Source organism: Condylostylus longicornis, unplaced genomic scaffold (genome assembly GCF_029603195.1).
Source record: "Condylostylus longicornis isolate FDR11 unplaced genomic scaffold, ASM2960319v2 ptg000011l, whole genome shotgun sequence".
NCBI classification, from domain to species: domain Eukaryota; kingdom Metazoa; phylum Arthropoda; class Insecta; order Diptera; family Dolichopodidae; genus Condylostylus; species Condylostylus longicornis.
This window is the reverse complement of record NW_026577980.1, coordinates 1785854-2222475: the sequence shown is the minus strand read 5'-3', so window position 1 is coordinate 2222475 and position 436622 is coordinate 1785854. Positions and strand designations below refer to the sequence as shown.

At 26.7% G+C, this 436622-nt stretch overlaps 15 protein-coding genes across 32 annotated transcripts; 9 read left to right on the top strand and 6 right to left on the bottom strand.

The window, feature by feature from the left end:
- Positions 1 to 34863: 34863 nt before the first annotated feature.
- LOC129619230 (mitochondrial proton/calcium exchanger protein) lies at positions 34864 to 43714 on the bottom strand. Of its 2 annotated transcripts, none has more exons than XM_055534375.1 (7): positions 43376 to 43714; positions 37484 to 38566; positions 36722 to 37419; positions 36388 to 36660; positions 36221 to 36325; positions 35882 to 36142; positions 34864 to 35766 (listed from the first exon to the last, which is right to left on the bottom strand). In XM_055534375.1, exons 1-7 carry the CDS (start codon positions 43446 to 43448, stop codon positions 35755 to 35757), a joined length of 2505 nt encoding a protein of 834 aa, XP_055390350.1. In that variant the 5' UTR covers positions 43449 to 43714; the 3' UTR covers positions 34864 to 35754. The 2 variants fall into 2 exon arrangements, with proteins under 2 accessions (XP_055390350.1, XP_055390349.1); XM_055534374.1 differs by having other exon boundaries at positions 34866 to 35770; positions 43376 to 43712.
- Positions 43715 to 45052: 1338 nt separating this feature from the next.
- Positions 45053 to 45877, top strand: LOC129619231 (U6 snRNA-associated Sm-like protein LSm1). The gene is made up of 3 exons (XM_055534376.1): positions 45053 to 45203; positions 45313 to 45497; positions 45556 to 45877. Exons 1-3 carry the CDS (start codon positions 45149 to 45151, stop codon positions 45727 to 45729), a joined length of 414 nt encoding a protein of 137 aa, XP_055390351.1. The 5' UTR covers positions 45053 to 45148; the 3' UTR covers positions 45730 to 45877.
- A 547-nt stretch (positions 45878 to 46424) lies between these two features.
- Positions 46425 to 50559, bottom strand: LOC129619229 (uncharacterized). The gene is made up of 6 exons (XM_055534373.1): positions 49483 to 50559; positions 49274 to 49429; positions 49057 to 49217; positions 47601 to 48863; positions 46970 to 47382; positions 46425 to 46914 (listed from the first exon to the last, which is right to left on the bottom strand). The coding sequence occupies exons 1-6, from the start codon at positions 50441 to 50443 to the stop codon at positions 46452 to 46454; spliced, it is 3417 nt and encodes a 1138-aa protein (XP_055390348.1). The 5' UTR covers positions 50444 to 50559; the 3' UTR covers positions 46425 to 46451.
- Positions 50560 to 51067: 508 nt separating this feature from the next.
- Positions 51068 to 52869, top strand: LOC129619282 (uncharacterized). Its single transcript, XM_055534459.1, has 2 exons — positions 51068 to 51769; positions 51843 to 52869. The coding sequence occupies exons 1-2, from the start codon at positions 51208 to 51210 to the stop codon at positions 52538 to 52540; spliced, it is 1260 nt and encodes a 419-aa protein (XP_055390434.1). The 5' UTR covers positions 51068 to 51207; the 3' UTR covers positions 52541 to 52869.
- An 854-nt stretch (positions 52870 to 53723) lies between these two features.
- LOC129619253 (uncharacterized) lies at positions 53724 to 66411 on the bottom strand. 2 transcript variants are annotated; one of them, XM_055534410.1, is made up of 9 exons: positions 66207 to 66411; positions 65373 to 65897; positions 64245 to 64661; positions 63626 to 63784; positions 63366 to 63470; positions 60730 to 61030; positions 56253 to 57644; positions 56022 to 56198; positions 53724 to 55932 (listed from the first exon to the last, which is right to left on the bottom strand). In XM_055534410.1, the coding sequence occupies exons 1-9, from the start codon at positions 66234 to 66236 to the stop codon at positions 54731 to 54733; spliced, it is 4308 nt and encodes a 1435-aa protein (XP_055390385.1). In that variant the 5' UTR covers positions 66237 to 66411; the 3' UTR covers positions 53724 to 54730. The 2 variants fall into 2 exon arrangements, with proteins under 2 accessions (XP_055390385.1, XP_055390386.1); XM_055534411.1 differs by lacking the exon at positions 64245 to 64661.
- A 458-nt stretch (positions 66412 to 66869) lies between these two features.
- LOC129619195 (serine/arginine repetitive matrix protein 1) lies at positions 66870 to 71050 on the top strand. Of its 4 annotated transcripts, none has more exons than XM_055534318.1 (8): positions 66870 to 67058; positions 67861 to 68184; positions 68327 to 69108; positions 69170 to 69258; positions 69324 to 69543; positions 69606 to 69785; positions 69840 to 70241; positions 70344 to 71050. In XM_055534318.1, exons 2-8 carry the CDS (start codon positions 68094 to 68096, stop codon positions 70479 to 70481), a joined length of 1902 nt encoding a protein of 633 aa, XP_055390293.1. In that variant the 5' UTR covers positions 66870 to 67058; positions 67861 to 68093; the 3' UTR covers positions 70482 to 71050. The 4 variants fall into 4 exon arrangements, with proteins under 4 accessions (XP_055390293.1, XP_055390291.1, XP_055390292.1 ...); XM_055534316.1 differs by having other exon boundaries at positions 66870 to 67505; XM_055534317.1 differs by having other exon boundaries at positions 66871 to 67027.
- Positions 71051 to 73097: 2047 nt separating this feature from the next.
- On the top strand, positions 73098 to 75418 carry LOC129619239 (zinc finger protein 239-like). The gene is made up of 7 exons (XM_055534386.1): positions 73098 to 73866; positions 73918 to 74024; positions 74140 to 74193; positions 74318 to 74449; positions 74726 to 74896; positions 74953 to 75057; positions 75119 to 75418. Exons 1-7 carry the CDS (start codon positions 73127 to 73129, stop codon positions 75304 to 75306), a joined length of 1497 nt encoding a protein of 498 aa, XP_055390361.1. The 5' UTR covers positions 73098 to 73126; the 3' UTR covers positions 75307 to 75418.
- Positions 75419 to 75554: 136 nt separating this feature from the next.
- On the top strand, positions 75555 to 77861 carry LOC129619240 (nucleotide exchange factor SIL1). The gene is made up of 2 exons (XM_055534387.1): positions 75555 to 77407; positions 77491 to 77861. Exons 1-2 carry the CDS (start codon positions 76458 to 76460, stop codon positions 77576 to 77578), a joined length of 1038 nt encoding a protein of 345 aa, XP_055390362.1. The 5' UTR covers positions 75555 to 76457; the 3' UTR covers positions 77579 to 77861.
- Positions 77862 to 78023: 162 nt separating this feature from the next.
- LOC129619238 (uncharacterized) lies at positions 78024 to 92096 on the bottom strand. Its single transcript, XM_055534385.1, has 21 exons — positions 91960 to 92096; positions 91247 to 91348; positions 91002 to 91133; positions 90650 to 90931; positions 90416 to 90588; positions 90239 to 90357; positions 90014 to 90174; positions 89276 to 89950; positions 89058 to 89168; positions 88715 to 88983; positions 88535 to 88649; positions 81645 to 81746; positions 81450 to 81581; positions 81074 to 81355; positions 80825 to 80997; positions 80641 to 80759; positions 80394 to 80554; positions 79603 to 80274; positions 79425 to 79535; positions 78534 to 78802; positions 78024 to 78445 (listed from the first exon to the last, which is right to left on the bottom strand). Exons 1-21 carry the CDS (start codon positions 92030 to 92032, stop codon positions 78269 to 78271), a joined length of 4410 nt encoding a protein of 1469 aa, XP_055390360.1. The 5' UTR covers positions 92033 to 92096; the 3' UTR covers positions 78024 to 78268.
- Positions 92097 to 98800: 6704 nt separating this feature from the next.
- LOC129619276 (fas apoptotic inhibitory molecule 1) lies at positions 98801 to 115678 on the top strand. Of its 2 annotated transcripts, none has more exons than XM_055534448.1 (7): positions 98801 to 98841; positions 98934 to 99001; positions 113636 to 114083; positions 114634 to 114714; positions 114766 to 114907; positions 115021 to 115070; positions 115319 to 115678. In XM_055534448.1, exons 3-7 carry the CDS (start codon positions 113886 to 113888, stop codon positions 115472 to 115474), a joined length of 627 nt encoding a protein of 208 aa, XP_055390423.1. In that variant the 5' UTR covers positions 98801 to 98841; positions 98934 to 99001; positions 113636 to 113885; the 3' UTR covers positions 115475 to 115678. The 2 variants fall into 2 exon arrangements, with proteins under 2 accessions (XP_055390423.1, XP_055390424.1); XM_055534449.1 differs by having other exon boundaries at positions 98804 to 98841; positions 113673 to 114083.
- A 2021-nt stretch (positions 115679 to 117699) lies between these two features.
- Positions 117700 to 185293, top strand: LOC129619237 (neuroglobin-like). Of its 3 annotated transcripts, XM_055534382.1 has the most exons (5): positions 150393 to 150516; positions 150586 to 150842; positions 158095 to 158772; positions 176878 to 177106; positions 184846 to 185293. In XM_055534382.1, exons 3-5 carry the CDS (start codon positions 158573 to 158575, stop codon positions 185071 to 185073), a joined length of 657 nt encoding a protein of 218 aa, XP_055390357.1. In that variant the 5' UTR covers positions 150393 to 150516; positions 150586 to 150842; positions 158095 to 158572; the 3' UTR covers positions 185074 to 185293. The 3 variants fall into 3 exon arrangements, with proteins under 3 accessions (XP_055390359.1, XP_055390357.1, XP_055390358.1); XM_055534384.1 differs by lacking the exons at positions 150393 to 150516; positions 150586 to 150842 and adding an exon at positions 117700 to 118414; XM_055534383.1 differs by lacking the exon at positions 150393 to 150516 and having other exon boundaries at positions 150535 to 150842.
- A 3313-nt stretch (positions 185294 to 188606) lies between these two features.
- Positions 188607 to 396896, top strand: LOC129619200 (neuroglobin-like). 10 transcript variants are annotated; one of them, XM_055534325.1, is made up of 5 exons: positions 188607 to 190580; positions 288327 to 288532; positions 289464 to 290603; positions 356280 to 356511; positions 396079 to 396896. In XM_055534325.1, the coding sequence occupies exons 3-5, from the start codon at positions 290407 to 290409 to the stop codon at positions 396316 to 396318; spliced, it is 669 nt and encodes a 222-aa protein (XP_055390300.1). In that variant the 5' UTR covers positions 188607 to 190580; positions 288327 to 288532; positions 289464 to 290406; the 3' UTR covers positions 396319 to 396896. The 10 variants fall into 10 exon arrangements, with proteins under 10 accessions (XP_055390300.1, XP_055390305.1, XP_055390299.1 ...); XM_055534330.1 differs by lacking the exon at positions 188607 to 190580 and adding an exon at positions 193331 to 193958 and having other exon boundaries at positions 288327 to 288409; XM_055534324.1 differs by lacking the exon at positions 188607 to 190580 and adding an exon at positions 193331 to 193958.
- Positions 360776 to 364196, bottom strand: LOC129619199 (modular serine protease-like). Its single transcript, XM_055534323.1, has 4 exons — positions 363500 to 364196; positions 362528 to 362701; positions 361871 to 362455; positions 360776 to 361806 (listed from the first exon to the last, which is right to left on the bottom strand). The coding sequence occupies exons 1-4, from the start codon at positions 364027 to 364029 to the stop codon at positions 361299 to 361301; spliced, it is 1797 nt and encodes a 598-aa protein (XP_055390298.1). The 5' UTR covers positions 364030 to 364196; the 3' UTR covers positions 360776 to 361298.
- Positions 396897 to 408362: 11466 nt separating the features above from the next.
- LOC129619277 (condensin complex subunit 2) lies at positions 408363 to 411447 on the bottom strand. The gene is made up of 9 exons (XM_055534450.1): positions 411295 to 411447; positions 411013 to 411141; positions 410748 to 410952; positions 410360 to 410666; positions 410118 to 410303; positions 409921 to 410057; positions 409286 to 409854; positions 409076 to 409210; positions 408363 to 408958 (listed from the first exon to the last, which is right to left on the bottom strand). Exons 1-9 carry the CDS (start codon positions 411370 to 411372, stop codon positions 408617 to 408619), a joined length of 2088 nt encoding a protein of 695 aa, XP_055390425.1. The 5' UTR covers positions 411373 to 411447; the 3' UTR covers positions 408363 to 408616.
- A 1509-nt stretch (positions 411448 to 412956) lies between these two features.
- LOC129619294 (mitochondrial genome maintenance exonuclease 1-like) lies at positions 412957 to 414765 on the top strand. The gene is made up of 4 exons (XM_055534477.1): positions 412957 to 413563; positions 413640 to 413695; positions 413820 to 414033; positions 414130 to 414765. The coding sequence occupies exons 1-4, from the start codon at positions 413028 to 413030 to the stop codon at positions 414422 to 414424; spliced, it is 1101 nt and encodes a 366-aa protein (XP_055390452.1). The 5' UTR covers positions 412957 to 413027; the 3' UTR covers positions 414425 to 414765.
- Positions 414766 to 436622: the final 21857 nt, after the last annotated feature.

Here is a 436622-nt window from a genome sequence, read left to right as displayed (position 1 = left end):
ATTCGTTATACTGAAAAATTGAATTTAAAAACAGTTTTTCGTAAGATCGAGATTTAGAACATAGTTTTGAAGTAGAAATTTTCGAAATTTGTATTCATCAGATTTGAAAAACAAATTTAATTTTAATGGAACTAATTTTACAGAACAGAAATTTAGTAAATGAAAAAAAAACAAATAGGCCTCAAAAGTGGACTTAGTACAGTTAGAATCTAAGACTATTTATTATTACAATTTATTTATTATTACACACAACCTTTTATACAAAATAATTATTTCAATAACTCAAAGTAAAATTCAATAAAATTTTATATACATAAATCTGAAAGATTTTAAGGAGAGCAATATAAAGAAAATTATTTTATTGTTATACAAAATTATTTTACATCAATATTTTCTATTAAATTTTTATTTATTTCTAGTATACTTACATACATATATAAAATCCAATTCCAATTTAAAAATATTAGAACAATTATTGTGCATAACAACAAAAGTGTACCTTAATTGTCATGCTTGATTTTTTCTTAAAATTTACAAAAGTAACATTGAGCAGCAACTGCAGAAATTATTCTAAATATAAAATTTGTAAAATATTAAAGAGAATAAATTATTGTATGTGACAATTTTCAAATTTTCAAACATAGAAATTTTTCTTCCTTTTTGAAAGTATTTTTAAAATAAAATGAATTTATATAAAACTGAAATTATAATTGAATTTCATAGAAATCTGAATGTCCTTAAAATAAATATAAGAAATTAGATGAACAAAGAAAAATAATTGTCATTAGTATATCAGGGTCTCGAAATTAATTTTGATTAACATTTTATTACTAAGAATATTTTTTTTAGATACAATAAAGTTTTCTTTTAAATAAATTCACTCAGTTACGCTTTCTAACATAGTTTGATTATTTAAGAAAATTTCAATTGAAAGAAAAAAAATTTTTGTCAAAATTATTGAAATTTAATTAATCTTTTTCCAATTATTATTGAAAACAAAAAAGAAAACATTTTACTAAGATAACCTTAATTAAATTTTGGTACGTTAAAGACAATTAATTTGGGGAAAATAAAATTGAATTTGTTATTTAAAAAATATAAATTTTGTATAATAAATTTTGAAATGTTAAGTAGCAAAATTCTAAAACTAAAATTTATTTTGCTATTTGATTACATTTTCTGCTAGTGCACCAATTAACAAGCGGGCCTCACTTTACCAATCTACAACTAATTAAAGATAATTCATTCAAATACTCTCTGTATATAGAAGAGCTTACACTTCTTTCTTGGTTCAATATTGAATGAATAGTTGCAGCCAAGCAGCCAGCAAGCAGCCAAAAATATGTTGATATTGATATCTCTAATTTCCTTTTTATTCAGCTACGTTAATTGACTTCAATATAATTTAGACTAGTAAGGGAATCAAATAACGACTCATAGCATTCCTCTACATAGAACGACGCGTATTGACGTCATATCCAAACATTAACCGTTCCATATATGGACTATAATGAAATTACCCAACACAAAGAAGTTCTCATTTCTTCGATTTCAAAGTTTTTGCAGAAGAACAAGCATATATCCATATCAAATTCCTGTAATATAGACAAAACTAATATGTACTCCCAAATAATTCAAAACTCGATATTTTTCTCAGGCAAACAACATAAATTTTTTAAAAGTTACACATAATAGAAAAGTCTTCATTGAACATCTTATATCACCACAGATAATGAAAATTTTCTGAGTAAAAAAAATTATTTTAAACATAAAACTTTTGAAAATAAACAGATATGACAAGGATTATATTAATTAAGGAAAGTATACATATAATAATAGATGAGGATTTATAAGTTTCCCTTAATTGATTTCATTCAATATTATTCACACGCAAGTTTAAGGTTTAGAAGTGAGCAAATTGAACTGGACGTCTTTTTAAATTTATTATTGTGGTGAAAAATATATTGCAATCTTATAGCAGTAAAAGCTATATTGTCGCAGATATAGAATGAAAATATAACTTTGATATATTTGAAACACTTTGATACACTTTCATAATTATTCACTATTTTATTAGGTAAGGTTTTCAATGTTGCTTCGACTTTGTAATTGATCTGAATTGACGTGGCATGCAGTTTGCTCTACAAGCTGTTGAATAGCGGGAATAATGTGCAAAGCTACGCTGATGATTGAGTAGTTGGTGTGGCTTTTCATGACGCCGTCGTAGTTGACCGAACGCAAGAAGCCCTGAACATCTTCCGGCACTGGACACAAGCTGAGGGCCTTGGCGTTAACCGTGGCAAAACAGTTATTGTACCATTTACTAGACGACGGAAATTTAGTTAAGGTCTGGTGTTCTCGAAGAAACAATTATTGAACCCTTCAAGCAGGCCAAGTATCTGGGAATGATTCTGAATCAACGACAGAACTGGGGGCCACAACTTAGGAGAATCGTTGATTGAACTACTCGGGCTCTATGGACTGTACGAAAGGACATGGGGTGTAAGACCTAAAATGGTCCACTAAACTATGGATCTAAACAACCACTATTCGATCAACTGTGACATGCTCTTTTGCCATATGGTGGCCTAGTGCCACTCTCACACGACTGCATAACACAGTTCTGTAAGGACGTGTGTAGCGGATAGAGGATCTTTTGGGCACTCACCTTAAAAAGGAGGCTTTGAAAAGAGCACTGCAAATAAAGCAATGCAGGGATCCAAAGTCTAGTGACCTTAAACACCACCATAGTATTGTGATAGACCAACAACATTCAGGACATGGAGTTGCTCTTGGATTTTTTTCCGAAGGTGAAAAACATAGTGAGGAATTACGTTGTGGCCTGCCTACACTATCCATCAATATTTCAAGCTGAAACATATACTATTGATTTGTGTACTGTGTAGAGTATCAGAAGGACCCTCAGATTGCTGTAATTGCTTGATCTAATCAATCACTTTACTTACACTAAATGAGACTTACTAATTTAATTGAAATTGTGTTATGACTACAATTGAACATCTTCTTTCTTATTTTTTATTTTTTTTTTTAAATCAATTGAATAATTCAATTTTTTTCTTTCAATAAAAGATTTCAAAAACATTCTAGAGGACAAATACATATACACATATATAAATTGCAAGTCTATAAAGTGAAAACTACCACGAAATTTTCAAAAACATTATTAAACAATTTTAAAATTTTTATTATTAAATTCATTTGCTACACACAACCATGTTTGTGTGTATATTTATAAAAGAAATATGAGAATACTTAAATAAAATTTATTCTCATATACGTATCAATTGCATCTAGAGTCTATTATAATTTAAAAAATCTTAATTCACTTAACTGAATTTTGGTATACAAAATATATAGGAAAAATTTAAATAATAAAAAAATCTAAGAAGGGAATAAAATAGTTGCTTGAATCAACTCTAGGATATTTTATTCCTTATTCCTTAGGAAACTTATTTGTATACAATAAATTTTTATGTTCTTTCTCCCAAATTTAAGAATATAATCCCTATAATAGGTTCGTTTTTGATTGAATCACATTTAGCACTGCCAGTAATTGAAACTCGGCAGTAACAAGATGGAAACTGAAATTTGAAAACAACAATTAACATTGCTTATGTTAGAAACCGAGAGAATGTTTTAATATACGATACACGTTAAAAATTGCTCTGTGATTGTTCTTCACGAAAAACAATCAACAAAAAAACAAAAGAAAACACTTTAGAACCGTTAAATTGTAACATCGTTAACTTGTCATTTTATCTATTCTTATGCTATTTCTATACACACAAATGTATACGTATGCAACGTATTGTGCTCTACTATTATGTTTACGTCTGAAATTGTGTCGTATTTTATGCTCACTAAGTCTATAATGTTCATGATGAGAAAAACATTTATAGTGCAATGGACATTCTCAAGGATATTTTTACTTCTTTAAATTTAAACAATTTTTATACTTTCATAAATTTTTTTTTTGTTTTTTAAAAGCATTGTTGGCAAGGAGTCTTAATTTTTTAACCTCCATATACATAATATAACTATTTCTCTTTTACAAACGTAGTAACTATGCAGACTAACTAAGTTTAATTTAGTTTTTATTTTCCAAAAAGATACCGTATAAAACTATTGTATATTTATGTTTAAATGTATGAGTATGAAGGGGTTATATGTAATTACGTCTAATTTTTCTCAAATTATATAATAACGTAAATATTATATGCAATGTTTTCGAAAGCAAACGTACTTAATTTTATTAAGTTAATGTTGATTTTAAAAATATATAAAGAACAAATAAAATATTCTTCAATAGTCAAGAGAAGTGAACCTCGACAATGTATAGGATTTTTTTTGGTTCTCTCAATTTCAATAATAATTTAAAATATGTGTGTGTACTCGTATATATAGAAAGAGAAACTTTTATAATTATTTATTGTATGTGGTGAGTTTTCCATTAAAATATAAAAAGAGTTTTTCTATTAATTTTATTTTCCTCTTTTAAAATGTTTTGCTTTTAAAGAACAAAATTCAGCTAAAGAGAAAATAATTATTGCTAAACGCTAGTGTAAGTGTAAATTAATTTTTATATAGAGAAATTTTCTAGCACTATAATTGCTTATTACAACAAATCGTAAATTTTATAGAAAATTAAAAAAAGGAGAAAACAATACATAACGAAATTTTTGGAGAAATCAATATTTTCCCTTGTAACAAACGACATGAGCCAACACAGGGTGATTCGAATTTCGGAAGCAAAGAAAAAAATAAAATGAAAAACTATCTTGGTTCAAAGTTTTCGTTTTAATAAATTAAAGTTGTTAAAATGCTGTTAAAATATTAGAGATCAACCAAGTTCACAATTCACACATCACAACCTCCTTCCTAAAACAAAACAACAGCCGCAAAAAGAGAGAAATAGTTTGAAGGGGAAAGAATTTAAAATAAACTCTAAAAAACTTTCAATACGTTGGACAGTGTTAATTTGACTATATATTGAAAATCTTTACATTAATTTAAAATAAAATGAGAATCGCCCTAACACTGTTCCTCTCAGGGGCTCATATTTAAAACTGTATTAAGAATAAAAAAACATAATTAATATTTAATTTGCTGATTCTTGATAGTCTTGAAATTCAAGAACTTTCATTCTGTTCTTCTGCTCAAAATACATAATGTACTATACACAAATAGTTGCCTACATAGTTAATAATTACACACACTTCATTGTAATTTTAATGAATAAAAATTAGATCATACAAACAGAAAATCAATAAGAAAATTAATAAAATTATGTGTTTTTATATAAAAGATAAATTTATATTTATATATGCATGTGTATGCGTCACTATATCATTGTATATGAATATTAATTTTTTTTAAATTAAAATACAAGGATATTTTGAAAAGACAGTAAAACACATTTATAGCCACCCAATACTAAGCGAAACTAGAATAAAAAAAAAGAGAAAGACTGTTACCACCCCCATCATCATCAACTATTTGGATATCTGAATACCTCAAATCAAATCAAATTAAATCAATATATTTAGCCAACTCCGACAAGTTGTAAAGTGGTTCCGGATTAGATGCACGGCAAGTTAATAGGTATTGGAGCAGATATACATGCGAGATGAACAAAATCTAAGGCTAAAAGTAGAGGTTAGGTTAGGTTAAGTTGCACGGCCCCCGAAGGGTACACCTAGGCCACCAAGGCTTCCCTCTCTCACTCATTAGAACCAGCCCGAGTTACATTTGCTAGGCCAGCAAACAAAACCTCCGCCTCGAGTTCGCCAACGCCAAACACGAGCACAGCAGGTGGGTCACCGTTTCCTCCTCCTCCTCGTCACAGCAGCTCCTACAGAGATCGTTCGCGGGCGGTCCATCCCCCTCGCATGATCGCCAATCAGACAGTGTCCCACCAACACACACCATTGCCATCCTCTGAACACTGCTGATTAATCTCAGGTTTAAAGAAGTGCCGGCCACCACACCAGAACTCCGTACATCAGGACCGGTCTTACCACCGCGGTGTACAACCAATAAACCATGCTTGGTTTCAGGCCCCACCTCTTCCCGATGATCCTCTTGCACGAGTAAAGCGCAATAGTTGCTTCCTTTACTCTCTCCATGATGTTAAGTCTCCAGTTCAGCTTTGAATCCAGAACCAGCCCCAATAATCTAGCCTCCCTGCTGAAGAATAGGCCGATTCCGCCAAGTTTCGCAGGAGTTACGCCGGGAATCTTATATCTCCTACTGAAAATGACTAGCTCCGTCTTTTAAGGGTTAATAAATAGCCCACAGTCGGTCGCCCAGTTCGAAACTAGGCTAAAAGCAATCTGTATCAGCACATTTAGTGCGTGAACGTGCTTCCCAGATACGGCCACAGCCACGTTATCTGCGTAGGCGACCACCTTATAGCCCTACCCCTCCAGGAGTACCAGTAACCGATTGATTACCAGGTTCCGGAGAAGAGCAGAAAGCACACCCCCCTGCGGGGTGCCCCTTCCAACCTGTCAGGGCCCTTCTTAGTCTGGATGCCTCCACAACTCCGCCAATCCTTCCGCAAAACCCCCTCCAGAAGGATCGCTGCACCCTCCTCAGCTGACGATTGTATTTTCTGAGATCATCTTTGTATGCGTTCCAACCAGATGCCTTGCTGAACTTTGCTCTGTTGAATTGACTTTTTTCCGAAGAGCATTCAACTCATCGGACCACCATTGCGGCTTGCTTTTGCCTCTTAACCGAGTTAGTGGACACGCCACCCTAGAGGCTCCGGTAAGCGTGCAGACCATACTATCCAGGCCCCCACTCGTACCACTACCCAAGAGATCGCTTAGCGGATCTCTAAACTTTTACCAAACAGTCCTCTTGCGGTTTCTGAAGATCAAGGGAGCATTTCGGTTGGTTACCAACTCGAATTCTATATAACGGTGGTCAGAAAAGGAATGATCTTCTGACACTTTTCAATTCCTGACCAGAGCAGCAAGAATATTTGAGGCAAGAGTTATATCTATAACCTCTTGCCGATTTTTAGTAATAAAAGTGTGTTCTGAGCCTCTATTACATAATGTGAGGTTTGTCTTTCATTATGGGAATTGGCATCGCTCCCAATAATAAGGCCGGTTCGGAGAGACTGAGCCTTCTCCACCATGTCTTTCAACTTCTCGGGCGGTAGCTCCCCTTGGAAGTCGAAGGGCAGGTATACTGATGCCCACCAAGAGATACTGCCACCAGCTTCAAGACTGACTGCAGTCAGGTCTTCATTGCTGTAAAGAGGTAATAGAAAAGCATTTAAGTTAAAGTTTAAGTTTTAATAAGTATGAACGATCTTACCTTCGAACTGCCGTCGCTATAAAACAGCTTGTATTCTATCGTCCTCAGCGCAAGATCTTTCCCCCTGCTATCCAGGGCTCCTGGACCAAGGCTATATCTTCTCCACCCCTTTGTAAGTGGAGAAAGAGCGCAGCCGAAGCTGCTTTAGAATGGTAGAGATTGATCTGAATTGCACGAAGTATTACTGCTTTCGTTAACCTCCATCAGCGTCTTATCTGCTTCCTCGTCCAGATTCAAGTCCAACAAAGCCCCCTCCAGATCAAGATGCATTACTCTACTCCAGACTGCCTACATACAAAAAGAATTCTACAGCTTTCAATCTACTCTTCAGAGTAACTGAAGCAACTGCAACTACTTGAATTAGGAATACGATATTTAACTAATATAGTATTGAAACTTTCAATAATTATAGTATTAAAAAGAATACCTAGTGTTTACTGTTCATATTACACCACTAATGGTATTCTTTAAAATTTTCATAATATATAGACTAAATTTACGTTCAATCAATAATTATACGAATAAAACGAATGAAAAAAAAATGGAAATTTTTATAATAGAGGGTGCTGCACACATAATAAATTTAACCAATTAACCAAACAACTTATTCACACGTTTAACACTTAATGTGTTCTATGTTTTATGTAAATATGTACATAAAATATACATAAATATGTCTTAAGATTTTTACATGTATAGTTTATAACCTTTGTATATTATGTAAAAATATAAAATAAACTAATATTAATGGGTTATTATGAATTTAGTATTATGGCACGTATAAAATATCACAATGATTTAATATTGAGTTTTTTTTAATAATTATTGTGTGATAACTTATATTACAAAGATTTTATTATATACGTAAGATTAGAGATTATTATCTTTATCGTAAATTGTATGCCACATAAGAACATCTATTGAAAATTAAAAGAGGTTTATGTTTCTAATATTGTATGCAGAATAAGAACATAAAACTACTTAGCAAGTTATTACAAAAGCGTTTACATTGTAGTTGTAGTAAAAAATTTATGAAGTGCGTAACTAGAGAATATAAAAGATATAATTTTGTTTTTATTCTATTATTATTTCAGTTTGAAATAATGAATATCTTCGAAGAGAAAGCGTAACTGTGTAATTCCTCCACATAAATTTATCCCGGTCCCTAGGAGATAATAATCCCGGTTTAGCTAAACGTTTGCTGTACAATTTCAAAATAGATAAAATAGATTGTCAAAAGCTTCCTCGATGTCTAAACGTTAATACAAATTTCTTCTACAACCTAACTTATATGTTATATAGGGCGTTACATGGCGCTCTCTGTCGATTTTATAGCCTAATACGTGTCCTGGTTACGGCTTTCCTACCAGCTCAGTTATCTGAATGTGGTTGTCAGTTACTTACTAGCTCCATCCTCTCCAGAAAGACGTAAAAAATGAGGTTTCCTAAGATTTTAACATCAGCTCTACAAAACATTCCAACCACTCTTCAGACTTCAAGAATACGCCCGTCTAAATCTTAATATTTTCAGAAGGAATTTCATGACTTAATCCGACCCCTACTTCAAGAATGGTGAGAATGACCCATCAACTCTCGACGGGTTTCGAAACGTATACCAAGCACCCATCTTTTACTTTAGTCGAATAATATGAGCACCGCTATCCTCCATGCCTTACTACATTGTGTTTTATTATGTGACATCCTGAGAACCACATCGAAAATACCGCCAGGAAAATAAGTTTTGAATTTAAATAATAATGAATTTAAATAGAATTTTAATAGCAAAGTTATTTAAAACATTCGTGATTATAAACTGAAAACGAAGCATTCAAAATCCTCATCCATCATTCCAAAGATTTGTTCTTCTTTCGTTTATACCACCTTCTTCTTATTTTCCACCTAAGTCTCTTCTTTAACATTTTAAAAACACAATAAAGTCAATGGAATCATTACTCATTCTTAACAATAGTCATGTATTTAGGTATATGTATGTAAGTTGTTTTAAAGAAATAATTACATAGGTCAAATACTCATTATTTTATTAGAATGTCTCTACATTTATTACTGCGTTGCATATGGAAAACAAAAGAAGAAAATCCCAAGAAAACTTTTATTTGCCTATATAGAAAAGGAGTCATACTGCTTTCCAAGAATGTTTGTTTATAAACCTTATAAGTATATTTATGTAGCTTTTATACACATGCATAAATATACTTAGTATACATGACATAAATTTATTTATAATCCTTGATCATTCATTCATCATTCTTCATCTTATTATAATCAAAAAGTCAACATTATTAATGAATTCTTTTAATTAGGAGAAAAAAATTTTTGTATTTTTGTTTTTCTTATTTTTAAGCAATAATTTTGGGAATTCTATATAATTCAAGTCAAAATATACAAAGCCTACAAGTACAAGTGTGTAATAATAATTGCATCCTTATTATTTTTCAAATTTTGTTTATATAACGGAAGCACTTTTAAATTTAAATCAAAACTTCACAATTATAAATTAAGTAGCAAAATCTTACCAGGAGGTTTGTAAATGTTTTATGGAAATCATGTCCGTAGCATCTACAAAGCTTCTCCATCTAACTATATTGTGTGCCAGAAACTTTATTTCGAGTCTTGTTATACAATTCACTTCGACTACCTTCTTAACTGATGTGCGCCACGTTTGCCCGCTTTTCACTTACTTTTAAGAATTCTATTATAAGGATTTTCTTTGAATGTTATTCTCCAGCCTTCTGGTAGAATGATCCATTTATTTGTATTTTCCTTTTTTTATTTGGATTTCTATGGGTTCCAGAGGCTTTAACTTCCGGAGCTCTCAAGTTAAATTATCCTTGTCCAAGTTCCATTATTCTTGGTCAGAATATTTTGCATATAAATCTCAGACATTTGTTTGTAAGGACTTGAAATTTTTTATACAGTTTTTCTTTATTAGCCGGGTGTCACTGCCATATAGCAGCGTTTTTACGATTAAGTGTTGAATTTTCTTATTCTTGCGCCTCTAGCCAAGTGTTTTGTTTACAAACCGGTCAGACTCCACCAAATGCTATTCTAACGAGTTTTGTACGGTTATCCATGTTTTTATAATACCTCCATCCATAGTAATTACATATACTACTAAGGTAGAAAAATTTAGTAACATCTTCTATTTCTGTGTTTGTTTATATTTAGTCAAGAATTATTTCGGGCGTTAATTATCACATTTTTTATTTTAACTTCAAGGCATTTTGCACCATGTCGAGTAGTTTGTCTAGCATATCTTTGCATGTGTTGGCAAGTTGAACTATATCATCTGTATATTCACGCTCCTTCAATTCTGGCTGTAATTGTTGCTCCTCTTATAGTGTCCCCTAAAACAACGATGAATATGACTGGAGATAGAAGATACCCTTGCTTGACTCCAGCCTCCAATTTTAGTGAGTTCCTTAACTGGCCTTGATGAAACACCCATAGCTAAGTATATTCCTATAGTGACTTAATTATGTTGATCATTTTGTTTAGAATACTTCCCTATTGATCTTATCGAAGGCCTTTCGACATCCACGAAAGTGATAGACAGTGATGAATTTCTTTCGACTGACTGTTCTGTGATTATTCGAAGTGTATTAGACACTTCCCCTCCTGAATGCCACAAGTTCCTTTCTTTAGGGCCTGCTTCTATTTTACTCTCAATTCTATGTTCGTCTAAAGGTAATCATAGTGTGCGTATAAAAGTTTTCCAAATTTTCCTATAATAAATAAAAAACCCTTAAAGAATATACCAAATTTATAAATTTAACATTCATACTCACATTTAAACAAATTTTTTACCTACATAATTTTAATTTTCTTTTTTAATTTTTACTCTCCATATCCCGTTTTTTTGTTTCTTTTAATTTTCTTTTTCTAATTTTATTTATCCTATAGTATTAATTTTTTTCTTTTATAAAGTTTATGTGTACAGTATTTTGGCATAGATAAAAGTGCAAAGGCAAAAAGAAAAAAATTAAAAGTATTTTGTTTGTATAAAAACCTAGGAAAAAATCATCGTGTCAGGCTATTTTGTTTTTGTTTCAAAATTAACTTCAGTTAAGAAAGGTATAGAGAACAAACGATAAAACCGGAACAATAAAGCCACAGTATGAAAATTTCTTTTATAATCGGGTCTTCTTTTTGCTACATTTTTTGGTAGTATTTTTTTACCTCTTTAAATTCTTTTTGAACTTTATTCTTGATTCTTCTCATTTTTTAATAAATATGTAACATGAATTAGTTATAAATAAATATAAAGAAACAAAGGGCAGGGCTCAGAAGATTTTTGAGAAATATTTATCTTTTCTCTTTCAGTGTGCGCTCTCGGGCTTCAATTGTTCAAAAAATGTCTGAGAATGTATTTTATTTTTGATGATTAAAGCTTTTATTTATTACGGGTGATAAGCAATAAGTTTTGTAGTATAAAGGTCATTATAAAACGCGAGCGAAACTAAGTAGATGGTTATTGGATTGATTCTTATTCAAAATGACACGCGCAAATTAAGCTCAAAACGCACATAAGAGTGACGGGGTATTAAAAATATATCTATACCAGAAAATATATGTACCAGAAACACAAACCTGTTACACAGTTATTCAATATTCAACAAGTAAACAGCTTCCCTCGTCTTCTGATATTTAATAAATGATGGTAATCAGGAGCCGCCATATACTCACAATTTGTGTCACTTATATTTGCTATTCCGGCACTTTGTATATACATACACCAATTTTATTTTATCTCTCAAAAGCTAGAGGGGAGTCTCGTATTTTATTCTGTCTAATTTTCTAGGAATATATTAAAAATGAAAAAATTATAAAATAGGAGGTAAAAAAAAAAAACAATTGTACCAAATAATAAAATAAAAATAAAATTGTGTTATAAATCTGAGGTGATGAATTATTATTATAATACATACATATATACCGTATGAAGCACACATATACGAATACAATAATCACATATACATGTATGATTATACCGTTTGTATGGAATGTTTTGTTCACTTTTGTCTCTTTAACATGCCTCTATTGTTTTGCTCTTTTATTTTTATATATCATTTGTGATCAAATAAACAATAAGTAAAACCAAGACAATAAAAGGATATATAGGAAGGATCAGAATTAAATGTACGTCTATTCCAAGTCTTTAAAAGATAAAAAAAAAATTAACATTTATACACTTTTCATTTTTATGTAAGTCCCTATGTTTTACCTATGTTTTGAATTATTAAATATAGAAGGGAATAAAAGAAGAATATATAGGGAATATAAATAATGTGTAGAAGCAAAATCCAATAATACATACATATGTAATAAAAGGATGTAAAATTATATTTAATAGATATACAAAGAAACGAATTTTCATTCAATTTTATTTATATATACACGTTCCCGTAGAAGACCTTACCACTCTTGAGATCCTCCTGTACTACAAGTATATACACGAGTTTAATGTATACACAAACATAATTCTCTTGTTTCGCCTTTTTTTCTATTTTCCCTCTAGATTTAATTAAGATTGCACGATTTTTATCATATTATCTTTTGTTATGTGTACGAATGTATGTTACAATATATAAACGATGGAAATATTACAAGCAAGAAGGTAAAATATAACAATAAAAAAAAATATATTTTATAAACATAAATTGAATTAAAACATAAATATTTGTAAACAATTTATTATATTAGGGTATACGTTAGTATGTATACATATATGTAAAAGCAATACATATATAAGCAAGAGGACATTTTTATCTATAACAAATAACAAATCATTATTTTTTTAAAGCAATTCTATTAATGTAATATAGTATACAAATACAAATATAATTATATTAAACGGGCGATAGCAACCTATACGTTTCCAAGGGCCGTTGTTTATCGGTTTTACAATTATTACCGATCTCACTGCAGACAATTAGGGAGGTCATTTGGTGGAAATTCAATTCTTCATGGCATGGACGCATAAATAAACTATTTTTAAAAAAATGTCGGTTTGTCGACCTGTCTGCTTGTTTGTGTAGAACAGTATAACAAGTTCGACTAAACCAATTTTCACAAAAATTTATATCTGAATTTACTTTAAGGAAGCAACGATTTGATCAACGTTTGGAATAAGTCAGGTGTTAGTTCTCAAGATCTGAACCTTTACTTCTAGCCGAATTAACATTTTTCTTTTGTAATTTTAAAGAAAATATTCAATAGAATAACTTGAAATCTAATATACTTATAAGCTTAGTCTGACAGTATGAGAACTAACTGACAAACTCTTCAGAGAATTCGGATGGCGCAAAACTGAACTCGCTAGCGTTCTTAAATTTTACAAGAAGTATTTAATCTACATCACTGAAATATTCGAATAATCTGGCCATAATCCTTTTAAGGTTGTACATGGCTGATGTTGAAATAAATATATAACTGTTTGTATAACACAAAACATAAGTATAACAGTTAAAAAGAGTTTTCTTAAAGAAATTTTATACATTCATACTCGTATCGTATACATTATACCTTTTTTTCTCTCCTTTTTTTTCAAATATTTTAGTAAAATTAGAAGAAAAGACAAAGTTTTTATACTTGTTGTCAGTTTCATCTTTTCGGTTTCCACTTAATTTTAATAGTATTATTAAGATTAAAGTTTTTCTTATCTCTACCCTTACATTTCTTATTCTCTTTATATATGTACTGTATGTATATACACATTTCGTGCGTAAAAAAATAAAGTTAACTAGATTTTGTTATACAAAAATTATAAGCACACATACAAATACATAAATATATGGGAGTATAACCGCACGAAACTATAAAGTGGAGTTATTAAAAAGTTTGTATTAAAAAAAAAAATTATTATTTCTTTACCTACATATTTAATTGGAAACTAAAACATACTGAATTTCGACTATAGAACAGATAAGTTTTTAAGATCAGTTTGAATACATCGACATTAATAAATAAATTTGTAAATTAATTAATTAAATACATACATATATTTGTACTGTTCTCACATTAATTTTAATAATAATAATTGATTATTTTATTAATTGACTTAATTCTAAAAATTAATTTTGACAACTTGTTACATTTATAATTTCTATTTTTATAACAGTTTTATTGTATTAATCGAATCAAAGAGTTAATTTTATTGGAAATTATTAAGAATATTTTTAATTTTATCAATATTTTATTTATTTCATCCGTAGATTTGTTACAAATTCCACCGAATTATAGGACCACAACATACAGTTTTTCATTAGAGGAAATATTTTGAGTTTACAGAAATAAAAGGGTCCGCATTATTTCAATAATTATATTAAAAGTAATTACGTTCTTTTTATACGTTTTGGAAAAAACACACTCCTATAACATCGGCTCAAACTAGCTCCGGCAATTAAGGAAACAAAACGGAAACTCCTAAGAGAATTTACGAAAATCAAAACAAAGTATGTATTATAAATTTTTTTTAATGTATTTAACACTAGCAATAAGCACCCAGTTATGTGGTGTCCAAAAGCGAACTTTCATAAGTCTACAGTATTACCTCATTTTCTCTCCGCTTTCTATTATTTATCTGCCTTTCAGCAATATTTAAAAAAAAAAATGAGTTTTTTCCACAGCTTTTTCTCAACGAAAAATTTTACTTTAAAATTTACATTATTCCAACAACATTTCAAGATTAATTTTCCCAATTTCACCATAGCACAATTTTATTATTAGCGTACACTAATAGTATTCCACTTAAATTTCTTTACCTGTTTATACACTTATATACGAACATTTAGATAATGCAACATTTAATGTCATATTGTTAAAATATTGTTACTATTTTAAAATTTGCATACTATGGCTTATTGCCTTTATAATACAAAATGAAAATCATTCACACATTTTTAAATACCTACTCCAATTTTTTAGCATTTCATGCCGAAGAATGAAATTAACTGTAACATTATATTGATTTTTTTTCTCTCATATTTTTCGATTTTCATAAGTACACAATTAAATGCAATGCATTCGTATAATATGCTCCCAGAACCATATGCTCTTAACAATTTTTAATACATACACATACATAATTAATCTATATTGTAAACATATTTACATAGCATAATTTTTATCCATGAACATGAATTATATCATATGTCATTATACAGGGTGTTCGGTCTGTATAATTCCATGATACCATTGATAGTACTCTCTAAGCAGAATAATTAAAAGTATTAGGTGGTATTATAATGAAGAATAACTGAAAATTATATCAGCTTTTTTTTTCCGTAAAAAATTATAATGGGTTAGTATCTAAGATGTAATTATGAGGCAAGTAGCTGTTAAAACAAAAGCTGTGGGAAATTTTTCTTTGAAATGTTGATTTTGAAATTAAATATTCCGTAAAATTAAAGTCTTTTAAAATCGATGATACGGAAATTTCACTTAGGAGCATTAAAATAGGGTCATAAAACTGATTCAATAACTGGCCTAATTTCCAAACTATAAGGAAAATTGTAAACATTAGACGCTTTTGAGAAATAAATCAACTCTAAAACCCTATAACCCGTGAATGATGGCTGAAGAATGAAAATCATTCTATCGGCCCACATCAAAAGTATAATCGAGTTGCGGACACCTTGTATATATATATATATGTATAATATATCTATTTACATGCATAAATGAATAATATCACTTGAATTTCAATTAAAGTTAGATTAATCTTACTTTTGAGTATATTACGAACCGTTTTTTTTTTTTTGATTATTATATTTTGAAATATTCAATGAACTTAAGAAAAAAAAAATGAAATATGAATTTAATTAAAATAGAAAATTGCATTTTAAACTTTTGTAATAAATTTTATTTTTAATTAAATGCAAAAGTTTTAAACTACATACATATGCACTAGCATTCTAATAAGAGAAAATAACATGAAATACAATATAGGCGCTTAAAAAATGTTGAAAGTTCATAAAATTCTTTATTATTAAAAAAATTCTTTTCAAGAGATTAGAATTCAAAAAAGATTTTTTATTATTATTTTTATTATAGGTGTAAAATATAACAGATGTAAAAGTTAATTATGACGTAAAAAAAATTAAGAACAAATAAAATTTATAACAATGTTAAGTTGGCAAAGAAGCCGGTAATCAAATGTAGTATTGTACAGTTGAAGTATTAAAAAAAAAGGGAAAGGAAATTTAACTTCAATATGAAGCAAGTTTTTAATGAAGTTCACAAAAGAAGTCTATAGTACCATCCACAGAGCATTATCTATAGATATGCCATTATAGAATAGACAGTAGGTTAGATTAGGTTAGGTTGTCGTGGCTGTCCGAAGGGTACACATAGGCCAACTAGGACCGTTATGGTACGCCTCCCGCTCCTCATCTGAACCAGCCCGAACCCTTTAAAAATTGGTTCAAATTCCTAACGCTTCCAGACCACAGCACTGATATCCTCCCTTCTGAGAGAGATCAGATCCCTTGTGCGACGTAAATTCAGCTTTGGCCACAAATTCCTTGTCGCGTTACACGTTGCTCCATTAGCCCATCTAAGGTCTGTGCGCTCCACTGTCGCGTTGCACAGCAGCAGCCCTAGGGTTCTTAGAGGCATGCCCAAGTTCTCCTTTTCAGGTTAAATCTCCAGAGTTCCATGCCTCACAAGCTCGTCCGCCTTGCAGTTACCCGGAACCCCACTGTGTCCAGGGACCCAGTTTTTGCGTTTTTCCAGGGACCCAGATTGCGAACTGCCCCGCCATCTCGTTGAGAGACGACCTGCAGTCCCGGATCGTTCTAGACGTGGAGACCTCAAAGCCCAGTGCCCTTATTGCGACCTGGCTGTCAGTGAAAATACTGACGCCACCAGCAGATATGACATTTCAACCAAGCCAGCGCAGAGCCTCCCCAATCGCGGCCACCTCGGCCTGAAATACACTACAGTGATCCGGCAGACGGAAGGAGAGCTTAACATCTAATTGCTCAGAATAAACTCCCCCACCCACCCTGTATGTAAAAAGGGACTGATCCGTCGTCAGTAACTCCCTCGTTCAGCCAGGCTCCCCTAAGCGGAATCGAGGTCCCAAAGTTAGCACCGGGGGTACATAATCAATTGCTCCCACAGCATGTCCACAATTCACGAGAACGGAAGCATGCCCCCTAGGGGCACAAGACCACTGAGATGCGCCCCGTAAGCGCACCGCAGATCCCGCAGCCATCTGCCAACCCAGCACATCTAATGGCGGCAGATGGAAGAGGATCTCGAGAGCCTGAGTAGAGGTGGAGCGTAATACCCCACCAATACACACCATCGCCATTCTTTGAATCTTGCTGGCTGCTGAGCGCTTATTGACGTACATCAGGATCGGCCTCACCATTGCGGTGTATAGCCAATAAACCATGCTTTTTTTTAGGCCCCACCTCTTCCCGATGACCTTCTTACATGAGTAAAGCGCAATAGTTGCCTTCCTTACTCTTTCCATAACGTTGGACCTCCAGTTCAACTTTGAATCAGGAATTAGAGCCAGGAACCTAGCCTCCCTGCTAAAAGATAAGCGGATTCCGTTAAGTGTCGGCGGAGTTATTGTTGGTATCTTATATCTCCTACTGAAAATAACCAGTTCCGTCTTTTGTGGGTTGACAGTCAACCCACAGCCAATAGCCCAGATTATTGTTCATCTATATTATTTCTTTGTGGTGAGAGTAAAAAAGAACGCCTACAAATTTTACATAATAGAGCAATGCGCATTATTTTAAGAAGAGAGAGAAGAACAAGTATTCAAAGTATGCTAAATGAAATCAAGTGGATGTCAGTTCGTCAGCGTCTAAGCTTCAATGTATTAGTGTTTGTGTTTAAGATGAAATATAATTTATTGCCGCAGTATTTATGTCATTGCCTTAGTATTATGTTTTTGTATCGACAAGCTACAATTTGAGATCAGCGAATATGTTTAAATTATCATTGTTTAAAGGGACTGCAAATGTCCTTTGGTTTATTTTATTATACATTGGAGTCATTGAATTCCCCAAATTCAAATTTTGTTAAAATTCAACATTTATAAAAATTCATAATTGATTTTTGAAATAGTATTTATACTAATAAAATTAATAAAAAAAAAACAGAAATTTTAAATATTCCGTCTTGGACAATAAATATTTTAGCTATAGCTACATAATAATATAAAATTGAAATTCTAACAAAAATATTTAAAATTTTAGTTTAGAATGTATGTACATACATATGTAAATATTACAGCAGGTATATACAATAATATATTACCGGATATAATTTTCCAACAAAAATATTTTCCTCTATATATATGTACAAATTTATATATCCGATTGCTTACGAGATATATGTATGTATATGTACGTCTTTATAAAAGAATTTAATAAGATTGAAATGCAGCAAAAATTGCAATCGAATATTTTATTCTGCTTCTATATTGTTATACATATATGTATACGTATGAATATTAAAGCATATGCATGTAAATTATACAATATTTATGTGTGTATGTATAATTTTATAAGATAAATAAATTATTTACTTCCAATTCTATATGCATATTTGTGCACATATACCGTATAATATTTACGTATTTAGTGTGAATGAAAATTGTTTTTTAAATTTTTTAATGCATTTTTTCTTTAAAACACTTGGATGTTTATTTATACATAAACATATAGATTTAATTACTAAAACATAACGCATATGGAAGTATGTGGATTTTATTACACCTCTTCTATACCTGCTCTTACCTTAATTTATAATTGAATTGAAAGTAAATTCTTGTTAAACTTGTTAACCTACTTAAAAATTATTTATTTCAAATAAAATTGTTGAATCTTAAATAAGAAAATATTTAAAAAAAAATATATGTATGTACATATAGCTAAATAAATAAAAAAAAAACACCAGATGTCAAAATGGAACATATGTATATGTATGTGTGCGTATGTATGTAATTTTTGTACACACTTTTTACTTCGCAATTTTCATATATAAATTTAAATACACACCTATATATATTTATTTATACATGTTTATTTTAGATGTACACGTATGTATTTCAAAATCTCAGACATCTTTTAAATTATCCTTGCATAAAATATGTAAAAGAATTCTAAGTATTCCTTTTATTGTGTAGTATGAAGGCACCATACGAGTATTAATAAAAATAAAGATAAACATATATATACACCCATAGATACATTAAAACACATTTTATGTACTTTTCTTTTGAAATTTTGTTAAATTCTTCAAGGATTTCATTTCAGAAACGGAATAAAATTTAAAAGAAATTAAATATGGAATAAAATATATCATATATACATATAAGTATGTATGAATATATATATACATATAATATGAAATTGAATTAGATATGCAGTTATGTATGTATATATAGATGAAAATTGCATATGTATAACAATAACTAAATATCTGCATACATATAGTAATATATTAAATTCTTCTCTCATATATGCGTACTTTATTATTTGAGAAAGAAATTTTAACAATGATTAAAGAGTTATTTAAAACATAAAAATTACAATTAAGAGACAAACGCGAATTGTGTATATGTTCAAATTGTTAATTTTGAGCACATGTCTAAAACACATCGGCCATTCAATCGATTGATCCACAATTAATCTCAGGGTGTTTAAGTGGTCTATGCATCCTCTTTGTTTCCTGAACCCAGCTTGCTCTTTCCGAATAGTTTCTTCAATTTTCGTTTCAATTCTGGACAGAATTATAAATTCCAGCACTTTATTGACTGTATTCAGGACAGTCAATAAGGACAGCTCTCCCTGGGAGCAGGAACTGGGGTCCCCTCGCTCTTCTTCAAGATTTTGATAATTATCCCTTGCTTCAAGGGTTCCGGGATTCTTTCACTCTCCCACATATTTTGCAGTATGGGCTGAAGAATCCTGGCAATACTACTTATATCGACTGGTAGTAATTCTGCGGGGATACCATCGAAGCCTTCTGCTTTGTTGTTCTTGAGCTTCTTTAATGCGTCCTTGATTCCTTGCTGCGTGGGAGAGCCTGTGTTTCTTTGAGGATGCTGACTCTGCGGGAGAATTTTTGTCCATGTTTCATAAGAAATCCAGATCTTTTTTTCTGGTTCCATGATTCCTAGCACTTCTTCACTTATTTCCCTTATACATCATTGTATATTCTCTGGGTTTCTGTTCCCCTCTAAGTCTTGGATCTTCGATACAAATTCCTGCTTTGTATCCTCCAATCGTAGTTCCGTAATGCGCAATTTTCGTCTTCTTGAGGCAGCTGCATATCTTAGAGCACTAGGTCTTAATCTTAGAATAAGTGATCACTATTTATATCTGCTCCTCTCCGTGTTCGTACATCTAATAGAGATTATCTCCGTTTTGTACTGATACATATGTGATCAATTTGGTTTTTAGTGCGACGCCTGGTGACTCCCAAGTATACTTATGGATGTTCTTATAGGGAAGAGAGTTCCGCCTATAGCCAAGTTGAATTTTGTACACAAGTCCAAAAGACGCTCACCATTATTGTTTCTCAAACCTGTGCCGTGTGGGTCTATTATTTTGTACGGATCGACCTCACTTCTGGAGCCAAGTTTTACATTAAGGTCCCCCATCAGTATAAAAATATCTGTTTTCGGGATGTCATTCACAGTTGTCGTAAGCTGGGCGTAGAATTCATCTTTTAATTCTTCGTCTGTTGTTTCTGTAGGGGCATAACATTGGATAACTGTTAATTTTCTAATTTTGGCGTAGAATCTAGCCGAAAGTATTCTATCTGAGACTGATTTTCAGGTCATCAGGCTACTTGACATGCTTTGGTTTATTATAATACTCACACCATTACTTCGCCACTGTCGTTACAGAAGTATATGAACTTATTACCTTCTGCAGTTGTTATTTCGCCAATACTGGGCCATCTTGTTTCCCATACTCCCAGAACTTTAATCCCATATCGCTTCATCTTCCTCACGCCTTGAGCCTGGTTCTTACAAAATTGGAACATAAAATGAATATTTAAAATTTAAATGAAACTTATTATAAAATCATTTTAGATTTCAACAACATTACAAAATTTTTAAATTTTTTCACCTTTATAACATTATTATTGAATTTATATTTAAATTATTATAATTTTTTTAACTTTTATTTTTTAAGAAATTTTCTAAAGTACATATATACATATAATAGTAAAATAAAAAACTTTAAAAAATTTTTCCAAAAATATTCTAAACTATTTAACATGAATTAGAAACTAAATTAACAAACAAACACACAAAAGATATGTAAAGTATAAGGAAAAAAATTCTGTTTTTATATGAAAAATTTTTGGGATTATGCCATATTTTCTTAAAAAAATTGTTTTCCCCCTTTAAATGTTTGAATATACCGAAAAAAAAAAACACAAATATTTACGAACTTACACATATATGTTTGTATATATGTATGTATTTAATATTTAACAAAAGAATAGTAGATTTTAAGGAGGTGATATAGTAATATGTTGAAAATTAGTTTCTATACAATAAAGTCCATTTGTTATACCAGCGGTATACATAAGTATAACAATTTCACGCAAGCAAAAAAAAAAAACTAAACCTGGCAAAATATTCTAAGTTTTTATACTTTAAGAGAACGAAAAAATTATTCTGATTTTATGCCAGAAAAACTATGAAACCTTTAAAAATATCACCAAAATATCATAATACAGAAACCTTTATAATAAACTAAGAAAAATATTAAAGTACATTTTAAATTATAAAGTTGGTAGAAAATAAATTTTTTTAAATTATTGCATATTATTACTTTAAAAACATTAAACGTTCGTATAAAGTTTAAACACATAAATTTAGATATTAAACTAAAATTTTTTAAAAGTTTGTAATTATTTAACATTAACACCATGTTTGCATTGTAGTTATAAAAGATCTGAGTGTTCATATAATTATGAAATCTATTTATTTGGGTATACTACCATATACCTTTAAAACTTACGAGTATGACATACATTCTTTGTTACAAGTGTTCGAAATTATAATTCATACATATATGTACATACTGTTTACCTACATAAATGCCTTAATAATTTTTCACCAATATTTAAAATAAAAACTTCAAATTTGATTAGAGCATTGTAAATAAAATTTTGACACTTTGTTAATTGAATGTTATACAATTTTTATATACAACTAATTGTTATACATATTACAAATACAATATGATTGCTCACACGATTCCAGAGAAGTAAGCAGAGTACTAGTACTGATTGCTTATATGTACAATACAATAGAAGTACAGGGAGGTACCCAATCGAGGAAATACTAATTATGAAGAAAAAGCTGTTGATCATGCAAACATGTCGCAGGCAAATGTTTTTTGCAGCTTTATTTGACTAATATAACTAAATAAATTAACTTTAAATATTTCAGGTGATTGGTCTTCATTAATATGGCATGACTGAAAGAGCTATTGCTAATAAATTAGGCATAAGCAAAACTTGTGTCCATCTTACAATAAAGTGATATACTGAAATTAGTAGCTTAATTCATAAAAATCGTCCCGGCCACAATAAGAAAGTAACAGGAAATGTAAATAGAGTGTTACAACGTCTCGTATTTGGACAGCTCTTGATCGGAATTCAAGAAGCTTTATGGTAACAGAAGGTTAAAAATACGAGTACCATTATTTCACCAGGCTATGTGGGACTATAATTATGTAGCATAAGCTTAAAAAGAAGAACACTAGTAAAAAAAATATGTACGAGTTTATAATTTGACTATACCTGTGTCATGGATTATTGCTTTAATTGGCACTTTAATGACTCCTAAACACACAAGGATGTGTCCTGAAGAGCTTTTAATCTCAAATTTATTAATTTTTAATATACAGATGTATGCTAAAGGCAGATCTATGTAAACCAATTATAAATATAACAATAAGTATTTTTTTAACAAATTGCCTCTAATTATAAGTACCTACTTCTTTGATCCTTTTTTTATAATTTCACACAAATAAATAATATGAAAACGTTTAATATTAAATTAGAAATTAAATCGAAAGATAATTTTTTGAAATATTCATAGAAATGTAAATTTTTATTTGTCTTGATTTTCATTATAAGTCTCAAAAATTGGATTAGTACGTACTTAACAAAAGAATATTTTGCTTTACATACAACATTCTCATACAAAATCTATGTTAATTATTCATGCGTGTATGTCTTCATACATAATTTTTACATAATATTTTGAATATAACAATGTTGTCAATCTTCTTTTTTTATTATTATGTCAGATTACAAATTAACAATTTTTTTTTTCATTTAATATGCGATTTAGATCAAAAGAAATCCATTTTTGTTCCTTTTGTCGAATATAAAAGGATTTTAACTTGTTTGTTACAGTAATAGACTTAAGAATTATTTAAATCTTTTCATAAAAGTGTATATACACAAACAATATATGTATGAACTGTATATAACAGAGTATGCGAAATTCGATTGTACTTCCGCAAAATATAATTGTAGACTAAGTTCATTTCTTAGTCTTTCAATTATAAAAAAATTGTTTCTTACAGTTATTTTTCAAAAGATTTTAGCTCATTTAATTCTTAAATTCAAGAACAAGCTATTTCTGAAAATTTGTACCAATACTTTTCGTCATTTTATCAAAATGAGTGTAATAAGCAGCAGCTTTTAACTACTATCCATCAATAATGTTATATGCTTCTAAAGTATATGCAATATCATTCTATGAGTAAATAACAGTTAAAAGAGGGAACAAGAAAAACAAAATGTCCTATATACGATTCTATCTGTTTCATTCTATCGCTTTAATACGGTATTGCGACTGCCGTTGAATATCAGACACCTTGTATGCCGAATTCAATAGTCTCATCATCTGTGTACACACACATTGTAGACACACTTTGGTTTTTAACTTTCGGCATTTGTCAGTGATCCTTTATAATTTGTCCGATTTACTATATTAACTTAATTTCTTTATAATTTCTCCAGTATAACACTGATTATGGGCCTAATTTAATCATAGTAGATTCTTATAATTCGCAACTAAAAAATTTAAATTTCTCTTGTAAGAAAATTACAGCATTCCTGTACAGAATTATTTCCCCTGATTTAAAAAGAGATTTATAAATTCTAAAAGGCATTATCCAATTATAGGGAGGAAGGACTGTAATATACTTAACATTAATTTCATTTTAATATACGAATACTATTCATAGGAAACTTAATGTTAATTTCATAACAACTTTCAAATTTGTTTCGCTGCAAATATTTTTATAAAATATACATAAATTTTGAATAGAATTACACGCATGATGAATTTCATTTAATATATGAAAGTGAATTTATGTGTCATAATTGTAAAATCACTTATACTATTATTAAATCTTGAAGATCAATGTGTAACACACTCATTATAAATTATTTCTCATTTCTCAGGTTTATAGGAAATATTACAGTAATACATATGTATGAATTTTAATTCATGTTACATAACTTATTTATATTGATGTTTGTGTTCATATTTGGCCATTATAATTACTGATTAAATACTTCTTATTTCACAAAATATAATTATGAATGAAAAATTTTAAATTAAAATTCAAAAACACTAATTTTACATTGGATTTATCTTTATATTTGTAATTATTTATTAGAAAATTATTGTTTTTAACAATATATAGCTTTAACAATAAATAATATTCATATTATGCATTTTGGAAATATATTAATTCCTCTATAAATTAATAAAATTATATATATTTGAGAAAATATTTCATTCTATAATAAACAAATCCACAATCTACAAAATTATTTAACAAATTCTATCACAATACTAATGAATAACTAAGTGAAGTTGAAATAATTATTAAAAACTTTAAATTCTAAGCTTCATATACACACATACACATGTATATTATATACATAATATAATGTTAATATAATTACTATTGTCCAATGTATTAATTAAGATAACAAAATTTCATTTTCATTTAAAAATTTTTTATTTAATTATAAACTTAACGCTTATTAGCGACATGTTCTCAAAATTGAAAAAAAAAAACAGAAATATTCAACATCTTTATTTATCATAGTTATCATATCATCTACGTCAATCATTGTTATTATTTTCAAAATGATTAAACACAAAAAAATATTAAGTTATGAATTTAATATCAAGTTTATAACAACCTAAATATTTATTATTTTTTGTTGAATAACAAATTTTGTTAAAAATTTTATTGACACTGTCAAATTAATGAAATTGTCATTTTCAGAACAGTTCAAAATGAAAGAAATGACTGAAACTCCATGACAAAATACTATAATTATGGGAAAACTCGCCATGACAAAACGACAAAATCAGTTTGTAGCAAAGAAAAATGAAACGTAAGAAGAAGATCGAAAAAGAAACCAAAGTGGAAACACAGGAAATCTAGTTATTCCTAAAATTTATCAAGCTATATTTATTTTTTTTTTTTTAATTATTTTACTGTCCAAAGACCATATATTCATTGAAATTCATTTTTATTCTGTAAATTATATAAATTGTAAGTGACACATATTGTATGCTTTAAACACACGTATTTAATTTAAGACCTTACAAAACAAATACAACCATTCGCAAATATCGCAAATAAATTAGCGTTAATAAATTTTCTGAAACATTTTAATATTTAATCAAATGTCCGAAAAGATACATAACGTAATGTGTGTATATGTATGTACTTGTTAAAATGATTTTTTTTTTTTATTATTCCAATAAAGTTTCGAATTTAAACCGCTATTTACAGTATAAAGAAGATCTTAATCGAATTCACTAAGTTTTATTAAGAAATTTTAGTCATTAAATTTAATATAAAAAAAAAAATTATATTAATTTGTATTAAGAAAATTTAAAAATCTAAATAATTTTTATAAATTTAACAGTGTTGATAAAGGTATTTAAAAATGATATATAAATAAACAATAGAGAAAGTAGGGTTAGTAAATAAGCTGAGTAACATTTTTGCAGGGAATCGGATTTTTTGCACTATACGCTTTATTAATATGTTAAATTTCTTTCACAAAATCATTATGTTTCCGAAACTTTTTTGTTTTACGGTATTAAAATTGCAAAATATCGAATTTATAAAGCCACATTTAAGAAACAAAATTATTAAGAACGTTTACCTTATAATTTCTTCATTTTTTAACCCCTTCGATATATACATATAGATTTTCATGTGATATTATAAATAATTCACTTATTTATTTATATACGCCGAGTGTTATTCAATAAAATGTTAACTATTAATATTATTTTCAACAAATTGAAATAGCTGGGAAAAAAAAAAATTAATTAAATTATAAAGAGTCATTCTTAATGTACTAATTCTGGAAAATTCATGAAAAATGTAAAATTTTCTGAAAGCCTTTACTGTTTCCATTGTTTGCTCAATTTTTTTTTCTGCGCTGATGGTGTTTACTATTTCTATCGTCCATTCACCATAAAAATTTGAAAAATATTTCTTTTTAATCTTTGAATTGCAATTATGAAAGAAAATTTTACATTTTAAAATTAAATCTCATTTAATATTATTGAAATTTAATAAGTTCGACTCCTTCTGTATTGATAACCGTAAAATCGGTTCTAAAATTCTTAATTGCTTTAATACAAATCACATAATACATGGCTACTTTAATAATTTTCACAAAATAAATTTAAATCCTTAAATATAGGCAAATATTAAATATACGCTGCTGCCTACAGCCTCCATTTTAAATCAAGAATTTTTAAATCAACAATTACATTGCCCATTATTTTATTATTTCTACAACAATTTGAAATCATTTTAAAATAACTAACATTTTTATTAAAAAGAAAATAAAATTTAATAAAAACAAAATCAATTATTCTGCGAAATTATGCGAAAAATTTTATTTGCTACATTCTTAAGCAAAAAAAAAAAATTTCTATCTTTTTATTAAAAATTTTTTCAATTATATCCTTAAAAGTAAATAATATTAATAAAATGAGAAAAAGATAAGTAAGAGTGCAAAATAATGTTCTATACACACATACATACATATATAGCCGAAAGATTAAAAAATAAATAAAATATTACAGAATAACGCAAACACACCTACACCTACATATTATTTGAATTTTATTTCAAAATAACGCTTTCATACTTATGATAATAATTAAAAATCATTGTGAAATTAGCTTTGTTTCTTTAATTTTATTACAACTTTTCTAAGAACACTTAATTATAAACGTCTTGAATTATTTTTTTATATATGTCATATGTATGTATAAGCATTATTAAAGCGGCACGAAGATTATTGAATAAACTTAAGATTAAGATTAAAAAACAATCAAATGTTTAATTGTACTTGCGTTTACAATGGAATACAAGAGTGCAATAAGATTTTAAAATATTTAATAATAATAAAAATTTCTTATCCAATATTATCCATTTTTCCTTCTTTGTCAGAATTGTTTCGCTTTTGGAATATCACCATTAGGCGTGTGGTCGATTGTCACCGGCGTGACATAGGATGTGCAAATAGTACTTTTTTTTGAGAGGAATTGACAGTTTGATTTGTTTTACTCTAATGCTCTCTTTCCCATATACTCGTTTCCATATACTTACTCACTTAACTCGTTTTTGTTTTCTTTATTTTTGTTAAATATTAAATTGTTATTTTCATTTCTATTGATTATTTTTGATAATTTAAATTTTAATTTTTTCTTTTCAAATGTTCTATTAGCTTTAATCCATTGTTATATATAAAATTAAAAGCTATACAGCCTGATCGTGTATCTCACTTTGTTACTTTTTATTCACTTTCAAATCAGAATTTTCCATTTTTCTAATGAGTATTTAATTTTTCCCATTAGATTATACTCATTTCAATTCGTTTTTGGGATTTTTTCTCAAATTATCAATTGAACGTCAAGATGAATAAATTTTCTATATTATGTTTTAGATACAAAACGAGATACGCAATACCGAATAATATTGTTCTCACTCGAAAATTGCATTATACAAATTATATCATAGTTACTCATTTTCTTTCCGACTTGCCGAATAAAATAGCGATATATAGACGATTAGACCCTTAATTGTCCGATTTATATTGCCATTTTTATAATGCCATACCAATTTATGGCATTATTTATTTTGATTTTTCTATTTCATTCTTATGGTTGTGAGTTATTTGCAAACAACCGCGTACATACATTCATACATACATACATGACGATAATAACAATAAAATAATACTCATTTTTTCATTTTTATTCTATCAAAATCAGAATAGGAGAAAAAAAAAATTACGAAATAATAAAATAATTTAAAAAACAGAAGAAAAAAAAAATCTGATAAAAGTTAAAAAAGTAATTTCCGTTTTACACCTTGAAAATTGAATAAAATGAATGAAGTGATTTTACACTGAACATAATTTTTCCATCAGGTAAAATTTTTCTATTTTATTTTCCTTGCTATTTTATATCTATACACATATATATACTTACAAATAGGCGCATTCTTTAATAAAAAAAAAATTTATTATTGCTTCGTGACATTATGCTAACAATGTCAAGTAATATAAATTTAATTTTATTGTATAATATTAAATATAACAATTGTATTTAACTTGAATAAAAGAGAGTCACCCTATATATACTCACAAATTTAGAAAACAAATCTAAAATCGATGTAAAGATAATTTTCTCCACCTTAGATCAGAACCAATCTAAGTCCAGTTTTCTTTAAAACTGGTTCTTGTTATACTTGCTAGATTTTAGTATTATTTTTGTTAATGATTCGAAAAGATGAGTTCAAGTAAAAATAACAAAATTCAAAGCTCTGCTACGTTTTTATTTTCTATATTGAAAAATGTAACGCTGGCAAAACTGTGATACCACGTAAATGCAAATATTTCCAAAAGTACTTTACCAATTTTCTGTTTAGGAAATGTCAAACAATCCATCTTTTAAATTTATGAAAATATGAAAATTATTTAAAGAATATGTAATTATTTATTAGTTTTTACTGTTTCGTATAAGATTCAATTTCTAACCATAAAGAATGAATTTTAGAAATTCATAAAATTTTAATAACTACATTTTACTTAACCTCAAAATTATAAGAGAAATAAATTTCAACAAAAGAAAAAAATCGCTCTCCTGAAAATATTTTAAAATGCGACTTAGGATATGAATACATATAGATTTAATACGATATGTTATTCATGTATTTATGTATGTACAGTAAATATAACAATTTCATTCACATTATGTACATGTTTGCAAATGTTTTTATCTAATTTGTAATTGTTAGCTTCCTCCTTTTGTTAATAAACTGCTAAATATTTTTTATATACAGATTTATGTTTTTAACCTGTTGATATTTTATTGAATACCATACATTCTTCAATGTTAATTACCTACATAATTACATACATAAATAAAATATAATTTTGTAATCATATATTTTAGGAAATTAAGGTAAAATTTTTCATATTATTTCAAATTTCTTTTAAGTTTTTCACATTATTTCCCATTAATTTTCACTAATCGTGCAAATTTTTGTATTTTTTGGACCGATTTTACTTACTTAAAAATTTATTCCTTCTGTTAGCCAAACCGATTATCCAAACTTGTACCATCATTTTATACACCAAATCCCATATTTTAGATACCATTTGGATTCATTTTGTATACTTTTGGAATATTTCAGTTCAGCCTTATTCGAAATCTAAAAAAATGTTCATTCAATAAGATTTTTCAAAATTCTAATAAAATTCGAACACAACTAATTGAAAAATAGAACTTTGTAATCAAAATTTTGAAAGAGTCTAAGACAAAACAAAGATATAGCGACCACAAAATGATTGATTTTAACTAGCACCAAATATCTAGATGTTTTTGATTTTCTGATTTAATCAGATTTTTTAACCTCAAAAACCATATTTCCGAAATTTGGCATTCAATTATAACTACATACATTACATATTTACAACTAGAAATTTTATTACACTTAAATTTAATACATGAGTCACAGTCTAAAATATTATTATTATAAATAAATTTTCACATTAGACATAACCATATAATAAGCAGACATTAAAAAACACATACAAAATCATATTTTTCTTTGTATAATTTTTTTAAAAACTATTCATGAAAACCAACCTAACCGCCAACTAGTTGCTTCTGGATAATTATATTTTAATTTTGGTAAATGATTCCATCTCTTATTCAAATAATCTTCTCGTTTTCCATTACGTAAAATATTGATTTCATCTATTGGAACATTTTTCATTGGCAATCTATGGCCCATATTCGTAAAAGCCTTTGTTTCAGTCAATGATAAATGATAAAATGCAAACTCATTTGGAATTTTTCGAATAAATGGACCTTTTGAAATATAATTTAATGGATTAATCCATTGCATATCTAATTTACCATTTTTTAATTTTAATAAATTATTATTTTTATATTTTGATGTTTTTGATAAATTGCATTTTGTTGATGTATCTTTTAAGAAATATGAAGAATTACTCAAAATGTTTGTTTTAATATTTTCAAATTTTAAATTAGAAATGTTAGATTCATTGAATTTTTTATTTTTCTTTTCAAAATTTAATTTGTTAAGAGTTCCTCTTCTTGATTTAATTGGAATTTGCGATTTTTCTTCCAAATTACAAATTTGTAATTGTTTTAAATTTGAATTCGAATTTTTGTTCCATGAGTTTTTCGCAACATTTTCTTTGAAATCATTATGATTATTACAATTTCCTAGTTTCAGGTTCTTTACTTTTTCACGTTTTTGCTTCCTATTGTTACATTTTGAATATAGACTGCTTTCATTCGAATTATTATCAGTGAATTTCAATTGTTCGTTTTCATTATTTCCAATTCCTTTCATAAATTTGGCCTTATTTTTAGAATTTACTATAATTTTATTTTTATTTGTACAAAAATTTTGTGATACATTCTTGGAATTTTGTTTATCCATAATTAAAATTACAAATTCATTTTAAATTTATTCCATATTCTGCATTTACATACCAGTATAAGGGAGTTAAGGCTAAAAATTTTCAAGTAACTGTGGTAATTTTGTTTTCAAAAATAATTTTCTGTTTAATTTATTCAAAATGATTTTTTTTTAAATTTCGAACAATAAAATTCCATGCCTTCTGTTGTAAATTATTTACTTATGATTATGAAACACGCGCAAATTTACTTAAAAAGCAAAAAATAAGTGCATACGTCATTTTGGTATTTAAAAGAAAGGTGAACCTATTATTATTCCTATAATAGGTACTGAACCATAGACTACTGTATATTATAATAGATATAGAAATGATATCGCGAAGGCGAAAGGAAATAAAATGCAATGCGGAAAAAAAATTAAATATTGCATTGCATTAAAAATTCAATGTTAACAAGGACTATTCGCAAATAGTGCTTTTTTAAGATCCAAGCTAAAACGATTTTCAAAATTTAGTAGTGATATTAGAAAATTATTGAATATTAAGTGTGTTGTAAAATATTTACTTCACGAGTAATAAAATAATAATTTTTTGGCTCTAATTGTCGATTCAAAAATTTGCTCCTTTATCTTTGAATCTAAATACAAATATGTATAATTTTCAGAATCTATTTTAAATTTTCACCAATACGGTCGCTATAGACGTGTCGTTATATCAGATTTTTTTTTCTAAGAAAATGTATGTGGGCCAACCAAATGTTGGAAGTTTGGTCGTTTTATTAGGTTCGTCGTTGTAAGCGACGTTGTTATAAGTGAATTCCACTGTAAGTTATGTGATTAGGTACTTAAATATAAGACTTTCTAAATATTATTAATATCAACATTAAAAAACTTAAGGGTCCCAAGCAAAAAAAAATATGTAAGTGGCAATTAAAATAAGAGATCAATTGAATTTCAATTTATATTACGAATTTTTAACTACAAATATTATTATATTTATGAAAATATCCTGAAATTGCTAATATCAACGATATTTTTTTTAATTATGTAAATTTTATTATGTTTTTAATCTGTATAAGAGCATAATATGCAATTGTTAAAAACTCAAACTGAAAAACTATTATTGTTTGTCAAACTTTCAAACTATCAATGAGAAAAAAAAATAGAATTCTAAAGTTTCCAATTACTAAACATTTTATTTTTTTTTAAATTAACCTTGATTTTTAAATAAAACTACTTTTAAATACAAATTCTATATCCCTACGTCATAACACAACTTTAACTTATAAGGAAAAAACTCAAAATTTTTTAAGTGAAGTGTGAAGCATTTTATTAAAATAGGGTATAGGTTGGTATAAGCTCTTCTTTTTTTATGCCATCTTTAACACAAAAATAAAATTTACATCAGTTTTTACTCCTCGTTATTTAAAATTTAAAAAATTAATCTTCATTAATTAAGCCTCATATAAAATATTTCAGTAAATAACTTGATGAGCCTTGTTCGGATAATGTTATCACTAAAGAACAATGAAATTTATAATAAAAATCAGTTGCATGAATCATTTTGTTCCATACATTCTTTTTTAAGATTGTCATCTATGATTTAGTTATTCATTTCTCAGAATATGTTCCAATAGATTCTGTTACTAATCCGACACAAATCAATAATAAGAATCCAAGATCAATCAATAAGATATTTGTATTATAATAATACTTGTATACCCTTAAAAATAGATGTAATCGCCGCCACTGAATTATTTATTACGATTAAAATTCAAAGCTTTTATTATATTGTTAGTACAAAAGCAATTAATATTGGAAAATTGCCACAAATTTTTGCTTTATTTTGATTTTTTTTTTACCTACATATACATATAAAAATAAATAAATTGGTAAATAATGAAAACCCTTTATATAAATTTGCAAATGAAAATTATTTTTAGTCAATTGCACATTCACATACCTATACAACATTTATCGCGGCACACAAGTTCTTATAATACCTAAACGACATTTTATAAGAAAATTTTAATAATTATTATAAAATATGATTATAAACATAATGTACATCGTGTATAACAAAGTAATTATTGTCCCAGTATACTAGTTCAATTATTAAAATTAGTAGAAAAAATTTTTTTTACCAAAGTTTTTAAACTCAATTATCGTGATTTGCATAATTTTTGATATAGAGCATATAAACATTCATGTAATAATAAATACATATAAGCGTTTTTTTTTCTGTGTGTATTGATAAAATACTTATCAACATTAAAATTATCTAATCTAAATTAATGTATTTTCTACTTTAAAGTGATGAAGTAGAAAAAATAAACACATGTTAGTACACTATTGAGTTTTTTACACTAAAAGTTTAAGGTACATATTATTAAATTATTATTAAATAATTGAAATTGGGTACAATGTTATTATTTATTTTCAAAATTCCCATTAAAATTAGATTAATAACATAATTTAAAAAAAAAAAAATGGAATGAAGCACCAAATACAAAACACAATTAATAAATTTAACCCATTTTTATTTAGGTATTTAAAAAATGTAATTCTATTTTTATTTTTTATTTTTTTTATTGCATTAATAAGACGAATTAATAAGACGAGTGTTTTGTTTTATAAAAAACGCAATGAAATATTTGAAGATTTTATTCCTAACAGCAATAGTATTAGCTTTTACATTAGTAACAGCTGGTAAGTAAACTATGCATTTTATATTGGTTATGTTTTAAAAGTAATTTGAAAATAATTTTTATTAAAATTAAATATTCTAATTAAATAAAAATTTCCCATTCTTCTTTTCTTTTAAAGCTAAACCATTTAAATGTGATTTTATGGGAATAGTACCAGATCCTGATGATGGAAAAAGTTATCATATATGTATAATTGATAAAAAGACTGGCGAATTGATAGACATTCGAATGAAATGTCCGAATAATTTGAATTTTTCCGAAGAATGGTTAGAATGTACACATGAGTCATCATAGTAATAAAATTTAATTTTTGAAAATTATATAAATTAAATAATTTTAAGTTTTAATATAATTGAAAAAAAAAAATCTTTACAAAAATAAAAATTTCTTTATTTTGATATTTTTTAATTAAAAGAAAGAATTTAAAAGGACATATTCTCAAGATCATCTTTGAAGTAACTTAGAAATTAACAAGATTTTTAAAAAGAAATTTTAATCTTTAGCATCGTTCTACATCGATTTTATATAACCCTTTCTTGTTTAAGATCTGAAAACTATTTTTTTTTTTTTTTGAAAATGTTTATAAATTAAAAAATGGCATTAAATATTTAATAATCAATTTTGTTTTTTTAATAAAATACATAATTTTTTTTTTTTTAGTTGTGTGACAAAATATTTTTGTAAATATTATTATAGTATTCATAAATTCACAATTTCATATTTAAATAGTTACACTCGTTTAATTCGGAACATTAAGTACTATCATATTTTTTTTTTAAATTTTGTGTTACAATACGAGTTTTAAGAATGTATAAGGTTTCATTCAACAATGTTCTATTTAAAATATTTATATTTAACAAAAATAATAAAAGAAAATTAAATTTTTTAATTAAACAAATGAAATCGGAAAAGAATTTTTTTTTTTTTTCACCACATTTCACAAAAATAAAAACAAACAAATTATCTAAATATTTAAATAGAGCTTCGGAATAGATTTTTCTTAAAATCAATTAACAATTTTAGTTTTTCTTAAAGAAATTTTAAAACTGTTGTGTATTCTTTTAAAATTCCTATTTCAATAAAACAATAAAAAACATATATAAACGGAAACTGCACATTTTGAAATTATCGATATCATAAAATATAAGACTCCACTAGTTAAGCTTTTTTATACTAGAAATTAAAAATAAGAAAACAAAAACTATCTCATTTTTTTTATTTTTCTTAAAAAAAAATTATTCTAAATTTCTTTTATTTTTAAATAAATTCATGTTAATTATATTTATAAACATTACAATCTTGTATTTGTTTTGTTTTTTATTATTATTATTTATTATAAACATAAATAAGTAGTTTTAATATACTTAGTACAGTTCTTTGAACCAAAAATAAAAACATAACTAATTTAGAAATTAATTACGCAAATGTTTGTTTTCTTATAAATTATCACCATTCTTTTCATTTACTATAGTCTAAATTTCAATTTAATTAGTACTTTGTAATTTATTTCTTATTAACTTTGGTACTATTTTCGTATCAAAGTGTTTTATCTTTTGTATTTCCTGTCGTTTTTGATGGTGGTATTGCTGGAGGTATAAAAATGTTATCATTTTCTTTTTGTTTTTCATTAGTAGCCTCTGATAATATATTTGATTTCAACGATGGTTCTACCTTAAAATAAAAATGTTTTATCACAAAAAATAATCTCAAATTTAAAATATATATATAATATTTATAACTAAACATCCTTAAAATTGTAAACTTCTTATTATTTGCAAATACCTTTTTAGATTTTTCTGTTATGTCTGTAGCTTTGTCAACCAAATTTGGTGCTGTATCTTTCAATTCCTCAGAGTTTGTTTGATTATTTTTTAAAACTTCTTTTGCCGCCTTAACTGCTTCTTTTTCAGCTTTCTCTTTCGCTAAAGCTTTTTCTATTTTATCTTCAGCTTCTAAACATTCCTCTTTTTCTATTAATTGAATTAATTCTTCAATTTGTTTTTCATTCAATTTTACGTTATCTGTGCCAATCGCTTCAATAATCTAACAAAAAAAAATTTAGAAATTATTAAAATTTCTGGATTTGTTTTTTGTTTTTTTTTTTTTTTTAAATTATTTTACCTTCATAACATCGTTCACTTTCATTTGACCGTCCTGATCGAGATCGATTTTTGACAAAACATTTTCAATTGCTTTTAGTCTACTTTCATCTTCCACTTTTTGTAACTAAAAATTATATAAAATTTTTAAAGTAATTTTTTTTAATTCACACACATTTTAGTCCTTACGCCCTTTATAGCCTCAACAAGTTCCGTAATTTTGACTAAATCTTCTTCTTTCTTCTTTTCGACCTTAACCTCAGGTTGATCAATAGACTCGACTAGTTTTTGTTCAGGTTCTGAAGTAATTTTGGTTTCGGACACTTCTTTTTCCACGGTTTTCTCTAGATCATGAAGAACTTTATCTAGTCGGCTAACCATACTATTAACTTTATTATAAAGTAATTTTGCTGCCTTGCTTTCTTTAACTTCTTCAACTTTCTTATCCATAACTTGAGACATCTGAAATGTGTGTAAAGGCAAAATAAAAACTAAACTGTTCCTATTTAAAAAAAACACATACCTTTTTTAATTCTTCTACGTCTTCCTTGTAATCTTCAATTTCTTCCTTTAGTTCTTTAATAACTTCTTTTTCTTTTAACATTTGTTTTTTATCTTTCGATACTTTTGCTAAAGCTTCGTCTAAAAGCTGTACATCCTTAGATGATATAGTTCCATCTTCTTCTTCTTTTTTTGTTTGTGCTAATGGAATCTGTGCTTGAGCCGATTCTAAAACTTGTGGAATAACTTCATCGACTATGGCTTTATCGACTAGCGTTGGTGCTGTATCAATTAAAATTTCACCCTTTTCTATTTCTGCCATAATTTTTTCTTGTGCTTCAACCTTTTTCTTTTGTTTTTCTTCTTGCCTTTCTTCTTCTTTTTCTTCCTTGATCTTACGGACCTCCTCTCTTATTATTTCTATCTTAGTCTTATTATCAACCTTACCTTCTAGTTCGCCAATCGCTGCTTTAGTTTGAGCAGCCAGAGTATCAGGTAACGAACGAATTGTGTCCTTAATTTTATCTGTCGTTGGCGTATCCTCTGATATCATTAACGCGCGTGATAACAGCAAAATCGAAGGAGGAACTTTTTCGTTTAAACTCAATTCAATCCATTCTTGTAACTGACTACGCAATGATTGCTCAGATAAACCATATGCACGCATTCCGCGATTCTTATTAGCTAATTGAAGTTCATATAAATTAAGAGCGTCAACACCTAAAAAATTTAAAAAAAAAAATGTTAGTAAAAATTTTAATTTTTTTCTATCATAATGAATTACCTTCTTTAGCAATGATTTTATCATCGGCTGCTAAATTCCGCATCTTCATACGTAATTGAAAACGTAATAAATTTGTTGTACCAATTGTATTTACACCTAAAACCCTACAAAGCGCAATTAACTGTTCCCTCGATAAAGCATCTAGTGTCAGCTCGTCTTCAAAGCGTTTCGAAAATTTTATGATTTCTTCATTACTAACATATTCATTTGGATCCTTAATTTTTCGAAAGAAAACTGAAAATTGTTTTGCATCTTCACTTTTATGATCCTTACTTTCAACAGCCATTTCATCAAGAGTTTTTTGTAAAAATCTGGCAACCTCTAATTTGACTGCCAAACTTTGTTTTAATTTTTCCTCACGGTCTTTAGTTGTTTGAAATGTTGATGGTAACATTCCAGGGAAAAATTTAATAAACACTGGTAATAATAACTCCATAAATGGTATAATAATAAATACCGAAAATGGAACTAAACGGAATAAATCTGATGTTGTTCGTATCAAAAGACGATTTTCACGACGTGTTAAAGTATTTCCCTGAAGTACACTCCATAATAATTTCCGACAAACATTTATATCAATAAACAGTAAACGGAAACCATGATAATAATGCACCAATTCCTCCCAAATTTTTTGTTTTAATGACTTTTTAACAATAGCTACCTTTTTTGTATCATTATTAGCAAGAGCAGCAGTTGCAGTCAAATTTTTTATTGGATCAACAGACAGAGGGGCTGTTGATGGTATTTCTGATGATGTAATTGGTGCACCATCTTTTTTCGAACCTTCTTCCTTCTGTTTATTTTGTATTGCTTGTATTGTTGCTTCAACTTTAGATGATGGATGCTCAAAAAGCCTTGTGCTTAAATGTAAATTACGTTTTTGAAATGAAAATGCATCATGATTAGGTGATCGATGTGTTGGACGCACATTAATATAATTATAATTGAGCAAATTTATTGCTGAAGCTACATGTTGTGGTTTTAAAATTAAATGATTTATTGAATATTGCTGCTGTTGTACTGATGTTATTAATTCATCTGCGCGATATAATTTTTGATGTTTGTGATGAGATATTTGCGCGTCTAAAAGAAAAAGAAAAAATTTTTATTACAAAATTACATTGTTAGCACATTTTTAATTTTATATATATGCATATATATATTTAAATCTGTAAATACATATATACATATAAAATTTTTGCAATTAACATTCAAGTTATAACAAAAGTTTATGCAAATATTTTATTTTTACTGAAAAAATTAGCAACATTATTTCACTTTTTTTGTTTACCTTAACCTTGAAAACAAAAACTCCTAATCAAATAAATAAATAATTAAACTTTTACAACCAGCTATCAAAATAATACCTACATAAAATAAAAGGTTTAGAATTAAAATTCGATAAGATTACAATCTAAATTGAAGAACTAAAATTGAACAAAGAATGGCCTAACTAATAATATTCACACTGGTATTATGCATAAATTAAATAATTTGATAATAAAATAAGGTATGACATAGTACGGTAAATTTTCAGAAAATTGTATGAGCTATTATTCGCGTGACAGGAAATTGTATGAGCTCTTACTCGCGTGGTAGAAAATTGTATGAACTCTTACTCGCGTGGTAGAAAGTTGTATGAACTCTTACTTGCGTGACAGAAAATTGTATGATCTCTTACTCGCATAGAAAGTAATTGTAAGAACCCCCAGATTTATAAATTAAAATTTATTGACCCACAAATATTTTTATTATTAAAATTTTCATTAAATAACAAATATTTTTTTATATTAATATCAAAGTTTAATAAAAATAACCATATATTTTTCTTGTTTTATTTTCTATTTACTGACCTATACCCATAAATACTTTAATATATATATTATTTATTATGAGACATTTTGGCGTTGAAACAAATCAAGCGATCTAAAATAAAACTTTTGGTTTTAAGTAAAATTATTAAATAAGCTCATAATACTTATAAACCTATATAATGTTCCTATAGATATAGAAGAATTTATAAATGTTTGACAAAAAAAAAATAGGACAAAGCTTTATTTTTATTTATTTTTGATCACAATGAGAGTAAAATAGAATTTCTTTAATTTATGAATTCAATATTATTTGATAATATGCCGATAATTTGAATATTTTTAATTCTGTAATCATAGAACTTGATTTCTATATTGTTTTATTCTATATTCTCGAAAGTTAAGACTCTAGCAAATAATTTCCAATTGTTTTATAACGAAAGTATTTTAAAACATAATGTTGGATCAAACCAATAGTTTCTAAATAAGCAATTTTGCAATTTAATAATGGTCTACTACATTTTTCAATTTCTTTTACTCATATTCCAAAATATATCAATTTATTGCATACATTTAGGATGAAGCAAAAAACAACACAAATTGAAAAAACATAATAGCAGAGTATAACGGTTAAGATCATTATAGTTGCTGATGACATGGCATTTACCGTTACCTTTTTGTTTGTATAGCAATTTCGAAAAATTTACTGTTTTGCGAGTTTTGGAAGGCGAAGGAGGAACAAAATGTTCATCCAAAGGAATATATTATTTCTTAGTGTCTGAAAGCTGTTAAAATTTCAGACTTCTACACTTTGCCGAAAAAAAACCATAATCACAAATTCAACAAAAAAACGTGTTTTAGGTTAGATAACGGTTAATTTTAACGGCCATCTTGTCATTTCAATATTCAACATGTTATGCCGCAGTAAAATAAACATTTTGCTATGAAGGCAGTAAAAAGCAGAAAGCTCAGTTCGTGCATTTTAAAAGATATTTGCAGTTTCGTTACAGTAAGCAGTCAAAAAATGACATATTTAAGACTTTGAGGAGCGAAAACTTTTTTGAGAAACAAAAGAAATAAGTTTGTATTAAAAATCCATTTTTGCTTAAAATTTCAGCTTTGTATCTCAAAAGTTCTAAAACTTTTTTAAACGGGCACACGGGCGGGTGGACAGAACAATATCTGAAATAATTGCTTCCCCACCAAATGAACTTGAATCATTTTATTCATTAAAATAAACAAATTTCAGAGCAATTTCAAAGGACATTATAGTCTCTAGCTAGAGTGTATATATGTAAATATGTAGCTCATAGTCTGCAAAATTAAATTGTTTTCTATTTAAAAATGTAAGTACTAAATGAACATAAGCATAGGCACACAAAACACTAAATTTATTTTTAGACTAAAACTATTTAATTTGGAAAATAAAAAGTGAAAAGAAAATGAAAATGAAATTAAACATATTTTTTTCTCTATTTGTAAAAATTCTAATATATTCTATTTACATAATACACCGGTTTATTACGGGCCTACGAAAAATGAAATTTGCGCTCATTTTCTCTTTAAAATACAAAATTAAAAAATCAAAATAAGTATGCATTAAGTAAGAAAAGAACAAAATAAAAAAGGAGAAAATTTCAAGGACAAGGTTAAGATGTGATATATATTCGTGTACGTATGTATATAAGTACACATATAATTTGCACAAGGTGTTTGTTTTGATTTTCACTCTCTTTCGAAAAAAGAAATTTAGAATTTCGCACATACATTGACGCATAAGAATTATTTTTAGTTCTAACAATTTTGATTGTCTCATTGTATTATTTTTATAAGATTTTAAAAGACATGACTAAAGTCTTTGTCAGAAAAACCTAATATCTAATACATGAATCCTAAAGAAACAAGTAAGTTTTAATGAGATGTTTGAACAATTTTAGTGAGATACAATAATTTTCCATTTCTGATCAAGAAAACTGAATTTTAGTAATACGATCTCATGATCTGCATCTGCATTAATAATGAAATTAAACAAACTTTTACTCATTTAATTTTACATAACCAATTCAAATGTTCAAGAAATAGTTTGTAAAAAACTTTTAAATCACTTTTCTGAAATATTTTCTAAATGTACTCGTAGTTTAAGAACATTTTAATTTACGAGAACGAATACAGTCGAAAAAGCGTATACACCCTATCGGGTAGATTTATTTGTATATACATAAAAGCGACACGCGTATGGGGTGTGTGGGCTGCGGTGTGCGGCGTGTGGTGTGCGGTGTGCGTCGTACGGCTTGCCGACACTTTTTCCTATTTGATTAGAAAAATTAAATTCGAAGCGAAAAATGCAATAAAGGAATTTTACTTATATGCGTGTTACAAATAAACGTCTTCGACTGTATATGAGCCGGTAACTGTTAATATTTCTTTATGTCAATATTTTGTCACAAATTTTCTAACAATTTTTTATTGTTGTTATTATAATCAACGAAAAACATCCTGTAAAAATTAAAAATAAGATTAAAAATTAAACTTATAAACAAACACTGATAAAGATTTTTTTTTTTTTAGTATATTTACTTAACCAGTTGAATATATAAGAATTTATATGTACATTATATACATAATATATACATATATAACTATGTACCTATAAATGCATGCATACATACATAGATATTTTAAGTAGATACTGTGTAATTCCAAACATTACCTGTACAATTTATTTATACGTGTATGTACATAATAATTATACATACTTATTGATTAAAGCTTTTTGTTTTTAATGTAGAAAAACAATAAAAAAATTTTTACGAATTTCAATTTTCTTTTTTAAAAAATTTCGTATTTTAATATTTATTTTAAATTTTAATATTAATGCCACGCATTGAGCTTGTGCTCCTTGTTATAAGTTTGTATAGGCATGAATGTGTTATAATTAGATTGTTCCCACATAAAAAAAAAAAAATTTATTATGGAAGAAAATAAACAAAGAAATTATTAAGAGAACTTAAAGATTATTAAACAAAAATATGTAATTAAATGGGATTATCCATGAATTGCTGATAACACATGTTCAATTAAAAGTTGTAATAAAAATTGACATATGTATATAAATATACGTAGATTAAGTATTACATAATTTTGGAAAAAATTTTCAGACAAAATTTCTTTAATATTGATTACCTACTTATATTTATGTTCTCTGTGCATATAGTCATCATTTATCAGACATTAAGGTGCCCTACATATATGACTATATGGTTGAATATTAATGAACATGTGTGTATTATAAATAAACTTTCAAAATAAGGTTTCTGGACGAATACCTATACACAGAAGATAATATTACTATTGCATTGATAACATTGCTATACACAGAAGATAACATAACATTGAATTTAAGAAATAAAAAATTCCAAAATGTTGAATTATTCCAAAAGTCCCAATTATTCTTATTAGAATAAACAATAAAGTATGTTGGTATTTAATATGTACAGGTAATTTGTTGTACTTACTCACATAATGTGCCTACAAAATTAAGTAAACATAGATATCTAGCTACCTACCGATCCACCTACACCTACCAAATTCTATTAAGAATCATTAACTAAAATTCAAAATCTAATTATTTTCCCTACAAAATAAAACGAAATCAAAACATTTTCTTTTTTAAAAATGCGGTCATATAAAAAACAGCTGATTCGTAGACTATTTCATACAAAAGGTTAAAATTAAACAAGAAAAAAAAAATGAAATGAAAATAAAATTAAAAAAAAAAATAGAAGCTTTTCGAGTTCAATAACGATTATTGCGACCAAAAATTTTCCCTTTTTATTTTCTTAATTTTATTCCAATAAGTTCAAATTTTCAAAATCAAATATCGAAAGCAAAATTTACTAAATTTAAACAGAATGGGGACAAAATTAATAATATAAATAATTAGATATGAAAACTATTTTCAAAAATTAAAAAATTATTGTATTTTTTTAACAAAAAAGAAAACCATTTGTTCAGCACACTTTTATTGTATAACAAAGTTTTAAATAAATTAATGACAAACAAGAAAATTAGAAAAACTTACAATTTTTAGAGCTTCCAAAACAATCATATTTCGATTGGAAAATTTTTGGATTCTTTCGAATTAAATTATTCATTTTGATTTTAGTCTTCTTTATTTTTAATTTAATTTAAAATTTATTTGAAACCAAAATATAATTTCGATTTTTTTTTTTTCGTAACTTCTTTTGTCTAAAAAATTTCTTTTTTAAATTTTGGAATACAAGAACAAAAATTTTCTTTGTTTTAATTAGTTATTTTGGAAAAACAAAAATAAAAAAAAAAATTTATAAAATTTAGAATTAACTTATGAAAACAATTCGATTTTAAATTCAAAATTAACTTAATATTTATATTTTTTTTAAGCACACATTTTTCTGAAGCAAAAAAAAAATAGTCTTTATAGTACGTAAACTGACGTAATACCTATAAATTCTATGAACCGATGATGATTTATTTTTTTTTTCTCTTACTTTTGACAAAATATTTTTGTTAGATTGTCAATGTCAAATTTACAAAAAAAAAAAAAAAAAACAATTTTTTTTTGACAAACACGAATTTTTAAAAGCAACTCACATGTTTGTCATATATACAACATAAGAAAAGGAGCCCAAGATATTCAAATTGTAGAACATTCACTGCATTAATGTTGCAGATTTTAATATTTGCGTTCCATTTACATTTATATGAGCTTATAGGCGCAGTTTGTAAGTGAAACAATTTTTTTATGTTGTACATTTAAATGGTAATATGAACGAAACATAACCTTTATTTTTTTGAAATATCATCAACTTTTTTTTTGTCATCTTCATTAACTTGTTCAAGTGTCAATTTAATAAAAATAAAACGTTTCATGTATTATAGTTAAATGGCAAAATAACTCTGAAAATAAGCAATCCATCTGTTGTAAAATAAAAATACTATTTTGGCCTAGCGAAAAAAAATTACAGAACTGCATAGATCATCTATGATTTGCGCTCAATTTTGGCTATTAATAAATTGTTTAAGTGTATTAATAGAACTCAAACAATATGATAACACATAGAACGTAAAATAGAATTCAAAGTTCCATCGTATTTATTTAATTTCCATGTAATCATTTTTAATTTGATTTAAGTACGATAAAGCAATAAGTTCAAGTTCTTGAGCGATATTTGATTTTGTTTGATTTGCTTTAAATTGACATTAACAGACTGGTCATGTATCTGGGTTTTTTTATTCACTTTCAAATCAGAATTTCTCGTTTTTCTAATGAGTATTTCATTTTTCCAATTAGATTATACTTCTTGTTTCAAAAACAACGTGACTTTCTCACTTTCAAAAAGTGAATAAATTTTGTACAGATTTTAAAAAAAAAACGAGATATGCAATATTGAATAATTTTTCTCACTCGAAAATTACATTATACAAATATATGATAGTTACTCAATTTCTTCTTACTTGTCGAGTAAAATAGCGAGATAGACAATCATGCCCTAAATTTACATACGTAATTATTTGACTATGATAATTTAGTAACGTCATTTTTAACAAACAGTGATTCCGAAAAATTAAAATTAGCGATATCAAAATATGTCGAAATAAGAATTAAAAGAATTTATACAACACCTATATATACAAGGTGAATGAATCTTGTGTAAACCATTGATGCAAAAGTCATCGTGTGAACACAAGTAATAAAACAAACAAAAACACTACCGAATTGTTTTTTTTTTTTTGGCATTTATTTACATAAAATTTAATTTAAAAAATTTGTTTTGATTGAGTTGTGAATTTGTTGAATTTTGCTAAAACTAAAATGGATGATTTAAATCCTTTAGCTGGAACAGCCAATTTATTAGAAGAAGTAGATAGTAAGTATAAAGAAAAATTTTTATTATTTTTATATCTAATCAAATGAATTGGGCATCATTTAAAAATTTCATATCTGCTATAAACACAAAAAAAAAATTTATATTTCAGAAAAATTAATGGTTCTTTTGCGAGATGGGCGAACACTTATTGGATATTTAAGATCTGTTGATCAATTTGCCAACTTAGTTCTACATAGAACTATTGAAAGAATACATGTTGGTGACGAATATGGTGATATTCCAAGAGGTGTTTTTATAATACGAGGGGAAAACGTTGTTTTATTAGGAGAGATAGTAAATATTTATTAACATTACATATTTATAAGTATTTTTTTTTAAAATTAAATTACAGGATAAAGAAAAAGAAACAAAACTACCTTTAAAACAAACTTCGGTTGAAAGTATATTAGATGCTCAACGTCGTGAACAAGAACAAAGACAAGAAAAACATCGATTAATAGCAAAAGCACTCAAGGAGCGTGGATTAGCTGTTAATTCAGATATCATTAATGAAGATTGTTTTTAAAGATGTAAAAGAAAACATTTTTTTTTTATTTTAATTATATATAATATGTATAGTTAATTATATTTCATATTAATTATAATAGGATTTTCAAAAAATTTATAAAACTACATTCGAGATAGAAATAAAAAAATTAATAAAAATTAATAAGAGCTAAAAAAATATTTAATGTAATAAAGAAAAATTAATTTCAGAATTTCAAATAATTAAAAATTTCGTATTATTAAATTATTCAAAACAAGATTTTGGAGCCAATTATATAAATTTTGTAAAAAATTATTAATTTTCGTTTTTTATTCTAATGCAAATTCCAAAAAAAAACATTTATTTCCTTGTAAAATATAGAAAATATTATTTTACAAGAATTATCCATTTGTATTTTTTGGCATCTAAAGTTTTGATTTTGTCCCTTACAAAATTTTTGGTTCAACCAAATAGTTTTTGTATAACTATAAATTATATTTTTGTTAAAAATGTTGGTAGTCTTATATGCCATAAGAATTTGTATATAAATATGTATACATTGCTGGTCTAAAACTAAAAACTTACTCAAAACTGTAATGCTAATGTCCTGAATTGCAACTATATATATGTATTATCTTAATAAATTAAAATGTTGAGGAAAAACCAACTGATAGTTTTTTTGTATAATTATTTCCACACAATTTTGTATCTTTAAAAAAATTAAAAAAAAAAATAAAAAATACTCTATCTATTCATAAAAATTAAAGAGAAGTTTCATTCGGATTCTCTTCAATTATTAATAATTTTCTTGTATTATATATATCTTCTGGATATACTGATATATCGTCGTTACTACTATTTATTAAATTATTGCAATTTCTTTTTCTTTGTTGACTTTTTAAAAAAATTTCTTTTGCAAGCTGTGTACTATAACTGTTGTCAGATTCATTTTTATCATTACTTTGTTTATTATTATCACAGTTGGAAATGTTTATTCCTAACTCTTGGTAATCAATTCTTTCACGGCTTTCATTATATTCACAGGTGTTAAAACTATTTTGATTGACCGGTTTATTTCCATCTAAACAGAATAATAAGCTGGAGCTCATTTGGGATTCACTTAGATCTTGGATATCTGGTGTTGATCCAAAATCATCAGGTTGACTCGAAAACGATGCATCAACAGGGCTTGCAGTTAATACACTTCGACTTAATAAATATTCCCTAAAATAAATTATTAGTATTAAACAATTTTTAGTTATATTTAAATAGATTATACCTGAAAGTGCTTGATAAGGTAGCATTTGTATTTAAATTATTTAATTTTAAATTTTGTTTTTGTAGCTCATCTATATCTCTAATATTTGCAGCATCAGCAATAGATTTTGGTTCCATTTCAGTACAACCCATAAAGTAGCTATTTTCACCCAATACATGTATTTGAGAAAAAATTTGTTGAGGTACGGTGATTGTTTGTGGTGCGACAATGTTTTTTATTTTATGTATTTTTGGTGTTGTATCATTGTTTGAAGATTCACATTCATTCAAATAAGCTGAATTCGATTCAGGATCTCTATGCTCGTTAAAATTAGATATATCACTTTTTAATACATTTTGAATATCATGCGACACTGAGCCAACAGTTGCCATTAACATTACTGGTTTGCGAGATCTTGGAGTCATTATTGATTCCTAAAATAATATTAGAATTCTTACTAAATTAAATTATACGAATCAGTAACTTTTTTGAGTTTCGAGATGAGAAATTTTTATAATTTTAAGAAACGTTTTCAGAAAAAGAAATGAAGTGTTAATGTGTCGTTTTAGAGAAATAGATTTTGTTAAAATTTATTAAAAAACACACTATGTATACTTTGTACATTTTTATACTTGTTCCTTCTAAGAATTACCTGCATAGCTTTGGGCATTCGCTGTGTGGATTTTGTTATGGGTGACATCGAACGTCTTCTAAAAAACTGCGACGGGGTACTTGTTATTAAGTCAATGTTTCTATACAAATTTAAGTTTGGATAACTTCCAACAACATTTTCACTTGTAATGCTTAATACAGAACGATCCTCATGAATAAACACATCACCTGTTTCAAATTCATTTACATCCTTTTCATCGTGTTCAGTACTGAAACAATGTTTATATTTATGAACATCTTCAACACTATTTACTTCTTCTGCCTTAGTAGAATGCTCAGGTCCTGGATCAATTTCACTTTCAGATTGTATAGTTGACAAACAATCTTTGTAAGAATCTACAGATTCTTCATTTAATTCATTTTTATTTAAGCTTTTATTAAAACAACCTGTTTTATTTAAAATAAATTTTTTAGTAACTTTTAATTTTTCAGAACGTGTTGCAATATTCGATGACGACGATAAATTTCCAATTAGAGAACCCAAACTTACAGCTCTTATTAAACTATTTTTTATAGTTTTTGGAATACAATCAATAAATTTTCCATCATTTTCATTTCCTTGGTCCGTATTCAAATTAACATACGAAAAATCGCTTGCATCTTTTTCGAATTCGTCTTTCGGAATTAAATTGAATAAATTAGGCTCTGATTTGAATTTAGATTTCAAACTGCTATTAAAATTTTTCAAATTTCTGAGTTTGCCCCGATTTTTTACTGGAGTTAAAAATTTGTCCAAATCATAATCAGTTAAGTCCGTCCTTTCATCAAAATTATAATCGGTTTCCTCATTGAAATTTTTCTTACTTAACCACTGAACCGTGTTTTCACTCGCTAACAAATCATTACTTACGTTTTTGTTAACCTGCTTTGATGTACCCGTTACATCATTTTCTATTGCTGCATCTTTTTCAGTGCACTCATTTAAAGAAAATCGACATACAGAAGACGATGATGGCTTATTTTCAGAATTGTTTATATCTAAGGAATTCGTTGATGCTGAGCTTAATGTTGATGTTAAAGAGAGAATTGAGGAAGCTGATACGGACTTTTGCAAAGGATGACGTAGTTGCGTGGCTGAAACCTTGTTCTTCGAAATGCTTTTGATTGAAGGTGACTCGATTGAATAATTGTTAACAGTATCTAAGTGCTGCGGTTGTCTTGAGATTTGAAAATTTGAGTGTGATAAAATTGGATTTGGAAATAATATACGAGTTCTCGGTGTTTTAACAGCACCATTCGGTGTCTAAAATTTTTTGTTTGAAAAGAGGATAATGATGTTAGAAAAATGAGTAACATGCAATATTCGCATACAATTTAAACATGCGAAAAAATTAAAGAAATTTAGTGTATTAGTAAATAATATGTATATCTATATATAGTTTTTTTATAATATAAGATAGATACGATTTTCCGATTTTTTGGCGATTCATACTCACAGAGGAATTATTAGTTGAAGAATTCAAACGTTTTGGGGTCCGCGAAATTAATCCCTTGTGAAATATGTGTTTTTTAATTGCCTCACCGAAAGATTTACCACCACTTCTCTGAATTTCATTATTTTTTATTCTGTTAACCATTAACATCTGTAGTGGGGTTCCTAGGGGTACAGTAAAATACATATTAAAAAATAATAAAAAGTTGAGTAAATTGTACCTTGCCCATTCTCTTTATTAAACTGTTTTATAAGTTTCCTTTTCTTCGATGATTCTGGCAAACTTTGAATATGGGCATAAAGTTGAGCAAGCGCTGTGTCTGTTGGATTTGAATTGTGTTCAGCTGCTGTTTTCTCACGATCAACAAATGTATACACTATTATGATAAATTTTCAAAAAAAAAGTCAAATATCAGTATTGTAACGGTACCTGTATTTACTGTGGATATATCAGAAATTGATTCATCAAGTATATGCTCGGGAGACATAGTTTTCTTCCTTTTCATTTCATGGAAATAAGCACGTATATCCGTTGCGAGTTTTGAAGGAATATCAAATATAACTTTACCCTTATGTATCATGTAACTTACAACGCTAGACATTCTTTGGGAAACGTAATGTAGAGCTTCAGGAGGAAGATTTCGAGGACACATTAAATGTGGTGAAAATAATAACGCCAATGTATCTGGCGACATTTTATTATATTGTTCATATTTCGAAGTCTCATACAGCATACTTATGATATCTTCCAATAAAATTCTATTTTCATTTGGTAGTAGAAGAACTAAGAGTTGCATCGAGTTCAAAAAATGATTTACTTTATTGAGTTTCTCTCCCTTTTCTTTTCCCTCCACACCATTACACAAATCAGCAATTTGACAATGTGCAGGATAGTGAGCATCTGTTAACAAAGGCTCATGCAAATCAGCTAAAAATCCTTTATAAACTGTAGCGCAGTCATGTACACTAAAGTTTTCATCGAGATTAAAATCTTTATGCTGATTCATTAGATTTCGTAGTTCATTTTGTCTTGAAACAGCACCAGTTCTTCTAAATATACCTTCTTGTTTTAAGTTAACTTCTTTCAATAAGAATGCTCGCAATTGTTTTAGTTGATTAATTAAACCGAATGTTAGCTGTATAGACCCACCTTCAAGAGGGCTTCCAGCACCATTTTTGGAAGAAGTGCAACTTTTTATTTTTTTTGCCAATCTATTCCACTTTCTCAGTTTACCTTTTTCATAATATATTATTTCATGACATGGTAGATCGAATTCATCTGTATTTAGGTCCAATTCAAATGATAAGTGCATACGAACCAATTGTTTATACTGTTCATAATTTTCAATTCTTAATTTTTCTGTTACATCCTTATCACTTAGACAATCCATATTGAATTTTTAATAATCACAAAATTTGAAATCTTTAATTCGACTCATAATCGATTTGATTGCTTAATTGCTTTGTTAATTTATTTTAAATTAATATTTCTACGAAACATAAACGACTTTTTTTTTGTAATTAGGCGCCGTCAATTAAAATTTAAATTTGACAGTAGAATTGAGTACTGCCAGTTCTATATTTTTTTATCAAAATTATTTCAGTGATTGTAATGTGACATAAAACAAAATCATTTACAGTCAGATGCAAACTAAAATTGTATCAAAAATTTTAATACCTGTATAAGAAATGTTGAGGATGATATGAGATAAAGTAAAATTTTGGCTTCAGGTTCAGTTATTAAATCCTAATTTAAAATACCAATTACAAATTTTCTTGGATTTATGAAAAAAATTTTTTTATTAAATTGTGTTTTCTTTCATTTTTCAAAATGCACGCTTTATGAAATATAAATACCATTAATTTAAAAATTTATCAACTTGGTAGACATATTGTTATTAGTCATAGGTAATATTATTTGTTATCAGTACAAACGGAGCTTAACGTCAAAATGTATTAGACTTGAGATATTTAAAAATGACAATCAGACGTTAACCTTTTTTGGCTGTATAAACGCAGCTATACAATATACAAATTTCCGTCAATTTCTGTTGATTTTTATCTTTAAATTAAAATAGCTTATTTGTAGTAAATTTATCAATTAAATTTTTATTTTCATATTCAATTCCCCTTAATCGAAATCCAGAGTGGTACTATGTTAAGAGGTTTTGTAAAGCAAAACACTCGACAACCTATACAAAATTCTTGTAATGGCGAAATGAACTATGATAATTTTGATAGTGATATGGATTTGGAGGCTGAATATTTTGAGGAAAGTGACGATTATACAAATGAAGATGAATTTAATGTAAGGAAAGATAAGAGTTTTGTTACAGAAGAAGAAAGGGAAAAGAAAAATGAAAGGAAAAAAAATAGAAGAATATGGGAGAATATTGAATGTACGAAAAGATTATTAGAATTATACAAAAAATTTAATCCTAAAGTCGGTAGGTGCGGTCAATTTACAAAAAAACACCAAATGTACAAATACATGGCAAAAAAAATTAATGAAGAATTCGGGTTGAAATACACGGGGGATCAAGTAGCTAGCAGGGTAAGAAAATTTGTCTCAAGAAAGGATGACCCATCAAAATTGAATGACTTCGACAACAGATCTAGAAATTCGAAATTTAACACTAACTCTGAAATCGATATTTCTAATTACAACTTGGAAAGCATGTTTGATAGTGAAGACGATGAAAAATGTTCTGAAGCAGGTAACAAAATTTTTCAAATAATGAAAGAATCTATACAAATAATGAAAGAATTAAAAAAAAAATTTTTTTTTAGACAATGAGAGAAATGAACAGGAAGGTAGCTCCTCAAAAGCAGAGTTCACAAATCAACAATCAAAAAAATTAATAAAATTGTATAATATGTTCGTACCAAATGTAGGATGCAATGGTCAATTTAGAACTAAAAAGGAAATGTTTAAAGCCATTAGTGAAGAAATGCAACATGAATTTAACGTAAAATATACTCCGCTACAAGTCGAATCGAGATACAGAAATATACGACGAAAGGCAAGAAATATAATATCTCGTGCGAATCAATTAAATTCTATAGAACAAAAAATTAATAAAAATCGATTAGAGTACATAGACACAAGTAGTGCAAAACTAACACATGACTCAGATCTAGAAAATGATAGTCGAGATGGATTTATGTTAAAAAACGAATTCGTTGATGAAGATGATGACTACTCATCGTTTCATCAGAAACCTGTTAAAGTAGAGACACAAATTTTAGAAGACGATGAAGAAAGTAGCTCCTGCAAAACAGAAATTGACAAAGATGATGTTGAACTGAACAAAATAGAAAATCTCGCTCACAAAATTTTTAAATTTTGTGATAAAGATTTAATGAAAGAATATTTGAAATTTAAAGAAAAGAAAATGAAAATAGAGGAAATCAGACATAATGAAATTATGGAACAATTACGAAAAATGAATCAAACTTTATTGGAAATTCAACAACAGAATTATTAAAAGAACGATTTATCTTTTATGTAAATAAAGGAAAAAATAAAATAATTGCTCAATTAATGACTACAGATTAATAGTTTTTCTAAGCGTCTCAATGTTACTTGGATTTCCAAAAAGAAAAATAAATCTTACATATTCTATAGAGACCGATATTCTAGGAACCTGTGTACATTTACATGTATACATATTGTATACAGTTTATGAGCCATTTCATTGCGACAACAATTGAACATGAAAAATCAATTTTTAATCAAATAAAAATATTTGATAAATATGTTTAAAGCTTACTTTCAATAATTTTTTATATTTATAATAATCTATTTTAAATTAAATTTAAGGTCAATAATTATATAATTTTTAAAAAGAACATAATTATGCTTTTACTGAAAGTGAAGCTTTACAGTTTACATGTTGCTAGGTATAAAAACAATTAATTTCATGTACTCACTTTATCCATTTTTTGAATCTTTTCACCTACTCTTAACATATTATTGTCTTATTTCTTCCATTGTCTTATTTCGTTTTTACAACCTTTTCCATATAATTGACATATTCTATACATCCTTAGTAAAAGAAGCAGTAGCTCAAAAATCGTAGCATGAGTAAAACTCTATAGCATTTTTAAAATATTGTAAGTTTGAAAAAATTACATTGACAAACGCAAGATCTATAGTGATGCAAAATTAAAAATATTATTACATTACAGTAAATATATATACTCAAAATTTTCTGTAAAGTATTCGTTTTCTTTTCCATTATTATTGTAACTAAGTTAAATTTAACTTAAAAAGCAATTTTCTTATAGCGTTGTAGAGGGAGAACTGTCCACTGACTGTAACTCCCAATTCTATTTAAACTTTTAGCACCCTACATATGTATCCTTGGGTCTTCTTCTGTTTAGACAGCAAGGGATTTCGTTAATTTGTACCCCACGCATTTCACCATTTTGATGATTTTTTATTCTGTTGATATGTTTGTTGTTGGATTTCCTGATTTCCTCATCCACTGTAATATAATATTAGAGCTTCAAAAATCAATTTAATATTCATTACGAATATTAGAATTAAGAATTAAACGAATTAAATGGTCTGGATCATTTCCTTTGTTCTAGTATATTAAATTGCGTTAATTTCACACAGGATTCCCTTAATTTTCTGAGATCTAAAATGAAAACTAAAAAATAATATTGATAGTTTTAACAGAATTTTTATTGCTTTTTTAAACAAAAAGAAAAAAAAAATAATTACTTAAATAAAAATATACTGTAAAATCTATCTTTTACACCATTTTTCCAATATTTTCTTTTTTTTTTATTCTTAACTTTTTTATGAAAATCTGTATTAATTATTTCTAAAGTCTACTTTACAGGATTACGTCCATTAAATAGTGTTCCTCTTTTTTGTTTTTTTTTAAGGTTTTTAGCTTTGTTAAATTATATTCTATACATATGTATACATGTGTGCACACATATATATATACATATTGTATATTGAAAATTTTAATTTATCTACTTCTATTTAATTTCATTTGTTTTTTTTAAAGTAAATAAAATTTTTTGTTGTCGCGAATATGAAATTTTATTTTTGTTCTATGTTTTTATATACAATTTTTGTAGTGTTATTACAATTAAGAAAAAATAAACATACTTTTAGCATATTAACTTAAAAAAAGAAATTTTTTTTTTGTTTTTTAAATATTCTTATGATATGAGTTTATATTTTCTTTTTAATTTTTTTTTTTTTTTGTATTAAAATTACATTTACATAAGAAAAATAAATGTTATAACTTATAAATACAGCAATATGATGATTTTTGGTAATCATTATGTACATATGTACATATTGTGTATGTCATGATTGTTTAATAAATAACATTTAATTTTCAACATGCAATTTTTCATTAAAATTCAGTGGATCAATATAAATTTTTAATAAATTTTTTCTTCAAAATTCTGAATTATTAATATACAATTAACCCTTTTAAATTTAATAAGGATTCTTTTTCTTTTTATTAAACATATTATATAAGTAAGTTTAAAAATGATTTTGCCATTAAAAATAATAAAATAAAAAAAAAAAACAATAAATTACATAATAGGTGAAGAAATTTATTTTTTTAAATTTCTTTTTCAAAAGAGTAAAATTTTTTTTTTTTTTATAATATTTAACACTTAATAGAATGTTTGTTTAGTTTTTAAGAATTTTCTTCATTATTTTCTACTGGTGCTTCTCCTGTTGATTCAATATTTTCATTTTTTTCCTGACTTTGTTGTTCTTCATCTATTCCTTTTACATTATCATGTGATGGCTGCTCTTCTTTTTCTATATATTGATTTTGTGATTCATCATCGTTATATTGATTTTGTACTGGACATTGTTCAGAATGAGTACCATTATTTTCTGATATTTGATTTTCATTATAAATGCTACGATGGTCATTATTATCATATTGACTATTATCACCAACATTATCATTATCATTATTATTACTATTATCGTTATTATTTTTATTATAATTATCATTATTGTTATTGTTGTTATAATTATTATTACTGTTATCATAATTATCAATATTATTATTGTTATTATTTCTATTTTCTGTACAATTATTTGCTCCTCCGTCAAGCGGTTCATCATATAATGGTGTATTATCAAATATTTCATTACTATTATTGTTATCAATTTTTGTAGCAGCATTACCGGACTGTTGATTGAATGAAGACTTTCTTAGTCTTGTAGCTGGTGTAGCAAATTCATTATCCTTTTCATCATCTTTGTCATTTGTAATGTCTTCTTCTCCTGGGGGTCTTAGATTATCATTATCATTCATAATAGATTTTCTTTGATTTTCATCGAAATCTTGTAATTCATTATCCCAATCTTCTTCAGTGTCTTGAAGGGTTTTATCCACTTTTTCATTTGGATTATTTTCCATATTTTCATTATCTTTATTTCCACTATTCCTGCGACTGTTAAAATTACTGTCACTTCGATCATTATCGGAGCTTCTGTCACGGTTTCTTTGATCTCGAGAATTACGAGAACTACGAGTGTCACCACCCCCACGACGATCTCGGTTATCCCAGTCACGTTCTCTATCACGATCTCGATTACGATCACGATCGCGATCACGATCTCTTTCTCGATCGCGATCTCTATCTCTATCACGGTCTCTGTCATTTCTTCTTTCAAATAAGCGACTGCCAACATCCCTATTACGGCTACCATTATTACCATTATCTTCTTCTCGCCAATTTCCTCTTTGTTGACCAAAACCGCCACCTCTATGAGGACCGTCAAAACCGCCACCTCGGCGATTGCCTCTATTGTTAACGCCACGATTACCACCACGCTCTTCGCGTTCAAATGTTCGTTCTATATAATTTGAAAATAGTCCTGAAAATTGAAAAATTAAAAAAAAAAACATTAGTGTCCCTTCTAAAAACATCTTTTTGTCTTTTAACGAATATAAAAAAAAAGTTTACCATCTTGAGCTGGCGGAGCTTGTCCTCTTGAATTATGTCGTTGATTAAACATATTTCCTAATCTTTGTTGACCAAATTGCGGTCCGCCTCTCATTTGCATGGCACCTCTTCCACCAAATCTATTTGCAGGCATGTTATTATTAGGGAAGAAACCAACATCATTCCTACGATCAAAATCTACAAAAAAAAGTGTGTTTGAAACAAGATTTCTAAGTTAACGTTTTATAATACCATTGCCACTACGCCGATCAAAGAAAGGATTTTGTTGCTTTTTATCAAGATTATCAGGTTGAAAACCTTCTCCAAATGGCACTCCATTTTCTGACCATTCTGAAGCAGAACCCTGATCCCCACGACCTCTACGGCTTTCAATACGACCCCCATTATTACCGCCGCGTTCCCAACGAGAGCGTTCACCACGAATTCCACCAGTATATTCGTTCCTTCTTTTATCAAAAATATTTTCCATATGTCTCCTCTCAAATTCTTCATCATTGCGGTTTTCTTCAAGACTAACTTCATCAGGATCTTCCCCTGGTGGAGCAGTTGGTAAATCAGATAGATCTGAAAATAATGGCGGGGGCTTATTAAAGTCAGGCATAGGATTCGTTGTTTCATTTGACTTTGTAACACTGCTAGGAGTGTTGTTAGGGAGATCATCTTCCATTTCAATGTCCATCTGATCATCGGCAGGCGTAGTTTGTTCATTAGTTTGAATTGTTTGTGATTGTTGCTGTTGTTGTGATTGCAACGGAGGCTGCTGTGTTGTTGCAGGTGGTGGTTGTTCTATCTGCTGCGGAAATTGTGGGGGTAATCCTAACATATGCATATTGCCTAAAAAGCCAGGTGGCGGAGCTTGTAACGGATTACCAGCGCTTGTTTTATCTAATGCTGGAGGAAGAGTTCCAAAACCTGGTGGAGGTAGCATAGCACCTGGTAACATCAATGGCGGCATACCAGGCATCATATTTGGTGGCATACCAGGAGGTATTCCAGGCATCGGAACACCCATAGGACCAATTAATCTTGGAGGTGGCCCCATTTGGAAAGGTGGTACCATTGGTACAGCAGGTGGAGGGGGTAATAATGGTGGGGGACCACCTTGTAATAATGTGGGTGGAGGCTGAGAAGTATCAATTTTTGGTAGACTATCCGCCACTCCGGTAAAAATTGCAGTGTTATTTGGCACTGCAACTGCAGCTAATACTTTGTCTTTATTATTTTTCGCTTGATTAATTTTATCTTTCATCCAACCTGGCATTGTATCTTCATCAAACATTCCACCTTCTTCTAGGGCATCTAAATCAGTATCTTTTCCTAATTTATTCCATGGTATAAAAGTAACACCCAAATCTAAATCCCAGTAATCTTTCCATTCTTTACTTTTGACACCTTTACCAGCAGCCCATGATATTGTAATAACACGACCTTGAAGTTTGTGATTTTTGAGATTGGTCATTGCTTTATGAGCATCTTGACGTCGATTCATTACAATAAATGCACATCCACGTGGATAAATCATATCAATACTAACTATGTCACCAAATTTACCAAAAGTATCAGATAATTCTTCTTGGTGTACAAGTTTAGATAAATGTCCGACCCAAAGAGTTGTTGTACAAACTGAAAGACAAAAAAAAAAATTGATATAAAATAATAGTTTTAAAAAAATTAAATAAAATTGTCTTGACAATTTAAAAAATTTGCGTTATTGCTTAAAATTTATCATACACCAGACAAAGATGACAATAATTTCAATTAATCTTATTTTTATCCCATAATATTCACCTCAACGTTGTAAACAGAAACCAAAGCAAATCAATTCATGTCGTTTTTGTTAAACTACAATTATAATCTTTATGAATTGAAATCTGGTTTAGACTTATTTAGTTTAATAAATCTAGTTTGAACTTTCTAGTTCACATTTTTGTTAAGATATTTACTTTGATTTTTTTCTATAATAAATATGTTGAAATATATGGGATAGAAATGATGATATTAATTGAAATTCTAAATTTTTGTATAAATACATTAATATATTTATTATTGAAATTCTCAAGTTGTATTTAGATTTGGGAAACATGGAACTTGACTTTTAATTTTAAACATAAATTATAATATACGATAACTATTTCTTTAACTTTTTCTTTATAGAAAACTGTACAAACACATCCGAATGATGGTTTATATTATAATTACTTTAACAGCAATAATTCTTTAAATTAAAAAATTTAAAAAGTTAACAAATTAACAAATGCTAACACAGATTGTTAAAAACTTCAAGAAATTATTTGGAACGCACAGACTACCATTTTAAAAGAAAAACTATTTAAATACAGATGCGGCAGAACTACATTAATTTGAAACTTAAAACTTCATAACTTGAAATTTAGGTACATAATTAATTTTAATTTAATTTTTTTTTTAATTTAAATAGAATGTGTAGAAATATTCTTATATACTTATAAATTAAAGATAAACTTATATCTTTAATTTTCCATTTGATTATTATTTTCCTATATTTTTTGCCCCCCCCATACTTTTCCATTTAAAATTATTCAATATAATAGGTGAATTACTTTATTTAGTATATTTAACATTTAAGTTATTATTTTGAAAGAAAAAACAAAATATTAATTATTTTTTACACTGCAACGAAAATTGATTGATTATGGATTCGAACTTAAGCATTTTTTTATAATATTCACAAGCGTACCTAGCCGTCATATTTTAATTCTTGCAAAAAGCAGTTTCGTCCAAATTTTTAATGTATTTTAAAAAAGCATTTCAATATTCAAAACAAAATTACTACTCAATTCAATTATATGTGCAATTTGATTCCGAAATTTTACTATACTTTAAAAAATCATGTTAAATTTTTATTGGAAATGGTTAAATTAATTTAAAGAAAGTGAAATTTTAATTATACTACCGTCTAAATATATTATAAAATTTTTAATTATTAAAATTATTTGAAATTACTATTAACTTATTTGAAGTTACTCTTAATTAACTAGTTTCATAATTTCATTAAATTAAAAAAATTTAAAAATTAAAAGATAGCAATTTAATTTTATTATTGAAATTTTTTCTTAAAAAATTTAAAATAAATCACTCAAAGTATTGGATATCTTTTTCTCAAATTTATATTTTTATTTTCCTAACATAATTTTAATTTCAATTTCTTATTTTAAAAAATAATTATAATATTACTATTTAATTTATCTCATATAGAAATTCTAATCGATTCTAGAAATTCTGATTGAATTTTACGTAAAAATAAGAGAGAAAAAAATTATTCATAATTTCAAATATATTCTGAAATAAATATTAATTCACAATATTGAATATAAAAATAAAAAATTAAATATTATAAAATTCTTTTAGCCCAAAATCATTTACAAATTCGTTATAGCTTTTTTCGTATTAGTTTGTTTGTGCGTTAAACAAAATTAAAATTTGACTAGACTATTTAAAATATATATTATTTATTCGTACAAAATCCCTTAATTTTTGTATATTTTCGTTTAATTAATTAATTAAAAAATATTGAGAATGATGAAGATGAAATTTTATATTCACTACACATTTAACGATTTATTCGCTCGATATTTTTACTATCAAAGTACTACTACGTTTTCAACAGAAAAAATGAATCTAAAAAAAAAAAAAAAAAACAAAAACAAATTAATGAATAAAGTCAAGTTCCACTCCAAATTATCGGCCGGGGTTTTCTTGTTTTCCTCATAAATAATTTTTGCAATCAATATAACCAAAAAATTCATCAAGTATATAGAATAGATATCGTATAATTTGATTTTCTCTTCTAAAATAAAAATTTTATTTTTTAAATTAAAAGAGAATTTTGGCTATTAATGATTACAAAATTAAATCAAAAAATATTAATTTTTTAATAAAAGAATACGAAATTCAAAAAACAAAAAATCGTATTCTTTAGAAAAAAATTTAACACTTTTTTTCATTTCTTTATCTTCAGAGGGTCCAAGTGAAAGAATTTCTAATAAGCTTTGTCATAAACTGAAACGGTAAAATCATTAAAAAATTATAATGAAAAATATAAAATTATTTTCAAAATTTGTATTTTTTAACTTTGCTTAAAAGTTTAAACAAAATTTTTAAAATTGAATCTTTTAAGAGAATTTCAATTGATCTAGAAATTTTTAATGTCACCAAAGACAAAACATCAATTTTAGAAGAGAAATTTTATTAAATGCAAAAATTACAATAAATTCGCATTTAAAATTTAATTTGAAGATTTTGAAAATAATTTTATTTGTGATAATTTATAAATTTCGTACTTAAACTAAATTGTATATGTGTATAAATAGAGCAATGGATATTCAAATAGAAATTATTTATGATTTATTATTTCTATTTTTTCAGTTTTAATGAAAAACCGTGGACTCCGAAATTGCTATAATAAGATATTAATGCTTCACAATTTAGCTTATGTTACAACTCATAAGGTAAATTGCATACTCATAACATATTACAAACAAATTTTGAAGTTACAGGTCACGATTAAAAAATTATGCTCCTTATCATATACATATTATCAATTTAATTTATATACGAGTTTATAAACTTAGATGTATAATAAAATCAAAAATAAAAATCACATGAAAGAAAAATAAAAAAAAATCATTAGTAAATTTTTGATTAATAAAGAAATTTGCAAAACAATTACCACTTAAATGTTCAGTTTTCGGTTCTGGTATTCCTTTTTTGCGTCTTTCACGTTCATATTCTCTGTCGCGTTCTTTATCTTTTGTTGATACACGATCACGTGACGAACGACGTCTTGATGATTTCGGTGATATACTTCTTGAATGACTGTGAGGTGACCTTGATCTTGACGATCTACGACCACTACGACCACTTGTTAAACGACCTCTTGAACGACTACGGCTTCGACTTCTTCGACGTTTATAACGATCATGATCAGTTGGAGTTGGACTTCTTGAATCCCCGGCATCCAAATTGATTACCTAGATAGTTTAGGTTGTTTTGAAAATATTGTTGGTTTTTGATATTCATTGTTTTTGTTTTTTTTTTTTTTTTTGTAATATTAATTTGAAATAAAAAGAAAAAAACAAAAATTAAAAAAAAAAAAATGAAGACTTTATATACTTTGTAGCTTTTGTTTAAACGTTGGCAGTACTTTAACGTAGAATTAAAATTTTTTGAAAAAATTTTCATCAACATCATTTGTTCATATCAAAAAAAAAATTTATTTTGCACAATTAAAATAATCAATGCTTTGTACCTTCATCATTCTAATTTTCTAATTGATACTTTTACGAATTTAATTTTTATTTTACTTTTAAGGGATTTTGTTCGATAAATTATTTAAGAAAAAAAAAAAATTCAGTTTTACATAGTGTTAAACAGAAAAAATGAAAATTAAACTTACCAGCCTGCCGTCATTTGATTTACAAATGATTTTGCGGATCGGAATTTAATTAGTGGATTACAAATGTTTTTTGTAATTACTATTGATATCTTACCTTTAAATTCCGATTGTTGGACGATTATTAATTTTATTTTAGAATTTTTAAATATAATATTTAAAAATAAAAGCAAATAAAATTTGAAATTCAAAAAAATAAAATATATACTAGGTAGTCAAAATCGTAATTTTTTTAAGTAATATAATTTATAACCCCAAATACTCCCAAATAAAATATTTCTGTTTCTCCAATAATTTTAAATCCACACCAATAATAATCTTCTTTTAATCCTACAGTTTTAAACTCATTAAATTTAAATTTTGTCGAAATTTTATTTGAACTATATTTGAACATTAAATAAATAAATTTGATATTTTCATTCATAAATTTATTTTTCATTTTAAATTTTGAAATCACACTACAAAAATAATTGTTTAAATAAAATTTATTCATTTAACGAATGCTATTATTTTAAATTAAAACTTTTAACTGCTAGCCCCCATTATATTTAAAACTCAATTAATTTTATTATGCACTTTAAAAATATTTAAAATATTTGATATTTAATAAGAATTCTTATAAAATATGTAAATTTTGTGTTCAACTTAAAATGACTACTATTTCCATTAGTTTAGAATCTTTAGATTAGAACTCTAATTAAAATTATTTAAACTGTTTTTGGATTTAGAGAAGGTTTTATCAGATTTGAATGTTCCGAGCGGACAATTCGTTTTTTTCCAAACCCAAAGAAAAAAACAAATTTAAGGCGATAATTTCTAAAAATTATGATTTCATAAAAAAAATGCATCCTCTTTCTAAACAAATAATGTAATAAAAGGTTTTCGTAATGAAAATATCGATTAATTTGGCAATGGCTATAGTCATTGTTAACCATAAATACCAGGGTAACGTTCTTAAATAAAAAGTGTAAAATATTCGTGTTTTATGTAATTATTTTCAAATTATCAAGATACATTTATGAACATTGATAGTGCTTTGTATTATTTAATAATATGAAACAATATCAATGCTTATGTTTTTTCAACACTCACGTAAGCTTAAAAATGCTAGAGCTACAATTTGGTTATTAAAATGTCATAAAATATTGGACAAATCATTTATCAATAAAACCGAGAAATCAAATTATTTTTCAAATTTATTATTTTATTAAGTTATCTCTTTCGAACTGAAGGAAATTTTTCTTGTGCCTTAACATAATCACTTATTATTTCACAGCGGTAAAGAAAAATTTTCTCTCTTCGAAGTAAGATCAAATGAGATTGAACAATTTGAGAATATATGGAGAATGAAAAGTTAATAGAAATTTCATCTTTAACCGAAATTTATATTGCACAGCGTCCCAAAAACTCCCATATCAAATATATTTTTTCATTAAATTTAATTTGAAATTTTAAACTTTGCAATTAATTATATTTTTGTTAATTTCAAATGTAATTTTCTTATTCAAATCAATACTTTGAATTTTGAAAAACTAACAAAACTAGCATAAATAATAAAATTCAAAGTCAAGTCAATTTATTGCTAAATAAAAATTTAAAAATGTTACATCTTTTAAAAAATTCCTTTAAATAATTTTGTTTTTACATGTTTGTGTTTTTCAAATAGTAATAGAAAAACTTTTAAATTTTTTTTATAATTAAACAAATTACGATAATTGTAGAAATTTGAAAAATTTTATTGTCTACAAATGGTAAAAAAAAACATTTTTAAATTTTAATTTATTTTTCGATATTTTTAAGCGTTAAAGAATTCCCAAAACTATTTAAACAAGAAACTATCTGTGTATGTATTTTATTCAATACACGGCATGAAAAAATATTCAAAAATATACAAAAAGAAAAAAAAAATGTACCTCAATTTTATTAGTTGCAGTTTCGGTACCCAAAAACTTAACTTCATCATCATTATGATCTGTTGCATTTGATCCACTTAATCCTATCAAAGTTGAAGATTGAGCCTATTTGAATATGAAAAAAAAAAAAAATAATAATATAAGAAGCTAATAAAATCATTTTTAAATTTGTTCGAATTATTGTCTACAATACGAGTAATGTATATTTGCAGAATTTATGTTAAACTAATTCAAAATAAAATAAAAGTTTTTTAATTTACCTTTAAAACATTTTGTAAATGTTTTTCAAAAGCTTCTTCTTGTAATCTCATCTCGTTTAATTTATTTTGTTGTTCTTCTTGTTGTTTTTTAAATTGTTGTAATGTTTGAAGTTGCCGAAGCACATTGGGATCTTTCAATAATTGCGATAAATTATTGCTCTAACCGCATAAAAATTGATTGATAAAAAAAAAATTAAAAAATAATTTAAAATTAATAAATTAAAGCCAAATTAACATTATAGATTCGGTAAAATAGAGAAATGTGTTGAGGAAATCTCATTTATCTGTTTCATTTTTCTATTTTATTTTAGTGTCCTCAAGATTAACGTGAAAATGTAAAATTGAGACTTAAAAGGTAAATTAGTTTTAGTTATTGGATAGTTTCTTCAAAATTAAAAAATATATTCGGAAAATATTCAAAATTATCAAAAAATTACTTAAAAAAGTTGAATAAAGCATAAAAATAGTCCAATATCGTTAGATTTTTTGAATACAAAAGAACTAGTATAATTTCAACACATTTCTCATGGAATAATTAAGAAAAAAAAAATAAAGTCAACAAAAAAAAATTAAAAAAAGTTTTTTTTTAAATACAAAGACTTTAACAAAATCAAATTACATCTAAAACGTTTGGCAAATAATGTCCACGTTTTTTTATGTCGTCTTCGACTTCACCATAACCATATTCAACCACTTTTTTGGTTAATTTACTTTGTGAATTCTCTGACTGATTATTAATGATTGCAGAATTAATAGCAGCAGCATAGCTATTGTTTAGATTATAATCAACACCCCCAATCCCATTATCATAACCAAAACTATCAGTGAAATTACCATCTATATTTTTATTTAATATTTTTTCGTTATTATTTTTAGTTGCACTTGAATTCAAAGTAAATCCAGAACTACTTTCGTTTTTTATATTAGTATTAGTTGTGGTACATTGTTTATGCTTTAAAATTTGTTTGTTATGTTCCAGTTGTCTTAATGCAGATTGATCGAAAATTTTTGTATTAGTTGTTGGATGTAGTCCAATCTGAACAGAAAAAGTTAAAGAAAAAAAAATGTTTTGGTTTTGTTTTTTTGGCTTAGAATTCATGAGAAATATAAAAAAAATTCTAACCATGTGCTGAATCTAACAATTTAAAAAAAATTCGTTTACTAATGGGTCCTTTTTAATAATAAAAATAAAACAAATAGGTACAATTTCGTTTTTCTTCAAGTGCTAATATTTTAAATTTTCTGAATACTGCAATGAATTTCTAATCGAATGAAGTCAGCACTATTAAAACAATAAATTGAAAATGTTATATCTAACATTTAAATTTCGTGATTATTTTTCTAAGCAAATAATTATTAAGCATTTATACAAGTAAAATTTAAGTGCAGGAATGAATAAAATAAAAGAAAATATAAAGCATAACACTGAAGATCTAGCTTTTAATTTCTAGTTTATAACCTACATAAAAATATTTTAATGCCTTTACAAATTTAAAGAATTTTACATGAGAATGAATTATTAGTTTAGTATAGGCACCTAATCGGTATTTAATGATTCCGGTTCTTTTTCTTATTGATTTATAAAATACACATCCAATAATTTTTTTCTACTATCCAAAACTTATAAACTAAATTTATTTTTAAACTAACTTTAATAATAGTTAAGTGTTAAAAAATATTATACCTATCTTAAACACCATAACAAAAAAAAAACAGTTCAATTCATAAAATTTAATAACATACTAACATTTAACTCAGGAATTCCATGACTCTCATCTTGTGTATTTAAAATTGGTGTGCTAGTTTCTTGTATGGATGTATTCAAACCATTTGTTCCACTTATATCCTGGCCACTGGTATTTTGCTGAATTTGATGGTATATAGGATGATTTGGATCAGCTAAATCAAATAATGGTTGTATTACTTCTGGAGCAAAAACGTTATTTTTCTGCCATAAATTTAAAACGCGTATTATTTTACTCTTGTCCTCTGGAGCACATCGAAATAAATTTGCAAAAGTTTGTTTGACATTTCGTGCAAATCTAGGTGCAAAGACATCTTTTTCTGGTCCGTATTGGTGCCGTGATTGGCGAACTATAGAATCGATCACATATAAACCAGGTATTTTATATTCTGGCTTACACTTTAATATGAATTTTTCTACACTTTGAACGACATGCTTATAAAACTTAATTGCCTTCATAGCTCCACGAGTAATCGCTGCCATTTTTGCCTTTGATATTGGTGGACTGGCACTATATAGGCCAGTAAGCTAAAATTGTAAAAGTAAAACCAAAAAAAAGATAAAGAAAATAATGTAATTAGTTTTTTTTCTTAATTCGTTCGAAATGCATATTTTTAAACAAAATACAAGCGCTAACGCCCTTATAATTTTTCTGTGCACCAAAGTATTAGTTCCTTAAATATTTTCACTTTTAATAACATTTTTCAGCCAATAATCACTATTTTTTTTATTTATATAATAGTTTGAAAAATATTGCTTATTTTTTTTCTAATTATTCATTGATTCATTTTAAAGGAAGTTGCATTTCACTTACACCAAAAAATCTTATTTTCTTACCTCATTATTAAAAGCCACTACGTTTTCCATTTTATAACATAATATTCACTAATTAAATATTACTTAAATCTTAATATTTTTCTCTAAAATATTACGAATTTTTATAGAATTTAAAGAATAGTCAATTTTGCGAAGAGGATTAAACATCTACTTATCGATAAATTTTAAGGAAAATGGCGACGGTTACATACATCCACTATTACCAACACCATTTCATGTTGTTTTACGATGCTAAATGACATTTTGGTGTCATGAATAAAAGTTTATTGGGTTAGAATTTTTTATTATGTACATACATATATTGAAATAAAAAGTCATGTAGCAGTGTTCAAATTCGAACAATAAAATCATCGTGAAAATCGACTGCCTATAATTTAATAGTCGTCAGGAAGATTGGAAGCAAATTGTCTTTGCACGACAATCATGACAATCAGGATACAATTCTTTAAATTTAATGTAAATTCAGCGTATTAAATGCATTATGAAAGTTGTAGAGTTGTGTATAAACCAAACCAATCCTTGAATCTTTAAAATACGATCATACTTTAGTATTGCAAAATGGTTCGAGAATCGAATTTATTTGAATTGTGAAATTGAATAATTATACGTGTAAGTTTTTTGGGTACTGTACTGAATATGTCAAATCTCAAATCTTGAAGGTATTTAACAATTTATATATGTACTTTAATAGTGAAAAATAAAATGGCGTTAAGATTTTGGGAAGTGTTCGCTTAGGCAAATAAGCAATATTGGATAAAATTAAGAAACAAAATTACAAAACATTACAAAATTTCCATATAATCGAGAACTTTTGATTTAAAGTACGTATCTCGTAGTTCGTGAAAAACTTCGGTAAAATATAGTGTGGATTAATAAAAATTGATTAATTATTAATTATTACATATATATATATGTATAGATATGTATGTATAAAGAAAATAGAAGTGCAAACTGTGAAAAAAAGTGAAAGATCGGTCTAGGAAAACTTTCTAATTTTATAAAAAAAATATTTGGAAAAAATAGACAAATTTTATACTTTATGAAATTCGGGTCTAATATAGAGAAATCGAAAATTGTATTTTTTATATTTCGGTCGCAATTCTGGTGCATAAATACACGGTCAACTCAGCATTGAACATTTTATTAAATTTCTCGCGTTCAGTGGTGCTAATTTTTCGATATAAAATTATAGCGAATACGCGTTCTTATTTATGTAAATAAAAATACATACTGGGTTTATGAATTTTATTTGTAAATTCCAATTAAAGTTTTTTAGCATATTTTATATATGTATATAAGGTGTAGTTATCATAATTTAACCTGTTATGTTATTTCAAATTTTCAAATTGTACTTGTAATTAAAAATATATTATGTATTTTATATGAAAATTTTTTATAGTACTACAACAATTTCAATTGTGCTATTCATTCAAAATTATCGCGTTCACTATTTTTTACAAAATAATTTTTTTTTTATATTTTCCCTTTTTGTTCTTTGTTCCACATATTCCGATATGGACAAGTGTATAGTCCACTTTGTTTTATTTTGATGTGATTCCAAATATTAATCTATTCCAAAAAAAAAAAAAAAATATTGTTTATTTTTTCTTTAATTTAAAATTATTTAAAATGTATTTCCATAATCCAATTGCAGCATTTCATATAATTGATTGTTTTCATCTTAATTTGTATTGGCGTCGCAACAAACGACGTCGAACTATTCGTGGGATTTTAATTTTTAGAGATTTCATTACTTATTCGATTCGGTAAAAAATATTACATGGGATTTGTCCGAAACTTAATTATATCCTAAGAGAAAAATTTATTGAAGGAACCTTAATTTTACTGAAAATTGAAAAGCAGATTATATAATAATAAAAGAAAATAATGTCTATGTCTCGTAGGCGTGACATTAGCCCTCAACCGCGTCCTGGTAAACTTCGGATGGATAGACAGCCTGTTGTTACAAGAATTACAGGTATCCTAAATCGTATCTTGTATTTTATTTATAACTAATAAAATATAAAAACCGGTACAGAAACCAATAAAAAAAAACAATTTTGTTGCAAAACTTAATTTACGTAAACCTACCCAAAATTTGTATGTTTCTTTTTTATTAGATCCAAGTTTGCCTGCTGGAAAACGTAAAGAAATCGACAACGTAATGAAAAAAGCCCGATCAGGTGGTCCAACCAATGAATATTGGGACAAAAAATTATTGGAAGTCGAAGAAAAAGATCCAAATCGCTGGCGTCATACAGGTTATAAAAAAATGTATATCGAAGGTGAAAGTAGTTCGGATAGCGAGCGCGAAGGAAACTTTCGTTATAATCGCGGCAATGGCAATAATACTGGTAATAATGCGTTTCGTAGTGGTAACGGGGGCGGTGTTGGTGTTCCATCCGCTGTAAGACGAACTGTATCGCGTAGTAGAAGCCGAAGCAGGAGTAGAAGTCGGAGTCGGTCGCGTATGCGTAAAACACCACCATCACCATCACCTATATCAATGCGTAGAAGATCACCGCCAGATCATATTCGGCGAATGTCACCTATTCCGCAGGACACGCGTCGTCCCCGATCTCCCATAGAAAGATCACCGGTACGAAGAGCACCAAGATCTCCGGATTATGGGCCTCCGAGGGGAGTCGCGCGTGTTCCTCCAAGGCCCAGGTCACCACCAGAACCGTTAATGGCAAACAATTCCGGTAATATGCGTCGAAACATATCGCCAAGATCACCAATGGATACAAGACGTCGGTCTCCATCTTCTCCACCCGGTGGAGTAAGACGCCGGTCACCTATAAGTGGTCCAAGTGGCGTACCACCTACAAGTAAACGTATACCAGGAGGACAGATTTTACCTAGATCTAAAAGACCACCATCGCCACCACCCAAAGGAAGAGTATGTTTCATTCATAAAAAAAAGAAGAAATTTTAAACTAATAGAAAATTTTTTCATTTAGACTTGTCGATCACGTTCGAACAGTTCTGTAAGTAGCTGTTCAGATGATTCATGCTCTGTTTGTTCTTTGAAACATCATCCCCGTTCTCGGTAAGAAATTATTGTATTAGTGTTTTTAATTGTATTTTATAATTTTTATATTAAATTTAACTTAGTTCGCCTTCAATACCGTCGCGTTCAAGACCAGGACCACGTTCTCCGCCGCCTAAAGCAATTAGTGCAAATCATCATAGTCGCGCCGGACCGTCTAATGCTCGAATCGCTCACGGTATCCCTAACAGCAAGCGACCACCATCCAATTTGGGGCCATCGTCGTCGCGCATGCGTCCTGTTTCTCCACCAGTTCGTCCTGAAAAATATCGGGCGGAAACAAAGGTAGGCCTTCAAAAAAATATCAAGCATTCAAATTACTATTAACATACTTATTTGAACAATAGGTTGTACGTGCAAGTCGCGAAACAAGTCGCGAAATGGTTATAGAGCGTCCGCACACCGAATTAAAAACGAGAGGAAATCGGCATTCCCCTATTCCAGTTGATCCCCGTTTAAAACATAGACCACCTGAGCCCGCAAGCCCGGCTCCAGCACCAAAAAAGAAGAAAGATAAAACAGAAAAAGTGAGTTTTATTTAAAATAATAAAATTGGGTACTTATCGCTCTCTGAATTTTAGCTTCGTACAAGGATTAAAATTGAAGGTGAAAAACGTAGCAAAAAACATCATAGTTCATCTGATTCAGACGATTCGGAGTCTGATAGCGAAAGTTCATTACCTACTTTTACAGCAACTACACGTTTAACATTATCAGAACGCTTCGGAAAAATGGCACAATGGAGTATGGATAGAAGTAATATGGAAAATATGAGAATAACAAAAGATTCAGCGGGCGGAGCTTTAAAAGTTATGATTGAAGAAGGTTTTGAATCACCACGTCGTTTTTCTCCAGCTCCTGTTGGCCATTTTCCTGAAGAACTTGCTACTACCGCTCCGTCTGGAATGTTATCGTGGGATGATGTTAGAGTTCGTTTTGAATATTATAAAAGTCGAGGTTACTTGCGTGATCTAGATTTAAAAGTAAGTAAAAAATATAAAAGTATTTAAAAAATATAAAAGTATGTGGTAGAATGTTATTTACACTTTATTCAATTTTACAATACACACTTTATTAAATTTTAGGATTATATTAAATGGGAGGAATGGTGGTACAGATATCAAGAGTGGTTGAAACAAGAACGTTACTACGAATTCTGGGAAAGACAGCAAATGCATAGACGAAGACGAAAAAAAATTCCTATTACACAAAGATTAAATTGAATCTGACAGTAATATATACTTAACAGGATCAAATAGTCAGTTTAAATTAACTTTGAGACAGAATCAAATTATAATCAGTGTAGTTTTTTTTTTCATTTTGATTTTAATTTGCTTTTTTAGTGCTTCTTTTTGAGATTTTTAAGATATAATTCTTAACAAATATATTAAAAATATATCCATACATATTTTAAATCATTGATTATTAAAACAAAATGCATATTCTAGTTTATTTCAAAGAATACATTGCGTAGTAAGACAAAAAATAAATGGTTAAAACTTATAACAAAATTTTGAATATAGTTATAATAAATATATTAATTATATAAATTTACAATTTAATTTAAAATTTGAACAAACGGTTAAGTGCAACAATGTAGAAGCATAGCTATTAATATACCTACAATAATTGTAAATGTTTTTTTTAGAAAAACAGGTTTACCACGGTGGAAATGTAAAGAGTGGCGACAAATTTCTAATACATAATAACATATTGACTGATTGCATAGCACGGTATGACAAGAACATAATATGCTTAAATTTTTTTTGGAAATAAAATTATGAATTTGAAACGATATTGTCTTTTAAAAACTTCATGTAATTTGGACAAAAAATTAAAAATGAACTTGAACTCACCCCAATAAACTAATTTAATATGCTAACTTTTTATAATCACTGCGTTTTGGCACTAAATTTCGTCGTTTTTTTATAGAACTACTTGGCAGTTGAGCTCAAGCAAAGATGTTAAATTTTTTCTAATGAATTTATCTACAATTGCTTCATTAAGATATATCCCTACTATAAAAAAAAGCTTTCCGAGACAAAGCGATAATAATACAATTTTGAAAGAATTGGTTGAATATGAATATTTTAAATTAGAATGCTATATAAATAAAAAAGAAAAAGCAGTTTTAACAAATATATATGTATATGTATATTATTTTCGACGTCTTCCACCTATCAAAGTATAATTGAAATTCGCTTTAGTTGTGCAACTGTGATTTATCCTCATATGATAATTTATGTCGGCATAAGTTCTAAAACATTCGTCGTCACACATATCGCACCGTAATTTTTCATTGTCGCATGACACCTTTCATGCGTTTTTAAATTTTTTTTTCGTTGCTAAAAAATTATAAGTTATTTAAAGTTAAAGTTTTATTAAAAATTATAAACTTAAAAACGTACTAAAATCAGATCTACAAATTTGACATACGAATTGTCTTTCTGTTATATTCTCTGCATTAGAAATTTTTTTAGAATCAAAAATCTCACGAAATAGCAAATTATTTCTAATTTTTTTCACAAACAAAAAATTAATTCTAACAAATAATTTTTATGTCAGTTATATTAAACCATTTCATTTTAGAAGGATTAGCTTTCTTGTGAAAATTCTTTTTTCAAGTCCAGAACGTGTTCGCAAACGAACTCTACAAAGTTTATAAAAATAATCTTTTAATACAGTATAGGTTCTTTCATGTTGTTTTAAAGAGTTTTTGTCTACGCAATTAATGAAAATGTTCAACTTTAGAAATTTAAAAACCTTAACATAAAAACTTATTGAAATAAGCCAAACAAGTCTCTTAAATGTATTGGTTTTTTCTACTATTTTCCGTTTCGATGCTTTAAGAAGCCTAAAATTACTTATTCTACTTTAATAATTTTTGTTATATAGCTTTCTGTGGACATTTAAAGCACCATTTCTTCAAAATCTTCCACCGCATACATCACACTGAGATGGCCTTTTATCTAATTTTTTATATTTTAGGTCTAGAATATGCGGTTTAGATTCAAAAATCTATCGAAAATTTCACATTATTTTATCGCCGGGCTTTTGGCCCTTTCATTGTAAATTATAAAAAACTTTAGTAATAAAAAATACGTATTAGTAAAACTTGTAACTTACTAACCAGTACGTACTTTTCATGTATTTGCATTTATAAATAAATTTTCTCAAGAAATGTTGTGATTGGACCTTTCTTTATTATGAAGCCACATGTTGAATTGTAAAGATTTATTTGTAGACAAAGTAATTTCACATCCTTTACATTTAAATATAGACTATAACTAAAAATGTACTTTTATATGCTTTCTTAGTGATTTTTAGATCATACATATAAAAGCTACTTGCGTTGAATCTTAACAAGAATTTTCTAATCAAATCGATAGGATAAAAAAATCGAGGCTACTTTTGGAACATCTTTATCAAAAAATAATTGGTAAATAAGGTAAAAAAACAAACCCTTATAAATCATTAAACCATGGATAGTTAAGTGGTTAGTGGAATGGTAGAGAAATCATTAATCAAATCTAAAAAGTTTATTTAGTCAAAATAATTAAAGAAAAATTTTTGGTGACAGCATTCACATCAGAGACACTGCAAATGTCAGAATTAACATTAATCCTTTTAGGTTTTGTTTGATATTATAAAAATTTTACAAAAAATTGTGGTTTTTGATTGCCGGAAAAATATAACGACATTTAATTCTAGTAATATAAAATCTTTTAACAAAGTTGAATGTGTAAACACCACTTTACACAAAACAAAATCTACTAAAATTTTTCGATAGTTTTTGTATAAAATATCGACATACATAAATGCATATAGGTATAGTAAATAAGTCAAAAAAGATTTGGAAATTGATGAAATGACTAAACTTTCTTTAAAAAAGATTCATAATATAAAAACTTATGCTAGGGAAAATGTAAAATCCTCATATAATGCTGTGCCAAGCCAAGGTGAAGTGTTTATAGTTCAAAATTCTTCCAAAGGGCTATGCTGGATTAGTTGCAAAGTATGTAAAAAAAAGTTTGAGCGTCTTGAAAAATTTCTAAGTCATTTTATCAAAACGCATTTAAAAGACCAAACTGACCAAATTAGTGGAGCGTGCCCCCAAAATTCTAATGAAAAAACAAATACAATTGACGGTGAGAATAACAATAATGAAGAATTAATTAGTTTTGAAAAAAATATTGAAAATATTCAGAATAAACTTGTAAATGAAAATGTAGAGGCTTTTGAAAATATTGACGGTGATGTTGAAAATACACAAGCTGAAAGTAGTGAATTGAATATTGGTGATGAATTGAATATTAATCATAAATTGGATAGTGATCATAAATTGGATATTAATCTTCCACTTGGAGATGATTCAGAATTTCTTGAAAATAATGAATTAGAGTCCAATATTAAAAAAAAATCAAATAATGAAAAACAATTGTGTCCCCAATGTGGCAAAATTTATTTAACGACAAGCTCATTAAATTATCATATTAAAACTCATTTTGAACCATCGTCTACGAGGTCATTTAAATGTGAAGAGTGTGGAACAAATTTGACTTCAAAAACAGGTTTACAAATTCATATGCGAATTCACAGTGGAGAAAAGTTGTTAAATTAATTAAGTATGTAATGAGAGTAATTTTTGTTTTTTTTTAGACCTGAAAAATGTAGTTTATGTCCCAAAGCTTATCGTACACGAACTGCGCTTAAAGTTCACTTTACGACTCATACAGGGCAGTTGAGATTTCCTTGTTCATTTTGTGGTAATCACAATTAGCATATATTTCAGTGTTATCATTTTGCTTTTATAGAACATTACATACATATACATATATGTATGTGCCTGTATAACACGTGCTAAACCCTTTTATATTGCAGAGAAAAGGTTCCGTATTAAAGCTCAATTGCAAATACATGAGAGGGTTCATACTGGTAAGTAAAACGATATACATACATAAGACTCCATGCTCATTCAATTACGTTTAATCGTCCAACTTTTTCTCAAGTAGTTCTTCTAGTTTCAATCTAAAGTAGATTTTTTTTTATACTTATATAGATGACAAACCAGTTCAGTGTGATGTATGCGGTGCTAGATTTCGTTGCACTAGTGCTATGAATGTTCATAGAAGACAGCATCAAACCCACGCAGAAAAAAAATTCCAATGCAAATTGTGTTCAGTTTATATAAGTAAGTAGATACACTTCAGCCAAACAAATACTTCTTACATTTAGTGAATCGAACTAAAAAATAGGTTTTGCATTAATATTACATAAATTTGAATAAGGATAAAATTTTGCATGAATGAAGAAATGTATGGTATGGTATTCAATGGTATGAGACCGATGAGGTACAAAATCATACATTGTATGCTTTTTGCATTTTCGTGTATGTATGTATGTAGCTCCAAAATATAATTCACATGCATTTGAATACATAAAATTTGTTGTTTTTTTTTAAATTTAGGTAAAAACTTAAGGGAGTACCATAGAAAAACTCATGAGAAAACAAAAAACTACTCTTGTTTAAAATGTTCGGAATGTTTCCGAACGCAATCTTCATTAAGATGCCATTTGTTTAGAGAGCATAGGTGTGCACCAATTGTTAAAAAAACCTATCTAAATCTAGAAAAAAAAGGTTCAACGTCGATATAAAAATTGTTAACATTAATCAAACTGATCTTATTATTACAGGCTTATATAAGTTAGGTGAGATTTTCCGTGAGGTTTCTGATATAAAGGAAATCGTTGAGGCAAAAAATAAAACATTCAAATGTGGAATTTGCTCATCTGGTCACAGTATGTTTTTAAATTTGAAAATTTGATCACAAATTTAATTTTAGCGATTTTAAAATTTTAGCAACGGAAAAAAGTTTGAAAATGCACGAAAGAGTACATGCTGAAACAAAAGATTACAAGTGTGATGTATGTGGCAGCGAATGTTTTCGAACTTATGGTGACTTACATTATCATATGAGGAGAAAACATGCTTGCACGCCAAAAGCCAATTCCAATTATACATTAATAGGTGGAAGACGCCGAAAATGAAAATATGTATATCGATGCAAATTGTGACTTATGTTTGGTTCTTGACTTGGTTTTTGTGAACGTCTCTTTATTTGAATCAAATTTTTTTTTATATTTTTAAAAAAATGTCAAACGAAGGAAAAAAAAAAGGAAAATTTTTCAATTTTATTCATAAAAACCAATGAACTATCAAGATAAAAACTAGTTCAACTTGAAAATGTTCCGTTTAAAAGCGACAAAACCCTTATGCGCCCCAAAAATTTCTTTTTTTATCTTCAAAAAGTGTAAACTTTAGGCGGATTTCCACTCAATGTCCGGACGTCCGGACAAAATTTTCAACCAATCAGAAACCTTCATTTTACTAACACATAGGTAATACTAAAATAACTTGACAGTTCGTTCATCCAATTTTTTGAGTTAAAAAATATTTAACTTCTGGCTGAAGGCTGAAGCAAAAACACACACTCAATAGCAAACGTCAGTCCATCAGAAATGTCAGTTCTTCGGGAGTAGTGGAAATCAACCTTTTTATGTTCATGATATTTGCATTTGCATCTTAACAGTGTAAAAATATTATTGTCCGGACGTCTGGACATTGAGTGGAAATCCGCCTTTTATATAAAAAATATACATGCATATATATACATGTGTGTATGCAAAATGTTCTTGAGTAATGTAATTTTCGAGTGAGATTTCGAGTGATATTTCGTATCGTGCCTCCCTGTTTTTTAAAATGTATACAATACTATTCACTTTGTTTTTGAAGGTGCAATGCTCAGCTGATGATTTCAGAAAAAAAAATCCAATTGAAAAACAGCAATTTATTAGAAAAATTTTCCATTAGAAAAACGGAGAATTCTGATTCGAAAGTGAATAAAAAGTGACAGACAAAAGTGAGATTCATACACAATTAAACTGTTAATATTTTCTACTCAAGATGTCGCTAATTATTCATATTTCTTTCATTCTGCCAACTTTACGAAATAAAATGTTCTTGAAATTTCTAGATATTTCAGAGTAAAAAAAAAGGTAAACAAACTTAATAAAACGAAAATAGGTTATGGTTGACTGCTAGTATTTTGTTATATTCGATTCTGGCAACATACATTGTATGTCTCTTGTTTAAGAATAAATAATACATTTTCAAATATCTGAGAATTAAATATTTTAAAATGAAAAACGAAAACAGTAATAGTGATTTACAACATCCACGGATTGATTCATTGCAAGCTCTGTTAAGGTTTGCTATCCAACAGACCAAATCTGAAGATGCACCACATGAATCTGTATATGAACAAATGGATCCAGAGAGAAGAAAATTTTTGGAAAATGCTTTAAAAAGTTGGACTGTTGATATTATGGAAGAATTAGAAAAGGCTGTAAAAATTCTTGAATCAGCAGAATCTAGTGTTGATGAGAAATTACAATCACTTGAAATGATTGAAGAATTAGCTGGTGACATAGATTTAGCTAACAATTTCTTGAAAATTGGTGGAGCCAATATTATTATTTTATGCTTAAACTCCGAAGATTCTCGAATAAAAACTTCGGCTATTGAATTGGTTGGTGAAATAAGTCAAAACAATCCATTTGCACAATCGCACTTTACAGAAATAGATATGATCCCTCGCTTGATAAAATTTTTGAATGATAGTGATAATAATGTTATTAAAAGTACTTTACATGCGATATCATGTTTAGTGAGGAGGTATGAACCAGCTCTTGCTATTTATGTAGAAAAAGATGGTTTAGAAATGATTTTAGATTGCATAAAACGAAAAATTTCGGAAGAAAAAATATTGACAAAAGCTGCGTTTTTAGTTGATGCTTTGTCGATTGAATTTCCAGAAGTTCGAGAACAATTTTTAAAATTGGGAGCTATTGAAATCTTATTTTATATTTTAAAGGAATCATTAAAATGTTATGATGGAAATTATAGCGCAAAAGTAGAACACATTTTATCAGCATTAAAAACTCTATCAGAATCTAGTAAAGCAAAAGAAAGATTGAAAGTCATCGAAAATGTTCAAAGTACTTTAAATCAAATTTTAGATTTATGTCATTCAAAGGATGAATGTGAAGAAATTATTAGTCATTCAAAATATATCCTTAATATTTTTAAGTAAGTAAATTTTTTTGAAACAAGAATATTCCAAAAAAAAAAAAAAAATACAGGTTTATAAATCAGATTTATTTTCTTTTTAGCAACGACGTAGGTAACGTGTCACAAACAACAGGTCCACCAAGTTACCAAGTTTCTATATGGCAAGACAGAACAAAGCCAACACAGTGAATTAAAATCAAAATTATTAAACAGTAGCTAATATTTCCGAAAACTGCAAAAAAATTTATGTTCCAATTTTTCAATAAAAAAACAAAATTTTTTTCTATTAAAATTTTCAATTAAAATTTAAAAATTGCAATCATTTAGATTAAAAAAAGGTATATTCATATATATGCATGAATGTATGTTCATATGCATGTATATATGTGCGTATAATGTAGTGATTATAGCTTAATTTATTAATCTTTCAATAAATACTAATAAATATAAGTTTTGTATAAGTTACTATGTATGAATTGTGTTTCATTATTGTTCAGGCAATACACTTTACAGCATTCTAATTTGAATTTAAATAAGTGTAACTGGTAGATACTCCACGAAGGCAATAAATTGCCGACTGTATTATGGATTTATAAAAGTATATAAAGAATAGGTAAAAAAAGATATGGTTAGGTACATTAATTTAAAATTTTTACTAACTTTATTATTTCATTCATTTTTTTAGTTGAATATAAAAAAAAAATAAGGTAAGGTGTTGTCGGTAAAGCTCCAAATTAAATGAGCATAAATTACATGGTACCATAATCTTAAATTCTATATTGTCGTGTAATATACATTGTATGTATATATTTTGTAAAATGTATGTATATTTCTAAATTTGAATACTAGAAAAAAATTTTATTCATTTTTAAATAAAAATTATTGACTTAAAAAATATGCAAACAAAACTATAAAAGTGGAAGACAAAGCATTAATATATATAGTTACTGCTGAATTGCCCGAACATTTTTCAACATCCTTAAACAATTTTTTATAGTTTTCTACCGTACGTGCTTGATTTGGTGAATCCGGATGAGTTAAACCAATTGTAGAATCCTAAAATGAAATAAAAAACCAAAATTATATTCATATATGAATACATTGCAATATATATATGTTGTTGCATGTTTGTATATTTATGTACCTTGAACAAAATATTCCTTTGTCCTTCATAAATATTGTATATTTTAAAACTGGGATTATTCTTTCTAATAAAGTAATGTTCTAACGCTTGAAGTACATGTACAACTGATGAAGTTTTAGGTGATTTTCTGTACATTACGATTTCACCATCAACAATTGTTGTTAAAGCACAATCTAAATCAATATCAAATCCATTTTCTTTACTTAAACTATTGTTTCTACATAAAGCTTTAAATCGATTTGCATCTATTTCAACTTCTTCTGCATGCACTGGATAGTATATTTGTAAATAAAAAATTAATACTTGATAATATAATGTAGGTATAGCAATAATATATGTACATATTTTATGAAGCATATTTAAATATTTTAATGTACATACATTAATACATATGTTAGTAAAATAAAATATATACTGTGAGCGTCAAATTTCAATAAAATATATACTAAAATTGAGCCCCTTTACTTTTGCAAAGCTGAAATTTTAATATAAAAATTTCCAACAAAAGCAAAATATCGTTCAAAATTTTATGCATATTAATTTGAACATTTAAAATTACATACATAATATTTAACTAAAAGATGTTGGATTTTCGACAAAAATCCTTTTTTCAGATTTTATGAGAGTTTGCAACCTCTCGGCTGCAAATTATGTTGGCTAGCTTTTGCCAGGCACAGTGTAATTGATGTAGTTACTTAAATTTTTAAGATACAAATGAAAATGTTAACTGGATATTTTCAAAAGCAACACTGTTTTTGATATGCAATGGTACATGAAGGCAAATTTAGACCCTCACAGTCTGTATACACATAATGTACATGTATGCACATTTTTAAGTATATATTATGATTGTGTATTTAGAGGAAAATATGTGTGCACCAATTTTTTTACCTTTAAGGGATTGCAATTCCAAAACTGCAAAATCTCCTACCTCATTTAGGCATTTTAAAGCTCCCCGATTACCGAAATAACGATTGCTACCATTTGCAGCACAACTTGATACTAAAATTTTTAATATTTTCTTTTAAAAATTTTTGTTTAAAAATATGTCTAAAAGGGACAAAATTACTTGTTGCAGTTTTCCAAGATGGTTCCAATGAAGTCTCATTACCACTTTCATTAGTATTTATTGAAACACCGAGACCATTGTTTCCTTCATTACCAGAATTGCCACCTTTAAAGCACAAACTACACAAAGTTGTTAATGATTCATCATTTGTTTTAACATATTTCCAATCTTGAGCGCCTGGCAAACATGATTCTCCAAAATGATCTTTCAACATTTTTCCATAATTACAATTATTTTTATCGAAAATTTTTTTATCTTTTAATTCGTTAATTAATGAGACTGCCGTACTTGAACCATATTCAGGAAGACAAACTTTTTTTGATTTTAAATCCGCAAAATTTTTGATATCGCCGTTCTCCTTAATAACAATAACAATGGATGAAAATTGATCATTTTCAGTATCAAAAAATAATGCCGCAGTAAGGTTATAATTTGAACGAGCTAACCACCCATAATTTGAATCGATTCCCATAAAATCAGTATCGTTACGACTTATATCTTCTAAGCATTGTACAGGTCCATTAACTGGCGATCTACATTTGATTTGTGGATATATTCCAGTACTAATACCACCAGCTCTTGCTATGAGACATTTTCTGTATTCAACATCTGATACTGTACACCAAGAAATATGCATATTGCAAAATGTGTCATCAATTGGAACTGGTCGATCTATTACAGTGAATATATGATAGACATTAATGTTTATTATGTACATAGTGTTTTAGTTTATTGATATGTTAATGAGAATAATAATTTGATGCAAAACTTAATAAAATAATAAAACACACATGGTATTATATAGTCCTTAGGACTTTGAATTTTAGTCCAGTCAGTTTTTACGAATTCTTCAACTTTCAAAACTTTTCTTAAGGCTGATTCCCAACTTATCCCTTCTAATCCTTTTTGCATCCATTGGGCTAATTTTTTCTGGATATCCCAATCAATATCACTATAGTTGAAAATATATATATATAGTGATTTAAATAGATAACAAGCAATTATTAAAAGCAAAGGTTGTTGATAAAAAAAACTTACGATCTCGCAATAACAGCTTTCCATGGTTGACGTAACCAAGTGCAGGGATGTCCGCTTTGTGTAATAAGAGCTGTGTTTCCATCAGCGCATAAATAACGGTAATCATCAGGATTGACATCCTAGAAACAGTTACTTTTCATTAAAAAGAAACAATAAAAATATAACAATTGTAATTATTATTTACTGCTGTAGTATTAAAAAATAGTTGTGCTTCTTGTAAGGATACGTAGGCAACGTCACCAGCATCTTTTAAACATTTTAGTGCATTTTGATGATTCTGATCCAGTTCAGGTTTATCACTATATTTGCATTCCTTTTTATTTGGGCATAATTTACATAGGGATGGATATTGTTTCTCTTAAAAATTTTGAAAGTTATAAAACATAACATTTATACTTAAAATTAATATTTTTTTTTTTAATTTTTAACTTACTTAGTTCTTTATCCTCATTTTGATCATATGACCAAATACCAGGACGACATGAGTCACCGAAAAATTGACTTAATGCTGCTACTTCTAATTCAGATGGTGATTTATTTTTTTCACATTTTGGTGTAACAACTGAACGTTCGAAATGTTTGAAAAAACGTTCAGACCACTTTTCGTTTGGATTATAATCAAAACCTGGATGACAATATTTTTTACCTTTTAATCCATCTAAACCATTCTGATGAGTTTGTCGTACAATCACAACTGATTCAAAATCAGAAACCGCTATAATGAATTTTTAAAAAATAATTAATTTGTGTTGTCTTTTATTAGAAAGTTTTTTAAACAAAGTATTTGTAAGTATGTACGAGTATATTACCGTTACGACGTTCCTTATGTGCAAATGATTGTACCACAGATAATTCTGGCATCTCTAATACAGCTAATTGTAAAATACTTTCAGCGGAAAACATTCCGAAATCGGCTGTTTTATTTTGAATTCTTCGTGCACCTTGCATTATATATTTAATATTAATTTTATTTACATGTTATGTAATTGTCAAAAATTTCTTACATTCAATACTATCCTGGACCCATACGCAATTGACTTTACTATCACCACGTGACATTTGGGTGCATATTTCTTTGCTTCCATCTCCTGAACAAACTTTGTATACTGAAATCAAGTTGAGAATAATAATTATGTTTGAATTTTCAATATGTATGTTATGTAGAATTGAAGTTATAATTAAAAATAACGTTGCTAACGCAAAAAGTTGAAATCGGAAGTCTATTTAATATAAAAATGTACCGGTCAAGATTTCATAATAATTATAATAAATTTGAAAATAAAAAAACAATTAATTTATATAAAAATAATTACGTCAACTTATTAATTTTATTTTTCGAATGGCCGATAAGATAAAATAAATAAATAAATTTCGACCATTATGATATTAACTAGAGGAACCTATTTTGATGAGTAACATTTTCTTAAACATTCTTTAACAGTTTGCTAGTAAGTTTCGTTAAAGCGAACAGAACTCAAATTTTAAATTTCAGAAAATTATTAGATAATTACAGAAATACTGTCAAAAATATAAAACTAACAGCGTAAATGAAAGTTTGGTTTTTCCCGAATATCTCCGAAACATTTGTTAATTAAATTGTTTTAACAACAAGAGATTAAATATGAAATTTTATAAAAATCTACCTTCTTGTATATAAGCAAAGTGATCCCAGTTGTTCAAGAAACCTGATTTCTCCGAAAAGTTTGTTATTTCTTTACATTGTCAGACGCAACTTACATATTTACAATTTTTTAAGACAATCTGTTGATTTTTTGACTAAAAAATGTTCCTTATAATTAAGATCAATAAAATTGTTTTCAGCTTACTTTCAACACAAAAAAAATGTATTGATTAGTGTAAGAGACAGATTTGTTACTAATTATGATTTCTATATTGAAATGAAATACGATTTCCTAGAAGTATGCAACAAGTATACTATATTCGATACTTATTCTAAGTATCGAATCAATAAGTGATATTCGATATTTTAGAATAAACTCCAATATATTTATTTCGAAGGGATATTTTTTCCCCCAAAACTTGGGCAATTTGAAATTTTTTTGTAATTAAGTCATCATTTAAACCTATATATTATATAATCTTAATATTATTCTCATATTTTATATTTATACATACATATATACATATACATATGCATATATTTGTATAATTTGCGTTAAGTTTTTTTAATATTTAGTCGATATAACATGTATGTTTGTAATTTGAAATTTGAATTGATTAAGTTATTGAAAAAATTTATTATTATCTTGTGCTATAGTTATTATCTGATATGATAAGTCAATAAAATTTTTTGAAAATATATTGTTGACTGTACAAATTAATGTATAATAATATTTTTTATATATGTACATACATACATATGTATATAAACATATTAGGTGAGATATAATATTGTAGGACATTAAAATACCCTTCCTTACGTATAAAGATAATGTATGTGTACTTGCTTAATTGAAAAATAAACTAAGTCTATGCCTTAAATAAATTGATAAAAATAAATTTTTTTAATTTATAGGATCGGTCAAAGTAGGTATGTTCTTAAAACTTTCAAATATTTGAATAAAATTCAATTGGGAAGTTTAAAAATTTTATAATATTACAATACAGGTTTGAAACTTTTGAAATTAATTTAATTAATTGAAAATATTTTTTATAATTAAACCTGGAAAAATAAAATTGGCTTGTAGGCTTATGCTTTAAAATGTATTAATTAAAATTATGTACAAATCTAATTTCGAATTTTCTTTGGAAAAATTTAATAAAATGTAAATTACCTTTGGGGCTTAGACAGATATGAAATTTTTAATTTTACAATTTACAGCTTCTTGATTGTAGAATCGTTGAGCGAACATCTAAAGTACTTTAACTCAATTCAAATCGATTGTGTTAACTAAAAATTACAATTAATTTGTAAAAAATTACAAACTGTTTGATTGTTTAATTGCATGCGATCTTACAGTTGCATGTGAGCGCGTTTGAATATAAAACCTATGAAATAAGCAATCAAACAGTTGTAAAACTAAAAATTGCATATCTGTCTGTATCCTTATATAATTGTAATTTGTATAAATAAACACTAACCTTCATCATATGCATCATTTATATTACATAAATATAAAAGAACAAAAACTATTGAGAAAATTTTTAATTCCATTTTTTACTAAAATTTAATTTTTTAATTTTTACACATAAAAATTAATTTAAAAGAAAATTAAATAAATTAACACGCCCGTGGACGCACTTAAACTGAACCCTTAATTCTTATAAAATATAAAGTTCAATTTCAATTGCTGATTTAAAAATAAAAAAAAAATTTTTTATCTAATCTTTTATCATATCTTACATACTCAGTGTTGCGATATTGAAAGATTTTTCTATATTATGAGAATTTGAACGAAAAATTTAATAAGAGAAAAGGGAATTCAATAAAAATATGTGAGAATTTTCATAAATCACACAATACTACTTTCATCTCGTTCATGCCTATACTGGTCATAGATATCAAATGTTTAGAATCAAAAAAAAATACAAAACAAAATTATATGCGAGGGCTCCTCAAAACTATCTGTTATATTAATTACTAATTGTATACTTATTGCTTTTATGAAAGCATATTGAATAAGCGTACAGAAACTATATCATTAAAATTTCAATAACTATAGTGGTATAGAGAATTCAGGAGCATTTGCAAGAAATCTGTAATTTGTACAACTATATACTAATTTGACTATAATTCGTGAACATTCTCCTGCTATTCAAACATTTTTCTCTTATAAAAAAAAAACAATCTTAATACTTTATAGTAACACAAATGCCTAGTCGGGCGAATTTTTAAATTTCTAAACAGGTCTATTGTAAGACACAGCCGATTCCTGTTGCATATTTTCCTAATAACGTATATTTTTTCAATGCTATGCACAAACATCATTATGGCATACTATAATAATTTACTGTTATGGTAGTAAGTTTTGTTTTTGATGTTTCATGAATACGGGAATATTTATGAGAATTTTTAATGTGTTTTGTGAGAAATTCTAATAGATTAAACATTTCGTATATACTTTGTTGGAATTTGACAAATCTAAATATAGCAACACTTCTTGTATCTACACTCACATGCTATACGTACTCTAAATAAAATTTATTTGTATATACCTTACTACATAAATATATTAAAATTTTCTCAAATTTGCAAGAAAAATCAAAAATCGAAATTATTAATCTCAGAAAATTATGAATGTATGTATAATATTTGTATATTATATGTGTGTATATATAATTTTTTATGTTATATCGGATTATTTAGATTTTAAATGGTAAAAAGAGTGAAATTAAATTACTAAATATTGTATGTTTACATTGTGTGCTCATATCAATATTTCAATAATAGTAATAATATAAGTGACATCACTGTTTTCTAAAATAGATATCGTTTGTTAAAATTCTATTGAATTTGAAAAGGTATGGCTTGTATGCGATTAAAATGAATCATAATTCATTTTTACATTTATACACATTTACTCAACTCTAATAAGTTAATAATTAAAAATTTTCAGTAATTAAATTTTACATTGATAAATATTAATACGAGTATTGTAAAGGGTGTTCTACAAGTTTATATTTAGGATTATATGATTCTCCCATATATTATGCTCCATTATTATAAAAGAAAAATATTTTTAAGGAATATCCGAATGCAAATAGATTCCTAATAGGAGGTGACTACAATGCCATACATAAGGGTTGGAATTCTAGAATGACCTAAACTAGAGGTAGATAAATAGTGAAAGCTTTTTAGGATTTTGGATTTGTTATACTATCATTCTACTGCTAATACGATTTATTGGTCTTCAGATGCTAACAAAAGAATTTTATCGAATTTTTTGAATTTGGAAGATAATTTTGAATAGCCTTTAAATTATCTTAGTTTAAATTAGGTAAAGTCACCTTTACCTTTACCTTTAAATTAGGTAAAGTCACATAGGCCAAAATATCTGTTACCAATGATATCAAAATTGGAAGACCGGACATTCTTAATATTTCACACTTTGTGATATAGGCGGCACCTTAATGTGTCATATTTTTTTTTTTCAAATACTACTAAACACATACAAATATGTATATAGAAATTTATACTATTATATTAAATATATTTATCATAAAATTTGATTTGCTTTTGATTATTTACTTAAGCCACATACACATACATATGTACATACATAATCACACATCCGTATACATATATGAGAAATAGTGAATGAAGTGTCCAACTGATAACTGAATTTGTCATAAATTCATTACTGTTACGTAATATTTTATTTGTTTTTTTGTTTTTTGCAATGATTAAGTAGTTAGAAAAATAAATGAATCTTTTTTTTCAAAATTTTAAGGAAGAAATGAATGAAAAAAAAAATATTGATAAACTACGAGGTTTTTTATAATTAGAATGAGAAGTAAGATACGAAAAGCTTCAATTGTATAAGAAGAATATCTAACCCGTCCCGGTGAAGACACTAAGAATGTTCATAAGGCATGCATTTTGAAGTACGAAAACATTTTAATATATATATGTATATATATATTTGGATTTTTTATCTGCTATCTGCTTATTGTTGTTTGATTAAATTCGTATTTTCGTTTTAATACAATATGAATTCAATTCAAATATACATGCCCCGTGAGGTAGGCAAATTTTTCAAATTTCTCAATTTCCATGTTATTTCGATTCTTTTTTATAATTCTTCTAAAATGCTACCAAACATAAGACTATACAGCTAAAATAATTATTAATAATATTAACTATTGACAATTGTTACAAATTTATTATTAATTTTTTGATTATTAAATTTGTGTTCCGAATTTGGCCCAATAGAATTTATTCCATACAATTTTTTAATTGTGATTTGCAGAACTCAATATTAAATGATTAATTATGCCGAATCAAATGTGAACAGCCGAAACCCTTTTTTTCCCACCACAAATGGTATCTCATACTTTATGGGAATAAAAGTATATTTCTATTAATTAATGTGTTGGTGATATATAAATGTATGTACATGAGTAAATTAATGTCTATAAGGTTGTAATTATGCATACAACATAATATTTTCATAATCAAAATAAATTCTTTTTGAAATTTCCGTAAAAAAAAATCTTTTCTTTTTTGTTCAGGGCTTGACAGAAAATTTTTCTCATTTGTCATCAATATTACAATTATTTGACATAATTGGCTTCAAAATCAAAAGTTAATAAAATTTTTGTATTTAAAAAGGCATGTTTATATTTCTCATTGCAATTCCAATTTAAATTCTGAATTGTTATTTAAAATTCTTAAAAAAAAATGTAAAAACGAAAAAAAAAAATTTCATTTGAAGGAAATAATTGTTATAGCGTGACTGTTGTTCGTTGTTCAATTTATACAGTCAATTATACATTGATTTAATAAAAGTATCTATGTATATATGTTTACATTTTAAAACCATAATGACGTATTGTGCGTTAGGATCAAGTGCCATTATACACGTGAATATAAAACTTATTATACGATATATACATATATACGATTTACATACACAATATAGCGGCGTCAATATTGTAGGCCTCTTCATAACGGTATTGTTATATAAATTGAAAATTGCGCTATATTTCCGTCTATAAACTAATGTTGCTAACCTTGCTTGTTAGCATTAGTAAATTGTCGCAATATTGCGAAATTAATATTTTGATTTTATAAAATTATGTTTCTATTGTTTTCAGAATATTGAACTTCCCAGTTATGGTTTTGCAACATTACGTTTCTGAATATGTCTTGCATTTTAAATTTTAGTTGACATATATTTTTACAATTCAATAATTTTTCATATAGATTATTAAATTATCAAAAAATTAGATTATTAAATTTTGTTAAATGGCAAATTTGTAAAAAATTCATTTATATAAAACTAAAAATATTGTTAAGGCTAACATGTACCTACCTATATTAAAAATATTTTATTAGTAGAAATCTCTAATTTTGATTTATAGCTTTACAGTTCATTACGCTAGATTGTGGAACATTTTGTTAAATATTTCAAATTGATTTTGCTAAAATTTGAATAAAGGTCTTGCTCTTCCTATTCTTAAATCTTAGTTTGCGAATTATTATAAAATTTTGAATTTGTGCATACAAGTTCCTGTCATTTATCTTATGTGTTATATGATTTATTTATGCACATTAAGTAAAAAGTAAGGAAGTATGTATGCAAGTAATAATATTTATTCTAGAGATCTCATGTAAAATGTGAATTTAAAGTATTTTGAAACATTTTACATAATTATGTATTATTTTTTAGAATATTTTTTTAAATATAATAATAAAAATTAAAGTAAAATATACAAATTATAAAACATATTGTTGTTAATTTATGTACTCGTAAATAATAAATAATTATAAAATAAAAAATTAATTCATTCTAGAATCTAGATTAATAGTTTAACAATTATTATTAAATTTAAATGAGCTAATGACCGTGTAATTATTGCATGATTTAATAATTTTATTAAAATTCATTTACATATTTATACAGACTGCTTATAAAATATCAAAAATCATTTTCAAAACATTTAATATTGTCGTTTTAATAAAATTTAAAAAAACATTCATTAAATAATAATAAACATTACAATTAAAATGAAATTTATGTAATTAACTTTGAAATTAAAAATTTATTATTTATATTATAGTTTGATAAGAAGTTGAAATAATTCTTTGACGTAAATTGTACAAAGGGAGTAGAATGAACGTAGGAAAACTATTATGTAAAATTCAAACTTAGATATTTTATATACCGAATAGTGATAATTGAAATTAAGGATTTTTCATTATTATAGTTACCTCTCATATCTGGATTACCGGCACATTTTTCAATATCCCTAAATAATTTTTTATAATTTTCCACCATACGTCCTTGATTTAATGAATCCGGATGTGTTAAACCAATTGTAGAATCCTAATAAAATGTGTTTAATTTTAATTTCATGACAAAAAATAAAAAAAAGTTTTTTTTTAACGTACCTTAAACAATAAATTTCTTTCACTTTTATAAATGTTATAAATTTTAAAACTTGGATCATTTTTTCTAATAAAATAATGTTCTAATGCTTGAAGTACATGTACAACTGATGAAATTTTTGTTGATTTTCTATACATTACAATTTCACCATCAACAACTCTTGTTAAAGCACAATTTAAATCAACGTCAAAACCGGGTTCTATAGCTAAACTATTATTTTTACATAAAATTCTAAATTCATGTTCATCAATTTCGACTTCTTCAGCATGTACTAAAATAAAAAAAAATACGATGTTATCCATGAAAACAATGAGTGCAACCATATTTATTTAGAATAATTTTTACCTTTAAGTGATTGTAATTCTAATACGGCTACATCTCCAAGTTCACGTAAACATTTTAAACCACCACGATTACCAAAATATCTATTTCCAATATCAGCTTCACAATTTGTAACTGTAATCAATATAAAAATAAAAATGATTTCAATAATAATTAATTTCAAAATAAAATTTTTCTTTTACTCTATAAAATTCAAAATTTTAATATATGTATGTATGTACATTTAGCTTTTTTCCATGCTGGTTCAAAAGATGTTCTAGTACCAATATTACTTGTTTGTGTATTAATTGAAACAGCTAAATCACCACCTCCATAACCTTTATCACCACTTTGATGACAAAGTTTACATAATGATGTAAATGATGTATTTTGCGTTTCGATATATTTCCAATTTTGAGCACCTGGTAGACAAGAATCACCAAAGAAATTTTTCAACATAAAACCATAATTACAAGCTTCTTTATCAAAAATTTTCATATCTTTTAATTCATTTATTAATGCAACACCTGTACTAGAACCATACTCGGGAAGACAAATTTTTTTACCACGTAAATCTTCAAAACTTTTGATATTAGATTTTTCTTTAATAACAACAACAATTGTCGAGAATTGATCGACTTCAGTATCAAAGAATAAAACTGATGTTAAATTAAATCTAGAACGTGCTAACCATCCGTAATTTGAATCAATTCCCATAAAATCAGCATTATTCCGACTAATATCTTCTAAACATTGAATTGGTGTATGAACCGGTGTACGACATTTTATTTGTGGATAAATTCCAGTACTAATTCCTCCAGCACGTGAAATAATACATTTTTCTTGTTCAATAAGAGATGTTGTACACCAAGAAATAACAATATTACAGAATGTTTCTTCTGTTGGTACAGGACGGTCTACAAAAAAAAGAGAATTTCTGTAATATTTTTACCTTAAATTTTAACTTTATTAATGCTTACAGGATTCAATATAATGTTTGGGACTTTGAATATTAAAATTGGTCACTGGAACAAATTTTTCAATTTTTAACACTTTTCTTAGATCAGATTCCCAACTAACACCATCCAATCCTTTTTGTATCCATTGACTTAATTTTTTGTAAATTTCTGCATCAATTTCACTACACAAATTTTAAAATCAAATTTAAAAAATATTTTAATAACAAAGAATTTTCATTAATTTACGATCTAGCTATAATAGATTTCCACGGCTGACGTAACCATGTACAAGGATATGCATTTTTAATTGCTGATACTGTATTGCCATCTACACATAAATATTGGAATTCATCGATATTTTTGTCCTAACAAAATTCAATAATTAATTGTACAACTCTCAAATTAAACTAATAATAAAATCACCTTAGTTGAATTAAAAAAAATTTGAGCAGCTTCTAAAGATACATAAGCAATATCACCACCATCTTTTAAACATTTCAATGCATATTCGTGATTTTTTTCAAATTCTAGCTCATCTGCATAGCGGCAATCTTTTTTATTAGGACAAAGTTCACATAAAGAAGAATATTTGTTTTCTACAAAAAAAAGTTTCATTTAAGTTTTGATGCGCCCCGTGTAAAAATATGAAAAACTTACTAAGTTCTTTATCTTGATTTTCATCATGAGACCAAATGCCGGGACGACATGTATTACCAAAAAATTCACTTAGAGCAGCTATTTCTAATTCAATTGCAGATATATCTTTTTTACATTTTGGTATAACAACAGTACGTTCAAATTGTTTTAGGAAACGTTCAGACCATTTTTCATTTGGATTATAATTAAAACCTGGATGACAATATTTTTTTCCTTTTAATCCACTGAAACCGTCTTTATGATTTTTCCGAACAATAACAACAGATTCAAAATCTGAAAATTCTGCAAAAAACAAAAATAAAATAAAATTAAAAAATGAAATTTTTATTTAAATATAAAATACAAAATTTACCACTTTGTCTTTCCTTATGTGCAAAGGGTTGTACTATTGATAATTCTGGCCAATTTAATACAGCTAATTGTAAAATACTTTCAGCTGAGAACATACCAAAATCTGCTGTTTTATTTCGAATTCTTTGAGCACCTTATTGCATAAAATATAATGTTAAATATTATTTTCATAATTATTTTTGAAATTTATTTTAAAATTTTAATATAATTTTAAAATTTGATAATTGAATCAGTATTTATTCTTACATTCTATACTATCTTGGACCCATATACAATTGACTTCAGAATTACCCCGGGACATTTGTGTGCATATTTCTTTGGTTCCATCACCCGAACAAACTTTATAAACTATGTCAAAAAAAATATTTTGTTAATAATATGACAATTTTAAAGAATTTTAAATTTATAATAATGAAAGTTTTAGAAAAGCTTCATGAAGTGCACTATTTAATTATGAATTTTTAGAAAATGTTAAGTAAATGCCATCATGGAACAAACATAAAGTTACTTCTATTAGAAATTGTTTGTTTAATTAGAATTGAAAAACCACAACTTATCATAAAACTTAAAAAATAATTGAAATTAATCTTAAATTCGAGTTTATTTCCAATTCATTCAAATTTTATATATATATATCTCCCCGAAAATAGTCATGTTAGCCGCCTTTTATTACACAAAATCACAGTGTTTTAATTTTTAAAATAATTTTTAGATATTATGTACATATACAGTTGTTATCAAAAAGCCAATAATTGAAGTTTCTATTTATATACAAAGACAACATAGTTATGTATGGTTAGAAATTAAAAAAATTAGATTAAAAATTATATGTTTACATAGTTTTTAAGTTCACAACATAAAATGTAAAGTATGTATTTATGAGATTGCACATAATTTCAATTATTTCGCCTATTTTAATGTGGTGCACACATTCTGTTTGTATAACTTTAATGACTAACCATCAATTGCTATTGTAATTTGATTTAATAATGTTATTTGAAAAATTAACATGAAATATTTTTTAAAATTCATTTTTATTATTTTGAAATTTTAATTTTGGGGCAAAATATAAATTAATACGCCCGGTACGACTACAATATTTCAACTAAAATTACAATAATCGATAACGGTATTGAGAATTGCAATGGATTTTATTATTATTATCTAAAAGATAAATTGTCTTATCTTATCAAGTTAAAACAGAAAAAAAACATAAAAGAGAATAGAGTGAAAGTATTAATGAAATAAAACAGTGGGGTTAAAACCTGGAGCAAAAGCTATTAGAAGATAATTGAATTCTCTTACTTTCTTAATTATAAAGTGATAATTAAGAGAGGAAGATTATTTGAATGATAAGAAATTTAACATTTACTATTTGGAAAAAAATTTGGATTTTATCGGGTTTATTTCTGTATTTTGAAATGATTTATAAAAAAATGATTTATAAAAAAACCCATTTTATTAATTAGTTAAATAATCCATATTATGTTAGTCGCATCACTTAAAAATCTTACAATTTTCTGAATAAAATCAATACCGAAATTCGAAATTTTATACAGAAAAGCAAAATTCTTTCCAATAATATCGCATCACACCAAGTAATGCGACTAACAAAATATGAGTATTTACTTCAATTATAATGGGCAATAATATAAATCTTACATAATCGCTTTAATATAAATTATAACCAAATATTATCTATAATTTAGTTAATTTAAAAAAATTCAAAAACTTATACATAATTTAAATTCAAAAACTTATACATATTTATAAATTAATTACTATACAAATAATTATAATTTTAATTTCATTATTAATAAAATTTTTTAGAAAGTTCAAATATATTTTACACGCCAAAATATATGCAATTTCATATATACCTTTCATTACATACACATTTCTTATATTCTTAAAATTATTACGTATAATATTCGGCCAATAAATATTTGTCCTTTTTTTGTAAAAAAAAAAAATTTTATATAAAATATTTTTTAATAATTCTAAAGAAATCAATAATACCTAGTCTAGGTTTATGTGACATAATTTAAAAAAAAAATGGGGGGAAAAATAAAAAACACGGAATAATGACATTTACCTTGAATTTAAAATAACATAAAAGAAAATTTGATAACAATAGGGCATCGAAATGACACAAATGTGACTATGTATGTATAAATATTTAAATAAAAAAAAAAATAATATTCGCTTATACACATGCAAATGCATACATATACACATACATGCATAGTTTTTAAAGGAAATGAAGAAAATTTACAAATAAATTTTTACAAAGTGACCAATTTTTCATGTTTTTTAATATTAAATGACAATGAAAAATGTTAAAACTATCCTTGTATCTTTAAATTTCTGTATTTTATGTTTATATATAATTTGAATTACTTATATATTTAAGGATTGAAATTACATTATTTACTATTACAATTATTTATCTGCTCTTATTTACAAATTTAAAATATTTGATTTTTTTTTAGCATTTTAATTAAATTACTAATTAATTAATTTTTAATTAAAATGATTATTAGTACATACATATGTAAAAAATCATATTACAATTAAAAATCATATTTATGACTTGTAATATAAAGTGGGTAATTGCCTTCTTCTGGGGCTGGGTATTAGCCGTACGTTTTCCTCCTACAAGTTAAGGAAAAAAAAATCGCCATTCTCCCATACCTTATAAACTGAAAGCATTATATACAAAGTGCATATTTAAAAATACCATTGCGTAAAGTTTAAGTTTTTCATTATCCTAAAATATTTTTAACATTATCTATGATTTGTTTTATTAATTTTATATTTATGAAAGTAGTTCTTTTTGTATACAATTTAAAATTATTAATTTCATTATAATAAGTAATACAAGTGGGTTAAATGGTTAGGTTAACATACTTGACAATTTTATTGATTTATTTACAGATTTATGAATTACTACTGATTATTTATTGTGTTATACTCAACCTTTTAATACCAGTTATTATTTTTATATATCAGTTTTGTCCTATGTGATCAAATTTTTTAAATAATTATATTCAACTTAGAATTTGTTTTGACACAACAGTATAAATTTTTAATAAATATAGAAGCGTTTTTTAACACTAGATCTAATATTTAAAGTGTACCTACATTGAAAAATAAAGCTTAAAACTGAATGAACTTTTAAGTTACTGAGATTTATTTAATAAAATTCTGTACTTAAAATATTTATTGATCTGTTATAGGGAAGGTGAAGTCTGCAACCTAATTTCAAAATAAGAGCCCTATATGTTTTAATATCTAATTCTTTTCTTTATACTCTTTCATACATCCTAAACGTTAAATAAAATTAATTATAGAATATTTTTTCAAAATATTAAGGGTCAAAAAAATGTAGTTTAATACTTATTTTAATTTATGTTCGAATGTGTTTATTATTAATGTTATACGGGTACTTTGTTTGTTTTGTTTTTTTTTCTATTTCTTTTTTATAACATGAACTAAGACCTTCCATCATAATAACAACAGAGTAAAGAAAATTTACATGAAATTATAATTGAAATATAGTTCAAATTTAACTAAAGGAAAAATATAGGTAAGTATAGAATTTTTTTTTTGTATATATTCCATCAATCAATTAAATAGAAAGTCGATGGCGACTAACAATTTAACAAATGTACAAATTATAATATAAATTAATGAATAAATATGCATACATAAATATATAGAAATGAATGTATGAATGTGTGTAAATAAAATTTTTTCTTCCTGATATTATCCTTTATTTTTTATTTATTATAATTTTCTTTTATTACACAGTAATATCCGGTTTAATGTGAAATATGCGTTCTCTGAATTTTTATGGCGTTAAACGAAATTACATAAGCTGTTAAGAGATTCAAAAGAAATTGAATGGAAAATAACCGATAGATAGACCGAGAAGTAGATAAAATATACCTATATTTTTTCTCAGTAATATAATTTAATATTTTTTCTAATTTGTCGTTCTTAAAATCCAGTTTGTAGACATTTATTGCTTGATTTTCTTAGAATAAACCATAAACCCAAGCAATTTTATAAGTACATACATAAATCAATTTTTTTTAAATTTGGTCAGAAATCTGAATATGAACCTTAACCAAAATTTCAAGCTTTGCTTATTCAGCATGACATTTCATGAAAACAATAAATTCGGTTCTCGCTATTTGCTGGAGCTCAAATTGAAACAAAACTTGTATCTTTTCACTGATCTCAACGAATCAATGACCTACCACTTTCTATGCGAATTCAAACTACCAAGTGTGCTACAGTGGTGTGACGGTAGAAATTGTCGAAGATTTGTTGTACTCTATGTGGCTTAAGTTTTTTTTGATGTCTTATTTAAAATTCCCGAGCTTCGTTTTAACCAATTGCTACTGTATTACAAAAGCCGCATACATATCTATACATTTATGGTAATATCTGTGTTAATTTTATAAAATATTTATAAGGACTAAAGTTATAAATGAAAACAAAAAAAAAAAAACGTTTTGGATATTTATATACAAACATTTATATATAAAATGTATAACACATACATATGAATACAACAACAATCCATAATAATTTAGTATATTATACTTAGTATTAGTTCTTTTTATTAACAAGGTAATTCAATTCAGTCTGGTATGGTAAGCCATAGTGGCTAAAAGTGTTATAAGATTTTGGTTAGAAAATTTTGAAGAATAAAATTATTATAAAATATGAAAATTATAGTGAAATTTTATTTATTATTATAATTTTTTTCTTTTTTTTGTAGTCAGACTAAAATTAAGCACGATGTAGTCGTAAAAAAAAAAAACTTATTTAAAAATTCTGTTTAAACAGGTATTAAATTTAAATTTTATATTATTTTAAATATTAGAGTGTAAAATGTTTAATAAATTTTATTAGTGAATTAATTTTAACTAAAATAATTTATATGTAGGTGTAAATATAAAAAATTTTTATTAAGAAAACTTTTTTTAAATTATTTTACATATTTGAAAATAATAGTATTTTGTAAAGAATAAACGTTACATTTAATAGAAATTTTAATAAGTTAACAGTCAATACTTTTATTTCAAAATAATTTAAAATTTAAATCATGATTAAAATTAGATTAAAAATTATATGTTTACATAGTTTTTAAGTTCACAACATAAAATGTAAAGTATGTATTTATGAGATTGCACATAATTTCAATTATTTCGCCTATTTTAATGTGGTGCACACATTCTGTTTGTATAACTTTAATGACTAACCATCAATTGCTATTGTAATTTGATTTAATAATGTTATTTGAAAAATTAACATGAAATATTTTTTAAAATTCATTTTTATTATTTTGAAATTTTAATTTTGGGGCAAAATATAAATTAATACGCCCGGTACGACTACAATATTTCAACTAAAATTACAATAATCGATAACGGTATTGAGAATTGCAATGGATTTTATTATTATTATCTAAAAGATAAATTGTCTTATCTTATCAAGTTAAAACAGAAAAAAAACATAAAAGAGAATAGAGTGAAAGTATTAATGAAATAAAACAGTGGGGTTAAAACCTGGAGCAAAAGCTATTAGAAGATAATTGAATTCTCTTACTTTCTTAATTATAAAGTGATAATTAAGAGAGGAAGATTATTTGAATGATAAGAAATTTAACATTTACTATTTGGAAAAAAATTTGGATTTTATCGGGTTTATTTCTGTATTTTGAAATGATTTATAAAAAAATGATTTATAAAAAAACCCATTTTATTAATTAGTTAAATAATCCATATTATGTTAGTCGCATCACTTAAAAATCTTACAATTTTCTGAATAAAATCAATACCGAAATTCGAAATTTTATACAGAAAAGCAAAATTCTTTCCAATAATATCGCATCACACCAAGTAATGCGACTAACAAAATATGAGTATTTACTTCAATTATAATGGGCAATAATATAAATCTTACATAATCGCTTTAATATAAATTATAACCAAATATTATCTATAATTTAGTTAATTTAAAAAAATTCAAAAACTTATACATAATTTAAATTCAAAAACTTATACATATTTATAAATTAATTACTATACAAATAATTATAATTTTAATTTCATTATTAATAAAATTTTTTAGAAAGTTCAAATATATTTTACACGCCAAAATATATGCAATTTCATATATACCTTTCATTACATACACATTTCTTATATTCTTAAAATTATTACGTATAATATTCGGCCAATAAATATTTGTCCTTTTTTTGTAAAAAAAAAAAATTTTATATAAAATATTTTTTAATAATTCTAAAGAAATCAATAATACCTAGTCTAGGTTTATGTGACATAATTTAAAAAAAAAATGGGGGGAAAAATAAAAAACACGGAATAATGACATTTACCTTGAATTTAAAATAACATAAAAGAAAATTTGATAACAATAGGGCATCGAAATGACACAAATGTGACTATGTATGTATAAATATTTAAATAAAAAAAAAAATAATATTCGCTTATACACATGCAAATGCATACATATACACATACATGCATAGTTTTTAAAGGAAATGAAGAAAATTTACAAATAAATTTTTACAAAGTGACCAATTTTTCATGTTTTTTAATATTAAATGACAATGAAAAATGTTAAAACTATCCTTGTATCTTTAAATTTCTGTATTTTATGTTTATATATAATTTGAATTACTTATATATTTAAGGATTGAAATTACATTATTTACTATTACAATTATTTATCTGCTCTTATTTACAAATTTAAAATATTTGATTTTTTTTTAGCATTTTAATTAAATTACTAATTAATTAATTTTTAATTAAAATGATTATTAGTACATACATATGTAAAAAATCATATTACAATTAAAAATCATATTTATGACTTGTAATATAAAGTGGGTAATTGCCTTCTTCTGGGGCTGGGTATTAGCCGTACGTTTTCCTCCTACAAGTTAAGGAAAAAAAAATCGCCATTCTCCCATACCTTATAAACTGAAAGCATTATATACAAAGTGCATATTTAAAAATACCATTGCGTAAAGTTTAAGTTTTTCATTATCCTAAAATATTTTTAACATTATCTATGATTTGTTTTATTAATTTTATATTTATGAAAGTAGTTCTTTTTGTATACAATTTAAAATTATTAATTTCATTATAATAAGTAATACAAGTGGGTTAAATGGTTAGGTTAACATACTTGACAATTTTATTGATTTATTTACAGATTTATGAATTACTACTGATTATTTATTGTGTTATACTCAACCTTTTAATACCAGTTATTATTTTTATATATCAGTTTTGTCCTATGTGATCAAATTTTTTAAATAATTATATTCAACTTAGAATTTGTTTTGACACAACAGTATAAATTTTTAATAAATATAGAAGCGTTTTTTAACACTAGATCTAATATTTAAAGTGTACCTACATTGAAAAATAAAGCTTAAAACTGAATGAACTTTTAAGTTACTGAGATTTATTTAATAAAATTCTGTACTTAAAATATTTATTGATCTGTTATAGGGAAGGTGAAGTCTGCAACCTAATTTCAAAATAAGAGCCCTATATGTTTTAATATCTAATTCTTTAGATTTTATAAATATCCAAAACGTTTTTTAAAAAAAAAACGTTTTGGATATTTATATACAAACATTTATATATAAAATGTATAACACATACATATGAATACAACAACAATCCATAATAATTTAGTATATTATACTTAGTATTAGTTCTTTTTATTAACAAGGTAATTCAATTCAGTCTGGTATGGTAAGCCATAGTGGCTAAAAGTGTTATAAGATTTTGGTTAGAAAATTTTGAAGAATAAAATTATTATAAAATATGAAAATTATAGTGAAATTTTATTTATTATTATAATTTTTTTCTTTTTTTTGTAGTCAGACTAAAATTAAGCACGATGTAGTCGTAAAAAAAAAAAACTTATTTAAAAATTCTGTTTAAACAGGTATTAAATTTAAATTTTATATTATTTTAAATATTAGAGTGTAAAATGTTTAATAAATTTTATTAGTGAATTAATTTTAACTAAAATAATTTATATGTAGGTGTAAATATAAAAAATTTTTATTAAGAAAACTTTTTTTAAATTATTTTACATATTTGAAAATAATAGTATTTTGTAAAGAATAAACGTTACATTTAATAGAAATTTTAATAAGTTAACAGTCAATACTTTTATTTCAAAATAATTTAAAATTTAAATCATGGCGTAGCGTAAATTATTCGAATATGAATAACGTGAAGACTAAAAGGAAAATTAAGTGATATTTCAAATTTCTATTGAATATTCTGGAAATATTTTAGTAGCTTTTTCTTTAATTGGGAATGAGAATGCATACTGATCCGCATTTCATTAAAACAATTAATTCGTCTAAAGTTTACTACATTTTTTTAATAAAAAAATAAGAAAAATACAAACAGTAAATGCTACATTGAATTGGATTAATTTAAATATTTGATTTTTTCTTATCCTATTCCTAAAAATTTACAATACCTCAAATGAAAATTCATAGCCCTTAAGTATACATAGAAACATGAAATTACAACTCTTCTATTTTACTATTGTTCTTATCTGAAATTATGATTTCGTTGAATTTTTATAATCGATTCTACTCAGTGGGATAATTAATCATTTGCTGTCTTCAACTAACTATTTCTGATAATATTTAATTCTGTCAACTGTTTTTTTTTCATAACTACTTTTATAACTACTGTGGTGGATGATTTCATAAAACAGTTTACAAAAAACAAAATCGATCTATGATTACACAGCGTATATACGCTATAAAAAATTTAAAAACAAAACGTTGTTCTTTTTATTTTAATTTAAATTACCAACAATAAAATGTGATTTTTTAAAAAGAACAAACATTTTGTTATGTATTACCAATTTTTTTTTTTGTGAAAATAGGTTACGTTATTAAGGACTACAAAAGGACAAAATGAAAAAATTATACTTCCAACATTTTAAAATTTTCTTGACTTATTCAATGATACACCTATATGATGAATATTACGTTGAATTTCCTGTTGTTTTCTTCTTTCTATATTCATTTATATATATGAACTAATATTTAAATCACGAGGTCCTTTAAATTTTCTACTGCTGTTTCCGCTAGTTGCTGGCTCATTATCCAGCTTTATCTATTCTGAAAATTGTGATAACTGTATCTATAATTTGATACTGCATCTTCTTTTACTTAATCTAAATTGCATGTTTGCAGTATTTTTAGATATCCGTAATCTAGTTCTAATATTAAGTTGTCAATGTGATGATAACGATGATGGCGGTAAGTAAATTGTTAAAATGCAATTGAATTTTTATACTAATATATATGCAAGGAAATTATATATTCACTTTATCAAATCAAATTTTCTTTCGTTAAGAAGTTCTTCTGTTGATAATTAGTATCGTTCTTTTGGTTGTAATTATAATTCACACAAAACCGATTATTTTTGTTTTGGTCCTTTGTGTAAACCTAAAAATAAATAATAAATATAAATATTTAGTTTAAAATTAATATTTTCTTAATCACAACGCAAATTTGTTAATTAAATTAAAAATTTTACAAATACTTATAATTGGAAAATCAAATTCTAAATATACTTGTGAACGAAATTATTCTTGGTATACGTAACAAAAAAAACCAAAATTATCCTTTTTCCTTATTATGTTTTAAGGTTTTTATTTTCTGTTTTTTTTTTTTTTAATATAAATGTATTATGGTAATAAGCATATTATTATAGCTTGTTATTTAGTTAATATTGCAATTTATTTCAAAGTTTTTTTTAACTAAAACTTATTATTTTTGAATTGAAGAAGGAAATTATAAGAAAAAAAAACTTATGAAAAACTTAAAAAACTCTATAAAATTAAATTGGTTTCTTAAAGTTAAATTACCGAAAAGGATATACAAATAAAAACGAAAACTTTAAATATTTTACTTAATAAAATTTATTTTCTTTAATATTGTTTGCAACTAATTTGTACACAAAAAGGATTTTGGAAAGGATAAATGAGAAGTAAAACTAAAATTTGGGAGGTAAAAATATTAAGCCAAATAAGGATTTTTTTTTATTAAAGAGAAAGCCGATTGTTGGTTGCACTAACATTTTTATACCCTTAAGGATATTATAATATTTTGGCTTGAATAAAGGCAGAAAAACCAAAATATATTTTTGTGTTATTGTTATTTTTGTTATTCGTATTTTTTTCTACAAGGTAGCTACAATTTTATTGTTCTCATGCCAAATTTAATTTGGTGAAAATATTTTACACTTGAAATCTATCTATAAATTAATATTATTACGAAATTATGCAATAGCAAAAAAAAAAATTGTATATATTATAGGAAAATATGATAAAGAAAAAAATTTGTGTATTCAGTAAATTAAAGGATATAGGAAAATACGAGTATGTATAAGGAAAATATTATGAATTTTTATAATAGTAAAGTTTAGATTTATTGATAGTAGAATGGAAAAATTTTCTAAGGTCGAATAAAATGTTACTCATAATTCTATATTAAATTAAAAAAAAAACAATTTATATGCTATATATATTTATTTGTTATTTAAGAAAAAGAGTGGTGCGGTGAAAGCAAAAAATCATTTTGTATTTAAATTGTGATTTTGATTGAAAATATTTTTGAAATTAGTTTTTTTTTGCCGAAATATTTGATTTTGCTTAAATTTTTTCCTATGTAATAAAATATATATATACATATGTATGCGTTTCAATAAATTTTTTATTTCATGGTAAATATTTAATAAAATATATTTAATATTTACCAAATATTGGAAATTAATAATTGATAATAGAAAATAATGAGATATATAATAAATAAATAAGTAATTTTTACTCTCTGAAAAAGGGTTATGAAAAATCGGAACATTATATAATGAATAAAAATCATATATCGCTTTATATTTAAAGCCTAATCGTATATTTTTCGCTTAATCGTAAATAAATCGCTTTTTCACCGCAATTTTTATTTACTTTCAATTCAGGATTCTCCTTTTTTATAAAGCATATTTAATTTTTTCCAATAAGATTACGCAATTAAATTTTTAAATTTTGGCTCAAATTATCGACTGAATCTATCAACTTCAAAAATAAAGTGAATAAATAATGATTAAGAGCCTAATCGTGTATCTATCTGCGAGATGTCCAATACGAGAAAATTCTTCTAACTCGAAAATTGCATTCAACAACATATAAGATTGCCATTCAATTTCTTCTCACTTGGCGAGTAAAATAACAGGCCCTTAAATTATTTTATACAAAACAAGAGCACTGTTCCCTTCGTAAATCTGGAGACATTGTAATCGATGTCGAATCATAAATTCAAGTGGCAGCACACATGCGAGTTTTCATTGTTTCGAACGTATATCACAGAGTTGATACGATCAGCCTATTCTCATTTTTATTTTGATTTTCTTTCTGTAAATTAAAAACAAAATAAAATTTTGATTGTATTATGCACGAATTAAAAATATATTTATGTACAAACAACTACAATTACTTTTACTTGCAATTTAAAATTTTGATCAGTCTGTTCGTGCTAACAAATTTTAACAAATCGAACAAAAATTTTCTTATATTTTAATTTTAAAAATTTTTTTTCAAGCAAATGTGTTTAAATTGAAAATTTTTATTTTGAGTATAATGAACTTTATTTGCAATTTTTAACAAATTTTGTTTTTTTTTTTTTAGTTTTAATTTCCCTAATATGAATTTGACTTTTTATGTTACACGCAATGTGTGAAAACACTGTACAAATAATAGAGAAAGAAATAAGCCATTAAATATTAAAAAAATAAAAATAATAATAAAAACATAAAAAACACTTTGAACAGTGTTGAAAATTCATGAAAGAATATCGAATTTTAATAGAATATTATTGATATGCCGATAATAAAGAAACGTGATTCATTAGAAATAGAAAAGAACAGAAAAAAAATAGAGAAAAATTAACAACAAAAATATCTAAATTGAGTTTAACCATGACATCTGTTGGTGGTATTTGTTTTTTGGAGAACTTTTAAAATTTTGTATAGTAAAAATTGTAACTATTATGTGTATAAATGTACATACATACGAGTATGTATATCCAACTCTTCCATGTACCTACACTTATACAGTTAATACAGTTATACAGTTAATAAAAATATTTTGTTTTTATATTAAAAATTTAAAGCACGAAATAAAAATTACCACAAAAACAAAAAATACATAAAATATAAATTTTAAGAAATTGGTTATTGAAGAAAAGTGAAAGAAATATTCAAGTTGTTTACAAATTATTTAATTTATTTATGAAAGTTATATAATTATTAGATTTTTATATTAAATTATAAAATAAAAAACATAAAATTTATTATAGTAAGTTGAATTGTAAGTATTATATTGCTAAAAACAGAAATGTTACTTGAATGTCATTGAAATTGTTAAAAATAAAATTATTATAATTTTTATTTTTAGCAAATTATGGCATTCATTTATAAATAAAACAACTTAATTTATCATTTCAGTTTAAATTAGAAATCACACTTACATATGTTGTTATAGATCAGTAATAATAAGACAAAATTGCCTAAAGTTTTGAGATAATCAATTTAAAAAATTTAAAGTCAAATTTAATTTACTGCTAGATTTGATTGACAAACGGTTCAGAAACAAGAACAATTTGTCAGTCAAAAAACTCGTTTTTGTCTGTTTTTGAACGTTTAAAATCGGATTTTGTTAAATTTTTTTTAAATACAACTTGAATTTGATATTTATTTTAACCATTTTAGAATTGTCCGAATTGAACGAAATTTTCCTGAAACATAGATTTAAATACGGAGAATCCAATAGATTTTATGTTAGGTTGACTAGGACAATATTAACTTAATATACACAATTGAGCATATTAATATAAATGTAAAATATGAATTTGGAAAAATTTTTGTTTAGAGTAACAAGTGCCGGTATTAATACTATGGCAATAAATTGAGCCGGTATAATAATAGAATAAATATAAAATATAGGTATACTAAAATATAAATTTAATTTTCTTAAAATAGAAAATTCATAAATAAATTGATCATGACCTGAATTTAATGTTAATTTTCTTCTGTCATATTATGTATTTATATACATGAGGTGTGCTTAATATAACGCGGAGAACATATCAAACTAAAATCGGGTTGAAAAAAATTAACATGTTAAGTAAAGAACTGGCGGGAATAAAAGGACAAATAATATACATGATTTTAACGAAGCACAAAATTGGTTCAATAAAAAGAAAGCAGGGTGTTACTTTATATTTAATAATTTTATAAGTACAAGACTATAAAATTCAATTACATAATGTATTTAATAACATATAACAAACTAAAACTATAAATAAATCCACAATAATTACAGGAGCAACGACAATTTCATTCCAGTATTTACTTAAAATATTATAAAAAAAAATCTCATGCTACAGATTCGTTCACATTAATTTCAATTTAATTACCCTTATTATCATAATAATCTTAATCTCTGTATTTTTACTTGTTCTAATATAAATATATTTTATAATTCTCTTACATTTATTAAATAAAACAAAGTACGACTGAAAAAAAAAAATTTAATATTATTTAGGAAAGCACAGAAAATTTTTAACTGGTTAGTTACATAGTTTGAAATTTGAGGTGCTTAATCATGAATAATTTTCGAAAAATCAAAAACAACATCAACTTGTTAAATTGTACTTGAGTGCGTGACATTGAATAAATTGCAAAATTTCTTGGATTCTTAATCTCAGACGGAGAGATACTGTGGTATACATATGTAAACAATAACTTTTTTTTTCTTTTACTGTAAATTTCAATTTTTCACACTATTTTATTTATTTGTAAAGTAAACGTCATAAATAGATCAGTGGGTTTTTAACTTTATTTTTGTTTGATTTACTTCTCTTATATTTTTCTAACATCTAAATTCCTTTTGTATTTAACACTTAATTCAACCTTAAAATACCATTTATTTATATGCGGGTAAGGCAATATAATCTAAAAGAAAGCTTGACATGGTCAGTATATAACCGGACAAATTGTGAATCAATTGAGTAATATTTATATATTCTACACTAAAAATACTGATAAGCAGTTTTAGAAATTGATAAAAATTTGTAAAAGAAATATTTTTGGAAAGTTATTAAATTTAACGCAAATAATGCAAATCATTCTACATATCAAATATTGTTCCATATATAATGCAAACCCAGTTTCTGACAAAGATTCAGTTATATAAAAATATAATTTATCTGGAAAATTTGCCAGCTTCTTCTACTGGCTATGATATATTCATTAATTGGGCTAGTAGACTGAATGTTCCGCAATAGTTAAATGACTCATCTGATCCATAAAAAAAATACTCGAATATAAATAGCCGTGAACAACTCCTTTAGCTGAGAAACTGAGAAGCACAAGTAAAGTAAAAACATATTTCTTGCAGTTCTCCAATATGAAGATAAATGTTATTGTTTTAAAATTTCGACATGTGAAATTTGATGCAGTAATGATACCTCTCTTATTATATCAAAAATGGTATTGAAATTTTTACGAGCCGTAAATTGAAATTTCATCATATTATTTCCATGTATTATGCGCTCTGGGAATAGAAAAGTGTTCCCCAAGCGGTGCTACTTAATTCGAAATTTCGTAATATTAAAAAATTTCTTAAAAATAAACGCTTGCCTTACATAAAACTCATTGGAATTATAATATTTTAGCGAATTATAATATTTTAAACCGGAAAAGATCCTAACAATTACAATAATGAGCTCGTATCAATATAATATTATGCTGCTACCTTTTTTTTTTTCAAAATTATTACAAATTTATTCTAAAAGATTTGTGAAAGTGTCTATTAAATTAAATATGTATGGTCATATTTCATACATGTAGGTACTTTTTCAATTTAAAATGAAAGTCTTTGGTTAAAAAATAAAAAAGAAATGAAATTTTATGATGAATCTACTAATTAAATTATTTCAATACTCAACATTACAAAGTTCAATAAAAAATAAAAATAGAAATAAAGGTTTGCTTTTTTTGCATATTATAGACGATTAAGTCAATTTGTATTCTTCACAAATTTATAGTAATTGTATGTGCCTGAAAAAGAAATAATAGCAAACAGTATAGGTAACCGTACCCACACGCAGTTATTAGACACGGATTTTAATACATATATATATACATATACATATTAATAAGTACTTCTTTGGATATTATTATATGCTTTATACTCTATTAATGCTAGGATTTCAGATTGAATTGAATTGAATCGATTTCTTATGCCTATATATTCAGACACAATTATATAATTAAAGCTTAAAATTGGTTCTAATTATATATAAAGAAGATATTGTGAATTCAGTCATGATGTTCATTTTCAAATCGTTCGACTTTTGAATAATTGTTGGGTACTTTTAGAAGTCGTGTAAAAAAATGCAAGTATAAATCAATAAAATATTGCATATATATTCTATGAACACAATGGTTTTCCATTTCTTTATGATCATTGTTCTTGAAAAATTAACAAAAATTCGAATGAACTATGAGTAGATCCGAAAAAACATTTATTTTGTAACTATTACTTATATTTGTTTCAAATTTTTTCTTGGAATAAAGAAGATACTAGTTATGATTCAATTATTACAAGATAAAATAATCAAATACTAGAGGTTCTACAAAATTGATGCACAATTTCTTGAGTTGGAAAAAAGGTAGAATTAAATTATTTTCTTCTCTTTTATTCTTTTTCTTTTCAGTCTAGGTCTGGCTAATTTCTTATATAGCTTGCTTTAAACATATATCTACTTATACGTTAATATATTTTTTTAATTTGATTAATTGTCTTCTATATCACGATTTCGTGGTCTAGGAAAAAAAATCAGGGGAGAACAAGTTTTATGCTTTCCGTACAAATCTATTAAAAATTTAATTAATTAATTTGTATTGGGCTAATAGAAGTTTTGTCGAGTTTGGTATACCTCAAACGTCTCATTCTCTTTTGCATTTATGCATCCACATTATTTATCATGGTATTATTAGTCTACTGTACAACACTCCTCCATAATACCCATCATTTATCAATGCTTTGCAAAACTTCATCAGTGCTCCGACTGCGTTTTTTCGTTAGTTCTCTACATGATCCACAAAAAGGGATTTGAACATATATTTTGTATGTATAATTTGTTTCTGTATTTCTCGATATCCACACACAACTTCATAGCGGAAATTTCCATCCAATCCGTTGTACTTATAAAATTCGCACCGTACCACATATTAGAAGATACTGAATGTGAACTGTTATCTCAGCCTTGCTGCCCAATATAATTATGGTCTCCTTTCTTTTATATTCTCTTCTATGGGCGATCAGCACATCAATGTCAAATAGAAATATGTATATGGAAAATGATAAGAAATTGTTGACAATATCAAAAATTTATGCTTTCGTTAGACAACCTTTTTCTGTGCAGAACTCCCCAACTGGTATCTAAAATATTTAGAAAAAAGGAAAGTAAATTCATTGTAGTACAATTGTTTATCCACCAATGTTTAAAACATATATTAAAACAAAATGCAACTACGACTATCTATCTAAAAATAAATTCATATACTCAACACCAAAATCACTCGCGTGCCTTCTTTATGAAGAAGTAATGGAATATGATTGTTATTTCAGAATTTTGAATAAAAAATTAATCTTGTTAAGTTTGTATTATTAAGTCTGTATTAAAATAAAATTCCACCGATTGTGTATCGCATGTGAAATTAAAATCTTTAGATTAAGATACTTCAACTACCTTTATTATGAATAGAATTAATATTTTGAATTAAAATTTTCAGAATTTAGAATTTATATGAATTTATATTAGACATTGACTCAGAATTCAATCCGAATTAAATAATAATATTTACTTTTTAATTGAGTTTCTTACGTATAATCTTATATTATGGTAACGTTCAGCCTTGTAACCCATTTTTAAACGACGGTTTTGGATTATTTTTTATTTTACAATCTCTGCCTTTTTTCAATTGTTCAAAAAATAAATGTTTGTAAGAACATTTGCATATATGTACTTGAACTTGATTATATAAATATATCTATTTATTTACAATGCTAAATAACATAAAGGTATTTTTGCCCTTTATAACTTAAACATTTTATATTGAATGTATTGAAAATGTTGCAGTCTAAAATTTTGAAATTTTAAAAGAAAAAATGTGTGTAAAGAGAGAGAGCATTTTATATACTGGTTTTTCATAATCATTTTCATCTCCATAATTATACTCTGTTGGGTACTTTCATAGGTATCAATACACAGGGTGTTTCGCATAAGCTTAAAAATTTCCAGGCATACAAATAAATCATTTCATTAATAATAACTTCAAGAATAGTTCGAAATAGATTAATCACTGCATGCACTTCCTTTACAAATAATCGAAAGATTTTGTATTCAAAAATTTTCACTTTTTCACCAGATTTCCCTAAAAAAAATAATAATAGAGCTCGGATTAAATTTGTTTTGAGAATAAAAATAAAAAATATTTACCTGGAATTTTTCCCGATACCCAGATTTTTGCTGTGATTAATTACTGCAGAATTATTTGTAATATTTAGCAAAACAACCTGTATATTTACTTTTAATATGTAAAGCCTATTCATAATGTTTGCTTTCTGTTCTGACCACCTAAAAATAAAAAGAAATAAAATCATAAAGAATCTTTTATATCTGATTATCTACCATTATTCTTGGTATGCTTGGTACACGACTTATGTAAGTGTATTTGTATATTTGTAAGTACATGTAAAATGGAATGGTTATAGACTAAACTGGATTTTTTAACTTTTTTTCTATATTTTTCTTTTTTACATTGTTATTACATTTTTATACCTTTACTTTATTTTTAACTTCATTTTTTACAATGCAGATTCTTTAATAGTTTTGGAATCTTTATAACAAATATATAAAGAAAATTGAAAAAAAAAAAAAGAAAAATAACGATGGTATATAAAGAGCGATTGCCGATAACGGGTCAATGGCATTGTTATTATTGCTGCTACTCTCTTGCGTATAAATGCGCTTTTTCTTTCAATTTAACACAGTTCACTTTTTAACTTTCTATCGTTCGAACAATTTCTTTTTATATATTCTCTGGTCGGAATATTAAAAAAAATAAATCAATTTTATTTTTTATTTCTTTGTTTTTGTAAATTTTTGAATTTTTAAAAAGAAATACGGTGCTATAAACGCGGTCCTAAAAAAAAAATGAAATATTTTATAATATTTTTTATAATTGGATTAATTTCAATTGGAAATTGTAATGTAATTAAAAGAGAAGAACCACCAGCAGCACCACTATTATCCGATGAATTGGATAGTACAAATATAAAGGATAATGTTATAATACCAGAGGATATTATTAAAGCAATCTTTGATGAGACTACTGTTCTAAAAGCAGAATCAGAATCCAGTACATCATTACCAATTCAAAATTTAAAATCACAAAATTTGAAAAATTCCGATAGAGATGAAGTGTTACTTGAAGCTCAACCAAAAAGTAATGATGCAGAATTACCAATTGAATCAGAATTAAAAAAAAAAGATGATGATTCTGAATTATTAACTGAAAATAAAATAAAAAATGATGAGAAGGAATTAGTGATTGAAACTAAAGGAAAAAGTGAAAATATAGAATCATCAGTTGAAAATAATGAAGAAAATAATGATGATTTAAGATTAATAACAACTGAACAAAGCGAAAATACTGATGGTTTAAGACAAAATGCTGGAAGTTCAACACAACGTCCAGGTATCATACAACAATTTGTACAAAATAATCCAATATCAAGTTTTATACAAAATATTCGACCAAGACCAACATCACAACCAGGTGCTGCTGGTGGTAGTGGTACTGCAAGCGATACAGTACAAGGTAGTACAACACCACCAAATATTTTCCAACAGGGTTTACAAACAATTCAACATAATATACAAAATTTACAACAAAATTTACAACAACAAGTTCAAGGATTATCACAAAATATTCAAGGATTTATAAATCCCAATGCAGTACAATCAACTAATACAACATCAAGACCACCATTTAATATATTTAATAATTTATTCCCACAACCGAATGCAACTAATCAACAGCAAACTGGTGGACCAATACAAAATATATTAGGTGGATTATTTGGTGGAGGACAAGCTGCCAATAATAATAATAATCGTGATTCTCCATCAACAACACTATCACCAGGATCAGGTGAATTAACAACATTAAGTACAACAAATATTGCATCTTCAGTAATAGATGAAGTAAATGATCGCCCAGATTCAAGTGAAAATGAACATGATATTTATGTTGGAGATGATGAAAGCGCTTCCCCAACTTATTAAGAATCAATAAATAATAAAGAATTTAGTTTTTAAGTGAATTAAATATTAAAAAAAGAGAAAGAGAGAAAAAGAAAAGAAAAATGAGAATAACAAATTTTATTGTTGCAAAAATAAAAGAAAAAAAAATCTTAAATTTTTTTGTCTTTTTGTTTTTTTTTCAGTTCAGCTTTAAACAGTGTTTTAGAATTTATTTTTAAATGGAAAATTTTATTGTTGTTGCGATTACAAAGCTTGTAATGTTGAATCCTGACTATGCTAATTTTAAATTGCATTCACACTTTTTGCTAAATTTAAAAGTGTTTTGGAAATTTATGAATATCAAAAAAGAATATTACAGTTCTTAATTCAAATTATACATTCGAGCCGTTTCCACTCGAAAAGCAATTATTTATTGCTCAAATATAATTTTTTTCTGCGAAACCTTTTTATTTATTTCTCGTTCCATAGCAAAACCGTATTAAAAGTTAAGTTAATCGAAAGGAAAAGCATAATAGATAAAGCAAATTAAGAAAGGCTATTGATTTTTTTTCACTTTAAATATTTCACTTAGGCTCTTATTTCAGAACTAAAGTAAATTTTTCAAAATGAAAGGCTTAAAAGATTAGTATTTGTTTAAGATGATCAGTATGACATTGATTTGCCAGAATCTTTTCAAAGGATTGAGTAGGAGTTACCTGTTTTATTTAACTATGAACTTGTTCACTTGTAATACCGCTCTGCAAGCATTAAAAATATATTATTCACGTCTTTCTATTCTCAAAAGGGGGTTATAATTGGGCAAACCATCAAATAGGCGGATAGATATAATATATGATTGGAACTGTTTAGAAAGTGATGTTAAGCGTGAAATGGAGTATCTTGCGGAGTCAGCAATTAGATATACTAAATATCAAGCTTTTGACGACACAGGCACTTCATCTTACAATTTCCATGTCTTAGTATAAAACTTTAAAATGATAAAGAACATTTCACATTGGTTTTCATTTTTATAGTAACAGCGATGCTTGTTAGATATTGAAAATGTTATTGCTACCCAATTTAGTGAATTTTAACTCTCTTTACCAATTATACTCTGAATATGTTATGAATTTTTTGCTTTATATCTTCAAAAATAAAGAATGCATTTAAAATGTAAGAAAATCCATAAAAGCGTATATTCCTCGAGCATATGGATCGACTTTAAGGTGTAGTATTGAGAAAGTTGATAATTCAAAAGCCATTAAAATGCATTTTACAAATTTTATTAGCATATATAAATTTTTATTGATAAAACGTACATCCCATAAGCCAAGATAATAATTATGTAGGATTTTCGATAATAAAATCAGAATGAGAACAAAAATTATGATGAAGAATAAATTGCTGTGGTCCAAGATATTTTAAATCCCTTTTTGTTTTTTTCATTTTTGACTTTTTTGCAAGTAGGTTAACCAAAACTGGAATGAAAGTCCAGTTTTGGTTTATTTCGGGGTTTAATTTGTTGTTTCGTTTTTGTAGACCACAATAAGATAAAGTTGAAATTTCTTATATGATAATTGAAATAGTGTGTAACGAAAAAAAAAACATTATTTGCAGTGATTTTTTTTATGTGCATAATAAAATTTATCAGAAATTATTATGCAGAATTTCTTTTAGAATTTGAGAATAAAAAAATGTTAATAAATTTGATTGCATTTTAACTTTTATTAAAATTAAATAACGGGACATAAACTTGTATGACATTTGTCAATATATACAAATTTAGTTGGTATTTTGAAAATTACAATGTCAATTAAAATTACAATTTACATTTGTTGCAATTTAAGATTAAAAATTGAGCTTCAAGTGAGCAGATTTGAGAAATACCTCAAGTTCAATAAACTTTTTTGCTTAATCAAATTATTTAAGTCAATAAAATTTTTAAGTAAAGCCTATATTAATTAAGTTTTATTGATCTTAAAAGCGTTGTTGACATTAAAAATTCATTTTTAAAATTGTAAAAAATTTGTAATAAAATAAAAATAAAAAAAATTTATTATGTGCATTTTTATTTAGCAACTGAAATACCAAATTAATTTTTATTAAAAAAAATCAACTTATACTGTTACTCAATCTAGATTTCAATTTGCTAATTATCGAATTATAATTTTAATTTTAATGAAACTCTAATTAAAACACAATGAAATGTCAATTTTCTTACTTGTTTATTGTTGAAAAATTAAAAAACCTTTTAAAATTATTTTATAATATCAGCAAAAATGAGGACAAATTGGAAATCTTTACCATAATATTCAAAATTTAATATACATAATGTGATTAAGAATTAGACTGGGAAAATAATCTGTTGGGAAAAATACGAATCAGAATATTGGCTTGCTTTGTTAAAATATTTTATACGAATATCAAAGCTGATCATAACTGTGCGATTATATTTTGGTCAAACTGATGTAAACTAATAAATTGGGTGCGCGAATAGAATTCAGCATCTACAATCCACTTCCGAATAATAAGAAATCTACAATTTACTGCCGTAAATTTCTATGTACAAAATTTGAGAATGACAAAGTGAGCTTTAAAACTGAAAACAATTCAACAATTTTTTACGAATTTCTAATTGACCTAAAAATATAACGTAATATTGTCATAAACGTATTTCACGAAAAAAAAAACCGTTACCCATCCTAATACACCTATTTGTAGTTAAATTGCTTCTTACACTAAGCACTTTTTAATAACAATGCAAATAAATATTAAAGTCATTTTAGAACATTAAAAAATTATAAGGTACACTATTCAATATTTTCTTATTGGGACCCAATATATTGTCCATTTCCAATATTTTACTTAATAAAATCTTATTGATTTTATAATTATTGTAAAATAAAAAATTTCAACTATAAAAATTTTAATATAAATGTATATGAACTTTTGGATTGATATCAAGGGCATTTGAAAATACTGTTATTAAATTATTACATTTAGTAAATATGTAGATACACATGTGTGTAGTATACATAAGGTGTGAACAATGTAGCTGGTTCATTAATAATTAACATATGAATATACTACGTTTAACTAAAAATAATTTCTTATAATAAAAATATAAAAAAAAATCAATAAATTTTATTTTTCTTTTCTTAAATAAATTTTAGTTACAATACGCAAATAAAAAATTTCTAATCTATTTAGTATATCAAATGGATTATGAGACATTTAAACAGAATGTAAACTATATAACGCATCCGCAACATCAAATCCAATTTAAGGAATTGAAAAAAAAGAAAAAAAGAACGGAAGAACAACAATTTTATTCAAATTAAATTATGAATTCTTATTAATTAAAAATATTATGTAAACTGTTGAAATGAGAAAAAAAAAGTCTTTTATGTTTAATTACAAATTATGTCATATTTGTCACCGCTACTTAAATTAGAAAATATGCCAACACATTTGGAGGGGGCTGATGATGATGAATGTAAACGGTATGAAAAACGTTGTGTTGTTGCCGAATGGAGAGTACCAATTCATGGCAAATTATTTCGTATAGAATTTGAACATGGAACTACAACTGGTAAACGTGTTATATGGGTAAATGGATCGGTAAGTATTTATGTAATTATATTACGTAATATTAAGAGCGAAAATTGAGCTGAGATTGTGACAAAGCAATACTGAAGAAATCTGAAAATTTTTTTTTCAAATTGTTTAATTAAAAATTACTAATATTTCCGTGAGCAGCGGCTGCATTTTTCGTTGTTTTCTTTATATTTCTGATGTTTCATTTCAAAGAAACCGGAGCCCAAAGACTGCCTTCTAATTATTTAAAAATTTAAGTAACCCATTAATGATGTACGTGGCTTGGAAATAATATATGAGTTATTTTGAAATTGCTGATAAATACAATTGTAATGTTCTTTGTTACTGAACTTTTGGTGAACAATTCATTTCAAATTTTGGATCTGTTAATATTTTTATACGATTTAACAGCACTAAAAACTAACAGCAGATTATCCGGCATTGCCATATTCGGGAACGATACAAAACATGGACCATGCGAAACGTTCGAAAACCAGCTCCAGTCATCTACAAAATTTTAATATAAAATTATTACATTTAAACAAAATTTATATTTTTATTTATATTTTTAAAGGAAATTTTAAGACGTGATTGGATGTTTAAATTGGTGGGTGAAGATGTATTTTCTATAGAAGATACTCGTTGCATACTTAGAGTAAGTGTCAATTAATTGTAATTGAACAAAATTTCACAATTCATTTTTAAGGTTGATCCAGCTGCAAATTTTCGATATTCATATTATTTATTTGTTGATGGTAAACCATATGAGCAATTTACTGAAAAACAAGCAAAAGCACTTAAAACTTGGGTAACAACTGTTAAGAATAATGAATATCGTATTGTTCTAGGTAAGTGTAGGTAATAAAAATTAAAAACATTATTGAATCCAATAATTTTTATAATTGCTTATTTTTCTTTAAATGGAATCCGTTTTTATTATGTCAACTTTATGCGAAGTTAGAAAAGGATTCACTAAACATTTTTCTAAATGGACAACTTAGAGATGAAATGGTAAGGGAAATTTCTGTTCTAAATTTTATTATTAAAAGTGCATCATTAAGTGATGATGGCATTTTTATCTTAAAATATTTTACATTATTGCAATATATTAATACAGTGATTTTGTGTCTATAACAATGCTTTTAAAATTTTTACGAGCTATCATTTAACTCCCAATATTTTATACACTACACAATTTTTTAATATTTTTCTTATATCATTCTTTTTGTATTAAAAATATTTCAATTTAAATTTGAAAGGCTGAATTTGTTGATGGGGGTACAGACACAACATTTGAACAGGATGATAATAAATTTATATTAATGGCAAGAGCAAGTGGTAACAAACGTGATGGCCTAATTCATAGTTTAATGGTTAATGACATTTTGGTATCTGAATCAACAGTTACAGATTAAATAACTTAATAAAAAACAAAACTCATTCCTTGTACTTTAAAAATATTCTACATAGCAACATAGCAGCAAGTAATTTATTTAACCGTTTACAATATAAGTGTGTTTTGAATAAAAAAAAATTATTAATTACAATTATTGATGTTATATGTGAAACCAAGTAAAATTAAAAAAAAAAAAAGAAAATTATAAAAAAAAATAGATGTTAGATGTTTTAAAAAAAAAAACTATTTAAATGTTTTAAAACTAAATTTATGTATGTGAAATGTTTATTAATGAATAGATGTTATAAAAGTATTATTGTTAACCAATATTCATAAAAAATGTAAGAATACAAAGGATTTTCACGAGTAACGTAACGAATATACATGTGTTTTCTTTAATGTACATCAACAAGTTCGTGAATTATACAAATAAAAAGATTTTTTTAAGATAGACTTGGAAATTTGTGGACCATATGGAAAAATCTACTGTGTAGACCCACCCTACTTTGATCTAATAAATTAAATCTTTGATAATTTTTTCACACCCCAGCAATTCATATGGTAAAGTGATTTCTCTTTAAGGTAGGAATTCGTTGTTTTGATTTCACTTCGTCGAAATTTATTTATTTTCAAGGCTCGTCTCATTATCTGTTATGCAATCGAATCTTTCCAAAAATTTTCTAAATTTATTTTTAAAAAATGGTTGAAGTAATTTTTGTATATACCTAAAATCAAGAAAATTTTTAATATTTTATTATTAAGTAACTTTAATTTAATATTTTACTCAATATGGCTATACTCAATATGTTTTGGTAATTCCAATAACTTAACTATGGGCAACTATAAGCAACGTACTGAGTTCGTTAATATGTGAAAAACCCTTAAATATTTGTAGTAAAAAAAAAATTCCATGCCTTTTTAATATACCCTGCATACCCAATATCCAAAAATTCTGTATAAAAAAGTTGGAAATTCCAAAGAAATTAATTTAACAAGTCAACTGATTACCTTAAACATACTTATACTACTTATTCCTACTATAGGGATGGTTCAAACTCTCTACAATATATTTTGTGTCATTATAAACATTCTAATCCAAACATTCATACACACTAAAAGAATTGACGTGACAGTTTCATTCATAATCTAAAATTTTAATGTCAATAGAAAAAAAAATTAAAATAAGATTTTCCATTTTTTCATTCACTTTTAAGAGTAACACTTTTTTTTTGAATTAAAATTTCTTAAACTTTCTTTTTAAATTTGGAGAATATGTAAATCGGAATTACAATTCTTTTAAAAAGGCACCCATATTTGTATTTACATATGTATGATTTTTCTCTTAATTATTACAATAAAAATTAGCAACAAAACCAAAGTTAAGAGAAAATTGGTTTTTTATAATTTTAAAACAGACAAACTTTTGAAATATTGTTGGTAGTGTTTTATACACGTCAGGAAATTTATTTGTATAACTGTTACCTTAAAACCATATTTCTTACACTTGTTAACATTTTATTTGATATTATCAAACTTATATACACATACAAACACATACACAGTACAAAAAAATTAAAAAAAAAAACAAAATTGGCCTACTTAATTTTTGTTTTCTTCCAAAAAAAAAAAAAGTTTCATTGATAATTCTTTACTAGTAAAAATTTTTTTCCCGGATTTTTCTGAATCAGCTTTCAATTGTGTATAGTCTATAAAATAGAAAGCTAAAAATATTTAAAATGCGCAAGTCAAAATTTAAATTTGCTTTTAGGTTTATTTTTTATTTTCTCTTGGTATTCAGAATTCTGTATTCTACTACAAGTTGAAAATATCCTTTAACAGGTTGAATTTATTTGTTATTGCCATAGAATAGGAGGAACCAGAAAAGATGGTAAAATGAAAAACAAGTTTAAAGCTTTCTAAATTATTTTTGAAAAGTTTCCCGAGCTTGTTTAAAATTTAAAAAAAACACTTTATAACTTTTAAAAGCTCAAAAAAACTAAAATTTATCGTTTATTTTTAATTAAAGTTGAAAATATGATAAAAATTGAGCAAAAAAAATTAAGTAGGAATTATGTAGGAAATAATAGGAATTAAGTAGGAAATCCATAGGAATTTATAGAAATTCGATAGGAAATAGAAAATTAAAAAACAAAAAATTTTTATGTATAAAAAGATTTTAAGAAGTATAAAGGACAATCAATGGATCTTTAATAGTTCAGTTTAATTTTAGACGATATCCCGGTGTGGTCCTTCGACAAAGGACAAGAATATTTTTTATTTATTCTTAGATTTTTTTATTTTCTTTAGTGATATTTGAAATAAAATATATATATATATACATATATACATATATATGCTTATACATATACGTATAAAAATTTCAGCATTACAGTTTTCTTGAATGGAACTCAAACTTGTATCTCGGTCGTGTATAGGTTTTAAATTTAAATATTTTTGTGTTTATTTGTCTGATTAAAGCGATTTGGAACTGAGTGCTTTATAAATTTTCTAATGAAGGAATGAATAAAGATATGAAGTTTTCGAATATTTGCTGATTATTAGAAATTAAAATAATTAATTTAATAAGAATATTTTTTTAATTTTCAAAAAAAAAATTAGAGTGTTCAAAATGTGTGAATAAATGTTTAAAGAATTCAAAAATATAAAGAATACAGAAACGAATATTTAAATCAAAAATTAAAAAATAATTCAAAAACATTTTTCTACTACACAATATGAAATCAAAGTGGAAATTAAATTAATTCAAAATTTCATTAACTTTTCAAGATTTTAATCACATAATATTAAATTCTATTGCGTATTCATTAAAAGGATTATTTTTTACGAATTTCGGTTAAACAAGGATAGTTAATTGCTCAAACATGTTACAAAAAAAAAAAATTACTAAAGGAGTTTTTATATTTTGTAATGCCTGGGGAGTGTGAATAATTTTTAGCAGGTAAGCTTTAATATGATAATTAGATTTTGTCGTAATTGTTTGTTTACAAAGAAGTTGCCAAACCAATTGATTAATTAAATACACTCTTTTAGTAATTTAAAATTGTTTTCAATATAAGAAAAAGATGTTATTGTTTTTTTGTTAATAATTATTTCCAGATGAATTGATAAGTCTAGACAAAATTTTCTAAGAAATAATGAATATTTTTCTTTTTTTTTTGAAATGACATGAAGCCAAAATTATGCAAATATTTTGAAAATAAAGAGAGAAATTCGTTTGTTAAGGGGGAAAATCTAATTGACTGAAAAAAATTACTTCTTAAAACATTAGATATGTAAGATCTGTGTATAAAAATTTAAAAAAGCAAACAAATCAGGCTTTAAAATTAAATTATTAAGCCACATAAATAAATTTAAAATTCTTTCTAAAGTTAATGATCAGGTTTAATATTATAAGAAATTACGAAAACAATATATTTATCTATTTCACTATGTCCAAAGAGAAACTATGTTGTCCTCATAAAACGATTCAAATTTCATATTAATATTTCAAAAATCACAATCGAACTTAAAATTCGATCACTATTGAAATTGAACTCTTACAATGCGCTAAATTTTTACAACTAGTATGTTACAAGTTACTTTTCCTGGTATTTGCGAAATGTAGTTCAACCTTTGAGATCAACATAGTCAAAGTACCAAACCTTTGGTTTCAAAGTTCGTGCATATGCAATATTAATTAATTTATTACTAAATCATAGATCAAAATTCCATTTTAGCTGTGAATAATTTCTTTTTTTCGAGCCAATTGTAGTTTGACCGTTTTTTAATATCTCTTATATATATTAATTGAAAACACCTTTTTTATACCCGTATTTTGTATTGTTTGAGGCATGTTAATAGTTTCTTTGGTAATTGTGACCCATATTTGAATTCCATAATTTGTATGAAAATAAAATTGAGAATAAAACAACAATTTTGATTATTTAAAATTAAATTGTTGCCCCTAAAAATAAACTAATCATAATTAAACAATGGTATTCTTATGAACGTGAAACTTATAGATTTTTTGAAAAATCAATCCTAAAATGTGCCAGATGGTTAATTTTAAGAAATTAATTTCTTATTTAAATTTTTTTTAATGCACATAAATAATCAGAATTAAAATATTTAATTCTCACCTGTGCCAATTATAATGTCAATTTTTAAATGATTTATCGTATACATATAAATAAATTTAAGGAAGAAAACAATTTGAAATTCTCTAGACAGCTAAATTAGAATTTTTTTAATATAACATAAAGACACCAAATTAATGAGTTGTATAACAAAAAAAAAAAAAGATTAAAAATCTTACTTTGAATAATGTGAAGTTTATTGCGATTGTCTAAATTGACAGTAATGTAACCTTACGGAAAGAGTAATGGTATTGTTGAACAAAACTTTTCTCCAGTTTTAATGAAGTGTAAAAATATGTGAAACGATTTTGCAATAACTGCAAGAAAAATTCAAAATTAATTGGTTTGTATGAGTGTAATATTTATTACATTGTTAGACATTTAAAAAATTAACTGTAATATATAATGATTGAAATAAAAAAAAAAGAAAATGCCCTATTAAAAAATCTGATTGTCACTATTTTATCACATTGAATATTTAATTAAATTTCAATTTTATTACATTTTGAAGCTACTTTAAGTATATTCTTTAATATGATTAAAAACATTTTTAACTTAAATTGAAAGAATTTTAAATGAGAAAGAATATTTCTAACGTCACCCAACAATATGTTGGAGGAAAAATACACTGCAAATGAAATGCGAATGGTATAGCATACAATTATGTTTGAAGTATTTCGGTATTATTTGATAGAATTTTGTTGCGTATTTTAAAAATGCATTAATTTGTATAATATACAACAATATATTAAACCATATTAAACCAATCAAATTATCATTCTCAATGTTTACTTTAAAAAAAATTGCATACATTTAGGAGCAGCAAATTTTTTATTTCAATTGAAACTTACATTCTATAATCAAACAAGTTTGTGCATGTAGAATGTTTGTTTAATAACGATTTTACATTTAAAATTTATAACTTTGTAACATGATTTTGTTCTGAAATAATTTCAAATGACATTTTTTGTAATATAAAAAATAATGTTCTATTAAATTTACGAAAAAATTTTCAATTACTTCCTAAAAATTCTGTTGTGTGTTTGTTTATTTAATACACAAAGGCAATCCAATCACTATTAACAGCTTGTTTACTTAAAAAGGACCATTATGTTTTATTATTTTTTTTTAATCATATTAGAAATTCTACTGCTGAACATACAATTTCGTTAATGTAAAAAATGTTTTTTTAAATTGTTTATGAGAGTTTTTATTTTGTGAACTGGATAAAGCAAAATAAAATCAGGAAAGCAGAAAATTTTAAAACAATTTAAAATTTTAGAACAAAAACTTTTTATCCTTATACATAAAATAAATGAGAGTAATATTTTTTTCGTAAAGGAGTGGTAACAGAAAAACAAATTAATAATTAAATTTTTGAAATATTCACCATAGTTTTTAATTAAGAAAAATTTATATTTTAATTTTTGTTCACCATTTGGTGTAATTGAGATATGAAACATGAATGTTTTTAAGATAAAATGTAATAAACTACTGTTTTAGATCAGAAATATTCAAAGAAATTTCTATATTAGATCAAGAATATTTTAGTAACATTTTGAAAAATTTTCAGGGGAGTGTTAAATTACTTTTCAAAAAAGTATTTTTTTGTTTTTTTAATTTGCCTCACTTACGGTGTTAAGATTAGGTAAAATGTAATTTGTGAAAACTCTTCAATTCTTTAGTTCCTCCTTAATTCCACCTTATACTTGAAAATTGATTCCTAAAATTAGATTTTTGTAAGAAAATGATATCCCAAAGGAATGTGGTATTAAAAATATGTGAAATATGTACTCACCAATTTCAAAAAGCAGCAAAAATCTGACAGGACCCATGTTTTCACATTAGGAGCAAAAATAATAATAAAATCTAAAAAGGAAAAAAAAAACAAGTCGTTTACTTAAAGTTAGACTAAGAATATTTTTGATCTAAGGGAACAAAATATTTTTTAAATTTAAAATTAATTTTTAAAATATTGAAGAGAAAATTTTAAAAATTTTATAAAATAGTACAAATCGTTTTCAATCATCAATGTCTTAAAACTCTAGCTGAAATTTGATACCGAATTTAAAATTTGTTTAATATTTAAGCTTTAAAATTCTAATATGCCTAAAGATCTTTATTCTAAGTATACCTATAGGGAATATTACCTACATATTACGTACAATTTTATAAAATAAGCAAATGTACAGAAAATTTAATAATGCTTTTACATTTTCTCAATGTTTGTATAACATTCAATTTGAGACAAAATAAATAGATTAATGTTGTATATAATTTGTATAACATATATGTTGTGAAGGTATAATGTTATGTATACATACCAGAGAGTAATGTTATGTATCTTACGAAAGTAAATGAATGATATTGTGTTTAGTGTAAGTATGTGTATAAATGAACATGAAATCAATGGAGTGTTAAATTTGATTTTAAGCCATCGTGACAATTACAAATTTTTCTGATTATTTTTAGAATAGCAAATTATTTAAAAATTACATTTTTTTCAATGTATTTACTTGCATATACATACACACATACTATATAGAGGTGTACATTATGTATTAGATAATTCCGGAGAAATAGAAGTTTTGCAAATTCATTTCGAAATTCATGAAAAAATTGAAATTATGTATTAGAAAAATTTATTAATAGAAATTTGAACAGTTGTACGTATGTTTGTGTATTTGGTTATGTAACACTACTTTAGAGAAAAACTCAAAATTAAATATTTTGTTACCGTGCAAGCGATTGACAATATTTGTGTACTGAAGTATCTATAGTCTAAACTGTACGACACAGTAAAATTAGTGCTATCGTAGCAATTCCCACTACATCAAGTACTTCACTGTTCGTGTTTGTTAAATAAAAATTCAATGTTTTCTATATACGAATCTTTAGCCTTAAGATTCAGATTTTTTTGTGGTTGAATACGCATACCATTTTTATTCCCTAGAATCTCTGATTTCAGTATGAGCTCTTTGGGACATTCATTGATTTCAGTTAAGCAACACGTTTTTCTTTAAATTTCAAAATAACAAATTCAACAATTTTGTTTCCTATAGTATGAAGAAATAACAGTTTTTGTTGAAGAACTTCATGTCCACATAATGTTTATCTTAATTTTCAATTTAGAATACTTTTACTATTAATGTATTTGAACACGAGACAACTGTAAATTGTTTCGTAACACAACAACTCTTTATTTACAAAACAAACTCGCCATTCATAATTGAAATGTACATACACACAAAACACATACATATGTACATCCAAAAAATGTTACAAGTGAAAATATTCGTGTTTTTATTTTTTTGTGGAAAATATTTTTTATTTATTTTAATATTTTGTTTTTTTATTACAACGTAAACAAAAAAAATTTGTCTGCTACGATTATTCTAGTCCTAGTGTATTTTATTTATATAGGGAATATTTGTGTATGCGTTCTCCTATTAAGGACACCTTAATGCTAAAATGTTACTATTATTTTAAGAAACTCAACCAAAATAAAATATTGTCATTGTTGACATGGCGGAATGAAACAAAGGGAGAGAAAGGAGTCATTTATAATTTTTTTAGAAAGCTTGTTTGATGTTTTTTAGGATTTAAGGATGTTTGAGAGCATTCCGAATTGAAAAGCCAAATGTTTATTTGCAAAAAAGAAAAAGAAGTAAACTTAAATTCACAATTTTACTGGTTCCTGTATTTTTAGTATGTACAAACATTAAGTAAACAAGTTCCGTTTCACATTAATTCGACCATACGAAAATTTCTTTCTTAGAAAAACTGTTCTATTTTCCATCTTTAAATAAATACGAACTGTTACAAAAGTTATAGTACACAGCAAATTTATATCGAAAATTTTGGTCTCACGATGTAACGATTTGGTTGGCTTTGAAGATTATAATACGAATTCGCTTGAAATGTTGCGTAGAATTGAATTGATACAATCAGTTCTTCTCTTTGGTTTCATTGGGTTTTTTCTAGATTTTTTAATTTTAAACTTGCAATCTATCGGAATATTGCAAAGCCCTGATAACTCTATTTTCGCTCAATTTTATTTCATAATTGGAAGTAATTGCAGACTAGTTTAATAGAATTTTTGTTGTATAACAATTCGCTGATACGGCTTGAAAACTCTCTCTTCCTACAAGTATAAGAACTCAACACTTTCTGTTTTACGAACAAATGTTTATGAACAAATGGAAAAGCAACAACAGGTTGTACATAGCAACAACATGTTTGGTTACTATTCATATATTGTTGTTACCTTAAATTTCAGCAAAATTCGATATATCAACTTTCATTTTTACACCATTTCAATAAAATTTGATTGATCTATGAAGTCTTTTGTCAGATGCCATGTAACTCTTGTAAAGTTTTCTTACAGATATCACAGAGTTGACCAATCGACTATGTAGTATCTCGTATAATATGGGATGTATTCCTCTTTCTTTGCAATTTTTTCCTTTGTAATCATAAAAGTTCCAACTTATTTATATTGAGGTGTAAACACCTTTAATTTCTCTATTAAAACTTTCATTTTTATCCTTTTTTCCGTAAAAAATATTTAAAAAATCAATATTAAGTAATAAAAATGTTTATCTTGCAAAAAACAAACAAAACAAACAAATATAATAGGTTAAGCATTGAAGTTTATGTCCATTTATATTTTCTTCTCTAGTTTCATTTTCTTATACATAAAATGTAAAATTATGAACTCAAAATTTTTTCAACATAACTATAAATACAACGCTATTAAAATATTTTATTTTTGAAGCATGCACTTCAGAAGGTGTCTATGGTATAAGATAAGAAGCTACGTGCTATCGTCGCATACATAAGTTGTTTTTTTTTCGAACTTTGCTTATAATTTTCATTGAGGAGTTAAAAAGGATAAATAAAATGAAATTAATTGAGATTTTTGAGTCCGTTTTTCTTCTTTGTTATATGATTTAGTTCAAGTAAATGAACTACGTGAACTTTAACCAAAGAAGTTTATTTCAAAAATAAAAAACAGTAAGTTGTTCTTCTTTAGATGGTGAAAGAAAACACAGGTATCTACACTAAATTTAATAAAATTTATTAAATGTGGCTATAGGGACAAATTTCTATTTGAATTTTCAGGGTCATTGAACGAATATTTTAAATATAAAATTAAAATTCTTTAAATGTTTAGTTCTCCTTAAATTTTGTTATTTTTGTTAATTAATTATATACTTTCTTTGTATGTTTTATTTATAAACGTGTTCAACTTAATACACTGGAACAAAAAAATGGGTTAAAAATTGCTAGAATAAAAGAAGTAATTTACGGAGCAAAGTATAAGAATGAGTAAATTGTAATTGATTTTATAGGATTTAGTTGATAAGAAGATAAATGATTCCGTTTTGCTAGCAACTAGTGATTTCTCATAATTATTTCTTGGTTAAAGAATGAAATTAATTTTGCGGAGGAAAATATTCTCTTTCATTGAGTAATATAATCGTTTTTGAATGAATACTTCCATCCGGCATTTTTATTAAGTCAACAAAAGGTAATAAATATCCCTGTACAACTCACTGAGTCGTAAGAACGCATTTTTTCTTTGAGTCACATTTCTCTCTGCATGTATTTGCAACCAAGTCACATGCATTTGAGTCACATGCATTTGCAACCAAGACAAAATATTCGAGGAAACAATGCTTAGTCATGTTATCAAACATTTCTAGTCATGTTATCAAACAAACAGTGTCTCGAAGAAATGCTAACTGCATATGTACTGAGATTTCATCTGCTTAGTGCAAACAGATTTCACGGCTTTCGATTACAAAGTTTTGATCGTACCACTAGTCTGTATGCCGTCCCAAAACAAATTTTCTACTTTTTTCTGCTTTGTGATATTCAATGTCATTTCTTCCTCATTCCTTTAATTTGATAAAACAATTTTTAGAAAGATATTTAAATTTACTTCATAATTGTAACAATTTTATGTAAAAATTTTTTAAAGTGAACTTATATAAAATGCTAAATTTACTAGAATTCTATAAATTCTTTACATTTCTTTGAAACAATTTCAAGAGTTAGAGTTTAGTGGCTATTTAAGTTTATATGAAGCTTGTTTATAGAAATTTGTATGCATTATCGAAATTGTAAATATATATATATGTACATATTAAATTATAATGGCAATTGAAAAATGTTTCTTTTAAGAAAAAACTTTTGACAACTTTTACCATTTTTCATCGCGGTGGTAGAATTTTCAAGGAGTTGTCTTGCCATTTGCTATTATGTGGTTATCTTTATTTGCTATTATCGTTTATTCTTTATTAAGCATTCATATTTATTTTGAAAAAAGAAAAATAAAACAATTTAATCAGTATAGTCCAAAATGAACATGTTTTAGTAGTTTACTATACAAGTGCAGTGTCGCCTTCTTAGAAAAATAATTTATTAAAAAAAATTTGTTGAAGTTTTCCTACTTTTTTTTTTTTGATTTCTTGAACTAAAGCAAAAATTTTTAGTTAGAACTGGGAGCTTTTAAATATTATTCTCATCCACTTTTATCTCCATTTAGTTTAATTCATTATTTAAATTTATAAAATAATAAAAAAATCTATAACTTCCAATTTTCATTCACTTTTTTTCTAGCAAGCAAATTGTCTTGTAAATATAATTAGAAACTATAAAAGATTATGCCGATTCGAGGATTTTATGAAATTAAGATGAAAACTCAACGGGATTACAAAAAAAAAATTATAGTTACCAAAAAAAAAAACAGATAAGAACGCCCTTAATAATATTGGTGGAAAAGACATTAAGGAAATTTAAACTTCAATGCAAGTATAGAAAAGAAAAAATTTTGCAAAATACTTTTGGATTACCCTAGAATATTGCAATACTCTAAAATTTTTTGATAGACAAAAGTATTTTTCTAAGAAATATTCAAAGAGAAAATTTATTCTTGTAAAAAATTAACTTTTAACTTTTTTATTAACTTTTTTTTTTTTGAAAAGTTAAAAACTTTAACTGAACTTTTTTATTCTGTTATTCTTAATCATAGAATTAAATTTAAAAAGTATAAAAAAGAGAGAAAGAGTGAAACGAAAAAAAAAAATATTTTTGTTTTTTGTTGTTTAAATTAGTTCAAGAATTTTGTTTTGTTTAACTCCTTTTTGATAACCTTTAAATTTAAAAAACCAGAGAAAGCTATTAGAAGGACATTATAGATAGTAACATGAACTAAAGTAATTCAAAGGACTACTTATGAGTTTCTGTTCTTATTTTTCTTATGAAAAAACTTTTTAAAATTTCTTTTTATTGACGTTTTTCCGGTTTTCGTGATCATTTTATATTTTAGAAATGTCATTTTTCTTTTATTATTTATTTTTCAGATACTATTTTCTTTGAAAGTAAAATTGAGTGAATATAAGAAACCCCCCCAACACCTTTTTTTTCAAAGAAGCATCTATTTTGTGTTACTCGTAAATTTGTAAAATTTCGCTTAAAACCATGAAATGATATCAAAGTAATTGTGTTCAATAGGATTCCAATATTGTTCAATTTTTGCTAAATAAAAATTTACTAGGGTTCCGTGTATTTGCAAAACTTTTCAAATCAAATGCAAACAATTGTGATTAAATAATTTTTTGAATACTTACGTTTAATACGAGTTGTTCCCACTTCAAAGGAGTAAAACTGTAAAAGCTGACATATGAATTGGATGTTTTTTAAGCTTGCCCAACTACTTTTGTTCATACTCTCCAAGTAATTTAAATTTATTTCCCATTTCAATAATATTAACAGTAATAATATTTACGTTAACGGTAGTAGATTCTTCGTCATATAGATGTTTGGTCAATAACTTTTGCCTGTTACAGTCACTGGAATCACTGGAGATCCAAAAGTCCAAAAGTTTCAATTATATTGCATCTTTAAATTTGAAATATAAGCATATCAAAGCCTTCTATCGGAATAAATTTACATAAACAGTGCGCTCAACTGCTCTTCTAACTAATTAGTTAAAAACTCTCATTATCTGATGTAATTTAATGTGGATCCAATTTAATTATTTAATTTTGCGTTCCAAAACCTAAAAGTAAAACAAATTTTTAAATTTTGGTTTTTTTTTTGTGTTTTTTGTTTTTTGTGTGAAAAATATTTTATTGTGTTATTGAATTTTTTATTTTAATTTTATTTCTTCAATTACCATTCATGTACATATACAGTTCTCCCCGGTTAATTGAACCGAGAAAAGTTGCACACTTTTTGTATCAATTAAGCGGGTAAATCAATTAAAAAAATCCCGTTTAATTGAACAATTGGTGCAATAAAACGAATTTTTTTAACTGAATCGTTTACGCATGAAAACGAATACTCGCTATTGAAGATCAGGCGCAAAAACGAATTTGATCCTGCTACTGCATAAAATTAATAAAAACAATAGGAAGCATATCCTATTACATATACTTATCAAAATATCCTAGGTAAAAAGCTATATTTAAAATAGGGGATACACTAATGAAATACTAAAACTCAAATTTTTTTTTATTTCAAAATTTAAAAACTTAAATTTTTCATCATTTTAAATCCATCTAAGTAATGTAACTGTGAATTCAAATTCAAAATATGTAAACCATAATATTTTTATATCACATAACATAACAAAAATTAAAAATAAATATTTCATATCAAAAATAAAAACAAATTATTCCATATGTTAATTTTATAATTTTTCAATAAATTTAAAAACTTAAATGTTTCTTTACTTCAAAATTTTAAAACTTAAATTTTTCTTTATTTTAAATCCATCTAAGTAATGTAACTATGAATTCAAATTCAAAATATTTAAATCATAATATTTTTATATCACATAACATAACAAAAATTCAGGTCAATAAACAGGGGGATTTTTCACAGTTTTTATAAGGTAATACCAAAAAAAGAGATTCATTTAAGCGAGTTGTTCAATTAAACGGGACTCAATTAAACGATGTTATTCATGTATATTTTAATAGGGATTTAAAGTTGCCTTAGTTTTTCGTTCAATAAAAGGGGAAAATCAATTAAGCGTGGTGCATTTAACCGGGGAGAACTGTATTTGATTTTGTAAGAGACTGAGAAACAACAAAATGTAAGTGAGTAAGAATTCAATCTGTATTCTTTTTAAAATTATACAAAATAAACTTTCAAACGTTGTGAGAATCATTATGAATGTTAGCTAGGCTTGCCTATAAAACAGTACACACATTCATATAATATGGTATACAAAATGAGTTGTTTTAAGACAAAAATTTATTGAAAAGAATAAAGAAAAAATAGAGAAAAAAGTATTAGAATTTCTTTTTAAAGAAAATTTGGTGGTATTACATGGTATAAATTTAAAACAAATACTTAATTTTAATAGAATTAGAGTACAGTTCTCCCCGGTTAAATGCACCACGCTTAATTGATTTTCCCCTTTTATTGAACGAAAAACTAAGGCAACTTTAAATCCCTATTAAAATATACATGAATAACATCGTTTAATTGAGTCCCGTTTAATTGAACAACTCGCTTAAATGAATCTCTTTTTTTGGTATTACCTTATAAAAACTGTGAAAAATTCCCCTGTTTATTGACCTGTTTATTCTATTTGTTGTTGTTAAACTAGCAATAGTAAATTTATTGAAAAATTAGATATAACGTATGAAATATTTTGTTTTCTTTGTAATATGAAATATTTATTTTTAATTTTTGTTATGTTATGTGATATAAAAATATTATGGTTTACATATTTTGAATTTGAATTCACAGTTACATTACTTAGATGGATTTAAAATGATGAAAAATTTAAGTTTTAAAATTTTGAAATAAAGAAAAATTTAAGTTTTTAAATTTTGAAATAAAAAAAAATTTGAGTTTTAGTATTTCATTAGTGTATCCCCTATTTTAAATATAGCTTTTTACCTAGGATATTTTGATAAGTATATGTAATAGGATATGCTTCCTATTGTTTTTATTAATTTTATGCAGTAGCAGGATCAAATTCGTTTTTGCGCCTGATCTTCAATAGCGAGTATTCGTTTTCATGCGTAAACGATTCAGTTAAAAAAATTCGTTTTATTGCACCAATTGTTCAATTAAACGGGATTTTTTTAATTGATTTACCCGCTTAATTGATACAAAAAGTGTGCAACTTTTCTCGGTTCAATTAACCGGGGAGAACTGTATATGTATATTTGTGTATATGTATATGTGAGTAAATGAACAAAAATGTTGTCGAAATGAAAATATATAAAATAATTTTGCAAATATTTTTGAAAAAGCAAAGTTTAAAACGAATAAAAATAATTTTAAGCTTATTAAAGTCGTTTAATAAATAATTTATATTTCATGGAAAATAAAAATTAAATGATTTTGTAACTTGAATATACTTTTAGATTTTATAAAAAATTTCGTATAACATTGAAAAGTTTGTAAATTCGACAGTTGTTATTCTTAAATACTTTTCTACATACTTTTCTACTCCTTTTAAGGGCCTGTACTGTACTCCTTTAAGATTTCAACCACAATCCTTTAAATGAAGGAAGGTAGAACTTGAAAATAATAGTTGCGCATTTATTCCGATAGATATCTTTAACATTTTCATAATTAATATAAAAGATTGAATTATTTTAATTCAATTTATCACTTATTTAATCTAAAAGACCAATCACTTTACAAGTTACCTAGCATTAATCAACGGTAACACCGAAATTTAAAAATATTAATAATCGACCTAATTAGGAGTGTTATATCAACAATGTAAATATTGTCAGTTTTCAAATTATATAATATTTTCTTAAATAGTATTCTCTCCAAAAAGATTTTCTACTTTCCCACTTTAAAGGAAAAATACAACGCATGTATAAGTAATTACGTTTTGATTTGGTGCTCTTTCGGCAACTCTTTTGCTTCCTAAGTGGATCTCTGTTAGCTCTCTCTTTTAAATATGAACTCTTACCACTGAATCCTAAATCGTCTTATCAGCAATGTGAGCGGAAGCAATATTTTTTTAAGACTTAATTCCAATATTATAAATAGAAAATTCTACAAAAAAAAAAAACATATTATTAGTTAATATTAAATTCTATTTGATTAACATTCAGCTGCCAATATTTTTCTATATATCGATAAATCTATTTAACAAGCTTTACTAATTTTTGTTATAAGTAATAGCAATAAATTATTATCAAAGCTATCACCCTAATAATGCATAAAATAACAACATATTTAAGTTTTTTTTAATAATTTTTAATAAAATTTCATAATAATTTTTACGATACAATCATGTTTATATAATATAAAACAGAATTACATTACATCACAAACCACTGACCAACCACCAGATGGTATTAAATTGTTAATTATAAAGCATTGACCAAATTAGAGAGTTATGGTTTAATATCGGGAGAAAAAAAAACTTCAAAGTGCCATAAGAAATATTAATTTTTCATATTTTTTTTGCCTACATGATATTTAAAATAAAATCTATGTATTTCGGAAAATTTGAATAAATTTAATATAAATATAGCACAAGATTTTTCTTGATTCTGGTTTGCAGTACAACAAAATAATTGTATTATATTGAAAATTTTGCTTCCATTATGTATACCAGACACGTCCGAACAATACAAATTATAGTAAAAATTAATAACACAAAATATTATAACGAAACAATTAAATGTCATCACTATTGTTCATTTTTGAGAGGTCTTAAAACAAATTCTTTTTGAGAGGGGACTAAAAGTAGGCATTTTACAAAAGTATATTTGTACAAGAAATAAAATATTAAACCGTTATATGTGTCTGTATACCTACTTATACGATGTTTCCTACTCAAATAATTGAAATCATGTAGGCTAATATACACATGTACATATTCACAATTCACAAACATGAAAAAGTGCGTGTAAAAAGTAGTAAAAAAAAAAAGTAGCATCAAAATGATAATAAATTTTTTGACATATAAGCGATTTCTATCAAATTACGGAAGAAAATAGTAAAGAGAACAAAAGAAAAACAAAGCCTGTGCTTTTCTTGCCTTTTTTTCAACAATATCATTTATAACAAACGAAGTATTGTAATCATATAAAGTTTACTTCCGGGTAGTGAATTATAGTAAAAAATTATTGAATATTATTGAATAAGGCGGACCATTACAGCTTTCGATAAAATTTTTTTGATCTGGAACAATTTTTATTTGAAAATTTAAAGAAGACTCAATTTTGTTTGTTTAAATGATTTAAATGAAACAGTTCCAAAAAGAGCCCAACTTTTCGATGGACTAATCAGTTGATTTTTATCACTTTGGAATGCGGTCGGACACATCCTGTTACATTCCTATGTAATTTAGGAAAAAATTTGTTTCTATGTTTTCTGCGTAAGTAGAAATTTAAGTCACTTCAAGAACCATTAAAAAATTATGTCAGGTATATAAGATTTTTAAGAGAGACCTTAAATATAATGTTACACTTGCTCTCTTTTACAAATTGATGAAAATATAGTGTACATATTATAATGTTCTTCAGCAATTCGGCTTCTTCAGTTAACTGAAATCAAGACGTTATTGAAGGAAGAATGTTTTTATAATACTGACTATTCTTATATTTTATGGATATAACAAAAAAAAATTATTTCGAATCTAAAGTGTTAACAGCAATCTTTAATAAAGAAATCGGCAACTCTGAAATTCAGTACAGAAATTAAAGAATACCGAATCTCAAAATCATATTATTTTTTTCTCTCTATAAAAAGTTTTCCGTATTTTTTTTTTTGGTTTTTGTTATATAGTTTTGATTACACTCTTTTATTTTTCATCTGCTTAGTCCTTACTTAGTAGAAATTCTTTATTTTTTGAGAGATTTTATTATTCAACCGTTTATTAGGAATAAGGGCCTTTTTCTATAGAAAAATATATGAAAATGTGAAAAGAATTTTTAAGGTTCATAATTTGATGAGGGCGTCATGAAAATATTTTTATATACTCAAATAACAAAATAAAGAAAATTCCTTTTATAAAAATAAAATATTCAAAGGAAGTTTTCTTCTATATTGTACCAAAAATATTTGGAATCATGTGGTTTTGCATAAGAATCACAATAGATTTTCATTTACATACACAACATAAGTTCACATTAAAGTTGCTAAATCATTGAAATCGTAAATAAAAATGTGGAGAAGAAGCTCTCTTTTCCTGCAGTTTTTAATTATGTGTACAGAGGCAAATATATTTCAGGGGTGTACTTTTATAGTTTAAATTTACCACTCTCATACATGTTAAACTGATTCTGTTTCCGGTTTTTTTTGAATTCTTGAATGATGATATGCATTTTAATTATAGTAGGTTTTAATTAAATATTTTTATATTTGAAATTTATAAGCAATCTTTATACCTATATAATATTTAAGTAGATCAGTACACCCCGTGATATAAATATGATTAATATTGTACAATGTATTTCTTAACACTCAATAAAACTGAAAATTTCGTTAGGTATTATATGCATATACATATGTATATAACACTTAAACAATATGCGAACCAATTAAATATATTTACACATTTTTTTCTTTAACACAAAGAGAATAATATTTCGTTTAACAAAAATAATTTAACCCTCAGGAAAACAGAATATTTAATTTGAATTATATTTAAAAAGAAAATTATTAATATAATTAACTTATAATTTAGATTATTTGTTTTCCACCACGCCCCCATTCAAAGTGCTTATAAGTACGTAATAAATTTAATTTAACTGAGGCTACTCATTTTGTTTTGGTATTTCTTTCCCCCCCCCCCCTTTCTTTTTCTAAATTAGTTAGAGAAATTTTTATTGTTTTTATAATGTTATTGAAATGTATGTGCGTGTGTATGCAGGCATAATATATATTGTAATAAATATAATATTTTTCAATTTTAGTTTAGAAAAACGTTTTACGTTAACAACAATAAGAAAATGAGAAGAAAACAAAAGAAAACCTAAATGAGGCAAATATATTAATTAAACAATAGGCAACAACAACGGTATAAATGTGGAAGTAAGACAATAAAATATAAATGAATTACATGATCGATAGAATTTTTGAGACAATGCGGGGCAAATAATAGAAATTGAGTTACGTAAGAGAGTGAGAGAAAAAGGAAGAGAGAAAGTAATAATATAATTAATCAATTTTGATGTATTATGTATTTAGTTGCTGGTTTTTTGTTTTAATTAACAAAAATGAGTAGAATCTAAGCACACTCTGTTCTGTTCTATGTCGTCCCGAAAAACCTGGTGCAATGTATTTAAAATACCAAATTTGTGAACTTTAGTCGCAATATAAATTTTTCTTAGTTTGAGAATTCGATTAACGAAGTTACAAACATTTGAACAAAAAATTGGTTTTAACTATAAATTGGTTGTGAGCTTTGCTACATTCAAAAAATTTTGTAAATTACCGGAACTTTAGCAACAAGCTGATACTGATATTGGGGTAATTTTGAGGTGAATAAATATGTGATGGTTTGCAATTAGAGTAGTTGATGATTTTCTGTTACTGATCTACTATATAATAAACCGTTAGCAATGAGAACATCCCGAACAATTTGTCTAAAAGGTTGTAATAGATATCTGTTACAGTGTGCAGGTGTAAGGCTAATAACGCATTTTTGGTTTATCATTTTTTCGTAGACACAAATTCTTGGACTTGAGGAAGAGTTAAGCTTTTCACAACTAAGGACTCAAGTTAACCAATTTTCCATCTTCCTCATATATTATGCTCCAATAACATAATAATGAAAATGTTATTGTAGTCTTTATCAAATTAATTATTTATATTACGTCTTTATTATATAAATAATTATTTGAAATTAAAGATAGAAAAAATATATAATTTAAGATTCTATTTTATTTCTTTAATATTTTTCTTTAACGAAATTTTAGTGGCAAACCAAGAAGAAAATGAGTTTATCATTTTCTTTTTCTTGTTTAAAACTCATAGGGTTATGGGAAAAAATCACTGATATGAAAAATAAATTTTATATAATTTATTACTTTCATTTAATTCTCAATCTATAAAAATGTTTAGAGATTTTTTTCCCAATTATTTGCCTCATAGGGTAAAAATATTTATTTATATTATGGAATGAATGATTTTAATAAATGAACTTTGAATTCTTATTTGCTATGGGACAAAAGAATATTTGCGGTCAAAAACAAATTAATTATTTATAAATATAAAAAATATAAAATGGTATTAAAAATACAACAACACACATGTATATATGTTTGTTACGCTGTACGTGTACTGTGCTCCTTTATAGCTAATAATATGATTTCATATAGAGAGAATCAAATTTGTTGAAATGAGTGATTTCTCATTTTAAAAAAAACGAAATGAGAAGAAATGAAAATTTTTCCCTAAGGGAAATTTTCTTTAAAACGAAAACTTTTATTTTTGTTTTAAAAGTAATTTTTTTTTTTGCTTTTGTTTTATTGTTCATTTAGAAAAATGTTTTGGCTATATTTGTTAAAAGTAACTTGTTTAATGTTTAGAAACTTTAATTTTTGTTTTTCTTTAATTCATTTTACAAAAAAGATAATATTAAATTTCAATTAAGAAAAGTTGAAAATCAAAATAATTTGATGTTATTTTAATAGAAAAATTGAATTGGATTCGAAGAAGAATTTGTTAAATTTTGTCAAGTTTTAAAAATCTTGTTATATAATCTAATTTTAATCCAAGAGCCTTAATAAAAGAACTGAGTTTTTTTTTTCAATTTTACATTTTAATTCCCGAGAAATGTCAAAATGTTACATATGTACTGTCAATTATTTCGGTCAATAATTGTCAAATTATTAAAAGTTTCTTTATTAATATTAAAAATTATAATTTTTATAAACTTTCACGTGCAATTTCTCTTAAAAATATTTAACTTATTTTATTACTTTATAAAATTAGAAAAGAAAAAAATTTCTGAAATTAATAAAGTTGTTGATTGTCAGAGTTTTTAAGAGTTAATAAATGTCAAAGCACTTAATAAGATTTTATGAAATAAAAACAAAAATCAAATTATTTTCTTTCTCTCTCCTTTTTTTCTTTCGTATTTTCATATTTTTACAATTCATTAATTTTCTTTTATATATAGGATAAAAATGTTTAGGACCAATAAATAACAACCTCAGGCAAACATTTAATTAACAATAAACGCAAAGTGGATTCCAATGAAATTTGGTTTTCTTTTTTTTTTTTGTTTTGTTTTTATAAATAAAGTTAAGGAAATCGAGAATTAAATATTCTCTTCAGTTTCTTTATTAATTAAATCAGGTATATTTAATCATCGGGAAATAATAAAGAAATATAATTAGTTTATAAAATTGTGGGGTAATATAAGGTGTCTTATTAAAAAAAATTTCATGTTTTTTTTTCGATATTCTAATTAACATTTTGTTTCGAAAGTTTTTGTAAATCTTAAAATCATTGTGAACTTGTAATGGAAAATGTGAAACAAAGTAAAAATTTTGGTATATAAGAATGAGAATTTCATTTTGTGTTTTCATATTATGTATGTAGATGTCGCTACTTACATCAGATTAAATGAGTTTCAAATAAAAATTGTAACTACATATTCAATTCCAGAGTTTGCAATTCTGCTTCTTTATGTGCGTTGTAAAAATCCGTGATGTGTGCAAGATGGTTATCATTATAGTAATGTGATTATCAATTTGTAATATTCCCCTCTATTATGAACATCGGTATCGGCCGATATATTATCGGCAGTTCTCATCGGTTTTGGGTTTCTTCTGTATTATGAACCGATACCGATAAAAATATTTCAACCGATTAAAAGAAGCTTTTTCATACAAATTTTTGTTTTTGTAAATTGGAGAAAATGTTTTTTTTTCTAATGACATTTGTTTTCTTTCAAAAGTTATTTTCAAAAAATTTTTAAAACTATTTTGAATTTGGTTTTGATGTGCTAAAAAGTTGTAGTAAGAAAATTATTTTCTGTTAAATTTGTAAAATAAAAGTATACATATATCGGGAAAATGTCACGTGCATTATATTTTGAAAGTGAAGAAACGCAAGCTATTCAAAGACGACATATAAGAGATTCAACTAATCCATTGGATTTAGACAACAAAATGTATGTTTATGTACCTATTTTATTTTATTATTTATATAATATGTACACATTTTTTAGGTTTATCCAGAATTTCAGATTATCATTCCTTGCCAGGTTTAAGTCCTCTTCCATTTTTTCTACTAACCGCGCAATTTGTTTTTTGTTGCTTACGATTTTACTCCTAAATAAAATATATGAATAACATTTTGAAAGAAAATAATTTAGAAAAAATGCTTACATTTTAAAAAAGCAATTAATTACACCAGTTTCCTTGATAAAATGAAGATTTTACAAAAAAAAAATCTGTCGTCTAAAAATTTGTACCCGCTTTTAAATCGGTGAAAACCCGACAATTTATCGTTTTCATAATACCAGCTAATACGTTTCCTATACAGGGAAAAAAAGCTTTCCCGACTCCGATAAAATTTACCGATAAACAATGTTGGTAATACAAACACAAAATTTTGCCGATAAATTATCGTTTATCGGCCGATACCGATATACATAATAGAGGGGATTATTTTTGATGGAAAACTTAAAAGAAGTGTTAGAAAGAATAAGAACTACATATATAAACATACATATATGTTTGTTATAGCCTAAATATAAGATTTTGAATGACTGTTGTTAATTGTATAGTTTATGATTTATGAAATAATTGAAGAATGAAAAGCTTAATCAGATTAAGTTTATCATTATTATTTAGTTATTTGAAATTGACAGACATTAATAAAAAAGTTTACTTTATCGCAAATGATTTTTGGATATTTTTGAATTTTATTCTATAATTATTGCATAATTTCTGGCGATATTAATTTTATTATCTTATTTAAAATTTTTTTTTGTATATGCATGTAATTTGAGTTGTATTTTTAATTAGATTTAGTAAAATTTTTATATTTAACAAATTATTTGCAAGGCTAATGAAATCAAATTTAAGATTAGTCACGTAAACTGAGAAGATAAAATTATTTTGTAATGATTTTATTACTGCAATAACTTGTCAAAAATAAAAATATTTTTTGATTATTAAATATTGATGAGATTTGAAATTGTAATTAGATAAATTAATTACATTTTGTAACTAGTTTTTGACGTCTTTTTATTAACTTGTAGAAAACCTAGACAGATTTAAGATAAATACGTTAAGATTTTAAGATTTAATTGACGTTATTAAAAAAAGAATTGATAATATTAATTGATGTTATTAAATTTTAAAGTTGAATGATCATGGACTAATGAACATTCAACTTTAATTTTATTGTTAATGTTCATTAGTCAAATTTTATTATAAGTTATTTTTGAGAATATGACAGACGTCATTCTAACTATTACATTTAGTATATTTTTGTAATTTCTAATTTCTTTTTTCTTTTAGTCTTTCATTTTTAATAATTTACATTTTTAAGAAAGGCGCCTGAAAAACGAAAGCAATAATTATTCAAATATCCTTTTTCATTTGCTAAATTAATTCTATTAATAAAATATAAGATAATTCTGGTGCAAGAAACTCTTGTAGTATGACTTAGCAAATAGTTTTACATAGCATGAAGAAAATAAATCTGTTTTGAAATTGCATAAATATCGCAGTCGAAAAAAAGCACGAAAAATAAAATTTCTAAAATATTAAATTAGAAATGGATAAATTGTTTCAGAAAAATGTACAGGTTGTTTCAATATTAAATTTTTCACATTTCCAATTGAACTTACAGTGCAAATACAATCAACTCCCAGGCTCATTACATCGGCTTTTTTTTGTGCGCCGATCTTTATGATAACTTAATCTAAACTGAATCTCAAAACAATTTTTTATTTAGTTGGTTTAACTTTATATACATAATAGGAGTTTATACATTAAGTAAGTAAATTATGTATATTAAGTATTTTTCTGTATAAATAACTAGCACTTGAATTATAAATCCTGTGCATGACAATGTACGTGACGAAAATTCAGTAAACGAAAAAAAACGAAATCTGGATATCATGGATTGTCATTAAAAATTGGCGAACAAGGAAATCTAGCCTTACAATTCTCTTTAAATATACTTCCATTCTGTTATTAATTAGTTCAAATTTGAATTATATTTGTGTACCAATCAATTGCTTGATTATCTTTAAAATTCTCTTTTCTTAAAGTAATTGATATTTTGTTACGTTTCTGTAATTTTGTCAATCATATTTTTAAAAAATTAAATTCAGAAAATTATAACAGGTTTTGTGTACTCATTTGTGTAAATAAGTTTCTTTTTCACATCACATTTTTTTAACAAACATTCAATAAAATATTTTCAAAATGAATTTAATAATTGAATACCCTGTACATATTTTCTGATTTTAATAAATTCTATTAAATTTTCTATGCATTTTATAAGACTAACACGTCTTATTCACATAAATAAGTGAAATTATGTAACAGAAGTTTTTGTATTACTCAACACATACACACATGTACATAAATACAGTATTTTATTATCCTTTTCTGTTTGCTTATTATTACAAATCGCATTTCCTTTATCAAATGTAAACAAAGAGAGTTTTACATACGAAATTTGTAAGTCAAATCAATCTTTTATGGCGAACGCATATGCACATATAAATTTTGTTTACAAAGACTTAAGAATTTTATAATCAGTTTATTTTTTTATTTTTGTTTTTCTTTTTATAATAGGGATATATTGTGTTAGGCATTATCCTTTGAACCAAATTATAAACTTTATGTACTTTTTACTTAAATTGAATTTGATGTCCGCCTTTATTTTCTTTTTTTTTTTTTTGTTAAATTGAAAAGGATAAAAATGTTTAGATGTTAATTTTTGCCGTTTTTATTCCTTCATTGTTTTAAATGAATTGGAATTTTTATATTCAAAAAAATATATTTTACATATAGCGATATGCAAAATAGGATATTGTGAAAACTTTAGCTGATCTTAGTCTATAAGTATGGTATAATTTTATTCTAGAAAAATTTTACTTCCAATTACCATACCCTATTCTTTAATCAATGTAAAAATCAACGAACAAAGATATTCAATCTAAAAAGCCTCGGTATTGATTACAGCATCAAATTTATTTTTCTACACGTGTCAGTGAAGTATTTTAGGTTTAAATCTGATTTTAAATTCATTTAACTCCAAATGTCGAGATTTTAATATTCCAGCAATTTTGAGTAAATTTTTTTTAAAAAATACGTTTTCAAAGATTTCTTTTACTGATTTCAAAATTGATTCGCAATAATTTCAGTATATAACTGCCAATTTCCTAAACAAATGTGTTGTTCTTTTGTTATTTTAATGAACTGCAAGCTGTTTAGTTCTATGTAGGGTGTTAATTGAGGCAGATGTAATATTCGAAGACTAATATTTTTTCTATGTATTTGTTGTTTGTTCAATTTCAATTTAAAATTTAACACAATCTAAAAGAAAATAATAATGTTAAGAAAATTTGTTATAAAATATGCATAATTTTATTTTAATATCATGGAAATACAAAAGATGTGATGAAATGATAACTTATAATTGTTATGTGGCGGCTCAGAGTTTAAAAATAAAAATTTGCATTTTATTTTAAATTTAAAAAATTTTTTAATTTGAAATTCAAAATTCTAATAATAATTAAAATTTTGTTTTGTTCTTTTTATTCGATTAATTTGATTAGATATACAGAATGTAACAATTTTACTAAGCATGTTATTGTAATTTAAAATTTCAAAAATAAAATTTAAATTGAAAATTTTCTTTTAAATACAAATTGGAGAATTTTTCTTTTAAAGATTTAATTTAGAAAAATAATTCAAAGTAAATGTACATATGTATTTAGTATTTTAGTTATATGTATTTAATTTTAAAAAGAATACGTACTTTAGATTGAAATTCTATAAACAAATAAATAGTTGTTCATTCGAGTTGCTATGGGGTCGAATCTATTTCAGGAATTTCTAAGTTATTACAAAATTGGTAAAAACAAATTGTTGTTTGATTTTCTTGTTAAAAATTTCAGTAAATATGAGAAATTCTCAAAATTCTTAACATTTATAAAAATTTGAGCATGTAAGAGTATTTAATTCTGAATTCTTGAATTTCAAGTCACATAGAAAGAATTCTTCTAATATGATTAATAATGAAGGCCAATCAGTCCGATATCTCGAAGAACAAATTAATGAGGCTTATTCAATCTGCAGCCCTTTTTAAATTGGCAAGATTCTTAACATGTTGTCATTTAAGGTTTCAATATTAAATTTTTTCGAGTTTCTATAATTAACTTTTATTTTTGTCTTGCAATTTACTTTCAATGATATGGTTTTTTTTAGAATCTTCATCTGGGGAAATCATTTTGGAAAAAAGAAATGGGCTAATAACTTTTTAAATTTTTTAATTTCTCAATTATAGTTTTGCTATTAAGGACATTTTTTTAATATTATTCATTATAAATACAAAATTAAATAAACTGATGAAAGTTTTTCAACTTGATTTAAAAAAATAATATAAAAATATTATAAATTATACATGTGTTTAGGTGTACAGATATGCTATTCATAATAATATGGTAAGGTGAAGAAAATTATAAGAATTCGATTTCCTAGGAAATTGAAATTTCAATGCGAGTATTCAAATTAAAATGAAAAACAAAAGAATTGTGTAATTTTATCTTGTATGTGATATCCTTGAAAAAAAAAATACATATTCTTTTTTATTTAAAAAAAATTTACACAAATTAAAATAAATAATAAAAAGATTTTAATTAAAATTTAAATTAAAATATAATGAACGCATATACACCTAAGAAATTTGAAAAGAATATTTTGTACGATTGTAATTTTAATGAGTTTGTAATAAATAATATGCGTTCCTGTATAGCTTGATTCAAATTTCTTTTTTTAATTTATTACGTTGATTAAAATTTAACACAGGTTTTGTAAAATCAAAGTTGGTATATTCAATAGCAGATTTGATGTTAAGTTGAATGTACTCTCTACAGATCAGTAAGTATAACAAATCTTGTTGGTACTAAAATTTTTGCTCCTAAAATATTATTCCAATAAAATTATTTTACTAAAAAAGTAGAGGCAGAGGAACTTATCACCAATATTTAAAAAAAAAACCTTGTCCAAATCAAATTTAAATTATTTTAGGACATCTGCCAATCATATACTTTTATTGTACATGTTTAGTTTGATGCCGTGACATGTGTGGATGATATAGAAATACAAATTTTAATTACAGATGATTGTTTAAAATAGAAAATGTGCAATTATAAAGTGGTTTTGAAGGTTAAATGAAAGTTATTTTTGCCTTTGATAAATCCTTAACCTAGAAAACCAATATTTATTTAGTTAATACTGACTTGAATAAAATTAATTTAAATATGAATATTTTCGAAATCGTCAACAAAAGAAATTTCGTCGATGTTGCAACAGAAAAATCGTTAATTTAAATTATGAGACATACACAGTATCTAATTTTTGTTGAAAAAACAACATCGCCAATTCATTCGAGAATTTGAAATGGCTTTCATGAATTTCGATGACAATTCTAGTAAAACATTTAAACCTTCTATAATAAAATTATTTGAACTTAAGTCTTTTTCTTGTTTTTCTCAAAGAGGAATAATCTAAACCTAAAATGGAAATTGAAATTATCATTCTAAAACTATTTTGTGACAATAAATCCAATATTCAAAAAGGACATTTTTGCAAATAGGTTAAATATAAGACTTAATTTTAATTGTAGAAATGATTTTACTTTAACCTTTTGTTTAAAAAAAAATAAGAAGCTTATCGTATAAAACAATTGTTGCATATTGTAAGAAATTACAAAAACAATTCCGCCTAAATCCACAAAATTTTGGTTTTTTTGCTATTTGCTCTCTATTCAGTAAAGATGAGCTAGAGATTACATGTAGTTTTAACAAGTATTTTGTGTAACAATATAACAAGTATGAAAAGGATCTTTTTAATAATAGCATACAAAACAAAATATAATAGGCATGTGAAAATATGTATGTCCCACATAAGTAAGATTGAGTATAATTTTACACTATTTCCCATATAGGTATTAAAAATTATATTGACTTTATTTTATGTTTCCCATATAAGTGAAAAAGCCAAATACAACTGATACTGTTGAAAAAAAAAGAGGAATAAAATAGCCAATAGCATGAAATTATTTTTCTACTACTTACTGTGTAAACATATGTTCAACTAGCCGGAAACTATTTATGGATCATTGTTTTGAAATGAAAATTTTCATTGAAAAGGATTACATTACTTTTTTTAGGTTTTTTTATACACAACAAAAAAAATGTCCTTGAAAATTAAATAACATTCTTAACATTCGTACGTATGTATATAGATAACTTGGAAATGGTAAAAGAAAAATATACAAAGGATACAAGATGAAGAAGATTTGAGTGAATTATAGTGTGTACAAATGTGTGTTCTAAATAGGTGTATGATTTTTGAAAAAGGAAAAATTTTCTTTTCTAAAATATTTTCGAAATTTCATTTTTAAAGCGTATATTCCTTTTCTGCATAATTTTCTTCAAAACAAACCCAAAACTTAATGGTAAAATTTAAAAGTACTCACGGATTTTTGGGAAAAATTCCATTTTGAAGGAATACTAAAGTTTTAAATTTCCTAAATTAATTATGATATTAAAATTATACAAAGACGTGATTAAACTAATAAAGAAATTTTGAAAACCAGAAATTTCTTGAAATACTTCTCTACGTGTAAAAGAAGAATGTTTTGATTTGAAAGATTTTTCATCTCGGAATTAAGATGAAGCAAGATCCCATTAAAGCGATTTGTAGGCAAATTATGATTCGGAACAATAAAAGTCTAAACATAATTTATAAATAAGTGTTAGAAACTACGTCATATCACAATATTATAGGTACTACATATTATTACATTACTTACGTGATTAATTAATTTGTTAAAGGTGAAAATATTATTCCAACAAAACTTTTTCCCAATAAAGTTTGACTTGCACATAAAGAGTGATGGAACACTTTCGTGTTTTTTCCTCCCTGAATGGCTTCTGCTTCAAACCCAATAAGTTTCAATTCAACAATTTCCAAAAATTGTTGCGAGTCTAACGGCTTTTTTCTGAAGAAATGTCAGCAGTTCCACATATATGTATACATGTTTACAAAAATATTAAGCTCATCTTTCTGGCATCTTTTTACTCTTAAAATTTCTGAAATTTAGTTCATGCTATGAAAATACGCCTCTCCATAATTCTCAAGTGTATGTTTAGTTGGTGTCATTACTGCTGGTTCACCTACTATTAAACTGCAACACCACTATGTTCCGCTATTTACATAAGACGGTGTGTTGTGACTATTATTTGTACAAATTTTATGTAGTAGAAAAATTCTTGATGAATATTTAGATCTGAGTTATTTTTTCTAAAATTTTCCTTTTTTCAAAGAAGGAAGGTCATCTAATATACTTATGTATATTTCCGTACCTATTTAAAATTCAACAAAAAGAAAACATTATTATAATTTTCTTTGTCTATTATTGAAAAGAATTTTCAAATTTAAATTTTTTTTTTTTTGATTTTACCTATTGAATAAAAAATTATTTTCAAGTAGCTTTAATAATTATATTGTACAGCAATTAATATTACTTTTTTTCTGCTTAAGGCTCCAAATTTCTATTAGCTTTACAAACAGGAAAACATGATTTTTTAAAAATTTAAAGCTAAAATATTTGTTAAACCTTGAAATATTAACTGAAATTGTGTATTTTTTGAATAAAAATTTAGTATTTTTTTATATGAGACCTTTTTCGTTTTACCTCCTGCGCTTTTTTAATAAAGCTTTATAGTTTTTTCTCTAGATCTAACAAAAATTTTTGAAACTGTAAATTATTATGACGCACCACGAATAATTGCTAAATCACTACGTAATAATGATAAAAACAGAACCAAAGCGGTGAACGGCAACGCTGGACGATTTCGGTTGTTAACGCAGAACATCGGAAAGCAAAAATCAACTGTACATCAGTATTGAAATGCTTTTACCTTTCAGCAAGTTTTGTGAAGAAAATTTATTCGATTCTTTGTCATGCAATATTTTATTGCAAAGCGTACACAGTATGATATAGATTTCTTCTTTTTCGGCACATTTTGTATTACAGTAAGAAGAAAGTTTTATAGCAATTTTATAACAACTTAAAAATTTTGTTTATGTTGAAAAAGTCATTCTAAAATTTTATTAGTTGTTGTTGTCTTCTTCTTTTCATAATATTTGTTCGGCAGTGAATCTCCAATTGTCAAATAAAAACACCTACTTACACTATAAACAATAAAATAAGGTTTTTTCTTTCATTCTCTTTCCTTTGTTATTATTTGGCTATTTTTGCACGAAATTTTAAAACGCCTAAGGATAAACTTTGATGTTTCTTTAATAACATTTTGTTATGTGAACCTGTTTTTTTTATGATTTATTTCCTCTTCATTTATATTTTTAATCTTAAACTACATATACGTAAGAAAAAATAATATTTAATTCCGTTTTTTTACGTCTTTATAAATCTAAATCGATATTTTAAAATTTAAAGATTTACTTTTAAAATTGAAATGAAATTAGACGGTACACAAAAATATTTGAATGATTGTGAATCGTTTTGAATCGTTTTGAATAGCTGTCAGCAGTACAAAACGCTGTTAAGAATTTTATTCTTAAATTAAGCTAGATTTTTGTCAAAAAATTAAGTTGTGTTTTCAAATTATAACATGTAAAACGTTGTAGAAGAAATTTTTTGAATGTAGTTTCCTCCAAACGCTTAAACTGTAAGTAAGCTTAATGAAAATTAATTATTGAAAAATTATAACCATGTAAAAATGATAGCCGTCAAACGAACCATTCAAAATTAGCAGAAAGTGAATATTTTCACTGTTAATATTTCTTTTTAAATATTAACATGATTAAACGAAAATGTAAACTGAATGAGAAATAAAAATTGGATTGCATAAAAAAATAAAAAATATTTTATGGTTACTTAATCTTGAAAATGCCGGCAGAAAATTCAATTATTGATTGATTTAAAATTTACAAATTTATTTTATTTCCATTTTATGGAATATGAGATTTAAAATAAAATATTTTTTGCCATTAACATTTATTCTCTCTTACTTTGATGGATTTGTAGTTTGTTTAATGTATGTTTTACGTGTGTTTAACGGCCATTGAATAACTTAACAACGTCATGATATATTAGAACATTTGCGTACGATTTATGTGTTTAAACTACTCACGAGTATATACGCGTAGTTTGAAAAACATAGTCTTAACTTTTTTTCGTGAATGGAACACGGAATGTCAAAAATGTTAGCATATCTAAGCTAATACAGTTCTTTAACATTTTTTTGAACGCATTACGCACCGATATCAAAAATGTTATTACTTATGTATTAACTATTATATTATAACACCTTTTTTTGTATATTATTGAATAAACTGTTATAATTCAGCAAGAAAAGTTGTAATGCGGGTTGAAATTTGTAGGTGTAACAGATGTTGGAGTATAAATTTTTCTTTATTGTTATATGAAAGTATGGCGCCTTTTTCCTTAAAATTTCATATTCTTTTAGTAATAAGGCTTACGACCTTTTTATTTTTTTCTCCGTAGATTTTAAAGAAAAAGTGTTTTTATTAAAAAAGTTTAATTGGTAGGGGAATAATAAATTATGTTGTTGCTTTAATTGATGACGTGAAAATTTTTCATTTTTTGTTAAAATTTATAATTTTTTAAAGAATTTTTTCATTAGAGTTTTTATTATTTTTTTTTGCATCAAATGCAGAATTTAAAATATTTAACAGTTGCCAAATGGTTGTCATCGAACAAAACATAATATGTAACCTTCTTTATTTAGATGCCAGTTACACATTAGACTAAATTTACGATTTAATCTACGACATTATTATTTTCCGCCATATTATTTTTAAAAATCTGACAGAAAATCTGATGACATGTTTCCATTTTTCTCATCAGATTTTATTTGATGTCAGACTTCGATTGCACATCAGATTTTCAACAGATTCAAGTTTAATCATAGATTAAATCTGATGGGTAACAGGCACTTAAAACTATATTCAGTAATTCTACATTTTCAGTTTAACAGAAAAAGAGCGATTTTCGAGCGAAATATGAGAATTCGTATAGGCTAAACATATTTAAATGGGATAGCGAAATCATCGCCACGAATTTAACTACCGCGGTAAAATAGCCTAAATTTATGTTTATCGCGAACGGTTTCTTTTGACATTTTTTTTTCAATACTGCACAGTTGATTTTGAAGTTTCGCTATTGTTCTGGGTTAACAATGGGAATTGTTGGACGTTACTATTCACCGCTTTGATTCTGCTTTTATAAATTATATTGCGATGTGATTGTTAAATAATAAATCAAAATTAATAGTTTTGTTTCGAATAAATTTGAGTTTAAAAACTGTCGAAACTTTTTACTTTTTTTTTTAAGTTTTTCAAAACTAATCAAAATACCCTACAAAATATTTTCACCTTAATTATGAAAGAATTAATAAAAATTATAATGACTTCGCTTAGTCAGCGAATATTACTGCATTTAATTTATTATTTATTATACGCCCTAAAATGCCCATATTGACTTATATAATATACTTATAAATTATTTAGATTGAGTTTCAGATATTCATATAATGCAATATTTGCGCTTATATGACATTATGCAGGGTGGTACTTACTAAAATGAATCGTTAAATGCATTATAAACAATTTATTTATCTATAGTCACTGATTTCATTTCTTTCAATATCTATGGCCATGTAAATATTAAAGTCAAATATTTTTTTTACATGGGGAAACCATATTGTCATTATTATTATAGCACATATACGAATATTATCATTAAATGCCTTTAATAAAAAAAATTCACCACCATATATGGTTGATAACTATATTAAATCGAATTGGTGAGAAAATACTAATTGAATATTAATTTTTGAATAGAAAATATAAGTTTGAATAAAGTTGGGTTAAACCAATGTAAAGAAGCTGTTTTCCTTTGAACTAGTGAAAATACTGCTTTTAATAGTCTTAACATTCAACTATGCTAAAAGAGGGCAGTTGGTAAATTTTGAAAATTTTGAAAAATGTTTGTGGTTTCGTTAAAATACACATTCAGAGTAATTATGGTATTTTTGGAACTTTGAGGGGCATAACTTTTAGAAGAGGGAATGTACATAGGTAAACATTTTTTTCTACAGAAATAAGTTGTTACTAAACATCTATTTGTGTATGAAAGAAAGTCTTCTTATTTCAAAGGGTATAGAAGTTTTGTAGACATACACAGGGACAGAGGAACTAACGGACAGGATAAAACTAATAAACACTTATTTTCCAATTTCGTTTCTGAAAAGTGTTAAAAAGAAAAACAAGAATTACGAGAACAAAAAATATAATTAATTAATTTATATTCAAAATGCGAAACTTTCAATTTTCAAATAAATTTGTTTAAAAGAGAACAGAAAAACCATTGACAGTGTATGAATTATAAAAATAAAACAATAAGAATGTGAGATTTAAAAACAAATCATGGTGAACTGCATACGTTTTGTTGTCTAAAGTTTATGTAGATATTATTATTTAGTGTTGCCGTATTGAAAATGTATATATTATTAATTTGAAAGAATATGAAAGGAAGTGGTTCTTAATTTAAATTGGGTATTTGTTGGAAATACAAGTTTGAAAAAATGAGATGGATAATTAGATTATGTGAAATTGTCTACCATTATTTAAATTTAAAAATTAGCTAAGATTAAAAATTTTAGTGAGTACCTTAAGGTTCAAAATTTGCTAACATATTTGTCAATAACGTAATATTCTAAATGTGAAAAAAAGATAGTAAAATACTATTTGTTTTGAATTGAATGATTTTAAAAAAGGGATGTAGGTACATGTGAATGTACTCAATTATTGCTAATAATATATGTATGTACATAACTGTTACAAAATATAAGCTATTCAAATCGAAATACGATATTAAATTCCATTTGATTCGTGTTTGTGATCTATAATTCCACAAATCAATAAAAAAAAGGAAAAATAAAAGAATAATAAAGAAGAATAAGATAATGAATGAATGACTTTTTATAATATGTGAGCATTTGTATACAATGATCTCTTCTTTACGCTTCATCTTTATACGTGGTGAATATAAAAATTAATCAACAATAATATTTTCAATGAGACCAACATTAGCTTACATTTTCTTAAGTTTTGTCTGTCTGTATTTTTATTTACTTATTTAACTGTATCATATTTAATGTGAAAAATTAGTGAAATTTGTAAAAATTATAAGATTATTCCGTAAAAAAGTTTTCAAGAAATTATATCGTATTTTCATTAAACTCGAAAGCAGCTGATTTTAAATTTTGAAAGCTGTCATCTGACATAGTTTTTAGTGAACAATTTGCAACAAAAAATGAAAAATGTTGAAAATTATATTGATCAATATTGCCCAAAATATAATTGTACTTTTCATAATTAACAATTTTCTAAATCTTACATATTTATTTTGAAATTTTACTAAAAATATAAAATTAAAATAAAAGAATTTTGTTTACAAACTTTTCAATGCTGAAGCAAAATCTATATAATATACTTTTCACATGTATACATAATATGCATGCATGTTCATATATTATTAAAGAGAGAACTATAATTTCTTATGTATGTCTTCGGTTTCTATATATTCTCATTGAAATTATCGTTATCGATAGCGATCATTATTTCTAAATAAAACGGAGCATTATTTTTGAATGAAAATTAATAAATAAATAAACAAATTATAATTTAACCAAATAAACAAAATTTTCTTCAACTCAATTAATATATTATAATATGTATATATATTTATGAATAAAGTAATTTCGCAGTAGACTGTGTTGTGTTCCGAAGAGATTATTTACTTTCCTGCTATGACGTTTGCAATGTTTTAAAATAGAAGTGACCTTGAACGAAAAAGCGTTCGATTTCGATTGAAGGTGATTTAATTTGAAATCATCTTTGAAGTTTTATTTGTAGCATAACGTAATGTGTGGTTTAAGAAATTTTATTAGAATTTTCCAAAAAATTGCGGTAGGATACGTAGGTACGCATATACGCATAAGCAAAGCTAATTGAACACAACGTGATTAATGTGATATGTATTGTCTAAAATTTGTTATATTTTATTATTTGGGTGTAAAATATTTCGATTTTCAAAAATATTAAATTAATTTCAAAAAAGAAAATTGTTTTGTTAAATTTTAAATTCGCGTTTTATATGTGTGAACTAACAATAAGCAGATCAATTTCACATTAGAAAAAGACAAGAAAAAAAAACTGAAAAAAAAATGTACTTGATAGTTGTCAAAATCAAAAATACTGATACGTTGCGTAGAACGCAATACGGGTATGAAAACATTTTAACACAAGCACTATGTGTTACGCTTCCATTTTGGTTGAGCCTTAAAATACTATTCATCATAACTGTAAATTGTACAGCAAAATTATAAAATTTTCAAATTGCTCGTTTAAAATATTGTGAAATTTTTATCGGATATTATAAAACTTTAAAAATTCATTATAAACAATTTAAACGTTGCTGGCCTTCTTTTCATTTACGATATTCTTAATTAAATTTGAATTACTTGTCTAGATTAAGTGCAAAGTTGAACTCCAATTAAAGTTAAAAGACAATTAAAGATTGAATTTTGTTTTTCATTGTTTGCTTTTTAAAGAAATTCGTTTTCCATTCAGTTTTAAAGTCTGCGTGTTCGGTTCGAGAGGTTGGTTTTTATTTTTAGTAAATTTGTTGCTTTTGTGTTGTATTATTAAATTTTTTTATTCATTTTTAGTTAAATGCTTTGGAATATAAGGTTCGGAAAATTATGAAATTATTTGGTGACTAAATTACTTATTTGAAAATGAACACTAAAGAATATTTCGCTTAATATTTTCGGCTAGAAAAGTTTAATGGTACCAAAGAAAACTTTGTGTAAAAAAGTCTGTCTCAATAGTTACATTGGATTATTAAAACGACAAGAAAAGGTTAAAGAATTTCGTGTTAAACCAGCGTCAATTTGAATTATGCAGTGTACCTTTTACATTACAGGTAATTTATAATAAGTATTTGCAAATGTATATTTAACATTAAAATTGATTTACAGTTTGCAAAGTTAAAACTCCGTTTTTTAAGTTAAAAGTGGAAAGTGGCTTTATCTAAGTAAATGAGATTTTGTCCTCAAGAATGAGAAATTCTCAAAGCATTTGTGCCGGTAGAATTTACCCAAGTGTAGCTAAGTACGTTGGTATTTACGCAATCTTTATCTAAGTTGTGTAGATATTCCCCTTGAAAGTGTCTGTTAAAGAAACAGGTAATCAATACGTTATTAATATTTTTCGGAAGAAATTCCTTGATTAATATAAGAAGAAGAAACTTTGTTCGAATAGATAATACAAACAATTTAACTAAACAAAGACTACATACTTATATAAAAAAAGTCCACATTAAAGGCTTTTAATGCTTAATTTTAAAATTTTATTTACAAATTATTAATGCATGTATGTAGATAAAACTGTACGTAGATTCTTTACTTTAAATATGTAGTAGATAAAGCTGTTATTGTATTTATTGTAGATTCATTCAAATTTATCTTGTTTCACACGGTAATTCTGTCTAGTAAGTATTATTTCATGAACTTTTTTTTAAATAATATGATCAAATTATAGACCAAAGTTTAAAATGTCTCCGAGGATAATCTTATTAAGCATATAATAAATGATTGAAATGTTAAAAATTTAAGAATATTAATGACTTAAAAGTCATTTTTTTTCTTTTTATAATAAACAATGAAAATAAAAATAATTCGCGAACAAAGGAAGAATAAATAAATATTTGAAATATTTTCCCTTTCCTAGAATTCCTGCTTTTTATTATAACTTTCTTTTTATATTAAATTTTTAAAGGAATTACAATCAGTAATATAAAGAAGCATTTATAGTACTCATACTTATGCATGTAAAAATTTCAAAATGTTTTCATACATATTTATTTTTTTCTAACTCATGCAAGTACAATAAATCTTATTTTCTCAACGTCATTTAAACTACGTCAGTTTCACAAAAGACTTGAATATTATATTACACAAAATACTTTGTAAATAATAATATAGAAATCATCATATTGATGATATCATGTAGTAAAAATTCTTAAATTAAATCGCATAGTTTTTTCCTTTTTTTTAATCAATTTAAAAATGGAGAGAATAAAAGATAAATATAATAAGGAGTAGAAAAATATCCTTTTTATATCATATTGTACGTATATAGAAGTGTATTATAGAAGCGAAGTTTGTGATGATCTGTGCGTATCTAACTATGCTTATATTCTCAAATTTATTATTTTTCGAAGAAATTCTTTTTGATTTCCGTTTCAGCGTATATTCAGTAATCGGAACTTTCAATTAATTTTCAGTACGCCCAGTCATTTTCATCAATTTTTCCGCTAAATTATTTTTCCATTAATTCTGATCTCATTTTCTTGTAGACTATGTATATAAGATAAACGAAAGAATAGAAAAATTGCTTAAATATTTTTCATATTTAAAGTATTGTTTTAAATTTAGGACGCATAGGATGTTTTAGTAATCTCAGTACCTACCAAAAAATTTACGTATTTTAAATAAATTTAAGTTTTTGCTTGAATTTTTTACTTCTGGCTTTTTGGCCTGATTATTTAAGTTTTATTTAGTAACCTTTTAAATTTTGTCTAATCTGCTCTTAAACCCTTTAAATCTCTTCTTATATGCTTCTTCTGTGCTTTATTTGAAATCATTTGTATAAATGAACTGTTTAGTTGGTTTGAGATCGCTATCGTTTAATCCGCCGTTTTTCGGGACTTTGTTATAGGATTCTTCTTTCTCTTGATGAAAACAATTTTCTGTTTTAAAGGTATCCAAGTTAAATTTCTGTGAGAATTGATTTTAATATTTAACATTACTCAAGAAATAATCCTGAATTTCAATTGAAACTTTCGTAGTATTTTCACTTTTTACTCGTTTTTATCTCTAGCAAATCGCCATACACCTTTTTTTACAGATCTGGATTTACGTGTGCTTGCATTACTCCGGTTTTCTTTCTTTCTTGCATCATTTACTTTAATTCATATGTTTGGTTGCAGTGTCTCTTTCTCTTTATTTATAGCAGATTTCTTTTTCATGAATTCAAACTGCTCATGCACAAGTTTCTAGTTGCTCATAATGCATATTATGTATATAATAAAAGCTATTATGATTTTTTTTGTCTAAAACAATTCAATAATTAATTTAATCAATAAACTTTTATAATTTTAGAAATTTAGTTCAGTGGCGAAACAATGGCGCCTGTCTGCGAGCAGGCGATATATGTGTTTGTTTTTTCATAATTTTAATTGTTCAGTGCGTTATTTATGCTCTGAAAAAATTAATGTTCACTTATGCGATAATTTTCGTAGCCACGCATTCGTCACGCATTTGTCGTTGTGGTATTCAATTTAAAAGAAGGCTCAAAATCATCATTGAAAGGGTCCAATAAAAAAAAAAATCCAAGAACTTTGAAATTAACATTTTTTGCTTCTTAAAACTTATTGTAACACCACTGAATTTGAATATTCCACTTAAAGGAGCATAAAAGGACCACATTAATTAACTGATAAAATTAAAAAGGAAATAGCTATAAAAGAAAACTAAAACTGTTATAATCAATAATTTTATTTTTCCTTAAGTATATCCTTTTCTTATTTATTTTCTTATTTTCTTTTCTTAGCACAGAAAATTTCAGAATTATTGATAAGTTTTTTTCAATTTTATACTTACAATCGTTTATCTTATTAAAGATCTTTTTTTGTATGTAGTAAAACTATTTCGGTAAAATAGTTTAATTGGTTTGTCATAGAATTTCATTGTATATAGAGAGATTTTTTAATATTTCTTATTTCTTTCAAATTTAAAAAGGAAAATTTTCCAAAGAATTTGGACTAAGATGAAAAACAATTTCAGAATTTCCAATTTCTTTTGTAAGGATCAGGATTTCGATTGAATAGTACATAATATTTTTTTTACATAATTTAGGGAAATTTTATGAAAATCATATCCAATGGCAAGATTTCATTTTAGAAAACGAATGACAAATTTAAAAAATAACAAAATTTGGAGAAATAAAATTTTGTTCTTTGAAATTTGATTTATTGTTTATGTATGTAAATATGTATGTATGAATGTTTTTGGCATTAATGAAGAATTTTTTTTTTGACAAAATAAATTTAAATTTTATTCCATAACCTCTGCTAGATTAGTAGAATTACATGGGTTACGAATTTTAATATTTATGTGTGTCTCAATCAAGGACATGCCGTTTTTGTGCATTATTAAATTTGAAATTCCAAAAAAAAGAACAAATTATAGAAGATTTGTGATTTATGCTTTTCTTTTTTTTTTTCAAAAATTTATTATGAAAATAATTTATTTCTCTCTTTTTAGTCTTTAGGCTGATTCATTTATTTTTTATAGAGCAATACAAAGAACAAATTTTTTTGGATCAAATTTTCATTTTGGATCGAATGGATAAAATAGATTAAATAAATTAAGATTTGTGATTTTTTAAAATCTAGTTGCATTGAAAGGTCAATTTGTTGATTCTGCAAATAAAGATTATGATCAAATCAAACAAAAATTTTCAGAGGAAACATTGAAGAATGAATAGATTAAATGAAACAATTTTTTAATTTGTTTTTGACTGAGACAATTTCGATGGAAGAATCCATAGAATACCAAATTTGGAACGATAGGTTATTTACAAATATTAGAAAATCAAATATAAATAAGTTAAACAGCTAATATAAGATGAAGTCTAAATATGATGGGAATAAGACGGAAGTACTTTTAGCTACATCTGACAATACATTTGATAGTGTAAGATGATGCGTTAAGGCTGGGGTCTATTTTTAACAGGAGTCAGAATTTTCATATTGACTTCACAACCTTTTAATGTTGTTGGGAATTTTACAACAAATTTTGCGTTTTGTATGTCAAGTCATTAACTCCTATTGAGATTTTTAAATTTTTAAAAAGATTACTAAAATTTTTGAAAATTAGGGTAAAATCATAAGCGTTAAAATGTTTTGTTTAAAATTTATAATAAACCATTTTTGAATAACGAATGAAATTTAATCGAAAATTTTTGGTTTTAGTATCATAATTTATCCTTGAGATTCAAATAAAAAAGTAGATAGATAAGAGAAGTAAGCAATTTAATGTGAAATTAAGCAAAAATTTGAGGATCCAAAAAAAGTTTATGTACAATGTTTAATTGTACGTTTATATAACAAAACTAGAGTCAAAGTAATTAAGTATTTGTCAAAAAGGCACATTTCACTTAAATGTTTTTTTAAGAGTTTAAGACTGTAGGGTACTTGTAAGAATTTGAGATTGTAGGTATTTGTAAAATTGTTAAATTCTATTAAATACGTAAAATAAATTTTCATAGGCGGAATATTGTTCACAAGTTTTATTTCTCACTAGAAACTTTAGTTCTTGTTCAATTTCGTCAAATTTCTTATTCAATTTTATTAACTTTGAAATAAGCATGTGGAAGGACAGATAAGAAAACTGAAATTATTTTATTTTTTTTCGAATTCTCAAAAATGTTCTTAAAAATTATTTAGTATTTTTCCTCAATAATTTAGAACTGAAAGGAAATTAAATATTGTCAATATCAAATTGTACAAAGAAACAAAAACAAAAAAAAAAACTCAAAAAAGGATAATCTTTTTTCTTCTAGGTCTTCTTAAATATTTAAATGGACGCAATGAATAAAAATCTTGATTTTTACGGTAGAGAGTAAGATTCCGCAAAAATAAAAATAAAACAAAAAAATTTTCAACGCAAAAATTATTTTCGGAAGGAAAATTATCTTTTCTTCTGAGTCGATTTTTAACATTATCAAGACCCATAATGCTCATTTTGGTTTACGGAAAACTGAAATTATTTTATTGAAATTTAAGATTGTAAACGGCTTGATTTAAAAAAAATTGTACAATTAAAAAACAGTCAATATCTGGATGTAAATATTTGTATTCCTTTTAAAGAAATGACAAATTGGACGTCCAGCTACTAAGATCAACTTCTGCTCTAGTTCCGACAAAAAGTGAAGCCAGATTGAGTGTAATACTGCACAGGAATAAAAGCTGCTAACCTGCAAATTTTTGTATTTATTTGCCATTTTGTAGTAATTTTGACATTTTATGTCAAATAATTAATGAAGATAGTACTTTCTGAATCCAAGTGAACGCATCGAAAATAAATTAAATGAAACTGGATGTAATACAACCAAATAGAACACGAAGACCCTCTTTTTTAAATTAAACTATTTGAGATCAACTTTGAGCAAAATTAATCTTTCAAATTTACATATTGATTTCAATAATATTTATTGGAATGCACTAAATCAAAAAGCTTTAATTAATAATTCAAATGATAGAAAAATAATTTATTGCGGTAGGCATTTAAAATATTTTTTATATACATACATACATACATACATACATTCATAAAAAATAATTCGAAAATGTAATGTGGAATTCATAATTTTCAGATCACGTTTGTTGAAATGCGTCATCAGAATTTTTTTATAAATTTTTATTGTATCATTTCGTTTTTTTTTTTTTGGATACTCTTAATTATTATTAAATATTTATTCGGGAAATTATGGAAATGTTTTAAAATCATCGTTTTTCAATTTAAAATGAAAAAAAAAGATTCCCATTACTTTTTTATTACTTTTTGTTTTTTTCTTATTTCATTGAGTTATTTTATGCCTATTTTATTTCAATCTTAATTTTTTTTTGGCGAATTACATTAGGTATACACAAAGTATATGACGATACATGCTGTACCGATACAATATACCCTATTCATATAATTTTAAGTATCCTAGTTTTCATTAATGTAGAAAAAACTGCTGTCAAACTACGGCAGAGTGAGCAAAATGACATTATTGAAAGCAGATGATTAAATTTATTTTTAACTGCACAAATGACAACATTATACGATATAACGTTGATATTGCTGAATATAAAAGTTACTGTCTCAAACACATACTTTTGTAATAAGTGAGTTACCGAAAATTATATATTGTACTTACAGAAATACCGAATTTATGTTTTAGTGGAGACAGGCTATGTATATGTAATATAGAATCTACCATTATAGTACTGTAGATAACGTAATTACAAATTCCATTTTGGTGGTTTCCGCGTATTGCTGGAATAATTTTTATTTTATTTTTAGAAATATTTTTGTAAATTCCGATTAAGATTTATTTTTGTATAAAAAATCAACAAAAATCAAGAGAAAAAAATAATCAAAAAATTTTATTTTGTATTCGATATTTATTGTTTATATTTTTATTGTGTATAAAATCAAAAATTTGAGTAGCAAAAAAAAATTGAAAATTTAAATTAAAAAAATGCTTTTTTGGAGAAAAGAGAATTTTAATTAAAGAAAAACAAAAGAATAAAAATTACCCTGATTATTAAAATTGGCTTTCAGTTTCAAACGAAAATTAAACGCTTATACAACATTGTTCTATTAAAATAATTTCTTTGGTCGGCGGTCTCTTTTTTAATACGCTTATAATTGTGTATATAATTTCGTATTATTTTAATTATATAAGAAATTCAAAATTGTTATTTCGAAAACTTGGTTTAGAATTAAATTAATTAATTTTATTGAAATTATAATGATTATTCGAGATGAAAATTTCTAAATAACATATCATGTAACAGGCGACGGTAAGTCTGTTCTCTAATTTTTTAATCAAGCACTGTAAGATTAGTTAATTTTTTGAGAATTATTGCATAAAATCGATTAAAGGACGCCATCTATGAATTTCAATGAAAGTTTTCATTAATCGATTTTGTACCTTTTTTAACATTGTGCCATATGATAGTTATTTTTAAAACAGTTCAACAGTTACAATATGATAAAATCTTAAAGACATACAGTAGCTTAGCTACCCATCACTATTGAATATTAATCGTGTCGTAAAAGTGACATTATTGAATAATGTGGTTGCTATTATATTATTGAAATTTGAAGAATTTTATAATTTTTCTAAAGTCTAGGATTTTGGATTGTCTGTGCCCAAAGTCAGCGAAACTTACAATAAATTTGTCTATAACTTTTTCAATGTTTTATTTTAAGTAAAGAGAATAAAGTATTTTGTTGTATAATTATTATAGAATTGAATTTTCCTGAAATAAAAAATTTATTTTTTAAATATAATTTTTATATTTAATTAATTGATTAAAATTTTGATTTTCATTTCAGATTTTAATTATGTGTTATTACCAAAAATTTGACAAATAAATCGGAATTGAAGTTGGAGTTATTTTTTTTTTAGTTTTGGTTAAAATATAAAATTGTATATACAAGCTTCTAAATTCAAAATATTGTTTCTAAGATTTATATTGCTAAGATTTAATTTTCAAAATTTATTAAAGTTTTACAATATTTGTTTTAAAAATACACACATAATATACCTATAGTGCTACCATTTTTTAAAAATAAATTTAAAAAAGAATAAAATTATAAATTACAGAATAAAATATTAAATAAATGTCCTCAAAAATAGAAAATTAAAAATAGAAATAGAAAAAAAAATTGAATATTTTAAATATATTTCTGTGTGTGTGTGTAGATGTGTTTCTCATTTTTGGAATATATATTAAAATATTAATAAATACCATAATTAATTTCATAATTTAAAAAAAAAAAAATTGAAAAATTGAAGAGAAAAATATTTAAAATGGGTTGCGAATTAAGTAAAATCGGTTCAAATAATAAAGATGATAAAAATATAGAAGATGAAAAATTAAGTGAACCACCGGCACCAGCAGCACCTGATCCTCGTCTACCATTAACAGCAAAACAAAAATATAATTTATTAGCATCATGGCGTGGTATTAGTAGAGCAACACAATTAACTGGTATCAATATGTTTGTAAAGTGAGTATATTTCTTATTTTTGCTTTAAAAATTTTTATTTGAAATACATACATATATTTATTTAACTTCAATTTAATATTCTATATATGAAAAATACTTGGAATAAATTTATGTTATCGAATTATGGTATTACTTGATTTTAGTACATTTTGATAATAAATATTTGAAATATTTTTACTGATATTGTAATGTAAGGAAACTGTTTATTTTTAGCGAGAAATCATCTGGCGGTCTTGGTCAATTTTTGGTTTAACAAATTTTTATGAGATATTAAATATGTATATTAATTGGAATTGGGAAAACATTTTAAATTGTTCACTGAAAGTGAATTTTTGTCCAGCTGTTTTTATATTTTTGACCCTCTTTAAGAAAGCAATTTGCCAAATTTTATTGAAATTAGATGTACTCATTCTGTCTTGTAATAGAAGAAAAATATAGACTTTTATGAGAAATCAGAGGTTGGAGACTGGAATTTCTGGATTGAAATGCGTGTACACTGCAGCTGTAGTAAAGTTTGCCTTTACATTTTGGACTACATATGTATATCTATAAAAATAATTATAAACATTATTTTGAAAAATATACAAGGCAATTAGATATGTTCACATCATTATTTTGTGCGTATACGGACGTGTTTTGCAAAGTACATATTTGCTTTTTTAAAATAAATATCAGAAAAAAGACGAACGGATTCGAAATGTACACAGGATTCAAGGCAATTGAAAATCTAAAATTGTCCAAGAAGTTGTAAGAAGTAAAAGCTGATAAAAAATAATATTAATGTTTTTTTTTTTTTTATTATTGACTTTATCGTGTAGGAATTGTTTTGAAAGTTAAAACAAAAAATTTATTATTTTCATGTTATCATAAAATAAAAGAATTCTATGTGTAATATAAGTAATGTCTAAGACTCTTAATATAAGTAATGTCTAAGGTACTTAATATTTGAACGTAGGTTTTTAGTAAAAATAATATTTATCAATCGCAAAATTGAATATCAAAAAAGAAAAATGTTCTTTAAATATTAAATTTAATCGTTAAATATGGGATAAATAAAATCAGATATCACAATAATCATAAAAAATATAAGATTTCAAAAATGAAAAATTAAAAGTCATTGTGTATAAAGTAATTCGTGTAGTATTGTAATTAGGTTTTACAAATTTCCGAATTTTTAACATTCTTACACTTTTATTAAGAATTTAATTTATTACTTGACCATATCTTACACGATTTTAATTAAATATAACAGAAGTTATAGACTTAGATTGCCTCAATAATTTTATAAAATTTTTATTAAAATTCATTCAGTAAAAATAAGAATTGCCAACGGCTACATTTAATATCGTATCAAAAATAAATAATAATAATGGCTAAGAAATTATACAACAATTTTTTTTAAAGCTAGGAATATAACCCAAAAATAAACTGTTCATTTAAGGAGCTAAAATCGATAAGAAAAAAAAATAGAATAGAAGTTATTACGAAAAGGATTTAAAAAGGATATCTTATACAAAATTATAATGTAACAGTTTTATTTTCAATGAAATTATTGCATTAACAATAGCTGGGAGTGTTAAATGTAGGTTATACTTTTAACTTAATTTTACGGGATGAAAACCTTTTTTTTTTTTACAAATTCTATTAATTTTTGCTGATTCATTTTTGGTTTATTTTTCATGGTTAACTGTACAATAAAGGGTATAGGATTTTATGTTTTTGGGTGTTTATATTTTGTTAGAAACACGAAAGCGGAAACCACAACAAAAGATAAAAAGAAAGAAACAAAACGCATAAAGGGTAATTTTTTTGGTGTTATTTGCCATTGCTATTAAATGAACTTTCATTTATTGTTTTTCTTTTCTTGTTTTTTACTCAAATCGCTTTAATTTTAAAGCTACAACTCTTTTGTTTTGCAAAAAAAAAATATTCCTTTTTGAAAAATTTTTCTATGGTTCTCTGGTAACCATGCTAGAATTTATATTAGGTTTCATTCTTCAATATTATGGATATTGTTTCGAAGTAAAGAAAAAAGGACATTTTTCCTTATTTAGAAGAAAATGTATAAGATTTGAAATTAGAATGGACAAATACAAAAATAATGATATGAAAAGGAAAAAATAAGAAAAATATAAAATATCCTTTTTAGATAATCTGTTTGTGTCTCTTATTTTTGTTTTTGTTTTCCGTTTTTTTTTTTCTTTTATTTGAACAGAAAAGGAAAGAGACAAAACGTTTTTTTTTGTGAGGAAAATCCAAGGAAATTCAATTTTATATTAAATAAATCAAAAAATACACAATAAACGTTAAAATAATACGAATTGAATGTGCATGTGTTTAATATAGATATTGTTATACGCACCAATATACTTGTATACTGATAATGTAGAGTAAAAAACCTTGAACTTTATAGCTTTAATATAAGGGACACCATCACGATTGTGGTACAAACATTTATTGTGCTAAAATTTTAAATGGAATGAATTTTTTTTTTTTTTTTAAATAAATTCATATACACATATATAATGTAAATATTGTATAGAAATATTACATACTATATAAATGTCTAACTTAAGATAACAGCAGACATATTTTCAAAATTGTGCCAGTGGTCTTAACGTATCAAATTATAAAATTTTTATTCTTCTCGGACTATACATTAAGAACCAGAATTATACACAATTGTATAATCGTGGAGTAAATGTAAGATGGGAAGGTCATCATAAAATAGAGGGGAGAGGGGACGGGAAGCAGCACATTTGTGAAATGGCCATAGGCAAGTCCGCTACACTTTACACTTAGAAGATGTGATAAGGAAAAGTCAGTGAATTCATATGTCATACAATAAAATTAATTAATTAGAAAATACATTAGAAATCTTGTGAAAGGTCACATTTTTTGCTTTTATTATTTCTTATGAAATATTAATATATTTTTGGCCGACAATTGTACAGTCGCTATATACAAAATATTTGCATAAATTGTTAACATTAGTGTAATTTATATCGGTACTTACTTTTGTTTATATAGGTATACATATACGATATTCCAAATAAAAATGAAAAATTATGGTATTTATTCATAAAAATTGAATATAAAAATTAATCACTATACAGATACAGTATGTATTACATACTTATAAACATTTACAAACTAACAAACTATAACAGTATTTTAAGTATAACAATATTATAACTGTACTCTTATGTGTTTTCTCAATTATTTATTATGACCATTTTTTTTATTATAATAGTGTTGTCTATCACTGTGTTATGTAATATTGTGCACGGGTTTATGTTTCAGTATTTTAAAAAATGAGTTTTTGTTAAAGAATTCCATGTTATACACACGTTTATATATTTATGTACGCAAAGCAATAACGGTATATGCAATGTTATAAATCTTTACGTGTTACCATTTAAGATCACGATTTAAAAATTTTGGAAAATTGAAGGAAATTATGTCTAATACTAAAAGAAATAGAATATCTGAATCTAAAATGAAATTTTATTAGAATGTAATCGCAACCTTAATCTTATTAAATCGTTATTATAGAGAAATAAAAGATCAAATCTTTGTACAATAGAAACAAGAAAAGGGAAGGTTTTTTTTTTCGAAATTTTTTTTATTGGTAGGATTTTTTATTGCTTTGATTTTTTAGGTTACAGTTTAGTTTTGAAAAAAATGGTGTTGAAGAGTTTCTATTAATATAGAACGAGGTAGTGTTAATAAAAGAAAGAGAGAAAGAGAGGCTTAAACAATGATTTACGTAATCCTTAAATTTTTGCGAAATTTTGGCTCTTAAAAAAGCTTTAAACTTTTAAATATTAAGTTGTGAGTAAGTTTATTTAGTTTGCATTTTCGGAGATCATAGACAATTGTGATTGAATTCAAATATTTAAGCCAAATCAATTATGTAGAGAAAATAAGTAAACCGAAAAGGTGTAAAATTAATTGTAAATTTCTGAAGCAGTTTAGAAATTCTTTAGTATTTAACCCAAATATTTTCTTTATTTAAAATAACAATAAAATTTTTGTTTGGGATTATTTCTTTGGTTTTACATATTACGCCAGCGTTCTATTTTATGTTTGTATACGTTCTTTGGAATGTATATATATGGATGTTTTTAAGAAAGCTTACACTCGACCTTCAAAATAGATTCGATAAGATAAAAATAATCTTAACCGCTGAACAAAAACTTGCGATAAAACAATTACGAAGTTACCCTATTAGTCCCTTGACCTTGAATGGAAGATTTATTTTAAAAATTAATTTGATAACGATGTTCAAGTGTTAATGTATTATGATTTCCTAAATGTAATAATTTTGTATTATGATAAAAACCGAATATTTACTACACTCCAACCGTTTTATGCAGGAAATACAAATGCGATAGTGATATAAGCTTTATTTACCATATATAATTTTAACGATTATGTGTTAATCAGGTTAGCATTAAAAGCACAAGTACAAATTAACTGTAATATTTTTTTCCATGCACCTTTTCCTTACCTCATTTATAAATTTTAATGAATAGAAAAATATTCTTCCTAGAAATCTCCTTTTTTTTATGAAGAGTCTCGTAGCAACGAATTAAATTTCATATTATACATACACGTTAGCATTATCTCGAGTATTAAAAATTTGAATTCATTTTACCGACGTAAAAGTTTTCACAGGTTTTCAAGAGAATGAAAAAAAGTAATGTTTTGCATAATAGATTTGTTACTTTGTACTTTGTAATTTTTATGAAGTATGGAAGAAGAATCAAGGGTAGGTACTTGAATTCTTTAAACAAAAAATTATTAACAATTTAAATTGTTGTTTATTTCCACTCGTTTTTGTTCTTTAATAGTTCAATTATTAGAAGAATTTTTATTCAAATGTGACCTCTCAGAGATGAATGACAATTTTTAATAGCTTTTTGCAAGTTGTTTCTGAAAATTCGGGAAAAAAACTTTTTATTTTGTCAAAAGTTGTAATAAATATGATTTGTAATACTTTTATTGTGCTTATTATTCGATATAATTGTAAAGTCTTTATTGGTTGATTGAACTAATGAAAATGTTTATGTAAAGCAATAAATTGATGCGTTCAGCTCGTTTAATTTGCTTGTTAGACATGTGTTAAATCAAAGGTGGGTCATGGAAGTCACCACTTCCATTCAATTTTTTTTTTCTTCAAATCCCAACAATTAAAAACAGAACCTATACTTGAAGCCGCAGGCATAAGCTAGTGGTATAGTCTACTAGCATTTTATTCATGTGGAGAAAATAAAAATTATTTTCAATAATTATTGATTTTTAGAAAATTTAGGGAAAGATTTTAAATTTAAAGGGAAATTGTTTGTTAAAGAGAGGAAGGCTTTTGCGAAATGGAAAGAAAAAAATTTTTTTTTTTGCTTCATTTAGAAAAACTCAAACGCAGCCTATATCAAAAACTTTTTATAGAACTTTTATTCTTTCAATAGTTGAGATTTTCTTTTCTATATTAAAAATGTGTGAAAATCTTGAATGTGTGTAAATTATATAAATATGTACATAACGTACACATCGTGTGTTGAGAAATAAAATAAAGTTGTGTTATGACCTTGTAGCGATTTTTTCATAAAATATTCATATGATGCTGAGTTTTTTGTATTAAACAACAAAAAAAAAAACAGAAAATTTATGAGCATTTTAGTTCCTCATGCTCATTTTGGTTCCTAATATTCGGAAAAAGCAGAACATTTTCATTTTTCTTCACTTATCCAATTTCTTTTTCTTCTTTTTTTTCACATAATGGGAGTTTTACATTTTTATTTGTTATATGGGAAAATTTTACCCCAGATGTAGAATTGGAAAACTTTTCATATTTTTGTTTTATTGTTTATTATACATATAATATGTGTGGCTATTTACGAGCGTTTATGAAATGAGCAAAAAAGTTATGATTCAGAAGACAGAAATATTGACGACTATTTAATATTGAACATTATAATAACTTAGGATTTTGATTACAAGACGAAGAGTTTTAGTAAATTAACAATGAGCTACTTCAAGAGGAGAGGAGGGGAGAGGGACAAAGTTTTTAAGTACAGTTAGACTAAAGTTGCTCTTATTCTGAAAACTTTGTAATTTTTTTTTACCGAAATTTTATTATAATTAAATATACTTTTTTTACCGTAAATATTATCTAAATATTACTTTTAGAAATTTTAATTAATTTCTACTGAAAATTTCAGTATGAAGTATTAATTTTTATGCAAATGAAACTTTATATATTTGATAATTGAGGACGCTATACAAATGATTTCAATAAAGCGTTAAATACTTAGGAATTTGAAGGGTTAAGAAACTGCTAAATTTTTGGTTAGAATGCCTTCATTGTAAAAACTGATCAGTTTCTTTCCTTTACGAGGTTCATCACATTACTCCTTATTGACTGCTCTGTGTAAAGCTTGTGCTTAGCTTTGAGAATGATATCAGTGCTTGTCTGAGAATAATATTTTTGGAGTTATTTCGAAAAAACTTTTATGGAAATTCTAAACTTATTTGACGTTAAACTAAAAAAGGCAAAATGAATCCAAGTGAATTTTTCGATCATTAAAGATGATTCCCTATTTTCTGAACGGCTTCTTTATACCTATATTCTGTTGGTAAAATGTTGAGAAATGTTAAAAAAAGATTAAAATAGATGAAATAAAAATATTTTAACGATTTCGTTTCGATTTTGTGAGTCAGTAGGGTAATTTACGTTCAGGTGGATGATAAGAATGTATGAGAGATTTTTTTGAAGTTGATATTTTGAGAGTTGTGTTTAGAAATATTGCAGGGTTTTTCACCATGAGGCATCATGGTTTCGTGTAAGGCTAATCTGAAAGAATATACATTAATTCTGCAAGAATTTTTGAATCACGGGTAATATTAAATTTCGATATTTCAGGCTGAAATATATGCCATAGAGTTGTGTGCTCTGGAATGTATCAGAAGGAACATTAGAAGGAGCAGGATATTTATTATGTAGGACAGTAGGGCTGTTCTTGGGGCCCTCTTGTCTGTTGTAGTGGAATCCAGGCTGCTGAAAGAATGCATTGACACCCTTGGCGTTCTGGCTAGGCACAACAAATTAACCTTGATGTGGAAGCCGGGACACTACGGGCTGGGCGGGAACGAGATAGCTGACGGTCTTACCAGGGAGGGAGCGGCGGCTCCCTTCATTGGGCCGAAGCCATGCTTTGGGGCGCCCAAGACAACGGTCTTGCGTGCCCTCAGTGAATGGGAGGAGCGGGTCAGTTGAACACTGGGATAGCTGCCTTTGCCTGCTGCACTCTAGAAAATTTGTGCCCCCCTGGGACTGGGGGGACAGGGTCTCTGACCATGCTCAGTCGTCCAAATTTGAGGATATTAGTGGGGGTTCTCACTGGACACTGCCTCTCGAGGGTCCACCTGAAAAGGATGGGCAGAGTGGCGGACGAGGTCTGCCGTTTATGCCTGGAGGAGAACGAAACCATGGAGCACTTACTATGTGAGTGCGGGGGGGGGGGGGTTGGTGACCCCGGGGAGTATCTCACAGCTTGATGTGTCAGCCATACTGCGGTTTGTCAGGGACCTAGGTATAGAGCTAATGTAAGGGCGATGGGAATCAGAAAAGATCCTATGGGTCGACATGAGGGTGCTTAAGGGCCTTGGTCCCCGTGGAGAAAAAAAAAATCAAATTTCATATAACTCCTACTAATTATTTGAAAAAATGTTTGGGAAAACTTTAAATAGCCTTGTGTTTTGTTTAAACAACAAAAATAATTTTACAGAAGTTTTTTTTTTGTATTTTAATTTTACTTCCGCTCAAAAATAATAATAAGATTTTCATACACATGTTCTAAAAATAATAAAATTGAGTTTCTCACTTAAGTATTAGTCACCACCGTACACACACTAATATGTGTATGTATAAATATATATGTGTGTATAAGCGTGTAGAAATAGCGATAGTGGTCTCTATTCAATAAACTCCGGAACGAAAATTCTTTTATTCATTTCATAATGTTGTAGTTTTTTTTACATCCAAGGATATTATATAATGTGCTTTTACTTACTTATTGAATTAGAGGAATAACAATAAAAATAAAACAAAAATCAAATAAGAATAAATAGAAAAATTAAAGGATGAAAAAGGACAACAAAAATAAGAATGGGAAAACAATATTATAATGATTTCATTAAGCCGATTGTTTGTGGGAAAGTGAAAATATTTTTTCTGGCATTTTTTTTATATTATTACAAAAGTAGTTTTGTTTTACTTTAAAGGATAACTTTAATTAATTTTATCATTAATATAGGAGGAAAAAAATATTAAAGTTCGTAACATAATATTTTTAATGTAATTCCTCATTCTTTGAAGCTCTTGTTAGATTTGAACTAATTCCTTATTTTTGCGCTATAAAATAAGACAGAACTTACAGAAAAGCTGGTACCTGCGAGCCCCATCAGTTTGTAGATTTATGGCATAAAAAGTGTGCACTTGCGAAAAGTTTTATCTAAGTTAAAAAGGAAATCTGACTCATAAATCGAATCCCACTGTTACGTCAATGACAAATACGAATTTAAGAACTCGCATACTTCTCTTTTGTTTGTTCATAATCCTCTTCAAAATGATGTGATGATATCATGAAAAATGTTTTAGACTTATTCGTACTAAATTTTATTTTTAAATTCCATTTTATAAAAAAAACGAAAATTATTTTTATGTCCCGTTATTACATATAGTTTCTCATAAGCTCTGAAAACAACTTAGATTTTCTTTTAGTCCTTTTATTACCAGTCTGGGCATTTTGTTATTTTATAATAATTACAATATTATTATTTGTTAATATATACATATATATATAATTCTTCGGCGTTGTATTCTAATAAAAAAAAATATGTTGAGAGTTTCTGGATGACTAATCAAATGTTGGCCATTTATTTCTTATAAAAATTGAAGAAATTTTTATCTCTACAGAAGAAAAATATTTTTTTAGCATAGTTTTATATAAAAGTTTAGTAAAGTATGTTAATATGGAACAATTGTTAATATAGAAAGCGATTTATTTTATCTACAACAAAAAGGTATATTTAGGCGAATTTATGTATATTTTAGGATTTTATCGAGCAAGGGGCGTGGGGGGGGGGGGGGGGGTGGATGGCCATTGGGCATTATTATTAAATTTTACTTGGTTAAAATACCCGCTGACATCAACTTGTTTTTTTCGTTCCACCATTATATGCCGCCATTCGCCATTTGATTTCTACATAAAAATTCACGAAAAAAGCTCTTTTAAACGAATTCTTAAATGAAATGATCTACAAATCAAATATTTGGAATATTATGCAAGAATTGTAGTAGTTAACCTATACCCAATCAATCTTATGAATTTCCATTGAATAATTTTTTCAGTTGTATTTTTTTTTCTCTCAACATGTTTTAGAACAAAGTGGAAAATCAGAAAACTTTAATATAAAATAGTTTTTATTCGTTTACTGGCTGCGTTAAATTTTTAAATTTCAATTAAATACTCCATGTACTTTAACATTAATTTAACTTTAAGTAGGTTATACCATCTCATTATATTTTTTCTTTTTAAAGGTCTTTTTTTTTAGCCGATTTAATTGGCTTAAAGCACACTAATTAATCCTATTATTGTTTAAACATTGACTGTCGCTCTGAGCACATTATTTACTTAATTCACCATTATCAACTTAATTCCCGTATTTTTTTTGCATAATTTTCTTTTGACAAAAGTTCTGATACATAAGGTAAATAGATAAGCGAATAATATTTTTCTGCCATCTTTGTATATGTTTGGTGTTATTTAAGAACGTATAATAAATTTTTCGCAAGTAAAAATTAATTATAAATTTTTTTTTGTTTGTTACGTATATAAAAATAATAAAAAAAATTTCTTAATTTAAAATAGAGATTGTTTTTGGTTTGTTTGTAAAATAAAAAAATATTCCGTAACATATACATAAAACGGAGAGAATGTGTGTTTGAGTGTTATTTTTGGATTTTAATTCTCGGGAGACGATATTTTTAATAAGGCTGTCAATGTATATAACTGTGTAGTAAGAAATTTGGGTATTTCTGTTAAAAAATTTTCGTTTTCTTTTATTTTGTTTTTTTTCAGATTTGTTTACAGGAATTTGAATCTGTTGATTTTTCTTCTTTTTTTTATATTCAAATTGTAATTTTCTAAGGTTCTCCTTCGTTCCTCCTACTTGAAATTGTATTGTGTGCAATTGAAATTTTACTCTTGAGTCTAATAAAAAATCCTCAAGGCTGTTTATTTAAATTATTGTCTTTTTTACCGTTGAAAATCTTTTTACTGTTTTCTATTAAAAAAAAAAATTCAATTATTTTGTCATTTTACTGCTGTATTGCGAATAATTTGAGGGGGGACGGAAGTTTACTGTCACTCAACTGATATATAACAAAATGAATATTTTTATAGTGTTGTTATGAAAATTAAGCATAATATTTTGTGTTGGATACTTGAAAAGAAACTTAAAGGTGAGAACTTGTTGTTGGAAGTTCTCAAATATATTCAAAAATATTTACAAAATTATATTTGAAGGTTATGTGTGCTTAAAACAAGGTTGAAAATTAAAAAAATAAGGAAATAGTGAAATTTTTATTTCTCAAAATATTTTCATAGAATTTATAACCATTTCTGTTTTTCTTTTGGCTAAGAAAGTAATACAGAATAGAAATTCAATGAAAAATTCAAATTTTTGCAATAAAAAACTTAAGCAAGAGCTACATTTAAAGAGCCAGAAAATAATTCATGAGTAATATACAGTGCTATCACTATAGTATATTAAACCGCAAATATAGAAAAATATCGAATAAAGAGGGATCCCTAGTTAGAATTTTTTCACGTTTTTTTGTTTTTGGAAGATTTCTTATATTATAGCTTTTGTATATTGCGAATAATTGTTATGGAATTTAGGATGTTTGTTATATGGAGATTCTACTCAACTTTCCTTGCTGATAGACGTTGTTCCCTTTGAATTTGAGCTTGTTGATTGTAGATAGCGGATTGGCGAGATGATGCACCGTGATTCAAGAGGTCTATTGTCCCAACTATTATCTTACATTATACATGACGACATTTTCGACCCGTTATTTACTAAATGATGGTGTGGCTTCTTATCTGGTAGCTGATCGACTCCTGTAATTTGTACTATCTTTTTGTCATCTAACTTTATGGGAAATTTTTTCTCAAAAATGTATTTTCTAATCATATAATCCCTCGGAAGGCACAACAGGGGAATCCTACTGTAGAGGGTGTCTCGATCCCCGTCTCCAGATCTTCCATCGAACCGTAGCATGGCTTCCCTTGTTCAATGATCAGATGAACAATGAATAAATGAAGAAGTGAGAAGTCGAGAATCTCCTCAAATACCACCGTTGTGTAAGTTGTCATGGCATTTGTAATGCACACGCACGCCAATCTCTATTTTAGCTTCTCCAAGTTCCTTTTTGTATTTTCGAGCGTGTTTCTTTTTCCCCACGCCACCGCTTCGTATGTTAGAAGCGACACCACCATCAAAGTTTGCATTCCCCTGATGATATAAGGGCTACATCCCCAAGACTTGTCCGCAGCTGTTCTGCATACTGTGTTGTCCCTGGTAGCCATTTTCATGACTACTTCCTCGTGTTTGTGTCACCGAAGTCTCTTGTCAAGTGTTAAACCCAAACATTCTTCTTCAGTTCAATGGTTTTTCCATGCAATGTTATAGCCACTCAAACGGCTATAGGGCTTTTCCCAGTATCGTCAAATGCATGCAACTGACGTTAGTCATGAATCCCAAGGCAACATGACGCTAGCGTCATAAATCCCAACATATGTTGCTAACGCAATTGATTGTCATTTTAGTTTTTTTTTCGCATGTTTTTAAAGGCTAATGCATAAGTGATTTGTTTGAAAATTGCTCAAATTACAGGTGATTGTCATTTGCTAAATCAAGCGATTGACGTGATTGACATGATCGTCAAATCTTTGACATACTGGGAAAGGGCCATAGTGAAGGTCACCACAATCCTTTCAGTCCGGTTCAATCTGAGTTCGCAGAGCACCATCTCTGCGTTATATTTGAGCTTAAAATATTACTCCTTGCCAGTTAACAGTCTTTGTAGCCATATTGTTGAAATGAACACCTAAAATACCTTTACTTTAATTTCACACTATTCTATTTATAATTCTTTACGTAATGACTGAAAATGTAAAGAAAACAAAGAGAATTTTTTTTTTTTTGAAAAAGATAGTAAATGAACAAGTCATGTTTATACGTATATGAGTTATATAAGCTTTCTATAAATACAACAGAGAACATAAATCATCACTATATAGCGGTGTCATGCTAAATTTTTATTGTAGGTGTTTTATATAAGTATCCTGTTTTTTAATTATTCTATGAAAATTCTAAAAATTATTTTATTTCCATTTCCATGTACGTACAAACATGAGTTCTTGTAACTATTGTAAGCATTTTTTTTTTGACATTTTGTTTACAAAAAGGATGTTATCATCTCATGCTCATCGACCTTTTTTTTTCTTTTTTTGTGTTTTGTTTCTTCATACGCAAATAATCATACATATAGGTTTAACTTTCAAAAGTTGATTAATTATACATGTATATAGAATGTGACAGATTTGCCATTATTCTCAATGGTACACCTATTTACACATAACCTTATTTTTGTTTCTGAAAGATTTTTTTATGTCAAATGAAATTTATTTTATGGAACACACGCACATGTACAAATTTGATATACAAAATGTATTATTTTTAATAGATATATTGTGATGAATATTGTCCTTTCTTTGCGATGAGTAAAAGTTATTTTTATTAAAAAGGAAATTGTTATTGATTCAAATTATTATTTCTCTTTCAATATTTTCATATTTTATATTTTGTTCACATAAAATATTTTGTGACAATAAAATTTAATAATTTAAAAGTTCATTATATGACTTTTTTCATTTAATTTTCTTATATTTTATCTTTTAAAAAATATAAAAATATTTCCCAACGGTAGATCGTGACGTTTGTTTATTTATTTTGAAAGTTATTTTCCGTTTCATTGGTCTTAAAGTAAAATCTAATAGTAATTCTCGGTAAATTTAAAATATTTTTACGAACTTCTCATTTAAGATACTTATCACGCTATCAAAAGAGAGAAAGAGCTACATTTATTTCAGTATAAACTGTCAAATTACTCTTTGTGACGTAATCGTATTTTGAGAGATAGTTTTGAGTAACCAAAAAATTTCACAAATAAGAGTAAACAAAAGAAATTATAAAAAAATTTTACTTCCAAATGAAATTTTAGAAAATACTGCAAGGCGTTGTAAAATTCGACATCAAAGAATAAACATTAGTGCTAAAGTGCTGCCAGTCAAATTATTTTCTTTTTTTGTCAAGCTTTATTTACTTACTTTGTCGCTAGGTTTACTCAAAAAGTTTAAATTTCTTAAAAACTGAATAATATTAATTTTTTTATTTCTTATATATTATTGCCTTAAATATTATTTTCAGCTTATATTAATTTTGAAGTGTTTCCGTATTATTTTAAAAATTCCATTTCAGTTCATTCACTTTTTGTTTTCCTTGGTAATATTCTTAGAAAATTGCAAGGTAATAAACCTATTAAAAATTTTTTTCTCTTATTTTTCTCGTGTGCTATACGTAATTAAACTAAGACAACTAGAATTTTTATTCATTTAAAATACTTATGTAATAAAATAATAATTGCATCCATAATATTTTCTAGAATTGTGTCATCATTGCATATTTCAGCACGAATAAATTTGTCGTAAACTTAACTGTAACTATATACATAGTTGTTTGTGCAATTCTATTGCTTTGTCTCATTAGAGCGTTTTTGATAAAACTTCAAATGTTTTTCAAGTTTTATTCTATTTGCCCATCTGTCTTTCTTGTACCAAAAAAAAATTAAAATTAATCTTATAAAATTTTTAGAATTTAAGGATGAAATATTTGAATTAAACGAATTTTAAAATTTTTTCAAAATTTTGTAGATTTAAATGTACAGTTAATCCTTTAGTTTCGAGTTACTCTTTTAAATTAAGCGTCACCCCGCATCTAATTATGTAAATTAATTATGATTTTTTTATACTGTACAGGCTTTATTTAATTTACTCCTTCAGTTTAAAGCCCATCTAACACGATTTTAGGAAATCTTCTTCTTTCAGATCCATTATTTCTACCAATTTTAATATTAAATGATTTTCCAATAACATTTACAGAAAACAACTGTGAAACAAATAAGATAATAATTGCCAATTGCATTCAATGAAAAGGTCGTTTTTTTTTGTTTTCACATTCTGACAAAGCGTAAGTATGTAAACAAGCATAAAAGTGCATCTATAATGGATTTTAAATATGATCATTTAAAATCGTTTAAGGAAGAAAAATATTTTTGAACAAGGACTTGTTGCTACGGTAAAAGTTGAGGTTTTTTCTTAATACTATGACACCATATGAATTAGTTTGTAATTTATGTTTTTAGCAGAACAGCAACTGGTCAAAAAGAAATATTTTTTCTTATGATAAATTGCTTTTTACTATCATGTATTTATTTTTTATCGGGAATTTCATTACTCGGAACTGGTAGTATGCATACATATTAGTGTAAAATTACATGCACTATATGCAGATACGTATGAACAAATTGAAGTGCGAGTGGTGCTCGCTAATTGTTCCTCCCAACCCAATGTAATATTCACCTAAGTAATCTGAGCTTGAATTGTTGAATAAATTATAAAAAAATCGAGAAAACTTAAATTTTTCTATACCCTAAACCTAAGTGAAGGACATATTAACTTTGAAGAAACGGCCTGTACAGTAAGAACGTGCAGATATATTAGAAATATGTTGGACATGTTCGTCAGTTCGTCCGTCCATTCACACGATAACTCAAAAATGAAAGAAAGAAAGCACCACCAAATTTTCATAAATTATTTCTTTTCTGTCAAAGACGGCTGCAATTTGTAATTGGATGAATTCGAACAACAGGGTTCGGGAAGCTGCTATACAACTGTAAAGAATAATTATAAATAAATGTTTTAATTGGAAATTTGGTAAGAATTGTTGTTACAAATATACACTCCTCAAAAACTTTGATCAGCTAGCTCCCCAGGTTTTGATTTTATAATCAGATTGTCAGGGTGTATATGGTGTAATTTAGTCGGCTAAGTTTGACTGATCTGTTCTTACTTATAAATTATATTCTAAGTGGTTATACGAAACACGTTATTTTATATTTGAATACTAGTTGAAATAAAATTTTAGTTAGAAAAGAAAAAAATTTTTAATGATTACTAAAACATTTGATTGGCATCATATAAAATAAATAGAATGAAGTATCGCTTTTATTTGTTTAGGACAACCCAAAAAGGATTATGAATACCTGTTCAGAGAGAGAGAGAAAAAAGATTTCTATCCCATTTTTCTTTATTTATTTTTTATTTTATTTTGTTTGTTTAATTTTTCTGAGATATATTTGAAACTCGTGGCACATTTTCTCAGTTAAAGAATTTTCGAAATGTTGTACAGCATAATTTTTTTTTAATTTTATTTGTTTGCTTAAGTGTGATGAATTAAAAAATTCGATTTGGGTTTTCAACATTTTGCTAGTTCAACAAATAAAGGGCAATTTTTGCATTTTACATTTCTAAATCTACTTTAAATTCAATTAAAATGAAAGCAACCTTTAAAACATTTTTGCATGTTTATATTTTAAGACTTGTTGTTTCAAATTTCATGTACAAATTAAAAATTTTCAAAATAAAGCAAATATTTTAGAAATTGTAGAAAATTTTGAGAATTTAAAGTTAAGTACATAACTTAAAGTAGTTCTTTTTATATTTATGCATGATCAATTCGATTCTGCAACTCGATCATTTTATACCGCAAAGCAACAACATGTGAGAACTTAACCTTATAAAAAGAACCTTCTTCCGAATGGGCTTTTTTATAACTAGATACGATGGCAGAAATGATACAGGAAGAGATTTATCAATTATTCAACAAAAATATTTTCAAAGTAATAAAGCCGTAAAAAAATTATTTGATCTCACTTTCTTTTAAATATACAAGGTTAAAGTAAAAGTGCACGCTTACAAACCATGACACTTTTTTTTCAAAGTTCATTTATTCCTTTTTGCTGTTTTTGCTTTATTTCCTTGAACTTATATAAATCAGATTTTTGTTGTAACGGAAACTGAATTCTAATAAGTGTAATGCAGATTCAATTAAAATGCAATATACATACAAACGTACGTACGTATAGATTTTATTAATGGCGTTCAATGATGAAATTGTCATATATTTTATTTGAAATATGCATGTTCCGTGTGTTTCCTGATTTATTCTCTTATTATATAAGGATTTAAATAATATATAAAATATTCTACAATATTTTATGCTTCAACAAATTTTTTTTTTCAACAAAATTTTGTCTTTATACGGGGATTAAGTTTAAAAAAATATACATATTTTTCGTCCTTGGAGCCCCATAGAAATTATTATAGCTATACATAGAAAACATTTTCATCATTGTAAAATAAAAGGGAATATGTTACCAGTTTTTTAAGGATATCTATTTATATTGTACTCGTATATATGAGTGGATTATTTTCGGATAAAACCAAAATTGTGTAGGTACTCGTATTCTAGTTTTTTGTTTTACACAAAAAGTCAACACTTTTTAATAAAACATTTTCGTCATATCCGGCAAAATTTACAGGTTTGTGTGGTATTGTAAATTTGTAATTCTGTTAACAGTACTGAAAAGAAGATGTGTACGATTGAGGTGGGGCCCCACACTATTCTTTAGTGGAATTAACTTTATATTTTTCGGTTTATTTAAGGTTATATGTCGATCCCCTATTTCATTGTGATATCATATTTGTCTTCCTTATATTTAAGTACTAGTTTATTTTTTTTTAATTGATTTCGTTGTTTCCGGGTCATCCAATTATTTTAACCAATCATATATTTCAATTTCATGTCCCATTCGTTTTCATTCTCTAGCATTATTCCCGTTATATTCTTTAGAATTGTGGTTTCTACTACCTGATTTAAAATATCCTGTTTCTCTTATATGTTGCTTTTGCAAAAAAGACATCCCATTTGTGTTTCCCGAATTTCTTCAATTACTTTTTTAATATTTGAATGCCTAAGTTATTACTATACTACATCTGGTTTGGCTATAGGTTATTTTTCAATCTGGTCTCATTTTTTTCTTTTTCGTAATCTACTTTCCTTTTTACTGCCGGATCTTACCACGATTTGATTCGGAAAAGGACAGAGAGCTGTGTCTTTAATTTTTCGCTCCTAAAAATCGTTTTCCATTATTGAAGTTCTTCAGCACGCGTATGCTATTCCTTCAGGTATCTTATATTGAACCGGCAAAGCTTGAAAAACTTTTCTATTCAATTTTTTTTTATATTTTGTAAAAGCAATCATGAAAAATATAAAAATTTCTTGGAAATCAAATCAAACATACATATGCTTTTTATTTTATCTTTTACTTTTAGTATAAATCCAAAAGTATTTTAAATTTTTTGAATGTCATAACCGAATTTAAAAATGACGATTTCTTTAACATGTTAGATTTACTCTTTTATACTTTAAGCCTAAGCTAATATAAAGGTGTTTTACTTTTGATTATTTGCGACTTTTATTAAAGAAAATACAAGCTTCTGAATGTGATTGCACTATCATTTTTGAAAGAACTTTTCAAATAGCAGAATTTTTTTTATTGCTACAAATATTTACTTCCCTGCACCTACAAGAAAGTATGGCACCGTTTTGTCAATGTAAAATATAAATCACCAACTTACTCACTTTGTTAGATATTTTAATTGTATGCGCGCCCCAATTGCAAGTGTTTAAATTTTGGGTTAACTTACTGGCAAAAAAAATAAAACTGCAACAAAAATTGTGTTTTAATTTTCCACACTTTATTCAACCCTGATCATTTAAAATTTTTACACAATTTAATTAAATTTTGTTATAAAAAAAAAATTAATAAATTTTTTGTATTTTCATTTTCAGATTATTCGAAGAGCATTCATATTTACTCGAAATATTTAAATTTAAAGAATTACGTACACGTGAAGAACAAGCTAGATCAGAAGAATTAGCAGAACATGCTAATAAAGTAATGTCTACATTAGATGAAGGTATTAGAGGATTGGATGATTTAGATACATTTTTTATTTATTTACATCAAATTGGTTCTTCTCATCGACGTATTCAAGGTTTCAAAAGTGAATATTTTTGGGTAAGTGTTAAATTTTTTTGCAAAATCTATAACATGATTAGAATATAAGAAATTTTTTGCTTTATTATTCTTTTTCTTTGTAAAAACATACAAAGAAAAATGAATACATCCAAGGTTATTTGTTTCTAAAAAATATAACCTTGTTCGAAACAAAAACCAATCAACCGCCAACTTCAAGGTCAATGTTAATAGAAAAGTATTTGTGTTCAGAAAAATTTTTGAGATACCATTATTATAAGAACCTTTTGGGTAATTTGTATCACTCATACCTCTGAGGTATACAAAGATGTTGGCAAAAGACTTGTGGCTTACTTGCATAAGATTTTCCTTCCAAAATATTTTTCATTTTATTTCTTAAATGCCTTAGTTATAAAGTTTAAGTCATCCATATTGCCATTATTGTTTTTTCTATTTGTTCCAGCTTACTTCCGACCTCCTCTATCACTTTACCTTTTGTAATATGTTTTCTAGGTCGTTATTTGTTTTCACCTTTTCCTGCATTCAAGATTTTTTGAAAGCTCGATCTGTAAAATGTGCATAGCCCATCCTTTAATTATTTTTGTCTCTTCAACGATTTCATATTTGAAGTGTTTCTCAGATGCTGCATTTTCTATATAAACCTGGTTTGTATTAGTTCTTGTTTTCTTTCCAAGTTAAGCCTTTTTTCATCTACCAAATATGCAGATGTTTTTAGTATTCAATAGAGCTTTTAGCAAATTTAAAATTTGTTTTTTACAAAAATGAAAGGGAAATGAACTTCATTTTTTTGTTATTCAATCCTGTTCCATATAAAGAAGTACATCACGTTAGAACAGTTCATTGCTACCATTTGGAAAATAAGAAAAAGAAAAAACAAAGCAATAATCCTTACACGTATTACACGTACCTCATAAAATATATTCTTAAGAGATCAGTGATTATTACTGTGACAGTAATAGATATGCGTGTTTATGTGTATTATGTGTGTGTTTATATAAAAATAAGCATGTGTGTTAGTCTGAGGAACACACATATACTTACATTTATGTTGCAAAAACATTTAATTTTTTCAAATTTTACATAATGATATGGTAATAAAAAATTACGCTGTCTTTTTCCTTATTTAAATTTTTCAAAGAAAAGAGAATCCTTAATGAGCGTTTTGGGGGAAGTTGAAAGAGAAAAGTAAGTGTTAAAAAATTATGTTTGTATATGTAGTAAAAATGTTTATATTTGAAGAATATAATATAGAATTTTGTGTTTTACATTCACTCCGCATTACATTTGAGGATTTGACACTTAAATTAAAGTAAATTTAAAATACAAAGACAAAAAAACACAACCAGATAAATTGTAGATATTGATTGCGAAGGAATATCGATTCTATATTTAAATTACAGAGAACAGTTTTAAGTATGAGTTTTTCAATTTTACATTAACATTTTAAATAATTTGCAAAAATTTGATAATAATGAAAATTGACAATGTAACAAAATTCCATCCGTTTCGAATCCGAATTCGAATTGCGTCGAGACCACGCCATAGGCCATCCAGGAATTTGGGACATTTCTAACGGTTTTGCAGATGGTGGTCTTTGCTTTGGAGTACAGAAAGCTCCAAAGGATTATTTAGGAGAAAACATTCATAGGAGATATGTGAATAAAACCATTCCCAGGTAGGCAAGTGTCGATTGGAGCGCTTAATTCCTACCGAATCCAATCGGAAAATGAGAAAGGCTTTCTGTCAACTATTAAGATGTGACATGAAGGCATGTGTAGCAATAAAGCAACCACAACAAAAATACCGAAATCGGGCGCCGGAATAAGGCCGGCAAAGCAGTTGGGAGGGTGGCAAGTTGGTGGTAGGCCTTCTCACTGGTCATTGTAGACTGGGTTATCACTTACACGAATTTGAAAAATTTGTGAACCGTTTATATAGATTTTTCCGTGATGAAAATGAGGTTACGTAATTGGAGAGATCGCTGTATATTATCAATGATTTTTGGTTGCTGTCGTAGAATGTACTGTGTTTTATTTATTCTTCTAACAAAGTTGTTCCAATAAATGTTAGAAGAAATTTATACATCAATCATATCAGCAGGTATGTTGTGTATGTGAACTGATCTATATAGTCATAGAAAATGAAATATCTACAATTTTTATACAAAAAAATCAGAGCAGATGATGTTCGTTAAAATATTTAAGATTCTTCAAACGTAATTTTTTATAAAGTTACTTTTTTAAATACTTTAATCTATAAATAGAATCATATAATATGTTCATGTGCTTATACATGCGAAATACTTAATTATATTAAATTTATATATGTATAAATGTATGTGTATGAGTGGTTGCTAAACAATGTACCTATTTTTTACATTTAGTACTACATAATGCGTAAAAAATTTTTAAAAAGAAAAAAAAATTTTGTTTTTTGTTGTGTTCATTAATAATGGAAAAATTTTGTGTAAAAACATTAAATGAAAACAAGTTGAAATTTTTATTACACAAAATATGAAATTAGAGGTACGGAAAAATAGAAATGGAAAGTTATAACGAAATACTCTTTCTAGTTTATGATGCTGAAGAGTGATATAAAAGAGTGCGGTTTCTAAAATCGAAGCGGACTTAACACCTAATTGACGTCTTATAGGAATTTCAATTAGCGAGTGGCATGATTTGAATTGAGAGAGATACACACAACAGATCAATGGATGGTTGGAACTAACATGTGCTGCTACAATTTATTAAAGTGTCATATACATTTGCGCACGTTCATATTTCACGCCATTATAATTTTAGAGCATAAAAATAAACTTAAATTTTTGAAAATTATTAACTTAGTTGGGCTGTTCGATTCGATTTTTGAAAGTGCCGATTTGAATGCAAAGAGTTTGATGTCATTATTATTGCGATCTGTTATACATATAAATATTAAAAATTAAAAAGAAGGTATCCTATGGCTGAGCAGACCAATAGTCTTTTCTTAAATTAAATTTCTATGATAATTTATGGCAACATATTATTTAAATTGTGTAGTCAAAAGAGGGCTGTTGATAACACAGCATTTAAAAAAAAATATTTTAATAAATTTTAAATTCATTTTTTTGGAAATTTAATGTTACGGAAAATTTCGCGAAAATTATTAGCAATAGAATTAATTATTAAGTTTTTTTTACTCAAACTATTCTTTTGTTAGAATTAATTGCTATATGTATATATTAAATTTTATATTAGTTAGCACGTTAATAGCTAAAATCTAAACTTGCTTTCAGTTAAAAAGTTTATTTTTAATGTAATTATAATGCAATTAATTAAATATAATGTCGCTTTTTAAATTATTTTTTGTTGTTTTTAAGAATTTCAGTATTAGGAAAAAATCTTTTTTCAAATAACAATGGGCCGATGTAGAGTTCTTTGGAATGAAAGCATAGGGAACCTTATTTCACATTTTTAATTGGTGAAAACTAGAGTACTCTTTTTGTGAATGTTCCAACATACTATCGACTATTAACAAAAGATTCGCTTGTGTTTTTCTTTTATATTCAATGATCACACATCCTTATATAACGGGAAATCATTTTCGTAAATTACAATATAGTAAAATATACAACAAACTAACTTACACGAACCAATCCTAAAGTTTAATAAATAATTTTTGTGGTTTTATAAAATATTATGTTGTTGAATACTATGTGTATTTTTTATGTGAACATTGTGGAAAGGGACATTATATTTAATTAAATTATAAATTGCTCTTCTCTTACGAGTATGTTAGACCATAAATGTGGTTAAGGAGGTCGTAATTTTTATTTTATTTTATTAAATTTTTGATATATTAAAGTAATTTTAGCAAAATTTTTTAATATTCGTTAATAATACAGGATTTGTCCACAAATATTTTAAAAATTAATAATTAAGGAACATATTTGTAATTAATTTTTTATGAATACCATGGTGTAGTGATTGCAGGACTAGCTTTTTAAGTGAAATGTTTCTGTCTCATTCAAAATATATTAAAAGAAATCGATGAAATTATTATAAAAAATATAACCAATATTGTATAGCTTAATAACCTAAAATAAATTCACAGTAAAAAAAAATTGGGGTTGTTCGAATTTGCAACGACATCTTTCAAAATAAGTCATCTCCTAGGATCCTAGGCCCACGCAAAAAATCTGCGGTTTCATTGGGGTGAAACCGTAGATCATTACTGCGAGCTTGCTGGTAGATTATCAATAGTCTTATAAAATTTTACTGTGCACTTTTTATAAAAATTTAAATTATTCTAAAGCTTCATAAATAAGATTGCACCAAACACTCACTGTTAAAATTACATTGAACCCAAATATTTTAGCTCCAATCTATTCTTCTTTCGTTATTCATTATTATTATTATAATATTTTGATTATATAAAATATCTTGTTAAATTTTATATGTGAATTTCTGTGTTTGTAATGTTTTCATATCATGAAAATCACAAAAATGCATACTTAGTGTATGAATGTGTTTTTTTTTTACAAAAAAATATCAAATTAAACACAATGAATATGTTTATGAACAGTGATGTACACATAGGGAGATTTTAGAACAATATTAGAGTAAGTAAAGCTCAGGGAAAGCAAAGAATTTTCGGATTTAAATAATGGCATATTAAGTGATGAAACTACTAGTAACGTATATTAATAATTTTAATAAATCTATGAAGGATTATTTAGAAAAAACAATATTATACCACTTGTTCTAAAGGAAGAGGTTAATCGTGAATGAACTTAATAAACAAACATAGATGTTAATGAAAACTTTAAATAAGGTCATAAAAAATTATTAACTGTCTACATTATTGAGAGAAACACAATTGACGAGTCAGCTACAGCACAATAATAATGCTGCTCAGATATCATTAATTATTGTTGCTATTCCCTCGCACTTGTTGATATGTTCTCAAAATAATTGCGTTGGCAACGTAATCTTTAATATTAATAATTTAAATTGTTTTTTTTTTTCATATTTAACAAAGACAATAATGAATAGTAAAAATAAGTTCCATCACTGTCATCTAATTTTATTTTAATTTGATGCACCCTTTTTAAACAAAATAAATATTCAGAATATATATACAAGAAATAAGGAACGAAAATATAAGAAGAATTAAAATAAACAATGATAAAAAAAAATACAATAAAACTGAAAAAAGTTATCGTTCTTACGTATAGTTTTATTGTAGCTGACATTGTCTGCTATACATAGTCTATGAAGTCATTCAATTATGATGATTATGTAAATTATGATTATAATATAATTTTTCTGAATTACTTTAATAACTGAATTAATATGAATACAGTTATATCCATTTCAGTCACACATATTTTATTTATGTTATGTTGCAAAAATTTAAGACGAAAGTAGAATTACGTACGCAACATAAGCGTTTAAAACAAAGCGTTTGATAGTTTGACGTCGAATTTTATTGCTAGTTTGAGAATAGGAAAAATACGACAGATTTCCTATATAAGGTACGTAATAATTTTTTCGATTTCCTGTTATAAAAGGATCTTTGTCGATTTCTGAAGAGTTCCGGCTGGTTTGAATGAGGGGCGGAAAAGGAGAGATCCGGCGATAGCACGAAGGGTCTGGATGTCCTATGTGTACCCTTCGGAGGCCGCGTTAACCTTACCTAATCTAATCTACGTAATAATTTTAGGTTAATTCAATAATAGCTACAATCAAAATATTTTAGATGAATAACCTGTGTGAAATATAAATAACCTATTCATCAATAAACGAAAGTTATAATTTATATTGGTCATGAATATGACAATGACATATAAACAGTCCTTTTTGATATTGCAAAAGAATCACTTTCCGACAAGGTTTTTATTTTATTTTTTCATTTTGCGTCGAAATTCTTTGAATTAAATTCTAACATATTTCTTTTATATTTTGTTTGCTTTCAACATTTTGTTTACCAGGCGGAATACAAATTGAGCATAATTTTGTAGAAAATTGTAGAAAAAAAATTGACAGGAGGAATGGAACCGGAAAAGGAAAAAAAAAAACATTTTTTTCTTTCACTTTACACTTTCCTCTTTATAAATTAGTTTACAAGATACCTATAAATGGAGCAGAAATATATCAATTGAGAAGATGAGAAATATATCAATTGAGGCGGGAGAATTTATCGCTATCTCAATTCAACGTCACAATATAAAATTCAATATTGATGCTGATAATGAAATTTATTTGAATTTTTAAATGTCAATTCGTAATGTCTGTTAGACAATTATAGTTACAAGACATATGTCTTGTAGCTATAGTTGTATATGAAGCTCGCCATACTTTGCTATGCTAGAGAAATTAACATATTAATTACAATAATATAAAAAGTAATTCAAATTGTTATTGATTATATAATAAATTATCTAAAAAAACATTAAATATTTTATTAATTCGTGGAATTGATTAATGTGATTCATAACGGTAAATAATTGTAACTTCATTTCCAAATTTCAGTGATTTTATGTAAAAATCTTTTATGCTTTGATTTTATAAGTATACATATATTATACTTTAATAAATTAGAATGAGAAATAATATAATAAATAAAGAAAGTTTACGAGCAATCTCGGTGGTAGGTCACTATAGTAGTAGTATATGATGATAACTAGTAACAGATGGTACGGAAATTCCGTATATAAATAGGCAAAAAGTTGTTGATTGTTTTCAATATTGAAAAATTTCCACGGTGATTTTTATGTCTTTTTATTGCTTTTCGACTATAGTAAATAATACACAGAGTATAAAATCATAAAATTTAATTTCAGAAAAAGTCATAAAAGAGGAAATGAAAAATATCGCTATAATTTTTTAATAATATACTATAAACAGAAAATTGTTTTCTAAGTCAAAGTAAAGCGAGTTTATTTTCAATATCTGTCAAATACAAGGAATTTAATTTTTTAAAATATATTTTAATAATACAATTAATTAATTAAGCTTAACATTTAGTTAATAAAATGTGTTTTGACATTAAAAATTATTTTTTTAAATTAAAAACTACACGATCATACTTTGTTTTTAATAAAATTCAGAAATATTTTTACGTAATTTCACTATGATTCGGTCAGGAGACCAGTCTACTATGTGTATACTATATATGCGCTCCATTTACGTGTTGAAACTACTCATGAGCTTATATGTGTAGTTTGTAAATGAAACGTAGCCTTTTTCGGTAAATGAGCTTAATTAAAACATAACCAAAATTTTTTTGCCATAACAATTTTTCAAATGTCAATTTACTATAGTAAAAAACATTTCAAGTATAATAACTAAATATGAAAATAATATCGAAAACACATGATCCATCTGTTGTAAATCAAAAATACTATTTCCATTTACCGGAAAAAAATAAAATAACTGCACAGATTATCTATGCATATGTTCAAGGTTTTTTAGTTGTGCTAAGTCTTGGCTAATCAACAGGTTATTTGAATAATATTTCTAGTTGACTATATGAATGCATTTAAATCTATGCTCACATGATGCAAAATTTATTTGACATATTTTGGTATATCTCTAAAAGAGTCTTAACGCTTTTGTATACTTGCGTTGACTTATTTGTGTAAATGATACTTCACTATGAACTTTCTTAAAAACCTTAATAAGTTTTAAATCTCATAAAATATTTAAAAATAATTCATTAAAAGTTTTAATACTTAATTTTATTTACTAAAAAATTATTTTTTTTTTTTTCAATTACAGAAAGTTGAAAAACCATTTTTATCAGCTGTTGAAAATACATTGGGTGATCGTTATACAGCAAATGTTGAAGGAATTTATAAAATTACAATTAAATTTATAATTGAAACATTAATAAATGGTTATGAAAATGCCAATAGTGCCAATTATAATACACAAAATACTGATATACCAGAAATTAAAACACAAACTAACGGTAATAACGATTCAGAATTAAGATCGCCAGATTAACAGCAACCATAATAAATATTATAAAAATATTTAAAAATTAAAAATGAAAAAAAAAAAAAGAATTTTAAAAAAATTTCCATCCATAATTGAAAAAGTTTAAATATAAAATATTTTACAAGAAAAATAGAAAGTATTATAAGCTGGTCAATTTAAATAAAAATACCATAATAAAAAAATTTAAATTATTATAAAATAAAAATAAGAATGCCAATTATAAGAACAGAGAGAAGGAGATAAAAAAATAATTAAAATTATTGATAAAAAGCCAAAATTTAAAATTTAAAAACAAAATATTTTACATAAAATATTTAAATAATCTAAAAAATATTTCATTAGATTATTAGTGATTATTATTATCCGGAAATAATTATGAAAATATAAAGTATATAGAATTTAAGTAAATAAAATTAGATTAAAAATTATTTAATATTAAATATTTTTTTATTTCTCCGATAATTATTATTGTAAATTTTAATATAATTTTACGATTTGTATATCTAGAAGAAATCATTTTGTTATATTTTATTGGAAAACGATGAGATCTTTCTTAAAAATTATGAAAATCAATTTAATTTACCTAAATTATTTTAGTGTGTGGTCTCATAAATTGCAAATATTCATTAAAAGTGGATAAATTTTCCTGTTTGTTTGTTCGCAATTCTATTTCGGAATATGAGACTCGATCATAAAACATGTGTTATCTACAATATGACAGTTTTAATTTACTATATTTATTATTTAAGAATATTATTTAAGTGATTATTTATTAAAATTCCTATTAATTAAATACAAAAAAAATTATTGATAAATGCGTTTTTTATTTTAAATACAAAAATATTTAAAATGATATTCCTTTCTTTGCAATAAATTCAAAAAATAAAAATTTTAATACTAAATTTATCGCTTTATAGAAAATATTAATGTTCAATTTTATTTTAATAATTTAATTTTTTAATTTTTCTAAATGTTAATATTTGCGTGTATGGAAAGTAAATATTTAAAAAAAAAGAAAAAAATTCTTTTAAAATAATGTTGTCATTATTTATTATTGATAGTTATATTTAATTTTTTATGTATAATTGTAATTAATATAATACGAGAAATAACATTGATGTTTAATAATTATTACAACAGCAAAGATTTAACAAAAAAAGTAAAAATTTTAATTAAAAAAAAAAATAAAATAAAAAAATTATTTGAATATATTTTCTAAATGTTTCTTATATATATGTGTATTTAAAATGAAATAATGTGGTAAATTCAATTGCTGTGTATATATGAGTAATTAATATATTTTTTGATAATTGTGTAATTATAATCACATGATAATTTATTTTGTATATAAAAAAAAATTTTAGTGAAATTTTAAAGGAAAAGAAAAAAGGAAAAATTATTTTTAATATTCGGGCATGAAATAAGAAAGCCTTTTATGGCCTACAACCAGTACAACAGTTATTAAAAGATAGCTGATGACGGTGTATATGATTTTTCTAAATGAAAGTGTAAATTCGTTGTTTATTTAATATAGTGAAACCTATAATTGGTGAATGAAATAGTGAATTTAATATGATTCTGCAATATCTTCACAATTTATATAAATTACAATTATGAGGGCAAATTGACTAAAAGGTAAGATACGGTTAAAATACGGATATCTATAATTATGATAAAATTAAAAATAATATTAAAATTAAATTAAAATTTCGTAAGATCGTGTAGAAGTTACTGTTTTAGTACAACGGTTAAGCTATTCGGTGTGCCGGCGTGTGTAACATAATATATCACGTTTCGGTAAAATATTATAGATAAATATCAGAGCAATATTTTGGAAATAACGAGAGACTAAAATTTCTGTAGGACATTTGTGTTTTATACTTACACAATGTAGATTCGGTTCTTTAAAAAATGAATTGCGCGGTATGTAGAAATACGGAACACCTTAAAGAATATAAGCGCGGTTTCGAGAACGCTCTGCAACGGAAAGAAAACGAAATAATGGGACTACTAAAAACTATTAAAAAAAATAAACAAAATATATTATTCCAAGAAAAATAGATGGAAAAAATTGTTACAATCGGCGAAGTGTTTAGGAAGGGGAGTCAAAATTGAATGTAATACTCAACAAGAACATAGAAAAATTAAATCATGCACTAGTGAATTCAATAAACAAAAGTGATGAAATGTGCTCAAAATTAAAAATTTTTACAAATAGTAACAATGTAGGTCAAACGTTCTCATTCGCTAATGTTTTAAAAACAAATAAGGATAAAAATCGAGCCGTACCAATAATTAAAAAAAAATTACCAATAATAGTGAAACCTAAGCAAAAACAAAAGAGTGGTAAAACAAAAAAGACTTAAACGCAAAGGTTGATCAAAAAATTTTAAAAAGTAATAATGTGAAAAGTAAATATAATGAAATGATAAAAATTGAAACAGGCTCTCAGGAAAGTCGCGAAAAAATCAAAACGGAATTGAAAAAAGAAAATGAAAGGTACTTATGAAAATAAGATAACTAAAAAAATAAAACCAAAAATTGAAATTGTGCACATGAATAATAAATTTAGTGAAGGTGAATTAATAGAAAAAAAAATAAAATGAAATGTTGGAGAAGAATGAAGAAGAAATAAAAATGATTTAATTTGCGTACGCTCAAGAAATTTAATAAGAAAATGCAAAGTGCAGTTAAAGAGGTCGATAAGGAGTCTTTTCTTAAAATATTGGGTATGGAAAAATTATGCATTGGTTGGGAAAGATGTAGGGTTTTTGATGCAATTAAAGGGCAAAGATGTTTTAAATGTAATGGTTTCAATCTTCAGTGTAATCAGTGCCAAAATGAAGAGACGTGTTTAAAATGTACAAAAAATCATAAAACAAATGAGTATAAAGAACAAGAAATTAAAGTATGTGCTAACTGCAAAATTCAAACGAAAGGTTTAAATTGTGTTTAAATATAAACCGTAATTCAGTAAAGAATGCGAAGCATGCAAGAAAAAACTAAGCGAGATAAAAATTAAAAGAAAAAAAATTGGGTATTTGCAATTACAGTTAAGTGAAGGTTATGCCTACTCATCGACGGATAACACAATCTGCAGTGTTAATTTAAAGTTTAGTTTTAGTAATAGTAAAACAAATAATTTAGAAATGATTCAAAATAATAATTATAACAGTAACAGTGCCAATAATTTGATTTTAGAAAATTGTAATACAGAAATATATAACGCAGAACACAATAAGAATATTAACAATAACAGTGAGAGCAGTATCAATATGAATAAAAAAAGTAATAAAAAACTGATTAACTGTAACGATTATAATAAATTAAAAAAGAACTTTAGTCGGAGCTTTAAAAACAATAATGTATATGAATATGGAAGAATAAATACAAACTTACTAAAATTTATTTCGAAATTTTGGCCAAAAAAAGTTCAAAAATTAAACTTGATAATAATAATAAGAAACATAGATTATAATACAATAATAGAAACATAGTAATTAAAAATTAAAAGAAAAAAAAAAGGCTAAGTAACTGCTCTAATTATATATTTTTTGCGGATACTAATATTAATATATTTGATAAGAGTAATACAGTAACTAAATACATAGATATGATTAAAACTTCAGGATATTATTTTTTGAACAAAACTATTAGTACAAGAACAACGGCACGATAAAGTACTTTGATAGATCATATCATTTCCAATATTAATAATAAATATAGTATTACTATTAAGATTGAAAATAATAGTTTATCAGATTTTCAGTTAGCGTTAACTTCGATTAAATTAGAAAATATAGAAAAAAAAACCCTTCCGAAATTCCGTTATTCAAAGAACAGATCACAACAAGATGTACTATGGTCCAAAATAATATTTATAATACAAATTTAGTAGACTTCGACACACTAAGTAATATAATTAAACACGTCAAGGATGTTTGTACTTACTCAACTACAATCAGAACCAGGAATAATGGATGGGTAACTCCTATTATAAACGAAGAATTAAAAGCCATAAAAAAAAATGGATGATAAGCATAAAAAAGACCCTCAAAACAATTAAAAAAAATGAGATTCAGAGAATTTAAAAATGATGTCACAAAATTAATAAAAGAAGCAAAAAAAACTATATCTCTAAAAATATTGAAAATGCTGGTAGTGATTCAAGAAAATTGTGAAAAAATTTAAATAGTACGAGTACAATCTGTAACACCAACACTGATAAAATCAAACATACCTTGAATGTTATTAATAAAAAAGGCGAAAAAACAAAAAATAAAATTGACACAGCGAATGTTTTGAATGAGTTTTTCAATGAAATAGGAGAATCAACAGTTAAAAATATTAAAAATAAAACTTTAAGTTACAATCAATATTCCCCGCAATACAATAATAAAACGTTATTTCTTAATACAGTTACGGAATATGAAATACAAAATATAATTTTAAATCTTAATAAAAATGCGACCTCAAGATTAGTTAAAATTACAGTTAAAGATTTACAAATTTTAATTGATATAATAAAACAGCCGTTGGCGAATATCATTAATAGTGCACTTACAAACGGAGTGTTCCCGGATTTATTGTCCCAATACATAAGGCAGGTTCGAAAACTGATTGTGGAAATTAATTATATAATAATTAATTTGAATAAATGATCTTAATAATAATTAAGATCATTTATTCTTTACTGATAGCAACTTGAATTTATTTGAAAATAATAACATATTAGTGAAATATAAAGATATGATAGCTACTGTAGAATATTACAGAGTAAACCAAATTGAGAGTTCAAGAGTAACATAACAAACAAAGAACTTAATTGATCATATAATTTGCAAATATTAATAATAATTTCAATATTAGTTTCAAAATAGAAGATAATAATTTATCAGATCATCAGTTAGCTATAGTTGCTATAAAAACTGAGATTCTAAAAAGTTGTCTATGAAAACGCGGTAATACATAGATCGGCTACGTCATATTAAAAAACAGACAATTGATGAAACAGCAGTAATGGAAATTAATGTTTCAATAAAAATTGTTCAAAAAGCAAAAGAAATGTATACAAAAACTATTCGTTTTTGAGCTAGAAATACCGATTAGATAACACTGCTCTTACTGTAAAAATTGAAATATAGAAAATCATTGTATGATGAGCATAAAAAAGAACCGAACAACTATGAAAAAAAATAAGATATGTTGAAGTTAAAAAGAAGATAGAAAAGTTAATAAAGGAAGCTCAAAATAAATATATAAAGTTACACCTGCTATATATTTTGCACATGCCGAAAAACAAGTTTATATCAAACTGTAAAATTTCTGCGGATAATACAAATTTGATTGCAAAAGCCAAATCATTAGCAGAATTAGAAGATATATTAAATAAAAATTTGAAAACCTTAATACTTAGCTACTGGCTGAATTACAACGAATTGTGTATCAATGCTAACAAAACTAATTATATAATATTCTAACTCATAAAAAGAGTTTAATGATATCAAAAAAAGGTAATTATTCAATTCATAATTTTAAGTACTTAGGAATGATAATTGACGAAAAAGATCTACCACATAAAAAAATTCTAAAAAGATCTGGCGGCATACCAAATAAGCTAAACTAAATTACAAAATGAAGCTAAATTTGTTTAGAATGGCTATATTCTACCAAAAACAGGTATAGCATACGTAACCTGGGGTCACTGCGCTAAATTTTATGTAAAACAAATAAATTCAATAATGAATAAAGCACTAAAAACACTTTTTAAAATTAGTCTTAGAACTAGTACTAAAGAATTATATCAGAACCGATAGTTTTAATATAAATCAGCTAATATATTTTGAAATATCTGAATACATATATAAATAATATTTTGAATAATAATTTTAAATAAAAATTAATTCTGACAAATAAAGAAAATATTCACAATTGTTATACTAGAAATAGGAAAAATCTTAGGTATACCTAGAGCTAGGACAACAAAAGAATAAAATCGTTTAAAATGTAAATGCTATAAAACTATTTCATAGTCTTTGTACAAGTATTGAAAATAGTGGAAAATTGGATATTTTTAGAAGTACACTTAAACAACTTGTGGAATTGATATTTAAATTTTATTTAAAAAAATGAAATAGAGTATTACTTTTAAATTATTTATAGTCTTAAAAAAATATTAAATGTTAATAATATTCCATTAATTTCTTATACATAATTTTATATTTTTGTAAAATTATCTGAAATTAATCAAATTTTTTTCGAAAAACATTGCTACGAGTATAAAAAATATAATTTTATATATAATGAAGCAAAAAAAGGTAGAATTGAATTTCATAATAAAATTGACTAGGTTTCACAATAATGATATAAGTATTATAGAGGAAAATAGTGGAATATGTCGTTTATGTTGTTCAAATACGTACATTATATTTTATAATTTCGATGAATAATGGTTTTGCAGTTCCGAAGGCTATAAGAGGATATAAACATATATATATTTAGAATCATATTTGCAGAAGCGCAACAAATATAAAAATTGCATTTGCCTCGAAATTGCATTTGGAATAAGATATCAAATAGAGTATGTATGTGCCAAATACTCACTTAAAAATTTTAAATAAATTTAGTAAAAAAAAATATGGTGGGTTACTTAGTTGACATAACAATACAGGAGGACTTGTATATAGCCTTAATTTTTAAGTTATTATAATAATGGATATTTTTATGGCATTTTTTTAAAAATCCTAATTTTTTTCAAAATATGTATATATAAATAAAATATGTACCAAAAGAATAACAATATATGTATACTTGAAAATTCAAATATCTAACTGTTTTCAATAAACGCATTTCAAAATCCTAGTCAAATTATAGTTTATAGCCAGGAAACGTATAATTAAGATTTTCAAAATTTTTCGCATAATGTAATGTGTTTTCTTACTAAGAATATCGAATATAATTCACATTTTGTAAAACAAATTCAATTTATAATAAGAAAATGTATTGTTATGAAATTTTCCTAATCTATACCATTCTTAAGAAGCTGAAATTGAAATGCTAACGTCATAATTAGTTCTAGCTATAATTATATTAATATAACAAATCTTTTGTTTCAATAGTTTATTATGTATTCAGTTCTTTCTAATAAATTAATGATTGAATTATTTAATAAAACATGGTTATTATAGTAGTAAAATTTATATAGGATCTTAACATTTTATAAACGATTAGGCAATAGTTTTAATTGTAGAGAATATAAAAGCCAAGATTTATTAACATTCTAATATAATGTATGAAAATTTTTTATTATCAACATTTTACTATTTTATTTAATCTTCTTAATTACAATAAAAACTTAACTTTAAATTATACTTCCGTCTCCATCAACATACACAATAATACTAAAAAAAATTTTATTAGTCATTTAAAGCGTATACACAAATAATATAAAAAAAAATTTGACTCAGAAAAGCCTATGAACTATAAAAAGAAAAAAAACCACAAAAAAACTCAAACTCAATAACGGCAAAAATTTCTTACTCAACGGTTATTTTTAAATATTCTCTCATTCCTATTGAGTTTTATATTTTATCTCAGTTAAATACTCAAAATATTTCCTAACTTCTTCCTACACATTCTAAAGTGTAAATTTCCTACTCTTGTATTAAAATATGTTTCTATACTTTTATAACGTTAGAAAAAATTTCTTATTAAAAATTGAAGCTTTATTTAAAACAAGTTTTATACCTGTTTTAAGAGAATCAAATTTATTATTTCTAAATTCTCTTTTATTAAATTTTATATATAATTTCGATTCCCCAATCTCCATTCTCTTTAGTTGGTTATTAAAGAGCGCATGTTAAAAATTTCTCCTCTCTAACAATTTTTTATTGTTTATGTTCTGCTTTTATTTTTATATGTTTTTTTGAAACTTGGCTGAATAATTAACAGGTTGTGTCTGCAAAACAAATAATATATTTTGTTAAACAACAAAGATAACATTAAAAATCACACAGGGCAAAGAAAAATTAATAACAAATTACAAATAAGAAAATAAAAAGCAAAAAAAATCAAGGAGCTCCTGAAAGGATAATAATAAATCTGCATATCTAGAGGTTCATACAAGGATTTCTTCTTGTATTTTTTGATTTTCACTTTTCTTTCCTGTTTTTTTTTCGTTTTTCTTTTAAATATTGAAATATTTTTTTTATGGCCAGCTGTTTTAGTATTATTTTGAGCTTTCGTTGTGCAATATCCTTGCTTTAAATGAATTTTTTCGTTCGCGGGTTTTATTTTTCTTTTCAATAAGAAGACCAAATCTATATATATACATATATATATATATATATATATATATATATAAAAAAAACAATAAACATGTATAATAAAAAGGATATTTGATTTATAATTAATTTATTTTTAATTTTGTTTTTCTGTTTCATTTTCGTATCCTAATTTTTAAAGAATTTTTTTTTCAAATATAAAAATAAATTTCATTAAATATAACAAAATAACTTAAAAAATTATGTACTAAAAATTATAATTATAATTAAATTGGGAATTATATGATAAATACATACAAAGAGCAGTTGTTTAAAATTATAACGGAGAATATAAAATGACTTTAAATTGGATTATTGAAGTGGAAATTTGAAAATCAAATATTACAAAAGGATACATACTTCATATACAATTTTAAAGGATATTTATATCGTTTTCGTACAAAAATTTTGTAATTGAAATGTAATTGCAAGGAAATCAATTTGATCCTAATGTTAAATTAAATTATTAAGAGGACAATTATATATTCCACCAATAAGAATTGTACAGGATTGCATATATAACAAATAGAATATTGTCATATACATAAAATACAACAAATAAAATAAAAGGTATATATACAGTGTGTCGAAACAATTTAATGTGTAAAATAAATAATACAAATTTTTTTTTTGTGTATCAAATATAATATAATGTTGTAATAATGAAATTAAACACAAAAAGGATATAAGGATAACGGGTTCTTTATTATTTGGGTAAAGAAAATTTTTTGTTTTTTGGTTCAGCCTCATGTTTTCTTTGTTTTTTTTGTACTTGTTTTGGTTGTTCTAAAATAATTAACATGAAAATGTAAAATTGTAAATTTATTATAAATGTTAAAATGTTAAAAAGGTATGAGAGAGCACAAAAAAAAATTATTTTTTGAATTCTAAATAAAACATAAAAACAATGTTAATAATTTCTTTTTTAATTTCGTTGTGAAATAACAAATATTTAAAAAATTTATAAGGTTAAAAAAAATATAGAAAACAGGATGCACACAATAGAATTAAATATTTTAAGAATAAAAAATAAAGTGGGGATAACCAAAAATTAAAAAGAAAAAATCGATTTATAAAAATAAAAAAAAACACAAAAAAAAAAAAACAACATAAGATCGCCGTACATCCGGGGAAACGTTTGTTTGTGTGTACGTTACAAACAATTTATTTTCAATTTTTTTATTTTTATTTTGTATATTTTTTATTCCTATACACTTTTGGAAAATATTTTTGTACGATGTACATATAATTTTAAATATATAACTGTTTGTTTTTTCGTAACAAAAACAATAAAAATAAAGTACAGAGCTTCTTAACAATTTTTCTAAATCGCAATTTTAAAATTTTTGAATAGTTCGGGTTTAACTGCAGAATTTTTAAATTTATAATTCTATTTTGTAATAAGAGATGTTAGGTTTAAGAATCGGTTTAGTGTTTTTGGATTAAAATTGACAAAAAAAATATTTTAAATTCAACATATATTTCAGAAATTTTTTGGCCGAATTATTTAGGGTATTTTAACACTATTTCGAAACAAATGAATTTATTTCCAATTCACTAAAGGTCAAAGACTTTTGAAGTGCTCGTTCGATCTTTTAATTTTCATATAAATTATAAATTTAAATAAATCATAAAAAATATCTAAAGAATTTCTAAAAAATTGTGTAAAACATGATTGAAGGAGTTACCCAAAAAGAAAACGTTGGTTTACAGACTTATTCTTAATGAATATTAAAATATAATATTCCATTAAAAATTTGACCCATTGATTTCCATTCTACATATTTGAGTATTATATATTTATTCATTTTGTTTTTTAAAAATTTCAATTCAGCTAAATTGTGAGTTTTTTTTATGAAAAGAGGTTGCACAGAATTGCAGGCTTATTAGGCATTGGAACGTTTTCGAAAAATAGAAGTGTGACTTAGCTTATTCATTTTATAACTCTAAATTTCTATCGACAAAAAGCCTTTCCATAGCGTTATATAATTAGATTTTTTACTTGCACCATCGAAATATTTTAATTGATAACTTTTACTAAATGTTGAGAAACAATGTTCAAATTATTTAAAAACTTATACTATGGGATTGGTTAGGTACTTTTACTATTTACTTTTACTGAATTTTTTAATATATAATTTATTTTTATTTACATACATTTATATATTTTACATTCGTCTGTGTATATATTGTATAATAACATAATTATAAAACCTTCTCATTTAAACATTGTATAGGGTGGAAAACATTCTACAGTTTAAAAGTTGAAAATACCTAAAGATACAAAGAAAATAAAAAAAAATAAAAAACGATAGAAAAAATCAAAAATATTTTTTTTCCGGTTTTTGTTTTGTTTATTCATTTCCTGTTTTTTATATTGTCCTTTTTCTTTCAATTTTCTATATACATATTAGTGTTTTATGTACTTATGTAACGTACGATTGAATAAGTCTTAGTTTTCTTATAATGTTTACAAAAAGGAAATCAATAGCAAATTATAATGAATTTATATGGTCTTAAAAAATAGTATTCACGAAAAATACTTTGCGTCGCCCTATCTCTTCTAGTTTAGCCAGAAAAGTGAAATTCCTATAGAGCAATTTTAAAATTTAAAAATGTATGAAAATCTATAAGTAAAACATTTCATGGTTACTTGTATAATAATTTAAATAAAATCGTAAAAAATTGCATAACCGCAGGCGTCTGGTTTTGAACCTAATATATTTTTCTGTAGAATAATTTTGATTTCAATTTTAGAATCGCTTTTATTTTTGTTTTCAATTAATTTTAAACACATTTGAACGTATTTAGAAGTTTTTAATGAAAATAAAGGTTAGTTATTCTTTAAAATCAGAAATAATATTAAGCAGAATAGGACACAAGAATACGTCATATTGTGATTCCCAGTCATATACAATGAACATAGTACACCTGAAATACAAGTGTGTATTATATACATAAAAATTAGATATATTCATTAGTAACTGGAATTTTCTATAAAATTTTGAATGTGTGTATACAAAATTATTGTTCAAGTAGCATGTTATAAACTTAATTTATTATTCTAGGGGAAGTGAGTTAAGAACTATGTATTTGGGCGAGATAATTAAGAAATTATTTTTTTTATTGAATTATCCATTCTATGGGCTGGCTGATATTATTCTAGTATTGATTTGTATCTGCAAGTAATCACACTTTATTGTGTCATCATAACAATATGGTTGAATTATAATCAAAGCAATAATTAGTGTTTGATGACTTTGTGCTCTAACATACACAGAGACATGCATAATATAAATGCAGGTGTAATAGATAAATATATTTCAATTTTGTTTCTGTGATTTTAAAAGAATTTTTAAAATTAAGAAAAAACAAATTTTAATTTTTACTCATTTCATTAAATTAAAATTTAAATTGAAAAAGTTCTACAATTAAAATTTTTTTTTTGTATAATTTAATTTTCTTTTATTTTTGTTCTTAAAATTTTGCCCATTTCTCATTTCGTAATCAAATTTTATTAGAAAAATAAATTTTTTTAAAAGATGTAGAAGAAAAATTATTGTGAAAAATTTAACAAACTTTGAAATAAATTTTTTTTTAAATATTAGGATAATGTTGTGGATTTTCTTTGAAAATTAAGTAGGTTGTACATTTTATAAAATTTTTTTTTCGGAATTGATTGAGATAATTTAAAATTGGATATAATTAATTTGGATTAAAGAGGAAGGTACGTAATTTATTAAAAAAAAAATTAATTCAAATTAAAAATTATTTCAATTTTGTTTTTGAATTATTTATTAAAATGTTGCTCTTATTTGTGATTATTTCAAGGATAGAAAAGGATATTAGAAAAATGATATTAAAATTTTGTTTATGCCTTATATTTTAATTACGTTAATTGACTTGCTAAAGGAAAAAGATGTAGAAAACAAATAATTAAGTTAATAATTTAATAATTTTACAAAAATTGTGAGGTTTTTCAAATATTTTTTGTTTGAAATTTTGACATGTGGTTATTTTACTTATAAATAGAGAGGGATTATATTTCTTGCATAGAAATTATAGATGGCACTGAAACAGGATTAAATCCTAAAGAATTCAAATTTTCAAATTTAAAAATTTTTCCTCTTCGAATTGGACTTCAACTAACTGAGACAATTAGTGAAATTAGTTTCGAAATATATAATATATCGTACGGTATCATGTTTTATATATGTACAATTTTTTAAATGAAAATGAATGCCCGACCACGAATCCATAATATATGAAATAGGTTTTGAAAATTAAAAAATTTAAAGAAGAACAGGAAGAAATTGCTTATTCACTTTTATTTTTCAATTGAAATGGAATTTTTAGTGTTCATTTGAATTTAGTTTTTAATTATAAATCATCATCTATATGGTCGATCATATATATGCCTTGTGTGGTACATTCGATCAACATTCAATTTAAGACAATTTTTTCGAACAAAATGTTACCAATCACGTGATAATTGTTGTCTTACGAAGTTTTAACGTATCGGTATAAGTAAGAGATTCCATGCCAAAACAATAATCTGCAGGGTGTCAATCGCATGATCCGGGCGGCTAAATGACAGACGAGATTTGTGCTTTTTACAAGAGTATTTCATATTTAATTTAAAGCACTCGGATTAAGAAACATACGACAGGGATATGTGTGGAAGTAGGTAGAGTTACATATATTATAACTCTGACATGTCAATTCCATTTCCATGACATATCAATTAATACATTCCATTAAAATTTACCTGATATGAAAATGTCACAAATATGTATATAACAATTAATGCGTAACTTTTAGGTTGTTTTTGCTTTTTTTTGTGTATTTTCCAAACAAAGAAAAACACTTTACTAAAAATAACAATTTTCCAAATTACATTATTATTGTTTCTTTTATTTTTTTAACTATATTGTACACACTTTCTTGTATACGTGTACGTGTGCCCTTTCTTGGAAAAATTTACTAAATGATTAAAGTTTGTATAAATAAAAAAATATTTACTTAAGAAACAAAGAAAGAATTGTTGTATAATAAGGCGTAGCACTCGTAACTCTTATATGTAAGGAAATATTACAAATGATATTATTCTATCATTGTATTAGTGTATGATATAAATGGTATGATTAAATGGTCAATGTTACAAACAATGTTATAAATATACTTATAAATATAAAGTTAATTTTTCTGTTGTAGACAATAATTAGGCCGAAACTTAAATATTTTTTATCTAATTAATATTTTTTAATTTCCACATATATGTGATGCGTCTTGTACATGTACGCTCCTTATTTGTGACGTAATTCTGCTTTGACGAGAGTTTACAACCACACGTTTGGCAATTTAAAAATAGGGGTTTTATTATATAGCTTTGTTAGAGATTTAAGTTGTGAACCTATTGATAATAAATAAATTCACTTACTATTCACTTATTACCATATAATTTGCATTAATTTAGGAGGAGTTTACTTATTATTTATTCTTTACACCCTTTAAAAGAGTTTTACTGAGTCGTAACTTAGAGGCGAGCAAGGGAATATGAAAATTCTTTTTGGGAGAGGAAATTTACTCACTAACATTTTGTTTCTTTACAAAATTTGAGGTTTCTCTCTTAACGATGATTTTTGTTCTTCTGAGGAAATTCCCGTAATACTTCTCAAATTCTTGTAATACTTCTCAAAGTTAAATTATGATATTTGATTTTGAAAACAATATTTTTATAGTACTTTCAATTTGATTATTCAATTATTTCTTATTATCTGAAATGTTGTCAATCTATTGTAAAATCGAAATTCCAGAAATTTTACCTTAATTACATTTCACAATTTTTAAACTAATTTTTGCACAAATTCATTTCAACTACACAAATACCTAGATTAAGCAAATAATCAACTGAAGTGTAAATTCTTATGCTAATGAAGTAATTTTGTTAAATTCTACATGATATTCAGTAGAATTCAATTTATTAAAAGTTAACAATATAATAAATTATTCGTCTGGAATACTGTTTTACATTACTGCATAAATTAATTTGTAATACAAAATTTTCTTGCAATATCCTTGCATTTTTAAATCCCATTTCAGTTTTTCATAGATTTTTCAATTTATTTTAGTCTTTGCTTTTTTTTCTTAGTTTCTTCGAAATGAAATCATCATTATCCATTCTACATTAAGTTGTCTATCCTTAATTCATATTACTGTTTAACTATAATATATAGTTTTAGGAATTTAATACCGAAATTTCATTAAGTTTTACAATTTCACCTGCTTTTTACATGCGTAATAAAGTAGAAATTCTTTAATTTTGTTTTTAATTGCATTCCAAAATAATTTTTCAATACTTACATTCAGTGAATTTCAAATGTATGTATGTATAGTTTTTTGAAAAGATTGTGGTACAATAATCATTGTTAGAAACTAATTTAAATCCGGCATAAAGCTCTGTGCATTAAAAGAAAAATTTTCTACTTGATGCAAAAATGGTCCTCACAAATGAAAAATTTTTAATAGCATTTAAAATTAAATTTCAAATTTTAAAATAATAATAATTTGTATTGAAGTACACAAATTGGAATTTTAGATTACGTAGCATTCAAACTTCATTCTAAATATCAAGTGAAATGATCATTTAATGAAAAGTAGTTGTTTAAATGAAATGTAGTTGGGTACTATAGACGCATATAAAGGTACAAAAATTACAAGTGGAGTTGTACTTTCAACATCTTAATTTTTAATTGGAATTTTTATTGGATATCAGATTGGAATATTTTCCATGCACCATGGCACATTTATCAATTTAGCAGTTTGATTGTGAAATTTCACATGAAAATTGCTAATAGTTTTTGAAATATATAATAGGAAGTTCGAAATTATGACGCACGATATCTTTATATTTACTTTAATATCAATATATCAAATAAATTTGATACAAATAAATAATAAATTTTAAGAGGAACTCCACTCTACTGTTAAAAATGCTTTGTTTTACTCCTCGTAAATGATAAATTACTTCCATATAGCGTAATTTATTATTTGATAATTTTGTCAGTAAATTTAAATAGGAATTTTTCTGTAAATTAAGATTCAAGGTTATTTTTCTTTTCTCGTGCACGGGTAAACAATTTTTTACATCAGATTTCTTCTTCCATTTTTCATTTAAAAAATCTTAATCATTGCTTTAAAAATGAGTTTCTCATTTTATTTCTTTTTCCTTTTTTTATTTTAAGTTTGTTTAATCTCTTCCTTTTACCTGATTTCTACCATCATTTAACTAATATGAAAAGTTTTCTAATACTTTCTAACCACTTTTATGATTTTTTAATTTAGGAATCAAATGAGGCTACATTTTATTTTGTGAATAATGAAAACCCGAAAACAAAACACAAGCAAAAAGCAAAGGACATCCTTTATCATTAAGAATAATGAATCCTTTTCTTCTTTTTGAATTATATATTACCGTTTTATTGTTGAGAAAACTGTCTTAAACGATTTCTTTGAAAAACAAAGAAAACAGACCAGATGGGAAAAAATTTCAGTCATTTACCTTCAATCTTACGCTTTGAAAAATTCGGTTTCTTTTTAGCACTTTTCCAAAAATTTTTTGAAAAAAAGTGCTTATTAGTTTTACTCTGTCCGTCCGTCTGTCCGCCCGTCCGTCCGTCCGTCTGTCCGTGTGTCTGTTTACAAAACTTCTACATTCTTAAAGATAGAAAGCTGAAATTTAATACGTGCATAGATCTTTACTAGAAACTTATTTTCGTAGAACAAAATTTTTACCTATCTCCCCCCCTCTAGAAGTTATACCCCCCCAAAGCCACAAAAATGGCCCATTTTAACTATTTGTTGCAATGAAACCATAAGCATTTTTGAAATTTTGCAAACGCAGAAAGGCAGCGGCTTACTTTCCCTAACGCGATATACTATAGTTAAACTTTAGAAAAACAAAATGGCCGTTCAAATTTACCGTTATCTAAAGTCCTTTTTTTTCCAAATTTTTGTTTTCGTTTTTCTCCTATACCCCAGCCTGCAGAAGCTTGAAATTTTAGGGGCTTTTAGACATTAACAAATAGTTCATTTCGTTAGAAGAAATTTTTTTTCCATCTCCACCCCCTCTCAAGTTATCGCCTCTTGAAATTCGTAAAATTTGAATTTTTGACACCTTATATTTCCGAAACCGCAAGCTTTTTCAAACGCAAAAAGCTAACGGTAAATTCCATGACATTAAAAAATATAATTATTTTTCTTAACTCACACAATTAACCCTTAAAATCGAGCATTATGTTAACCCCTCTTTATATTAATTTTTATCTATTTCAAAGACTGCATAAATCGTTCATCCTAAATATATGCAATCCTAGAAATAGTTTCGTTTATGAATGAAAATAATTTTAATAGTGTGGTAGATATACATAGATTGTTTTTAAAAGCAGTATTTTCACTTGTTGAAGGGAAAAGTGCTACAATACAAACCATTGGTTTGACCCAACTTTTTTTTAAAATTTGTCTTAAGGAAAATTTTTGCTTTTGATGATTTTTTTTTATTTTTACTTACCTGTAATTTTCATTCCTTGTTTTTGTTTTCTCTAAATTGAGACGCTTTTGTTATATTCCATGTCACACTAAATTAAAAATGAAAAAAATTTGGTTTGAAATAGACTAATCGTTGTGAAAGTGCAGATAAAATGAGTTGAATAATTGCAGATGTAGACAAAGTTTGCTATGTTTTTGGGAAATTTTATATTTCACATGATAATTTGGAGTGCAAAGTTTCTAAAATTTGTATCTCAAAATGTAGAATATTTCGATTAGAGTCCGAATCAAATTAATTTTAATTGTAAGCTCTTGTTCGAAAGACTAGAGTCTCTGGACTAAGTACTGGTGTCCCATAATATGTTAAGAGAATATATTAACAAATATTACATATTATGTGCTATTAGCGTATGTGGGAAGACTTGGAAATATACGTATTGGCAAAAAAACTGTGGCTAAACCATGATTTAAAGAAACGGCTGCAAACATCTCGAAGAGAATATAAGACCCGTTTGTGCCCTTGAAATTTACCTGAGAGCTGTTTAAAAGAAGTGGGTAAGTTAAGCAAATTAATGTCGGGTACATAACGACTGTTGTATCAGAATGACGTGATAGTAATAATTGAAGTGTCACGCTGTATGGGCTCATTAATAACACGAACCAACCAAATCTATTAACTAAATGAAATTGAAAGCAATGGGATTATTTCAAACATTTCATATTTTTGTAAATAAGTTGAAAATTTCGAATTCAAACATTTTTTTTAAGTTTTAAAATTTTTCATTCTTTGAGATTTTATTTTTGACTCTATATTGTAAAAAGTAAGTAATGTATATAAAAGTAAGAGATAATTGGTTTGAGGGAAGTGGGGAGTAGAAAAAATGAAAAGAGTTGTTAAAAGATTGTTATTTTTACTTGATGACAGTTACAAATAAAACACAGAGGAAGACAAAAAAATTACACAAGTTATCTGTATAGAAACAACATGTTAAAGTACGTAAATTAATATTAATTTTAAAGCAAAATGAGTTCTACTTCAAGGATTTTATTCCTGACTGTAAAGAATGAATGAAAAGAATAGAGAAAACTGTATGAGAACTTGTTATGGATAGGGGGGTGGAGGGATGAGGTAAGATTTTAAATTAAATAATATTTTATTTTACATTGGTTGGCATTTTTTTATTCAATTTTTTCACATTTTATTTTTATTGGAAACTATTAAAAAGCTTTCTGTTCTATTGTTTTTCTTTTCAAAATGAACTCTTTTTAATAATGGATAGCTATCATGTAAAATTATCTTATTTAACTTGTGATATTTTAAAAGCATTTTGCATTAATTTTTTTTTGTAAAATGTACGAGTATATTATGTATATAAAATGTTGTAGTCACTTTGAGTAAGTCTGCCATTTTAAACATTCATTAGAAAATGTGGTAGTATTTGAGTGGACTTTGATAAATTTTCACAATCATGTAACTTTACTTGAATTATGATTTTCTTAAATTTAAGCAAAAAAAGAGGTTTTTGTGCAAGTATTAAAATATTAATTTTTATTAACATTAATTTGTGATGTTAAACTGCTTTTAATGTTCATTCATAATTGAAATTAAATGAGAGGAGGGGGGCAGGGGGAAATTTGCGTATTTTTGAATCTTTAATGGATTTAACGAGTTATGTGAGTTTAATTTTAAGTGCTATCTTTGACAAAATTTATTTGTAAATTAATGTGGTCAAATAGAGGTTGATTTGAGATAAGGAATTCGAGATGGCCATGTGTTATGAATTCGATAAATTCTCAAAATAAAGCTGTCGACATTTTTGAAGTATTTTCAATGGGTGAAGTAACTAAAAATTTAGCGTACCATATGGTTGATTAAAGAAGTCCTCAAGATTTCCAACACATTTTCTTTGATGAAATGGTAAAAGTTAGTATATATTTGTATGCATGTAACTGTAAACTGAACTTAATAATTTTTAAGAATGGCTGATTTACACGTATCAATGTCAAATGTCATTCCCAGCTATTACACAATACAAAATATTCTTCTGATCCGTTATTACATAGAAAAGAAAAAAGCAAAAGTTGAAGGTAAAAAAGAGATAAGAGAATTAAAAAAAAATTCTATGTTTTTATGTTCTTTTCTTCTTTTCTAATTTTTCATTCCAAACAGGTATGGGATTATGTGTGTATGGGTGGTTGTGTGAAACAATCGATATTTCTTTTTCGTGTATATAAATCGTTGATATTTTGTCAATAATGCTAGTAGGTGTAATCAATTTTCCGCATATATTCAGTTAGTTAAGAAAATGAAAAATGAAATAAATTTAAGAGGGAGAAAAAAAAGAGAAAACTAACAGGAAAATAATGATAAACAACAATGAAAAAGGAAAAATTAAAATGGTATTTTGTATATACACGAATAATACAAACATTAACGTTAATACACATAAGAGCAATACACAAGGATAACACACAAGTTTGAATTCACTTTTATTGACGCATTACATAAGATGAGTTAATAAACAAATAAAAATTTTTTTATTAGATGGCGTTTTTCAAATATTTTTTATACTTTTTAAAACAAAAGTATAAAAAATATTTAAAAACAGCCCGAAAAAAATTAGAATTATAGCTATTGAAGGGATGTTGCATAGTTTTAGGATAAGAAATGTCGTTAGGATAAGAAGGTGCTTACTGAAGAAAAAATAAAAATAGATTTATGAGGCGGTGTTTGTTCGAATATTGCTACGAGTATACTTTTTAACAAAAGAGTTCGAAAAATAATTAAAACACAGCTATTAAAAATGTGTTGCATACTTTTAGGATGTGAAAAGTTATTTACCGTAAAAGTATTAACAGGAGAAAAGTGTAGACAGGAAAATGCCTTTCTATTAATATTAAAATACAAATAAATTTTCAATTTATTTTGAGTTTTTATCTTATGATTTTGGTTCCAGTTTATTTGATTTTCAAAAAATTCTTACTAAAAACAATAAAATTTCAAAACCATGATTATTTTTCCGTTTAATCTCACTCACATATATTCAAAAATTTATATTCATTATATGTTAAAAATTCGACCAAAGTTCAAAATTTTAGCAGTAGGGACGGGCTAATCGACATATTATATAGAATATAGAACCATCGCAATATTGTCAAAATATTTGTTTAAAATTTTTTTCCATAATATTAAAATCGTTTTTGATTACTCGTTTTTCGCACAGCTAGTATTAAGATGGAAATCTTTTAAGGATATTAAATTTTCATCATTTGTGTTTTCAAGATTTATTTTTTTTTTTTTTTTTCTTTCGGGTTATTTACAATTTTTTTTTTGTAATAAGAGAAGGAGTTAAAGAAAAAGGCAAAATTTTTATTCATATTTTTTTTATACGAAGAATAAAAAGTTATGAATACTTTTTATTGGCTATTGGTACTTCGGCCTGAACTCTAGATGAAGATTCTTAGAATATATTTTTTTTTTAAATAAAATGTACTTTTTTTAAACTTTTAATAATATTTGTGAATGAGAAAACTTATAAAAATATTACGGTCTGTAAAAATTTTGATTTTTTACCATCAAGTTCCTGTTTGACGGAATTTTATCGTTTTTTTTTCAGATGACAAACCACGAAACAAAATAGAACTAAATGTTTAAGGAAATTAAAGACGGCTTCTCACTCCTATGATTCCTATGTTTAATTACAATTCTTTATGAAATCTTAGCTTTATTCCCTGAAACTGTATAGTCCGAAATTAACTAGTAATTAACTAACCTGAAACTAATGGTTTATATTTTCCTGTCCCTAATTGGTTCTTTGGATTGGTTTTAATTGCTTTGTCCAGGGAGACTATTGTGTTATTGCTTCTATATTCATATATCTATATTCATATGATCTAATAATATGCAATATTCACAAGATATCATGAAATATTCATGTTTGCATCCTAAAAATATGCAATATTGAGCAACATTGAGCAATTTTAAGCCATATTTTGGCAAAACGTCAGTAAACCTTATTAGAAATCACGTATTTATAGCTTTAAAAGAAATTGTGCTACTTTGCAAACGAATAAATTGATCAGAATTTTATTAAAATCGCTTGAGGTTTACATTAGTGTACGAGTAGTTTGGTAACTTTTTATTAAAGAAGTTTTATTGAAATTTAAAAGATAAACGAGAATTTTTGTTCAAAAATCTATATCGAAGATATTTTAATAACCCCTTAAAAAAACAAGAAGGAAAGGAAGAAAAAAGTTTCTCTTTTAAAATTTTTTTTTTTTACTTTTTTAAGCAAATGACCTTTTATGTGTGTACCCGTTCCGATAAATTTAAAATAGCATTTAAAGTTTTTATTAAAAAAAAAAATCTTTTTTCGTATTTTTGGATTTTCAAATTTTTTTGTTATATTCTCTTCAATATTTGTTACATTCTATCCCTATTTTTTCATGCAAAAATATATTATAAATATTTCCATTAGTTGTATATAATTATGTACATATATTACATTGATGGTGAAGCGTAAACATATGATTAATATCAAATTCAAAATATTACGGGGAGCGTTTTGAAAATGAAGCCATTTATAATTAGAATAACGCTAAATAATGAATTTTCCATTCTTTCTTAATTAAATTACTTAAATTAGTTTACGACTTCAAATAAGTATTTTTAATAAAATTTGAGTTTTTACACGGAAGGTGATGCACTAATCATAAAATGACCCCGATAGTGTTAAGTGCTTAGCATGCTCGTGTTTGGCCAATTTATAAACTTTCTTAAATAGAGTCGTTCTAAGAAAACATTTAGCTTACCTTTTCACAACACAAAGAACTCCCTTCAAATTTAGTATTGGTGAGAAAATAACGCATTTTGAAAAATTTGCTACTTAGCATGTTTTTGCACTTCACCATCGACATACACAACCAAATACAGACATACATAATACATATATGTATATACTTATGAATGAATAAATATATTATAATATAATGTCGATTTGGGAAAATTAACACAACCACACCATAACCAACAAAATGTTCTAGTTGAGGTGAAAATGAGAAAAGAAAAGAAAAAAAAATTGAGAAATTTATAAAATAGAAGAAAAATTGTAATATTATCCTTTGAAAAAAAAATTGGTAATTTTGTGCGTGTTTTATTTTGAGTGTACCTAAAATACTGTTATAATAATAATATGCAATTATCTATGTATTTGTAAAAGTTTAACAGAAAAAAAAAAGAAATGTCTATTTTACACACACACATTAACAATAATTTCATAAAAAATATATTTTATGTTTTTTGTTCTTTTTTCCTTTTTATAACTTTATTCAGGATTTTCAATGTTTTTGAATTCCTTTTTCAAGGATATTCTTCGAAATAATAGCAAAAAAAAACTCAAGACTCATGGTTATTTGCTTCTCTTTTTTTTTTTACTATTTTTGTGCTGTTGAATTCTTAAATGATTATTCATATATACGAGTACGAGATACAGATACATATATACAGATACATATAAGATATAAAAGCCTATTTATGTGAGAGAAAAAATGTTATCAAGCGATAAGAATACGAAAACAAACTTTTTTAAACATTAAGGGAACATTTGAGATTTTTAACCCTTCTCTTATTGTTTACATAATAACTGTTGACAGTTTTTGCAACATTTTTTTAATATGTAAATGTGTATGTAAGTTTGATTTGTTGTAAATCGCTACTACTCGTTAATTATTTTTAAGAAATGAGATTTTTTTTTAAGGTAATGAACGCTATATAGAAAATTCAATTTTTGTTGTTTTGAGTAAACTATATATTTTAATAATAAATTCTATTATGAAAATAAAAGTAATGCAAAATGAGGGCCAACAATATAAATTTATCACCTTCTAAAAAAGAGTAAATTGATTAATTTGCTTTTTATAGAAAGAATTTTGAACAAGGCAAACTCCGTTGTCCGAAAAGAAATTTTTCTATATTGAAAAGGAGTAGCACCTTTATTCGTATGTCCGAGGATAATTGCCAATTCAAGTACAATTTAAAGACAAAATTACCCAAAGAAATCATGGGATAGTTTTCTCTATGATTGGAATGCGAGAGATGCGAGAGATCACATACTTAAATTAACATTGATTGTGGACTAATTGTACATATTTTACGATTCGGCCAATTCAAGCGCATGCTTCCTCTAGGGTCTTCGAAGTTATAGAATATAAAACATTAGTGAATTTTTGGTTTTGCGCCAGAAGACATAAAAAGGAGTACATAAAAAGGTACTTGTGTTCAACTTTATCTAAAAGAGTAAATTGAAGATGATTAGAGAGGAATTTACATCTGATTAGAAAAAATTACGCTATCATGAATTTGACAAAGTCTTATTTGTCATCATAACAATTTTCGGAATCGTAGGGGATAATGTTTGTATATTTACAAGTTTGCAAATCTTGTATACGTACATTATTATATTATAAAATTTTTCTTCTTATCAGACACGCACACTTTAACATAAGAAAAGAAAAAAAAAAATGAATAAATATAAAAGGATGTCTTTTTTTTGTTTTTTTTTCTTAAAATATTCAGGGTGATTCTAATACTCGTACCCCTGATATGTGAAAAATTCTACAAATAATTTCTATTTTCAATTTTTCATTTTCTTCTTTTTTTTGGCATGTATAGGCATATTGGTTTACATTCAACACATTGGCAGGTGATTTATGCTATACTACTTGCGTATATTACATAGAACAAACTCCACTTCTACTTACTCTATCGTGTACGTTTATCGTATATACGGTAAAGTACGAATTTAGAAATGAGTGTAATGTGTAAATAAAAAATAGTAATGAAAAGCCACTTGAAAATAATATTTATTTTTTCCGTTTTGTTCTTGGAAAGTTCTTGGCAATTGACTTAAATTCTTAGTACATATACATTTGATACACGCGTTTTACTCCTTTCTGATTTTTTTGTGATTTTTATATAGTAAGGATGAAGGAGTGAGAAGAATATCAGTAAGGGAAAAAGAGGAAGTTGAATTATTCCGTCCTAGTCGGAACTAGGATAGAAAAGGAAGACGACGAGAATAAACTTAATTAGGTTTTAAGGTTAATGTCTAATACAAAAAAAAGCAAGTAAAGGGGGAAAAAATATTCAAAAAGGACATATAAGAGGGATATTATTAATGATTTATTTTAGATATATATATATTTATTAATGTTATACAATAATATGTGGATGTGTTTGTGCTGTGCATTTAATTCGTTTTTTCTTTTGTTTTACATTTTCTCTTTAATATTCTCATGCAAAAATGAATTAGAAATGAGAAAAATCCAAAAAAAAATTCAAGTTGAAAATATTTGAAAAAAAAAAATTCAAACAAAAAATTTATTACGCTCTTCAATGTCGTGTGTGTGCGTGTGTATGCTCTTCTATGGTGTGCTTATAAATGCGAATTGATTGAAGACAATAGAATTGTAACATGTAGGAATGGTGGCAAAGGAAAACAAGTTTAAGCTTTAAGTGAAAATTAAATAAAGCAAAATTACAAAATAATTGAAGAAAGAGAAAAGAATATTAAGAAAGAGAAAAAAATTATTAATTCCATTTGAATAATTTAATTTTGCTTATTTTTCTATTTTCTGATTCTCTATTTAATAAACCGCATAATGTAGGTATATATATGTATATATATGTATGCAAAGTGAGCAAATAAGTGTATTTAGCAGAATTCAAGCGAGTATTGAAGCTAAACAAAATTTTACCAAACACACATTCATTTTTATGTACAATTTTAACTGTTAGATTAACAATTTGACGTTTTCTTCTTCTCTTTCTTTCTCTTTTTATTTCTTTCTTAATTATTGTTTTATCTCTCTTCAACCGTTATGTGATGAAAGTTGTAACAATAATAATTGTAACAATATTTTTCTAATTATTACAATACGAAATATACAAGGTAAAGGTATAATTATGAACAATTATTGTATAATTTGGTTTTTATGCCAATAAAATTTTTGCGTTTGCATTAATTAAGTATGTATGTATATATGTAAGATATTATATAATAAAAATGTAGAGACTTTTAAACCGATGGTTTTGCAAAATGGCACATTTCTCAGTATAAAATTCACTTTTGTTTCGTATAAAATTTAGTTTTTCAGTTCTGAACACTGTCAAAATTTTGCAGACGGACGAACATACAGAGAGAGGCAGATATTAAACTTGCTTGAATAAGCTTGTTTTGTGTAATTATTTTGATTAAAGCCTGAAATAGATGAAATTAATAATAAAAACGACAATTTAATTTGATTTTACTGTTACGAAAACTTTTGTATAATTTTTTTATTAATTTTATTGTGATATTTCGAATTATAATTGAATAATAGGCTTGAAATTTAATTTAAATAGTATTTAATTGTGTGTAATAGGGAAGAAATGTTGATGATTGCAATTGTATTGACGTGGAGCTTGTGTGATCCGATAGTGTACTCCAAGGTAGCTGATTTTTCAGAATTAATTACATTATATAATAAGTGACCATATTGCTCAAAAAATATGTCCGACAGTGCCAATCTGATTAAATCATTGAAAGCACATAAAATTCGTTTCCTATAGCGACTCATCATTAAATCCAACACTACTTCGTGGAACTTTTAAGGATTATTTCAAGAAATTTTATAATTTTTGTTGTTTACTCAGACTTATCCGTTATTAACATATTGCACTTTTTGCGGAAAACGTCTTATTAAATCATTAAACGATTAATTTCGGACAATTTTTTTTTTTTTTAAATTGGAACAAAACTAGATTCCTTTTTAAATTTTAAATTAAAGTTTTAAAAAAATAAGATCGGAGCAATTGATTAAATGTCAGAGAAAATTCTAAATCAATTTCAGATTTTTAATAAAAACTAAAAATTTTTTAAAATGACTAACCATTTTGGGAAAAAAATTGGGAGCTTCTAAAAAAAACATAATTTCACAACAATAAAAAATAATAAAGATTGTACTGCACAAATAAAAATTTTGAATTTGGCATCAAATTCAGACCGCAAGAACAAAATGATGTTGCGGTTTTCCCATTTGTATAACGGCAATTTTTACATACACACATAAGTACTTATAGGTTTTCATTTTACACGTTTCTATTGTTTTTTACGTGTTATATGTGAGGAAATTCTGAACTGAACTGACTGAAAACTTTCGGAAATTCCTATAAATTTTTTTTTTCTTTATATTTCAGAAAAATTAAACGTGGGGAAAACCGCAATTTTTAATATTTTTCCAAAGTTTACGAGGGCTGTCCCAGAATTAGTTAGCCTAACCAAGAAAACACAAAAATTTTGTCAAAATTTATTTTTATTTCTCAACATAGTCCCCTTTTAGGTCGATACACTTTTGCCAGCGGTGCTGATTTGCTTCGATACCATTTTTATAGTAAGAACTGGGAAACTCTGCAAAATAGCCAGACTCTACCTCTTCATTTGTAAAAAATCTTCTTCTACCAAGCCATTTTTCCAAGTTTGGAAATAGAAAGTAATCTGAGGGGGCTAAATCTAGTGAATAGGGTGCGTGAGGAAGCAGTTCAAACTTCAAATCATTAATTTTTGCCATAGCGATTGCAGATGTGTGAACTGGTGCATTGTCTTGATGAAACAACACTTTTTTTTTTGACAAATGTGGACGTTTTACTTTGATTTCTTCACTCAAACGCTGCAATAAGTTTGCATAATACTCGCCGTTGATTGTTTTTCCATTCTGAAGATAATCAATAAAAATTATCCCATGCGCATCCTAAAAATCTGACGCCATAACTTTTCCAGCCGATAAAGTTATTTTTGCCTTCTTCGGAGCCGGTTCTCCCTTACTGGTCCATTGTTTCGACTACTTTTTTGTTTCAGGAGTGTAATGATGAACCCATGTTCCACCCATTGTTATAAATCGACGCAAAAATTCGATCTTATTTTTAGTAAACATGGCCAAACAGATCATTGAAACATCCTCATGATGTTGTTTGTGGTCGATTGGGAGTAAACGCGGCACCCATCTCGCACAAAGCTTTTTCATGTCCAAATTTTCGGTCAATATTCGATGTACAGCACTTTTTGATAAGCCTACTATATCAGCTAACTCACGCACTTTCAATCGACGGTCGTCTAGTATAATTTTGTGGATTTTTTTAACCGTTTCTGGCGTGGTGACCTCATTTGGTCGACCAGTGCGATGTTCATCTTTATAGCTCATACGGCCACGTTTAAACTGCGCTACCCAATTTTTAATCATTGCATATGAGGGAGCAGACTCCCCTAGTGTAGAATCTAGTTCACTTTTGATACCGGCTGGACTAAGACCTTTCAAATAAAAATATTGAATGACATAACGATGACCATTTTTATCCATATTAAAAATTTACTGAAAAGCTTCACTATTGATAGTCGGTAATTTGAAAAGAAAAAAAAATAAAAGTGTGACAGTTAATCCTTAAAATGATTTCTGCCAGGGTTTTTTGCCATGGTTTTCTGCCAATCTTATTTTTTTTTCAAAATTTTTGTGTTTTCTTGGTTAGGCTACTTGATTCTGGGACAGCCCTCGTATTATAAATTTTCTAAAAATAATTTTTTTTTTAGTGCTTTGATGGTTTTTGTTGTTGTTTGTGGTAGCAACACTGTGAATACGCAGGTTATACAAAAAAAAGTTGAAATTTTTAAGTTTCTGAGGTTTTCTGAGGAAAAATTCCATTTGAAGCAATAAATGAATATCAACGGTATAAAATTACATTAAATTTATATTTTTCGAAAAAAGAATTTGGTATTTGGTATTTTTTGGTAAGTCTTTGAAAAAGTTTATCGAGCAACAATAATTTTAAACTGGAATGATTAAATTAGCTTGGATTATCTCAAACAAAATTTTTTTTTCCAATTGTTTGAAAAACATGAAGTTTGTGGTAAGAAAATCAAAAAATTTTATTCTTAAATTCCACAACCAATATATTGTTTAGCAACTTACATACTAAATTTTACATTATGCATAATAGAATTATGTGCGTACTTAATTATGAGATGCTAGTGCGTTATTTTTCGAAATTAGAGGGAGTGCTTTCCTACGCTTATACGTATGTTTGTGTCAATTCTCAATGTAAAAAATCGAGTTTTAATGAAATATAATGTTATTTTAATAATGAGTAAAGAGAATAATTCTAACTTTATATTTAAGCAGGGATTAACATTTTAAAGTGAAAACATAGAAAATTGAAAAATATAGAAGATTGCAATATTGAAAATGATAGAAAGTACATATAGCATAACCGTCATATGACTCTTCCTTTATTGGGAACTTACATGTCATACGAAACCGAACCGTACGAACATAATGGGTTTTATAGAGTGGTATAACATTAGGTCGAGTTGTGTCGATTTCCGCATCAGTTTGGAAACGTACTTCGTTATCAACAGTTGAGTCGGTGTCAGGTTTTCTAACGGAGAAATCTGGTTTTAAGCGATTAATTGAGACTTTTTCATTCCTAATTTTTCTGAAAATAACGAAATCTTTTTTGCACGCTCTAACAACCGGCAATATACCATTACACACTGGCTGTAGTTTAGCTCAAACTAAATCGTTTCGTATGAAAACATGAGAGCTGATTTCACAAGGATTTATGAATGAAAATACTTAGCATTTTTCTAAGATTCTATGTAATTTAAATTTTCAACAATACTAAACTTTGATTTATACGGTTATCACCTTAGAAACTGTTTTCTTAAAAACATGAATTTTTAAAAATATTTGAATTTTAAAATTTTTATATAAAATTTCTAAACCCCGCCAATTTTATTCCCAAAATACATTCATCATCTTTGTGTTATGAAGTCGTACAAGTTTGGGTAAGGACGTATGTAATCAGGAAAGGAAATTTCAATTATAAGTTGCTCTTATTAAAAAAAAATACTTGTAAAAATATCGCCTTTTTGTTCTTGTTTTAGATTTTATCCCTCATTCTCATACACCTCAAATGAAAATTATTTTTATGTAGTACACAACATCCTTGGTATTCTTTTGTTAATGAGTTCATTATTTCCAAAATGAAGGATCATAAAAAGTAACCAAAGGAAAGGAAAAAAAAATTGCTCATTTGCAAAAAAAAAATATTTTTTGTCTATGATTTTTTAAATTTCAAAACACATAAAACCAGAATGAAAAGCGTGATGATGACATTATTTAGGAGGAATAGCAAAAAATGTGAAAGCAACCAAGAAACTTCGAAATGATTGTTCTCCTGTATACATACCCGTTACTTTTTATTTATTCCGCGCGTTTTTGCCATTTCGCCATTAAAATTTTGAGTTTTTTTGTGGTTTTCTTACAATTTTATTTAATTAGAAAAGGATTTTATGCCTGGATGTCTTTTATGGTTTTATAATATTCCTTTTCCCATTTATTAGAACTTAGAGTTCTTTTTAAACAACGGACCTCTACTTGCCTATTTATTAACTTATCTAGACTTATCATCGTTTTTCATTTCTTCCTCTTTTTGATATTTTTAGAACGTTAAAAGAAAAATGGTCATTTACAGAGAAATCTTTTTTCTATATTCTTTGAATTAATAATCTTAAGGAAAAGAATTTAAAATGAGCATTTAAAAATTTATTATTTAGAAAAAATTGCATATATTTAGGGTATAATTAAAAAATCTTATCAGGAAAAGAAAACTAATATATAAAGTTAAGGTGCTGCTTTAAGTTTATGTGATTAGATTATAAAATTCCCAAGTAATATGTAGGTGTTCTTGCAGGTAGGACAACCTATAAAGGTTTTATGACCCCAATCTACTAGATTTTTGTTTTGTAATTTTAATATTAATGGGACCTTACCGATCAATCACAAACAAAAGAAAATTATTTTTAATATGTGATGTCTGAGTGCACGTTTAGGTCTGTATTTAGTCTATTTGTATATGTTTGTATGTTATCAAGAATTTTAATTTTTGTTTGACTTTTAATTTTTTAATTATTATTTCCTGTTCACTTTGTCTATTTTCCAACTTTTGTTTTAAAGCAAAAATATTGACAATTAGTTGCTCTTAATAAAATGAATTTTACCTTTTTAGTTTTGCTTTGTAGCCTTGGTAGAATGAATTATAGGTATAATGAATAATAGGTTCAATAATAATATGGTCATGTTCTTTGTCTTCTGTGCGATATATTTTATTGTAAAATTGTTGTTTCTGCCGGAATTGTTTATATTTTTTCATTTAAGACTATTACCAAGTGATTGAACGTCAGCTAAATTTCGCAATCGTGCTGACAAGTAACTGGTATACATGAGAACTTTGCTTTCGGAGTTCAAATAACTACTAAAAAATATTCCCATTATTGAACATGATGTAATTTCCTTAAATACCTTATAGCTTACTCTTAATATGTGCCTTATATAGAAGTATCAGTTAACTGGAATAAAGTAAAGATTACAAAGAATCTTATGAAAAAGGAACAGAAAGGAAACCCCTTTAAATAAAATTTTGTGTTTGGCATTTTAAAGAAATCCTGTCAATTTAAAAGATGAATTGCTCATGAAAATGATTGTCTATTCAAAGTGTAGGTCGAAACTGAAATAACAAATGAGTGATAGACAGAATCTGGCCAATATTCCCGGTATTTTTATAAAAGGATTTAAGAATTCTTCAATTTTCTTATTTTAAACAAAATCAATTTTAACATTTTATATACTAATTGGTTTGAGTGACTTTGAAAAATTTTAGTATAAATATCAAAAATAGCTTTATTAGGTTTTTTTTGGTGTAGGACGTAGGCATTTCATATGATTGCAAATTCTTCATCATTGCTAAGTAAAGATTCAAAAATATCTCAGAAAATATTTTTTACCCTTTATCAACATTACCTTTTTGAATTTGAGTTTTTCTAATAAATTTTTTTTTTGTTCAAAATGTAAAGAGACAATTGTGTATTTTAATTTATGAGTTGAGAGAGACCCAACTAAATTTTTTTTTTGGCAAAAAATGAGAATAAGAAATAAAATTCCCATTTTTGCTAATTCTCTGAAAAAAATGTTCATTTTTGCTTTTCTTATGATTGCCTAAAATCGAATGTTTTTTTAAGAAATCCCTCATGATCTTTACCTCACTCCCGAAGGGAATTTTAAAAGAAAAACCAGAAAAAAAATTTAATAAAAAACAATTATTTGTTTTTCGGAAATATTTCATACTTTGGTTTAGGGATGGAAAAGTAAACAAAATAAACCGAGAAGAAGTACAAAATTAAGAAAAAGAATCTTTTAAGGGAAAAAAATCAGGAGTAGTAGGATTTTTTATAATCGGGCATATTGCTTTTTTTTCTGTTTTTTTTTCTAAAAATCATGGATATGGTCGATATGGTTTCTTATATTTTCAGTTATAGGTGTTTAATTGACATGAACTTTAAGCTTAACAATTGGTTTAATGCGAACTCTTCCTTCTGTAAAGAGTTTAACGCTCGTAGGCCCTTCTCATACCGACTCATAGTATCTTTTGTGATTCTCTCGAAACCCTTCCTGAAGTATCTTAATTGTATCTTGCATACACATAATATGAGATCGATCAATTCGTTCTCTTCCAAGTTCCGTTTCTCTCAATTATTCAACTTGACAGTAGATTAGACAGAAAATTTGCGTTGTTGGTCGGGGAATTATTTAAAAGTTTAAATGGTTGGTTATTCAAGATTATTGTATCCTATTGTATTGAGTATTCAGGTTGTTTTCTTTAACGAGACCCTACTGTAAAAACACGGGACAATAAGTTGACTCAAAATTTTGCTTAAAAAGAATCCAACCAAAAAACAAAAAAAAGCATAAAAAAGGTAACAAAATAATTTTATTATTTAAAAAATACAAAATGGAAAAAAGATAATTTTTTTTCTTTTTATTAAAATAAAAATAAATCTAATAAGAAAAGTTTTTCAAAGAAAAAAGCAAACGGAAAGAAAATGGAAATTTTTATTCTTTCTCCAAAGCAATGGCAAGAATTTTTCTTTATATTTTTTTATTTTCGTTTTTCTCTGTACTACTAAGAATATTTGAAAGTTTTAATTTATAACAAAGTTTAAAAATTATTTGATATTTTTGTGTTTGATTTCTTGTTATGAAAAAAATCAAAAATTCAAAGGGAATAATTATTTTAAATTTAATTCATGTGAAAGATTAGATTACGGTTAATAAAGGTATATAAAAAAAATTATAGTTAAAGAGAAAAGATTTCTCAAAAAAGAAAGAAATAAAAGAGAGAAAAAATTTAAATTGAGTATAGATGACGCTGCAATTTTAATCAGTAATCAAGAAATTATTAATGAATTCTGTCTTCTTTTTCTCAAAGATATTGTACTTGGTTGTACTCTGTTTGGTGATATAATAAGTATTATTGCAGTATTACACTGTAAAATGTCTGTTGGTTTTATTTATGAATAATTAGATTGGAAAAGAGAAAACGAATAATTCGTATTATCCTAGATTTTATCAATTAAAATGAAATTTTATTTAAATCAAATTGAAAAAGGAGTCTATACTTGAGTAGAAACTACACAGAAAGTTAATAAATTCCTAAACGTGTCGAAATTTAACTGCTTGACAGATATAGTATCAAAAGATGGAGGTGCCACAAATTATCAAAAGCAAGAATGATCAAGAACAATAACAATGTTTGATCGCCTAAGGTTGGTTTGGGTGTCTATTGTATCAAGGCAGGTATCGGTTCGGTACTATAGTTAAAATTTAAGCTATGGAATCTCTGACACTACTTAAAGTTAAAGATGTATTCTCATATCCGTAGTGATACTTCTCATATAACCACCTATGTGAGTATTCACATAACAATATAACAAAAACACAAAAACTATACACAATTTTCTATATATAAATCATCCTTCAATTTGCGTAAAACAATTTTGCTGTGAAATTTCAACATCTACACTAAAATTAATAAATAATGTTATTTAAATATATATGTGCATATCTACAAGTATAAGTTAAAAAGGATTTACTGATTAAAATAAAAATATTTTAAGTCAATAATATTAAGAACGCCTACATTTATGCAATAATAATTTAAAAAAGGGATAACAACTCATATTAAAACTTTACTAATTTACTCATGAAAGTATTATTTATATATACACGAAGAATATGCATAAAATTTTGTGTATATTACGGTGTTGTTTTAAAGAAAAGAGAAAGTGTAAGAAAATAATAATATTGTCGTTTAGTATGTGAGCATTGTACAAGTAAATTTTAACGCTACATTTATTTTAACTAAGTGGATACCCGCGTTTTAGAGTTTAAGACCATATATGTAATTATATAAAATTAATTTTAAATAAAGATATTACTTTTCACTATTTTCACATTCACATTTTTCACTATTTCGTATGTGTGAAGAATAAAAGATTTTACTTTAGCCATTCAAAAAGCGTCAGCATAGAGAAATGATGTAGGGAATGTGTCCCAATCAGAAAAGTTTAAGAATTGGGCTTAGACCAACGATTTATCACTTTCAAGTCGGACCTGAAGAAATTATCGAAAATTATCCAAGTTGCACTAGTACAAAATGCTATAAACATAGATAAGAATACAAGGAGGAGAGGAGAAGTGCTTCGCGATAACTTACGTACAGGTAGACCAAGGTGGTATTTCCGAGAAGGTACTAAGTATTAACGACATTAGTTCTGCAGTCGGCACTTTGACGAGATATTGTATCTTAGGTAAGATGCTCAAGAGATTTTTTTGTTTTGAGACTTTCATAGGATGTCAGAGTAGTTGAGGACATGTGCCACATATCCTGCACATCTTTCTACCGAAAGGGAAAGAATTTCAGATTGGAAATTTCAATGAATTTTGGGAGAAATGCATCAGGAATCTACTAGGTTTTATGAAGAATGTCATATTCACGTGGTTTTAGGGGGTGTGATATGTTGTGAATTTCAAATGTATAAGTTTTAAAACAGCAATAAGAAGAAATTCTGATCCTTTATTCTATACTAAAACAGTTATTCCTATATTTTTGTACAAAGTAATTCCCGAATAGTAATAAATAGTAATAATAAAAAGTCTAATAATAAAAAGTCTTGAAAATTTTCAAAAAGTGGCACCATAAAGAAAATTCAAGGATAATTTTAGTTTTTATTATACTAAAATCGAAAATAAAGTTTTATGGAATTTTCATCATTTCGATTTTGCAAAGCCAATTTATTTTATATAAACTTTTGTGGTGAAATTTTTTTTTTATTATGAGTGTGCAAAAAAGCTTTAAAGTAGTGTATTGGTATTATAAAATGAAACATCAATACTCTCTGATATAACTTGACGAGTAACTTGTCGATTATTGAATGAAAAATCTACAAGAATAGAGTGAATTCCGGGAACTATAACATCGATAATTAAAGAAATCTAAAGCAATTCAGAAATATTTTGTTTTCGTTTACTTAGTAGTCTTAAATTTTATGCGGCAAATGAGGATCATTATGAGGGGACGAAAATTTATCACCATCTCAACGTCGTCTATTCTCATTTATGTGTTAATTAAGATAATTTCCACACAGTGTTTTGTTTTTCACTAACGAGCATCAAACACAATACCTCGCACAAAATTGAGCAAAATTGAGCAATATTGAGCTCATTCTGTAGGCTTTGTTATTTCATAATATTTCATATTCATTTGATTTATTTCAGTTACATGTTAAAGTAATGAAAAACCAATGTTTTAAAATTAGTTTGCATACTCAACACCATATCATCTTTTTCAAGGTTATCCAGGATTTCTTTATAATAAGTAATTGAGTATAGAAACAATGAAATCCATATATTTTCATTATTTTTCTTATATAATTGGTTTTAAGTTTCTCTAGTGCTTTGTTTTTCATGTTTTTCGTTTGTTTATAGTTTTAATATTCTTAAAGCGGCGAAAATGAATATCACCATTTGGGTATTAACTAATTAAAAGTGAATGCCTTTGAGAAATTTTTGGTAATTGGATTTTAGTTTTTTCAAGTTTTCTTTTCAAAGTATTATAAGAGTAGAATATTTCACAATAAGAAGATTGATTGTATATAGAGGTTTTACATTGGAATGGATGATTAAAACGAAAATACTGGCACGAATATAAAATTTATTGAGTAATAGGAATAAAAAGTGGTGAAATATTGAAGACCCTTCAGAATTTTGGAGAAATTTAAAAAGGCAAATAAAATTTTTTAGTTGCTTGTTCATGTTTTCTAATAATTTTGACCGCTAACATCAACATTAATAAAAACAGTTATCATCCATTAATATTAAGGGCAACAAAGTGGTATAAGAAAGTTATGGCACTTACTTATATTGTGAAGAGATTAAAGAGATTTGATTGTAAACTCTCTCTTTGAAAATGGTTTTCTCAATCACCAGAGAAAGAAAATTTGCGAAACAGTTCGATGTGTCCGTCGATTTTTGTAAAAATATTCGAAATTAACATATGGATAGATCCGAAAAGATTGTTACAGTTGTGCTGCTCATGCACAGGCGGAAGTCCAAAAAGTACGCTGGAAGTGTAATATTCCAGCATTTTCGTAGAAATATTTTAGGCCTTGCATTTCAAAGCAATTAATTAAAATCGTTGATTTACTTTGTCCTGTGTCTGTAATTCGTTTTTTACATTTTCGTTGCTTATTGCACCAAACTTGCTTCCATTTTGCTACCAGCAAAATCAGAAAAGCAATCCTGGTCTAACCGAAAACTGCCCCCACGGCCAATGTCTCCTGTAGAATGCCATCAGACAACCCACCCGATTTCCTAAGATTATATTTTGGCTTAATTTTTTTGCCGTTCCGCATGTAGACAGAACTTTTCACCTGCAGTAGGCGCACCCGTAGATAATGCCAAAATATATTAATTTTCACGGTGTTGATGGGAACGAGAATCCTGTTCTACAAACATAGAATTAGAAATAATTTTAATTTTAAATGTAAAAAAAATTAAAAAAAGCATTAAACTTATTCTTTTGAAAACTTCAATCGAATCTATTCTTCAAGGGCATTTAAAGGTTCAATTTACAATTAATAATAACTAAAATATCCTAAATTTCCATTTCAGGATTCTAAAGAATTTATAAAGAAAAAGATATTTAAAATCATTGGGATTTTCTTGGAAATTATCATAAGCTTCTTGATAAGAACATAAAAATTAATTTTGTTCAAAAAGGATAACGGAAATATTAATGTAAAAAATTTCATTGTTTTTGATCATTTCATTAGTATATATAAAACTTAAACAACACTTAAATATTTTGTGGGTTTGGTTGTAAAAGCAAAATTAGTATATAGTGAACAACAGTACAAAATGCTTTGATTTCAAACATAAAAATTTATTGGGTCTAATCTTGTTGATTCGGCATTGATTTGCAAATTAAATTTATTGTATGCCACCAGCTCAAGTGTAAACTCAAATTTTTGTTAAACTATTTTTGAAATTAACCAAAAAATATTAAAAGTTTCGGTTTGAATTTCCATTTTCCTTGCAATTTTTCGCTTAATTCCTATTTAATTTTTTTATCTCACAATAATGCGAAAAGAAATTTCAACTTAAATTCCCATTTAAATTCCCACGAAAAGGGAATCTTATGTTGTATTTAAAATAAATACGGGTGTGCACAAAAGGAAAATAGATAATTTCCAATTTTTTTTTTTATCTTCATTTTTTTTTTCTTATCATCAAAGTTTGTAATTCCAATCGCGAAGAATAAAAATTTGTCCAATAATTCCGTATTTATTGGTTTACGTGTATGGCGTTTTAAAAAATTTTTGTAGCATCGTAATTGGTTTTGTAATTCTTTAAAAGTGAATTGAAAAGATTTGCTTTGTTCTGAAGCAGGGATGATCAAGTAGTGATGGCACTTAGTGCTTTGTAAGACTTTATGATACGGGTAGAGACAGAAATCAAGAATCGAATTAATCTGATTGACATCTCGCGGAAAAAGATGACGTCATTTGCTTCACAGACAGAAAGAACACACCTACTATCTCCAGTACGTCCGTACAGAAAAAACACATTGATTTCTACAGTAGGTCAACCCCTTGTATAATATTACTCTTTTTAAACATGATGTAGTCATTTAAGGAATTCCAATAAAATTTCCATTAGTGTACCAATAATTTTTCCACCCAAAACTGCAGAATTTTAGAATTTCAGAACAATGGGGCTTGTTATAGGTTTAAGGTAAAAATAAAAAATTAAACAAAATCATATATGAAGCCCAATTCTCCTAGGGCGAAGTAAGAAAAAACAAAAATGCTTTTAATGCTTGAAATGCTTTTAGTTGGACACCAAGCCAACAAGCGCGGTCTTAAAGGAAAGACCTTTGAATAATAGATGGTCTTTTATTTTAATTGAAAAAATTTAGATGTATATTTGAGTACAAATAAAAAAGGACTATTTTAAATTAATACGCAATTTCCTGTAATCGTTTGCAACCCAATTATAAAAAAAAATTGAATGTGTGTTTTGTATAGGGAGGAGAAAAATTCGATTTACAAAAATTTCGCACATTAAATAGAATTTTACATTAGAGTTTTCATATTTAATTTTTAATAATTTTATAAAATTTAATATTAACGTACTACTCATCTTCTGTTCTCGTAATGTTCTTGTGAATATTTAATTTATTACATACACACACAAAATACATATATTTAATTTCCTTATAAATGGTAAAAGAGAAAAAAAATATTAAAGTCAAAAAAAAAAATTTCATTTTTATCACTAACTGTGATTCTGGGAGATTTTTTATATACATATATATATATGCGTAGAATAATTTTCCTTTTTATTATCATTTTCATATTAAATAAGTTAAACATGTGTTATTCATTTAAATTCAATTTTTATTAAGACAACAAGAAAGAAAAACTAAAAATAAAGAAAACAAAAAAAAAAACCATTTTAATATTTACTTGAATGTGCTTTGAATTTGTTTGAACAAATTAAGTGAATTTTATACACCCGCACGCATACAAACATAAACACACACGTAACAATCCAAACATATATAAATATTAATGTCCTTTTAAATATCCGATGTAGGCGTGAGTTTAAGTATTTGTTATTATTGAACCCAAAAAAAAAATTATATAAAACAAATAAAATAATAAGAAAAGCGAAAATAAAATATAGAAAACCCTGTAGTTTTCTATTGAAATTTGAAACTTAAGAAAAATCCTTTTTATTTCCCAAATCCCTTCCTTATTTCCTCCTTATTTAGAAAATATTATTATTTTTTATAAAAATATATAAACAACAATAGGTTTAATAAAAATTTCAACTTGAATGGTTTATTATTAAAAGGAATATTATTTAAGTTTGCGAAAGAAAGGGTTAAACAAAAATAAAAATCTTGTTTTATTGAGAAATGAGGGTTATTTTGTGAGTATCGAAAATTGATTGTATGCCATGATTTTATGAAAATAATTACAAGTTAATTTTTATGTGTGCTTTTAGTGGGAATATTTTAAGAAATCTGTAAAACAAAAATTAGAGGAAGGGGTTAAAAATTTTTATATTTTCTTTGACTGATAAATTTATTGTTCTTTTCCTCTTTTATTTTATATATGTACATAGATCTATAAATGGACCGTGTTTTACATTTATTTATTTTTTTGGCCTTTCCTTTTCATTTTATGATTTTGAAAAGATTTGCGAAATGAAGCAGGAAGATTTCATTTTAAGTAAGACATTTTGAAGAAAAAGAAAATAACATGAAGAAAGAATATTAAGTTTTATTTTTGGGAATATCCTTCAGGATATTTTTAGTTTAGTTTTATTTTTATACAATATATAAAACGGTTATGGTTGCGAATAAAACAAAAATCAGAAAGATAAGGATTTCAAAAAAAGGATTATTTTTAAACAAAAATTATAAAAATATGGTTCGATTATAAAAATACAATAGAATTGAAAAAAAATGCCATAGGTGTAAGTAAAATTATTTAAGGAAACATTTTTTATTTTTTGTATTTATTTTTGCTTTTTATTCAATATTTGTTTTATTTATTGTATTATGGGTTATAGCGGGTTATTTTGGTTATTTTTTCAAACGTATTCAATAAATGATTAACTTGTAAAAGAAATGGTGAATAAATATTGAATAATGTTGAACTAAAATTTGTTGGTTGAAAGGTTGATAATTGTTTGGATTTCAAATTAAGTGTATAGGTATTCTGGTACATGTCAAGAAAAAAAACTGTATGAAAATTGTAATTCAAATTCATTTATTAGAGTTCAAACTGATAAATTAGTATAATTAGATCGTATTTATGGTACAAGTAAGGTAATTGAAAACATATTGGAAGTCTTTGGAATTGGTACCAACGTTTTTTCATATGATGTGTGTATATGAAATTTTAAATAAAAATTCTTTGAAATTTTTATAATAAAGTAAATTAATAAAAAATAAACTCATAAAAAAGAGGAAAAATTATTGGTACATTAATGGAAATATTATTGGATGTATACGATATGTACAAGGTATACACTTTTTTTTTCGAAAAAAATGAAACAATAAAAATTATCCAAGAAAAATAGTTGGTACATCAATGCAAAACATTCTTTTTTATGCAAAACATTTACTGTTACCTAAATTTGACTGTTTGCAAAATAATATCATTGTCGGGTCTAATAGGTGTTACGATAGAAACCTAATCATACTTGATAAGTATTGAGTCACAGAACAAGCAATTCAATTGGTAACCGATTAAATACAGAAAATTTAAATTGGCATATCAAATTGATACATAAAATTTTGGTTGAAGATGAAATATATGAATAATTTAAATTGGCACAAAACTGTTCCCTTCATTCAAAAACATTATCATTTATGATTTTCATTATGAAAATATGTTTTATTTCCACCTACGCAAACGCATATTATATACAGTTTTTCGTTTTAAAAATTGATTTAATATTACCCAATATTAGCTTAAATATATTTAATGTTTGTTATTCTCATAAAATATTCTATTCTTATGCATATATATAATAACAGTATACAAATATGTATCAAGATATTTCAGAGTTCTATCAGAAGAAAAAGAATTTTTTTTTTCGAATATTTATTGATCACAAAATAAAATTCTCTATATATAAGTCATAAAATCAATTTAATTTCTTCTTTTCTTCCACACTATCCTCAGTTTATTTCATATATTTTTTTTATATTTAAGTATTTTGTGTATAATATAAAATTGCCTTCTTTCTCTGGAATGATTTCTAATAACAATAACAACAACGAATATCACTTTCTCTACCTGCCCCTATTGTTCTTTTACGCTTGATTGAACATGAATTTTTTATATAATATTTCCGAGAAATCATAAAGGATATATAGAATATAATGAAAGAAAATATATATAAGAACAACGGTGAAATCTGTGATATCAATAAAATGAAGAACACATAAGGCGATAATAAAAAGTGAAAGAAAGAATGAAAAAGACGAATAAGACAAGAAAAAAAATGACAACGCTAAAACCTTAAAAACCCATCAAAAAACATTTGATACAAACATTCTCCACATTGTTTGTTGCTCTGTTTTGTCTTTTTTATATCAATTTATTTATCTCTTTAAACTGGTCCATAATATTCTTTTGGTATTGAATTATCAAAAGCGTGTTCAATATTTCCTCGATTTAATATTCCAATATATTTTATATTATGAAGTTAATGGGTAAAAGGACACTTTTTTTTTCTTATAAAATATTTATGCCTTATATGAAAACAAACACTTATATAGGAATTTAAGAAGAAAAATAAGATAATCATTGTATAATAAGAATATTTGATGAGAAATCTATGGCTAAAATTTTGCTATGAAAAGCATATTACTTTAATGATTTTGCGTTGCGGTAACAATTATATAGAATTGGAATTTAACAAGATTCGCTGATTAAAATTTAAATAGGGTAATTATTCGTGTTTTGTGAAAGAAACCCGAAAATAATAATTATATTCCTTCGGGTCATGATTAGGAAAGCTATGAACTAATGACAATTTGTCCAAATTTTTTAAGGTCTTTTAAAATCTCTTAAGGTCTTTTAAAATCGCTATATCTTGAGACCTCTACGTCCAGAACGGTCCTAGATTGTAGATCGTCCCTTAACGAGATTGCGAGCAGTTCTAAAAAAAACACTACTACTAAATTTTGATTTAACTAAACACGAATTTAAACTAAGCTAGACTCCTAAGCTTGGTTTGGATCCTTAAACACAGCGGGGTTCTGGGGAATTATACAGTGGACGAGCTTGCGAGACATGGAACATCCTTGGGACTTGCCCTGATGGAGAGGAATCACAAATTGTTGTCGTGTAGCGTAGTAGTGGAGCGAGCCAACCTCAGATGGAAAAATGGAACAACATGCAGGGAAGTTATTAAGGGATCTGATACTTCTTCGGAAATGAAAATACAGCAACGTAATGGAGTCGGACACTGCCTAATTAGCGAATATGCCATGAGGATGGGTCGCTTTACAAACAATATCTATAGGAGCTGCTGTGACGAAGAAGAGGAGGACGTGCTCTGTTGATGACCGGCGCTAGCGAACTCCAGATGGAGATTTCTTGGGTCTTATAAAGCCTATATAAAATGTCGAAAACAGTTGGAATGAATATTATGAATAAGCACAAAGCACAGTGGGTATAAGTTGATACTGCCTTTAAACTATAGTCTAACACCTCTAAATTTCATATTTTGAAATACATTTAAATTCATTTGGAATTTAAAATTTTCCTTTACACTTTATAAGCTATTTTGAAATGAAAGAGACCATAAAAAATGAAATAAAAGAAAATAAAATAAAGATCCCAAAATAGTCGTAAAATATAAGAGCGAAGTGCGTTTTTTGTTATAATGAAAGAGAAAGAAAATCACATGCCATTCTAGTATTTCAACAATAACGGTATATAAAAACATTTTGTTAACAAATGTCATTCGGTTATAAAATGATGGTGATGTGAGATTTATTTGAAAAAGAAAAATTCGTTTCTAAAGCTGGTGTTAGACCACATAGTATCGATTATTAGTGTGTCTTACATTTCATATGCCGTAGGATTCTTGTTGTTTCTTTTTTATTGTAAATCAAACGATTTTTCATTTCACATCAGGATATTTTTGTTTTTTTCTTTTTTTTCCATTTTCATTCAATTTACATGAAATGGAAGGTAAACGTGCTTAAATATATATGTATTTTTTATACGCCTACAAATAAATATAAATAAATAAAATATATCCTATTTGTTTACAAGGTCTAGAAAATACATTTGCTTGTATCTGAATTTATTTTGAGTTTAAGATGTGAATTTTTGTCAAAATTAGGGAATGCTCATTGTTGTTCTTGTTTTTGTGGTATCGGAAGACAAATGGCTCCCATTCCTTCAAAAGCATATACATGTTGTAGTCCGCCTTCACAACATTTCTATCACCAAAACACATCCGAAAGAAATCCAAGCAGTCTTCTTCCAAATCTGATCCAGATTTACCAATACACATTTCCACATATAATGCAAGTTAAACAGCATTCAGAGATCCAACAGAATCTGAGAAAGTAGTTTCTCCGCAACATGTAAGACGGAATTCTTCATCTCTAGATGGAGTCGACAGTTGGATTTCCTTTTCTCTAAATTTAATTGCAATTAAGATGTTCTTTAGCCTCTCGCACAAAAGAAACAAATATTGACATGTATTCAAACAGAATGTTGTACCCGTGAATGTCAAATTATATAAAATTATATTTAAGATATTTATAGAAAATTTGAATTCTTAATTAGCAAAATATTAAATATAGATCGATTTTTACATGAAAGAATCAATAAAAGTGACCAAAGAAACAAATATTTTTAAATTAACCAAAACCTTCAGCCATTTAAAATTTATTTTCGTATCAACTTTTATTGAATAATCCGCCATTATAGGTTGATTTTAATCGCTTTAATAACTTAATTATAAACTCCGTCTATTGTATAAAATTATGACTAAAAAATATAAATTTAAAATAAAACAGCACATACTTACTATGATAACCTGTTAACATCACAAAAGCAACATTATAAAAATTCAATACGCCATTATTTAAAATATCTTATAGCACAATCGTTATATAAAAACGAGAGTGAGAATTTTTTTTAAGACTTTAGAGAGTTGCAATTAAAATTTATCACCATTTTAGTTATCGTTTCCATATTTATGTACATATGTATTTGTGTATAACTCGATATACCTGTAAAATTCTCATATAATTTTTATGTTATGCTTTTAATAAATTGTCTCAAAGCCATTAAACTGAAATGGAAAAAAACAAATTACATTAAAAGAGAACAATAAAAGTTACAACAAAAAAAAGGGGCATTTAACATAAATAAAATTATAAATTTTCATTTTAAATAAATTAAAGAAGGTTATTAAATTATTGAAAATGTCTTTGAGTAAATATATGTAAGTAAAGAGAAATTTTGTTGTGAAAATAAAAGAGAGGAGAAAAACAAATAATTTGAAATTTGTTTTAAAAAACGCCTACAAGTATGCATGATCTATGGGTGTGTTTTGGTTTTTCTCTTTTCTCCCCACTTTTTTCCCATTTTTTTTTTTTGTGAAATTGTTATAATCTGTTATATAAAACATTTTGTTGGTTATTTATTAATATAAAATAAACATTTTTAATATGTAAGTACCTTCACTCCTGCCCATCATATCTGGCTTTATGACTAGTTCTATTGTGATTTCTCAAATTATGAAATATTTCTAAATTTATAATTTTTTATTAGGAAAACTTGTTATATAATTGTATTGTTTGACAAAAATGCGATACAATGTTTTTCGGAAGTTAGGTAGGTGACGCAGTGAGATGTCTTTTCAGAAATTAGAAATAAGAAATAAGGCAACAACGCACTGTATATGAAAATGTATTATGTCCCTCTCTCAGAGTTTGAGGCGTAACAGTCATCTCTTAAGACCTGCCCCCTCGGTAATATTTGTCTGTAAAATTATCTTGAGATCTCTGATAAGTTCGAGCAACTAATAGAACTTGATAAACCGCAATTCCGTCTTCAAATACAAAAATTTTTTTAAAAAACTCCGTTAAATTTTTCACATTTCTTTCATATTACTTAATAAAATATTTTAATGTTAAATTAGCTGAAATTTAAATAAAAATAATAAAAGAAAGAAATAAAAAAGGTGGAATAATATAAAGTTCATATTACTTTAATAAACATTTTATTGTCCTTGCCCTTGAAACTTCGGAAAAGTTGAAAAAATTTATAAGATTTTTAAGGAATTTATTTTTTTCTTCTTTTGGCTTCAAATGTTATTGTGGTTGAAATTTCTGAATTAACTTTTTAAAATTATATTTTGTGAATTTCTATAATATTTTAATAGTAATTCCAGGAAAATTTTGAAGTATATATTGAACGCATACGAATGTGTGGTCGAAGGGTGGGGAATAATGAATTAAGTATGTATATGTTTTTGGTTAGTATTGAATTCTGGGTCGATTTAGTCATATTTGTCTGTCTCAGCGGTAACTAAACTATTGTCAAGTCTCCAAATTTTCAAAAATGATTTATTATAGTGAATGCTAGAATCCAATTTAATGACCGAAAAGAGAACATTTCAAAACAAGCAAGAGGCCCTATGAAACATTGTGGCAATTACTATACACTTCTTAAACTGATTCCCTCGTACAGATATCACAGAGTTGATAGTCGACATAGTCAATGTACCTTTATAATATATTTAATTTTAATTTCATTAGTTTTAATCTCATTAAATACTACTATTAATTTCTCATTTTTTTTTTTCATTTCAGGTAAGAATTTTTTAAATCTTGTGATTTCAATTATTAACTAAGTAAGTACAAATATTAAAAAATGTAATAGAAATCGTAAATACTTTTCCATTCTTGATTTAATCAGATTCTCTCCTATACAGATTTAGTAGAGAGATACCGGATTCAGACTATTATCCCCATTCTCTGCAACTCTTAGCCGCCCGCTTGCTATTTAGTGGCTTTTGACGCTAAGAACACTACATTGTCATGTTAATTAATGTATAAGTTCCTTGATGCCCAAATGCATTTGCCAAAATTTTTTCAAAGCAAAGGTTTTGAAAATTTCGATATCTTCTATGCTGCCTACATTTTTTTCGTACACACCTATTTTAACATTAATTTTTTAATTTTTAAACTGAAATTGCTTAGTAATATTTATTTTTTTACGACATTATAATAAATTTCCTCCAAATTAAAGAAATTTTTAATTTTCTTTTAATATCTTTATTGCACAGTGCGTACTTAAAAATCAATTTCCTTTTTTATGTACGCCTAGAAAATCTTATATAATAAAAAGGAAAATTTGAGTATATAAGTAATATTAATAGAAAAAAAAAATTATGCTTGTGTTACTTCAGGATTTCACCTAGAAAATGTAAATAGCAACCTCAAAATGCAATAAGCCGGTCAAAATTTGGTGTCAGTTTGACAATGTCACGAGTCTGCATTTCCATTTTTCATAAATGAAAGGCGACAATCGCCGAAATCGAAATTTTCTGCTTGGGATAGAGTAAGATTATCTTACTTTGCAAGTTTTTCTTCATTGCGGTTATATTAAAGCATTTTGCATTTTGTCAAATATCGCGAAAAATTTTAAGAAAAATTGCTTTTTATTGAAGGTGCGAGCAGCCTTTGAAAATTCATATGAAACATTTTCTAATTTTTTATTTTGGAATCGCACAAAAACTTCCACTCTGGAATAATTTGCTTAAATATTTTGTTTATTAAATAATTTCCTTTTATAATTTATTATGTTTATTATAGTAATTAACGATAATTTATGCCTAAAAGTATAAAAAAATTATGTTTTTTGTTTTACTTATTTTTACAAGGATTCTTTTATATATTTTTATTTCGCCGCATTTGGAATTGTTAATAGGTAAATACAGGTACATTTCATATAATTTATACTTGGAATACAATATGTTAATATTGAAGCAATTCTTTAAAGTCGTTTAAAAGTACTTGCTCAATAATTTACAGTTGCGGTTGAAGAATCAGACAAAAAATGGTAGAATTCGCATAAAACACAATGTTGTAAAAAGAACTATGAATTGTTTATTGACATTGGATGTTGTTTTGATTAGATTGTAGATGGCACACTGACAATCGGACCCAAAATAAAAATTTTATGGTTGAGATAAACAACAGATGCTTGCGACAAATTCATTCAACTTGTTGCAGCAATATATAATGTCTGTCGCAAGTTTCATTCGCGACTGCCTTCTGTTGAAACTAAAAATTTTCAAGATTCTCCGTCAAAATGGGCTTGACTGCGTCATGACCCTCGATTTATACACTCACTTTCGATTTAAACAAACAGTTTTCTTATCCCGAATACTCACCAGTTCATGAGGGTCTAGTACCAACAAAGTTAAATTTTAGTGCACATTTAACAAGACAAATTCCTTTTCAGCCCGCTTGACTCGATGCTCCTGGTCGCCATCTGTTTAGTTATAGGTATAACTAGCGATTATATGCAGCGCACATATAGTTCTGCCTTGAAGTTATTAATTAACATATCAAAGATTCTTGACATCAACAACCCCAGATCTGATGGAATTCTTTAATTTTCGGTCGTGTGACATTTAAGTGTAACATTTTAGTCTACAGTCTTCAATGTAATTATTAAGTAAAGTAAATGAACTTGTCAAATCTTTATACAAATATTTGTATGTATGTATATATGCCGTACGTAATTTGAATGCTAAATATTTAAAATTTTCATATTACACCCAAAATTTCTTTTTATAATGTGTAATTAGAGTCAAAATATTTTTGTTTTTTATTTGAATTAAAACCCTTTTCATATTACAGTTCTTTATGAAATTTACATATTTACCTAAAACAATAGCATACATAGGTAATGACACAGAAAGTGAAATATACATAGAGAAAGTTCAGTTATATTTTTAATAATTTTTATATTTACATAATTATAAGTTTATATTGTCAACATAAAATAAGAGATACTCAGTGTCTCTTATAAGGTAGACGCTTGTCAAGAGATCAAAAAAATATGTTATTAAGCATACGTTGGAAAGGGGAAAATTCGGAGAAATTAAATTAAACTTGTCTTTAGATCAATTAACTTAAACTAAATAATTTGTTTGAACTTTTACACATATTTGCACAAGAGATGGCTCGCCTAATTTTGATTACATGTCTTAGGATGATTTTCCGGGTACATTTTAGTTGTTATCGTGGATCTAAAAACAATTCTATGTCATGACCCGCAAGCTTGAGTAGTACAACGTAGTGACTCAGAAATTTTTTTATCTAAACCTCTCAAATATTTTCAGTCTTAACACACTGTACAAAAAATTAGTATAAATAAAAAGTAAATATACCTAATTTGTTGTATTGTGTGCTTTCTTGTTCAATCATTTGATTAAACAAATTTAGACGTTATTGTTTTGTTGATTTTTCCGCCATATTTTTGTTTACGTTAAACTAGAATAAAAAAAATAAGCTATTTTTCTTTTTTACCTTTGAAATACCTATGCCTTATATAACAAAGTTATCGATTATATAGAATTTTTTTAAGGCATGTGTGGAAAATAAACACATACGCACATATGTTATATACACACACACATTTTATACACGCAAGATTATATACTTTGAGTAAATAAATTTTCTTATTTTTCCAAATCAAGTCAGAAAAAAATAAAGAAGAAAAACACATGCAATTACAAAATTATTTGTCAAATAGAAATTAGTTTTCTTCAAGACTTTAATCAAAATGGTATAAGAGCAGAATTTGGATTGCAAGAAAAACGAGGCCTGTAATTAAACGTAAAAGATAAAAATTCCTACTTAAGATATTATTTTAACTTGAAGTGATTCAAATTCATGATTAAGCAATGAATTACATTTTACATGTTTTGTTTGAGTTGAATTGGAATCGTTGTCCTTTCGCACAGATTAGTTGATTCGGAGCTCCATGCACACCTTCAGTTCTAATCATAAAAAAATAAATGAAGTTTTTTTTTAAAGTTTTCAGATACAGAAATGATTGAACATCGAATTAATCGACAGATTGCAGTGTTAGCTCGGTAGTTGTGTAAATAACTTTATAGGCTTAGCGTTGACTGCCTATACGATTCATTATCGTCATTACGATTTGCAAGAGATTTCAGTTTTTATGAGCTGACTAAAACAATGGTTTTGGGTTCTTAAGCTTAAAAGGCTCAAATTTAATCAAAAATTTCTGTTATACTCTATTTTAACTACGATTTCTAGCAATGATTTCTTCCATTATTCTTGATAAACGATAAAATACAATACCAAACAGATTTTTCTTGTATTTGAATGCCAATTATTTAAAATCTCTGGTATGGATTCTATTGCATTAAAATATTGCATTAAAATATTAAAATTCATAGAATTTTTATTATCCTAATAAAATTTTTCAATATTCTTGTATTAAAATAATATCAAAAAAAGTATTTTCTAATGAAAAATGCAATAATCAAATACGTACATATTTAAAAGTACATTAAATCTCTATAAAAATTGCCATTGAGGAGAATTCATCGAAAACAAAAGATTTATGCATATACAGAAATTTTAATGAATGCTTATGCTACCAATATTTTAGATTTGTTAAGCTCCCCATTATACATACAAGCCACTTCACTTTAAAACTAACCGAATTTATTGATTTATGCAGAATTCATTTCTGATTTCAGAACTCTGGAAGCAGAACATATATTCGATTGCTATAGAAATGATAAAAAATAAGATAAATAAATCTTAAAGAAAATTCAAGTATAAAGGATCAACAATAATCCATAGTAAAACAAAAAAAACCCAAAATAATAATTGGGAAAAAAAATCAAAATGAAATTAATAAAAGAGCAAAAGAGAGTAATAATGAAAATCTATAATGTTATCGAAATATTTTGAGAAAAATTTTTTCTTCATTTTATGGTAGAATGAAAGTGAAATTCTTAACTGCTCTACTAAACCAAAAAAATATTGTTTTTTCTTTATTTATTTCCTATAAGTTTACTGATCCGGCCTTGAAAATATAAAAATGTCCTTTATTGTTTTAATTTTTTGTGCCTCAAGTGTTTTGTTTTGAGATTATGGTTGAAAATTTTTAACAAGAATTGGAGTTTATAAAGTTTTCTTTTCAAGACAAAAACAAAAAGCTCAATCATAAGACCCCACCAATTTACTTTCGAGTTTGAACAGTAAAATGAAAATATTTTCTTGGCATATTTTTGATATACTTAGATTGTCGGATATTTTTTCTATGTCTTAACAATATAGATTCGTTTCTATTGAGAGTTTCTTGGGAAGAATTGGAAAAAGGGATAATATTAACGGAATAACACCTGCTGTGTACTTTAAGTAATTTGTAAGAGATTTGTCATGTATTATTGTTTTAAAAAATATTGAATTCAGAGATAAATAGCCTAAGTACCCATTCTCCGGAACATAACCCATCCTCGTTTTATGCTTAACAACTTACAAAAAATTTTGAAAATTGATTACACCCAGATCCATGGTGCATATTTAATATTGTTTGAAAGTCAGCAATATTTATAATTATGTAGCTAACAAAAATATACCGTAGGCCAGTAAAGAAACTCCCAATGAGACGAACTCGATTTCTAACCACTTCCAAAAACACCAGGGTTGGCTTTCATAAGCGTGATTAAAGAAATACTTTTGTAGCTTATCAAACACATAAAAGGTTACTGACAAAGTTCTTGAAGGACGCACAGAGTCGGAGCGACGACCACTTGTAGAAAAAATCATGTCTACGAGATTATTTAGCTAGTTGCACATAATTGTATGAAAATAGTTAGTCATACACGGGGTGAAAATTAAGCCATAGAAGAATCTGGTTAATGGATATTATCACACCGTACAGCACCTCTATGCGCTCAATATTATGGCTTTCATTTCCGGCGTAACACTGAATTCATGTATTTTCCATTATACTATCTTCTTACCCTAATTACATTTTTTCCAAGTGCAACTTAGGATCAATAGAACGAAAGTTTATTACTCAAGTAGGGTGATTCTGAAGCAGATTTTGTAGAATACGAAAATGGAGTATATTATTCACAATAGGATACTGCCTTATATGCAAATGCGTACATAACGCCAACATAATCAAGTTTTACGAATAACTTAATTATTTGTTCTTAAAAAAACTCTTTAAACATCCATCATGCAGTTATTGAAGAAGAACCAAAAAACTTGGATTATAAATGGTGGACTGAGGTTTATTTAAAAACTTTTATATGTGGTAAAAGTTTTATTTTATACTCGAAATAAATATTTCTATTGAAAAATTCCTTGTCATTATCATCTAATTTATTGACACAGATTTTAGAGAATAGTTATACTTGAACGCATACTATCACAATATTACTAATGGAAAATTATATTCTATGTAGTTTCATTTACCATTATTTCTAGTCTTTGCCAGTTTTTTTTCTTTCACATAAATGTAAAAGCATTATTTGTACTTTTTTTTGTTGGATCCTCTGAAAGAATTTGCAAATTTGAATTATTTAAGTAAGGAAAAGTTTTAAAATTGTGTGGTTTAGATTATTCCTGCTATAATCTAATTAATGACATTTACTTCGAAAAATAACTGTATTTGATATTTAGAAAAACTTTTTTATTTTAATTTTAGAAAATTAGATACTTTTAGTTAGAAATAATATAGCAGAAAAAAAATAATAATGCTGCCACGACTATTACCACCACAAAACTACCAACAAAACAGCATCCGTAATCAAAGCAAATTTAAAGCCTAAATGGATATTAAGTGTTGGCGAAAAATAAAGGCAATTTTTTTATGGTTTTTTTGGATGGTTTTCTTTGTTTACTTTGTTTTGTCTCTCTCTCTCTTTTTCTTTGTCTGTAAATATTCGTGATGAATTACTTAAATACGTTTTTGTGCTTTGCGTTGGAGGAAAAAAGTAAAAAAAAAAATTTAGAGGTTCACAAACGAAAACAAAAAAAATAAAGGATAATAAAATTTTTAACAAAACTTTATTTTCATTAATCACGAAGAAGTAGATTAGCTTAAAATTATATGACTGAATCAAAGTAAACTTTCCATTTTATATTGCTCCTGCTTTTTCTTTTAGTTCTAAGAGAATTCATTAATATCTTTTGATGAGTTGGACGACGTCATATAAAGATGAAAGAAATGATGGTTTTAGTTAAGAACAAAATTAAAGCAAAAAAAAGTAGAATTTAAAATATCTTTATACACAAATATACATACTTACATATATAATGCGTTGATTGAATATATTTGCTGGGATATATCAAGCGTTCAAGTGGAATATTTATTGCAAATTTAGTTTGAACGACTTAGGCTTCCCAGAATCTCAGTCCACCAATTTTGATACTTAATAACAATAAAGAAATTTAGATGTGGGACCAAAAATAAAAGTTATTATTCATGTCACATTCATATCAGGCGTTAATTTAGTGTCCCATTAAGTGTGAATGAATATCTTTGATTATTTGCTCTCCGAGTTTTATATACTTTCATTTTTTTTTAAATGATATTACTATACATAGATGTGTGTTTATCTCAATGCAAAGTATTTGCAATTTAATATTAATTTAGTGTTGCCCAAAAATTTAAATGTAAGAGGAGCGGTGGAAATTTAAAGGTGTGCTCTGAAGTGTATCAAAAGGAAGCTCAGGAAGAACAGGACCTTCATTATGTCAGACAGTAGGTCCGTTTTTGGGATCCTTCTCCTCTGATGTAATAGGATCCAAACTGCTAAAAGAAACCCCCTGGCATTCTGGCACGATTCAACAAGGTGTCCTTGATTTGGCTGCCTGGACATTACTGCATAGATGGAAATAAGAAAGCTGACGGTGTCACTCAAGGGAGAACGTCAACTTCTTTTATTGGGCTGCAAAAAAGCTTTAGGACAACAAGATATTTTGGGAATTATTTGAAAAAAAAAATACAGAAAACTGTGAACGTGTTTTCTGATTGAAACACTTTAATAACTATAGGTTAAAGTTTATTACAATCTTGTGCGGTTTATTTAACATAGCATCTACAAAGCTGCCTAACCGAAGTATCATAATCTTTCATTTGTTTAATTGAATGTTATTATGCATGATAAAAACATGTTTTCAATTTATTTTTTTAATTTAAAAAAAATTTTACACAAATATTTTTATAACGTGAGTAAATTGAATTTATGTAAATGTTGGCGTCTGTACCGTCCGCCTAAATTTTTCTGTATTAATCTGTAATTTTTTTCTTTGCTGACCTTTTGTCAACACAAAAATTTTATAAACTTAAAAAAAAAAAATAAAAAAAAATCAATAATCGAAATAAAAGAATTCAATTATTCGAGAATCTAGAAAGGTTGACGAAGAATAAAAATTTATTTCCAAAAAAAAAAAAAGAGATAGAACTCATGGAAGAAAGAAAAGGGAGAGGGAAAAAAAATTAAAATTCATAGAAAAAGATCTAGGTTTCTCTGGAAAAGCTCATAATAATAATTTTTTTTCTCCATTTCTATTGTTGTTATTTTCCAATGACAACTACACTAAACAACTCACAATAAGTTTATTTTCTCTTATACTCGTACTATTGCCTTTCGTACGTTTTTTATTCAAAAATTTTCAAAATAAATGCAAATAAAAAGTAATAAAATTGTTTTAGAAATAAAAATATATCGTTTATACGTTATGTATGTATGCATGTTGTATACCTAATAATATACAATATTACGTAACATAGATAAATATTATAGAATTAATTTCAGAGAGTATCGTAGATTGTAGATTTGTAGATTTGTGTAACGGGGGCAGCAGTGCTCCACGATCACGTATGAGGATCTATTGTGCGCCTCCATCCGAGTGCGGGACATGCCTTACAACACACGCTCGAGACCTACCCTCCTGATGAACTCAAGCAACTTGTGAGGACCAGAAGACCGTAACTCCGCCACCATTAGAGCAAAGCCTCCCAGCATCACACTTCCCCGGGAGGTGCACCGAGGTCTCTCCATACTCCCCACAGAATCTGCAAATATCCTCATTTTCCAGGCCCAGCCGACTGAAGTGTCCCCTAAGCCTGCAGTGACCCGTCAAAATGTCGGTGAGAACTCTCACCTGGCTCTTGCCCATCCCTATAATTTTCTTAAATCGCTTCTAGTCATAATCTCCCAAGAGCTCCTTGGCGTTCCGCAGCCCCGAAAGACTTCTCCAGCGTTCCGACCGCCTTCTTTCTGATTTCTTCCTTAATTCCCAACGAATAATCTGGTCCGATTTCGCAGAAGGGCTCCGACCCAAGAAGAGGTGTGTTTGCCGCCTTCGTTGCAAGCGCATCAGCGGCCTCATTTCCTTCCATGCCCACATGGCCTGGCACCCAACACAGTGTGACCCGGTTGCATTTGCCTAACTCAGTGAGCTTCTCAAGAAAGCCACATACTGCCGCGGAGGATACTGAAAATTAGTTCGGCGCTCCGATCGCAGCCCGGCTATCCGATATAATCATTATTTCTTGTCCCCGATACCCCCTTTCCAGGCTGAACCGCACGCACATTTCGGCGTGCAACTCAGCCCGAAACACACTCGGAAAAGTTCCCATAGGTTCGGAGAATTTGGACTTGGCCCAAATACCCCCGCACCCGTTCCAATACTGGTCTTTGACCCATCTGCGTACCATCTAATAACGTGTGTTCCAACTGGGCGGCCCGAAAAGTCACGCTCCCACTTCCTTCTGTTACTCAGCAACGCGGCAAAATTTTTCTCAAAGCTGTACCTCCTTACCATGTCGTCCCGAGGCATCGATAGGAGCGGAACCTCCCCGATAAGACAACCCCGATCTCTCACACCGATTATTCCGGCTCCATTTCTCTCCAACCTGAAAGTGGCAGCCTTCGCTCAACATAAGGTGCATCATCTCCACAACAAGGTGCAAGGGGGTTAATCCCAAAATCACCTCCATTGTCGCCGTTTGACAAGTTCTCATAGCCCCTGTGATGCAGACGCATGCGAGTTTCTGCAATCGTTCCAGGTTCCTTCTAGCCGCACCAAGAGCCTTTCTTCTTGCCCATGCTACTGCTACATAAGTTAGGAGCGGCATGATTGTCATGGTATACATCCACCACATAACAGACAGGCAGCAGCCCCACGACCTGCCCGAGATGGCCCTGCAAACCATAAGTGCTCGGGTTGCCCGTGTACACACAGCTTTCTCGTGACTTCGCCAAAGAAGCTTGGAATCAAACACCACTCCTAAGTATTTGACCTCCCAATTTTCTCTCTACAGCCGCTCCGCACAAGTATATTGTGCGCAGATGCTCCATCTTCCTTCTCCTAGTGAAAGGCACCATGGCCGTCTTGTTAGGGTTAAGCCTGAGGCCCACAGTATCGTACCAGGCCAGCGCCAAGCGTAATCTCCTTTGGACTATATCACAAAGAGTTCCCTCAAACTTACCTTTAGCGATGATGCCTATATCATCGGCATAAGCCTGAACACCAATTCTCTGACGAAGCAGCTCATCAAGGAGTTCATCCACCACCAAACTCCATATTAGCGGGGACAGAACCCCACCCTGTGGGCATCCTCTGGTCACGCGCATTCTTAGGGTGCTCTACCCCACAGCAGTCTCTGCATCATCCACGTCCCTACGCCTCAGGGCGGCCTCAATCGCCTCATGAGAAGTGTTGTCGAAGGCCCCCTCGATATCCAGGAACGCGCCCCACCTCTCCCCGTTCTGTTGTACTTTCTAGGGTACTGGCAAGGCGAAACAGAGCGGTCTCTGTCGACCTCCCTACCCGATACGCATGCTGGCAATCGCTCAGACAACCCTAGCCAAAAGACAACCCTCGCCACCTGCCAGGCCTCCTTAAAGAAGCAGTCACTGGCACCCTGTCTCTCGCCAGGGCCCTATGCAGCCTCGCAGCCGCCGGCGTCTCCGCTATGCTCCCGCAGAATGATCTAAAGCTTGTGCGCTTAGCCCTGCGGATCTCCTTACTGTAGGCTGTCAAGTTCACCTTGTAAAACTCCCAAGTACCTTCTCGCTTAGCTTTATTGAAAAGCCTGCGAACCCCGACCTTCAGGTTTTCCAATCGCGGGGTCCACCAAGGTGCATCTCTGAAATCCAACGCCAGGGGATTCCTGGCCTCAGTTCTAACCGAGGCCCCCGACAGTTTTGCCAGTTTTGCCAGAGAGTATGGTAATAGAATAAGAAAAGATTTTTGGAGAAAAAACACGAAATGTCTACCATCTATTACAAAAAACAAAAAGTTGTTTTACTATCATCGTAGATATTTGGACTAGAAAATGGGCGAACATAACGTTTTATGGGAGTTTCTTAAAGAAAAATTGAAAATAGTTTTATACCGTTAAGCCTGTTAAAAAAGGATTCTTAAGACATAGTATTTGTTTTTATGCTCCGAAAAATGTCACTTTAAACAGTGAAAATTGTACTTGGAAGGAGGAAGCTTAATAAGAATCAGCCGGCAAAATAAACTGAGACAGCTTCCTTTCGGGTGGCTTCTTCCCTGGAAGGAAGACTAAAGCAAATTGTGGTGACTTTATTTACGTTCCTATTTTCTTTTATACCAAAGGGGTAAGTTTAAGGAGATTCTTATGGCATTGTCGAAATGTTCATAGGCTTGATATGACACTGTCGGTGTGCAAATCATTTCAACTTATGCGGCTCCTTTATAATCGTGCGAATGCACGTATATGCCTTGATTAAGGTGGCCTAACGTAATCCTAACGTATTTAATGGTAGTATAAAGGCGAACGATTGCCGGGATTCGAATTCATTTGCATTACTGGAACTATGAGAACGTGTTAAAATTCGGGATTGCATGGCATATTATGGGTAGACCCATTCGTTCTTCTGGTAGGGGTGGCAATGAAAACTGCTTCCCGTTTTCCGGTTGATAAAGAACGGATTTAAAATGATACGGGATACTCGCGTCTGTTAGACATAGTGGGGATAGAAGAATTTGGTGAAGCAAATTCTTGACTTTTTTAATGGTTCACACACCACCAAGACGAATTTTTTAAAAAATTTATTAACTTTCCTATTTAGTATATTCGTACTATCATTAAGATTTCATAATTTAATTGAAGACAAGAGTCACTTGTCAGTGAACAATATTAAAGTGAGCCCTATAGTTTTAATTAGTATTGAGTAAAAGTAAAAGAAAAACAAGATAAGTGAAAAACAAACTTAATTCTTTCCTCTTTTTTTCTTTTGCATATAAAAAAAACATAAGTTGTCACAAGATGTTTTAAAACTTAGATTTAAAAAAAAAGTAATAAAAAGTAATAAAAGATCCGAAAACGAAAAAAAAAAACTTGAAAATGGAACGTAAAAAATTTTAGCAGTAATTTTTCTTATGATATTTTTTAAAGGATATAAAAGTAAAGATTCTTGGAACAAATCCTCTTTACAATTTTAATTGAACAAGAACAAGCAAAAAACACGAAGAGAGAATGGAAATTTTTTTTTCAAAAAGACGGGGGTTCCAAGAACTTTTTACTTTTACTTCTGCATTTTTAAAAACACTTGTAAAATATTTATACGTTTATTTACATTTTTCGTCTTGTAAAATCTTCAGCCAATCCTATCTCACCTCTTCATAGTTAATAAACGCACTAAAGATAATTGGCAAATATTTGGTAGAAATAAAATTTTGTGGTAGGACTACAAAATATTTGTTTTAGGAAACGATGTCTCTGATCGAAAAAATTATTTAAAATAATTTTTCAGTTTATTTTTAATCGTTTAGAGAGAAATGTCGAAAAGTAGTTGAAATTATCCTTGGAAATATTTTAATTTTTATTTGTTAAAAAAATTTTAATTATATAATTTTTTTAAGAATTTAATTAACTCTTTTTGTAATTCTTATTGCTCAGTAACAATTGCTAAGTATTTTTATTAGAAAGAGAAAATTGGAGTGCTAAGAAATTTTTATTAGAAAATCTTTTACCTGTTTTTTGTCCAAAAAAGGAGAAAGAAAATTAGGTCAAAATTATTATTTTTAATCCCCTTATTTTCTTAAATTCTAAAAGGAGTTGCAAGATATTAAGGGGGTGCCGGATCACTAAAATGCTGCATATTTGTAGTGATGGGAAGAGGGCGAAGGCGTTGTTGATGAAGTGCTGATGACTGTTCTGCCTTTTGTAGAAAATGGCTAAGAGACTAGAAGTCACTACAAAGGATGCTTGTTGTGGAACATGTTCTTTGTGTCTGTTCTTCATCTTTGGAAGAGAATTTTTTTTATTATGGACTGGGGAAACCGCCGGAGGAGTTTTTGATGACGCTTTGAGATTCGTCTGGGAGATGGATTGGTTCCGGTAGATGGATATTAAGGTTTGTATTACAAAGGAGGTTGTCGAGTGTTAATTTAAGGGTAGTGAATAGGTCTTCTTGTTGTCCTAGTGCATGGATTTCATGTGAATAGCCGCGCAGGATCCTCTTCTCTTAATGCTAATACAACGACTACTACTTCCACTACTACAACCACTACTACTACTACTATTACAACTACTACTACTCGACTCTACTCGTACTACTACTACCACTGCTGTAGTTACTGCTACTACTATCATTATTACTACATTTACTACTACTACTACTACTACTACTTTCTTTTAAATTTCCCTTTCTTCAGAAAATGTTTGTAAATCATATGACTTTCTATTAATTTTGCGAAAGGAATGTGAATTTTATGAAAAACAAATTAATTAATTTTATTTTGCTATTTGTAGGAGTAATACAGCCACTTTTCATACCCGATTTTTGTAGAAAACGCCAAGAGTTTTAATCCTGCATTTAATTATAGCAAACTTTATTGTATAATTTTCGTAATTTTGAAATAATTTTTTTTTACAAAAACATTTTATTCATCTTATAAAGATTGCATTATTCTAAAATATTTATAAATTATGAAAATTATTCCAATTATTCCAAATCAAAAATTCTTTTATTATTATTCTTCATATTCAGTGTTGTTCAGTCTTCTTTTTTTTCCAAAAAAAAATTCAAGTTTTTCAACAATCCAATTTTTTTTTGTACTTAAAAGTCTTGCCGTTTCTTCTAGTATAATTTTTAATTTTTTAATGAAATTAAAAGGAATCGTAAAACGAAAAATAATAAGCATTTTTTTTGTATAATAAAAGTCAAAAGTTTACTTTTTTCCTTTTTAGTATTCATAATATAATAATGGTTTTTTTATATGTTGATTTTATTGATCATAATAATAATTATTTGATAATTTAACATTCATAAAAAACAAGTCAATATAACCTTCATTTAATATTGTAACCTAAATATTATTTTGAATAACCTGGTACGTGTATACCATCCAATAGGTTCTCAATTTTAATGCCTCGATTTTCAACTTTTCAAATTATACAATATAAAAATATTTTGTATAAAATGTTTTATTCATAATCGACATTTTTTATTTGAACATTAAAAAAAAAAAAAACAAATATTAAATTATCCTTTATTCTCCTTATTATTTCGCTTTCTTCAACATTTTTTCAAATACTTCAACATTTTTTCTAATTTAACATAGTAACTGATGGGGGCGTTATGATTTATAGAATTTGATTTAAGTAAAAAAAATTTAGAAAAAAAAATAGCTGTTAAGAATAAGAAATTGACCAGCATTTTAATTTAATTCCAATGTTTTTTTTTATTATTTATTGCATACTTTCAGGATATTACGAGATTTATGTCAAATTGACTTATTTGATAGTCTGAAAATATGACGTTGAATATGCCTGAAAATTTAATTTTCGAAATGATTTACAATATTTATCATTGCCGATATTGCAAAAGAATAGTAGAAATTCCCATAGCAGAGTTTTTAATTAATCCAAAATTAAATAGTTTCAATAAAAAACTTATGCAATTCAATAAACAGAAAGCATTTTGCCCTGACAGGTTAAAATGAAAATTTTTAATACCATAATAACATAAGCCATCCAATTTTAAATTTCATATTAAAATGAAATCAGGGCAAAGGATCACATTTTTTGAAATTCATTGGAAAATATTTCCAAAAAGAACTTTATATTAAAATTAATAATCTGTTATTTTCAATAATATTTGACAGTAAATTCGCAATATAACCTCAATTTAATTATTTCAATAACATAAATTTTATTTGTAACATAAAATTATATTGTATTTTTGAATTAAATTTTTTTTGAATTTCATAATATTAAACAAAATAAAAATATTTAATTCGAGGCTAGGCTGAACTAAATATTTAATTTTTATTTGACATGACGTTTGTTCTTTAAATCCGTGTTTCGCGTTTCCAACTATAAATAATTGGGAATTATAGAAGGGTTTTATGATTTTCGCGAATTATATTCTGTTTAATTTTTAATGTTCTTTTTTTTTTATTAAATTTTAGTTTTGTTTTTAATTTACTGTAATAGCTATAATATACAGTTGAATTATATAGATGAATTAAATGTAAACAAAATAATTTCATAACTAAAATTATTAATTGACATTGTTAAATTATTTGGGATTTGTTGAACATTATTTTTATATAATAATTTCATTTGTTATTGTCATTTTATATTTCAAATAATAATTGTCGTTTCATAATATAATTATGTAATTTTGTTAATACTATTAATCAAATATTAATTATTTGTAAAATACTAGAAATATGATAAAATAGATATAAGTATATCGTCGTATGTAGCCATGATAATAGTTGTTCATTTTTGTGAAATGAAACATGTGAAATGAAATGTGATGACAGCATATGATTTGTTTATGTCAATATTTTATAATAAATGTGATTTGTTTTTGTGATTGCTATTGAATTTATTTTAATGTCGTACATGTACTATTTGACAGAAAAATTTCAACACAAATCAGGAATTAAAAGAGATTTAATTATAATATTTCCGCTTTAGTCACACAATATGATTATAATTTCAAAATTAAACAAAATTTTCAATTTCTGTACTTAAATACATTTTACATACTTTTCAAGTTGTTAACAACTTTAATTATTAAATTTAAATTAAATAATTTTAAATTAAATTTAAATAAAATGTAGTATAAGTTTCTTAAAGAAATTAAAAAAAAAACAGTAGAATTTAAAATATATTATAAAAAAAACAAAAGTGGGATTCAGTTCAACAAATTTCAACAGTTTGTTTCATTTTAGACCTATTTTTAGCCGACGGCAGCGCGACTTGCACATTATATTTGACTTTTAAATTGTGTTGATTGTAGAAAATTACAAGAAATTTTTGAAGAAACCACACAATATTCTCCTTCGCTTTGTAATTGTTTACTAAAATTGTAGAGGGCACTTAAATGTTTGTTGAAAAAATATTTTCAATTTTCAATATTTTCTTTTACCAAGTTCAGAAGAATATTTCTTTGGATATGTCATACATATACATATATACATAAATATAAAATAGTTTTTAATCTCAACGAAACCCTTTCAAGCACCATTACCTTCAACATTATTACATAAATATATTCTGATCAATATTTATTTTACTATAAATATTGTTAAGTTTTTACCAGAAAATTTTGTGGAAAATTTGTTACCAGGTTACATAAAATTTTTGAAGAATTTACTTTATACATTTTAAGCTACTGTTATTTATTAAGCTACTACGTAGCTAAGCTAAAACACTGCAGCGACATAAACTAATGAATGATTACAAGCTCAACTCGTAGAGATTGGAATTCAGTAATGCAAGATTATGTGTCAGTGGCTGGATTAGCGGAAGAATAAAAAAAAGAGAAAGTCTTCTGGGTTGGAATTGATTCTCAGGTTGACCGCAGTTGTTACATTTTTTGCAAGAGTATACAACATGAAACTTTTTTACTACGTTAGGTGGCTTTACAGTAGTGGAATTTTTATTAACACCTTGGTAAATATGGGAATTTTCTTTTAGCAGTTCAATTAATATCCCGTACTAACCTGACGTGGGTTTTTCGTGGGTTTCTTTTAAGTCATTTAAGTTTCTGGATAATACCGCAACATCGTCAGCGTAAGCGCATATTTGTAACATTTTATTAAATATGATACCACCGCATCGGCATTCTTTACTCCTGACTTATATTCAAATGTTGATTTTTTCATTTGCTCTATTTTTGATCTGTTTATACTGTCGAACGCTTGTTTGAAATCTATGAACAGACAGTGTATATCAATTAAATATTCAAAAAATTTTCATTTGTTTTTCGTAGAACGATTCTTCCTGAACCCATATTGATAATTGCCTAGTATCTGTTCTGTATCTGACCATTGGTGCAGTGGTTATGGCACCGGTCCTTTAACCGAAGGGTCTCGGGTTCAAACCCCGGTCAGGTCACTATAAAAATTATATTCAATATTATTATAACTTAATATACAATACTAATAAAAAAAAATATTATACAAGTAATTTTCAAATATTCCTAATATTCGATATTAAAAAAAAAACTAAGAAAAATAAATAGTAAATATTAATAATCTCAAATAATTAATTTATAAATAAAAACTACGGCAGGCTAGTCACCTACCTAGTTAAACCCTATGACGCCATGAAACTAGTGCATGAGAAATCATGCACTAGCCCTATGCTCCTTCTAGGAGTGAACAAAGGAAAAAAAAAAAAATCCGTTCTGTAAACAAATTAATCTGTTTATGAAATAGATTTGTAAATACCTTATTTACCTGTGTTAAGTAGGGATATGCCACGATAGTTATAACAAGTTCTCTTTTGACGTCTTTGTTTTCTTTTTGTGTATTGGAACTATGAGGCTTATCAGACATTCCTCTGGGATACTTTCTTCTTGACATACATGCAGGACGCACTTTGGCGAGCATTTCTTCACCGAAATCGGTATATTTTAGAAGTTCTGCAGTTACTGAGTCTCGACCCCCAATGTTATTGTTTTTTAATTTATTTATGGCCATCGTTATTTCATTAGTTGTGGGCAGGTCCATTTTAATTTCTATAATATAGTATGTTTTATTTTGATTACGTATTTCATTGATATTATCATTTTTAAAACAACCGTTCTTTTTAAATTGCCTATTCCGTGTGACTATTTTGTTTCGTAAATTTTTGACATTTATTTTTAATACGAATTTTAGTAATTCGAAAGTTACAATATGATATTCATAATTTTCCGAATTACAGCCCTACGAACGAAATTTATGATAGGGTCACTTCTAAATGATTTTACTTCTTTTCGTTTCCATTTCACGTACATTTAATCTGTATTTTTCTTCACTACATTGGTTACTCTAAAATGTTAAAAAAAAAAAACAAAAATTCTCAATGTCCTTAATATTAATCTACCATTTTAAAAGTCACTTAAGATAATTGGAGAGAAAAGTTAGTTTTTATTTTTATTATTACTAGATTACATTTATTCTCATTTTATTCTCATTTTATATACCTTTTATTTAAATTGAGTTTTAAAAATTTTTTAACATTGTAATAATAAAAATTTTAAGTATGTACGGCATACTTTATAATGGCTCTTGTACAATATTTAAAAAGTTTTCATTTTTTTTTATAAAAGATACTTAAAAATTTATCAGAAAATACTTTGTATGAGTAGATATGAGTTTTATCGTAGGTATAATTTCCGGCTGTCGGTAAAATATTGAAAAATAAAAATAAAATTATAAATTTAAAATTTTGAATAAAGTTTATATGTCAAGGGTAAAATAAGGATTTTATTTAATTTTTAATGTGTGAGCGTGTTCAATAAAATAGTTTGTCCTTTTAATGGAATTTTTGCTTATGTAGCACTGCTTTTTAGCGTAGTTATTTGCACTATCAGTTATTATAAAATGAAAATATTAAATAAAGCTACTTCGGCACAAAATCGAGGTGAAAATTTTGAGTTTTCTATTAATAGGAATTTGATGTTGCTATTTGAGCGATTAACACCATTTAACATATTGAATAAATGGGTGTATTGAATATACCACTAGCATACATTTTCCATACAAGCTTGTCTAGAACTGATCAGCAAAATTAAGAATATTCAACTTCCGCATCACATTTTATATGCTTTTATTTTTGATTTATAGTCCTAATTTTTAAATAAGGAGCTTCCAATATTTTATTCAATCATTTATCTTATATAGAAAAAAATTCTAATTAGAAAATTTTTTTATTTTAAAAATGGCAAAAATACATTGAAAAGAACACGTTTTTCAAGTTAATCTGTGATATATATATATACAAAATACATTTTCATTGGAATTCATTTAATCATCGATTTTGGAAAAAAAAAAAACAAGAAAAAATTTAAGTCAATCAAAGAATAATTTAAAAATTCTTTCTCTTCTCAAAAAATTAATCTTCTAAAAAATTCTTATATAAAATGTAATTACATGGTGAATAATTTTAGTTTATTAACTTTAATACACTAATAAGAAATGGAATTTTTTTAATAAAAAGAGATAGATTGTCGTTTTAAAGCTTGCGAATTTTATGTCGCCTAAAAGAATTATCTGCCGCTTTAGCACATTTCAACAATATTTGAAAAAAGGTGCCTGTTAGTACCAGTCTGTCTGATCGTCTGTGTTTTTGTTTAAACCATCATTTTCTCTGAGCGTTTTAATTGAATATTAAATCTGGTAGGCTCACCAAGATCTAAAAGTGCCACATTTTACTAAATTTAAATCAAACAAATTTTTTCAAATTCCGCCAACGTCGAAAAATTACATTTTCTCTGTTCTATTACAATTGTTATATGATGGGCAAAAATTAAAATGAAAAAATATTTGCAGAAATTAACCATTAACCCGTTTTTTATCTCAAAACAAGCAAAATCCGAATTATCGGTTACTTATTTTTTTGAAACTGTAAGCTTTTGCAAATTTCAGTAAAAGTAAAAAATTTATGGTAAATTTTCTTGCCACTAAAACGTAGCTAAACTAGAGCTTTAATGCTGATTATTTATCTAAACTTACTTAATTAGGTGTCGAATTCAACTATTATATTTTTTTTTCATCCTGAAGGTATGCAATAATTTTTAATTGTATGGTATTATTTTGATGATATAAACATTGAGGTTTTGATCGCTTCTCTACTTTATTGCTAAGATCAAAGTGTTGTTGAAATATGAGCTGATGCAGTTTTTGAAGTAGCTGATTTGACCTGAACTCTTCTTGAGGGCAAATGTGCTACTTCATAAACCATTGGTTTAAATCCTAATTTATTTAATGTTGTGTTTTAAAATCGCTAATCATTATTCATCGCCATATGCTCTTACCGTTTCAAAATATTTTTCTGTCCATTTAATTTTCTTAAAAAGTAATTTGTTAAAAAAAAAAAGAAAATGAAAAGAGACAAAACCAAAAACTATAAAAATAACAACAAAACGACTTTTTCAAACGAGAAATAAACAATCGATTATTGTGTTGTACACATAATAATCTCAATATTGATCCTTGTTTTTGAATTCTATATTTATGTAGACTTTAAACAAAACAAGAAAAAAAGTCATTTAATACTTGTCGAAAGCGCTTCTCTTGAAGTTTTTTTTATTCTACCTACATTTGCCTGCCACTTTTCCTTTCCTATTCTTCTCCTTCATACTTTTTTTTTTGAATCAATTTCAAAAAACTGTCGTTTTTGTCTCGTATATAATAGTATATAGGAAAATTCAGATTTCATAAGCCGTCTTGGTAGTAGGTACATACAATAAAGCGGAATGACATGGAAAAAGTACATGACGTGAGAATTTTTGTTTTAGATCGCAAGAGGGCGGCGAGTGGCAAAATAAAATTTTTCACTGCATTCTATTGAAAAAGTGGCGGCTATATCATAGCAAATGAAAAGTAAAAAAGAAAAAATTTTTCGTAGGAAATGAATGAACGAAAAAATTTAATTTAAAAAAAAAATTTGAATTTATTCAATAATGTGATGGTATCAAGGATGGTATTTTGTTCCTCTTTTTTCAACCGTTATCCTCCACTCTTCTTTTTTTTATGGAAATTGAATTTAATATAATTAGGATAAATGTGGATGGTATCTTTATACCTTATAAGCGTGAAAAAAGTGAAGAGAATTGAATTACTTATTTGTTTTGGAGATAAATAATTAAGTTTCAGTTAGAATTAATGTATGTGTATGTATGTGTGTATAAAAGTGTATACTGATTGTATATAAAATATTTAAGCGCAATAATTTTAGAAGGTGGCAGCAAAAAAAAATACGTGTGTGTTTTTTCGAAATGAAAATTCTCCTCTATTTTTTAGAAAAATATTGGAATTTTTATGTAAAATAAGTGGAATTTAATTTCTAAAAAAGTCTAATGAAATCCTGGTTGAATGTTGAGAGAATGCTGATGAGATAGTGGTGAAATACTGGTGAAGCGCTGGTGAAATACTGTTGAAGTGTTGATGAAATACTGATAGAATATTGGTGAAATATCGGTGAAATGCTGGTAAAATACTGGTCGAATGCTGGCAAAATAGTATCGAAATGCTGATAAAGTACTGGTGAAATGCTGATAACATACTGATGAAATATTGGTGAAATGTTGGTGAAACAGTTGTGAAATTCTACTAGATTGGTGAAATGTAGATGAAATGCTGATAATATGCTGATGAAATATTGGTGAAATGCTGGTGAAACAGTGGGCAAATAACTGAGACTAATAAAATGAATTAATGAAAGTGAAATATCTACAATGAATTTGAAAAGCTTGCCAACTCCTTTTGCAATAATCCGAAAGTGTGATAAATTTTCTGACATTTTTATTTTATAATTTTAATAAATTTCTATCAAATATTTCTTTATAAAGTAAATTTCTTGACAAGTTCTGCTGCCTAAGAATTGAAAAGTTCCATGTCTCTGTTCTATATATTTGTTCATTACACGTCTTTCTTACAAGATGTGCTACACATTCAAAGTAAATTTTAAAAAAATTTCTCACATATCAAAATTTTCTTTTGAATTATAATCTTATTATTAAATTAGAACAAAATTTTTACTTAATTAACCCCTTTTTTATTAACACCATAATTCATTAAAGCACAATTTACAGAAATTGTTCTACAAGTATATTTACATATATATTATGTGTGTGTGGGGAATATGCGAAATAAATTTTAAATTTTAAATTTTTCCTTAATCTTTGTCATATTAAATTTTTTTTTTGTAAAATTTTACATAAATTTTAAATAATTTTTGTTTATAATGTTGTGGACTCAGGATTAAGATTTTTTTTTGTAAAGGCATACAAGAATTCTTTAATATTGAGTATATTTTACTTATATTTCGTGTTTTGTGACGAAAATTTTCCTACTTTATAAAACATTTTTTATTAATTTAGCTCTTATATTCAATGAAAATACAAAATTTAAGTATAAAATTTAAATCAATTACTCATGATCAGCCATTTAATGACGATCAGCCATTTACGTCCATTGTACATTGCACGTATTCTGCAAATTTCAAGGGATTAATCGCCTTTTTCTAGTATTCGTCTAGAAAATTTCATGGAATCATCGACGTCGCATATAATATTAACACAGAGAATCATTGATCACTACCCAAAAAGTTAAACATTTTGATCTTCAATCTGTTTTCCTCATAAAATTGCTATATTGTGGCCCAGCAAAAAATTATCAACAATAAATTCACAAAAATATCCCAAACAATAACCTCTCTATAGTAGAAATTGAATTTATAAGATTTAAATTTTATAAATATTCTAGACTGCCACCAAGTTCATGACAAAAATTTACAAAGAACTTATGAATTTAGATACAATTATTATGCAATTTTATATTCTTCTGAGTTCCAATGATAACATTTTATTTAAGTTTTATATACTTTAAATTTCATTTCCGTTCCTGATCTACGAGTATATATATATATATAGTTTAAGTACCGTTTCATGCAATTTTCTATTACATTTAACACATAAATGCAATTCAATTCTTATGGTAGAACAATTTGTTGTTCCATTTAAGATTCTATTATATTTCGTACATTTATATTGTATAACAAATATAAAAATATATAATATTGACTTGAATCTATCATATAAAGAGCATAAAAACTCTTAAGTATATTTGTATATTTGTATTTGAATACACATAAAATTATTATACACTATAACTAAGTACATTTAGATTATACAAGTATATTAATATATTATAGTATGACAGTAAACAATTTCCAGAATACTTTATCATTAATGTTATAATAAAATTTTCAAAAACTATTATATATATATAAGTGTTTATATATTGAGAGAGAGGAAGGAAAATTATTTGTTTGTAAGGATACAAATGAAACATTAATTATTGATATGTGCATGTACAAGAAGAAGAAGAGCAAAACTATTAAAGAAAATATAGGAAGCTTTCATATCCTTTCAAAGTTTTAAATTTTAGAAGATTGCTTGCATTTAGGTACATTTACAGTTATATAAGTGGATTGGTTATAGACGAGTAATACGAACGTTTCATATTTGTAGAAATTTTCACAAATATGAGGAAGAATAAATTTATAATCAATATTTTATAGTGAAAAATAAGTTCACATATATGAAATTAAATATTAAAATTTTAATAAAGAATTCAGAAAGGTATGCTTAAATTTTTCATTTCAAAAAATGCATACAATCTGAATTTATTCTCAAAAGATTTTAAAATATTTTTGAAATTCCATTTTAAAATTTTACACTTTCCTATTTTCTTTCTTATAATTTATTTAATAATTTTTTTTTTTTGAGGATTTTTAATTTATTTATTATATATGATGCCTTTCCAACTACCATACATGATAAATTCAATAAAAACTTTTACAGCATACCAATTAGCCTCAAAAATTCAAAATGTTGTGGAAAGGAAATCTTGATATCAAACAGTAAGGCTGCCATAAAAGGGTTGAATTAATTTTTAGTATCCGTCCGGGTCAGTGTGGGGCTGCCTTGAGAGGCTCAACGAATTGGCTAAATTTAAGCGGGTTACACTGTGCTGGGTGTCTGGACATGCGGGCGTGGAAGGAAATGAAGAGATCGACACGTTGGCGAGCAAGGTTTTGGAATGCACATTTTTTCTTGGTCAGGAGTCCTTCTGCAGAAACAGATCACATAGGGGTCTTTCTGGATAAAAAATTTTGATCATATCGGACAGTCAGGCTGCCATAAAAGTAAAGACGGTCAGGCTAAGTTCATTTAGAATTCACCTTAGCGAAAAAGGTGGCTAGGATACCTCTTCTTGGCTCCGAATCTTTCTGCGATAACGGGAAACGTACAGTTCTTGTGGAATAAAGTAAAGAAATGGATATCAGTTGGCGTTCGGAGCATTAAATGGATTTTCTGCGGCTTCACAGGTCAGAGAGCTTCTGTTAGACTATGTACAGGGGCGCTTTGTCGTCGATGAAATATCATCGAGTTGGGCAGGAAACAAGTGAGAATTTTCACTGGGGTCTTCATGGGACAAGGCTAAAATCGTGACCTTAGTAGGGTGAGCCTAGAAAGTTTGGACACCTGCAGATATTTTGGAAAGAGTGAAGAGACCTCCGCGCACATTCTGCGAGATTATGAAGCCTTAACCCGCAGGAGAAGAGAAATAGTGCGAAAGGACTTACTCACTTTGACGGAGCCTGGCCTGCCCAAATTTTTAAGTTACTTGAATTTATCGAGGGTGTGCTTCGAAAGAGGGTTATAGGGGCGTATTCTACACCTAGTGGTGGACAGAATAGATCCTTATATGCTAGTCGGCGTGCAGTGTATATTTTATTTGCACGCATTTCCAAGAGAGTTGTCAAAAATCTTAAAATATAAAATTTTAAAATTCATACTTAAATTTAAATTTTAGCGACACATAAGATATTTCATCTCATATTTCAAATTTATCTACTTTTATTGTTTAAAATCATTAGCGTAAGTGACCATCTTATATGTATATAATGACAATTAAATTCCACTAAAGTATTACAATCTTAATGCTTAAGATAATATGAAAATCAGCTTAAATTTATTTCCTCATACATTGTCATGCGTGCATATATAAAGAATCTTATATAATCTGTGCAATATTTTTATGAATTTATTAATTTCGACATATTATGTATTTTCAAGTAGACTGAATTTGAATGAGTTTTCACCTTGCATTATTGTGGTTTAAAAATAATTTACACTTTTAAATCCTTGTTTTCCATATTTTGAATTTTAAATTTGTGTTGCACCTTAACATTACAGAATGTAAACCACATACGTGTATGTATGTATGCATGCATATAAATTTACCTTAATATATGTTATGAATTTTGTATGCCTCATAAATTTATTACGCAATAATTTTGTGTAATAATTGTATATGTGGATGCGTTTATGTGTGCATGTAATCATTTTGCAAAAATTGAATTATTTTCATGAAAATTGCTTCTCCTAGCTTTTTTTTTAAAATGCACACAGAATTTATTTTTTATCTAAATGCGGTTTGAATTGTGTTTGGTTACATGTGCTATTAAAAATTTGTATAAAAGGTTGGATATTGTGGATTCCATATGCAAAATATGGCAAATGTGAGGAAATATGCTTAGTATACAATTAGAATATGAAAATATAGTTTTAAACGGATTTTAATTATAAAAGAATTTTAATTCTCATAAGAGTGAAAAATGCAAAACGGTGCATATTTAATCTTTTAAGAGTACAGTATACACAGACGGAATGCACAAATGGGGTGTACATAGATATATAAATGTAATTAGAATTTACATTTGTGCCTATGTGCTAAAATCAGAATAGAAAATATTATTGTTTTAATTACAAACCATCCTTGTGGCAAAAATTTAATAAAGAATTCCTTAAAAGTTTTCAATATCAAAGAGCCATGGAATTTAGAAATGGGAATTATATGTAATTAAACTATTGCGATACCCTCAGATGTCAATATTTTAACCCTCATCGAACCAGGCTGAAACAGTTTCGGAGAACCGTTCAGATATTTGCATTCAACCACTCCTTAGGCTAAGAAAAGTTCGGGTAAAGAAAATCTGTGCACTTCGTTCGTGACAGGACAACACAAGCGTATTTCGATATCAATTACATTGTGTTTTGTATGATGTCAAACATAATATATTGTTAATAAAAAGTCACTTGCAACTACTGTTATAACAATTAATTTTTTATTTAGAAATTTGTACATGTTTATATGTGCATGTTTTCAAATAACATATACATATGCGTCACAATTAGCATGCTCATCAATCTGCTTTATAAATCAACTGAACCGTGTAAGTACATTACAACATGATTACGACAATGTATATACTAGTTCAGTAAATTTCCGAAATGTTAGTTAAAAGCATGTTAAAAAAATTTTTTTTTGTTATTAGCTTTGATTGTTACAAAAATAATTGTATTTCCAAAACCGTTGGTTTTAATTGAAAAATGTTGGATTTTAGAGCTTGTCATTATTAGATGAGTTTAATTTCAATAAGTAGAGACTGCTTATAAAGTAGGTTAATTTAGATTAGGTAAGGTTGACTCGGCCTCCCGAAGAGTTTACCTAAGCCACTTATGTTTCTTGTAATAACTCCGAATCTATCCTTTTCTGTCCGCCATCTGAAGCATTTCGAACTTCTCAAAAACCGGCTAAGGTTCTTAACATTTACTTTCCATAAGTCAGCGTGTTGGAAAGAGTGAGGTTCAGATGTCTGCGCCTAGATTTCACCAGAGCCGGTCGTGAGCACAAGAGCTGGATTACCGTTTTCTTCTTCCTTTTTGTCACAGCAGCCTCTACAGAGATGTATGTTCGTCATCGGCCCATCCTCCCTGCATGTTCGTCAACTAAGGAATAACCTGTTTCAGCGACTACCACAGCAAATTTTGGACTTATTGAATGCTTTCTGAAATTTTGAACTTCATTTTAATTCTATAGTGCTATAATTTTAATTCTACACAATCAACTTTTATATTAATCTGAAATTAAAAAAGTTTTAATATAGTTTTTCTTACTAAGAAAAATTAATAATACCAAAAAATATATTTACCCACAGTTAATTTCGGTATCAACTTTATTTTTAAATTGCTAAAATTAATCTTAAGCGTAATTAGAGTAAAGTTAATTTATAAACACCAAATTGTTTTCTAAGTTTTGTTGCTGTTCAAATTTAATTGCAAAAAATTGTCGTTTCTTTCGAAGGTCATTTCCACTTTCATATATGCATTCATTATATACTTGTTGATGCCATATAATTATTGTGGAGGACATGACATGTTTTCATAATTACTAACACATATACATATATTATTTTCAACTTACACAAAAGTTACATACACAATGAACACACGCACCCTTCTCTGAATTTCACTTTATTACACACAATTGTATAAATTATGATATTTAATAATTGTTAACATTTTTATGATTCAGTGACCAGTTCTTTAGAAATTTTATTTTCAATGTCATCTTGTATTTATATATAAAAATATTGGATCACATTTATCTAGACTAGATATTAAAGCGAAAGCGTGTGCTTGGCTATAATGAAAATAAATCAGATCAAATAACACCTTATGTACATAATATAACATAATATTAAGGTTTGAGCTGCAGAGAATTTGATATATGCAGGCTTATGTGGAACCTACTCATATTTGGGAGGAAAAGAGGAGATGTTCTATAAAAAGAGCCAATACAAATTAGTAATAATTTTGGGAAAAGCAATTTTAACTTTTATAATTATATTTTTGAGGAAATTTCCTCAATATTTAAGAATAAATATTGACTCTCTAAAATGTCTAATTCTTTAAATATTTTTTTTGCATATTGTATGCAGGCAGGAATTAATGGAGGAAACAAGAGTCATAGTTTTACAGAATTATCTTAGAATAAAATTTCATTTAATACAAAAATTCTTAAGAGCTTTTCTCTAACTAAGTGTTATTTAGTTTTATGAGAGAAGGAAAATGAAAATGTCTAAGTATTATTAAGTTGGTTAGGTGAAAGATCTCACTGAAAGATGATTATAGTTACCACATAATAAGATTCCAAATTCCATTCTCCATTAGATTCCATAAATTCGTATTATAGTTATAAGGAACTTATCATAATGACTTTAAAATTTTACTCTATATAAAGAATATCGCTTCCTATTCCCACCAAAAACCAATTTAGTTCTAATTTATTAACTTAAACCCTTATTAGGATCACAATTTCGCTTCTTCCCAGTGCATACTCCAGTTTAAATTTATTTTATTTTCCAGTCTTATTATTCGTTTAAAATTGTCATATAGCGTTTCTTCTTAGGCAATTTAACCTCAAAAAAAAAAAGCAACTATAAACAACAATTATTGACTGACAATTTGACATTTTGATCTCAATAGCATTTTTTTTCTCTGTTATACAGAAGTACACACATAAACTTATAATATTCTCTTAAAATATGTCCCATGTAGTTGTAGTCATGTCATAAAGTAATTTATATTATACATTTTGTGAACGTCAAATAAAATACGTGTATACTAATAATTTTTTATTAAGATATAATGGTCTTTCTCGAAAACAACAAAAAGTTAACAAAATAAAATATAACAAAAAATATAAAAAACCATATTTAAAAAGCGTGGAAGTTCATAGCAATTTTAGATAATGGTAAAACTTTTCCAATATATTACAGCAGAAGATAATATAGGGGAAAAAATAAATTTGTTCAGATATCAGGGTATACTAAGTTCCACTACCCCCCTGCGAGTACATATATTTTTATGCTATTTAACATTTTTACTTTAATTTTTTTTTTCAACTTGCTCAAGACCCACCTAAACTTTGTAATTGTATATAGTATGTGTAAATTTGTGCACATGTTGTAAGGAAAAATGAATACATGTAACAAAAGGGGCGCTTTCCATTTTCTGTAATATGAAAAAAAAGTTGAATTCTTGAATGAAAAATTGAAAAAATTCTATATTTAAGGAACCCTACGAATTGTTAACGTAATTGTTTTTTTCATAATTATTTATGAAATTTAATACAAGAACCAATTATCCTTTAAAAATTGTTTTGGTATTTTTTAAAAATTAAAGCAATAAAATTTAACTTTTAATGGTGAAAAATATTGTTGAAAATGTGTAATAAGAGCATTGAATGAATGTGTAAATGTATATGTGTAAATTGAATGTAGTTAAATATGAAATATATTCAAGTTATTAAAATTAAATGTTGGATGACCATTGAGAACTTAAATTGATATTTTAATGGTCATATAATGATTAAAATTTTGAGTCTTTTGAGAAAAGCTCAAATAATTTTGAAATTAAATTTTTAAATTTATTTTTTCAACTTTGCTTTTCATTAAAAAATTTTGATGAAAAGGACATTTGGAACTAAAATTATGTATAACAGTTAATTTGCTTAATGATAGTCTTGACAGTTTCAATGACATTCTTTACTGGGTAACCACTTATATAAAGAATTATTTTATAATTAGTTTTTTTTTCCTTTCTCACAGAAGGAGCATAAGGCTAGTGCATGATATTATAGATGGTCATGCTCCAGTTTCATTGCATTGAAGACTTTTGACTAGGTAGGTTCTATAATCTTACGTTGGAATATTTTGTCCCAGCACTTTTGCAACGATAGCTGGAGAAAGTTTTGCCGCTCCCACAATATTTATGAATGGCCTGGCTTTCGACTCATATTTGAATTCTGGTGGTTGGCCTCAATAATTTTTATACCCAAAATAACGAAAAGGAATTAACATCCAAATCATTCTGGTCAATCAGTCTCTAGAACGACAAATGGTTTTGTTAAAAAAACCACTATCATATGAGTCGCAAGCGAGTAAATGTACGGAGACCATTTTCACGTATAACACTTTCAACATAGAGATATTGTGATATGCGCATATTCTTTGACGGGTTGTTTTATAATACTTTCACTGATACAATAGCGAGCCCCAGTAAGTCGACACCCAGACGATACGACTTCGTTCTTTTAATTCAAATACGAAATTAATACTTCGTCACTTAAATTAACAACTTATACCACCTGGTTTAAATATATACATTCGACTTTTCTATATATGTATAGCTTTCTCATTATCCTTCTTTCTCTACCGTATACACATACCATCGCACTTATCATACCCAAATACACAAAATAATTAATTTTATTTCTTAGCTCTTCATATTGTAATTGAAGAGAATGAAATTTATTTCTACGAATCATTATTTTTATTTACTAACTGTATTAAATATTTAATTATTGTTCATTAAATAACAGTAAAATTACTACATAATATTATATATACAATATTAAAAGGATATTCATTTTTAAATATTATACGCAAAGGATATAATTGTACTCTTAACTAAACACATAATAATAATAATGTAAGGTACTTCTAAAAAAGACTTGTATATATTAAAGAAATCCTTAAAAAAATTCAATTTAATTAAAAAAAAAAGAAGAGTAAAAGAATTATTGCTGGTCATTTACAAATAATAAATAAAAGAGAGAAAAAACTCATTTCATTGGGCTTTTCATTTCCAAAATAATGAAAATATCCTAGATAATGAAATTTATTTTTGCCTACAATATTATTATAAAAGTTCCCTTTTTTTTGTTTTATATACCTAAGGTCATATTTTGTTCATACATAAGGTATAATAAATTTCTTTTTAATTTGATAATATAGAGAAAATAAATATGAAAATTTATTGTAATCAGTTTTCTAGGCTAATTCTAAAAAAATTTACTCAGAAAATTGAAGAGAAAAAAATAATTAAAAAAAATAAGCAACAAGCATTTTCATTTTATTTTTAATCGAACAGAAATACCTGTTGTATTTTCATACGTCATACAAGCTTTATTACAACCAAAAGTTTGATTAAACAGAAGAAAATCAATTTTGATAAATTGCGTATATGTTACACAATATCGTAAGTTTGATATCGTTTTTGAATTAAAGGAAATTTTTGTTTTTTCATCTTGAAATTTTTCGGATTAAGTAGATTTAAGTAAGATTTAAGTATGACGTACAAGTTTCGAACATGTTTGATATTACTCATAAGGTAGCTGTTGTATTTAATTTTAATTTCTAAAATTGATTAAACTATTCTAATTTCGTTATAAAAAGACTGAACCGGTCTTTATATTACAATGGGAAGGTATTTGTGATCATGCAATAATTATTTTTAAGATTTCATCTAAAAATTGGTTTCATTTACAACATGTTGTAATAGAAAATAAGTCTATTGTATTATTCACTATTTTCTGGCCATATTTTATAATTTAGTATTTAATATCTAGCACTATAACAATCCAAATACTTCAAACAATTTGGCCCTCCTTTTCATAATTTACATTGAACATAATCTTGATTCACCAATTTGTGTTTATTTTTTGTTTTCGGTTTTTTAAAAGATATAATCTTAAGGTTTTCATTTACTTTGAATGCCGCCTTCTTTACATTGGAAATTCCTTTGAGAAACCTTTGATTTTATCTTTATTAACTACCTGTTACTAGAACACATTGTATATGTATTCTTCTTGGTATCTTAAGATTGACTTATTTAATTCCATTTTTATTCATCTTTCTTTGTGTATTGTACTTTTATCTCTTTCTTATCTGATTGTAAAAAAAAACTGAGCTTCGTAATTTGTAATTTTTTAAAATTTTTTAATTATATAATAAAAAAAAAATGTAATTTAATTCAATAAAAATAAAAAAAAAAATAACATAAAAAAAAGGAAAATAAATTTTCATTTAAAATTTTTTATTTGAAAATTGAGTGTGTGTGTTAGAAAAAGAAAGAGACATCAAGTAAATGTATAAAGAGAAAATAAATATTGAGTAAATTTAGTAAGGGAAATAATCTCTTTAAATCAATTAAATTACGATTTACGAGAAAGAATCAAATTTTGTTTCGCATTAAAATTATTTGTTATAAGAGAAGAGTGTAAGACTTTAATTAAATTTAGACTTTAAAGAAGTTTAATGAGTCCATTTTTAGAAAACTGGCTATTTTCGGGAATTGATTTGTGTTTAACCACATTTTTTCAACAAAAATTTTAAGCCGAAAGGATTTTGCGGGAACATTTAATTTATTTTTGATGTAATTGCATCTCAAATTGCTCTCGTTTTTAAAATGTCAAATTCATCTGCTTATTATCAAATGACAAAGGGCGACCTTCTTAAATGCAAGAATATAAACTTCTTTTGGAAAATAATTTTAATGCCCTAACCTCACAAAAAATAATTTATAAATTGCATATTGTCATTTTATGTCAACCTATATGACAAATGCTCGAATATTTTTTAATATGATCAGTTCGTATCTTTTATAAATGATGGAAAAAAATGTTGTCCTTTTAGTTTTAGTATTCTCAATAAATTTATTAAGTTGATATTTTTAATATTTGCTTATTGTATAACAATAAAATGAAAGAAAATAATGTCATTGTCATATTTTTTCGATTAATTTTTAGTACACATGTGTGCCCAAATTTTTGAAATTTTAGAATGAAATCTCGTATTTCAACTAACTATATTTTAAAAAATAATGATTTTAAGAAAAAAAAAAATTTAAGGATAACTAAAAATTTTAACAAGATTATAAAATTTTATTCCAAGTTTCAATCTCTGCTCCAAGTTATCTAGAAAAATGATTTCTTATATTTTATAATAAATGCTTAATAATACTTATTTTTCATTTATTAAAGGAGATCCTTTTTGCATGAATGATTTTAAAAAGGTTCACATTTCTTTTCATTGTTACTATTATGGTATACAAGATGACTTTTAAATATAATTTGATTTTTGTATTAATAGGGTTTAGTTTTTTTAAATTTTTATATAATATCCAAAAGAAATTGTAAGTATAGGTATATAAATCAAATTTAAATATCACTGACTATACCTACTGTCTTTTATTTAAGTTGGAAATAAATAATTTATTTCGAACTTAAATAAAAGTCAGGTTTCATGCATATGAAGCAACTTAAATTTCAGAATTGTGTTTTAAGATATTTGAGAATAGTTTATTCTATTTTTAGAATCTCATATGACTCTTATTCACGATCGTCAACAATATATGGGATTCTCTTACATTCCGTAAATTACTTGTGAAGTATTCAGTGTACTGCTTTCTGTCAGAAAAATCAATTCTTTTTAACCCTATTTCATAAAGTGTTCTTAAGTGCTATAAATTTCTGTTGATACAGTCAAAAGTCTTACTAACACAGTAGGTAGAAAACTAAAAAGTAGCAACTTTTTGGTACTTGTCAAGCTCTGTTTGTAACTCTGATATCACATCATATAAAGCTGCTTGAGTGCTTAACATGCTTTCAAAGCTATATTGTTTGCTATTTATTAACTTTCTTTTTTGGCAAGATAATCGATCAATTGTTGGTTTACATCTATGTTAATAAATTAGCTGAACATTATTGTAACCGAATTAGATCTATAGGTCTTTACCTGTACTTTCTAAGGATTTTGGACATCTAACCTTGATTTATAGAAGCATTAATTAAATTCTTAATAAACTACTATAGCCAGCTTTTGTTTAAATTTCTTCATTGCCACAGTGAAAATTTCGTCAACTCCTGTCGAAATTTTGTTCATAAATTTTATTTTTATAAGTATATAGGGTTGTTGCATTATAGTGGAGTTATGCTTCAACTTCAGGTAGATGACTTGTCTTTTTGAATTGTCTAAATAACTGTACACCAAGGAAATTCACTCGAATCGAAAAAATTATGACCGAACTTTATTAATTATTCACATCATTAACAAATAATAAATTCACTGGCGCCACAAATACATTTTTTTTGCAGTCAATAAAAATATTATTACACTTATACATTATTGTGAAATTTTAAAAATATCTCATAGTTAACCCTTCCAACTTACTATAATTAATCAATTTTCAATATTTTTTTATAATATTTTACCGTTATGCTTTTCTCTACATAAAGTTGTAATAAATATAAAAATAATTTTTTTTTTTTTACCAATAACCTCGTATTAACGCTATTAAAAGAATGTTAACACTCACAATTATTGATTTTTTGTTATTGTTATTAAAAAGTGATTCTTAAAAGTGATATATTTAAAAAGGCATTCACAGGTGTTTTGAACTAGCAAAAAAAAAGTTGTTAATAAATGTATTTTTAGTAATTTAACATTGATTATGTGTATTTAACTGTTAAATATTATGTAAAGTTGTTTTAATGACTTCTAAAATAAATTCCTGTGTAAAATCAAAATTATAAAAATATTTACACTTAAATATGAAAAGACACAGTTAAATAAGTGTAAAATAGGCCTTGAGAGTTGCAAAGTAAGACCAAAAATTATACGATTATGACGCTAACTTCATAACTCCTAATATTTTTTGACTTATATTCGGACTCCAACTGATATTCTGATTTAAATTTTAACTTCCACTCTGACTTTGGCTCTAATTCCTACTGTGAATCTCTGATTGTGATTCTATCTTAAACTCTAATTTAGCTCGGATGTCGATTCCGATTTCGATTCCAACTATAAGTCTGACCAATCCTCGAGTTCTGACTCTTGCTTCAATTCCGACTTCAATTTCAACTTTGACTCCCACGCCAATTTCGACTCTTAATTCAACTCCGACAGTAATTTAACTCCATTTTCGACTCTGACTCTGACAGTGACATTCTCTAACTGTGACTCTAAATTTTGATCCCGATCACGTTTTCATTTCCGACACAAGTTCCTATACTTTGATTACTTTGAGTCCAATTGTGTCTGTGATTCTGACTCAGAATACGATCAATTGACTTTGGCTCCGATTCCAACCCTAACGCCGGCTCTGCAATTTGTTTATGAATTACAATTCGACTCATGAATGTTTAAAATTACAAATGACATAAGTCGTGATGAGACTTTTGTGGCACGTTTTTTTAGCTTTTACAAATATAAGAGAACAAATTTTAGCTTTTCAATATAAGCTCCTCCTTAAATATAGCATATTTTATGAACAAAAATTAATATGTCAGATTTTATGATAAAAATTTTAAATAATTTAAAAAATTTTTTTTGAATTTAATAGCATTTTAATATCATTACATTGAATCAAAATTTATACACGTGTTTTTTTTTTTTTTTTGGTGGAAACTTATTCAATTTTGCATACATAATTGCCCTGAAACAATATGCTACATTAATTCTGGGCACGATTTAAAAACAAAAAAATATATGATGGATATTTGTCTCGTATATATGTGAAGCCTGTATATCGTATAATCGAATGAGTATTTTACACATATGTACATAGAGTCCTTATATATACCCGAATAGATTACATGGTTTCTGTGTTTTTTTTTCTATTTACCTTGAAATTATGTTAAATAAATTTTCTCAATGCTTGTTCTTTATATGTAGAACATTCCGTTAGATAGCAATTTAAAAAAAAAAATCTTTAAAACATTAAGCCTCTTCTTCCATTCTAAGGAATTTTATTTAGAATTATAAGACTTAAGATGCGTATATACATAACCTTTAATAAATATAGGAAAATGAATTCTTAATATTTATTATGAATATATAAAATTCCTTAATAAATCTTATATATGACCTCATATTATAAAATATCAATAGGAATAATAAAAATGTCAAAATGTAATTTTCCAAATTCTACATATAATGAGGTTATTCAATAGTTTTAGAAAGAAAAATTAGAATATTTGGGAATATTATAAGAAAATATTTAAGCTTTAAGAATGAAATATTTCAATAGACTTAAAATAATAGTAATATTTAGACCTTAAAATCAAGAAATTTCATGGATAACCAATGAGTTTCTCAACCAATGGAGGGGTGGAGAAGTATAATTGCAATTCTAAAGAAAAATTTCTTATAACCTCGTTGAAATGGACGTATTAGAGTGTATAAGACTCCGAAATTTGTCAAATCTAAGCGCTATGATAATTGAAACACCTTTTTCTATATTAAAAAATATTTTCACATAGAATTTTTGTGCTTTCTGGAAAGTTTTTCTGTACAGGGTAAGAGAAATTGATTTTTACATAAATTTGCCTTAATAATTCAATTTATTTTTTTTTGTTTTTGAAGATTAGGTATTTTTCCCATTTCTTTTATGTTTGATTTATGAATGTTTTGTGTAAATATATAATAATATTAAAGAGGCATTATCATAGTATTAACGTAAGAATAATACGAGCATTATACGAGTATATATATGTATAATTCGAAAATAAGAGTAAAAAAATTAAATTCTGTAATGTGGGTGGCATCAAATGCTAAAGGTATTTTGAATTTGAGTGCTTAGGTCTTTCTATTGCTAAAAATTATCACGATTTCGTTAAAGAATAATCGATATTATCCTTTGATATTTGTTTTGTGTAATTATTACTTCTAGTCTTATTATTTTTTTATAGTATTTGAGGCTTATAAAAGTCATCTTAATATCACTGACCTCGATTCATTCTAACTATTTTAGTTTAAAGCAAGAGTTCGAATTCAAATGATTTAACCGGGTTCTCCTAATGAACTTGTTTTGAATACTTTTGCGATTATTTCTTTTGACCTTATGGCTTAGCACCGAATATATGTCTATCTGTATGTATAACACATTGTGTGATTTTTTACAACATATGGCAATAAATTAATCAATTATGTAAATTTTTTTTTAATTTGTAAAATGTTATTTGTGCGACGTCGTATTTTTTTATTTATATACATATATTAAACATACATATTTATTTTCATAATAAATTGAAAATTTTAAAATTAATTTCCGCTAATTTTCGAAATAATTTATACATTTATGTGGTTATATTATATCAAAATTTATTTTCATTTACTGCTCGTAATTTAATGAAAATTTATTTCCTTTGAGGCAAAAATTTGGAATACTTAATACAACATGGAAAAGAGACACAGGAGAAAACGAGGCAAAAGCTATAAGAAAAAAATTAATAATTTCGCCTAAAAGTATGTGATATTTGTAGTGCTGGTTTATTATAGCGATTTATTTTAGTATTCTAGCGTTCCATGTAGATTGGCACCAAATTACCAGCATATTCAAATAGTTAGTTGCTCCCAGTAACTGAGTGGCTGATAAAACAATCGATTGTAGGTTTATAATCAACGGGGGATTGTTGTCTCAGATTCCACGGCAGCCGCGGTATTGCCGCTCTTACATTAGGCTAAATTGAAATTCTATGCTCCTAAGAGGCTGAGTTTATAATTGCAATATAATATACAATAGTGTAACAAAGTGGTGGTGAGTGAATAGATAGGTGGTGAATAAATAAGTAGTAGAATTTCGAACTGTACGAAATGAGAGAAGAATGTTTTTATAGAGAAACCTTAATCTCACAAAATGTATATTAATTGTAATTCCTGGAAAAACTAAGTATTTTTCTGCTCATTTCCCGTACACATTTAGAATTGAAAAAACGCAACTATGCAAATATAAGCAGTATAATAAAAATTTATTTTTAAAAATATTATTAATTTTGTGTAGTACAATCTAAAAGGAAATAAAATATTAAAATCTATTAATTAAAAACTTTAAAAAAATCATTGTTTTTTTTGTTTGATTTTTTAAAAACAAATAAAAAGTAAAGAGAAGTTTTTCACCCCAGGCTCAACCAAAAATCAATTTTTACTGTTTCATATTTATTTTTTTATGTGTTTTGCTATTGAAACACGCAATACTTCTAAAGATTTGTTAATCTTATGCGTTTATCATTTTGTTGCAAATTTAACTTTTACTATTTTTTCCAACCAAACAATATTATTTTCTAAATTTAACATTTAGCCTTTGCTTTCCCTCCCAAAATACTTTTGCAATCAGGATTTTTCAAAATGTTTTTATTTCCTGTCGTACTTTTTATTCTCACGAGCATTCTACATAACTGAACTCCCCTTGGTTTACTTTTCTTTTTATAAATTTTTTTTTGTACGTTATTTTATGGAAATCCACAAAATTTTAATTATGTCTACTTTTTCTTACCACAAAAACGTACTGTTTTTTTTCGTATATTTTAATGTCATTTTAATTGCTGTTGTTAGCATTCAAAGTTTCTCTTTTATTCTTTCTGGTTTTTGACATCAATCACTGGTTTGCATGTCTATTAATAATAAAAATAATAATAAAAAAAAGAAGAGAAGAAAAAAAAATGTAATAATACCTTAAACATTAAACAATAATAGACGCAACCATGTACGCAGATATTTAAAAGTATGTGTGCGCTGCGTGTGCAAACAAAAAAAAAATTCCCATAAACTCTCAATGCCCCGTAAGAATATTGCAATTTCTTTGATTAGAAATTTTGTGATATTAAAAATCGGAAATGATTTTGACAACAGAACTCAATTTTTAAAAAATATTAAGCCCGAAAAATTTGGTCAAACAATTGGTATATGAATCGAGATGCGGCACTGAAAAATTTAAAATTATGTTCAAATTCATAAAAATTATTGCAAAATACCGAGGTTTTTCTCAATAACTTCAATTTCACAGTATTTTGACACATGCTTCCCCGCCCAACATAACATAAATTGTCAATATTATATGACTTATTTGGAAAGTTAAAATAATAGTTGGGAACCTTCGCAGAACACCATGAATCTAACGGTCATGTCAATCACGCAAATCATTTTGATTTGCAAATGATAGTCTTATGCAAATAAAGCACCCGTCTCAGCTTATGTCTTATAATTTATTAATAAAAATCGCTTTCTTTTAACCGTTTTCATCTTTGTCATCAAAAAATGACAATCACTTACGTTAGGAACAAACACTGGAATTAGTGACCTTTGCAAATAATTGTGTGCAAATGACATTCTGGGAAAGTGGCTTATACTATATGATCACATTTTATGAACTTCATAGATCAAAACTTCTATGATATATTTCCGTTATATTCTGACTCTGTTTGTTGAGTATCTAAAAGAGATATGCTAAAAATATATTTGCAATATTTTATACATAGGCCACTATTTATTGTAGGGATCACAAATTACGTACAAATAAGAAATCACATACCAAAAAAAAATTTATATATGGTTGTAATTTTACTTTTTGTCTTGTCATTAATTTTGAATTGCCAGAAATTGTCATTGAAATTTTCGAAAGGATAAAAATATTTATTATGTTTAGTATATCTAGAACAAAAATGTAATAAATTGCGGCATAAAAAGTGGGATTTGGTTAATAAATTTTGTTTTGAATTATTGAATTTTATGAAAATTCCCCAATACCAGAAAAAATTATTTTGGAAAATTTAATTCCCTTAAATTAAATTTGAGTTTTAGGGCAACATGATTTTTTGCATAAATTTTATAATGCGCATTAATATTAAATATTTTAACGAGGAATATTTAAAATAAGGTAAAATAATAAAATTATTTTATTTTTAAAAGGGCCCCAAGGATATTGAAGAGTTAAATGGAGCATTGATTTTTCTATTCACTTTTTCTTGCTGTTTTAATTTAGCAACATTTAGGCATCAACAATATGCGTCTACAAATTAAAACAAAATAATTAACACAAAAAAAAAATATTGTGCGGCCATTGTTTATATTGGTTAAAAAATTATTTAAGATAGAAAAGTTTGCACAATTTGGTGCTCATTAATAAAATAAAGTTGGGTCAAACCAATGGTTTGTATTGTAGCACTTTTCCCTTCAACAAGTGAAAATTCTGCTTTTAAATACAGTCTATGTATACCTATCACACTATTAAAATTTATTTTCATTCATATATAAACTTATTCTAGGATTGCATATATTTAGGATGACGCATATATGCAGTCTTTGAAATAAAGCAAAAATTAATATAAAAAGGGGTTAACATAATGCTCGATTTTAAGGGTTAATTGTATGAGTTAAGAAAAATAATTATATTTTTTAATTTCATGGAATTTACCATTAGCTTTCTGCGTTTATAAAAATTTGAAAAAGCTTGCGGTTTCGGAAATATAAGGTGTCAAAAATTCAAATTTTACGAATTTCAAGAGGTGATAACTTGAGAGGGGGTGGAGATGGAAAAAAATTTTCTTCTAATGAAATGAACTCTTTGTTAATGTCTAAAAGCTCCTAAAATTTCAAAGTTCTACAGTATGGGGTCAAGAAGAAAAACGAAATCAAAAATTTGGAAAAAAGGACTTTAGATAACGGTAAATTTGAAAGGCCATTTTGTTTTTCTAAAGTTTAACTATAGTATACCGCGCTAGGGAAAGCAAGCCACTACCTTTCTGCGTTTGAAAAATTTCAAAAATGCTTATGGTTTCATTGCTACAAATAGTTTAAAAATGCCATTTTTAGGGTTTTGGGGGGGTATAACTTCTAGAGGGGGGGAGATAGGTAAAAATTTTGTTCTACGGAAATAAGTTTCAGCTTTCTATCTTCAAAGATGTAGAAGTTTTGTAAACAAACAAAGTGTCCACGGACGGACGGACGGTCGGACGGACGGACGGACAGAGTGAAACTAATAAGCACTTTTTTCAAAAAATTTTTTAGAAAAATGCTAAAAAAGAGAATCGATGCTTTTAGGATAATTATGGTATACGGTAAAGAATCAAAATTTACTATGTAAGCACATTTTAATAAGTGTGTATTTTATTTATAGTGTTAACGACTTTGTTAACTTTGTGATTTTAATTTGCCTGGGCTTCTAATGTCCCATTGAGTTTTGAATTGAAGTTTCTCGACGATATTGGTTCGTGTGACTTGTGGCAAATTAGTGGTCTTCGTAATAGGTTTGGTAGGCAGCTGTATCTTGTTCTTTGTTCTGATCCTGGTAATTTTGCTGTGTCTTCTTGTGATCAGTTTATTTGTCGTCCAGATGCACCTGTCTCTATTATGTTTTCTGTCGGGATGTTTGGTTCTGCTGCTGCGTTTGGGGTGGGGGGCAGAGCTTCAGCTTTAATTTTCGTAGGGCTGATTTTGGATTATTGAATGATTTGTTACGCTCGATTGAGTTTGAATCTATTTTCTGGGCAGGTGCGAGTGTTGATGATTGTCTGCGCAAGTTTTATTTGTGTGTCTTCGACTGTTTGTGTGTTTCTGTGCCAGTGGTGGGAGATAGGTTACGTGTGTCTTCTCCTTGGTATATCTCTGAGTTGCGGCGCCTTAGGAATGTTAGGAATTCTCCTTGGTGGGATTTTGTGGTTTTGAGGTCTTCGACGGCCTATGCCAAGTTTTGCTTGGTCTATAATGGCTTTAGGTCTCTTTGTAGTGATTTGTATGGGGCATATATTAATGATGTTCGGCGTAGTATGTTTGGCGATCCGCGAAAGTTTTTTGATTTTATTAATTCTAAGAATAGGTCTGGTGGTTATCCATCCTTGGTCGAATTTTCTGAGAGATTTTCTAGTGATCCCTGGTCATTTCAAATTTGTTTGCCCGCCACTTTTGAGAAAGGTTGGGTAGTGACTGGTCTCCTGGTCCTGATGGGATTCCAAGTGTGGTGTTGTGTAGATGCGCTGATAGCCTTGTTGGTCCTCTTACTTCTTTATTTAACCTATCGTTGGTGTCTTCTGTTTTTCCTTTGGCTTGGAAGGAGTCGTACGTTGCTCCGGTTCATAAGAGGGGCTTGCGTTCTTCGGTTATGAAATGTTATTTTGGTTGATTACTTCTTGTTTTTTTGTAGTCCTTTTACTCACTCAATACTGATTGTTACCAGTTCGGTAGGGTTTGTCTTGAATACTATTAATATTATGGAGGGGGGTGTTCAAGTCGATGTTATTTTTACGGATGTTCGTAAGGTCTTCAATACTATACCGCATCAGGTTATACTGAGAAAGTTGGCTGGCGTGGGTTTTTCTCTTCGTAGCTTGATGTGGGTCTACTCCTACTTGTGTTGAAGATTTTATCAGGTTTCTTTCCGTTCTGCTCTGTGTGATGTCTACTGTGCAGGGTCGGATGTTCTGCAGGCTTTACGTTCTGTTGTGGGTTCCGCGCATAATAGTTTTACAGATGACTCCAAGATTGTGAGGGCAGTTCGATCAGAGGTTGATTGTGTAGAGTTGCAGAGGGATTTTGAAAGTTTGTGGGACTGATGTCGGGTCAATGGCTTAAAACTTAGCATTAGTAAGTGTCGCGTCATGAGTTTTTCGCGGAGGAGCAAGTCTTCTGTTATGCGGCATGATTATTGCCTTAACGGATTGACATTTCTGAGGGTGAACCCTTTTTGTGATCTATAATAACCCCAGTTATGCTTGATCGCAGGCTGGATTTTGGTGCTCTTTTGAATATGATCCTTGATAGGGCTAATTCGAAACTGGATTTCGTAATAAAGTTGGCGAGAGAGTTTATTGATCCGTATGTTGCGAGGCATTTATATGTGTCCTTTGTTAGGCCAATTCTTGAGTATGCTTATCAGGTTTGGGCATGGATGTTTCTCGTATTGAAGAAGAAATTTTTGCGTATTGCTTTGAGGGGTTTGGGTTGGTCCGCAATTGCAATTAAATTGAACTGAAATTTAGTTAATTTGCTAGCGTTTTAAATAAAATTTTTTAAAATTTCAAGTGCATGTGTTCCAATTTGGGATATGATTTCAAAAGCGGTAAATGTACAAAAAAACACACTTAATTTATTATTTCATTTTTGTTCTTTATTTCAAAAAGAATAGTGAAAAGTATAGTTTTATATATTTTCATCAAAGAAAACGCAATGTACAAAGAAAAGAAAGCGAATTGGTCTTGATTCCATTGATGCAATCATTATTAACATTGGATACAGCAAAACAAAATTGGTAAAGAGAAAAGAGAAAATACAAACGAATATTCACTAAAAGGATAATGGTTATTCCATTCATCTGGTTATCTATTCATCATTTCTTATTTTTGATCTACATAGCTCTGAGCTGCTTCAATTTTATTTTCAACACTTGAGTTCAACAAATAAAATTGAATTTTTTTTTGTTTTGATTTAATAAAATTTTTTTAACAAGTTTTAATCTAAAAGATCATTTAACATTTTATTTATTTTATATTTTTTTTTCTTTGAAAACTATTTTATTTAATCCTTAAAGGATAATGATTTAAAAGTTGTTGATTTTATTTGAATACAACAAGCAAAAGGTTTATTTTTTCTATCTTCTTGTCAAAATAAAATTGCAATTATACATCGTTTCTTTTGTAAACAAAGAGAAGAAGAGTTGCATTGAATCAGGTGTCCTTGTTGATTGTATATACTTAAATGGCAAGGATTTTTTGCTTTTTGAATTTTGTGATTTCAAATTTGAGATTTTTTCAAGTTTTAGAAAACATTTTTGTTTGCGATGATTTTTGTTGGGCCTTAGCCTTTCTGTGGGTTGTCAAGTTGTCAAATGAAGGCGTGTAGGAAGGAACAAATGAGGCTCCGGCAGCACCAGTATTGGAATCGGGTTCGTTTCCCAGAAGAGGCAGTGGTTATTACTTGTACAAATTGTAACCACCTAGGGATGTTTTGGGTTGATTTTGCCAAGTTGAAAATAAGACGGCTCAGCATATCTCTGCTTGTATGAATCATTGGCGGTTGATTCAGTTAGAGGAGATATATGGTAGCGCCGTCGGACTTGACGGAGGTGGCACTTCTGTAAATATGTGAGGGTTTTATAAACGACGTAATTTCACATTTAGTCTTTTTGACTAATGGAACCTAGTGTAATAATTTCAAATTCGTTCATATTATAGTGTACAAAACAAAATTACTTTGAAATTTAATTTAATATTTTCTAAGAAAATTTCAATGAAAAGTTTTCAGATTCATTGATTTAATAAAATTGAGAATTAAATGGAAATCACAAAATAATTATTTTTCAACATTGATTTTTCAGAAATCTTGTTATACTCTAAATATAACTTGGCAGTGTGGTTATTGAAAGTTATAAAATAACCTTGATTCTAATTAATTATAATAAGTACATACATACATATATATAAAATTTATTTTATACATTTACATATTAATTAAAATAAAAAAAATTGTTAAAATTTTGGAATAATTTTTTAAGAGTAACAAAATATCTTGAGTACATTTTGAGATTTTTCTATAATCAATACCAATTTAAAGAGAAAAAAAATATACTCACGTCCCATATTGAATACGCATAATTTGTACAAGTATATGTTTGTGTGTTTACTCTATTGTTTTATGTCAAATTAACAAATAAAACTCAAGTCACGTTTTTAATAAAAATACATTCATTTTCCATCTTCCACATTTTTTCTCTCTCTAATATCCTTAATGTCAAGCCGAAAAATGTTATTTACAAAATATAATTTTGCATTAAATCAAATGGACATTTTGTCGTCATTTGTTTTATATTTTAAAGAATATGACGGAGATGGAGATTGTGTAGACTTAAAAAGACTTATGTTTTATGTGCAGTAATATTTTAATGTTTTGTATGAATGTATGTAAAATAAACATGGGATAATGTAAAAATTGGGAAATTTTAAATATAAATTTAAAATTTTTTTTTTTTGAATATCCTCCTCCCATTATCGTTCGTACTTCCTTAGGTGGTGTATCCGTCCATCCTATCATATTCGAATTTTCTTAAAAATTTCCTCTTGGTGTTCATGTTTGTAGTGTGCTTAATTTCATTGTGTCGTAAAATTTAAGTTTTCTTGTAAAAAATTTAAAAATGTTTATGTACATACATATTTATTTTTTATGGGTAATGTTTGACATTTAATGCTACGTAAACAAAATTTTTACTAAAATTATATTTTAGCAGATGGGTAGATTTTCTATATTTGGTTTTTTTCAAAATAATTGAATATTTTTCATTATTATTTCACTAAAATTATTGGAAACTGATGAAAATTCGATAAAAAATTTGACTAATTTGTTGCTATTTTTATATGGTACCTATAAAAACAATATTAATTTTGAAAATCAAGATAAAATTCAAGTAGAAATAATTTTTCTTAGAAAAATTTATGTAAGAATCAATATGTGAATGTATAGTACATTTAAATTTGAATAAAAGACTTGATATTTCAAAAAGTAATTCGAACACACTTTTGAAGGCAGTCAAATCTCTGCGCGTCCTCTACGAAATCGGCCATTTTGAGTTTAATATTTCTCCGTATTCAAATGAGTATGTTAAATTGTAAGTCCTCAGCAGTCGCAAAATATATTGTTCCATTAAATTTCTTATTAAGCGATGAAGTCTTCAATTAAATTGTATTTAATTATTAAATATTTTTTTTGAAAAACTAAAAATATTTCATAAATTTAATCAGCGTTAAGAATGTCAAAAATTTTTAACAAAAAGTTGCTATCAAATTTCTTTAACTGTCTGTCAAAATGCAAATGTTTTTTTTATAAATTTTTCAATTCAATAATATTGTAATTTTAGAATTCGTGTTATAAATTTAAATTTCTAGTTATTTACAATATTAGAAAACTGATCATAAATGAATTTTGTTTTTTTGCATATTCAGTATTTTAAATTCCTTAGGGCCTAGAGCATCATAAGCACTATTTTCATAATATCTAATGATGTATATAAGTACATTTATGAACATTAAAATATTTTTGTCTATCACATCAAATAAAATGTAAAATTAAAAATAGAAATGACTTTTTTCTCCTTACAACATTAAAGTGTCCGATTAAATGTCATTTTTATATATTTAAAAAAAAAATGACAACAAACAATTGAATAGAAAATCCATTTTCACCCTTAAGGAAATTACATACACATAAATTCAATATTTTAATGATATAAATTCAAAAGTCATTTTATTGGAAACATAGAAATGAATTCAAAATCCCTGAAGGGTGGGATAAGAAATACGAAAATAACGACAGTAATATTACAAATACTAAAACCATAGATATTGTAGAGATAAGTATACAGATAAGGGACGTATAGAGAATAAAATACATAAATCTAAAATTGAGGAAAAAAACCAGGTGAGTTCAATTGTCTGCCAAGTTGTAATAGAATGAAAATTTCTTAAGTATATAAATAAGACGATGAGATGGAAGAAGAAATACGCAAAATATTTAATTCAAATCGAGAATTCAATTTGAAAATTTGTAAAATGTTAAAAATAACAGTAAAAAGAAACTGTACATCTATATACCTGTATATGGATGAATGAATTCAAAAAGTCATATTGTTAAAATTTTGACATTTTTTCATAGAAAACATAATTTTGTAATAAGTCATCGGGATTTGAGTGCAAAATAAGGTTGTTTTCTTTCATTTTGTCAGGGCATATAAATTAAAATTTTAAAGTTAAAAATCTTATATAATTTTTTTTTGAAATAGACGCTTGCAATGTCTTATATAACGCTTTAAATATTCATTGTTTTTGTTTATTTTCAAAAAAAAAAAAACAGATTTAATGTAATGACATTTTCATTTCACCGTTACGTTTATAATATTTACACTTTAATAGAAGGTGATAGAAACTCTTATTGAAAGGCGATTTGTCACTGTATGAATGAGAATTATAGCTAGTAATTTCAGATTTAGCGCATCAAAGTAAAAACACTAAACTTGACATACTGTGAGTATTGCAAAATCGCGCAATGCGAATTGTGTTTAAATGTGACAGAGGGATGCACATTAGTACGATGACAGATAATTAAAAATGGATGATAGAAATTAATACCCCAAAGTTACTTTGAATTAACTATAAACTACTAATTTATTGTGAATTTTACAATGTTGTTAGTGTTAGATCATGTTTTTTATATAAATTTATTCTCACTTGCAATTTCCAATTTATTTTGCATGAGTTATTTTGAAAATGAATTAAAAAAAACGGAAAGGAAATATAGAAAAGCATATTTTCTTTCTTCTTCTCACTTATATCAATCGATTTACACTTTTACAACATTCTTAATAATAGAAAATGAGAAAAAAAAATTAAAAGAAGGAAGGAGAGAAAAAAAAAGGAAAACAGTGTATTTTTAGATTCGGAAATTTCAAATTTTTTTTTTATCTTTCTACATAGAAAATCACATTAAAATCTAACAAGTGACTTTATCACATAATTCTGCTGAATAACAGCCAGATTATAATGAGACCTACATCAAAATTTATTATTCAGGATATTTTTGATTTTTTCCTTTTTTTTTCTTTTGTCTTGTTTTGTTTGTCATAGAATGTACTTACATTTAATGTACATAATGTACATATGAATATTTGTGTAGTAAAGGAATGGGTGATTGGAAAATTTAAATTAGATAAAAATTCATTTGAGGTACAATTTTTGGTCTTTGTGTTTTTTTTAAATAAATTTTAACATTACCTCTACAATATGGTCAAAATTCTAAGAAGTTTTTGAGGGTAAAGAGAAATTTTTTAAATGTATTTCGATTTGAAAGTTAATTAATAAATATTGAATTCGCTCAATTGCACAAACCTTATAGGGTGCAGGAATTTCGTAAAATTCATACAATTCTTATATAAATTTATATATGTCAGATAGGTGGTTGTGAACCCCAATCAATAAATAACACCAACACATAATAACTGCGAACCCTAACTAATAATAATTTGTAGGGGATGCAATATTAATGTTTTTTTTTTAAATAATAATTTTTGTACTTGCATATAGAATAAATCTTGTATGTTACTTATTTAGAATCGTTTTGTGAATAACTGCATAGTCCTGTTAAATTCTAACACGAATCAGATATTAAAAATTACTAAATAAATTCTAATAACTGTTTATAATCGTTATTGCTACAATCATTCAAAAATTCAATAAATTTATACATTATTACCTATTAACTGTAAATATTCATTTAAAAATAAAAATTTAAGCGCCTAAATATATGCTCTTGTAAGAAAATAATATCAATGGTTCTTGTCTTTGCTACACCTCAGTATTTTCTCTCAATTTTAATTCTGAATTGATTTTAATATCGAAAATCATTGAAACATCGAATTATATGTTATGTAAGAACCCTGTACAATATACAATTATAGATAAAAAACATTATACATACTTATGTAAATCATTCAACCTACATACAGGTAGAATATACACTAATTTTATTCAATGAAATCAATCAATTATCCTTGATTCATAGAAGTGGAACAACAAAAGATGTCTGACGGGAAATATAAATTACGATAAAAAAAAATTAAAAAAAAAGAGAGAAAGAAAAAAAAAACAGCGATGAAATCATCAAAAATTTTTATCAGTACAACAAATCTCCCCTAGTTTTATGCAATTTAATGATTATTATTGTAAAATAAAATTTCGTTTATAGCATTGAGAAATCTCTTACGTCTTTTTATGTTTTTTTCAATATTATTAATTCATAAAATGTCGTTTCAATGATTATTTATTTTAGATAACGAAAAAAAAAACAAATTTTTTAAAAAAAAAATAAATTTAAATTTTTTTCTTCTATAAAAATATTTTCATTTTACTTATTTTTGTACTCAATTATAAAAAAAAATATCTGATGGGATCAGTACATAGACGACTGTAAGATGTATTGCGAAAGTGCCGCACAAGATTATGAAAATGTCTTTTAAACAAATCTTTCAAATTCTAAGCTCACTCTGTGACAAGTTCGTCAGTTACTTCCGATAGCAAACCGAATTCGAATATTAAAATTCTAAAAGTTCAGTTAGATATGTTAAAAATGGTCCCAAAAGTTCAGTGGTTTCTCGTACTCTTAAACGAAGCTTATAAGTATATAAAATTTAAAGTTAATCTGTTAAATACTTTCATATACGTTCCACTTCTTAAACATACCCCATTTCCCGATATATCCCACAAGTTATTCTAACCGTCTCATCCTCAAAGTAAGCTCAGGGATTTTACGCTTCCTTACCATGCACAAGTTTTTTCATCAAAAACTCGACATGAGAAATTTCCTGCCGTCACATAACCTGCTTTATTGTAAGTATGCAATGCGACTAATAAAAATAGAAAAAATCATATACGAATTGAATTTTTTTAAAACGTTCTGTTCTCTTAACACTTTCACAAAACTTCATTACAGAAATAAAATAATTACCGAATTCTAAGAACTAGACTACATAACTGTATTTTGATTTTATTAATATGAATTTTTCGAAAATCAAAAATTGTTTTTAGACATAACTACAAAACAAAATATTTCTACAATAAAGTAATAGTTAATTGAGGAATTCTGAATTTCTTTATGAAAATCTGAGCAATGGCGTGTCATAATTAACGACTGATTGATTGAAATTATGGCATTTAATTGGAAGAATGTTGTCCTTGACTTTTTCTTTGGATTTATTTAATGAAAACTCCATAACATTGATTGGTTGTTAACAGAATTGTGATTTAAACTATTCCTTTCATTTTAGTAATAATAAGTAACTTTTCCCCATACTATGTGTCATTGTTTGAAATAAATGTCAAATACTTCTTCATCAGCTTGTCTTTGAATTTTTCGAATGCTATTCTCGGTGGTTAGTTTTCAAATACAAATGCTTTCTTTTCAATTTTAGTAGCTGACCCTGCATTACATTGTAGTTTTTTTATTCTCTTGTCAGTCTCTTGTCAATTACAGATAGCGTTACAGTGTCATTCATGTTCCTTCGAAATTATGGGACATATATATATCAGATATTAGGGTATTTTTAAAAGAGCTGATATTGGAATGTTGATATACATACATACGTGCATATTTCGATAATTACACAATAAATTAGAAAGAGATAAATAGTTTTTTTGTGTTTTCTTTTATTATTCTTCAGGTTTTATTTGTAATTTATTGTGCTTTTACAATCATTTTAAAATTATTGTCATTATTTTAAAATGTCAAAATAAAAAAAATTTATGAAAATTTCACTTATAATTTATTTAAAACTTTTCATAAAAAATGTTTGCTCTTTCCATTTTATACCAGAAAAAAAACTATGCAATTATCATTTTTATTATCAATAAAAAAGTAAAAATACTATTTAATTTTCCAAGGAAAATAAACTGTTATTCTTAAAACAATCATGTCATAAATGAAAGAAAATTACAAGTTATAAATCATTTTAACTTCGAATAAATGAACAAGTGTGAACATGTGTACGTACAATATGGCAATAAATTAAAATGGAGAAATGGAGAAGAAAACACAAGTGAAATATTGATTTTATATTCCAGTATCGTCAAATAAATAATTAGAGTAAAACGATGAAAAACATTAATGAACAACCTGGGGAAACGGAAGGAAAGGAAAATGAGCAATTATTTTTTTTTCCTTCTTTTGTTCATTCTCGGTGGGATCATAGGACTTCAACAAATCCTCTGAATCGTACCCCGTTTTGGGCTAGGCATTTTATTTCTGACCAGCCAGCCATTTCCATTTGTTTCGGCCTCTTTAAGTATGCTTCGTCGTCAATAATTAAATGGTTATATTATAATTTTACTTTTAGATATTGACTAAACTGAAGTATTGAATTTGGTCCAAGGTTTTAATGTACATTTGGCGGTGTCACAATTATGAAACTAAACCAATAGAATGGAAGTTAAATCAGAGTATTAGCTTTAGAGTCACACAGCAGACGTATAGATTTTATCTTAGATAGCCCGCATCCTGAGGTTTCGAGCTGTGGAATGAACTTTTTGAATTGAAAAGCAGCTAGTTACGATCCAAACAAAGTAGTTTCAAATTAATTAATGATTTAATTTTTTACCAGCTCCTACCTTCCGATTTTAAAGTATGTGGAACACAATCTGGATTCATTTAATTTATACGATATGTCTTGAATACAATCCTGTAATCCTATATAACATTATAAGTAGATTTTCCATACCAAATAATGTTGCGAATATCGATAGAGAGCAAGTACGAAAAATGTGTTTTAAAATTTTCCGTTCGGTTGAATCGAAATTCTTCATAGGTGCTTTTGTCGAGTGCCGGTGGCAGTCTATAGGTTTCTTTCATATATTCTTCTAGGCATCATACCATTTGTCGATGTATAGTTCTCAAGGTTCGCGGTAGCTACAAAATTTTTCTTTTTGTTTTAAATTAAATTATGTCATCATTTTCGGGCAAATGTTTGCCCTGTTTTGTGTTTTTCAATCACACTAATTAGAAGTTGTGGGTAGGAATATTAATAACATGAAAATAGTTTTTTTATAACCACCGATTAATGCCGTTTGCCAAGAATTCAGAGTATGTCATGGAACATGTGTGAATAAAACTTAATTTGCTAATGTACGTGTCACCAAAAATCGGAAATGAATGAAAAAGAAAAAAATGTAAAAAATTTTTTATTTCCCTTATTTTTTTTTTAAATAAAAATATTTATACAAAAACAAATATTTTTTCTTTGGTCCTATTCGTTAAACATTTAATTTATAAGAACAAGGACTTCATTATAACACACAAAATCACTTTTTATATAAAATTCTAAAAGTATTTTTAAGGGCAAAAAAAAATTGGGGTCAAAAATTAATAAAAAATTTTTTTTTATTTTTTGTGACTATTTTTAAAGTGAACCCAAAAAAAACGAAAATAAAAATAGTAACAATGAACGGAAGTATGGAACCGTACAAATTTAAGAACGCCAATATTTAGAACTCACACATATTTATTCGAGATTGGAAACTTATGCGTGACAACAATTTAAAAATAATGTACAAATAATATGATGTTGATGAGAAGATGGGTAAGATGATGATGATGATTATAATGGTTATGATTAAGGGACGGACATTTATTTGTTCCCTGAAAATTTTTTGATATTTTTATGTGGTGTTTTCCCATATATTTGACACCACACATACTATAATAAATTAATTTTCCTATACGTATTTCAATATAAAATATTTTAGATTTTATGTGATTTAAGTGCGACTCTTTTCTACACTTCCTTCTTAAATAAAATAAAGTTTATATATGAATTAAGTTTTTTTTTCGTTGGGTTTCCAAAATCTATATTTTGAAAGGTCCTAAGCTATGTATATAGTAAACAGGGATCAAAATTTCAAAAAATGTACGAAGAAGAGATAGGATAATATTAAAAAAAGTCACATTTTCGAAGACAAGAAATAAATCAATTCATAAATAATAAATACCACAAATGAAAATTAGAAAAATATAATGAAAATATATTTTACATGAACGGAGAGAACGTGACCATACCATGATGGTATGTTTGTAGCCAAAAAAATTAATAAATTTCACAAAGTAATTTGGAATTTCAAATTTAAGATCATTAATTTTTTTGTCTACTTTAATAAAATTACTTTTTTAGATTTGAACACACATTCCTTTATATCCGGGGTTCCTCGAATAATATTCGAACAAAATAAAAGTGAATACACCTCGAATAATATTCGAACAATCAAAAGAGTACTATACATGCTCTTTATCGACCCAACTAGATGTAGACAACAGACAGAAGAAAGCAAGAATAGGGTTTGGAAGACTAACATCGATACGGTGAAGCAACCAGATATTCAGAGCGACTAAGCTTAAAGTATTCCAATGTTGTGTAAAATAAGTTCTATTGTACGGCAAAGAAACTTGGTCAACGTCAATATCTGTCAGCCGGAAGTTGCAAGTATTCATTAATAGATACCTCAGATAAATATAAGCAAATATGACAACTTGATAACAGGCCAGAAACCTATGGATAAACAAATAAGCAGAGGAGAATAGAGATGGATTGGACGCACTGCAAGAAAACTTACCAATAGCGTAGCTAAAATGAGCTTGGAATGGAACCCCCATGTTCTTTGTTACATAAAAACTTTTAAAGTATTCGCCAAAACCCAAAAAAATTTTTAAATTTTTAGTTGGAAATATTTTCAGAAGCTGGTCGAAAAATACCTATAAATTTTGTTTCGCGCTGTTTATGACTTCGCGTAACTTCATTCAATAAAAAGTTTTTAAATTTTTTTGATTATTCTAACTTTTTATTTTAGACTTTTTATAACTAAAGTTGTTATAAAAATTTCTTCTCAATTGAGAATTGAACTACATAAAAAAAATTTTATTACTGCTTATTGTGACTGTGTGCAAACCCGCCACAACAAAATGACGAATAGTTCAAAGTAGAAACTTTTTTAATACAAAATAATCAATTCCACCAAGTTACATGTGTGTGTACGTGTGTATCCTAACCAGAATAAGTTAGAATGAAAGTGATAACTAGAAAATATTATTTAAATTTTTCTGTATGTTCTGTGCACACCTATGCTCATTTTATGGAAAAAAAGTTAAAACTGAAAAATTTTATAAAAAATTAAGGTAAATAAGAAAAGTTTTAATAATGTTGCAAATTGTAAAATATTTTAACAAGTGTACATTATATGAGATGGCATTATAAGAGCAATTTAAAGTTTTCATTTTAAAAAAATAAAAAAAATTTTTATTTATAGAAAAAAATGAGAAAATATTTCTGATACTAGCTAGAGCTACATAGGAATTTTCCTCAATTCTATTCTTCCAACTTAACATTTTAATAAAAAAAAAAACGGAATTTTCACCTTGAGAGTAATTTGTTTATCTTTTTATTTTCAAAATAAATTTCTATAGAATTTCATTATTTTGCATATTTCAAATTCATACTTAAATGTAGCTAGGTAGTGAAAATGCATTTTAAAATGAAAATGAAAGAAAATTTTCAACAAAGTATGCATACATGCACTTTGTTTTTGTTCAAAATGAAAAATACATAGTTAGAATTTTATTTGCCTTAAAGTATGCAATATGGATTTGGTGAATGCATATTTTTATACAGTTACAGTAGAACACGGATATATGCACATTGTTTTCTTACGAAAAAAATTCGTTGTAATTAACGGAGCTTTTTCTTTACAAAAAGTTCGCATACATGCAATTAATGTGCACTTATCCTGAACACTTTTAAGGTTTTGATTCAAAACCCTCTATACAATACATATGAAAGCCAACTGACACATAATTTGATATTTAACAATTTGTCAGTTCACAATATGTCACTTTAACATAAAAATTTTTTATCTATCATAGCATAATGAGATTTTAATTTTGTTGTGTTTAAATTTACCCACCTATTTACCCCAAAAAGTTGGGATATAAGTGAGTTTCTTTGTAAGTGTGTTCCTTATGTAGACATCCGACTGTAGTTATTTTTGATTGAAAGTATAAGAACCAACTAGTATTCATTACTAATGATTTTTTAATGCTTCAGGATGAATTTTGTATAGCTAGATAACTGAAGTATATTTTGTTGCTGATTTTATTAAAAAAAATTATTTATTTTTCATATTGGTATTCTTAAAATAATTTTATATGTATTGTTAATTTTATTATTCATAATAAATTTAAAATGGCAGTAAAATTAACATAGTGTGCGTATTAATAGATTCTTTTTTTATTTGATCTCTTCTCTTGAAAATGGAATTTAAATATTTTTGCAAATTTTATTTTACTAAAAAATTTAATTCATATTTTATTGAAGTAGTTAACGGGTCAATTGGACAGTTTTGCATGTATTATAGAGAAGCTGAAAGTATTTGCAATTTCCTCATTTGCTAAAAAAAAGTTTATGTACAAATTTTAAATCTCAGTTACTTTCTCTAATGACTCTATTGCGAGTTCCTGTGCTTAAAAGTAGAAATAAAATTCAAATAACTACAGAACGATTTGTATGACCCCTGTCTTGGCCAGGGTACTAAAGAGAGAAGTAAATAGTCAATTATATTAGTTGCATAAAAGGATTTACTTGCTTTCATGAAGGCTACCTGGTTTTAAGAAAAAATTCAATACTAAAACAGCAATTGTCGATATGAAGTGTGATCTCCAATGTTAGAGAACAAAATCATTCGACACGTTTTATCGCAGTATCATAAACTTTGTAGATTTTAAGGGAACTGAGTGGGGAAAGAGGATCTACCCCGAGCCTCCGTAACCATTCTTGACTTATTGTAGCCTGCATATAGTATGCTACTTGAAACATTACAATAAGTTTTGGTGTAAAAGTTTTATCTTTCAATTGGTTTGAGTTCTATTTTAAAGGTCGACCACATTACGTTTAACTGGGTTATCTTAGCGATTTTAAACATTCTGCGTTTGTTCTACCGTAGAATAAGGTTTACCACAAAGTAGTTTTTTATTTTAGATAAATGTTGTCGGCAGCATTCTAGTAAAAATGTAAAATAAAGCCCTGGTATTACTTCATCGAACGAATTCCCTGCTAAAATATGGCTCTAGTGCATTCAAGTCTTAATTTTTTTGAAGAGTCACATCTTTTAAGGTTTACTGGTGATTATTTTGGTGTCGTTTTTTATTAAAACTCTTAAAATTTGAAGTTTCAAAAATTTAAACTGCTTAATATTTTGAAAGGTCACTGTTTACACTTTGAAATTTATCCTTGAATTTTGAAATAATTCTCAATAATTTCATTTATTTCCCAAAAACTTTCACTGTATACGTAATTGCAATTCTAACGGAATTTTATTGCAGAACTTCTAATCGAATTAACATAAATGCAAATTTTCTCTACTTCAAATTTACGAGTGTGTGAGTGTATGAACACATAATTTCCGGAAAAGAGTATTTTGAATATTTTGAATATTTTGTACATATTCAGAGAGCTGTAGTGAAAATGCATTTAATTATCGTTAAAAATTAAATAAAATCCTTATTATAACTCCAATTTTTTTGTTTTTTTGTATGATTAAAACACTCCACAACCTGGATGGAAAATAAATTCCACATACGAAGTACAGGTACTTGTGCTTGAATGAAAAAATTAAAAATTTATGAAAATTTTCAAAGTTGTGAAACCAGAAAGGATTAAATTAAATTATGTTTTCTGTGTTTTTGTTTTTAAAGTTTCCTTTCATCTATTTCAATAAATTTTATGTAGAATTTCTCATATGAATAATTAGGTGGATATAAAAGGATTTTTAACACAATATTTTCATAATTAAATGTCAATTTTTGGTGTATAAAAATGGTACTGGTTGCTATGGATGAATTTATAATTATGGAAATTAAAATAAAATTAAAGATTTTGGTCTTTGTATGTTAGGAATCAAGCCAATGAATTTAATTTTTAATAAATTCTCAGTGTGAAGAATTATACAAGTTACGCAGAGCTTGCCATATTAAATATTGTTTAGTTAATCAATTTCACTCAAAAATACTCAAATATTTACCGGCTTGAGTAGATTAATAATGATGTCTTGTCATAGCTTACAATTATTGTGAACAGACTGGCAGAAGCTGTGCTACATTATATAACGCAATCCACTTTGATATGAGATAAAACTTTAAGAAGTTGATCGAAGACAACTGAAATGAAAAAATGTCAAAAGAAGTCGAAACGTGGATTAAGTGCGAGTGTAATAAAACTGTACCTTCCAATTGGGAATAGTATTGGTTTTGAATTTGTGCACTGTATATACAATCAAGTAATAGTCGTAAATTATATAGTAGTTTTTTCGGATAGCCAGGCCGTAATTGAATTAGCTGTTTTGTTTTTCCAATTGGAAAAAGTCAGGGCTTATCCTATACCATAAAACCAAAGTCCTACGACTTACTAATAATACAATCAGAAACAGGTATTTTTTGACAAGGAGAATAAGTCGTACATTTGATGTATTAAATTACTATCTTGAAAGGTGCTTCCGAATTGGGAAGTCCGATTTGGAATGGAGCAGTTTAAGCTCTTTATTATGTTATTAGTTCATTTTGACTGAGAACGGGCGAATTTTTAATTTAATTATTATTAAGACTTAAAGTCAAACTTCCGAAAGCCCAAACCAATTAACTGAAAATTAAAAGCTGTTAGATTTGCTTTTATAGAACTTTAAAATGAAAATTTGTTTTCTGGAACATTAAGGGTCTAAAATTAAATAATTTGTTGTAAAATTTATAATAATATTAAGGCGTAGAAATTTTATGATTACTTACAAATTTATGGCCGAAAATAAATGAATTACAACCATATGGAAAAATTTTTTTCCTTAAATCAATTGAAATTTTGATATTTTTAGGAAAAAAGGATTAACAATTTCATTTATTTATTTTTATAGTTGATTTTTGAAAAAAAAAAGGATCTACGAAAACTATCAATTTTGAATTTAAAAAAATTTGAAAATGTTTTTTGATCTTTGTAAAATAATTTTTGTAAAATTTTATTTAAATTTTAATTTTTCGGTTATTTTGTTTTAAATTTTCTAAAACCTTTGGAGGAAACAGGAAAAAAAAATGTTTTTTGTAAAATTCCTGCTCATTTTTAGCATTTTTTCAAAACATTTTTGCAAAAAGTGCGTATTAGCTTGATTCTTTCCGACCGTCCTTCCGTGGATCCGTTTACAAAACTTCTACATCTTTTAAGACAGACAGCTGAAATTTTACTTATAAATAGATCTTTACTAGAAACTAATTTCCGATGAAGAAAATTTTTATCTATCCCACCCTCCCCCTTTTAAAAGTATATCTTATCAAAATCCTAAAAATGCTATTTTATAGTTGTTTACCGTAACGAAACCATAAACATTTTTTAAATTCTACAAAAACACAGAAGAGTAGTGGCTAGCTTTTTCCACTGCGGATAGTATAGTTGATCATAGAAAAGAAAAAATGGCCGTTAAAATTTACCGTTATTTTAAACCCGTTTTTCCCCAAATTTTTGTTATTGTTTTTTTTAAGACCTCGTGTTGTAGGAATCTGAAATGTTGGTAGTGTTTAGACACGAATAAATAGGTTATCTCGTTAGAAGAACTTTTTTTCTGCACTTCCATTTCCTTCCATTCAAGTTAACACCGGTCGAAATTGGTAAAATTTGCTTTTCCAAATTTCTAAATAAGCAAAAACTAACGGTAAATACCATACCATCAAAAATATAATTATTTTTAAAGCAACTAACTCTTGTATCCTAAATGTATGCAATAAATTCAAATTTTTGGCCGTATAAAAGTAGTGAAAATTGTAATAGATTGTTTTCAAGGGCAGTATTTTAAATTTTTCAAGGTAAAAGTGCTGCTCTACAAACCATTCATTTGGCCCAACTTTATTTCCTTTTCTTTATTTCAAAAGACTTTCTTCTCGAAATAATATCAATAAAATTTTCTTTTATGATTTTTATTTTATGTTTATTTATTTATTGTATTTATATTTTGTTTGTTTTTGTTTTTTTAAGGATAGTTTTCATTCTCTTTGTTATGTTAATATCGAAATTCTATTGATTTCAAATATTATTTTTGATTACAAAAGAAACAAATAAAAAATAATATAAAAAACATTTTTATTTTGAATGAAAGATAAGGGTAGAATTTGTATTATGAAAAGGTTTCATAAGGTTTCGTACGTATATTTCCATTTATTTTATTTAATCTGAAATCTATACTCAGATAAAAGTGTTCTCCATCAAGTATATGATTTGAAAAAAAAGGAAACCCATTTCAATTTTTTCAACTCTCTCTTGTATTCTAATTCGAAATATTATATAAAATGTACTTTGATGTTTTAAAAAGAGAAAAAACAAAAAGAAAATTATTAGAAATTAAGAGAAAACAATAAATTGAGATTCTATTTAAATGATGAGAGAAAATAAAATTTGTACCTTCATATAAGTCCATATACATAGTAGGTAAATATTTTTTTAGACTTATAGCATGTTGTTTATATTTCGATGTTAGCACTTGAACACTTTGGCTCTATATCTTATAATTTACTCATAAAACGGATTTAAAATACAGTCGAATACACATAAAAGCAACTATTTTAAAAGCAAAATTTACTGACAATAATTAAACCAAAGAGTCGAAGTGAAAGATTAAAAACCAATAACTTACAACTGAAAAGCCATGGCAAAAGAATTGCGATACCGAACAATCAAAGTCAAAAGTGTAGGAGTCGAAAAGTCAGTGTAAAAAATTCGTTCAACATTCGAGTCATAAATGAAAAGATTTATTACCAAGGAGTTGGGAGTTGAAGAGTTGATGTTGAAAAGACGAAGTCGAAGAGTGGGAGCCGAAGAATCCTTGCCGAAAAGTTGTAGTCAAGGAGTCTTTACAGAAAACTTGAATCAGTGAATCTAATCTGAAGAATCGGAATCAAAATTTTAAGGGTTCCTATAATTGCTATAGCTTTAATATCGCAATCTGAATTTTGAAATAAGTGTTCATTTAAAAAAAAAATTGTGGATAAAGGTTGATGTCGGGCTTTGGCTTGAGGTCAGCGACTTATTCGAGATTTACAAGTGAATCTACTAAATTTTCAGCAAGTGAATCTACTAAATTTTATAGAGCAAAAATGTCTTTCTCTTCCTCCTAAAAGAGCAATCAAATAATAAAATAATTAAAAATTTAAACTCCAATTATAAATTTCGTTTTTGTTTTGCAAAACAATTCTAATTTAAAATTTTTTTTTATATTTTCAGGCCTGGACTGGTATCTTCGTAAATAAATCAATTACGACCAACAAACGCAAGCTTTTATTTATACGGATGATATTAAAACTACAGTAATTTGAAGTCGGAGTTAAAATAACAAAAAGTTTACTAACCTACATACCATAAAATTATCAAAATTCCGATATAAAAAATAAAAACAATTTTTTTTTTTAACCGGAATTAAATCACAAATCGTTGGTTTCCACGTTTATTACAATATTAATTTAAAAATAATAAAAATTTTATTAAATTTTAATTTTTTACAAATTTTGTGTTTTTATTTTTTGCTCTCTTGCACAGTAAATATTATTTTGCTCTTCTATAATTATAATTTCAATTGTTTTGTGACTCTTTTCAGCCATCAAAATTGTAAAATAAAATATTCAAAAATCAAGTTTTGGAAAATTTTGAAGATCTTATTTGATTTATTGATTACATTAATTTATTATTCAATTATTATTATGGACTTGTGACAAGTAATGTCTTCATACTGGTTAAAATAACACAAAGTAAGGGCAAAAACGACGAGCTTAAACAAAGAGCGATTTTCGAAAGGATTATACTTACATCTGATTCCGAATAAAATTAATTCATCAAAAACTTCAAAGTCTGAATTAAGCTTTCCAAAACAATTTTTCTATTTTCTCTCGTTCTGGTTCACACGACATCAAAATCGAAGTAACTAGACGTATACAAACAATTTAAACTCTTATAATATTTCGACAAGTATTTTCGTCATAATTTTTATATTCCTCATAACCCGGAAATTGGCTCTATTATGACGAGTATACTCGTCTATGACCGTCTATGCTATATAGGTCAATAAAGCTGTATTATAAATATTATTGCATTAGTAAATCTAAATTTTTGTTCTTCAATCAAATTTAATTCATATGGTCTCCCTCTTTCTCTCTTTTCTTTTTTCTTTAATTTTTTCTTTTTTTTTCATTTCATTTTTTTTTTCTCTTTCTTATCAAATTTCAATTTGTATCGCAAATAATATTTTTTTTGATTGCATATCCTGTGGCGTTTTACAAAAATGTTATTTAATAATTTTTTTTCTTTCTTATTTCTCTTCTTATTTTCTTTGTATAAGAAAAAAAAAACTCATACATTTTATTTCAGATGATGTCAAAATTAAAAAATCCACACGTACAATACAAAACAAAGGCAGAATGTTGAGCATTTTATTATTTTTGTATTAAATAAAAATTGAATCTTGAAATAGAAAATAAAAAAAAAATAAAAAAAAATTTTGTAAAACTTTTTAAATTTTTTTAGAAAAAATGGTTGCTCGAAAATTTTGGAAAATCTTAAAATTTAATATTGAAACGAATGAAAACTTAAGATTATTAGAGTTTTTAGGGCGGTTATCAATTAAAAAAGTGAAAATATAACAAAAGTAATAAGTAAGAAATTTTTTGAAAAATTAAAATCAACAACAATTTTCAATCCAAAAAAAAAAATAAAAAAAAAAAATATTTTTTTTTTTCATTTCGTATTTTTGTTTCCGGTTTTTTTTTTCTTTCTCTTGTTAATTTTTAACAGAAAAAATCAATAAAAAAATTATAAAAAGGCCTAAAAAAGTTCAAAACAAAAATTTTATTTTAATTTTATATTAAATAAAGGAAAGCATAATAAAAAAACAATATTGTAGAAAAAAGTGAGAAAATTTAGAAAAAAAAAAATAAATTTTAAATTTTCACCTTTTTACACTGAAAACATTTAAAACTGTAAAAACAATAGAAAATTATTTATTTAAAATTTTTTTTTTGGGAGAAAAACTAAATATTTTATGAATTTTATTTTTCTTACAATACAAACAAAAGGGGCACACAAACCGCCAATAACCGAATAATAACGAACACCCCGAAAATAACCGAACACAATAATTTTACCACGATTCCACAAAAAAATTAAACTCTTAAATTTTTCTAATTTTTTTTTTTCGTTTGTGAATTATTTCAACTATTTTATTATCCCAACGATAATAAGGTACCAAAATAAGCATTAAATACAAAAAAAAATAATAAAACAAAAAAAAAAATAAAAAAAAAAATTAAAAAAAATGGGTTGCGAATTAAGTAAATTAGCTGGTAATCCAAAATCAGATGGTGGAAATGTATTGGGTCCAAGTGAACCACCGCCACCAGCAGCACCAGATCCTAGACTACCATTAACAGCTAGACAAAAATATACAATGATGGCATCATGGAAAGGTATAAGTCGTGCAACTCAAACAACTGGTGTTCATATGTTTATTGAGTAAGTAAATTTGAGTAATTTTATGTTTTTAGTTGATTCTCTTACTTCATTATATATATTATGCGACGTATTTCAAATTTTATAGAAATGAATTAACGGCTAAAACAAGATTTATGTTGTGAGCGAAAACTTGTTTCTTGGACCAGAGCTTTCCTGTGCATTCCTAAATTTGTACAACTGGAGTAATGATGCTCGGCGACCGCGCTTCAGGATCTATTGCCTCGTTCTCTGAATGTGAGACATGCCCTGCAACGCACGCTCGCGACTCAACCTCCTGATGAACTTGATCCAAAGAGCAGAGTATTCTCCTTCTACGAACAAGTGCATCACACTCTCTCATAAATTGTACTTAGATCTCCTCATCCTCCCCGCAAAACCCGCAAGCGTTTTTAACCTCAACGGACTGAATTGCTCCAAAGAATGCAGTGCCCCGACAAGACCCCTTTGATAATTTTCACCTGAATCTCTCTCGAACCTATAATCTTGTTAAATCTCTTTTGGAAGACTTTTCCAATGCTCCGATCACCTCCTTTGCCATTCCTTTATTAAATACCTAAGAACAGTAATGTGGTCGGATCCTGAAGAAATGTTTCGGGCAAAAGAGCCAAAGTTTCCTGTATATAACTTCGGCTTAAATTACGGAACATTAATGATATTTTGATAAAACGTATATTACAGGTATTCTTACAGATAACCTTATGTTTTTGGTCTCGTAATTAGCATAAAAAATTTAAAACACTTAAACAACAGGTATTTAATATTTCGTTTGCAGAGCATTTATTCCTATTTCCCTGAATCGTTCAATTTTAACACACTAACTGTTCCTCGTGTCCATTGACAATTTTTCCAGACCAAACTCAAAATATTTTATTGTATTCTCAAATAAGACTAAAAAAATCACATTTAAAATTATTTGATTTTTCATCATATATAAAAATTTTAGATTTCGGGAGCACTTCAACATAAAATGATTAACTTCTTACAATAATATTAAATAAAAAGTCCTTAAATACAGTTTCAAAACTCTTACGGTGTATATTTGTATGAAGGTATATGTAACTGTTATACTGTTATTTCCCATATAAAAAATTTAATATGTACATGTCGGCATCTAAACAAAATTATGTAGGAAGTCAATTGAATGAAATTTTTTTCTTTGTTACTAAAACTCACAAATTACATACTAACAAACATGAGAGGTATTTAAAATCATTAAATCCTATATACCTTATCTTGTATGCAAACAATGACGAGAATCCTTTCCATTTTTATGTGAAAATACGGTAATTTTAGAGAAAATGAAAAATGTTTAAATCGAAAGTAAAAAAAAAATATAGAAAAACTATAAAATTTTCTTTAGAAAGGATACAAGATTTTTTCCCCGTATATTCAAGTTGTACACAGGTATTTGTGATTTGTGTAAATGTGTATAAGGTTGAACATATTTCTGAAAAGCTTTATATTTCATTTAACTTGAAATACATTTTATGGGATGCAATAATTTCATTTTGAATTTCACTTTATTTTCATGATTTTTACCTTCTATTCTTGCATATCTTAATCTGTGTTCGAATGACTATTATGTGACATTAACGTTTATGTGTTTTCGGAGAGAAAAATGGACTTATATTCCTTTATTTTAAGCTAGTTACTTGAATTCTTTAGTAACATCAAACGAATAACATGCTTTTCTATAAATTTCTATTGAAATGTGAAGGAGAACAAGAAGCAAACAAAAATTTAAATACAAGATTATATTATGAACCTTAAAACAAAGATTTTGGGTTAAAAATTACTAAGCATATAAATAATGTTTAGTGCAAGATCTAGTAATGAAATGGAATAAAATATTTCAAAGGTTGGTTAAGACGCAATTGTTAAATGTATCACTTTCAATGTTACTTTCAGTACATTTCGCGACTCACCGTCACTTTTCGGGATTCATCGCTGTTAGGGACTCTAGTCTAGGAATAGTTGATTTTCCAAACTTTAATAATATGAGCTTTACCTTTGGTAGATCTATGATTTTATGCAGATTATTTGGCCAATGAAAGGCTGCTATATTCGGGACTCACCGCTGAATTTCCGAACTTTAATGATATGATATTTGTCCCTGGTAGATCTGGCTTTATGTATACTATTTGGCTGATACAAACGCTATATTTAAGAAATATATAACAGTTTTTACTTTCTTTTTTATTTGACTTCTTTAAACTATTACTGTCCTTTTCAATTGTTCTTAAGAGATTTTTTTTCCCCCTATAATATAATGAAAGGTCCGCGTAATCAAACCAAACCAAAAAATCATGCTTATTTCTTTACAATTCATTTGATTTGATTCGAACATTTCATTACCCCCGAACACACACCTACCTTCATCACATATAGAGAAAAATTCAATTTATATCACTTTTTTTTTGTATTGTGTTTTACGACCAGTAAAAATCTATTCAACATTCTTCAGCATGCCTGCCATCTGTATTAAAAATGTAACAACTTATCTTGAATAAATTTTCAAATTTTTTTTCTCATTTTATTGTTGTTATTCTTCTTAATTTTACTTTTTGTAAACATTTGTTCCATTCAAATACATTCATACACAGGTAATTACGTTATGCACAATAATAAGTAAAAAGTGACATATGTACACCCTATGTCGATAGAACATACACACACATAAATTATTGTTGAATATTTTACAGTTAAAGTAGGAAAAAAACGAGTATTTTTATTGGTTTTTGAAAACTAGAAAAATATTGACTTCTTCAGCTTGTGCTTCAACTTGTGGTAAAAAATATTTTCAATCTATAATAGATTTATATAATATTTATGTGTATATTACGTATATGTGTATGTATGTTTTTATTATACACTGACTTTTTATTAGGTTGTTAAAATTCAGCACAAGATGTAAGCAAGCAAGCAAGTATTCGAAGTAAATATTTATTTTTTTTTCTTGTTTTCTTTTCGATATTTTGCATGAGTATTACAAAAAAAATTTGATGTGGTCAGCACAAAATCGATTGCAGGTGGTTCGCAGTAAAAATCTATCAAAAATGTAAAATCGGTCCGTAGTAAAGATCCAATTCCAGAGACTTGATATATTAGAAAAGTTGATCCAACCGTGTGAACTGCATCCAACCCTAGATTCAAATATAAAGTTTGGTGAAAATCGATTGACCCGAAAGACAGGCCGACAGAAATTTTTCTGAAAATACTTTATTTACGTTCCACTGTAATGGAGAAACACATTTATGTCAAAAACTGGACATATAAAACTTGGTGCCATCGCATAACCTCTCTTATTGTACGCAATGAGGTCGGTCATGAGTCCTTTTACGTTAATTTTCTCAATGTACACTGGCTTTTTAAATAGTTTACACTGATGTATACAGTATATAGATGTATGGGTATGCATGAAGAAAACAATTGAAGATTGGTTGAGGTTAGAAATAGAGAAAAAAATTTCAAATATTTCTTTTCAATTTTACACGAAAAAAACTAGAAAATTGAAAATAAGTATTTCCCTTGAAGAAATGCTAGTATAACAACAAGTTTTGTATGAAAAGTTAAGTTCAAAAGTATGTGAGTTTGACGATTTTTTCCAGTTATTTTGTGGTATTCACGAATATTGATTATCTCGCTGCATCTTAACTCAAATCTGCAGTTTTTCTAAGAAAAACCATATCACTCTGATAATATAACAAAATAAAAATATATTGCATACTTTTAGGGGCAATTAATTTAGTTAATATTGTATTATTTGTCATGGTTACGTTTTTGCTTTGCAAATTGAAATTTTGTTAATGTTACGGGATAATATACCAAACAAAAAAAGTAGGATATAGGAAAAAAAGAGGGAAACACATTAAATATAACAGTTAATTGTAGGCAAATCTGCATACGGTATCGTTTGCTTATGTTATTTTACGGTTTTAGAAGCAAATGCCATTTTTACTGTACTTGCAAATTACTGATTACTGTGCTTAATTACTGAAAATTACTATGGATTTCCACATGATAAGCCAAATTTTCGGCTAGAAGGATTATCTGTTTGCAACAAAATCTAAATTAAGTAGAAACTAAGAATTTTTTTTTGAAGAAACCCCGCCAAAAAGAATGAAATTTCAAATTTATTATACAAATATCACAATACGAGTATAAAAATAAGAGCTTCGCATAAAATTCAATTGTATAACAAAAAAATCATTACCGTTATTCATATGTATAGTTAGTTATAAAATTTTTATCATAGTTGTTGTAAATCAAATTGAAATCAATAGTGAACCGTAAAAAAATATAGGAGAAAACTACTCTGATGACTGATAAGATAGAAATGAAGAGCAATAATGATTCTGATGATAGTGATAGTGATGATGGAATTTCAATTCTAATGTAATGGATGTTTGAATTTTAGATTAAGTTCCACTTTATATTTAATACTCTTTTCATCATTGGCATCATCATCATCGTCGTTGGCATAAAGATCATAATTAGAAAAATTTTCAATAATCCTTTGCTAATAAAATGAAATAAGTAATAAAATTTATAGATGCATATGTGTGTGTGTATGTATGCATAAATAGAAAATCTAATAAATGATAATTTTGTTTACATTGGTTTTAAATAATTTTTGTATGTATGCACGTGTGTGTATATTTGTGTAGGTATAACAAATATTGATTCTAATTTGAAATTTAAATTATTTTCCACACTATGTGCAAACAACTATATGACGACGATGATAAGTTTATAAAAATTTATTAAACACATTATTGTAATATTGTGTACATATTTACACACACACAAAAAAAAAACAGAATCCTTTTAAAGAAAATTTTGAAAATTAATTTGAAAATTAGAATAAAAAATTATAATTGATAAATAAATATTTTTGTAGTTAATAATGTGTTAGCATAAATATTAAGTATCTTGGTTACAAATATTTCAAAAGTGTATAACCAAAATGTTAATTATAGAATTTATGTTATATATATATACATATATAATACTTCCTGACAATAAGGCCTATGAGTTGTAATAAAGCTAATTGGTATAAAATTTCAAAAATTGAGGGCAAAACGAGCGCGAAATCAAGTACAAACAAACTGAGTAAGTGAATATTCGAACCGTTTTCCTGGTTCAAAACCTAATTAAGCAAAGTTCAACTTATGAATTGTGTTAATAATGGTGTAAAAGTTGAATTCAGTGAATTCTTGAGTTATTATTAAGAGGATGAAAATCAAATGGAAGGACAGGCGTGTGTAGTGACTGTAGCCGTTCCGATTTCTTTTATACAAATAAAAATCTACGATTTTACATATTTGTCAATTAATTGGATTCTGGAATAAAATATCAACATAACATAGACGCCGATACAAATCAAACAGGTGTTATTATCCTGTTTTAGCATATCAAGGCCCATTTTGATCTTTTTTTAAAATTTCTATAATACTCCCATTTATTTGTTGAAGTAACCTAGAGTTTGTAGATTTTGTTCGAATTATGAAGTCACCACAGACAATTGTGTTCGAATTTTTACTTGTATATCATACTTTCTTCAATAAAGTAAATTGGAAAATATTAAGTAAATAAGAAAATATTCAGTAATTTCAATCATTTGCCAAGTTCTTGTTTAAATTTATTTATGTAATTTTATCCAGAAGTACCATATAATATATATATGCAGAATTTGCATTTCAAATATAAAACGCGGTATTATATAACATTTAAGGGTTAACCACTAAAATACACTTATCATATTAATATTATAAGATTGAAATTAACATAAATGGAAATAATAATGCAAATTATTAAGGTACAATAATATGAAAGTAATAAATTAATACACAAGTGACGGCATTTATTGCATTAGTTAGTGAAAAAAATGGCAATATTTAACCACAAGAGGGCAGAAACTTTTTAATATAAAATTTATTTACACCACCGATTATAGAATATGAAAGAGTATTACGGTTACAAATTAAATCTATTAAGGCTATTTTAATTTAAATATGGATTCAATGATTTTGAGACTTGATTCCTCTTTAATCTTTAAAATTATTTAACATTTAAAATATAGGTGTATTACATTAAAATACTCATAAATTAATCTAAGACCAACTTACGCCCAGAAGTATGCTTCATACTATTTATTAAATGAATTCAAAATGTTAAATAACAAAATTTTCTTGGATTCCCACGAATTCTTTAAAAATTTTCTAAATTTAGAATTTCCATACCAGTATAACATTAAATACTTTTAAAGGTGAATAACTAAAATTTCGAAATATTTAAATTAATTTTTACACATGCGGAAAATGGCATATTAAATAACGGAAACCAGTAAATACACCACCAAATATATTTAATTAATGATGAGTTATTTTCCACGAAATCATTGGAGTAAAATCAAATTTATTACAATCATAATGAACTTTTCCAGTTATTTAATTTCAAATTCAATGGTAACTTTATGTATTATTTTATATTATTTAAAATAATAAAGTGTATATTGTGTACTTTGATGTTTTATTCATAGTTGATATTGAAACAATTCATATAATAATTAAAACAAAATAAACACAAGCAATAAGCAATGAGCTGCTTGGTATCGGGAACGAATCTAACGGTATAGAAAAATAATACGAATGGGTAGGACCCAGTTGAGAATGCTTACGGGTTTCGCTGTGGTTGGGCCTGGAAGCTATGAAACTGGAGATATCACTAAGGGAGTTAGACAGCAAACAATTGCGCCCCGGACAGCCAGTACCGGGCAATCGCATAATATATGCACGGCAATTTCATGGTCCCGCCAGTGAAGACCGCATTGTCATCATCACGGTGCGATGGGCATTGGCATCACTTCCTATTGTCAACTGGAAGTCCACTAGGTGCTTTAACTGTTCGTCTGTATGGGCACAGATTAGATGAGCATGCAGCAAACTCTGTCAAACCACTGGGGGATTTTACCTTCACAAACGCAGCTACCTGATCACTGGAGCAGTAATCTGGAATGGGAACATATGTTAGTCTTTTACTAAACATGATGCAGGCTCTAGGCTTATTCCAATTATATTATCATACAATAGCTCACCTTTTAGGCCTTAACCTAATGCTTCACTATGCAACGCTTTTGGATAAGGGCAATGTCGGGGTGATCCTTCATAAATCTATGAGTCACAAAATCCGTAGATGTCCTGGCATGCTGTAGATTCATTTGGATGCACCTCACAGCCATGTCATTTCTTTCGGTTCTTGTCTATGGGCTTTAGCCCTTTATACAAAGGCTCCCCTTCTTTTTCTAAAACATTCTATAACTCTGCTTCTGAAGTATTGTTGAGTCCCATATACAGGGTGTATATGACAACGATACTACAATGCGTACTTTGCTGAGACTCGTAACAAAAATAATTTCTAAAATAAATTTAAAAAAAAAAATTTCAGAAAATGTTAAAAATTTTAAATTTGTTTCTTAAAAAACACTTTGTTTATGTACCGCACTTACTTTTGTTTAGTATCAGCAAAGCAAAATAGAAAATTTTAAATACTTGGTAACTATTACATACAAGAACTTATTATTGAAAATATTTTTTAACCCTCATCTTAAAAATTATGCAAAAATTTCGAAGAAAGAGAGAAAAAAGCTGTCAGAAATACTTCATAATTTTTCTTAAAACAAGTTGAAAGTTTTCAGCCACAAAATTCACCAAAACAAAGCAATAACAAACATTCAAGGTAAACATACAATCAAAACCGCACTAGCACATATTCGTACACATACATACAAACATTCTGGTTTGTAATATTGTGCATACAAGTACATGGTTTTATGAAAATCAATATGCGAAAAGTTTTCATTTTTACCTTCAGGATATTTTTATTTCATTATTTTATTTCCAGTAATATCCTTGAATAATAAGAATGAAAACAAAGAAAAAAACAACAAAATCATAAAATAAAACAAAAATTTTTATTGATACTTTTTAGTGTTTGTTGTTTTTTGTGGATTTTGAAAAAAAAACTTGATTTTAGGAGGGTATTTCGGATTGCCCACCCATTTTTAAAGTAAATTAATTAAAAAAATATGAGAATTTTAAATCTAAAACTCAATTATAAAGAGTCAGATACCCCGCAGTGCTGTGTTTTTAATTTTGAAATTTCAATTGTTCATTCAAGTTTAAGAAAAAAATTTAAAATCTTCGGGAATGCGGATAAATTCCGTTGTGAATATTGAATCTCTCCAAAATCGATTGATTTGTTCAGACTGAGGTCTTAGAAATTAATTTGTATGCAATCTTGTGTAAATCTCTGAAGAAACTACAAAAAATGAAAGAAAATCGCCACTATACGCCATGCTAACTTTCTTCAATGGTATACCATACCTGTTTACCAAAACATCACCCCAAAAAACAGTATAGTAACCATCTTGTTTTGGTATATAGAAAGATTTCACACATCATCCAATTCCTCTTTTAACTCAAAAATCTCTAGAATAAAAAAAATAACTTAAATTTTTTTTTAATTAATTTTTGTTCCCTTATATCACAGATGCCGTCCAACTTTTACCTTTAGTATAATCCAAAGTCAAAAAGGAACTAAAAGGAAATTAAATTTAAACAAAAGGAAGAAAGCAAAAAAAATTGTAAAGTTTTAAATAGGGGAATTTTAGGTTCTTAGTGAGAGAGCAAGAAAAATTAAATTTTTTCGTTTTTGGTTTTTTTTCCAAATCATTTCCAGATCCTTTTCTATCTTTGGATATCTGTCAAAGATGGATGACAGACACAAGAAATAAATAACCAAAAAAAAAAGAGAAGGAAAATTAAATTTTAAAATAGGCAACAAAGGGAAAAATTTATCATTACATTCATTAAACAATGGGCAGCTACAGTTGGTAATCTCCCGATTTTTTGAAGGTTGATGTATGTAGCATTTGTTCATATATTTATGGAAATGTAATCGAACCTGAACAGTACCTTGTACCTTGAACAGATTTTCTTTCTAGAATGTTATATCTCTCCCTATGCTTCTTTCAACCTTGTTCAGGGCGTGATGGCATTATGCGTTTTTTAGATGCTCTTCCTTGCGCAAAGTGAGTTGATTCTGCAGCCCCTAGGTGGTTTATCAGGTGATCGACCCCTAGTTATTTTTCCATCAACTTTTTCTTCAACAATCAATTTCTCCATCTTTCCATCATGCCTAGCAATATGATCAAAATATATCACGTATGACTAATCTTATTCATCTTAATCTATAGTTGACATTTAGCTCTTGCAATAATGAAATGTTAGTTCGGTGTTCTGTGTATGATATTTTAAGCACTCTTCATATACGTATACGCACAGCTCAAGGCTCTCAATTTTTGTCTTGCCGCTCTGCTTTATTGTCCACGTTTCCGCGGCAGAAGTTGGTATGCAGAATATCAGAGTATTCACTAGTTGACACTTTGTTTTTTTTTTACTTATGATTTATCTTTCTAAACCTTCGTTAACTTGACTGTTTGCGTTCTTGCTATTGTAAGCCTTCGTTTTATTTCATTCGTATTTGGTTGATTATCTAGCGCTCTATTTATAATCATTATTTTCGTTTTTCCTACTTTTTACCTAGAATATCATATACAATGTTAGAATATACAGAGTCAGTAGGTCTGGAATATCAAAAAAAAAATTTGAGTATAAATTATTTTTCTGAAAATTCATAAATCAACTCAAACGTTATTGGTGGTTTCCACTGATCATCGAGAAACTATTTAAAAATCAAAAATTCAAGCACATCAAAAAAAAAAACCAAAAATCATTTTAATATCCTCATATTTTACAATTGAAAATTATACAAAAGAAGCATTTTATGAAAGTAAAACGAATTAGCAAAAAAAAAAATTGCTAGCTGTAAGTAAAGAAATCTCAATTTTCTCATTTACATATCTTTGGTATTATAATTTTCGCAAATATCTTTTGTATTCAAAAGGTATCCTTAGGCTTAAATAATTAGAAATTTCATTATAAAATAGTCTTGAAAAAAGCTGATGATAATAGCTCTATATACTTTTGCAAGTGATTGCATTGTTAGAATGTCTCCAAAGTGAATACGCAATAATTAATTTTTTGAGATTATAAATCGTAATTTCTGATGCACAAGAATAACTTGAGGATTATTTTGTAATTTGCATTTTAAAATGAAAAGATTTGAAATGGTTTTCTGGAAAGTTGCAAGACAAAAGTTATTGTTATATAATAATAATAGTTGTAGAAATTACCTGTCAAGTCACTCTTTGGAATTGAGACAATATCCTGAATCTTTCTTGAAATTTATTAATTCTAAAAGGAACTCTGATCAGTTTTCGAGTCTCATGATTTATAATAATCAATCTAAGAATGATCCTTAAGGGTTTTAGATCTGTTCGACACTTTAATCCATTAAATTTTAAATATTTTCTTAATTACATTGATCATCCACCCTCTGTCAGAAATTGATCTATCATCAATTAAAGTTTGCATGTAATTGGAGGCCTTCAACAACGATTGTGATCCTAACCTTGATAACATCTTGGAAATAGCTTTAAAACAATGCTCTCGTGTTTTACAAAAACCAATATCAACTTTATTTATTCGATAAAGACACTTTTTCCCAGTTGCTCAATTTTCTGAATTAAAAATTATTAAGCCAAATTATCGGTTTATCACTAAGGTACTTGTGTTAATGGTCTAAGACGTAATATATAATTGCTGTCCGGAAATCCAATATGTGGTTTTATAGTCACTGTGACGAAATTCAATATGGGTCTTTAAAAATGAGATCAACAGTCACCAATTTGATTGAATGTAGTTCAAAATTTTTAAATACGATGGAGGTTGGTTGACAGATGGATATTATTAATACTGATTCAAGTAAGGCTTTTGATTTGCTTCCTTTTAATTTAATATTAACATTCTAAAATATTACAACTTTTCAGGAGGTCCAATTAAAGCTTAAAATAATAAAGTTGTTTTCTACTGCAATAAATTTAAATTTTGACATTTTCTCTTCTCCAGTCTAGAAAAGTACTTTTGTTTTAAAAACCGAATTAGCTAGTCAATGCTATTATATAATTAAATTTTCACTTACATAGTCATTAGGGAAAGGAAAATCAACTCTCTTTATATTAAAGAATTTTTTTTAGAGCGTATACACTGGAAAATAGTACACAAGTACTGAAGATATACAGCTCTATACTACATATTTATTATTAGTATTGGTGTAATATAAAAATCCTAATGCAATTTAATCTTCATTTTTAGAACCTTCAAGTATATACGAAATTATTTCGAAATTCATTTTATTTTTTTTGTTTTAAAGCAACAGGCAAAATCCTTCTCATCATAATATACTTAATTCTATATTTTTTTGCCACAAGGATAATAATAAGAAACAAGAATTTTTGCTATTGTCTTGGAAATCGCACAAGGATATAAAATATTTTAATAGAATTTTTATTAAAGTGAAAATAATGTAAATAACTTCATCAAAAAATGCAAAGAGAAACGAATATTTACGAAGAAATTTTTAACTATATTTTATTGTGATTTATGCTCTAGGCCCCCTTAAGATCTTCTTTTGGAAAGAAGTTATATGTAGCTTCTTTAAAGTGTGAAAAAAATAAAAGAGTTCCTATAAATAATCACAACTAATAGAGCCTAAAATTCTAGATCATGTTCTATCTAATTTTTTTAATCACCTGTTTCTAGTCACTTCCAAATTAGTCTCATTTTTTAAATTGACCTTCTCATTTTTTCACAATATTTCATACGAAAATTTCAAAAATATCGACCAAACTTGTCACTCTCCGTAATAAAGTGTAAAATCGACTAAAATTTTGTGTGTTTGTTAGAAAAGGTCAGATATACGATAACGGAAAACATATTTTCTCACTTGAAAATTTGATTGTAAGAATGTAGAATACTCATTTTCTCACCTACCGGGTCAAAATGTGGGAGAAAGAAGCCTTAAATAAATAAAGAGTACGTAAATTTGAAATTCATTAAGAAGATCAAAAATTTGCCATATTTCGTTACAGCTATAGCATAATACGATCTATTAATCGGTTGACCATTTACAAAATGGTCGTAGAAATTTTTTTTTCCATAGGATTTCGTTATATACTATAAGCAACCCTGAACTCTTGTGGCGAGAAATTTAGACATTTGAAAAGTTGTTGTGACAATTTTAACTTATTTTTGACATATAAAAAATATACAAAAAATATTTTCATTTGGAAATTTCATTTGGAACAGAACGTTCTCTTACTCTTTTAAAATACTTGAAGTACAAAAAACTTTTATAGAAATAACAGTTAAAAAATTGTTTCTGTTCTTTACCCCGTTTTTATTCAAATGTCAAATGATTACTTTTTTTTATGAAATACTCAAAGGACTTTAATTTTGTTGATTTGTTCTCCCGGTTTCTAATAGAGACAACAACGAAGGTCATAAAATATATTTTTATATTATATAATATTTTGTAGATAAAATATTTGCAGATAAAAATGAGTTTTTTATTTTGTCTCTTTTCTTTAATAAAGTTTAACAAATAAGAAGATTATTAGCATTAGAATTGTCATCTTAAGAGATTTATAGAGAGTATATAGAGTATATATAGAGAATAGATTTAAAAATATAAGGGATTTAGAATGTATATATATATATATATATGACAATAAAAATAGGTCGACTATTAGATAATCTTCATCATAATGATGTACGTTTCTGAGTAAATAAGTAAATAATTGTATATAAGGAGTTTATCCATTAGGAATATTAGAAAATTGATGAATAAAAAACATAAAAATCTTTTTTTTTATTTTATAATTAATTCAAATCAACTAAATTTAAAATTAAGTAATGAATGTAAATCTTGAAAGTTTCCATGGCTTACTGAATAAGAATTTATTAAAAACTAAATTGAATTGAAACTGACACAATGATATCGCTCTTGTAGCAGCATGGCTGTAAATCTTCCGAAATGTCTTCACAAATTTTCTAAATTTTTAATTTATAAATTTTTTAATAACTTGACCTCAATATTAAATATTTTTCTATAAAATTTTAAATTACAAAACGTATTTAAAAAATTTGATGTAAAAATTTTATAACCAATTATTGGTGTGCTCGGGCGCCACTCTTGTTGTAATGGAAAATTTCAAATTTATTGAGCTAAATAAATGTTACGTTAGAAATGCACACATAATTAATGTGTAAATAAAAATTTTTGACTTTTTTGCTTCAACATTTTTGCGTAAAAAACCCATTTCTGTTTTTTTTTTTGCTGGAATTTCAATTTAAAACTCAACAAATTTAATTTTATATTATTTGCTTCCATTTAAAATTCAATTAAGGTATGTTTTTTAATATTTTTTTCAACAGTTGGTCAATTATTATTCTTATTTTTTTTTGTATTTTCGTTTGGATTTTCCACCTCTTATCTCGTTTTTGTTCACTAAACTCATATACATTAATTTGCTGCAGTGTATTATGGGGATTAGTTGTGGAGGCCAATTGGATATTATGCAAATATTTAAATAAAATGTGTCCAAAAAGTGTACAATCAGGTATTTCCACTATACGATTGCATAACGCAGTTAAAGTTTCATTTTAAAATTAAATTAAATAATTCCTTTAAATGAAAAATTCAGAATTTATTTTGAATTCCGACTTCGGTTTCTTTTGGACTAAATTTTAGAGAAATACGTCTCTTACTTTCGTTTTTGAATTTGATCTCAGATGTTATAAAATCGTAAAAATCTAACTCCAATTTTTGATCATTGACCTCCATTCCGTTTCTAAATTCGAATAATCCGAATCCGAGTTCGAGCTCGAATCCAAATAGTCCGAATCGGAAAATCCCGAATCCGAATCGAATTTTGACTACGGCACCAATCTTTATTTCCGGTCAATCTTTATTAATAATTTTGAAAAACAATCTCATTTTTATTTTCGGCACCAATCGTGCACGTCCGGTAATACAGAAATTGTTAAACTCCAAACCTTACTTTTCAATATTTGTTTACCAAAATTACAGACAAAATTCCACATTATTGTAAACGCAAAAATCATCTTTTCCGTTCTAAATTCATTTTACGAGTATCCACCACCACGGACCAATTTAATATTTATCCTTCATACTTTTATATAGCCATACATATATTTGTTCATCACGTCACGAATTACAGAAATAACAATGTTTTGACTCGAAATAAACCAAAAATTGGACACGAAAATAAGAAACTTTTATAATTTCATTTCATTTAAATTTTTCGGATAAAACACTTTTTTTTTATTGTATTTTTTTTTTAATTTTCATAGAAGCCCCAGCTTGAGCAGTAATAAAAATAACACCAACAAAATATTTTGATTGTCACAAATGTTTGGAAAATTAAATCGGTTTTTTTTTTTGTTTTAATTACCATGTACACATAATTGAAATTTTATTTCACATGATACACACAGCAGCAAGCATTGATATTGCACAAGGTACCTATGACATGATTTTATTGTTCGCACACATCGTTTATTCGCGCTCTTGAGTAAGTACATTGAAAGTTGTTGGACAAAAAACAAAAATTATTTTTTTAACACCAAGTTTTTATTTTCATTGTTATTGATTACAAGAGTATGTATTAAAACCCCACATTAACAGCTACTAATATTATATAAAAAAAAAACATTATTACTGGGATTATATAGCTTGCGAATATGTAAAGGAAAAATTTGAGTTAAAGTGAAAATTAATTTAATATTTAAACGAATTCTGGCGAGAAAAAATGAAAACTGTAATCTCGTTTTACGAAATTTAATTACTTCCTTCGAGGATATTTGAATGGAATTTAATACTCGTAAATAAAAGTCATGTACCTTTCGAATGACTTCAGAAAGAGTTTAATTAAAAACGTAATAAATTTTCGTAATAGATTGCAATATTGATTGTTCAATGACCATTATATTGCACTGCGGCAATGATTTCTAAATTTGAAAATATTCACCTATATACCCTTTGAATACTCAATACATTTATTGTAGCGCACCTTGTAGAAATTCAAAACTCAAATTCGTGCTCTACATATGCTGACATTATCCATCTTTCGACATTTCATGTGACGTCTAGTAGCTGCTGTGAATTTATTCTTTCAGAGACTAAAATTATTTTATATTAAGTCTCTGAATGGACTGCTTGTGCGAGTGTTCTTTCTAAAGTCAACTGTTTTAGGTAAATCAGTAATTGAAATGATATGTCTATGGTTTTCAATGCGGCAAATTTAAATATTAACAAATATTCCTGATTAGCTTTTTAATATAACACAAACGGGCAACAATTCCATTATTCTTAAATTAAAATAAAAAATACAAAACGCAATTTCAATAACAACCATTTTTTTTTTAATTTTTATTTAAAAACTTTTTAATAATTTTCCACCAAAAAAAACAAAATCTAAAAATAACTATTTTTAATGGGCATATTTTTCACAGTAATAGGAATCAGCTGGTTTACATTTTGTAGGAACTGGACGATTTTTAAAATAGCAGCATAAATAACAGCAGTATGGGATTACTTTAAAAAGTTCTGCGAAAAAAGAACGAAAACACAAAAAAAGGAATTTATTAAAATATTTTTTTGAAAAAAAAAAATAAAATCCACAATTTATCATTTAAAAGCATTTTATCAAGATTAATCCACAGCCTTATGAAAAAAAGGACAAATTGTAAAAAACACTCACATTGTTTTAAAACTTTAAGTTTCTTAGGTGAATACGGTACGGAATAATTATTTGGTTGCAATTGAAAATTAATATGAATACGGCGTTCGCAAACTATTTGGCAATAGTGATGATAAAGCACAGAAAAAAAAATTTATTAAATCAATTAGGCCGAAAAATATATATCCCATTCCAAAAAATTTTTAGTTCCATTTTCGGTATTACATAGCCTTCGTCGGAATTTTTCAGACAGACTACCAAATTACATTCCTGATATTTTCCTAAAAGTTTCCTTTAAATGCTACCTAAGTGTTTCGAAAAAAATACTTTACCCCTCCACTTAACAGGAGTCTAAAATCTTCAAACAAAATTCTTCATTTTCTGCCAATAAGAGTTTTTTGCAAAGTGAAAAGCGCGGCCTCGTATTTTAATTAAAAATAAATTAGTTGACATTTTCAAAATATACGAAATAATTCACAAACTCCGAAAAATGTGAAAAGGTAGCTGATGAAATTAATAAAACAAATACTAAAATTTATATAACTTACTTCGCATCGAATAATAATATTTTGGTTCACCATAAACGTAACTGGGTTCACAAATTTCAGCACCGTCACGTGGAACGTAATATGAAGGTGATCTTTTTCGCCGACGGTAACCGTTCATATGATTCGATTCAAAATCTGCAAAAGATTGAATAAATGTATTACGATCTTTAAAAAGCTGATCTTCATCCAAAGAACGTTCATTTCCCGGATCATATTTTTCGTTTTCAACTTTCATTTTGTCATTAAATGAATTGGCAGTAATTTTTTCGTTTTCGGCCGTCATACTTGTAAGTTTATTGTTTGTATCCATGTCATTTTCACTTAAAACCAAATGAATTTGTATTATAATTCCAATTATTAATATTTGGTAACTCCACAGTAAAGATAAACTATTAAATTTTCGTTTAAAAAATATTGAATTTATAAAAAACATTTTCAAATTCACAATATTAAAAGAAATGATTATGTTGACGATGTTGACGGCGTCGTTTTTATATGCTATTAAAATATAAATGAAAAGCTACAAATCCGTTTAAAATTTTTTAGCTTTTCTTTTTTTTTGAAAAAATATGACAGTCTAATACGATGTGATTAATTTGAATGACAGCTGTATACTGATATATGCGCGACAATTTCCGTTAAAAAGATGATTTTGTTTTCTATAATGAAAAATCTTTTAATAAGAGCTGATTAGATCTGTTGCTAATGTTTGTTGCTATTTTTTTTTTTTATTAAATATGAATAGTTATTGTTGTTATGGATATTGATGTGTGTTGTTCATAAAACAATTAGGAAATCACACACAATTAAATGTGACAATTAGAAGTTATAAATGTCAATTTAAATGAATTATTTTATAAAATTAGTAAAACAAAAAAAATTAAATATTGTGCAATGCACTGAAAAAAAATTGTAGCTAATGATTTAGAAACTTTAGAGTTGTAAAGCACTGCGAATCTAAAAATGAAACGATTTGATTTATCCTTCAGTTGCATGTTAAACATTCTGTTTTAGGGCCAGGACCAATTTTAGCAATAGAGATCCGAGATTTTATGAATTGAATAAAGTTTTACATTCGCTAAAGGCTGTATCGAGGTTTCTTTTCTCTCTTCGTAGAATCTTAAAGAGTCCTCGTTTATTGTCAATTTACATGCAATTGTTGTTGAGGGCAATTCCGTCCATTTTTATACGGGCGGATCCAAAATCGACGGCAGGATAGGTGGGGGAGTTTATTCTGAGCAATTGGATGTTGAGCTCTCCTTCTATTTACCTACCTCGGACACAGTGGGATACTGGGGAACTGTAAGGCCGATGAGCTTGCGAGAAATGGAACTACCCTTGGGATCTACCTGAAAAGGAGAGCCTGGGCATGCTTCTAAGTACTCACAGGCTGCAGCTGCACAATGCGGCAGTGGAGCGCACCAACCTTAGACTTAGCGCTACAGACTTAGCGAAGGTAAGCTCCAGCTGATTCAAATAAGAGCCGGGAGAGAAGAGATCCGGCGGTACAACAACGGGACTAGTTGACCTATGTGTACCATTCGTTGGCCGCGACAACCTAACCTAACCCGGTATGTACACTTGATAATTTTGAAATGTCCATTAAAGCATTAATAAAAATAGTATAATTTTAAATTTAGTATAAAATGTTACTATTCTGAAATGTTGCCGTTAGCAAGTAAAAAGTGGATTTTTATTTTTTGTTCATAATTTATACATTTTCCAAATCACGTTTACGCCTTTATTTAAGAAAAAAAATATTTTACAAGCTTTACTCTTTAAATGTAAATCCTTTTGAATTCAGCTTTTATTTCCAAAAAATTTCTCTTTATAATTTTTTAAAAATTGAATGAGCTTTAAATTTAATACTCATCATCTCTTTATGGTTAATAAATTTTTCACAAAAATAAAAAATTAATTTTTAATCATTTTTCTTAATGATTTTATACATCTTTCATCAACAGCCGAATCGATTAAATTTTCGTAGTGATATCAAACTATATACATTGTATTTGAATTTTTCGAAATAAAAAAAAAATTTAATGGTTAACCATAAACCAAGGGGAAAATATCAAAGACGCCAAATTTATGAAAAATGAAATTTCTTTTTTAGAATTTGTAATCAATAACGGTTCTTCACCAATATTTTCTTTTCAATAATCCTTTTTTTTTTTAAATTCAGTTTTTTTTTTACATTTATATTAATTAATAATTTTTCCAGAACATTAAATATTTTGAGGACACAAAAGATTATAATGGCGAAAAATGAATATGACAATCGATAATTAAAAATTCATAATCGATTAGTTGAAAAAAATTTTAGAGCAAAAAAAAAAATTGGTTCAAGAAAAAAATTTAATTAAATTTTATTGAAATTGAAAAGATAAAAAGTGGTTGTGGTGAAGGAAATGCCATGAAACCAAGAAAACTTATTGAAATTTGGTATTAGGGGAACAGATCGTTATCGAAAATATCACTTGCAAAATCGATCATATTATAAAATTGAGTAATAGTTAAAAATTGACGCTAGTGTGTTAGGCTACATTTTTGATTAGACTACATTTACATTCAGCGTTGAGGTAAACTTTTCGATTATCGGCAGAATTTTGTTACAAATCAGATATAACCTGTATGATTTAATAAAAAAATTATAAATTTATGATCAAATATTCATTTACATAATACGTTAGCCCACCAAACAGAGAATTCTCGAGAGTTATATAATTTCAAGTAATTTATAAATTTTTTTTTAATTGGAGTTGAATGCAGATATTATATTGACATTATAATTTTTGACAGTGTAAAAACTCCAACGCTTAATAAAAATCTCATTATTTGCTTTGAAATCAAACTATTTCACTTTGCATGCATGCAAGTACATGTTTATGCACATATCTACATTGTGTCAATTGAATGTAATAAACAAAAACCTAAAAAAAAAACATAAAATAAAATAAAACAATGAACGGATATAAAAAATTTACCAGTTGCATTTTTTAATCAATCATCTATGAAACTATTCAAATCTGCGACTGGAAATATTGTTAAATACGAAAAAAAAAAAACAAAAATTCAAATGTCGATCATAAACTGAGTATTTTCACACAGGTTTGATTTTCTATATGAAATAGACACGTTCTATGTTTTTTTCTATGAAGTTCCGAACAAATCATAAATTATTTTTTTTTATGTATGAAGCATTCAGCTATTGTGAGATGTTGCTAAATTTGACTTTGTTTATAATAGCTGAGTAAATTTTTCGAAGCGGGACGGCATTTAAACTTATGCAAATTATTGGTTTAGAGAAGAAATAATGTGTCGTAATATCGAATAATAAAGGCGCATCATCGGACTTTAACTGGTCTTCCCTTTCCGTACTACAAACTCGTGTAATAAATGCCATCGAAAAGTTTTGAAGTAAAAGAGAGATGTACCTCAAATTAAGTTTATTTTTCTCTGGCAAAAAATCTTTGATCCAGAGCGAAAGGTTTACAAGTTCTGAAAGAGGCGACTTATATGACAAGGGGTAATGTACGTATTTTTTTTTTTTTTTTCAAATACAAAACCGGTATCTTATGCAAACAAGATATATAAGCACCCACAAACCTTTGATACTGAGAATAATTGAATTATAATTCGAAAAATGTCACCGTATTCCTATATAGTGCTTAAAAATAAATTCGTTATGTTATTCACACAGCTTATAAATTAGAATTTTTGTTGCAATTCATTTACGAGTATAACTAAATTGAATGTCACTTATTGTTAACTGTTTGTAGATTATAGATGAACTTGTACAACTATACACATGCAAAATTATGTGTATGTAAAAACGTTAAAATGACAAACTTAAATGACCATGAGAAAAAGAAATTTTTATATACTTAAAACATTTTCTAAGGGTATAAAAAAATAATTGTTCGGTTTGTAACACTATGAAATTGTACTAAAGTATTTAATCGGGTAAGCGCGAATATACGTTAACCCTATTTTCGGGCTTTGTGCGCGAAAAAATATCGGACGTTAAAGTATTACATTTATTTTATGACAGATAGATCACATGTATAAAGAAAAGAGGTATATCGAAAAATTATTATGAGAGACTTAGTATAAAATTTTTAGGTACACACAAATGTGCAGCGAAACTTATACTAATGATCTGCAGTGAAAGACTTCCCTATTTGAAGAAGGTCGGTCTTGATTTCAAATTTCGAATCTCATAATTTGAAATTAAAATCAAAGATACTGTTAAACGTTGTCTCTTTCAAATTTAATTTGTAAAAATAACTAAGGTTACAAATAGTTTTCCTCTGCCGTGTGCGGTATAATACTACAAGACAGAATATCTGCAGTATGAATTTAAAACAGTAATTGGCCCCACGCAAAGTTTTTTAAAGTAGTTTTGTAATACTTAAGAGCGATTTTTCTATAACAAAGTATTTGAATATATTTATCCTAAAATACGAATTTGCAATTTTAATATAATCTAGTTTTTTAAGGTTTCTGATGTTTTTAAATGTGTATTCTTGCTTTTTTTGCTGCAAAATATCGAAAAATCTTATTTAAAAACTAAATCAAAGAAGGTTAAATTAGCTGCCATATTAGTAGAATCTGTGAAATCCCAGTGATCACAAAAATCACTTAGAATCGCTCTATCTCTTCTAGTTTAGCCAGAAAATGCGTTTAAAGTTTTCCAAAAGATTTTTATAAATATCTCCAAAAATATTTTTGCTACAGCCTATTATCACATATTGGCAGAATCTGTGAACTCACAGTGATCACAAAAATCACTTAGAATCGCTCTATCTCTTCTAGTTTAGCCAGAAAACGCGTTTAAAGTTTTCCAAAAGATTTTTTTGAATATCTCCAAAAATATTTTTGCTACACCCTATTATCATATATTGGCAGAATCTGTGAATTCCCAGTGATCACAAAAATCACTTAGAATCGCTCTATCTCTTCTAGTTTAGCCAGAAAACGCGTTTAAAGTTTTCCAAAAGATTTTTTTAAATATCTCCAAAAATATTTTTGCTACAGCCTATTATCATATATTGGCAGAATCTGTGAATTCCCAGTGATCACAAAAATCACTTAGAATTGCTCTATCTCTTCTAGTTTAGCCAGGAAACTCGTTTAAAGTTTTCTAAAATATTTTGTTAAATATCTCCAAAAATATTTTTGCTACAGCCTATTTTCATATATTGGCAGAATCTGTGAACTCAGAGTGATCACAAAAATCACTTAGAATCGCTCTATCTCTTCTGGTTTAGCCAGAAAATACGTTTAAAGTTTTCCAAAAGATTTTTTTAAATATCTCCAAAAATATTTTTGCTACAGCCTATTATCATATATTGGCAGAATCTGTGAATTCCCAGTGATCACAAAAATCACTTAGAATCGCTCTATCTCTTCTAATTTAGCCAGAAAACTCGTTTAAAGTTTTCCAAAAGATTTTTTTGAATATCTCCAAAAATATTTTTGCTACAGCCTATTATCATATATTGGCAGAATCTGTGAATTCCCAGTGATCACAAAAATCACTTAGAATCGCTCTATCTCTTCTAGTTTAGCCAGAAAATGCGTTTAAAGTTTTCCAAAAGATTTTTTTAAATATCTCCAAAAATATTTTTGCTACAGCCTATTATCATATATTGGCAGAATCTGTGAACTCACAGTGATCACAAAAATCACTTAGAATCGCTCTATCTCTTCTAGTTTAACCAGAAAACTCGTTTAAAGTTTTCCAAAAGATTTTTTTGAATATCTCCAAAAATATTTTTGCTACAGCCTATTATCATATATTGGCAGAATCTGTGAATTCCCAGTGATCACAAAAATCACTTAGAATCGCTCTATCTCTTCTAATTTAGCCACAAAACTCGTTTAAAGTTTTCCAAAAGATTTTTTTAAATATCTCCAAAAATATTTTTGCTACAGCCTATTATCATATATTGGCAGAATCTATGAACTCACAGTGATCACAAAAATCACTTAGAATCGCTCTATCTCTTCTAGTTTAGCCAGAAAATGCGTTTAAAGTTTTCCAAAAGATTATTTTGAATATCTCCAAAAATTTTTTGCTACGGCCTATTATCATATATTGGCAGAATCTGTGAATTCCCAGTGATCACAAAAATCACTTAGAATCGCTCTATCTCTTCTAGTTTAGCCAGAAAACTCGTTTAAAGTTTTCCAAAATATTTTGTTAAATATCTCCAAAAATATTTTTGCTACAGCCTATTTTCATATATTGGCAGAATCTGTGAACTCAGAGTGATCACAAAAATCACTTAGAATCGCTCTATCTCTTCTAGTTTAGCCAGAAAATGCGTTTAAAGTTTTCCAAAAGATTTTTTTAAATATCTCCAAAAATATTTTTGCTACAGCCTATTATCATATATTGGCAGAATCTGTGAACTCACAGTGATCACAAAAATCACTTAGAATCGCTCTATCTCTTCTAATTTAGCCAGAAAACTCGTTTAAAGTTTTCCAAAAGATTTTTTTGAATATCTCCAAAAATATTTTTGCTACAGCCTATTATCATATATTGGCAGAATCTGTGAATTCCCAGTGATCACAAAAATCACTTAGAATCGCTCTATCTCTTCTAGTTTAGCCAGAAAATGCGTTTAAAATTTTCCAAAAGATTTTTTTAAATATCTCCAAAAATATTTTTGCTACAGCCTATTATCATATATTGGCAGAATCTGTGAACTCACAGTGATCACAAAAATCACTTAGAATCGCTCTATCTCTTCTAGTTTAACCAGAAAACTCGTTTAAAGTTTTCCAAAAGATTTTTTTGAATATCTCCAAAAATATTTTTGCTACAGCCTATTATCATATATTGGCAGAATCTGTGAACTCACAGTGATCACAAAAATCACTTAGAATCGCTCTATCTCTTCTAGTTTAGCCAGAAAATGCGTTTAAAGTTTTCCAAAAGATTTTTTTGAATATCTCCAAAAATTTTTTGCTACGGCCTATTATCATATATTGGCAGAATCTGTGAATTCCCAGTGATCACAAAAATCACTTAGAATCGCTCTATCTCTTCTAGTTTAGCCAGAAAATGCCTTTAAAGTTTTCCAAAAGATTTTTTTAAATATCTCCAAAAATATTTTTGCTACAGCCTATTACGAGTATCATATATTGGCAGAATCTGTGAATTCCCAGTGATCACAAAAATCACTTAGAATCGCTCTATCTCTTCTAGTTTAGCCAGAAAACTCGTTTAAAGTTTTCCAAAATATTTTGTTAAATATCTCCAAAAATATTTTTGCTACAGCCTATTTTCATATATTGGCAGAATCTGTGAACTCAGAGTGATCACAAAAATCACTTAGAATCGCTCTATCTCTTCTAGTTTAGCCAGAAAATGCGTTTAAAGTTTTCCAAAAGATTTTTTTAAATATCTCCAAAAATATTTTTGCTACAGCCTATTATCATATATTGGCAGAATCTGTGAACTCACAGTGATCACAAAAATCACTTAGAATCGCTCTATCTCTTCTAGTTTAGCCAGAAAACTCGTTTAAAGTTTTCCAAAATATTTTGTTAAATATCTCCAAAAATATTTTTGCTACAGCCTATTTACATATATTGGCAGAATCTGTGAACTCACAGTGATCACAAAAATCACTTAGAATCGCTCTATCTCTTCTAGTTTAGCCAGAAAATGCGTTTAAAGTTTTCCAAAAGATTTTTTGAATATCTCCAAAAATATTTTTGCTACAGCCTAATATCATATATTGGCATAATCTGTGAACTCCCAGTGATCACAAAAATCACTTAGAATCGCTCTATCTCTTCTAGTTTAGCCAGAAAATGCCTTTAAAGTTTTCCAAAAGATATTTTAAATATCTCCAAAAATATTTTTGCTACAGCCTATTACGAGTATCATATATTGGCAGAATCTGTGAATTCCCAGTGATCACAAAAATCACTTAGAATCGCTCTATCTCTTCTAGTTTAGCCAGAAAACGCGTTTAAAGTTTTCCAAAATATTTTGTTAAATATCTCCAAAAATATTTTTGCTACAGCCTATTATCATATATTGGCAGAATCTGTGAATTCCCAGTGATCACAAAAATCACTTAGAATCGCTCTATCTCTTCTAGTTTAGCCAGAAAATGCCTTTAAAGTTTTCCAAAAGATTTTTTTAAATATCTCCAAAAATATTTTTGCTACAGCCTATTATCATATATTGGCAGAATCTATGAACTCACAGTGATCACAAAAATCACTTAGAATCGCTCTATCTCTTCTAGTTTAGCCAGAAAACTAGTTTAAAGTTTTCCAAAATATTTTGTTAAATATCTCCAAAAATATTTTTGTTACAGCCTATTTTCATATATTGGCAGAATCTGTGAACTCACAGTGATCACAAAAATCACTTAGAATCGCTCTATCTCTTCTAGTTTAGCCAGAAAATGCCTTTAAAGTTTTCCAATAGATTTTTTTAAATATCTCCAAAAATATTTTTGCTACAGCCTATTATCATATATTGGCAGAATCTGTGAACTCACAGTGATCACAAAAATCACTTAGAATCGCTCTATCTCTTCTGGTTTAGCCAGAAAATGCGTTTAAAGTTTTCCAAAAGATTTTTTTAAATATCTCCAAAAATATTTTTGCTACACCCTATTATCATATATTGGCAGAATCTGTGAATTACCAGTAATCACAAAAATCACTTAGAATCGCTCTTCTAGTTTAGCCAGAAAATGCCTTTAAAGTTTTCCAAAAGATTTTTTTAAATATCTCCAAAAATATTTTTGCTACAGCCTGTTATCATATATTGGCAGAATCTGTGAATTCCCAGTGATCACAAAAATCACTTAGAATCGCTCTATCTCTTCTAGTTTAGCCAGAAAACTCGTTTAAAGTTTTCCAAAATATTTTGTTAAATATCTCCAAAAATATTTTTGCTACAGCCTATTTTCATATATTAGCAGAATCACTCAGAGTGATCACAAAAATCACTTAGAATCGCTCTACCTCTTCTAGTTTAGCCAGAAAATGCGTTTAAAGTTTTCCTAAAGATTTTTTGAATATCTCCAAAAATATTTTTGCTACAGCCTAATATCATATATTGGCATAATCTGTGGATTCCCAGTGATCACAAAAATCACTTAGAATCGCTCTATCTCTTCTAGTTTAGCCAGAAAACTCGTTTAAAGTTTTCCAAAATATTTTGTTAAATATCTCCAAAAATATTTTTGCTACAGCCTATTTTCATATATTGGCAGAATCTGTGAACTCAGAGTGATCACAAAAATCACTTAGAATCGCTCTATCTCTTCTAGTTTAGCCAGAAAATGCGTTTAAAGTTTTCCAAAAGATTTTTTTAAATATCTCCAAAAATATTTTTGCTACAGACTAATATCATATATTGGCATAATCTGTGAACTCACAGTGATCACAAAAATCACTTAGAATCGCTCTATCTCTTCTAGTTTAGCCAGAAAATGCGTTTAAAGTTTTCCAAAAGATTTTTTTAAATATCTCCAAAAATATTTTTGCTACAGCCTAATATCATATATTGGCATAATCTGTGAATTCCCAGTGATCACAAAAATCACTTAGAATCGCTCTATCTCTTCTAGTTTAGCCAGAAAATGCGTTTAAAGTTTTCCAAAAGATTTTTTGAATATCTCCAAAAATATTTTTGCTACAGCCTAATATCATATATTGGCATAATCTGTGAACTCACAGTGATCACAAAAATCACTTAGAATCGCTCTATCTCTTCTAGTTTAGCCAGAAAATGCGTTTAAAGTTTTCCAAAAGATTTTTTAAATATCTCCAAAAATATTTTTGCCACAGCCTATTATCATATATTGGCAGAATCTGTGAATTCCCAGTGATCACAAAAATCACTTAGAATCGCTCTATCTCTTCTAGTTTAGCCAGAAAACGCGTTTAAAGTTTTCCAAAATATTTTGTTAAATATCTCCAAAAATATTTTTGCTACAGCCTATTATCATATATTGGCAGAATCTGTGAATTCCCAGTGATCACAAAAATCACTTAGAATCGCTCTATCTTTTCTAGTTTAGCCAGAAAATGCCTTTAAAGTTTTCCAAAAGATTTTTTTAAATATCTCCAAAAATATTTTTGCTACAGCCTATTTTCATATATTGGCAGAATCTGTGAACTCACAGTGATCACAAAAATCACTTAGAATTGCTCTATCTCTTCTGGTTTAGCCAGAAAATGCGTTTAAAGTTTTCCAAAAGATTTTTTGAATATCTCCAAAAATATTTTTGCTACAGCCTATTTTCATATATTGCCAGAATCTGTGAACTCACAGTGATCACAAAAATCACTTAGAATCGCTCTATCTCTTCTGGTTTAGCCAGAAAATGCGTTTAAAGTTTTCCAAAATATTTTGTTAAATATCTCCAAAAATATTTTTGCTACAGCCTATTTTCATATATGCAGAATCTGTGAACTCACAGTGATCACAAAAATCACTTAGAATCGCTCTATCTCTTCTGGTTTAGCCAGAAAATGCGTTTAAAGTTTTCCAAAAGATTTTTTTAAATATCTCCAAAAATATTTTTGCTACAGCCTATTTTCATATATTGGCAGAATCTGTGAATTCCCAGTGATCACAAAAATCACTTAGAATCGCTCTATCTCTTCTAGTTTAGCCAGAAAACGCGTTTAAAGTTTTCCAAAATATTTTGTTAAATATCTCCAAAAATATTTTTGCTACAGCCTATTATCATATATTGGCAGAATCTGTGAATTCCCAGTGATCACAAAAATCACTTAGAATCGCTCTATCTCTTCTAGTTTAGCCAGAAAATGCCTTTAAAGTTTTCCAAAAGATTTTTTTAAATATCTCCAAAAATATTTTTGCTACAGCCTATTATCATATATTGGCAGAATCTGTGAACTCACAGTGATCACAAAAATCACTTAGAATAGCTCTATCTCTTCTGGTTTAGCCAGAAAATGCGTTTAAAGTTTTCCAAAAGATTTTTTTAAATATCTCCAAAAATATTTTTGCTACACCCTATTATCATATATTGGCAGAATCTGTGAATTACCAGTAATCACAAAAATCACTTAGAATCGCTCTTCTAGTTTAGCCAGAAAATGCCTTTAAAGTTTTCCAAAAGATTTTTTTAAATATCTCCAAAAATATTTTTGCTACAGCCTATTATCATATATTGGCAGAATCTGTGAATTCCCAGTGATCACAAAAATCACTTAGAATCGCTCTATCTCTTCTAGTTTAGCCAGAAAACTCGTTTAAAGTTTTCCAAAATATTTTGTTAAATATCTCCAAAAATATTTTTGCTACAGCCTATTTTCATATATTAGCAGAATCACTCAGAGTGATCACAAAAATCACTTAGAATCGCTCTACCTCTTCTAGTTTAGCCAGAAAATGCGTTTAAAGTTTTCCTAAAGATTTTTTGAATATCTCCAAAAATATTTTTGCTACAGCCTAATATCATATATTGGCATAATCTGTGGATTCCCAGTGATCACAAAAATCACTTAGAATCGCTCTATCTCTTCTAGTTTAGCCAGAAAACTCGTTTAAAGTTTTCCAAAATATTTTGTTAAATATCTCCAAAAATATTTTTGCTACAGCCTATTTTCATATATTGGCAGAATCTGTGAACTCAGAGTGATCACAAAAATCACTTAGAATCGCTCTATCTCTTCTAGTTTAGCCAGAAAATGCGTTTAAAGTTTTCTAAAAGATTTTTTTAAATATCTCCAAAAATATTTTTGCTACAGCCTAATATCATATATTGGCATAATCTGTGAATTCCCAGTGATCACAAAAATCACTTAGAATCGCTCTATCTCTTCTAGTTTAGCCAGAAAATGCGTTTAAAGTTTTCCAAAAGATTTTTTGAATATCTCCAAAAATATTTTTGATACAGCCTAATATCATATATTGGCATAATCTGTGAACTCACAGTGATCACAAAAATCACTTAGAATCGCTCTATCTCTTCTAGTTTAGCCAGAAAATGCGTTTAAAGTTTTCCAAAAGATTTTTTAAATATCTCCAAAAATATTTTTGCCACAGCCTATTATCATATATTGGCAGAATCTGTGAATTCCCAGTGATCACAAAAATCACTTAGAATCGCTCTATCTCTTCTAGTTTAGCCAGAAAACTCGTTTAAAGTTTTCCAAAATATTTTGTTAAATATCTCCAAAAATATTTTTGCTACAGCCTATTTTCATATATTGGCAGAATCTCTGAACTCACAGTGATCACAAAAATCACTTAGAATTGCTCTATCTCTTCTGGTTTAGCCAGAAAATGCGTTTAAAGTTTTCCAAAAGATTTTTTGAATATCTCCAAAAATATTTTTGCTACAGCCTATTATCATATATTGGCAGAATCTGTGAATTCCCAGTGATCACAAAAATCACTTAGAATCGCTCTATCTCTTCTAGTTTAGCCAGAAAACTCGTTTAAAGTTTTCCAAAATATTTTGTTAAATATCTCCAAAAATATTTTTGCTACAGCCTATTTTCATATATTGGCAGAATCTGTGAACTCACAGTGATCACAAAAATCACTTAGAATCGCTCTATCTCTTCTAGTTTAGCCAGAAAACTCGTTTAAAGTTTTCCAAAATATTTTGTTAAATATCTCCAAAAATATTTTTGTTACAGCCTATTTTCATATATTGGCAGAATCTGTGAACTCACAGTGATCACAAAAATCACTTAGAATCGCTCTATCTCTTCTAGTTTAGCCAGAAAATGCGTTTAAAGTTTTCCAAAAGATTTTTTGAATATCTCCAAAAATATTTTTGCTACAGCCTAATATCATATATTGGCATAATCTGTGAATTCCCAGTGATCACAAAAATCACTTAGAATCGCTCTATCTCTTCTAGTTTAGCCAGAAAACTCGTTTAAAGTTTTCCAAAATATTTTGTTAAATATCTCCAAAAATATTTTTGCTACAGCCTATTTTCATATATTGGCAGAATCTGTGAACTCACAGTGATCACAAAAATCACTTAGAATCGCTCTATCTCTTCTAGTTTAGCTAGAAAATGCGTTTAAAGTTTTCCAAAAGATTTTTATAAATATCTCCAAAAATATTTTTGCTACAGCCTATTATCATATATTGGCAGAATCTGTGAATTCCCAGTGATGACAAAAATCACTTAGAATCGCTCTATCTCTTCTAGTTTAGCCAGAAAACTCGTTTAAAGTTTTCCAAAATATTTTGTTAAATATCTCCAAAAATATTTTTGCTACAGCCTATTTTCATATATTGGCAGAATCTGTGAACTCAGAGTGATCACAAAAATCACTTAGAATCGCTCTATCTCTTCTAGTTTAGCCAGAAAATGCGTTTAAAGTTTTCCAAAATATTTTGTTAAATATCTCCAAAAATATTTTTGCTACAGCCTATTTTCATATATTGGCAGAATCTGTGAACTCACAGTGATCACAAAAATCACTTAGAATCGCTCTATCTCTTCTGGTTTAGCCAGAAAATGCGTTTAAAGTTTTCCAAAAGATTTTTTGAATATCTCCAAAAATATTTTTGCTACAGCCTATTTTCATATATTGGCAGAATCTGTGAACTCACAGTGATCACAAAAATCACTTAGAATCGCTCTATCTCTTCTGGTTTAGCCAGAAAATGCGTTTAAAGTTTTCCAAAATATTTTGTTAAATATCTCCAAAAATATTTTTGCTACAGCCTATTTTCATATATTGGCAGAATCTGTGAACTCACAGTGATCACAAAAATCACTTAGAATCGCTCTATCTCTTCTGGTTTAGCCAGAAAATGCGTTTAAAGTTTTCCAAAAGATTTTTTTAAATATCTCCAAAAATATTTTTGCTACAGTCTATTTTCATATATTGGCAGAATCTGTGAACTCACAGTGATCACAAAAATCACTTAGAATCGCTCTATCTCTTCTAGTTTAGCCAGAAAATGCGTTTAAAGTTTTCCAAAAGATTTTTTGAATATCTCCAAAAATATTTTTGCTACAGCCTAATATCATATATTGGCATAATCTGTGAATTCCCAGTGATCACAAAAATCACTTAGAATCGCTCTATCTCTTCTAGTTTAGCCAGAAAACTCGTTTAAAGTTTTCCAAAATATTTTGTTAAATATCTCCAAAAATATTTTTGCTACAGCCTATTTTCATATATTGGCAGAATCTGTGAACTCACAGTGATCACAAAAATCACTTAGAATCGCTCTATCTCTTCTAGTTTAGCTAGAAAATGCGTTTAAAGTTTTCCAAAAGATTTTTATAAATATCTCCAAAAATATTTTTGCTACAGCCTATTATCATATATTGGCAGAATCTGTGAATTCCCAGTGATCACAAAAATCACTTAGAATCGCTCTATCTCTTCTAGTTTAGCCAGAAAACTCGTTTAAAGTTTTCCAAAATATTTTGTTAAATATCTCCAAAAATATTTTTGCTACAGCCTATTTTCATATATTGGCAGAATCTGTGAACTCAGAGTGATCACAAAAATCACTTAGAATCGCTCTATCTCTTCTAGTTTAGCCAGAAAATGCGTTTAAAGTTTTCCAAAATATTTTGTTAAATATCTCCAAAAATATTTTTGCTACAGCCTATTTTCATATATTGGCAGAATCTGTGAACTCACAGTGATCACAAAAATCACTTAGAATCGCTCTATCTCTTCTTGTTTAGCCAGAAAATGCGTTTAAAGTTTTCCAAAAGATTTTTTTAAATATCTCCAAAAATATTTTTGCTACAGCCTATTATCATATATTGCCAGAATCTGTGAATTCCCAGTGATCACAAAAATCACTTAGAATCGCTCTATCTCTTCTAGTTTAGCCAGAAAACTCGTTTAAAGTTTTCCAAAATATTTTGTTAAATATCTCCAAAAATATTTTTGCTACAGCCTATTTTCATATATTGGCAGAATCTGTGAACTCACAGTGATCACAAAAATCACTTAGAATCGCTCTATCTCTTCTAGCTTAGCCAGAAAACTCGTTTAAAGTTTTCCAAAATATTTTGTTAAATATCTCCAAAAATATTTTTGCTACAGCCTATTTTCATATATTGGCATAATCTGTGAATTCCCAGTGATCACATAAATCACTTAGAATCGCTCTATCTCTTCTAGTTTAGCCAGAAAACTCGTTTAAAGTTTTCCAAAATATTTTGTTAAATATCTCCAAAAATATTTTTGCTACAGCCTATTATCATATATTGGCAGAATCTGTGAATTCCCAGTGATCACAAAAATCACTTAGAATCGCTCTATCTCTTCTAGTTTAGCCAGAAAACTCGTTTAAAGTTTTCCAAAAGATTTTTTTAAATATCTCCAAAAATATTTTTGCTACAGCCTATTTTCATATATTGGCAGAATCTGTGAACTCACAGTGATTACAAAAATCACTTAGAATCGCTCTATCTCTTCTAGTTTAGCCAGAAAATGCGTTTAAATATTTTGCTACAGCCTATTTTCAGAATCTGTGAATTTCCAGTGATCACAAAAATCACTTAGAATCGCTCTATCTCTTCTAGTTTAGCCAGAAAACGTGTTTAAAGTTTTAAAAAAGATTTTTATAAATATCTCCAAAAATATTGGCAGAATATGTGAACTCAGAGTGATCACAAAAATCACTTAGAATAGCTCTATCTCTTCTAGTTTAGCCAGAAAATGCGTTTAAAGTTTTCCAAAATATTTTGTTAAATATCTCCAAAAATATTTTTGCTACAGCCTATTTTCATATATTGGCAGAATCTGTGAACTCACAGTGATTACAGAAATCACTTTGAATCGCTCTATCTCTTCTAGTTTAGCCAGAAAACGCGTTTAAAGTTTTCCAAAAGATTTTTTTAAATATCTCCAAAAATATTTTTGCTACAGCCTATTTTCATATATTGGCAGAATCTGTGAACTCACAGTGATTACAGAAATCACTTTGAATCGCTCTATCTCTTCTAGTTTAGCCAGAAAACGCGTTTAAAGTTTTCCAAAAGATTTTTTTAAATATCTCCAAAAATATTTTTGCTACAGCCTATTATCATATATTGGCAGAATCTGTGAATTCCCAGTGATCACAAAAATCACTTAGAATCGCTCTATCTCTTCTAGTTTAGCCAGAAAATGCGTTTAAAGTTTTCCAAAATATTTTGTTAAATATCTCCGAAAATATTTTTGCTACAGCCTATTATCATATATTGGAAGAATCTGTGAATTCCCAGTGATCACAAAAATCACTTAGAATCGCTCTATCTCTTCTAGTTTAGCCAGAAAACTCGTTTAAAGTTTTAAAAAAGATATTTATAAATATCTCCAAAAATATTTTTGCTACAGCCTATTATCATATATTGGCAGAATCTGTGAACTCACAGTGATCACAAAAATCACTTAGAATCGCTCTATCTCTTCTAGTTTAGCCAGAAAACGCGTTTAAAGTTTTCCAAAAGATTTTTTTAAATATCTCCAAAAATATTTTTGCTACAGCCTATTATCATATATTGGCATAATCTGTGAATTCACAGTGATCACAGAAATCACTTAGAATCGCTCTATCTCTTCTAGTTTAGCCAGAAAATGCGTTTAAAGTTTTCCAAAAGATTTTTTTAAATATCTCCAAAAATATTTTTGCTACAGCCTATTTTCATATATTGGCAGAATCTGTGAACTCAGAGTGATCACAAAAATCACTTAGAATCGCTCTATCTCTTCTAGTTTAGCCAGAAAACGCGTTTAAAGTTTTCCAAAAGATTTTTTTAAATAACTCCAAAAATATTTTTGCTACAGCCTATTATCATATATTGGCAGAACCTATGAATTCCCAGTGATCACAGAAATCACTTAGAATCGCTCTATCTCTTCTAGTTTAGCCAGAAAACGCGTTTAAAGTTTTCCAAAAGATTTTTTTAAATATCTCCAAAAATATTTTTGCTACAGCCTATTATCATATATTGGCAGAATCTGTGAACTCACAGTGATCACAAAAATCACTTAGAATCGCTCTATCTCTTCTAGTTTAGCTAGAAAACGCGTTTAAAGTTTTCCAAAAGATTTTTTTAAATATCTCCAAAAATATTTTTGCTACAGCCTATTATCATATATTGGCAGAATCTATGAATTCCCAGTGATCACAGAAATCACTTAGAATCGCTCTATCTCTTCTAGTTCAGCCAGAAAATGCGTTTAAAGTTTTCCAAAAGATTTTTTTAAATATCTCCAAAAATATTTTTGCTACAGCCTATTATCATATATTGGCAGAATCTGTGAATTCCCAGTGATCACAAAAATCATTTAGAATCGCTCTATCTCTTCTAGTTTAGCCAGAAAACTCGTTTAAAGTTTTCCAAATGATTTTTTAAATATCTCCAAAAATATTTTTGCTACAGCCTATTTTCATATATTGGCAGAATCTGTGAACTCACAGTGATCACAAAAATCACTTAGAATCGCTCTATCTCTTCTAGTTTAGCCAGAAAACGCGTTTAAAGTTTTCCAAAATATTTTGTTAAATATCTCCGAAAATATTTTTGTTACAGCCTATTATCATATATTGGCAGAATCTGTGAATTCCCAGTGATCACAAAAATCACTTAGAATCGCTCTATCTCTTCTAGTTTAGCCAGAAAACGCGTTTAAAGTTTTCCAAAATATTTTGTTAAATATCTCCGAAAATATTTTTGCTACAGCCTATTATCATATATTGGAAGAATCTGTGAATTCCCAGTGATAACAAAAATCACTTAGAATCTCTCTATCTCTTCTAGTTTAGCCAGAAAAAGCGTTTAAAGTTTTCCAAAATATTTTGTTAAATATCTCCGAAAATGTTTTTGCTACAGCCTATTATCATATATTGGCAGAATCTGTGAATTCCCAGTGATCACTAAAATCACTTAGAATCGCCCTATCTCTTCTAGTTTAGCCAGAAAACGCGTTTAAAGTTTCCCAAAATATTTTGTTAAAAATCTCCAAAAATATTTTTGCTACAGCCTATTATCATATATTGGTAGAATCTGTGAATTCCCAGTGATCACAAAAATCACTTAGAATCGCTCTATCTCTTCTAGTTTAGCCAGAAAACGCGTTTAAAGTTTTAAAAAAGATATTTATAAATATCTCCAAAAATATTTTTGCTACAGCCTATTATCATATATTGGCAGAATCTGTGAACTCACAGTGATCACAAAAATCACTTAGAATCGCTCTATCTCTTCTAGTTTAGCCAGAAAACGCGTTTAAAGTTTTCCAAAAGATTTTGTTAAATATCTCCGAAAATATTTTTGCTACAGCCTATTATCATATATTGGCAGAATCTGTGAATTCCCAGTGATCACTAAAATCACTTAGAATCGCTCTATCTCTTCTAGTTTAGCCAGAAAACTCGTTTAAAGTTTTCCAAAATATTTTGTTAAATATCTCCGAAAATATTTTTGCTACAGCCTTTTATCATATATTGGAAGAATCTGTGAATTCCCAGTGATCACAAAAATCACTTAGAATCGCTCTATCTCTTCTAGTTTAGCCAGAAAAAGCGTTTAAAGTTTTCCAAAATATTTTGTTAAATATCTCCGAAAATATTTTTGCTACAGCCTATTATCATATATTGGCAGAATCTGTGAATTCCCAGTGATCACTAAAATCACTTAGAATCGCCCTATCTCTTCTAGTTTAGCCAGAAAACGCGTTTAAAGTTTCCCAAAATATTTTGTTAAAAATCTCCAAAAATATTTTTGCTACAGCCTATTATCATATATTGGCATAATCTGTGAATTCACAGTGATCACAGAAATCACTTAGAATCGCTCTATCTCTTCTAGTTTAGCCAGAAAATGCGTTTAAAGTTTTCCAAAAGATTTTTTTAAATATCTCCAAAAATATTTTTGCTACAGCCTATTATCATATATTGGCAGAATCTGTGAACTCACAGTGATCACAAAAATCACTTAGAATCGCTCTATCTCTTCTAGTTTAGCCAGAAAACGCGTTTAAAGTTTTCCAAAAGATTTTTTTAAATAACTCCAAAAATATTTTTGCTACAGCCTATTATCATATATTGGCAGAACCCATGAATTCCCAGTGATCACAGAAATCACTTAGAATCGCTCTATCTCTTCTAGTTTAGCCAGAAAACGCGTTTAAAGTTTTCCAAAAGATTTTTTTAAATATCTCCAAAAATATTTTTGCTACAGCCTATTATCATATATTGGCAGAATCTGTGAACTCACAGTGATCACAAAAATCACTTAGAATCGCTCTATCTCTTCTAGTTTAGTCAGAAAACGCGTTTAAAGTTTTCCAAAATATTTTGTTAAATATCTCCGAAAATATTTTTGCTACAGCCTATTATCATGTATTGGCAGAATCTGTGAATTCCCAGTGATCACAAAAATCACTTAGAATCGCTCTATCTCTTCTAGTTTAGCCAGAAAACGCGTTTAAAGTTTTCTAAAATATTTTGTTAAATATCTCCGAAAATATTTTTGCTACAGCCTATTATCATATATTGGAAGAATCTGTGAATTCCCAGTGATCACAAAAATCACTTAGAATCGCTCTATCTCTTCTAGTTTAGCCAGAAAACTCGTTTAAAGTTTTAAAAAAGATTTTTATAAATATCTCCAAAAATATTTTTGCTACAGCCTATTTTCATATATTGGCAGAATCTGTGAACTCACAGTGATCACAAAAATCACTTAGAATCGCTCTATCTCTTCTAGTTTAGCTAGAAAACGCGTTTAAAGTTCTCCCAAATATTTTTATAAATATCTCCAAAAATATTTTTGCTACAGCCTATTATCATATATTGGCAGAATCTGTGAACTCACAGTAATCACAAAAATCACTTAGAATCGCTCTATCTCTTCTAGTTTAGCCAGAAAACGCGTTTAAAGTTTTCCAAAATATTTTGTTTAATATCTCCAAAAATATTTTTGCTACAGCCTAATATCATATATTGGCATAATTTGTGAATTCCCAGTGATCACATAAATCACTTAGAATCGCTCTATCTCTTCTAGTTTAGCCAGAAAACTCGTTTAAAGTTTTCCAAAATATTTTGTTAAATATCTCCAAAAATATTTTTGCTACAGCCTATTATCATATATATTGGCAGAATCTGTGAATTCCCAGTGATCACAAAAATCACTTAGAATCGCTCTATCTCTTCTAGTTTAGCCAGAAAACTCGTTTAAAGTTTTCCAAAAGATTTTTTTAAATATCTCCAAAAATATTTTTGCTACAGCCTATTATCATATATTGGCAGAATCTGTGAATTCGCAGTGATCACAAAACTCACTTAGAATCGCTCTATCTCTTCTAGTTTAGCCAGAAAACGCGTTTAAAGTTTTCCAAAATATTTTGTTAAATATCTCCAAAAATATTTTTGCTACAGCCTATTATCGTATACTAGTAGAATCTGTGAATTCCCAGTGTTCACAAAAATCACTTAGAATCGCTCTATCTCTTCTAGTTTAGCTGGAAAACGGGTTTAAAGTTTCTGAAAATATTTTGTTAAATATCTCCAAAAATATTTTTCTACAGCCTATTATCATATATTGGAAGAATCTGTGAATTCCCAGTGATAACAAAAATCACTTAGAATCGCTCTATCTCTTCTAGTTTAGCCAAAAAACGCGTTTAAAGTTTTCCAAAATATTTTGTTAGATATCTCCAAAAATATTTTTGCTACAGCCTATTATCATATATTGGCAGAATCTGTGAATTCCCAGTGATCACAAAAATCACTTAGAATCGCTCTATCTCTTCTAGTTTAGCCAGAAAACGCGTTTAAAGTTTTCCAAAATATTTTGTTAAATATCTCCGAAAATATTTTTGCTACAGCCTATTATCATATATTGGAAGAATCTGTGAATTCCCAGTGATCACAAAAATCACTTAGAATCGCTCTATCTCTTCTAGTTTAGCCAGAAAACTCGTTTAAAGTTTTCCAAATGATTTTTTAAATATCTCCAAAAATATTTTTGCTACAGCCTATTTTCATATATTGGCAGAATCTGTGAACTCACAGTGATCACAAAAATCACTTAGAATCGCTCTATATCTTCTAGTTTAGCCAGAAAACGCGTTTAAAGTTTTCCAAAATATTTTGTTAAATATCTCCAACAATATTTTCGCTACATCCTATTATCATATTATAGAATTCTGAACAATTAATGTTATATTTGATTTTAGTGTTCATCACTTAAAATGGTTATGTTATTAAATGCAAAATATATAACAATATCGAGAATTAAATTGGTGAAACATTAAAGTTTCTATCAGAAGAATTCAACTACTATCAACCCTCGCACTGTTATTCAGCTTCAACTGTAACAAAGTTATAAAAGACAATGTTTTGGATTTGATAAAAGCCCCAAAATCGAATTATTTAGACCTATCATATGCGTGTGTAATTTAAATTCGATTCTCGATTCTCTCAAGTAACCTCCAATATTATGAAAGTATTTATTTAAATAAAATTTTACATAAAAAAGGAAAATAATTTAAAAACAATATTTTTCTTATATATTTTTAAAATTTATGCAGCACAACCCTGTCTAAAATTTCCAACTATAAAAAACAAGTTCTGTTTTTTTTTTTGATATAAGCAATATTCAAGATCGCTTAAGTAACATTATACAATTACAAAGTTATGCCATAAATTTAAAATATTGCTACTCACACAAAAAGTTTTTTACTCTATACAAAAAATCCATTTTTTTTTCTTTCTGTTCAAATCTCCATTGGTTCCGTGTTATTGCAAAAGGTTTATTGTTTGCAAAAAATTGAAAATAATTTTTTTTTTACTAAAAAGTTGTCAGGGTATTTTTGCTATCTACAGCTTTGTTTTTCCCACAACATCGTAAATATTTTTTTTTACTTTTTTGAAAAGTTTAAGTGTTTATACCAAAGCATCTATAATAGTTCATTTGCCATTTAAACGTGATAGTTTCTCAAAGATAACAACAATATTGTGATAGCATTAACATTGGACAATATGGAACATTAATTTTAATATTTAAAAACTGTTTTCTAAAGTTTTCGGTAAACTTAATAAAAGATATTTTTAAGTTATATAGAACTTTGTCGTAATTAAATTGGATTGAAAAATTTTGTGAACCATTGAAAGATGTTGGAAACTGCAATTTTGCATTGTATGAAATCCAATTTGATAATTTTCTTAATTTGACATCTGATTCATGTCCGACTTTGAACATATAGCAGATTCATTTTAAGGCCTAATTAAACAAAAGCTTTATTTACATTTTTTTATTCTCAAGTAAATTTTTAAAGGAATGACTTTTCAGTTCAGAGGTAGTTATACTAGTGTTCTTAATTCGAAAAAGTAGAACACAAAATAATAGTTTATATTATAGTTCCTATCGGCTAAACTGGAAAGCACAGTGTTTTAGGCAATTTTTTGAAATTTTGAACACATGCATAAAAGCAATCAATAACTCCAATATCAGTAATCCATTGACACAGATGAAGCAACACGTCGAATGAAATATTTTTGGTTTTTAATTTTAAAAAGTTTGGCCGAAACACGGCCAAAATATAAGAGGCAGAATGTTTTTGCCGAATTTTTGAAATCTTCAATCAAAATAATTTAGAACCGTCAATCAGAAAAGCGACATATAATTTTTTTTTCAATTTTGTAAACCCTTAGCACACATGAAAGCACTATGGACACTATGGTATCATTTTTTAATTTTGAAAAGTTGTAAACACACATTTCGACACCAAATTGAAAGAGAAAAGGCATTTTTGACCGAATTTTTAAATTTTCATTCAAAAAAGTTTAGCAGAAAAATTTATTAGAAAAGTAACACACAAAATCATTTTCCTATTAATTTGAAAAGCTCGAAATTCGTCTTTCGTCCATATTAGAGGAGATACAGCGTTTTTGACCGAATTATTAAAATCTTTAAGCAGTATAGTAACTCTGGTATCTTTAATTCGAAAAATATCGCGTGCAATAATTTTTTTAAATCATTGTAATATTTTAAAGCTTCACATTACTTTCAGAATCCAGGGCAGAAATTTAAGGTCTTGAATAAGAATATTCAATTGAAAATTGCTCTCCTATACTAAAATAAATTGCGTTCTTATACAAAATATGACATTCTTTTTATTCTCTTAAAAAAATTTTTTGTGACATTAAAAATATTCAAACACAATTACAGGATTGTTTTGTAAAAGCTGTTTTCTAATTCACTTTCACAATAATGTCAAATTTACTTTGACCTAGTAAAAATACAAGCATCTCTTTTTTAATTTTTGTTTTTATGATATCCTTTTTATAATGGCAATGTATGTATGTGATAGTGTGTGTGCATAACGTGCATATATATTTCAATTCACTTGGCAAATGGTATCCTTTAACTTTTTCATATAGAGAGTAAACTTGTTAATGCTGTTGCTAACTATGATTACTGTTAGTGCTTCTGTTATTGTTATTGCTTATGTCGCTTTTCTATAGCAATGTGCATGAAATTTTTTCTATTTAAAGTCATCCTTTTTGCTTGGTTGTCTTATACTGTTTGTTTCATAATATTTTTACGCTTTGCGTAAATTTTTTTTGTTATTTTTCTTGTCATTTTTCCCCCTAGAGCTCTTCTAATGTGTACAAAAGGAGACTCTTTTATTTTTTATTAAGTTTTAGTTTCATCATGATTTTTAAATGCGTGTGTGTATGTATGTATGGATGACTATTTTATTATAAAAATAAAAAAAAAGGAGAAAAAATAAAGTTAATCATGTCAACTCTGTGATACCCGTAGGAACTGATTATTCTATGGACGAATAAATGTGCCATAGTTGACTATGGCGTAGGCTATGACTTAAATAACGCTACTTTTGTTGTACAAATAGTTACAAACGGATCGCCAAATTTATATTACAATTCAAACATACGTTCGCACGGTTTATAATACAACAGGTGCGGCATTACCCTAATAATTAATGTAAAATTTCGGTAATGTAATTTTAATAATTTCTTAGACATGACCAAATAACTATTGAAGTCGTATGGCAGCTATGACAATAAGTTAGGAAAATTCAATGACTTTTATTGTCGTTTACGAACATTTGTGAACTTAGCTCAATTAGTTTTTGAATTATCATTTGGACGGAGGGACGGACAAACAGACATGGTTAAATCGAGTTATACTTCCTAAGATGCTGACCTAAAACATACGTGCATATCTGAGGCCATTATTTTTTAACATTACAAACGGTAAGGTAAATCTAAAATACCCTTCGAACATACGTTCGTACAGATATAAAAACACATGTATGTCAACTTTTATAGAAGGAAATTTTAAAATGGTGAATTGCTTTGGCAGATTCTTTTTTTTTTTCTAATTGTTTTTAACTCAATTTTTAGCACAATTTTAAGCACGAGTACGAGTTATATAATATGCCATCGCAATTTTACACTTCTTCCTCTTACATTTATAATATTAAATGTGATAGGCACGTTTACATGTCCGCTGATTTTTATTGAATTTTACTAAAACTTTTATTTAATCGCCAGATCATACTTTTTAACTGTGCCGTGATTTTTACTTTAGAAAAAAGGTGTTTGGATTTAAAAATTAAATCGCGAATCCAGAAATAGATTTAAGGAATTCGTAGATATTTTAGAAACGAATTGGATTCTAATATGTGCTTGTCTTATATGCTACTCAAACTTTGCATACATTTACATTCCGAGTGTGATTATGATTCTTTCATATTAAACTTTAAATTAGCTTTGCTTTTAATGCAGGAAAATTGAATTAAGGCGTTCTTTAATTATCGCTAAAAAAAGCAAAAACTCTTTGATATTTGAGCAATTATGAAAATTTTCTTGTTAAAAAAAACTCGTTATTACCATGCTCTTTTTAATGTTTTCTTTTGAAATATCTTTTACAATTTTGACTTTATCTTTGACACGAAAAATGAATATCCTGTTTTGTGTTAAACCGGAATATAACAATACCATGCGTATAAATGTAGATTCAATGATATACACGTTAATAGAATTAAATATTACTGTCGAGAATGAGCAGAATATTATACTATGCTTCTACATAATATATGGCCTTCGATTTTGAAGGCATTTAGAATGCAGTAGAATGCTTCGATTATTGCAGAAGGTCACTATTTACTCACAATGAAGAAACAATACTGAGTTTAAATCAAAAAGATTTGCATGAGAATGCAAGAAGAGAAAAAAGATTGAACGATACGAAAATTTGATCGGCTTGCATTTGAAGTGACTATGGCAAGACGTAAATAAAGGAAAAAGGGTCCCGGCAATGTAATAATCATCTTTAAATTTAAAAAATTATATTTTTTCGAATTGTTGTGTGTTTGGAAGAAAACCCACATAACATTACGCATTTTTCAAACTTGTTTTATTTTATGCCTTGTTATTCGCCAAGGGAACATGGGCTTCAACATATCCTCTACGAATCTCTCTGTTTTCTACCAATGTCTTTATTTCTGTCCTTATTTTATTGCTAAGCTCAAATTCTTTCTACTCACTTCTTTTCCATGTCTCCTTTGAGCTCCTTTCATTCCTTTGCCTCTGGTAGTTTCTTTGCTAGATCTTCATTTGACCATTAACATTGCGACTGATGTTAATGGTCATCTTAAGATCTGACCAATCCTTTTCCATTTTTTTCATCCTGTTTGTTTTTCTATTGGATCTTGTGTCGTCATTACCCATAACTGATGCTTCATAATTCCTTGTGCCATTTAATTTTGAGACATTTATTAACGAAAACCTGTATTTTTTGCATGTTACATCCAGACATCAACCATGCTCCCAAATGACACTAAAGCAGCACTGAGTTAACACACGCTTTAAATATTTTTATTCTGTTTCCGCGTCATATGTGGATTGACCTCCACGTTGCAAATATTCTACTGAATGGATACCTTGCCTTAGAAATCCTGCGTTCTGTCGTAATTTGTTCCAGCCTCTTTTGTTATTGTCGCACTCAGGTATTCGAATTCGTATACCTCTTCAATGGGGATACCAGTTTATGCAAACGGAGGCCTGGCTTGTGTTAATAATTCTTATCAACTTGATCTTATGGCTATGTTTATTGCTTTACTAGTGGAAGTTTTTTAAAAAACTGTTTCCCATTCACAAATTCGCAATATGCAGAGTTTTAATCTTTTTCAAAATATTTAAAAGCGTGCTTATACAAGGGCATGAATCCCAGGTTTTTTTTTTTTAATCCATCAAAAACATATGTGGGTAATGAACCTTTCTTTTTAAATAAACTATAGAGTTAATTATGCAACAATTATGGCTATAATAAAAAGTTAATTAAAATTGTACAAACTTTGAGCAATAAAAAATGGTCGAAATCAAAAAAATCGGAAGAGAAAATTTAATTTTCCTTTCAAGGCCGTAAATATGAGAGATAATTGAAAAAAAGGAAATTACTTTTAAAATTATGCATCTTTTTTTTGCATAAAATTTATGTGTTTCAGTTTAAATGAGCAAAGCAAAATGAAAACCAAAATGCGTGCATTTAAAATAAAATTTTTATCATAAAATTGAATTTTCCAATTCGGAAAAAAATTATTCAATTGGAAAATTTTAATGGAGTTGATTTATACTTCCATATTAAAGTTTGTGCACTACTTATTTCAAAAATTCTCTCTAAAATTAAATCGCTTTATTCCTGTTGAAAAATATTGGAACAAAAAAATATGCTTTTTGCAATTAATTCATTAAGGACTTTTGTTTTTTAACTTGCAATAAATGAAAAATTAATTTAATTAAGTCGACCTGAATACTTCCAAATACTCGCATTATTCCTTTGTTTCCGGTCCTGGCCTTAATATTGCGAAATTTTCATTTTACACCAACTAAATATCAATTAAACTGTCTTTGTTTTATGATAGTTCGGGTTACTTCCTTCGGAACACTGAATGACATTCAAAAACCTAAAAAAAATGAATTTAATTAAAACATAAACAAGTTATTGGACGCAAAATCTTTACAAATTCTTAACAAAAATTACAAGCATTTTTACACTAGTCAAAAATTGTACCTGTAAAGTAAAGTTAGCAAAGGCATTTCAATTTTCAACCAATTAAATAACAAATATTTAGATTTCTTCCTTTATACTTCCTTCTTCATTCATGTTTAATATTAATCTGCCACCGCCTTACAAACAATATACAAAATGGTAATAAGTCATATATACAGTATAGGAGAACTTTGAATAAGTGAAAACTTTAAAACGCCTCAAGATTTATTTAGTTATGCAGCGGTGCAAATAAAATTCTTTATGTCACCGTCAAAAAGGAAAAATAACCCTTTTTATATTTATTACCTCTTCCAAAACCACAAAGTATGTAGTTCTGAGTGTACTTGAAAGTATGTGTGTATAACAAATACATGTTAAATATTTTTGTTTGTATTTCATTAAGTAAAGTAAATTAATTTCGGTTTCCCTTTCAAATATTTTTTTAATTTCCATGCCATTTCATCATTTCAGCATTCAAAATTTTATTTTATAATTAAAAAGTGCTTAGCTAGCTAGCTTTACGTATATTATAAATAAAGTTGGGTCAAAACGCATTGTTTGTAAAGTAGCACTTTTCCCTTGAACAAATGAACAATCTACTGCATTATTTAAATTATTTTCATTCATAGACTGAAATATTTAAAAATTGCATACATTTAGTATGAAAACAAAAAAATTTAAAGAGGCGTTAGCGTTTCAATTTGGCGGGGGAGAGGGTAAAAAGTATCTTACACAGAAATAAATTTCTAGTAAAGATCTATTTCTGTGCAAAATTTTGTGAACAGACACACATCGACAGGCGAACGGAGGGACGAAAAAATTTTAATATTTTAAAATGAAATAAAAATTTCCGAAATAAATTTTAAATATTTAATAATGGTACTTTGGGGCATAATTTTTAACAAAAATTTTGTTGGTTAGACAAAATAATTTTAAATGGCAATTTTTTTTGGTCATGAAAATTAAAATAATTTTAATATTAGTTTAAATTATTTAATTTTAAAATAAAATAAATTAAAATAAAAGATAATAAAAGGCTGATATATTGAGTGTCTGTATAAATTTTCTAAAATCAATTTTCATAAAAGACAAAATGTCTAAAAACTTTTGGTTATTAAATTAGTATATTGCTCGGGTAATAATTGATTTCCTAGTGGCGTATTACTAGCCAGAAACTAAATTAAATGAATTGCTTCTGTTCCTTCCATCTTACTCAAAGAAATTTTCTTCAAAGCTGGTGATGGGTCGAAATTGTGTTCGCGTTATTAATGGTTTCTTAAGTGAGAAATTTTGGATGAAATATCATTTACACAAACTTGGCAAATTAAATGTGCTATTGTGAAAATTTTGCGGCGACAATAAGGAGACTACTATATTAATTAAGTGTGACTGTCATATTCTGGTCGTCAGGAGGCGCATATGCTCTTCACGGAGCTTTATTAGCGTTGGGGAGCGTCGTTGATTAGCCATCTAACTCACTAAGGTATATCTTTGGATATTTACTTGGTTTATTTACTGTGATGGTCGGAGGGGAGGAGGTTCCCTGCCTCTTATCTCTTTTCAAAAATCTACAATTTACAAACTACAAACTAAATTAATTAAATATGATAAATGAACGTCAAATTTACATAATTCACAAACCGTCCACCAAATATTAGTAATTGTCCAAAGACTATATTGATTTTCTGTTAATATGGACCCTGGGGAGGTAGGAGCGATGAATGTTTTAGATTCTAAAATATTCGAGTACAATACCAAAATTCAATTTCAGATCTAATTAAAAATTTTTTTTTTGGTACTAAGCAAAATAAAGATTACAATATAACCATGATCATAATTCCATCAATTAAATCTATTATCTTAGCACAAATCCCTGATTTCAATGCCATGGGCAATCCATACTTAGATTCGCCCGCCTTACCGAATTTCTTATTTTAAGCTCAAAAAAAATAAATTTTAACACTTATTTTTACCAAATAAATTAAATTCTTTTACACTAACTGAATTCATGCAGGAAAATTCCTAGGAAATTATATTCAATGAAAGATTTTTAACACAAAAACAAGAAAAAATAAAAATTACCTTCAATAAACCTTATACCTTAACATTTGTATTATTTTATATTTGGCTTCGGGGAGATTTTAAATTTAAATTTATGAAATTTACATTTTTTAACATTTTACAGAATAGGTACGTACATGTTTGCATTTGAATGTTATACCATGTATGAATTAGGATATGAATTTCCAAAAAAGAAAACAACAACAAAAAAAAATAAGAGAATATGTTAATATATAAAATCCTTTCTCAAGGACATTATTCTCTTGTTGTTGTTGTTGTTTATTTTCTCTTTATTTTATTTTATTTGTTATCTGATATAAAAAATATTCCCTCTTGTGATCCTTTTGTGTTTTTTTTTATTCTTTTTTCTTCTTGATATTTTGAAAAGTAGAAGAAAAGAATCAGAAAACTTTAATAATAGAAGAAGAAAAAAAAACATAAAAGGACAGAAATGGGAATTAAAATTCACAATTTAATTTAGGTAAAACGTAAAGAGAATTTTATTTTTAGAGAGGCAATTTAAAGAATTTTTAAGTAAAGGTCCTTAAGTGTGAAAAATTTTTAATCTATGAATTTTTTCTTTTCTTTAGAAAAATTTTATATTGCCAGAATATCTTGAGATTAAGGTAATTCAATTGAAATGAGCGTATTTAACATAGTGGGGAGGATAATAAAGCGATTAATTTGAAAGTTACACGTTTTGACCTTAAAATATGTTCAGATATTTTTAAATCTATGCTTAAAGTGTGATTAATTGAATTTCGGAAAATTTGTTGGAAATTATAATATTTTCCAAATTATACACCTTTCCAAATTGATCCCTCAGGTTTTCCGACTATGAAATCTCTCTTTAATATTTAGTTGCTTGTTCCAATCTAAGAAGGTTTCTATATATGATTTTTGCTAGTACTTTCTTTCGGCCTTTACCATGCATCACCACCATGCTCTCTAGTGGTTTGTTTCAAAACTGGTGCTGTGCTGCCTATATGGAATCCCTCTCCCCTATTCCTATGTTGGAATCGAAAAAAATATCGAAAAGAGAGCGTTCTTTGTTTTGTGACAGAATTCGAGACTCTTCATTTTTCACATCTTGTAGATGGTAGATTTGATCATGTAGATTTAATTTCATAGTTGAAATCGCTTTAAACCATTAGAATATCCTCGGATAAGATGACTCCATTGATTAGGATAGGATGACTTCAGCTGTATATGTCGAAACGAATTCTTGAAAATATATGCTTATTATATATCACTTTTGCTGATTTCACTGAAACAGCGACTGTTATTTTAAAAGCCTTAGTAATAGAAATAATGTTTTTTATATCTGTTTGATGCGCTTAACCCATTTCAGTCCTCTCCGTTCCCAAATGCCCAAATCTTCATGAAAATCTTGCTATGATCCACTACATCGAACGCTTTCCTTAGATCAGTAAATACTCCCTTCGTCCAGAGCATCATAATTCTGTAGATTCAATAAAAGTTTAAATTAATTTATTGATAGCTTTCATATATTTTACTAATTACGTTAGGAAGCTACCACAGTCTGTTTTAACAATTTTATCTTTTAAAGAATTTCTTATTACTTGCTTGGTTGCTACCAAGTCATTTATAGAGTTACGAATGGCAAATACGTGTTAGTTTATTGATTTGTTCAGCTTTTACAGAACAGATTAAAATTAGTTCTTCCCATTTACTTATTGAAACTCTTTAATGAATACTTTAAGAAACTATTGTTCAACTGTTGTAAGCCGTCATCATCTTATGTTCTTATACAAATTAACATTTAATCAGTTGAAAAGAAAATCTTAATTTGTTTTTATATTGTTCATTTGCCACTTTTTTCCATATTTTCTATTTAATTTTTCTATTCAAATTTTTGTTTTTCTATATGTTTTCACTTTAACGATATGAGATTTCGTAGAAGAAAAAAAAATAAAACTTCATTTTCCTTTATTTTTTTTCTTTTTTTTTCTATATTGTTGAAAAAAAATTTGAAGAACTTTCTCTGAAAAAAAATGAATTAACAAACATATTTTACATTTTTCAGACTAAAAAAAATCTATATACCTTTAATCCTTGGCATTGTAAAAACAGATCTTAAAAGATCTCAAAATGCAAATAAAATGGCTAAGAAGAAAGAAAAAACAACAAAAAAAAAAATGAAAAATGAATTTTAAAAGAAAGAGATTTCTAATAATATTTAGAAAGAACCTTTTTGTCCTCTCCCTTTCTCCCTGCGTTCCATGAATTTTGTTTTTTGTTTTGAATTTAACAATTGCCAAAATACAAAAACAAAAAAATTAATGAAAAATGTTTACGAATAACTGTTGTTTTCTCGCGGTAATCGTCTATTTATTTCTTAAAACATTTTTCTGGTAGCATACTCCCCCAACGGCCAGAGTCCCGTATAGACTGCAGTAAGGCAGGCAATATCCCTCCGAGGCGTCGTCAGAGGCCGATCCGATTCCCTAAAGTCGTATTTTGACCTCATTTTTCTTACTGTCAGGGATGTGAACAGAGCTTTCCACCTGCGGTCGACACATGAAAAATGATGACTATATATATCGATTTCCATGGCTGAGCCACACCTAGCCACCTCATTCGCTCGTTCATTTCCCGCTATATTATAGAAGCCACTCAAAGAGATCAATCCCCTCCACTGGCCACGAGAGGGAAACTCGGCACAAAAATCCTTATCGAAGCTCAATCGGCCGTTCCCGTAGGAAGTGACCCAAGAAGAATACTGTGGCCGTAGGGTTTCGGTTTCAGCACGCAGTCTCTCTGAGTCTGATGGCATAGCTAGGCTGCCAGCCAAGAGATATGTGATCCAGTCGGAAGCAAATGGAGAAGCGTATTCAGGCATCTGCGGGCGTCGCACTTAATGTGCCAGTAATATCAATACACACAGCCCTCTGAACCCTACCCGCCTTGGTGCGGTTACATGGTTTTAAGTTTCGTGCAAACTTCCCCTATCTTTTCCTCCGTGTTTATCCTTCAGCAAAACCTTGAGTGCAGCACAACATCTAAGTACCTATTCCTCCAAGACACTGCTGATGGTTGAAAAGTCGAATTCCGAAAACAGGATATCAATGTCGTCTGCATATGCAATGTCGCCTTGACACGCTTCCCATTGAGTTTCACCAAGATCTCATTCATGACCATTAGCCGCTAGTTTTGTCCAGAGTTTTTGTCAAGAGATGATGAACAAATTTCAAAACAAGTATTTCTTAGAAATTTCTTCTATCACTAACTTGTCTTTTTGTAAAATTTTTAACATTTTTTCATTAAAAGAAAAAATGAAAAAATCCAAATTATTTGGGAAAAAAAATAGGAGAAAATTAAAGCGTTTTACAACTTGAATTACAATTTTTCATTCTTTAAAAAAATTTTTTTTTGGTACCTACCAAAAAAAATTTTTCATTTTGAAGAAATGTGATTCGTCCTCCTTCACATGCTATGTCAGGAATTGTGAGTTGAAAAGAAAAACTGCTTTCATTTATCATTATTCATTTAAAGGAAAGTGAATCCTTTTTCCATTTTTCTTGTTTATTTTTTTCATTCTGTAGTCTCATCGTTATATTTGCAAAAAAAAAAAATAAAATTTCTAAAGGATTACGAACGATGAAAAGGAGTTTTTCATCAATAATATTAGTGTTACTCATATAGGATACTTTGAATTGTTTTTTTACTGAAGAAACTTTCATGCTATTAGAATTTTAAGAGCTACATATAGATCTAAGAACAACATAGAATAGAAAGTAATGAATAATGATATTGAATATGAAAAATATTATAAATTAGAAGAAATTGAACATTTAAAATGTTTTTAATCATTGGAAAAATATTAAAATCATTCAAAATATATTCGAAGGTTAAAATATTCACCTTCCGAATTTATAAATTAACCTTCAACATTTAATGATTAATATTAAGTAATTTAGATAAGAGAGGAAAATTAAGAGATAAATTTTTACATAAGAAATGAAAAGTACCTATTCCTACTCTTTCGCAAGACAGTTTTTTCTAGGAAAACTAGCAGTCCCAGAATATTTTTAGGTTATTGTTGTTTGACGTGTTTAGGGACATTCTCACATATTCATTTTTTATCCGTTTTTTAGAGTGCGTGATCAGGGCTCATTTTCTCTTTTCACATTCCTGTAAAATCCACTATAGGTGGCATCCACTATGTACCTAGACTTCTGACAAATTTCAAGATTACAGCTGCATCATACCCAGACTGGTTTAATCTCAAGTAAGCAACAATCTCTTTTCCAAAAAAAAAATGGGTAAATCTTGCGAAACTGAGTAGAGTGGCTCATGTTCTTGAAACTGCCATAACTTGAAATCACTCTTTAAAGAGAAAAGTAAACAATAAAAAAAAACAAACGATAAATGTGTTCGCTTTTAATCGCTATTTTCCTTTTGATATCTTTAAACATTGGAAAAAAAATTCTTGTAAGCAAGGCTAACCAACAATTTAAAACAAATAAAAAATTGGAAACTTTTTAAAGAATTTTTTATTAAAAACGCTAAACTTTCCACAGAAAAACTTAAAAAAAAGTTTTTTTTTTCAATAATTTTTTTGTATTTACCCTTACCTGTCCAAAAATGATTTTTAATTTAATTTGCTATTTTTTTTTTTGTTTATTCCTAAAAGGGAAAACGAATTTTAAATTAAAAAATTAAAAATACAAGAGAAACGCTCCTAAATTTTTTCGAAAGAGAGAAAACATTATGGGTTTTAGATCAAAAGGGAAAAAGAAAACAAAAAATTAATTTCGCGAAAAAACAAAGAGCAAAAGCAGAAAAAAAAAAACAAAAATATTTTTTTAATTTATTAATTTTTTTCTCTCTTTTTAACTCTTCTCAAAACCTTAGTATTGTAATCAGTCTTAAAAATTAACCGACAAGAGATAAGATATGGAACAGAAACAGGAGCAAGACACACAGAAACGAAAACTTCAAATTGTTTTCTTTTATCTTTTTCGAGTACAAAAAAACAAAAGAAGAATGCACAAAGCAACACACAAGAATCCTCAAAAGAAAATAATTTTAATTTCTTACACTTGTTTTTCTCATTTTTCTCTCTCATTTTGTTTTTGTTTTTTTTTTTATTGTTTTATATCTTAATACAATAATAACATAAAATGGCATGCTTTATAAATTATTTTCCATACCGAAATATTAAAAAAAAAAAACAAGAAAACATTTTGTAAAAACAACAGTAATTAAAATTAGGAGCCGTCCAAATTACTCTGGGATACGCACAGAAGTGTTTTATTAAATTATATTCGTATAGTTTTTGAACATGAAGTGTCAAAAGTTTTAACTCAAAACTCTTTGAACCTTTGGATTTGCACTAATAGATGAATATGTCATGGTTATTATTCTCTCAATTCTAAATTCTATCGCAATACGCTCTTATTATGCAGCAGAACAATTTTATTGACTGACAATTAATTTAAATTGAGAACTGTCGGAATACGTTGATTTTGACAGTTTTAGATTGATTATCTTAAATATGACGGAATACGCCAAATTTTATAAATTTTAAAATTCAAATTATGTTCATCAGATGTTATGAATGAAATTACAAATATTTTTTAACTATTTTTCAGGATTTTGCACTAGAATAAATTCATGTTGAAAACAGAATATTATCCATATTCTGCAATTTGGAAAAATAAAAACAAATCATCCTTTATCGGCTGTGTATAATGAGAAAAGAAAATAGTGAATAAAAAGAAAATGAATGATGTTAATTGTTTTTCCAAGTCCATCCTCTTGCATAACAATATTATAAAGAGCTTAATTTATATATATAATTTAATTTTATATATAATTCATTACGTGGGTTATACATAAAAGTATTGCTACTTGTACCCTTCTCTGAATACAAAGGGTTCTGGAAAATAGTTCTGCTACTTTTTACATTTGTTTATTGAGTTTTTTTAAATGACGTTCTCCTTTCCATTTAAGAATGTCTAAGACCTGTTGATTTGGCTGTTTTCTTCTTTTTTTACTTTCTTTCCATCTCTCCAACAAATTTCAGAAAATACGTCAATTCTCTGTCATTAATGAAATCAAGACAATTGTAATCGTTGTCTAAGCGTCATGTACGTTCTTATACACCTCAAATAAAATAAATAATCGTTCTCATAAAAATAGAACATCGTCCTCATTATTTAGATTGAAGTCTATTGTTGACATAAGCTTTTGACTTAAATTTGTCTTAAATCTAAAAAGAAAGTGTGTTATAGACTGCTTTGAGCGTATATACAGCTCTTCTTTTATGCTTTTCACATATATTCTCCTATAATAATGAAACTTATTATGTAGAAGAGAGGGAGTGAAAACCACATAATAAATGCAATGCATTCACCAGACGCGTGTGCGTTTAAATAGGCCTATATTGTTACAGTACAATGTAGAGATTTGGCATACTAGTTCTTGAATTTTCTAAAAAAAAATTATATACGGTTAAAACTTTGTAATTCCCTCCTTACAAACCAAATTCAAAAGTTGTTCTCTTAAATTTTCTTTATTTTTTCAAAAAATTTTTGAAAATAATTTCGAAAACTTTAAGAATTTCTTAAATTTTCAAAAAATAGATATCAAAAAGTAGAAAAATTTCTTCTTTGTAACGGAATAAAAAACAATTTTTTTTCTTGCAAAAGGATTTAAATGTAGGGAAAACTTCTTAAAAAATTTTTCAACCTTAAATAATTTTTCTTAAAAAACATTTTCCACTTTATGATTATTTTTAAATTATTCATAATAGCTATGTTGTTCATATTTAATAAATGTGAATAATATTTTTTAAAAAACACGAAATGTAGGGTACATCAATAGGAGTTTTTTTTTTTGAAAGAAAATATCCATAAATTTGCTACTTGATGCGTATATGTCAAAATATTTGATACTCGTATCTGTAGAACAAAACGTAAACCTTAAAATGAGTGTCTTACTCGTATGTGCTCTCATACTCTTATATTTTTGAAGAACAATTAAATGTAGTTCAGTCTTATTTCTTTAAAATTTTATCAAAATTTACCTGTAATAATATACGGTAAAAAAAAATAATTTTCATATAACTGTTTGTAATTTGAGATGCTTACTCAATTATAAAATTTTTCCATCATAGTCGTTGATAGCGTAACTCTTTATGGTAGATATAATAGGGAGATTATCGTAAAAATTATTTTAATAAACTTAGTTTAACATCATACATCTGTTGCAACACAGTTTGACACTCATACTATTAATACTTCACTATATTTTGACAACACTTATACTTCAAATGCAAAATATTCTTTTAACATGATTTTGTTACTTAACTGTCAATCTCGTCTTTTATTAAGTTTCTAGCTATAAGAGTAATCACAGTTGAAAATATATAAAATTTAATAATATTCTATCCGAGCAGCTCAGTTTTTGTCAAAATGTTAGTTAACCGCTTTGTCCATTTACCTCTTCAATTATTAAGTAGTCTACAGTTTATTGTACGAGTTTAAACAAGTCACACGAACTTCATATATATAAAAGAAAAATTTCTGTGTGTTTCTGTCGTACGCTTACCTTCATTCATCACCAGACTTGACGATCTCCACAAATTCTATATTTTACAAATATACTTCGCGTTCCATTTGGAAGTATAAAACACCCTTAAACTACTCCAGTATAATTAAGATGAGTTTTTTATACGCAACGTTGCCATTTTTCTTATGCAAATTATCTTATATTATTTATATCTATTATATTGGGAGTGAAAATAGAAAATTAACTTAAAAATTTAAATATTAAAGATTTGGCGAATAATTACCATATGTAAAACTTCAGAGTCATCTGTCGGGATAAATTAATATCTATTCTTCCTCAATCAAGTAGTCTCCTTCAATATTCTTTTAGGCAAGCTGCTTTAGTTGGAAGTGATTGATTTTTGTAACCTGAAATTTTTAGGACGCATTCAATTTTAAATAATACATAAAAATATTTTGTTGTTGAACTCTTGAAAAAGTTAAAAATGTTGCTAATCAAAAATTCTCTCCTTTAATATTTTTTTAAAATAGGGACCAATGCGGTAATATCCTCCTTCGGATCTATAATGTGTAATGTTACCTACTCTTAAGAATCTGTGATGAATATTAAGAAGGATGCAAGATTATGGTATTTTTATCCATTATTTATGAGTTCCTATATAATAATAGAGAAAATTTATCAAAAATAAGGATGAAATTATGATTGGCATTTTTTTTTTTCGTAAAAATTTTTTATATCTAAATAATGATTTTAAAGCATCTATAAAAGAATTTAAAATAATGGTTTTTTTCATATAGAAGATTTATCAATTTTTCATATCTATATAAGAATTAATAATCTTGTTGGTAAAGCATTAATGGGTTTATATTGTAGAGAATCTAACACATATAACTTCTAAATTAATGTAAGTGTTATTTGATATTTTCTTATATTGCAGCTATTCCTGTTACATGAAAATTATTATTTCAAACAACTCTGACCTATTTAGGGGTAATTTTTGAATGAAACGGTTTTTTCTTTAATCCGGTACTGGTTACGTAGCAATACAAACTAACCTACATATACAAAGATTTTCAATTTGATTTTCATTTTTCATTTCAAAATGTAAAAACAAAATATCGGAATAAATTGTGCGTAACTTCTTTTAACTGCTGTTTTACATAAACTGGTATAAATGGCAGTGTCCTACATTTAAACATACCATTAGAGTGACGTATCCCCTTAAATGGAACGCTGTTATTAAATTATTAACCATGCCTACAACAACAAATTTATTAGTCATTGTTTTAAAAAGTCTTTTTATAATGTGGCCTCATACATAAATTTGATGATCTACTAAAAAATTCATATATATTTAGATAATTCTAAAAGCTATTGGTCTTCTAAGCTATTGTCTACATATTAATTAAATTTTATCTAGAGAAATAAAAAAAATAATTGATTGTATTCAGTAAAATGTTTAATTTTTTTATTTTTATAGCCTTCAGACAACTTTTGACATTAAAAATGAACACATAAACAAGCAATTTTTTTAATTTTAATCAAAATCAATTTCAAATTATGCTACAACTTTTATACTAAAATTAATTAAAATGAAATTTTATTAGACTTTTAAATGTAAATGATAACAATGGCACCAAAATCTTGTTTTTATAGGTTTGAAAGCCCATTACTCGGAGAATTTTGAGAGAATTAAGTAATTTATGCAATAAAATCGAAATTATTAATGAAAGAGATAAAATATAATACAAAATGTAAAGAAAGTCTTTTCAAAATTAGTTAATTAACTTTTAATATTTTGTGGGGGTAGCCCTTAAATTTGGAACAGCTCAAAGTCTGCGTTTCATAGAAATAATAAATTTTTCTATATCAATTTACTCCGGAAATTTGGACAATTCTTCTGTTATACATTTTATAAGGTCACTTTTGGATTTCGGTAGCCTTTTCGCGACAATTTTCTTTAAGTGAGCCCACAAATTCTCAATTAGATTTAGATCAGAATTTTGGGATAGTGTGTCGAGCAGTGTCGAGTTTTGGGCATAAGGCAAACAGCTTTTTACAAAAAAAGATTTTTGCTTTACGTCGTTATCACGATAAAATTTATAACGACGAATAAAACTAAATTTTTCAACTCTGTTTATCAGGTTCATTTTAAAAATGTCTAGATATTGTTGCTGAAGTCTACCACCAAGTGACAACATATACAACCACAAAACATTACAGACAATTTTCCAAAATTAATGGTTGGTATAGTGTTTTTGTTATTCCACAATTCATCCACAGGCTGACATTATATAGTATCTGTTTTAATTCTACCACTTAAATAATACCGTAGAGTTAGTTATTTTCCCACAAGATTTCATTGCAAACCTAATGCACTCTTGATCTGTTCTAATACTGTCACCTATTTTTATATCGGTCAGCTGTCCGATGTGTTGTTTACATCTTATGTTGTAATATCTTATGTTGTTATATTATGTTGTAGATTTTAAAATATTGAATTGTGCAGGTATATGCTAGCCATAGCTACTACAGTATTCGTCAGATTGTCATTGAATTTATATTACTTTATACACATTTGTCTTCAAGTTCCTCTCTACATGCAAATATTACAAGATTTATGACTTTTATTTAAAATATTATTCATTCTACATTTACGAATCTGTTGAAGGAAGATCTGTTGATATTTAATTTATATTAACTTCAATTTTATTCGGCTGTAAACCAATTTGATGACTCAACATAATTTTATGTGTATACATTAACATACATAAGTTATTTTAATTTTAAAACTCGAAGTTTTCAGCAAGTCATAAAAAAAATATGAAAATTTCCTTTATAAATCATCATTCAATTTTAAATGTTATTAGTTTGAAATTTTTCAAATTTTTGAAATTTACTACACTTTATTGCATAACAATAAACAAAAATATAAATTGAATCCAAAAACTACGAGACCTTGAAGATGGCATTATTCAAACCAAAAAATCGATAAATTCCGCTTAATTTTCTTTACAAAATTCATAAAAATTAAAATTGAAAAAGAATTCAATTTCCTTGTATTTTTACTTTAAAATTTAACAATCCTAAAAAAAATTTTCCAAGTGAATAAATTCTTTATAAATCCTTTTAACACTATTCCCTTTTTAAGTCATGAATTTTGCCAAAAAGTGTAAAAACTAAAAACAACATACAAATTGTCCTTGGAGCTTTACAAAACAAAAAAATTCTTTAACACTTTCACATCATGAATCTGTGTAACAGTTCGTGTGTCCATATGTATGTGTGGTTTTAGTTACATACACAAATAGATTTGTAACACATTTATGGATTTGATATGTAAGCCCGTCAAAAGAAAACAAACAAAAAGTTATACACAGAAAACCATTGAAACTCTTATACGAGTATTCAGTTTGCTTAAATAAAATTTAATTCTATTGTAACTTGAGTAAAAATTTACTTCAAAATTTTTGAAAAATTTAAGGTTTTCGAATAACTTCTCAATCTGTATTTATGGAATACTTACTTAGATTTCGCGCTATTGTAAATTTCTTTACTGGACATTGTCTGGCATTTACTGCCAATACTGGTTGTGCGGCGTCGCAATTGTCTTGGTAACCCTGCCCAAGCGTTACTGAGGTAATCCTGCTCAGGAACGTTTCTTGATCGTTCGGGAACTTCAGTCTAATTCCTTTGGAGATATCTTCAGTTTTATACTTGGAATAGATATATTATAGGCGGGAGCGTGGGAAGGCTACAATAAGTCGCGAATGGCTGCGGTGGCCTGGAGAATATGTCCTCTTGTCCCTTAGAATCTACCAATCTACTTAGATTTCTTTCCGCTTGCCAACATGAACGAAATTTTGTTTTTTTTTTTTCTCCCACGTGGATTGAACAATGAATACTTTTTGTTATCTATGCTCTGCCAACTCTTTGTTACTTAGGTACTTATCATCCCTTATCCTGTAAACCGCTAACTATCCTGGGATGAATTAAACTTGGGATAACTAATTCAAATTTATACAGATGACACTCTGCCTTTTTATTTCTTGGTGAATTTTCCTGCGTAGCCTTGTTTTAATGTTTTTTGCCATCAAATTTTATTTATTCTAGTACTTTAGCATATTCACAGTTATTGAGGTACAAGAATTTAAATCCACAGCTTCTTATTGTACAATAATATTCTAAGTAGATTTAATTCTAACTTGTAAAAATTTTCATAAGAACGAATTCATCATTTACACAACTTCAACTCGCTGCACTCCCCAAATTTGTTTCAAAACTCAAATACACAATTTGCGCATATACACAAATTTCTAATAACACTAAAAAAGCAAACCATCTTACGGTCTTAATCATCTTAAATATTTCCTTATTACGTTTTTTTTTTCCTTTTTTATATTTTAAGCCCCTTAAGGATATTTTTAAGACTGAATTCATTTTTACATCATAAATATAGCATAGACTTATTATTTTATTTATTTGTAAATAGAAAATACTCCTTATATACTTACTGAAGGATTTATATTTATTCTATGTCAAAAATTTATTAGAATTTTTTTATTATTTATGTGAATAAGGGAGTTTCCTCTATAATTAAAAATATGACAAAATGTCTACTTTAAGAATATTACATTCGATTTCCTATACTTAAAATTCTATATTTTTGATATAAAAAATTTTTATAGTAAAATTGTTGATCGCTATAAGATAATGTGCACGAAACGAAATCCGTTTTGACCCTGAACTGATGTAATACACAGTAATGATAACGAATATTTTTTAAATTAATATTAGTAGTATAAAAAAAATTAAGAATTTTATGACTTGTAAGTCACTGAAATATTAAGGTTATTGTATTTACAAAAACTTTGATATGACAATTTCATTTTCATAACCTTAAAATTTATTCAGTGTGGATAACTGGCGAATTTTCAATTAATTCTGCTTTTTAAATTTAAAATTTTTATTCCTAAACTTTGAGATAATTTTGAAAATGTTGCTTTGATATAATTTTTCCTTAAACGTGCGGTCAGATTGACCACAGAAAACTATGCATACTAAATTTAAAAAATTTCGGTAAATTTTTGTTTGTACACGTTGGGTCCAATGTAAAATGCAGGTAAAATGAGCACGCCAAAATTGAACATATAGAGTTTTTAATCGCCTCGACCCATAAAATCTTTTGTGATTCATAAAATGATTCCAAAGGTTCGGAGATATTACCGAAAGCGTTACAAAACCCCGTCCAAAGCACTCTAGTCTTAAGCGGGTCACAATCTTGCACTCGGACAGCAGATGCTCTGTCGTTTCATTCTCTTCTAACACAAGGCAGTACAACTCACTGTTCAACATTCTTTCCACGTGAACCATGGACAGACAATGTCCAGTGAGCACTCCAACCACAAGCTTCAAGTTAGAACGACTAAACAAAATCAACTTCTTACCTTGCTTCTTGGAAAGCTCCATAAACTTCTTGCAGTTCACCATTCCTGCCCATCAACTTCACCGGACACCAAAGCCATTCATCAAGGGTTTGAAGGGACGTCGTCCCCGGCACCCCAAACCAAAATTCAGACCCGACAAATGGAGGTGCCATCTTCCTACTAGCCAGCTCTTCATTCAAGGCTGTAAACTGTTGTACCCAGCCAGAGCTTCGAGGATATCTACGGACTTCCTAATTAAATTTGATGTTACCAAATCGGACTGAAGTTTCAACAAAATAACGATCCTGTGTTTTCTAAGGTTCCTTCTGATATACTCGCGAACCGAGTCGATGGTTGTATTTGTAGTCCTTAAATCGATGAATGACAGAAATATCAAAATGTTTACACCAAAATTTCAAACTGTATTTCAAAACTGAAATTTAATAGAAATTTAATTGATTTGAATATTATGATTGAAATTTCAAATCCAATGTCCTAAAGTTCTTCAAAGCATCCTAAGTAATAAAAATATCATTACACATCACGTGCCATTTAATGGGCTTTATAATGTAAACCTCCCTTGTAATAAACTTAATTAATAACATAAAGGACGTGCTCCCATTAAATGGTTTCAATTATCATAACATTCAAATAACACACACTCACACAACGTTTAGGTTTTCAAATAGAGAAGCAATTAAGGAAAATATGGTTTTCTTTTTCTCTTTTAATAAAAATATTAAAAATAATTTTTGAATTAAATTATTATAAAATTATTCTTGGGTAAAAAATTAGTATATTTTTGGGTTAGAATTTGTTTTTAAAATAAATATTTAAAAAAAACTTAACAAAGTCGGCAAAAAAAAATAAAAACTAAAACAACCCTTTAAAAAAATTATCAAAGTCAAGGAAGAAAAATTTTTTTTTTTTAGTTTTTTTTAGCATTTCTGTTTTGGGAACCATTACTAAGTAACACATAATTCTTTGTTTAGCAAAATAGTCCCTTAAGTCCCAAAGTTATACAAACTGCAAATAAAGTTGTGATTGCTTCTCACTTCCTTTTAATATTTTTCATATTTTTTCATAGTGAAAGATTTTTTTGTTCTTCATTTTGATAATTTAGTTTTAAATGGAGACACAAAAACAAAAAAAAATTGTAATGCTTGTTTTATTTTAAAGAAAATTTTAACAGAAAGTTTTTAAAAAGATAGTGGAATCCTTTTTAATATAATAAAAATTATTTATGGGTATGCGGCTTTTTAATTAAACAAATTCAGTTACAGAATTTTCTCTTCGAAAAATTCTTCTATGTGTTATTGTCGTCTGTCCCATGAATAAATTATATTTTAACTATAAAGAAGCCGGAAATAAGATTTTCCAAGAATTTAAAGCCAAATAAGCAAATAGGAAGTAATATGTTATACATATACTAAAATTTGAAGAAATGGTTTGTTACTGACAACTACATTGCATAGAAGTTATGTGACATCACCATATTTCAAATGTTTTCACAAGTTTTTACGTGTGCATATTAATTTCGAATAAAACCACTTTCTTGAGTTGATAAACTTTTTTGGCACGTTGTAGATTGTAGAATTTTGGCACGTTGTTGAGTCCAATTAGGTGCGAGACAAAACCATACAACACCCCCTCAAGACCCACCCTCCTGATGAGTTCGAGCAACTTAGAAGGGCCGGTAGACCTAAGCTCCGCCGGTCATAATTTCCCAGAAGCCCCTTAGCCTGTCGAAGTCGTGGAAGATACCCCCAACGCTCCGAACGCCGCCTCTCCATTTTCTTCCTTAATTCTCCTCGAATCGTATGTGGTCCGTTTCCGCAGAAGGGCTCTGGCCCAGGTAGAGATGTGTTTGCTCCCTTTTCGCAAACGGGTCCGCCGCCAGGTTTCCTTCTACGCTAGTGGGGTTAGTCCCAAAATAAACTCCATTGCCGCAGTTAGACATGGCTTTATAGCCCCAGTGATGCAGACGCATGCAAGTCTCTACAAACGTTTCAGGTTCCTTCTTGTTGCCTCGAGTGTAACCGTTCTGCTCTAAGCCACTGCCCCGTATGTAAGGAGCGGCACCACCATCGTGTTGTAGATCCACCTCATGATATACGGGGAGCATTCCCACGTTCTACCCGAAATGGCCCTGCACACCATGAGTATCCGGGTAGGCTTTGCCCCTACCACTTATTCGTGTCTTCACCAAAGAATCCCGCTGTCAAATACCACACCAAGGTTCAACTCCCGTTTCCTTTCTACCGTCTTTCCGTACACTTGTATAGTGCGCGGATGCTCTAGTGAAGGGCAACAGAGTGGTCAGGCTAGGATTGAGTTTCAGCCTGTGTCACCTGCAGGCCTCTTTGCACTATGTCGCAAAGACCCTCCTCAAACTTCCCCCTAGCGATGATAACAATATCATCAGCGTATGCGCTCAAGTAGGCCATCCACAACCAGACACCACATCAGTGGAGAAAAGACTCCATTCTGTGGACAGGTCCTACCCGTGCATATGTTCACCGTGCTCCGCCTGACTACAGTTTCTGTGCCCCTTGTAGTGAGTATCCTGGACATCCAAAGCGAGGTCCAGAGTGTAAGTCGATAATGTACCAGATCTTTTAACGTATATATAATTTTTATTTATTTATTATTAACTATTTTAGAATGAATAGTGATCTACAGCGTCCATAAAAATTTATTAAAACTCACTTTAAAAAGCCTGCAATTTTTATGCATATGTTCCACAAAATGAAATTAAAAACGCAAATTTTAAGTTATCCAATTACACTAAACAAATAAAATAAGAGTATGATTATGTATGTGTGTACATAATAATTCTTCACACAGGATCACTGTAGCAGCAAATTTCAATTTATTTTTAAAGTATATGTACGTATTTGTCAACTCAGTTAAAATTAAATGTTTACTTAAATAAAAAACAAATGCATAAATCGTTCAATCAAATAAAACTAAAATTTAAATTAAAAATTTTATTTTTTTTTATTAACAATAAACTTTAAATAAATATTATAAATTGAAAATTTTCAGTTTTTTTCGACTATTTAAATTTTCTCTATAAACACATACATGCACACATATTATTTATTTATTATTCTTTGTATATATACATACACTTTATAACTGCACGTGTGCAAGAGAAGCTGCGAACTTGTCATCATACAAAAAACAAAATATATTTTCCTATTCGTGATTTTTCTCCAAAATAAAAATTTATTCGGAGGAATAACGTTCCCCAAAGGAAGTTAAAAAAATAAAATATATTTTCTCTTTTACTCTTTCAACTTGTTTGTGACTCTGCATGAATACATGAATACATCCGGCCGGAATGATAACAAATTATTTTGTTGTGCATGAAAAATCTTGTTTTTTTTTTATTTAAAATTTTTTGTTGGTTCTTGTTGGTTTTTTTGTTGTAGTAGTAGATTTAAAAGCAATCAATTTAATTTTAGAAAGAAAAAAATAACAATATAAATTTGTAGTATTAAAAAAAAAAACAATTTAAACAAGGGTTGACTTTGAAAAAAACCGTAATAAATTCAACATACGCGGAAATTTCGCGGTTTAAAAAGATTAAATTTTAGGGACATTAATCTTTATGTAAGTGTATTTTGTAAGTATGTACCTAATTATATGAGGATCTTAACACTAATGCTCAAGTTCTGCTACGACAGTTAAAGAGTATAATGAAAAGTTGAGGTTATTGTCGTTCGATTAAAAATAATTCACGTTTTTCAATTTAACGGTAAATTCCATAAAGAAATATATTTTTTTCCTGCCAATATCCTATGTCATAAACAAATCTTTTCCGGCCTATGTCATAAACGGACCCAGGACTAACATAAAGAGATTATTATATTTTAAAAACTAATATAGGTATTAATATGAAACATATTGTATATAGTTGTAAACGTGTAGCAGTATACTGTGTCCAATAATTCTGTAGACGGGTAGGAGTATTGGTGACGAATCTTAGCACCCGAAGTTATATTAACTTGCCCATTCTTTTCACATGAACCATGGAGAGACAATGTCATATGAGCACTTCAACTACCAGCCTTATGTCAAGACGACTCAAAGAGCTTCGTCTTCGCTTCCTGAAGGGCTCAACAAACTTCTTGTAATGCATCATTCCTGAGAACCGACTTCTGCAGTCACCTAGGCCAGTTATCAAGGATGTGGAGGGGAATCGTCCTCGGCATCTCAAGCAAGGTACAGGCCCGAAAAATAGTTTAATATCTGCTTTAAACTGTTGTATCTAGTCAGAGCTCCGAGGACATCAACAAAATCCCTTATTAAATTTGATGTTATCATATCGGACAAAAGGTTTTGCGTTTCCTGAGGTGCCTTGTAATACACTCAGGAGCACATTAAGTCGTAAGCCTCCACCTGGAAAACCTAGGAGGAGATTGCACTTCCTTTTAGTGGAGCTTAAATTTGTGTTGTAAAGGTAGATTCATTAGATTTGAATGTCATGTATCCAGTTATAAGTCAGATACTTTCAAATATTTCTAAAACAAATTTTTATACTCAGATTCTTAAGTGCAAGGTATAATTCAGTCGGTTTAGTTTAGATCGACCAAAATGTTTTAACTTTTTTTTTTTTTTTCAATTCAATTTTTAGCCTGATTTCAATTTTTCACAATTATTAATTTTTCATTTGAATCCATTCTTGTCTTCATCAATTCTCATTCTTTATGATATTATTTTTCTTTTTGAAACTGATATACACATAAGACATAGCATATAAGTGCACTCATATATCTACACACACTTGTCTTACACACAATCTTTAAAAAATAAATAATGATTTTTTGAGAACAAAATGATGGTTAAAAAGATTTTTTTTTCTCTTCATTTTAACATCACTTTATTTTCTCTTTGTATCGTAATTTAATTTTTTCTTTTTACAAAATGATTGTGAAGTGTTGAAAAAGTTATAAGACAAAAGACGAAAAGATGAAACACATAAATCATTAGATGCTCTTATGTAATATTAAAAAATGTAAATCCTTCATAAAATTTAAAAGGTTTAGGCAATAAGCTTTCAATACAAAAGCGCATTTAATTCGCTGAAAGTCAGTAATGATGTCGAAAAAAAACAAAATCGATTTTAAATCGGTGTATTGATCACTAAAAATCTCATTTTATCTCATATTAGCATTATTACAGAAAATTTTCATATTTTGTTGCCAAATATTTTTTCAAAATCCACTTTAAATTCAATTTTTTAAGAATATTTTCTTTTTTATTAAATATATTTAAGGAATTTGTTTTTAAGATAACAATAAAATAAACGCTATTTAAACATGTTAAGGGTTAAGATAACATTGAGACAAAATTATAAATTTTGGGAGCAAGAATATAAGCTACTCTTTAAATTTTAAAAGAAAAAACTCGCTCAATTCATGTTTAAAATGCCATTAAAGCTCCTCTCTTACAATTTTCCTTCCCGTCTCCCATTCCACCTATAACTGCTGATTTTAGTTATAGTAACTGATAATTATAGTAACGTTTACGAGTATTGGTTATACTAAATGTCTGTAATAAGCAATTGTCGGATATACGAGTATGTTTTAAAGGGAAATAATAAATTTTCTTATTTAACTTTCTAATTTCAACTTCCTTTTGCAATTCATTTAATTCAACATATGTATTACGTATCAAGTAAGAAACAATTCAGTAATATTTTGGAAAACACTCAATTCAATTGACAAAATGACGCAATTAATTTAAGTAAAAAATTATGAAATTTTAATGCCATTGAGAAATTTCCCTATATATAATTTCAATAAAAATTATAATGTCGGCAAAATAAATGAGGATAAAATCCTCATGGGAAAAATTATTTCATTTAAGAATATTATTTAGATTTAATGTATGTATGTAAGTATATGAATAATTTAGAAAAATATTTTAGAACTTCGTTTTTTCTTACAATAGCAAAATATAAATAAGGTTCCCATAAGAGATTTGAGTGCTATGTAATTTTTAAATATTATAAAAATCAAATTTATTTCAATTTCATTTTCAAAAAATTATTTTAAAATCAAATTAAAATTGAATGCGAATTTTGTACAATATAAATACAATTTACAATATTTATCAGATTTGTTAATTTAAATTACCTTTAATATCTGCCATTTTAAAGAGTACTTGACGTAGTAGGTATATGACAGAGGTTCGATGAATCGAATGAATCGCTTCAGTGTTGACTACAAATTTGAACTAATTTCAAATTGAAATTTAACAAATTTTTATATGTAAGTTCGAAATCTCATTTCCTCTTGAAAAATATAATGTACATACAAACACATTTTATGTGATTTTAATTACACATTTAGTATGAACATTCAAACAATTTGTTTATTTCTATTAAATCTTTCAATTTGACTAACTTAATAATAAATTTCATATTTGTAATGTGTACGAAATCCATAATGTTTATGTTGAAAACAATATTGAATGCTCAAGGAAAAAAAAGGGTTAAATAAAATTTTATTTTTGACATTTTCATTACTTTTTCTTTCAATTCAATAACATTCATTTTTCATTTTAAAAAGTTTCCCTTTTCAAAACGATGCGGTTTTCTGTTTGACATTTTCTTTCTTTGTTCTTTTAGCACCTTTCAAGAACAAAAACCACTTATTCCTTCATCCTTTTATTGAAACAATATAATAATTTTTAATTCTATTTGAAGTTATTGAAAAAGTTATAAACATTTTGAATTTAAAAATCAATTTTATAAAAATATTATAAAAAAAATTTTGTTTTTAACAGGAATTTTTCATTTAAAATTTTAAATTTTACATACTAACTCTTTTGAATGAAAAATTTAGTTATTGCAATTCTTAGTAAGGACGCTGATTAGTTTGTGATGTCATGAAGTCATAACATGTAGTAGCATGTTTTGACGCAAATTGTCCGGGAGAGAAAATTAAATATCGAAATTTAGTTCTTATTTAAATTCTTCAAAGACAGCTTTAAACGATAAAAAACACTTGTTAAATTTAAACTATCCTAGTTAGTATATTTCTACTCTAACCAGACGAATTATGTAAATATTCAGTACGTAACAAACTTACTTTTGTTCATTCACTGCAGTGGTCGAAAAATTTATATTGTGAATTCGAAATTAATAGTGACTACTTGGGAAAAAATGGTTCGCATCCAAGATTTAATATTTTGAAATTTTCAAAACACGTTCGTATTTTTGATCGCAATTTCAAGTAACTTTCCAGTGTACAAATATTTTATTTTAAACCCGTAATTACCCTATAATATTTATTGAAAATTAATAATAATCTTGTTGTTCTCTTTTTCAGATTATTTGAAGAACATGCTGATCTTCTTGGTATGTTTTCAAAATTTAAAGAATTAAAAACAAAAGAGCAACAAGCAACTTCTGAAGAATTAGCCGAACATGCAAATAAAGTAATGGAAACATTAGATGAGGGTATTCGAGGTTTAGATGATTTAGATACATTTTTTGAATATTTACATCAAATTGGTGCTTCCCATCGTAAAATTCAAGGATTTAAAAGAGAATATTTTTGGGTAAGTAAATTCTTTTTTTAATTTCGCTCTATTTTTAAATTTGAATTTGTATTTTGTAACATTTGACAATATTAACAATGACATTTTAAAATTTCAAATAACACACACACACATGCATACATTCATATTAATAACAAGGTTATTAAAATTGACATTTTGTATGAAAAATCAATTCTAAAAATACAAAAGTATACATAAACAACTTTTCTATTATAACGGAACACTTATAAACCAAAAAAACTTTTAATTACGAGCAATTATTGTACTGTTGCGAAGAGAAACTTAGAAAATAAAAGAAAATTACATGAGAATGCTAGCCGGGATCATTAAAACTTTTTTACAACATTTATGAATTATTTTTTTAATTAGTGTTCACTGAATTAAAATTTACAACCAAAGTTTTGGTATAATTTTTAACTCTTTTCTTTCAACTATAAAACTTTTAACTATGTTATCATTAAAATTAAATTGAATTTTTAAAATAATTTTTGGAATACAATAGCTATGTGAAATAAATAATAATTTAATATAAATCCGTTTTTGGGATAAAATAGTAGGCCTTTTCATAAATGCAGTATATCGGGAAAACTGCACTACAGTGGAATCCGCTTATAGTCACTACTGTTTATAGTCATAATTCGGTTACAGTCAACAATTTCGTTGTCAACATCTTTTTTATTATATTTTCATGTATTTTTATTTGTTTATAGTCACAAACGTTTATAGTCACATACGGTTATTGGATCGTATTTTTTGTGAACCATATTGCTTAATTCATATATTTCACGTCGCTTATAGTCACATACTCTGAACGCCTTTTTTTTTTAAAGCGGTAAGTAGCTTTACTACCTACTTTACGGCAAATAGTTTAATTACAATATTTGTTGTCGAATTTGTAGCGGCAAATGTTGTAACTTAAATATTTTTTTCTGTCACTTTTGTGTATGTACATACATAGGTACATTATTTCCACAACAAAAATTTGTCATTACATACATGTAGACGTTAGATTTGATTCCTTAAAGAATTTTTTGAATATTGTTTTGTTTTAACATACGTACTACATATGTAAGTATGTATATGAATTTTTTGTTTTTGTTTTTCTTTGCGTAAAGCAAATGGGTTTTTTATTTATGTACGTACATAATCATATATGTAAGTACTTAATTTAAAATTAAATTTAAAAAAAAATAAAGTTTTGAGTTTTATTTATAAATTTTTTTTTCTACTGACGCTTATAGGCATATGATGCTTATAGTCACACATTTTTATGAAATTTTTTGTGTGACTATAAGCGGACTCCACTGTATTTTTAAGTTCATAAACAAAATGTTGCTAACCTAATTTATTCATCAGTATGGCAAATTTTTCGCAATATTATAGCGAAAGCAGTTAAATATCATAAAGTTTTTAGATTTAGTTCAATAGTTAAAAATATATTGCACATTTTTATACCCTGCACTTCGTGAAGGGTATATTAACTTTGGTATGGAGTTTGTAACTACTTGAAGGAGTCATCTGCGGTATGGACATATATATATATTCTTGCTCAGCGTAAAATTCTGAGTCGATTTAGACATGTCCGTCTGTCCGTCCGTCCGTCCGTCCGTCCGTCCGTCCGTCCGTCCGTCCGTCCGTCCGTCCGATCGCACGATAACTCAAAAACGAATAATGCAATCGACACCAAACTTTCACAAGTTTTTTCTTTTGTGCCAAGGACGAGCCCTATTGTTATTGGACTAATTCGGACAACGGGTTCGGGTAGCTGCCATACAACTCAAAGAGTTTATTTTAAATATTTCAAAAACTAATAAAGGTATAAATATAAAATTTTGTATACATGTGTCCAATTATATTCTGCACATGCTCTAAAAATTATAATGGGATAACTGCACCGGTTCGGGTGGCTGCCATACAACTCCTACAGCAAATTTTTTATATTCGGCAAAATAATAAAGTCAGATTCATGAAACTTGGCAGTCATGTGTCCAATTATAGGTCAAATATATTTCTGAAGTTTTAGAGGAATCGCTTGACAGGTTCGGGTACCTGCCATACAACTCCAGAAGCTAATTTTAAATATTTGGAAAAATAATAAAGTCAGATTCATGAAACTTGGCAATCATGTGTCCAATTATGGCTCAAATATATTTCTGAAGTTTTGGTGGAATTGCTCGACAGGTTCGAGTAGCTCCCATACAAGTCTAAAAGCTTATTTTAAATATTTGGAAAAATAATAAAGTCAAATTCATGAGACTTGGCAGTCGTGTGTCCAATTATAGGTCCGACATATTTCTAAAGTTTTGGTGCGATTGCTTGACAGGTTCGAGTAGCTCCCATGCAAGTCTAAAAGCTTATTCTTAATATTTGGAAAAATAATAAAGTCAGATTCATGAAACTTGGCAGTTGTGTGTCCGATTATAGATCAGATATATTTGTGAAGTTTTGATGGAATTGCTTGACAGGTTCAGGTACTTGCCATACAACTCCAAAAGCTTATTTTACATATTTGGAAAAATAATAAAGTCAGATTCATGAAACTTAGCAGTTGTATGTTGAGTAATAGGTCACATATATTTCTGAAGTTTTGGTGGAATTGCTTAACAGATTCGAGTAGATCCCATACAAGTCTAAAAGCTTATTCTTAATATTTAAAAAATTATAAAGTCAGATTCATGAAACTTGGCAGTTGTGTGTCCGGTTATAGATCAGATATATTTGTGAAGTTTTGGTGGAATTGCTTGGCAGGTTCAGGTACTTACCATACAACTCCAAAAGCTAATTTTAAACATTTGGAAAAATTATAAGATCAGATTCATGAAACTTGGCAGTCGGATGTCCAATTATAGGTCAGACATGTCCGTGAAGTTTCTATAGAATGATTTTAGAGGTTCAAGTAATTGCTACACAATAACGAAAGGTGCAGGGTATAATTCAATCGGTTTATACCGACTGAAACGTTTTTACTTGTTTCAGTATTGCGTTGCGCAGTTATTGTTTTGCAGCATTACATTTACGAAAATCTCTAGTCTCATCAACCCTCATATTTTTAAATAGTTTTTGTTTAAAAACTTGTATTTCGCCTTTTGTATAATTTATTTCTTCCAGTTTCACAAATATAAATATTCAAAACAGAGTGCTAATTTGTTATTCATACGAAATGTGACAAAGAATGACAAAGTTTTCCCAAAAAAAAAAAAAAAAGTTTTGTAGATTCCGTAAAACTTTGAAAGTTTTTTTTTTTCCATGGTTTTATTAAAAATTTTAAATTTTATAAATTCGAGAAGAAAAAAAAAACGATTCAAAAGGAATTTATTTCTTGAATAAGAAAACTTTTGGTGTTAAACTGTGAGAGTGTTATACAGTTAAGAAATTATCAAGAAAGAACAATATTATGAAGCTTAATTATCATTATGGATGAGTTTTTTTGAATTTATTTTAATAGATAACTAATTTAAATAACCAACAAAATAAAAAAGTTTGTTATTTATAAACATAGACCCGATTTTTAAAGTAGTTTCTTGACAAACTTTAAAATTTTTTCAAAGGAATTGTCAAAAATCGCTAATGACAATAATTAACAATATAAAAGCAACAAAAAAAAGTGGTATAATTTGAAGAACTTCACATATCGGAAGCGCTTATAAGCAACACGCTTACAAAGAAAATTCGCTTTAACAAAATCATCAATTTTAGCCTCATTTTTTCGTACACATTTACATATGTAAATTTACGGATATACACGTAACGCGGAAAAATGCAAAACTCCGTGTCTACTTTTGCAACCCCTGAAAATTTTTAAGTCAAAGTAGCATATTTTGAACTGACAAATTTTTAGATGTCAAATTATAATATCAGTTGGTTTTCATACATACATAATACATATTACATAGTTTGTTTTGAATCAAAACAATATTCGTGTTTGGGATAAGTGCACATTAATTGTATGCGAACTTTTTGTAAATGAAAAACTCAGTTAAATTCAACGATTTTTTGGTAAAAAATCAGTGCGTATATATTCCTGTTCTACAGTATGAGCCAGTATTCTAACACACTTTTAGACTACATGAAATTTGTAAACCTTCCGGCAAAGAACTAATGACAGGAGCCTTCAATTAAAATTAGCGAAGATTGGTTTGTATTGCAATTAAAATTAGTGTTAATTAATTAATTAATTAAAAAATAATTACGTAAAAAATTTATTACATTTTTATAACAAAAGCTTTAAAAATTATATTTATTTATTAAAAAAAGCTCTTTAAATAATTTAGAAAACGTGTTCTTTAATTTTATTTTAATATTCAATATTTAAAAAGTACTATTCGCCTAAACATATAATTCTAGTCTACTATGGTATTATATTAATAAATTTTGTCATATTTCTATATTTATATACATAATTCACTTTACATAAAATTTAAAACTCAAACTTAATTATAACTTATTCATTTTTGAGTAACTTAATATCTAATCAATCTCTATCACGATAATCTACGAGTAACTAATGTTATATAATATCTTAATCAGTAATCAATGAGCGTATACAACATTAATATCAGTGAATATTATAGCGTAGTTTGAAACTGTTATTCCCAATATTGCATCTAGAGCTCAAAACACATAACAACTTCAATTCCACTCTTATTAAGAAATTTCAAAATGTTGAAAATCTAGAATAGTTCTTCCCAAAATCTAAAATTTCGAGTTTTTTCTTTTCTTTTTTCATTAGAATTACCGTGATTTTCAGTCTATAAAAATTTTTTCAAAATTTTTTTAATCATTTATATTTATATGTTATCTGCAATTATAGATTTTATGACATCTTGATGATATTGAATATTTGTATATGTTGTTAAAAAGTTTGGTGTACAATGTTTATCCGAATCAATACCAGAACTAACAATTCCCCATAAATGATAACGATCTTCATCATAATTATAACGTTTTTTAACAAGAAAACCGCCGCCACTATCACCCTGACATGCTGATTCACCTCTAAAACCAACTGCACAAAATTTTTCACCAGTTATTTCTTCTCTATTATTTCGATTAACTTTATCTTTACATTGACTATTACTTAATGTATTCAATTCAATTGCTAAAAGTTTTGAACTAGATTTTTTGTCTGGTGATGTAGCACCCCAACCAACAACCCGTCCTAATTTATTTGCTTCAATATCATATTTACCATATGGAAACCAATCAATACATGCTGGTCTTGTATGATCATTAAACATTAATTTTCGTTCTAAAACAATTACTGCAATATCATGCCGAAAAAAAGCCTGATTATAACTGTAAAAGAAAAAACAAATATTATAAATAAAAATAAAAACTAAATATAATTAAAAAATCTTACGTTGTAGGTATATGAATTTTTTTAGCAGCAACAAATTGTGCATGCCTTTCAAATGAATTATAATCACGATAACGTTTACCAGATGCAATCATGTAATCCCAAATAGGATTTTGTTTATGTTGTTCTTCATTATAAAAACAATGTGCTGCCGATATAACAATATTAAAATGTACAAGTGTACCACCACAAATTTGTTCAAATTTTCCAGTACCGGTATTGTTTGCATAAATACCAACATGCCATGGTACATTAACAATATCAATTGATTCCCCATTTGAAACTAATGGTATTATATTTGGTTTTTCAATATCAAGTTGACCACATATTAATGCACACTGATGATCAACTTTACGATCCCATTTCCCCTCTGAAACACATTTTATTTCATCGGGACTTTGAAAATTTGTTTTTTGATAGCCAAGTTTACAATTGATTTTTACTATTGATCCTTGTTCTAATGGTTTATCGCATGGTATTTTACGACTACCTAAGAAGCAATTGAATTCAACAGCATTTTCATTTTGAACAACATTCATAAAATGTTCTGGTGCACATGGACTTTTTATAAAAGAGTAATCCAATGTTCTAAAAGTATAAGAAAATACGACAGTGATTAAGTTTTTTTTCTAATTCCGGCCGTTTAATATTTTTACTTACTTTGTTGCTTTAAATTTTTCTAAATTTTCTCTTATGAATTCTTGTTGTCGGCCAAATGGTTCAATGTTATAATCAATACAAGCGGATATCACATACGGATCATAGAGTATATTATTTTCCAATTCTACTATTGCAAGCGCATCATCATCATATCGTCCATTACGTTTCGTTAACCTACAAGAGTTCAAGGTGAATTAGTTTTAAAATTACAGCGAGATTACTATGTGTAAGTGCAATGCAAATTTTGAAAAATCTTAATGAATTCCAGGTTTATAATAACTAGAGTTCATTCAATTATTAATGATTTCTTGTTTACAAATTTTTATATAGAATCACAACCGTTTTTTGCTTATTCAATAATGGATTCAATTATTGATATTACATTTAAATGAAAAATTTATATTTATCTGCCGGTTGAGGTATGCTGGTTGATAATCCCTAACTTACACTTGCGAAATAATTTTGTAAATATAAAAATTGTCTTAAAATATTTTAACACGCGCTTCATTTCACAATTAAAATTAAAATTGCTTTTCTTATCACGAAACTAGTTTTGTCTATATAAACAAACAATCACCAAAATACAAAATTCTATCGGAAAGCTTTTTGATTTTAGTACAGTGACATAATATGTATATTTTTTTTTTTTTTTCTTCTTCACTCCTAGGAGGAGTATAGGGCTACCGTAGTTTTATTTATATTAATTATTTGAGGTTATTAATATTTACTGTTTATTTTTCTTAGTTTTTAGTATCGAATATTATGAATATTTGAAAATTACTTGTTTTTTAATATTTATTAGTATTGCATATTAAGTTATATAATATTGAATATAATTTTTTATAGTGACCTGACCGGGGTTTGAACCCGAGACCCTTCGCAATCTATAACAATTTCTTATCTTGAAACCCAAATTTTGAAATCTTAAATTCTTCAACGTTATCAACAAAAACCAAAAAAAAAAAAAAGTACCTGTTATCATAGTGCATTGCTCTAACTACCAATGTTTGTGGATCGGGTTCAACAGTTTCCAATTGTAGATCATGTGGACGATATTCAAGAACACAATTAGCGGTTGTTAATAATATTTTCGCATTTAATATTATTCCAGGACAGGATGTTGTTATTCCTTTCATTTCAATATACCATTTATCTTTGAGACCCAACGTAATTTGATTTGGTGTGCCATCACAAACATCTTCACATTCCATTGGTGGTTCAGACCATTTACCAGAATATGTACATCCAATTTTTTGTTCACTTATATTTTGTTTACTTGCATAACCATAACGGCAATTAATATAGGCTTTAGTATTCACTTGTATTGGATTTAAACATGAAACCGGTTTACGAATAAATAAATATTCGCATACGGTTTTAGTACCAATTTTATAAATTTCTTCATTCGAACAAAATGTAAAACGATTACGTGCACCAAATATTTGTAATGTTTGTGTTACAATTAATAAAATAAATATTAATAAATTTAAAAACAACATCATATTTATAGGCACAACTAAAATGTAATTGAAAGCTCTTGAAATTGAAGGACAAGTGTGACGTCATATAACAATTTTTCTTTTTTTTTTTTTAATTCAGAACTCAAAAGTTGATAATTAATTTAAATAAAATTTGCTCTATAAAATATTAACACTCTTATTTTATTGACACTTGATCATCAACTGATCCTAAACTTGAAAAATTAAAATTCTCAAAATTTAAAAAATAAAAAAAATAAAAACATAATCTAAAACAACATATAAAATTTTCTTTCTTTCTACTTGTACTTGAATTATCATTAATAGCTCTTATAACTATATAGTTTTAAATAGAGTCGTTTAATTAACGTACACCTGCCTTTTCATACACACTACATTTTTAATCTATAAAAATTGTATGTTTGTTCAAAAATGGCATAGCAAAATAAAAACTAGTTTATGAAGACATTCTGGCGCTTATTATTTATTGTTATTGAACAGAATTAAATAAAACCAGATTTTCTTAATAAAATGATAATTACAAGTCATTATATTGTTGACATTATACATATGCCTATATATACATGTATGTATGTATATATGATATAGAATGCAAAATATAGTTACTATACATACGTAGTATTAAAATTTATTTAAAAATGTAATAAAAGTCACGTTTATAAGAAGCAATATAAAGTTATTTAATAGCAATAAAAAAAGGTTTATTTAAATACAATACCGAATATTGATTACATTTTCCATCCGATCATCATAGTTATATTTATAGAAATAATAAAGATTGAATGAAAAATTGGATGGTGAGAGTACTTTATTTGTTACCTATAAGGTACTCTCATCACCTTTCATGCAATTTCAACATAAAGAGACTGGCGCCCGAGCAAAGATCTCAAATTAATAATTTCATAATTATTAGCAAGAGGAAAATGAACGTTAAATCAATTCAGTTTAAAGTGACATTTCACCATAAAAATATTTTACTGCCGCCCGAAAAATGGTTTGAAATCAATAATTTTATATTATAATTTGACATTTGCCCTATAAAATCAGAGTGAATAGCGGCCAGCCGTTATGAAGTGTTTCGGTTTTACAGTCCACTAATTGTAAAAACAAATAAATTAGCAAAAAACAAAAATATATATAGGCAGGCAAAAGATAAATTTAGTTCACTTTTCCAACATAACTCGTACTATTATGATTAGTTGTCTTACTTAAAAACTCTCTTAAGATGAGTAATACCATGTTGAACTATAGTATAGTAAAATAATTGAAGTTAAGAAAAATAAGGAGTACGAAACGGTGGAGGAGTACGAAATGGTGGAGAAGTTATTGTGGGAATGCGAAGCGATAGCTCGCTTACAACTGAGATTCTTCGGAGGGAGCTTTATGACCGCAATGAAAGTCTCGCAGCTTGGAGTTGCTACTATACTGCAATTTGTCAGGGGCCTAGGTGTAGTGCTAATGTAAATTGGAATGTTTTTAAATCATAATTTTTAAACACTTAAATTCTTGATTATAACAAGATCTTCATTTAAAAATTGAAAGCCTATTATGTATAAGATTTATAATTCTTTGCAAGTAGAACACTCATACATGTTATTATTTATGCAACATGACAACTTATAAAAGTTTTGCAATTCTTTTAAATTAATTATTAAAATACTGAAATTTCATTTTCATGTTAAAATTTTTTTCATACATTTATACAAAAGTGCATTCAAAATAAATCCAAGAAATAAAAATTCACAATTTTCATTTTTTATAGAAGAAATGAAAAATTGATGACAATTTTATTTTTAAAGTTTTCATGAAAAAGTGATATAAAACTTAAGTTAAAAATTGAATAAACAAAAGAAGGAAAGTTCCATGAATTTATTATAAATGACAAAATTTAAAAGTTAAATATTTACAATGGAAATTTTTTTTACAACACTACAATTTTTATAATATACAATAATATTTATTATAAAGAAAAGTTTGTTTGTTATAAAATTAACTAACCATAATTAAGGGAATAAAATAATTACCGAATTGTGCTCGAGAATAATTTGACCAAAACACTGTAAGTAAATCTCATAAACTTGCCCTTTGAATGTGAAAACAAATTGTTAAAACGGATTAAATTAGAAGGGAAATTTTATTAAAGATTTTAAAAAAAGTAATACACTTTTCGAACATCCGAGATATTGAATATTTCGGAACTTTCAATTTAGTCTGGAATTAAAATAAAAGTTCAAATAAAATTCTGGTCTGCAATCAACTGCAAGTCATAGAATATCTAACTTTAAATCTAATAATTTTAAAAAACTTTATATCTAATAATTTTCCGAACTCGTGACGAATTTCTACGTAACTCCGTTTTTCATACTAAGCTCCCGCTCCCGCTTGCAGTTGATGAAATTTTAGTCAAATTAATCAGTGCGAGTCTCTTTAACTACAACAATCACAAGTCTCATTTCAGTTGAAAATATTGTGACTTTTTCAATTTTATTAGAAATATTAAGTTACGAATCATTGATTTTCCATTTTTGCAAATGATAACCGTATCATGTTTTATAATTTGTTGCCTACCTACGATGATTTCAGAATCAATATAAAAATATTAGGTATACCTACAATTAGATGAGAGACTGTATATTGAATCGGGGAATTTTCAGTTTCATTCACGTTTTATAGTTACTAAATCAGTTAGTTAGTAAATATTAAATATAAAAAGTTTTTTATCACTATTTTTGAGTCTTTAAAATAATTTAAGAAATTTCCAAGTATGTTAATAATTAATTTTTAAAAGTAGTATCAGTGCAGTCTCTGACGTATATTGTAGCAAATATTTAAAATTTGAATTTTAGTTTTACAAAATTTAGTCAAAATTAAAAATAGATTTCAAGTTTTCAAGCGTCATACAAATAAAAAATAATAAAAAATAAAATTTTCATTTAAAATTTTTCCATATTTGTCTGCATTCCAAATAATTAACAACGTCTTTAATGGTCACATGTCAGCCATCTAGTGTTTTTTGAAAGCAATAAAATTAAAATTATATTTTTATTACTCTTAAAGTTAGTAAGCTATTAAAAATACCAGTCAAATTATAAAACATTAATTGCAAAAAAAGATGAAAAAAGCTTCCGTAAGCGAAAATAACTTTGCACTAATAAAACATAAAAAGCTGAGGCGCCTGAATTATACCCTACGACAATATTATAAAATGTACAACTATTAAGCCAGCTAAATAAAATTTTTGAGACGCATATAAGCTATGATTCGGCACTTTTTTGTCAAATTTCATGGAGTATACTAAAACTTCTTGAATATATCTGAGCTATAATTGGACACAGGATTGCTTAAATTCATGCAGCTAGCTTTATTAGTTTTCGAAATAATTAAAATATTATTTTTGAACTGTATGGCATCTCCACAAACCTGTTATTCGAATTAGTTCAATTACACTAGCAGCTGTCCATGTCAGAAAGGAATGAATTTCTGAAAGTTTGCTGGTATTTTGAGGTGTTTGCGTTATCGTGCGAAATGGTGAATAGACGGACGGTCACGTCTATACCAACATAAATATTTTACGCTCAAATTTTTTTTTAGGCTTAATACCAAAGTTAAATATACCCTTCATTAAGTTGTAGGATGTAATTTTAAAATTTTTAATTTTTTAAAAAATTTATCAAAATATTATTTACGTTTGCTGCAGTGGATCCTCATTTGCAATTAGAACAATAAGACGCACTACTATTAATACTAATTAAATTATTTATTATAAGCGATATAGAATGGGCTCTACAAGAGCTCTATTCTACGAATTTGCTATTGCTAAGGCAACCTCTTGATGTTGTAGGCAAACCATGTTGAAATTAGTGTTGACCAGAAGAAGTGTAAAGTAAAGGACTATGTATGGTGGTATCTTGACATGTCTTTTAATTTCATTATCTGAATTTAACAGCTTTTACTTATTGTTATCGTATATTATTCGTGATTAAATATAATGGCTGATTTTCCATGGTATAACGTTTCCTGCCAAAGGGGTTCTTATTCAAAGGCTTGTATAGGTTGTAATACAACTTGTTTCAACATTAAAATCAAACTTTTATACTTGTATCATAAAATAAAAATTAATTTTACAATATACAGTCAACTTTATGACCGTATACATATATACAAAATAATTATGATAATATAAAACACTTTTATGGTAATTGCTTATAACAATAACAATTAGGTCATTATAGAGTAATTATATATAAATTATTTACTGATATTCAAATCAATTTGCCTTTTTTTGTTATATATTTAGAATAAATTAATAATATTATATCTAATTTAGAATAAATTAATAATATTATAATAGTATAGGAACATCATTTCGTATAGAAGATTTCTATCGTTTTATTTTACAAGAGCTTACAAATTATACTCAATTTCATTTTCTATAATTGTTGTATATGATTGATTAGGCTTACGATTTCTTCTAAGAAAATTTTATTTTATTATTTGTTTCCATTATAAGAAATTAAAAATAACTTTTCATAAAATTAATTTAGCCAACTAAAAATAGATTTATTTCAAGATCGAAGATTTTTTGAAGCTATAATGTTAGATCAATTTCAATTTACTTTGTATATTTAATTTGTACATTCTTGTATGTTTATATTGACGAAATTTCCCTTTAGACTTTAAACTTATTATTACCATTATTAAATCTTGATATGATTCCGAAATATTATATATTCCGAACAATATTATTTTACTAGAAAGTATTGTGAACATACTAGATTTTAAAATGAAAAAAATCTGATGTGATCAGCCTATAACCGACCGCAAGATATATTGTCTAGTTTAACAAAATTGTTGCAGAAGATTATAAAAATGCCTTTAAATACTTCTTTCCAATTTTAAGGACGCTAGGTAAGCTTTTAGTTAACATACCTAGAAAAATTTAAATTTGGCTCTTAGTAGAGTTTCTCCTAGTTTGCTTTCCTTATATTCCCAAAAAAAAATTTTATGTTCATTGCTTCAACACCCTGTTTTATATATATTAAATTTCAAGGAAATGGGCTGATTGTTTCATATGCGCGAAAGTTGAAAATCGGTTGTCAAAAAGTCCAGTTCCCGAGGTCTGATACATATCCCAAAAGTTGATCAACCCGTGTTATAGCCAAAATAAACTCACATATAAAATTTTATTAAAATTGGCTTCCAGCCGAAATTGTTAACACGCGTAAACACACAGACCAAAATTTTTCTAAAAAAACAGTTTATATACGCATCCCTGCCATGGGAAGGTACCACCGAAAATTCGATATGAAAAATTTGATGCCATTACATCACCTTCCATATTGCATGCAGTGCGTTCGGTAAAAAATATTTGTTAATTGTAACAATTTAAATAAAAATTTTCTTAGAAATTTTATGAATAATTAAAGTAAAAATTAATTAAATGAACAATTTCTTAATAAAGAAATTCTATTTTAATTTCAATCATAAATCTTAATTTATATTCAAAAATATTTGTTTTTATATTGAATTTCAATTGATATCCTTTTTTAGGGTTAAAAAAATTTATCCTTTATATAACTTGACAAAAGTAGGAATAATTTTATAAAATTTTATTGTCAAAAATTCTTGAGTACTTCAGCTCATATACAAATTCAATTCAAGCAAATTGAATACAATCAAATTATTAAAAATTTATTTGAATTCTATTGAAAAATTGTCAATTTAATGCAAAATTATACAAAAATAAAAAATCAAATTAAATTTTAAACTGAACAAGCATTTAGAATTCAGAATATTTCTAAGTATATGTACAATTAATCATTAAGAATTATTCATAATAATTATTCAAATTTTATTAATTAAAATCTAGTAGTAGAGAAATTTATTCATAAATTTATTCGTAATTATATACGTAAATGCATTTTATTTTTTGTTGAAATTCTTGTCCAATTAATGGGAAAATAACGTGATTGATATTAAAAAGTTATTCTTGGTTTTTTTTTAAATAAAATTAATAGTAACCACTCCCTAGTAATTTAATTTTATATAATATTATATTTATAGATTTGAGGCAGTAGAAATCCGATTATCAAGCGATAATGTTCTTTACTCTTTGTTACTTTTTGTAACATCCAATATACACTAGAAAAGTTACGCAGATTTCCAATAATTTTTTAAATTATATTTAAAAAATTTACGGCATGACAGCTCTAAGAGCAAAAATTAATTAAATGACATAAGTATAAGATGAATGTGAAGATAAATATTAATAATAAAACTGACAGATATCATTTCGAACGTTGATTTCAATTGTCAATTCTTCTTCTCTTAGAGGAGTTTGTCTCCACAACACGAAATACTCTTGCTATAAATGCAGAATTTTTTTCTTTTAATTTTCATTTTTATGGTAGTCCACATCTGTCTTCAGTAATCTTCAGTAATCTGCAATCTACAATCTAAACTATCACAATAAAATTTGTTACACTTTTAACAATTTTGCAGACTTTGTCAGAATTCGCAAAGATTCTTTAATTTTAAATTGTGGTTATTTACATTGCAAAATTACAGAGAATATTAACAGTGTATAGTTACTTAGCATGGCATTTTAGAGCACATGGAGAGTATACCTTTTCTCTAAAATTACTCCCTAACTAGTATTTTAATATCATTTTATAATAAAAAACTGTACCGACTCTCTTCTTCAAATTTATATAAATTTTTTTATTAAACATTTCAACATTTATCAATTGGGCACGTTTTATTAATATTTAAACAAAATTGTAAATTAATTTTCTTGACCCCAAAAAAAAAAAACATCTGGCTACTATAATATGATGCTCAAATAACCTGAATCAATCATTTTAAAAAGAGTATAAAAGTAACTCCTAAGGTAGAACTTGTTTAATATTATTTGTACACCACCAATACCATACTGGTTATCAATACTTACTATATAAAGGTAACAACTAATAATAAAGAAGGTTCAAAGTAAATTATATGTAGAAATTGATATACAATATGAATATATTAAAATTTTCAAGAAAACTATCTTATATATTCTAAGAACACGAAACTATATTCTGTATATGTGATCAATGATATCCGAAATATTATTATAGTTTAAGACAAAATGAAAGACAACACTATTTACCTATATTGATTTTCAATCTATATGAATAGTTGCAAAATATATACAAATAAACAAATACAAATCAAATGTATTGAAGACTGTACCATTCTACTTAAGAGCATACTGTATATATACACATATACATACGTGAGAATGTACATATATACATTTTTCTATTGATTGACATATTTGTTTTATATTGTTTTATAAGGAAAATAACTGTGTATATACACCTACATGATATGATTTTTGAAAAGGGAAGAACTAGGTCAAAACAGTAATAATAATATTCTTCCTTTCACTTTTTTGTTTATAATACATACATACATATGTAAATATTAGAAAAACAAAAAAGCAGAAAGGATGTTAAGAACTTTGAATGAAAAATAATAAAACAAAAGACCAGGAAATTTATAGTTTACCCGAATCACCTTTTAAGGTAAAGACATTGTACATTTTTATACAAAAAAAAAAAAAGAAATTCAAATCCTCTTGAAAATAATGACATATTAATATCAGAAGGTTGTAGGATGCCATATTTAAAAATAAGATTTTTCGTAATCTCGAGAATCATCTCGAATCATTTGGAAATTGTGAATCTGTAACCAATTTCAGCTCATTATCTCTTGGTGCTATCGGACAATCCAATCTATGATCCATTGTCGTGTGTTCAAGCACTTCCCTATACCTCAGGGTTCTCCTATTTATGATTACGCTAAATTTATTCAAATAATATGAAAATTCAGAAACAAAAATATTGATAAGTTTTTTTTTTTCCTAATTTCATCCAATTCAAAACAGTACGTGGTATTTTTAATCTCATTAATAATACATACACCCTACTTTCAATAAACTTTTTCATCTTTAAAATCTATTTTCGTTCACAAAATAATTATGAGGTAAATAGCATTATATAGAAAGAAAAACTGCGCATCACTTATTTTTAGTTGTAATTAAATCTGTTCTCCGACTCCATTAGCAATGTATAAGAGGAGAATGATAAGAAAAGGTTAAAAAATTTATGCTTTGATTTGACCTTAAAATGTAAGTTGAATATAATTATATAGAAATAGTTTTTTATTTAAAATATACCTAAAATTATATACAATGCTTTCAACGCAAATAATAATCATGATTTGTGGCAAAAATATTCTGATGAAACTGTAGAACCAAATACTGTGCAATGCGGACGCATTTTGTTCTAGACTTCGATTGTTTCCCCCTGACTAATACTATCTTTATGTATTTCGCTATTACACTTAAACTTGCTTATTCCCACGGTGTCTATAATAAATCAATGGCGAATACGATTATTAATTTGCAATTACCAAGGTTGCTATTTTCGAAACACTGTCATAAGAAACGTGAATATCGTATCTACTCTGTACTGGTAATTGAGAGTTCCAGCAACAACCCCAGTTAGCATCAGGCTATAATTTCGTATCATCCAACATTGTCAATTGAATCAAAAACAAGTAAAAACAACCTTGAGGCCGACTCTTACAAATTCCATTTCTGGAATGCTTATTATATTCCGCATATGTATGAACTAAGAGGCAGGTATTAACTGCATGCTTAAGATCCTCCAGAGTCCATATTTGATACCCCTCGGCATTACTATGAAGAGGAACGGTTATAGAGGAAACCCTTATCTAAATTTATTTGAATTAGCGTCACGTAAAAACCTGGAACTCATATTGTCGTACATGGTTTTTACTATGTCAATAAATTTTCTAATAGTTAGATTGTTATAGAAATAATTCTGAGCGTGTTAGAATGTTCTATACATCTTCTGTTCTTATTTGTGGTTATTACAGTCAGCGTCAGTACCTTATTATGTATAGTGTTGAGAAAAATTATACACCGGAGATTAATGCATTCTTGAAGATTGTCTTTCTTCAGTGGTATTATAAGTATTCCTTCTTTCCATTTGTTATCTATTTTTTCTTACCAAATCCTCTGACATGGGTCCGAGAAGTATAGCTGCTAGAATAGGGTCAGCACCAATTAGCTGAGCTAACTCTGTCCACTTCTGCCACCATGCTGTCTTTCTGAGTTAATGAGAAGGTATCCCTTTAATTTTTAATTTAGATATTTTGTTTAACATGCTGAAATGATTATGATTGATACATGAGCATAACAGTTCAGCTACTTGCATCGGGATACGCTGTTGCTAATATTTTTACGTTCTTTCCGGAAGTTCTCTATTCAACTCTCACTTTATGTTTTGCCTTGTTTACATGCTCAAATACTTATATTCTGTCAAGTCAATATTATTTAGTAACTAAATAACATGCACACGTACTCGTACACATGAAAATTGTTTACTATAAATAAAAAAAATTGCTACAATATTACAAATTGAGGTGAAATCAAATCCTATTTTTATACTTTTAAAACCAAAAGAAAATTAAATTTATTTGTTTATTTTGTTTTTTTCCAAGTAAAAACAAAAATTATATTTTTTTTTACTTTTATTTTTTAAAGTTCTATTCCTTCTTTCTTTATCCTACATCGTAGACAAAGGTAACTTTGCTTCCCTTATTTCTTTCAACATTCTAAATGAAAAATATTTTGTGCATGTACGAGTAAGCCTAGAATGTGTGTAAGGAATTGAATGTTTTTATAAAAAAAAAAATATTAATATGAAAAAAAAAAAAAATATTTTTTTTTATTAATTTCAAAAAATGAAAATTTCAAAGTATCATAGAAAAAATAATAATATGTAAGAAAAACAATTTTCATAGGTAAAATTGGTTTCCTTTTCCTTAAATTAGAAAAAAAAATGAATGAATGAATAAAACAAATTGAAACTGTTGCGTAAGAAAATCAATAAAAATAATATTTAAAATTAAATAGAAAAAAAGGGTTATGAAAAAAAATTTCATTTATATTTATATAGAAAAAAGATAGAAAAACCCGAAAAATTAATAAACATTTTATTTTATTAACTATAACAGAGACAATTTTTTCCTTAAAATATTCATTTGATATAGAGCAGATAATCGAATTAGAACAAAACAGAATCATACTTTATTCGAAAGCTGTAGCTTGGAGTTATAACATGTACAATCTAATACAAGAGAGTCTTGAATGGCAACCAGTCTCTATTGTTGACCACTTAAGTTTAATTTCTCACATAATTAAACTTCTTAATTGAAAATTAGCAAAAAATGAACCCGGAAATTATGGTGGACTTATAAAAAATTGTGGTGGATTGAAAAAAAATTGTGGTGAATTTAAAAAAATGATGATGAATTGAAAAAAATTTCTAGGATTTAAAAAATTTATTAAATTAAATTATAGATTTTAAAAAAAAATTATTGGTGAATTCATAACAACTGTGGTAGATTCAGTAGTCACACGGATTTTTTTCTCGAGCTTTCACATCGGTAGAATATACGAAACACTTCGACGAACATTTGTATTACCGAATCAAAGTTCCACTTTGAACTGGAAGTCGTATATACATATAGTAAAACGCCAGTAAGTGAAATCCCATAGAAGCATTATTTATTGCTGATATGAGATTGAAATCAGTTTTAACTTTGCATTTTTAAATTTTGAAAAATTGCAAGCTTTATAGCGCAAAATTTCTTAAAATATTTCAATCTATCGTTCTTCGGTTAATAAACTTTTATTTTATATTTTATTTTCTAAAAATATTTTACATATTAATATATGTACTACACGCACACATTTATCGTATAAAGCTATATTTGCGTACATTTGCGTTTTGTGTTTATATTTTTAATAATATAAAAACCAATTTTGCTGTAACAATCCTATAACCAAACATATTATACTATGTACATACACTAATACATATGTGAGAAAATATATAATATGTAAATTTATAAGATAATTTAACAGATGTTACTTAAATCAAATGTACAATTTTTGAAAGAATGAAGTTTTTTTTATTTAGAATACTCAAGGTCTGAAAAATCCTTTTATTCAGTTTCCTTCCTTTTTATTTTTGTGTGGGTATACAAAGATAACATATAATATTTGTGCCAATCTAGATAGCAAAATAAATGTATATATATATCTATATATATATATATATATATATATATATGAATACATTGTACCCTTTTATATACACGCACATGAACATGTAAAATATCTTTGGAAACGGAAATTTACTAAATTTAAAAGTGAAAAAGCTTAATATACACACAAAATGCTCACGACCAAAACCACATATAATACAAATAATATATAAATGTATGCGTAAGTTAAGTATATTATGCATACATATATATATACATATTCTTTTCCTTTTCAAAAAATTTTTACTTAACCAAAATATTATCGTGTCCCTTGATATTTTCTTTTAATATTCTGAAAAAGAAAATCAATATTGATTAAATGATTTAAAATTCTACAGACTCAAATATTATGTATGTATTGAACATTATACGTACGTACATATAAATAAAAAAATAAATAAATTCAATTTATACACATATATGAATGTAAATATTTTGTATTTATACGCAATTAAAACCTGTTCTCTTTTATTTTAATTTTATAAAAAAAAATATTAATCAAACTCTATGAAAGCTATAAAATATATTCATTTTTAAAATGACAACTTTAAATTCTAATATACAGCAACTCAAATCAGAACAAAATAGTAACTGTAATAAATTTTGAAAGGTAACCACAAGAGCCATCCCTTGTAAAAATTCTAAAACTTTAAAAGCATGTCTTACAAACAATTTATAGTTGAATAAAGAAAACTCGCAATATTTTAAAATTTCAATATTCAAAATTATTAGTTAATACTAATTTTTAATATGTAATTTATTTAATAGCTGAATTTTGCGATAATAATTTATTGTTACCTGCCTAACACTAATAAATCGTTAAATAAATAGTCTTCCTATAATTTTATAGCGAAAGCCTAAAGAATTTTGTGTTTTAAGTGAAATTTTGAAATTTAAAATGTGTCCTTAATCGTTTGTTTTTCAAAAATCGCACATATAAATAGAAAATAGATTCTACTGGGAAAATATTTAAATTTCAAAATGTCAACAGCATTTATTTACATACATACGTAAGATGTACCTACATACATAATGTCTATCTGCATACCTATAGCAATATGTATAGTAGTTTAAAATACAACATAACGTACATAAATTTTATAATTTTAACTAATGAAATATTCTGTTTGGTAATTTTACAATTAATTAAACGTAATATTTCTGTACCTTAGATCTATCCCGCATTAATTAAACATAATGTACCTTAGATCTATCCCTAGAACAGAGCAATCTATTAAACTAAGATAATATATTAAAACTAAAAAAAATGGGTTCAAATAAATACCAATAACCGTTAAACATGAAGAAGACAACAAAACCAAAATAATTAAATTACTTTATTGTTTATGTCAAATTTTAATTTCTAATGCATATATACGAGTACCTACATAGGCACATACATATATATAAATAAGATCTCTATATATGAGTACAAGTGTGTAAATTTGGTATTTTATTTCAATGAGAAGAAAAAACAATAAATAACAAGTTGAAATTAAAACCAAGTACTCAAAATGTTAATACTTCGGATACGTTATGCGAAAGCAGTGGGAACATTTCACGATGACATTTTTTAAAGAGAGTATTATTTTGTGCTATTACATAATATGTAATATATTCTTTGTAATGTAATATATTCAATATATTCGTTGAAAAATATCGTTCTCATGCATTGTTGTCGGACGCAAAATATTGAAAAAGATTCAAGTATTCTATAAATTGAGTGATGATGGAATTAGAAGTGGAACAAAAAAAAAATAGTAATTATCACCAGGCTAACAAGCATATCATTCGCAAAATAATTTACATGCAAAGAGATGTAGAGAACAAGACTGATGCGCGGTATAGACATGCGGTTTAACCCTACAATATTAAATAAAGTTGATCTTATAATCATTTTTTTTTAATAAAGGTGTTTGAAAATCATCGAAATACAAAAATAGGCAGACCCAACTCGTCATCAGACTTATCAATAGTGGGGTAACCCAACCTGAAACGCACCTGGATGTACATAAACTCCTAAAACTAGTCAAACCCACTAACCATTAGTTTTGTTCTATTGTGTGTGTGTGTCTTTATTTTACCTATGAACCCTATAGCTACAAGCCATATTGTATGCTGCCAATCCAGAGTCACGACCTAGGCGCCTATTCTTTTCTTTTTTACATGGAATGCATGTCGAGCTTAGATGGAAATTCTTTCCATCTAAGCTCGACATGCAAAGTCACACCTAGGCATTTCGCTGTGTTTTGGATTGACACTTTAGCATTATTTACTAAATTTTTTTTCGTGAAATTCACATGTACAGATTTACTTTCATTTAGCCTTATTTATTATTCTTGTTACTTGCTTCCTGTAACTTTTTTGTCGATTCTTCAAGACTTGATCCCACTGCCAATATTACTATCGCCGGCAAATGTAACCAAAATTACATAAATAACAAAATAATGTAGGAACCAGAACACTGCCTTGAGGCACACCAGCCCTAATTTCCTTAAGCGTACAGTACTCGTCATTTTGTTCCGATAACTTCCGATAACTTCCGATTAGCCGCATTTATCAATTTTTCCAAAAATAGCCTTTCTCAGCAACTCTCTTAATATCTCAGCAGTAATGATGTCAAAACCTGGGGCCTTATAAGGTTTAACTGACTTTATCACTTGGCAAATTTCTTTTTCATTAAATAAAGCCATAGTGCTTTCATTCATATCAAAATTTTCTGCAAAACTTATGCTAGAATTCAGTTCATTTGGTTGAAAAATTTCTTCCAAGTGATCAGCCAATATCCCTGTTGCTCTTTTTCTATGATCCATCTGCCTTTTTCAGTGGGAGGATTCGCTTTATCGGCTTCTTGGTACACTTCGTTACTTTCCACAACGAATAATTCGTTTCTTTAGCTGCCGATAAGTCCTTTATATAACTCTCGTATGATATGCCCTTTATATAACTCTCGATTTAAATTTTTCTATTTTTCTTTTTTAATGTTTGACAAAGTCTATTCACAATCATTTTATCGTCTTTCTGACGCGACTCTTGTTATTTCCTTCGGATAATTACTTGACACAGGTTTCAATTCAGAGAATCTTTTTTTTTCAGGCGGCTTTCTGTATCAATTTGAGAAAACCCTCCACCTCAAAATCTAGTTGATCTCCAGTCTGCAGTTCAGCATTAAGATTTATTTTTCTAATAACATCATGTTTGAAGCCTACCCAACCCGTGATTTTGCTGACTGAAGTGGGAACGCCGCGTTTATTAGCTATTTTCTCATTAAGGATTAATATTACAGCAGAGTGATCGGAATTCAAATTAAAATCATCTTCCAAGCTCAAAAAAATTTCTGAAATTCCTTTACATATAACAAAGTCAATAAGATCGGGGACATTGTTACCATCAGTAGGTATGCGGACGGCTCCTACCGCTGCATTGGAGGTGATGATCGGGTTGCCGCCACTGCACCTCCATATATTGAAGGAAGCTCGGCTTCCTTCAATATATGGAGGTGCAGTGGCTTCACAGAGACTTCATTGAGAGCGATCCGATTCTAAGAATAACCATGTCGGATACGTCTCCCGCGGTACAACTTCGACCACAAGTACAGGGATCTGTTTCCCGATCGATGGACGTGGGATCGAGGTGGTCCGGTATTTGAGTCGGGTTCGAGCGTGTGGTATGCGGATGGGTCCAAAATGGAGACGGGTGTGGGTTCGGGTGTATACGGTGTCCGCCCGGACACGCGTGTATATGCAACCCTTGACCCGTATTGCATAGTTTTCCAGGCCGAAATACATGCAATAGAGATCTGTCTGAGAATCAATTTAGAAAGGGGGTATAGAAACCGCACCATCTATGTGTTCTCGAACAGCAGGGCTACGCTGCTAGCGCTTCGTTCAGCTCAGGTTACATCCAAGCTGGTCTGGGGCTGCCTTGCTGCACTTATGGAATTTGTCATCGGAGAACAGAGTCACGCTCATTTGGGTGCCGGACCAACGAAATTGCCGATGGGATGGCGCGGAGGGTATCTGGGGCTGACTTTTAGCGGTCTGCTTTCTTCCGCCGTGGGGGCCAGGTTTGCCTGCCTGTTCGCGGCGGAATGCGGCCGTCATTGGCGGGACACGAAAGGGTGCCGTCATGCGAAAGTGTTTCTTTCGGCGTGCTCCAGCGCCGGGTTCGCACTATTGCGAATTTCTGCAGTGCCCCGTGAAGTACCACCTGCATAAGCTGGGGAAGTCGGGCTCCCCCCTGTGCCGATTTTGTGGGGGTGGCGATGAGACTGCCGTGCACATTCTCTGCGACTTTACGGCACTGGCTGTTCGGCGCCGCAATTGTCTTGGACATGGGACCCTAAGTGTTCGGGAACTGTTGTCCAACCAGTTAGGGATATTTCCGGATTCATGGTTGGGACGGGGATATTATAGGCTGGGGCGTGGGGAGGCTACAATAAGTCAAAAATGGTTGCGGTGGCTTGAGGGGTTACTCCTGTCCTACTCGGTTCCCTTGGAATCTACAATCAACAATCTACCATCAGTAGGTCAATAAATCGGACTGCCAGCAGAATGATAGCAACATCCCATGGAAAGCCATTTGGGAGTTGGGTCAATCTAGAGCCAAGAATCGGTTTGCTCCCGCGCATAGCAGGTGCTTAAAAATATTGCCGGTGGTCAATATATTGAACCAACATTGAAATCCTGCCTGATAGATTCAACTTTAACCACAACAAGTTGAAACTCCTCAGTCTCTATTTTGGATTCTTCATCATGCTTTATGGTTTCCCTAATTAAAATAGCACTATCTAATCTAGAATGGTTACCACGGTGAGTTGTCCTATAGCATCTATAACCCAGTACATCTAAGTCTTTCCCCTAGTGAGTTTCTGACAACAGGCATGCATCCATATTTTTAGTTCTACGCGTTTTACGTTCCACGTACCAATTCGTACTTTATTTACTGACATTTTTCAGAAATCGCTTCAAGTACGAGAGGATTGTTTCGGGTACACGGTAGTGTATCTATCCTCCATAGTAGTTAGTCTCATTGAATTTTTGTCAATTCTTTGTAGCACGTCTTGCATCATCTGCATTATGCTACCGTCAATTTCTTTATGTTTTTGTATTGTATATTTATGAATTTCTTTATTACTCATGCCTTTCTGAGATCTTTTATCTACTCGTACATAATTTTCTTCTCAATTTAATTTTCCACTTGTGAGTATGTAACACCATTTTTTACCTTATTCAATGTAAAAGCATTAATGATTTTTGGGGTCTCTTCATGATTGCCCAGAACCCGTTTAGGCCGATTCCTTTTTTGTAATTCCTTAGCCACTAAACAACCTCGGTAACTTGCAGGCTGTGCCTCGTAACAGCTTACGCACCTGACTTGAAAATTATATTTCTTATTACATTCTGCCGTCATCTGACATTTAACACATTTAGTATCTCTTTAACAAAATCTTTGTGTATAACCGAACCTTTGACATCTCTTCCATTATGGGATGGATCCTATATTCCTAAGAGGTTCAACTTTGACTCTCATGTGCTGGAGATATTCTATTTTATATATTTTATTTAATATGTCTTCGGTGTGATCGGAGAACAACATAAAAAGGAGCAACCTTTTAATAGTGTTTACATCATTTTCTTTTATTTTTTTAATTTTATTTATGACATGTACACATTTAAATCCTCCTTGGATAAGTTAACATTTAATATCCTGTGATTCACATGATGAATGTTTCTGACTACTACTTAATTGGTCTCGTCAATTTATTTTCATAAGTATGCCACACCAATTTGGCCCTATTATCAACTTAAGTTAATTGCCTATATTCATTTTAATTTTCAATTTTTATTTTGAGTTGATCGTTGTTCATCATGTTTACCTTCACGTTAATACTTTCCTCTGTGAGGATCCTTATTAGGCGCGTGTAATAAGTTACGCAATGTAACTATTACCTATAGTTACTATTACTGTCGGATTTTTATGTTTTCTAAGTGTGTGGTAATGAATATTTTATATTAAAGTAAGTTTCTATCAGTAATAAGGGGAAAATAATTTTTGACATTTTTATTTGATCTTGTTCTGTCAAAATGTTACATTATTATGACATTTTCAGCAAAAAATTTTTTTCTAATAATCTCTTTTACAAACAAAGAGATTGTTAGCAGACAAATATAAAATGGTGCCCATTTTTTCTTAAGAAAAATTTTATATATGTACATAAATATCAAATTGAGAAAAATAAATCAAATTTAATAATTTTCATTCGATTTCAAATAAGAGTTAATTATATTCAACATTCATCAATCATCATTATTCAACTAAAAAACTTTCACAACATATGTATGTATGTATGCTTGCGTAAATATATGAAGTGATATGAAAATTGACATTTAGTGTCGTATTACAAATCATTAGTAAAAATATCGTATATTTTTACTATATAACTAATGTGAGAGTTCAATATTTAATGTATGACTTAATGTAAGTTATATACACCTACTATATTGTGTAATAAGGTGAAAAATGTTATAGAAATTGTCAAAAATAAAAAATTCTTAGAAATTTTTGTGAAATAAGAAAAATGTGAAGATCTCCAATCTAGCAAATAATAATTAATAATAGTTTATTAGTGATTTACTTAAATGGTAAAATTTGTGTGCGTATTATGGTAATAAATTGAAAAAATTTTTTATGATCAGAAAATATTCAATATTAAATTTCAAAATTAGATAGGTACTCGTATTGATATTCTTAACAACGCTTATAGAAATTTTCATTAACAATTTTTTTGACATACATATTATGTATTTCATTATCAACTTGAAATTTATATTATTTTTATTTTAGAAATTTTTCTTTTTGTATTCAAATTTTCTAAACGTTGGCTGTTTGAAAAGTAGAGGTACCACAGGCGGCTAATGGACGGCTTTGCCTGGTCTGCGCCTGTTCCAGAACGACAATAGTAGCGAAACCTGGCTTATTTTTATAAGCAAATTAAGCATGTATGTATAATAAAACAATATTAAATGTCCAATATAATACGAATATAAATACGGTAGAAATCAAAATGTCGGCAGAGACCACGACTGTCCATTCAAAACATATAGGATATGTCCCGAACTATTGGAAAATATTGAGAACTATGTACACAATTATTATTATTCATCACTATAATAATATAATTCATTTTTAGCAATTCAAAAATTTTAAACTATGAAGCTATCCATTTATTTACCAAATTTTAGGTATCAATTTCTTATTTGACCTTAGTTTTCACGCTTTCTTTAACATTTTTGAACTTTTTAAAAATAGGATCTATTAATTTAAGTGTTCTAATTATCTTTAATTATACCTTTAGATCATTAACGTATATAATATAATGAAATTTTATTTAATACTTAAAGCAACAAAAATGAATTCTTCCAAGAGTTTTGTAGAGAGAATCTATTCGTTTTATGATTTTCTTTAATACACACACGCGTATAATTACAAATAAATGATTATATCTGCATAATGTATACTCTTGTATAATTATCGTTTGTATAACAGTAAGTGAAAGTGCGATATATAGTATTAATTTGTTCTTAAATTAACTAATTTATAAAAGATCAAATGGCACTTTACGAGCATCCTTTTTTTTCTTTTGGTAATTTTGTTTTTAAATCTATTTTTCAAGATTTTATAGTCTATATTGTGTATGGTGTCTATGTACGTATATGCGTTTATGGTTAAATATGGATTATACTTGAAATATAGAGCTAGTAAAGCAAGGACCTTAAACCTTATACGTTATAAGAAATGATAACCTATATTCCATAACTATGAATTAAAAGAGGAGTACAAAAGTATTCAAAATATTCGTGGAAAAACAAATAGGTGTTCACATTTTTGTATGACACATAGACGCAGTCATTTGAAAATGATAACAAGGAAAAATGATTTTTTCTGATTTTTCACGATAAAAACCATAGCTAATGCGTGAAGAAGATGTGTAGAGGAAAATACATACACACGTAAATATCAAAATTTTCAGTGTACTAAAAAAAAAGGTTAAACGTATTAATGTCAAGGATATTTTCAACATTTTGTATTTATGTTTGGTATAGTTATTGCTCTTAACGTGGTTTTTTCTTTCAAAAATTTATTTTTATATATTTCTGTTCTCTTATACATCCTTTTCATGTTATTTACCCTTTATATACCCTTTAGAACTTCTATTGAAATTAAGTTATGCGTACATATCCTTTATATTTTATAGTTTTTAAAAATATCTTCGGGCACTAAATTTATACGGCAATTAAAAAAAAATACGAGTTCTATTTGAATGAAGTTTTGTTTGAATATTAGCAGTTTTGTTTCGTTGCTCTGAGTGGATTTGGTTGGGTTTTTTGAAGTTGTCGTCAAATGAGAGTATAAACGTTTGATTTGAAACCACTATACAATTTTATAGCTAGTAAGAATTTTTTACATTTATTAAATATAGCGAGTGAATACTATAGTCTAACAAATGGTTAAAATTTATTTATTATGGTTATATTAGGGGACATACTGACTTCGATGCTCTCTCTTTGTTTGAGAAACTATGAAATGGTTTCAAATGGAGAAAATTCGAGAAAACCCGAAGATTAAATTGAAAAAAGTGGCTTAAACTATTCGAAATAAATCGGAAGATTAGCTCATGCAAAACTTTTTGTTGCACCAGAGAAATATTGTTTTTCTCCCATGATCTCAAGCCTTTTCAGCTATTCCCCAGTTTGTTGGATAATTGGTCTCAAAGGATTCTGGTTATATGTCTCCATCAGGAGTGCCGTGATTTTCTTTACTGGCTTGAGAAGATATTCCTCCTCTGCGTCAGTTACGAGAAGCTCTGTTTCCGCAGACCCTTCCATTACCTTGGTGTTGTTGTTTTCACCCATAACAGAGCCCGACATAACATGGGAAAACTTTTTTAAATTGGAGGGCGCTTGGTATCCATTGTTCGCATATTAACGACTAAGCTTCCATTTATCCAAGCAGTTCTTGGCACATGCTGTTCCATTTTGACTTGTGACGTCTGTCATTAGTAGACATATCGGCTGAAATTTACATAACAAGGGATTGCTGTCCCATTTCTATCCTTTAATTTATCGTGTATAGTTGGAATAGCAAACCTGGAAAACAAATTTTCATTAACAAATTTTTTTTAAAATTAAATCTGGTTCTAATATACTAAAAGTTCTTTTATATAAAAAATTAAAAGTGATAACTTTGTATAAAAAAAAATCTTAATTTATAAAAAAATATTATGCCATTTTATTATATTTTTAAGCCGAAATATTATGAGCTCTAAATATTTATGAAACCTCTGTCAAATAAAAGAAAAAAACCTACTTAAATTGAAGGTGGCAATTTGTCTATAAATAAATTTTGAAAGACATTTAAATTAAAAATAGAAAAACAAAAAATTGAATGAAAATATTCTTTCTTTATTAAGTATAGGATGATTTTGAATTGGCGAGGCTTTTTTCAAAAATATATACAAAAAAAAATTAAATTTTTAGAAAGGTGTGGAATAACAACCAAAAATCATTGAAATTTAGAGTATGTCTATTATGGTTAGAAATTGAAAATGTTCAAAAAACCGCATTCTGCAAACTACATACATATGTAATGGTTTTTTTCCTGATTTTATTAATTTATAAAATGAAAATTTAATTTTAACGAATACCTGAGACTAGTATGAGAAAATCATATAAAACTTATTTAATTAATTTAAAAATATTATGAAATCTGTTACAAGGTTTTTTTATGATCCTGGTACAAAACCCATAAAATTAAAAAATCCATTCTTTTATTCATGTTTTTCGTTTAAATAAAAACTCACCGCAATAATCTTAGCATAAACACATACTCATATATAACTGTATATTGTGATTGCATAAAATATTTTAATATCACAAAATTGTGTTCAATATTCTTTTTTTAAAATTAAAAAACGAATATTGTAAAAACAATAAAAATTTAATGATTATTTTATGTAATTTTTTTTTTGTCAAAAAATCAAATATTTCTTGTGGTTTTATTATGTGAGAAGCACTGCAAAAGATTTATTTATACGATGGAAACTAAAGCTGTCAATTGATCTTTATTCTATTATTATATGAAACATAATTTTAATCCGGAATGCCGAATCAGCAGATATTTCAGAATTTTCGTATTTCAAGTGTGGAATTTGGAGTAAATATTATATTTTGAGTTCAGCTTCAAAGTTCATTAAGTTTCAATTTTATTGAATTAACTAGGCATGTGACTAGCCTACTGTACTGATGTATCTTTTTTATTTTTGTTGTAATTTAATGTCGAATATTTTGGAAGAAGTAGGGAATAACTCAAATAAATTTTATTATAACCAAATCTCAGTAAAATTAAATGTCCTTATACATATAATGTTTTAGACTTCTTATGCAACTAATCAAATTAAAATTTTAAATTATTAATTAGTACGAATATAGAACGATTTTAGCATACGAGTATTATTCATGTTAACGATTATTTGATTATGAAAACTAATTATTAATTTTCTTAAATAATAAATACATAAATACATAAATCAATTTAAGTCATTTATAAGTTCTATATATCTACTTATTTGTATATAAAAAGGTATCTCCTTTTAGGTTTTAATAGCTATAGTACATATTTTAATAGCTTTTAATTAAAATTATATATAATTACAAATGTAAATAAATTTAAATAAATTATTAAGTTATGACCATCATAATTATCGTCTTAATTATCGTCGTCCAATATTATGTCTTAATTATAGTATAAGTTATTTTCCTTTCAATTTTATAAAACTTAATTATTTTGTTGGTCATATACAAAGTGGTTTGGTACAATATTATTTGTATTCGTTATACATATACATACGTATGGTATGAGTTTATTCACAGTAACTGCCAAATATGAATAAAACAACACTATACACAAGAAACAGAGTGGGAAATATTAATTCACTTGCGCGGTATCATTCAAAGTTATCATATCACTAAGAAATATAATTTTTTTAAATTTTTTAACACGTTAATTTTATTCTGTTATATATAAATTAGTTATTTACGTTGATAGACCTTATATCAATATTCTCATATTATGTATTTTTTAATTTATGCATATACACACATTTTATGGCCACTATATCTGAACATACAAATGTGTGTAAAATTAGCTTTCAATAAATTATCCAGATAATGAATAAATGAACCTTAATCAATATTCAAAACCCTTTTTTCTTTTATTTTAATTAAAATAAAATGTTCCTTTCCCTTCTTCTTTCTCTTCTTCTATGTATAATAAACACCCCAAAATAAGGCAAAATTTTTTTGGTTTTTTTTTAAACACGTTTTCTACTATTTTCAAATGAAAATTTCAATCAAAATAATTAAAAAAAGAAAAATTCCAATAATTTACAACATTTTTTTTTAATTAAAATAATTTCCTGTTTATATAAAGAGTCGTAAATCTTTTATAAATTATTTTCACACTACATTTAATTTCAACAAAAAATATTTTCACACTAAAATTAATATATGGAAAATACTATCAGAATGACAAAATATTTTAAAGATTCAAAGATTTCTAGTTAAATTAAATATCTTGGCTACAATGTTCTTTAAAAAAATATTACTCTCAATAATATTCTTGAATTTATTACAATTTAAATTATTTGAAATTAATATTTAATTGAAAAATGATGAATTTTAATATAAAAAAAATAATTCATTGTTTTACTCTTTCAGATGGTCAATAAAATTTTTTGAATTGAAAAATTTAAATTAATTACAATATCTATAATACAAATTAAATTCAATAATGTTAATTCTGTTTAATATTAAAAAATGCCTTTAATTTTCACAAATATTCAAACAATCCATGATATAAAAAAATGCTTCAAATTAATTTTATATATTCACTCACTAGAATCAAAATTTATGAGAATTAATTGAGAAAATCCTGGCTGACTATAGAAAAAATGAAAGAAAATAAAAGGATAAAGCTGTAAAAGCACTCGAACATGTACTACAAAAAAATATTTAAAAAAACCCAGAATTTTTCAATTTTGTCAAAGTTTCAAACACAAATAACAATGAAGCATATTGTTAAATTAGAATTCTTTCAATTATTTTTACAGAACAAAACACATATGCAATGCACAATCGCAAATTTAACAAGCTAAACAATTTATACTCAAATTGACAAGGACAAATTTTTTCTACTATATAATATAATAAAGTAACAAAAAGGAAAAAACAGCTCAAATTAAAAAAAAAATTATTTTTTAAATGAAATATGATAATAGGGACGGCTAACAAAGAGCGCACTATGTTTTAATAATTTTGAAAATTTTATTTTTAAGAATTTCAAATAAAATGAAATTTTGAATGAGAATTTTCAGTATAAGCAATTTTTATATAAGCTTTATTATAAATAGCCTTATGACAAAAGATAATTAGGTAATTCAACAGAATTCGAATATGATATAAATTTACGCAGATAGATGTCTCACAATTTATGTTTTGGCATCTGTTAATTTTATTTTTTTTTTATTAGAAGTTGCAGTGATTATGATGATTAAGTTTTTTAACCGAAAAATTGATAATGAAATATATCCAATATTGCATAGCTCAATAACAATTAGATTACACAATTAGATTATATCTATTAAAACTATGGCAGATATAAGCCAATCACCGGAATGATTCGCACAGTGAACTTGAATGAGAACTTATTTGAATTGCGGATCGGCAAATCTGTTCTCAGGAATAGTTTGACCTCCAGTATTCTTTTACTTGACGATGACTAAATACTTAAGTCTATATTTTTACTAAACAAATAATTATTTATATTTACTTTTAGGTCAATTTTGACAACTATTGATATTGAAATTAGTATTTTAATGGCAGCCTAACTGAATGGTAGTTTTGGATTTTGTCTGCCTTTAGTTTATTATTTCTACTATATAATATTTATTAACCCTATAGTATCTATAGCCCAGTACATCCAAATCCTTCCTTGAAATTTTTTTATTTTTCAAGCCTTTCTTAGGTCTTTTATCTATATAAATTTCTGTCATTTTGGAAGCCACTTGTGAGTATGTAACACCAATTTTTACCTTATTCTATGATTATCCATGGAATTCCGATTTCTTTTCATCCTTTTTTGTAATTCCTTAGCCATCAAGCAGCCTCGATAACTAGCCAGGTTTGCCTCGTTGCAGTTTGCACATCTAGCCTAAAATAGCCTAAAAATTATCTTTTCATTACATTCTGCCGTCATATGATTACGAGCCAACGTATTTAACACATTTAGTCCCTATTTGGCAAAATATTTGGGTATGTCTGAATTTCTGGCATCTCTTGAATTTATGTTTTCGGTATAATCGAAGGGCAACATAAAAAGGGGCAACTTTTTAATAGTATTCATGTCATTTTTTTTAAATTTTTTTTCATTTATAACATCTACGCATTTGAGTCCCCTTTGGATAAGTTCACATTTGATATCCTGTGGCTCACATGTTGGATGCAGATTTCTGACCATTACTTTAATAGGCTTCGTCAATTTTCATAAGTATGCTGTTCCAACGTGGTTTATTAACAGCTTTAATTTATTGTCATATTCATTTTCATTTTCAACATTTATTTTTAGTCGATCATTGTCCATCATGTTTACCTTCACGTCAATACTTTCCTTTTTGAGGATCCTTATTAACTGCGTGTAATTAGTTATATTACTTACTATTGCCGGTCCCATTTTTGGTGAATTTTTGGTTTTTCTCTCTTTGCGTTTTTATTTTCAGAATCCAATCGATTTCTCTAGCCAACTCTTCCACATTTGTTTCGTACACGACAACATTTTTTTGTCTTTCTCAGTGCAATTTGAAACTATATTCTGCTATCCCAATCTTAGATTTTCTGTCTTGTGTTTGCAGATGTCATCTTTCAGCTCCTTACATAGGTTTTCCAACTCGCTTATAGGCGAATCTATCTTTGGTTCACTTTGCTGATGTAACGGGCTTTTTATATTACCTCAAGAGGTTTTACTTTTGTTTGAAAAATTAGCTATTCAGGCTTTATTCAGCAGTCCCTATGAGCTAAATATTTTTTTTGCCTTATTTTATTGACTGTGAATATAAAAAAATAGATTTTAATGTTAATATTCATGGCATAGTCTTATTTAAAATTAGTTACATATTTTTCAAAAACCTTAAATTAATTCGAAACTGGAAAAATTTTACTTATTGCAAATTTCAGCATTTTTATATGCTTTCTATATTAAATTCGAAAATATCGATTTTCTTGTCAAAGTTTAAATACTTATTTTATTCAGCTGTTCTTTTCTTTTTATCAATTTTTCATAACATTTGCCTATTTAAAATCCAAGACCTTCCAGTGATTTCACTTTAACTTTTACAGGTGCTGATAATAATTTTTCTAGACAAAAATTAAACAAACTTTTTTTTATGTGTACAATAAGATTTAAAATAAAAAATTGGCCCGAAAATCTTGAAAAAAGAAATTGTGAATTTTATAATCTATGTAAAGGTATATTTGCACTACATAACAAAATGTATAGTTATTAACATACAAAACCCTTAAAACTGCTTAAAATTCAAGAATATTTTAACATTTAACTACTTCTAGCCAAATTATGGGGATTTTGGCGAAAAAAAAAATATTCAGGTTATTCTTTTATAACTGTACACATTTTATATGGAAAACACGAATGTTTTAATAGACCCCATTGCAAAGGAAGGTTTTGCGATGATATCAAATTTTGCCTGTCAATTCCCAGCAGATATTTTTTTCCTGGGCTAAAGAAGATTAAATAAACATTTTATGAAAAAATTTTCCTTATAAAGAACTGATCAACTTTTGGAATATGACAGGTCACACAAAATTGACATGTACTACAAATCGATTTTACATTTTTAACTATTTTTAAGAGACTAATTAGCAGATTTTCTTGAAATTTTATATAATAGCCAATACCTTAGTTATAAGACAATGTACTAATGCCAGCTCTCGACAATGTACTAAGCCTGAGGGCAGATTTTATATTTCTATCTAAATATAAGGAATTGATGAACTTTACAAGGAAATCAGATCATAAAAATGCGCTGCTACATTACATTTTTCTACGAAGAAGAACTCAAAGGTTAAACTAACTTGGATAGAATTCGAAATAAGTATACATGAAAGTCATCTTGTGAAACCTTTTCGTTTAACTAATACAAAAATAAATTGCACATTTTGGTCGGTTATGTGTTGATCACATCATATTTTTCTTTAAACTAAGTGCGGTAATAAATCACAACGATTATTTTTGGTTAAAATACACACACATACATACATCTATATACAATATGCTTAAAGATTATATCAGTGATGTGCAGTCTAAGCAAAGAATAAATTTTTATTTTAAATATATATAAGAATGTATGAATCCACAAAAGCAAAAAAAAATATAAAAGGATAACAGATTATCCTCTTTTTTTTATCTTTCATTCCGTTTTATTTTCTTCTTATTGTTTTTCTACGTTATTTTTCTCATTTTTTCACTTTCCGAGATGATGACGACTATTAAAAGTAATATGGTTAGTACTGAACAATAATAATAAGGATTTATTTTGAACCAGATGATGCCACTTTTAAAAATTTTAAGTAAAATTTTACACTTCTTATTCCTTTTGGAAGGAAATTAAAAAAATACCGGATAGATTAAAAAGAAATTTTTGATGATTTTCTTTATTTTCTTGCCTTGTAATCATTTATAAATCTTAAAAAAAAATTTTAATACTAAAATTTATATTGCTTACAAATTTTTTTGTATTTTGAATGTGTTAAATTTAATTATTAAAAGTTTTGAGATTTAAATAACAATTAAATTCATAAATTTAAACAAATTTTGATTGAAATTCCAACAAATGAACGGCAACACTAATTTATATACTATTCATGTATGTATTGAAATAAAGATGAACTAATCAAGGTTATATTTTATTTTAACTATTTCATTTTCTGATGATAAGATGGGTTTAACTGATATAATATGATAATTTAGAAATCCTAGAGTCAACTTTTATTTATTAACTTCTTTCTAACTGTCAACCTGATAAGTCTATTCTAAATTTAAAAAAATATTTCCGTTATGTGTTTTCAATAATAGTATTAAAAAAATTTCTCAATCTACTAAAGATCGAAAACTGTTGGTATAATATTCGTTAGGCTCAGTTCCGCTATGCCATGGTACGTTTTTTTCACGCTAGCCTTGAGAAATATTTTAAAAACTATAATAAAAATCAAATTTTATTAATAAAAATCTTTTAAATATTTTAACTTCAGCCAATGATTTTTTATTTCCCATTTGCTTTTCAAATTGCCCACTTCGCTTCGCTTGACAGTAATCCAATAAAGAAAACAACAAAACAAAGACACTTTCGCCTTTTCGAAAAGAAAAAGCAGACACTTTCGCCTTTTATTTACTTTTTCTTCGTTTAAAATCTTCAAAATTTGAAAAAAAAAACATTTGATTTTCTTTTCCACTTTTTATTAATTTTATTATATTTATTTAAAAAGGTATAGAACCGCAAAAACAAAAAATTTTATAAAACCCTTTTAACTTTTACTGCCATTAACCCTTCATATAATTTTTGTGAATATTTCCCTGAGAAAAGAAAAAACCATTTTGTTTCATGTTTCAATTTTTTACACAACAAGTAATCCTAATACCGCAATTTCTTATGGCGTTGCGTTAAAATGTTTTGCTATTTTTTCATTTTTTGTTAAATTTGCGGAAAAAGACGCATTTCCTTCTATGTTTATTCACTTCTTTCCTTTTTAATTTTTCAGTTTGTAACTAAACTAAATTTTAAGTTTAATATTTCAGAGTATATAAGTGAGTTTTTTAGGTACTCCTTAAAAGTTGAATTTAATGTTTATAATACTAGATAATATATTAATTTATTAATTAATAAAGGTTGTTAAAATTTAAAGAGGAAAGCAATAATAAGAAGAAAAGAATAGTTTATGAGCATTTGACAGTCCACAATTTATGTGCACCTAAAAATATGCAAACTCCAATATAACCAATTTTAATTTTTCATGATTTTCATTTTACAAAAAAGAATTAGAACTTTGTATATCACCGAAGATTTCTATATATTCAGGTTTATTAAATTCTTCTGTAAAATTACATTTCTACTTACCATGATTTTATGTTACTCTTTAGACCATAATCCATAGCCTTTCGATCCTGTGCAATGTCTGACAAATTTAGACTTTTTAGATTTTTAATCAAAATTTATCTTATTAGGTTTCATATCTAAAAACAAAACATTTAGTATCAAAAATTTTAAAGTGTTTTACGTTTACATTTTATAAGCTGTATTTCCGGCTAAGCTTCTGTAAACTCTTAATCAAAATAATTGGATTTTAGATTTTTTGTAGACAAGTGGTCATGTACTTCGACAGTATAGCAAAAATCTGGCCTTCTGGTAAACTGCATATTAATATAATAAATAGTAAATCATTATTTTCCATACCAAATAACTTACTAACAGCATCAAGAGATTCATTTAATTGACTCAATTTTCATTTGATTTTTCAGAAGTGACGCATTTCTTACTGGTCCCTTGCATCGGTAAATTTAATGTAGTTTTCTACACACCGCATTTGAAGTTTTTAAAATGCTTAATTTTCGTTTTATCAGATGGGTTTATTGATTGAATCAGATCCAATCTTACTTTGTTATCTTCTTGTGACCACTTTTCCAGTTTTCAATTTTGAGTTTTCATCTTCGTCAATTGGTGTTTTAATATTTCCGGTGAAGAGTTCAATGCGAGTGCTAATCTTATTGATTAGCACTGATTTTATTTTTATTATTTAAATTCTGGTATATTATGATATAATGTACATTATAATGTTGCTTCATTATGTTGCTTTATTTACAATCCCAGTTGAGACACCCTAATGTTAACAAGATTCATACACAATTTACAACATAAAAAAAAAAATTTGTTCCGTGAAATAAATTTCTTTTGGTTTGTTTTGGTACTATTCTAGGTAATTTAGTTTTTTTTTAATTAAAAACAATTAAATAAGTTTATTATAAAGATGAAGAAATTATAGATATGGCAACTTGGTTTTAGTTCATCAAGGAACAACACGAAAAGATGTTCTTCTTTCCGCTTATTATTTTTATCACATATTGTTATTTAAATGTGCACTTAAGTTTACTTGTTTTTTCTTAAATTTACAATAGATTTGACTACAATATTGTTATATGCCTACAATATTTTCTATTTTAGTTTTATGCTCTTATTATACACCAATGTGAAGAGTATATGTATGTGTTTATAATTTTCTTTGTACGCTTTTTCAATCTGAGTTAACTGACCTCCCAAAAAGCGAATTTGAGTTTATTATGAGGGCAACTCCTTTATTTGCCCCAGAATCTATCTGTTGTATAGTTGTATGAAAAATTTTTTCTCCTTAATTTGAAACAATTTCCAATTTTCCACCTTTAATATTAAATAAATGTGACACAAATATGCGAATTATTTTTTGTATGTATGTATATTAAAGCTACTATTTTCCTCCCATCTTAATCCCTACCCACTCTATCCTTTCAAATGAATTCGAATTGTTGCAATTCTTCTTTTTCTCTTTTGATAATCCGCTTACGCGCAAAAAATAAATTTTAAAATTTTATTTAAAGAAGAAAGAAAATTATATCACAGCCAAAATCACTGAATTAATAAAAGAAATACGTACCTATATATAGGCAATAGACAAATGTAAAATGGCCGAAAGCATTAAAAAACAAAATAATCAAAAAACAAAAGAATTATTTTTAATTTCCATATTTTTCTTTTTAATTAAGTTTTAACTCTGTCATGTTTTATCATTTTAATTTTTTTTAATTTTTTTTTGTTTGCTCTACCGACCGCAAGAGCGTAGCAAATCCCGTAAAAATAAAACGAATTTTTGTTTGCTTCTTTACTTGTCAGAACTTTTTCCTTTTTACCGTAATTAATTATCTTAGATTGTGTCACAATAATAAAACAATTTACCATCATAATCAAATATAGATACTTATATAAAAGTGCGTATAAAATATAATGAATACTTTCAAAAAATTGAAGATTTAAAGAAAACCTTTGCTCTAGCTTCTTTCTCAAAAAGAAAGAAAATCCAGAGAGATAGAATGAAGAGATACAAACACAATTAATCATTTGCTATACAATATCACATTTACCGTACCGTACTTTTTTTTAGAAAGAAGCTTATTCAAACATAATATTATAAACATTAATTAATGAGGAAACGGTGCGAACATTCGGCGCAAGCCTACTAATTACCTCATCGGCAAACCTCCGCAGCACATTCCGGTCCCTGTGATGATCTGATATATTTCCTAATTTTCAGTAGGTCTATCATGGTCAGGTGACTGTAAAAATTATATTCTATATTATATAGAAAAATAAAACAATAGATATTTAATATAAAAATAAAACTTCGGTTGGCTCGTCAACCACATAATTTAAAGTATAATTAAAAAAAAAAATTACGGTCACTAAGCAGTTGATGTGGACAACTGACTACAGCAAAGTTAGTTTCTTATTAAGCTAATGTGATATTTTACTTTTCAAATTTCAGTCGGCAAACTTTATTCAAAAAATAATATCATTAATGAATACTAAGAAAATTTTTAGAGAATTTGGAATTTTCTAATTAAAATTTTTGTATAAAACTAATGAAACAATATGCGGGTACCCACACTTCATAGAAAATTCAAAATCGGAAAATCTATTATAGATATTATAAGCATATTAAGTAATTATTTTCATTATACAAATTAAATTTGAAATCAGAAAATTGATTTTATTTTTTAAAAGCATTTATAATACTTAATTAATATTGCATTTTAAATTAATTAAACGGAAACAATAATCTCTATGTCAAATTAATTTCATTTAAGCACAATAAAATAAATGCAAATTTTTTTTTTTTATTTTTAATGGAAATGATTAATTAATATTAAAGTGATTAATTGAAAAGTGAAAATAAAATAATCAAAAGAAAAATTCACCGTTCAAAATTAAAATTGCAAAAGTAAATTAAAAGAACCGCATTAGTAGGTTATGGAACTCAAGGTACGTACATTCTACTCTGCTTATTACAAATATTTTGTATATTTTAAAAATTAATTTAAGATTCTAAAAGAAAAATAAATTTGTGCTTATGAAAAACGCAGAAAATATAGTTAACAGATATAAGCTCGAAACTTATATTAATTTTATTGGGGAGGTATGAACTTATTGCCTCCAGTTCTGTTTGCTCTCTAAAAATAAATACCAAATAAAGTCTGTAAAAAAATGTACATTCAAATACGAGGTACAGATGAAGAAGTCATAAACTAATCCTCAAATTTTTCACAATGTGTGATGGTGTAATTGCACAAAATAAGCCAGCAAATTTCTTTGTTATCTTCAATTGTTCTTTTACATATGGTTCCCATATTAGATTTTCATCTATTATGCTCCAAGATATTTCTATTGCATCATCATATCAGATTTGTTGTTACTGTTCGAGACATTTATATTATTGTTTATCAGTTGAAGACGCGTATTTAGACTTTTTTGTGTTAATGGTGAACTTTTGTAATTCCATCCACTTTTGTATTTCTCTCTAAAAATAATTTAAATATTTTAAAAAATATTCATTACGATTTTTATTCATGAATTCATTACCATTTTTTCTTCATATACATCAAAATATTATTAAAATTGAGTAAATAAAAACTTATATTCTTGTATTTTTGTTAATATAGAGAATTGAAAGACCATTTTTATCAGCTGTTGAAAATACATTGGGTGATCGTTATACAGCAAATGTTGAAGGAATTTATAAATTAACAATAAAATTTATAATTGAAACATTAATAGCTGGTTATGATAATAGTGCATCATCAAATCAAATAAATAGTGCCAATAATCATCAAAATCCATCATCAGCATCTGGAACAAATAATAATAATGGTAATATGACTGAACAACAACAAAAACAATAACCTTAATAATCAACAAGAAATGTCAATTCATAATCATTTATTTTATTCAAAAAACAAAAAATCATAATAAATTCATACATATTTACATACATACATACATATATGTATTACATAAAATAATATTTATTATAAACTTAATAAAATAAGAAAGAAAAAAAAAACAAATAAAAAACAAAAACTCTTTTTTTTTGGAAAGCATTATTAAAAATTTTCATCACCATCTCGTAAAATACAAACAAACATACCCGCCCTATACCATATTTTTACAATTAAACAATTTTAAGATAAAAAAAAATATTTAATTATAAATAAAATGGAGAAATGAAAAATAAAAAAAATAATTGTGAAAAATAACAAAAATAATCAATTACAAGAAATAACAAAAAAAAAACTTATAAAATAATTTTTGTAAAAAAAAAATTAGTAGTACAAAATGGCAACCATTTTATGCGTTTATCACAAAATCTTTAATGACACAAAATGGTAGAATTATTTTGTATAAAATTTAAAAAATCGCTGATATTTTTGATCATTTTTATCTTTTATTTGTAATATTTAAAATAAAAAAAAAATAATTAAATCTTTAGTAAATTTAGCAAATTTTATTATTTATATTTTTATTACTTATTTTTCTAACTAATATAATAAGAATTATAATAAAAAAAATAATTAATTTAATTATTATATTATGCGTAATATTATTTTGTGCGTTGTGTTATATTGTGTAAAATAAGCCTCAATAATAGCATATAAAAAACATTCTCTCCACATCTGATTTTTTTATTGTATTGGTAACACTTTTCAATATTACAGATCTAACGTAATATTAAAAATGCTATATTAGAAAATCACATTTTTGACAAAATAGTAAATATAATGTCAGCTTAACTTTTTACTGAATAAAACTACAATAAAATTTTATTTAAATTCGAAAAAAAAATATACGGTAACACTTATGAATTAAGAGGCAAAAATTAATTTTAATTAAAATTTATTATTATTAAGAAACTAAAGCTGTATTATTTTATATTCGATTTTAAATTATTTTCAAATTGATCACTTTAATTTTTTAAATTTACTGCACTTTTTAAATATTATTAAAATATATAAGTAAGTATAAAACTTTTGTATAATTAACAGCTTAAAATAGTCAACAAACTATATAATAGCGTTTTCCAATAACGAAATGTAGTAAAAAAAAAAGAAGTAAAATTGAATAATTTTATTATTTGGTGTATAAATTTACAAATTAATTAAATTAGCGATTAGCAGCGAAAAAAGTTAGTATAAAAGAATATAAATTCTATTTAATTTTTGCATTCTTGATCTTATTAAAAGCAAAAAATTTATGCTTTTTATTCTAAATATAATATTGTGTTTTATATAAGTGGTGTGATATTCTATTATGTGTACCGTAAAAGATAGGACTTAAAAAAAATAATGTATTTAAAAAATGTACGCACTTTAATTAAAAAAGCTAAACAGTACTCCTTAATTCTGATATATAGATAGATTTGAAATTTACATATAATAAATCATTGAATTTCTTGAAATTTTGCAAATTTATATACCTTTCATTGGGGAGAAATTCTTAAATTTCATAAAGTGTCCACGAAGCCTATATTGATAATGATTTAAACTGGTTCCAGGATATACCGCACCTAATTTAATTTCACAATATTAATGTAATCATCAGGCAATTACATATCTATCCAAAAAGCTTTGCACGCGTAATTTATGCGCCTCTTAATATGCAACGCTCTTGCCACTTATCGTCTCTCTTCTAAAATTTAAAAATTACATTCAATTAAACTTTAATTATATGTGATAATCAATTTTACCTAGATTTCCAAAATATTCTAACATGTTATCATAATATACACCCCTGGTTGTATAGGCATATATTTTGATAATATTTTGATTATTATTTTAATCAAGGTGGTTACTTACAAAAAATTAATTTTTTTCGTTCCATATCGGTAATTGGAAATTAAATTAAAATTAAAAGCCTCCTAATTATTAATACGAGTTATAAGCAAGTTAATAAGCGAGTTTAAGCGATAATCTTAATTCCGCCATAATATCGGAAACACTGAAGCCTCATTATCATCTTCAATTTACTTACTGTTCAATAATATATTTAAATTGATATCTCTCCAAAAGCGAACCAACATCGAACACGGGCACACTCAAATAATTCTGGTATTCAGCTTCTATTCCCTGCACAAGCAGGTACAATTTATCACTTAAAAAAAAAAACACAAAGAATTAAACTAAAATTTTTATTTTGAATAACATTTTGGATATTTTATAATTTTTATTAGATTTCTAGAAAACTGAAATTTTCGAAAACAAAAAATAAGAAAATTTCAGTGCTATGGTAGCCACAGTCGTGGACAAGTATATAAGTATATGTATTTACATTTAAAATAAATATAAAAAAAATAAAAAAAAAATTAAAAAAAATGCTACAAAATTAAAATTTTTATTATTTCTTTTTTTAAGCGCAAAAACACTAAATTGCATTCATAACTAAACCAATGTTAGTCAAAAGAAAAATAAAACAAAAAAAAAATAAAAGTAAATTAAAAATTTCTTAATGTATTTTATAAAAAAAAAATGAAAAGAAAAATTTTTCTCGCACTTTAAGAGTATTTAACTGTTAATTAACCGCTTTTTCTCCCCCATTCCACTACTATAAAAATTGTTAGATAATTGGTTTCCTTTTTTTATGATGTTATAGAAAATTTTTTGTTTTTGTAGATTTTAAACAGAACAGAACAGGACTATGTTAAATTTCACAGTGACATTAACAATTATTTACTTTAATAAAATATTTAAAATAAAAATGAACAACTAATTATTAAGAAGAAATAAAAAAATAAAATACAAAACAGTTGTATAAGAGAAAAATTTAAAATAAAAAATCAAATAAAAACAAAAAAAAAACATGAAATATGAAAAGGAAATAAAAAAAAATATTGAAATATTTTAGAACATAAGATTTCAAAATAATTATATAAAAAGAAAAAAACAAAGCTAAATTGTATTGCATAATTACGTAAAAATCTTAAAAAAATTTTAAAACTCTGTACGACAAAATTCATAACCAAAATTGCTGTTTATTAAACAGCAGATAAACACCGCACAAACTATATTCAGATCTAACATTAGCTTAACATTTAAAATATATTGATGAATACGTGAAATTTTTTTACATTTCACTACAAAAGCTCATTAAGTGATTTGATCTATAATATTAAAATAAAACTTCGATCAGTGATCTTTGATCATATCGCTATTCTCAACATTGAAATCACATTATCGCTATTAAGCGATTTATATTTATGTGCTTTATAATTATTCAGCAATTTATAATTTCATAATATATTAAGCAATTTATATTTATGTGCTGAATAGTATTGAATTGAAGGTAGTAAGGCATTACAGTCAATCCAATGTTAAGATATGTCAGTACCTTATCTTTCAATCTTTGAATTAAATTAAATTGAATTCGAAAAAAAATGAAATAAAATCATTTCAAAAGAAAACTATTTCAAGTTTAGTTTTGAAAAATTTTCAATATATAATAAATTGTCATTTTGACTGACATATTGACACATCAATTTATTATGAAGGTGTCAATTTATTAAACCTCTTAATTGTGCTACAACTTAAATCATAAAAAAACTGATTGAAAGATTGATTGACAGAAATTGCAGTTTTAAAATTTTTTAAGATTTTCCAAATTTTAATTTTTTTTATAAATATATATATTTGATTTCATTTTTTGCCATAGAGAAACAGAATTGTGTAAATAAAATACATAAAAGAACATATAATTAAAACAAAACAAACAATAAGAACAAGGAAAAAAAAAAGATTTTTGTTGATGTTATATAAATGTTGTAATAGTTATTAAAATATTTAAAAAGGACAAAAAAAAAGTAATAATACTAAAAAAATGAGAAAAAAAAATAATGAATACTGAATGAATAAAATTAAATAAAATTAAATATTAATGTACAATATACACATATATACATATACAAAGAATGTGTTCTTAAAATACTCAATTAAAAAAATTTCTAATGAATCTAAAATGATATAAAAGGGTGTCCATCTTAAAGCAGATCAAACTTTAACTTGACTGATTCGGTAACATAATTTTCATTGCTCCTGAATTAGTCAAATTAACGTCAAATCTGAACTTACTCGCCTTTAAAGCTTTTTAGAAATTTCAAGAGAGTTCGTCTCTTATCAATTTATTTTTTTTTTCCATTTTTTTTTTATTTCATATTTCTAACATTTTTATCGATTTAAATAATGAATAACATAAGAATGTTCGCAAAACGGTAAGTCTAAATTTTAAGTTATTGTATATTATTTTTATAATTATAAGAATTTACGCAAAGTAAAAAATATTTGAACATACATATTTGAATATGTTCAAAGCTTTGCAATGAATATAAATCACATATTACTTACTTAATAAGTTGAAGGTAATTTATGTAGATTTTTAAGAAAAGATTCATCAAAGCAAATATAATATTGTAAAAATTCATAATAATTTTTATTTTACATAAAAATTGGACACTAAATATTTTTAAAATCTTAGTTTTACACTTGCCTTCCACGAATTTCATTGAACTTTTCCAGTTAATTTCCTACCCTTAAAACAATGGCGTTTTTGTATACCACTTGATATTCTACTTAATTCCCATAAGGTAAAACTGCACGTATGTTTTAAAATACTTTTCTACAAAATGCAGTAATTCAACAGAATATTTCTACGTTATGGCTTAACAGATTCAAAAATAAAATATTTTTGAAATTCTATTGCCTATTTTTAAAATTGGAGTAAATCATTTTATACCTACTCCACAAAACTAATCGTTCATCAGAGATATATAAAGAAAATATATAAGTATATACACCTATACACATTGATATTATGGCCAGTCTAAAGATATAATTTTATTTAATAATTTTAAATTAAAAATTTTTAGCAAGAACATATTGCATACAAAATTTTCTTGCATCGCAGAATAAATACGAAAGAGAATGCATAAAATACCTTCAAACTTTACAATTAATATAGAATATGAATAACATTTACTTACGTTTAAAGTCTATATTAAATAATGTGGAAAAATATTTTCGAAATAAGATTCAAATGCAACAAACAAAATTCTGTTCCTTCTCGTACTTCTGAAGTACCATAATGCATATGTAAGTATATAGATGAAGAAATTAGATCCATATATGTATTATTGTAATAGCATCACGTTTCATAAGTATTCTTTTGTCTACAATATAATGGATATTCTATTTAAATTTTGAAAGCATTTTATAATTTAAAGGCACGTACCTATTTTGTAATTGAAAAATAATAAATCTCTTTCTCTATACTTAATGTAGTATATCACTTTCTCTATACATAGTTAATATAATAATAGATAAATATAATTTCTTTTTTTTTAATAAATTTAAAATTTCTTTTCTGAAACATTTCTCAAAATGCTGGTGTAATTTTTCTAACTGCGTATTAAATTTTGATTTGACAATAAATTTAAGATTTCATTAGAAAAATAGTGTTGGCACCTATGTATTATTATTATTGGTAATAAATTATTTTGTAAATGTAAAATGAAAAATCGATAATTTAATATCAATTTTTTACTTGCCATAAAATTGGAAATTCATATTAAACAATTTCCGAAAAAATATTTTAAAATAAAATGAAAGTTAAAAATATTTAATAAAATGAATAAAATTCTGACAATAAGGGCAAAACCATAAAAATCAAAACAAAAACTAAATGCAATCCTATACTCTTATTCAAAAGTAATTAACGTACAAAATTAATCGTATATTTCGATAAATCACGATAATTCGATATTCAACAAACTTTTGAAATATGAAAGTATTTTGACAGAAAGTCATTTCACATAATTGTGTCATATTTGATCCCAATTCGACTTTCGAAATTTTAATATTTTATATTATAATTGTTTACTCCATAAAAACATTATGCTTATTTGTTTTTTATTACTTCGTCATAAAAAAAAGTAATAAAATTTATGATTAGTTTATTTGTGAATGAAAAAAAAAAAAAAAACAAAAAAAAATTAAATAAAAAAAAAATTATAACTAAATTAGAAAATTAATTTCGAAAACAAAAATAATAAAATATTATTCAAATTTGATCTTACAAATAAATCATAAAGTGTTAGATTAGAGTAGAAAAAAAAAGGAAATTTATTATTGAATGCATAAATACCAAGTGTCGCTATAAAATTACAAATTAATTTTTGTGTTTAAGATGAAAACGCGCGATCAATGATCCAAAATTTAATTAGAGAAGTAAGAATTTTTGAAATTTTCTCATTAGCAAAAAAAAAAAAAAAATACACATTTATTATATGCTTATATAAATATACATACATATATATACATGTACCCAATATAACAATATAATAATATAACAATATAATTCATATAATTAAAAAAATATATAATTTCTTTTTTAGTATTTTAGTACAACATAATTACATATATATTATGAAAAGGGTAATTTTAGGAAGTTATAATTTAGTTTAAAGAGCCCCAAAAACTAGATTCTAAATAAATTAACTTTCTATTAAACTCTTTTCCCCTGACAAACAAAAAAAAAAAATTTAAAAAATTAAAAAAAAAAAATAAAAAATATTTAAAAAAAATTTGAAAAAAAAAATATTACACTTTTAGAAAATTTTCAGAATAATAAAACAAAAATGTTTTAATTAAATTATTTTTTAAATTAAATATTGTTATATGAAAGCTTAACGTAAACCAATACACATGTTTACAAATTAAAATATTATATTACTTTACACCATACATACACACAAGCATGTATGTTGTTTTTGAATGTTAAAATACATATATATATACACGATATATATAATTCTTAAATTATTAATCTTGGTAGTAAATAAAATACATAATATTATTAGTAGAACAAGAAAAAAAAAACCAAAAAAAAAATTAAAAAAAAATCGATTAGCCAAATGTGTAAGCAATTATTGATTATATAATGAGTGTAATTTTAATCGTATAATAAAAATTATAAAATGGAGTTTACATACACATAATATTAAAATATTAATGAGAAAAAGTTTTAAATATCCAATTTGCATTTAATATATGCGAATAATCTAAAACGATGTCATTTAAAAAATGCCACTAAAAGAGTAAAGGGACAATAAGATGAAAGAGCCAAAGAAGTATATTTTAATAATTATTCAAAATACACAATATTCATTTCCTTTGAAACTATAGAAATGGAGCAAATTTTTTGAATCAAAATTCAATTTTAAATATATATCGATACATCGATATTAAGTATTGTGTATATGTGCATCGAAACTTTTCAAAAATATTCGAAATATTTAATTAGCCAAATAATTAATAATCGAAATAAAAAATCTTGTCAGCACTATATGTTAGGATTCTTCATGAGCTCATCAACTAGAGTTATTTATAAAATAAACATAACATAATGTAGGTTAAAAATGTATTTTATAAACGTTATTCTGTCATTATAATTCTTTGTAATCGTCTTCTTTTACACGCGACCAGCTTAATCAACAAATTGGTAGTTTTTCGATGTAGGCTTTCGATATTTTTAAAGGTGACGCCTGTTAAAATAATGAACTTCCGTTCACTTGTTACTGACGTAACTTTTTAACTATTACAAGTAAATATTCATTTTCGATTGAAGTGAATATCGATTTATATTAATTACATTTGTTCAATCGCTGAAGAATAGAAACTAAAATAAAACATTTAAATTTACATATATTTATAAACATATATACATATTATGTATATATGATCTAAATTATTCTATTCTTTGGAGTAAATTTTAGATGTATTTTAATACATCCGAAATAGATGTCTACAAACTGTAGACATGTACTTATCCACAAAACTGCTTTCAAAAAATTGATTTTATTCAAGAATTTTTCTCATATTTAATTCATTTTACAAAAATTTAAAGTATTATGGTACTATTAAATCGCCATTATCGGCAAAAATAAATAAATTTTTTAAAAAATTATTATTTGTAGATTCATAGATAAGTGGAGGACTATGAACATTTAAAATTAAATTGTGTATAGGTGTACTTATCATCCCTTTTTACATATCCCGTACTTCTGCGACAAAAGTGTTTTAGCTCAAAAAAATCGATTTAGAGAACAATTCTCTTAATTTCGATTTTAAAAATCGAAATTTTAACGAAATAACGTTTTAAGTTTAGAGAGTAAGTCTACCGACATATTGATTTAAACTAAATTTTTCAAGCGAAAATCATCAAATTTACAAATCATCACCAGGCATGCCTCCATAGAGTCCCTTTTTCGTCATAACGTAGAATTTGTTATTGCAAATTCGCTCTTGTTAAGTAAATTTTTATTTTGTATAATAATCTGCCTTTAAATGCTCGATGTCCAATTTTTATAATCTCGAACATTTTTTGTAATTTAATAATTTTATTAGCAATTTTATAGTTGATGTAGATTTCTACTACTTTATTATGATTTCATTTTAAATTCATTTTCAAATTTTCAAAAAATTAAAATCCAAAATTCTTCATTGAAAATACAAAATTATACCATCACAGGAGTAAAACACATTCTTTTGTATTTGTAATTATAATTTTAAGTACATTGTATAAAAAAATTATAATTAAAGCTAAAAACCCAAAAAAAGAAAGGGAAAAATTAATTTAAAGAACAAACCAAAAAAAAAAAAAAAACTATTTGTAAAAAACAAAGTTTAGGCTAAAAAATTAAAAAAAAAACAAAAAATAAGTAAAAAAAAAAGTAAAAATTGTGACGAATAGATGTGTAAAATAATAAAAAAATAATATTAAAATAATAAAGAAAAAAAATGATATAATCAAAATCACAATTTTATTTTAATTTTAACCTTAGAAGACGTGATGAAGTTTAATACACAACCAGCCACTCTGCTACCTTGGAATAGAGCAGCTACTGCTATGTTGAAATTATTTGCCAAGGTCCCAGTACTAAAGTAGATCAGCAAATATAAAGAGTTTTTAATGTTCTTCTGCTTATAGCATCTACATAGCTCAAGTTTGTAGCTCAAGTTCCACAAAAGTTTGACAACATTTCTTGCAGACAGAAATTTTACTCTACCGATTTGTCAAATGACATTATTATTTTAAATGTAGTTGAATTTGAAATTGACAAAAAGGAAATACAAATACACTCGAAGGTTCTGGTTTTTTTTTTCAGACAAAATTGAAATATTTTTATAAGTATTTAATTAGTACTCGTAAGTATGTACATACGAGTATTATATATTCTTTAAATATTTCTTAATTTTTTTTAAATACACACTTATTTCTTTAAGAATCATAATATAATGAAAGAAATAGAAAACGGCAACGAAATTCAAAATAAATTTTTAATATTTTTAGATATCACAATAGTATACATTGTAAAATGCAGTTGCAGTAGGGCGGATGAACTGATCTGTTCAAATCATACTGATTTTTTGAAATTGCAAAACATGAACTCAACCGAAATCTTGTAATACCTGAAATTATTAATTATTTTAAATGCATTGGGGCATTTATAAAATTTACAACAATTAAATATTGCCATTTTTACCATCTTCATTCAAATTATAATAAAAAATTAAAGACATTTTAAATTAGAAATTCCATACATACTTCCCGTTCATTTATTAAATTTGTCTTATAAAGTTTTACATTTGTTTTTTTCATTTATAATCACTTTCACTACAATAAATTCTATCCATTTAAAATTTTTTAATAAATTTAACAATTTCATATAATTTTTTTATTTGTGTTTTTTTTTTGCGATTTTAAAAAATGCTTTAAAAATTTTATTTAATGTACATTTTGCTTTTCATTAAATATTGTGTTGAAATTGATTTTTTTTTTTGTTTTCATAAATGAAACTAAATTTTTCTCTAAATAAAATTGAATTGGAATAATTTTTGAAATTTCAGTTCTTTCTATAAATTAAATTTCTTAATATTTTTAAAGAACTCAAATGTAAATTATTAAATGTAAATGAATTCAAATAAATTTTGTAAGAAATTATTTTATAATACGTTTTTCAACACATAATATATTTTATTTAACTATTAAAAAATATGAAAAGAAAATAAATATACTGAAGCGAAGATCATAAAAAAAAAGCGCTCAAAATGCTATAAAATTCGAGATATAATTTTAAAATAGCGTTGTATTTTCTAATTTCGACTAAAAAGATGTGAAATTAATGCAAAAATAATAGAAAAAACTATTTGGCAAAAATAAAATTATGGGCTAAATTAACAGAATTAGAGGAAAATATTTCAACAAAATTAATCAGAAAATATTAAACTGCAAAATTAGATTTATTATTACTTCTCTTATTTTGAAAAGGCACCGAATGATCGAAATATAAAATTCAAATGATTTATTGAAATATTTGAAAACAATTTTAGAATTTTCATTATTTTAAATAATAACTAGGAAAAATTTTAATTTAAACACTTATCATGCAAATACTCTGAAACGAGCTTCCAATAATTTAAATTAAAAAAAAATTTCAAATATTTTTGAGTGTTCCCTTTCAACTATGCCCACCCCACAAATCTAGTCAATGATCAGAAAAAAAATAAAAAATAAATACATGTATATTTTTGCTTTTAATTATGAAACGTATTTCATTTTATAAAAAAACCACATTTTTTAATTTTTCCTGTTAGTATACAAAATAAAATGATTACATTATTTTAATTTGATTCTTTTCTTATAAACCAATTTTTTACCATTGAGACATCATTAGATATTCTGCTACAAACATTTATAATTTAAACTATGTATATGTATGTATAAGAATGTAAATAATGGTTACAATCTTTCTTAAAAAAAAAATTAATTAAATTTAATTTTAAATACTTAAATAATTGTTGTTAACTTATATGTTAATTTTAACTATTATTTTTTTATTTAGAATTTTTTTATAATAATTATTATGTGTTTATAATGTTAAATACAAATTCAAATATTCCCATGATATGATTGTAATTTATTAATTTATCTACTTATAAATGCTTTGAAAAAATTAAAGTAATTAAGAAATTTTATTTTTCAATTTAGGATAAAAAAAAAATTCTTAATTTTCAAAATAATTTTTAATTCATTGCTGTTTTATTACTTAATACTTTCATTAAAACTGGGATAAATGCGAATTTTGAAATAAATGAATTTAAATATTTAATTAAATTAAAATATGAAAATATTGCTTTTTTGGTTTATACATGTATATTTCTACATAATTCACCAGTAAAATATATTCTCTTTGACGTGTCACTGGCGATAATAGGATATTATTGAAAATTTTATCATTTTGAGAATAAAATCTATTTTGATATTTGAAATTCTACATTTTTAAATGATATCACATCATCTGAAGTGTGATGAATCAAACAGATTATTTATATAGATTGTGTAATGAATTTACTTTATCTATTTTTGTAATTAGTACAAAAAAAAAAAAAAATACGAAAAATTTGGGTTGTACAAATACCAAACAATAGACAATTTCTTTTTTTTAAAATCACTGTATTTTATAAATGATATAAGAAATTCTATATATTATTATATATACATATAAACATATATCCCTTAAATATACGCAATGTATATAAATTACAAGCATAGATATGTATCTAGAACGAATGTATGTATATATACAGAAATAAAGCTTAAAATTTAGGATTATTTTTTATTAAAATCCATATTATTTTTTAAACACAAAAAGTTGCGATGTTATTATTATTTTAAAAAAAAAAAAAATGTTATACATATAACATATAAAAAATACAGAAATAATCATACTAATTTAAAAACGTCGTTTTTTTCTTTTGAAAGACTTAAAAAACAAAATGTTATCGTAATTAAATGTAAATGAAAATTAAATGAATATGTAATTATTTTTCTACAAAAAAAAAAAATCCCCTATATTAAGATATAATATTTCAAAATAAAATTATAATACCTTAAGTTCCAAATTGGTGCAATATTTCAAGTTAAATGCAATTCAAAAACTTATTATTTGTTCTGAATTATATTTCGCTTGATTTCTTTCGATTCTTGCCTTTTGGAAATTAAAGTCTTTAATGTTAAAAAAAAAAATATTTAATTTTTGTTATTTTCTATAAAATTTTCTTTTTTTTTTTTCTTTCTCTTTAAATATTAATATTAAAGTTAAACATTTAATTGACGTATCTGAAAATCATTTAAATCATTTTGTTGAACTAATCTTAAATTATTATCGTTTGCTAAATGTAAAATTGAATAAAATGCTACTGTTGTTGATAATGCGTCAGCCATATTTGGTGTTAAAATTTTAGGTAACTTTGTATATAAATTTTTGAATGTCGATACACCTGGATTATATTTTTCATTTGGATAGCTTGGTGGATTTGGAAGATTTTCTTTTTCCGTATCACCGAAATCTTTCTTTATTAAACTCATACAACAATATTTTAATTGTTTCATATCAATAACTTTAGCACGTTTGGCAAAAGGCACAACAACTCTTATTACCTAAAAAAAAAATTATAAAATAAATTATAAAGGAAAATTATTTGAAAATTTCAATTCAATTTGTAAATATAAATTTAGTATGAATTTGAAATTTAAAAAAAAAAAAAGGGAAATTACTTTATCAGGTGCTCCCTCATAATCAGTTGAAATTTCCATTACTGTTGTATTTGAAGCATTTGCTTGTTCAGGTAAATCATGATTTGAATTATTATGTAAATTATCATCGTTTCGATCATCTACAAAATCATCATCCTAAAAATTTTAAATTGTTAATATTTTAATTTTAATTTTTTGTTTTAATATTATAAGTGTTTTCCAATAACTCACATTCTGTATATTACTGCAATATTGTTGATCTGTTGCATTATTATAATCATATGATTCTAATGGTAAATCAGGTGATATTGCATTATCAATTTCTGAAACTTGAATTGCTGGCCCATATTCATAAACATCAAAGCATTCTTCATCGATTTGCAAATCTGTTGGTAATTTTAATTTTTTTGCATCCCATTTTTTTTGTACATTAGCCTTTTTTAATTTTGATTTTTTCGAATCTAATTTTTGAAATAGATCATCATGTGTTTCACCAAATTGTACTTGTTTAGGTTGTAATCTATTTACTCTACGTGGTCTTTGTTTTTGTTTTGAACCAACTTCGGTAGATTGTGTTAATCGTTGAACCATACTAAAACTTGTTTTTCTTGATTTTTTAAATTTCCAATGTGAGGGTCCGGCCCAAAACTGACTGATTTTATCTAATGGTCGATACGAGTATTCTAGATTAGAGGTTGAATCAACTGGACGCATATCTTCTATAACAACAGGAACTCGACGTAATCCTTTACATTTATTTATAGCGATTTGTTCTTCTTGTGTCAATTCATTAAATTGGTCTAATATTAAAAAAAAAATGTACGTTTAATTTTATATAATTAAAAAATTAACAAAAAATCTATTACCAATATCAATATCTACAAAAGTATGTGTATCTAAAGGTTCGGGTTCTACGTCAGCATTAATATCAAAAGCTAAAGCCATTGAATTGGAGTTCATTTCTTTTTCAGAATCACTTGAATCATATCGTAATGGTGGATCACTAAAATATGTGACATTTTTTAATTTTTAATTCAATTCAATTAAATTAAGGTTAACTTACTCGTCATCTGGATCTGCGGGGGTGTCGGTTATTACGTAACCACTTTGGTCCGGCCTTAAAAAGCAATTTGCTAATTTAATATCCTCTAGTGGTTTGAATTCAGCCATTTTTTCTTCTTCATAATTAAAATTTTCTTCGTACTTTAAGTTTTTACTTTCACTTGGATCCCAAAATAAATAAGACATCCTGGAATTTAAGATAATGAGTCAAATTTTTTTAATTGCAATTTACAATTTTCTTACTTTAACTTTAATTCGGAATTTACAGTAGGCAAAATATTTTGCAACAATCTATTGGAACTGTTTATACTGCCTATAATTGAATTCAATTTCGCAAAAATTGGATCTGTGCAAGGATGTGTATCTAAATGTCCATTTATTGTATCTTCATTTCTGGTAACTGTCGATACTTGTTTGCGTTTTCGTTTTTTGCGTTTTGGTTGTGAAATCTCTTCTCCTTCACCTGGAGCATTTTCTCCGTTTTCTGGGATTGGACCATTTTGATCTCCTTTATCATTATTTTCATCATCAACAGCTTCATTTGCAGATTCTAAAATCAAATATTAAGTAAGTTATTTCAATAGAAACCTTTTCATCTTGTTATCAAAACAAAAATTGACAAAATGTTTACCTTTTTGTTTATCTTTATAAAGACCAGCAGACATACGAACAACATCCGTATGAACAGAATCAACACGAAGACCATAAACTTTACTTGAAGCCTCCAGTGATGAACCGGCTACTTTAAAATTATTTAATGATTTGTGATGTTTATCCAGTAAATTGGACAGTGTATCGATAAGAGAAACCGACCAAGCATTCTCTTTGCTTAATTTCTAAAACAAGGTTTTAATAGTTTTAAATATAATAATTAAATCAATTTTAAATTTGCTTACATTGTCAGTAAATATTTTTAAACAATCTTTCAGAGTCTGATTATTTTCTATAGTGGAACTCGCTGTACTAGCAGAATCGTCCAGAATAGTTCGTCTCCTAGCCTGCCTTCTCTCCTCTTCGTCATCATTCTGTGCACACAAATTAATATATTAACACTTCATTTTTAATATTACAATAAATTATCTCCAAATTAAATTGCATTATCAAATTATATCATACGCGAGTCAATCAAATGTACATTTACGTTCGATTGTTTGAAAATTATAAACTTCGATACTTACGATTGGAGTTTGGGCAGGCGTTTTAAATACACTCATATTAGATCTCCTTAAAGGAGTATCTGTATGAGTTGGAGTCATTATATTTTCCACAGTAATTTTGATAGATTTTAATTAAAAATGCAAAAAATTAAAAATAATAGTTTTTGTTTTGTGTTTAGAGGAAACAAAAAAAAATAAATGACGCTACTCAAAATTTCAAACGGTTTTTACGTCAAAGCGTACCCTATAAACCAAATTGCAAATATTTCAAAAATTTAAATGACATTTTTGACAATCGTGGGGTAGAATATTGTGAATTACTTTTTAAGGTACAATTTACACATTGAGCATAATTCGACAATTATATCTGTCATAATTTGCTATCACATCGAACATTGGCTGAATTCTAGCTTTTTATTAATGATTGCAGATATTTATTCTAAAAAATAAACACATATTTTTTATATATGCATATATATTTTTAAAAAATTTCAACTGTAAAATGTGAATTTTACAAAAAGTACTAAACTTTGCTGATCAGAAAAAGTAAATGATCACAATGCATATAGCGAGAAACTTTCAAACCTTCTACTTTATTCTTCATTCCTGTCCAGACAACTGAAATACACAAAACTCTATTTTTGTTGTCCAATTTCGTTTGATTCGAAAAATCATCAAGCATTTCATGATGTGTAAATCTTGCCTAACAATAAACCCACACATGATATGCAAGAAAAAAAAACAAGTAAGCAATTCTTTAAATAGCTGTGATGTAAACGACAAGAAAGTTAAATTAGCTACAGCTATAACCAGTGTTTTTTTTTATCAATTTAAATTTGATTGAAGTTATACTGCTGTAGTGTAAATATGAGCTGTGAATGTCATATGAAAAAAAATTGTTTGACGTGCAATTGTAAATAAAAGAACTAAAAGTTTAAATCAAAACTAATGGAGTTAATATTGAAAATCTTACTTAGATTTGAAAATGTAATGCCGTTTTGTGACAGCACTGCAAAAAGTACATCGTTTTTGTGTAAAGAACCTTAAAAGATCAGCATAAAAATTTATGCTGCTAATAATCAGAAACTGACAAAACCTAAAAATTCAATTGAAAGTCAATGTAATCAATGATTTTCAATTTTGTGCTTTAGAATAGCACTGACAAAATGTAGAATTAAGTTTTAAGATCTACCAACATGAACTTAATCACTTTCTGAAATTCTCTTAGAAATCAATGTAACTAATGAAAAGTATAAATCAATGTAACTAACAAAACAGGCTACAAAGGCTAAAAATGTTTTAACTTTTATAGCTAGTCAGAATAACATAACATTTTTTTTGTGATGGTATAGTTTTTTAAATTCTATATAGTTCTTTACAATACTATACGCAATAATTTTTTCCAAATAAAAATTTGCACTGGTACATTTTTAACATATTTTGTATATAAATTACCTATTTTGCAAATTAGGATGAGCTAAGTAATTACATATAAATTTATTGAATTTTATGTATAATTACATCCATTAAATTTTTGACAGAATTTACTTGTCAAAAATTTAATGGATGTGAAATTTTCTTCCAATCAACACTATTGTGAATTGTCTTGTCGTTAAGGAAAAAAACACATGACCTAGGATAATGTAGTTTTGTTTACAATTTTTGTGTTATTTTTTTGCGGCCTTTATATTTATTTATTTTGCGAAACGTATTTCATATTTTGTAGCTTTACAATTTTTTTTTACAAAAAAAACATGAAATTATTAACAATTCTCAATTATGCTTCTAAAATAAAAACAGTTCCTAAAATTGCAAAATCAAATAAAGTTTATGATACAGAAAAATTAAGAAAGGCTGATGCTATTAAGCAATTGAACAAGGAAAATAAATTATTATTTGGCCCGGTAATTAAGAAGAAAATAAAAGGAAAAGAAAAGATAGTATTGAAGAAAGCAACAGAGGAGGTGTCACAAGATAATTCTTCTGAATTTTACTGGTTAATTAAACATCAATCTGTAACAGAAGAAAAGACTGACAAGAATTTAGAAAAATTAGAAACTAATCCAGTTAATATTGAATTAAACAATAATTTAAATAAAACAAATGAAACTCAAGAAATACCATTTTCTTCAAAAGCAATTAAACAAATGTTTAATTTTCCATTAATACTTAGGGACGACAAAAAGAATTTAATAGAATTTGAGGAAAAATATGAAACTGATTTCCCATCAGTTACCAAAATATTAAGTTTAACAATGTCAGAAAATGCTCGTAACGCTTTAATAGAATGGTAATATCAGTCATGTATACTTACCTACCTTCCTAAATTAAAAAAAACTAATTCAGATATTTAAATATAATTACAGGAAACTTTCCAAAATTAAAGAGCTCGGAGAAGAAGGATTTTTTAAGTTACAACAAGGTTTGTATATTTACTACGCAAGGTTTTCCTAGTTATTTAAATTTGCAAGAAAATTCCAAAATTAAATTCTGATACTTTTAGAATAATTAGTAAGATAAAACAGATATTTTTTACTTTACCTTAGAACATTTCCGAAAAGGAAAAGAGCTTCATCAATCACTCGAAACATATCTAAAATCTAATATTGAACCTTCATCAGAAACAGAAGTATTTACTACATGGAAAAGTATTTCACCAATATTAAAAGAGTTGAATCCAAAAGCGCATTTGATTGAAGCGCGTGTTGAGCATCCATTTTTAAAATACAAAGGTGTAGTTGATTGTGTTTTACATATAGGGTTAGTAGTTAGGTACTCACCTACTATTTTTGAATAAATAAAATTAAATTGAAAATTATTGATAAAAATAATTTTGTTTACCACATTTATTTATAGAACTAACTTAAGTGTTATAGAATGGAAGAAATCAGATAAACTGAAACCAACTCCAGAAAAAACTTATGATGCTCCAATACAATTAGCAGCTTATCTAGGTGCTCTTAATTCAGATCCAAAATATAAATTATCAATTGGAACAGGTTATGTAGTTGTTGCTTATACAAATGGAAAACCTGGAAATTTGTTTCAATTTAATGAGATTGATATGCAAAAATATTGGCAATTATGGTTAAAAAGATTACAAGAGTTCTGGATTAGAACTCGTGATGGAACTTTACCGGATCCGATTTAATTTAATCTATGTTATTTAAACTATACATACTTATGTACATATGTATATTAAAAATAGGTAGACAAGATAGGAGTGCCTTTAATTAATTTTTTAATTAATTTTGTAATTAAAATATTTGGAAAAAAAACTTAGTTATTTTTATAAAATTTCGGAATTTTTAAATCATGTAATTGAAATTAGGTTTAAACACCTATATGTAGACAGAACGCATTTTCGTTTCTAAGAATGTTAATAAATTTTATTTAATATTATTTATTTACTGATTTAGGAACCTCTGTTGTAATTGAAAAAAAAACTTTACTCAATTTAACGCATTATGAACACGCATTTCGAACCTTTAATTTTTATTTACCACTATTAATAATTTAAAAAATACAAAAAGTTTTCTTAATTTCCAATTTCAACACTTTTTTACTTTATCTATTTTAACATTTTGTAAGCATTTATTTTGATTAACATGCCATTAACCGATTAAACAATTTAAAATTATAAATTATAGTTATAATAAAAATTAAAAATTCCAAAAATATTTTCGATTTTATTTTTTCATTTTTTAAAATATCAATTGTTTTGTATTTTTACTTTTAAAATCAAGAAAGTATAAAATTATCAATGATACAATTGAAATAGCAACAATATCATGTATGTAGTTAAAGAATTCATGATTCAATTCGCGAATATTGACACGAAAAAAAAACGTTCATCTTATTAAATTTAATAAAGTGATACGGGGTATGTCAGGAAAATATAGAGATATTTAATGTACATTGATTCCGACAAGATGATTAGGCTTCTGGTTTGATTATAAGTAGCTTTAGCTTCTCATCAGTTTGAAAAAATTTAAAATTAGAGAAACGATTAAAATTGAAACTACAATTTTAATTTAATTTAGAAAGCTTAATAATTTTTAAAGAATTGTTGGGGAATTTCAAATAGTTGGTTTATAATGTTTATTGTTAATCATTTTTTTACGTCTTAAGTTTATGATTGTATAAACTTATTAATGTACACATGGTAGATGTTTAATGGAAACTCTCAATATGATTCGGAAGTGCTTAACGTACTGGCTGTGTTTGCAAATACTGCTTAAGATAAAGAAGTTTTAAATATCTCAAAAAATCTGTGTCTTTCAAAATATAAATATCTTGTTATTCATCAATGAAATCTTTGTATTCAACACGCTGTATTGTTAATGTTAACATGAAACGCATTCAATTGGATGCATGAAAATTATAAATAAGTATATATGTATAAAGAAATGAAATAATAAGACAATGTGTAAATATGGGTGGTACTTTATTTTGTTTTTTGGTTCTTTTTTTTTTGTATAGAGATTCGATCACACATCAACTATATAGTTGAAAAGATTCATGTTTCGGTGTCATAGTTTCACAATTTTACACATGTAACTTGTTAAAATTTAAAAGGATTTTAATTTTGATTTTCGCTTATTTGATTTTGTGTAATTTGGCACACTTACATTATGTACATAAAACAAAAATATTGAACTGATTATAGAGGTAAAGCCGTAAAGGTGAAAATTGGTAAAAAAAAATTTGGTAATTTTTGTTGTAAAAATGACAAAAGACCTTTAAGTTTTCAAATATTTTTAAAAGTTTCATAAATTGAACCTTTTTTTTTTCAGTTTATTACAATAGGCTTTTGTTTTTATAAATGAAACAAATTTATAAGATATTTAAAGCAAATTATAGAAAATTAAACATTTAATGCTTATTTCATTTTCAAAGACAAAACATTTAAGAAACGTTTTAGAAACTTTAATTGCAAAATGTAAGTACTTATTTCTAATATATTCAATTTGAGTTGGTAACAATAGTGAAGGTCTTTGTTTAACAATCCTTTAAATAATTTATAGGAATACCCATTATTAATATAAAATTTTATTATGCGTGAATTAAGAAATAATAATTTTTATGCATATGTAATTTATTTTGGGAAAATTATGCAATTTTGTATTCCAATTGCAAAATAAGCGTAACGCACAAATAAAATACAACAACATTAAAAATTTCAACTTAGCCTAATTTTAAAAAATGTAAAGGAATTGTAAAAAATTTACTTTAAATCTAATTTGCTTACAATTTTCGAAAAAAAAACTATGGGAAGATTGATTAGTTGGCTTACTTTACAGATGACTTTGAACTATTGGGATGAAATGAGAAGATGAATTCCATATTATCGATACGAACACGTCTTCTTCTTTGAATCAAAATTATAGCTAAAATTATGTTTGTATTATAATTGTTCAGAGTAAATTTCTATATTATTTATGAAAAGAAAATTTATATTAAATAAATCCTTTACTTAGCAAAAATCCTTTAATATGATACAAACCACTTTAAATCCAAAATAAAATTTTTTTAAGCAAGTTAAAATTTTCTTTGATTCCATTCCAAGATTAGCGGATTCAACATTTTAGTTCTTACAATAATAAATAACAAAAAAAAAAAATATAATTTTCTCTAGAGGCGTACATCATAAAGGTTAGATTTGATCCTCAATTCGATAATAATTGCTAATATAAATAAAGCGGTGTATATGAACGTGAACCATGTGTACATTCATGTGTATATACATATGTATATCCGTTCGCTATTTTTTTATTTTACGCTTTTATTTGCCTGCCAGCCTGCCATTGCCATAATCTACCATCCTTGCCGTCATCGTCGTCATCTTCATCTTCTTCATCGTTGTATTGGAAGTTTTTTCTTATTTCTTTTTGAATAATTTTCTGCTTGTTGCAATATTATCGAATTATAAACAAATTAATTAGCGTGGGTGGATTAACTGCAAAAGTATAATTACCTGCGATAAAAAAAAAAACGCTTTTTTGCATTTTCTTCTCATTTTTACCTTTATGTTTTTTATAATTTCTTCAATTCCCCCGGACCAGATCTTTGCTAATCAGATAAGATTGCACTCTTCTTAACTGCATGTATAAAGACTCATAAGTTAAAGTATGTAAGTTTGTATATACACAGGCACTAAAAATAAAATTAATATGTAAGCGCGCGTGTAAAATAAAGTTTTGTAGGCTCGTCATTATAGCATTTTCATTTTCGTTTTTTTTTTTTTGGATTTTTTAGTTTGTTCAATGGTGATTTGATTTTTAGTTTCTTAACAAAAGTACATATATGAACAATTTATAAGTACACACTCAATAAATATTCTGGTTTTGACATAAAAGTTAAATGAATTGCATCTTGATGGACCTAAAATGTATAAAAAAATGTTTTGATAAACCAAAAATTTTGCATACGCAGGCTTTTATTCTCACTCAACATGGTAATTAGGTATACATTGCAGTCCGCTTCTGGTGTTAAAGCTCTCGGCATGTAATTCCTTTGAGTTTTTGTAGGGAAAAATCGTATGGGGTGGAGTAAATCGTCGTCTGAGGGTAGCTTTGTGGAGGGAAGGATCAATCAGACTGAAAAATCCCGTTTTCCAAATATGTAAAACGTTGTATTGTTCACAACATTTTTTTGCAATTAATAGATCTATGCAACGGTATACAACTGGCTTATGTAAGACTTACCGTTTTCGAGTAACAGCAGCTTAACACAAAATTTTGGTTAAAAAACTAAATTTCTTTTATAAAACGTTAATAATGTCAAAACAAGGCTTTTAATTGATTTGCGACTCATTCTCTACAATTTGGTCATAAATAATTTTGGCCAAGTGTGTGTTAATTTCATAATTTTCATGACACCCGCACCATTTGTCAAGTAAAGTGACTTTTTAATTTTCAAAAATTCTTTTTAATAAACGGATTATTACCAGTCATCATCTTTTTTTTACACACTACATAATATAAATCGATATGAATCCGGGAATTCAAAAAGACCGAATATTTTAAATAAAAAACTGCATTAATGGCAAATTAAAATGACATATTTTAAAATTTTTGAAAATGGTCAGCTACATACTGTTATCATTTGTATTAATTAATTAAAAACATGATTTCGATTTAAATTTTTTGAAATATATAGATTATATACAACAAATATTCATTTATTTAACAAATTCGTGTGTAAACACCTACATATATGAGTATGACTTCATGAATGCTCTCATAATATACAAAGAAAACGCAATCATAGACATAGAATAACAAGTGAAATTTAATATAAAGAACAAACTGCACAGGTATCTATTTGCATTTAACAAAAATATCAGAAAAAGTGGGAATAAAAAAAAAAATATAATACTTTTGTATTAATAAAAAAAAATTATAATTTAATTATTCATTTTAACTAGATTATACAATTCAAAAGTAGTTTTGTTTATGGCACGTCCAAATTAATTGTTCTTCATTCTTATTTTCCTTTTTAAAATACAAAAGTTTGTAAACATAAATTTCAAAATTCATAATTAAATAAAGAAAAAAAAATGGTGCATTCACCAAAATTGCATTTTAAATCTCTTGAACAGTTGATTTTGTTTTCTTATTTTTATAAATTGAATCGAAACAAAAAAACAAAGGGAATGCAAAAGAAAGAAAAATAAAAAAAAATTGAATCTTTAGCGTGTGTGTTTACAAATTTTAAGTATAAAAATGGTATTATAAATGCACCATTTTTATTATTTCTAAAGTCGGAAGAAAATAAGATTTGTGTTTATTTTTATAATAATTTAATAAATTTTGTTTTTACTATATCTGTGTAGCGATGTATATTAAATTTGTACAATTTGCAAATTAAAATAATCTATATGTTCATAAGTGAATAAAAAGTGCAGTGGTCGATAGCAGTACTTGAATCTAATAATTCACATAACGAATATTAGAGTTCCCATTTCAATGACCGAACCGAAAAACATAGTATAATTGCAATATATTTTGATTTACACATAGTCACCGTTACCGTAATTGTGCAAATTTCATTGACAGCACTAAAATGTAAGTGCGACAGCACACAATCATCAATGGAATTAAATGGTCATCAGAATAAATCGTCATATAAGATCTAATTTTTTATGGCAGACGAAATTAAACTTTCTATATGTATTTGAAAAGACGAATTTTTTGATAGATTCAGAAGATATATAGCTTAAGAAGTCACAAACAATTCACGGACTACAAATAATTCGACAACATATTATATGGTACACGTAATGCAGGTAACAACGATAAATATGTATATTGTAGGTTATGTGGAGTACACAAATCTTCATATTTAATATCTGGTACAATTGTCCCCATATATACACACATCCATTCATATTTGGGTACATAATGTGTATAATAAGAATTTATATGCATATGTATCGACATATATACATATATGCATAATTATATATATTAAATAATTTTTGCACACAATTCACATACTTTCTTTTCAATATTATTAAATTTCCGGTTCACACGAGCATTTATTTCTTCTTTATTTTAGTTTTGTATTCTGTTTTTTTTTTTAGTTTTTCAAATTAAAAATGAATTTTTTAAATAAAAAAAAAATGTTATTTTTTAGTAATAGTTAACTTTGTTAATATGAAAATATAACATATAACAGGGTGTCTTTTAATATGATCATATAAAATTGGATTAAATTGTAATGTAGCTAATTACAAAAAACAACAATTGCTTAAAAAAGTCGCTATATTCAATCTTTTGGCGTTTTCTTTTATAATTGTACCAGTTGGGAACCCAAATGAATAATATAGTTTAGGGAGTAAAAATTGCATAACTTTAGGGGCCATATTGTTGCTGATTATACATAATTATTTATTTACATGAAAATTCAATTAACCTTTGCCTGCGACGCTGACAGCATATGGTTACGTCATTTTAATACTCAATTTTCTAATTTTTTATAAACAAGTTGTCCCCTATAAAATTATGAATGCTAAAATTTCATGTAAAATAATTTTAAATTGTATCCTTTAATCTTATATTTCACCCTGTGCACTGTTTTAATCTTAACTTAAAAAAAATATTTATGTTATTATTAAACCACATATTTATGTTAGGCAAAAACTTATAAATATCATATATTAACTATGTATATGTACTTTTTTTTTGTTTAAAATTATAAATTAATTCGAATGTTTGTATATTATTCGTATGTATTAAAGATATTACGGTACTTTTAATATCTCTCATATTACTGTAGGAATACTTGTCTAGTTTATGATAATTTTCATGCCACTGCTATATCATTATATTTATCACGCTCATTAAGAGAATTCTATAAATTCATATATACTTACATTTGTACATACAAATGTATAACTTAGGTATACAATGTTCGATATATACATATGTATGTACATATGTACATATATGAAAATTAAAAATATGGCATTTTTTTTAATTTCAAAAAAACTTGGATGAGTTGAGGATGCAAAGTGTTAAAACAAAAAAAAAATAATAAAAAAAGAGTAAAATTAGGGCTCTTTATTTTCCATCTTTCTCTTCTTTATCTTATATACACTTTTAATTTAATAGCACCTGACATCGCTCTACTGAAAAATTTATTATAACTGCTGTACAATCTTTTTACATATACCTTAAGTTATTAATGAATATATGTCTATAATTTTGTAAATTTAACTGTACTTGAACGTTTATAGTGAAAATGCAATATACAAAATTTTTAAAAACTGTGTTAAAAAATAAATTTTAAAGTGTGCGCGCGCGTTATACAAAAGCCATTATAAAAAATTTATCAAAATAAAAATAATAAAGAGAAAAAAATTAAACAAAAAATTTAATTTCACCACCTTGTGAGCGAAAAAAAAAAAAAACAATTCAAAATGTGCGGACATTTTGCGTAATCTCAGCTCACAACGCAGCGCATAACCCGGTGATACCAGAAAAATGTATTTATTTTTGCCATAGCTATTTTTCGTGTGATTTGAAACACTTTATACCAACTGTGATTATTAAATGGCATAAAATCTAAATGCGGCTGTGTTTGTTTGGTTGTATATCAGTGGTTGATGGTCGAAAATTGCGTTGTTATTTATTATTTTCCCTTTAAATTTTTTTTTATTTATTTGTAGCATTCGAAAATTTAATGGTGCAGAACTAATTTTTGGTGGAAATTATAGCGAAGAGAAAATTTATACGATCACTTTCGAATGAAGAAATAAAAAAATAATGATGAAATTGAAGTATCATTTATAATTTAAGAAGTGGAGATTTTTTACATCATAAAATTTTTTTGTTTTGTTTCTTAGTTTACATTTTTCAAAATGGCGCTTTTAATCATATTTATATTTAAATGTTTTTTATTTAAATTAGCTAAATTTTATATTAAGTTTTTTTGTTTTTTTTTAGGTTATAAAATAAAAATGTTTTTTTTTTTGTTGTTAATGGAAAAGGAAATAATTAAGAAATGATGAGAATTTTATAAAATAAATTTGATTTTTCAATTAAAATGTAATAATTTTCATATTGATGATATTTAATTTCATTTTGTTTTCTAATTAGCAAAAATCATAAAAATACCGTTAATTTTGTCTTTCAAATTGAAAATAAATTACAAAAATTTTGCACGAACTCTAAATTTATAATCACATAAATGAATTTAAATTTAATATTTCAAAAGTTCATTAAATTAATGGCACACACGCTTTAATTGGTTAGAGAGGGGAGGTGACACTCCCAACGCTGCCATCCAGCGCTCTGTCAATAGAAGGCCTATCGGCATCTCTCTATGATACACTTATTTTCAGCTAAATCCAACCAAGACTCTTGAAAAGTACTACATCAATCACTTGTTCACAAAGTTCGGAAAATATCCGAAAAGCCCATAGCCTCCTTGCCATTCATATTTATGAATAACGTCCCGTCAAAATACCACACGCAATAATGAGATCCCGTCTGCTCAATGCCAGCAGATCTCTCCTTCTTAAACCGTTGAAGATTTTTTAAACGCTTTATTTTATAATCTTTGTAACGAGTTTATATGTTTTTGACAAGCGTTGCCGCATTATTTTGAATAGAGTGCGCAATTGTCTTAATAAAATAAGCTCAAAAATAGGCCGCGTTTGTTATGAAATGGTACTCTTTTATTTATTAATTTGATTTTTCCAGTAATTTTCCAACCTTTCTTTAGTTGCGTTTTTATCTGGTCCCTCCACTTTAATTTATTAACAATTTGTAAATTTGTATCCTTGCAATTTATGGCGATATATAATATCAGTTGGCTTGTTTTTGAAAATCATGTAATTGGTTTATTTAGCATCGATAGTCAACTTGTTTAACTTCGTGCAGTCATTTGCTCCTCGTAAAACCTCGTTTATTTCTAATTCTAAATTTTTAAAAAATTATAAAAATGCTTTTATCTGAAATGGGAATTGAGTAAGGGTGGAAGTGGAAGTTGTAAAAGTTATTGAAAAGTATTGAATTCTAAAAATATAGTTCTCGTGAGGCCTTCGTAAAAAATCCGATACCCCACGAAAACAATTAACACAATATCTATACAATATAAAAGATTAGTCGGGCGACATTAATATTTTTGATAAAGTGTAAGAGAATGTGTTTATTTTTATTTGGAAGTTTGAAGATAAGAGCTGAACTTAAATTGTGTTGCATATACATTAATTAAATATATACCGTTACATTTCTTTGCTACAGTTAATCTTTTATAATATATTTAAATTAGTGGGTGATTAATTAATTTTGTTATTTAGGGTAAAAAAAAATATTTTTGTGAAATTAATTTATGCATTTTTCAGTTATATTATAAATTTTAATTGTTTTTTCTCTCTTCCACTTATAAAATTTATTGCCTTGAGAACTTTGCTTTTGTTATTTAAAATATATTTTCGAAAGTTGTAAATTAAAGTAGAGTATAAGGCTATAAAAATTTAAAAACTCTTTTATACAATCACCTTAATTATATGAAATAGTATATTAAAAATTTAAAAATTTTTTTTACATAGTGAAAGAAAGCACTGAAATCAAAGAAGAAACGTAGTGTTAGTGTATTGTTGACTGTTCGAATATTATTCGAAGCATGTTTGACAAATCGGTCTAACTCCGATACGAGTGGAAGACAGCTGGTTCTTCACGTATTGTATGTGAAGAATATGTAATCAAAAAAGCTTTGTCTCGTGAACCTTGCTTTTTTTCACCAAAAATTATTTATTTTTTTGACAGGTCACTGTTGCTTAATTTTTTGACAGCTTCTAATAATATTTGACATTAATTATTTTAAATTTGTGTTATTTATTAAGTTTTGTTTTGTAAAGGGTTCGAATTAAATGTGCTAAAATTCTAAGCATAAATCTTTGGTTTCTTAATTATTTATTATAGGTTTGTTTAAATGAATCCTGACAAAAGGTACTTCAGCTCCATTATAGTTTAACAACTCTCTTAATAATCTTAATTATATTTTATTACAAATTATACATTATTTTAATTTTTAAAAAATCAAAAACAAAAAAAACTAATCAATTCTTTATTAATTCCATTAATATTTTGTGGCGCTCAACCTCATATTGCACATAAAATAAAATTATTAAAACCATTTAATCAGTCGAATTAAATTGCTTCAAGGATAAGTTGTCGTCATCGTTGCAATATTCTTCTATTTGAATATACACAAGTACATTCATGTTTTTTCATTTTTTAACATCATCATGGGAGGTGAATGAAAAAAACCTTAAGTTCAATAATAAATTAATGTATAAAAATAAAAAAAAAGAGCAAATCTATTTTATTTTTGTAATTTTTTTCTTGTCTGTCTAGAAGGTTTTTCTAGATTGAAGTTGCCTCAAGGTTTAGAACTCTTGTACATCTTTATTACCTGTATGTTGCTTTTTTTTCTTTGATTATTCATCTTACTCTAACTTCATTTTGATATGCTATTACTTAAAATATAAAATGCAATTGCTGTTTTTTTTTCCGCTTTACATCAGAGCACACGAATAAATAAATTTGATTTTGATTCATCAAAAATAAGAAATGAAGGCGAAATAAGGCAAAAAAAGGAAAATTTCCTGTTCATATCTAAAAATTTATCATAGATGATTGTATATTTTATACCTAAGCTTAATTTATAGTACCAGGTTTGTTTACTAAATTTTTACAGCGATTACTTTTATCCTATTAACCAAACATATCACTCTAATATTTAATAATATGAAGATGCTCCTCCATTTTTGTAATATTTGAGTTTCAAATGATAAAATATTTAAACACGACTACTCAGATTACATTTTCTATCAATTGTAATTTATAATTAACCGTAATTTATATTTTTTGTCAGTTTCAAACTATATGTCAAAATTCGTCTGTTTATCAAACAGTAATTGATCGTTTTGATTGCAAGAACACAATCAATATAACCAAATATGGCAACATTTCAAAGTAAAAAATGTCATAGTTGAAAACATAGCAATACAACAAAGAAATTTTCTGTTGCGAAATGTCAAAATTCATATTTAAATGGAATTGCCCAGTGAATCAAACGAAGTTATCGCGGCGTAGACCGTTTTTTTGACATCATCTTTTTTCATGTATGTCTGACATTTTACACAAAATACTGAACAGTTGATTTTACTGTTCCGATGTCATTTTTGGGTTAAGAACGGAAATCGTTTGCCGTTGCAGTTTAACGCTTTGATTCTGTTTTTGTAATAATAAAGTGGGAATCCAGGTATTGTTTGTAAAATTTTAAATTGCGTTGTTAATCGGCTCAAATTGTTAAATGTTTTTTATATTGAATTTAATTGTATGTGCTCGCTTAAAATATTTTAAATTCGAATTAATTTCATTAAATTTATTATAAAATTGTTAAATTGCTAAAAACAGTTATGCTGAAGCAACAAGGTAAACTCTCTATTTCAAATTCACAAACGAGTGAAAAGGTCCTGGTGTGCGGCTAATAATTGTATTTATTTATGCTTATAATATCTTGAAATTACCTTAAATTAATTTGGAATTTTAATAATTTGAAAGGCACGTAATATTTAAGATAAAAGTTCAATAACATCCTCACGATATCCAATTACATTCGTGCTGGGTATCTTCCGATATTAATCTAAATGACTACATTAAAAAAAATTAATTATTATTTAGTAATTTATAAAATGTATGAAAAGCGCCTATAATACTCTCGTTGATGATTCATGGCATAAAACTTTTAAAATAAATCCCGTTTTGATACGTTCATGTAAGCTATTAAGAATTCAATTGATTTTTTTCGTTCATTTCTGCATTTTCTAAACTGCTTTAATTTTTTTTTTCTTTATTTCTAGCGATCATCTCCTTTGGGATTTATTAATCCATCTTTTTAATTTCATCGTTTTTTTGTTTTGTTTTGAAAGCGCCAGTCAATTATTACTACAACAGGAGGGGATACTTCCATATATGTATACAATATGTATGTACATAATGTACTTACATTTACATTCTTATATTATTGAATTAAGATGAAAGGAGTAAAGCAGACACATCGAAAAGATCAACATTGGAAGATTTCACATGCGGATATCAAAAATTATGAATTTGTATGGGAATAAGAAAGAATTTTACTACCTATACTTTTTATTCCATTCAGAATTGAGGGTTAATAACAAAATCATGTAAGTTACATATACGTATACATATATGTTTGTTGTATAGTAAACTGCGCAAATCTATGTGCGGTCTTTTTATCTTTTATATAATCTTTTATACAAAATCTTGCTAAAATTGCAATTCAAATTGCTAAAGAATTTTCTAAAATTTCATATATGCGATTTTTTTTTTGGATCATGAGATATACGTGGTATGTATCGAAATTTATAAGGATTTAGGGGATAATATTGATGATGAGTGGTATATGAATTGTTGATTATCACGATTTAAAAATGATAATTCTTCAGTGAAATGAACAAGGAAGTGAAAATATTAATTTTTTGCTAGCAATTTTTATGGTTTTTTGTATGAAAGTTTTCAAAATTAAATTTATTTTTTGTTAATCGTTAAGATAATCGCATAAAAATATTTGTTTATTCATATGTAATATGATTGTTAGGAATAATTTTTTAAAGGAAAAGTAAATTGCAATATTTTCATTTAAAATTTATACTTAAAAATTTTGCGAATGCACGAGTGTTCGAAGATTATAAATTTATTCAAATTTTCTTTGTTTTTTTTAAGATATCCTTTAATATTTCGAATTTTTATGAAACTACGGGAAAGATAGGAAATTAATAATGAATAAGAATTTTAAATATTAAATTGAAGCATCAAAAACACCCCAAAAAACCTTGAATATGTGTTGACATAACTTTTTACAGAATATGTCGAAGATTTTACTCCGAGATCGATTTGTTTTAATAAAATTAGGTTGGATATAATTTCTAGCATTTCTAGATGTGTACTCTTAGTTTTCATCATTAATGATTTATATTTAACTGGCTTCAATATTGTCGACATCATACTTGCGTCATACTCATGTAATTTCTAATTATAAGGATATTGAATTTGTCATGTGTAAAATTCAAACATATGCTTAATTTCCATTTTAAATTTCTGAAAGCATTGTACCAATTAAATTTAAAAGAAATATTAACTACGTATACAGTTACTAAACAATAAAGGCACTTATGTTTTTGCAAAAATAATTGGTACATGGAGTCCAACTTTTCTAAAAATATTTGTGATGCTTTATAATAGAACATTTACTCGTGTACTCTTTACTCTTGTTTTTTTTTCTTAATAATATCTTTTACGACTGCACTCTATTATATTTCCTTACCTATTAAGTTCATTATATTAAAGAAGTCTGGACATTTTTTAAAAATTTGAGCTGTTATAATACGAGAATATACCGCATTGCAGCGTTTTGATCTGATTGGGATACATTCTGCTTCGTTTTCAGTCAATATTATTGCTGATCTAAGTAGTTCATTCAATATCGCCGCCTCGTTGTGTAAATAAGGATTCCTTCTTTATTAAAATTTTTACTTATTATTTAATTAATTTTTTTCCAATAAACTCCTTTCTCTTTTCTTTATACTGTTTTGTGATTTATTTATTTATTTTAATAAAAAATCACGTAATCTTGCATGTGTAAAATTGTACAATTTTTCATTAACTTTTTCTAATTTAAAATTTAATGTAAAGTAATGTTTTGGTTTATGAGCTCACAAATAATCATTTTCATAATGTGTGAAAGTTTTGTCACAAATTATTACAATTTACCATGATTTTGTGTACCTATATGAAAACAAAATAACAACGACGATGACATCGAAAACAATAATAATAAAAAATAGAAAAAATCCAAAAATAACATTTCACTTTCTAAAGATTTTAAATAGTCGAATGATTTTCTTCAATTCTCCCTCATAATTCACATACACACAAAAGTATACAAACATATTATGCATCGTTTATGTGCACGTATTATAAAAAAAGAGTTATTCACCCTTCTTTAAATGCTTGCACCATTATCAACTTCAATTAATCACTTGGATGAATTCGAAAATCAAATATCACTTTCGAAGTTATAACCGACAATATGGCAGCAAGAAAGTGTAGTAGAAAAATTTGACTTTTTATGATTTTTCTTTTGGGTAAAGAACGTGCACCCGCTTGTAATGGTAAAAACCTTTAATTTTTTTTGTTGTTGTTTTTAGGTCTTGCAACACACAGTATGGAACTACTACCATTCAAGTATTAATTTAATATTAGAAAAACCAGAAAGAAATAAAAGAAAAACCGTATATTTATAAAGACAATTTGTGACAATCAGAGTGTTAAATGTTTGGAAACAAAAACTCTGCGGAATAAAAAAACAAGAAAATGAAAAAAAAGAAAAGAAAACCTATAATAAATATTAGGAACGAAATGAAATGAAAATTATGTGTAAGTGTAGGCGAATTTTCAGTAAATTATCGTTACTTAAGTGAGAGTTTTCAAATTAAAAATTTTTTTGATTTTTCTGTTTTTTTTTTTTTGTGACTATAATTTTAGCTATATAATTTAATTTTATTAAAAAAATTAAACATATAAGATGATTATATTGAAAATTCATTTGTAACATTATAAATATGAAAAATTTGGAAATGTCAACGTTTTAAAATGGTTACTTGAAAAAAACACATTTTCAAGAACAAATTAAAATGTAGAACAACAATTATCTATAGCCATTTGTGATTCAGAGATGAGGAAACGGTAACTGTATGTGCATCCTTACGTAGCTGTCGGAGACAAAAGAATTACTTTAAAAAAAAAGGAGCTTCTGGGCAATTACAACCAAAATCGGAAACTAATACAAATGAGTAGGGGAACAGGTGAGAATGCTCATGGATTGCAGATTATGTGCGAAAATGGAGGAGATGCACCTTCTCGGTGATTTAAGAGCGTTGAAGAGAGTTGTGGAAAGTCGATCCTAACAAGATAGTTAGCATTTATTAGAAGGAAAGGTCTCGAGGGTATGCTTTAGGTGTGATAGATGAAAGGGGATGCACATAAGAACAACCCCCGGGTTGTTCTTATGTGCAAACGGTTGATGACATAATTATGTCTAATGAAATCTAATCTAATGAAGGTAATTTATAACTTATAATTTCACTATTCTACTTAATCCTTCATTTGCCAACTAAGTAATGTAAATTATGTCTAATTTAGATTTGTTCTACATTTTGAATTTTACTCTAAAATTTCTTTGAATTTTACTTTTTTTTTTTTTCTTTTATACCTTAAACTTTTAATTATTTTCATGTTGTGGTAAACCTACTTTTTATTTTTTTGCATTGTGCAACCTAAAATGTTTTTATGCGTTTTAAAATTTCTTAATAAACGGAAAAAAGGTGATAATTAAAAAGCAACGCATATTTTTTTTTCAAAGAAAATCGGTAGTTGTAAAAAAAGAAAACATTTTCACTAAAGAAAATTACATGACTTTTCCGTTTCATTCCATTTTTTTTTTCTTGTAAGAAAATCAGTTAAATTTTTTGTACTCAAAAATAAAATAAAAAGTAATCTACTTGCTTTTTTGTTGTCTGGTAGTCCAGATGATATTCGTTCATCTAGAGAATTATTAAAGTATGGTATTGAAAATATATTTTACCTCCTTTAGTTATTAAGGTTGATTTTCGATAATTTTATTTCAGCTACAAGTATCGCAACTCTTTACAAATTAAACCCTTTGTAATTTTAATTTTGATTTCAATAACTCAATAGTGAAATTAAGAGTGTGATAGTGTGTCTTGCTATTTTACTCACTAAGTGAAAAGAAGGTGATTGAGTATCAATTAATTCTCGAATGAAAATAAATTTTCTGTATTGCGTATCTTGGTTTTTTCTGTAAAATATATACAAAATTTAATCATTATTTATTCTCTTTGTTTTTGAGAATGACAAACATAGGTTCAGTCGATAGTTTGAGAAAAAATGAGAAATCTTATTAGAAAAATCAAATATCTATTAGAAAAGAGGAGAATTCTAATTTCGAAGTGAATAAAAAGTGAAACACCATTAAACTGTACAAATTCTATAATTTGAATGACGATATTTTTTTAATTATTTGTTATTGTCATTAAAAATATTTAATTATAGCCAATTTTAGAAAACGATTTTTTATATATACCTAATTTTTTTTTAATTATTCAAAATATTTAATCGCGATCTTGCATGTAACTGCAATTTGCTCTGAAAAAAATCTTCTTTCTCCACACATTTGCGTCATTTTTTTTTTTGTTTTATTGCATTTATAAATTAATCGGACGTATTCAAGAATATTTTATAAGTATTAAAAAGTTTAACAATTTATGCAGGAAGCGAATTTCTTCTATGCCAACATACAAACGTACATATTTACATATATATACTTGTAAAATATAGTGGTTTTACACAATTTTATTATTATTACACTTTATTTTTTTTTTCTTTGTGTGTATAATGTGTGTTTTTTCTTTATTTTTTTTTATGCCTGATCGACTATAAAGGTTTACTTTAAGGTTTTAACAGCGTGGGAAATTTGCGTTAACCAAACTTACACATATATTTCCATATATATGGAAAGTCATTGCATATATATCAATGTTTTTACATATATGATCAAGACGGTTAACTATAAATACCAATATTATAGTACCCAGGAAAGGAAATTCGAAATGTTGATCACCAGTGAAAAGATAACGAGTGCGCACAAGGGATCTGATATTTCTCCGACGGGAGGATAACGATGCTGTAATAGGGGTTCCGACGCATCACGCAAGGAGGGTGCTTCAATCTTACTTCCGTCAATGTGCTATGGACTTAGCAAATGTAAAAGTAAGAAATCTTAACCACTTTTTGACTAGTTCGGACTAGATCCGACAGTATCACAGTAGGCCTAAGTGGTATATGTGCACTCTTTGTGGAGGCGCGTCAAACTAACATAAAGAATCCGTTACTTTAGCTCACATTTTTGGAATATATTTGGAAGAATCCAAGAAGAATCCATGAAGAATCCAAGAGAAATAGCTCTGCTTCTTAAAGATTCTTTTTTTTTTGTTTTTCTTTTTCTTAAATTTCGTACATTTTTTGAATTAGAACTTGTATATTGAATAATATTTATTTTAATTATTACACTTGGGAATTTTTCAGGAGCTTATTATTTTGGGATATTTACTCTACTATTATCGTACCATCTACTTTTACCGTCATAATTTCTCTATATAAAGAAGAGTGCATTAATATTTTAAATAGCAATCATGTAATATAAAAAATTGCTAGCAAATATATAAAAAAAAAAAAAAAACAAAAAAAAAATTTTTTTTAAACATATGCGGAAAACTCTCGTGGTAGCGTAATGGTAGTGGTGGTCTTGCGGTTGTTGTTGTTTTACTATCATTATAATTTTTTTTTTTGTTATCATTATTATTATTGTTATAAATGAATAAATTTTGACGAACGTCATATGATGAACGTTCACCTTTCTTTTTTATTACATTTTGTTTAATTTTTTTTAATGTTTGTATGTCCTGCATATAAAAAATTGTTCAAGAAATGAAAAATGTTGATGCGTTGCAGCGTTACAACTTAAGTTATACATTAAATTTTAATAATAACACTTGTACACAATTATATGGTGTCTGAAGAAGGTGCTTTGCTTTTTCACAAAAAAAGTAATAACAAAAAAAAAAAAGTGTAACACCATTAAATATGAAACAAGTGCTTAATATATTTCATATCTCTTCGGTAGAAAAGAGTAAAGTGTACTAAGATATAAAGTATAAGGAAATAGCCCTTAGCTTGCATATTTATTTTTAAAAGTAGTTTTTATATTATTTGGCCGCATTGAAATTTTAGTATATTATGTTTAATTTATATTCAATTAGTGATAACTGATAAGAATGAAATTTCAACAAATAATTTGGGATTTTTGTTTTGGAATTTTAATAAAATTCCGGAAGTAAAATTTCCAGGAGCTATTAATTTGCATACTCAAAATAAAGATTGTTAAATCAATGACGTAAACCGGGCGGCAACAATGGAAGACGTTATATATGACGTTTTCCTGGTCAATAATTGCAAATGTAAAAGAAATTCGATTGTTAAATATGATTCCATATGTAAAACTTTAAAAAATAAAAAAAAACGATCTAAATTGATTTTAAGCCCCTGTAAGTCAAAACATTTAGAGCTATGAGCATTATCTCCATACAAAAGTTTTGTCTACTCGTATGATCTATACAAGTTTATAGCAGTGGACTTTGATAACTGACGCCCTGTATAATTGACAGAAAATTTATGCAATTATCGTAAATTTTGTAAACAAATTTAAATACGATTTAAATGATAATTTAAAAACATAAAAAATGTATATATTATTGTAATCGTATTAGTACTTGAAAGTGTAAGAAATTTAAATTGTATTTAATTATTAATTACATCAAAACTAATTTTAAAAATATATAAAAACTAAATCGATTCTTAAATTATAAGTTGTAGGAACTATATAGGAAAAAAATATTATTATAGTTTTCATTAAAGACGATCAAAATTACATACTGGAAAAGGCAAATAAACATTAATTTTTATTTTTAGAAGGTTTTCAAAACAAGGCTCTTGTACATGTTCTAATAAATTTCAAGTTTGTATATAAAAGTATGTGTGTGTATGAAGTTATAAAGTTTTTTATAGTTATGTGGGAATTTCTTTTTAAATTAGTTTTAATAGTCCAGCATTTTTTTTGTTTGTTTTTGTTTCATTTTATTTAACATTCTTTGTGAAATTTGTACATACCTGTATATACATACAAACAAAATTCTTTTCTTTCTAAACTAAGTAATATAAGACAGGTTGAACTTAAAACTTAGGGTGACCAGTCAAGTGTTAAAAAGATAGTGGAAGTAATTTTAACTTTGTTAATAATTTATTTTCTATGAAGAATACATATAAATACTCTGCATGTATGCACGTATATACATATATTTATTTATCTTAAAGAATAAAATTTTTGTTTTTGGAAATATTTTCTTAAAGTTCAAGGAATTGTGTATGTTATATAAAAAAAATATAAACAAATTTTAAATAAAGAAAAAAAATTCTTTTTTATTTAAAAAATTTTTAAATATTTTTAGCGTTATCATATATATTTAATATACATATGTACTGCATATATATATAGGGAATTAAAATTAATTTAAGAATAAATAAATAAAAATAACAGCATGGTTTTTCAAAAATAAAATATAAAATACAAAAATAAATTAATTAGGTTAAATTTTTCTTAAATAAATCTTAAAAAGAATATTATTTTTATTACTATGAATGAGGTCACAGAATCACATTGAAAGTTCTTCAATTCTCTTCAACTTTTAATTTTGGTGGAAATTGTTTCAAATTCAATTTTTTTTATTAAATTTTATAGGCATGAAAATGTGATTAAAGTAATTAAAATTCTAAATTAATTGAGTATTTTTAAAAAGTTTGGTAATTCCATAATTTAACAGTAATGATAAAAATTTTAATTATTTATAAAAAGAACTTGTCAATAATCAAAAACTCATTTCTTGATTTATCCTTAAAAGAAACTGATTAAAGTTTCTCATTTAAGTCTTTTAATTTTTTCTCTCTAAAATTTTAATTCTATTTTTTCTTACAGATTCCATTTTTCTTGTGGTTCTTTATTCTGGCACTTACTGTAAAAATTTAGAGAAATACATAAATGGGGACTTCTGAAGAATAAATGATTGGATGGAGTTACACAAGTTGACACTTCTCAGGTCTCCCAGTGGGAACACACGTTATTAGATGGTACGCAGATGGGTCAAAGACCAGTATTGGGACGGGTGCGGGGGTATTTGGGGCAAGAACCAAATTCTCCGAACCTATGGGAACTTTTACGATTGTGTTTCGGGCTGATTTGCACGCCATTGAAATGTGCGTGCGGTTCAGCCTGGAAAGGGGGTATCGGGGACAGGAGATAATGATTATGTCGGATAGCCGGGCTGCGATCGGAGCGCTGAACTTGTTTTCAGTATCCTCTGCGGCAGTATGGGGCTGTCCTGAGAAGCTCAAAGAGTTAGGCAGATGCAACAGAGTCACACTGTGTTGGGTGCCGGGCCATGTGGGCGTGGAAGGAAATGAAGCCGCTGATGCGCTTGCAAGGAAGGGGGCAAACACACCTCTTCTTGGGCCGGAGCCCTTCTGCGGAATCGGATCACATAAACAAATACATAATGATACAACAAATAATGAAATACTGTAATTAAAAATAAGATTTTATTTACTTTTGTAGAATAGCTAAATATTTTTTCTTAATTGTCTTATCAATTTCTAATAACTGAAGTACCTGAATTAATTACTTGTTAATTAACTTATTGTGCACTATTTCAAATAATATTTTTATCAGTTGAATTACTAAACTAATATTAAACAGCATACTATATACGAGCAACTGGGCTAATTTGAGATAAATGCGATATAAAAAAAAATTATCTGACAGTCTGGGAAGCTATTGTTAAATATGAAAATTTATCTGACTAGAACGCAGTCTACATTGAAAGTCATTGAAATATAGAACAACATCTGTTTGGAACGCTGTTTTATCGTTGAAATATAGAACAACACCTGTTTGCAACACTATTTATATGAAAAATCATTGAAATATGGAAAAAAGGCCGTCTGGAACACAGTTTATTTAAAAAATTTGTTAAAAAATGGAAACATTTTTGACTGGAACCATGTTTATATGGTACTATTTCACTAAAATTAATTTTTTTTAATTTAAGACTACCAACACATTACATTTGTGTAACATCGATACACACTCCCACAAATTTATTTTGCGAAATTAATTCTTAAAAATACATTTTTTTTTTATAAATTACATGTTGTATGTGTTGCCCTCTTTTGGAAAATAAAATAGAAACAAATAAAATGAAAACAGATCAAAATAACAACAAAATAAAAAAAATGAAAAACAGAAGTAAAAACATATTCGCACCTTATTATGAATACAATGAAAACGGTATTTATGTAACTTTACCTTTTATATTTACACAGACACATACCTGTCAGTTAATATTGTATTGTATACAAAAATTTTCACATAATTCAAAAAAAAAAAAGCATACATAAATGAATATTAGAACTTTTAGCAAAAATTATAAGTACACACGGGTTCTTTATTGCAATCGGGTGAAAAAAGAATGAGTGGAAAACATTTTTTCTTTTTGAAAATTTAAAAAACAAAAGATTGGAAGCGTACCAAGCGAATTTCAATTTCAATTTGCTAACTTTATTTTTTTTTTCTTGTTGCTGTTGTTTTCGGTTTGTTTGTTTATTTTTTTTTTTTTTGTATTATAATTTTTGTTGCTTAAATTTACATAAACTTAATTTTGCCACGCGACATTCTTATTATTATAACTTTTTTTTAAACAATAAGAAAACATTATAAGGAGAACAAACTATTAAACTTTTCAGTATATTAAATTATACATACACTTAAATACAGACAAATATGATAGTTCGCGTTGTATGAACATAATATATTTGGCTGTGTTGCCGATTCTTTACTTATTGTTGGTACGAAGGCAGTTATAGAACATTTTATTCTATAGTATTATACGAAAACAGTTTAGATACTTTAGTCGTTGAACTCCAAAAAAGATTACAACTCATTGGTCTGGTATGTTCTAATGTACAACAGTTAAAATAAACTATATTTGAAACACAAGAATAGAATCGTGCAACAGTACACATGAAATATTAAAATAGAATCGATAGGGCATTTCATACTCATACATAGTTCCATTCTTCATTTTTCATACTTCACGTTTCATACTCCAACATACATGTTGTATATACTGTTTAATAGATTAACAAACAATAAAAAATTATTGCAAATATTTTAAATTATTCATAAAACTTCCTTTGGAAATTTTTATATCAAATTAAAATTATCGCAATTATTCAAATTTTTCAATTGAACATTAAAAATATTTTTTAAGTCAAAATTAATGTTTTGATTATATTATATATTATAATGATAAGACTAATAATATATTAGAGATTTTTATCTTTTGTCATTATCTTGACATTATTAAAATATGTATTTATATAACACCACGATTTACATGTATTATTAAACATAATGTCCTCTTCTAACCAATTAAATAATTTTTCTCTTCTTTTCTTCATTTTCAATCACATATGTATGTATATATAAACTCCCGTACATACTTTGTATTATCAAAAGAGATAAAATTACAAAAATATTTTAACAACATTTTACTTTACATTTTTTTTTAAATTTATTTTCTCTCTTTTAAAATCTCACCTTTAAATTTTTTCGAAAAAATTCTTTTCATTTATTACATACATACTTTATTATTTTTATTATTATGATTATTGTACTTTATAAGCACAGGTGAATGAAATTAATATTTTAACACACAAATACAAACATTTACACGTACAAAAATGCAATTAATTCTTTTCATACATTGTTTTGTTATTATTTATTTTGTTTTTACATACATTTTCAAAAATTAAACAAAAAGTAAAAAAATTTAATAAAAAAACATTTTTTTTTTGTGTTTGTTTTATTATTATTATTGTATAGTACCTTGTTTTAAAAACAAGAAAAGAAAACAAAATAAAAAATGCCATTTTCTTTCAATTAAATTGTCTTCGATTTTCCTTCTCTATCTTATATAAATGATCTGCCCTCAATTGGGTTTGAATTGAGAAAAAAATCTCTACAAAATAAAATACAAAAATAACAACACAACATTAACA

What these genes read in the sequence shown, in the direction of transcription:
- LOC129619199 (XM_055534323.1), bottom strand. Translation starts at nt 364,029, where the DNA reads ATGATGTTGTTTTTAAATTTATTAATATTTATTTTATTAATTGTAACA. An exon ending in GCAATGCACTATGATAACAG is followed by an intron (nt 362,702 to 363,499) that starts GTACTTTTTTTT and finishes GAACTCTTGTAG; the next exon opens with GTTAACGAAACGTAATGGAC. An exon ending in AAAATTCATATACCTACAAC is followed by an intron (nt 361,807 to 361,870) that starts GTAAGATTTTTT and finishes TTTCTTTTACAG; the next exon opens with TTATAATCAGGCTTTTTTTC.
- LOC129619237 (XM_055534384.1), top strand. Translation starts at nt 158,573, where the DNA reads ATGGGTTGCGAATTAAGTAAAATCGGTTCAAATAATAAAGATGATAAA. An exon ending in GGTATCAATATGTTTGTAAA is followed by an intron (nt 158,773 to 176,877) that starts GTGAGTATATTT and finishes TTTCATTTTCAG; the next exon opens with ATTATTCGAAGAGCATTCAT. An exon ending in TCAAAAGTGAATATTTTTGG is followed by an intron (nt 177,107 to 184,845) that starts GTAAGTGTTAAA and finishes TTTCAATTACAG; the next exon opens with AAAGTTGAAAAACCATTTTT.
- LOC129619238 (XM_055534385.1), bottom strand. Translation starts at nt 92,032, where the DNA reads ATGAATTTTAAAAAATATTTCATGTTAATTTTTCAAATAACATTATTA. An exon ending in GGTCCAAGATAGTATAGAAT is followed by an intron (nt 91,134 to 91,246) that starts GTAAGAATAAAT and finishes TTATGCAATAAG; the next exon opens with GTGCTCAAAGAATTCGAAAT. An exon ending in TTTTTTTTAATTCAACTAAG is followed by an intron (nt 90,358 to 90,415) that starts GTGATTTTATTA and finishes GAATTTTGTTAG; the next exon opens with GACAAAAATATCGATGAATT.
- LOC129619195 (XM_055534318.1), top strand. Translation starts at nt 68,094, where the DNA reads ATGTCTATGTCTCGTAGGCGTGACATTAGCCCTCAACCGCGTCCTGGT. An exon ending in AATATCGGGCGGAAACAAAG is followed by an intron (nt 69,544 to 69,605) that starts GTAGGCCTTCAA and finishes TTTGAACAATAG; the next exon opens with GTTGTACGTGCAAGTCGCGA. An exon ending in AGAAAGATAAAACAGAAAAA is followed by an intron (nt 69,786 to 69,839) that starts GTGAGTTTTATT and finishes TCTGAATTTTAG; the next exon opens with CTTCGTACAAGGATTAAAAT.
- LOC129619230 (XM_055534374.1), bottom strand. Translation starts at nt 43,448, where the DNA reads ATGAATAATTTAATTCGAAAGAATCCAAAAATTTTCCAATCGAAATAT. An exon ending in TTTTGGAAGCTCTAAAAATT is followed by an intron (nt 38,567 to 43,375) that starts GTAAGTTTTTCT and finishes TTTTTCTTTTAG; the next exon opens with ACGCGCAAATATCTCATCAC. An exon ending in TAAAATCATTGCTAAAGAAG is followed by an intron (nt 37,420 to 37,483) that starts GTAATTCATTAT and finishes TAAATTTTTTAG; the next exon opens with GTGTTGACGCTCTTAATTTA.
- LOC129619276 (XM_055534448.1), top strand. Translation starts at nt 113,886, where the DNA reads ATGTCATATTTGTCACCGCTACTTAAATTAGAAAATATGCCAACACAT. An exon ending in TTATATGGGTAAATGGATCG is followed by an intron (nt 114,084 to 114,633) that starts GTAAGTATTTAT and finishes ATATTTTTAAAG; the next exon opens with GAAATTTTAAGACGTGATTG. An exon ending in ATACTCGTTGCATACTTAGA is followed by an intron (nt 114,715 to 114,765) that starts GTAAGTGTCAAT and finishes TTCATTTTTAAG; the next exon opens with GTTGATCCAGCTGCAAATTT.
- LOC129619282 (XM_055534459.1), top strand. Translation starts at nt 51,208, where the DNA reads ATGTTAAGAGGTTTTGTAAAGCAAAACACTCGACAACCTATACAAAAT. An exon ending in TGAAAAATGTTCTGAAGCAG is followed by an intron (nt 51,770 to 51,842) that starts GTAACAAAATTT and finishes ATTTTTTTTTAG; the next exon opens with ACAATGAGAGAAATGAACAG.
- LOC129619253 (XM_055534410.1), bottom strand. Translation starts at nt 66,236, where the DNA reads ATGGAAAACGTAGTGGCTTTTAATAATGAG. An exon ending in ATTTGCCAAACGTTTTAGAT is followed by an intron (nt 63,785 to 64,244) that starts GTAATTTGATTT and finishes TTATGCGGTTAG; the next exon opens with AGCAATAATTTATCGCAATT. An exon ending in TGATCGGCGTAGTGGCAATG is followed by an intron (nt 56,199 to 56,252) that starts GTATTATAAAAC and finishes TTTTTTTTGTAG; the next exon opens with ATTTTGATCGTAGGAATGAT.
- LOC129619240 (XM_055534387.1), top strand. Translation starts at nt 76,458, where the DNA reads ATGAAAAACGAAAACAGTAATAGTGATTTACAACATCCACGGATTGAT. An exon ending in TATATCCTTAATATTTTTAA is followed by an intron (nt 77,408 to 77,490) that starts GTAAGTAAATTT and finishes TTTTCTTTTTAG; the next exon opens with CAACGACGTAGGTAACGTGT.
- LOC129619200 (XM_055534325.1), top strand. Translation starts at nt 290,407, where the DNA reads ATGGGTTGCGAATTAAGTAAATTAGCTGGTAATCCAAAATCAGATGGT. An exon ending in GGTGTTCATATGTTTATTGA is followed by an intron (nt 290,604 to 356,279) that starts GTAAGTAAATTT and finishes TCTCTTTTTCAG; the next exon opens with ATTATTTGAAGAACATGCTG. An exon ending in TTAAAAGAGAATATTTTTGG is followed by an intron (nt 356,512 to 396,078) that starts GTAAGTAAATTC and finishes TTGTTAATATAG; the next exon opens with AGAATTGAAAGACCATTTTT.
- LOC129619239 (XM_055534386.1), top strand. Translation starts at nt 73,127, where the DNA reads ATGACTAAACTTTCTTTAAAAAAGATTCATAATATAAAAACTTATGCT. An exon ending in ATTTCCTTGTTCATTTTGTG is followed by an intron (nt 74,025 to 74,139) that starts GTAATCACAATT and finishes TTTATATTGCAG; the next exon opens with AGAAAAGGTTCCGTATTAAA. An exon ending in AATTTGCTCATCTGGTCACA is followed by an intron (nt 75,058 to 75,118) that starts GTATGTTTTTAA and finishes TTAAAATTTTAG; the next exon opens with CAACGGAAAAAAGTTTGAAA.
- LOC129619294 (XM_055534477.1), top strand. Translation starts at nt 413,028, where the DNA reads ATGAAATTATTAACAATTCTCAATTATGCTTCTAAAATAAAAACAGTT. An exon ending in ATTTTTTAAGTTACAACAAG is followed by an intron (nt 413,696 to 413,819) that starts GTTTGTATATTT and finishes ACTTTACCTTAG; the next exon opens with AACATTTCCGAAAAGGAAAA. An exon ending in GATTGTGTTTTACATATAGG is followed by an intron (nt 414,034 to 414,129) that starts GTTAGTAGTTAG and finishes ATTTATTTATAG; the next exon opens with AACTAACTTAAGTGTTATAG.
- LOC129619229 (XM_055534373.1), bottom strand. Translation starts at nt 50,443, where the DNA reads ATGGATTGTCTAAGTGATAAGGATGTAACAGAAAAATTAAGAATTGAA. An exon ending in TATATCCACAGTAAATACAG is followed by an intron (nt 49,430 to 49,482) that starts GTACCGTTACAA and finishes TTATCATAATAG; the next exon opens with TGTATACATTTGTTGATCGT. An exon ending in CTTCAACTAATAATTCCTCT is followed by an intron (nt 48,864 to 49,056) that starts GTGAGTATGAAT and finishes AAAAAATTTTAG; the next exon opens with ACACCGAATGGTGCTGTTAA.
- LOC129619231 (XM_055534376.1), top strand. Translation starts at nt 45,149, where the DNA reads ATGGATGATTTAAATCCTTTAGCTGGAACAGCCAATTTATTAGAAGAA. An exon ending in TTTATTAGAAGAAGTAGATA is followed by an intron (nt 45,204 to 45,312) that starts GTAAGTATAAAG and finishes TTTATATTTCAG; the next exon opens with AAAAATTAATGGTTCTTTTG. An exon ending in TTGTTTTATTAGGAGAGATA is followed by an intron (nt 45,498 to 45,555) that starts GTAAATATTTAT and finishes ATTAAATTACAG; the next exon opens with GATAAAGAAAAAGAAACAAA.
- LOC129619277 (XM_055534450.1), bottom strand. Translation starts at nt 411,372, where the DNA reads ATGACTCCAACTCATACAGATACTCCTTTAAGGAGATCTAATATGAGT. An exon ending in AATTCCGAATTAAAGTTAAA is followed by an intron (nt 410,304 to 410,359) that starts GTAAGAAAATTG and finishes CTTAAATTCCAG; the next exon opens with GATGTCTTATTTATTTTGGG. An exon ending in CCCGCAGATCCAGATGACGA is followed by an intron (nt 410,058 to 410,117) that starts GTAAGTTAACCT and finishes CACATATTTTAG; the next exon opens with TGATCCACCATTACGATATG.